The sequence below is a fragment of the Macaca mulatta genome, chromosome 12 (assembly GCF_049350105.2).
Source record: "Macaca mulatta isolate MMU2019108-1 chromosome 12, T2T-MMU8v2.0, whole genome shotgun sequence".
NCBI classification, from domain to species: Eukaryota; Metazoa; Chordata; class Mammalia; order Primates; family Cercopithecidae; genus Macaca; species Macaca mulatta.
The window spans coordinates 100,554,576-101,081,860 of NC_133417.1; the positions used below are offsets into that span (position 1 = coordinate 100,554,576).

Below are 527,285 nucleotides of genomic sequence, written 5' to 3' on the forward strand. Positions count from 1 at the left end.
CATTTTGATTGGTTTTCTTTCTTTCTCTCTTTCTTTCTCTCTCTCTCTCTCTTTCTTTCTTTCTGTCTGTCTGTCTCTCTGTCTGTCTTTCTTTCCTCTGTCTCTCTCTCTCTCTTTCTTTCTTCTTTTTTTATAGCAATTACAGGGTGGAGTATAGATTAGTGTGATTCTAAGTCAAACATCAGCAAACTACTTCCCACATACCAAATCAGGTCCATCGCCTGTTTTTCTACAACTTGCAAGCTAACAATGTTTTGTATACTTTTCAGTGGTTGAAGAAAATCAAAAGATATTTTATGACATATAAAAATTATATGGAATTTGAGTTTTAGCTATAAGTACAGTTTTATTGGAACACAGCCTTATTCATTTGTCTACACATTGTCTAGGACTGCTTGTGTGACAAGGGCAGAGTTGCGTAGGTGCCACAGAGACCATATGGCTGGCAAAGCCTAAATATTTATTACCTGGGGTGGGCGCAGTGGCTCATGCCTGTAATCCCAGCACTTTGGGAGGCCAAGGAGGGCAGATCACCTGAGGTCAGGAGTTCAAGATCACCCTGGCCAACATGGTGAAACCCCATCTCTACTAAACATACAAAAAATTAGCTGGGCATGGTGGCAGGTGCCTGTAATCCCAGCTACTCAGGAGGCTGAGGCAGGAGAATTGCTTGAACCTGAGAAGCAGAGTTTGCAGTGAGCTGAGATCATGCCATCGTACTCTAGCCTGGACAACAAAGAGTTAAACTCCATCTTTTAAAAAAAAAAAAAAAAAATATATATATATATATATATATATATAGCTTTTTCTCTAAAGGATCAGGCTGACCCTTTAGAGAAAAAGCTAGCCAACCTCTTATCTAAATCATTATTTCCACTATTGATTGTCAAGTTACAGCCTGAGTTGTCTAAAGATAAAACATTAATCAAATTACATTAATACTCCACTAAGGAAAGCTATTCTTATGCAAGTTCATTGTCCTGATATAGAAACTGAAAGGGTAGAGACCAGAGTTGGTAGGTTTGACAAGAAGGAAGATAAGATACTGAAAGAGAAAACAAGAGTAATCTCTTCCAAAAACAATGGAAAACTTTCCAGTGATATTTGCTGATAGGTGTCCTTTTTCATATCAGAAACCAAAATGCCTTATTTTCCACAATATGTAAACTCTAAAGACACTGTCACTTAATTAGCGATTTTCTTTCAGAAGAATTAATGATCAGTATGTGCAAGTTCAAGTTCTGACCTTATTTGTCAAACTGTCTGAGGTTGAATGTTCTGGGAAAATGACAAAAGGAAGGAAGCATTTAGATATGTGTCTCCTGAGACTTAATTCATCTTTGATTAACTGAAGAAGCCATAAGAATATCTTTCTGGGTAAATAATAACCAGCTTCCTTTAAACAGAGGAAAGGTACTCTTTTGAATTAAAAATCTAGTTGTAATTCTAATTTAGCCAAGTTTATTATCTCACTATTAAGAGCCTAAAGAGTGCAGTACTTTTTCTTGGGTCCTAGGAAATCTTTAAAACAAACAAACAAACAAAACAGAACAATTGAATTTACAATTGTACCACAGCTTTATCGGAGTGCTTTTCAATTATCTCGCTGATGCACATAGTGGGTGATGTTGATAGGGGGTAAATGCTTGCTTGGGTGTGCCCAAGATTATACACAATTCCAGGAATCCCTAGTTGTATTGAAATCCCTCATTTCACACTCATAATTGTAGAATGCAAATGAATATAAGGAAAGCTATGAATCCACCCTTGTGTATGTATTAAATAAACTTCAAACATTTATGCCAATTTTACAACTTGTGAACAACAAATTACTTGACATGTCTCGTATTTTCTTCAAATTTGGTTTTGAGGTGTCTGTCTGGAGAATGACTATAAATTCTAGCCCTGCCCTGATGGGGCTTCACGGAAGGTGGTTGTGGATGCTTACAGTGTGCTTTTCACAGGATACTTCTTTATGATAGTGGACAGCCTAATGTCTAAGTGTCCAACCTCTGACCAGCTGTCCCTCTCACAGGAAACTTGTTTATATTGGCAGACAAACTTGTGGCTCTCATCTGACCTGTGTCCTGTTTAATCCTACAAGAAAGCCAATCTCTAGGAGAGCTCTGACCAGGAAAGAAGTTAGGTTCAGCTGTATCAGTCAGGTGAGACACAGAGAAGAACATTTAACAAAACACATGAAATAAAAGCAGTTTATTACTTACAGGTCCCAGAGATAAGAGGGCTGCATGCCTGGAAGGGGAAATGCAAAGTGGCGGCCCATCCAGGACACACATGCTTGATGGCGAGCAAGAGAGAGGGAGAAAGAAAGCCATGTGGGCTAAAGCCTTTATTGGGGTCCAGGGTGTTACCTGAGCAGGTTTCCAGTGGGGCGTTCTAATTGGCGAGTCTAGAGCAAGCAGGCACGAGTTCAATGGAGGCACTTGTGGACTAAGATGGTCTCTGAGGCATATCTGTGAAGTCCATGCAGGGTGTGGGGTCAGTGGGGTGAGTCAAGTAGATTGTATTTTGCTCTACCATAGGGAGGTGGACAGCAAGAGGCTGATAAGACATCTGGATCAAGCACACTGAGGAACTAGGAAGAGACAGAGAACCGAAAACTGTCAAGGATGAGGAAGCCCTGCTTCTGGTATGAGAAAACCCAACTTAAACTCAAAATGGGTGTCAAGGCAACATGAAATTATAAGAATGTGCTATAACCTCACACAAATTAGTCACAACAACTCAGCTGAACGCAAATGATGACCTTAGAACACATTTAAGTTCAGCAATGTAGCTTAGCCAAAATATTGGATGGCTTGGTTCTTCAGCCCCTTTGAAGCATTCTTTGGGCAATAACTTTGGTAACGGTGGAGTTAGTTGATGGCTTCAGCGTCAGCGTCACAGTTGTTTGGTGAGATGAGGCTCCTGGTAGTGAGTTTAACGGTCTCTTATGGCTCTGCATTTGGCTCCACCTCTTGCACACATAACCCCTTTGAAATCCGTTGCCCACAAGTGCTGTGGGCTGTTCAGTCCCACTGGATGCAGATACAGGTAAAGGATCGATCTTCATCTCTGTGCCATTCCCCACAAGCTGCCAATGCTTTCCAGAAATCTCACTTGCCTCACAAACTGCTGAGGGAAATATTTCATTGCATCAGAATTACTTACTTCTGTGCACACTCTGTAGCGTTTTCAAGAATGTGCTCATTTTCATTAGGCTTGAACGATGTTTTTCCAAGGTTGTACCGTCTCAGAATCTTTTGCCCTTAAATATTTAAGACAGCAGGTACTTCAGGAATGAGCATCTATCAGAATCATTTAGTATGAAAAATCATTCAATACATGGTGCCTTTGTTTAACAAGTTACAGAAATAGAAGGAAAAGTTATAGTACGATGGGCGCAGATTACAAAGATATCTGCTTTTAAAGAGAAAATGAAATGTCCTAAGTCAACACACTGGGCTTCTCAATTTCTTCTGTCTTTTACAATAGCTTCATCAGACATGAGTAGCGGAACTGACCAGCAGATCAATGGGAGCAGTACCAAGCAGCAGTAAAGTAGTACAAGGCAAGTCAGGGTAATTGTTGCAAATCTGCAAAGAGTCTTCATTCCCCAGAGAGTTAAAAGTCTAATTGCCAAAGAGAGGAATGCAGCTGTCATTTTGAAATGGAAGAACTACCCCTCAACTATTAATATGGTGGCTGGAAGTGTGTTCTGCAGAAGCTAGGGAGTCTCTCTGAATATAGGGCTTGTTGCAAAAACTGAGATTTAATTACTGTCACATCTCTAGATACTAAATTCTTACAATATAGAACCCAATTTCTGGAAATGGCCTACACTATTTGGCAGCCACAAATCCAACAGTAAGGCTGCCCACAGAGCCCTGTCTATCTGGTTGGATTTTTTCTCTATTTCTGCCTCCTAATTAGGAGATTAAAGCTTTTTTCCCCTCTTGATTTATATATGTCTTTCTTTTTTACTTTTGAACAATATCATTTCTCTTGGTTTATTTTTCTGATTCTCTTAAGTGTTTTTACCAATCAATAAAGCCTTTCAATTTGTTCCTTTTTTTTTGTTTGCTTCTTCCATTTTATTTTTTTGTGACTATGTTACTTCAATTTTAAACATGAATATGCTGCTGCTTTCAAACATCCTCTTTCGAAAGAAATGATAGGATTTTATAGATTTTCTTAGCAAGTGAGAAATCGATTTAGCAACATGTTGCAAACAAATTTTACCCTTAATTAGACTGAAGGTTTTGGTCATGTATATAGCTTCTATTTTTTTTTCAAATTGTATTATTATGATCCATTTTCTGATTCATTAATTTCTACTCTTCATCCTTTTTCATCCTTCTGTTTACCTTAAGTTTAATTTGTTCTAGTTGCTTAATGTGAAAGCTTAGTGCATTCATTTTAAACCTTTCTTCTCTTCTAAAATATGCATTTAGTGTTATAAATTTCTCACCAAACACTGCTTTGGCAGCATACCATAACTTTTTTTTTTTTTTTTGAGATGTGGTCTTGCTGTATCACCTACTCTGGAGTGCAGTGGTGTGATCACGGCTCACCGCAGCCATGATTTCCCAGGTGTAACTGATCCTCCTACCTCCATCTCCCAAGTAGCTGGGACTACAGGCTTCTGCCACCACGCCCAGCTCATTTTTATATTTTTTGTAGAGATGGAGTTTCACTATGTTGCCCAGGTTTGTCTTGAACTCCTGGGCTCAAGTGAGCCACCCACCTCAGCCTCCAAAAGTGCTAGGATTACAGGTGTAAACGACCACACCAGGCCCAATATGTTGTATTTGAAATTTGTACTCACATCGAAGTATTTTCTTCTTATTACCATGTGCTACTTAGAAGTACATTGCTTAATTCAAATATCTGAGGATTTTCCATGCATCTTGAAAATTATTGATACCTTGTTTCTGTGGAGAAGGAAAGAATTCTTATCCACTGCTAGGTTCATAGCTGAGACCCCTATAACAAAAGACATTAACAGCCAGGTGTGTTGGCAAGGCAGAGGATCCCTTGAGCCCAGGAGTTCGAAACCAGCCTGGGCTATATAGTGAGACCCTGTCCCTACAAAAAATAAAAAAATTAGCCAGGCATGGTGGTGCGTGCTGACAGTCCCAGCTACTCAGGAAGCCGAGGTGGGAGGATTGCTTGAGCCCAAGAGGTCAAGGCTGCAGTGAACCAAGATTGTACCAGTGCACTCCAGCCTGGGTGACAGAGGGAGACCCCGTCACCAAAAAGTAAAATAAAATAAAAGACATTAACGAGAACAGCATACACATTCATTTAATATAAGTGTTGGGTGACATGAGTACATTCATTAGAGAAACAAGGAAACAGGGAAACCTGTATATTTTCATGCTTAGGTTTGATGAAAAGTGAACAGTGGTGGGAAAATATGATTGGAGGACAAAAGGAGTATGAACTAATATTAATAAACTAGGAGAACTTAGCAAGAGAGGGCGCTTGTAAAGAGAATCTTATGACCTGCCTCAGAGGGGAAGAGCGACCGGAAGAGAAGGCTTCATGCTTCTGCTGTTTTCTCAAATGTCAAGGTACCATATTTTGGGCTAACATGTCTTGAACCCTATAATTTCCTTCTGTTATGGCCAGGAACATCTTTTTAAAATTTTCAATTCCTACAAATTTATTGATGTATGTTTAAGTCCAAAATTTGATGTAACTTCTTGAATGTTCCATTTATACTGAAAAAAATGTGAGTTATTATTTTTGGATGGAGTGTTCTATGTATGTCATCTAGTTCAAGTTGTTTGATGGTATTGATACAGTTTGTTCATTGCTGTATCCCAAGTACCTAGAACTGTAGGTTCTTTGCAAATATCTGTTGTGTGAATGAATGAATGAATGATCTATATTATGGCGATGATTTTCATTTTCACCCTCGCCCAGAGTTCTAAAGATTAGGCTGGTTGAAGAATAACTGGAATCTAACTAGTGTATCTACACTAGCACCCAAGCAATTGCATATGAGTATTAAGCTGAAAGGCCATGTAGGTTGCATTTCTAGGTCTATCACCGCAGCATTTACTGTATTTCTGATTATTTAAACTTCAAGAGATTGCTGCCTTTCAATACTGTTCTAAAAGAAAATATACCAGAGAAAAATACCTCAAATCTATATATGGCAAGTCAGTACAAATTTGATTTCATGGTAAACAGCTGAGGATGGGTAGGGACTGAGACCAGAAAAAAACAAAAAAAGCAAAAAGAGAGAGATGGCGGTGATTTTTTTTTTTTTTCACTTTAAGTTCTGGGATACATGTGCAGAACGTGCAAGTTTGTTAGATAGGTATACACGTGCCATGGTGCTTTGCTGCACCTATCAACCCGTCATCTGGGTTTTAAGCCCTGCATGCATCAGGAATTTGTCCTAATGCTCTCCCTCCCTTTACCCTCCACCCACTGACAGGCCCTGTTGTATAATGTTCCCCTCCCTGTGTCCATGTGTTCTCATTGTTCAATTCCCACTTATGAGTGAGAACATGTGGTGTTTGGTTTTCTGTTCCTGTGTTAGTTTGCTGAGAATGATCATTTCTAGCTTCATCCATGTCCCTGCAAAGGACAGGATCTCATTCTTTTTTATGGCTGCATGGCCCTGAAATTTTTATATCGTAAGTACATCTTGAATGATTGTACATTTCTTATTGCACTCTCTCTTTACAAAACTTTTGTTTCTTTGCATAACTCTTTGCAAGAGAGCTATCAGCCATGTTTGTAGCCCAGGAATAAAAATGGTAGTACTTGCAAGAGAGATTATCAGTCTTTTTAGAATAGTCTCACCATCCCCCCACACAGTCATATTTCATGTTTATTTCTTTTTAAAATTCAGGCAAATAAAATTAGTTTTATTCTGAGATTTTTACAACACCCTTGAAATTACTATATATTAGCTTGCTAGGAAAACCAGGATTTCTGGATTGAGATTGTGACTAATTTAGAAATTTAAAATGTATTAACTAGAGTTACAATTTTTACAGTCTTCAAATGTGGTGGGAGGGTTATATTTTTTCTTTTTTTTTTTTCTTTCCTTTTCTTTCTTCTTTTTTTTTTTTTTTGAGACAGAATCTCGCTCTTATCGCCCAGGCTGGAGTGCAGTGGCGCGATCTCAGCTCACTGCAACCTCCACCTCCCAGGTTCAAACGATTCTCCTCCTCAACCTCCTGAGTAGCCAGAATTACAGGCATGTGCCACCACACCCAGCTAATTTTTGTATTTTGGGTAGAGGTGGGTTTCACTATGTTGGTCAGGCTGGTCTCAAATTCCTGACCTCAGATGATCCACCCACCTCGGCCTCCCAAAGTGCTGGGATTACAGGTGTGAGCCACTGCACCTGGCCAGGGTTATATTTTTCTTAATTGGTGCATCAAAATTAATCCATGTCAAGTTTGCACACTATCGATGTCCAGCTCTGCTGTCATTTCACTTCTCTAAGAGACTAATACCTTCTTCTTCTTTATCTTTCTTAACTTCCTCCAAGGAAACCTTGCTAGAAATCAAGTCTGGCCAGTTTTGCTAGTTCTTGCCTTAAGTATAAGTGCTATCTTTAAAATCATAGAATCCTGCATGCTAGTCTGAGATGTTTTTAATTAGGCCAAAACATGTCTTAGCCTGAGAATGTATCTGCATAATTCTAGGTTTTAATATATAAGACAGCTAGCCAAGAGAATACTATATGTGGATTTTTGTTGTTAAACCTATTGAAACTAACTTAACTTGATTCTCTGTAAAAATCTTTCCCCTACCTCCTGAAATCTTTTAATTAGATACTGCTCTGAGTATGCCAACAATCGCTTGACATTCTGTTGTTTTTAGCTCATGGTTACCTACATTTCTCTCCTATTTCTTCTCTTGTTACTCCCACCACTTACTACAACCCCAAAGAGCTTCTTTGTGCCTTGTTTTATGTAATCAGGAAGAATGACTCTGCTCTGGTATGAAGGAGAATCATTCCAAATCTAACAAGAACCGTTCAGTTTTCAGAACCTGAGAAGGAGACCATTAGTCACAGTTTTGAGGGCCATCACTGCCAGAGGCCTCTTGCAGTATCCCTTGCTGAAAGAAGGAAGGGCTTGTGTGAGGACTCAGGCAAGGGGGTGCCCAGGTTGCCCTTCCCTTGGCCAGATGTGCCCACACTGTGCCACTGAGCTAGAAAGCCAGCACAGACTCTCTGTCTTCCTTAAGATGCCAAGAGGAGGAAACACACACTTTTCCTGAAAAAAAAAAAAAGGTGGGGGTGGTGGGTTATAGGCCAAGTGCAGTGGCTCATGCCTGTAATCCCAGCACTCTGGGAGGCCGAGGCAGGCAGATCGCCAGAGGTCAGGAATTTGAGACCAGCCTGGCCAACATGGTAAAACCCTGTCTCTACTAAAAATACAAAAATTTGCTGAGTGTGCTGGTGGGAGCCTGTAATCCCAGGTACTTGGGAGGCGGAGGCAGGAGAATTGCTTGAGCCTGAGAGGCGGAGGTTGCAGTGAGCCGAGATCGTGCCATTGCACTCCAGCCTGGGCAACAAGAGCGAGACTCTGTCTCAAAAAAAAAAAAAAAAAAAAATGGGTTGTAAATCATGGTGCAAGTCTATAGTACTATGGGTTCTCTATAACTCCTGTACTTAGGTATTATGTTGGGTTGTCCTGGGAGGACACTTCAGTGCCAGTCTTTTTTTTTTTTTTGCGATGGAGTCTAGCTCTGTCTCCCAGGCTGGAGTGCAATGGCGCGATCTCGGCTCACTGCAACATCCACCTCCCAAGTTCAAGTGATTCTCCTGCCTCTTAGCCTCCCGAGTAGCTGGGATTACCCACCACACCCAGCTAATTTTTGTATTTTGGGTAGAAACGGGGTTTCACCGTGTTGACCAGGCTGGTCTTGAACCCCTGACCTCGAGTGATCCACCAGCCTTAGCCTCCCAAAGTATTGGGATTACAGGTATGAGCCACTGCACCTGGTCTGCCAGCCTTCTTTTGAAAACCTTTAACTTAGCCAGGCATCGTGGCTTATGCCTGTAATCCCTGTGCTCAAGCACTTTGGGAGGTTGACCCCAGGAGTTCAAGACCAGCCTGAGCAACATAGTGAAACCTCATCTGTTAAAGAAATGTAAAACCTGTCACTGGTTTCTGAGTATGCTTTTATTTTGAGGATGTCCAGGGCCACTGGCCAGCTCTACCTGTGTGAAGTAGAAAAAGCCACCCTTCCCCATAGGCAGGGGAATACAGTCTCATGCCAGGGCACTTGGCTTGTCTGGCGTGCTTACGTAGTAACAGCCAGCGCAAGTGTGTGTGTGGCTGCCTGGTGGCTATATCGGTGAGTGTGGCTGCAGGGTCACTATAGTTTAGGAAATAGTTTGTCCTTGATGCCTCTTGATATTACTTCCAGACAATGATAGCCAGGGAGTGCAAGGAAGTTACAGAGAGATAAGGCTGGTGATTATCACAAATTCTTCAGAGAAAGGCAATAATGGGTGGAGAAAAACAAAGGCTGCTCTGATCTTTGGTGTGTCTCAGCTTAAATTTCCCTTCCTCACAGAGATCTTCTTTTGTCAACCCCCCTAGAGTGAAATGCTGGGTTTTTTTGTCTTCTTACAAGTGACACTTACTTGTATTTGTGTGGTTATCTTATTTATTAACTATCTTTTCAAATATTTCTGTGAGGTGGTTACCAATATATCCCCAACCCGTAGCTAACTACTTGACATGGAGTTGGCACTTACTAGACATTTGTCAAATGAAGAAATGTCTTTAGCAGCGTCTGGCCATGGCAAGGCAGGGAATATGAAGGGAATCTAAAATCACAAGAAGACAGAGGACGCATGACAGCCCTTGTTCAGAGGGATGCAGTCTATTTGGTTTCTCGTGCCACAGGCTTTCTTCAATCCTGTCACCTTTTTGCAGATAGGAGTTGGCGGGCAGTTGATGTTTCATTGTTTGTTTTTAGCTACCATCCACTGAGAATGTCAGGCACTGTGCTAAGGACTTCATTTACATACATTAAGTCATCCAACCTGCACAACAAGTACTCTGTGAAGTATGTTTAATTATTATCCTATTTTACAAATAAAGAAACAGACTTGGAAGGTATGGCAGGGGTGGGGGTTTGTGTGTGTGGTTATGTAACTAACACAATAAATGGCAATGCTAAGACTCAAACCCAGATCTATCTAACCCCAAATGATGCACTCTTATCTCTTCAGGTCTTGTTTACTTTGTAAAATATGTGCTTTGGTTTCAGATCCTGAATTAATGCATTCTTAAACATTATATTGCCTTCACTTTGAACAAAGTGATATGAGGCAAGAGATTCATAATGCAAATGCCTATGACCAACTTGCTTACCCTGCATCTAATGGCCCATCTACATTTGGTCTTTCTGGATTGTGACCTAATCTAGTAAGTCTTGGCCTCCATATTCATTTCCTTATTTTGCTCCCTTCATTGGTGCTCACTCCCCATATTTCAGGCAAAGAGCCACTGCACAGTGACTACAGCCCCCAGACAGATGTAGGCTGTTTTTGTAGGCTGTTTCTTACCCTAAGCCAGGAACATGGGGGTCTGGTTATGTAGTTCAACAGGGAACAATGCTTAGTCTTCCAAGTTGAGGAGTTTCGCTTTTTTTCACTTTAGAATTTAACTGGCCAGGCGTGGTGGCTCACACCTGTAATTCCAGCACTTTGAGAGGCTGAGACGAGTGGATTGCTTGAGGTCAGGAGTTCTAGACCAGCCTGGGCAACATGGCAAAACCTTGTCTCTACAAACAATATAAAAATTAGCTGAGCCTGGTGGCACCTGTAGTCCCAGCTACTGGGGAGGCTGAGGTAGGAGGATCACCTGAGCCTGGGGAGGTTAAGTCTGCAGTGGACCATGATTGTGCTACTGCACTGTAGCCTGGGTCACAGAGTGAGACCCTGTCTCAAAATATATATTCTCTCTCTCTCTATATATATACTCTATATATATACTATATATATACTCTATATATACACACACACACATATGTTTATATATTATACATATATATATTCTGCAATGAACATGGGAATGCAGATACTTCTTTTACATATTGATTTCATTTTCTTTGACTATGCACCCACCCATTAGTGGGATTGCTGAATCATATGGTAATTCTAGTTTCAGTTTTTTGAGGAACCTCTATACTGTTTTCCATCGTGGCTGTATTCATTTACATTTCCACTATCAGCACAGCAGCATTCCCTTTTCACCACACCCTTGCCAACACTTATAATCTTTCGTCTCTGATAATAGCAATTCTAAAACATGTGAGGTGATATATTATTGTGGTTTTAATTTTCATTTCCCTGAGGTTTAATGATGCTGAGTATTTTTTTATGTATCTGTTGGCCATCTGCTTGTTTTCTTTTGATAAATATGTATTTTGGTCCTTTTGCTGTTTTTTTGATTGGGTTAATTGTTTTCTTGCTACTGAGTTGTTTGAGTTAGGAGGTGGTATCTGATATCATTTCAATTAAGAATCCTTCCAGACCATACCCTCCTTGAAGGTGCCACATACAATTGTATCAGGCTTCAGTGGTTTCTCTTTTGGGCATTACTTCTCTCTCATCCACCCTTTCATCCTAGTTTCCTTGCCAAAAGAAGAAAGAAATGGGAAGAAAAACACTTTTCTTTGTCTTCAAATGCAAAATGTACTTTTTGTCCTAGGGCCAATAAGGTCAACAAAGTAAGCATGAAATATTATACTCAGGGTAGGAGCATAATGCATGCTATGAGAAAGTGATACAAACCCTGCAAGATTTCAAAGGGATCTTTCACTGGGAGAAAAAGAAAAAAGTTGAGGTTGGGTGGGTGGGAATATGATTTAAAGAAGAGGAAAAGCCAGACTGTGTGTTGGGTGCGTTGCCAGTTTGCTATAGTCATGGTGTTGTAAAACAAATCAGTCCATAAGACCTTGTTTTATTTATTTAATCAAGTAATCACAGTGTCTCTGAAACTGTTAGATGCAAGCACAGAAATAGAAGTATTTATGAAGTCAGACTTGCAATTGCCAGGAAGTAGTAAAGAATGCCAATGTATTCTCTGCTACCTGTGTAAGTCCTAAGGGAAAGATGAGCTCATGAATGCATATATAGAGATTATTACAAGGTTGAATTAAAATACATTAAATATAGAAGTGGGTATAATCCCCTGAGGATATTCAACATAAAAAGAACAGCTGAAGAACAACCTGAAGCTTTAAAAGTAGGGGAATCTAAGATCCTCACTGGCTGGAGAAAACAGTTACTACACACCCTTCCAGGAAAACACTTTATATAAAGTTTGGTGTTTGAAAGCCTTAGCTGATCTAAGTGAATACAAATTTAAGAGAAGGGACTTGCTTTATCCTTCTATTTGTGGTCTCCACAGCCCCTGGACCTGAGAGGCTTCAATAATTGTTACCTGAGTTGGATTGAATTGAAATAAAGAAGCAAAGATCCTACATCATCTATTGAAATCTTTAAAGGGTAAGTTTCTTTTCTTTTTTTTTTTTTTAAACCATTTGTTAAATGGTATAGTATATACTATTGGTTAAATAGTTGGACATTTCTTTTAGTATTTGATTTTTGGGTAACAATGTCTTCACTCATCCTGGAGTCAGTGCAAAGAGTGACAGACATGCCCTCCATCCACACACCAGAAGTGTCATATTTAGGGAGTGTGCCATTCAGTAAATCTTTGGTGTGTTACTAAATTGACATCAACAGGGGACTCAATGGGGACCAAAAGTAAATTTTAAAGACCTTAAAACAGAATGAAGTGGCTACCAGTTAAAAGGAAGAAATATGTAGATTCACACACAGGAATAGAAAAAGAAAATGTGACTTAAAACTGAGAGAATGCTGAGACAATGACTAGCATTAAAAATGAAGAATCGGGAACAAGAAGGAAATTTATGTGCCCAAACAGACTGGTTTAAGAAGCATAATGTGGAGCAAAGGCTGTATGCAAAAGTAAGTCAAAATGATTGAAAAGAGATGGCCCCTCTCCAAATTTAGCCAACATAAGACATTCCTTTTGATAGAAATGACCACTCTAAAAAATGTTGAAAGGAGAATCACAAAAGTAAACAATAAGAAAAAACATTTTAGAATAATGGAGGAAAAAAATTACAGTGCATAGGTATACATTATTAAAATTTCAGGAATGTCTATTTACTGTAATAACATATCATGAACAAAATAATGAAGACAAGGTCTTGAAAGAAAGAAATACTGGATGTTGTTTTTCTTTTTCTTATAATCTCTGGACCTAACCAAACATATATGGATGGAGGTTAACTGCTTATGAGTACATTTAGAATCACAACCAAACTCATCCTTAGATAATTCTGAAGCACAAATACAACCACCACAAACTTGAAAACCTGGATAATTCTACCGGAAAGTCAAATGAGCCTTCATTATTGAAAGCAGGCATTTTCATTCTATGAAATAATTTAAAATTCTGAGTTACTTACCCTCAGGCAAACTGAGAATTTTAATAGTAAGAAGAAAATAACAAAGCACACCACCTTGGAAATCTGCATATCTTTAACTACAAAGAATCATTGACAATACAGAAACAAAAGGCCTAGGCACAGTTCTTTGAGTGACAAATTATGATTTAATTTAAAAGTAAATAGACTAATTTCAGACTATAATTTTCATGAAAAAATAAAGCACCAAGAATTTAAATCTTTTTCAGAACTTTTCTTCCACACAAAGAAAATAAAATCAGGGAGAAGCCCAGTAAAGAAAGTTTTTAGTCAGCTTTTGGATTTTTTGGTGTAAAGAACTGGTTATGAGGGTATAAATTTACTAACAGCTGGATTTTAGTCTGCTCATTTAGGTTTCATTTTGTATAAGCAGAACATCTTGTATTTGCAGGTTTTTGTTTTTTGTTTGTTTTTCAAGTGATTCTGTATTTAGGATCAGTTAGGCCATGAAAGGCTTTATTCTTGCTTTCTTGTTAATTGTGAAATAACAAACATTAACCAATTTGCCCTTAGGCTAAAGACAAGCAAATGTAATTCCGTACCCAGCTTTAAAAATTCTTTTGGTTATGTTATCATTTGGCATTCTAACTATCCTTTTCACTGACTTTACTTTTTACTGCATCGTCTTAAATGTGTAAATTTTATTTTTTTGCATGTTTGAATCCATATTGACAGTGATGTAGATGCTTATACATGCTTTGAGAAAATTTATGTACTCTGTGTGTGTGTGTGTGTGTGTGTAATTTATTTTAAAAATCAACATCTATCTCATGTGCACCTATTTGGAAGTATGCATCTAATACATCGAGGCATACTCTGTGCTACACTAAAAGAAGAGTAATCAATCTTTGCCCTCAAGGAGGTTACCATCTATTTTAGCTGATTTAATATATCATGTATGTTCTGTCATAGGATAAAAGAACAATTTAGCTTTGTGTGTGTTGAGTAAGAATCTTGTCTGAGCAACAGTAAGATAAAATGGTTTTGGAGTTAGGTGAATCTGAGCTTGAAACCCAGCTGTGCACACTTAGTACCTTTGTTCCTTCATTTTTTATTTTATTTTTCGAGATAGGATCTCACTCTGTCACCCAGGTTGGAGTGCAGTCGTGCGATCTTGGCTCACTGCAGCCCCAATCTCCCGGGCTCAAGCGGTCCTCTCACCTCAGCCTCCTCAGTAGCTGCAATTACAGGTGTGTGCCACCACATCTGGCTAAGTTTTTGTGGTTTTTGTAGAGATGGGTTTTTGCCATGTTGCCCAGGCTGGTCTAGAACTCTTGGGCTCAAGTGATCTACTCACCTCAGCCTCCCAAAGTGCTGGGCTTACAGGTGTGAGCAGTCATACATACCTGGCCAACTTTTGTTCTTTCAAGTCTGAGATTTCCACTTATAAAATGAAGATACTAACTTTTAGCTTATAGAGGTGTCATGAGGGCTAAGTGCAGTAATGTATACAAAACACCTAATACATAGGCCCTAAGTTTTAAATTCTCTTACCCCATACATATTATTTAAATGAAATGTTCAGGTTTAGCATTGTCCATTATTGTCTCTATTCATTTTGGTCTAGGATTTCTAAATCGATTTCATAAAAGCAGCCAGGCCATAATTGGCAGCACTTTTGAGGGGTGAATGAGACAGTGAGCTAGTGTTAACATTTCAGACAGGAGGTAGGAACGCCAGAGCATGAAGCTCAAGGCCCAAGCTGAAGCCTTCTAAGCATTCATCACCAGCCACAGCCTCTACTGTCTGAAATAACCTCCCACGGCTGGGGAGTGCCCAGTGGGAGAATAGGAGAAATGCCTTCATCGTGTGCCTGAAAAGCCTGGAAAGAAGAAAAGCAGCTATGAAGGCAGGGATCTGTTTTGCAATAGCTTTTTGAAAAAGAAGAGCACATAAATTATATCAAAAGAGTTCCACTAGAAATAAACACTACGGCTTCTTATCCTTCTACTCCCGATCTACCAGATTAAGCTGTTGGTTTTTCCCAGAAAGAACACAAAAGAAAGTCTAACCAAATGTATGTCGTTCATACCTGAATGGCACTTCTGCCCACAGTCTTCTCTCTTGTTGAGCAATATAGAAAGTGAGCTTGAGGCCAAACTGTAATTCTCTACTTGAAACCCAGATCATCGATTTCCTCTTTGTCTTCTTGGTCACTCTGCAGCCATCTCCCTCAAAAGAAAATCAGAGTACCCCCTACAACTGCTGAGGAGACACCAAGCAATTCTAAAATGTAACTGAAGTCCCCCAAACCTCCTAGTTTTGGGGGTGTTTCGTCATTCTTTAGTTTCCCTCCTATGCCTAATGAGAGAGGGAACTTTAAAAGAAAAACAAGTTGCCCATTCTTTCGTCCCCTGGGGAAGGGGTTGTTTTCTGTATTTTTTAAAGTGGGAATTCTCTTTCTTAAGAATTCCACTTTTGTTGAACCGGTTGACATTTTGGTGGCGGCTTTCTAACTTGGACTTTTTTCCCTCTACTGTGATTTTTCTTTTAATTTCATTATTGAAATTTTAAATTGTGGAACAATCTAGATATAGGAAAGTATGCAAATCATATTATACCTCAGTGAATGTTTATGCATTGATATACCTGTATACTTCACTCAACTCAAGATCTAGCACATTTTTAGCCCACAGAAGGCTCCTGGGGCCCTTTCCCAACCAATAACTCCTCCCTGGTAAGCTCTGCTATTACCTTCATGTGAGTGGAACCATAAACTACGTACTTTCATGTGTCAGTAATTTGTTCCTTTATAGCATAGTATTCCATTGCATGAATGTACCACAACATATCCTTCCCTTTTGATGAATCTTATTGCTGAATATTGCTGTTATAGGTGAAGATGCCTTGAACATCTCCACTGTGGATTCTTAATTTTTTCATGCCACTCTCTGTAGAAATTGTGAGAAATAAAATTCTGCAAAGGGTTTACATGTTCCCAGCTAATCTTGCTCCATGTTGATTTGGTTACTTTGGCACCAGAATTTAAAGGAAGATGAAAATTCTCTGTGCATGCCCCTATAGTCCCAGCTACTCAGGAGGCTGAGGCAGGAGAATCGCTTGAACCTGGGAGACGGAGGTTGCAGTGAGCAGAGATCACGCCACTGCACTCCAGCCTGGGCAGAGCAAGACTCTGTCTCAAAACAGACAAACAAACTCCTCTGTAGTCCCAAATTTTAGAAAAGAGAGAGATTACGAGGTGGCGGGCGCCTGTAGTCCCAGCTACTCGGGAGGCTGAGGCGGGAGAATGGCATAAACCCAAGAGGGGGAGCTTGCAGTGAGCTGAGATCCAGCCACTGCACTCCAGCCTGGGCGACACAGCGAGACTCCGTCTCAAAAAGAAAAAAAGAAAAGAGAGAGAAAGAGAGGGAGGGAGGGAGAAAAAGTGAGAGGGAGGAAGGATGAGAAAATGTATAGGCATGTTAGTACAAAACTTTAAATTCATAAATTCCCATTTTATGGAGATATCTGATCATCTTAATCTGCAATGACTAAATAAGTAATGCTTACATGATTATAGACTTCTTTTCCTCACTTTTGGAAATACTTCATGCCCTCTGGAAATTCTTTAAAAAAGCTTTGTTGTATCCCTTTAAAAAGTGATAAAATCATAGTGTCTAGTGCAAATTTTAGGGCAAAGTTCAGTAGGTAATTTGGTTGACTTTGAGTATTTTTCTCAAAGCCTTTTTTTTTGTTGTTTAACTTGAAGACTTTAAACTGTTGAATGAATCTCAGGGAGGCTGAGAAACACAGTAAAATGTATCTTTAAGTATTCACTGTGGTTTGTGTGCTATGACAAGTCATCTCCATTGCTGACTCTTATCTTTTGATTCCTTATTTCATTTCCTTAAATGTCTCTGCTTTTGTTGTTACTTTATTTTGCTTCCTCAAATGCAAAGTAATTAGACATTCAAGTTTTTTGTTGAGCCCTAGAATCTATTACATTAATAAATTAACCAGTTACCTAGACATTGTCCCTTTTTTTTTTTTCTTTTTTTCTTTTTCTAATTTTTTGTAGAGATGGGGTCTCAGGCCAGGCACCATGGCTCATGCTTGTAATTCTAGCACTTTGTGAGGCCGAGGTGGGAGGATTGCCTGAGCTCAGGAGTTTGAGACCAGCCTGGGCAACATGTGAAACCCCCTCTCTACTAAAATACAAAAATTTAGCTGGAAGTGGTAGTGCTCACTGGTAGTCCCAGCTACCTGGGAGGCTGAGGCATGAGAATTGCTTGAACTCAGGCTGTGGAGGTTGCAGTGAGCCGAGATCATGCCACTGCACTCCAGCCTGGGCGACAGAGCAAGACTCTGTCTCAAAAGAAAAAAAAAAAAGAGATGGGGGTCTCACTGTGTTTCCCTGGCTGGTCTTGAACTCCTGGGCTCAAGCAATCCTCCTGCCTTGGCCTCCCAAAGTGCTAGGATTACAGGCCTGAGGCACTGCACCCAGCCGACACTGACCCTTTTAAATTTTTGTATATAGATCATCTAGGGAACTAGTTAAAATAATCTGTGCATAGCAAGGTATTTGCTCAGTAGTTTATTTTTTTATTACAAGATATTAATTTCTTTCATTAAGATTAAGGATAGTCTTTTAAACTGTGTGCTCATTTTGGAATGTTAGCTTATTTTTAATTGTGTTCTTGTTTGTTTACTTATAATAAAAATTCATATTCTTTATCACATCATTGTTCAATGTTTGATATCATAGTATAGTCATTTCCAATAAAGTTTATGCCAAATGAAGTTTGAGAAGCCTCATGATAAATCAAATTATATCAAGCCACAGAACCTGTTAAAAGTAGCCACTTGGTAATGCAAAATAAATTGAAAATGTATGAAAATAGTGACAAATGGCTGTGCAAACATGGCACGCCAAGTTCTGGACATTAGCCCTTCAACCAAAAAAAAAAAAAGGTTAATCTAAGGAAACAATATAAATGACTTTTCAATTTCTAGTTTTTAACATTCATATTAGAAGATTAAAATATGGTTCGAGTTTGTCTATGACTTTCCCTCTGGCATTTAGAGCTGGAAGAGTGAAGCTTCTATGATGAATATTTTGCCCCATCACCCAAGTACTGGAAGCAGTTTTGTTTCAAGATAGAATGGAAACTCTATAGGCCAAAGTTGAGAGGGAAAAGATAAATATTTACGTTGATGAGTGGTGACCATAGAAATACTTCTATATAATAAGCATATGGCCGGGCGCGATGGCTCATGCCTGTCTGTAATCCCAGCACTTCGGGCAGCTGAGGCAGGTGGATCACGAGGCCAAGAATTCGAGACCATCCTGGCCAACATGGTGAAATCTCGTCTCTAAAAATGCAAAAATTAGCTGGGCGTGGTGCGCACGCTTGTAATCCCAGCTACTAGAGAGACTGAGGCAGGAGAATCGCATGAACCTGGGAGGCAGAGGTTGCCTGAGCCGAGATCCTGCCACTGCACTCCAGCCTGACGACAGAGTGAGAGACGCCATCTCGAAAATAAAAATAAGCATATAAAGGCTTGGAATTTGTTACGTTGCTGGGAAAGACATTTTTGGCTATTTTGAGTTTTCTTGACACACATTAGCAGCTCCATCTGGGAAGTCACATTTCTCTGTCTCAACTAAATTCCAAGGCCAACTTTCAGTCTTTCCTTAAAATGTGCTTCGTATTATACTGCCAGGAAACAGTCCTCCTTTGGCTCTATAGCCCTCCCTCAGAAAGGTTGAAGTGATAAATTGTAAATTGAGATTCTATTGGTGGCGGGAACCCTAGCTAGAGCTGGTTTTGAATTCCTGCAATAGTGTTTAACCTGTTCAAGGTTCTCATTCAACATTTACAATTGGCTCAGTGTGAGGGAGAAGGAAAAACCTGTTGATACAGCTCCTTTAAGTGCTATGGGTTTCAAAACAACTCTCCAGATAGCAAGCATTCCTGTGGTGGGAGGCAGTGGCTGAGAGGAAAACCTTTCCCATTCATTCAAAGAAGGGAAAGAGACTGAACTTACCTCCCAACAGGTGAAGTTAAGCACGTCCTGTAAGTGGATTGATTTGTTGTATAAATCAAAGTTCTGTTCATAGGGACCATCAACAATGTTCTCTGACCTGGTACCCTTCTCTTCACCCACCCCACTCCTCTATCCTCCTAGTTAACTGCTGGGAAAATATTTCTCAGAGATGCCTTTCTTCCTCCTTGATGATAGTAATCGTTTTTCTCTTTTTAGCTCAAAAGGAGAATTTTTTTTCCTTTGTCATGTCTATGTGCCTTGCCTATCTAATATAGTACATTGTTCCTCATTTCCTTTGTTACTATGCTTGTGCATGTCTCAAAAACAAATGTGAACTTTTTGTCAAAACAAAGTGAGTGCATGCTTTATAAAATTACAAAGGGATGGTACAGCTGTTCTCTGATTATATTCTTAGAGTGTTTAAAATTTTGAAAGTGCTTAGGAGTTTCTTTTAAAAAAATCTATCAGACTTCTTACAGAAACCTATTTGGTGAAGTGTTTTATTTTTGCTCTTATGAATTGTGTACAAAAATACCTAGTGTGTTTTAGTAGTAATAATGCATAGTTTAATAAAGTGTAAGTTCAACAGATTAAAGCTTTTAGACTATCTTTTTCATTTGTAGTTAATCAATTATATTTAACCACAAGTGATTTTATATAGTATTTCAGCAGAGGTAGATAAAAACATTACCCAGTGCAACAAATTAACCTAAAAAATAATAATAGATCATATAAGGAATATAGAAGCAAGAGAAAATTGTTGCTAATATTTATTATTCTTTAAAAGCCACATCCTACTATTTTCCTTTTTAAATGTGGTAACTGTTGTCAAACTTATTAGCAATGTGGAGAAAGGAGTCTTCTGTGGTATATTTTCACTGTCCCTACCTTTGTTCTGTCTCCAATCTCAGTGGTCCTTTGGGTCCTTCGTATTCAAAGACGAAGTTACGGAGCTGTTGACAGTCTCCAGTCTCTAGTTGGATGGATGAGCTGCTCTGAGTCATCCACACTTTTATCTTGTGAGATCATTCATTCTATGAGCAATTACATCAATTTTCCAGAAGGCTGGCTGGCTAGGAATAAAGATAAAGGCCATGACTACAGAAGGAATTAAGTTAAAGGGCTTGAAATAGCATCTGATACATAGTACGAGCTTGAGAAGTATTTGCTGCTTAAAAGCCTTCAACTGTTTTCCTTTGCAGCAGTTATGTATCTAACCAGATCATGATGGAGCAAGTTTTCATTTTTGTTTGTATTGTAATTATAATCCTGGCTTTAAAAATATTGAGTGAATTTTTGGTGCCAAAATTAAGCATGTAAGCTCTACTTTTGCATTCCAAGCCCTCCAAACTTTTATAGATTCATTTCCAATATTCAATTTCCTTTACATTTTGCTTAAGGAACTTGTAGAGAAGAATTGCTCATCTGGTAGTGCTCCACAACCCCTACCCATTTTGACCAGTGTCACATACTAAACTTTGACATAAAATATTGCTGGCGGAGATGTTTTGGCTTTTGGTATTAATGTTAATATCAAAAACCCCCTTCAAAAACTTCCACTCTAAAAGAACTTAAGCTTTAGACAAACTCCACTAATTCACCGTTTTCTCACCCCACAAACTGGGAAGCCTCAGTTATCTTTTGATGACTTGAAACTGATTTCAATTATTTGTGTTATTGCCAGCAATATAAATGAAAAAAAACAGTCAGGCATGGTGGTTCAAGACTGTTATCCCGGCACTTTGGGAGGCTGAGGTGGCAGGATCACCTGAGTCCAGGAGTTTGAGACTAACCTAGGCAACATAGCAAGACCCTGCTACAAAAAAATAAAATATTAGCCAGACATGGTGAAGTGTGCCTTATGGTCCTCGCTACTGGCGAGGCTGAGGTGGGAGGATCACCTGTGCCTAGGAGGTCAAAGCTACAGTGAGCCGTGATCCTGTCAGTATACTCAGCCCAGGGAACAGTGAGACCTTGCCTCAATAAACAACAAAAAAAGGGAAAAATAGATGGGGTCTGATTTCCCTCATAGAAGTACTAGAAAGATAATGGATAGTGAATGTTTGTTCCCTCAGAGGAGGATAAAGTTCTCTAGAGCAGAACTTCATAAACTGTAGTGTAGGTGAGAATCACTGCAGATAATGCCACAATGCAGTTTCTGATTGGGTAGGTTCAGAGTCAGGCTTGGGAATCTGCATTTTTAACAAATCTCCAGGTGATGAGGATGTTGCTGGTCCACACTGAAATCACCTGGGGCAGTTTTTGTTTGTTTTATAGAGACAGGGTCTGGCTGTTGCTGCTCGGGCTGGTTTCTAACTCCTGTCTTCAGACAATCCTCCCACCTCAACCTCCCAAAGTGCTGGGAGTACAGGTGTGAGCCACTATAACCGGCCATCTGGCCAGTTTTTTAAAAACATACAGGTGCTTAGGTTCCACTCTCACCCCATCCCACCACCCTGGATTCTGATTTAGTTGGCTTGGGTTATGGCCTGAGTAGAGGGACTTTTTAAATCTCCCAGGTGATGGTAATGTGCCATCAAGTTTAAGGACCTCTAGATTCATTTATCTCAGTTTCCACTTGGCAGTCCATTCACTTACAGACATTACTTCCCTGGCCTCTAGAGACATGTGATTTTCTGAATTAAATACCTTGCCCTTTCTTGAGGAAATCACACTAGTCTTTCAAAACCCTTTTCCAAATACCACTGCATTCTTCAGATATATAATACGTTTAAAAAATTATTCTAACATTACAAAATTCTACTTTGCTCTAAATCCTGTACAACTTTGCTTATAATTCCTACGGCAGTGACCACATTATGCTTTCTAATTATGTGTATTTATCTTAACCTCTTTGATTGATAAACTACCTAAAGGCAGAGATTGTCTCACCTCTCTTTATCTTTCCTAGCAGTTTCCCCCACTCCCGACACAGTGCCCTGAGCCTGCATTTGTTCATTCAACAAACATTTGCATAGCGTCCCCATGCAAAACAGGTTGAGCTCTGGTGAGGTGTGCAAAAACAGACGCCTTCCCTCCCAGTCTTTAGGAGCTTCACATTCAGATGAGGGAGACCGATATTCACAAATGACTCACAAAAGCAAATGTAAGCTCTCAACAGAGGCATGGGGGAATGAATCTGAACTTTTCCACACTGGGGAAAAAATCATTTTGAGGAAATCATTGGGATCTGAAGAATTTGAAACTAGGAGAAGGTGAAGAATGAGGATGAAGATCATTCAGAAAGATTAATCTGTCTATACAAATTCCCCATGTTGGGAAGGAGTGTGCACTAAACTGGAGGAAAGGCATTGTGGCTGAATTTAATCAAGAGGATTCAGGTTAAAAGATGTTTTAGAATGCCAAGGAAAGTTAAGAAATTTAGTAAATATTAATGACAGAATAATGAAACCCACAAAAGTAAAGAGTGGTATAGTAAATTTAATTATTTACTTATATAATAATTGAAGCAGGAGGCTACAGAATTGATATAGACATAGCATTTGGAATTAACAGTAAAACCGGCTGACTCGATTGCATTGATTGCTTACAGTTGGAATGTATCAGTGGCCCTTAAAAATTATACATTATTCTCAGACAATATTATGATGCCTGGAAAAATCACACTGAAGAATTTTCTTTTTATCTCTTGTTTTAAGTTTTTAATTAGTAATGCATTCACAAGATGCTTTAAAGAAATTTTAAAGTTTTCAGTAAAAAATCTCTTTCCCACCCCCACCACCCATTCAGCCAGATCCCCATTGAGGTGCCAACTATTACTAGTTTCTTGTGTATCCTTTCAGTCTCCTTAAACATGTTCAAGCAAATGCATATGAGCACTGTATTCTCACCTCTGAACCATGCTTTACCCCCTTTACAATTTATTCTGTATTTCTTTTCATTTTATTAGAGAACTTCCACATTTTTTCTAATAAAAATTGCTGAATATTATTTTACTATATGGATGTATTAACTGGTATATGTTCCTTATAGTTACTGTGCTTCCAGTATTTTGCTATTGCAAGCAATGCCACAATAATTTTCCAGAAGAGAAATTGCTGAATTATGAGTATATGCATTTGTAATTTTGAGAGATATTCCTAAATTACCTTCCATAAGTATTGTATCATATTAGGATACCACTAGAAATATGCACCTCTTTTTTCCTACAGGTTCCCCAATAGTGTATGATCAATCTTTTGGGAGGGGGTTTCAGATTTTATTTTATTTTATTTTTTGAGACAGAGTCTTGCTCTGTCACCCAGGCTGGAGTGCAGTGGCACAGTCTCAGCTCACTGCAAACTCCACTGCCTGGGTTCAAGTGATTCTCCTGCCTCAGCCTCCCGAGTAACTGGGATTACAGGCACATGCCACCAGCCTGGCTAATTTTTCTATTTTCAGTAGAGACAGGTTTTCACCATGTTGGCCAGGCTGGCCTTGAACTCCTAGCCTCATGTAATCTGCCTGCGTTGGCCTCCCAAAGTGTTAGGATTACAGGCGTGAGCCACCATGCCCAGCTGGATCTAGTAAATTTTAAACTGATATTTTAATATTTTAACTTGGATTTATTTTTTATTTTATTTTATTTTTGAGACAGAGTCTCACTCTGTCACCAGGCTGGAGTACAATGATTCAATCTCGGCTCACTGCAACCTCCGCCTCCCCGATTCAAGTGATTCTTCTGCCTCAGCCTCCCGAGTAGCTGGGACTGCAGGCGTGCCCCACCACGCCTGGCTAATTTTTGTATTTTTAGTAGAGACAGGGTTTCACCATGTTGGCCAGGATGGTCTCGATCTCTTGACCTCATGATCTGCCCACTTTGGCCTTCCAAAGTACTGGGGTTACAGGCGTGAGCCACTGTGCCCGGCCTGGATTTATCTTGTTATGAGTGAAGTTGAACATCTTTTGTTAAAGAGCCATTGATGTTTTCTTTCTGTAAACTACCTGTTTTGTTGTTGTGTTGTTAGTTGTTTGCCTATTAGTTTTGTCTTATATGAAGTTTTGCTTTTGATAGTTAAACTTACCAATATTTTACATTATGATTTCAGGATTTTGAGACATAGTTACAAAGTCCTTTTTTACTCCAAGACTATAAACAAATTCTTCGATAGTACATTATAGGACATTTACAGCTCCACCTTTTTCCTTTTTTTTTTTTTTTTGAGACGGAATCTCGCTCTGTCTCCCAGGCTGGAGTGCAGTGGCGCGATCTCGGCTCACTGCAAGCTCCACCTCCAGGGTTCACACCATTCTCCGGCCTCAGCCTGCCGAGTAGCTGGGACTACAGGCACCCGCCACCACACCCGGCTAATTTTTTGTATTTTTTAGTAGAGACAGGGTTTCACCGTGTTAGCCAGGATGGTCTCGATCTCCTGACCTCGTGATCCTCCCGCCTCGGCCTCCCAAAGTGCTGGGATTACAGGCGTGAGCCACTGTGCCTGGCTCACCTTTTTACTTTCAAGTATCTGATCTTTCATATATATTTGGTATATGATATAAGGCATGGATCAAAAAAAATGTTTTTGCATGCCCATTTGCTGTCCAAATATCTTTTTTAAAATTATTTTTTAAAGTTAACTGAGCCAGGCGTAGTGGCTCATGCCTGTAATCCCAGCACTTTGGGAGGTGGAGGTGGGCAGATCATGAAGTCAGGAGTTCGAGGCCAGCCTGGCCAATATGGTGAAAGCCCATCTCTACTAAAAATACAAAAAAATTAGCCAGGTGTGGTGGCTTGTACTTGTAGTCCCAGCTACTCGGGAAGCTGATGCAGAAGAATCGCTTGAACCTGGGAGGCAGAGGTTGCAGTGAGCCGGGATTGTGCCACTGCACTCCAGCCTGGGTGACAGAGAGATACCGTCTCAAAGAAAAAAAAAAGTTAACTGAGATGGCCGAGCATGATGGCTCATGCCTGTAATTCGAGCACTCTGGGAGGCTGAGTTGGGAAAATCACTTGAGCTCAGGAGTTCAAGACCAGCCTAGGCAACATATGAGACCTTGTCTCTATTTTATTTTATTTTATTTTATTTTATTATTTTAATTTTACTTTATTTATTTTATTTGAGGCAGAGTCTTGCTGTCTCCCAGGCTGGAGTGCAGTGGTGCAATCTCGGCTCACTGCAAGCTCTGCCTCCAGGGTTTACGCCTTTCTCCTGCCTCAGCCTCCCAAGTAGCTGGGACTATAGGCGCCTGCCACCACGCCCGGCTAATTTTTTGTATTTTCAGTAGAGATGGGGTTTCACCATGTTAGCCAGGATGGTCTCGATCTCCAGATCTCATGATCCACCCACCTTGACCTCCCAAAGTGCTGGGATTACAGGCATGAGCCACCTCACCTGGCCTTGTCTCTATTTTAAAAAGAAAAAGAAAAAGAAGGGCTGCGTGCAGTGGCTTACGCCAGTAATCCCAGTACTTTGGGAGGCTGAGGCGGGCGGATCACCTGAGGTCAGGAGTTTGAGAACAGCCTGGCCAACATGGTGAAACCGTATCTCTACTAAAAATACAAAAATTAGCAGGGCATGGTGGCACATGCCTGTAATCCCAGCTACTCAGGAGGCTGAGGCAAGAGAATTGCTTGAGCCTGGGAGGGAGAGGTTGCAGTGATCTGAGATCATGCCATTGCACTTCAGCCTGGGCATCAGAATAAGACTCCGTCTCACTAAAAAAGATTAAAAAAACAAAAAGAAAAAAGAAAAGAGAAAAAGTTAACTGAGAGTATTGAGAAAGAAAAGCAAGATTCAAATCTATGAGATCAGTTCTAGAAAAGTAAGTCATAGAGTACCAAAGCAAATGAAGTGTTGGGGAAATTTAAATATTCAATCTGTATAGCTAGATGGATAGCAAATATTTTACAAAGGTGTTGTCATTACCTCCGCTTCATGGTAGGAATGGCCAATTTGTCATGGCACTTTTCCTTACAATATATTGTTTTATGCAGCAACTTTCAATTAATAAAAATAAGCACATTTGCCATCCTGGTGTAGAATTTGGTTTGGAAAGAATGATAGCAAGAGATATGTCTGAAATGGCAGGTGATGTCAGGGTCCTGAATGCATATTAAGCAATAGAGACAATGTGAATTTTTTTTAAGGTAAAAAATGGCATGATAATATATGTGTTAAGAGAAAGGAAAGAGCTCAGGTGTGGTGGCTCACACCTGTAATCACAGGACTTTGAGAGTCTGAGATGGGAGGATCGCTTGAGGTCAGGAGTTCGAGACCAGCCTGGTCAACATGGTGAAACTCCATCTCTTCTAAAAATACAAAAATTAGCCGGGCATGATGGCGGGTGCCTGTAATCCCAGCTACTCGGGAGGCTGAGGCAGAATCGCTTGAAACCGGGAGGTAGAGGTTGCAGTGAGCTGAGATTGCACCATTGCACTCCATCCTGGGCAAGACAGCAAGACTCTGTCTCAAAAAAAAAAAAAAAAAAAGAAAAAGAGAGAAAGGAAAGAATAATGTATTGAATGAGAGAAAGCAAAGGCTTCTAATATGAGTAGACCAATCCAGGGTTGCTGAAGACCTAAACTCAGGTAGTAGAGTGAAATAAAGGGGAAAGGCCATCTTCAAGAGCGAACTCAACAGGACATGTCAGAATTAAACTCAGCAGGACTTGGAAACCAATTAGCTATAGGTAGTAAAAGATAATATAATAAAATTGATCGACCTCTCTAGCTTGTGCAGGTGGTGCTGCTGAGAATCCAGACTGAGGAGTTAGCAGAAGAAACAAGTTTGGGAATGGAAAGATGCTGATAAAGAGAATGAGTGTGGTTTTCAATTTCAGATATCAATACTATATTTGGAATGCTTTCATTTGCCTAACACAGGGCTGAGGTGCGATGTGCCTAGCTATGATGTGTTTAGAAATAAAGAGAAAATGTAATGCTGATGCACACAAGGAATGTACTCAAGGAAGGAAATTGCAAATGCAGAAGCTATAGAATGACAAACTAGATCTACGAATTCCCAATATAAAAGAGAACTGCCTCAGCAATGGTGAGAAAGGATGAACTTACAAATGGAGCATGTAATGAAAAAAAAAAAAAACAGGAAAAAAAAAAAAACTAAACTAAAGCTGACACAAATCTGAGTAAGATGGAATAGGAAGTATGAGGTGGTCTTAGAATAATAATTTAGCATTTGCCTCCACCTGCCAGTCCCAGCATACTATGTCCAAGTGTGGCCTCCAGGACTTTATTTATTTGTTTATTTAGAGACAGAGTCTCCAGGACTTTACTATTTATTTATTTATCTCGACACAGAGTCTTGCTCCATCACCCAGACTGGAGTGCAGTGGCACAATCTTGACTCATTGAAACCTCTGCCTCCCGGGCTCAAGAGATTATCTTACCTCAGCCTCCCAAGTAGCTGGGATTACAGGCACCCACCACCATGCCCAGCTAATTTTGTATTTTTGGTAGAGACAGGATTTCACCATGTTGGCCAGGCTGGTGTCAAACTCCGGACCTCAAGTGAGCCGCCTGCCTCGGCCTCCCAAAGTGCTGGGATTACAGGCATGAGCCACCGTGCCCAGCCTGCCTCCAGGATTTTAGACATTAAAATACTGGAGAACATTCAAAGAGCAACCAAGATCATTAAAGGGTTAGAAAAATATAGCTGAAGTATAAAAGTATATTTGAGTTAGCCTGGAGAAAAGAAGAACCAATGGTGACTCCATTCACAATAAATACATGAAGGCACTGTAGAAATACTTCCCCAGAGTTCAGAGAAAGAGAAGGGATTACATTATAAACTGACATGCATGAAATATAGGGCAAAACTTCCTGAGGTGAAAGTTAAATATTAGAGTTACATTTGGTAGTTCAAGTTGTCTAGACTTTGTGAAATCTTCTGCTTGTGAATCTTTAAAGTCTGGAGAACTACACAGGAAATCCTCTATTTAGCAAGCACTCTGTAGTTAAGGATTGAAGTTCCTGATCCCCGGGAAAAGCCTACCACAAATACTACCATAAAATCCCCACTCTAAGTCATCTACACTGTCAGCGCCCCTTCAAGAGCCATTCATTCATTGAATAACTATTTATAAACACTATACGGGAGTTGTTATTTTAGATGCCAAAGATATGGAGTGAACAAAACAGAAGAAAGGAATGTATCCAATCAAAGTTCATTGAATGTTGCTCCATTTCAGATACTGAGCAACTAGCAGCTCCGCTCTTGTAAAACCTACATTCTTGAAAACCTGTCTTTTGCCATAGTTCCCACTTCTTGGATCGCTCATCCATTTCCTCTCATATCTCTGCCTGACTCTGATATCTCAGAGATCAATGCAGGGGACAGAAAATCCTTGCTCCAAAAATAAGTAGAGGGTTCAAGAGTCTGGATCTAATATTTTTCAAATAGAACATAAATTTTCTATAGTTTTAATTTATCTCAAATTTATCTAAGATATGATTTATTCATTGGGTTTACTCATTTCCTTTCGACTGTCTGCTGTCTGACTGACAGTAGTGGATGAGACAGCAGGATGATCAATGATGGTGCTTTTTTGGAATCATAGTGAATTATATTAATTGTTGAGACAGGCAAAATTTGAATATACATTATTTAGGTTGTTTATGTAGTACATGTAGATATACTGTGTATTTCTAGATGTTTAATAACAAAATATTTGGAAAGAAGGCTAACACAAAAGTACATGTTGAAAAATCAGCTGAATGTCCTTAAGTGCATATTTAGAATTGGAAATGTAATGCCATACTGATTGTGAGTTCTTTGATTTCTTTGAAGGAAGTGTTTGATGGAGTTTGCTTTCTTGGTACTGAATTCAGCATAGGGATAAGGACTGTTTTTATCTTTGTAGACGTCAACTGTGGTGACTTAGAAGCTGCCCGTAGGATAGGTTGTCATTTTCCTGCAAATACTTTGAAGCATCCCTGTATCATTTGATCTGATTCTCAGAAAGAAGAGCTGGCAGTGGCAGAAGATAGAATTAGGGAGGAAAGGTCCAGAGCCAGCACTGTTGGAACAGATCATTTCACTGGAAGAATTTTTGCCAATTCAGAGATGTGCAAACTAATCAGAATAAATTAGTAGTAATTATGGCATGAAGTAAGCATTCTGAAATTAATTCTTTGTGTTTTTATAGAGAAGTTACCTATGATCATAATAAATACAGTGATCAACATACCACACATAGGAAATATGTTAGGTGCTTCATAAAAATTTTCCCTGTTAACTCTTCATAAACACCTTGTAAAGTAAGGCATATTTTGCAGATTGAAAAAAAACAAAAACAAACTGAGGCCCAGATGGTAAATGGTTGTGCTGGGATTTAGACTGAAATCTGTCTGAGTCTAAGTCTGTATATTTTTCATTATATCACATCATGTCTTGCTATTGTGCCTATCGTTGTACTTTTTTAAGAAAACAAGTGATTTAGGGCTGGGTGCCATGGCTTATGCCTATAATCCCAGCATTTTGGGAAGCCGAGGTGGGTGGATTGCTTGAGCCCAGGAGTTTGAGACCAGCCTGGCCAACATGGGGGAAACCGTGTCTCTACAAAAAATACAAAAAATAGTTGGGCATGGTGGTGAGTGCCTGTAGTCCCAGCTGTTTGGGAGGCTGAGATGGGGGGATGGCTTGAGTCCCGGAGGTCAAGGCTGCGGTGAGCCGTGATCATGCCACTGCACTCTAGCCTGGGCGATAGGAGTGAGACCCTGTCTCTAAAAAATAAAATAAAAGAGAGAGAAGATGAAGAAAGAAAATGAGTGATTTAGAATTTACCCTTTTAAGTTCAAAGATTTCAACATTCCCGGAAGTGTTTTTGGGTTAAGAAGGCCTTCTGAAGTGAATATTTTCTGTTTGAGGCCAAAGATTAACAGCAGTTGGATGACAATACCAACACTGTTGCTAGTCAGCCATACCTTCCAGGCATAAGTAAAGGTAATTTTTTAAGGTCAGGGAGTTTAAAGAGAGCTCAAATGTTTGAAGGAGAAATAGTGGTGAATGTGATAGTGACTTGTGAATTAAAACCAAGTTTGAGGGCCGGGCACTGTAGCTCACGCCTGTAATCCCAGCACTTTGGGAGGCTGAGGTAGGCGGATCACAAGGTCAGGAGTTAAAGACTAGCCTGGCTAAGATGGTGAAACCCTGTCTCTACTAAAATTACAAAAGAATTAGCCAGGCGTGCTGGCGGGCACCTGTAATCCTAGCTACTCAGGAGGGTGAGACGGACAGTTGCTTGAACCTCAGAGGCAGAGGTTGCAGTGAGCCCAGATGGTGCCACTGCACTCCAGCCTGGGCAATACAGTGAGACTCTGTCTCAAAAAAAAAAAAAAAGAACCAAGTTTGAACATCATTCATTTCTGGGCTTGAAGAATAGACAGAAAGAAGGACAACAGCTAGAGATGCCACAGAGATAATGTCACCAAGCAATGATTACCCAGGCTAAGTCAGCCACGCCTAGAGAGTATGATTGAAAGGGGTATGAGGAAAGTGAGTGTGAAAGCTTGTATGTAAATGAATCATGTCCCTTCAAAGTAAAATTTTAGATCCGTTTAATAAAAAGATCCATTGTATTCAAGGTTATCCTGCCAAATTACCCAAGAGCATATATTTTCATGACATTATTGGTCTTATGTATGTTGTTTTCTCGATAATAGGAGTTTCCTTCCTAAGGGTAAGTAGTAATACTTAAATATTAATATTTCTGTTTTAAGATCCATTTAGAATTGCATTAGTGACCCTGTACGTTTTTATAAGAACATAGAATTTCCTTGTCCCCTACTACCTATCCTTACCCAGTGTTATATAATTTATTGTAAATAAATTGTTAATGATACATTCTTGTACTAGAAGAACACACTTTTCAGGTTCAGTATGTTTCTTTTTTTTTTTTTTTTGAGACGGAGTCTTGCTCTGTTGCCCAGACTGGAGTGCAGTGACACTATCTCGGCTCATTGCAACCTCTGCATCCTGGGTTCAAATGATTCTCCGGCCTCAGCCTCCTGGGTAGCTGGGACTACAGGAGCCCACCACCATGCCCAGCTAATTTTTTGTATTTTTAGTAGAGACGGGGTTTCACCATGTTAGCCAGGATGGTCTTGATCTCCTGACCTCGTGATCCACCGGCCTCGGCTTCCCAAAGTGCTGGGATTATAGGCGTAAGCCACTGTGCCCAGCCAGGGTTCAGTATGTTTCGTAAATAAGAGGTCACAGTAAACTAAATACTTACTATGAAACAAATAACTGGTACTGCACATTTACAATCTTAAGGAGATTTTTACCTTGAGTTCATAGCTAAAGTTTGAAGCAATCCATTGATTGGATGCTTCAGCACTAAAACAGAAATTTGTCTCAGAAAAGAAAACACTTTTTGTTTTGTAAACTTCCTTATTTTTGAATTTTAAATAGAGCAAAATGAATTTACCATATTATACACTTTTATGTGTATTATTCTTTTTTCTCAGCAACTTGCTTTTTAACCCTTTGAAAATGAAAGCCTGAAAATACTGTAAATATGCTTGTAACATCACAAAAATATTCCATCTAAGTAAGGAGGTTTTTGGTCATTTGGTAAAGAAATAACAATACAATCAACTAAACAAAAAACTACACACACACACCATCTTAGATATATAGATTGGGAAAAATTAGATTAATGATTCAAAAGTTAAAGACTTGGTCATTTCCTAAAAATTTGTACTCAGGAATAAAATAAGAGAAAGATCATTTACCAGTCAAAATCTTGTGATCCCGTCAGCTGTATTTGTATATAAAGAAGGCCTCTCCGGGTGCGGTGATTCACACCTATAATTCCAACACTTTGGGAGGCCGAGGCAGGCGGATCACCTGAGGTCAGGAGTTTGAGACTAGCCTGACCAACATGGAGAAATCCCAGCTCTACTAAAAATACAAAAACTTAACTGAGTGTCTTGGCGGCCACCTGTAATCGCAGCTACTCAGGAGGCTGAGGCAGGAGAATCACTTGAACCTGGGAGATGGAGGTTGCCGTGAGCTGAGATAGTACCATTGCACTCCAGCCTGGGCAACAAGAGCAAAACTCCATCTCAAATAAGAAAAAAAAAAAAAAGCCTAAAAATAAGACAAAAAAGAATCACTAAAAAATAAAAAATAATGTATAAAAAAAAGAAGAAAAAAATTAATAAAAGAAGGCCTGTTGTTTCCAGGTATTAAAGATACAAGATGGTGATTGTCCACTCAGAAGCAGGGAGCGGGAACATTGTATTCAAAAGTTAGTAAACTTCAAGCAGGGCACGGTGGTTCACTTCTGTAATCCCAGCACTTTGGGAAGCGGAGGCGGGCGGATTACCTGAGGTCAGGAGTTTGAGACCGGCCTGGCCAGCATAGCAAAACCCCATCTCTACCAAAAGTACAAATATTAGCAGGGTGTGGTGGATGGCGGGCACCTGTAATCCCAGCTACTCAGGAGCCTGAGGCACAAGAATCACTTGAACCCAGAAGGCGGAGGTTGCAGTGAGCTGAGATTGCACCACTGCACTCCAATCTGGGCAAAAAGAGCGAGACTCCGTCTCAAAAAAACAAACGAAAAAAATTTAGTAAACTTCAAAAAGGGGCCGGGCGCTGTGACTTACGCCTGTCATCCCAGCACTTTGAAAGACCAAGGCGGGTGGATCGATCATCTGACGTCAGGAATTCAAGACCAGCCTGGAAAACATGGTGAAAGCCCATCTCTACTAAAAATACAAAAATTACCCAGGCGTGGTGATGGGGTGCCTGTAATCCCAGCTACTTGGGAAGCCGAGGCACGAGAATCGCTTGAACTCGGGAGGTGGAGGTTGCAGTGAGCTGAAAATGTACCATTGCACTCCAGTCTGTGCGACAGAGGGATACTCTGTCTCAAAAAAAAAAAAAAAAAAAAAAAAAAAAAAAAAAGATTTAAAACTCTGTTGACAACTTGTTGTTTTTTTGAGATGGAGTTTTGCTCTTGTTGCCCAGACTGGAGTGCAATGGCATGATCTTGGCTCACCACCCGAGTAGCCTCCCGAGTAGCTGGAATTACAGGCATGCACCACCATGCCCGGCTAATTTTTTGTATTTTTAGTAGAGACAGGGTTTCTCCATGTTGGTCAGGCTGATCTCGAACTCCCGACCTCAGGTGATCCGCCCGCCTCGGCCTCCCAAAGTGCTGAAAATTACAGGCGTAAGCCACCGCGCCCCGCCTGACAACTTATTTTAATTAGCCAGTTATATAAGGAGTCCATTTTCACCATTATATGTCCCCACTCTCAGTCCATTTATTAAATACCTAATTGTGTGCAAGGAATTGCTATGGAAGATGAGCCAGGAAAATGCCTGTTTAAGATAAGATCTTTGTTCATTCTGGATTGCTCAGCGACACCAGCAAGGCAGTGATACCAAAAATGGAGGAAAGCTCAGTGATGATAAACCTAACCACATTTTTTTTTTTTTTTTGAGAACAGAGTCTCGCTCTGTTACCCGGGCAGGAGAGCAGTGGCACAATCTCCAGGGATCAAGCATTTCTCCCATGTTAGCCTCCTGAATAGCTGGGACTCCAGTTGCTTGTGCCATACCTGGCTAATTTTTGTATTTCCTGTAGAGACAGAGTTTCATCACATTGCCCATGCTGGTTTCGAGCTCCTGGGCTTAAATGATCTGCCCTCCTCGGCCTCCCAAAGTGCTGGGATTATAGCAGTGAGCCACTGTACCTGGCCGGCCAAATTTTTATCAGCAAAGAGAAGCTATTAATTTAAGTATACATGTACATTTTCCAGTTTAAAACTGGGTACTGATTTTATTTGAAAAATAGATGAGGAATCACAATCTCTTCAAAGCTGCAGGCCTCCTCTAAATGAGGCCTTCCCTTGCACTCTTAGTCTTGAGGAGATTAAAAGTATCTGAGATCTTCTTCTGTTTTATGCACTTTATTATTCCCCTACAGATAGCAGTCTTATGACCAGAAACCCTAAAATGTGTCAGATTCCCCTTGTGATAAGGTCTTGCTCAGATTCAGATAGTCAGACCCTGACAGCAATGAATTCAATTCTGTCTCGATGGTCTGACTGTATACTAGGGCTCCTTTCCAATTCCTCTCTTTTTCTCTTGATGGCTCTGTTCCTGTAGACTTGAGATGACAGTAACAAAATTTTAATTAGACATATAATGGAGAAAATAATACAGGTACTTTTTTTCAGGGTTGTAAGATACGCATTACTAATCTATATATTATCTTAAAAAAAAAAACAAGACTTACGTAATTATGTGGAAATGAAAGTAGAAGAGCTTCCTTTTAAAAACCAAACCACCTATCTAGATTTGAGGGAAGACCTCAGCAGGCATTTCTATTGCAGAAGATAGGCTATAGTTAGAGTCAGCTGGAAAGTATTTGTGCAAGGTACAGATGAGGGTAAAAAGAATGTCAGGTAAAATATCATCAATGGGTAGTAATTTTCCTGAGCAAATTTCCCCAAAAGACATGATTTTTCTATATAGAGTTACTCATCTGTATCCCAGGCTCACAAACTGGCTGGCAAGTTTTATTGCCAGGAAAATTGATAAATAGTTGTAGCCTGGAGATACAGTTTCTCTCCTTGCACATAAATGTCTTCCCATATCCCTTGGCTGTTTTTATCTCAAAGCATTAATCTGTATTTCTGGGGGAAAATATATTCATGATGATGCATTAGTAAATTCTCAACAGCTCAAAGATTTGCCTTAAAATTGTATTTTAAAATATTACTTTTCTGAATTAAATGAAGAGTTCACTATTACCTAGATCTGGAGTTTTGAAGCAGAGATATGCAAGTTCTAATTTGCTATAATGACTCTAGAGAGTTTAGTCCTGAGCCATTTTTCAAAACATTTTGAAACAGTAGTTCTAGAAATCTGCACTGAAACAAAACAAAATGACACCCCCATCCCCAGCCCAATGACTCACATCTACCTCAGTGATTAAAGCAAAATAGCTATAACTTCAATAATTATCCATTCTTCCATTTTAAAATGTAATAAGCTATGAAGATGCCCATTTAAATTGTGCCAAATTTATGCCATTCCATATACAAGAGGGCTGGTGATGTGATTCGAGTCACACCAGCTTCCCACCATTAGCAACACTCCCTAAAGGCAATTATCTTATCCAAATTAACATAACCCAGAAGACCTGAGTAGCTGAAAAATGAGGATAAGCGACTTCTCTTTCACTCTCCATGGAGCAGCTGTGTGAGGATGAGCAACTTCTAAGGATCTGCCAGTTCTAATATGCCATATATGTTTCTTAATTTTTTTTTTATTAACCCACAGTCAGACATTTTCTTGTATAATACAAAGTGAGACTAGGAAGGAATTGGAAACAAGTCAGGTAAATCTGAGGGAAGGAAGATATGCATAGTATACTGAATGGCCAGGAGCTGCACTGAGAATCTCTAAATACTGAGGGGCAGCCAAAAAGCACTGAAATGGAGGAAAAATTCCAAAGACGGGACAGGATGGCTATCTCATGCTTCCAGGAGTGTCTACTGTGTGAACAATTTATTAAGTCCTTTGGGGAAGAGATCTCTCTTTAAAGAGACATTAAAATGCTTTTTAGAAATATGGACCTCTGGTATAAGGAACAATTTACAAAGATAACCGCTTTGCATTAGATCAGCAAAATCAATGTCTTTTCTACCGTCTTTACTAATGCTGCAATCAAAACATGTAAGTAACTACTTTAATGTTATAATTAAAGCATACATTGAAACAGTAAACATTTATGGACTATTCATCATCTATAAGAAAACTGTGAGAAAGATTTAATGTTCCCTCTACCCTGGGAGCTTATGAGATAACACTTGTAGGGTTGATGAATTGTCTGTACTTTGAACATATAAAATTCCCCAAAAACATTCATATATCACAGTTGCTCCATGGAGAGTGAAACAGTAAACTAAAATGCTTGAATCTTTTGCTTCTTAATTTACTTTTCCCTTAGGAAAATTTAAGATAAATGAACTTTTAACATCTGGCTAACATCTTAAATTTTTACATATATTAATGATTGTTAAATTGCTTTATCACCTTAGCAGGCTCATCTTACGTCAACCAACATCCACATCCACTTTAATTCATTACTGAGTACGTATTTAGCATATGTTATATGCCTGGCACTGTGCTAGGCACTGGGATACAGATGGAAACAAAACCCTCTGTCCTCATGAAGCGTACATTCTAGTGGAAAGCCGAATATAAAACAAATAATCACAAGTAATTGCAAATGTGATAAGCACTTTGAAGAAAAAGGATGAGGATGAATGGGAAGGTGCTCAGAAAATTTCTTTCAATAAAAATTAAAATTAAGCAGGGACCTGAAAATATGAGAAGTTAGCCTGGAAGAGATAGGGTGGACCAGTTCCTCTCATTTTCCAGGCAGAGATCTTGAATCTTCTTTACATTCTAACCCATTATTCTTAGGCAATGCTATCCAGTCCTATAGTTTCAAATGTAATCTAAAATGCTGACAATTCCAAAATATGTTGTCTGACTCAGACTTCTCTTCAGAGCTTGACCTGCATAGTCCATTACTTACTTGGCATCTCCACTGATGTCTCTTGTGTATTAATATCTCAAACTTGAAATATCTCAATTATTAAGCCTTCATTCCTGATCGCCACTTCCAAATCTGCCCCTCCTCCAATTTTCTCCTTTTTGGTAAAAGATACGTCCATCCACATAGTTGTTCATGTCAGAAACTCAAGAGTTATCCTTGCCGGGCACGGTGGCTTACTCCTGTAATCCCAGCACTTTGGGAGGCCGAGGTGAGCGGATCACAAGGTCAGGAGATCGAGACCATCCTGGTTAACACGGTGAAACCCCGTCTCTACTAAAAATACAAAAAAAAAAAAAAAAAAAAAGTAGCCAGGCGTGGTGGCGGGTGTCTGTAGTCCCAGCTACTCAGGAGGCTGAGGCAGGAGAATCGCTTGAACCTGAGAGGCAGAGGTTACAGTGAGCTATCACATCACTGCACTGTAGCCTGGATGACACAGTGAGATTCCTCTAAAAAAAAAAGTGTTATCCTTGACCTTCAACCCACCCCCCCCCACACATCTTAAACAGTTTATAGCCAAGTCCCGTCAATTCTACCTCCAAAATATATCTCAAGTCTGTCTCCTCTCCTTGACACTGCTTCTACGCCAGCATATTTTGCTTGGATTACTGCAGTAGCACCAATGAACACAAACTCAATATTGTCTGACTACAACCACAGCTCTGGAGCCACAGCCGCATTCTGGAGGAGATTCTTTTATCTCAGTATATGTCATGGCAATTGCTTTGCTCTTACATTGTACAAATGATTCAGCAAAATTTCTTTTCTGACGCTTAATAAGGCTATCAATAACTTTCTTTTAAGACAATCTCGCTCTTGTCATCCAGGCTAAAGTAAAGTGGTGATTGTAGCTCACTGCAGCCTTGAATTCCTGGGATCAAGCAATCCTGCTTCAATCTCTTTAGTAGCTGGGATCACAGGTGCGTGCCACCATGCCTGGCTAATCTTTTTGATTTTTTTATAGAGATGGGGGAATCTCACCATGTTGCCTAAGTTGGTTTCAAAGTCCTAGGTTCAAATGACCTGCCCACTTTGGCCTCCCAAAGTGCTGGGATTACAGGCATGAGACACTGTGCCCTGCCAAGGCTAACTTAAAATTAATTTTTCCCTGTGGTACTGTATACAGAAACCCATTTTGTGTGTGTGTGTGTGTGTGTGTGTGTGTGTGTGTGTGTGTGTACGGTTTGGGTTTTTTTTTTTTTTTAATAAACTGAGACAAACTCCTGGGTTTCTGACTGACTGCATTTAAGTTGGGGTTCCCACAACCCCCTCGTAGGGTTCGATTAATTTACTGGATTGTCTCACATAACTCAGTGAAGCATGTTTGTTGGTTTATTATAAAGGATACAGATGAAGAGATGTGTAGGTGAAGGATGGGGGAATGGACGCAGGGCTTCCATGCCCTCCCTGGGCACACTACCCTCCAAGAACCTCCAAGTATTCCGCTATTCGGAAGCTCTCTGAATCCTGTCCTCTTGGTTTTTTAGGGAAGTTTCAGGACATCAGCATTCCTTTGCCCATAGGGCGGGAACCTTTCAGAGAAGGGTCTTAAGACCATTGATCAGAAAGTCAGGGAAACATTGGAGTAGAAGGAGGGCAAGAGAAGGTCAGAGGCCTGCCAGAGAGGCCTAACACACCCAACAGTGTAACAAAAGACTGCAACAAGGGCAATGGTAGTTATGAACCGGGAACCATGGACGAAAACCATTACGTATCATAACACCAAAGGCACCTAACCAAAAGGAGGAATTTGAGGGAGAAATTATTTTCACACTACTACTGGAAGAATTGAACTGGTTATTTCGCTTGACACCTGTGTTTAAAATGTCAAGTCAAATATCCTATTAAAAAATTCAATCTCTAATTAAAACACCAAACATATTTTGGCCTCAAGCTGTACAGTTATTTAAAAAATATATCAGCATTTGGCCTGGTGCGGTGGCTCATGCCTGTAATCCCAGCACTTTGGGAGGCCAAGGCAGGCGGATCACTTGAGATCAGGAGTTTGAGACCAGCCTGGCCAACATGGTGAAATCCTGTCTTTACTAAAAATACAGAAATTAGCCAGGCATGGTGGCAGGCACCTGTAATCCCAGCTACTCAGGAGGCTGAGCAGAAGAATCGATCGAACCTGGGAGGTGGAGGTTGCAATGAGCTGAGATCACGCCACTGCACTCCAGCCTGGGCGACAGAGTGAGACTCTGTTTTAAATATATATATATTCAGCTTTATGACATAGAGCTAGAGAGTTACAAACATAAAAATAAAAATAGAATATATACAGTTAGTTTTTATAACACCCTCAAAATACAGTATTACTTCAAAGTTTAAATAATTTGTACTTAAAAAAAAAAAGAGGCTGGGTGCGGTGGCTCAAGCCTGTAATCCCAGCACTTTGGGAGGCCGAGACGGGTGGATCACGAGGTCAGGAGATCAAGACCATCCTGGCTAACCCGGTGAAACCCCATCTCTACTAAAAAATACAAAAAAAAAAACTAGCCGGGCGAGGTGGCGGGCGCCTGAAGTCCCAGCTACTGGAGAGGCTGAGGCAGGAGAATGGCGTAAACCCAGGAGGTGGAGCTTGCAGTGAGTTGAGATCCGGCCACTGCACTCCAGCCTGGGCTACAGAGCGAGACTCCGTCTCAAAAAAAAAAAAAAAAAAAAAAAAAAAAAAAAAGAAAGAAAGATCAAATTATTAAACGAAATTGTAACATAATTCATTTAACCATAACGTAGAGTTATTGATAACCTACCATTTTTTTCTGTTAGTGCTTCAAAATAGTTAAAAAAAAAAAAAAAACATGCTATTGAATGAAAATATATTAATCCTTGCTGGGTCTTTAGCTTCCAAAAAATATCCTTAAAAGCAATCTCAATTTGTGATCAAGAATATTGACCAGTATATAACATCTGTGTTCATTTGCACCAGAGATGTGGGAAAAGTATTGGTATTTACACAAGATCAGTTTTATTCCATTCTAAGGTAGAAAGCAATGCAAACTTTTATGGATATGCTGATCATTATAAAGGACAAAGCAACTAGATTATATTTATGACACAGGGTGAAAAATTTCAGTAAATGCACAACTACTACTATATGTACTGTCACATATTATCTTTATAGCACAATTGCTATAGCTGCTTTGTCTTACCACGACTGTAACTCTGGGTAACATAATATTTATTGCTGAGGCTCTCTGTTCAAGGATTTTATTTTATTTTATTTTATTTATTTATTTATTGAGACAGGATCTTGCTCTGTCATCCAGGCTGGAGTGCAGTGGCATGATGATGGCTCACTGCTGCCTCAACCTCCTGGGCTCAAGCAATCTCCCACCTCAGCCTCCCGAGTAGCTGGGGCTATAGGTGTGTGCCACAATGCCTGGCCAATTTAAAAAAAAAATTTGTAAAGATGGGATCTCACTAAGTTGCCCAGGCTGGTCTCAAACTCTTGGACTCAAGTGATCCTCCCACCTTGGCCTCCCAAAGTTCTGGGATTATAAGCATGAGCCACCACACCCACCATCATGCCCAGCCTGTTTTATTATTCTTATCAAAGCTCTTTCTGTGAAGTTAAATTTGAGTGGTAATGTCAAATACAAAGGTCACCAGCTCTCATGCTACTTCCCTTTTTTTGAGATGGAGTCTCCTTCTATTGCCCAGGCTGGAGTGCAGTGGTGCCATCTTGGTTCACTGCAACCTCCGCCTCCCAGGTTCAAGCGATTCTCCTGCCTCAGCCTCCTGAGTAGCTGGGACTACAGGCGCATGCCACCACGCCTGGCTAATTTTTGTATTTTTAGTAGAGACAGGGTTTCACTATGTTGACCAGGCTGGTCTCAAACTCCTCAAACTCCTGACCTCAGGTGATCCACCAGCCTTGGCCTCCCAAAGTGCTGGGATTACAGGCATAAGCCACCATGCCTTGCTCTACTTCTTTTTAAGCAATTGTAGTACCTGATCTACTGATGTGAATTAAGATTCATGGTTTCATCCATTTCTCTTAGAGTCTAGACCCATTTCTACCCATGAATTTGGTCTTTTCAGCTGGTGATGAAAAGATAGCACTTATTTATTTTGAAACCTCTAAAATAATCAATTCTGATGTGGCAATTTCTACTCATTTCAGAACTCCTTTAAATTAAAATATGCAATTCAATGATATTTAATGTTTGAGTTTAAAACATCCTTGTCATTCAGTTTTAGAATTATTATACATTGGAGGAGCTGAAAGTTGATTAATAGAGATTGTTATTTTCCTAAAACCATCCTTTATACTGTGGACTAGATTCTCCTTGTAGAGATAGGAACTTGGATCTTGCAAGGCACAATTTGCTGTGAACCATTTCTGCTTTTCTGTGTGCTTGTCACACAGAGGGGAAATGGATAAGAGAACTAAAAAAATAATTTTTTCTATCACAAGACCAGTTTTTTCTCTTGTATTTCTCTGATGTAATCATTTTGTCTTCTGAATCTCACAGTGAAATGGGAGATTTTCTCTGACCCCTTCATGGGCAGGAACTAGAGTGTGGGCATTAGAACTAGTCAGCCATTTCAGTGGTAGCAGCAAACTCCACTCACTCAAACCTGTTGCATTGCGCTCAAGCCCCCGCAGCACGGAGCACGCAGGTGAGCGGGTGCAGGAGGTGAGGCTAGTGTTTTCAGCACCAGCTGGAGCAAAACTCCATGTGGTACCGAGGCACCGTCTAAGAGGGAATACCCGTGACCCCTAAGGCCCCAGAAGAGTGGTACAGTGAGGCTCTTTTAGCTTTTGCCATCTGCGGACAGACTCAGTGGGCCCTCTGCCTTTTTGCGTGAGATAGTTGCTCTCTGCCAGTGAGGGCAGAGGGTCAAGTGTGACAGCAGGCATGCTGTATGCCGAGCTCTTGTCTGGCGTCCAGGAAAAATCAGGTCACAGGAACGAATTGAAGGATCGTAAATGTGGGGGATTTTATTGCCAATGGAAGTGCCTCTCAGCGGGAAGAGGAGCTGGAAAGGGGATAGAGCAGGAAAGTGTTCCCCTGAAGTCCGGCCATCTTTGGCTGGACTCTACTCTGAAGTCCCACTGTCAAGCTGTCCCTCTGAAGTCAAACTGCTTCGCTCCAACATTCAGCTGCTTATACTCCTCTTGATGTTTAGCTGCTTCTGCAGTCTTTATAGACACAGGGTGGGGTGGGGTGAGGCTATGGGTAGGAAAACAGAGGTATCAGTTCTCACTTTGGGTCACGGTCTCAGGCTTTTTGACTTGAGGATGGGGTTTCGCCAGGGACCCTGCCCTTTTCTGCCTAGAATTTCTCCGCCTCCTGTCCCTATCAACAGTGTGGTATAAAAAGGTTAAAGAAGAAATTCAGATTCAAAATCTTCAAACTCACATGCAGGTTTCAAAAGATAGAGCAATTTTATTTTGAAAAAAAATCTGCTGTAACCTGAAAATTTACAAACACAAATATGTTTTACTTATAAAGACCACATCCCCAACTTTGGTGTTAGAACACTGGTTGTGTTAACACAGAATAATGAATACTTTTCTATTGATCTACATAATCTGATTTCATTTCCTGACACTGGATATATGCCAAGGGTTTTGCTCCTAAACACCTGGTTACTTTCTGATCCTGATTACTATATAACAGAGGAATAATGCTTTATAGTCCTTGAATTTTTAGTGTTATATTCTCACCCCCTTAAGAGTTCTCATTATGTTTTTATTAAAATTTAATTTTTTCTCTTTTATTTGATTTGCCTTCATATAAGCCACCTGTTTTAGTTGTTCAACTTGATGTGCCTCCTTCCAGCTACCGTGCCTTGTTAAATGACTTGTAATAATTTTATTTTGCTTGCTTATTTCAGGGCGTTTAGAATGTATCAAACTCTGGTGATCAGGATTTTGGGTCTTTTAAATATTGATGTATTAACAGAAATGTAAGAATATGTATGAGTAAAGATGCTTTCAACTGTAAGGAACAAAACATTCTTCTAAAATCACTTGATAAGGAACATTTTTATCTCACATAATAAGAATTCTAGTGATAGGACAGTTTCAGTGTTGAATAATTCAGTGGTTCAACATTGACATCAGGCCAGGTGCGTGGCTCATGTCTGTAATCCCAGCACTTTGGGAGGCTGAGGTGGGTGGATCACTTGAGGTCAGGAGTTCAAGACCAGCCAGACCAACATGGTGCAATGCTGTCTCTACTAAAAATACAAAAATTGGCCAGGCATGATGGTGGGTGCCTGTAATCCTAGCCACTTGGGAGGCTAAGGCAGAAGGATTGCTTGAACCTGGGAGGTAGAAGTTGCAGTGAGCCGAGACTGCACCACTGCTACTCCAGCCTGGGCAACAGAGCAGAAGACTCTGTCTTCAAAAAACAAAAACAAAAAACAAAACAAAAGAACACTGACATCAATTTACCCAGATGTTTTTCATTTTTCCGCTTTCCCAAATTCAGTGTGTTGCAGCGTGTTGTTTGTTCTCTTGGGCAGGTTATTTCTAGGCTTCCCATATAGATGCCAAAGGCAGAAAAGAGAAATTTGTTTTCACTTCCACGTATCTTGTTAAAAGAAGAACTTTTCCTGGAGGCCCCTCTGAGTTATGGCCAGACTTGTGTCATATATCTATTCCAGAACTAACTGGTAAGTAAAATGGAATATCAATTGGCTTAACTCAGTAGTGGTCCATGGAACCTGGGAGCCCTGAGATCATTTCAGGGAGTTTGCAAGGTTAAAATCATTTCCCCTAATAATGCTAAGATATATTATTTGCCTTTTTCACTGCGTTGATGGTGCAGAAGCAGCAATAGTGGATAGCACTGCCAGTAGTTTAGCACAAATAAAAGAAGCGGCACATACTAGAAGTAGTCTTCTTCACAGGCACCATACAAAGTTTCATGTTTTCATTGTTTGCTTGCTTTCCTGGCACATGCTGAAGTGCTTTGGTTATCTCAAGTCACAGTATCCCTTAAGTAATTGAATTGTGAGCTGAAATGATTGCTTTTTTTGTGGAATCTCCCCTACCTTTTTTTTTTTTTTTTTTTTAACTTGAAAGGCTGGCAAAGAAAATATGGTTATTTAGACTTGGAAATTTTGCAGACATTTTCTTGAAAATGAAAAAAGTGAGCTTGTCATTTCAAGGAAAACAAAAGGCAGTATTTGTTGCAAATGATAAAAGGATTTGTCTGAGATTGGTGTTGATATTAACAAAAGTGATTTTTTTACATGGTATGATGAAATGTATTTGAAAGATCTGCATAACTCAGTGAACCAGTATGATAAATGCATGACACAAAATCACGGGTAGGTTAAAAGATCCATTCAAAATGCGTACTAGGCCAAAAGATCTAAGGGGAACAGAGTACAAAATTTCACTCATAGGTTTTCTGATTTCACTTGGTAATTAACCTTCAACAAACTACCACTTTTTTGAGTTTTAATGTAGTATTAAAAAAGAATATTCAAACTTATCTGAGATAGCTATTAAAATATTTCTTTCTCTTTCAACAACATATTTGTATGATACTCAATATACGTTTCAGTGAAGACAACAGACTAATGCAGAAGCAGATATGAGAATCCATGTCTTCTATTAGGCCAGGCTTCTTGACATTTTTGTTTCTTACTTTGAAAACTATAGTTATTTTTCTGTAAAATATTGTTGTATCATATGTAATAGGTTTATTTTTATATGAAATAGTATTTTCAAATTTTTTTATTTTTAGTTTCTAAAACGGTAATTATTGATGTGACTCACATAAACAAACACACTTTGTAGTCCTCAATAGTTTTAAATAATCACAGCACTTTGGGAGGCCAAGGTGGGAGGATCGTTTGAGCCCAGGAGTTCAAGACCAGCCTAGGCAACATGGCAAAACCCCATCTCCATAAAAAATTTAAAAATGTATTTTTGAAGAGTATAAAAGGGCCCCGAAACCAGAAATTTGAGAACCATTTGGTTTAGACTAATCAAAGATTTACCATTTGGGGCTTGGTTTTGTCCTCCCCTATATACATAATTTCCTCTAGTCTCAGTAAGATCAGGATATTATTAACAAAGAAAAAGGGGAGGGAGTTGCTAATGGCTTGATGAGTCAGCAATGGTCTGCCACAGTTAAGGTGAATGAGAATTGTTCCAGTGGCATGTGGCGATCAGCAAGCTGTAACCTCTTGGAAAATGTTGAGAGAAGATTCTCAGGTCTCAGGGACAGAGGCCTCACACTGCAGTGCTCCTGGGCTGCCAAATTTTAGGGGATAGCTTTCTCCATAAGCTGCACATAGAAAGTGGACAGAGGCAGTTAGTTGGGGGATCAACTTGAGTCTCTGGTCTGCCTACCAGAAGCAATGGTGGTCTCTGCCCCAAGAGTGAGGTATTTTGGTTCTTTCCCAGGGAACACAAAACATCTCATATATTTATCTCTTACCAGGACTGTAGGGGTTCACTCAGCTTTACTGGGGCTCACTTCCAGGTTCCACAGTCAGTCAACGCTGTTTTGAATGATGGATTAGTAATTATTATTAGTAATTATGCAAATAATTTTGAAGAAAATTTGGCAGCCCAGGAGCATTGCAGTGTGAGGCCTCTGTCCCTGAGATCTGAGAATGTTCTCTCAACATTTTCCAAGAGGTTACAGCTTGCTGATTGCCACATGCCTCTGGAACAATTCTCATTCACCTTAACTGTGGCAGACCATTGCTGACTCCCTTTACAGTGACAGTAAAGGGAGCACGTAGAAATACAGTCAAACAATATTTGTATGAGATCAGAGAATAATGGTGGTCAAGAAAACAGTAACGGGTATATCTATGGTTCCTGTTGGATGAATAGAGAAGTTATAATGCTCATTCTTAACCATGATTGAGGCACAACAGGAGCCAGAGGATTTGGGTTTTAAATAAGGGTTTCTTCTTTGCACATATTGAGTTTAACATCCCTGAAGGTCTGTGTAGGTAGAAATGTCCACCAGGTAGTTGGAACTACGATTTGACCTTTAAAAAAGATTGGGCTTAGAATCTCGGAATGTGCAACATAAAGGCCATAGTTGAAGCTGTTGGAGTTGATGAGATTTCTTTCCCCATGTGAGATAATATGAAGTGATAAGACAAGTTAGTCAAAGTTAGAAACTTAGGAAATACCACTTAAGAGATGGGAAGAATAATCATCCAGTATTGGAGACTAGAAAAGGTGTTAGGAAGGAAGAGATCCTAGAGAAGATATTATCAAAGATGCTAAAGGAAGAGAGCTCCCATAAGGAGATTGTTCTCAGTACAGTACAGGATGAAAACTGTGAAAAGTCAGTAAAATTTGCCAAGTAAGGGGTCAACAATAATTTTATTTATTTTCTAATTTTTTATAAATAATAGAGACGGGACCTTGTTATGTTGTCCAGGCTGATCTCAAACTCCTGGACTCAAGCAATCCTCCTGCCTCAGCCACCCAAAGTGCTAGGATAACAGGTATGAGCTATTGTGCCCAGTCTCAAAAATAACTTAAAAAAAATAAATAAGCTACTTCTTTAAACTGCTTTTTGTTTTATTTGTTTGTTTTTGTTTTGAGGCAGTCTCACTCTGTTGCCCAGGCCGGAGTGCAATGATGCAATCTGGGCTCACTGCAGCCTCCACCTCCCAGGTTCAAGCAATTCTCCTGCCTTAGCCTCCTGAGTAGCTGGGACTACAGGTGCCCGCCACCATGCCCAGCTAATTTTTGTATTTTTTTTTTTAGTAGAGGTGGGGTTTCACCATGTTGACCAGGCTGATCTCGAACTCCTGACCTCAAGTGATCCACCCACCTTGGCCTCCCAAAGTGCTGGCATTACAGGCATGAGCCACCGTGCCCAGCCTAAAATGGTTTTAAATTTACAGAAACATTGCAAAGATAATACAGAGAGTTTCTATATACCACCCATCCAGTTTCTCTTATTATTACCATTTTCTGTTAGTATATTTGTTACAATTATGAACCAATATTGATATACATTTATTAACTAAAGACTGTAGTTTATTCAGATTTTATTAGTTTTTACCAAAGTTCATTTTTCCGTCCTAGAATCCTATCTTAAGTTACCACTTTACATTTAGTCATTATGAGTCCCTAGGCTCCTCTTGCTTATGACAGTTTCTCAAATTTTTCTTGGTTTTGGATGACCTTGGCAGTTTTTTTTGTTTTTGTTTTTGAGACAGGGTCATGCTGGTGCCCTGGCTGGAGTGCAGTGGCACCATCGTAGCTTACTATCACCTCTAACTCCTGGGCTCAAGTGATCCTCCTGCCTCTGCCTCCTATGTAGCTGGGACAGGTGCACACCACCATGCTTGGCCAATTTTTAGATTTGTAAAGATGAGTCTTGCTATGTTGCCCAGGCTGGTGGTGAACTTCTGGCCTCAAACGATCCTTCCACCTTGGCCTCCCAAAGTGTTGCAATTACAGGCGTGAGCCACTACATCTGACTGACTTTGACAGTTTAAGGAGGTACTGGTCAGGTATTTTGTAGAATGTCGCTGATGTTTTTCTCATGATCAGACTGGGGTTAAGGGTTTTGAGGAGGAAGACCACAGGGGTAAAGTGCCATTTTCATCACATTGTATCAGAGGTATCTCCTAGCAACATGATTTATCACTGTTGGTGTTGACCTTGATCTTTTGGCTGAGTTAGCATTTGTCAGGTTTTTCCACTTTAAAGTTACTCTTTATCCCCATTTCCAGACTGTACTTTTTCAAAGGAAGTCACTATGGATAGCCCACATTTAATGAGTGGGAAGTTATGCTCTGAATTCTTATTTTATTTTATTTTGTTTTATTTTTTTGAGATGGAATTTTGCTTTGTCACCCAGGCTGGAGCCCAGTGGTGCAATGTCTGCTCACTGCAACCTTCACCTCCTGGGTTCCAGCAATTCTCAGCCTCCCGAGTAGGTGGGATTACAGGCGAGTGTCACCACACCTGGCTACTTTTTGCATTTTTAATACAGACGGGTTTTGCCATGCTGCCCAAGCTGGTCTTGAACTCCTGACCACACGCCTCAGCCTCCCAAAGCATTAGGATTACAGGCATAAGCCACAGTGCCCGGCTGCTCTTAATCCTTAAAGATGGAAAATCCACATAAATGATTTGGAATTCTTCTGCAGGAGATATTTGTCTGTTCTCTGCCATTGTTAATTAATTAATTAATATCAGTGTGGAGTCATGGATTTTGTTTTATAGTTTGGATTATAATCCAAAACCATTTATTTTGTTGCTCAAATTATGTCAGATTTGGCTTTTGGGAGCTGTTTCAATTGGCTCCTGTGACTCTTTCACATACCCTCATTCAATGATGACTCTTGGGAGAGCAATTTCACCACAGTGGTAAACACAGCCACAACAGTACGTTGAGAAGTAAATAAGTGTTGAAGAAGTGGAAGCACAAGGGCAGTTAAGTAGCACCTTAAATCAGGGTGAGGCTTGATATTTGTCTTTATAAGTCCTTAAGACATTTTAATCTTATAAAACACACAAAGCCCTGCCTATGTCATGAAAAGCCCTGAAGCATTAAAAGAAAGAAAGAAAAAAAACCCTAAAAATCCCACAGTGATCAAATTGGATGAACACTGAGGACACCACTAAAAGTTTATATCTGATGAGGTTGAGCCAAAAAAAAAAAAAAAAAAAAAAGAAAAGAAAATAGTTACTGTTTGTTCTTATGGCTTTAATACTTGGCATACACTAATTTTTTTTTTTTTAAAACAGGGAGTAATGTAAACGTTAATTATAATGTGAGTATGCCAGAATATTTGATGTACTTAAAGCTTCTCTATGAATGCCAACAGTGCAGGATTATAGGGAAAATGATTTGATTTTAGGTCTCATTTAAATTCCTGCAAAGACTTGATCTTCAGAAATGCTATAAAAATGTTTTCCAATGAATAGGTAATTTTTCTCACAGTGAATGTGTTCTAGCAGTAAAGCAATTTTAAAATATTTAGAAAACAGAAGTTGTGTTCATTTTGTTATCTGATCATTTCCTGAAATTAACTGATGAAGTTTTAAAATGTTACTGGAGGCAAAAGAAGAGAGAGAGAGTTGGGATGTTACTTGACAGGGTGTGGACAGGTTAAGGATAAAGAGAAAATATTAATTTATAACTCCTCCCACACACACTATTATCAGCTACGTTTCATGTGTTGGGTCGAGGGAAGCCATTTCCAGCAGTCATTCTAGTAGTATTCACCTAGTACCTACTTTGCACCAAGCAATGTGCCAGATGCTGAAGATAGTACGTTGAACAAGGAACAGTCCCTGCTCTCAAGGAATCGGTGAGTATAGGAGACATCCTGGTGCAGGAAGGGAGTAGATAAGTGAGCCACAAATGCAGCACAGTGCAAAACTTGTGCTGTGGTGGAAGATACATGTGTAAGTGTATAGGAGGACACCTAACCAAGAGAGGGACAGGGAAGTTCATAGTGATGTATAAACTGAAACCTGAAGGACAAATAGGAGGTAATCAGAGGGTGCAAGGGGAAGGGGTGCTGAGGAGATGAGACACTTTAAGCAAGGAAAAGCATGATAGCTGAGGAAGTAACAAGTCTTTCAGTATGGCTGGATTGTAGAGTTTTAGAGTTGCATTGTTCAATAACAGTGTAATGTGAACCACATGCAATTTAAAATTTTTAGTAGTCACATTAAGAAAGTAAAATGAATCAACAGAAATTTTAATAATATTCTTGTTTAGTCCAATGTACTTAAAATCTTAGCATGTAATCAATATGAAGAATTATTAATGGGACTTTTTATATTCTTTGCACTAAGTTTTAGAAATCCAACATATGTTTTATACTTATATCACATGTCAATTTAGACTAGCCAGATTTCATATGCTCAATAGCTACATGTGACTAGTGGCTACCACATCAGATAGCATAGTTCTTTTTTTTTTTTTTGAGATGGAGTCTCGCTCTGGGAGTCTTGCCCAGGCTGGAGTGCAGTGGTGCAATCTCTGCTCACTGCAGCCTCCGCATCCCAGGTTCAAGCGATTCTCCTGTCTCAGCCTCCCAAGTAGCTGAGATTACAGGCGTGCACCACCACACCTGGCTAATGTTTGTATTTTTAGTAGAGATGGGTTTTCACCATGTTGACCAGGCTGGTTTTGAACTCCTGACCTCAGATGATCCACCTGCCTTGGCCTCCCAAAGTGCTGGGATTACAGCCACTGTGCCTGGCCTGATAGTTAGTTCTAGTGTGAAGTCACGAGCAATTAATCTGCAGAGTTAATATGGGAGCAGATTAGGGCAGATATTGTTTGTCAGCGAAATTGTTTAACCCGAGGGTTATGGGAAGCTGTGAAAGGTCTATGCATGGGAGGATCTGATCAAATTAGTGATGACTCCAACTTTCACGGTAGAGAATGGATTATAGGTGGACTTGATCAAAAGCCAACTAGGCCATAGATGATAGTGACCTTAACCAGCGGAGTAACTGGGTGTGGTGAGAAGTAGAAGTCTGGACACAAGGAATCTGTAAGAATTGTAAGGAATCTATAACAGAATTGTAAGAGAATGGTAATTGTAAGAGGATCTGTAAGGATTGGAAGTGTGTTGAGAAGACAGGAATGCCCCTCACTTCTGCTTTCTCCGTCAAACCCCTGAGGAACACAGCAGAACCATTTTAAGAAGTGGGGGAAACAAGAGGAAGAATGGCAGGATTGAGAAACAATGTGTTCTGCTTGGGACATTTTAAATTATCTGAGTGCAATGTTTGCATGTGAAACAGAGAAATCCATGTCACCAGTATACAGACAATAACCGAAGCTCTGGGATTGGATAAAATTACCCAGGATGGGTAGATTAAACAGTATTTCTCATACCTGAATTAAAAACAAAAAGTACCTGGGAGCTGATTTAAAATGCGGATTTTTGGTCTTTATCCCCAAGTTACTGGTTCAGTAGCTGTTGGGAGAGGACTAGAAATTGCATTTTTAATAAGAGCCCCTAGGAACTGATGCAAGTGGTGCTTAAAACACTCTTTTACACACACTAGTGTAGAATAATACATAAGAGGACCCAGAAGGAGATTGCCTGCATGTATGGAAGCTTAGAGAACAAAAGCCGTTGAAGAAGTTAGGAAATGAGTCACTAGAGAGGTTAATGAAAAACCAAGAGTCCTGTCTGCTATCAAAGTAGAGAGGAGTGGCAGATTCTTATTTAAAGGGAACAAGACCGAAGGTGGGACAACTAGGTAGGTACCTTACTTGGTGGGACAATCAGCATGGGAAAAAAGCACTATTCTTTGCCTACTGTTCAAAGTGTCTGTCCTGGGGATGTCATCTCACCATACCACCAAATTTATCAAATTCCTTGAGGATTTGGAGGAAGTCACTGCCTCAGAGTAACAGAGAAATTAAATAGAAGACCAGTTGAAAGTGACAATTGGATTTAGTAACTAAGGCCATTGGGTGGCAATTTGGATGACCTGGTAGGAATGCAAGCCCAACTGCAATAGGTGAGTTGAACAAGTGGGTCAAGTTAGTGTAGAAAAGTCTTCTTGGCAGAGAAAAGGAGGAGAGAGACGGCAGAGTGCATACAAGGATGTTCACTTAGGAAATGCTAAGGGATGTGTGCCCTTCTTTCACAGTGTTCATCTTATTTCATTTCTATTGTGTAGGTTGAGTCAATACTGTGAAACCATAGAATCTCTGTCTCTGCTTCATAAACATACTTATTAAATAATTTATGTTTATATATTTAAATCAGTCAAATGATCTCCAGTCATACTGTCACTTCTACTAGTAACTGAATGGATAAACCATTTTGCAGAATAACTATAGCTGATTACTGATGGCTTGAAAGAAGTGCTAAGCTGCAGTAGTTTGGGGTTGGATGAGGGAGGTGAGAAAGGAGGAGAAACTGAAACCTTGAACCTGAATTTCTCAGTCTCCTTCTTACCTGTGCTCTACTGCCCAATAATCTGTAAATTAGCCCCAAACTGGTAAAATTCTGCCATCACTAATACCCATCACCATGGGTAACCCACAAATAAGTTGATGTATCTCTGCTAAATAAGAGGTTGTCAGAACTTCATTGTTACAGTAGTTTTGTATTTGTTGTTTCCTCCTTTCTACTCAACATCATCCCCATTACCTGGTTAATCTAAAATTGGCTGATTATCAGCCACCAAACTTGTAACTAACATTGTTAACACCACACATTGTTGAGTACTAGCTTAGATATTGCACATATGCAGTAAATATTTAAAAGATGTGTTTTGCTTTCAGTATGAATGTGGAGTGCTACAAAGTATCAAAACAAATAAAAGGAGATATAAATAGGAGTATTAGAGCTTCAGTTCTAAACAGAGTTGAACATTTAATTAGGTTAAATGTAAATTAGTTTGTTTTATTTTAAATTTCCTCCAAAGAGGATTTGTTTTGGAATGGAGCCAATTAATTTGAAAATCACATTTGTGTCTGGGTTTGGTGGCTCACGCCTGTGATCCCAGCACTTTGGGAGGCTGAAGTGGGAGGATTGCTTGAACTCAGGAGTTCAGTACCAGCCTGAACAACATAGCAAGAGCCTGTCTCAATTAAAACAAATTTTTTTTTTTGAGACAGAGTCTCGCTCTATTGCCCAGGCTGGAGTGCAGTGGCACGATCTCGGCTGACTGCAACCTCTGCCTCCCGGGTTCAAGTGATTCTCCTGCCTCAGCTTCCTGAGTATCTGGGATTACAGGCATGCGCCACCACGCCTGGCTAATTTTTGTATTTTCAGTAGAGATAGGGTTTCACCATGTTGGTCAGGCTGGTCTTGAACTCCTGACCTTGTGATCCACCTGCTTCGGCCTCCCAAAATGTTGGGATTACAGGCGTGAGCCACCAGCCCCTCAAGTAAAAATTTTAAAAAATAGCTGTGTGTGGTGGCACTCACCTGTAGTCCCAGCTATTCAGGAGGCTGAGGTGGAAGGATCACTTGGCCCCAGGAGGTCATGGCTGCACTGAGCTTTATCGCGCCACTGCACTCCAGCCTGGGTAACAGAGAGACATCCTAAAAAAAAAAAAAAAAAAAAAGGAAACGAAGGAAAATCACATTTGCATTACATTCAAGGTTTGCCCAGTTGCTCACCCATGACCCATCTAACTACTTTTATTTATTTATTTATTTATTTATTTATTTTGAGATAGAATTTCACTCTTGTTGCCCAGGTTGGAGTGCAATGGCATGATCTTGGCTCACCACAACCTCCGCCTCCCAGGTTCAAGCTAGTCTCCTGCCTCAGTCTCCCTAGTAGCTGGGTTTTCAGGCAAGTGCCACCACACTCGGCTAATTCTGTATTTTTAATAAAGATGGGGTTTCTCCATGTTGGCCAGGCTAGTCTCGAACTCCCAATCTCAGGTGATCTTCCAGCCTCAGCCTCCCAAAGTGCTGGGATTACAGGCGTGAGCCACTGCACCCGGCCATCTAACTACTTTATTAAAAAAAAAAAATGAGTTCTGGGCAGAGGTATAATAGCATCATACTTGCTAATGTCATTGCCTATACATTTTGGTAATCTCAAAACTGTTCCAGCTACAAAGCTACCGTTTGTATTTGAAATTCGTATTTAAAATATAGGGAGAATATTACAAACTAATTCTGGAAACATATTCTCAAAATTACATTGAAAAATTCTAGGTTTATGAAATCATTTATGTACTATAACATGGTTCAATTCGTTGAACATTATAAACATTAGATAGTATATTTGTTTAATTTGTATTTATTGCAGTGCTTGATTTTTTACTTTCATTATTCCAAACAGAAACACTACCAATTAAACTTCCCACTCCCTCTTTCTTTCCACCCAACCCTTTGGTAACCTCTATTCTACTTTCTTGTCTCTATAAATTTTCCTATTCCAAGTACCTCATAGAAGTGAAATCATATAATATCTGTGTTTTGGGGTCTGGCTTATTTCACTTAGCATAGTGTTTTTAAGGTTAATTCATGTTGTAGCATGTATTTCTATTTGAATTCCAAAGCTAATGTTAATGATTACCTTGATCAAAAAAATAAAAATTAAAATAAACAATACCTCGCAAGGTACTGAACATTCTGCAGGTATTGAAAATGAAGCTTAATGAAGCTTAATGTTCACGTTAAAGCCACAGGTAATAATTTAGAAGAGCTGGTGTTCAGATTTGATTCTATCTTTTTTTCTTTGTTTTTGAGATGGGGTCTCACTTTGTCTCAAAAAAAAAAAAAAGGCTGGAGTGCAGTGGCACAGTCACAGCTCACTGCAGCCTCGACCTCCCAGGCTCAAGCGATCTTCCCACCTCAGCTCCTGAGTAGCTGGGACTACAAGTGTGCACCACCACGCCTGGCTAATTTTTGAGTTTTTGTAGAGATGGGATTTCACCATGTTGCCCAGGCTGGTCTTGAACTCCTGGGCTCAAGTGATCCACCCACCTCAGCCTCCCAAAGTGTTGAGATTACAGATGTGAGCCAGCATACTCAACAATTCTTTTTATTTATTATTTTTTATTTACTTAAGCGTACCGTGATGTGCCCAGCAATTCTATCTTCTTGAAACTTCTCCAATTCAGCAATTTCTCTTTATCCACTGTCACTTCTCACGTGGGTTGTCCCTATCACAGCTTCCTAATTGTTTTAGTTTCCTATTGTTGCTGTAACACATTACCAGATATTTGGTGGCTTCAAACAATACAAATTTGTTATCATGCAGCTCTGTAGGTCTGACATGAATTTCATTGAGCCAAAACCAGGGTGTCAGCCGGGCCACGTTTCTTCTGGAGGCTCTAAGGAGGAATCCATTTCCTGTTTTTCTAGCTTTAGAGGCTACCCACATTCCTTAGTTCGGGGGTCCCCACCCCCTACCCCCCTCTACCCACCCCCCTCCCCCCACCACCAACCCCCTACAGACTCAGTAAGGCCTGTGGGGCCTTTTAGGAACACTGCTGCACAGCAGGAGGTGAGCGGAGGGTGAGGGAGCACTACCGCCTGAGCTTTGCCTCCTATCAGATAAGCAGCAGCATTCAATTCTCAAGGGAGCATGAACCCTATTGTGAACAGTGCCTGTGAGGGATCTAGGTTGCACACTGCTTATAAGAATCTAATGCCTGATCATCTCAGGTGGAGCAGTTTCATCCTGAAACCATCCCCCTGCCATCTGTGGAAAAAGTGTCTTCTACGAGACGAGTCCCTGGCACCAAAAAGGTTGAGGGACCTCTACCTTACCTTGTGGCTCCCTTTACTCAGCAACATTGTATCTCTCTAAGCATCATTTCTCTTCCTTAATCCTGTCTTCCTCTGACTCTCCCCTTCTTCCCTCTTCCATTTTTAGAGTCTCTTATGATTAAATTGGGTCCATTTGGATAATTGAAACTAATGTGTTCATTTCGAGGTCAGTTGGTTAGCAACCTTAATTCCATTTCCAGCCTTTGTACCCTTTGCCATGTAATCTACATGTTCATAGGATCCAGGGATTAGCACGAGGATGTCTTTATGGGGGAGGCATTATTCTGTCTACCACACTAGTCATATGATAATATGATTTCCCTTCTTGCCTATGATCACGTCACTTGCCTACTGAAAATTCTTCAGTGGCCCTTATTGCCCTCAGGGTAGCATTCAGACTCTTTCAGATTCCTTAATGTGATACACAAAGGCTTTCCTTACCAGTCCTGTCTCATCTCTCCCAACTCCCCATGCCCAAAACACACAAGATTATGTGTTTCACTTCCCCAAACCGAAAACCAGGCATTCACTCATCTCATTTTAATTTGTTTGCTCTTTCCCCAGCCTTTTATCTGACTTTACTATTCATTCTTAAGTCAGACTTCAGATGTGACTTCCTTTGGGAAGCCTGAGTGTATCCCCAAATTTTGGCCTTTGCTGCCGTTGCAAGCTATACCTATATGTAACATAGCACTTGCCACACGATACTGTAATTATCTCTTTAATTACCATCCACCACCACCACCACAAGACTGCAAGCAACTTAAGGGTCAGCCTCTCATTTTGTTCACCCCTGTATCGGCTACTTAACAGAGTGGTTTGCACACAATAAAAGCACAAACTTTTCTATTTTTTAAAGCAACCCTATTAACTGAGAAGCACAAACTTTTGCTTAAAGATATATCCCTTAATATTTATGTGTCTCTTTTTCCAAGGTAGACTTGCAGAGGATGTAGAGTCATATAAATCTAAAGACTGAAAAGTAAATGTACCTTTAATCCTCCAAATGGATTTCATTTAATTAATTAATTTACTGAGGCAGGGTCCCACTCGGTCACCCAGGCTGGAATGCAGTCACACAATCATGGCTCCCTGCCGCCTCCACCTCCTGGGCTCCAGTGATCCTCTTGCTTCACCCTCCCGAGTAGTGGGACCACAGGTGTGTAACACCATGGCCATCTAATTTTTAAAACAAATTTTTTGTAGAGAAGAGGTCTCTCTATGTTGTCCAGACTGGTCTTGAACTCCTGGGCTCAAGGGATCCTCCCATCTTGGCTTCCACCTATGCTGGAATTACAGGTGAGCCACTGAACCTGACCCTTATCTGGCTTCTTATATCAAGACTGTGCACAAGTCACTATTTTTGCAAGAACATCTATATCACTTCCTCTGAAAATGTTGGCAATTTAAAAAAGAAATACACAGACATGGTGGCTTATACCTGTAATTCCAACACTTTGGGAGATGGAGGTGAGCCAATTGCTTGAGCCCAGGAGTTCAAGACCAGCCTGGGCAACATGATGAAACTCTGTCTCTACAAAAAATTCAAAAATTATCCAGGCGTGGCGGCGTATGCCTGTGGTCCGAGGGACCAAAAAAACTTGAGTTTTCAAAAAAACTTGAGTTTGGGAGGGCGAGGCTGCAGTGAGCTAAGACAGTGACACTGTACTCCAGCCTGGGCAACAGAGCTAGATCCTATCTCAAAAAAATAAAAATAAAAATAGGTTGGATAATGTAAGCGTTAAGAACAGAGCCTCCAGAGCCAGCCTGGGATCCTGGCTCTGGCATATTTTATGTAACCATCTCAGTTTTCTTCATTTGTGAAATGGGCACAGTAATATCCACCTCAGAGGGTTATTGTAGAATTAAATGAGTTCCATTTAGAGCATTTAAATGGTGCCTGGCACATTTTAAATAATACAGCTTCATGTGGTTAGGGTGGGAAGGAAGATTGTAAAACATAAATGCTTAGAGAAAGCAACTGTCATTGTAATTAAAATGAAATTTGGGTGTGATGAAATTGTTGGAGGCTGTAGGTGAGATCATCTTTGAGAAAGAAAAAGCCAAGCATGATGGGTCGCTAACTACTGGGCACTGCCAGAAGCACTTCTCATGAAACATTAGGAAGTTTCCAAATCTTCTCTAAGACGTGTGCTTGAAAAAACAAACCAAAAAAAGAATGGCAACAACAACAAAAAGATGTTTGCTGGAAAGAAGAGATGGGATTCTATGAAGAATGTGAAAGTGGCTTATTGTATGAAATACAAAATATAACCCAAGCTTTACCTAGAAATAGTACAAGAAAAATTCAGAAATCCCTACAAGCTATTCTTGTTTTGACAATTCATTTCTCACCTTCCCTAATATTTAGAATTTTGCTGCATTGTTGCCGTCAAATAAAGGTAAGCAGTATTTGCTAAGACAGAACACGGGTGTCTTGATTTTAGAAGATGTACTTGATTATCTTCATAAATGTCAGGTGTGAAATTGGTCTCCTTATTAATTAAAGCCTTAGGCAAAATTTGAAATTTGATCCATGTGATGACATTTTAAAATGAATTTTAAAATGGATGTATTAATTTCAACCAGTTTAACAAATGAGCCTTTTAAAAAAAATTTACATGGTAACTTACTGTTAATTCATTTATTTCCACGTTGACAATTTTCCTTAAATTGAAGTGTAATCACCTACAAATACTTTTGAAGTTTGCCATATTCATGCGGATATTTATGTCACTTTTTTCTAATTCCTTTGGAGTAGGAGTTACGTTTTGAAAAGTCAATTTCTGCTGTGCCGGTAGAGTTGCAAACGACCTAAAATGGCTACCTACCACACCTACTGTTTTTCTTCATCTTACTATTCTGTGAGTGAATGAGCTTGCCTGGAAGCAAGATTAAGAAGTTAGCAATCTGTCTACAGTTTTTCTTCTTTCCCTTTGCACCACACTACCCTCGAGAATCTAGACAACTGTATTTTCTCTTTTCTTAGAACTTCCTCTTTAGAAAAGACCTAAAGAAAATATATTCCCACAGAGGTATAAATAGGTAATACAACTGTAGCAATTTCCCTCAGAGTCCTTTTGGTTTCAAGGCCCAGGGATGAAATGCTAACTGTGGAATTGTAGGAATTGGTAAGTACACTAAAAATACAAAAAATTAGCCGGGGGTGGTGGCGGGTGCCTGTAGTCCTAGCTACTTGGGAGGCTGAGGCAGGAGAATGGCAAGAACCCGGGAGGCGGAGCTTGCAGTGAGCCGAGATCGCGCCACTGCACTCCAGCCTGGGCGATAGAGCGAGACTCCATCTCAAAAAAAATATAGGTTTAGAGTGAGAAGTCTTCATGGTACTATGACGTGGGCAAGTGTGTGGTCAGCGTGTTAGTCTGGCTTTCGCTCTGATTTTTTTGCTTTTGTTCATTCTTCTGAGTAGGTATTTCCCTTTCTCTTGAGCCTGGTCTCATTTGTATTTTCGAAAGGACTTGCCATGGTCAATCAGAAACTTTAAGCTTCTCTGTTATTGTGTGTTTTCCAGGAGAGATGCCTAATGCTAAATGCCTTTTGTTTGTATTGCCATGGCAATAGAAACCTTTAAACTAAGGGTTCTGATTATTCTAAGGTTAGGATCATGTAGGCAAATCATAAAAAAGTTAATTTTTCTCCCCTGGGTGAGAAGTTGCTTAAATTTTTGTGTCAATTGTTTCATTTCTCCAATCTATTTTTGTCTCTGCAGATAGCCTGGAACTCAGTTTTATTGCATAAGCCTACCAATTCAGAATGATCTCAGGTGCATCAGACAAGTTTGTCCCTCACCAGAGTTGTATAGGTTTATTTCTCCCTGCCTTAGTGTGCCCATCTCAAAATGGTGGGGTCTGTGGAAGAGGATGGCCTTCTCAGATATGCAATTTTTTGCTCTTTAGAAAGGAGTTAAAAAAAAAAAAAATCCCAGCTACTGTGGGTGGGGAAGGCGAGGGAGGTGGGAGGTAGGAGGATTTTGCTTGAACCTGGGAGGTTGAGCCTGCAGTGAGCTGTGGTTGCACCACTGCACTCTAGCCTGGGAGACAGAATGAGACCCTGTCTCAAAAAATTTTATTTATTTATTTATTTTTCATTTAGAAAGGAGTATAAGGGCAGCTGTGCTCCTCTAGTGAGAACTCCCATGAACTTCTCAAGGCCCATTTATCCTACCTTAGTCTTTAGAGTCTACAAAAAATGAGACGGTAGAGCCATAATTTCTCAGGGATCAGAAAAAGACTACGGCATGGGTCCAACTTCCCCATTCTGACAGTGTGTTTGCGGTGTTAGGTGTTACACAGTGCCACAGGTCTCGAATAATGGAAATAATTTGTATCCTTTAAATTTCTCTGGCATCAGTTTTAGAGCTGGAGCTTTAATCCCCAGGCTGAAATAGTCTCTAAAAATGAATAGTAGCTATTAATTTTGAGGCCTCAGTTTGGAATTTTACCTACATGTTGCTGACATCTTCCTTTCCCAAATCTCTCTCTTTTTTTTTTTTTTGAGACAGAGTCTTGCCATGTCACCCAGGCTGGAAAGCAGGGGCGTGATCTCGGCTCACTGCAAACTTCACCTCCCAGGATCAAGCGATTCTCCTTCTTCAGCCTCCTAAGTAGCTGGGATTACAGGCACGTACCACCATATCCATCTAATTTTTGCATTTTTAGTAGAGATGGGTTTTCATCATGGTGGCCAGGCTGGTCTTGAACTCCTGACCTCAAGTGATCCACCTGCTTCGGCCTCCCAAAGTGCTGGAATTACAGGTGTGAGCCACTGCGCATGGCCCCCTTTTCCAAATCTTAACACCTGTTCTGGTACTTAATATCCCCACACCCCACCACATTGATATAGCAATATAATTTAGTCTTCCTTGTACTCCTGACTAATTTCTTCGTCAATGAAAAGAGTCAAATTCTGTAATTTATTTGAAGATATTTTTTCTGAGCCAAACATGAGTCAACAATAATGGCCTGTCACACAACTCCAGGAAATCCTTAGAATATGTGCCCAAGGTGGTAGTTGAGCAACAGCTTGGTTTTATACATTTTAGGGACACATAAGACATAATATATGTACGATGTACATTGGTTTGGCCCAGAAAAGTGGGACAACTGGAAGCAGGAGCTGGTTCCAGGTCATAGGTGGATTTGAAAATTTTCCGATTGGCAGTTGGTTGAAATAGTTTATCTAAAGACCTGGAATCAATAGGAGGAAGTGTTTGGGTTAAGATAAGGGGCCATGTATAACTTAGGGATAAGCAGTCAGAAAAGAAATAAAATTTAACCCAGGCATGGTGGCTCATACTTGTAATACCAGCACTTTGGGAGGCTGAGGCAGGTGGATCACCTGAGGTCAGGAGTTTGAAAACAGCCTGGCCAACATGGAGAAAACCTGTCTCTCCCCCAAAATACAAAAACTAGCTGGGAGTGGTGGTGGGTGCCTGTAATCCCAGCTACTCGGGAGGCTGAGGCAGGAAAATCGCCTGAGCCTGGGAAGGCAGAGGTTGCAGTGAGCCGAGATCTCGCCACTGCACTCCGGCCTGGGCAACAGAGTGAGACTCGTCTTAAGAAAAGAAAAAAAAAAGGAATATTTTTAAAAACGGATAATGAGTTATGGAGACCAAGGTTCTTACTATGTAGATGAAGCCTCCAGGTAGCAGGCTTCAGAGAGAATAAATGGTAAATGTTTTTTATCAGACTTTAAAAGATGCCAGACTCTTAGTTAATTCTCTCCTGGATCAGGGAAGAGACTTGGAAAGGGAAGGAGATTCTCTACAGCAGGGGTCCCCCAACCCCTAGACTGTTTCGGGTGCATGGCCTGTTAGGAACGGGGCCACAAAGCAGGAGGTGAGTGTCAGGCAGTGAGCATTACTGCCTGAGTTCCACCTCCTGTCAGATCAACGGTGGCATTAGATTCTCATAGGAGTGCAAACCCTATGGTGAACTGTGTATGTGAGGGATCTAGGTTGTGCAGTCCTTATGAGAATCTAACTAATGCCTGATAATCTGAGGTGGAACAGTTTCATCCCAAAACCGTCCCCACCCACCCCCATCTGTGGAAAAACTGTCTTCCAGGAAACCAGTCTCTGGTGCCAAAAAAGTTGGGGACTGCTGCTCTACAGAATGTAGATGTTCCCCACAAGAGACAGTTTGCAAGGCCATTTCAAAACATGTCAAAGAAATATATTTTGGAGAAAAAGTACTTTGAATTCTTTCAGAGCCTGCTATCTGTCAAGTTGGTATCTTATTGCTACAATCTCTTTCCTCAGTCCTAAGGTCTGTTTTCTTGTTAATGCTGGTCATCTGTGCCTGAATTTTTTTTTGAGATGGAGTCTTCCTCTGTTGCCCAGGCTGGAGTAGAGTGGCACAATCTTGGCTTACTGCAACCTCTGCCTCCTGGGTTCAAGCAAGTCTACCTGCCTCAACCTCCCGTGTAGCTGGGATTACAGGTGCCCACCACCACACCTGGCTAATTTTTGTATTTTGAGTAGAGATGGGGTTTTGCCATGTTGGCCAGCTGGTCTTAAACTCCTGACCTCAGGTGATCCACCTGCCTTGGCCACCATAAGTGCTGGGATTACAGGTGTGAGCCACCACACCCAGCCTGAATTTTAAAGTGAGGAGAATATAATGAGGCATGTTCAACCATCCATTCCCATCATGCCCGGTACTAGTGTTTCAGGCTGACTTTGGAATGCCTTTGGCAAAGAAGAGGTGACCATTCAGTTAGTTGGGAGGCTTAAAATTTTATTTTTGGTTCATAGCCTCTCTAGGCATAGCTTTGTCTAAAGTAAACTTTTTGGCCATGTAAAACTAATAGTTTAAACTCGAGATGAATTTAAGAAGGGGTCTTTATCATTGGTTATTACTAATCTTGAATCACAGAAAGAACAAGTGAGTTTGAAAGGCCTGATTTCTTAGAATTAGTCATGTTCTTCATAGATTTCATTAAAGACTCTTAACTTTGTTTGTATGATGACTATTTTCTCCTCTGTAAGAGGGAAACCCAGGTTTATGACATGGACTTTCTTTAGCCACTACTAAAGATTGGGGTATGAAGTATGTTTTCTTATTTCCTCTTTTGTATTAATAGTTGGTTCTTTTCAAATCCTCTGAGGGGCAAAAAGACCCTTGGATTTACTATATCATGTCTCACAAATGTAGACTGTCACATTTGAAATTTTACATATGTGAACTAATACTGTGGCTGAAGCAGTATGAATAAGCTAAAGAATGAAAGGTAAACCATTTACACATAATTCAGTACCGCGCTTTTCCCCCAGTACTGAAAATCATTTATACTATTTTTATAGTTCAGATGAGCCTCTTTATGAATCAAGTGAGGTGACTGGAAAAAGAAAATGTCTTACACTTTGAGAAAGTTTTATGATTCTAACATATTAGAAATTCTTTACCCTAACATATTACTTGTATATAAAACTGGTAAAAATAAAACGAAATTTGTATAGTGATATTGTTGCTGTAGTGTCCATTATTTGACTCAGCAGGTGATTTTGGGTAAGCCTGCAAGTCATTTTCTGAGATTCCTTTTCTCAGTAGGAAAAGTAATATGCTAGTATGCAGATTAATCATTTATTCTATCTGATAGTTTTGCTTGAAAATCTGCCCGAATCAGTGGGTATACACTTGAAGGTATATACATGTTTGGGTGAGTTTAAAAAGTGTTAGGAAACATAGTATCTATTTTCTTTTTTTTTTTTTTTTTTTTTTTTTTTTTTTTGAGACGGAGTCTCGCTGTGTCGCCCAGGCTGGAGTGCAGTGGCCGGATCTCAGCTCACTGCAAGCTCTGCCTCCCGGGTTTTTACGCCATTCTCCTGCCTCAGCCTCCCGAGTAGCCGGGACTACAGGCGCCCGCCACCTCGCCCGGCTAGTTTTTTGTATTTTTTAGTAGAGACGGGGTTTCACCGTGTTAGTCAGGATGGTCTCGAACTCCTGACCTCGTGATCCGCCCGTCTCGGCCTCCCAAAGTGCTGGGATTACAGGCTTGAGCCACCACGCCCGGCATAGTATCTATTTTCAAGTTGCTCACCACATAGTTTTCTATAGGGATGATATTTAAAATGTGTAACAATTAGTAAAGAATAGGCACCAACCAATTAAAACGGGAGTGACTAATAAGAGCTGGGTCCTAAGGGCTCTATCTTAGCCAGGTATTAACCCACTAGTTCCTAAAATGTGGAGGTCTGGGGAATCTTGAGAGGAAGGACTGGCATAGGGGTGAGAAGCATGGGGGTATACCACTCAGAGTTGCAGCTGTGAATCAACTTGCATGGAAGTATTTCAGTATTTGATTAGTTGGTTCAGCCGTACTTGTGTGTACCAGCTGAACATTATCCTTGTATATCCATAACTAAAAAAGCAGTGTAGGTGCCCTAAAATATAAGGAATGCAAGTGATATATCTTATTGATATTTGAAAGAAAGGTTATGTATGTTTTAAGGGTGTCGATAATAATGTGCTCAATAAAATAATTATGAGTCATAAACTATCAAGCTAATTTGGAAGCTGCTTATACTTTTCACACAAAGGATGTACTATCATGATTTTATGAACTTTAAGGACTTTAGTTCTAGGATGAACCTTAGAATATATTTAAAACAATCCCCTTAATCTATCAATGAATCTGAGGACCACAGCCGTTGTCTCACATTTAGTGGCAATGGTGAGACTTGAAACTAGGACTCAGGCTTAATCTCTTTCCTCCACACGTCAGCACTTCTCCCTTTGTAAGCAGAAGTGAGGTTCATGCCCTGGCTTTGAAACAAGGAAAAGGGCATATGAGTAGTTCAGTGTTCTGAACTACGCATGGCAATCAGTAGGCATTTATTAAGCACAATTTTCGTTGTTTTGATATTTTTTGTAGAGATACAAAACAAAAAATAATCTTCTTTCATGAAGGTATAATATGCAGGTTAGCGGGACTACCTAGCCGTCCATACTGAATGGGTTTGGAAATCACAACTCTTTTCTCTACCTGCTCTGTGATACCAGGCAAGTTAAAGATTTGTGTGCCTCAGTTTCCTACCTCACCGTATTATGGGGATTAAATTTATATATATGTAAAACACTTGGGGAGTACTTGACACATAGTGAAGCCTGCGATTACTGCTGTTCATGGTTTTATGTTCTCTACTAGACACCAGTAAGGCACCCCCATAACTCGCTCTATTAAGTAGATTCTGGTTGGATATAGAAACCCAGGCACCCCAGGCGGAATGCAGATAAGCCTCAACATGTGGATTAAGAGCCAGGAAGCAGAGTAATGAAGCAAAAGATGTCCAGAGTCACCTTTTAAGAAAATGTGGGTTGGTGGTTGCTTAAGAGGGGAGGAGACAATTTAGATGAGAGGTATGGTGCGAGCAAAGGGCAAGAATGAGCACGGTGTAGGCACAAGTCCATGGAACTGCTTGGCCAGATCGGGATTTCTTTTCTCATAGAGTGTTAAGAAATAATAAATCAATTGAGGAGTAGAGGGGTGAAGACCTTGGAAAGTTACCAAAAGCCTCGAGAATTTGTCTAAATGCGTGACATGTTCTCAGGACTCAACTCTTTCTTTCTGGCTTGGAAGACCCGCAGTAAGTGTGGTCTAGAATTAAATGGGTGGGAGGGGAGCTAGGCAAAACACCTCGCACTTAGCACTAAATAAAGTTCGCTGTCGCCCTAAGAGATTGAAAAGGTTTCTTTAACAAAGGGGGCGGGATTAACTTAACGTAGATGTTTAACTCGTATACAGATGAACATTCCAGATGCTCACTCTGAAGCTTTTTGGCTACAGCATTTGGGTTTAGAGCTTCCATTACTCATCCGACTCGCCCAAGGCCTCAGCAACCGACGTTCTAAAGCCAGGAGAAAAGGCGAATGATAAAGGGCGCTCCACGCATGCGTTAAGAAGCTGCCCCAACTCCCCCGCGGCGTTCTTTCTTGGAACAAAACTAGCGCGGAGACACGGAACTCCGCAGTTTGCGTATACTTGAATTTCCTATTGCTCGGACGATCCGTGTGGAATCCGTGAGTAGTGCGGCTCCTTTACGCAACTGGCGTTATCCGAAGTGAATAGCTAGGTGGCGCGTGTACGCCCATAGCGTAGCACCCATAGGCGGACGGGGTGCGGCTGCGCAGGGAGCTGAGTGGCCCTTGTACGCCGCTAGCGTAGCAGGGTGTCTGACGCGCGGGTTTCTGCGACGCAGTTAGCGCAGTCGGCTTTGGTGAATACACGATTTGGTGCAGCCGGGGTTTGGTACCGAGCGGAGAGGAGATGCACACGGCACTCGAGTGTGAGGTAACTATAAAACCCCGATTTGTTTACATTCCCTCCCCCAGAACCGGCCCCGTGCGCGGCGGAGACTGCGAGTCCCGGGACGGCGCGGGGGTAGAAAGGGAGAACAGAACCGGGGAGTCGGGGCTGGGTCCCTCGGGGATGCGGGCGCTGGGGTTCCGCGGCTGCTGCAGTCGGCGGCAGCGAGCCGAAGCAGAGCGCGTGGTGGGCAGCGTGTTGGGCGTCTCGGCTCCTCGTGTGCGGTCTGGGCTGCTGCGGGCCGCGGGATCGGGAGCCGGCGGCGTCCGCTCCGCGTGCGGAGCCTCGCGCCCCCCTCACCCTCCTGTGGAGGTTGGCTGAGCCTCGCGGGCCGCGCCCGGGGTGGGGGAGTGACCGCTGGGCGGGCGGCGGCGGTTAGGGGGCTGCGCGCCGGCCGCGGATGGCGTCGCCGGCGCGGGCGGGCAGGTCTTCGGGGGCTTGGCGACCAAGCGACCCGGTTTCTTCCTGTCTAGTCGTCCTCTCTGGTGTATAATGGGGCCAGGGGACCCCGGGATGGAGCCTCGGCGCCGCTGTTCCGGACCGAGGCTAACGGACGGCGGCGCCTCTGCTCCTACTAGTTTTCTCCCGGACCAACCGAAAAGCCGAGGCGGAGCGCGGGGTAGTGAAGATCTCGGCCTGTTGGGGGTCCCTGGAGCTGAGGGCAAGGGTGGGGCCGGGTCGGTGGGACAGGCCGGGTGGGCCGGAGGTGGCGCGGCAGCTCGGCTTTGTTCCGGAAAGCCCTTAGGTGGAGAGCAATGTGGGGCGCGGCAGAGGGAGCGTGTAGAGGAACCTTCGTGCACAGCCTCTCCGGGTCTGGAGATCTGCTGAACTCCTTGCCTCTCTTGGGGTCCCCCGAACGCCCTAGCTAAGAAGGGCGGGGGGCCTTGCCAGGGCAGGAGCGACATGACGTTCAAGGTTTTCCTGTGGCTTCTGTAAAGAAATGTTCACGTGGGAGCTTGTCCACATGGGCTGTACTAAGGATCTGGCACGAGGAAGAAATATCACTGCAGAATCTGAAGCCCTCCGTTGGAAGGGTCGTTCTCTCGAGTACCTATTCTAAGTGACAGTGACACAAAACACATGTTAGAAAAAAGCAAAAAGGATGGTAGGTTATACTGGTTTTCTTAAAAAAACTTTAATTTATGCTTTTTGCTGTTAAGTCCTCTAATTTCACATTGGAACTGAGTCATTCTTGGAGCAAAACTAGAGTGTAATAGATTTACATTTCCTTTGTGTTTTCTTTTTCGATATGTATCTAAATTGTACATAATTAAGAACAAGCAAGTAATGGAAAAGCTGGAGATGTAGAATTTAGTTCCTTCTAACTTAGTATGCAATTGAAAGCCTCAACTCGAGACTCCTGTGTATTGTTTTATATTAGGACTCTTGTACAAATATTTGAGAACCTTAATATGAGTTAGTTACTTTTTCTAGATCTTGGGGATCCATGCCAGACAACGCACATTCTACAGACACTGGTTACTCCAGTGGCTCCTTACTGGAAACAGATACATAATATCAGTGATAAGTGCTGTGAAGAAAATAAAACAACGATGTGCTGGTAGGGATTTTTAACTTTTTTGTGTGATGAACCACAGAATGATGGTTTTAAATGTATGAAATACATAGAATTGCAACAAAAACCAGTTGGAATGAAATACTTAATGAAGATATTAAATATGACATCTATGTGTCAGTAAAGCATTAGCGAGGACTGTAAATGATCTTTAAAGAGTTTAGCTTAAATTTAATCTAAAATTCCTATCAGGTATTTCACATCGCTGTAATTTTTGCCTGCATTCGTAACTGAAGAGATTAAATTTTTTTTAATCTTTTATAAAAAAAAAATAAATCTTTTTTTTTTTTTCCTGACCACATTCACAAACATTCTGCGTTCTGTACATATACCCCTGGATAAGAACCCCTGTGCAAGAATGACTTTGGTGCTACTTCAAAAGGAGTGGTTAGGGAAGACCTCATAGGAAATGACATCAATAATATATTGCATGATAACCTATACTAGTTCTTACTGTTACCAATTTAAATTCTAACCGCTTGAAAGCTAACACGGTCCTTCCCTTTTTTTTGAGCACCTGATTTGAAGTACTTTGAGTAGGCCTCAAGTGTAGTATGCAAGTACTAATTAGGGGGTGTGCCTTTTTTCAAAAGTGATTTTTGGAGAAGATAGGATGTAGTATTATAGCAAGGATAATTCAGCATCTGGGATCATTTGTTTCTGATTAGAGAAATTTACCTTGTTAATACTCTGTTCACCCAACCCTTCTACCCTCAGTGTTGACCGATACTGGAAAAAATTGAAGGCTTTGGAGTTAAATTTTAAAGGTTCAAAACCATGATCTATTAATTAGTTGGCTTACCTTGAGGAAGTTGCTAATCTTAATTTTCTGTTTGAACTTCAAGTACAAAAACCCTACTCACACACTTAATTGTGACCATTAAATGAGATAACCAAAAGGCTGAAGATGATAGTGAATTGATTTTACCTTTTTTCTACATACAGACGTTTCAGTTCTTTCATTAGTGGTTGAAGCACTGTGTTCCTTTTCTTCCTCCACCCCCTCCTTGACTACCTCCAGAATGAGCTTTGATGGTCTCTACTGGGCCTTTGGGGGGGGGGGGGCGGGGGCGGGGATACAGTTATCCTGTTGTTTTTGCTCTGTTGCTTATATATAATACTCATGGATTTATTTCTGCTTCTCTTCCATTTTCTAATTTATAATAACCTGTGCATCTTGTTTTCCCTGCCAAACTAAATTTCTTGAGGGAGTACATACTGCACAGTTTTTTTGTCATATTCTGCTTATGACACATGAATATGCAGAATTTGTCATGCTCTTTAAGTTTAAAATGCTAATTGAGTGAATCAAAACTTAAATTCACCATTATGGTTAGGCTAAAAATGTCAGCTTGTATTTATATAGTGCTTACCGCAGTATTGGAAATACCATGAGTTTTGTATCAGAAGGACGTTATTACTAGTGCATTTTAAAGTGATACTCACCAGTCATAGTTGCAAAAGTAAGTACACAATGGAAAATGGAAGAGAAATGTAGGCAATCAAAACAAAACTAGTTTTTTCCTTTATAACAGAAGTTTTATTAATTCATCTTTCATGTAAGTGTAGTTCTCATTAAAAATGCCCTAAAGCTTAAAGTTTGCAAGGCTGCCCAGCCTAACCCACAACAGTTTGATGCTGCCCCCTAGCGTTTGATTCCCTTCGCTTTTTCCTAAAATAAGATAAGGTTTAAATTACAATTAGATTTACTTAGTGCTATAAATTTGGTCTATTTTAAAGTTTCCTCCGTCTACTTAGTGTTGCTAATAAGATGGACATAAGTGTTTTTTAACTGGTTAATTATGATTGCTTTTAGCCTCCAGTTTTCCAAATGGGGGTGAATTTTGGGTAAAGATAGAACAATCACAAAGTTACCTTGCTCCAAAAAAGAAATTTATGTATGGGATTGTTTTCAAAGCAGGAAGTTAGCCGTGTAAATAACAGCAATTTTATTTATTTAATCTGGGCTTCTCCTTATCTTGCATGATATAAAAATCTACTTTCTAGATTAATTTAGTTCCGTATAACTTTGTATTGCTTTGACTGAACTAATAAAGTTTGAAAGTGTTAAATTTACATTGTGAGCTTTTTTTAAAATTTGAATTTATTTCGTACTATGACTTCTATAGAATAATTCTTAAAAACTAGTTTCAAGTTTCAAGGACCTCTTAGTAGCCACAAGATTTCCTTTTTTATATCATTAATATTTTATATGAATGCTGTAATGAAATCCAAGTATTCATTTTACACGCAGATATATACCACAATATACCACTACACAAAGGCAATGAACACATGACATTCTACAAAATCTACAGAAAGGATTTTCTATAGTCAGTGCAAACCCTAAGGTTTTAGGTTTTTTTCAGATTATTGCAATATCAGTATATCAAACTCTCTTTTTCTTTTTATTATCCTCTATAAGTTCTGTGGGTAGATCACAGGATAACTTTTAGCTTTTTCTAAAATACCCAAACATATTCTCAATAAAAAATTATTGGAATACTTAAAAGTATATTTAGTAGGTATGAAGAAATATAGAACCAAAATTACATTTTTAAATAATAGTATGTATTTATTTAAATAGAGACAAGGGTCTTGCCATGTTGTCCAGGCTGGTCACAAATTCTTGGGCTCAGGCAGTCCTCCCATCTTGGCCTCCCAAAGTGCTGGGATTACAGGCATGAGCCACCGTGCCCAGCCAGTAATACTACATTATTTCCAAATTGACTGCTTAGGAGACCACATGCAATGTTCAGACGTGTTAAAACAGGACACAATTCATTGTATCACATCAGTAATTCTATGTCGAATACTATTTTTCTATCAGAATGTAAGGGTATTTATGTATTGCCAGATACAAGGAATGGATATTTAATAGATTTTTACTGGTAGATTTTTTTACGTTAAAAGGTGTTAGAATAGGATGCTACTGGTGATACAGGTTTGCAGGCTTATACAAGTATAAGGACAAAATCTAAAATCTTGTTCAGGTAGTGTTTTCACAATCTAAAAGTAAATATTTTGTCATTACCTACTTTTATAATCATATTTTATAATTACTCAATTTTAGATACTGCTGAAAGAGATATCAGATAATATCCTTGTATTAATATTTCTAATCAATTTTACCCTTTTATATACTCTACTTTGGGGGACTACCCCATCCCATTAAGATTTTTAGGGATTAGAAAAGTAAAAATGTTGTAGGATGTATCCTTATTAATATCATTATGTACTTTCGTAGGATGAGAAGTATTGTTATGAGAACTGTGAACTATGAAGGAGGTTAATTTTAATCCTCTATGATTAAGATTTAATCAGTGATCACTTTAGGTTTTAGATTTTCATTGAATAAAGGAAGAAAAACCTCAATCACTTTTAGTATAGTAAGAAGATCACAAAGATATGTATCCTACTGTGGTGTTCCCTTTTTTTTTTGAGACTGTGTGTCTGTTCCCCAGGCTGGAGTGCAGTGGTGAGATCACAGCTCACTGCAGCCCTGACCTCCTGGGCTCGGGTCATCCTCCTACTTCAGCCTTCCTAGTAGCTGGGAATACAGGAGTGTGTGCCACCATGCCTAGCTAATTTTTTTTTTTTTTTTTTTTGTAGAGATAGAGTTTCACCATGTTGTCCAGGCTGGTCTCAAACTCTTGGACTCAAGTGAACTACCTGCCTTGGCCTCTTGAAGTGCTGGGATTACAGGCATGAGCCACCGTGCCCAGCCTATGCTACTGCTTTAATATCTATAAATAAAAAGAAACAATTTCAGATATGTCTTGCCTTCCCACCTCTAGACTTTTTTCTAAATTCACTTTTATATATTTGAATTTTTGAGTTTTAAAATAGTGGTTTCCCCTATAATTGTCTGCTGGATTCATACTTTTTTTTTTTTTTCAAAAATGTGTAAATTAAATTCGGGTCAGCAAACTATGGGCCAAATAGCCCTGTTTCTGTAAATTGTTGGAACAAAACTTGCTTATTCATGTGTGTATTGTCTATAGATGCGTTTGTGGTAAAATAGTAGAAAAATGTTCAGTCAAATGATCAATTCATAGGTAATGTGAATTCTCAGGTGTTCTTTACCTACATAGTATGGAAGCTTTTTGTATCTTTCCCCTTTCCATTTTTCCTCTACAGAGGGAATTATGCTTTATTACGCTTGAAGTCAGAAAAGGAATGTGAAGCCCTTGGCCTTCAACTGTGGGTTACCACATAACTGTCACACTGTTTGTACTGCTTATGTAGCTCTCTCACAGTTTACCTTTTCTAGTTGAAAAAGCTGTGTCTTCCTTGTAACTCTCTGAGCAGGAAATGGATCATATTTTTATGCTGCCTATGTCTCATGTCATCTTTCCCTTCCCCTTTCCCTCCTCTCTTCTCACTCCCCTCATAAAGCAATTCAAAACTGCATGCATGCTTACAGGCCTGTGAACAAATATTTTGGTATATTAACTCAGTGCACTTCTACTGAAGATGACTCCTTACATTATTTTGCTTCACAAAATATATGTGAAGAAATATATTTTGCACTGTGTTACAGAGGAACATAGCTTCTTGATGAAAGGGGCTAGGGAAAGATTGATTTATATACTTTATTAATATAAATGAAGTAATACGTGATGTGTTATTATAAAATGAGATTAGTAAAACAATATAAGAAAATTAACGTAATAATGCGATTGTATAACATACAGCATGTATTCTATGTGTATATACGTTATAAGCCTGTGAGATCATGTTTTCTAGTCCCATGGACCTTTTTTAGAAAAGCGTATCACCTGACTTCATAATTTTTTAATGTTTGGAATATACTGTTTTTAAGATTTTGGTTTTATGGTGTTTCAAGAATGTAGAAGTTATGAAACAAAAGAGAAATAAGTAAATTGTATATTAAAACAAAAAAGATTTGGGTTTTAAATTAGGATAGTCTAGTTTTTTTCTTTTTTTTTCCCCAACTTTTATTTTAGATTCAGAGGGTACATGTACAGGTTTGTTACCTGGGTATATTGTGAGCTGCTGAAGTTTGGGGCATGAATGATCCTGTCACCCAGGTACTGAGCATAGTGCCCAACAATTAGTTTTTCAGCCCTTTCCTTCCTCTTTCCATTCCGTTTTTTCCTAATAAAGTGAATAACTGAATGTATATAACATCCTATGAAAGTAGTACCGTGTATATATAAAATTTATTTTTGAGCAACTAATCATGCCAGTTAAAAATTGAAAATCAGAAAGGTATGCTAAAGTTAAATCATTGAAATATATTTTTTAAAATGTTCTTTAAATTCACTGTAAATATAATTTCATGGAATATATAATTTCTAAAACAAATTCTTAAATCTTTTTCTATGAAGATTTTTGCCTAAACACAAGTACTTAAAGTTTTTTAGTTAACTGATGTGTGTGTGAAAGTGTTGGATGTCAGTACAACTGACATTTTTGTTTTTCCTAAAAAAGAAATGGACGTTAGGGGTTTTAGTTCTTTAGGAGTTGTGTTATTTTTAATTATAGCTTTTCTTTTTTTCAAAAATACACTAAAATGTGGGGAGAAAAAACTTTTAAAATTTAGCAGCAATCATAGAAGAAATTGCAAAAATGTTATTAAGTTTCATTGCATGTACATGAAAACATCTATACATGAAAAGGAAAACATGATCAAAATAAAAAGGAACATGATAGAACTGAAGGATTTTTGCAGAAAATGTGACTGAATCATGTTATGTAAAACTCATATATGTTGGAAAAAATATTGAGACATCAGGAATAGCTTTAAAAATATAAATTTAAGGCCGGGCGCGGTGGCTCAAGCCTGTAATCCCAGCACTTTGGGAGGCCGAGACGGGCGGATCACGAGGTCAGGAGATCGAGACCATCCTGGCTAACACGGTGAAACCCCGTCTCTACTAAAAAATACAAAAAACTAGCCGGGCGAGGTGGCGGGCGCCTATAGTCCCAGCTACTCGGGAGGCTGAGGCAGGAGAATGGCGTAAACCCGGGAGGCGGAGCTTGCAGTGAGCCCAGATCGCGCCACTGCACTCCAGCCTGGGTGACAGAGCCAGACTCCGTCTCAAAAAAAAAAAAAAATATATATATATATATATATATATATAAATTTAAAATAAGGTAAGACCTTTTATTTATTTAAAAATTTATAATAATACGGATGAGAGTGCTATAATCATACTGCTGGTGGCAGTATAACCAAGCTTAATTTCTTTAGAAATCAATTTGGAAAGTAAGTATATGACAAAACCTGAAAAGTGTTAAAATTTTTATAGTTTTTCCCCGTATCTTGGAATTCATTTGAAGCAAGTAATCAAAGATAATAGTACAAATAGGAATTAAAATGTTTGCATATTGTGTTTAAAACTGCAAACAGGCTGGGCGCAGTGGCTCACACCTGTAATCCCAGCACTTTGGGAAGCCGGAGTGAGAGGATTACTTAAGGCCAAGAGTTCGAGACCATCCTGGGCAACGTAGGGAAACTACCATCTCTACAAAAAATATTAGCCGGGTGTGAGGTCGGGCACGGTGACTCACACCTATAATCCCAGCACTTTGGGAGGCTGAAGGGGGTGGATCACCTGAGGTCAGGACTAGCCTGGCCAACATGGCAAAACCCCATCTCTATTAAAAAATACAAAAAATTAGCTGGGTGTGGTAGCAGGCGCCTGTAATCCCAGCTGCTTGGGAGACAGGCAGAAGAATTGCTGGAACCTGGGAGATGGAGGTTGCATCCAGCCGAGATCGCGCCATTGCACTCCAGCCTGGGCGACAGAGTGAGACTCAGTCAAAAAAATAAAATTAGCCAAGTGTGGTGGTGTGTGCCTATAGTTCCAGCTGTGTGGGAGGCTGAAGTGGGAGGATGGCTTCAGCCCAGGAATTTGAGACTTTACTGAGCTATCATTGCACCGCTGCACTACAGCCTGGGCAACAAAGTGGAAACCTGCCTCAAAAAATAAATATTTAAAAAGAAAAGCCCACAGACAAATGCTTGTGAAAATCTTAAAGCTAGAATTCATTTTCTTCCACATGTGACGTTATTTTATTGGTTTGTCAACTATAATTTGTAATTGCCAACTTTTAGATTTTTTTCAAAGTTATACATGAATATAGTTTAAAGAATCAAATAGTTGTGTGAAGTTTCTTGGGGGGAAAAATCAGTCCCTTGTCTGCTCCTTTCATGTTATGCCTAGAGAGATAAGGAACACCTTAGTTCCTTTAGTTGATTATTTTGCTATTCATTACCATGTCTCCAGATAACATGTTCATTACTTGCAGCTGATTTTCAGTTCTAACCATTATCTATTTAATGAAGAATGATTTTAGTGCTCTTTTCACTTCTCTGCATACCTTCCTATTCCCTGTACTACAGTTTCTCAGTACAATTTTCATTGTAATTTTGGTTTAGAACAGTATTTGGTGTTACATTTTTATGCTATAAATGTTATTTTATACAATGTGCCGTTGTAATAAACAGCTACTTTCCTGCACAACTTTGTTTTTTCTGGCAATGATTAGCTTGATTTTTTTTGTCCTTTTATTTAATATGCATGTATCAAAAGACCCCAACTCTGTGTTTCCGAATGTAGCTGTGTAAGAAGGGAGAATGTGGTCAAGACTATGTTCAATAATTTTATGTAGTTTAAAAAAATTGATTGGACAGAAGGCTCCCATGTTGGGGAATAAGTAGCTCTGTGTTGTCAGAAACATAAAAAATGTCAATGTTATAAAAAGATTGACTTGGAGATTCTCTGATTATTTTTTCCCCCTGACCTCATGGAAAAGAAGGATCATTTTAGCTGGCAGTTTTTACAATGGCAAGCTGGTATAAAATCAAGGATTTATCACAGTGACACGACACTGAAAAAGGGAAGGGTAAGAATGCATGGAGTAATAAAGATTTGAGGTAGTGCAGCAGTAGCTATTTTTAGAATAAAGACAACTGTCAGTGATGAGTGGAAAGAGAACAACAAGCTGTTGCCAGGCTGGAGTACTGTGGTACGATCCCAGCTCACTGCAGCTTTGACCTCCCGGGCTCAAGTAATCCTCCTACCTGAGCCTCCCAGGTAGCTGGGACTACAGGCATGGGCTACCACACCTGGCTAATTTTTAAAACATTTTCTATAGAGATGGGGTTTGGCCATGTTGCTCAGGCTGGTCTGAAATTCCTGGACTCAAGCCATATGCCTGCTTTGGTCTCCCAAAGTGCTGGAATTACAGGTGTGAGCCATTCACCTGGCTGGTTAGCACAGTAAGTCTGCTTCATAATGCATGTAACTAAAATCATAAACATTTTAGTAGCTTCAGAAGACATCCCAAAGACTGCATTTACTAAAATTTACCATTTACAGAGGTAGCATTATTTACCATTTACAGAGATAGCAATATTACAGGTAGCTTTCTCCAATATGGTACCGGGTTCCCTGTAATGAAAGGTTGAAAAGCAGAAATGTAGGTAGTTGTTTTGACATTTGATGAGAAAATGTAGATTTGTACATGAATGTATAGAATACAGTAAACATAGATATGTGTTGTTGATTGATTTGATATCTTAAGGTATAAATATATTCTCTCTTAAGTTAGTGAAACAGGAGAACTGAGTTAATACCCAAGCTCAATTAGCATGCACTTAACTTTTTATATGAATGAATCTCAGTGGAAAGACTGGGTTGCCTGAATTGTGCTTTTATTTATTTATTGGAAGAGTTGCAGTGGCATTCCAAACTGTGAATATGATTTCCAGTAGATTAGATAGCAGGTGAAGTAGGGGGATGAAAAAGCAAACCATGAAGCTATAAGAGGATTTTGTGGTCCCTGCTGAGAACTCATTACTACAATACTTTTTATCCCTTGAAGAATTTTCTAATGTCAGTGAAACTAGTAAGGTGTAGTGAGTCTTTCCAACTTCTGCTCAGATCCTAGTGAATTGGGTGCATCCTGTAATCTAGAGCAGGTCTTGGATGTGCTAATGATGCACGTGCTCTTATGATATTTTGTTAGCATTCTTTCAAAAGAGTCACAACAGAGAGAATCCTCCCCCACCACCATACTTTTTGTAATTTAAGTGAAAGATACATAATACTGCATCTAATAATGGTAATACCTTAGGTTAATATATTTAGTTGCTTTACAAAGCAGTTTCATATACGTTCATTTATTTGGTGGATAAGTGTAGGTATTATTTCCCCTGTTTTGCAGAGAGAAAACAGTGGCACTACTGGGATGAACTAGAGACAGGTTTCTGATTCCTGGTTCTGTACTGTATACAAAATACTACATTTAATGGATATATGAGAAGTAGGGACAGAACTCAATTTATATTATTATTAATAGCTTGCACTTAAATAACATTTAAATATTGCAAATAATGTAGGAAAATTAACAAATATTTTACTAAAAATATGTACATAATTTTATTCGGTTCTTATAGTTACTACAAAATAGAACAGAAATTAACAGTCCCACTTTATAAGTAGTAATAAGACTTAAAGTGGTTAAGGGACTTGCTCAAGGACTCATAGCTAATAGATGGCAGTCAGATCTCTAACATCTTTGACTTCTAGGCTGATCTGTCTTCACTATGCACAGTCTCATTGCTTCTCTGTTACTCTGTGTGTGCCATTACTGAATCACAGAAGGAAACTAAATTGATACTTGACTACCTACATTGTGGTCAATATAAAGTTTGATAAAGCCGTTCAGTCATTTTATAAATATCAGCTGTGTTTATATGATTGAGGCTATAAGTAAAACTGATTTCAACCATTTAAAGTAGTCCTGTAATGAAACGTTTAAAAAATGAAGTCCTTTATGAAATTAGGAAACTGTGTATACATTTATTGAATAGATTTTCACATTAAATTTACTTAAAGCATGTTATATTATCCAGGATGAGGGTTTTAGTGATTAATCTTTTGGTTTCTACCTTATTTACCTTCAGACTAGCAATCTGGAACATTGAAAAAGCTTGCTTTAAAACCTTGCTAAGCAACTTATAGTATCTTTTTCCTGTCATTATTAGCATATTGTGTGTGTTTGTGTGCATGTGCACATGTGTACACACACACGGATATGAAAGAAAGAATTGTGATACAGATACTAACTTCTCATTCTTTCATTTGGTCTTCATTTTCCTTTAAAAAAAATACTCCCTAGAGTAAAAATAGGTGGTTTTTTTTGTTTTTTTTGGTTGTTGTTTGTTTGTTTGTTTTCTGGTTGTTGGTTTTGGTTTTAGTGAAATGAATTAAGTAGATTACACACAGGTAATAAGTACTAAATTGATCAGGCTGGGTACTGTCCATCGCACCCAGCACTTTAGGTCACATCCAGCACTTTGGGAGGCTGAGGCTGGCGGATTACCTGAGGTCAGGAGTTCAGGTTGCCCTGTCTCTACTAAAAATACAAAAATTAGCCAGACAGGCACCTGTAATCCCAGCTACTCAGGAGGCTGAGGCAGGATAATCGCCTGAACCCAGGAGGCAAAGGTTGCAGTGAGCGGAGATCATGCAATTGTACTCCAGCCTGGGCAACAGCGACTCTCTCTCAAAAACAAAAAAAACAAACAAAAATTACTAAGTTGATTGGCCTCTCCAGCAGTTGGAACTAGGATTATTTTAGTATTTATCTGCTATTTTTCTTACTATGTCAGACAGTCATTTTGTTAAGTAATCTAAATTTATTCACAATGTTTTGTTTTTTTTCTGTTGAGTAAGTAGTATTAAGAGACAATTTCTTTTCCCTTAAAGTCTTTGTAGTGTATTTTAGATGATGACTTTAATAAAGATCTCAAAGTATTCTGGTTTTAAGATATACAAATATGCTCCTGTAGTAGACTAAAGAGCCCCTGTCTTTCAAGTCAGAGAAATGCCACAGCTTAATCACGTTAGATACCTTTTCTGGGTCTCAGATTCCTTACACATAACATTGTTTAGCTAAATATACCTGAGGATTTTTAAAATCTCAAACATTCTACATTTTTATTATGTTTATCTGTATGAAATAAAAGACAGTCTAAGACAAAATATCTGTAGGAGGATTTGTAATGTTAGCCATTTGTATATATTCCTACTGAACTTGTTATTTAGGTGTTTAATTTTATTTAAAAATTTTAAATTTGTAGCTTGGCATTTTACACATTTCAAAACTACAGTGCAAAGCCTATAACTAAGGTTTTTGTAGGCTGGGCATGATGGCTTACACCTGTAATCCCAGCAGTCTGGGAAGCTGAGGTGGGAGGATCCCTTGAGCCCAGGAGTTTGAGACCAGCATGAGCATCATAGTAAGATCTCATCTCTATATGAAAAATGAAAATATGGCCGGGTGCGGTGGCTCAAGCCTGTAATCCCAGCACTTTAGGAGGCTGAGACGGGCGGATCACGAGGTCAGGAGATCGAGACCATCCTGGCTAACACGGTGAGACCCCATCTCTACTAAAAAAATACAAAAAACTAGCCGGGCGAGGTGGCGGGCGCCTGTAGTCCCAGCTACTCGGGAGGCTGAGGCAGGAGAATGGTGTAAACCTGAGAGGCGGCGCTTGCAGTGAGCTGAGATCCGGCCACTGCACTCCAGCCTGGGTGACAGAGCGAGACTCCGTCTCAAAAAAAAAAAAAAAAAAAAAAAAAGAAAAAAATAAATAAATACCTTTAAAAGAGATTTTTGAGCTGGGCGCTGTGGCTCACACCTGTAATCCCAGCATTGTGGGAGACCGAGGTGGGTGGATAACAAGGTCAGTAGATCGAGACCATCCTGGCCAACATGGTGAAATCCCATCTCTACTAAAAATAAAAAATTAGCTGGGCGTGGTGTCATGTGCCCGTAGTCCCAACTACTCGGGAGGCTGAGGCAGGAGAATCACTTGAACCCTGGAGGTAGAGGTTGCAGTGAGTGGAGATCACACCACTGCCCTCAAGCCTGGTGACAGAGCAAGATTCTGTCTCTAAAATAAAGTGAAAAAGGTTTTTGTAAGCCTTTACAGGAGAAATTGCTATGGAGAATATCAACCCTAATTCTTTTTTTTTTTTTTTTGACAAAAATAGTATATATTATGTACAACGTGTATTTTGAGATATGTATACATTGTGGAATGTCTAAATTGAGCTAACAAATGCATTATCTCACATACTTATCTTTTTTGTGTGTGTGGTGAGAACATTTAATAGTATAGACCATTTCACAGATTTGCATGTTATCTTTGTGCAGGGCCTGTGCTAATCTTCTCTGTATTGTTTCAATCTTGGTGTATGTGCTGCTGAAGCAAACACCCTAATTCCTTTCATTTAAGGATCTAGTTAACCTTTCTCTTAAGTATAACCATATATTTTGTTAAGCAATATCTTTTTGTTAACAAAAATGCCATTTTTTTCTGGTTAAAAAATTGATTTTCTATTACAATATTTTTAAAAGTGCATGTAAAAAACTGGTGAAATTTGAATAAGGTTTGTAGTTAATAGTATTGATGTCAGTTTCTTAGTTTTGAACATGTACTAGTTATGTTAGATGTTATTGGGAAAAATTGGGGAAAGAGTACATGGAAACTCTGAACTACTTTTACAACTTCTTGTGAATCTTAAATTATTTCAAAATAAGAAGTTGAAAAAGCACTTTTTCCTTTGAGTAGTATTAAGTATGGATGTGTTTCTAGAAATTACGTGTTACTGGTGTTACTGATTTTACTAATTGAAGGTTGGAATAAACTTCATGTGGGGAATAAAAATTAAGTTTTGGATGAAATATAACACAGCAACAGAAAAGTACCCAAATGTTAAGTGTAAAATTCAAGTAGTTTTCATGAAGTGAAGCGCAACCATATACCCAGCACTCAGGTAAGGAAATAATACATTAATAGGAACCCAGAATTCCTCTCATGATTCTGCCCAGTCACTCCCCACACTGAAGTATAGTCACTTCACTACACATTTAGTTCTGGCTTTAGTCTTAGATACAAGAGAATATTAGTGAACTTCATTTTTTCTTTGCATCCAAAGCAAAATATTTGCATTCAAAATAGTATAATAATTAACACAATGATTAAGTTCCTAACTGTAAATTAGCCCCACTCTTAATGCAGAAATTACACAGTGATAGAATACTTACGCTTTTAACTGTGGTTATGTATTGGAAATCAACAGCAAAAGATGAAAATGAATTTTTTGTGGCACGGCTAGTTACTGGAATCCCTTTTCCCATTTCTCGTCAGTAGGCTCATCCATTGATGTCTACAACACCTAGTAGAACTCTTCAGTAGAGATAACTCAGCTGAACTGAAAAAATATTATCAATTATAAAACTAACATATTCTTAATGCATAAAACTTGGAGAACTACAAAACGCAAGAGACGTAATAGAATATTTTGGCTTGGGCAAAGCTGCGTCCTATAAATGTCAGTTTTTAGGATTGAGTGGTATGTGGGCTTGTACCATTTCCCTCATTCCTGTCTCCACCTCAGAGATCCTCTTTATGCTGTCGATGGAAAAGATTGTTAACATCTACTGGAATGCTTGGGTAACGTAAGTTGATGAGACCCTGGCCTCCTAGCCGATTGAGATCATGTGACTAACCCCTTGCCAGTGGAATGTGATGAGAAGTGATGCCTGCAACTTCTACTTCCCTTGCTGCTGAAGAAGAAACTTCTGAACCTGGACTTCCATTCTTTATCTTTCCCCGTTGGCTGGAATATCAACTGTGTAAGAATGTTATGTCTCTGAATGACTGGAGCAGAGCTGCACTCAGACCTGGAGTAGTCATCTTTTTTTTTTTTTTTTTTTTAAAGGTCCAGGTGATTTAATATGGAGTAGTCATCTTGAACTGTTTTTGTGAGTGACAAAAACTTGCCCATTTCTTAAACCACTACCTTTTGAGAGAGGTCTCTTTGGAATCAGTAGCTGCTTAGCCTGTAATAACAAAATGCATATTTCATCTAAATGATTTTTTTTTCTTTTGAGACAGGGTCTTGCTCTGTCATCCAGGCTAGAGGGCACAGTGTGATTTTGGCTCACTACAGCCTGGCCTTCCTGAGTTCAATCAATCCTCCCACCTTAGCCTCTTAAGTAGCTGGGAGTACAGGCATGCATCACCACACCCAGCTAATTTTTAATTTTTTTTGTAGAGATAAGATCTCAGTATGTTGCCTAGGCTGACCTCAAACTCCTGGGCTCCACAGTCTTCCTGCCTAGGCCTCCTAAAGTGCTGGGATTACAGGCATGATCCACCATGCCTGGGCTAAATGATTCTTAAGCATGCATCTGCTATAGTAGTTCTAAACTAAAGTTGCAAAGTTAGTGAATGATTTACTTTAATAATAAAAAAAAAGTAGAGGTTTAATACTACCTCATGATGTTGCTTGTATCATTGTATTCCTATAATATTCTCTTAAATGTAAGTGATTTGAGTACTCAAGATTCTTAAAATCTTTTCCATAATAGAGTATGATGTATTTAAAAAATAGAGACAAATGACGTTTTAAAGCTTGTATAAATGATCTACAGCTTTTGTGTTTCATGGAGTCATTCATTTGATGTTGTCTGATCAATATATATGAATGTCCTGTTTCCACCTCTGGTACCTATTCATTTAACAGTGAGATAACATGCATTAAAGAAATCTCATGGTATTTGCATATCAGCCAAATGAAGTAACACTCACACCTTTAATTAGCATCTTCTAGTGGAAAATCAAAGTAACTGCAGGGAGTGTAACAGGAGCTAAAGGAATATGTATCCTCCTTTGCTTAACAGTGATTGGTCTTAATCACCCATGCCTTTTCATCTTCATTAGTGTACAAGTAAAATTGATACACAGTTTAAATGGTGACTTTATCCATGAGACTAAGATTAAAAAACATCTCAAACTTAATGCTGCTTTGGAATTGTTTTATAGACTATTTTAAAAAATGCTTAACCTATATATGCCATATATGATAATTCAACTTAATTTGTTCAGATAGATCATAACATTAGGTCGACTAAAGTATTATTTTATTTATTTATTTATTTTGAGACAGCGTCTCTATTGCCCAGGTTAGAGTACAGTGGCAAGATCAGGGCTCACTGCAGCCTTGACTGCCTAAGCTCAGATGATCCTCCCACCTTGACTTCTCAAATAGCTGAGACTACAGGCACACACCACCATGCCCAACTAATTTTTTTGTATTTTTTGTAAAGAGTGGTTCTGCCATGTTGCTCAGGCTGGTCTTGAACTCTTGGGCTCAAGATCCGCCAATCTCTGCCTCCCAAAGTGATGGAATTGCAGGCGTGAGCTACAGTGCCCAGCCCAAAGTATCATTTTAGAGAAATGGAAGTGTTTGGTAATTTATTTGTATAAATAGGCACTCTCAAATTTTGTCTAGCTTGCACCAGACTCACTAGAAAGGCTGGATAAGTCATTGCTAATTTATTTGTGAAAATAGGCACTCTTAAATTTTGTCTAGTTTGCATCAGACTCACTAGAAAGGCTGGATATGTCATTGGTGGGTCCTATCCCTAATGTTTCTGTTACAGTAGGTCTGGGTGGGATGCAGGAATTTGCCTTTCAGATTTCTAGCAAGCTTATGCTGCTCTCACAACGACAGTTTGATTAACCACTGATACAAGTTATGTAGTATCTTCAAATTTACAGAAAAGTACATAGAATAATCAAGAACCCGAATCCCATTATCTTGCTTTAACAAATATTAATGTTTTTTCATATTGCTTTAGATCCCTTTCCCGTTTTTAAAGAAATAGCACACTGCAAACGCAGTTAAATCTGTGTACTTCCTCTATGAGCTGATTTCCCTCCTTCCCTTTCTGAAAAGATAATGACTCTCCAGAATGCAGTCATCCCATGTTCTCTTGCTACATGAATATATGCCCCCAAATAAGCAATTCTGCATGTTTTAAAATTGTCTGTAAATTACACAGCGTGTATCTTTTTGCAATTTTATATTTCTGAGATTTTTGCATGTTAATACACAGTCTTCATAGTCACATTTGTGACTGCAGTGTAATCTTTAATTACATAAATATATTTATTTATTCTAATGATGAGCATTTAGGTTGTAGCAGGCAAAGTAGTGGTTACACAGTTGACCACTTTTCCTTATTTTATTTTATTTTTGAGACAGAGTTTTGTTCTTGTTGCCCAGGCTGGAGTGCAATGGCATGATCTCGGCTCACTACATCCTCTGCCTCCTGAGTTCAAGCGATTCTCCTGCCTCACCCTCCTGAGTAGCTGAGATTACAGGCACCCGCCACCATGCCTGGTTAATTTTTGTGTTTTAGTAGAGATGGGGTTTCACCATGTTGGTCAGGCTGGTCTTGAACTCCTGACCTCATGTGATCCACCTGCCTCAGCCTGCCAAAGTACTGGGATTACAGGTGTGAACCACTGCACCTGGCCTGCTTTTCTTTATTTACCTCCTTTTTTCTTAAGGCCTCTTATTACCGCATGTTCTGTGAGTATTGCCTCTCCCACATACAGTCATATGCATTGCTTAATGCTGGGTATGTTCTGAGATGCAACCTTAGGTGATTTTGTCGTTGTGTGAACATCATAGCGTATACTTAGACAAACCTAGATGGTGTAGCCTCCTTTACACCAACCTATAGAGTATAGCCTGTTGCTTCTAGGCTACAAACCTGTTTAAGATATACTGAATACTGTAGGCAGTTGTGATACAATAGTAAGTATTTGTATGTTTAAACATAGAAAAGGTAGAGTCAAAATTCAGTATACAAGATTTTAAAAATGGTACACCAGTGTTGGGCACTAATATGAATGGAGCTTGCAGGACTGGAAGCAACTGTGAGTGAGTCAGTGAGTGGGCAGTGAGTGAATGTGAAGGCCTGGGACATTACTGTACACTACTGTAAACCAATGATTGGCTTTGGCATGGGCATGTGGTAGACACCTAAGAGATCAAAGATAGGTAAAGAGAAATCTGAGAGAGGCTTGAGGGAAATATTTTTCTCCCTGGATAAAAAGAGATGTGAAGTTAAACCTTCCATCCAAACAGGATTTCTGTGGAAAAAAAATAAAAAAGAAATTATGTTTTAAAAAAGATAAATCTTCCAGTTTTGAATATGATTATGCAGGGTTATCTTGAGACTCTGAGAAGGCAAATTTGAGATTGCTTGGATTTTTGGTATTGTCCTAGAATCACCCATTTCTTTTGATTTCTTTTTATGTGAAAGTTTTCCTCTGTTTTAATCATTTGGTTGAGTATTCTGTCATTGCAATAGTTCACATTAGAAAAACATTTACAATCTTGTAATAAGGATTTTTTTTTTTGAGATGGAGTCTCGCTCTGTCACCCAGTCTGGAGTGCAGTGGTGCCATCTTAGCTCACTGCAACCTCTGCCTCCCAGGTTCATGCCATTCTCTTGCCTCAGCCTCCTGAGTAACTTGTACTACAGGTGCCCGCCACCACACCCGGCTAAGTTTTTTTGTATCTTTAGTAGAGATGGGGTTTCACCGTGTTAGCCAGGATGGACTCGATCTCCTGACCTCATGATCCGCCTGCCTCGGCCTCCCAAAGTGCTGGGATTACAGGCGTGAGCCACCGCGCCTGGCCCCAATAAGGATTCTTGAATGTGTCTTTGCATGCCTAAGCGCAAGGGTAATTAAAAGTGGAACTTGGGAGCTGTAGAGTGTGTTCATAGTTGGCTGTAATAAATGTCAAGTAGCTTTCCAAAAATGGCTGTACCAATATATACTTCCACCAGAGGTAAGGTAGTTTGTTTCTTTGTATTAGACCTTTACTTAACTTCTAGTATTGTGAGATACTAATTTTTGCCTATTACCGTCTTAGAGCCTTATCTAGATTTGAATTGCCTAGATTATTAGTCATCATGTTGCTGTTTTACCAACCTGTTTTATGTTCTTTTCATAGTTGTCTATGCAGTAGTGGAGTTTTTTTTATTACTATATGGGCTTTATATACTCTGGATACTGATGTTTTATATACATTGTTTATATATACGCATTGCAAATATCTCCTCGTATATGGCTTGCTATAAGCTTTTTTGTGTTTTTTTTTCCTCCCCCGAGACGAAGTCTTGCTGTGTCACCCAGTCTGGCAGGCCAGAGTGCAGTGGCACAATCTCGGCTCACTACAACCTCCACCTCCCGGGTTCAAGTAATTCTCCCGCCTCAAGCTTTTTTTGGTAGTGTCCTTTATTATAGAGTAATTTAAAAATAATTTAATCAGAAATTTTCATCATGATATGTGCTTTGTGTCTTGCCTAAAAAAATCTTTCCTTATCCCAAAACCATAAAGACATTCTCTTACATTTTCTTCTAGAACTTGTTGATAATTTTGCTTTTCACATATAGGTTTTTAATGTTCTTGGAATTGACTTGTGTGTGTAGTGTGAGGAAGAAGCATTTTCACAATCAATATTATTGATTCTCTTTGAGAACTCTGTTCCACTCCACTGGCCTATCTACCCCCTGTGCTAGTTCTATGTTTTTTTCATTAGTATAATTTTATAAAAAGATGTCTTTAATACCTTGCTAATCTTCTGAATTGTTTTGATTGTCCTTGGGTTTTTGCTTTTATGAGTTTTTGGATGTGCTTTTGAAGTCTCACCAAAACCAAACAGCTATGAGGATTTTAATTGGCATTGAATTAAATTTGTATGTACACTTGGGAAGATTTTATATACCTTATGCAATGTATCCCACCTATCATATAGATGATGTCTCTCTCCAGGTTTTGCAGTTCTTTACTGTCCTTCAGTAACATCTTAATAGATTTTTCCTTTTGATGGTTTTATGTCTTGTTCTACTGAATTCTAGAAACCATACAATTTTGTTTATAATTACATTTTTTGATTGGTTTTCAGTGAAGAAAATTTGATTTTTATAAAACTTTGTATTGAAATAGAATGTGTTCAGAAAGTACACAGAGCATAAGTGCCATGAACTGTCACAAAGTAAACATATTTACATAACTACTACTGATGTCAGGAAAGAGCAGTACACTTTGCAGTCCTCTCCACTCTGGTTTTCTCCCAATTATTACCCCCATCTTTCTTTCAAAAAGTAATCATGGCCAGGTGCGGAGGCTCACACCTCAATCTTAGCATTTTGGGAATTTGAGTTGGGAGGAGTGCTTAAGGCTAGGAGTTTGAGATCAGCCTGGACAACAGAGCAAGATCCCTGAAAGAAGAAAATTAAAACCGAGCGTGGTGGTACACACAGCTACTTGGAAGGCTAAGTGGGAAGATCGCTTGTGCCTGGGAGTTTAAGGCTCCAGTGAGCTTTGATTGCGCCACTGCACTCCAGCCTGGGTGTCAGAGTGACATCCTGTCTCAAAAAAAAAGAAAAAAAAAAAACCCACATAGTTTAGTTCTATTCCTTTTTACCTTTATATAAGAATTATACTGCTTTCTTTGTTTGTCACTTTTTTCCCAATATTTGTGAAATTCATCTATGCATGAAGCTGTAATTTCATTTTTATTCCTGTGTGATAGATTTTTCTGTTTCATTTATCATTTTATTGTTGATGAACATTTAGGCTTTTATCAGGTGTTTTTTGTTGTTGTTGTTGTTTGTTTTTTCTTTGTTTTTTTTGACCAGAGTCTGTCTGTATTGCCCATGCTGGAGTGCAGTGGCACGATCACGGCTCACTGCAACCTCCGCCTCCTGGGTTCAAGCTATTTTCCTGTGTCAGCCTCCTGAGTAGCTGCGCTTACAGGCACGTGCCACCATGCCTGGCTAATTTTTATACTTTTAGTAACAATAGGGTTTTACCATGTTTGCTAGGCCTGTCTTAAAGTCCTGACCTCAAGTGATCCGCCTGCCTTGGCCTCCCAGTGTGTTGGGATTACAGGTGTGAGCCACCATGCCCAGCCTTTTTTAAGTTTTGACTGTGGTAAATAATGGTTATGTGAATATTCATGATGGTATTCATGTACATGGATTTCTGTTGGGCATATACCCCAGACTAAAATTGCTGTGCGAGTGCATAGGCTTATTTTCAGCTTCTGGCAGATCTTGCCAAACAGTTTTTCAGAAGATACAATCTATAATCTTACTGTCATTGTACACAAGTTCCATTTAACTCTATATACTCTTGCCTACTTTTGATATTGGCAGTATTTTATATTTTAGTTCTTTTTATGGAGTATATAGTGGTGTCTAATTGTGATTTTAATTTGGTTTCCTGAAGACTTCTGAGCTGAACATCTTTTCATTTGGTTCTTAGCAGTTTGGCTGTTATGAAGTGCTTGTTCAAGTTACCTACTCATTTTTTCATTGGGTCGTCTTACTGTAATTTTCATTTGATGTGTAGAAGTTCCTTATATATCTTTTAATGTACATTGTGGTAGTCTTCTTCCAGTCTGCAGCCTGCCTTTTTAGTTAGGTTTTTGTTTTGGATGTCTCTTGATGAAACATAAATTCTTAATTTCAGTGTAATATATTATCAATTTTGTGTTCTTTCTCGAAGGTCTTAAAATTAGTCTTCCAAATCTTCAAGATCTGCACTTTCCAGTACAGTAGCCAGTAGCCACATGTGTCGATTGAGCACTTGAAATATAAATAGACTGAATTAGGATGTGCTGTAAGTGTAAAATACATGACAGATTTCAAAGACGTAGTATTAAAAAGAATGTAAAATATTTTAATGATTTTTATATTGATTAGATGTTGAAGTTATAATATTTTGGATATAATGGGTTAAATAGAATAGTATGAAATTAGTTTCATCTATTCTGGAAAACTTCAAAACTACGTAATTGGCTCTTATATTTCTAGATTCTTGAAGTATGCTTGTCCAATAGAACTATCTATAATGATGGACATGTTCTGTGTCTACATAGTAGACATTAGCTACATGTGGCTATTGAACAATTAAAATGTGGCCAGGGTGACTGAGAGGCTGCATTTTAAATTTAATTTTAGTTAATTTAAGTACCCATATGTGACTAGTGGCTACCATTGAACTGGACAGTTCTGGACACTTTATCATTTTAGCATTTCTTGTTTCAGATTTATGTTCACGAGCTATTAGCAATTGATTTTTGTAATAATGTGAGGTAAGGGTCAGATTTTATTTATTATTTCCTTTTGTGTGGAAACCTAATTGACCAAGCACCAAGGAAAAGACCATCCTTTCTGGTTTTTAGCTTTTGTCTTCTGTTCCTTTAGTCTATTTGTTAGTTACTGCACCAAATACCACAGCGTCTTTAATAATTCACAGAGTGAATGCTTCAATTTTGTTCCTCAAGGAACACATCTTAGCCATTCTTGGCCCTTTCCGTTTCCACATAAATATTAAAAACAGTTAATCAGTTTTCACAAAATAATTTCTGAGATTTTGACTGGGATTGTATTGGATACATAGTTTATCCAATCGTAACATGAAATAGCCATCCATTTATTTAGGTCTTTTATTTCTCCTAATAATTTTCTCTCAATAATATTTCTCTCAATAATTTCTCTCTTTTGTATGTAAAATTCTTGTATGTCTTTGGTTAGATACATTCCTAGCTATTTGCTACTGTAAATGTTACTATTTTTGAGTTTTGTTTTCTAATTATTGCTGGTATATCAGAATATAATTTATTACTGTCCTTATATGCAGTAACTGTACTAAACTAACTTATTAATTCTTAAAGATTCTTTAAGGCATGCTGCATAATTAATTCTACCATTTGTGAATAATGACAGTTTCACTTTTCTCTGATTCTTAACATATTTTATCATGAAGGAAATGGAGTAAAACTTTTTTTAGTGGATTGGCAACTTCTAGAGAATTTGTGATTGTTTTGAATGTGTCTAGGTAGAAACTAATACTTGTCTGTCTCTTTAAATCTCTTTAGGAAAAATAGAAATGAAGGTACATATGCACACAAAATTTTGCCTCATTTGTTTGCTGACATTTATTTTTCATCATTGCAACCATTGCCATGAAGAACATGACCATGGCCCTGAGGCGCTTCACAGACAGCATCGTGGAATGACAGAATTGGAGCCAAGCAAATTTTCAAAGCAAGCTGCTGAAAATGAAAAAAAATACTATATTGAAAAACTTTTTGAGCGTTATGGTGAAAATGGAAGATTATCCTTTTTTGGTTTGGAGAAACTTTTAACAAACTTGGGCCTTGGAGAGAGAAAAGTAGTTGAGATTAATCATGAGGATCTTGGCCACGATCATGTTTCTCACTTAGATATTTTGGCAGTTCAAGAGGGAAAGCATTTTCACTCACATAACCACCAGCATTCCCATAATCATTTAAATTCAGAAAATCAAACTGTGACCAGTGTATCAACAAAAAGAAACCATAAATGTGATCCAGAGAAAGAGACAATTGAAGTGTCTGTAAAATCTGATGATAAACATATGCATGACCATAATCACCGCCTACGTCATCACCATCGTTTGCATCATCATCTTGATCATAACAATACTCACCATTTTCATAACGATTCCATTACTCCCAGTGAGCGTGGGGAGCCTAGCAATGAACCTTCAACAGAGACCAATAAAACCCAGGAACAATCTGATGTTAAACTACCGAAAGGAAAGAGGAAGAAAAAAGGGAGGAAAAGTAATGAAAATTCTGAGGTTATTACACCAGGTTTTCCCCCTAACCATGATCAGGGTGAACAGTATGAGCATAATCGGGTCCACAAACCTGATCGTGTACATAACCCAGGTCATTCTCATGTACATCTTCCAGAACGTAATGGTCATGATCCTGGTCATGGACACCAAGATCTTGATCCTGATAATGAAGGTGAACTTCGACATACTAGAAAGAGAGAAGCACCACATGTTAAAAATAATGCAATAATCTCTTTGAGAAAAGATCTTAATGAAGATGACCATCATCATGAAGTAAGTATAAAAAGATGTCTGATAGCTGCTTCATAATTCTCAGATAATTGTGGTGCATTTTAAAAACAGGATAAATAACAGTGGAGTATTAATCATATTTAAATGTATTTCCATATCTTTACCTATGAAACATCAGGTAATGTTCACGAACAGGATACATTAAGGAATTAAAATCAGTATAAAGATTTTTAAGCGGCTGGGTGCGGTGGCTCACACCTGTAATCCCAGCACTTTGGGAGGCTGAGGTGGGTGGATCACGAGGTCGGGAGATTGAGACCATCTTGGCTAACACGGTGAAACCCCGTCTCTACTAAAAATACAAAAAATTAGCGGGGCATGGTGGGCGCCTGTAATCTCAACTACTCAGGAGGCTGAGGGGGAGAATCACTTGAACCCGGGAGGCAGAGGTTGCAGTGAGCTGAGATCATGCCACTGCACTCTAGCCTGGGCGACAGAGTGAGTCTCCATCTCAAAAAAAGAAAAAAAAAAAATTTTTAAAATCTGAATTTCACTTGTATTTGTTTGTTTCTTATATTCTCAAATTTGGTTTCCTCAAATCTAAATGTATTTTTAAGAAATTTTTTTTATAGTACGTATCTGAAGACTAAGCATTTTAATGTTGTTAAAAAATGTATTCCTTATGAATTGACTCTCCAAGCTAGTCTCTTACTGTTATTATTGTTAGCCACGTTCTAGGTATTTGAAAATTAAATTTTTAAAATTGTTGTTCAGTTTGTCCTCTTGGGAAGTAACTAGAACAGTTTCCAGTTCATAAGTTGTTAATTTATTGAATTAACTATTCAGTGTTTCCAAGTCATTGATGTAGCTCCAAAGTCAGGTATTTTGCACATATGGTTAGCTTGTTTTCTCTGTGTCACTTTATGGTAAGGCCTACTTACTCATGATAATTGTTTTTTTCTCAGGCCTTTCACAGACTTAGGATGAATATAAAAAGGTATAATAATAAGAAACTAATAGTAATGGGATGTCCTGTTTTCCTTTAAAATTTTCATACTCTTGGGTACTTACACATTTGGTTGGCTCCCTGACTTTCTTTTTAACTATTCACCTTAAGTACATTCATTTTAGTTTCATTAAAGGGATGTTGATTCCTTGTTTATTCTATTTTTAGCATTCTTACTAAGTTTAGAAAAATTTGTTAAATTTGTTGTTCATATGTATAGAAAGTAGCACCATCAACTGTGGAAAATGACCACATCCTTTTCTGTCACTATCATTGACATATGTTTTATGTCTAGGTAAATATCTTTGTGTTTCTTCCCTAGATAAATCATCAGCTATTTGGTTTTCAGCAGTTATAAACACTGATTTTAAAATAACATATATCAAGATCTTAGTATGGTTTTGAAGTATGCATTCATTTTATTATTATTTTCAAAAATTTATTCTTTGTAGAGATGGAGTCTCACTATATTGCCCAGACTGGTCTCAAACTCCTGACCTCAAGCAGTTCTCCAGCCTTAAATTCCCAAAGTGCTGGGATTACAGTGCATTAATTATTATGACTTAGGATAATTATTATGACTTAAGATAATATCCTAGAATATTTTGTTGATAATTACTAGATCTTATTGTTCATTTCTTCTTTGTATCACATCCATGAGGTTTGCATCATTAGACTTGTTAATGGCATTCTGATAGGTCTGATGCATACTGGGAATCTCATGATTCTGAAATGTTCAATAATTTTAATAGAGTAGTACCTTATGGTAATTAAGACCTAAGAAGATCAAAAGCAATTAAGTGGTGCTAAATAGAAAAAAATCAAAATTAAAAAAAAAACTAAGAAGAATCATTTTTGTGTGTTTATAGGTTTTTAGTTTTTCATGTTTTTTTGTGTGCCATAGATAAAACCATATAGTAAGATAGCAAGTTAATAAACAAGCATGCAACCAGAGCAGATATATGTGACAAAGGGACAGTGCCAGTCTCTTTTGCCATAATTTAGATGCTTGTTTTTAACCATATGATGGATCCACACCTGTTGGCTATTTGTTTTCTGCTTTGTTTTGTTTTTTATTATTATTTTTTCTCCTCTTTCATCAGTGTTAAGCTTACTTTTTGTTTGTTTTTAAAGTACCAGTGGATGAAGCTGCCTTTATTTTTATCTTCCGGTTTTGTTCCTGTCAACGGACATTGGGCTAGAATTTTCCAAAACAATGTGCTTTTGGAGTGCATTTGGCAATGAAAATGTCTATATTATGGTATATTTTAATATAAGCCATTAAAGTACTCTAAATCTATTTAATCTGTTCCACAGATAAGGATCTTGAGTCACCGATGATTGCAATTTGATAGGGAAATGATTTTTCTCATCATCCTACGAGAGTCTTGGGGATATAGTTGTGAGTCATCCTTATCCATGACAAAAAGTCATTATCTTTCATGTGTTGGCGTAGAAAAATTATTAAAGTCCATGAAGAGTTTTGGGTAATATAGTTGAGTGTATCCCTGTTAGAAATTCTTATTAAAAAGTTTTATTTGTAATAGATATCTATGTATTACAGATTATTTGCAAGTAATATTTAGAATATTTATTAGGCAGTAATTTATTTTTTTGCATAATCTCCTTAAAGACACTCTTACTTAATTTGTTTTATCACTTTCTTTGCAGTGTTTGAATGTCACTCAGTTATTAAAATACTATGGTCATGGTGCCAACTCTCCCATCTCAACTGATTTATTTACATACCTTTGCCCTGCGTTGTTATATCAAATCGACAGCAGACTTTGTATTGAGCATTTTGACAAACTTTTAGTTGAAGATATAAATAAGGATAAAAACCTGGTTCCTGAAGATGAGGCAAATATAGGGGCATCAGGTAAGAGAAATTTTTAGTTTTTTCTCCTTAAAATAGTACCTGTAGTTACTTTTTAAACTGTAGTTGAATTAGAAAATAATCCTAAATTATTGGCTTTCTTTTGGTATCAGACTTTAAATATATTTTAATCAGGTTTAGATATGCATGTTTAAAAGAAACTGGGGGAAGACAGGAGGCACAATATGTTTTATTTATCTCTTTTGGCATATTACAAAGGGATATTTTGCTGTGGATGGAGTACTAGATTAAAAATGATATACAGATTTGTGATAAGTTGATTATTTTTGATAAGCAAATATAAGTAATGGGACCCCTAAAGTTATTTGTTCTTGTAATTACTTCACATTTATCAGGGTGCCTCTGTTGAAAAGCAAAGATGATTTAAATTTTAAAGACGTAAAAAGGGAAGCTACTGTGTGTAAACTCCAGGAATGTCTGAGAAATGCCTAATCAACTTGGCACGTGAACTTTATTATGGGCATTTCTAGAGAGCTTTCAACTAGGGTAAAACCAAAACTATTTTTAAATTTCTTTTAGGCTCTTTTTTCATGGTACCCACTTGGCTCCACCTTGGTGTTCACAGGTACCTCCCACTTAATATTTCAAAACTTATACTCCACACAACATTTGTACCCCTTAATGGATCCCAAATATCATTACATTTCATTCTTTTGATAAAATCTGGAACTCTTTGACTTTCTTTTTGTCCTTTTTCTTCTTTTCATTTTTTTCCCATTCTGTAATCAGGTATGAAGTCCAGTTAAAGCTATCTCTTCAGTGTCTTCTAACTCCATCCTCTCTGTCATAACAATTCTGGATTTTCTTGGTTATTGGATTGTTGAAATAACTTCATAACCTTCCCTGCCTGTGTTTGTGTCCCCTTGCAAGACATTCTTAGCACTTAAACTAGATTTATCTTTCTAAAATGCAAAGAGATTCTGACACAGAATTTTTTCTTTATAGTGATAGCTAACATTTTGTTAATACATGCTTTTAAAATCTTATTTACTTAAACACATATTGCAGACACTGTTCTAAGCTGAATTCATTTACTCCTCACAACACTTTTATGAGACAGGTAATGTTAGTCTTCCCAGTAGCTTTTCTAATATCTCAGAGCTCATAAGTGGTAGTACTGGGATTCAGTCCTGTAACTATTTTGCTATCTTATGTGCTGTTTTAAATGCATTTTTTTTTCCCACTAAGTTTTAGCAGTAATCCTGTGAGGGAGAGATTATATGATTCTTGTTTCTAAAAACAAGATGAGGAAACTGACAGAGCCCACAAACCCTAAGGTTTGTCTGATGAAACCTCTGAGTATCTAATCCCTATGACATTGTCTTCCAAATTAAGTTAGTTCTGATACCACCTTTGTGATTTTTCCCATGTATCTTCACACTACTTAATACTTTGTATTTTCTCACTAATATATATTTTTTATATCTCTGGAACATGGATTTGATGTGATGTGCTAGTTATATTTTTTCTCATGCATTTTAGGAAACTGCATCATGCTGTATAATGTTCAGAGCCCACAAGGCTTTCCGTAATATGATCCTCCCTGTGTGTCTTGACATTCTTACCCCTCATCATTCATTTCTCTCCTCTTTTCTCAGTTCTAACGATAATAAACTACTGTTAATAGATTGTGCCATTTTTCTCCCGTCCCTCTCTCCCTCTTCACTTTCTAAACCCCCCGTGCCTGACTGACGGCTATAATTCCTCAAAGATTCAGTTCAAGTATTGGCCCCTCTGGGTAAACTTAGTGACCATACTAGGCTAAACTATGTTCCCTTCCTTGACACCTCTAGATGTCTCCCTCATAGTATAGATCTTGGGGGATCTTAATAATTAAATTAATCTGTTTTTGTTGGACTTCAGTTGCTTTAATACAGTGACTAAACCTTTTAAACTCTTATGTTGATTGAATGAATACAGTTGCTTAATATAAGTCTGTAAGCGTTCAGTTATAATCCAGGAAAGACACTTGTTGAAATGTGTCTTTGAAGATCATTATGTGACTGTATCAATCAGCCTGATATACTTTGATAATGAATGTCTTCAAAATTAGTTTTGAGAACTTTTTTTTTAACCATAAAGTAATGAAAAACTGATGGAATTACTGTGAACACAGTTCTGGATGAAATGCCAGATAGGGTGGCTTTAGAGGATACTAGTAAAATGAGCAAAATGATATGTATGAATATGGACTTAAAACTGAATTCTGTCATAATAAAGGATTGAAAGGACAGAATTTTTAAACATTTCGTAGTGTAGGAATAAGGTAGACATCCCATTCCAATACGTAAGAATTTTATTTGCGATAAAGATACAAGTAAAAGGAAATATTATTACATAAAAAGTAAAGTCTTTTAGGCACCTACATTTCTATTTCTGATTAATATCTTTGCAGTAGGAAAATAAATTTAGACTAGACAAATGAATCATAATAATCTATGTTCTCTACTAAAAATACAAAAAATTAGCTGGGTGTGGTGGTGTGCACCTATAGTCCCAGCTACTTGGGAGGCTGAGGCAGGAGAATTGCTTGAACCGGAGAGGCAAAGGTTGCAGTGAGCTGAGATCGCACCACTGCACTCCAGCCTGGCAACAGAGTAAGACTCCATCTCAAAACAAAACAAAAACCTATGTTTATTGGGACTTTACCATGTGCTGTACTAAACATTTTTACAAGGATGTTTCTTTTAATTTATTAAACCCACTCAACAGGCACTTTACTTTTGTTTGGTGAGGAAAAGGAGGCTTAGAGAGTAAGTCAGGTAACTTGCCCAAGGTCACACAGACTGCTGCCAGGTAGCAGAGCCATGCTATGAACTATAGTATTCTCCTTCTACAACATATAATCATAACCATTGTGCTGTAATTCTTATACTTCCTGCTCTACTGTTTCCTCCTGAAAAGGTTTTGGAGAGTGCTTTGCTAGAATATAAGTGGCAGAGAAATGAGGCAAGTTTTATAGAATTATTTTTACTAGTATTTTGACAGATTTGCAAGTATTGTTTTAAGTATACATAAGTTGGTGGTTTAAAAAAATCTAAGAATGGTCTTCTTGATAAACAAGTGGGGCCCTCTGGTAAGATCAGCAAAGGCAGAGAAAGTGGGTCTTTGCACTAGATTTGAATTCTGATCTTTGAATAGATAAATTTGGCCTCTTTCTTGACTTCATGCTTATTGATCTTGGTGGATGAATAAGCGCCCCGAGAGGCCTAGTCCCTCTCAGGTGCCTGTAAATTCTCACTGTGGCAGGAGAAAGGGGAAGCTAGGTCTGAGATTAAACTTAATTAAAAATACAATAGATTTATTTGTTCCTTACAGAGAAAAATGGAGACTGAGACTGATCTAAAGTTAAAACTAATAGCTTTTTTCTTGTTTTGAAGTCTTCTGAAAAGCTTCTTGTTCTTTGTTGTTATGTTACCCGTGGATTATTATATTGCCATAGTCAATATATTCTAATGAAGCTGTTGACAGATGCTTGACTATAGTAATATTGAAAGTTACAGCTTATTCAATCTGAAAAGCCTTAGAGGAAATTGTACTTGCTTTGAAAACAAATATGTTACTAATAGTGAATATTGATTAGTTGTTTGCAGGTGGTTATTAGCATTGTCAGAAATGCAGCTTGAATTAATTATGTGCTGATAGATGTTAATAATTGTTAGAGATAATGCCCTGCTAGTAATTAGTTTTAATGACTACTGCACCATTAAGAAAGGTTAACTTGTTCTATATAAATCTCCCATAGTGGCACAGCTACTACCTCATTAACTTTGTTCAAAGACTGCTGTAAACCTAATATGCTATATACTGTGTATGGTAGAAATCGTTTGTTTCACAAGATTGGCTCATTTAGTCATAGAGTTGACCCTAGCTTAATTACCAAGGGGGGTTGTGAATAGGCTGCTAAGCATTTTCTGTCAATTAAAATGCTGAAGCAGTGTAGAAAACTGCCATCTTGCACATGCTTTGAACCAAGTTAATTAGAAAGTTTCCACAGATGAGCGCTTCTTTTTAAAAGAATGCATTTTCTCTCTAGATAATGAGAAAGGGAGTCAGTGAATAACTAAGCTTGAAGACCTTTAGCATTTTAAGCAACCCAATTTGCAGAATAAGTGAAGCTTGTTTCAGACATTTGGTGCTTTTTTATTGCATATGGTATCTTGGGTACATATAAAGAAAACATTTATTAGTGGTCTTTAATAGTTTGTATATTGTTTTATATAAAGTTTTAAAAATATACCTTTTGTTTTGTTTTTGCTTTATACCAAATGAATTGTGATTAAAAAGCCCAACAATTTGGTTAGAAATCAAAACAATTTTACTACCATCATTGCTTTTTTTCCTACATGTGGGAAATTAGGATAGAGTTTATGTAAGCTTAAATTTAAATGTTATAAATTCTACAAATAAAGCATTTAAATAATATGGGAAAGTATTTTAGTACAGTAAGTTCAAAACAACTTCACATTTCTGCTCATAGGTCAAAAGGATTATTCCTTGGAAGATTCCAAGTTGTTAGAAGAATGAACTATCATTTGAATTTGTAGTGCTTTTAGAAAGCTGAAATTGTTTTTAAATTAATAATTCAGGATAAGAAACCATGATTATAATGTTGTATACTTAGGAGCTCGTAATAGTAGGACTGTTTTCCTAATGAAATAGTTGTCCAGGAATAGTTGCAATCTACAGAAAATACCTGGAAATTTTCTGATTTATCTGAAAAGGGAAATCTAGCTCTTCACTTATTTGGGACTGGCAGGAGTAAGTGACAATGTGTGTTACATGCAAAATAAATAATTAACCTTACTGCTTATGTATATTTTTAGTTGGCATTGAAATAAATATATTCTGATAATTTTATGTAGTTATAAGTTTGTTTTGTCAAGGTAGAGATACACTTTTGCCTGTTTGCCTCTATCCTAATTAGCTCAAATTTAGAAGAACTGCCATTTGGATTAATAAAGTTAGTATTCCTTCCTACTTTCATGTTTAATTGTACTTTATATTTTCTTATATATTTTCTTTTTTGTGAATCCACCTCTGTGAGGTAAACACAGGAGTCATAAATAAATCACTTGGCCAAGGATTCTCTGAAAAGACTGTGAATTAGTGGAGAAAACAGTGGATTAAAAATTAGACGACCGACTGGGAGCAGTGGCTCACACCTGTAATCTCAGCACTTGGAGAGTCTGAGGCAAGAGGATCTCTTGAGCCAGGAGTTCTAGACTAGCCTGGGCAACATAGGGAGACCCTGTCTCTACAAATCATTTTTAAATTTTTGAAAAAATTAGCTGAGCATGTGGTGCATGCCTGTGGTCCCAACTACTTGGGAGGCAGAGGCAGAAGGATGACCTTAGCCTGGGAGATTGAGGGTGTAGTGAGCTGTGATCACACTACCGCACTCCAACCTGGATAACAGAGTGAGACCTTCTCTCAGAAAAAAAGAGGACTTTGGATTTAGTTTTAGCTTTGCCATTTTTAGCTATATAAATGTTTTTAAATTGTGGTAAAATTATATAACGTAAAATTTGCCATTTTGACAAATTTTTTTCCAGTTTTTTGAACTGTGATGAAATACAGTAACAAAATTTGTCATTTTAACAATATTTAAGTATACAGTTTGGTGATATTAAATATATTCATAATATTAAATACATTCATAATGTTACACAACCATCCATACTATTTACCTCCATAATTCTTTTCATCTTGTAAAACCAAAACTCTATACCCATTAAACAGTAACTCCTATTTCCCCCTCTCCCCAGACCCTGGGACCTATCAATCTACTGTCTTTATGTTTATGATTTTGATTAAGCATCTTATATAAATAGAACCATATATTATTTGCCTTTTTGTGACTGGCTTATTTCACTTAGCATAATGTCCTCAAGGTTCATCCATGTTGTAGCATCAGAAATTCCTTCCTGGCCAGGCACAGTGGCTCATGCCTATAATCCTAGCACTTTGGGAGGCTAAGGCGGGCAGATCACCTGAGGTCAGGAGTTCGAGACCATCCTGACCAACATGGTGAAACCTCATCTCTACTAAAAATACAAAAACTAGCTGGATGTGGTGGCGGGTGCCTGTGATCCCAGCTACTTGGGAAGTTGAGGCAGGAGAATCGTTTGAACCGGGAGGCAGAGGTTGCAATGAGCCAGTATCACACCGCTGCACTCCAGACTGGGCAACAGAGCGAGACTCTCTAAAAAAAGGAAGGAAGAAAGAAAGAAATTCCTTCATGTTTAAGGCTGAATAATATGACATTGCATGTATATACCACATTTTGCTTATGCATTTATCTGTCCATGGACAGTTGAGTTGCTTCCACATTTTAGCTAATGTGAAACATGTTGCTGTGAACATGGGCATCTCGACCCTGCTTTAAATTCTTTTGGTTATATACCCAGAAGTGGAATTGCCCTATCATATGGTAATTCCATTTTTAATTTTTTGAGGAACTGCCATACTATTTTCCATAATGGCTGTACCATTTTACATTACCCCCAAGAGTGCACAAGTCTCCCGGTTTCTCCACATCTTTGCCACACTTTTTTCTTGATAGTAGCCAACCTAATGGTGTGAGGTGGCATCTCATTGTAGTTCTGATTTGAATTTTCCTGAAGATTAGTGCTGTTAGGCATCTTTTCATGTGCTTATTGGCAATTTGTATATCTCCTTTCAAAAAATGCCTATTACAGTTCTTTGCCCATTTTTTTAAATCTGGTTATTCTTTTCATTGTTGAATTTTAGGAGTTCTCTATATTCTGAATATTAATCCCTCATCAGATATATGATTTGCAAATATTTTCTCCCATTTTATGCATTGCCTTGTTATTCTGTTGATAATTGTCTTTTTGTTTTTAAATTTATTTTTTATTTCAATAGGTTTTTTGGGGAACAGGTGGAGTTTGATTACATGAATAAGTTTTTTTTTTTTTTTTTGAAACGGAGTCTCCCTCTGTCTCCCAGGCTGGAGTGCAGTGAGGCGATCACGTCTCTCAGCAAGCTCCGCCTCTCAGGTTCATGCCATTCTCCTGCCACGGCCTCTTCCAGTAGCTGGGACTACAGGCGCCCACCACCACGCTCGGCTAATTTTTTGTATTTTTAGTAGAGGCGGGGTTTCATTGTGGTCTCGATCTCCTGACCTCGTGATCCACCCGCCTCGGCCTCCCAAAGTCCTGGGATTACAAGCGTGAGCCACCGCACCCGGCCATGAATAAGTTCTTTAGTGGTGATTTCTGAGATTTTGGTGCACCTATCACCTAACCAGTGTATACTGTACGCAATGTGTAGTTTTATCCCTTCCCCCCCGCCACCCCACCCTTTCCGCTGAGTCCCGGAAGTTCATTGTATCATTTTTATGCCTTGGTATCCTCATAGCTTAGCTCCCAGTTATGAGTGAGAGCGTACGATGTTTGGTGTTCAATTCCTGAGTTTCTTCACTTAGAATAATAGTCTCCAATTCCATCCAGGTTTCTGCAAATGCCATTGTTTTATTCCTTTTTATGGCTGAGTAGTATTCCATGGTACATATATGCCACATTTTCTCTATCCACTCGTTGGTTGATGGGCATTTGGGCTGGTTCCATATTTTTGGAATTGCAGGTTGTGCTGCTATAAACATGTGTCCAAGTATTTTAGTTCTATAATGACTTTTTTCCCTCTGGGTAGATACCTAGTCATGAGATTGCTGGATCAAATGGTAGATCTACTTTTAGTTTTTTAAGTAATCTCCACACTGTTTTCCATAGTGGTTGTACTAGTTTACATTCCCACCAGCAGTGTAAAAGTGTTCCCTTTTCACCACATCCATGCCAACATCTGTTATTTTTTGGTTTTTTGATTATGGCCAATCTTGCAGGAGTGAGGTGGCATCACATTGTGGTTTTGATTTGCATTTCCCTGGTAGTTAGCATTGTTGATCATTTTTCCATGTTTCTTGGCCATTTGTGTATCTTCTTTTGAGAATTGTCTATTCATGCCCTGAGCCACTTTTAGATGGGATTGTTTGTTTTTCTCTTGCTGGTTTGTTTCAGTTCTTTGTAGATTCTGGATATTAGTTCCTTGTTAGATGTATAGATTGTGAAGATTTTCTCCCACTCTGTGGGTTTTCTGTTAACTCTGCTGATTATATTGTTGCTGTGCAGAAGCTTTTTAGTTTAATTAAATACCATCTGTTGATCTTGGTTTTTATTGCATTTGCTTTTAGGTTCTTGCCCTGAAGTCTTTGCCTAAGCCAATGTCTAGAATGGTGTTTCCAGTGTTCCACTGTTGTGGTATCAAGTCTTAGATTTAAGTCTTTGCTCCATCTTGAGTTGATTTTTTTTTTTTATAAGGTGATGGCTGAGGATCCAGTTTCATTCTTCTACGTATGACTTACCAATTTTCCCCACACCATTTGTTGAATAGGGTGTCCTTTCCCCAGTTTATGTTTTTGTTGGCTTTGTTGAAGATCTGTTGGCTGTAAGTATTTGACTTTATTTCTGGGTTCTCTATTCTGTTCCATTGGTCTATGTGCCTATTTTTATACCAGTACCATGCTGCTTTGGTGACTATGGCCTTAAGCATAGTTTGAAGTCAGGTAATGCAATGCCTCCAGATTTGTTCTTTTTGCTTAGTCTTGCATTAGCCATGTAGGCTCTTTTTTGGTTCCATATGAATTTTAAGATTTTTTTTTTCTAGTTCTGTGAAGAATTATGATGGTATTTTGATAGAAATTGCATTGAATCTGTAGATTGCTTTTGGCAGTGTGGTCAGTTTCACAATATTGATTCTACCCATCCATGAGCATGGGATGTGTTTCCATTTGTTTGTGTTATCTATGATTTCTTTCAGCACTGTTTTATAGTTTTCCTTATAGAGGTCTTTAACCTAGTTGGTTCGGTGTATTCCTAAGTTTATTTTATTTGTAGCTATTGTAAAAGTGGTTGAGTTCTTGATTTGATTCTCAGCTTGGTTGCTGTCGGTGTATAGCAGAGCTACTGATTAATTTTGTATTCTGAAACTTTGCTGAATTCATTTACTAGTTCTGGGAGCTTTTTGGATGAGTCTTTAGGATTTTCTAGGATACGATCATATCAGGAAACAGTGACAGTTTGACTTCCTCTTTACCAATTTGAGCACCCGTGATTTCTTTCTCTTCTCTGATTGCTCTGGCTAGGACTTCCAGTACTATGTTGAATAGAAGTGGTGAAAGTGGCATCCTTGTCTTGTTCCAGTTCTTAGGGAATGCTTTCAACTTCTTCCCATTTCGTATAATATTAGCTGTGGGTTTGTCATAGATGGCTTTTATTACCTTAAGGTATGTCCCTTCTCAGCAAAATTGCTGAGGGTTTTAATCATAAAGGAATGCTGGCTTTTGTCAAATGCTTTTTCTGCATCTATTGAGACGATCGTGTGATTTTGTTTTTAATTTTATGTGGTGTATCACATTTATTGACTTGCAGATGTTAAACCATTCCTGCATCCCTAGTATGAAACCCACTTGATCATGGTGGATTACCATTTTGGTATGCTGTTGGAGTCGGTTCACTAGTATTTTGTTGAGGATTTTTGCATCTGTGTTCATCAAGGATATTGGTGTGTAGTTTTCTTTTTTTGTTATGTCCTTCCCTGGTTTTGGTATTAGGGTGATACTTGCTTCATAGAATGATTTAGGGAAGATTCCCTCCTTTTGTATCCTGAGGAATAGTGTCCGTAGGATTGGTACCAATTCTTTGAATGTCTGATAGAATTCAGCTGTGAATCTGTCTGGTCCTGGACTTTTTTTTGTTGGCAGTTTCAATCTTGCTGCTTGTTATTGATGTGTTTCTATATTTTCCTGGTTTGATCTAGGAGGGTTGTATATTTCCAGGAATTTATCCATCTCATCTAGGTTTTCTGGTTTATGTGTGTGAAGGTGTTCGTAGTAGCCTTGAATCATCTTTTGTTTTTCTGTGGCATCAGGAGTAATACCTCCTGTTTCATTTCTAATTGAGCTTATTTGGATCTTCTCTCTTCTTAGTTAATCTCACTAATGGTCTATCAATTTTATTTATCTTTTCAAAAAACCAGCTTTTTGTTTCATTTATCTTTTGTATTGTTGTTTGTTTGTTTCAGTTTCATTTATTTCTACACTGATCTTTGTTATTTCTTTTCTTCTGCTGGGTTTGGGTTTGGATTGCTCTTGCTTCTCCAGTTCTGTGAGGTGTGACCTTAGATTGTCTATTTGTGCTCTTTCAGACTTTTTGATGTAACAGGCATTTAATGCTATAAACTTTTAGCACTGCTTTTGCTGTGTCCCAGAAGTTTTGATAGGTTGTGTCACTATTATCGTTCAGTTCAGATAATTTTTTAATTCCATCTTGATTTCATTGTTGACACAATGACCATTCAGGAGCAGGTTATTTAATTTACTTATATTTGTATGGCTTTAAGTGTTCCTTTTGCAGTTGATTTCCAATTTTATTCCATTGTGGTCTGAGACAGTACTTGATATAATTTCCATTTTCTTAAATTTACTGAGACTTGTTTTGTGCCTTGTCATATGGTCTGTCTTGGAGAGTGTTCCATGTGCTGATGAATAGAATGTATATTCTGCAGTTGTTGAGTAGAATGTTCTGTAAATATCTGTTTTGTTCATTTGTTTTAGGGTATAGTTTGTTTCTTTGCTGACTTTCTGTCTTGATTTGTCTAGTGCTGTCAGTGGAGTATTAAAGTCAGAACTCAAGGTCTGCTGTTTAGAGTATTTTGTCCCACTGGGTGCTCCCTTGATGTGGTGTTCTCCCCCTTTCCTTAGAGGGATTGTTTTTGCTCTTCTGGGTTCAGCCATCCAGCAGAGAGCTACTGGGCTCCAGGCTGGTACTGGGGAGTGTCTGCAAAGAGACCTGTGGTGTGATCCATCTTCAGGTCTGTCAGCTGCAGATACCAGCACCTGTTCTTGAGGGGGTAGCAGGGGAGTGAAATGGACACTGAAGGTCCTTGGTTGTATTTTTGTTTGGCGTTCTGGTTTCATGTTGGTTGGCATCCAGCCGGATGTAGCACTTTCAAGAGTGCATCAGCTGTGGTTGTATAGGGAGGATCAGGCGGTGGGTGGGGCTATAGAGCTCCCAAGAGATTCTGTGTTTTTTTTTTTTTTTTGCAGGACTTTTCCTTAATTCAGCCAAAGACGTGGTTCTTGTCCTTCGTTGGCCATGAAGATTTAGGCTTGCAGATGGGGTTTGAAGGGTGAGCAAAGCAGGGTTTTATTGAGTGAAAGAAAGATATGGGGAAAACAGATTCTCCGCGGGGCGGGAGTCCCTGCTAAAGTGCTTCTTGCCTTGCAGGTAGGCATCCCAGGTTCCACACAGGAAGAACAGGGGCCAGGCTTCTCCCAGCTGCAAATGGAGGCAACTTCCTGAGGCTCCACTCTGGTGCGCATTCCTCCCAGTGCGCAAGCCAGTTGGAGTTTTTCCGGGGACCCACTCCCACCTGACTATCTCACTTTGTCTTTGGCAACCTGGGAAGGTAGAGAAAGACCACCAGGTAGGGGTAGGGATAGGCATGACTGAGCTCAGACTCTTTTTGGGTGGGGCTTCCTGTGGCCGCTATGGGGAATGGGGATGTGGTTCCCAGGCCAGTGGAGTTTTGTTCCCAGGGGGATTATGGCTGCCTCTGCTGAGTCACACAGGTCACCAGGAAAGTGGGGGAAAACTGAGGCCTCACCACACTCCCACACAACCTGCAGTCCTAAAGGTGGGCCTCACTCCTACCATGCCCCCGGAGAAGCACCGAGTCTATTTCCAGGCAGCCAGTGAGCAGGACTGAGAACTGCCCCAGATCACCAGCCTACCCCACTGAGAAAGCAAGTGGACTCACAGTTTTTTGGTGTCTCAGGGAGCCTGCAGAGGCAATCCAGTTCCTCCAAAGGGTCCGTGAATTCTCTCAGCTTTTTTGGTATGTTGCTGTGGTAGTTCTTGGAGCAAAAGTTCACGATGTGAGTCTCCACATGCTGCTCTGCAAGCTATTCCAGCCTCCTATCCGCCATCTTAATCCGTATTTGTCTTTTGATGCACAAATTTTTTAAAATTTTTTAAAATTTTTTTGAAATCCAATTTGTCTGTTTCTTTTGTTTTTGCCTGTACCTTTGGTTTTTATTTTTCAGAAATTATTGTCAAATCTAATGTTGTGAAGCTTTTGCTCGGTTTTCTTCTAAGAGTTTTATAGTTTTAGATCATATATTTAATTTAGGTATTTGATTCATTTTGAGTTAATTTTTATGTATGGTGCTATATAAGATTCCAACTGCATTCTTTTACTTGTGGATATCTGGTTTTTCTAGCACCATTTGTTGAAAAGACTGTTCTTTCTCTCATTAAATGATCTTGCACCCTCATCAAAAATTGTTTCACCATATATTTGAAGGCTTATTTCCAGGCTCGCTCTTCTATTCCATTGGTCTGTATGTCTGTTTTTATGCCGTTACTGTGCTGTTTTGATTACTGTAGCTTTGTGTAGTAAGTTTTGAAATCAGGAAGTGTGATTCTTCCAGTTTTGTTTTTCTTATTCAAGTTTATCTTGGCTATTTTGGGTTCTTTGTGGTTTCATATGAATTTTAGGAAGTTTTTTATTTCTTAAAAAAAAACAAAACAAAACCTATCATTGAGATTTTAATAGGGATTGCATTGAATCTGTAGATCAACTTCGGCAGAATTGACATCTTAGCAATATAGTCCACCCTTAATATCTGTGGGTTCTGCATCTGCAGATTCAACCAACCCAAGGACCAAAAATATTTGGGAAAAAATTAAAAATAATACAAGAATAAAAAGTAACACAAATAAAAACAATACAGCTATTTACATAGCATTTATATTGTATTAGATATTATAAATTAGAGTTGGCCCTCAAACAACGTGGGGGATTAGCAGTGCCATTCCCCGTGTAGTTGAAAATTTATGTATAACTTTTGGCTCTCCCAAAACATAATTACTAGTAGCCTACTGTTGACCAGAAGCCTTACCAATAATACAGTCAATTTATGTCAATAGTATATCTATTATGTACTGTATATTCTTAGAATAAAATAAGCTGGAGAAAAGAAAATATATTAAGAAAATCATAAGGAATTTATGTAGGATTTATTAATTATAATGTAAGGATACACAGCAGAGAATTTATTTTAAGCAAAGTGAGAGTTTATTGGAAAAAGTATAGTAACACTTGGAAAAGGGCCAAGCAGGTGACTTGAAAAATCAAGTGCCTGTGTGGAATCTTTAGGATTTTCAGTTCATTATTCATATTAACTATTCATTAAATGAAAGTGAATCATGATGAAGGTCTTCATTCTCATCATCTTCATGTTGAGTAGGCTGAGGAAGAGGTGGAAGAGGGAGGGGATCTGTTGGTCTTAACTGTCCCAGGGGTGGCCAAAGCAGAAAAACACATGTATTAAGTGGATGCACGCTATTCAAACCCATGTTGCTCAATGGTCAGCTATAATTTAGTAATGATTTAAAATATAAGAGAGGATGTGCATAGATTAAATGCAATTATTATGCTATATTACTTAAGGCACTTGAGCATCCACAGATTTTCGTGTCTTTATGGGGGTACTAGAACTAATTTCTGCAGATACCAAGTGATGACTGTATTAAGTCTTCCAATCTGTGAACATGGGGTATGTTTTTATTATTTGTCTTCTTTAATTTCTTTCCGCAATATTTTGTAGTTTTCTTTTTTACTCTTTTTTTAAATTTAACTTTTAAGTTCACGTTACACATGCAGGTTTGTTATATAGGTAAACTTATGTCATAGGATTTTGTTGTGCAGATTAGTCACCCAGGTATTAAGCTTAGTGCCCATTAGTTATTTTTCCTGATGCTGTCCCTCCCCACGTTCACTATGGAATAGGCCCCAGTGTCTGTTGTTCCCCTCTATGTGTCCATGAGTACACAGACAACCTACAGAATGGGAGAAAATTTTTGCAAACTTACGCATCTGACAAAGATCTAATATCCAGCATGTATAAGAAATTTAAACAAATTTACAAGAAAAAATGACCCCATTAAAAAGTGGGCAAAGGACATGAATAAACACTTTTCAATGGAAGACATACGTTCAGCCAACAAGCATATGAGGAAAAGCTCCATATCACTGATTGTTAGAGAAATGCAAATCAAAACCACAATGAGATACCATCTCACACCAGTCAGAATGTTTTGTAGTTTTCATTGTACAAGTCTTCTACCTCCTTGGTTAAGTTAATTGCTAAGTATTTTACTCTTTTTGATGCTATTGTAAGTGGATTTGTTTTCATAATTTCCTTTTCAGATTGTTCATTGTTGGTATATATAAAAATGCAACTGATTTTTGTGTTAACTTTGTATCTCGCTATTTTGCTGAATTCATTCTAATGCTTTTTTTGTGTGAAATCTTTTTTTTTTTTTTAAACAGCAGAGAATTTATTTTAAGAAAAGTGAGAGTTTATTAGAGTAGAGTACTTGGAAGAGGGCCAAGCAGGCAACTTTAAAAATCAAGTGCTTCTGTGGAATCTTCACGATTTCCTACGTGTAAGATCAAATCAAGTGCAAACAGATGTTAATTTTACTTACTCCTTTCCAAATTGGATGTTTTGAATTTTTTTCTTGCCTAATTGTTTGGCTAGAACTTCCAGTACTATGTTGAATAGAAGTGATGAAAGCAAGCATCCTTGCTTTATTCTTCATCTTAGAGAAAAGGCTTTGTCTTTCACCATCGAGTATGATGTTTGCTGTGAGTTTTTCATATATAGCTTTATTATGTAAGGTTTGTTGCTGTCTGTTCCTAGTTTGTTGAGTCTTGTGATCATGAGAAGATACTGAATTTTGTCATGTGCTTTTTCTGCTCATTGAGATGATCATGTGGGTGTTTTTTTCTTTATTCTGTTAATATATGTTGATTTTTATATATTGAACTTTTATTGCATTCCAGCAATAAATCCCACTTAGTCATGTTGTATAATCCTTTTAATTTGTTGCTGGATTTTGTTTGCTAGTTGTTTTTTTTTCTTTGAGAATTTTTACATCTGTGTTCATAAGGGATATTGGTCTGTAGTTGTCATTTCCTGTAGTGTCTTTGTCTGATACCTTTAGTATCAGGGTAATGCTGGCCTCATAGAATGAGTTAGAAAGTGTTACCTCCTCTTTAATTTTTTTGGGAAAAGTTTGAGAAGGTTTGGTATTAGTTCTTCTTTAAATGTTAGGTAGAATTTATCAGGTCTATTCTATTATAATCCTTTTTATTTCCTTGTAATCAGTAGTAACATCCTGGCTTTAATTTCTGAATTTAGTAATTGTATCTTCTCTCTTTTTCTTAGTCAGTCTAGCTTAAGGTTAGTCAATTTTGTGATCTTTTCCAAGAATCAACTATAGGTTTCATTGATTTTGTTTTTCTGCTCTCTATTCATTTACGTCTGCTCTAATTTTTATTATATTCTTCCTTCTGCTAGTCTTGGCTTATTTTGTTCTTCTTTTTCTAGTCCCTTAAGTGTAATGTTAAGTTTTTGGTTTGAGATGTTACTTGTTTTTTCATGTGAGTTTTAATAATTATCTGTTTTTCCCTTAGCACTAGTTTAGATGTATCCCATAAGTTTTGGTTGCGGTTTTGTTTTCATTTGTCTCAACTATTTTCTAATGTCCCTTGTAATTGCTTCCTTGATCCAGTTGTTAAAAATATGTTGTTTAAGTTCTATAAATTTGTAAATTTTCCCATTTTACCTCAATAGTTGATTTCTAACTATTCCATTATGGTAGGAGAAGACACTTTGTATTATATTTATATTTTTAAATCTGTTAGACTCAATTTGCGACCTAATACATGGTCTATCCTGGAAAATGTTCCATGTGCACTGACGAATGTTTCTGGTGCTGTTTTGAGTAGTGTTCCTTATATGTATATTAGATCTAGTTGGTTTATTGTGTTAAGTCCTCTATTTCCTTGCCTATCTGCTGGATAGCTGTTTTATTCATTATTGAAAGTAGAGTACTGAGATCTCCAACTGTTATTGTAGAACTGTTTATTTCTCCCTTCAATTGTGACAGTTTTTGTTTTGTATATTTTTATATTCTATTTTTAGTTACATAAATGTTTATAATTGTTTTATCACCGTCCTTTGTTGTTTCTTGTAACCTTTTTTGATTTAAAAGTCTACTTTGATATTAGTATAACCACTCCTGCTCTCTTTTGGTTACTATTTTCATAGAATATCATTTTCCATCTTTTCACTTTCAACCTGTTTGTGTCTTTGGTGTAAAGTGAGTCTCTTGTATATAACATATAGTTGACTCATGTTTTTATTCATTCTGCCAGTTTCTGTCAGTTCATTGGAGAGTTTAATCCATTTACATTTAAGGTAATTACTGAAAAGGAAGGACTTCTGTCAGTTTGCTATTTGTTTTTCTATATGCCCAACGCTTTTTTTGTCCTTCATTCCTGCTGCTAATGTCTTCCATTTTATTTAGTTGACATTTTTTGATAGTGAAAAGGTTAAATTCCTTTTTCATTTCCTTTTGTGTATATTCTATAGCTGTTTTCTTGTGGTTATTATGGGGATTACATTTAGCAGCCTAAAGTTAAAACAGTCTAATTTGAATTTATATCATTTTAATTTCAGTAGCATACAAAAATTCTGCTCCTTTACAACTTCATCTCCACAACTTCCAGGTTACTGTTTAGTGTCCTTTCCCCTTGAAGTACTGTCTTATTTCTTACAGGGCAAGTCTAGTGGTAACAAACTCCCTAAGCTTTTGTTTACTTGGGAATGTCTTAGTTTCTCCCTCACTTTTGAATGTCAATTTTGCAGTATATAGGATTCTTGGTTGACAATTTTGCTTTATCGTTTGGGACTTTGAATATATCGGCCTGTTGCCTTCTGACCCACAACGTTTCTGTTGAGAAATCTGCTTGTAATCTTATTGAGAGCTTCTTATATGTGATGAGTTGCTTTTCTTGCAGCTTTCAAGAGTCTCTCTTTGTCTTTCAAGAGTTTGATTACAATGTGTCTTGGTGTGGGTCTCTTGAGTTCCTCTTATTGGAGTTCATTTAGCTTCTTGGATGTTTACATTCATGTCCTTCATCAAATTTGGGAAGTTTTTAGCCATTATTTCTTAAAATATTCTTGCTGCCTCTCCCCGCCACCCCACCACTCCCCTTCGTCTTACTTGACTTCTACAGTGTATATGGATGTTGGTCTGCTTGGTGGTACCCTCCAGGTTCCATAGGCTCTGTTCATTTTTAGTCAATATTTTTTCTTTCTATTCTTCAGCATCAGTAATATCCATTGTCCTGTTTTCAAGTCCACTAATACTTCAGCCTATTCAAATCTGCCTTTGAATCTCTCTAGTGAATTTTTCATTTCAGTTATTGCACTTTGCAGTTCCAGAGTTTCTTTTTGATTTATCTTTAGTTTTTCTACCCCTTTATTGATACATCCATTTTGTTTATACATTATCTTCTTGACTTTTTTTTTAGCATCCTTAAGACAGTTGTTTTAAAGTCATTGTCTAGTAGATCTGCCATTAGGTCTTTTTCAGGGACAGTTTCTGTGATTCATTTTTTTTTTTTTAATGTGCCTTGCTTTTTTGTTTCTTTGTATGCCTTCTGGTTATTTGAAACAGGACATTTGATTCTAATAATATGCTAACTCTGGAAGTCAATTCTTCCCCTTCCCCAGGGTTTGCTATTTTCTTGTTAAATTGTATTTGTCTGTTATTAATTTGGGTTGGGGAGGGTTATTGTTTTATGCTATCCCGGTGGTATAAACATAAGATTTTCACAGGTTTTTTTTTTTTTTTTTTTTGAGATAGGATCTCACTTTGTCACCCAGGCTGGAGTGCAGTGGCATGATCATGGCTCACTGCAGCCTCAACCTTCTGGGCTCAGGTGATCCTTCCACCTCAACCTCCAGAGTAGCTGGAGCTACAGGCATGTGCCACCATGCCTAGCTAGTTTTTGTATTTTTAGTAGAGATGGGTTTTTGTCATGTTGCCCAGACTGGTCTTAAACTCCTGGGCTCAGGTGATCTCCCATCACAGCCTCCCAGAGTACCAGGATTATAGGCATGAGACACTACACCTAGTTTATCTTCACAGGTCCTTTCTGAGCCTGTGCCCTTCCCTAGGCATGCATGATTACTTTCTGATTTTCTCCAAATATGCAGTTATTTTTGAATTTTCCAGTATTTATTGTCTGACTCCCAAAAGGGAAAAAGGAGAAAAAAAGAAAGGAGGAAAAAGAGGTGCTGGCCTTTTAAATCACCTGGAAGACACTTTAGCCAGGAGATTTGCAAAAATGAGGAGAGGTACAGCAACATGGCCACGTGTCTCTTTGCCTGTACTTCTGTGATCAGAATCAGTGATCAGAGTACAGATCCTCAACATTTGGGGATCAAAATCCATTTTGTCTACTCTAGCTCCTGTAATTGTAGGGTCCTGTAGATTGATTCAGGACACCAGGCACAGCTTCCTTTCAAAGGACTAAGGATGGCAGATGGGTAGCTGCCACTAAACTAAGAGCTGAAATTGATCAAAATTAACCACATTTTACCATTGAGCTTTCCCCTAGAAGTTGCATGCTTTCAGTAGACTACAGAGTTCCAAAGTAGTTAACATCAGACAGATTTTGTCAGTTCATTCACAGTTTAGGGGGCATACAGATTTCTGGTGCTTCCTACTCCACAGTCTTTCCAGAATCCTCCTCCTTTAACCATTTTTAAGTATACAGTTCATTAGCATTAATTACAGGATCTTACTATTAAGGCCATGTTTCATTTCCTTCTTTAATTTTTCAAAGAAATACTTCAGGATCCTGTACCCACTTGTTTAAAATTTCCGTGGAAAGTTCTTCTCTTGTCTGAAGCTGATCTGGGCACAGGAGTTTTGGCACCAGTTGAGTGGAAAGTTTGTTCAGCTTTAATTTTTCTGTCAGAATTGTATTAGCTCAACCAGCTGAGATGTCTGTGGAGTTGAGTATTGTTTGTGCTGTTAATTGTTGGTCCTTTTCAATTAGGGAACAAGTAAATTGATTTTTTTCATAATACGCATTTTCCATGAACTTTTTGAAGACGCTCTCCTATACTAATAAATTCCATGATGAGATAAGTTGGGAAAATGCTGCATATTGTATTCTTCTTTTAGAGATTCATATTGCTTATTAAACTGTTAGAGGCTCTGAAGGAACCTGTGTTATTCAGCATTACCAAAACTTGATTATTAAATTTCTCCTCCCTCCCCTTTGAAATACCCCCATCTCATAGAACTAATGAGCTCAGTTTGAGAAATGCTAGATTATGCAAGTTTTTTTTAGCAGTATAACATGACAATAGCTAGTATCTGGCCAGTTCAAATAGCTACTCATAAGCAAATAATTTAGAACGATTTTCTTTTTAAAGGGGCAGAATAATTGGCATCTTTGAAAATATTTTTATAATTTTCAACTCTGTCATTCAAGGCAATGTATATACAAAGGAGTAATTAACTATGTTATAATATTTCCATTTGTGCCCACTATGTTTTATATGCAAAAACAAAGTTATCAAAAGATATAGGATCAATTTTAGTCCTAGAATTTAGGGTTTTCTTTAGTCAGTTAAAAATCTTTTGAAGGTAGTCTTTAAAATATTTTATATAGCAAACATGCTATACATATTTCCTCTAAAAGAAATAGAAAAATATTTTTAAAGAGTTAAAATGTTCAGAGTAATACAGAGACTATTTATTGATTTATTTTAAGTTTTCTTTTCATCAAAACACTATTCCACAAAAGAACTCTTTTTGTGAGACAGGGTCTGACTCTGTCGCCCAGGCTGGAGTGCGGTGGCATGATCTTGGCTCACTGCAATCTCAGCCTCCCAGGCTCAAACCATCTCACCTCAGCCTCTCAAGGAGCTTGGACTACAGGCACATGCCACCATGCCCGACTAATTTTTATATTTTTTGCAGAGATGGTGTTTTGCCATGTTGCCCAGGCTGGTCTCAAACTCCTGACCGTAATCAGCTTGTTCACCTTAACTTCCCAAAATGCTTGGATTACAGGCATAAACCAGGACCCTGAGCCATTAAAATAAATATTTTTATTGGGTAATTTTGGTGACTAATTCTAGTGCATTCTTGGCTAAAATTATTCTTATTAATAAAAATTTCTAATAACTATGAAGGGTTATCAGTTGTGTTTACTCTGTATATTTTGTGTATTTGGGGTCTTGTCGGTAGTTTTGGCAGTCCCCATTCACATATATTTACATTAGTAAGTAAATACATTTTATTTTTTCTCCTAGAGTGTCTTAGAGTATGAATTACTAGCTTTTCCAAGTAGTTTAGTGCACATTTTCAAGTTATTAATTGAAGTTGCTTTTAGGCTGTTGCTTTTAGAAAAGTTGCTTCTGTATTAGATTATTGCCAAACTAATAAGGAAAAATATATTTGTAAAGGGAAAGTTATATAGTACTGTGTAAGATACAGTTTATCTTCAGGTTAGTGCTTTTGTTGCCAACTCACTTTGTCCCATGTGGTTACTGTAAGTTCCCTGTCCTTTTTATCTCTCCTTTTTTTCTTCAATATGATTGGATCTAGAGAGCTGCAGTAGTTTTGACAAACCATTTTTGATTTAGCTGACCAGTAACTTTATTGCCTGTAAGACCTCATGTCTAAAATTTATACCTATGACCACTTCTCTGACTTATTTCATTAAGTTCTTCCACTGATTTTATTTTTCCTGTCTATAAACAGGGAACTAACAAACTAGCCTGGTGATCATCATTAAGTTAGTCTGTAAACCTTATTTGAGCATATATTTTTTCTTTCTAGAATAAGGTTTTTGACTTCAGTTTCCCGTGGTTTGTCATCACAACAATAGTTAGTTACAGCAATCACTACCGAACCCCCGCCCCTGTGTTTTTTGTTTTTGTTTTTGTTTTTGAGATAGGGTCTTACATTGCCACCCATGCTGGAATGCAGTGGCGCAGTCTCAGCTCACTGCAACCTCCGCTGCCCAAGCTCAAGCGATCCTTCCGCTTCAGCCTCCCAAGTAGCTGGGGCTACAGGTGTGTGCCACCTCGCTTGGTTAATTTTTGTATTTTTAGTCGATATGGGGTTTCACCGTGTTGCTCAGGCTGGCTCAAACTCCTGGACTCAAACTATCTGCCTGCCTTGGCCTCCCAAAGTGCTGTTTACAAGCATGAGCCACGACGCCGGGCCGCAATCCTCCTCATCCTTTCTTTCCACTAATCAGGATATATTATTTTTGTAGCAAATATGTGATCCTGGTTCCTCAAGAATTGAGTTCCTGCTCCTTCCTTAATCCAACATCCTTACAAGGATTGAAGCCATTGAATCCAAGTCTAGTGGATAGATCTTCAGCCCTCTAATACTGGTTGTTTTGAATCTTACTTTGCCTCTGAGGTTACCTATATTTATGTGATAGTAATTATCGTTTAAGATACAGGGTAAGCCACAGAGCTTCCATTAGTGATAGATGATCTATTGTTTTAATTCAGTGAGATAATTGAGCTAATGAGTATTGACTATAGTGTTAACATTATTGGATATTGTGAATACAATGCCCATTGGATAAAACAGTTTTATTGATAAAGTTCAGCATTTAGTGGGACATTTAGTATCATCTCCCTGTCTTTTCCTCATTGTTGAAAATTTTGAGTTATTTTGATGAAGAGATGCATTTTTTCAATGTTATATCACAGACTTAATATAAAGTCTTTCTGCAGATTTATAGTCCTCTTAGATTTGATTTGAAAAATAGTATTTTAGATTAAAATCTTTATAAAATTATTGCTCTTCAGTGAGATTTTCTGTAGATAGATCTTAAAATAAGCAGAATTTTAAAAACTAATAACATTTCTATTTCATTTTAGGCCAGTAATAGAAATTGTAATGAAAATGTCCAGCCCCCAAACCACTGGCATATATTTCTGATGTCTTACCTGTTTGTGAATGACCTAAAGACATGTATACGGAATTCCCCTTCCCCACCATACCTATTTTTAAGTCATACTGTGAAAACATTTCTCTTGTGTTCTGAGCCAGTTAAAATTATATAGTGACTTTTTTTTAAGTGGTAGATTGTTACAGAAACCCAAATTGGAGGAATGGGAGTTTGGAACCAGGTGTAGAGAAAAAAAAAATCAAGAAAAATAGGACTGAATTTACCTTTGTAACAATAAAGTTACCAGTAATGAGACTTTTTTGTTATCATATGAACATATTTCCATTTGGGGCTATGTTACATTTCTTAAACTCTGTATTAGAAAGATTTACAAAGATTATAACACATTAAATAGATACTTGGCTTTTTTAATGTCTCAGGTGAGTTTTATAATTAGATTCTTTAAATAAACAGCTTTATTATTGTGGCTCTGCCTTTAGACTTTTTTTATTTTATTTTTATTTTTAAATTTATAAATTTTTATTTTTATTTATTATTTTAAATTTTTATTTTTATTTATAAATTTTATTTAGAAATTTTTATTTATACTTTAGCTATTAAGTGAATCACAGCCTTCAGTCATTTTAAGTCACCTGGTTCTAATCTCGTGGGCCATTGAAGGTACTATGTATAATTTGATCTGAGTTTCTTAATTCTTTTTAAAAATGTTTAAGTTAGTTATGTGTCATATTTTTGTTTTGTTTTTAAACAATGCCATAAAGCTTTCATAGTCTGGGTAAAATAGTCTACCTTCTATGATTCATGTATCTTATGTTTTTATTCTTTTTGGTAGTCTGTTGTTTTAAATTGTCATGCTAATGTTGACTCTTAATTTCTTTTCTACAGCCTGGATTTGTGGTATCATTTCTATCACTGTCATTAGCCTGCTTTCCTTGCTAGGCGTTATCTTGGTTCCTATCATTAACCAAGGATGCTTCAAATTTCTTCTTACATTCCTTGTTGCGTTAGCTGTAGGAACAATGAGTGGAGACGCCCTTCTTCATCTACTGCCCCATGTAAGAAATGTTTTTAATCTTTTTAAAAATTTAAAATAAAAATATTTAAACTGAAAGGTTCTTCATTAGCAAGCTATAGCACAGTAATCTGGTATTTGTATTGTTTCATTTGATTATAGGATGAAGTATTTTTTCTCTGTTTTCAGAGTTTTAATAGCAATTTTTTTAAATAAATTGAATCATTAGGTCAACTTTGCTTTCAGTAGTCTTTATAAAAATCTCTTTGAATTAAAATTTGCAATATCAGTAGCAGTGAGTGGTCTTTTTAAATCTGTGTAGCGTATCAGGTAAGCGTTTAAGAGAAATACAAAAGATGTTGTAATGATTATGTCTATAGCTGGTATGCCATCAGCATCTTTGAGCAGAAGTAGGCAGATACACTCAGTGTGCTGTTTTACAGTTAGCTCTTTACACGTGGGGGCATTTATCTTTTCACCTGGCATACCACTCCTTTTCTTCTCTTTGGGGACACTTCTGATTAATTATATGATCACAAACCCATATTCCTAGTACCATGCTTATCAACCTTTTTACAAGTTGCTCTCTATAACCTATCAATAGTTAGGTAGATAACTGTCTACCACCAGCTAAGAGTATTTAATTCACTCTTACTATTTTTACTTCAAATTATGAAAACAATGGGAATTTTTCTTTTCCAAATATAATATTGAAGTATGGAGTATTTTCCTTCTAGAGAATTTGGGAGACAGGATTGTATTTGTGTTGTTGTGTATATCGCCTCTTTTGTGCACTCTTGGCTGAGAATTCCAGATTTAGTATCTACAGCAATGTGTGACATTGCTTTTTTTTTTTAACTAATAAATGAGTTAATGAATCTTAAGGCTGCAAGTATGAATTTTTTTGTTTCACCATTTCTACTAGCCATCAAGAATAACAATAGTTTCCTTTAGAACTGGGCCTAGTAAGAGTTACTGAAGTGAGAACAGTATTTAAGTGCTGTTTAACTTGTTTTTGTGTTAAGAAGGGTTAACTAAACCTAGCTGTTACCTTTTTGAGTGGTCTGATATCCTCTGAGAGGTTTAGGTATCTCTTTGGTTGACCACTAGTTAACAGGAAAAGAATACAAATAAATTTTAGAAGGAAGAAAGATACTTAAGTGCAGTTATCTAACTTATGTTCTATAAGATTACTATTGTGATACTTGTACATTTCATAATGTTGAAACGTAACTTTTTCTATACATATATTTATGATTGCTAAAGCTTTAAAATATAGAAAATTGCGTATTTAAGGATACCCTCTTGCTGACTTTCCACAGTATATGCAGAGATAGTGACCTTATTACCTCTGAAATAATTTATGAGAAGAAATTTATGAAATAATCTGTACAACTCCCCCGACATAAGTTGACCTATATAACAAACCTGTACTTAAAATAAAAGTTAAAAGAAAAAAATATGTAACAATCAGTTTAAGATAGAATTAGATTACACGGAATCACAAGTGACTGCTGGTGAATTAGTTTGTGTGTTTTGTTTCATTTTTACTAAATACTTGGCATGTAAGTAAATCGTGTTCAATTTACAAAGAACCTGTCACTCCCTATTATTATTTCTGGCTTGATTCTCTAACTATAGTATGTATCTTATTATTATATTCATTTGAGTTGGTGGTCTTTGAGTTACTATAAAATGTAGTAGTATTCTGGACAACTGAGAAAAGCAAATTAAATGGAAGACTAAGTGAGATATTACCTAGGGGAGCACTTTAAAACTTGAGAGGTATTTTTTCTGTGTTGTTTAGGAGATTATAATTTCAAAATTTTAAAAAGCATTTCAATTACTTGTTTAGAAGTTTTATTTGTTTTTATTAATAGTCTCAGGGTGGACATGATCACAGTCACCAACACGCACATGGGCATGGACATTCTCATGGACATGAATCGAAGAAGTTTTTGGAAGAATATGATGCTGTATTGAAAGGACTTGTTGCTCTAGGAGGCATTTACTTGCTATTTATCATTGAACACTGCATTAGAATGTTTAAGCACTACAAACAACAAAGAGTAAGTATTTTTTATTTATTTCATTTTATACCATAAAACTCAAAACAAAAATTATCCTTTCTGGGTATATGCTTTCCTTAATTATGATGTTGGTGTCAGTTTTGTAATAGCTAATCTTTAGAGTAAAAAGCTGACTTTGATTTTTTAAAATTAAACATATGGTGGTGGTTATTTGTTTTTTTTGAGACAGAGTCTCCCTCTGTCATCCAGGCTGGAATGCAGTGTTATGATCATGGCTCACTGTAACCTAGACCTCCTGGGCTCAGGTGATCCTTTTGCCCCCGCCTCCCGAGTAGCTGGGACCATAGGCACATGCCACCATGCCCAGCTAACTTTTATGTGTGTGTGTATGTATGTATGTGTGTATTTATTTATTTTGAGACAGATTCTCGCTCTGTTGCCCATGCTAGAATGCAGTGACATGATCTCCACTCACAGCAACCTCCACCTCTTAGGTTCAAGCAATTCTTGTGCCTTGGCCTCCTGAGTGGGTAGGACCACAGCTGCACACAACCATGCCTGGCTAGTTTTTGTATTTTTGGTGGAGATGGGGTTTTGCCATGTTGGCCAGGGTGGTCTCAAATTCCTGGCTTCAAGTGATCCACCTGCCTTAGCCTCCCAAACTGCTGGGATTACAGATGTGAGCCACCACGCCTGGTGCCCTCTAACTATTAAAAATTATTTGTAGAGACAGAGTTCTCAGTAAGTTGCCAGGCTGGTCTTGAACTCCTGGGTTCAAGTTCAAAGAGTTGGGATTACAGACATGAGGCACCACACCTGACATGACTTTGATCTTTGCCATTTTTTGTTATTATACATTTATTTTGGCATTTATAATCAAGATACGGCAGTCTCATTTTCAGTTATTTTGTGTTACATCATACCTAATTGACTTAAATAGGATGGCAAAAGGTATTTTCCAATTATGTTTATTATAAAAATGCAAAATTATGTAAAGAGAAGCAAGTTTCGTCAGTCTTCTTAGGCAATATTTTTAATCATAAGTGACTTTTATTGTAGTATTTTTTAATGAAAATGTTTTCACACAATACATTTCTTTATCAGAAGTGCCTCACCAATGATGGTACTGGAGGTAAGAGGTCAGATTAAGGGGGCTTTGTAGGAAGAAAATAAAATGAAATGATGGAAATGGTGACTCTTTTCAAGAATGATGCACCGCTTTGGAGATGATGCTTGATGCTTGGTTGAACTGTTGCTTAAATACTCTTGATTGTGATGCAGCTGTCTGTTTCACCTCACATTTATGAGAATAAGACAAATATCTAAGAAGAATTATCCTCCAAGAAAGTAAATTCAAGGCTGCTACCATTCACTATGATTTATAATCCTCCCTATTCTCTTCAGTTCACATCTGCCTTTTAAAGCTGTGTCCTGAATACATCTCACTAACATGTTTATGATACTAACACTGATCATCTTCAGTGTATTCTGTTTAAGTAAAGCTTTCCACAAAAAAAAAGAATTGGAAACTTCGTTTTGTTAGTTAATTCCAGGTATCTTTTTTGGGATGGTCAAGATCTTAAAGATGTGCAGTCTACTCTTAAGATACAATTTTATGCTATTTTTGTTTGTTTTGTTTGCATATGTATGTGTTTTGTATATATTCCTTTCATGATTTGGAACAGATCTCTGAACTGCGATTCATGGGAGTGATTCTGGTTTACATAAAACTTACTTGTGTGACTATGACTCATTCCTCATGATTTCCAGTAGTTATCTAAATCATGAGAAAGAAATCTTACTTCTCATCTGTGTTTTCATATCTTATTTCAAATTGTATATTTTAGTTATATTTAGTCAGGACATCATCACATTGGTTTGCCTCCAAGGGAGAGGTGATTAAGATAGTGAGCCTAGAAAAGAAGAATGATAAAAGGAAATGGGAAAGTTCAACTTAGAGAAAAGTAAAAGAGAGCTAACAGTATTTAGATTTGAAGGGGCTTGTGGAAGGTGAAGTAATTAATTCTGATGGACAAGTAGAGAATAAAATATGGTGGGAGGGATGCCAACGCAGAAGGTGCTGGAGGGAAACAAGAGTTGGCTAGGTAGATAACTGCAAAATAATTTGAAAGAGGTAGTGGGACTTGAATGAGGGTCATGGCAGAAGAAATGGGAGGGGGGTGGAAAAGATGATTAAGGGAATTATTTAGATGAGAGAATCAAGAAGACTTCCTAGTTGATTAGATGTAAGACATATAAGTATTTAAAAGTTCATCACTACAATAAATTAGGTATTGCAAAGTTTGTAAAGAAGTTTTAGAATTGCCAATTGAGCATCTCTAATGTGACAATCTAAGATCTGAAATGCTCCAGTGAGCATTCCCTTTGACCGTCACGTCGGTACTCAAGTTTCAGATTTTGGAACATTTCAGATATCAGATAAATAAGTTTTTTGTTTTTTATAATTTGATCTTTTTTATCTCATTTTGAACCTAAAGTTACCAGTACTTATACATTTGTTTTTGCAAAGAAAACTGATATAAGAATAAAGTCACCAAACCATGACAGCTTTTTTGTAAATTTGAATTTGTAGGAAGTAAAACACTGGAAGGAACACCTTGGATATAGGGAGTGTACTCTAAATATTCAATAGTATGTAATTCTCAACTATATCAGAGAAGGGAATCTGGCCCGATAAATCAGGGCATCTGCTTTATGGTACATAGGACAATAAGTAACCTAAGATGAAAAGGTTATGGCATTCTTTTGAAGAAAGGGAATTAGTGATATTTGAGTAGAATAGATATTTGACAGTCTGTACAGAATAATCAACTGTTTCAGCTTTCAAACCACAAGTTAAATAATACACTAGATGTTGACTTGTTTCAGCAAATTGGGGGCCTTGAGGGTAATGATTTGCAAGCTTCTAAGAAAGTGGACAATCAGAACTAAAGCAATTAAACAAAATCTCAGCTTGTGTTTTCATTTTATTTAATTTCTATATCCTTCTCATTGATTTTTGTACTATTGTTGGCTCCTCCTTCCTTTTTTTTCCCTTAACTCATGGTTGCCATTTTTTTTCTTCGCTTTAGGACTTGTCCATATCATTATTTTCCTGTGAATGTCTTAACTTTTCCCAGTTTCTATTGGCTTAGTGGCTTCCATTAACCATTACTTCTCTTATTCTCTGTACCAGGATTCAAATGGGGAATTCTGCTCTACTTGCCATTTGCTAGAGTCATTAACACTATCACATTAAAATTCGGCAGCCCACTGGATTAGGATGAGTAGGGCTGGAAAGTCCAAGAATACTTCATTCCCTGTCTGCACCTTAGTGCTTCTCCACATGGCTTCTCTTCCTAGGAGAGACCAGTCTTCTGCATAGGATAGTGGCTGGCTTCCCTGAGCAAAAGCAAAAGCTTCCAGATCTCTATAAAGCTAGTTCTGGATGTGACACAGCGTCATTTCTCCTGCATTCTGTTGATCAAAACAAGTCAAAAGGCTAGCCAGAATTCCAGGGCAGGGGGGTAGATTCCAGGTCCTCATGGGTGGAGCAGAATGCTCCTACAGGGAGGGAGGAAATTGATAGTGGCCATCTTTGAGATTACCTCATGCTCTACTAGCCATGCAAGCTTACTTATGCAGCAGTTAGAAGACTTAAACATCTGAAACATAGTTAATAGCCTATAAACAAAACCAACAAGAAGAAAATGCCATGCCAGTCAATAAGCATCTCCCAGAGAAAACTTTTATTTCAACACTGCTCTAGAGTAATTATTTGCTTTCTTAAATTAACATACATTAGAAGCAGAAATTTAAGTTGAAAGAGTTGTTAGTGGTAGTTACATTGATAAACGAAGAAAGCAGTAAAAGCCAGACTGTGAAGACATACGATAAGAAAAATGTAAACCTAAACAATGAAGTACAATAATTAGTATTTGTAACTAATTAAGGACAGATTAAATTGTGTTCTCCATCTAATTCCAAGGTGGTAAGAAAGGATGCTTGTCTTTACTATAAGACTAGTAAGAGTCGCTTACTGTGATAGATCCTTTCATACATCACCTCATTTAATCCTCATAAGAATGTTATTTTTATTTTTACAGATGAATATTCTTATATTCAGTAAATTTAACAAACTTGCCCAAGTGTCAGATGGAAACTATAAACTTTAAGATGCTCACTCAAATTTGACTCTCTTCTTTATGTCACATTCAGGGAAATATAGATTGCATTAAATATGAACGAAATTCAAACGAATAAGCTTTAGTTTTTTGGAACTTTCTGTTACCTTACACTTTTGGATAAGAGAGATTTTGCACATATTATACACATTTCATTTGTTGCATCTAATAATTCAGTACTGTGTGTGCTCTCTTAACTTCAAAGGAGATGAATGGAACCTCTTAGTTGAATGTTTAAAAAAATACAAATTTAGTTGGATTTTTCGTCTGTGGATTGCTTTACTCCCAGAAAATTTTTTTCACTCCCCTTTAAAATAATTTACATACAAAGTTAACACCATTTTTACCTTTAGGTGTTAATGAGTCAATACTGTTGCTAATTGTGTCCTCGCATTTTATACTAATATCAGATACTTTTTTTTTTTTTAGGGAAAACAGAAATGGTTTATGAAACAGAACACAGAAGAATCAGCTATTGGAAGAAAACTTTCAGATCACAAGTTAAACAATACACCAGATTCTGACTGGCTTCAACTCAAGCCTCTTGCCGGTAGACAGCAATTCTGACTCAAGACAAACTTTTTTCTTTTTCTTTTTTCATTCAAATTTACATTTAATTTCTATTTACATTCATTCAATCTAAAATTAAATAATACAGTAAACTAAATACAAGATGAAAAGCAGAAAAGGTGTTACCCTCATAGCACTCCTAAAAAGGCGGATGAATAATTTATTTACCGATAGATGCAAAGCCAACTTGGGATAGGAGAAACAATAGTTTTAAGAGCAAACACATAGATGAACCCATCTTTCAGATGTTATTCTAGATAATCCACTGAGATAATACTTGTGCTATAATGATAAGAATTACACAAGAAAAAGTACTGTATTAATCAGCAACAGACCACAGGTTATGTGTAACAAAGATTTTTGAGATGGAGTCTCGCTCTGTCGCCCAGGATGGAGTGCAGTGGCGCCATCTCGGCTCACTGCAAGCTCTGCCTCCCAGGTTCACCCATTCTCCTGCCTCAGCCTCCTGAGTAGCTGGGAGTACAGGCGCCCACCACCACACCTGGCTATTGTTTTTTTTGTTTTTTTTTTTTTGTATTTTTAGTAGCGACGGGGTTTCACCGTGTTAGCCAGGGTGGTCTTGATCTCCTGACCTCGCAATCCACTCGCCTCAGCCTCCCAGAGTGCTGGGATTACAGGAGTGAGCCACCGCGCCCAGCCGACAAATACTTTTATGATAGTTTGTCTAGCTTGCTAGTGTCTCCTCCTGTGAAAAAAGGTAGATGTTTGGACATTGATGTTTTTGAGAAATTAACCATTTTCGAAACCTCAAAATCTGTTCTTCATCAATTCAACATTTCTTAGGGAATAATCTTAGATCTAGCCCTTTTAAGCTAGGAGCCATATGATTAAATATTCCAAATAGGTCCTATATTAAATATGTGATCCAAGGCTCAGAATATTAATACTATCTAAGATACATCTTGTTTATAATCATTACCTGTGGTAAAGAATGTTGAATTTATGGAGTATCATAGATGCATTCTCTACCCCTCCCCCTCAAATTATCTTCTGTCTCAAAAAATAGTATGGAAAAATCCCTCTTGAAGGATTCAAATTAGTTAAAACCATAGAAGGGGAAAAACAACAAAATTTTCCTAAAAATCTGTTTCAAGTTCAGTATTTAATACTTTACATTAATAATCACTGCTGGTTTATAAATCCCAATTTAGTTATTCTGTAATGCTACAAACCTTATAATCAAATTAGTAAACTTCAATGATTATATTTTAATTAAAAAACAGCATGTGTAAAATAAAAATGTATCCTATAATAACTGATTTTAAAGAAAATAATCAAGTGATGAAAAAAGCACTTAATCTCTTTCATATACTTACCTGGTTTAATCATAAAGAACTCTCTTAGAAACTCAAGACTAGTGGCTGGGTGCAGTGGCTCACGCGTGTAATCCCAGCACTTTGGGAGGCCGAGGTGGGTGGATGAAGAGGTTGGGAGTTCAAGACCAGTCTGACCAATATGGTGAAACTCTGTCTCTACTAAAAATACAAAAATTAGCTGGGTGTGGTGGTATGCACCTGTAGTCCCAGTTACTCAGATGGCTGAGGCAGGAGAATCGCTTGAACCTGGGAGGCAGAGGTTGCAGTGAGCCAAGATCGTGCCATTGCACTCCAGCCTGGGTGACGAAAGAAACTCAAGACTAGTAATATCGACATCATCTTTTAAACTAGGATTGAATTTTTACAAATAAATATAAATAAGCAATATTGCATAAGTGTGTGCTTTCTATGACACTAATGTGACACTTGACATGTTTTCACAGTCATAGTAAGGATATCCATTTATGAAATACAAGTTCTCAATAAACTTTCCACAGCATGGGAAATAAATTTCACTTAATAAATGGGAAGTCAGAAAAATTGATGTATTTGTGTGGCTGGCAGGCATGCAATTAATGCTTTTTATGCAGAAAAGTTAGAGTGTTTGCCACTATTGCTGGCAGTACTAATTATGAAAACAGTTTAACTGGGGTGGTTATACCAGCCGGTCACAGTGTGCATGTTACTAGTAAATAGGACTGAGGAGGAATATTTTGGTAAATTTCACTGGAATTTGGTCAGGCAGTCAACACTACAGTTAGTAAATACATTTGAAAACAAGTGCCAGAGTATTACAAGCCATTTACTGTCTGAAAGAATGCCTGTACATACCAGCATAGCTTTTTGGGTTTTGGCTTTTCAGACATCACAAATTGTCAGAGAACAAGGATCTGCACTTTAAGTACAATTCTGCTCTTTATCATTATTGTAGCTTCTAATTTACCAGCTACAGTTAATAAAGTTCTCAGTAGGCTGCTGCAATAAGGGAGGAGGGGTCTAGAGGGAGTGATTTTTTTTTAAAAGACGCTTTCAATCCAAAGATGAACTTTTATCGAACTTATATCTTCATGCTTTCCAATTTTTCTCCTCACTTTGCCTGCTTTTGATTTCAGTTCGCTCCCACTGACCTCATCTGGAGCATCTTTTGAATCTCCCGCCAAACCAGTTTCTTCTTTGTGTGTGTTTGTTTTGTTTTGTTTTGCTTATTTTTTTACTGGACTCCAGAAATCATTTTTCTATTAGAATGGCTTCTAAATAATTTTAGGGAAATATATTTATTTAAGATTTCTAAAAGACATTCATTTAAGAAATGTTCATTGCACTGCTATTTTGTCTAGGTTTAAATTAGCAAATATCCATGCATTTAAATGTTGATAAAGCATATCCTTTGCTGTAAATACAGGAACTGATGACTCAGTTGTTTCTGAAGATCGACTGAATGAAACTGAACTGACAGATTTAGAAGGCCAACAAGAATCCCCTCCTAAAAATTACCTTTGTATAGAAGAGGAGAAAATCATAGACCATTCTCACAGTGATGGATTACATACCATTCATGAGCATGATCTCCATGCTGCTGCACATAACCACCACGGCGAGAACAAAACTGTACTGAGGAAGCATAATCACCAGTGGCACCACAAGCATTCTCATCATTCCCATGGTCCCTGTCATTCTGGATCCGATCTGAAAGAAACAGGAATAGCTAATATAGCCTGGATGGTGATCATGGGGGACGGCATCCACAACTTCAGTGATGGGCTCGCAATTGGTAAGTGGACTGGAAACCACTGTCTGTTCTAATCTTATGGATTATAATATGTATGATTAAATTTGGCTGGAGCTTAACAAATATACTGTTATGTATCACTCTGGTAAGTTGATTTTCCCAAAGGCTACAGTTTTGTGTTCAGTTGTTACATTTGGAGGTGTGAGGGTATAATTTAGTGGGGTTTTTTTGAACATGTAAACAAATGTCTGTAGTATATTTGTTTAATAACTTGATTTCTCAAAGTACAGTTACCATATTGAAAAAGCTGCTTAACATTATATTTTCAAATGCATTTACATGTCCCTGAAAGAGAACAGTTTAATTTCAATCTTAGGTTTAATAAATTTTCCGTATCTTTGAAAAGGCAAAAAAAAAAAAAAAAATTTTACAACATTGAAAATCCATTGTACTAAATTCAAATATATTAGTATCTTGCTAAAGTAAACTGATATTACCAGTTAAAGAGAACATTAAGTGTGATCAATACATTATTTTCTTTGAGATCCAGACTCTGTTAGCACCCAGAAGTAAGCTTTGGTTTCTTTCAGAAAGCAGAGACAATGTTTTTGAATTTACAGTAACTGTTTTTTTTTGTTTTGTTTTTGTTTTTTTAATAGAGACAGAGTCTAGCTATGCTTCCCAGGCTGGTCTTGAACTCCTGACCTCAAGCAGTCCTTCTGCCTCAGCCTCCCAAAGTGCTAGGATTACAGGCATGAGCCACCATGTTCAGCCTATAGTAGCTGTTAATACTAAAGAATAAATAATTCTGCTTGTAGACCTAAATGCATTTATACGTCTGACCTCAGTCCTCAACACTACCAGACAAGTAATACTTTGTGCCATTTATTTTCTAGGTCTAGAAAAGTTTTGATAAGGATATTAGCCATTTAAATCCTTATAAAGATCAATGTGAGAGAGCAAGTACAATCTTAGACTTATAAGACTTAAAGTTGACCATCAAACTACTACTTTGAAGCTCGGAAAATTGTTACTATCCCTGAGATATTAGTGAGTTGGAAGGCTACAAAAATAGAGAATTAAATTCAATATGGAATATTGCTTTTATTGAATAGCTATTTCTCTAGTTGTCACATACCTATTATACCCCACTATATGTTCAAAAACTATAGTGTGTAAGATAAGTGAGTCGCTCATATATTAAGAAATTAATTTAGATAGGCAAAGGAAACTGCATCTGTCATTAATGAAAATGTGAAGAGTTAAGATCAGCAAAGCTCACTTGTTTTTTTTCTTATCTTCCTCAGGTGCAGCTTTCAGTGCTGGATTGACGGGAGGAATCAGTACTTCTATAGCTGTCTTCTGTCATGAACTGCCACATGAATTAGGTAATATAACCTTAAAAATTTTACCAGATTTCATCAAATGTAAGACTTCCTTAATTGAAATTGCATTCAAATTTCAGAGATGTTCAAGCATAAAAAATGGCTGATGGCAACTATAGTGTCACTAATTGTAAGATATTTCATGATGTTAAAATATGAAAAATATGCTTCTTAAGATTGATGAAATGTTCATTTCTGTGTGGTTTCCTTTGCATTCAGTAACATAGTTATGCTATTATAATGAACGTTATAGATTATGACTGGTTCACTAAGTATAACTTTTAAAAAGAAATATTTCTTAATTTAAATGCCACATTTTGCCGTTAATCTACTTTTATTTCATATACCATGTAGACTATATTTTTAAAAGAATCAGGGTAAAGTTTGCAATTACATAATTGAAAGTTTTCCTAGATGTACCTAAGGCAGTCTTTCTTCATAAATAATGGAAAGTTATTATTGATGTTCAAAAAAGTTACCTGGATGGTTATTAAAGATAGGGTTGCGTTCTTAACTCTGTTACTAACCAGCACTGAGGTTTTAGAGTAATCATTTATTTCCAAAGCTCTTATCTATGAAGTAAGAAGGTTGGATGATTTCTGTTTTCATTTTATATATTTTAATATTATAATCTTAATACCCAAAAATCTAGTATGTGTTTCTTACGTGATTTTGGTAGGATGGAGCTGAATACTCAAAAAGTAATCTTTGAAAACCTGTATTTTTATTTTTTCATTTTAAAAAATGTTTTCTTCTTTATCGATACACTTTCAACTATAGTAATCATATATATTATGTTGGACTTGATTCTTTTTTTTTCCGAATGCATTTCCCATTTGCCCTTAGAAATGAACGCTAGAAATGAGCTGCACTTTTTTTTTTTTCTACAAGAGAAATGGGTTACATTCTGCTCACTTTGATTCCCTCTCCTTATACATCCCCTATGTTTCTTACCTTATGTTACTTCTTACTATGTTTTAAAACTCTCCATCCCAATTACGATGAGTTAATTTAATATATGGCTTCTGCCCAGTACTCAGAAATGTGCTTTCACCACATTTTATGTATTTAGCACCTACTATTGGACACAGCACGTGGCCTTTAATTTCCTCCTGTCACAGATAGTAAGTAGTGCATTGAACATCTCTAGACTTGGTACCTGTCGACTCCTCTGAGATATATACTCAGAAACAGAATTGACAGGTCTAGGGTATGCATGCTAAAGCAGTATGATTTCCAAACAGCGATACCTGAAAGTTCTTGTTGCCACAACCCTCCCAACACTTGGCATTAACTCACTTTCTTTTTTTTTTTTTTCTTTGAGACAGAATCTTGCTCTGCTGCCCAAGCTGGAGTGCGGTGGCATGATCTCAACTCACTTCAGCCACTGTCCCCCGGGTTCGAGTGATTCTCATGCCTCAGCCTCCCAAGTAGCTGGGACTACAGGCGTGTGCCACCACACCTGGCTCATTTTTTTTTTTTTTTGAGACAGAGTTTTGCTCTTGTTGCCCAGGATGGAGTACAATGGTGTGATCTTGGCTCACCCCAACCTCCACCTCCCGGGTTCAAGCAATTTTCCTGTCTCAGCCTCCCGAGTAGCTGGGATTATAGGCTTGTGCCACCATGCCTGGCTAATTTTGTATTTTTAGTAGAGACAGGGTTTCTCCATGTTGGTCAGGCTGGTCTCGAACTCCCAACCTCGGGTGATCTGCCTGCCTCGGCCTCCCAGAGTCCTGGAATTACAGGCATGAGCCACTGTGCCCAGCTATAATTTTTGTATTTTTAGTAGAGACAGGGTTTCACCATGTTGGCCAGGCTGGTTTTGAACTCCTGACCTCAAGTGATCTGCCTGCCTCAGCCTCCCAAGGTGCTGAGTTTACAGGTGTGAGCCACTGCACCTGGCCTTAACTTTCTCTGTTTTACCAAGGTAATGGATGTAAACCATTTCTTTTTTATTTTAGTTGGTATTTATTGGTTTACCAATTTAGTTTCTCTCCACATGCAGTAGTGCTTTGGGTTTTCCTCTTTTATAAATTAGAAAACAGTAGCTTAAGATGTAAATAGTCATTCACATGCAAAATATCTGAGGGAAATGGAGATGGCATTAATTTGAAAGAAAAAAATACTAATGTCACCTTTTGAATATGCAAGGGATTTGTTCATGTGTTTTCTAATTTAATTTTTCTGAAAACTCACCTGGCTATAAAATGTCTGTCATTTGTGCGTAATTGTCTTGATTTGTAGTATTTGCTTATTTTTAATATAATTTACCATATGATTTTCTTGAAAAATCAGTAACTTCTTACATAAAGCAGTAAAAATATATTAGTGCATACTTGGTGCTGATTCCTTGGGGCTTGATTCTGCATGGTTTCATTTACCTTGCCAACTTCAGACACATAATCTTATCTCTTGTTCATGCCCATTATCCTTTATCCAGACCAAGTCATCACTGTCTTTGTGGTGTTTTGCTTAGACAGTTTCCATAGTCTTTGTATCTCGGGTTTTATTCTGTTGTAGTATATCATTGCCAGATATATCTGTTTAAATGTGATGTTTTCATATAATTAAAGTCTTTCAGTAACTTTCCTGACATATAAAATAGAGCTGGACTTTATTAGTCACATTTTTTTTCCTCCTGTAACAGGGTCTCCCTCTGTTGCCTAGGCTGCAGTGCAGTGGCGTGATCACGGCTCAATGCAGCCTTGACCTCCTGGGCTCAAATGATCCTCCTACCTCAGCGTCCTGAGTAGTTGGGACTACAGGCAAGCACCACCATGCCCAGCTAATTTTTGTATTTTTGATAGATAGGGTGTTGTCATGTTGCCCAAGCTGGTCTTGAACTCCTGGGCTCAAGTGATCCACCTCCCTCAACCTCCTAAAGTGCTGGAATTACAGGTGTGAGCCACCATGCCCAGCTATGAGTCACGCTTTCAATGACCTTCACTTCTCTCTACCTACCTTTTTGGTGTTACCTGCAGTACATCCTGTTACATGTTTTTCATTTCAACTAAACGCAATTCACCAAATGTGTAGTGTGGGTGCCTGAATCTGTTTCTTTGTTTATACCATTCTCCTACATGGCTGGCTCAAATACTTCTGTTCCTAGTTTATCATGTTAAGAACTTTCAACTTCATTACTGTCTTTTACCTCATGCCTTGGATTACTGTTTCCTCTAAATTTTTTTGTTTGCTTTCTCGGGGTCCTTCGCCCATTTTCTTGTTAGATGCCCAATTTCTTAAACTGTAGTTTTTTAATGCATAGATACTATGTCTTATACTCTTCTCTATCACATACTGCTGTTAGTCTATCACATACTGCTTTTAGTCTAACTCCACAAATCAAGGCTATCAGTTTTTATATATGAGTAACATGTTGCCTCATATTTAATCTTTCACTTAAAAAAACCACTATTTTTAGTAATAGACTTGGATAATCATGCATATACCTCCATAATGTACTAGAAAAGCCTCTAACTTTCCTTCCTGTTCATCTACCCACTACCCGATGAATGGCGTGTCAGGCTACCTCAAGTTTAAATGTGGTTTTGTCAAATTGCCCTAACCTTGAAGTATTCACTCAGACACAGAATTGAGAACAAGTTGGAGATTAAGGATGGTGACCTTCTTACCACTTCTTTTTCTGTCTGCAATTTCTCATTGAAGGCGTGACACACAAGGGCTGATAACCACGTGTAGGACAAATGCATTATATACATTAATGGCTAGGTAAACCCTTGATACTCAATGCAGAGCTCTGGTAAAAAACTGGAGCGGAGAACTCTGCTTGGGCCAGGACCCCCTAGTGAGTCATTCAGACCTCAGATGTCTACCTGTTTTATCCCAGAAATCAGAGGTTGAGATGTTGCTACTGCTGTGAGAGGAAATGTCAAGCCAGAGTATACTGAATTTTGCCAGAGGGAAACGAGTAGGCTTTCAGAAAAATGTGCATTTTTCCTAATGTTAAATTGACATAAACTGTACCATACTCTAGCTGGATAGGCTACTAGGGAAGAAACAGTGTAAAGAAATGGCCCAGCTTCTTCTTCTGGAGGTGACAGAAAGGCCTCTGGTCCTTGTATCTATCAACAAGTTAAGAAGTGGTCTAGGGACCATAAATAAAGGAAGTAAGAATATGATTGTGGAGCCTAGTTTTTGTCTTAAGGCACAGCAAAGGGCACTTTTGTACAATAGGACCAGGTCAGTGTTCCTACTCTGACCAGATCATCTGCTCTTAGTCGGAGAGAAACAAGATGTGGAGAAGGGCATACACGGTTCTTCCTCAGAACTCCCAAGCACAGGGAAAGTCATTCCTCTGTGGGTTGAGTTAGAAGCACGGCAGATAGAGCCAGGGAGAAGTCCACTCCCCACTTTCTAGGTTAAGATGTTGAAAAGGCAGTATAGTATGTCACATTTCAGGATAATCTATTTGATCTAAAACCTAATTTTACCCTGTTACATTTTTTATTATGAATTCTTAAAACGATTCTGAGATTTCCATACTGATCTCAGACCCTTGGAGGAAAAACATGTTTTCAAATTACATTGCAATACACTGGAGACTGACCCTCAGTTGGTCAGTAATTCCAAGTTCTAGTGTTCTATTTCTGAGCAGATTGCTGTTTCTCCAGTGGTATATTCACTGAGACACATAATTGAAAATGAGTTGTTTTGGAGATTAATGATGGTTACCTTCTTACCACTTACCCCTTTTTCTCTCTGCAGTTTCTGCACGTGTGTTTTGTAGTTGTGTTTAGAAATGTGATATGTAAAAACATATCCCTAGAACCATAGAATAACATATAGTTCAGGGAGTTTGACGCTAAGAGACATGAAGAAATTGAAAGCATTTGAGGAAATAGCAAACTCACATCTCATTTTGTGTTTGCTCTCTGGTGTGGTAATGGGTTAAATTGCCTGAATTATTAAGTCATTACTCTGTTTTCTGTGTTTGCCAAACTTATGTAGCTGAATTTAAGTTACAATACTACTTTGTCTTATCTCTTCACTTTTTTCCACCTTCCTTCAATAAGGAACTGTATAAGCATTTGAAGAATAATTTACATAAAAGCCTGTAGTAGGAGGAGGCCATCTATAGGGGATATAATATTGGGGACCATCGGGGGCAGGAGGAAGACAGCCGCTTCCAGGTTTGAGCTTAGGACGGATCAACCACTTGGGTGTCGTCTGTACTCTCAGAACAGCCCCCCGGGTCTTGGAGTCCACGAGGGTTTCACAAACTCCTGCCTGAATTCTGAGACTCCACAGAGAGGCTTTTGACTGTGGATAGATACAGAATTCTTCTTGTGGATGTTGGGATATGAGTGGGTCACCTTCCATTTTGACATCTTGGTCTGTCACAATTTCCCAAACATTCTTCTTGATGTTGAGTAATGTGTTTCAACTTCAAGGAAATAACATTTTAATAAATAAATATAGCCATGGGGCAAGGGTTAGAAAACTTAGCTGTTGGGTACTGGGTACTATTGTGTAGTATACCAGGGTGATCATTCAATCATACCCCCACACCTCAGCATCACATAATATACCTCTAACAATCCTGTACATGTACCTCATGCTTCTAAAATGAAAGTTGAACAAGAAAAAATATGTAGCCATATTACTAAGACTCAATTAAGAGAGGTTATAGTGTTGTACATTTTTCCTTTCCTCTCAAATTAAGGATTACATAGAAATTTAAAATGAGATTTTCATAATGTGTTAAACTGTCCGTGGGAAATTGAACATTCATTGTATACATTTATGTAGAATTTTAACATGTATACAACTATTATTTAAGACAAGAATAAAGAACCTTAAAATATACACATGTTTTTAAAAATCCTCAATAGTGGATGTTAACAGATGTTAACATCTATAGCATTGGATCTCATTAGTTTAACAGCTTTGGCAGGCACACCTCATTCATTGTGCTAATGATATCCTTTGTCAGCAGGAAGGAAAGAATATTGATTTATCAAAAGATGAATAGATTTGCATGTTTAGTATAAATCTCTGCTGTGAGGATTCCTTTGACTTAGTTTTAAAATGTTTATACAGGTTCTTAATGAGAAGGGAAATGAGGAAAAAGGGAAAAACATGCTGATACCTTTGAGAATTTATAACTTGAGATAAGACTACAACCAAGATAGATTTGAAAATAAAATAATTCACTTGATACAAAGATAATTATACAAAAATCATTTGTATTGCTATATACTAGCAATCAACAGTTGAAAATTAAAATATTATAATAGTATCAAAAATGTGTAATATTTAGCTTAACTCTAACAATATGTGTAGACCTACAAATCATCAATAAAAGAAACCAAAGGAGACTTCAATGAAGAGCTATACCAGGTTCAGGGACCAGAAGACTATTGTTAAGATGTTAATTTTTTCCTATAGACACAGTGAATGCTCAGTAAAAAAATCCAGCAGGCTTTTTTGCAGAGATGAACAAGCTTTTTAAAAATTTTATATGGAAAGGGGAAGGAACTTAAATAGCCGTAGAATTTTGGAAAAGGGCAACCAAGTTGATTTAAGATTTACTATAAAGCCACGGTAATCAAAACAGTTGGAATTGGTGAAAGAGTAGACACATCAATCAGTGGAACAAAGCAAAGAGTCCTCATATATATGGCAATTTATTTTCAACAGAAATACAAAGAAAATTCCATGTTGAAAGGATGGGATAGTATTTTCAACAAATGGCACTGTAACAATTGGACATCTACGTGCAATTAAAAAAAAAAGGAAGAAAGAAAAATACCTTTGACCCATATCTCACTATAGAAAAAAAAAATGAACTCAAAATAGATAATCTAAATGGAGACTCTTAAAAATAGAAGAAAATATAGAATATCTCTGTGTCTTTGGGTTAGGCAAAGTATTCTTAGATACAGCACTAAGAGCTTGCACCATTAAGGAAAATAGTCATAAAATACACTTCTTACAAATTAAAAACTCTTCACAAAAGACAGTTAACAAAAAGGCAAGCCACAAACTGGGACAAAATATTTGGACAATACATACCTGACAGAAGACTTCAATCACAGGAAGACAAACAGCCCAACAAAATAAAATAGACAAAAAGACTTGAACAACATTTCACTGAAGAAAGTATACAGATGAGATTTTAGATGCTGGATTTCAAATTATGGGCTGACTAGGATGTGGAACAGCTAGAGCTCCTATACATTGCTGGCGGGGATGCAATTTCTTATAAAATTAGAAATATGCTTAACTGTATGGCCCAGTGACCCCACTTAATAGGTGTCTGGCCAAGAGAAACGAAAACTTATGTTGACACAAAAAGCCTGTTTATGAATGTGTGCAGTGTCTTTTGCCATAATTACCAAAAACTGTAAACAACCTAAATGTTCTTTGCTGGTGAATGTAGATAAATAAACTGTGGTTCATCTGTGGAATACTACTGAGCAATAAAATAATTTTCTGATATACACAGTAACACGAATTGAGTCTTACATGCATTATTCTAAGTGAACAAAATCTAAACTTGAAAGACTACATACTGTGTGCTTCTATTTAGATGATGTTCTGGTAAAGGCAAAATCATAGGAACAGAAAGCAGATTGTTGTTTGCCTAAGGGCGAGTGGCCTAACAAAATTTTAGAAGGGTAATTAAACAGTTCTAGAGTTTAATGGTGTTTATAGCTATAGGGTGTATGTGTTTGTCCAAATTCATAGAAGTCTACATTTTTTAAAAATGAAATAATTGTGTAATTATACCATAATTTTTAAAAGTATTAAATGAAAATAGTTCGCCTTGAATCTTGATTAGTTAATTCATGCTGTTTGGTTGTTACTTAGGAAGGAACTAAACCATCTTGCTATCCAGTAATATTAGAGAAGGCAACAAAGTTGATCTATTTTGTACCCATGACACCGTTGTTCATTGAGTATTAAATAATGCTCATTTTTAAATGCATTACTAAATTATAAAAGAAAGCAATGCATTTTGTAACCTAAAAGACACTTCTGTAGTCTGTTTTATATAACCTGCTAAATGAAATTGCCTCTCTAGCACAGTTGGTGTGTGATTTATTGAAAACAAGGAGAAGAAATTTGTTAGGGAAGTTAGGGAGCTCTTTCCACAGAGAAAAAGCTGAGAAAGACTGGAGAAAATTAAACAGAACTCCAGGAGAGAGAAGAGATAAAAGATGATATTAAATCCAGGTCTCAGCAGGAGAATTAACGTATTTAGGATCAGAGGAGAAAAGATGTAAGGAGAATAGCATTAGGTGAAAACTGGACAATTACAACTTAGAAACCATTGGTAAATAATCTCCTTAGGTACATTATCTTAACTTTCCAAAATGACGCCGCAGTGTTTACTTTGTAGCAATTTGTTGGAAGGTAGAAATATACCTTGCAGTAATTTCTTTATTGTTAACTTCTCCTTGTTGTAGACTATGACCTTGTAACCATGAGAGGTATAGAAGAACAGATCATGTATCTTTAGATACGTAGCTGTTAAGATCCTTTCTTAAGGGAAAGAAACAAACCCAGTCAGTATTCTGTATAGCACCTTGCATATGCTGAGTGTTCAATAATTGATTAGATGTTTGTTCATGTAGTAAGTGAAACGAAATTATTATAGTAAGTAAAGCTAATAATGGGTTTTTTCCTTTCATACCTCTTCAAGGTGTAACAACAAGCTATTGCTTTTGACCCATTAGCTTCAATACTGTTATCTCTAGCATCATTTTGCCCTTCTACTGACACTTCTCTGAGCAATATTTTTTTTCCCCTAATGTTTCAACTTCATTTTTTTTCGTAGGCAGGAGTCAAGCTTGCAGATAATGTTCCAGCTTTAGACAGATGAATAAGAAAAGTGCCTTTCTTCTTATTTAGAGGGAGGGGGTGGCGGGAGGAGAGTCCATTGAGGATCCTTAGAAAAAGCATTTCAGTATTTTCCCTTCTGTGAGCTTTTGTCTTACATCAGCTCTGTGGTTATGGATGATTTCAGAGTTACCAGTGTCACCATTCTTCATCATCACAGTTAGAAACAGACTTTGGAGCATGGCTTAATAAGAACCTGGTATTTGCTCTGTTTTCAGCATTGTTGATGCTCTTCAGAGCCTCAGCCAGACATTTATGTGCATCATTGTAGAAGCATGGAAAAGTGGTAGGAAGTGGTAGGAAGTGGCTCTTTATTCTTACTACATTTTTAGAATTTTCAGGATGAAAGTTTAATTTTTCTTTCTGGGGAAAAAATAAATAAATGTAACCATAGCATAAAATATACTTAAAGCACCTGTTATCTCTGTTCTTCCTTAGGCCATTTCCCTTTGAAGAAAGGGTAGAAGTTCAAGCAGGGAGGTCTTGATTGTTGGTTACAAGAAAAGCGGTGACTGTGTTTTTTTCTTTTGTAAAAATTTTACATTTAAGTTATACAGTAGAATTGACTTTTTGTGAGTACAGTTCTTTGAATTTTAACATATATATAGATTTCTGTAATCACTGCCACCATCAGCATCAGAGTAGCTTTGTCACCCCCAACAACCCCTGTCCTGTGCTCTTCCTTTAGAGTCAGCTTTCCACCATCCCCTGGTAACCACTAATTGTTCTTTATTATTACCGTTTTGTCTGTTTCAGAATAGATATATAACCTTTCGGGTGGTCCTCTTTCAGTATTATGCCTTTGAGATTCATCCAAGTTTTTGCATGCATTATGGTTTCATAAGTAAAATATTTTATATATCACATAAAGTATTTTTATTAAAAGTGTGTATCTTTTTAGTGCTGATTTTAGTCGTTTTTCTCCATTCAGATTTGTGTTGTAAATCCTGTGGTTTTAAAACATTCCCATTGTTTCTTAATTGCAGGTGATTTTGCAGTTCTTCTTAAAGCAGGCATGACTGTAAAGCAAGCAATTGTATACAACCTCCTGTCTGCCATGATGGCTTACATAGGCATGCTCATAGGCACAGCTGTTGGTCAGTATGCCAATAACATCACACTTTGGATCTTTGCAGTCACTGCAGGCATGTTCCTCTATGTAGCCTTGGTGGATATGGTAAGATTTTTTTTGTGTGTGTGTAGTACTAAATCTGCAAATGAAAGAAATCCTTGGAAGTGGTTTGAAGCCAAACTATTTTTAAAAATATAACTCATTTTAAAGGCATAATATCCTAAATAATCTCTTAAGGAAAGACATTTATTTAAGTAGGAGGTTTCCTTTTATGGAAACCAGTTGAGTTGCTGAAAATGTCTGTCCAAATGATGTTACTATTTAAATAATCATTAGTAGTAGAGTTATAATTACAGAATTATTATACTATTTTGAAGACTTTTTGTAATACTGGGGTAAAAGTGTTTTATTTTTGTTAGCAAAATTAATTTTTTGAGCTTGTTTTGTGGCAAACAGGAGAGAAGTACTATTCCTGTTAGGTAAGCCAATCTTCTGGAAGGAAGTGGTATGTATTCCATAGGGTTTATATAATTTCTCTTATTTCTAAATTTAGCTTAAAGTTAAATGTAAATGCTAACAATTTGTTTTATTTTGATTCCACTTTAATACCCCAAATATGTTTGTATATTTATAGAACTAGCAATTAGGTTTTTTTGTTTGTTTGACCAGATATGATGTTTACTTTTTTTTTTTCTGGTAAGATCATCACAGTCTTATTTCAAAATTATGCAGCCATTTTTTTTTTCTTTTTACAAGATAGGGTCTTGCTCTGTTGCCCAGTCTGGAGTACAATGGCATGGTAACTCCTGGGCTCAAGCAGTTCTCCTGCCTCAGCCCCTGAGTAGCTAGGACTATATGTGACTGCCACCACAGCCAGCCAAAAAAAAAAAAGGTGTGTGTGTGTGTGTGTGTGTGTGTGTGTGAGTGTGTGTGTGAGTGTGTGTGTGTGTGTGAGTGTGTGTGAGTGTGTGTGTGAGAGAGAGTGTGTGTGTGTGTGTGTGTGTGTGTGTGTGTGTGTGTGTGTCTCTCAAACTCCTGGACTCAAGCATTCCTCCTGCTTCAGCCTCTCAAAGTGCTGGGATTACAAGTGTGAGCCACCACACCCAGCCCAGCCTAAAAAACAATTGTTTCTTTTTGTTTACAAAATTACCTAGGAATAGTCATCTTCCCTGCTGACTTTTAATATCTCATTTCCTATTCTCACCCTCGGCTGATAACCTTGCTTCTGATTTCATGGGGAACACTGAAACCATCAATCCACAAGTTCTCATCATCACTTCTGCTTATCTTGCTGTATCTATGCCCATTTACATTCTTTCCTGTTACCAAAAGGAAACTTCTTAGCTGGTGCTCCTGCAAACTGTTCCCTAGAACTGATCCCCTTTTGCTAACTCCCTTAAATTCTCCTTTCTCTTTCCCACATCATTTCCCTGCTTCTGCTGGATTATTTCTATTAGCCTATAAGCCTCATATTACTTCTCCCTTCTTAAAAAGTTTGGGGACCTCTCTTAGTTCCAACTTCCCCTTCAGCTGTCACCCTATTGCTGCTCTCTTTTAGAACATTTTCATTGGTTTGGTTTCTTTGGTTGGTTTTGTTTTGGGTTATTTTTTGAGACAGGGTCTCACTCTGTTACCCAGACTGGAATGCAACGGTGCAATTATAGCTCATTGCAGCCTCGACTCCCCAGGTTCAAGTGATCCTCCTGCCTCTACCTCCTGAGTAACTGGGACCGCAGGTGCACACCACCATGCCTAATTTTTTTCTTATTTTTTAGACATGGAGTCTCACTATCTAGCCCAGGCTGGTCTTGAATGCCTGGCCTCAAACAATGCTCCAGCCTCAGCCTTCCAAAGTGCTGAGATTATAGGTATAAGCCACCATGCCATGCCCATTGTTTATTTTTAAATTTTTCTCTGTTTTTGAGCCAAACCTAATGAGGTTTTCCCCCTGACTTTTCTGCCAGAACTGCTTTTGTCAAATTAACCATTGACCATGGCATCGCTAAGTCTACTAGTCATTTTCCAGTCTTCATTTTTCTTGTCATAACAGCAGAACTTGACAGTTGGTCATTCTCTTTTCTTTGAAATGCTTTTATGTCAGTAGGCTTATGTTTGTTTGTTTGTTTGTTTATTTGTTGTGAGACAGTCTTGCTGTGCTGCCCAGGCTGGAGTGTAGTGGCATGATCTCAGCTCAGCGATTTTCCTGCCCCAGCCACCCAAGTAGGGGCGATGACAGGCATGTGCCATCACGCCCAGTCTTTTGTCAGTAGGTTTCTATAACACCACAATTTCCTGGCCTTTTCTCCACCTTGCTGGCTTTTCTCAGACTCTATACTGGATCCTTCTCTTCTCCCCCTGCATCTAAATGTTGGCAAAAGACATAAGTAATTTTATCTAATTTTCTGGCTTTAAATATTTATTGGCTGATGATTCCTAAATTCGTATCTTTAGTATAGGCCTTTCCTTTAACTCCAGACTAATCCAAGTGTACTTGAATGTCTACAAGGCATTGTGCACTTGGCATGTTCAGAACAGCTCTTGACATTGCCAGCACTACTCCTTGACCAGCCTGTTTTGTAGAATTCTCTGTCTCAGAAATGATGATACTTCTGTTCTTCTAGTTGCTCAAAAACCTGAGTGTTATCCTTTGACTCAACTTTTTGCCCTCCCACATCTTGTTTGCCAGAAAGCCCTGAGACCTCTTTCGCCTAACCACCTGTACCCTCATCATTTTCATCCAAGCCACCACCATCTTTCTCTTTTTAACTGCTCTCCCTGCTCTGCCCTTGCCCTGCCTTCCAACTCTGTATCAGCTCAACTAGAGTGATCCTTTTAAGTCATAGATCACATTATCCCATTTGTATGCTTCACATTGTGGTTTTTCATCCCATTCAGGGTAAAAGTCCTAAAGTTCTTTCTTTGACTTGCAAAGTTTTTCATCATCCTTGAACATTTCCACTCCCTTGTCCTCCTCAGTTTTCCTATCCTTACTTCAAATCCTCCCACTCTCACCAAGGGACACTTTGCGTCAGGGCTGTGGCACCTGCTGATTACCCCTCCGGAATAGTTTTCCTGCAGACATCCTCATGGCTAGCTCCTGCTTAGGAGGCATCTTATCTAAAATTTAAATCTCCCCTTCAACATTTCATATCCTCTATCCCTGCTTTACTTTTTCTCCACTGTACGTGTATCTCAACCTATTAACGCCATTTTACTTATTTATTGTGTTCCTTGTCTTCCCCACTAAGATGTCAGCTCTGGGAGGACAGGCATTTTTGTCTTACTTTATATACTACTGGAAATTTAGTTTATAGTTAGTATTCCCTTTCATCTGTAACACTAGAAATTTACAGATACAAGAAGAATGAGTCTTTACAGAAAGGATTTATAGTTTAATGCAGAAGAAAAGTAGTCATTAATTACGGTTATTTTCATACATGTTATGATAGAGTTTTGCACCATGTTTGTGGAACTACAGAGAGGCCGGCAAAAAAGATGGGGAATAGAAAGTTTTTCTGTCAAAAAATCCGAGCTGAGTTCTAAAGAATGGAGTTTATTAGAAGCAAGGGGAAGGGTCGTATGAGGAAGCTGAATGATTTATAACATCATTCCTTTGAACAGTAAGTCTGTAGCTAGGACTATATTCTGAGGAAATAACATGACTACTCCTGATAAACAAATATAAAACCTCACTACTTGGTTCTTTGCAGTAGTATTTATAATGTCATAATTATATTGGAAACACTCTAAATGTTCAAGAGAAAGGGAAGAAACCATCCACATATATTTTGTGAGATTTTAATGACACAGAAATTGGGTATTTTCTAATGTTAAAGTAGGAAAAAATGGATCCACATTGTCATCAGGTAGGTGTTGGCCATATCCTGACAGTCACACAACATGCCATACCAAAAAGATGGGAGTTTATCTTGTAAACTTTGGAGAGCCATTAAAAAGTGTAAGCAGTAGAGTGACATGATCACATTTTTGTTTCAGAAAGACCACTTTGGCACTGTGGAGGAAGACTTTTATTGATTTAAAGCCATTCAATAAGATATCAACAGTACCAGAAGTTTTAGTTTGAGATACCTATAGGATATCCAGGTAGAAGTATCCAGTTGTAGAGGACTTTGAGTGGTGCTGTTTATCAATCAGTATTGAAGCATTTTGTATAATATTTTAAACAAGTATGGCCATACCCATAGGTGTTGATTGACTCTTAGCTGTGGTTGTGACAAACAGTGTGGGTGTTGACATTCAGGTAAATGTGGCAAAGCTATAGTTCCTATTCTAGTTGGTATGTATATATATCTAGTGGGCATATTTCTGTAAAACATCCTGCATATTGTTTATGCTTAAGTATTTAAGGAAAGTCATAATGAAAAATCTTTGTAACAATAAAAACTTGGGGGAAGGAGGAGAAAGGATAGAATAAAATAGTCTTCTTACTAGAACCATATGTAGGAAGCTGTCAGTTTGAAGGGCCAGATAGTAAATGGTTTAGGCTTTGGGGACCATATGGTTTCTGTCACAGTTATTCAGCTCTGCCATTGTAGTGAGTGGTTCCTGTGACAGCGCCTCTGCTGTTGTAGCACAAAGGCTGCCACAGACAATGTGTAAATGAATAGGCATGGCCAGATTCAGTATGGTTTGCCAACTCTTAGACCATTAGTTGATTTGATAAAGTGATTTTGTGAATGGTTTGGACAAGAAAATAATCTTTACTAGCTATTATATACCATTTCTGTAGACTATTAAACAGAATTTATGATAGCATGCTGTAGGTCTTAAATATGACCTTTAGAAGATGGCTAAAATATACCGTAGCACCGTCAGAGCATGGTGGTTGGATTAATTGTACCCATTATTTAATAACAAATAATGATGTTTCTTCCTAGACAGGAAGAAGTATGAATTAAGAATTACGTGACTTAACACTAGATTTCTCCTCCCTAAACCCCAAAGCACCAAGATACTGTTTTGGAGTAAAACGTAGTGTCCCAGAGAGTAGCATATCAGTGTCATCTTTCTGTAGATATTGATTGCACATTTGAACTATGTTTGCAGAAAAGTGAAAGTAAAAATTGGAAGTAGCAATTCTTTCACAATTTTAGATTAGGTTTGGGTGGAAAGAATGTATGCCTATAATGATGCAAATGTATTTCTTCCACAAATCTTATTTACTTAGACAAATTAGAGGAATTTAATTTTTATATTTTGAATCTACAGATTACTCTTAGATGTAGTAGTATGTGGTATGCTTTAGAAATTGAAGTATATAAACTTTTCTTTTTTTTTTTTGAGACGGAGTTTTGCTCTTGTTGCCCAGGATGGAGTACAGTGGTGCGATCTCACCTCCACTTCCTGGGTTCAAGCAATTCTCCTGCCTCAGCCTCCCAGGATTACAGGCATGCACCACCACACCCAGCTAATTTTGTATTTTTGATAGAGATGGGGTTACTCCATGTTGGTCAGGCTGGTCTCAAACTCCCAACCTCAGTTGATCTGCCTGCCTTGGCCTCCCAAAGTGCTGGGATTACAGGCATGAGCCACCACGCCCAGCCGTGTATAAACTTTTCAAAGCACTATGCCTTCAAAGATGTGACAATTTTCAGAATTTTGACATTTTATCCATATTAAGAGAATAGAGTACACTGTGAGGGCAGTGTGTATGACTTGGTACTAGTTATGCTGGATAGCTCTGCTAGGTTATTTTCTGTGTCTGTTACTGCAATGAAAGCAGTGGCTTAAGGGCATAGAATGGCGATTTGGATTTGTCCCCAAGCATCTCTTTGCTGTCATGTGCAGTGGGAAGTGAGAATTTCAAGTGGAAAAGAGTGAAGAAGTGAAACCATTTTGAATTAGTTATTTCCCAAAAGAATCTTCCTTTTTTTAAATTTTTATTTTTATTTTTATTTTTTTTGAGATGGAGTTTTGCTCTGTTGCCCAGGCTGGAGTGCAGTGGTGTGATCTCGGCTTACTGCAACCTCTGCCTTCTGGGTTCAAATCATTCTCCTGCCTCAGCCTCCCGAGTAGCTGGGACTACATGTGCGCCCCACCACGCCTGGCTAATTTTTCTATTTTTATGGGTTTCACCATATTGGCCAGGCTAGTCTCGAACTCCTGACCGCATGATCCGCCCACCTCGGCCTTCCAAAGTGCTGGGATTTCCAGGCATGAGCCACCATGCCCAGCTCAAGAATCTTTCTTAGTGAGTTTAAGATACATTAGTAAATGTGGGAATTGTGGTGATCTTTTTTTCTGAGTGTCTTATTGGTAATAAGTTGCTTTTATACTTTAGCATAAAGTAAAATGTCAGAATTTGTAAGGTCAGTGGATAGTAACTGGTTGAAAAATGACTAATGTGTATATTTTAAGTGTTTGTTGTGGGGGATGATGATGAGGAGGGAACAGAGTTAGTATTTCCTTAATGACTAGCGAAAGCATAAAATTTCTTCAGTATTTGACTAAAATACATCTGGTGGGTAGCATTGTGTTCAATAAAATAATTATTTTGTCTGTAGTTACACTTTAGTGATTTAAGTAGGAAAATGGTTTTAAAAACTGTTTTGAGCAGAAGTATTATACAAAGTTTAATGTGAAGATTTGTTTTTCTAGCTTCCAGAAATGTTGCATGGTGATGGTGACAATGAAGAACATGGCTTTTGTCCTGTGGGGCAATTCATCCTTCAGAATTTAGGATTGCTGTTTGGATTTGCCATTATGCTGGTGATTGCCCTCTATGAAGACAAAATTGTGTTTGACATCCAGTTTTGACCTTTCCCAGTAATCACTGTTGATTACGAGAACGTTACCATGCAGCTTTGCATCTGTTCCTTGTACTGTATGCACGTTGCTCAAAGGAAAGTCAGTGGCTTGCACTACTTACAAGTTTCGTAGATTTGAGCCTAACCACAAAAGGCCGGTGCTTAGTACTGTTTTCCCTGCACGTAGGGGTCTTTTAAAAATATAAAGCTTGTGATAAAGAGAGGAGAATATGGGACTCCATGAACCAGTGTTGATGTTTGATTAAGACTTTTCACAAAATAATCATATAAAACACTAGTCTCTTTATTAGTAGAAACTTCTGTGGCTATGCAGAAATAGAGATCGAACCAAAAAAAATCATTTAACTTTAAAAATATTTTAAATGGACTTTGGGGAGACATTTTTTGTGTGTTTTTAAGAATGAATTGTAGTGTTCTTTAATTCAGCTACATATATACATGTGGTGATAGGGATCAACTTGACACAGCTTTGAAGCTGCATAAAGTAGACATAGGAACTAGAGGAAAGCTCAGGCTGCATTAGAGTATGAATTTAGCATTGGGAAAAGCCCTTATTCTTGAATCTAGAGTTACTATTTTTGTATATATTTGCATAGTGTTTAAACCTGCAGCCTAAACTACTGAAATTTGTGATTGTATGTTTGTGTGAGCTTCGGTTTAATGAAAGATTCATAATGGTTCTTTGTATTATTATAATACTTGGTGTTGGGGTGTTCTTTCTGTTTTGTTTTGGTTTTTACTTTAATTTTGTTTTGGTTTTGTTTTGTTTTGTTTTGGTAGGGGGAGGTGAGGGTTTGGAGCATGTGGTCAATGTTCTCTTTTTAAACAATTGTAACTCTCTAGAAAATATCAAAGAAATGAACCAAACATGGTTTAAATAGTTGATTTTCCTATTTTAACAGTACCAACTAGTTAATTGGGAAATGTAAGTTCTGAATGTTCACGTTGCTTTACCAGTTTGGCATTGGAACCAAGAGCATATGCCGTGGCTGGCTACAAGGTCATAAAGCAGAAAATCAAAGTTTACCATGTCTGTAATCTGTACCTGAAGTGTCAATTTAGAACAGTGACTAGGATAAACTCCGTTATTGCCATGGCTGTCATGGTACCCAAGTGACTTGGAAGACACATTTAAATTACTCAGCTGAAATCACCTGATCATCTTGTGCCAAGATATGCTGTTGGTGCCTGATAGAGGTTAGTCTCTTTTTTAGGTGCCCTGTTCTCCTAACGTAATTGTGAATGATTTGTGAGAAGTGCAAGCCATGTTTATCCTGAAATTTTACTTAATAATTTGTATTACTAGTCATATGCATGTAGCTTTCTGTTTACATCCTATGCCACATGGTCTTCATTTATGCCAGGTAAACTGTATTTGAACTATGTGCAGCTAGCTTTGTTTTAATCTGCTTGGCAACCAGTGTAGCTGCTGTAACAATCTTATTGTTCAAATATATAAGAGCCAAACTCTTTTCCATTCCATCTAAAATGTTTTCATTTAGTACTCTTCTTTCCTCCTACTCTATGAACTTTAAAACAAAAACAAAACTGAGAGCAGCACATGCATCCAGGTATTTATAGATTATTGCCAGTGTTTCTTCTGTATGCTGTAAGCAAGGGAGCTTAGGTGTTCTTTAATTTATGCTTGAATCTGAAAAATTATTTCTGACTTACTCCATGGCCTCCTTATAATAAGTAGAAGTTTTATACATAGATTATTTTCAGCACTGGGCACTGAATTAGGACAGTCCTCATCTCATTGCTTGGCCCTTCAAGCAACCTAGCTAAAAGGTGCTGATATTTTATTTAGTACTGCCAACTTCAAGTGATTCATGTATCTTGATTTCTGAACCAAGATATATTTATAGTTCATTTTTGGGTTTTTATACCCAAATAGGATTCTGCATTCCAGCATTAAATCTGCTTCATTTTAGAACTTTTATAAAAGCAACAGCTGGAATATACTCCCAGTTTTAAAATACCTGATTTAAAGCAAGTGGGTTATGCTGAAGTATATAAAGTTTTATATTCTCTCAAATATTGTATTATCTTTATTTGCCAGATTTTACAAATCTTTTAAGAGGGCTGTAACAGTTGCTGCTAGTATTAGGGTTCCACCAGTATTTAGTTTTCACATCATTCTAATGTATAGTTTCAAGTCTTACTAGACAATCTGAATTCCACTACATTTCTGTTGGCTCCAACATTCCTTTTAGCTTGACCAGTCTAATTTAAAGTGTGTTTGTTGGAGGTCATTAATGTTACTTGTACAATGCTGTCACTGTGTGACATCCATATGAATTTTGGTGTATATCACATTGCATTCAATCAGCTGTGATTATGCTTAGAAATACTATAGTAACTAGATGCAGTGTGAATTTTTTCCATTAACAAACAATAAAAGTCAGTGGCTTAAATGTGATTATGGTCCTGCAAGGTGATTCTTGCTAAAATATCTAAACTTTTGTTTTAACTGAATCATTTTTTTTGTAACTTAAAAAGCTGGAAAATATCAAATGCTGTTTTTTTTTTCATTGTCAACAGTGGTGTGTCATTTTATGTATGTTCCTAATGCTTATGGAACTCCTCCAAAATAAAGTTACTCAGAGAGAGCAAATATGCCAATGTGTTTTCTTTAGTCTTTATTTCAGAACATTTCCTTACATTTAAGTGTGAATCATATTAAGTTTATCTGCATTTGCTCATAAGTAAATTCATAATTATAACTTTAGTCTAATGTATTTAAACCAAAAAAAAATGTTTAAGTAGTAAAATATGCTTCCTACTCAGCCATCCAACAAGAAATAGGAACAAGGAAATGACGTCTTCTGGTTATGAATTAAGTTGACATAACAGTGCCACACCTCGTCCAATCCAGTGTTCCTTGGGTTGGTCAGAGGGAAGAGTCATGGCAATCACAAAATTTGTGGAATGGCCAGTGGTGGATAATGTTCCTCTCCGCTCACTTGTCTTATACAATGGAGCAACATAACTTGGCCGTTTCGGAATATCTGCCCTCTTACAGGGCTTTAGCCACATCTGGAAGAAAATACATAACATCTCTTTAAGTCAAGGCTGTTAAATATACATGTATTTGAGCCTACTATCGTAGTCTCAGAGTAAGGTTATGTATGCAAATTTCTGTGGCCCAAACAGATTTATTTTCACCAGCGGTGCTGTGATTGCTCAGAACATTTTATAGAACTCTCATAACTGAGACAAAATAGTTTTCGCCTACTCTGTCTAAAACCATATTTTCTAACTATTCCTCTCTCAACCACAATTACCTGGGAAATGACTTTTAGTACTTACAATGATAAAAAAAAAAAAAAAAACCCAGACATACTTTCAAAGGAGAGAATTGCCACACTGATACTCAGAATCATGTGCCTTTATGTTAATTGAAAGCCAGTCCCAAAAAAATGCTGAAGGGATTTTTATCAACAACTGTATGACTAGAAAACCTTCCCATTTTAGGAGACTACTATAAAGGAGATACTATATATATTATGCTGTTTAAAATATAATTGCATTCCTTTATAACCACAATCTATACCCCATCTTTTTAGTCATTAACCAAGTTCCTACAATTTATTATTGGACCTCACCAGTCTTAAAAATAAGATTTTGAGGCAATTTGATCTTTGAATGTAAGAGTAAGAACAAACCATGTTCATAAAGATATTTTAGAATTTAATTCAATTTATTTTTCTGGAGTAGAAGTAATAGCAATCCTCGAGATGATAGGACTTGACAGCCCCAATGTTCAGACCCCTCTTTTAGGTTTCTCTGGTCAAAACACAGATTGTTCAAGGAGCTTATAAGGATGCGAGTTTCTCTATTTCTCCCACTTAATTGTGGAATCCAGATTTTCATAAGGGGGGATCCACAAGGCAGTTTCTGAAATATTAACTACAACATAAGACTCAAAGCACTCTTCCGAACTCAGATTTCATTTCAACCCCAGGGGATTTTTCTAATGAGAATTTTTATTTCTAAGTAGCTCCTTATTCAGGAGAACCATTATCAGTTTATATATTAATTTATTTTTGCACACACTGCAAGCTACTTAAGAGTTTCCATGTGAAAGACTCAATTTCGATCAGCTCCTGAAATTGCATTTACTTGTCCTTGCAACTTTCAATTTGGGTCTTGTATTTTAAACTTTTGTGCCCATGGCATTTTAAAATATATGACAGCTTTCTCACAATTGGCTGTCAGTTGACCCCTCACTGATCCTGTTACAGCTGCTCTGAAGGGCTTTTTACCTGTCTTTGAGCTGCTGCCAGAATCCTGCAAACAGAATTCACATAAATCCCACTGCCTATATTTTATCACAGCATCCCAGACCTACCCTTCAAATTGCTGTTTTCTTAAGCCATTTTCTCATGATGCAGTTATAGAGGGAAGCTTAATTATATTTTGTAAAGCTTAATCTGCCAATGCTGGAGATAGGTGCCTAGGAAATGTAGCTTTTTAAATTGATGGTTTTCAAAATCTTTTAATATGCAAGTTTCACATTTTCAAGTCAAAGTGTACGAAAAAATATATAATGAACACGTGTGTGAATGTATATACAGTTGACCTCACTATTTGTGGATTCCACATTTCCAAATTTGCCTGCTCACCAAAGTTTATTTCTAATCCTAAAATCAGTTGGCAGCATTGTCGTGCTCCTTGGTGGACATTTGCAGAGCATTAAAGATTTGTGTCATCCAACACACTTTCCCAGCTCAGGCTGAACCAGGTGAGAGGCTCTGCTTTCTTGTTTCACCTCATAACCGTAAACTAGTATCCTTTTTCATGGCCTATTTAGTACCAGAGTTTTCACATTTCTGTGTTTTTGTTGGCGATTTCACTGTTTAAAATGACCCCCATGTGTAACGCAGTGCTGTTTTTTTTGTTTTTTTTGAGACGGAGTTTCGCTCTTGTTGCCCAGGGTGGAGTGCAGTGGTGTGATCTCAGCTCACCGCAGCCTCCACCTCCTGGGTTCAAGCGATTCTCCTCCCTCAGCCTCCCGAGTAGCTGGGATTACAGGCACCTGCTACCACGCCCGGCTAATTTTTGTATTTTTAGTATAGACAGGGTTTCACCATGTTCGTCAGGCTGGTCTCGAATGCCCAACCTCAGGTGATCCACCCGCCTCAGCCTCCCAAAGTGCTGAGCGACCGCGCCCGGCCAATGCTAAGTGCAAGAAGGCTGATACGCCTCGTAGAGAAAATATTAGCTCATGTCTCAACGAAGCTCATAGAATTTTGACCGTGAGTTAATGTTAATGACTCAACATTGTATATTAAATAAGGTGTCTTTAAATAGACACAAATAAGGTTATTTATTGATCAGCTAACAAAAATGTTGTGACCAAAGAAATAACCCTGTATTTATTTCCCCAGGAGCAATGGTTCAGTATTTGCTAATTCAATGTTGGAAGCAACTTTATACAACGTAATTCCCATGAATAACAAGAATTGACTGTATATGTGTTTGTTTATATATATACATATGCACACGCATATATACATACAAGATGGGGTCTATTTTATATATAAAATATGTATAAAATAATTCCACATGTATATATAATTAGAATTTACTAACCACAGGCACTGTATCATAAAGAATTTTGGGATGCGATTCTGCAAGTTTCTTGATCTTTCTATTCCAGGAAGCTCCATCCAGAAATAATCCATGAATGAAAACACCTAAATATAAAAGAAACACGTTAATATAACACTTTATATATGCATTTTGATTGAGTTCTGAATCTGAAATTTCTAATGTAAGTACTATGCAGGTGATACTAGATTTGCAGCCTAAGACTTGTTCTCCAGTGAAAGCAATCTCCTGAGTGTTTTAACATCCATATTTCAAGAACATTGAAACTTTGCCTAGTGAAATAATGCAATAGTAAAATTAGGTGTGGAAGACGAAAGAGGAAAGAAATTTTAAATGAGTCTATGGGAAGTTCTCAGTGTGTGTGAACGTTATCAAATTTACATTGTTAATTAGTCAATAATTATACTGTGTTTTCAGAAGCTGTGAAATCTAGGGGGAAAAATAGTTCTTAATAAAGGTAATAGGGATCGAGTGGTGGCCAGTGGGCAGCATATGAACAAAGTACCCTTCTGTAGATCTCTAATGTCGTAAGAATTAAATTGCTCCTCCCCTTTTAGAATTTATTCTTACTGCCAAGAGCTCTCCTTAGTCTGTTGATGATGAAAGACACGTGATGAACTCTCTCTAGAAAGTGATGTTGTACACTAACAGCTAAAGAGTACAAATTAGGCAATCAGTGAAACATGAGTTACTTTCTTTGGCTTTACATTTTTTGTAGAGTTGTATATGAAAATCTACTTCAGCAGTGCTGTCCAATAGGACTTTTTGCAATGATGGAAATGTTCTATGTGTTGTCCCATATGGTAGCCACTAGCTACAAGAGGCTGGTATTAGTAAGTTGAACACTTGAAATGTGGCTGGTGTGACCAAATAACTGAATTTTAAATTTTATTTTAATTATAGTTAAATTTAAATGGCCACATGTGGATAGTTTAATGATGGAGTTGGGGAAAGACCCTTTCTCTTCTCTGGGTTTTAACTGATGGGAAGAATACGTTGGAATACAGTATCAGTTCTATTAATTGACAAAGCACTTGTCCAATAACTGCCAATGTATAACTCTGGTAAAGCTGGATTGCAAAATGGACCTTGAGCCCGGGGCATTGGAGGGGTGGACCTGCGTGAGGGAAGAGATGGGTCTGTAGAGCACATTCTGCGTCTTTACCTCTGTGGCCAGCTCTAAGGCCAGTCCACCAGTCACCAAAACAGGTGGGGATAGGGCAAAGAAGGAGAACTTTATAGTATGAAATACAATGGAAAAGAAAGAGAACCTATACACAGGTCCAAGTGAGCTATTTAATACCCTCCCTGGTATTAAATACCCTCCCTGACTGACTCGAAAGCATAGCCCAATAAATTTCTGCCTCTAACCAATCAGACTAGTTATTCCTCATTTGGGAAGAGTGATAATATCATAGAAAGTAAACCAAAGAGTTCATGTCAACACCTAGAAAAGTGGTGATAGGGATAAAAGTTCTTTCCAACCCATCAATTGTATAGGAAATAAGGTGAGAATCTTTAAATACATTTTTATTTCTCATGGCTAGTAAGGACCATGAAGATACAGATATATAGAATATATAGAAAATGACAGATGTTAACAGGTCCTTGTTCATAGCTGTCCTGCTCTATGAGTGATGCCCTTTGCCATCTGTGAGATGTCATCAGCACATAGTGTCAGCTACAGTTTTTCCAGTTCCCCTCTCGTTCACTATTTTCTGCCTCCCTTCATGCTATGCAATGCTGTCAACTGGTGACTGAGTCACCTAGTAGTACCTAGCAATTCAGATCAGAGGAAGCTTAGGTAGTTGCATCTATAATATAGGATCCTGTGACGATTAATATTGTCAACTTGATTGGATTGAAGGATGCAAAGTATTGTTCCTGGGTGTGTCTGTGAGGATGTTGCCAAAGGAGATTAACATTTGAGTCAATTGAACTGGGAGAGGCAGACCCACCCTCAATGTGGGTGGACACCATCTAATCAGCTTCCAGTGCAGCTAGAATAAAACAGGCAGAAGTTGGAAAGAGCAGACTGGCTAAGCCTTCCAGCCTTCATTTTTCTCCCATGCTGGATGCTTCCCACCCTCAAACATCAGCCTCCAAGTTCTCTGGGTTTTGGACTCTTGGACTTACTCTAGTGGTTTGCCAGGGGCTCTTGGGCCTGTGGCCACAGACTGAAGGCTGCACTGTCTGCTTCCCTACTTTTGAGGTTTTGGGACTCAGACTGACTGATCCACTACTGGCTTCCTTGCCCCTTAACTTGCATACAGCCTATCCCGTGGGACTTTACCTTGTGATCGTGTGAGTCAATTCTCCTTAATAAACTCCCTCCCATATATACATATATCCTATTAGTTCTGTCCCTCTAGAGAACCCTCACTAATACAGATTTCAAATACTAAAAAACTTTCAGCAGCATTGTAGCCTTTAGGTGCCCCTTTTCATTGTATTTTAATTTAATCTTAGGTATTTATTTATTTTTTTTTTTTTGAGACAGAGTCTCGCTTAGTCGCCCAGGCTGGAGTGCAATGGCGCGATCTCGGCTCACTACAAGCTCCGCCTCCCGGGTTCACGCCATTCTCCTGCCTCAGCCTCCCGAGTAGCTGGGACTACAGGCGCCCGCCACCTCGCCCGGCTAATTTTTTGCATTTTTAGTAGAGACGGGGTTTCACCGTGTTAGCCAGGATGGTCTCGATCTCCTGACCTTGTGATCCGCCCGCCTCGGCCTCCCAAAGTGCTGGGATTACAGGCGTGAGCCACCGCGCCCGGCCTAATCTTAGGTATATAAGGATGACATCTTTATGAGGCCCAGAACCTAGAAACAGGAACATACAAAAATATCTATAAAGTATGGTGAAGGGGTAGAGATTGGAAAAAAAAGAAACTTGGCTTCTATCCCAAGCTGTTCTCAGGTGTGATTTATGTCCCTCCCACTAGGGTCCTATGAGAAATTGATTCCTTGGGGAAAAACCCATTTATCTAAATCATTCCATGGATTCTCTTTTTCTTTCTGATAATTAGCTAAGTAAGAAGGAAAAAACTAGGATGACAAAAAGGCTAATTTGTGGATATGTATGCTTATTGGTGAAATGCATATGTGTGTGTTGGTAAGTGTATAAAATAATAAAGTTTGAGATTTTGCAGAAATCTATCAGCTATTATAAATTAAGCCTGGGCCAACACTGTGGTAGTCAGTAAAACAGTTTAATTAGCTGATGACTGCTCTTCAGTGTATGATCTTGGAACACTAAATGGGCTTTATGGATCCTTTAATAAGTTGTGCTTTATTTTTACTCCACTGTTTTCAAGATAGTTTTGGATTTTTAATACTTGATCTTCTTTAATAAGAGCTTCTGTGGATTAAATTAGTAAATCAATGTAAAAAGAAATATCAGCTACCCTGTAGAATAATTATGTTCAGTATATAATAACGGGCAACACAATAGTTTAATCTTGGGTATTAGCTAGTTCAGAAGCTTCTGGCAATGCTTATAAATTCAGTCTTTTAGCTGAGTTCAAAAACATAAAACCCTTAAAAGATATCATCAGTGCTGCTCAAACTTCAACCCAAATGCCACCTTCTGCCTATTATAATAATATGAAAAGAACTAGAAAAAAATTCATGCATCTAAATTAAATACTTAAGAAGTAACCATCACTCCTTTAAGAAAACATTCCTTGAGAAATGTGATGTTTTCAAACTTCTACCAAAATACTCAGTAGCTAAGCATGAGAGCCAGATGACCTGAGTCTGAATCTCAACTCTGTCCATTATTAGCTGTGAGACCTACAGCAAGTTACTTAACCCCCCTGAGCCTTAGTTTCCACCTTGTCTAATGGCGGTAATAGTAGTATCTGAGCCATAGGGGTACTGTGAGGATTCAGTGTAATGGACTGGGCATTCTCTGGATCCCAGCAGTGGTACAGAGCAGCCCCACGGTAAGTATCCGTGCCCTTTCCTTGATTTGCTTTTACCCAACTTAAACATTCCTTTCCTCCATTGCCAAATACTTAATTTGAGCCAAATTATTTATCCTTCTGGTATGTTGCTAAATTTATCTAACTATACTTTCAATTTTATGAGGGCAGGGGCTCAAACTCATATTTATTAGTGTATTTTATGACATGTAATATAGTGAGCTGTATGGGAAAAAATTTTGTTAAAGCTTATATTCAATAAATAACTTAGCAGAAGGTTGTTAAATTTCCTTCTGTATTTGTTTTATTTATTTATTTTAAAAGCCTCTAGTGGGATAAAGTTTCTTTTGAGTATGTTAAGAATAAAGAGATTTTGAACAAATGGTCAGATTAATGGTAGGTTAGGCATCTGTGACTGAAAAATATTATTTCTAAGATATCATATGTCCCAATGATTCTTTATTCCTTGCATTCATTGTTCTTAAATGTGTTTCTGCAATAAAACTGTTTAAGTATTAGAGAGTGGAATAAAAGGTATCTTTAAAAGGTTGGGTTCGAGTCCATACATTTTTAGTGGATTCCAGTAGCATAATTTTTGGAATTTCCCCAGCAGCATTTGAGGGCCCTTTATGTGCTAGACACTGAGAGGCACTCAAGAAAGAATGGTGCAGACAAACAAGGTCACCGCTCTTCTGGTATCTGTACTGTAGTGAGGGACAGAGATACAAAGAAACAAACACATAAAATCATTACAGTCTGATGCTTTGAAGTTAATAAGCAGAGTTGCAAGAGGGGATAATAAGGTGAAATGGGCGGCTCCAACAGATGAAAGTGGTGTTCCCAAGATCCCAAAAGAAAAGAATGTGAGCTGTTCTAGAAACTGTCAGGAGGTTAGTGTGACCTGAGCATAATGGCACATGATGAGCTTGTATGGGTGGGTGGTGGCTAGAACACGCCAGGCCTCATTGTCACCATAAGGGGTCTGGATTTTTTTCAAACCACAAAGGGAAAAAACGTATTTAGTTGTCTGGGTTTTCAATGGAGACCAAAAGCTGATATAATCTATTTTCATTTTTTAAAAAATTCTGTGGCTTCTATACAAATTAAAGGCAATAAGTGGGTAATGACAGTAGGGAGACAGGATAAAGGCTAGAGGAGAAGGCAAGATAAAAAAGGTGGTGGGGCCAGGTGCAGTGGCTCACGCCTGTAATCCCGGCACTTTGGGAGCCCAAGATGAGTGGATTCCTTGAGCTCAGGAGACCAAGAACAGCCTGGACAACACAGGGAGACCCTGTCTATACAAAAATGAAAAAATTAGCTGGGCATGGTGGCGCACGCCTCTGGTCCCAGGTACTCAGGAGGCTGAGTGGGAGGATCACTTGGGCCCAGGAGGTCAAGGCTGCAGTAAGTCAAGATCACACCACTGCACTGTAGCCGGGGTGACAAAGTGAGACCCTGTCTCAAAAAAAATAAAAAAGTTGTGCTGACAGTAGGATGATAGGTGAGCAACTGCCCTTGATATGAACAGATGAGGGAGCAGAATGAAGAATTCCTGGGTTTCTGTCTGGATGGTGGTGCCATTTATGGAAATGTCTCATTTTACATATTCAGGAGATACCAAAGTGGAGATTTCAGGTTGGCAATTGGGTATGGAGGTCTGATCTTAGAGGAAAGATCTAGATTGAAGATTCAGAGATTTACATTTGGAGGACTTAAGCAGAGTTAATGTTTAAAGATACAAAAAAGAATAAGGTCACTTGGGGCTAGGATGCTATCAGAAAAAAGAAATAGTCCCAGGACTGAGTCCTTGGAAACTGTAATATTAGGGGAGCCTAAACCAGCCAACCTGCATGAATGTGGCCAATGAGATAAGGAAAATCAGGAGAGGGTGATGTCCTGGAAACAGAGAAGCATGTCTCTAGAAAGATGAAGATGGCAAGTGGTAAAAATCACTAAGAAATTAAGATGAAGACAGAAGAGAATTCATGGGATTTGTCAACATGGAAGCCATCGCTAACTCTGAAAAGAACAGCATCAGTTGATTAGAAAGGATGAAAGGTAGACAACAAATAGGAAGTGAGAACCTGCAGACAGCATGTAAAGACAATTCTTTTGAGAAAGTTTGCTATAATGGTAGCGGAGATCCGGGACAGCAGCTGAGGGGGATGTAGAAAGACAACTGAAATGGTTGATTTAAGATGAGAGATTCTAGAGCATGTTGTAGGTTGACAGGAATTATTTATTAATGAGAGAAATCATTTATTCCTGAAAGAGAGGGCACAATTAAAGGAGCAAAGCCCTTGAGAAGGAAAAAGAAAATGGGATCTAGATTCCTCAAGGGTACAGACGTTGACAAATGCAGTGAGTCAGTGGTGCTAAAAGCTCTCTTCAGATGGCTTTTAATTTTTTTCCATGAAGGATAAGGTGAGATGTGGGAGCAGAAGGAAGGGCAAAGAGGGCATAAGTGGTTGTTTTGACAGGAGGAAAGCAAACATCCCCGGGAATAGTAGTGGGATTGCTTCATAGTGTTACAAACCATCTTGAGATTTGTGACATCAATTTAAAATAAAACTTCTTGGCACACTAATGTGATTATCATACACTGTTGTGATTACATATCTACTTGTTAGTGTCTTCCACCACAGTATAAATTAGTTGAGGGACAAGATCCTAAACTGTACCCTGTTGATATCTCCAGTGCCTGACAGAAGAGTGAGCCAGTGAATCCATCATTCAGTGATGAATAAGGAAGTTGTCTTCAACACATTAAAGCAGTACACATTAACAGTCACTTAGAGATTAATGTCATTTATATAAAGACAATTTTGGTAAAATTCTGTAATCTGTAGCATTTAAAAAATAACTTATTTAAAATAGTGGTCTTGTCCACTAAATTTGAAATAAAACATCAGGGTAGCCATAAAGTGTAGACAATCATTGAGAAAATAAAGATTTCCTCACAATCCTTCAACCACAAAGCAAATGTTTCTATTAGGTGTAAGTTTTGGAATGGTAAGCTCCAAGTTTTGGAATGACATATATATAACAGGAAAGAATACATATTTTAGGATTCTACAAAGGTATACACTTCAAGGGACTAGGAAAAACCTTCTTTTCTTTTTTTTTTTTTTTTTTTTTTGAGACGGAGTCTCGCTCTGCCGCCCAGGTTGGAGTACAGTGGCCGGATCTCAGCTCACTGCAAGCTCCGCCTCCCAGGTTTACGCCATTCTCCTGCCTCAGTCTCCCGAGTAGCTGGGACTACAGGCGCCCGCCACCTCGCCCGGCTAGTTTTTTTTGTATTTTTAGTAGAGACGGGGTTTCACCGTGTTAGCCAGGATGGTCTCGATCTCCTGACCTCGTGATCCGCCCGTCTCGGCCTCCCAAAGTGCTGGGATTACAGGCTTGAGCCACCGCGCCCGGCCTAAAACCTTCTTTTCAATGCTGTACATGTCAAGTCCCCACAGTCAACATAAGATTATGGCTGATTATCCCATGTGCTGTTAATTTGATGATTACCTTCTTAATACTTTAGGAATAACTTCTAACTTATAAAATTTTGCAAAAAAGTATAAACGACATATATTCTTTACCCAGATTCATCTGCTGTTATCATTTTCCTCCCTTATTTGCTTGATCATTCCCCCTCACTCCTTCTCTCTCTCTTTCCCCCTGGCTCACTCATTTGCTCTTTGTATCTCAATAATTTTTTTCTCCAGCATTTAGGGTAAATTACATTCATGTTTATTACTTTTTTAACAGCTGAGGAAAGTAAGCTAGAATGTCATGTTTTTGTTCAGTGCCCAGATATGAGCCGACTTATTCTGTCACTCACTTACCATCCTCAGGAGGATGCTTGTATTCTTTGTCTTCCATCACTTCATAGTCAAACCCAAGAAGATCAATAGGAATTGTGTATTTCCTGGCGTAGTTCTGCTGGGCACCAGTCAGGAAGGCTTGTGTGAAGAAGAAGCCAGAAAGCCAGAAGACTGGAGGAGGACCAACCTCGTACCATTGCTAGGGCGTAAAACACAAGTGGGCTAACAGTAGCGCCTTTCAACCTTTTTTTTTTTTTTTTTTTTTTTGAGACAGTCTCACTCTGGTTGCCCAGGCAGGGCTCAGGCGAGCCTCTCACCTCAGCCTCCCAAGTAGCTGGGAATACAGGCACACACCACCACACCTGGCTAATTTTTCTGTGTTTTTAGTTGAGAAAGGGTTTTGCTATTTTGCCCAGGCTGGTCTTGAACTCCTAGACTCAAGCAATATGCCTTCCTCAGCCTCCCAGAGTGCTGGGATTACAGGCGTGAGCCACCACACCTAGAGAGCCTTTCAACTTCTGAATACAACACTACTTAATAAAATTTATCCAAAGACACTTATTATCTTTTAGATGAACTAATAAATGACCTCTGGGTAATAACAAGCCATACTCGCAAGGTTTAAAAACAGGTGGCATATTCGGTGTTTGTCCTGACTTCAATTTCATACCTATCATATCAGCTTGGAAATTACAATGTGCATTAATGCAAACAAATGTCTGTTTTATACATCATTCTTTCAGAAAGGCTTCCTACAATACTGAATATCTGATATGCATTGTTACACAATATATCATGTTATATAGTTGAACGGAAGAAGAGATCCCCATAAAGTCTGGTCTGATGGTTCTGGTTTTTTTTTCACTTTTTTTCTCTCTCTAATTAGTCATTAGTACCCAACAGAAGGTTGTTTTGGAAGTTTTTCTTCCTACTTCACTAAAACACAGTAAAATTCAACATATAGGAACACAATATTGTATAAGAAATTCCTGGAAGAAGCAGGGTAGTGAGACCTTAAGGCCTTTAGAAATATCAAGATACTTTAATTCTCTGTTCATAACATATATTCTAATGGTAAGTCAGTTGAATACCAACTTTAACTAGATAGTAAATTAGAGAAGCAAATCTGAAGACATGAGTTTGAAAAGCTTTTCCCTATAAGAGCCCAAGGTATAACTTCAAAAACAATCTTAGTTCCTTAGTATTGACTGTAGCAAACAAAAGGCCTGTATTATCAAAAGGGAGTTTAACCATTTTATCCCTGCAGAAATTTCTTCATAGGCAGTTTTTGACACATTATATACAGAATCTAGGAAATGAATCCATATTTCTAAAAGGTACAATTGTTAATAAGAACATAGTTAAGCACCAATATTACCAGACAATTAGTAGATAGGCTTCTGCCCACTCAACATTTCTAAGACAATTAGCCTTTGAGGTCATTACTGACTTGGGCTGAACCAGCAATCTAGTGATTTCATGACCTAGAAAAGTGCTGGGCAATGAAGCTCTAATACCCCTCACTGGTCGCTTGACTGGCTTTCTAAGATGTTCTGCTGTAGGTATCTATTTTAATGTTAAATACTTAGTGGAAAAACCAACATAGCTAGATGTTTTCTCCCTTCATTTAGTACTAGCTTTTTGACAGTTCGGTGTAGCAGTTACATACATTACATGAAATATTAAGTAGTGCTGAGTTGTGCTTGGGAGGCACAGAAAAACTAGAGAGAAATACCCATTACAGTAAGCATTCTGAAGAAGAAAATGAAACCAGGAGAAACTTAACAATATACGGTCATTCGGATGAACTTACCTGCAAGAATTTTAGTCTTGCAAGGAAGTCATTCACATAGCTGCCAAGTGGTTTAAGGCTTGGGTAGGATTTACGCATCCACATTTCTGGAATTTTGACATTCAAAATGCTGCTAACCACTTCTTCAAGATCTGTAGACATGACTACAAGCCCCTGAAACACATTTAACCTTGGTTAATATAATAGTATAGATTATGATAGACTATAAGCAACCACCTTTTAAATACCTCCTTCACAATTATCCTCTGTTTACATTGTGATTAGTTAAGGTTGAGTCATACAGGAAAAAAAAAAAGTGAAGATATTTGTTTTTGCTTACAAGTAGGCCACGCAGTCTGAATTATTCCTTAGAAAAATATCAACAATTTTAATCTAACCAATTTTTTTTTTTTTCTTTTTTGAGATGGGATCTTCCTCTATTGGCCAGGCTGGAGTGCAGTGGTGGGATCATGGCTCACTGCAACCTCGACCTTCTGGGCTCAACTAATCCTTCCACCTCAGGCTCCCAAGAAACTGGGACTACAGACATGCATCACCACACCCAACTGATTTTTTACTTTTAAAATTGTTTTGTATAGGAAGCCAGGCAAGGTGGCTCATGCCTGTAATCCTAGCACTTTGGGGCCGAGGCAGGTGAATCACTTGAGCTCAGGAGTTCAAGACTAGACTGGGCCACATGGCGAAACCTCATCTCTACAAAAAATACAAAAATTTTCTGGGCATGGTGGTGCACGCCTGTAGTCCCAGTGACTTCGGGGGCTGAGGTAAGAGGATCACTTGAACCTGGGAGGTCGAGGCTGCAGTGAGCCAAGATTGTGCCACTGCACTCCAGCCTGGGTGACAAAGTGAGACCCTGTCTCAAAAAAAAAGTTGTAGAGATGGGGGTCTCACTATATTGCCCATGCCAGTCTCAACCTCCTGGCCTCAAGCAATCCTCCTGTCTTGACCTCCCAAAGTGCTAGGATTATAAGCATGAGCCACTGCACCTGCACCTGAACTAACTAAATTTTAATAGAAAAATCTTAATCAATACTTGGCTACTCACCAGCTATTAAATCACAGACTAACCTTGACTTAGTTTACTGTCTATTAAGTGGATAAGTAATACAGCTCTATACTGCATTCTGAAAATGCATGGTGCTAAATATAACATTAGAAAAATTACATAAAATACTTTGAAAAGTTAAAATGTCCTGGAATTGAATTATGACGTCTGGTTGACCATTTCCCATTTTGAATGACTGATGCACAGATGTTAAAACTTTGAAGGCCCTGAAAATTCCTATTTGACTTTTAACTGGGCCAGTTGCTATTATTCATTTCTGTCTTTCCTATAGTTGAAAATATTCCAACTAACATAGGGAGAAGATTTGGAAGTAAATTTGATGTACTAAATATACAGATTTCATTTGCCTTCTTCTCAAAACCTCACTAAAACAGCAGTAAAGGAATTTACTTTTTAAAGACATAAGCCCCCAAGTGTGGAAACAAAGAGGGGAAGGGAAAATGACAACACAATTGTGGGAGTTAGAAAACATATGGACCACTGGTAGTAGACTTAGCGTACAGAAGAAACCTGATCCTAAATTGGCAGGGGGAAAAGCTAAGAATCAACCAGACATACACTGCACAATACCCCTAAATCTTGGGAATGAAGGTCCTAGATACTTCTGAAAGTGGGGCAAGTAGGGCAGTGTTAAAGATCATTAAAACTTGGCTTAAAAAACAGAATTCTAGATCTTCTCCCCCACCCCACAAACTACGCATTGCCTACCTTGAATACAGCCTGGAGAGGAAAATGCAGAAATCCCTAGAGTGGGAAATGCCAGGCCCTGTTAGGGCCAAAGTTACCGCGCTGAAATCAGGGGGATTAAGTGAATGCATGAATACTGGATGCTCAGATTCCCTGGGGCTTCTTTTCCCTTTTAATTCCTAGAATACTAGAGCCAGCCCTTTATCTTCCAGGAAGGACACAGGAAGAAGCAGGTCAAGAAGAAATACATAATCAAGCTGAATGTTTCTTAAACGAACAGCCTAGCCAGGTAACCTACATTGAAGACCACAGTCAACCATCACCAGTATTCTTATTGTGTTCATTCAACATGATAATGTCCCATTCTTTTTTTTTTTTTTTTTTTTTTTTTGAGACGGAGTCTCGCTCTGTAGCCCAGGCTGGAGTGCAGTGGCCGGATCTCAGCTCACTGCAAGCTCCACCTCCTGGGTTCATGCCATTCTCCGGCCTCAGCCTCCCGAGTAGCTGGGACTACAGGCGCCCGCCACCTCGCCCGGCTAGTTTTTTGTATTTCTTAGTAGAGACGGGGTTTCACCGTGTTAGCCAGGATGGTCTCGATCTCCTGACCTCATGATCCACCCGTCTCGGCCTCCCAAAGTGCTGGGATTACAGGCTTGAAGCAGACAACCTCAAATTATCAGATACCAGAAGAGGCTTCTAACATGTAAAGTTTTTCAATTATGCATTCAACTTCTAAACATAAAAAAGATTATTCCGATTTTTATTTCTTCTTGTATCAATTTGGTAACATATGTTTTCGCAAGAATTTGTCTATTTCATTTACATTTTAAAATGTATTTACATTTTAAATGTATTGGCATTGGAATGTTTGAGAAGGGAGGCAGAGCAAGATGGCCAATAGAAGCCTCCACAAATCCTCCTCCCTGCAGGAACACCAAATCTAACAGCTATCTACACAAAAAAGCAACTTCATAAGAACCAAAAATCAGGTGAATGACCACAGTACCCAGTTTTAACTTTTAGTCACTGAAAGAGGCACTGAAGAGGGTAGGAAAGAGAGTCTGGAATTGCTGATGCCACCCCTCCTCCATCAGCCGGCAATGGCGGTATGGCACTGAGAATCTGTCGCTTGTGGGAGGGATGGCACAGTGATTGAGACTGTGCTGGAACTCAGTGCCTTCTTGTCACAGAAGATAGCAACACCAGGAAGAGCTCAGCTGATGCCTGTGAAAGAAGCATTTAGGGCTGGGCGCAGTGGCTCACGCCTGTAATCCCTGTAATCCCAGCACTTTGGGAGGCCGAGGCGGGCGGATCACCTGAGGTTGGGAGTTCGACACCAGCCTGACCAACATGGAGAAACTCCGTCTCTATTAAAAATACAAAATTAGCCGGCTGTGGTGGCACATGCCTGTAATCCCAGCTGTTCGGGAGACTGAGGCAGGAGAATTGCTTGAACCCAGGAGGCGGAGGTTGCAGTGAGCCGGAGATCGCACCATTGCACTCCAGCCTGGGCAACAAGAGTGAAACTCCGTCTCAAAAAAAAAAAAAAAAAAAAAAAAAAAAAAAAAAAGCAGCATTTAGACCAACCGTAACTACAGGGGAAACACACACCCCAGCGGTTGGAACTTGAGTTTCAGCAAGGCTTGCCGCCACCAGCTAAAGTGCTCTGGGGTTCTAAATAAACTTGAAAGGCAGCCTAGGCCACAGGGACTACAATTCCTAGGTAAGGCCTAGTCCTGTGCTAGACTCGGAGCTAGGGGCTTGTGGGGCATGCCATCCAGTGAGACACCTGCCAGGGTGGCTAACAGAGTGCTTGCGCCGCCCCTCTCCCAATCCCAGGCAGCACAGCTTGCAGCTGCAGGAGAGACTACTTCCTACTGCTTGAGGAGAGGACAGGGAAGAGTAAAGAGGACTTTGTCTTACAACTTGGGGGCCAGTTCAGCCACAGTAGGATGGGGCACCGGAAACAGTCCTGGGGCCCACATTCTAAGCCCTGACTCCTGGACAATATTTCTAGACACATATTGGGTCACAAAGGAACCTTGCACTCTTGAAGAGAAGTGCCCACTCCTGGCGGGATTCATCACCTGCTGGCTAAGGAGCTCTTGGGCCGTGAATAATAAGCAGCCGTAGCCAGGTAGTACACACCATGGGCCTTGAGACTCAGCGCCATGCTGGCTTCAGGTGTGACCCTGCACATTCCCACCTTGGTGGCTACCAAGAGATTCTTTTTTGAGGAAAGCACAGGGAAGAGTAAAGGGGGTTTTGACTTGCAGCTTAGGTACCAGCTTGACTCCTACAGTGGGGTATACACCAAGAGGGCTCCTAGGGTCCCTGATTCCAGGCCTTGGCTCCTGGATGGCCTTTCTGGAAAGGAGTTTAAGACTAGCCTGGGCAACATGGTGAAACACTGTCTCTACAAAAAATACAAAAATTAGCTGGGTGTTGGTGGTGCAGGTCTTTAGTCCCAGCTACTTGGGGAACTGAGGCAAGGGGATCACTTGAACCTGGGAGGGTGAGGCTGCAGTGAGCCAAGATTGTGCCACTGCACTCCAGCCTGGGTGACAAAGTGAGACCCTGTCTAAAAAAAAAAAAAAAAAATTATAGAGATGATGTCTCACTATGTTGACCATGCTGCTCTCCAACTCCTGGCCTCAAGCAATCCTCCTGTCTCGGCCTCCCAAAGTGCTGGGATTATAGGCGTGAGCCACTGCACCTGCACCTGATCTAACCAAATTTTAATAGAAAAATCTTCTTAATCAATACTTGGCTACTTGGTAGCTATTAAATCACAGACTAACTTTGACCGGCAACATTCACCACAAGGTGGCTGAAGACCCCTTGGGCCTTGAGTGAAGATCAGCAGCAGCGTGGCAGTACTCCCTGTGAACCTGTGGTGATGGTAGCTACAGGGGGAGGCTCCTCTGCCTGTGGAAAGGGGAAAGAAGACAACACAACTGGGTTTGAGAATAGCTTTGTCTTATGGTTTGGGTGCCAGCTCAGCAGCAGTAGAACAGAGCACCAGGTGAAGTATTAAGGTTTCAGGCTGTAGGCTCTGACTCCGAGGCAGCATCTCTGGACTGGTCCAGGGCCCAGGGGAACTGACTGCTGTGAAAGGAAGGACATAAGCCTGGCTGGCTTTGCCACCTGCTGATTGTAGAGCCCCAGGACCTTGAGCAAACATAGACAGTAGCCAGGGAGTGGTTACAACAGGCTTTGGATGAGACCCCTGCTGTGCTGGTTTCAGGTCTGACCCAGCACAGTCTCAATGTTGGTGGCCATATGGGTGCTTTCGGCATCCCTCCCCAAGCTTCAAGCAGCTCAGCACAGAGAGAGAGAAAGTCTATGTGTTTATGAGAAACAAAGAGAAGAGAACAAGACTCTTTCCTTTATAATTTAGAGAAATCTTCTGAACCTTATCCAAGACCACCAAGGCAGTATCTCCATGAGTCTGAAACAGCTACAGTGTTACTGGGCTTCTAGTGCCCCCTAAAGCAGATACAGCTGCAGTGACCAAAAACTTAGATCACAACATCCAAGTCCCTTCAAATATCTGGAGAGCCTTCCCAAGAAGCATGGGTACAAACAAGCCCAGACTGCAAAGACTACAGTAAATACTTATCAGTGCCCACATACTGACAAACATCCACAAGCATCAAGACCATCTAGGATAATGAATAGTGTCTGGGTAGCAAAAAATAAAATAAAATAAAAAATAAGACCATATAGAAAACATGACCTTACCAAATAAACTAAATAAGGCACCAGTGACTAATCCTGGAGATACAGAGATATGTGACCTTTCAGACGGAGAATTCAAATAACTGTTTTGAGGAAATGCAAAAAAAGATTCCAAATAACACCGAGAAGGAATCCAGAATCCTATGAGATAAATTTAACAAAGAGATTGAGATTTTTAAAAAGAAGCAGAAATTCTGGAGCTAAAAAATGCAATTATTATGCTGAATAATGCATCAGAGTCTCTTAACAGCAGAACTAATCAAGCAGAAGAAACAACTAGTTAGCTAGAAGACAGGCTATTTGAAAATACACAGTAAGATGAGATAAAAGAAAAAAGAAGAAAGCACACCTACAAGATCTAGAAAATAGCCTTAAAAGGGCAAATCTAACACTTACTGGCCTTAAAGAAGAGGTAAAGAGAGATATATATGGGAAAAAAGTTTATTCAAGCAGTAGTAACAAAGGACTTCCTAAACCTAGAGAATGATATCAATATTCAAGTACAAAAAGGTTATAGAACACCAAGCAGATTTAAGCCAAAAAGGACTACTTCAAGGCATTTAACAATCAAACTCCCAAAGGTAAAAAAAATAAAGGATCCTAAAAACAGTAAGATAAAAGAAACAACATACAATGGAACTCCAATATGTCTGGCAGCAGACTTTTCAGTGGAAACCTTACAGGCCAGGAGAGAGTGGCATGGCATATTTAAAGTGCTGAAGGAACAAAACTTTTACCCTAGAATAGTATAACTGGTGAAAATATCCTTCAAATATAAAGGAGAAATAAAGAGACTTTCCCAAACAAACAAAAGCTGAGGGATTTCATCCACACTAGACTTGTTCTATAAGAAATACTAAAGGGTGTTCTACAACCTGAAAGAAAAGGATGTAAACGAGCAATAAGAAATTATCTGAAGGTATAAAACTCAGGGTAATACTAAGTTCACAGAAAAACAGAATATTGTAACACTGTAAGTGTGGTGTGTATACTACTCATATCTTGAGGAGAAAGACTAAAAGATGAACAAATCAAAAATAATAACTACAACAACTTTTCAAGACACAGACAGTATAATAGGATATAAATAGGAAAAACAAAAAGTTAAAAAGCAGGAGGCATGAAGGTAAAGTGTAGAGTTTTTATTAGGTTTCTCTTTGCTTGTTTCTTTGTTTATGCAATCAGTTTTAAATTGTCATCAGTTTAAAATAATGGGTTACAAGATATTATCTGCAAGCCTCATGGTAACTTCTAATCAAAAAACATATAATAAATCCACAAAAAATAAAAAGCAAGAAGTTGAAACATACTACCAGAGAAAAATCACCTTCACTAAGAGAAGGAGAGGAAGGAAAGGAAGAGAAAACCAGAAAACAACAAAACGGTGGGAGTAAGTACTTACTTATCAATAATGTTGAATGTAAATGGACTAAACTTTTCAATCAAAACACATAGAGTGGCTGAATGAATTTTTTTAAAAAACAAGACCCACTGATCTGTTGCCCATAAGAAATACACTTCACCTACAAAGATACATATAGACTGAAAATAAAAGAATAAAGATATTCCTTGCCAATACAAACCATAAAAGAGCAGGAGTAGCTATACTTATATCAGACAAAGTAGATTTCAAGGCAAAAACTACAAAAACAGACCAAGAAAGCCATTATATAATGATAAGGTGGTCAATTCAACAAGAGGATATAACAATTTTAAATACATATGCATCCAACACTGAAAAACCAAGATAAAGCAACTATTACAGTCAAAGAGAGACATAGACACCAATAAAAATAGTAGCTGGAGACTTCAACACTCTACTTTTAGCATTGGACAGACCATCCAGACAGAAAATCAACAAAGAAACATCAGACTTAAACTGCACCGCAGATCAAATGGTCCTAATAGATATTTACAGAACATCTCATCCAGTAGCTGCAGAATACACATGCTTCTTACTCAGCACATGGATCATTCACATGTTAAGCCACAAAAAAAGTTTCAAAATATCCAAAAAATGAAATAATATCAAGTATCCTCTCTGACTACATGGAATAAAGCAAGAAATCAATTACAAGAGGAATTTTGGAAACTATACAAATACATGGAAATTAAACAATATTCTCCTGAAGACCAGTGAATCAATGAAGAAATTAAAAAGGAAATTGAAAATTTTCTTGAAACACGTGATAATGGAAACACAACATGCAAAAACCTACAGGATACAGTGAAAACAGTAGTGAGGTGGATGTTTATAGTTATAAGTGCCTACATCAAAAAAGTAGAAAAACTTCAAATAAACTCCCTAATGATATATCTTAAAGAACTAGCGAAGAAAGAGCAAATAAACCCAAAATTAATATAAGAAAAGAAATAATAAAAATCAGAGCAGAAAAAATGAAATGGAGAAAGTAGATAATCAACAAAATGAAAAGTTGGTTTTATGAAAAGATAAACAAAATCAACAAACCTTCAGACACATTAAGAAAATAAAAGAGAGAAGACCAAAATAAATAAAATCAGAGATGAAAAAGGAGACATTACAATAAATGCCAAGTAAATTCAAAGGATCATTAGTGCTTACTATTAGCAATTTATTATACCAATAAACTGGAAAACCTAGAAGAAATGGAGAAATTCCTAGAAACATACAACCTACCAGGATTGGATCATGAGGATATCTAAAACCTGAACAGACCAATAACAAGTAATAAGATTAAAACCATAATAAAGGGTCTCCCAGCAAAGAAAACCCAGGACCTGATAGCTTCAGTACTGAATTCTACCAAACATTTAAAGAAGAATTAGTACCAATCCTACTCAAGCTATTCTGAAAAACAGAGGTGGAGGGAATACTTACAAACTTATTCCATGAGACCTGTATTACTTTTACCAAAACCAGACAAAGACATATCAAACAAAGAAAACTACAGGAAAAAAAAAATCTACAGGCCAATATCCCTGATGAACACTGATGCAAAAATCTTGAACAAAATACTAGCAAACTAAATTCAATAATACATTCATCATGACCAAGTGGGATTTATCCCAAGAATGCAAGAATGATTCAACATACACAAATTAGTCAATGTGATACATCATATCAACAGAATGAAGGACAAAAACTATATAATAATTTCAATTTATGCTGAAAAAGCATTTGATAAAATTCAACAGCACTTAATGATTAAAAAATACTTAAAAACTGGGTATAGAAGGAACATACATCAACTTATTAAAAGTCATATATGACAGACCCACAGCTAGTATCATACTCCATGGAGAAAAGCTGATAGCCTTTCCTCTTAGATGTGGAACATAACAAGGATGTCCACTTTCACAACTGTTATCAACATAGTACTGGAAGTCCTAGTTAGAGAAATCAGACAAGGGAAAGAAATAAAGCACATCCAAATCAGAAAGGAAGAAATCAAATTATCCTTGTGTGCAGTTGATATGATCTTATATTTGGAAAAACCTAAAGACTCCACCAAAAATACTATTAGAATTGATAAACAAATTCAGTAAAGTTACAGGATATAAAATCAACATACAAAAATTAGTAGCATCTCTATATGCCAAGAGTGAACAATCTGAAAAAGAAATCAAGAAGCAATCCCATTTATAATAGCTACAAAAAGATAAAATACGTAGGACTTAACCAAAGAAGTAAGAAGACCTCTATGATAAAAACTATAAAACGCTGGTGAAAGAAATTGAAGAGGACACAATAAAATGGAAAGATATTCCATGTCAATAGATTGGAAGAATCAATATTGTTAAAATGTTCATCCTGCCAAAAGCAGTCTACAGATTCAGTGCAACCCCCATCAAAATACCTATGACATTCTTTATAGAAATAGAAAAAAAGTCCTAATATTTATATGGAACCATATAAGACCCAGAATAGCCAAAGCTATCCTGAGTAAAATGATCAAAACTGGAGGAATCACATTATCTGATTTCAAATTATACTACAGAGCTATAATAAACAAAACAGCATGGTACTGGCATAAAAACAGACACACAGCCCAACAGAACAGAAAGGAGAACTATAGATAAATCCATACATCTACAGCTTACTCATTTTTGACAAAGTTGCCAAGAACATACTTTAGGGAAAACACAGTCTCTTCAATAAATGGTGCTGGGAAATCTGGATATTCATATGCAGAAAAGTAAAACCAGACCCCCATCTTGCCATATTAAAAAAATTAAAATAGATTAAAGGCTTAAATCTACGACCTCAAACTATGAATCTACTGTGAAGAAACACTGAAGAAACTCTCCAGGATTTTGGATTGGGTAAAGATTCCTTGAGTAATACTCCACAAGCACAGGCAAACAAAGCAAAAGTAGACAAATGGGATCACACCAGTTAAAAAGCTTGTACGCAGCAAAAGAAGCAATCAATAAAATGAATAGAAAACCCACAGAATGGGAGAAAATATTTGCAAACTACCTGTATGATAAGGGATTGAGAACCAGAATATATAAGGTGGTCAAACAACTCTGTGGGAAAAACTCTAATAATCCAATTTTAAAATGGGCAAAATATCTGAATAGACATTTCTCAAAAGAAGACATACAAATGGCAAACAGGCATATGGAAAGGTGCTCAATGTCACTGATCATCAGAGAAAACCAAATCAAAACTGTAATAAGATATCATCTCACCTGAGTTAAAATGGCTTATATCCAAAAGACAGGCAATAACAAATGCAGGTGAGAATGTGGAGAAAAGGGAACGCTTGTACACTGTTGGTGAGGATGTGAATTAGTACAACCACTGTGGAGAACAGTTTGGAGGTTCCTCAAAAAACTAAAACGAGAGCTACCGTACGATCCAGCAATCCTACTGCCAGGTATGTATCCAAAAGAAAGGAAATCAGTATATTGAAGATATATCTGCACTCCCATGTTTATAGAAGCACTACTCACAATAGCCAAGATATGAAAGCAACCTGTGTCCATCAACAAAGGAACAGATAAAGAAAACATGGTACTTACACACAACAGTGTACTATTCAGTCATAAAAAATAATGAGATCCTGTCATTTGCAACAAAATGGATGGAACTGGAGATCATTATATTAAGCGAAAAAAGACAGGCCCTAAATGACAAACTTTGCATGCTCTCATTTAATTTGTGGGAGTTATTGTTTTTTTTTTTTGAGACAGAGTCTTGCTCTGTCACCCAGGCTGGAGTGCAGTCGCACAATCTTGGCTCACTGCGACCTCCGCCTTCCTGGTTCAAGCAATCCGCCTGCCTCAGCCTCCCAAATAGCTGGGATTACAGGCATCTCCCACCATGCTTGGCCAATTTTTGTATTTTTAGTACAGACGGGGTTTCGCCCTGTTGGCCATGCTGGTCTCAAACTCCTGACCTCAGGTGATCCACTGGCCTCCACTTCCCAAAGTGCTGGGATTACAGGCATGAGCTACCGTGCACGGGCCACGGAAGCTAAATATTAAAACAATTGAACTCATGGAGTTAGAGAGTAGAATGATGGCTACCAGATGCTGGATAGTAGTGGTAGTAGGGTTAATAGTAGGGATGGTTAACAAATATTTTAAAGAATGAAGGAGATCTAGTATTGGATGGCACAACAGAGTAACTACAGTCAGTAACTTAAGTGCACATTTAAAAATAACTAAAAGAGAGTAATTCATTGTTTATAACACAAAGGATCTATGTTTGAGGTGATCGATACCCCATTTACCCTGATGTGATTATTATTCATTGTATGCCTATATGAAAATATCTCATGTATCCCATAAATATATACATCTACTATATAGCCACAAAAATAAGAAATAAATAAGCAAAATGTATTGGCATAATGTTTCCATGATGTCATCTTCAGATCTCTTATAGTGTCTATTTTGATGACTTCATTTCCATTGTTGATATTAGTTTTTGGTTACTTCTCTTTTTGCTTTGTCGCTTCTATTAGTCTTAAAATAATGACCATTTGGCTTTGTTGAGTCTATTATGTTTGTTTTCTATTTCATTAATTTGTTTTTATTTTATTATGCTTTTTGTTTTTCTAACATATATTTGAAGCTGCATTCTCCAATTTTTGGCATGTTTATATTTGTTCACTCTAATTTAATAGAAATTATTATTAAATTTTCATTTAAATTTTTTAAGCTGTGAGTTATTAAGAAGTATTTTACTGAATTTCCAAATATATGGATATTTCTCATTGTGCTTTTGTTATTCATTTCTAGCTTAATTCTTCTCTGATCAGAGAATATAGACTGATGATCTCAGACCTTTTAATTTATTGAGACTTGTTTTATGGTTTTTATATAGTCAATATTTGTAAATGTTCCATGTTGATTCGAAAAGAAAAGTATATTATACTCTTGTGGGAGTCAGTGTTCCATATACACCAATTAGCTCAACTTGTAAATGGAGTTGTTCAACACTTCTATACCTTTACTTCTCCTCAAAATTTCCTCCTTTTTTTTTGTTCAGTTTTAGCATTTAAAATTTATTTATTCTAGTACTGGACTTACAGGATATCCTTTTTCTTATCTCTTAAGCCAAATAATTCACTTCTTTTTAATCTTTCTTGTTTAATAATTAAATTAAAAATAAAGTTAATACTATACATTTTCTTGGGTATAACTTCAGCTTTATCCCATAATTATAATGTGTAATTTCTTTTGTTCATTGTTTTACTTTTTAAAAACTTCCAATTAGTTTTTTATTTCATTTAAAAAGTAACACAGGACATTTTATAAAATGATTGCTCTGTATTCTTAAAAAATGTCAATACTATCAAACATAAAGAAAGGCTGAGAAACTGTCTTGGAATAAAGAAGGTAAAGAAACATGGCAACCGAATGAAATGTTTGATCCTGGTCTGAAATCTGTGTCAGAATAGATTTCGCTAGAAAAGACAGAATTTGCATGATTGAAAAATAGAAATGTTTGATTGCTGATTAGATAAAAATATTATATTTAGGTTTTTATTCTTAAATTTGATAATTGTATTATGATATTATAAAAAGTATTCTTGTTTTTAGAAAGTATACCTTAAAGTATTGAGATAAAGGGGTATAAGCAACCACTATTCTCAAATAATTCAGAAAACATTTATATATGGGGATATATATATCTTTATATATATTATATATCTTTAATGTATATTATAAATATATATGTCTTTTATATATAGAGAAGCAGAGGGTAAATGATAAGGCAAATATGGCAAATTCAGGAGAATATAATTTTACAGAGAATATGCATATTTTTAAGAACTCACAAATTGAGTCAAACAATACATAAAGTTATACACCTTTTTTCATTTATCAATATGTCTTGGCATCTTTCCACATCGGCAACTATAAAACTATCTCACTCTTAATTGATGGGCATTTCATATAACCACTGGATAATATTTAAGGTTAATCACTTATTGAAACAATGCAGTGCTGACCATTCCTGTGCTTATAGCTTTGCATATATGTGCACATATAAACATATATATATTTAGGATAAAGAAGATTTAACATTTCTACTGGTATTACCAAGTTGTACTTCAAAGAGGTTCAACAATTTACATTTCCAATAACACAGATGAGAATTCCTGATGACTGACCTGCCAGCAGCGAATACTGTTAAGTATTTAAATATTTGCTGTAATCCTGGGTCAACTAAAATTGAATCCTTCTATAATTGCAATTCTTTGACATTTTTATAATATTGAACTTTTAAGTTTTAGTAGAACTTTGATCTTTTACAAATATATAGGTTCAACATGTTTGCTGAATTTATTGTCATAATTTACTTTTGTGTAACTGTAAGAAATAGATTTTGTCTTATGTATTAGATATTGTCATTAAAAATACACCTGGTTTTAGCATTATACTAGAGAATGTGATATAAAATTGTCCCAGTTAGATTGTGTCATTTCACTGAGATATTGGAAAAAGAAATGAGTTTAATATAAGGACTTACATTGCTACATTGGCCACAGATACCATGTCAAGTTAGGTTTTTCAAATTTGAAACATTTTCTTCCTCAAATTAGTGAAATATGAAGAGAAAGATGAAAGAACAGCATGAGAAAGGGCATTATAAGTAGTTCATATGAGTTGCGGGAAAGAAATTGATGCTTCAAAGTAATCTATGCTTGTGGAGAATAAAGCAACTCCATCTTGGATGCCAATCTGCCATGTTGGCATCTCATTAACCCCTGTGTTGAGAATGCCTTTAAGATTTCTACTTTATCCACTGTTACCATAAATCCTACCCTTAGGTCAAAACAACCTTGACATTAAACTGTGCCACTGGGCAGATTCACATAGCATTATTGCTTTCCCTGAGGGATCATCTTCAATTGTCCTACACATTCCTTCCCCATGATGCATCGGCCCTGGGTCTAGGGGGTAAAGCTGTAAGGACCCACCATCCCCTCTCACGGCTGCCTGAACATTATGACTTCTGTTCGTAAGTCACTATTAAATGTTCCTTTCTGAGAAACTGGATTTGTTCAGCTTCTTTCTTTGCCCTCTCAGTTTCTCGGCCTTTGTGGATAGGTTTGCATAGACTTGCTTGCCACCGAAAAATGCTCATCAGTACTACCAAAATATTTGAGATAATTTATACATTTTATTTTCAAATATAATCAACGTGATGCAGACTCTGAAATTTATCTCCAGACTTGACTTCCGTCTTGAACTCTAAATCAGGTATCTAACAACTCGACCTTCCCATTGAGTCTACCAGGCATTTCAAAATTAATATGACCAAAATATACTTCTTGATTTTTTACATCAAATCTGTTCCTTGCCCAGACTTTGCACTTGCTTAGGCCAAACATTTAGGAGTTATCATTGACTACTCTCTTGCTCACACCCACATTAATTTTCAGCCAGCCTAGTAGACTCTTCTTTCAGTAATAACTCATAAGCAGCCACCTCCCTCTGCCTCCAATGCTACTACAAGAGACCAGATCAGCTGGATTTCTCAGTCGTATCATTGGTCTCTGTCTGTACTGCTATAATCCTTTCAGCAGTGATTAGAGCAAATTTTTAAAAATGCAAAATGGGTCATTTCACTTCAATGCTTAAAACCCTCTGAAGGCTTCTCTTTATATTTATACTTTAAAATAAAACAAAATTTCAGATCCTAACTATGGCTAACACCATCACAATCCAGCCTCTGGTGTCTTCTCTCTAGTAGTAGTGTCTGTCTCATGCTCACTCTACTCTAGCCAATCAGACCTCCTACTTGTGTTCCTGGACCAAGCCCAGCTTGTTTTCTCTTGACTTTACACTTGTGTTATACCCTTTGCCTGAAATGCTCTTCCCTGAAACGTTCCATGGATTGCCCCTTAACATAATTTAGGTCTCTCTCCAAGAGTCATTCCTCAGAGGGACTTGACCCAACCTAAGAGAACTTCTCACCTATCATTCTCTACTTCCTAATCTTGTTTAATTTTTCTCCATAAAACTTATCACTTACCAAAATTTATATGTATTTGTTTACTTTTATTTTGACACAGGGTCTCACTCTGTTGCCTCGGCTGGGTAGGATCGTAGCCTACTGCAGCCTTAACCTCCCAGGCTCCAGTGATCCTCCTGTCTCAGCCTCCTGAGTAGCATGTACCACCATGCCCAGCATTTTTTTGTTTGTTTGTTTTTCAGAAGAGACAAGGTCTTGCTGTGTTGCCAAGGAAGTTCTCAAACTCCTGAGCTCAAGCAATCCTCCCACTGTGCCCTCCCAAAGTACTAGGATTACAGGCATGAGCCACCACACTTGGCCAGTTTATTTTTCAGTTTGCCTCCCTCACTAAAATTTGAGCTTGGGCCAGGAGTTGGTGGCTCACACCTATAATCCCTGCACTTTGGGAGGCCAAGGCAGGAGTATCACTTGAGCCCAGGAGTTCAAAACCAGCCTGAGCAGGATGGCAAGACCCTATCTCTCTAAAAAAAATAAAATAAAATAAAATAAATAAAATAAAATAAAATAAAATAAAATAAATAAAATAAATTAGCCAGGTTTGGTGGCTCACACCTCTAGTCCCAGCTACTCAGGAAGGTTAGGCAAATGAATTCTTGAGCCCAGGGGTTCAAGGCTGCAGTGAGCAGTAATCACATCACTATACTCCAGCCTGGGTGAGACCCCATCTCTAAAAAAATAATAATAATAAATGAAAAAATGTGCTTTATGAGGGCAAGGGCTCATTCCTTACCACATTGTGTCTCCTTAGCATATATCCAATCCAGGGTCCTATCCCTATCTAACATCCTCTATACCTGTTTCCCTGTTTATTAACTCTCACTCTCAGAAGTCTATAAGCTCCTCAAGGGCAAGAATTATTTTCTAACCTTATCTATCCCCAGAACCCAAAATAGTGCTTACACAGTATTTGTGCTAAACAAATATTTGCTAAATAAATGAATGCTATATATAATTTAATGGGTTTTTTGGGTGTTTTTCACCTTACCTTGATTGCTTTTTGAATATTTATGCATGAATCTCTTATGGTCTTCAGTAACCTATTGAACCGTCCCATCTCTTGGACAAGTACAGTATTCATGCTCTGAGTATAAGTTGTTGGGTATCTCCTCATGGCAGCCTCGACATCGAAGTTGTTTGGAAGTTTGCCCAAGATGTCACTAGCAACCTCATTCACTACTTCATCTGATGATTTTGCACCAGCACCTGCTGAACGAGACTATGAAGAATCCAAACTATAACTCAAAAATCCTCATAAAGGTCTAAGAATAGCAGAATATGAAAAATCCTAAGGTAAATCTTTATAAGAAAGAACATTGCTCTCTATTTTATCCATGATCCCTCTCCACACAAAATTTATTAAAGTGATGATAACAGGCAGGGGGATGGATTTTCAAGGGAAAACTCTTATTAGAGAGGAGGAAGAAGGGCATGTAATGTGTTCAGAGGCAAACGAGGATCTGCAGAAAGCAAATAAGCTGTACGCTTGGCTGCCTGGGTACAGGGGGAGTTGCAGATGCTGCAGATAGTGGAAGAAAAAGCATTGCATTGGTGGAGTGGCCAAGCGATGGTGGGCATTAAAACCCAGATGGGGGAAATCTCATCTTGCTTTGAGAAAGCAGGCCACAAAATATATTTGCTAATAACTCTGGTGTCTACTGGTTGCCAAAAGCAGAGATACAGTTTTCCCCTTGAACCAGGAGAACAAAGAAAATAAGCTCATCTCCTCCAAGCAGCTGGAAGAGTTATGGAGGAAAGACAGACTTTAGTGATTCACGTTGGAAGCAAGGAAGGAGAATTTCAGTTCCATTTTTGTTTTTTATATTTATGGTGGCATTGTGTAAATAAATCCATATTTTCTGAAAAAAAAATTAAATCCTCAGGACAAATGAATATGGGGTGTGTGTTGAGAGAAAACAAGTACTATTAGAATATAAATAAATATATCTCATGTTTTACCAGTCCAAGGAAATTGTGTTTAGTCTTTTTTTTTTAGATTTTGTTTCCTGGTTTCTATACTATAAATATTAGTATACTCAAAATTGATTCTGAAAATATTAACTATTTTCTTTTTTTAATATTAATTATTTTTACCTAAGTTTCTACTCTGACTTTTTTTTTTTTTTTTTTTTTGAGATGGAGTCTCACTCTGTTGCCCAGGCTGGAGTGCAGTGGCACGATTCCCGTTCACTGCAACCTCTGCCTCCCGGGTTAAAGCACTTCTCCTGCTTCGGTCTCCCAAATAGCTGGGATTATAGGCGCCAGCTACCACACCTGGCTAATTTTTGTATTTTTAGTAGAGATAGGGTTTCACCATGTTGGCCAGGCTGGTCTCAAACTCCTGGCCTCAGGTGATCTGCCTGCCTCGGCCTCCCAAAGTGCTGGGATTATAGGTGTGAGCCACCGCACCCGGCCTCTACTGTGACTTTTAACACTACTTACCACACAGCACCATAATATCCTATACAGTTACACAACAAAATAATTACATGTTGGTACGTTTTAATTATGTGCTATTAAAAAAAAAGAGATTCTCATATAATAATCCTTTATTATGATTCCATAGTACCAGGTTTACAACAAAATATAAAAAAAAATCATAGAAAACAAAAAGTGAGTATTTGGCTAAAACTAATGAAATATCTAATTCCATTATATTTAAAGAATCATATGCTGATTTCCAGTAGTATTTTGGTGTGCATAAAAGGCAGTAAAAACTCATTAAAATATTCCCATATTCTAACAAGAGCTGTGCCTCTGCAAAAAAGCCAAATCCAGGTCTATAGTTCTTAAAAAAATGATTTAGTAACACAAACATTCCCTTTCCCTATTTCTCACACACAAAGATCACATGATTGGGTAATAGGTTTTTGAAAGTAATATCCAACTGATACTGAGAATTAAGAGCAATTGGGTCCTATTTATTTATAATTATTTATCTTAGCTTTTTCCTCTTTACCATCTTTCTTTAGAGTTATCACAAATAACATTTGGAATCTTCTAAGGGTTATTTTCCTCTGAAAGATAAGTGGAATTCATTTTCAGAGACATCAGAAAGTTTAACCTTTTCAGAGATCCTAGACTGTTATCTAGTTTTATAATATTCTCAGTTGAAACAATTTTCCTATTCTAAATAGTGTGTGGCCATTAACCACAAACAAAGGAGCTCTGCACAAGCAAACTTCTTCACTCTGATAGCTTCCTCTTTTATTTCTTCCAAGATAAATTAGTTAAATACAAAAAGTCTTGTCATCATTAACTCGCTCTCCAGGCTCTGCAGTTCTGGTCTCTTTACCTCTGAACTGTGATAAACCCAATCTAGAATCACTGAACCACTGCTTACCCACTACTGTAACTGTATTTGCCAACCTGAGTTTGAGGATTAAACATATAATGTTTAATTATATGCTGAAAAGATACCCCTTGTGTATTTAAACGTATTTGTTTGGTTCGGAGTCATTTTCTGTTGGAATGACCCCACTGTTTTACGTATGCTGTAATGTGGCACTCCTCATCAAGTTTAAGTAAAGCCAAAGGACACTGTAAATGTCCTGCTGTCAGACTGTTGTGTATTACATGCAATCTAATGCTCCTAAAGAGCTACTCATTCATGTTTGCACATATACTTTTATGCCCAGGCAATAACTGATTTTAGTGCTATCAATATCTAAAATGGATGTAAAAACAGTCTTTGTTCCTTTTCCCTTATTAGAAAATGTCATAGTAGGGTAGACCAGAGATAGGAGTTGCATGGACTCTTCCGTTTGTAATAGCACACCACATTATCCTTCTAATTTTTAGCTTTTTAAGAATCTCTGGCTATCTGCCTTCTAGTTCTCATCCCACTTTCAGAATCTGGAAAGAGAATATGGCATAGTGGTTTAGAACACAAGATTCCGAAGCCAAACTGGTAGGAGCCAGACTGCTTGGTTTTGAGTCCTGATTTGAAATCATCCTAGCTGACTTTGGGCAAACTACTTAATCTTTCTGTGCCTCACTTTTCTCACTGTAAAATGGGAATAGTCATAGTTAGACCCTACTTCATAAGATTGTCATTAGCATTGCATTGTTATACATAATAGCACTTAGAACAGCACTAGCACAGAGTAAGCACTATACAAAAGTATTAACTGTTGTCATTTTTACTCTGAGATGCCATAAAAAAAGATTAGTTACAATTCAGCTAATAGGATAACTTGCATGACTGATTATTCTTCCTTAATTCATCAAAATTTTATTGAATCATTATGGGTACTCTTGCCATTTGGACTAATTTCCTTTCAAAAACAAATTAAATTAACAACGGAGCATATTTTTTAAAGGAATAACAATACAAGATAGCTTCCTCTTTTATTTCTTCCAAGATAAATTAGTTAAATACAAAAAGTCTTGTCCTCATTAACTCGCCCTCCAAGCTCTGCAGTTCTGGTATCTCTACCTCTGAATTGTGATAAACCCAATCTCTCTCTTAATAGACAAGCAAGATTAGCAAATGTTTTTCCTTAAAATGTACTGACCTGTGTTCATGGCAGCTAAATTTTGGTGTCTTTGCAGATTGCTTTCCCACACCCCAATACGCTTGCACTCTCCAGGAGAGCTGCACCTACAAATTCTTCTCCTACCCTTTTAAATTCATTTTGTACTTACTATTGCAACCATATTTTAAATGTTATACTAATTTAAATCTGATAAAATATTAGTGTGAATGAAACTGTGTCCATGTAAATCAGGTTAAATGTTCTAGAACAACTGTTGAAATACTAGGGGACTGGAAAATAAAATAGGTAAAATTTTAGATGAATTCTCTCATCAAACTGCTTCCCAAGTATCTTTGAAATTCTTCTTCCTCTTTAAATACATTTAAAAAGGACATAATGTATGATGTATTTAGGTAGGGCAAGAAAGGCAAAATGAAACTCCTAGAAGCAGAATGATACTTAAAGAACATGTTTTGGTTCCCAAAAAAAGATTGATGAAAAAAAAAAAAACTCACAATTTCATGTACTTAGTGTTCAAATCCTTATTTAAGTTATGTATTTTTGTCTTTTCCTTTAAATGTTTCTCCACTTGAACAGAATTGTGTAAGGAAGGCTGTTCAGTGTTGGCACATGTGCCTGGGAAGCATCCTTCCCAGGCCTCAGAAGCTAGCTCCTATACAGATCACACACCTGTGTAAGAAGAATGTTATCAAATAGCAGTTGAGTTTCTGACTGATCCTTAGTGATATCTGCATTGGCATTCATCCCAAAGATTTCTGGTGCTGGGGTCAGTGGCAGAGTCTTTGTGTATTCGATGTAGCTTTTGTGCTGCAGAGATGAATAACAAGAAGTCAGGAGGTTAGAAATCAATTACATTCTAGAACTTTTCGCAGAAAAGAGGCAGTTTTCAATACTCAAGTTATTGACTGGATAGGCCTGTGACACTGGACATTGAGTGCTTTCACTTTCTTTCAGCCTGGGCCAAAGTTTAAAAAAAAAATATGAGCAGCCAGGTGCGATGGCTCACGCCTATAATCTCAGCACTTTGGGAGGCCAAGGTGGGTGGATTATCTGAGGTCTAGAGTTTGAGACCAGCCTAACCAACATGCAGAAACCCCGTCTCTACTAAAAATACAAAATTAGCCAGGCATGGTGGCACACGCCTGTGATCCCAACTACTCAGGAGGCTGAGACAGGAGAATCACTTGAACCCGGGAGACAGAGGTTGTGGTGAGCCAAGATTGCGCCATTACACTCCAGCCTGGGCAAGAAGAGCGAAACTCCATCTCAAGAAAAAAATAATAATAATAAAGGAAAAAAAAAAAAGAACATATTTACAGAGAAAAAGTACCATTCAATTGGAATGGGTTTTTAATGGGGGAGGGGAATCCTGGTAACTTCATTTAGAAATTACCTACAGAGAAGTCTTTGTGTCACATTTTGCTGATGACTATTCTTAACTTATCACAATAAAAATATTTCTTTCTGATTTACTCTGATTATTCTGCTTACTCTTACTATAAAAAATCCACTCAATTCAAAAAAGTAAAAATTATTTAAAATTCTATTATTCTGAGATCATCACCGTTATCATTATACTTCTTTTTATGCATACACACATATTTTACATTTAAACGGACTTCTATTAAAATTTCATACCTTCCTTGATGCTCATATAATCATATACAAACATCCACACACACACATGGCAAAGGGGGTTTGGTCATGGATGGCTTTACGATTTGTGTCACTTTACAAACACCTTACTTCATCTTGCTGTTTTCTCATTTGGCAATTCATCATGGGAGATCCTGTTACCCCAGCTCCCATGCTGACTTGCTGTACCCAATCAGTGACCTAGGCTTTGGGAGTGATTTTTCCCTTTATCTATACCTACATCTGCCCTTGGCGAGCATTAATCCTAGTGGAACATGAGGTTAGGGTTGGGGGGTTACAGTATGTGTTCCTGTTGCTTGTGTTTAACTTTCAATACATGCCCTTTGACTTCTGGGAATAAAATGAGAACCAACTTGATTGTCCTAGCAATCTCTAGAAATCCACTGTGATCATCAAACGCAGTGGACAGGACTGGAGAAGAGCAGAAGGGAATCTTGGTCTTGTGCTGCAGGTGGTTCTGTGACTCGCTGCCACCTTCTTACCTGTGTGGCCTTGGGCAAATTATTCTACTGTAATGAACCTGCTTTCTCATTTGTAAAAGGGATAAAATAATAATACCAATGTTAATTTGATGCTTTAGTGAGATAATTACTTGCAACTAACTTCCAAATAATTATAAAAATTAACTATTACTGCTAATAATATTTTGCTAATACTATCTCTTATGTATTTTCATTTTAATTTGGGACAATGTCTTTTTAGCCCAAGAACTGCTTATGATGGCAGAACTTCAGGTCACTGAAAAAGCGTGAGACACATTTCTGATACTTCTTACATTACAGTGAACAGGTACAGTTAGTACTGTACCTATACAGTACTAACTCCACCTATAGCATGAGCTTTGTTTTATCCCATATGACTGAAGAAAGCACAGACAAGGGTAACAAAAAGCAAGGCCTGCAGCAAAATCACCATTTGAAAAATATCATCACTACCAAAATAATTTCATGTCTTACTGCTTTTAGTTTTTTTGAAGGGCATACTTACATCACCAGAAGGAGGAACAAAATAGATGCCACTTGAGTCGAATTTATAGTCTGAATTTTCAACTAATTCGGGATTGAAGAATTTGTTTAGAATGCTGCGCAGCGTGCGCCGGTCCCAGTCATCAGTCACTCTGCCTCCATAATTGCATTCGCCGGTCATGTACCGGAGAGCCTCATACGGCAGTTCCTAAAATAGAGAGCGCGTGTTGGTCAACCAGTTATCAGTAGCATGTTATACAGAATCGTGTTTCTTGTTTTTTCCTATTATTAAATCAAACATCTTACAAAAAGTTCGCATTAACACAACTTCCCTTAGTATGCTTCCCTGCTAATTGTTTCCATGTTTCCCAGGGCCGTTCACTTCTTTTCTGGCTTTTTATTTCCATCCAGTCAATGCTGACAATGGAACTCCTCTATTAACTTGTGAATTTATTGTCTATTCAACCAAAATTATTTCAACACTGTGTGCCAGATACAAATGAATTAGATCATAATGTCATCTGTGAAAACTTTGTACAGCTCAGTAACATGCAAAGCAGATACAGTATAATTCAGAGGGCTGGGCATGGTGGCTCACACTTGTAATCCCAGCACTTCGAGAGGCCAAGGCGGGAGAATCACTTGAGCCCAGTAGTTTGAGAACAGTCTGGGCAACATGGGGAGACCCTGTCCCTACCAAAAAAAAAAAAAAAAAAATTAACCGGGTATGGTAGCACATGCCTATAGTCCCAACTAGGGATAGGGCTGAGGTAGGAGGATCGAAGCTGCAGTGAACGATAATCGTGCCACTACTCTCCAGCCTGGATGACAGAGCAAGACCCTGTCTGAAAACAAAACAAAACAAAACAAATATATATATATATACACACATATAATATATATAAAACTCAGAGATCAGCAATGTTACTTCACCACCTTTCAATATCCATATATATTTGACAATTTGAATCATATAATATATATATAATTGTACACTTTTTTTCTTTTTGAGATGGAGTTTCACTCTTTTTGCCCAGGTTGGAGTGCAATGGCATGATCTCGGCTCACTGCAACCTCCACCTCCTGGGTTCAAGCGATTCTCCTGCTACAGCCTCCTGAGTAGCTGGGACTACAGGAGCCCGCCACCATGCCCGGCTAATTTTTTACATTTTTAGTAGAGACAGAATTTCACTGTGTTAGCCAAGATGGTCTCGATTTCCTGACCTCCTGATCTGCCCACCTTGGCCTCCTAAAGTGCTGAGATCACAGGCATGAGCCACAGAGCCCGGCCAAACTGTATACTTTTTTTCACAAATTCTTACATGATTTCTTTTACAATTTCATAAAACATTCTTTGAAAATACTATTTCAATAGCTGTTTTCTAATATTAAACACTTTTGTTGCTTCTAATTTTTTAATGTGCTGAATTTTGTTCATTAAATACACATTTCTTAAAATTTCTAATGATTCTTCAGTCTAGATTCCTGAAAAGGAAATTACTATTTTCTTTCCAAAGAAAGAAGCTTATAAAAAGCAATTTATAAACGTTACCAGTCTGCTTTTCCAAAAAGCTGAAGCATTTGTAGCAGCCAGTCTTTAAATCTTTGCTAATATGGTAGGTCAATAATATTATTTTAATTTGCATTTCTAGAGTAACAGTGAGGTCCACAATTATTTCATATGTTTAATACATTTGTTGTTCTTTTTAAACTAGCCTCCTATCTATTTTTCCTATTAAAGTATTGTAGGTTTTTGTTGTTGTTGTTAGTTTTTTGTTTTTTGAGTCAGAGTCTTGCTCTATCACCCAGGTTGGAGTGCAGCGGTATGATCAGGGCTCACTGTCTCCACTTCCAGGGTTAAAGAGATCCTCCTACCTCAGCCTCTCAAATAGCTGAGACTTCAGGCATATGCCACCATGCCCGGCTAATTTTTGTACTTTATGTAATGGTGGGGTTTCACCATGTTGCCCAGGCTGGCCTCGAACTCCTGGGCTCAGGCAATCCACTGTCTCAGCCTCCCAAAGTGCTGGGATTACAGGCATGAACCACTGCATCCTGCCCTATTAAAGTTTTAATAGTACTTCTTTGTATATACTCTTTTATAAACTGACTTACTTTTCAAATTTGTGGAAATAATTTTTCTACTTAGTTTTAAAAAGTATTTTATTATGTTCTTTAGTATATAGAATTTTTAACATTAATGCAATGGTGTTGATTTTTCACATTGCAATTTATTTTATCCTGAGCATAAATATTTACACACCCACCAGCAGTAGAGAAAATTCTATTTTTCACTACTCTCAAGAAAACAGAGTATTATCATTTAGGAAAAAAACTGACAATAAAACAATATAATTATTTTTAATTCTGATTTTGACATTGGCACTTTCAAAATTCTTATTCACCGTTTGTATTCTTTATTTTATAAATTATTCACTCTGATCTTTTATGTTTTTCTAATTTGAATGATTATCTTCTTTTTCTTATTCAAAAGCTCTTTGTAAAGATTGAATCAGTCTTTCAGACAAAATTTTAAATACTTTATCCATTTTTATTTATCTTTTACTTCTACAAAGTTTATAATATTTTAATATAGCAATATTTTAAAATATTTTATGCTAGGCCAGGCGCGGTGGCTCATACTTGTAATCCCAGCACTTTGGGAGGCCGAGGCAGGTGGATCACTTGAGGTCAGGAGTTTGATAACAGCCTGGCCAACATGGTGAAACCCCATCTCTACTAAAAATACAAAAATTAGCTGGATGTGGTGGCACGCACCTGTAACCCCAGCTACTCAGGAGGCTGAGAAATAAGAATCGCTTGAACCTTGGAGGCGGAGGTTGCAGTGAGCCGAGATCATGCCATTGCACTCCAGCCTGGGCAATAGGGCAAGACTCTGTCTCAAAATATATATATATTTCAAAAAATATATTTTTTATACTAAAATATAGTAATCTCTTGAGAATGTTTTCATCATTTTTGTGCTTTCTATGTCCTCCTTACAGTTACCTACTAAAATCTAAAGTGCATAGATCCAACATTCTAGTGATTCCACTTTGAGCAATCCTTTCAAGTAGAAACAGTAGCACTAGGGTAAGTAGTAGTGATTAGAGAGGGGAAATTTATTGAATTAGATGCTGGAAATTATAAGGCTTGTTATTTGGTAGAACTGGAACTTAAGGCAGTGAATTTAGGAGAACACGTGTCAGTGACAAAGCCCTTGTGAAAAAACCAAATCGAATCAGGAAGCATTGCAGAACATTTATGAGCTTCCAACTGCAAATGTGACCGGAGTTTGATGAGATACACACACTGCCTGGGCTTGCGCTGTTGACAGACCCTCACCCCATAAAAATGAAATATAATAAGAAAATGAAATTTAGTAAGAAAACTCATATGCAAATCAAATAAGTAGTAAATGCGGTAGAGGTGGATCAGCTAGCCCCTGAGAAGGCTTTGTGATGTAGACAGATGAGATGTGGAGGAGGAGAATTTCATAAGGGTTAATCTTGGCCAACATGCCCCTGAGAGTCCATAAGGTAAATGCTATCTGTTGTTTCTCTCAGAAGTTCGGTCAAATCCAGGGCCAATTAAATTGAGGAGTGTTTTCCGCAGGGGTGGGTGGTTGGTGGGCATGTAGATTACTAAAGTTTCTAGAAATAGTGGCAGTTTGCTGCTTGGATTGCTTCCCTGTTCCTTGTTACAAGAGGGTTGAGACAATGAGCAGCGGGAGAGAGTAGGTGAAAACAGGGCTTGAAGTCAACAACTAGTGTTCATGGTTATATAAGAAGTTCATTTTAACCTTAATTAGCAAAAAACAAAAAGAAAATAAAATCTTAATTATCAAAAAAGGGGAAATGCTGTGTAAGCGGTCATTAAAATGAAGATCTCTATCTACTTTGAAAGTTATCCACAACATATGTAGGTAAAAAAAAAAAAAAGTAAGCTGAAGATAAATATGTACACTATAATAATGTTTTTGAGAAAAAATTATGTGTGTATTGTGTTTATATATGTGTATCTATATATGAACAGGAAAATATCCAGGCACATATGCCCCAGGATGTGAAAATGGTTGCCTCGGGGATCTGTTAGGGTCACAATGAGGGGTGAGAGGTGGGTCTTACACACACACACACACACACACACACACACACATACCCCCACACCCCTACCAAAACAAGAATGACAAAGCAACTGCCCATCTGCCAAGTAGATAATATATATCCACCTAAATTTTCTTCATTTACACTTTTAATTTTTTCTATTTAGTCTTTTTTGATCCAACAGAAATTATATATGAAGAATCTACTTTAGCAAATAACCAATTATTCTAACTTCACTTGTCAAATACCTCTTCCGTTTTCTAATGTCGATTGTTCAAGAAGGAGTGTATTAGACTTAATAATATCAAAGTGAGCTATGAATCCACATTCCGCAAAGAATCCCTCTTTAACTCTTGATGATTATATGTGACTCAAGAATAGCAGTTTTGTCAAGTGGGCCATATAATTACTATGCTGGAGGAATGTAAGCACTTGCTGACTTGTCATTTAATAGAAGGAACCACTTTGGTCAGTGAAACATGTCATTTAAAGATTCCCGAAGAAAGTGAAATAGATCATACTTGTACCACATAACTATTTATCATTTTTTATTTAATACATTTAAATATCATATTCTTTCACTATAAATGAATTAAAGAAACACAGAAAAACATGTGCAAATTAGCCATTTTTTTAAAAAAAATTGTATTGTTTCTGCAAAGTCCTGAAAGTTAGATGGAGTTCAGCATTTAAAGAGATGTAACACTTTTGAAATTACTGTTACAAATCCAACAGGCACTTAATTTATTCTCTCCAGCATTTAACAGGATGAACTATTCTTGAAACTCTTTATTTACTCAGATTGCTCACTCCTGTTTTTTTCCTGGCTGCACCATCTGCCCTCCATGTCTTCTGTTCTCTCTCCTACCAATGTTTTTTGGTGCTCACCAACATATAATCTGTGTTCTCTTCTTTTTCTACAGCACAAGGCCTCCCCTTTAAATCTATTTTCAGGCTTCTCCTAACACTTGAATAATCTATAAATCTCTATTTTGTGCTCTCTCTTCCCTTGAGTTTTATATCTATATGCCAAGAGCCTAAAAGACATTTTTACCTGGATATCCCCTCACCCATCTGCTCTATACCTATTAATGCCTGGTTCTATTCCCTGTCTGGATTAATGAATGAAAACAACACCAATCCACACCAAAAAACTCACATCAACCAAGGCTTCTCCCTCTCCCTTTACCATTGAATATCTAAGTCATTTCAATCATTTCCCCTACATATCCATTGTATCTCTACCATGTTCCCTAATCTTGCTCAAATGATTTCGTTTAGGCTCTTATCGTTACCCACCTGGGTTATCATGATAGTCTCCTGTATTACTTTCCTATGACACCAATAGGTGGCTTAAAATAATAGAAATTTATTTTCTAACAGTGCTGGAGTCTACAACTCTGAAATCAAGGGACTGGCAGGGCCACACTCTCTCTCAAGCCTCTATAAGGATCTTTCCCAGCCTCCTCTAGCTGTAGCTCCAGATGTTCCTTGGCTTGTGGCAGCACAACTCCAATCTCTGCCTCTGTCTTCACATGGCTGTCTTCCTCTCTGTGTGTGTTCAGATTTCTCTCTTTTTATAATGACACTAGTCATATTAGCTTAACAGCCCACCCTACTCCCACATGACCACATTATAACTTAACTAATTATACCCTCAATGACCCCATCTCAAAATAATGTCACATTCTGAATTACCATGGATTAAGACTTCAACATGTCTTTTACAGGGACACAGTTCAACTCCTAGCATCTCCTAAAACCAGTCTGCCAGCTAAGTCTCTCTAATCCACTCTCCATTCTGTTGCAAGAGTGATATTTCTAAAAGGCAAAAATAGTCTCCAAAAAGCACACCAATAACAATAGAATAACCACCAAATTAGTTTGCATGGCATAATGTTCCAAATCACTCATAGGTAACCAAAGTTTTTCACTGATTTGTACTTTTTTTTAAAGACTATTTTTAAAGAATAGTTTTAGGCTCAAAGCAAAATGGAGCAAAAGGTATAGGGATTTCCCACATATTCCCTTGTCCCCATACATGCATAGCCTCCTCCAGTATCAACATTCATGACCAGAGTGGCACATGTGTTACAAATGATGAGCCTACACTGTCACATCATTCATTAGGACTCAAAGTCCACAGCTGACATTAGGGTTCACTCCTGGTGTTGTACATTCTATGGATTTGGACAGTTTCATAATGTTGTGTATATATCATTATAGTATCATATAGATATTTGTGCTGCCCTAAATAAAAATTATCTGTGTTCTACCTATTCATCTTTCTTTCCTACCTAAGCCTTGGGAACCAATAATCATTTTACTGTCTCCACAATTTTGCCTTTTCCAGAATGTCATATAGCTGAAATGACAGACTACATAGCCGTTTCAGACTGTATTCTCCCACTTAGCAATATGCATTTAAGTTTCCTCCATGTCATTTTATGGCTTAATAGCTCATTTCTTTTTAGCACGGAATAATATCCCATTGTCTGAATGTATCACAGTTTATCCATTCACCTACTAAAGGACAACCTGGTTGCTTCCAAGTTTTGCCAATTATGAATAAAGCTCTACACATGCCTATATGCAGGTTTTTGTGTGGACCTAAGTTTTCAACTGCACTGGGAAAATAGAAAGGAGCATGATTGCTGGATCATATGGTAAAAGGAAGTTTAGTTTTATAAGAAACTGCTAAAGTATCTTCCATAGTGGCTGTACCCACACCAGCAGTTAATGAGAGTTCCTGCTGCTCCACACCCTTGTTAGCATTTAGTGGTGTCAATGTTCCAGATTTTGGTCATTCCAATAGATGTGTAATGGTCTCTCATTGTTTTAGTTTGTATTTCTCTGATGACATATAATGTGGGGAGCATCTTTCATATGCTTATTTGTCATATTGTATATATGTATTAGTGAGATGTCTGTTAAGATCTTTGACCCCTTTTTAAATCTGGTATTTTGTTTCCTTATTGTTGACTTTTAAGAGTTTGTTGGATATTTTGGATAATAGTCCTTTATCGGATATGTCTTTTGCAAACATTTTCTCTCAGTCTGTGTTTTTTCATTTTTGTTTTTGTTTTTTGTTCGTTTGTTTCTTTTGTTTTTTTTTAAGACGGGGTCTTGTTTAGCTAGGACTTGTATTAACTAGGACTTCTAGAACAATGTCAAAAAGCAACAGTGAGAAAGGATATCATTGCCTTGTTCCTGATCTTGGTGGGAAAACTTCTAGTTTTTCACCATTTAAGTACAATTAGCTGTAGGTTTTTTGTATATTTGTTTAATCAAGTTGAGGATGCTCCCCTCCATTCCTAGTTTACTGAGAGGTTTTTTTTTGTTGTTGTTCTTGTTGTTGTTGTTTTGCTCTGTTTTGTTTTAAATCATGAATGAGTTGGATTTTTTCAGATGTTTTTTCTGCATCTATTGATATGATCATGTGATTTTTCTTCGTCAGCCTTTGAATTCATTAACTTAATTTGTAATATAAACCAGCCTTGCATACCTGCATACTTTTAACTGACTCTTCACTATAGAATATAATATTTTAAACTAGAACATACCCTACAAGTGTTCAGAACAAACTGTTAAATGGAAGAGCTTCTCATCCTTTTTTTTTTTTTTTTTTTTTTTGTATTGAAAAGTGTAATTATAGCTTAAATACTTCCTCAGGCTCTGTATCACTGCATTTTTGCTGCCTTATTAGTGTATTTTTTGCACAAATGTTACTACAAGAAAATAGCTCATTAAATTTATGATTCTTTTGAATGTTTTGTCAAATTTAGATTCTGCAAAATTGAAGGCTTTCTGAATTCATTCTATAGAACAGGAATTTGTCCGATGAAACACAGAAGCTCAAATAAAAGATTCTTCACATAAGGTTAGATACAGTATCTGAACTCTCAGTATTTATTTTGTTCAGTTTCTTCTTTACTTTTGTAGAGATAGAATCCAATGCCTTTCTGTTTGTAAGCCTTTTTAAAAAGTCATAATTTACTAAACGTTTCAAAAACTAAAACTTTTTAATACTCAATTGATGAAATGATTTAGTTATAGATTTCAAACTAAATTTGAACAAAATTACCAAAATTTAGAGGATTAGCTTTCAGAAAAAGGCTTCATATTTTTATAGGACATTTAGGTTTATTTATCAAGTGCTTCTTAAAAGGTACAGGCATGTCGAAAATCCCATTAATAAGTAGCAAAGAGAGAAAGGGTACTGCCATGCTGCGTGCGTATGAGTACATCAGAATTGGAGAGGCTGAAATATGGTTGATGTGACAAGATTAGGCTCTTTGGCTTCTTTCCAGAATCTATACTCCAGGTTAACACCAATGGCTTAAATAGATTTTTTTTCCCTTACAAATGGTCCAAACTTTGGAATAATGGTATAATGACATTTTCCTAAAAATAAAGTCATACTCCACAAAAGAAGAAAACTGGTCTGTTTGTTTTTTACATTTTGGAACCCGGTTGACTAATAGTCTTCTCAAGTCCTTTTCAAAATAAGTATATTATCATCATTTTTGGATCTCCCAAAGTGTTTATGTAATCAAAATAAATGATATAACATGGGTTTCTAATAGACAAACTGATGTCCTAACTACCTAGTATAGCAGTTATAATATCCTAGGATAATAAAGTACTACTTAATAAGCTGTTGGGAACTACTCTCCTATTCATTTTGTAAGAATAGAAATTAATCAGAAGTGCCCACTTACTGTAGCACACTTATAGCATGATAAAGAACAACATAGGTAATGTCCTTGCTGTGATTTTTACGATACCTCATACTGGTTCAGGAACATGTGGAGTTGCTGTACACTGATTCTCAGATCAGTCTCATTGAATTCATAAGGAATATTCCAACCTAGGGGTCCAAATTTCCGTCTTTCTTGTACCAAAGCATGAAAGAAACACAGGCCATAAAGCAATTTCTTGAATTCCTCCTGTAATGAGAAGAAATGATGCCACATCATTATTTTCTTCATATATTGCATTATATTTACCATATTTTAAAATGAAAGCAAATTATTTTCACTTGTAAATAGCACAGGGATATATTCATCCCAAATTATAATTATAACAGAATTAAGTATGTTTCTACAGCTCTTCATGCAAAGCATATCTATCTGTGTACATGGTCACATAGCTACGCACACATAGCTATGCACCCCAGGTTTTTAGGAAGCATGGGAGGCTCATCTAACTTAATCCTGTGTTACAGATTTTGGAGGTCTTTACTAAAGCACCATAAGGCAACACTTAACAATTCCAATGTGTGCTCCCAGATCGCCATGGAGAAATGTCAAAGGATGTAATTCGTACTGATTAGAGATCTCTAAAACCCACAAGGAGAATAGGAAACAGGGAAGATAGAACTAGAAAGAGGATTTGTGAAGAGATTTCCTGGGAGGGAACAGCTGTCATGCTGGGAGTCCCCTTCCCCTAACCCCCAGTGGGGAGGGTTGTGTGGGGTCTACCCTCTAAGTTCAAGTTAGTGAGAAGGAATTGATGGGGCCACATGGAGAGCTGACACATGTCCCCTGCAGTTGGGGCAGGGTGGAAAGCAGGGAGAGGATGGGCCCACTCCTCCTACAGTGGGCCCATCCAGTGGGAATCTCAAGGAGTAGACAGGGAGTGTGGGCTGAGAATGGGAGCTGGGGGTCATTTTAAAGGTTCCCTGGTCAAGAACACTTCTGCCACAGGATGAGGACACCCCAAGGGTAAGAGCCTGTATGAAGGGAGTGCTGGAGAACCAGAAGCTGAGGAGAATTTGGAGCAGCCATCTCAAGTAGAGGCACTGCCAAAGGTGACAGAGTCACAGTCACAGGAGTCCAGCAGGGGAGCCGAAGGAGAACCCATGAAAACACTCACAAGAGATTTCACAAAGAGCTCAAGAGTCAGCTTTAAAAGATTTGTCAAGTCCAGAGAGCTGTAGGCAATAGCAGCCCCCATCAGGAATTTCTGCCTCTCCCAGCCTTACCCTCACACACACTTGCTGCTGAGCAGTCTGCATCAGCAGCTATCAAGTGCAGGAGGAGTCACACAAAGAAAGATGCCAACTCCATCTTCCCCCAAGGGCAGGAATTCCACCAACTACAGGCCCAAGGTGAGACACTGAGAAGTGGAAACCTAGATTTTGAATAAAAGTTGAAGTAATGATCAATATATTACATCACACTTCTTGGTTTTTGAATCAAGGCTGGCTTTGCAATTTAAAATGACTATAGAACACTTTACTACCTAACAGTAATCAGAAAAGTCACAGAAATGACCTCTTATACAAGAGCAGGGGAAGGGTTTCCCTCATAGAATAAAATTGAAAGGGAGAGTGGGAGACAAAAGAAAAAGTAGCATAAATTTAACCACAGAGGTTAAACATGCTGGGCTAATTCTGGACTATTTTCAATATATTAGAGAATTGAGCAAATCAGTAAACGTGCTGATATGTTGAAAGCCAGGCGTCTCATTGCAGAAGAAAGGACATACAAATATGGAATGAGAAAAAGCAAAAAAGATATCTGAGAAGAGTGACTGAAATTGGAGGCATTAGTATGAATTCATCACTTATAAAATATGTATGTAGTATTTATGTGCACATGAACTTGTCTACATGCATGTGTATGTATATTTGTATATTTGCATGTAGGTGTGCATGTATATTTGTACATTTGTGTATGTGTGTACATGTGTATACTTCTAAGTTCTCTCCACTGAAAGCGTCAAGAAAATACAGACAATGCAGTAGCAATGAGCTCCTCTAACACCCAAACCATGCTCTCTAATGCCATTATCCATTAAAAGGAAACGGGATTCTTCAGAAAACTGGCTGATTCCAGAGCTGGGGAAAGATAGGTATACCATGAGCCTGGAACATCTTATGTCAGAAAGTAAGAGGTACTACTGCTACTAATCATCAGATAATAGAACATTTTTTTTAAAAATATGGAACCTATACCAAGTACAGAGGAAGCAGTTTGAACGAGCCCTAATTGACCAACTCTGGAACAATCTGAGCACCAAAAGACTCAAGTATAGCAATGAAAATACTTAATGTACCATTGAGGGGAAAAAAAAAGCCTAGGAATTCATAGTCTGTGCCAATTAATGGATACACAAATGGCAGAGAAGGGAGAACTGTCGCTTATAGTAGAGTGCCAAGTGTTGAATGTGGAAGGGAGCACGCGGGTGGGAAATAATATTTTTACAATCGTCACAGGAATAACTGGATCGGGTAAGAATCATTAATGATTACTAAGTCTGGGTTAGGACTGGATTTTGAGGAGGAATGGGATATTTTCATGGTGCTAAAGTATCTCCCCCACAGACTGATTATTCGTGGCAAAGGGGAAAGCAGTTATTATACAGTGAGGAAATAAGGCAATACTTTGTGTTGGTGATCAGAATTAGTATCATCAATGAAGGACAAATGGCATCATGTGCCTTCAGATGTGATCTCTGAGCATACAGCATCACCTATGGAATATCTTGGCTAAAAATGAATCACCTGAATCTAATTATGAGAAAACATTAAAAAAAACCAAAATGAGAAATTTATTAAAAACCAGAGAGGAAGTCCTAGCCATAGTAAACAGGCAATAGAAAAAAATAAGACATCCAAATAGAAAAAGAAGAAGACAAACTCTTCTCTCTCTTTGCTGACAATATGATTCTATACCTAGAAAACACCAAAGACTCTGTCAAAAGACTCTTAGAACTGATAAATGACTTCAGTAAAGTTTCAGAATACGAAATCAATGTACAAAAATGAGCAGAATTTCCATACACCAATAATGTTCAAGCTGAAAACCAAATCAAGGACACAATCCCATTTATAATAGCTGCCTTCCATCCCACACAATACCTAGGAATACATTTAACTAAGGAGGTGAAAAATCTCTACAAGGAGAACCACAAAACACTGCTGAAAGAAATCACAGGTGACTCAAACAAATGGAAAAACTCCACGCTCATGGACTGGAAGAATCAATACTCTTAAAATGGCCATACACCCCAAAGCAATATACACACTCAACACCATTCTTATCAAACTATCAATGTCATTTTTCACAGAATTAGAAAAAACTAATTCTACAACTCATAAAGAACCAAAAACAGCTTGAATAGCCAAAGCAATCCTAAGCAAAAAGAACAATACCAGAGTCATCATATTACCCAACTTTAAATTATACTACAAGGTTACAGTAACCAAAACAGCATGGTACTGGTTAAAAAAAAAAAAGAAAAGAAAAGAAAAAGAAAAACAGACACATAGACCAATGGAAAAGAATAGCAAACCCAGAAATAAAGCTGCACACCTACAGCCACCTACTCTTTGACAAAATAAGTTGACAAAAATAAGCAATGGAGAAAAGACTCCCTATTCAATAAATGGTACTAGGATAGCTGGCTAGCCATATGCAGAAGAATGAAACTGGATCCCTACATTTCACCATATTCAAAAATTAACTCAAAATGAATTAAAGACTTAAATGTAAAAATTCAAACTATAAAAATCCTAGAAGAAAACGGAGGAAATACCCTTCTCATAACTGGCCTTAGAAAATAATTTTTGGCTAAGTCCTCAAAAGCAATTGCAACAAAAACAAAAATTGACAAGTGGGACCTAATTAAACTAAAGAGCTTCTGCACAGCAAAAGAAACTATCAACAGAGTAAAAAGATAACCTTCAGAATGGGAGAAAATATTTTGCAAACTATGCATCTGACAAAGGTCTAAAATGTCCAGAATCTATAAGGAACTTAAACAATTTAGCAAGCAATAAACAAATAACCCCATTAAAATGGGCAGAAGACATGAACAGATACTTCTTGAAAGAAGACATACAAGTGGCCAAGAAACATATAAAAAAGTGCTCCACATCACTAATCATCAGAGAAATGTAAATCAAAACCACCATGAGATACCATCTTATACCAGTCAGAATGGCTGTTACTAAAAAGTCAAAACACAATGGATGCTGGTGAGGCTGCAGAGAAAAGGGAATGCTTATACACTGTTGGTAGGAATGTAAATTAATTTAGCCACTGTGGAAAGCAGTTTGGAGATTTCTTAAATAACTTAAAACAGAACTACCACTCCACCAAACAATCCCATTACTGCGTGTATATCCAGAGAAGATAAATCATTCTGCTCAAAAGACACATGAACTCATATGTTCTCAGCACTAATTGCAATAGCAAAGACATGGAATCAACCTTAGAGTATATCAGTGGTGGACTGGATTAAGAAAATGTAGTACTTATACACTGTGGCATACTATGCAGGCATAAAAAAGAATGAAGTCATGCTCCTTGCAGCAACATGGATGCAGCTGGAGGCCATTATCCTAAGCTAGTTAATGCAGGAGCAGAAAACCAAATACTGCATCTTCTCACTTATAAGTAGGAGCTAAACATCGGGGAAGACAGACACAAAGAAGGAAACAATAGGCCAGGTGCAGTGGCTCATTCCTGTAATCCCAGAACTTTGGGAGGCCAAGGAGGGCAGACCACTTAGGTCAGGTGCTTGAGACCAGCCCGGCCAACATGGTGAAACCCCGTCTCTGCCAAAAAATACAAAAATTAGCCAGGTGTGGTGGTGTGTGCGTGTAGTCCCATCTACTCATGAGGCTGAGGTGGGATAATCATTTGAGCCTGAGAGGTGGAGGTTGCAGTGAGCTGTGATTGAGCCACTGCACTCCAATCTGGGCAATAGAGTCAGACCCTGTCTCAAAAGAAAGAAAAGAAAGAAAAGAAAGAAAGGAAGAAAGGAAGAAAGAAAGGAAGAAAGGAAGAAAGGAAGAAAGGAAGAAAGGAAGAAAGCAAGCAAGCAAGCAAGCAAGCAAGCAAGACTGGAGACTACTAAGGGGAAAGGGAGTGAGGGGGCAAGGGCTGAAAAATGGTTGGGTACTATGCTCACTACCTGGGTGACAGGATCATTCATATCCCAAACCTCAGCATCACTCAATATACCCATGTAACAAACCTGTAAATGTTTCCCCTGAATCTAAAATAAAAGTTGAAAGTACAAAAAAAAAAAAAAATACACACACACATACATTAAAAAAAAAAGGAGGAGATGACTTCTTCAGAGATATCAATGTCATAAAAGACAAAGAAAGGCTGGGGAAATGTGCCAGATTAAAAAAGATGAGGCAACGAATACTAAACCAATGCTGTCATGGACAGGAAAATGCTCTAATGGACATTACTGCATCAACTGACAAAACTGAAACACAAATGATAGATTAAATAACAGCGTATCCTTCTTAAACTTACTAAAAGTAATAACTATACCAGAATAAGATAATATCCCTATTCTTACAAAATTTACACCAAAAAATGTAATGATAAAGGGCCATGATATATCTAACTTATCTAATGTACCTGATGTACCTGATGTGGGGGCGGTGGAGAAATGGTGAGGGGAAGTGGGAGAGAGAGGAAACACAAATGATGAAGCAAAAGGAATAAAATGTTAACAGGAAATGAATATGGGTAAAAAGTGTAGGATGCTCCTTGTACTATTGTTATTTGTTTATTTAGAAATAGGGTCTTCTTGCTCTGTCACCCAGGCTGGAGTGCAGTGGGGTGATCATGGCTCACTGCAGCCTTAAACTCCTGGGCTCCCTCCCTCCTCAGCCTCTTGAGTAGCTGGACTATAGGTGTGTGCCACCAGGCCTGGTTAATTTTTTATTTCTATTTTTTATAGAGCTATGGGTCTCACTATATTGTCCAGGCTGACCACAAACTCCTGGCCTCAAACCATCCTCTTGCCTCAGCCTCCCAAGGCACTGGGATTACAGGTGTGAGCCATCATGCCTGGCCCTTGTACTATTTTTTTGCTTGTAATTTTTCTGTAAGATTAAAATTATTTTCAAATAAAAAGTTAAAACAAAAATTATGATGTGCTGCTTTGGCATTTAATGAGACTTTGGTTTTGGTTTGGGCTGTGTTTCATAAATTCCTGGACCTCCACTATATGCGACTACTGCTGGAGAGACCTTTTGATCTAGAAGAAAGGGAGGGTTTGAGTTAAATTTTGCAAAGAGGCTCTGTCTAGTCCATCACATGCAGAAATGCCCTCACCATTTCTGGGAGTAATGGTGTAACCATTACTATCTGGGAGTAACCTGCTCTCTCTGGGCCTAATCAATGCAAAAGCTAGTCCTATGGCAGGTCTTAGAAGCTTAAGAGGTGGTTTGACTTACTTTTAAATATAGGCCCCCCCCTTTTTTTTAGTACCCAAGACTTTTGTTTAATGAAAGTACTTCTTTATTTTTAATGTTTTCTTTTGATGTGCATTTAAAACAAATTCAGACATCAAGTGTGTGAGCTTTTTAATAGCAACAACTTACGAAGGTTCATAACCCCTCTTAAAAAGAAACTCTTCCATTTTTAATTATGGCAAAACGCTGTGAAACAATTTTAGGTCACAGACATTCACATACACAATTCTAATCATGAAAGCAGTGGGTGGTTTCCCTGCTTGCCTGGTGACGCTAAAAAAGACCCTTATGAGTCCCATCAATCAAGGAGTAAAATCATTTTGGCTCTCATTATAGTTATATGAAGGAAATATTTTCATGTTTTAATTTAGAGACATGGCTCCAAATAGCACAAGGCTCAGTTAATATCCTGAAACAAGATTCTCCAACCTTGCAGATTTGTACTGGGAATGTCTTACAGCTGACTTTCTAAATAGAAAGCTACATTATTAATGACACCCCATAAGATCTCAGCTGAGCAGGAATGAGGCTGGTGCTAAAATTAAAATAAAATATTAATAAAATTGACTTCAGCACAGTCAATAATCAGTTATCAAAACCTACTGCACTGCGGTGCGGGAGGCCTATTTAATTTTTAGTTTTACTCAGTGCACACATCCATGATCACCAGGGGCCACTTGAACTGCTTTACAGGACCGAGGTAACAAGACTTAACCATTACTAACAGGCTTTTTGCAGCTGCCAAAGAACTCTGGATCAGAGATTGGGTCCATGAGGTATGATCGAATGATATTAGCCCGTAAACCTTTTGGTGCTTCATTGGTCATTTTCACTCCATTCTGCAGTACTGACACAGGGAAATTTGGAGATGGGTAACTTGTCAGCCACATTCGGAAATCTGGATGTGTTGACTCTGGGCTTAACTCCTGTAAGAAAATAAATCAGATACAAAAGGGTAAATAAAACCCAAAGAAAATCTCAAGAGCATACGTATGAAGGATGAGTTGGAAGGGGGAGGAAGTGTTTTTACAAAGTAGAAATGTAACTGCTACAATTTTCGGCAAAAGCTTTAAAATCTGATTCTGCTCCTAAAACAATAATGCATAGTTGAGAAGGCCCAGCGTGCTATCATTCTCCTTGGTAACATTAATTCATATGACTATAAAGTTTACAAAAGTGCTATATAATTCAGAGTTGGTCCAAATAACTAAGACATTCCCAAAACTCTTGTATGTGCACTGATGTTGCTGAAATATTTACAGAAATAATTCTCTGTCCCAGGGCTAGATTAAGACTAATCCATTTTTCTTGCTGTAGCCAGGTTGTTAGAGTACACAACGCACTCAGATAAGTCAATATTAAACCAAGCAGAGATTAGATGAGAGAGAGTATTTCAAAGGTGAGAAAAACTGGGATAGTCTGAAACATCAAAACTTAGTACTAATCGCTCTATTTATTCAAGGGGATGGTCACACCTGGACTGCCAAGGGTAACAAAACACTCAATTAGCACCATTGCAAGGCCGTATAGGGCCTAGGAAGAATTATCATGGACCTTTCCCTCCCTTCCTGTCCAGTCCCACTTCCTACTGCTACCTCCCCGACTTGTCCATGTCAGTGTTATCTATGTTTCTTGAAATGGCAAATCTTTATCGGTAAAAAAAAAAAAAAAAAAAAAAAAACCCTGAGCATTCCTATGGTGAAGGGGTGGATAAGGAAGGAGGCATAGATGTCTATGTTTTTAATAATAATATGGTGGGTGAAAGCACCATTCTTTTTCTCCTACCAGCTGCCCTATGGTCTAGTGACTTCAGTAACATGATTAATGGGAATCTGAGCCAATCCATCAGGGACAGATATCTCTCTTACAGGACTCTGTGATGGGTATATATAATACAATTCAACAGGTCATGAGAACAGTCTGGAGACAGATGAATCATAAGCAGACAGGCACAAATATAAAACCTCTGATAGGCCAGGCATGATGGCTCACACCTGTAATCCCAACTCTTTGAGGGGCAAGACGGGCAGATCACCTGAGCTCAAGAGTTCGAGACCAGCCTGGACAAGATGGTGAAACCCTGTCTCTACTAAAAATACAAAAATTTAGCTGTCCATGATGGGGAGGGCGCCTGTAATCGTAGCTACTCAGGAGGAGGAGGCACCAGAATCGCTTGAACCTGGGAGGCGGAGGTTGCAGAGAGCCGATATCGTGCCACAGAACTCCAGCCTGGGTGAGAGATTGAGACTTCATCTCAAAACAACAACAACAACAACACACCTCTGATACAAGGCGTGAAGCATGAGGAGATGTTGTAAGGCGGCCGGGCGCGGTGGCTCAAGCCTGTAATCCCAGCACTTTGGGAGGCCGAGACGGGTGGATCACGAGGTCAGGAGATCGAGACCATCCTGGCTAACACGGTGAAACCCCGTCTCTACTAAAAAAATACAAAAAACTAGCCGGGCGAGGTGGCGGGCGCCTGTAGTCCCAGCTACTCGGGAGGCTGAGGCAGGAGAATGGCGTGAACCCGGGAGGCGGAGCTTGCAGTGAGCTGAGATCTGGCCACTACACTCTAGCCTGGGCGACACAGCGAGACTCTGTCTCAAAAAAAAAAAAAAAAAAAAAAAAAAAAAAAGAAAAAGATGTTGTAAGGCAAATGGTAAAAAGAATAGTTTTTCAGGCAGAAATTATATCAACTATGATGGCCTATATTCTTGAGAAAGTGCGCTGCACCAATAAAAGTGAAAGCAGTTCAAAAGTCTGGAGCATAGAAGTCACGATGAAAGTGGCCTGAGAAGAAACTGGAGAAGTAGGCAAAGGTCAGGTTCTGAAGGGTGCTGTAGGTCATGTTGGGGGTTTGAACTTTGTTGTGCGTGCCTTGGGAGGCCATCAAAAAGAGTCAGGCAGTGAAGCAATATCCATTCACTAATTCAATAAATATCTACCGATTGTATCCTATGCACCTCACTGTTCAAGGTGCTGGAGGGAAAGCAGAGGATACAACAGATAAAGACAAAGTCACTGTCTTCATGATGCTTACATTCTAGTGGGAGACATGGCCAGAACAAACTGGCGCTAAGTGACATAAAGAAAAAACAAAGCCAGATGGGTGGATGGTGCAACTTCTATCACCACCATGGTTATTTCGGAGGGAATTAGGAGTGGGCTAGAGTCACGGGTAATTCCAGAGGATTCATTTTCACTGTGTTTGTTGAGATCAAGTGCCAGGCTTTCTGTTTACTCAGTTGAGCTACAGGGAGTTTTTTTCCTGGAATTTCTGCCAACCAGAACAGGGAAGTCCCATGACCCACTGCAAGGTGGGTGGGAACAGTGCCCTTTTGGTTTCAGATTGTTCTACTGTGGCAGGGTAACTGGCCAACTGGGAGAGAAATAAAGAAAAGTGACATTCTGAAGCCTTTGAGTTTAGAGTGCCACATGAATTTCACCTTGAACAGTCCTCCTTGGTTACTTTAGGCCATTGTTATAAAAAGGAAGTTGATACGTGTCTACCCTGTGATTTACTCTCCTCCTCGAGCCTGCTGCTCGGGATTGAGGATATTTCCATCTCACTGGATGAGCCCTTGTCCCCATTAAGAGGGATTTGCCAAGGCCTGGCTATGTTCTCACCTCTGTTCCTCCAGATCTGGTTTTCAATGTGAGCCTCTCTCTCCTGGAATCCAGTCAAAGCACTAACCTGCAACTCTCCAAATCAGAGAGGAATGGAGCTACCTGAATGTTATGTATATTACTAATTAGATTCAGGGAATACAATCTAATAAGTATAAACTTGCATTTTTACCTCACAGACTTTCTCAAGGGTTGGCATCCAAGACGTGGCAAGGTGACAATTCTGAAGAACAACCCAGGTTCCTTCCTTGACAGCTTTTTCTAACATCTTCATAGCAATGGGCCCTTGGCCTTGACCAAGAGATAAAGAGCTAAGTTTTGATCCCCCATACCCCTGTGTACAAGAATAGTAAAGATGTTATTTAAAATCACATTTTAAGAAACATCAATATTGTTATTTTTAAAAATGTTAACATTAACTATATTACAATTTAATTGGGTCACATGTCTCAAAAAGTCAAACACATGCATCCCTGAAAACCTCTCTTTGACAAAGAATCTTATAAACACTTAGGTAAAAAGCAAGTCAATTCATGTAGGAAACAGTCATGGCAATAAATGGAAAATTCTGTAGTCTTTGGTTGTTGATAGAAGGGATAGAAAGAATAAATTAAATAGACTGTTAACATAAGGAGGAGGTGAAAGGCACTGGCAGTCTTGCAGTGACTCCTAAAATTCAAAGCTGAAAAGAAAACTAAAAAGAGACAGATGAACTTGTCCTGTTTCCTCCGGATCTTTGAATAACTATATTTTAGTTATTTTGGCTACTGTATAAAAGAGAATTTTAAAAATTGTCACTGATTTCCATGTCAGTTTCTTTAGAGAATTCTGTGGGAATGTTTTCCTGTATTCAGTTCTACTGTATTCCAATTCGTCCATGGCTTCTGGGTCTCATTTCTGGGGTAGTTATCACCAGACTGCCCCTTTAGAAGAGGCCTGAATATGGAAGAGTGGGGTCTCAGTCCCTCCCGAATGCCCATGGCTTATTGTCACTAGCTAGCTGGTAGAGGCAGCAGAAAACAAAGTAGAGCTGGATCCTGCTGTTTCTGGAAGAAGTGGAGACAGCAAGTGAAGAGAATGCGCGGAGCAGGACCCACATAGGAGCCAGAGAACAATCTTATATACAATGTGAGGAGAGATACAAAGAGCAGCTCGGAGGGGCTCAAAGGGTCGTCAAGCTTGTGTTGATTAGGAGAGGTGAGTCCTACATAAAAGTGAACACCTCCGCCACTCCCACTCTACTCCTACCCACCATTGCTCTTCCTGGACTTTCAATAGCCAACCCCCCTTACTAGTGGCCTCCTTCCATTCTGCACCACCCAAATAAATTCTTCAGGCTCCAACTAGGATGAACTTTATAAATTATAGGTCAGATCATGTCACTTTGCTGCTTAAAACCCTACTCCTCCATCTTCCCATCTTACTCAATGTCCTTAATGTGGCCTACAGAGACCCTACATGATCTGGTTCTTCACATATCTCAGAGCTCATCTCCTCCAATCACCACAGCCACATTCCAAGCCTTCTTCAACAAATAGAAAGTACTGTGCTAAGCTATCTATTCTTCTGTATATAAGAATTACGCTCATGCAAAAATATGTAATTCAAAAATCTGGAGGAAATAGGACAAGTTCACCTATTTATAGTTTTCTTTTCAGCTTTAGATTTTAGGAGTTGCTACAACGCAGCCAGTCCTTTTTATTTCCTCCTTATGTTAAAAGTCTTCTTCAGTTTTTTTCTATGCCTTATATCAATTTTTTTGGCCTAGTACATTTTTTTTAACCTCTCAGCAACGTGGCCTTTGAGGAGATACTTAACCTCTCCATGCTTTAGTGTTCCTATCTGTATAATAAAGATACCACCATCTACCTTATAGGGTTGTAGAACATGTATGTAACAAGGTCTAGCAAAGTCAACAGTATACATTAAGCACTCAATACAAGTGGTGGTGGTGGTGGTTTTAGAAATATCAGTAGCATTACCACACTGTGTTATTTTAATTGTACCAAATTGGAAAAAATTCAACTCAGGAAATGCCCAATCATCTGTTTATCATTTTCTTGTTCTAGACCATATGATGTAAGAACATTTGTACTGAATTCATTTGAATTAATTTTAAGGACAGACAAGGCATGTAAATAGTAGAACATATTTTAATCTAATACAGTGACCACAATGTACAATTGTTTTGGAAAGTCAAAGAAGGTCCCCCTTTAGAGAGTGGCAGAGGGGTGGGATCAGAAAAAGTGCACCCCTGTGGTCACTGTCCAGGCTTGAATTTATGAAATCAACTCAAGTTCATATACTGGTGCAAATAATGCCAAAGAGTTTCCTGTCCCCCCACCCCAAATAAAAGTAAATGCCCCTTAAATCCCAATTCTGGTTTTAATTAGATTTTAATTTGGATAAGGAGTTCTTTTTTAGTGTCAGTGCTGCCATTTTAGTATCATTTTCTTGGGATTCTGTCAACCTTTGATAACTTTCAAAGGTTAAGTGACAAATTTCTACCTTTCCCACATCCTTAAAAATTTCAATTATAAGAAAGTATTGCTTTTTAAAAATAATATTCGATAACTTCATCTATTGTAAGTTACCTGGTCATCGGCAAATTTTAGAAGGGCAGCCATGGGATCTGCTCCAGGAGAGAGCACGAAAATCAGTGGTGCACAGCAGTTACTGTCTCCAAATGCCTTGGCTAAATCAAAGGGGGGTGGTTCAATGAATGGACGCCCCAATCTGTTGATTATAAATTCTTGCAACATTGGAATAACCTAGAAAGAGACAAGGATATAGTTGGAAGAATATTTGAAATCTGCCTAAAACCATTAAAAATTTAGATTCAAAAGTGTTTTAAAACAAAGTACCCTAGCTCTATTAGTTTAGGTATTCATTAATGGTGGGGAGTCCAAGGCATCAATGTTTATATAAATGCCTTTTAGATAGGAAATATCATAAAATATTTAGATAATAAAAGGTTAGTGGTAATTGACATAAACATTCAAAGACTTTTTTGGTCCCCTTGAAATGAATGTTCAAGACATAGTGGTTGAAGAAGAAACCTGACCTCTTAAGTTATAAACACTAATTATGTTTCAAAAATTCACAACTCAAAAGTAGAAATTGTAGTGTAAGTTGTGCAAAATTTCCCCACATCATCAAGAAAGAATTGATGTCAGTGTGGAAAAGAAGGAGAAGGAAAGGAAGAGCTCTGTTCAAGAGAAGCAAACCATACACCCAAGAAATCAAACAAAACTATGTTGTGTAGAATTTCTGACAGCATGTCTGAGAATTTTCTGGGAGCCTGTTTGAGAAACAGCAGAACTCTGCAGCTTGGTGTCTCTGCTAATTGGTCCTTTCAGGCCTTGATGCGGGGGCGGAACTGCATTAATCAGTATGACTGATGTACAGCCTCGGGTACATCATTCCTGCTTTCTGACGAAGGGTCTACACCAAGCCGTTTATGATGGATCTATTCTCATGATCCTCACACCTCCCATTAGGCCTCGCCTCCCAACACCGCCACATTTGGGATTAGATTTCAAGGTGAGTTTTGATGCGGACAAACTCAAAGCACACCAATAATTAAACAAATTGCGTTCATCATGTTGTCCATATGTATATTTGTAGCTGCTATTTATTTTCAAACTGAATATAAATTCCTATCATGGCAAGTGGATGTGTGATAAAAAAGATGTATATTTATTACTCTAAAGTAGCTACTTTAAAGAAGTTATTTGGTATTTCAACACTCTAACATGATATTGTTAATTCAGCTTGGTTGTCTTCTACGCAAAAAAGAAAATTCAATATATAGCAAAGCAAAGAAGGCCTAAAAATGCTTCTCCCTGAACAGGGGATTAAATGCTATATTAGTAAAATGTAAGGGATCTTTTTCTACTTCACTCTTCAAGGGTGCGTCTGCAATGCTTCTGATAAAGTCAAGCAGGAGACATTGTCACCTGGCTCCCATGTTCATGCCTCACTCACATCAAACAAAGATTTTGACACCTTCATTAAGTTTGGCAGAAATTGAAACAATGTTGTTAACTACTCAGCATAAAACTACTCTATTTTCCTGGAAAAAAATCAACTGATACCTACTTTTACTCATTAAAAAAGTCTCGAAATGAAAGGGAAAAGTAAACCTAGGAACAAAACACAAGAGAAAGTAATGTGGGAGAGAAGAATCCACTCATGTTTCAATTTTCTCCTTTGTTTTTTTCAAATCTGTACTCCCTTTACTACTATGCTTATCTTTTCCCATATCCAGTACTTCCGTGCTGACAAAACAAATGGAATGAAGCGAAGAATTAGTCAATACGAAGTTAAGACACGCTTTGGGTGTCTGCTTCCCCTTTGACCTTCTGCCATGCTGTGACATTGCACAAAAGCCCTCATCAGAAGCCGAGCAGATGCCGATGCCAAGCTTCTTGCACCTCTCAGCCTGGAGAACCATGAGTTCTAATCTCTCTTCTTTATAAGTCACTAAGCCTTAGGTTGTCTGTTATAGCAACACAAAACAGACTAAAACAATTATCTAATTTCAATTTCTCATCTATTAACTACCAAAAGTACCTTTTTTCCTGCTCTGAAGTATATATATATGCACAAAATTGTCATAAATATTTGTTGTTTGTTTAATAACAAATTCTTGCAAATGAATGGATTGCCCCTTCACAGAATATTGTGAACGCTACCGTATAGTTTAAAATTAAACTCCTAGTAGATAAGGGGCTACAAAAGCATACCAATTTCAGAAGGCAACAGCGGTATCTCAAGAGAAGGAGTAATGGAAAGATTTTTTGAAGGCCCCAGCATCACCTCAACTGAATAGCTGCTTAGATACAAGAATGGAATTGTGTATATATACAACACACTGCACTATGTTGACAGTTCCATCAGCCTGCAACTTTTCTCAACTTGAAGCAAACTGCAGGAGCAATGTGCAGGTGCCAAGTATCTCAAAACGATGGTCTACTCTGGAAAACATTGCAAATATTTCCAAACGTCGATTTTATAGTCTATGGAACATTTATTTACACAAGATCTGTAAATAAAAATAACTGACATGTCACAATGCCTTCTAAAAAGTGTCAGTCCTAGTGCATGTGTGACTGAGATACTGAGGGTGTTAGGGTGGGGAGCTGAGAGCCAATGAAGGAATATCTGTGTTAGAGATTAGATTATTTTTAATCCCTCCAATATTTCTCTAGATTCATTCAAACATGGAAAATGTATAGATGCAACAACACATCTATAAATGCCTGATAGCATGGACTTACCTAAGAGGATGGCTTATATACTGTTTGTGCAAAATAAACATCTGTTGAATGAATAAATTGATAAAAAGCTCAGGATGCCTACTTTTGTGAAAGTGGAGTTCTAATTACAAAAATATTAAACAAAAATCACAGAATAATTAATTCATCTATACATAAAGTTTCATTTATAGATGTTATTTTATGTTTCAGGTTTTTTCTTTCTTCTTTAAAATCTGTATAAATTTCAGCCAGGCATGGTGGCTCACACCTGTGATCCCAGTACTTTGGGAGGCTGAGGCAGATGGATCACCTGAGGGCAGGAGTTCGAGACCAGCCTGGCCAACGTGGTAAAACCCCGTCTCTACTAAAAATACGGGTATGGTGGCGCGTGCCTGTAATCCCAGCTACACAGGAAGCTGAGACACAAGAATCACTTGAACCCAGGTGATGGAGGTTGCAGTGAGTCGAGACTGTACCACTGCACTCCAGCCTGGGCAACAAGAATGAAACTCCATCTCAAAAAAAATTTTTTTTTTTAAATTAGCTGGGCATGGTGGTGCATGTCTGTAATCTCAGCTACTCAGGAGGCCAAGACATGAGAATCACTTGAACCCAGGAGGTGGAGGTTGCAGGGAGAGGAGATGGCGCCACTGTATTCCAGCCTGAGTGACAGAGAGACTCTGTCTCAAAACAAAAAAAAAAAGAAAAGAAAAACAAGAAAACAAAAACTTTGTATAAATGTATAGGGTGCAAGTGTAATTTTTTACATGCACAGGTTGTTTTGTGGTAAGGTCAGGGCTTTTAGGGTATCCATTACCCAGATAATGTACCTTGTACCCCTTAAGCAATCTCTGGTCATCCACCCCGCCACACCCTTCACTCTTCTGAGTCTCCTCTTTTTATCATTCTACACTCTATATCCAGATATACACATCATTTAGCTCTCACTTATAAGCGAGAACATTCAGTATTTGTCTTTCTGTGTCTGACTTATTTCACATATGGTAAATGTTTCAGATAATTTGAATGGTCACAGATGTCAAACTTACTGCAGGAAAATGAAAAATATCCTAATTGTCTGTCCCAGGCCTTGGCCTTGCCCTTTTCTTTATTATTATTTTCCTATAGCTGGTCTTTTCTCGATAGATTTTTAAAAAATTAACAAAAAAACCCCCAGTTTCTCCGTAATCTCTTTCCTCTCAAGGCTAACTTCATGAAATTATAGTTTTGCAAACAAAATGAAAAGAACACGAGTTTTAAGTGCATGGTTTTACTTGAAGCAAGTCTGAATTATAAATGGCCTCACTGCTGTGAGTGGTTCAAACTGGTGTCAGTCACTTTGCACAGGCAAATGTGTCTGGCAGAATGTCATTCTTCTTTCTGTCTGCTGGCACTGGAGGATCAAGTTAGGGGTGCTCACCTGAGAGTGATCAGAGACACACTGCAGTGTTTCACTCTTAATGTTGAAGCTGAACAAAACTTACTTGCTCCCAAGACTGAAGTGTAACTCCCGAGGTAAATGAACCTGTGTTAACTATTCAGTTTGCAAGGCAACAGAATTGGGTTTGCCTCTTCAATCTCATTATGCCAGCGTTAGGTTTGTAAAATGAAATCTGTCAGTAACAAAACTTACAGACTAATTTAGGCAACCATTCTCCCAAAGGCAGGAAAGAAGTTTGTGGTCTTCTATGTATGTTTTGCTATTTATTGCAAGTTCCTACTGGATTTATCTGAGGCCAGAGAAACATATTAACTTATATTTGACAAGTTTCTTATTGAAAGCTGATTAATTTGCTGTTCGTTTACTGTTTAGAAGGATAAAACTGTGGCCAGAAGCTTTTCATTTTGTAAATGGACTCAAAACATTCCACACCTCAGGATTTATCCATTTGATGTTTCTTTTGTCAATAAAACACTATAAACTATTAAATTCTAAAGGAAGTGCAAGCCCATCTCATTTTTTTCTACTGGTGATTTAGTGAGAAGCTTTTACATTTTTTCAAACCGGAGCATTAGAGGGCCTGCCATTTGTGGCTTCTTACCACTGAGTGAGGCTGGTTTTGAGGGGAGAGGGGGGAAAGGAGATCCCCCCAAATTGTGCTCATGGAGCGTACTGTAAACTAGAGATCAACTAATTGCTGATTTTCCTGGATGTCTGTGGCTATACAGATTATCTCTTAGAGATGACAAACAGATAAGCTCTTATAGAGTACTAGCTCAGATACCAGCCCCATACAGCACTCTTCCTCTCCCTGATATTCTACTACTATTCTTCTTTGGAAAACCATTCTTTTAAAAGCATAATAGCTTTTAAAGAACCAGAAATATTGGTGAGTAGTATTGTCTACATACTTATCTATCTAGCCAAGTAAAATTGGGAAACTAGACGAGATTTTTAAATATATATGAAGATGTTACAAGACAGAGGGCTAAAGTATTAGGCAAAGTAGCTGAGAGAAGTATAAAACCATAAATTTAACCCCCACTGATTTAAAAACAAACAAAAAACATACAAACCAACCTGTGCCCCCTCCACCAAAAAAAACCCTCAGCTTGACTATGTAACTTCCCACCTCCCTCGATTCTACTTTAAAAAGAGAGTGACTGTAGAAAGAGATACTTGATCTTATTAATAGCTCCATGTATTTTCAGATTAAAGTGTCAAATTTTTAAAAACATAGAATTGGGGGAAAATATTTGCAGACGAAACTGCTGCAATTAGAAAATGGCTTATTAATCACTTTTAATTATACTTAACATAAAACATGAACCTTTTTTTAATATTGAGGGGGGAAGGTCAGTGGTACATCCAGAGCCATTATAGTATAACAGTCTTTATCTAGCTTAGGAAACAAAGTGGAAAACCGAAAATGTTAATAAAATATTTTAGAGCAGGAAGCCACATTAAACAAGAGTGTGAAGCATCTCATATTCTCCCATATTTAATATGTGAAGTGAAAACTTGTGAGGCTTAACACTAGCATTTTCATGGAGATTGAATTTTTTAAAAGGGCTACCAAGGGGTAGGATGTTTCACCAGGGTCATAAAGAACGCTAAACCACTGTAGTTACTTCCAGCATCTGAGAGCAGGGTAGCAGAGTGACTTTCGTGGACCCAAGGTACTTCATAGGCCCCTTTCTCCATTAAAAAAAACAAAATGAAAAATTATATTTTACCATTGTTGGTATAAAGACAAATATAATACACACTGGATTATATTCTTCTGATTTTAAAAGAAACTACAACATTTTCATAGACCCCCTAGAAGTATTCTGGTTCCCAAGCACTGTGCCTCCTCTGCCTGATGGATACTTGGGCCTTGGCTAAGAACAGACTGCCACATCATGAAAGAATTACATGTGTTCAGTGAACAGAGTGGGGCTCACAGAGGAAAAAATGTCCCTACCCCATGTTATCACTGATGTGTATTTTTAAAAAATTAATACATTGCTTTGACAATCTAAGTTCTGCTTTATATTTTTCTTTTGGTTAGGATGGAGACATTGTCTCCTATTCCTTAACAGCTGAAACTGAATATAATAAGTTTTGAAATATTTATGTCAAACTTTTATTTCAGTGGTAATAATGGACAACTAGGATATTTTCTCAGTTTTTTCCAACATAGCTAATGTCTATTTTTTTTTAGAGTATATTGATATCTTTGTGGATATTGGTCAATATTCACAGGTGAATTTTTTAATCTAATACAAATGAGGATGTCAATGAATACTGACATTTGCTAATATAACAGGTCTGCTGATTCACTGGTTATATAATTTATTATTTAAAGAAGTTAAAAGTAACAATATTGATATTTTCCTTTGTTGTCAATAATGACAAATGTCTTAAATTCAAATTCCAACAAAAAACTATACGTAAGGATAGCACTTGAGAAGTCCAGAGATTCTAGTCTATCAGCTTGATGTTAACCTCATTGACTAATTTCACTCAAGTATTAACAGTAAAAATGAGACTACAAACATGCAAAGGGAGTAGATTGTGAGTACTGAGAACCATAAATTAAAAACAAATAATCACAAAATGAATAAAATTATACAATATAATCCAATTAGTTACTAATTTAGGATGGTTTTAGAAAAATATACAAACTTTTTGAAAAAATGTCTACATTAGAAATAAGTGGGATTATTTCCTGCAGGCTCCTCTACCTCCCCCATGATGAATATATAAGGAAATGCACATTTGGATGGACTGAGCAGGCATAAGGCTTTGGAATCGTTGAGCTGTTTTCAAAGCCCACATTTACCTTGTCTGGCCTCAAGCAACGAATAATAAGCATCCTTTGAAACTCATTTGCTTTATCTTCCCATTCTTCAGGGAAAACCTCATGGTGTGGTTCCTAAAATTACAGTGTAAATAATTCAGTGTTATTTTGGGGATTATAAAGAGAACAATATTTTCACTTATAAACCAACTTTTAGAAAAAATATATAAATGAAATCAAGAATGCTTGTCTAAATTTTACTATTTAGTGTAAAGTTGGGACAAGGTTATAAAATAAATAATGAGAAGAAAAGTTAATATACTTTAAAAGGAATCAAAGCAAGGACATGAACTAAACAGGTTAATGTTGACATGAACACTAATAAACAGACAAAAAGATCCCTATTATGAAAAAAGTAAAAGTGCATATGCTAGTATTTTCCCTTTATTTCTCCAAACACTGGAATTTTCTTTTCTTTTCTTTTCTTTTTTAAGACAGAGTCTTGCTCTATCACCCAGGCTGGAGTACAGTGACATGATCTTGGCTCACTGCAACCTCAGCCTCCTGGGTTCAAGCAATTCTGCCTCAGCCTCCCGAGTAACTGGGATTACAGTGGTGCACCACCACACCCAGCTAATTTTTTTAGTAGAAATGGGGTTTCACCATGTTGGCCAGGCTGGTCTTGAACTCCTGACCTCAAGTGATCCACCTGTCTTGGCCTCCCAAAGTGCTGGGATTACAGGCATGAGCCACTGCTGCCAGCTGAAACAAAGGCATTTTTAAAAACCTACCCACTTCTCTCATCATCTATTTATAAAAATAAATAAATATTTCAAAACAAGTAAAAAGGGTATTGTACTGAAATTTATTGTATTATTTGTTTAGTTTTTTAAAAATGTTTTGTTTTACAAAGAGAGACTTGAGAATGTGTGTAATGAAGAAGCCAATTGAGAGCTATTAAAAAATCACAAGAAGAAAGCCATCAGGATACCAGGAGGCGTAAACCTTGGTGGGGAAAAAAGGAGACATGTGTACCTGTGAAACTTTAGGAAAAGCTATGTGGTATCTCCAATTAGAAATCTTCATGCTTCAATACAGTAATAAAATTTTAATTTTAAATTAGTTGAGGTACTCACAACACATACTTGTCTCTAGAAAACATTTTTATTATGAACAAGGAGACATCCAAAAGAGATCACTTCCAGATATTTGAATTCATGTGAAGACATAATCTCACTATCACATATAATACAACAAGTAGCTGACAAAATAAAATATAGGTTAACCAAACAAAACATACTCTCCACATATCTAGCTTCCTCTCCTCCAACCTCTCCCAAGCAGAGCTCTTGCATATTAAACTCATGGAAAGCAGGAAGTCAAGAGGGTAGAAACAAAGGAATAGAAACAATTAACTGGAAATTGGAAAAATACTAGCCCTTGTGCTAAAGAAAAATTGAGAGAAAGCAACAATTGCTATATATCCCAGATGGGAAATTGTGAATATTATGTCTGTGTCAATTATAATACTCCCCAGTTAGTAAAACAAGGTCTCATGAAAATTGTTTTAGAACTACTGTACAAGCTTTTCCTTTTCTCAAATGACACACACAAAAAATTTTATTAGCTTGTATCCTGCATTCAGAAAATCTAAACAATAGCTGTTCCATACATTTTAACTCATCTGCTATTAGGATTGCCAAAATCTACATTGATAATGAATAAAAACCCGGCATGGAAATTCAACAAGAATATTTTCAAGAACCATGCAGCATTCTTGCATCTTAATACCTTTCAAGGAGTTTGAATGAAGTTCAAACAGAACCACTGACTTAGAAGGGCGGGTAGCATAAATCAAAGTTTGCATTCTAACATGTGACCAGTTGTTTAAAGCTTATTTAAATCTTGCCTTTATGAAAAGATATTTAATATTCTTTTCTCCATTTAAAAACACTGGAATAAGCAAGAGGGTTAAAACATACCAAACTATCATATACTTTCTTCCATCCATCCTTTAAGTGCATAAACTCTCTACGAATGGTTTTGAAGGCAGGCAAATCATCTAATCGACATATTTCATCCCAGGATTTCTGAGGAAGCCATGTACAAGGGTTGGCATAAGGATTATCCAGTCCAATGCCACCAGTTAGCAGAAATCTCCACTCAGCTTTATTAATCTTTGGAAAACAAAGCAGCATGAAGAGTCAGAAATGAGTTCATCATAAACTAGTAAGCTTACCACCGTTATAAAAGAGTTGAGTGCTGACTTGCAAGTTTCAGATGTGGTCTCTATGAAATTCTATAGCTAGTGATATAGCTCAATATTTATTCATAAGAATTTCTCATGACAGTATACTCATGATAACCAGTTTTCAAAATAGTTCCATTTTAAATAGTTACTTTTTGACAATTTTACTCCAGAATTACTTGTCTAAATGTGAAAATCTGAATACGTTCTATTCGAATACATGCTTTCCAAAATGACTGTCTAGAGTCCTATTGGCTCTAGAAATTGTAGAAAGGCAGAAACCCACCAATGTGTCATGTTTTCAACTATTTTCCATAAAGTATAATGAGTTACTGGTATACATCTTTTGCAAGAAATACAATAAAGCCTTTATTTCTTCAAAATTCAACCATCACCATATGAAATCCATAAATCTTAAACACGTAAGTGTATAAAATAGTGACTTTACACAGATTTCAGTAACTTGCACAAGTCTTTAAAAACATTTACACTACTACCTGGTGTAAATGTATCAATATTAAGTAAATTTATATGCATAGTTCTGTGAAAATCTAATATAATCAATTTATTTTAAAACACACAAAAATTTAATAGTAACATAATGAATTCTGTGCTTAATTTATATCTCACTTCTGCAAAATTTATTCTCCTGATCACATCTTGCCTTAACTATAATAATAAACAGTATTATTGTTTAACTACTTACAATCTTTTTATATATGCTCCCACACAAATAAATTAATGAATCAGTGTTATTAAGGGTTTTTTCTTACAAATGAAAACAGTACTGACCAAACGCTCATGCAGCAGGAGATTTACAGTTAGACAAAAGGAAAAGAGCAGCTTATCCTTTTCAAAGAGTGACCGGCAGACATTAACATACAGTGAATAAGTAAAGTGATCCTTGAGAATCTGAAGCCTAAGGGTCAACAGAAAATAAAGGAAATAAATAAAAATATACTTTAAAGGTAATGGGCTTAAGAAAAGCCATTGTACACCATTTACATGTATGTTCTTCTGATAAACTTTCTGGTCAATTACCCCCAAAACAATCAAGAATCCTCATTAACTGGGTGCCCCAAGTTGAGAGCTACACAATGGACTTCAGTCCAAATGCATTTTACTGTGGACTGAATTTTTTTTTAAACTTAATCTTCCTCTTGGAAAAAAGTTAGTGGATGGTATATTAATTTGTGAGATTAAAAAGTTTACAGACTTTTTATCTACAAAGCATTTCCGGGTGTAAAATTTGACCTCTTTATAACAAATAATTTCAAATGTTTTATATTATATATTAAATGAACAATCTAAAATTAGTAGCTTCTTTATTAAATTAACATTAAGTTTAGTATTGTGCTACTCATTATAAATTCATAAAAGCTGAAGAAATTACAAAACTTGGCAAACTCCCTTTTTATTTGCTAGAGGCGAAACATGAAAATATGAATAATCACAAGATTTCCTTTTTATTATTTATCTATTTATTTATTTTTGAGACAGGGTCTCTCTCTGTCACCCAGGTTGGAGTGAGTACAGTGATGCAATCTTGGCTCACTGTGACCTCTGCCTCCCGGGCTCAAGCCATCCTCCTGCCTCAGCCTCCCGAGTAGCTGGGACTACAGGCGTGCACAACCATGCCTGGCTAATTTTGGCAATGTCCTGACTGATATTCTAGGCTGTCAATCATCCTACCTTTTTTTTTTTTTTTCCACTTTTCCTTACCTGCCTATTTTCTTAACTATTTTATCCCCTGCAGCATTCCCATAAAGAGAATTACAACAAATTAATATATCTTATTTTTAGTTGGGAACTTCAAAAAAGATTTTTGTAGAGAAAGGCTTGGCAATAGTTGCTAAAATACAGTCAAATTCTTAGAACATTTAAAATAAACATACTATTCTGTCCCCATTATTATGCTAATAGGTTATCTTTTCATGCATGGCACTGAATTTGTCTCACTTGTAGCAGTACCATACAATTAATACAGGGTGACTCACATTTGGTCTTTTTAGAGTAAAATAAAATTTTCTGCACTTTAAAACAAGTCTCTTCTTGTAGACAGATTGAAGGGAAAATTATAAAGGTTAATCATATTATAAGTTCAGGTTCAATCACTAGTAAAAATGGACATATAATATATTTTAATAACCTTTTAAGGTGAAAAAGAAGATTAAAATTATCATTCTAATGCTGGTGAGTGATACAGTGATATAGGATCATTCATGTTCCTCTGATGGGGCTGTGTGTTTGAATCATCTTCCAGGAAAGGAATTTATATCAGGAATCTGCAAGAAGTGAACACCTTTGTCCTAAATTTGGGATTTTAGCCTAAGAAAATAAGCAATGATGCAGACACTTATATTTACTGCAGCATTACTTACAATACAAAAGCTGGAGACTACTTAGAAGTGTTTTTTGTTTGTTTGACAGGGTCTCACTGTATCATCCAGGCTGGATTGCAGTGGTACGATCATAACTCACTGTAACCTTGAACTCCCAGGCTCACGTGGTCCTCATGCTTCAGCCTCCCAGGTAGCTGGGACTACAAGTGCATGTCACCACTCCAGGCTAATTTTTGCATTTTTTGTAGAGACAGGGTTTTGCCATGTCACTCAGGCTGGTATTGAACACTTGGGCTCAAGCAATCTGCCCCCCTCAGCTTCCCAGAGTGCTGGGATTACAGGTGTAAGACACCCCACCCAGCCAAAAGTCTTATAAGATGAAAATTATGGTACATTCATACAATGGCATGTATATTGTGCAACTCCTAAAACTTATGTTTCCGAAGAATACTTAATAACATGAGAGAATGGTCTTGATAGAAGTGGGGAAAAAAAAAAAACTGTGTACGTAATTATCAAATTGCCTTTGCAAAATTATGACAGTAAGAGAAATTTGAAATAGTTGACTCCATCTTGCTTCTAGCCTCACAGGCTGGCTGTCTTGGCTCATTCCTGGGCATGGGCCAAGCTAACTTTGGAAGAAATTTAGTTTACTAGCCATGATTCCAGAGGTGGTAAGATTTGCAACTTCCCCAATCACTCCTGTAAATAACATCACTATTGTAGAACCTAAGATTGACCTTTTGGGATGTCTTTTCAGGCTTTTGCATTTTTGACTATTGGATGGCCTCACCTAGACCAGCAAGTCCTCTGGCGGCCCCCACCCAGAAGCAGACTCAGGGAGGACTGTTTTCCTTGCTGACTTCCTATGATTGCATTTCCAACCAAACAGCATGCCCTCCTCCCTAACACCCTGCCCACCAAACTATCCTTGAAAAGCCCTAGCCTCCGAATTTTCAAGAGATTAATTTGAGTAATAATTCCATCTTTCGCGTGGTGTGGCCAGCTTCACATCAGTTAAACTCTTTACCACAATGTCATGGTCTCAGTGGGTTGATTTTCTATGTGCGGCAGGCAGGAAGAACCCACTGGGCTGTTACAATTACATGTATATGCATATTTGTACAGCAATAGATAGATTCCAGGACATTTAACAAAACTACATCCTAGTTAGATTTTGTTTCTCTATTTATGTTATTTTTGTTTTATTTTGTTTTGTTTGCTATATAAAGTTATTTATTCTGTTACATAAATTGTAACGCATTAAAATCTTATAAATAACAGATGATCCAAATTATTATGGCAATTGCATAGTATATACCATACTAGTTATAACATAATATATTCTTGGTACCATATAATAATCACTACCAGAGGACAAACAAGAATGAAATACGTTTATATCCCTAAATAAAAAGAAACGAGAAATAATTTTAGACCAATATTAAGATTCTAAAACAATCAAGTTGGCTAGTGTTAATAGTCACATGCTTTCTATGCTTTTGGTAGAACTATAGTCCAATAACTGCCTGAAGTCTACCAGTTATTTGGTGTCTATCAATGATTGGCAGAAAAACAAATCATTCCTGTGAGAACTCCTCTTTTTCATTTCTGATTTGGGAGCTAGCTTCTTAATTGGAAACTCTTAGTTTACTTTAACAACAACAAAAAAAGATTAAACAGGACTGACCAAAGTTTCTCTCCTGGTACAATGCTTTGGAAAACTATCGGCAGTATTTACTAAAAGGGAATATATGCATGCCCTGTGATCATCAGTTTCATTCCTGTATATATATACCCACCAAAGAAAGGTACATATCAGCACCAAAAGCCATGAACAGGAATGTTCAAGGAAGCAAAATTTCATAGTAGCCCCAAGTTAGAAGCCACCCAAATATCCTCAACAGTAGAATGGATACATGATTTGTGTTACAGTTTTAGGACAAGCAAAAATTAAAAATAAGAGACTCAATTCTTTCTGTCGAAAATAAGGAGAGAGATTTTCCTTCCCTCCTTTTTTTCTTAGATAATTTAGAAAACCTAAAATTATAGGTACTTTCTCCTCACACTGAAATTTATATACACCCTTTGGAACAGACCTTTGTCAGTTTTACGACCCAGTGATGTCTTTCTCAAAGACCCAGAAGCCATTTCTTTGAAATGTAAACATCAAGGGAGATAGCCCACTTGTCTCCAATTCACTGCAAAAGGGTAGGAGCCTAACTGCAGTTAAGCTTATCTCAAATTGCAAAACTACCACCTGTCACACAGATATGAAAAGTTTGGTTTTCCTCTGGATAAAGCCAATTTGCTAACACAGATGGTCACTTCAATTGCCAAGTAAAGTTAGGATGAACTAAGTGTGATGTAATGGGTTTTATCTGCTTCGATAATTAAGGGGGTGAGATTCCTCTCTGTCTTTGCAATCTCTTTGTGATTGCCTGTGATTATGTGTTATGTTCCATTTAATGTTTATTCAACAAGAAAACTATTTTTTTTTCTCTACTGTCTTTGAGGAGAGAGTTTCTGGGTTGGGAGAAGATGTAGTTTTTAATTATACTTCCCCGACAATAGAAAACTAACTAAGTAAAACATTGTACTAGACAAAACAATGTGCATTAATTTCACAAGCATGGTGCTGAGTGCAAGATATCAGACACAAAAAAAGCACACACTGTGTGATTCTATTTATATGAAGTTCTAAAACTGGCAAAAACTAACCTGTGGTGTTGGAAGTCAGGACAGTGGTCACCTTGGGGGAGAGGGTTAGTGATCAGGAGCGGACACTTCTGGGCTGTTGATAATGTTCTGTGTCTTGAGTTAGGTGCTAGTTACACAGGTTTGCTCACTTATGAGAATTCATTGGGCAAATACTTCTGATTTCTGCATGTTTCTTCATGTGTATTGATAACTTCAATAAAAGTTTTAACATCTATTTTCTCTATTTACCTTTTGGTTCCAAAATTATACTTTTAGTATTACTGCAGACATACATATGATTTTCATTGTTTTGAAATTAAAGAAGTTTAACTAAAAAGAAAAGGCCACATTTTGTTTTCTAAATCTCATCCAAATCACACATCTGGGTAAAAAGGGTTTGCTTTTCCTTACATCTTAAGGAACAAAAGCACAGTAATGAAGAAACAAATTCCATACTCTGGATGAGTTCTAACTTGATATAATAAGAGACAATAAAGGACCCGTCATTATTTTTAAAGCATAGAATTGTTTTAATTTTTAAAGCTTATATGAAAAATGTCTTTAAATGGCAGACCAAAGAAATTTTCTTCTCTAGACTCCAGAAAATACCTTGATTTTAAGCTAATTAAGAGAGTAACATTCTAGTGGTTATTCTTTTACGCAAGGTAGAAATTAAGACCAGTAGTGAAAAGCAGAACATTATTTATTGTGTGGCTATAATGTGATTAGCACTGTAGTAACTGTTGGAGATGGGGTCTCACTCCCACTGCCCAGGCTGAAGTGTGGTGGCACAATCACGACTCACTGCAGCCTCAACCTCCTGGGCTCACGTAATCCTCCCACCTCAGCCTCCCCAGTAGCTGGGACTACAGGCCCACACCACCATGCCCAGTTAAATTTTTGTATTTTTTGTAGAGACGGGGTTTTGCCATGTTGTCCAGGCTGGTCTCAAACTCCTGGGCTCATGCAAGCTGCTCACCTTGGCCTCCCAAAGTGCTGGGATTACAGGTGTGAGCCACCATGCCCAGGCTGGGGATAATTTTATTTTTTTTATTCTTGTCTTATGGAACTCAGAATCTAGTATGAAAACCAGACATGCATGTTTAATTAACTAACTTATAATGCAAACACCTGGGAACTTTTCTAAGAAAGATCACTTAAAATTTTTTTATTTCTGTAATCCTTGCTAAACTTGAAAATTTCAGAACTGGAAGAAATAAACTAAACATTTTCAAATATCATAAAGATGAATAAACTCTATCATTATGCAATGCATTTCTTCCAAATAAATAACCTACTCCCTCCCTTTCTCAATGGCAGATATCTATATATCGATATATATTTTTGGCCAAGCCCAAAGTGTCAGACTCATACCTTTATTAGTCTCGTATTCAAACCTGTAAAATAATAAATCTTACTAACAAAAAACTGCTAAGTCTAAGAACACTCAAAATTTTAGACCTCTACTATGATAAAGGAATTAAATTCAGATTAAAGTAAGATTAACATTTTGGATTTCTAAACATAATTCTTAGCTGTGAGTGATAAATTGAGTTTCCCTTGTGGGTCTAAACAGTCAAGAAACTGAAGTATCTAGGTTCATATTTATCAAGAAGGTTATAAAAGGTAAAAGTTGTAATTAATTACTTTTTTTAATTACACATTAAACTCTATTAAAAACATGTTTTAATACCAAACTGAAAATTATCTAACTGATTTTTAAAAATCAAATGAAATTTAATTCTCTTGTAGATTTAAGTCAGGTCTTAATTCCATTACTTATTGTAATAGCCAACAGTAATATAAAGTATTTTATGTGAATAAGAAAAATAGAAAAGAAGCTCTATTACCACAAATAATCACAACAAGCTTTGGGATTTTTTTACCCTAGCATTTGACAAATTTTACAGATGTGTATATTAAAATGTGAATTTGCAACTTTTAGAATGCTAGTTCGTACAGAATAGGAGTCATACTTTTAAAAAGTATTAACTACTCTTTCCATACTTCCATTCATAAATATATTTTGCAAATGAAAAATGAAGGTAAATGTTTTCTCTTTCTAGAATTACATTATAATCCTAGATCTCTGTAAACAGTTTCTTGGCAGACTGAATTTGGACACATCTGTTCAATTTCTAACCCTCAAATTTATTTCTGGTACAATGATTAATCAAGTTCATTTTAGGTAAGTGGCTGTAATGCTTGTACCATTCTGAGACAACAATGGAGGCCACAAATTACTCTCTAATTTCATGCATTAATTAGTTAATATTAATTAGTATTTCCTTTACATACCTTTTTGCCAAAATTTCTGATTTCTCTGAATTTTCAATAGACAGGATGAAAAGGTTAATAAACCAGGTCAGTGAATACTGGTACATGGGCTCAATGTTGGCTAAGTCAGCAAGAGAAAAAAACAGGATGGAAGAGTGGATGGCAATAGGACGATAGCCCATGCGGGTGGCATCAATCTTTTTCTCTGTCTCTTCGGCTACTTCCTGCTTCTGAGAAATCTCATTAGCCAAAGCCTTGGAGGAAGATAATATCTTAATAGCAGTTTCATCTTCTAATATATTGCCTTCCGAAGATGAAAGAACTTCTAAAATCTTGTCTTCTATTTCTTTTAACTGCCTGGAATAAAACACAATTTTCTTAGAAGAAAAAGAAATCATTTAAAATCATTTCACGTATATGTTCTTTTATAAGAAACAAAGAACTTGTAACCTAAAGAAATGCATCACTTTGTGACAAATATCTGTAATGGTGATGCCTTATAATTAATTTCCTATCTCGCAAAATGTCACAAAGATGGGCCTTTCTGCTCCAGTTCCCTTTTTAATGATCATTTATGGGCTAACTAGAGAGAAATACGGCAAGCCAATTTACTCTGCCATCAAGGAGCTCAGTTCGGAGTGAACAGAAAGCAGCACTCTGTTTATTTTCTGAAATTTTACATGACTTATACAGCTTTACTCTTTCTACCTATGATATAGATGTTATAAGCAGAAAGTGGGATGCAACATATTCTATTCATTTATACCATGCTCCAGTAAAAACAGGTTACCTCAGTTACACAGTGACTACTAAAACTCTTGTGCTAAAACTTTGTGGAATATTTGAAAATACCCTGCCCTGACTTCTGGCAGGCCTTCTAGCTCTTCCAGTGCCTAAGAACTTGCATGTCAAAATATCCTCAGTAATGCAGTTTTCTAAATTAACATAGAGGTATAATTCCTCATATTTTCCTGTTACACTTTCGCTTGCAGTATTCCTAATAAATCTAACAAAAGAGATCTGTAAAATGTATTTTAATTCATTCTAGTGATCTCGAAACAAATAAGAATAGTTCTGTTTATGATATTTAAAACCTTTTGTTTTCAGCTCCTTGTAATATCAAGGCTTGCTTTTCTTCTTCAAGGTCTGGCCTTTCTCGTGCCACCACAATTCCCAGAAGCTGATCTTGCATTCCCTCTGGGGTTATCATGAAGTTTAATAATGTTACCTATAAATGAAAAATATACAAAAATTATATCATTATTTCTGTTAAAAACGCCTCTGCTTTTATGTGTCAAGTTCTGACCTTAAAATAGACTTCATTTACTATATATGGTAGTACTTGTAAAGGTGTAATTTGTAGAGACTATGATTAACGACATAGGCAAACATGATTGTTGGATTTAAAACCCACTCAGTTTCTCATAGTCAGAAATCTAATAACTCAGAGTTTGTTTGGTGATCAACTTATTCTCATTTCAAACTAGTCCAATTTCTGAGAACTCTTTAACAGCAAAATTCATTAGAATCAATTTGGAAGCTATCTTTCATTTCAGTTGATCAGAGCAGCCGTGGCATAATATATGGTTCAAAGCCTGGCTCTAGAATCATAATAGTTGGAGCAGCTGATTTACATTTTAAGGATTCTAGTGGTGTCAAAAGTAAAGGAAATCTTACAAAGTGAGATAAGAGAAAAGGGAACACTGTAATTATTTGTCATGGGTGAAGCATTTTTACAATCTGATAATCAGCCACTATTGTGAACTAAGGAATTTACATTTTCATGGTGTCCATCAAGACTGTCTGCTAACAACTGCTTCATCTGGGGACGTAATTGCTCTTACAGGCAGGTCTCTCTTCATTGCCCACATCTCCTGGTTCTTTCCCATAAACATGCAAACATGCTCAGGTTTCTTCTTTTAAAAAGCAAACAACAAACAAATCATTCTATTGCTCCCACAATCCTTTCCAGGTATGGAATAACCTCTCTTTGGGCTTTCACAATGACACTTATTGAAAATGTTATCTATATGTATTTTCTGCCTCCACTTCATTTCATAATACAGCCCTCCACAATCTGCTCCCTGCCCTGCCTCTGTACACCCATCCACACACACTGCAATAAACCATAGTAACTTCCTGGCTCTGGTCACCAATGAACCCATAAGTCAATAAACACTGTCTTGACGTTGGCTTCGTTTGAAATCCTCACCTTTTATTTTTTATTTTTTCATGTATACTGTAGTCTACCTGACCTAATGTCTTGAATCACATCTATGTTTTTTTTTTTAAGTCAGATGGCTCTTTATTTATCACTATGTATCACCAATTTTTTTAATTTTTAATTTTTGTGGATACATAATAGTTGTATATATTGCACCTATGCCTTAAGCATCACCTCCTACTACTCCCATTCACATGCCTTTCATTTTAGCTGCATAGAACTGATTGTGGAATCCCATACACATTGTCTATGAAGTGCCTCCATGTGCTTCAGTGTTTGCTCTACTTGGATGCCCTTCCCCTTGTTATCCACCAGATTAGCTCCTATTCATCTGTCAGTGTGCAGATCAAGTGTTAGCTCCTCTTGGACACTTTCCCAGACAATGTGTTCTACCCCAATCACCACCCCAGGCTACTTTCTGTACTTCCTCATAGGGGTCTTAACTCCTTATAGCACACATTACACTGTATGCAATCAAGGGCATACACAACTCTCTCCTAGACCAGAATGAAAGTAACTTTAGCACAGGGGTCATCTCTTATTTGACTTCATGGTTTTATTGTTTGGCACAAAGTCATGCTCCCTACAAACTTATTGAATGAACAATCAGAATGCCCACATTCCCCGTTCATGGAGTTGCTCTCTGCTACTTCTATTTCCTAAAATTTTAGTCACTTGATGATTCTCCCCTAAGGCATTTTATATAAAATAATAGCTACCATGAGTCAGGCTCTATGATATAAAGAAGAGTGAGATACAGTCTGGTCCCTGCCCTCAAAAAGTTTTCATTGAGTTGAGCAAACAGAAGAACAAAGAACATACAATGGGATAAGGACTCTGAGAGTGGTAAGCTTGCAACGCACGCTACAGGAGCACAGAGAGCACCCAACCCAGATGAGGGAGGCAAAGAGGGCTTCCCCCAAGCAAAGGACACCTGAGCTAAAACTTAAGAGTGATTGGCAGTTAGTCAAGAGATAGAAGAGGGCAACATTCTACACGGCAGAAGATTTCAACTTTGGATGCTGATTGGAATGTACTGCAAAATTTAAAAACCAGCAGCGTCTGGGTCTTGTGTCCAGAGAGTTTGGTTTAATTGGTCTAGAGTATGGCTTGAGTATTTGAAGTTTTAAAAGCTCTCCAGGTGATTTCAATGTTCAGCCAGGATTGAGAACAATTGCTCTTGGCAAACAAAACAGTATAGACAAAGCAGCAGAGAAAGGCAAAGCACGTTTAGAGGAATCCATTCTACCACTGGAGAGTGTGCAGGTAGGACCCAAGGAGCACTCTTCGTCTACTACCTGTAACTGAAGGCAAACATTTTCTACCACATGTGTCAGAATTCAATGTGTGCAGTCGGCAATATTAGAAATACTTGTTTTTTAACACAGGAACAGAAAACCAAACACCGCATGTTCTCACTCATAAGTGTGAGTTGAATAATGAGAACACATGGACACAGGGAGGGGGACATCACACACTGGGGCCTGTTGGGGGCTGTGAGGCAAGGGGAGGGAGAACGTTAGGACAAATACCTGATGTATGGGGGGTTTAAAACCTAGATGAGGAGTTGATAGGTACAGCAAACCACCATAGCACATGTTTACCTATGTAACAAACCTGCATGTTCTGCACATGTATCCCAGAACTTAAAGTAACATTTAAAAAAATAAAAAAGAAATACTTGTTTTTTACCCTTGAAAATTCTACAAAAATTTCACCAACTACCACAGATCATCAGAGGTGACTCTGTTTGCTCCTGATTTCCTCGTTTCCCTAATGAAAGGAGGTTCCTTAATAGGAAGTACTTTCCCAAACCCAGGTACCACCACCACATTCTATATGGTAGTGACAATTTTGTCCAAAACTTTTAAATACATTTCCGATCACGACCTAACCTAAATTGTAGCAGCTAAAAAAAGGCATTTTGGCATACCGAAATCTGAGGGTTTTTTAAAATTAGAATGTTAAGGCCGGGTGCGGTAGCTCAAGCCTGTAATCCCAGCACTTTGGGAAGCCGAGACGGGCGGATCACGAGGTCAGGAGATCGAGACCACCCTGGCTAACACGGTGAAACCCCGTCTCTACTAAAAAATACAAAAAACTAGCCGGGCGAGGTGGCGGGCGCCTGTAGTCCCAGCTACTCGGCAGGCTGAGGCAGGAGAATGGTGTAAACCTGAGAGGCGGAGCTTGCAGTGAGCTGCGACCTACTGCCTGGGTGACAGAGCGAGACTCCGTCTCAAAAAAAAAAAAAATTAGAATTTTAATTTGAATTTTAAAACACGTGAACTAGTAGAGAAGAAACAACTCCATGGACAAACTACCTACATGTAGCAGGTTATAATCAACCAAACCCAATATAGGCAGCTTATTCAAAAGACGTATTTGTGAAGCAAAAGTGTTGTTCTTGTTTTTATGTTTTATTCTTCTCAAGGCTCTGCTGGTCTATGAAGTACCTTATGTGGATTAGAAAAAGATGTCATCTGCATGCAGAATCAGCCCACACCAGGCCAATGCCTAGGCACCCTGGGGCTAGATCTCAGCCCTCTTCAACTCCACCTTGCTTTCATGTACAGACTGCACAACCCTAGAAGCAGCCATCACTCTCCCTCCTAAAGACAAGCAGTGTTTCCCAACTGGTGGGAAGCTTATTAAAAAAAAAAAAAAGAGTCAAAAATGTTATTTTTCTAATCTTAATGACTTTTTAAAGCACCTTTGGAGGTGTTGCCTGATTTATAAATTGTTTGCATTGCCAAGGCGCAAAGGTTTTCCTTTCTTACAAACTAAAAATACGTAATGGTGTTACTGAGGTTGCTGTTTTCTCTACTTTTCGTTTTTGTCTTTTCATCTGTTGTTTCCTGGTGGGCGGGTCTATGCATACCTACCCCTGACATCAGCAGAAGCTGAGGCTGAAGAAAGAGGCTGACGCATCCAGCTTCTTAGAAAGAAACATCTAATAGGGACTTAACAAACAGAAGCCTTGTCTGTGTCCTGGGTGGCAGCGAGACAAGTCGGTGGATCCCTGTGCCATTACCCACGAGACCCAGGGCTCGTATACCACAGGAGAAGTGATTTAGAAGGGATGTGTAGAATAATTGAAGGTTGTTTGACGGAAGGGCAGGACGCACGGTAAGTACCTGCTCTTACATGAGGCACAGTAGATAAACTGGAAATCTTAGACCTTTCCCAGAACAGGGGTAAATCAGAAGTCAACTTGGTGGATTAGCTTCCAAGATGGAGTTGCTTGAGCCTCCACATGTCCATATTCCCAGCTCCTGCTACTGGGTGGGAGATATCATGTTTCCCTGCTTTTATTTATAAGAAAACACTTCCTCTGCAGGGACAGAGTAATTTTATTTTTGTAAGAAAATGTCCTACCTGTGGCCAATAAGTATAAAACAGCTTCTTGCAAAACCCCTAGGAAGGCGACTCCCTCCTTCCGCCCACACCTAGGCACCTCCTCAATGGGATATTATCTGGGTTAAACACTTTTCCCCAACGTGTCCCATGGCAGACCATGGAGGCCACTAACTACACACTACATGGATATAATCATAAATTTATATGAGATAAGCAATTTTTAAAACTCATTAAATGTTATGGAATTCTCCACTGCTTTGCCATTTATTCATGGAAAAAGGATAAAGCTTTCAAGATATTTTCCCTATTGGCATGAGAAACCAAGTCCACAAGTTACATTTGCTTTAATCCAAAAACCATAGGCACAGTGGTAGCAAAATGCATGTTTTACAACTTTCACTTCGCTGTGTTCAGACACAAGGAGGTTTCCATTCATATTCCATTAATGTTGGGTCTTTTCACATCAAGACTTTTCAAATGAAGTCATTTGTTCTCAAATAAACATTTAAGACCATAAACTATGCTTTCATAATTTTATTTTCATTTAGACTCAAAAGGATTATACCAGCACGACACCATCACTTGGGTGCTTTTGAAAGCAAAAGGTACATAAAAGATCCTAAAAGTGGGATCCGGAGGAAGTATTATAATTTGTAAATGAAAGCAAGTAACTGCCTCACTACGTTTTCTAGTCCCTGTTTAATCAATCCCAGCAATTAAAAATAATAAAGCAATAAGACACTCTAGGGATCTTAAGGGTTTTGATACTGAATCATAGGTCAGTTCCTCCCCACAGCGCTTTATGACTCCTACCATAACCAGTTATTAGTGAACTAAGAATTGTTTATGTTATGTTCAATAGTTCCACATATTTTACTGAACAGTTAAAAACGTTTTCCATGTCACTTACTTAAACATTTTTCTCTAACACAGCTCTGGGATTTTATCATTTCCTCTTTGCTTTCTTCTTTTTCACTTATATTTAAATGTTAAATAATATTGCTAATAAGTAACACTCTAACTATCTATTGGCTTTATTCTAAGCATTTTACACAGATTAATTTATTTAATTCACATCACTCTATGAGATAGATACTTTTATTATTCCCATTTGACAGATGAGAGAATTGAGGCACAGAGAGGTTAAATGAAATGTCCCCAATCACACACCTGGCAAGTAGCACCTGAATCTATGGCCTTAACTACTACTGCATATTCCCTTCCCTAGCGGGTAAATACATAGTAGGTATTTTAAAGTGTTTAAAGAATATTGGATTTTAATTAATTAAAAATAGCCAAGAATTTCCATATTTTAACATTCTGTTTTTAAAATTAAGCTCAAGGGTCACTCCATTTTCCCCTAGTCTTCCTGACATCCCTGAATGTCCACCCTAAGTATATCCTCAACTCTGAGCTCCCAGGACACACTGCAGCTCTGCCGTGTCTTCCTAGTCACACAATTTAGTCACTTTGCATATACATTATTTATAAGATAGACCTCTGGAGAGCAGGGATCATGTTTGTTCATCTTGGAGGGAATAAATTACACCATCTCGATCCTTTCTCTGCAGAGAGATGCCTATGTTAATTTAAATATTTCCAATAAAGGCAAGTATTTGAATTCACTACATAACTCTTGCCTCTCTATATAACTTTCAAAATCTAAATAAGCATTTCTTAATGTCTTCTCCTGCTTGCTTCTGTAAATGAAAGCAATCCTTCACTCACTCACTCACTCCACAAACATTTAATGAATGCCAACCAAGGCTAAGAAGTAGGACTAAAAACAGAATAAGTTGTAGCCCATAAACCTAGGAGCTCAGTTGCAGATCAACATCTCAGGACATTTTAGTCACTGACTAAAACTTAAAGCTAAATTTACTCTTTAAAGGAAATTTTAGTATTCTAAAAGAACAGTGATTGAAAACAGTTCTTCTAAGTAATTACATAAAATCAGATAGCAGCAACCTTAGTCTGAGAAAGAAAAATGGAGTTCTGTTTCTGAATTTCAATAATTAGCATATTATCATTTATTACAAAGAAAGAATGTGGGTATATGTCTTCTATTTTTAACAACGAAAATCTAAGAATCATATCCATTGTAGAAATTTGATTCTGATGACCTTTTTTTTTTTTTTTTTTTTCTCACAGCATACTGAAGGTTCCTTTATTACTTACGTGTACTCACCAAAGCAACATTTGGAAATTATTATAGCAATAATTTCAGGAAACGCCAAAATAAGGCAAAATCCATTTTTCTTAGGAAGACTTGTTCTTCTTATGATTCAGGAGGAATATATAGTCACTAATTACAAAATCTGATAAAGAAATATTCATTTCATATACTGGCCTTTACTGATGTTTCAGGAAGATAATGAGGATTTCTTAACTTGGTAGTAATATAGAAGCGGAAGTCAGGTGCATATTCAATTGTGGAGTCCCCAAGCCGGATACATGTACTCCCACCCTGCTTAAAGGTTTGTTTTAGTAGAAGAGGTTCCAAAATAGGATCTAGTTCTTCGCCAACATTTTCTAGCAACACTGGAGTAAAATCAGAAAAGATTTCATGTTATTTTAAATATTGACTATAAACATTCAACCCTCCAAGTGCTTTCAGCCTTATAGATAAATTCTGTTCCTAGATACCTACAAAATTATTTGTGTCTTCTGAAAAGTATAAAGACATAATGCCATAAAAATAGCTACATTCTGTGGGAAGGACTTAAGTGGTGGGTCTACCTAGTCATCCTGCCTTCTTCCCTTCTCCTGAGTCATAGTCCTGCCAGGTGCACGCTGCCTGCCCTGGGGTTCACTAGGTGTCCAGGTATTATGGCAGTAAAGTTTATCCATCTGAGACACCAGAGAAAAGGCATTTCCAGTTGTAGTTAAACTGTTACTGTATTTTTAATTATTAAAAATGCTTATTGTAGAACATCTGCAAAGTACAGGAAGGAAGGTATAAATAAGAAATGGAAAACTGCTCCTAATTAGATTTGCTTAATTACTGTCTCTACTTCTCCCTAATATTTTAATAATTGACTCATACAGCATATAGACTGATAGAAAAATGACACGAAGGCCAGGCACGGTAGCTCATGCCTGTAATTCCAGCACTTTGAGAGGATTGCTTGAGTCCAGGAGTTCAAGACCAGCCTAGGCAACATGGCAAGATCCTGTCTACAAAGTCTCTACAAAGAAAATACAAGAATTAACCAGGTGGCAGCTACTTGGGAGGCTGAGCTGGGAGGATTGTATGAGCCTGGGAGGTCAAGGCTGCAGTTAGCCATAATCAAGCTATTGCCCTCCAGCTTGGGCCACAGAGCAATATCCTGTCTCAAACATAAAAAAGGAAAAAAAGAAAAATGACACAAATTACACATAGTATAACTCTTGAATATAAAACTATTATCTCTAGTGTTATTTATCTTTCTCCATACACAGTTGAGACTAAACATATTGAATTTTGCATCCTAATTATTTTTTTTGACTTACAGCATAAATGTTTTGCCATGTTATTGAAAACTCTAATAAGCATGCTTGTAATTACTGCATAATAGTGTATCATATTAGTGTTCTCTTTTTTAAACCAGTGTTCTATTATTAGATATTTGGATTGTTTCTTGTTCTGAATATTATAACAAGCACTGTGTTAAAAGAACTACATTTCAGAATATTTTCCTCTGATACCATTCTAGAACGGGAATCCCTGGATTAAAGATCAGTGACATTGTTAAGGCTATTGATATCTTTGCTGAGTTAAAGTCTTACATTTTGGTGTATGGGGTGCTATCATAGCCAAATTTGGATGATGGCATTTTGTAGACGTCCCTCAAGGGATGGGTGTGCAATCTGGAGGGGAAGAAATGGGCTCAGGGTGCTGGGGTGACAGGTATTTGGATCTCAATTGCCATGAAAATGCAGACATATTTTCTCCTTCCCACAGGCTACTCCTGGCTAAATGAATTCCTAAAATTGTCTTCTTGGTGATTTGCTCCGTTGCTGAGATCTCAGCCAAGGCAGGCATGTCAGGTTATTCTTAAACTCATTTTTATTTTCTACTTGCATAAAAGGATTATTTTTCATTGTTAAATAATATGAATGCATCATAATGTATTAAATGTTAATTTTCTATTGTTTAGATTGCTTCTACTTTTACACTATTATTAATAATGCCACAGTGAACATCTTTAGGAATAAACCTTTGTGTTCATCTCTAATTATTTTATCAGGCTGGAGCCCTAGAAGTAGAATTAATGGTCAACAGTTATGAACATTTTAAAAGCTATTTGTATTCCAAGTTACTTTCCTGAAAAGCTGTAGAGATTTCAGAGTTGCAATGAGCACTCATTGTGTCATTTGTTTTTAAACCTATTTTTACAAAATATCACTGTATTTACAAATGCTGGACACCATGCTGGCATTGTATTTTCTTGTCATCCTCATAACTTCAAAAAGCATGTTTTGCAGATGAAATAGGACAGGCAATCAAAAATAAATTTTTCAGTTAAATCAGCTAGTAAATGACAAAGCAAAGCAGGGACTTGAAACTGGCTGTCTGACTCCTTTGTCACTCTCTTAACCACTATACCATACTGTCAGCATTCAATAATATATTTGTGACTTTTTTTATTGATAGGTAAAAAATACTGTTAAATTTGTATTTTTGGCAGGGTGTTTTTAGCTGTTCTTTGGCTAACTATATTTTTTTTCTGGAAACTGTATACTAACATACTTGACCTTTTTTTCATTGTAGGATATATTATTTACAATTGGGTTCAGTGACAAGCATCAGAAAACCCAAAATGATAGCAATGACAACAAGGAGAAATTTATGTCTCATATACAGGAGAGCACAAGATAGTCAGCTCAAAGCTGAAAGGAGGTTGTATCTAAATAGTGAGGGATTCAAGATCCTGCCATCTTGCACCTTTACTATTCTTGGCACATGGCTTTGATCTCTTTGGCTGATACGGCCTTTTAAACCACATCCACATTCCAACCATCAGAAAAAAAAAGAAGAAATATCCTTTCAGGGTGTTTCCTGGGAGTCACAAATGGCACTTCCACACTCATCTTTTTGGCCAGAATACGGTAATTTGACCAAACCCAACCACAGTCATATGGCCATATATAACCACAACAGAGGTTAGGAATTAAGTTCTTTAGTCTGGATGCAATGTTCTCATGTAACACAGGGGTGCTGATACTAAAGACAAAGGTGAGTGGACGGCAGGAACAATCAGCACTCATTGCCACATGTGCTACTTTAAAAACTTTATCTGTATTTTAAAACACTGTTTTAGCAAATATTTCCCCCAGTTTTCAACTTGTTCTTATTTATTTATTTATTTGAGATGGGGTCTCACTGTGTTGCCCAGGCTGGAGTGCAGTGTGGCACAATCTCAGCTCACTGCAACCTCTACCTCCTGGGCTCAGGCCATCTTCCCACCTCAGCCTCCTGGGTAGCTGGGACTACAGGTGGGTACCATCACACCCAGATAATGTTTTGTATTTTTGGTAAAGATAGGGCTTCACCATGTGGCCCAGGCTGGTCTTAAACTCGTGAACTCAATCAATCTGCCTACCTCAGCATCCCAAAGTGCTGGGATTACAGGTGTGAACTATTGCCCCCAGCCTATTTTATTTTATTTTTTTGAGACAGGGTCTAGCTGTGTCTCCCAGGCTGGAGTGTAGTGGTGTGATCACAGTTCACTGTAGCCTCAACCTCCAGGCTCAGGCAGTCCTCCCACCTCAACCTCGCATAGCTGGAACTGCAGGCATGCACCACCAGGCCCAGCTAATTTTTTTTTTTTAAGATGGGGTCTTGCTATGTTGCCCAGACTGGTCTCAAACTCCTGGGCTCAACCAGTCCTCCCACCTCAGACTCTCAAAGTGCTAGGATTACAGGCATGAGCCACTGTACCTGACCTTCCACTTGCTTTTAAATTTGCTTATATTTCTTCTTATAATTTAAGTTTTTGTTGTAGAAATTTTCAAGCCTTTCTCAAAATAAAGAGAATGGTATATAATTGGTACCTGATATACCTACCAATCACCCTGCTTTAAGCCTTGTAAATTTGGCCAGTCTAGTTTCATCCATTCCTTATCTAACCTGGATTATTTATAAACAAATCCTAGACATCATAAAACTTCAGCTGCAAGAATCTCTTGAAGCTAAGAACTGTTTAAAAATTGATACACCTTAAAAATTTAATAATTCACAGTTTTGTCAAATATCAAGGCAGAAAACATAATTCTCCATTGTCTTAAGGTATTTGGCTTATACTGTTATGGCTTAAATTAAGATACAAATAAATTTCATAGGTTGAAACTTTTTCTTTTCAAATATTTTTTCCAGGACGGGCGTGGTGGCTCACACCTGTAATTCCAGCATTTTGGGAGGCCGAGGTGGGTGGATCACAAGGTCAGGAGATCGAGACCATCCTGGCTAACATGGTGAAACCCCATCTCTACTAAAAATACAAAAAAATTAGTTGGGTGTGGTGGTGGGTTGCTCTAGTCCCAGCTACTCCGAAGGCTAAGGCAGGAGAACGGCATGAACCCAGGAGGTGGAGCTTGCAGTGAGCTGAGATCGTGCCACTGCACTCCAGCCTGGGTGACAGATACATACAAAAAATATATATATAATATATTTATATATATTTATACATATAATATAAAAAATACATATAAATATATACTATATATATAAACATATATATAAACATATATAATATATATAACATATATACAAATATATATATAACATATATTTTTTTCCATTGTATATTTGCTTAGGACGTCCTTTCCCATCAAAGGACTATGTTTCCTTTTAGCATTTGTCTTCTTTTTTCTTTCATATTTAATTTTTAAACTCATCTGGAACATATTTTGATGTGAAGTGAAACTCTGACCTAAAATGTTTTTCCACAAAGCCAATTTTCCTAATACTACTTGCTGGTGTGTTGTATCATTTTTCTGTTGGTTTATAATGCTTAATTTATAGTGCATCAAAGGCTTACATATATTAGGGTTCATTCCAGAGCTTATTCCAGTTAATTCGAAACTTACTCTTCTGAATGTTTTGTGGCTCATTACTCTTTTTTCTTCTAGGTTAAGTATTATTTTCTAAACATTTATTTCTGAAAGTTTACATCTTGCCGGGCGCGGTGGCTCACGCCTGTAATCCCAGCACTTTGGGAGGCCGAGGCGGGCGGATCACAAGGTCAGGAGATCGAGACCACGGTGAAACCCCGTCTCTACTAAAAATACAAAAAAAATTAGCCGGATGCGGTTGTGGGCGCCTGTAGTCCCAGCTACTCGGGAGGCTGAGGCAGGAGAATGGCGTGAACCCGGGAGGCGGAGCTTGCAGTGAGCCGAGATCGCGCCACTGCACTCCAGCCTGGGCAACAGAGCGAGACTCCGTCTCAAAAAAAAAAAAAAAAAAAGAAAGTTTACATCTTTACACTTTCAGTTTTCCCGTCAGAGAAAAAGAGCTGTCGTACTCAAGCCTTCTCTTGTTTTTCTGAAAAGTTTTGTCTTTTTCTCACTTTTTATTGTTAAAATTACTCTAGGTTTTTATTTTGTTGTTTTGTTTTGCTTTGTTTCTATTCACTGGTTGACTATAATAACTACCCACCTATTTTGGTTCTCAGTTGTTACTGATTTAATATTCTTTTTGGAATATATCTATTCCACTGAATTTTTAAATCCTGATACCTTTCAGTTAATTATCTTTAGTTGTCTAGATGAGGTATATTGTTTATGAATATGATAATGATAATTTTGTTTCTTTTTTTTGTTTTTGTTCAATATATCTGGCCCTACTGAATCAATTGTTTCTTCCTTTAAATGTTATAGCAGCTTCATTGTTTCTTGTTTTATTGAATTGAAAACAACTTTCCTAACAATGTTAAACAATAAAAGTGATAACAGATATCAATTTTTCATTTTCACTCTTACATGATCATATTTTTAAAATCTAATTTGCTCAACCATTTTAAATCAAAATTCTGTTTAAGAAAGATAATGTTTCAGTTTTGCTTACTGCCTCAACATTTATCAATATTAATTTTTTGCATAAAATCTGATATTTAATGTTGGCTAAAAATAACTATATATTTTCATCCCCTACTCACCCTAACATTTTTCCTAGTTTGAAATGTAATTAAGAGTGTCTATATTAATATATGCAAGTATAATTTTTGAAGCTAAAATATACATTATGAAACTTAAATATTACAGACTTGAACATTTATTGTCTTATTGCTAGAATCAAGTCTTAATCCTGTTAGGAAGGATATTTGTAGTGTCTTGATTTCAAAGAAATATATCCTTAGTACTGAATGTTTATTATATTATACATCTCACTGGAAAATTAAAAGCATTTTAAATTTAAAAAGAGAAAAAAATGTATAGGTACGTGAATTACCCAGAATGCTCTCTTTAATTTCTCCATTTTATTTTGACTTCTTTAATTTTTAATTAGATCAAAATATATACCATGTTGAAATTATACGAGCAAATTCAAGAGACAGACTTCTCTTCATGTTTCTATCATCAAGATAAACAATTTGCTGGTTTATGTTAAAACCTCATTTCTCATTCTCAAGTGCCAGACATTACAGTATCTGCAAAGCTTATGGGAAACCAAGACTACCAAGACTAGGAATCCAAGCACACAGCCACTAATATTTTTGAGTAAGGCAGATCATCATCTCACTCAAAACAAACAGTTATCTTTAGCAACAGAAACATAATAAGAATTAAATGTTCTTTTCAAATTTCTCTTGCATGTAGGACATTAAATAATGTCGATTTTTTAGTTATGAATTATCTACATTATCCCATGTGAGACCTCAAATTAACAGAAAAAATTCTTCTTCTACAACTTATGTTCAACTCTGTAGAATATTTTATCAAAAGAAGACTCAACAATTACTGAGCACCTATCAGGTCCCCTTAAACAGCTTGTAGTAGAGAAACAAACGGTTATGCACACAAAATAAAGGCAATCATGGAAATTCATGAAAGTTTCAGTGTTGGTACTTCATTGGAGGGGTCGAGATGTCACAGAAAAAGAAGTATTTGAGCTGTATCTTAAAGGACGGAAATTAAAGGAATCCACCAGATAGATGGAAGAGCAAAAACAAGCTAAGAGACTGAAACGATGCCATGTTGTTTTAATACTGGCTGCTCCCAAGTACCCTGCACTCCCATCTTCTAATCCTCATTTTGTCTGTAATCTCTTTCTGCCCCTTTAACCTATAAGCTTCATGAAAGTAAAGACTGAGTCTGTCTTATTCATGATGTTTTTAGTACCTACCACACTACCTGGTACATGGTAGTTGTAAAATAAATGTTAATTAAATGAATGAATGGACAAATAAATGAGCAAATGAAAGAAACATTAAACCAGAGGTAGTTTTGTATCCCTGGTTTATTATACACAAGGGGGAAAGACAGTAAAGTGCTGGGAGATAAGAAAAGTAAGGAAGGCTCAGATATGATAAATTCTGCTGTCGATATAAAGGTTTTTTGTTTTGTTTTGTTTTGTTTTGTTTACAGATTCAATGGAAAGTCATTAAAATATCTTCTCTACAAATTGATTTCTTTATCAGCAATCTTTGTATGATTAGTATTTTATGCACACCTTATCCATGGGTATAGCTAATACAGATGTACCTTTATCTTCTAGAACGCTGGCTTTCAAACTTTTTTTTTTTTTTTAAGAAGCAGAATACTTCTTTTCAAAGAGGATCTTATCATAAACTGCAACATAAAAAAGAAATGTGAGACCTGCTCTGGTTGAAGTAGAGGCAGGTAGTTGAAGCAGACAGCTGAAGCAGGCAAAAACTTCTGCCTGCTCAACCCAGGCCGCCTGAGAGGGACAATAGATCAAAAGCCACTGTCCCTGAAGAGGCCAATATTTAAAGATAACTCCTTAAATGGAAGAGTCTTTATGTCGTCAATGTATAACAGTAACCAATTCTTTTACTTGATGGTTAAATATAGAAATAGCTTTAGAATCTGACATCTATCTCTCCTTCCATTAAGAGATTAAAACTTTTCACTCTTTTCTGATGACTAACCTTAGAAAGCATTGTAAATAATCATTTAAAAAGTATTTTATTCCAAAAAGTAGGTTAAATCAACTGAAAGAAAATCTTGCTTGTGTAACACAGTAAGCACCAGACACAGGCAGAAGACTTAGGGACTAGTTTCAGCACTCCTCTTAACTGGCTTAATTAGTATATAGTATGGTGATATGATACACACATAAATAGAAAGGGGACATCCATCACTAACCCTTACTGGGACCAGTCTAGTTAAGGGGTAGTTAATTACCTTGATTAAGCCATTTAATTAACATTCTCTAATACCTCACTTAACTTGTCAATAAAATGAAGTGGCTGGAATTACCCCTGGATTTCCTTTTTTAAAATTATTGTTGTTATTATTTTATTATAAGTTCTAGGGTACATGTGCACAACGTGCAGGTTTGTTACATATGTATACATGTGCCATGTTGGTGTGCTGCACCCATTAACTCGTCATTTACATTAGGTATATCTGCTAATGCTATCCCTCCCCCCTCCCCCCATCCAACAACAGGCCCCAGTGTGTGATGTTCCCCTTCCTGGGTCCAAGTGTTCTCATTGTTCAATTCCCACCTATGAGTGAGAACATGTGGTGTTTGGTTTTTTGTCCTTGCTATAGTTTGCTGAGAATGATGGTTTCCAGCTTCATCCATGTCCCTACAAAGGACATGAACTCATCCCTTTTTATGGCTGCATAATATTCCATGGTGTATATGTGCCACATTTTCTTAATCCAGTCTATCATTGATGGACATTTGGGTTGGTTCCAAGTCTTTGCTATTGTGAATAGTGCTGCAATAAACATACGTGTGCATGTGTCTTTATAGTAGCATGATTTATAATCCTTTGGGTATATACCCAGTAAGGGGATGGCTGGGTCAAATGGTATTTCTAGTTCAAGATCCTTGAGGAATCGCCACACTGTCTTCCACAATGGTTGAACTAGTTTACAGTCCCACCAATGGTGTAAAAGTGTTCTATTTCTCCACATCCTCTCCAGCACCTGTTGTTTCCTGACTTTTTAATGATCACCATTCTAACTGCTGTGAGATGATGGTATCTCATTTACCACTGGATTTCAAACTTTTCTGGCCACAACTCAAAGTAGGAAATACATTTTAAATATTGACTAAGTACATATATATGCATATAAAATTTAAACAAAAAATTTCATGACATAATGCTTACCTTTATACTATGCCTTGCAGCCTACTATATTCTATTCCTTCCTATTGCATCTTATTAACAAAATATTGGTGATGACCCACTAAATTGGTTATCTCTCCCATGGTTGTGACCCATACGTTGGAAAACACTAAACTGATAATCTCTATGGCCCTTTTGGGTCTAAAATTATGGAATTCTAACATCAAGATTTGTGACTGACATCACAGAAATCTCCAGAATGTCAAGCATATGGTAGATGCTCAATTATCATAATTGTCTTTTACAGTGACAAGGAAATTATTTGAATATTTAAATTAACCTAAGTAATTTTAATTACTTAATGTTTTGGGTTTTTTTTTTCTTTCTTTCTTTCTTTCTTTTTTTTTTTTGAGACAGGATCTCACTCTGTTGCCCAGGTTGGAGTGCAGTGGTGCTATCATAGCTCACTGCAGCCTTGACCTCTTGGGCTTAAGCGATTATCCCACCTCAGCCTCCTGAGTAGCTGGGACCACAGGCACATAGCACCACGCCCAGCTAATATTTGTATTTTTTGTAAAGATGGGTCTCACTATGTTGCCCAAGTTAGCCTCAAACTCCTGGGTTCAAGTAATCCTCCCATCTCAGCCTCCTAAAGTGCTGAGACTACAGGCATGAGCTACTGTGTCCAGCCTACTTAAAATATTTAAGGTGCCAGTTCCTTCAAGACATCTTCCCCGATTCCTCTGAATTTCTACAGTACATCATCTGTGCCTTTCTTATTATATCATACTAAAATATGATACACGTAAATCATACAGTAAATGTTCAACAAAAAACATAAATTGATCAACAGACACTGCCGTTAAGTATCCAACATACATAATTTATTTCTTCTTCATTCTATATGGTTAAAATATAGATGGGGAAACTGAGTCTCAGGAAGGTCACTGAAGCAACACTGAGTGACAGAGGCAAGTACTCTGAATCCAAGGCCAGTTCCCTACCCATTAACTACATTGATCCCAATAAGAATTAGTGATAACCACTTTCTAATTTTATTACAGTGATGCGCGCACACACACACACACACATATATATCTGATCTCACTGTTAAACAGGCAAAATATTTAGTAGTAGAGATCATGTTCCCCTCTTCTATGTAACTCCTATATTACATTCTATATGCTAAGAACACCAAATGAATGAAATACCATGTGTGCATGTGTCTATGTGTCTATTACATAAACACAAAATTTCATAGGTAGACTTAGACTGTCTTCATTTCATACTTATTCTAATAGAGCCTTAAACTATAATTAATATTTTAAAACGAACTCCCTCTTAATATGCACAAATAAGGCGTCCATAAGACTACCTGGAATATTTATTATGATTCTTTTATATTATATTATGTCTAATAACAAGTGAGACTTGCTGCACCATCCCAGAGCTAAATAGATTGTAGTTTCCTAAGCGTTTACCTTTATTTGGTCATATAGTCAAAATTTGATGGGCTACATGAATTTAAAGCATGACTAATAACCCCAATTTACTAAAATCAGTTTTCTGTTTTTTTTGCTTTGATAAATGTGACATCTGCATGAGGGTTGTATTGAAAAATCTTTGTCATGTTTATAATCTCTCTATTTTAGATGGCAGATAATAACCAAGCACATAAAATCTGTACTCTCCTCTCTGCCACTTCTTTTTTTGTTTTGTTTTGAGATGGAGTCTCACTCTGTTGCCCAGGCTGGAGTGCAGTGGCACTCTCTTGGCTCACTGCAATCACCACCTCCCAGGTTCAAGCGATTCTCCTGCCTTAGCTTCCTGAGTAGCTGGGATTACAGGCATCCGCCAGCATGCCTGGCTAATGTTTGTGTTTTTAGTAAAAACAGGGTTTCACCATGTTGGCCAGGCTGGTCTTGAACTCCTGACCTCAGGTGATCCACCCGCCTCAGCCTCCCAAAGTGCTGGGATTACAGGTGTGAGCCGTGACCCGTCTCGCCTCTCTGCCACTTCTATAGGGTAAGTTGAGAGAGGAATGCATAAATAACTGAACTAGTGTTGTGTTAAAATACTATTGGCACATATCAAGTGGCCCTTTTAAATGCAGAATTGGAGACATAATGAGAACTAAAGGGAAACAACAGACAAAAATTAAAACAGTTAAATTAGGGGAAGCATCACAAATGAATCTTGAGACAAAGAAAATCTCCTAACCTTCTGGGAGGTTTATAATCTTTAAAATTCTCATTTGATTAATTATCATTAAATAATGAAAAATGTTAACCAAGTCGCTGTTTAAGATGAGTCTGGGCCAGGCGTGGTGGCTAATGCCTTTAATCCCAATGCTTTAGGAGGCCAAGGAAGGCAGTTCACTTGAGCCCAGGAGTTTGAGACCAGCCTAGGCAACATGGCAAAACCCCATCTCTACAAAAAATAAAAAAAATTAGCCAGGTGTAGGGGCGTGTGCCTGTACTCTCAGCTACTTGGTAGGCTTAGGTGGGAGGATCGCTTGAAACAATCTATATAGTTTTGGGTTAATTGTTCCCTCCCCAGGCAGTTCTGTAATGTGTCTTAGTTATTCAACTACATACCAGGAGTACCAAACTGGATGCAATTTTCCAGAGTCCTGACATAGTCTGGTTCACTAAGTTTAATCACATAAAGACTATTGGCTTTTTCCATGTTCTTGATCCATTTATTAGCCTGACCTTGAGGATCTATCATCAGAGGCCACCTTCTTGCATTCCTGAAAAGGAGGAGAAAGATGATGCTGGTCAAGCCATGATTTGTTTTTACACTATTTAATCATGTTCACATCACAGGTCACTTTTTAAAAGTTTGCCCTTTATTGTAATATTTTACTTTTTAACTTATGAGAAACTATGTTCTTAAAACAGAGACATGTAGATTGAGTGGGTTACCTGAATGGCAACTACAGAAACCATCCTGCAAAGTTAATACAAGTTATTATACTCTTTTTGGAAAATTACAATTTCTAAATGTTAAATTACACTTTTGAAAATATTTGCTGTTCTTGCTAATTATGTCACAGTGACAACCATCAAGAGGACTGTGTTGGAAATAAGGAAACTCCAGCTCTTCACTAAGCCCTCCCATTAATGAATCATGTGACCTTGGGTAAGTCACTTTGCTTCCTTAGTTTCCACCTGCTATCATTTGTACAATAGGGAAAGAGGTTTGGAATATTATATCTCAAAATCTAGACCATTAAAGAAATAACGGCCTAACAAAAAGGTAAAAAGCATAATTTTATATCATCTAAACTTCATAATATCCAGGGACACTTAAGTGTTAACATAATTGTTGACCCAATCTTGGTTTCAAACACTTGTGTATTTAGTGTCATATGTGTAGTTCATTACGTATTTGCTTTACGATAAGAACAAGGGCAATACCCCAGGAGGAACCCAGTTTATTTTCCAGAGTGTAGTGAACAGATGAGTTCATCAGTATCTACCATTACCATATGATATCCAACCACATAGCTTTCTACCTTGTGTGAAATGTAATTGGCAATAAAATCACTATTCTTTTTCTTTCTCTTAGAAGTTTCAATCAACACAAGCTATAATCCTGACCAGTTTTCTAAAGATACTGCCACGCCCTTCAAAAGTGAGCACAGCATGGGAAGTATGACATTTCAATGAAATCAAGTGAAAAAACAAAAAACGAAAGTGAGCAGAGCAAATTCATTTAGGGCATTAGAACAGCAATAGGAGAAAATAAAAGATGACTGAGGCAAAAAAATTGAAAAAAAAAAAAAGTAGGGGGGTAAAACAGGGTAACATATTAAATTCACTCTCATTATAACATGAAATTGTAACATCAATGGATAACTTGTCCCCCAAAATAAAAGAACATATTTTTATCAGTTATTAGTTAGAGCTTGGTATAAATTAACATGTAGCTTAGGCCGGGCTTGGTAGCTCACACCTGTAATACCAGCACTTTGGGAGGCCGAGGCGGGAGGATCACAAGATCAGGAGATCGAGACGATCCTGACCAACATGGTGAAACTCCGTCTCTACTAAAAATACAAAGATTAGCTGGGTGTGGTGGTGCGTGCCTGTAATCCCAGCTACTCAGGAGGCTCAGGCAGGAGAATCGCTTGAACCAGGGAGTCGGAAGTTGCAGTGAGCCGAGATCTCACCACGGCACTCCAGCCTAGTGACAGAGAGAGACTCTGTCTCAAAAAAAAAAAAGGAGCTTAGATAAAAAAGAAAACAGTCTTCTTATCCTCCAATGTGAGCATTATCCTTGTGTCACTCTGGCTGCCATAACAGTATACCACTGACTGACTGGCTTAAACAACAGAATTGATTTTCTCACAGTTCTGGACCCTGAAAGTCCAAGACTAAGGTTTCAGCAGGTTTGGTTTCTGCAGAGCCTCTCTGCTTGACTTGCAGAGAAGTACCTTCTTGCTGTGTCCTATATGGCCTTTGCTGCATGCAAGATGTTCTGGTACTGCTCCCTCTTCTTACAAGGACACCAGTACTATTTGATGAGGGCTCCCTCTTATGATCTCATTTAACCTTAGTTACCTCGTTAAGGGACCTATGTTCTGAGCCAGCATAGTGGCTCACGCTTGTAATCCCAGTGCTTTGGGAGGCTGAGTGGACAGATCACTTAAGCCCAGGAGTTCAAGTCCAGCATGGGCAGCATAGCAAAACCCCATCTCTACAAAAAAGCAATTAGCCCGGCATGGTGGTGTGCACTTCTAGTCCCAGCTACCTGGGAGGCTGAAGTGCGAGGATCACTTGAGTTTGCAGTGAGCCAGGATTGCATCACTGCACTCCAGCCTGGGTGACAGAGTGAGACTGTGTCTTTAAAAAAAAAAAAAAAAAGAAAGGACTTATATCCAAATACAGTCACGTTGGGAGTTATGGCTTCAACGTAAAAATTTGGTGGGGCAGCATAATTCAGTCTATGACATTAATTATGTAAGAAAAGACATCAAAAGAGTAATGTAACATCTTGGATGCAATTAACTAATGAAAAATCACTCTAAAGAGAGTGAGAGAAGGGAAATTAGATGTGTGAATGTTTTTTTTTGTTTGTTTGTTTGTTTTTTTGTTTTTTTTTTTGAGACAGAGTCTGGCTCTGCCGCCCAGGCTGGAGTGCAGTGGCAGGATCTCAGCTCACTGCAAGCTCCGCCTCCCGGGTTCACGCCATTCTCCTGCCTCAGCCTCCCGAGTAGTTGGGACTACAGGCGCCCGCCACCGTGCCCGGCTAGTTTTTTGTATTTTTTAGCAGAGACGAGGTTTCACCGTGTTAGCCAGGATGGTCTCGATCTCCTGACCTCGTGATCCGCCCGTCTCGGCCTCCCAAAGTGCTGGGATTACAGGCTTGAGCCACCGCGCCCGGCCAGATGTGTGAATGTTAAACAGCATTTATGTTTTCCTAAATAAATTGAATTACTCACTCTTGTATCACTTGCACATTTTTTAGCCACAATACCTATGTTCATCCTGTTTATTTGTCCAAAATGCACTTCTCCCCCATCTTTTCCCGTTTAAGTCCTACTCATGTTTGAACATCAGCTCAAAAGCTATGTAGTCCACAAAGCCTCTCTCCATCTCTTTTCTCTCTGAACTTCTTTAGCAATTCATCCATGTTATATTTATGGTACTTGCATATAATGGTAATATTATATTATGGTAATTCTATAATTCCTTAGCTGCATCATCCAACTAAATTGTTTATTCCTTCAAAGGAAGGGTCCGTGCTCATTCTTTATTCTTTTTTTTCCTAGATCAAATAAAGGTTGCATGTGATAATCCACTGATATAGAAATAGTAAAGTCATGGGGCAAACACCATACAAATTAAATAATTCTAAGACTTGAAATTCTCTAAGACATTATCCCTGCACAGAAAATACTTGTCCAATGAGCAGCATTTCAAAACCAGAGGAAAGGACATCTGATGCTAACCGAGACAGACTAGGCTTTTTACAGCCTATTTCCTTCACTGATTACATCTAAAAATGTTGAACAAAATACAAAAAACAACTACTTACAGATTCTAAAAGGTAAATAACAACAAATGAAGGGGAGGAAAATCCTAACTTGAAGAATTATCGGTAATGGGGTAGTGAGTTTTCTAAGTTTTTTCCTTCTTTCTATTTTCTGGCTTAGTGGGGGAACTGTGGAGCAGGCACAGGTAGCAACAACTCAAAATAGATAACTGAAAAAATGATCATATGTGAACCACACAGCATGGGCATAAATCCATGTTTTATTTCATGTTTCGTTTTTTCTTTATTCTCTTTTGTCTCTACCCCAAGGTTAACCCTACTCACAGAGCTGTATTATCACAACAGAAGAAGCAGTGGTGCAGTTACCCAAAACACTGAGCAAAAAAACCTGTCTTTCTGGACAGAAGTAAAAAAAGAGATCCCTGTTGTGCACAGAATGTAAGGGAAATCCAAATATTTTTCTGTCTTTTTTCTTACCACTTTGCCCCCAATGTTGGCATGAAATTGTGCAATAGCAAGGGAAGAGAAAACTCTGAAGGAACTTCATCATTTGGCCATTAAAAAAGTATACAAAAAGGTGCCCCTGGGATATGGAAAGTGGGGTAGGGGTGGGAGAAATTCTGAGGAGAAAAGACCTGAAGCTGTGCACGCATGGAACACCTCTAAAGAAGCACATCAGAGGCTTTAAACAATATCATAAATCCTAGTCCATTTAACTCCTCAGTAATGAATGCCGAGGAGTAGATTCAAACAGTATAGTGAAGGCTTACAAATCTGAACTGACATCGCAACATCACCCACAGAAAGACAGCTAAGAGACTGCTAACCCAAAAAAATCAATCTTATCCAGAAGATTTTGACAGGACCCAGAGTCTCATATTCAAAATTTCTGGAATGCAATCCAAAATTACTCAACACACAAAGAATAAGGATGTGGTTAATTCTCAAAGAAACAGACAGATTTGAAATTACCAGAAAAAAAACTTTAAAGCAGATATAACCATACTCCATGAGATAAAGGTGAATATTTTTGAAATAAACGGAGACATTCTCAGAAGCAAAAGAAAACCCAAAAAACGATTATGAGAACCAAATGGAAATTTTAGAACTGAAAAACATAGTATCTGAAATGAAAAGTCCCATACTATGGGCTCAATAGCAGAACAGAGATAACAGAAGAGTCAGTGAAGTTGAAGATAGATGAATATATATGGTCCAATTTGATCAACAAAGGGAGACACTATCAGATTGGATAAAACTATATGATCCAACTGTTAGCTATCTATAAGATATCCACTTTAAATATAATAATATAGTTATATTAAAAGTAAAATGATGGTAAAAGATATACCATGAAAACACTAATCAAAAGAAAGCTGTACTGGCAATAGTAATGTCAGAAAAAATAGACTTCAGAACAAGAAAACTATCAAGGATAAAGGGGGACATATGCAACGACAAAAGGGTCAATTCATCAAGAAGACATAATAGTCTTTAATGTGTATGCCTCTAACAACAGAGCTCCAAAATAAATAAAGCTAAAACTGGTAAGACTGAAGAGAGAACAAGTAGACAGAAAACTAGCAAGGATATTGAAGCCATGAACAACAGTATCAAACAAATCAACCTAACCAACTTGCAAAATGCCCTTCACTCAATAATAGTCAGGACATTTTTTTCCGAGTGCACATGGAACATTACAAATATAGACAAGATTTATGCCATAAAACAAACCTTAAAAAATTTTAAACAACTGGAATCATACAATGATAGTCTGAAAATAACAAATAAATTTGAAATTAAAAACAGTACCAAAAATACCCTAAAAGTCTCCAAGTATTTGGAAATTAAAAAATATATTTCTGAAAAATCCATGAATCAAAGAGGAAATTTCAAAAAAAATTAGAAAATACTTTAAAGGAAATGAAAATTAAAATAAAACAACAAAATCTGTGCTATATAGCTAAAGCAATACTCAATGTGAAACGTATAGCATTAAATCCATGGATTAGAAAGGAAAAATCTAGAATCAATAACCTTCCACCTTAGGAAACCAGAGACATAAAAGCAATTTATGCCTAAAGCAAACAGAAGCAAAGAAATAATAAATATTAGAGAAGAAATCAGTAATACCAAAAACAAAAAAAGAATGGAGAAAAACAATGCAACCAAAGGCTTGCTCCTACGTAGGATCAACAAAATTTATCAAACTCTAGCCAGATTGACCAAGAAAATAGAAAGAATACACAAATTATCAATATCAGAAGTGATAGGTGAGATTATCATTACAGACTCTATAGACATTAAATAAATATTAAAGAAATACTATAAACAACTCTCTGTTCATACATTTAACAGCTTAGATGAAACTGAGCAATTTCTGAAAAGACAGAAACTGCCAAAACTCAGGAAGAAACAGATCTCCTGGATAGACCTGTTACTATTTTAAAAATTGAATTTATAGATAAAATCTTTCAACAATACAAAAATTCCAGGCACAGATAATTTCTTTGGTCATTTCCGTAAAACATTTAAGAAAGAAATAATTCTAATTCTACATGATCTTTTCCACAAAATAGGAAAGAAGACGTCCCAATTCCTTTTATGAGGCCAGCATTACACTGAAACCAAAACCATACAGACATCACAACAAAATAAAACACAGATCAATATACCTCATGAATGTTAATGCAAAACTCTTCAAATCACATTAGCAAATTGAATCCAAAAATATATAAATAGGAGAATACATTATGACCAAGTAGAGTTTAATCTGGAAAAGCAAGGCTAGTGCAACATTCAAAAATCAATCAGTATAATTTACCATTTTAACAGACTAAACATAAAAAAACTGTAGGATCAACTCAATAGATGCAGAAAAAACATTTCACCAAATTTAACATCCATTAATGCTAAAAACTATCAGCAAACTAGGAACAGAAGGGAGTCTCTTTCACATGATACAAAGGAGGTACAAAAACCTACAGCTAATATCACATGTGATAGTAAAAAACTGATTCTCTATAAGATTAGGTAAAAGGCAACAGCGTCCGATTTCATCAACCCTGTTCATCATTATGCTGGAAGCCCTTGTCAGTGCAATAAGCTAAGAAAAAGAAATAAAAGGCATACAGATTAGAAAGTAGTAAGTTAAACTGTCACTAATTGCAGACAGCATGATTGTCTATATATAAAATATTCCAATAAATCTATATAAAATATCCTAGAACTAATAAATGAGTTTATTAAAGCTATAGGGTAAAAAGTCAATATTCAAAAATAAACTGCTTTCCTAATGAACAGTTGAACACAATCTTTTAAGTACCACACAGAAATAAAAGAAATACTGTATATAAATCTAACAACAAAACACTGACGAAAGAAATCAAAGAAGACCTAAGTACATAAAGAAATACACTGTGTTCATATATTAGAAAACATACTAAGTTGTTAATTATTCTCAAATTGATCTTAGATTCAATTAGTAGCAATACAAATCCCAGGAAGATTTTGTGTAGCCATTTAAAAATTGATTCAAACATTTATATTTAGAGGTAACAACTAGATAAGACAATTTTGAAAAAGAAGAACAAATGTGAAAGATATACTACCTGATTTTGAGGCTTAATATGCTTCAATAATCAAAGAAATATGGTATTTACATCAAAATGAACAGGTCAATGGATCAGAGAACTCAGTAACAAACCCACAATGATTTTCAACAAAGATGTAAAGCCAACCTGATTTAAAAAAGGATAATATTTTCAACAAATTGTGCTGGAACAATTGTATTTTCTCTCTCTCTCTTTTTCTCTTTCCTCTCTCCCCTCACCCCCAACCCTCTCTCCTCATATTGTGTGTGTGCAGTTATACACAAACAAATCTTTTGTTGTTCCATATCCAGCTAATAACTATATCAAACTTATTTTCCCCAGACAACAGTCTTAATGTAACAACTTTTTTATTCAAAGACAGGAGGTTTGTGACTTCAGCTTATATTCAATTTTAAAGATCTGGGCTTCCATAGAATAACATATTAGACGAATAAAATTTTAAAGGAGACATTCTTCAATGTAGATAAAAAAGAAAATACTAGTTTATAAAATGCACCAATAATTGTGGAAAGCTGTATGCAACAAACTCATTTAAATAGCTTCACCCCTGGATGAATACAAATTCTGAATTCAAAATGAACAAGCACTATATTTACTTGCTTACTTCTTCTCCATTATTATTTTGTTTTTTTTTTTTTAACAAGAAAATGTTTTTCTCCACATAATCTCTCTCTCTCTCTTACTTCCACCATCAAACATTCTTGAATCTACAAAGGCTTTAAAATCAGTGGTTCCCAAATGGAAATTGAATTTTTATAGCACTCAATGTTCCAAGTTTTGACAGTGTGTATTCTTTTGTTACTGTCTAGAGAGGATTGTTATTTGGTGCTTTTGTGGGCTTTTTGAAAACACAAACTTCTAACAGTAAAAATACATGTTCACAGCAGTTGCACAGACCACAGATTTTGAATATAAAGCAGCGGTACATTTCAGAGTTTTGATATTTTCTTTTTTACACACACATAAATTCATAAAAACAGACAAGGAAAGGTGTTATTCTTCTCAGTTATTATTGCTACTGAATTAAACCTAATATATCTCTCTCCTATAGAAATGAAAACTTACTTTTTTAAAAAGCAGAGTTATATCAGATACAGGTCTGATCTACTTACCAAGCTGTTAAACAATCTTAATCCTTCACCCGTGAAATGTTCAGATACAATCTAATTGTATTTAATGTTATCACTAACCTCTGAAATTCTAATTAGCCAGGGACCTTTAGGTGTCAACAGCCCCAAAAGTTAATTATATTCTAACTTGCCCAAATTTATAGATTCTTCCAGGTTTCCTAAATAATCATCTCCTCACTCAGCTGAGATAATATGTGAAAAGCACTTAGCACAGGATTAGGTCCTCTGTGAGTTCCCAATATTAGATATTACCATTGTCAAGCAAGACTTTCGGGGAATGGAAGAGGGCACTGCACAGGTAAAGAAGATACTTAGCTAATACTTCAAAGTGATCACTTTAAACCTGTTTACTGAAAGCTTTCCGTATAAGATTACCAAAAAATATTTTGAAAAGAAGCCAAGAATGAAAATTGTTAATATTTTCTTTAGTATAGTTGCTACCATAACTTTTTGCTAATATTTCAACATTTTTACAAATGAATAGCAAAGATGTAGGCATTATGACTCATTAACATCATTTTTTATCTCTGTCCCTCCCAAAATGTGAGTGTGTCGTCTTGAAAAATAATCACTGAACAGTTTAGAATCTTATGTGCAGATATATCCATCAACAGTTCTATTTTTTTGAAATATGACTAGACCCAAAAATAAGGGTATGTTTACTTGCTAGAAAACAAGATGCAATTTGTCCTCTGATGATGGATATAGTGGTTAGAGATGTCCTGCTAGGCAGAACCATGATATATAAATTGCAAATCAAAACAATGACTACCACTTCAGTAACTACTAACATGTAGGACATGACCAGCTACGTTCATAAGAGCTTGAGAAGAGCCAAAGCTCTTTTCTGAGATAAAAACAATAACAAAAGCAGCAAAAATTTGACTATTTTCATGCTGTAGCTAATTGGTCCAGCTAGGTAAAAGTGAAAGTAAAAGTTAGACTTCCAAAATTTCAGAAATCTCCCACCTGTGTCAATCTGTAAGGTATATTCTAACGCTAAACATCAGCACAAACTGCCTGTATGCCACATGTTAAGTAATTCAACAATGAGCTGCTTTTCTGTACTTGGTAAAAGGCACTTAAAAATCTGCTAAAATCTTGGCCGGGCGCGGTGGCTCAAGCCTGTAATCCCAGCACTTTGGGAGGCCGAGACGGGCGGATCACGAGGTCAGGAGATCGAGACCATCCTGGCTAACACGGTGAAACCCCGTCTCTACTAAAAAATACAAAAAACTAGCCGGGCGAGGTGGCGGGTGCCTGTAGTCCCAGCTACTTGGGAGGCTGAGGCAGGAGAATGGCGTAAACCCGGGAGGCGGAGCTTGCAGTGAGCTGAGATCCGGCCACTGCACTCCAGCCTGGACCACAAAGCGAGACTCCGTCTCAAAAAAAAAAAAAAAAAAAAAAAAAATCTGCTAAAATCTTTATTTTAGCAGCCAGCTAATGCACATATTTATCATTGATCTAGATTATCTATTTTCTCCTTTGATTAATTTAGATTATTGGATCAGAGTACCCAGTATTTTAGTTCCCCAAAGTAAAGCTTTGTAATCTTTTCTTTAAATAAACAAAATAAATTTAACTTTAGCTCCTGAAAAAGTTGGTCTCTCTAACTACAGTTTACTTGGTTAAAAAACAAGAACTATGAGATACAACTTTTTCTTTTTGCTTTAGTTATCAGAAAGCTTTGTACTTAATTCAGGGCCCAGCTATAGGAATTAGCTTGTCTCCAATTCTAACAGTAACTACTCCTTAACTTCCCCTAGTGGTCTCATCAGATTTTATCTTGTTTTGTATTATAATCATATTGCACATACCTCAAATTCTTGTAGAACATTTAGTAAATGAATGCTAAAGAAATCCATATGTCAGGATAATTTATTGAAAAATAAATGTGTTCACCAGAGTTTTAATTTGTAAACTGATTTTCATAAATACTATATACATAAAATTTAGGAATAACTAGCCTCCACATTTAGTGTTTACTTCTATTTTAAAAGTTCACATGCCTCAACCATTTTTACTTTAAAAAGTACCATCATATTACTACTTTTTCATAGTAACCTAACAACTAGTCAAAACAGTCATGTAACACACAGAATTTCCTACTGATAGTAGGAAATATCTGTGCTATTGTTAACATGCTAAAACTCCGAGAAAACTGGCCAAGTGAAAAAAGGCTCATGGTAATGTGAACTTGGAAATAACACAAGATTGTCCTCACACTGTGACAGGCTGAAGTCCTTGGTTTCTGGGAGGTGAGACCTGGATGAGAGGGTGAGGTAGACAAGCCTTTAATAGTCTCCCAGCCCAGTCTACACAGGTTTTCTCTACTAACCAGGAAATTACAGGTATAGTGGCTACTATTCCCTATCAGTGTAGGACCCAGAAATACATCTATCTAATTTAAAACAGTCCCACACTAGGGATTAAGAGAATTTGGAACACCCTGCCCAATCAACCGCCAATGGCATGCTAATGCACATTTCATTAATCTCCAATAACAAAACCCTGTATTTTATGGAAATGAAAATTTTGGACTTCCCTTACTTAAGGCAGGGTTTTGCTCTATTTGCTAAAAATTAATGTTTAAAAATTAAGTAAAAGTCATCTGGTTGGTTTGTTTACTACAGTGTCTAATATTCAACTATTATAATATTAATAAGAGAAGGAAGTGATTACTCATATTTAATTTTACTAGTTAAGTAATTTTTTTAATACTGTAAAAGTTTGCTACCTAAAATTGTTAGAAGGAACACAGATAAATCTACTGATTATTTAATAAAGACCATTTATGAGAAAAAATTTTTCTTACATTATGATTATCCCATTATCAATGGAAAATGAGTCAGAAGGTAATCCAGCAATATTCCAAGTTCGAATTGTCACAGCTTCTCCCAGGGTACCCATAAGAGAGCAATCATCTGAGCAGGGGATATCTCTTCCTTTGCACAAAGTTGTCCACTCTTTAGTTTGGTTCTTTAGAATATACACAGAAAGATAAAGAAATGAGACTAGAGGTTATCAAAAGCATGCTTTATAATTCCTCAATTTACACTGTATTCATTGAGTCAACAAACCATTGTGGAAACTCTACCTCAAAAATGGTTTGTGTCTCTCAGATTCTTATTTCAAATAAAATTCTAATTGAGAAGGTCAGCTATGTACTCAACATATTCAATATTAAGATAAAGTCTAGATTAAGCACTTAAGTCACAATTTTGTATCTGGAAAAAATGATTACCAATTGTTATTATAAAGATTCATTTTCAAAGCTACTCCTATCAAATTACCAATCACATTTTTCACAGAAGTTGGAAACAGTATTCTAAAATTCATATGTAACCAATAAAGAGCCCGAATAGCCAAAGCTATCCTTAGCAGAAAGAACAAAGCCAGAGGCATCACATTATCTGACGTTGAACTATACTACAAGGCTCCAATAACCAAAACAGCATGATACTGGTACAAAAACATAGACCAATGGAACAGTATAGAGAGCACAGAAATAAAGCTGTACACCTACAAGCATCTGATCTTTGACACAGTAGACAAAAATAAGTAATGGGGAAAGGACCCCCTATTCAATAAATGGTGCTAGGATAACTGGCTAGCCATATGCAGAGGACTGAAATTGGACCCCTTCATTACACCATACACAAAAATCAACTCAAGATGAAATAAAGACTTAAATGTAAAACCTAAAACTATAAAACCTTAGAAGAAAACCTAGGAAATACCATTCTAGACATAGGCCCTGGCAAAGATTTAATGGCAAGGATGCCAAAAACAGTTGCAACAAAAACAAAAATTGACAAATAGGACCTAATTAAACTAAAGAGCTTCTTCAGCAAAATAAACTATCAGCAGAGTAAACAGACAAACTACAGAATGGGGAGAAATATTTGCAAACTATGCATCTGACAAAGGTCTATATATCTAGAATCTATAAAGAACTTAAACAAATTAACAAGCAAATAAAACAACCCCATTAAAAAGTAGGCAAAGGACACGAACAGACACTTCTCAACAGAAGACATACATGCAGTCACAAGGATATGAAAAAATGCTGAACATCACTAGTCAGAGAAATATAAATCCAAACCACAATGAGATACCATCTCACAGCAATCAGAATGGCTTTTGTTAAAAGTGAAAAAACAACAGATGCTGGCAAGGTCGCAGAGAAACGGGACTGCTTATACACAGCTGGTGGGAATGTAAATTAGTTCAGCCATTGTGCAGAGCAGTGTGGTGATTTCTCAAAGAACCCAGAACTATTATTCAACCCAGCAACCCCATTACTGGGTATACGCCCAAAGAAATATAAATTGTTCTACCATGAAAACACATGCATGCTGTGATGGTTAATACTGAGTGTCAACTTGATTGGATTGAAGGATGCAAAGTATTGATCCTGGGTGTGTCTCTGAGGATGTTGTCAAAGGAGATTAACATTTGAGTCAGTCGGCTGGGAAAGGCAGACCCACCCTTAATCTGGGTAGGCACCATCTAATCCACTGCCAACAGAGCCAGGATATAAAGCAGGCAGAAAAAAGTGAAAAGGCTAGACTGGCTTAGCCTTTCAGCCTACATCTTTCTCCCATGCTGGATGTTTCCTGCCCTCAAACGTCAGACTCCAAGTTCTTCAGTTTTGGAACTCAGACTGGCTTTCTCCCTCCTCAGCTTGCAGACGGCCTATCGTGGGACCTTGTGATCCTGTGAATTAATACTACTTAATAAACTCCCATATATATACACACACACATATGTGTGTATTTATCCTATTAGTTCTGTCCTTTTAGAGAATCCTATTAGTTCTGTTCCTCTAGTAGTTAATACCACTTAACAAACTCATATATATATGTATATATATCCTATTAGTTCTGTCCCTCTAGAGAATCCTGATAGATATGTGTATGTTCATCGCAGCACTATTCACAATAGCGAAAACATAGAATCAACTCAAATGGTACATATACACCGTGGAATACTATGCAGCCATAAAAAGAGTAAGATCATGTCCTCTGCAGCAACATGGATGGAACTAGAGGCCATTAACCTAAGCAAACTAATGCAGGAAAAGAAAACCAAATACTGCATGTTCTCACTTATAAGTGGGAGCTAAATGATGAGAAGGCATGGACACAAAGAAGGGAGCAATAGACACTGGGGCCTACTTGAGGGTGGAGGGTGGGAGAAGGGTGAAGATTGAAAAACTACCTACTAGATACTATACTTATCACCTGGGTGATGACATAATTTGTACACCAAACCCTGGGGACACACAATTTACTTATGTAAAAAACCTGCACATGTACCCCTGAACCTAAAAGTTTTTTTTTTTTTTTTTTAAAAAAAAAAAAAAGCTTCACTTTACAAAGTAGTTGGGACCACCACATTTTTTCTAAGTATTTTCTTTATGTTACAAATATCTAGCACATACAATATTATAGTAGAAAAGTAAATCCATTTTGAACCAGTAGGAGAGATGGAAAACATTTACTTCTGACTCACATGCCTTGTCAGTGGCTACGGCAAGGCATTTCAGTGCCAGTAAGGATCAGGGTACATACTGCAGTTTGTGAGACTCTACCTGGAGGACAGTCTGTAGGATGCACAGGAACCCAGGAGGGGTACTACAAGCCAAGGTTTGTGTTCAGAAAGTCAGAAGTCAACATCCAAGTTGAGTTTATAAATCAAAGATTTCAGAAATGGTGAAAGACAGAACTGGAGAGAAAGGAGTTAGGAGAAGGCAAGGGGAAGGTGGGTATGTATGGTACTGGTGCCAGCCTCTGGGTTGATGAGGGTGCTGGGTTCTCAAAGGTGGCGCTGGCTGAGAGGCCATGCTGGGCATTGCCATCTCCCTCAGGCTCCTGCTGAGTAGGTTGGACCAACATTCCTTGAGGTTTGCACAAGAAAGGGCATCACAGTTTTGGGGGACTTGATGACATTCATGACCTTGATAAGCCTGTTAATATTATGTAGAATTCCCCACAACTGGATCTGTATGATGTTCCATCATAATTCAGGTTATGCATCTTTGGCAGAAATATCACAGAAATCATGTGCTCTTCTCATTGCATCCATCAGATGGCACACAATTTCAAATTGTTCATTTACTGATGACACTAATTTTTATCACTTGATTAAAGTGTTGTCTGCCAGGCTTCTGTGTCATAATTATATGAGCTTATGTGTGATTATAGATTCTTCAGATGGTGGGATGCAACGCAAAGACACTCAGATAAATGAAAGGCAGAACTCTGTTAGTTATAGCTCCAAATGAGAGAAGGCTGCACACAGGGCCACACAGGGTGTTGTCAGGAGACAGAGTAGCATCAAGCCAGAGCTGTGGGAGTTAGTTTATATGTGGTAAATGGGATGGAATTAGCTGGGTTTCACAGGTTTCCTGGGGACTGGGTATTTTGAATCATTCTGTGGTTGCAAGGAAGAAGGGGCTGTCCTTGGTATCTGGGGGCCTTTGGAAGCTATCTATTGTAACCCAGGAGTGTTCGAGCCTAATAAAGAAAATGGCTGGGGTGAGGGCTTAGCAAACTACTTACGAGAAAGAATTCTGAGTTTTTAACTATTATTTAAAATGGTTAAGACAGCATTTGTGAAATATTATATTATAACCTCCCCACTGTTAAATTGCTCTTTTCCATATTCCATATTCCTTTTGCAGGTAATAAGCATTCTGTAGGGAGATATTTTGCAACCATGAAAATGCCCTGTTTTTGTCAAACATTCAATTTTTTCATTATTAATTTATGTCAGCATAGATTCATCTTTTTCATATTTTATCCAATGAGTTATAATACATTCCTGCCACTATTTATTGTGATGCTGAAATTGTTCAAGTTTGGACAGTGGGAACACTCTTAAGCTAAATTCTGTGTCCTTTTGACATAGCCCCATCCTTCTCTGGGTACCTCCTTACTCAAAAAAGACATTTCAGTTTTATCTTATAGTGAAGTCCAAGATAGCCACAGATAATCTTCCTCCTTTAAGCTCAGCTGACTAGCAACCATAATTCCATCTGCAAAGTCCCTTTGCCATGTAACGTGGCATAGTTACAGGTATAACACTTGGAGGTGAAGATCATAGGGGCCCAAATTCTCCCTATCATAAGTACTTAATAAATATCGCCTGGCTATTTGATTTGGTTGTTGATACAAGGAACAGATGGTAAAGCTATGTAGGGAGGAGGGACAGATAGCATTTCCAGTTTGAGTTGTATACACAGTTGCTTCTGGCATGTTTTATTTTTTATTTATTTATTTATTTTAATTTTATTTTGAGATGGAATCTCACTCTGTCACCCAGGCTGGAGTGCAGTGGCAAGATTTTGGCTCACTGCAACCTCTGCCTCCTGGGCTCAAGCAATCCTCCCACCTCAGCCTCCAAGTAGGACTGGGACTACAGGCACACACCACCATGCCCGGATAATTTCTTATATTTTTTGTAGAGACAAGGTTGTACTATGTTCCCTAGGCTGGTCTCAAACTCCTGAACTCAAGCAATCTGCCCACCTCAGCCTCCCAAACTGCTGGGATTACAGGTGTAAGCCAGCTCACCCAGCACTACTGGCATGTTTTGTTCTATTTGTTTCCAGGCTGCAGGTTGGCCTACGGACATTTTGGAGAGGTCTGCAAGCTTTCTGGGATCTAGCCTGATGCTGGAGTAGGCATGCTAGCCTGTGACATAGGGAAGAAGTAGAGAAAATAGAAGCAGTATTTTCTGCAGAACGCTCTGTTTAGAGTTGACAGGTATAGTATGTTACCACAGACGAATTCTGGATTAGCAATTTAAGAGGCCTAATTACATGTTTATAAGGGTGTAATATCAGAGAACAACCAAAATGAGCATGGAGGACTCTGAACAAGCATCTCAAAATTCAAGCCAATGGCCTTGGCTGGTAAGCAGGTGATGGTGGATTTGCTGGCATAAGGTCATGATAAAAAAAAAAAAAGGGAGATAGAGAGATGTTAGAAATGGAAAACTGGCCATTAAGAGTGTCATCTTGGTGAAAATACCCAACACCATTAAAATAGTTTCAACTTTGGTTATTGGCAGATAAAGTTCAATTAGAAGGTTCAATAAGGTCATGAAAAAAAAAAGGGGGGAGATAGAGAGATGGTAGAAGTGGAAAACCGGCCATTAAGAGTGTCATCTTGGTGAAAATACCCAACACCATTAAAATAGTTTCAACTTTGGTTATTGGCAGATAAAGTTCAATTAGAAGGTTCAAATTAATTCAAATCCAGGGCTTGTATGTTCTTAACAGCACTGTAGGATTCTGTTTTGGGAATTGGCACAGGCATTGTAATTGAGTGCTGTGGGCCCAGTTACCCTGGAAGAATTGGAGTTTCCTATGTTTTATTTATAAAAAGTGCCAGGAACTCTATAAAAGAGTTGATAAATAATTGATGACTACTCATATTCAAGTTTGGAGGGGAAATGCAGATATTTATTGAGGGCCCTTGATATCTAGAGACTTGAAACCCTTTGATGTCAGAAAAGGACCAAATTTTGTAGGCCTTTTAGTTTGGGTTCCCTGAAGCAGACTGTGGGATGAAGATTCCTATGAGGTGACATGCTGAGGAAAGGATGCAGGAGGAAGCATGACAAGAAGGAGTAGAAGCCAATAAAGGACCAGCCTAAGTTCTGCAGCGGGTGGCCTCATTAGATGCCACAGGGAACCTCCACAGTGTAAGCTATTCCTTGGAGCTGTCCCAACCAGAGGGAAGGGAGAGAGACTCCCATGCTCCCTTCAATTATTCATTAAGGGCTGCTCAAGAGGCAATTATAATCCCAGGCACTTCTTGCTCTCCAAACATTGGGTAAAGTGGGTTCTAGGAACCCAAGGGAAGGCTGACAGAAAGAGCCACAGGTGCTAGTTGTTGAGTGCGAAAGCACACAGAAGCCAGGAAGGGCTCTGGCCAGAGTCCTGATGTTTGCCATCCAACCCTTACACTGAGAACTGAATGAGACAGTTTTGATGGGAAATAAACTGCTCGCTGTTTTGACCTGAGAGAAACAGATAAAAGAGTGAAGATGACAAAATGGGACTCAGAGACTTAATCCACAGGAATTCCTTCCTGTGATGTGAGAGTGACATGAGAGAATTGTTAAGGAAAGTAAAAACTTAGGTTGATCTAGTGAAGCAAGGAAGGAATAAAATTGCCTTCAATCCTTCACAGAGATGAGGTGGCATGGGATGAAGTGACTACTTGAATCAAGGGTTCGGACAGTGAATGAGTTCACAGAAGGCACTCTGAGCTTTGGCATGTCTTGTATCTAAGTTGAATGTGGCTTTGTGTCTGTCAGTAAATTTCCAAAGTCTCAGTTCAGGTGCTTAAGATACCCTTGAAGCATTTGTGTGGTGGTCTGACTAGCAGCCCCCCATTCTGATAGTAGCCAGGTGATGATGGCAAAGTCTGAAGATGCAGTCCCTTGGAGTGAGTCTGTCAGAGGAGGCCTGGTTAGCTCTCCAAGCACTGGGTAAAGTGGATTCTGCTACTGCACGAGGTAGTGCTAATACACTTTCTGCTGAGCTCTGGAATACTAGACAGGAGCCAGTGCAGTCACCGAGGGGTGAGCTCTGAACCAGCAGGGAAAGGTAGGGGTGGCTGAAGCCACTCCTTTTATTGTTCAAAATGTCAATGTAGGAGAGTAGGAAGAGTGCTAAATTAGGATGCAGGTAACCACCAAGTGCTAAAGACAGAAGCACCCACTAGGTGAGGGTTTTAAACATTTAGTTAAAAACACCACCACCAATTAAAGTATAACAGTGGCACCAAGAGTCAACCCTCCTCAGGAGACAGTGTTGAAATTAAATGAGGCTCAACTGAGACCATGTGCAAGCCAATGCTCAGTGAAATTATAAAGCCCTACACAAAGGAGGCTTAATATGTACTATTTCTCGTTTGACACCAAAAACTATTGCCAAACGTTCTGAATTCCTCCCTTCTTTTATTCTCATTATCATCCCTCCCATTTTTTCTTTCAGTTATCTTAATTTTTCTAAATCTCTCTGCCCGCTTTGATAGGGCCATGACCCCGGTTGGATTCCAGTTCCATTTTTCTAAAAAGAGCTGAAGAGTATGCTGGGTCTCTCATTCAGTAAAAACTAAAAAGTGGAAGAGAAAAGCAGGAAGAATAATTAGGATTAACTCCTAGGGTTAGGTGTTGGGCCAGGGAGAAGAAAGAGGCAGAATCAGTCAGAGAGGTGGGAAGCAAGGCAGGGAACGTGGTGTTTGTTTTCTAAGGAACAAAGCCACTTATCAACAGGGTTTTAGGCAGGCTCACCTTTTCCTCCCCTCAAGTTTCATTCTCTGAAAAGATTTTGAAATGGCTTGTTATTGAGACTGATAGGAAACAGCTGATGAAGTACACACACACACACACACTCACACACACACACACACTCACACACATACACACACACACACGCAGAGAGAGAGAGAGAGAGAGAGAGAGAGAGAGAGAGAGAGTCCTGATACCTTTTTACAGTACTTGCTTAGGAACTGAGATTTTATCAGTATAGGGTACCATTTTCCCATTACTTTTAAAAAAAAATTTTTTTATTTTTAATCAGGCGGCCCCAAACTAGAATAGGTTCAGAGACTCCCCATTTTCACATTACATTTTAAAGTAGATATTTTTGTTTTTAAAACAATTAGATTTTTGAAGAGTGTATTACATGGCGCCTTTTGGCTAACCAGCTAATTTATATAATAACTAAAATACACAAGTAGAAATCATGTAAAAATATCTTCCTCACTATACTTATCAAAAAACTGAAACCAAAGTAAAACAAAACCTCGAAGGGTAATACTGGCTGTGATGGGCAGAGGGTCAGGAAGAGATGGAGTAGCGTCCCTTACCTGTCTATAGGTGGATGTGAAGGCTCCGAGGTAAGCAACCACTCCTGAGGAAATGAGGATATCCCCGGTCAAGTTGATGTACAGCTGCCCTAGCTCCAGAGCTGTGTGGCTCCATCGAGTTTTCTCACCTCCAAGGCCTCCAATCAACTGTTCAGCTCGTTCTAATTTTTTGCTGCACAGGTCAACCTCAAAAATAAAAGTGAGCTTTTATCAGTATTTACAAGTACAATAAGTTTAAAATTCTGCAAGATTTTACCCTCAGAAGTAAATTATTATTAATATTATGATATATTTATTATTATTATTATTTTTGAGACAGAGTCTTGCTCTGTGGCCCAGGCTGGAGTGCAGTGGCACAATCTCAGCTCACTGCAAGCTCTGCCTCCCAGGTTCACATCATTCTCCTGTCTCAGCCTCCCAAGTAGCTGGGACTACAGGTGCTTGCCACCACACCCGGGTAATTTTTTTGTATTTTTAGTAGAGACAGGTTTTCACTGTGTTAGCCAGGATGCTCTCGATCTCCTGACCTTGTGATCCACCCGCCTCGGCCTCCCAAAGTGCTGGGACTACAGGAGTGAGCCACCGCGCCTGGCGTAAATTATTAGTTTTAATTAGACTTCTGCCTGGGATTTCCTATATCACTATGATATAGTAAAGTCCATGCTATTTTAGAATTTGTAAATATAAAGTGTCTAATTCATGAAATTAATAATGAATGAATATTTATCACATAATGCAAAGAACAGCTCTATTTAAGGAAATGACATACAGTACAGGATACTGAAAGTTAATTAATAAAGACATTCTTCTGCAAATATAGATGTTTTCCCTCCATTTTAAATATCTAGATGCATTTTATTTTAAATATTCCACAAACGTTTTCCCCTCATTTAACTTATGGTTGATTTTATCATGGTCTTAAAGGTTAAATATTTAAAAGATTTAATAATTTATGATTATTTACAAAGGACAATTTTCAGGTTGTTAAACGGTGTCACTCAGGCACTTGTAATTCAGCTTAAATTACGACATCAATCAATAACTGAGAGCCTATTTGGTACATAAGACTGTCAACCAAATATGATTATATGTAATTAAGCAATGTGATAAAAAAGAGATAATTACGAAGGTGCAAACTTGGTGAAAAGTTATTTCAGTTCACACAATAGCAGTATTCCAGCAGAATATGTGAATTATTTTTATTAAATTTTTAAGTGCCTTAACATCATTATTCTTGGAAGAAGATGAGATTAAATGAAGCTTATCATGATGTTAAAAAATAATTTACATGAAAAGAGAAATTCAACAATCAACAAAAGCAAAGACATTTAGGTTATTCTGGAATAAGAATTTGGCTTATGCTTTTTACTAATGTTACTAACATTTATATTAAGTCAATGATTTTAGATTAAAAGATGCATGATTCTGTATCAGTTTATCTACAGATAGGTTTGAAAAAAGCAAAGCAAATGGTATGTAATTGTAGTATGTGTGATACTTCCTAAATTTAATTTTTTTCCTTTTAATTTTCCCTCTTTAAATGTCTTTTGTCTTTCTAGTTTCTTTCCTCACCTATTCTTCTTTCAACAATGTTTATGATAAACTGAATCAGGTCTTAGACTATGACAAAGTTGCCATCAGAAACTACTAAGTAAAAATATTTTAGCTAAAATTTTGCCTCCAAAAGCACGTTTAATACACATAAATGCATATGTTCATTTCATATTACCGTAAGTTTCTAACATTTTATTATAAAAAATAAATAAAATTTTCAAACATATAGGAGAGTTGAAAAATGTTTAAAGAGGGCAACTGCATAACCATTTATTGATTATATTATTTAAACTAAAACTGATCATTCAAAAATCATGCCATAATAGGTTACACTTCTAAAGATTAGCATAATGTCTTACATTTGTGCAAATATAGAATACAGGATAGATACTATAGAAAGACAAAGTCTGGTGTTCTGGAAAGAGTACAGCTATTACAGTCAGGCTGCCTGAGTTCAGGTCTTAGACTTAATGCTCAGAAGCTGGGTCGACAATGGACAAGTTGCTTGATCTTTCTGTTCTGTACTTTCTTCAAAATGCTACACAATGATTACTTCCCTCAAGAGGTTATTGTGAGAATAAATGGTATAATATGTAATGTTCTTGGAACAACAGGCCCTTGTACATAATAAGCATTCAATAAATGTTGACCGTTATAAAATATTATGACCTTTTTCTGGACCGTAATCAGACTTTAGCAGTTAATTTTTCCAAATGGTATCACTAATTGAGAGTAATATTTTTAGTCTTGAAAACATTTTTAGTAGATACTGTATGGCTCTGAGTATTGAGTTCTAATTTCTGCTCTGCCATACAACCTAAATCACTTAACATTTTGGTTCTCAATTTCCTTACTTGCAAAGTGAAAAATGATTAAATAATCTAGCTCAATATTCTAGTAATCTAAGCTAGACAGACTGGCATATATATATTTTTTTTTTGGAAAAGCCCAGAGAATAAATATTTTCGTTTTCGTGAGCCAAGCAGCAGAATTGAGGATATTTATGTATTACACGGGTACTTATACGGCCACTAATATGTAATTATTTTAAAATGTCAAAACTATTATTAGCTCGTGGGCCATACAAAAACAGGCGAGGGGCAGATGTGGCCTGCGGGCCATAGTTTGCCAATCCCTGACCAGGAAAGAAACAGGACTGGTGTGTTACATGCTAGTATGAACATCATTCTTAGTTACGATAATTGAGAATTTGTCCATCTTTTTCTGTATCAGCACATACCTGGTTTTCCAGGTCAGCCTTCTTTTGTTTATTTAATTCAAGTGTGTCTTGAAGCCTGGCCAGCTTGTCCTGAACTTCCTTAAGGGCTGCCTGCTTCTTTCTAAGACCATCCATGGCAATTTTAAGCTCCCCTTCAGCTGCAGCCAGTTTTATCTTTTTGGGAGCTACTATTTTTGCCACTCTGCAAAAAGTAAAATTGAAAAATTAAATATTCATTTAATATTCCAGTACACTTTCTACCACTGAATTTACTTTTCTAATATCCTTACTGTGACTCAAAACACTTCTTTATGCAAAAATCTAAACTGATTTCTATATTCCATGTTTTATCTAAGAATCATCCAAGCTTGATCCTGGACATAAGAAATGGCCATTAAAATAGACATCAAATATACATAGTGTTTTAAAATAATACTTTTACTCAAAAAAAAAAAACATTTTGCCAGTATGAATTTTGATAACTTTCTGAAAGAAAAGTAGGATATTCAAGTAGAGTATTACAATGTTAGTAGAAGCCTAATTGCAATGACAAAAGTTAGTTTTGATGAGGAAAAAGTGAGGTATCTTTTATCTTTGTCATTTTACTTAAAAAAATCCTCAAATCCTAGAATACATCCTCAACCAAAAACCATTATCCTATAAATATGTATGTGGTAATAAAAGGAATTATATAGGAAAAAGGATGGATCTAAATTCTCTCCCTAGTATCTGGAAAATGGAGTCAGTCATGTTATTTAACAAACATTAAATGAATCATTAACTAATATATCATGGTCTGAAACATATATAGCACTACTATATATGTAGAATGATTAAAATTGGATATAAGTTTGAAAAACATCCTGTGACAGTTGTTTTTTTGAAAAAACAATAATTACTCTGCTTTGTGTATGATATAACCGGTTCTCATATAATCACCAAAAAAGACTCCTTATTTCACAATAATACATATTATGCCAGCAGTTTTTAAAGTGTGGTCCAAGGACCCCTGGGGATCTTGACAACACTTGCCCCTTTAGGGAGCTCATAAGGTCTTCCCTTGTCCAACTAAACCTCTGTGTGATGGTGGATTTTCTTTAATTGCAATCAAAACAACATATTGCAACAGAATGAGCGAAGAAGCAGATTTTGGTGTCTGGCTATCTTACATTAGACCACACATTAAAGAGACTTGTAAAGGTATAATAAAATATCACTCTTATCATTGTTTTTTCTTCTATTTTTTAAAGAAAAACATATGAATTTATAAAAAATAAAAATAAGTCACTTATATTAACACGTAACATTTTTATTGCTTTTCAAAATGAATTAACAAACACTTTAAAAATTTTCCATTTTAATTTCTAATATGGTAAATAAACAAAAATCTTTTTGGGGTCTTCAATACTTTTAAGAGTATAAACGGTTCCTGAGTCCAAAAAGTTTAAGAACCACTGTATTATACTATTAGTTGGCATAATCTTGCCTCCAGTAAATATGCAAACACAAAGTAGATTCAGACAGGATTTTCCAAGGAGCCTCTCTCACTTACATAACTTTTAAATTTCATATTGTCTAACTGACCAAAAGTGAAGATAAAACATACTAGCCGGGTTTCTTTGTATCAGCACTTACTTATCGTATGAATCCATTGCTATGACCCACTTGCACAGACCTTCGGCCGCTGTAGAAGCATTTCTGATTTTTTCTGGTACAAAATCTGGATTTGGAATATAATTTTTTCTTATGATATTCATATAAGCTGGAGGAATATTGTCCTTGTCATATTCATGAAGTGACTGTAGAAACCTCATGTCACCAAGAAGTCTCTTAGCTGGGCCCCAGAAATCCTCAATTTTTTTCCCTGAACCTGTTGGGTCAGGGATTTTGTCAGCTTTGATTCCTTTCAAGATGCATATAGCTTCCATAACAAGCTTGACACCAGCAGGAGGACTCTTCATGGATTTTACCACTGTAATATCCTTGAAATAACAACATGTTAATTATTTTAAAAGACACGTTTGTTTACACAGTAATTGTAATTGGTTCCTATTTTCAAACTAAGCATACAGAAACTCATTGTGTTCACTGGGTAGAAACGGTGACAGTAATAGAACTGCACTGACACTCTTCTCCCGAGTCCCACCCAAAAGTTTAGCCAAAATTCTCTGCACTATTTTAAAAATCAACCTTCATCTTTCTAAATTTATAAAACACATTATTTTACGTATCCCTCCCAAAAAATTACTGACAAAATTAACACAATACTTTATCACATGCTCTATAAGATGCATCCCAATGACAAGAGTGTCTAAATATGAAAAAGGTACCCCTTAGAACCAAAATATAATCTCAAGTCTTATGCCTTTGTTAATTACTGTAGTGCAAAGATGTATGAAGTTCTTGAAATAACTGTTGCTTTACGGTAAGTTATAACATCTAGCAGCTTTCTTCCATTTCAAAGGTGTTTTTGCATGCACATGCATTTCTTTTTCAGGTCAATTAGGGAATTCTTTTGCCAATTTCAAAATGATTTCAGCTTCATTAAATTTGCAGGCTAATTCAGAGAGACAAACTAGACTAGAACACAATGCTAATTTCTTTCTTGGGCTGTGATGACATCTATCCTAGAAAGTGTATGGCGAAGCTCTTACCTGTGCAGTAAGAGTATCAAGGGCAGCCAACGCTGACTCTAATATTGGCAAGGCACCTGCCAGGTCAGCATCACACTCATCTTTGATGGCTTTGGAAGCCATAGCTTGTTCGTTTGCTATTGTTTCATCAGCTTTCACTATTTTTTCAGTTTTGGCAACTTCTACAGACTCTTTCTCAATCATTATCATCATTTCATCAACCTCTTTGCTAGCAACTTTTAATTGAGGTTGTAGTGCCTCCAACTCCATCTGCATTGTGGCTACTTGAGATGAAGCAGAATCCAGTTTCTCCAAACCCACTTCATATCTCTTTTTCATTTTCATTACTTCACTGAAAGGAAATAGATAAAACAAAGTTAATCATGAGGCTCTGCATCCTACATTAAGGAAAAACCTAAGTGTTTTTGAGCTTGCTAGGCTTTTTCAAGACATAACTACAGGAGTGGTCTAAAAGATTTTCATATATATGACAATCTGTCAAAACATGAAACCTAGAACATTGGATTTGTGCACGATTAAGAGCAGACAGCATGTTTTATTCATTTTTGTGTTTTCAGTACCTATACGTTATCAAGGCATACAACAGAAATTCAAAAGAATAAATGCACTGGAGATGAGGCAAGGAGTATCCTATATCAAAATGAATGATGTACCTCTAAAGTTGGTAAGTTGATTCCAGCAACACTACTGCTGCTTTAAACCTTTTTATGATCACTTATTTTAAACACATTTCAGTGCTCAAAATATATTACTCTAAATGTTTCCAAACGTGAAAAAATGATTTTAACATGTATTATACATCTTGAAAGAGAGATTTGTTTTATTAAAAGTAACAAATAGAGCAGATCATAAAGCTCAATACCCTGTTTGGTGCAAAACGATTACAAAGTAATAACACATGATTAGAAATAATGTAATACTTTAGCATGTTTTAAAAGTTAAATATTGTAATGTGTTTAAAAATTTAATCTGCATTTATTTGCAAATATATATGAATTTCTCTCTAAAGAAAACTCTTCTTTATAATTTCATTTTAAAATACTTGATATACCATAATGTCTCCAAGTAAAAAAAGGACATGCTTTTAAAATCCCCTTCAAAAAATAGACTGGAGTAGTAAGGAACTGGCTTGAGCTGGAAAAGGTAACCTGGAGAACACCGAAAGGATTGCAATTTTTGTTTTAAAAAAATTCATAAGTTAGAGCATGCCATGTTTTTGTCACATGTCAAATTCCGTCTGAGCAAAGTATTCGGGAGTAATGGGCACAGAGGGCACCTGGGCACAGAGGGCGCCAAGCGTATGGCACTGTATTATTGTGAGTCTCGTTTCAGCTGAAACCTTGTGCAACGAGCATGGGGAAGGTCTCATTCCTGCCAGCCTGAGACAGTTTCAATTTTGTGGCTAATCCCAAGTGACGCTTTGCTAGCTTAACCACAGATTTCCTGCCAGGTAACCTGAAAACTTTCTTCTAGGTTACAGCACTACCTTGCTATTGGGACCTGAAGGCTTTAGCTATTATGGGAATAATCATCATAGGGTAGGAATTCTAGTTGAGGTAAAGGAGAAATTAGTATCTTTTTTTTTTTTTCATTTGCAAGGAATTTTGAAAAGAAAAAATTTGAAAATGGAAAATTTGAAAGGCAAATAAGAATATTTGAAAATACCTTAAAAACTATGACTCTTTCAACCTGTAAGTTTGAACTTATAACCTCGTAACTTTAAAACTTATAACCAATAAGTTTAAACTCTTCCTATAAGTTTGTATCTCGTTTTTATAATCCTTCTTTTTGTTAGGGTGGCCTTACTATTGTGAGTGCACAGTCAAACAAAAGCCACGAGTGATATCCAAAATTTAATCAATCTCCAAGAGCTTTTGATCCTCCTGGATAAGAAAATATGAAAAACAGCAAGATTCCATTATGTTAAAGATCATAAGCTCGACACAGGAAGACAATTATCTTGAGAGCCAAAGAAATAATGAATTCCAGCCAAGCTATGCAGCAGTCACGGTGGGCGCTACAGATTTCACTAGGTAGTTGACAAACTCCTAAAGGTATGATTCAAACACAGGGTAGTAGACCACAGTGACTACGACAGTCCTGGTTGGGAGGGCACAGCCACAGTCACTATGAATACAGACGAGGAGTGTCATATCCACATCCAGGTAGCATGCTGCCCAGTATGAGAAAAGGTCCTTCAAAATGCTTGAGATAGTAGGTTAACCACAGGAAGATTTAGAATTAACCATAGAAATATATACAAAAATCAAACTCATAGTATTCATATTTTTATATTATCTATGCACATTTGTTGTTTTATGTATTCTTTTTAATCTTTAAAAGAATTTGGTCTGTTCGATTCATAGAGCAGGCTTGAGCTTCCAATACAAATCATGTATCTGAGCAGTAAATTTACATCTGTTTTTAAGTAAAAATCATATTAATTTGTAGATAATATTCAAACATTTAAAAGTAATTAAGGCTTACCATATGTATATGTTTAAAATACTAGACTTATAAATTATTTAAGTATCTAGTAATGTTTGATTTGTCAAATCAGAACTTGAAAGGGAAATATAAATACCATATTAAAAATTGTATTTAAAAAAGCTTTTGAATGGAGCCACACATTAATCCAAGGTCCCCTTTAAAGGTAACCACTAAAATGTTCCAAACTTCCTACTTTCTACCTTAATGTTATAATGTTTTTAAATTTTATAATATACATACTGAATTTTAATTTTTGGAACAAAAGAAATATTTGAATAAACTTTTATGCACACACAAGTCACCCTCCAGAACATTTAAAAAACTCACATTGACACTTTCTATAGCAGGTAAGTTCACTGATGTTTATATTGATGTTTTCAAATGAGAGCTTATTAGAGAGTGACTGTCCCTCCCTAGAGTCTCAGCTCTTCAGTATCCAAAGAGAGGGTTTAACTATTACCTAATTATTTATCAGAGAAAAATCACTCTCTAGTAGTGTTTACTCAATATTGGTTGGAATATTGAGTTGGAATGTCTTCATTCTTCCAAGAGTGATTATGCATCTACGATGTGCTAGGCAATGTACCCATATGAGAAGGACAAGACCCCTCCCTAAACTCAAAATGTTTGTGGATTAAATCATTTAAAGATGTAACAAAACTCACAGTATATTTCTATGAAATAAATCTCTATTACATCATATTTATGTCATTTTTGCACACATAAGTATTTTTAATTTGCCCTAGCTTACTTAGAAACATGAAATTCGATTTTTACCTTCTTTTCTTTTCTAACAACAGTTTGAAGGTGGAGATTAATTCAAGGTAAGAGGTAGGAGTCACATAATTGTATCTTTGAAGTTCAACAAAGAAAGATGTGGATAAATCTATAGTAGAAGTGTGGAAGCTTTTACACATGTCGATACAGCCATCTCTTATTTCCTCTGACATTTCAATTTCTTCCAAGAATCGTGAGGCAACTGCCTGGAGTGCATCTTCAGGCCATGACTAAATGTAAGATAAATGCTTTAGCACTTTATTAAGATTACGAATCTGGATCTGTTACTACTGCAGCCCTTTACAACTTAGGGATGTTGGGGGTGAAGGGGAATAGTGTGAGGGACGGTGTGGGGGAGACAATTTCATAAGGAACTTTCCCGAGGAGTTGCATACTTAGGGCAGGGAGCCAGGAGCTAGTTAGTGCATATAACATTCACTGTCTGTGGTTTGTTCTGAGATTAGAGAAATTGTTCATGAGTGTTGCAGGAGAAAGAAAAGGCAAATGAACTAAATTTATGGAAAGTCTATTTCTGTATGCATTTTACTGGTACCGTCTCATTTAATTATCCTAACATTTCCCTGAGAATGATGTAGGCATCATTCCTGAAACAGCTTCCAAACCCTTTCTCTTCTTCCTTTATCCACCTCAATCATCCCAATTCAAGCCTCCACTATCATCTGCCTGGAAGATTCCAATAGCATCCTAACTGCTTGTATTCTCTACATAGCTGCAAGAGTGTTCTTTTCAAAATATAAATCAGCTCATGTCACACTCCCCAATTTATAACCATTCAAAGACTTCCTAGAATTCTTAAAATCCAAACCAGCTTGCCAGTCTCTATTTGATTTGGCCCTTCCCAAATTTCTGACCTGTTATACCACTTCTGCCCACAGTTCCTGTGCTCCTGTCACACTGATTTTCTGCCATCCTCTCCTTCCTTCTGTCTAGACACTTGACTTCACTGGTTTATCCTCTCTGCCCAGATCTCAGTACTGACACTTTTTTGTCTTTCCAGTTTCCTCTTCAAACCCATAATTGGTCCCTTATTTTAAAAGCATTTACCTATAATCCCAGCACTTTGGGAGGGCAAGGCAGGCAGATCACCTGAGGTCAGGAGTTCAAGACCAACCTGGCCAACATGGTGAAACCCCATCTCTACTAAAAATACAAAAATTAGCCAGGCGTGGTGGCGGGCGTCTGTAATCCCAGCTACTCGGGAGGCTGAGGCAGGAGAATTGCTTGAACCTGGCAGGCAGAGGTTGCAGTGAGCCAAGATTGTGCCACTGCACTCCAGCCTGGGTGACAAGAGTGAGACTGCGTCTCAAAACAACAAACACAACAACAAAGCATTTACTCCCGATTTGCTAGCCTGTCTAATGAAATTCTGTTTTGCTTATTTGTCCGTAGACAAGAAGCCCAAGGAGAGCAGAGGTCTTGTCTATTTCATGTGCTTCATCTCCAGCTTTTAGATTAAGACTTGCTACAAAGCAAAACAGAATTCAATAAATGTTTTGCATGAAATAATTAATTTTACTAGGAAGTGGAGGTACAGAGAGGTTCTGTAAACTTTCCAAGGTCATAAATGCTTATCTGTTAAATCCCCCTCACGGGATCTCAGCCACAGCCCACAGATTTCTTACTACACAGGTAGAGAATGCATTGTGATATGCTGTTAAAGCCAGAATTACTGTTCCCATCTAGCTAGGTACTCTCCCTTTGCTACTCCCCTTCCCACCCCTCCTCCGTACCCCCATCCATTCACTGCCTTTTTCTGCTCTGCTCGTACTTCCCAGTACGAAGTCCACCACAAAAAAAGGTCACTGGCTTTCTTCCTCTTAACTTCTTTGGGTTTAGCTAATGGGAAGAGAGTGGGGGCAGGGTCGAAGAAGGGAAACATATGGGTATTTTGATCCTCCCTTCCTTTCCAGCTGTAGCTGAGTTCTAGGTTTCTGGTTCCTATTCCTGTTGGGCAGTCTTATATCCACAGCTCTAAGCTCTGACTTCCAGTAACACTCTTCCCTTCCTCTGCCCTTTTACACGAGGGCATAGTAACGCTTCCTACTATTGCTCCACCCACCACTTCCTGAGTGTTCCAACATCCCCTCTTGGTTCCCTTAACCCTGCCTACACCTCTGTGAATGGCTCCTTCATTATGCTTTCTCCAGTGAAGGGTTCAAGTGTGCTCTGTGTTTCCTGTCAGGACTCTGATACACAATTTTATCATAATACTTCCTATAATATACTGAAGTTAGTGATCACATATACTCTTAATAAATACTTTTCTATTACAATTTCTTGAATTTTAATTTCATAAAATATAACTGATCAGAAGATTTTGCTGAACTACATTTTGGGGTAAACTATGGGTTAGGAGTCTATAAAATAAGTCATGATGAGGGTGGAAATCAACATTTCTAGAAGTCTGTCTAAAATATACATGACAATACCTGAAACCAGTCAATGGTACAGCAGTTAACAAGAGCAGGGAACTTTCTAAGACGATTTCGAAATGCATCTCCAATGGGACTCATGGCAAGGACCACATGCAGTTGGTTGCGGCAACGATCAATAAACATGTTGAAAAGGGCTATGGGGCTGCCATCTGTTTGCTTGGTTTTATCCCGCTGGCGATCTAACTGACGCATCTTATCACATATCTCTTGTTTCTCATCTAATGCAAAGAGATTTGGAATCTCCCCAGCGTTTAGCAGATTATTGACATCTTCCAGAAAAGACTCTTTTTTAATTTGAGTATCTGTAAACAGGAAGACACCCTGCATCTCACCTTCTGCACATTTCCTTAAGATCACTTTTAAATCTTCATGCCATTCAGTAGTATCATACCCCTTAGAGATTTCAACTTGGAAAACAGAATAGTCAGCCATGTGGGCAGCTAATCTGGTGACAGATTGCCTTCCACTCCCTCCAACCCCTACTAGGAGAGCATGGCTGCGAGGTTGCTTCAGGATCCTGGAAATTCTGCTGATGTGCTCTATGGCAAATCGAAACAAGACGAGGTTCATGGGTTTTTTGCTTATATTGTTGTATTCTTCTAGGTGAATTTCTACTATCATTCGAAGATTATCCACATCTGCGATTTCTCTGTAGTTGGTATCCTCCCTCTTGGGATCATGGAAATCACAAAACATTAAGCTGCGTAAGTCATCTTCTTCTACTATGCCATCATTATCAAAATCCAAACGTTGAAAAAGCTCATGAAAATCTTCATACATGTAGTTGCTCAAAATTTCTTGAATGTAGTTGACGAGCCAGCTTCTGTCTGCATTGTCCAGAAGGCGGTCATAATACACTCGAAGGACCTGTATAACAATTAAAAAGCAGCTTTAGGAACTTCCTTCTGATTTTTAAAAAAGTGTTATTATTTCTATGCTCTCAAGTAATAAAAAAATATTAGAAAATTTTTGCGGGTTTTATTAAAAGTATATCCAAATATTCAGGACTAATTCATAATAATGTTATTTTAAATGTTAATTTTAGCTCTATATTTAGAATAATAAGGTTATATTCAGTTATCAATCAATGAAAGGTAATTTTGGGGGTGGTAGAAGTAGATGTAGAGATGCTGAGAGACTTAAGGCCTTTAGAAGTTAGTGACTGCCTTTGCTGGCTGCTCAGATGTGGATAGCAGAGCTGGGCACCAGTACCCAGGGGGTACCCAACTCCTTTCCAGTGATGTTTCCTTTTTCTAGGATAGATAACATTTTGAAAATTATTGACAAATCAATAGTTTTTGCTTTTGTTTCTGTTTTTCATAAAGCACATTTTCTAGAATAGGAAATGTCTTGGGTAGAGGGAGAGTTGTTTGGGGTATCTGTTAATTATTTTTGTTTTAAGTCGTTACAGAGAGCAATCTACTAAAATAAATCTCTGGTTATATGCACATGTTATGGGACTGCAAGAACTATCAGGCTTGCTACATGTAACTACTGTTTTCTTAAAGCAGTGTAAGTGTCCCAGGGGTACAGTCTATTTAGGACTGAATTGTGTCCCCACAAAATTCTTATGTTGAAGCCATAACTCTCAATGTGACTGGATTTGGGGATAGGGCCTTAAAGGAGGCAATTAAGGTTAAATGAGGTCATAGGCGTAGGACCCTAATCTTATAGGATAGTGTCCTCATAAGAAAAGGAAGAGGCATTAAAGCGCACGCTCTCTCTGGTTCTTGTTTCTGTTGGGCAGCCCTTATATGCACAAAGGAAGGGCCATGTGAGGACACAGAGACAAGGTGGCTTTAGCAAGTCAGCGTGAGAAAATAAATTTCTGTTGTTTAAGCCACTTAGTCTGTATTATTTTGTTAATGGCTGACTAATACATATATGCTATACATAATGCATATTTCGTCAGTGGAACGTTGGATCCTTACTCTGCTTTACCATTTTGAGTAAATCACTGAAAATGTCTGCATCAGCTTCTTCACCTATAAAATAGAAGTAGTATTACCTACCTCGCAAATCTCGTAGATTTGGAGAAAAAGTAATATGACAACATATGTGAAAACACTATAGAATTCAAATAGATAATCACTGCAAATTGCCCTAGCATTAGGCTAATCACAGTGTTCAGGAATCTTGGTTTTAGTGTATTGATTGTTATCAAATTGATGAATTCATAGTGTTATACTTTTTTTTTTCACTAATAGTGTCTGCATAAGCAAATGGTATTATTTAAACTTCCTTCATATTCCAACCAGTTCAAAAGTTATTTCTCTGTGAGACAATCTAATTTCCCAATACATGCCAATAGCCAATCTTTGAACTGAGGTACTTAAGACCTCAGACAATATTCCTAAATTAAGTCAACTTCATGTATCAGGATCAATGCCTAAGCATGAAACAAGTATATTATTATCTAGCTGGCAGTTTAGCAAGAACCTACAGCAGCATTTCTCAAAGACAGTCAACACATCTGTATTAAAATAATCAGGGGTACTTATTCAAAATGCAAATTCCTGGGCCCCACAGTGGATCTGTTGACTTAAAAACACGGATGGTGATTCCTGGGAATATCTTTCCATTTCTTTTTGTTTTTTGTTTTTCCTTATATAAGGTACAGATATGGTTTGGCTGTGTTCCCACCTAAATCTCATCTTGAATTCCCACGTGTTGTGGGAGGGACCTGGTGGGAGGCAATTGAATCATGGGGTGGGTCTTTCCCGTGCTGTTCTTGTGACAGTGAATAAGTCTCACGAGACCTGATGGTTTTAAAAAGGGGAGTTTCCCTGCACAATCTCTCTTCTCTTGTTTGCCACCATATGAGAGGTGCCTTTCACCTCCCACCATGATTGTGAGGCATCTCTAGACACATGGAACTGTAAGTTCAATAAACCTCCTTCTCTTGTAAATTGCCCAGTCTTGGTTATGTCTTTATCAGCAGTATGAAAATGGACTAATACAGGTACAACAATCTTAAGTGTACAGCTCAAAGAATTTTTGCACACAGATACACATCCATGAAACCACCACCAAGATCAAGATATAAAATTTCCAGCACCTTAGTAAGCTCCCTCGTGCTCACTCCTGTTGATCTCTGCTTTCCTCCCTCCCCAGCAGGGAACCATTATTCTATCACCACCTCTCACATTTTAAAAAGTTGACACTTAAAACTTTCTATTATAAATCTAAATTGCTGCAAAGGATATAATTTCTGGCATATTTATATTGTAATTTGTGCTTTGAATTTATTTACCTCAAAGTCTTGATTACAGACTTTTAAAATTGAGAAATAATTCATGGGTCATAAAATTCATTCTTTAAAAGAATACAAAATCAGAATATTCACAAAGTTATGCAATCATCACAACTATCTCCCTCCAGAACTTTATCATCACCCCAAAAAGAAACCTGATACCCAATAGAGGCTACTTCTCATTACCACCAGCCCTGGCCAACACTAATCTACTTACTGTCTCTATGGAACTTGCTTATTCTGGATATATGATGTAAATGAATTATATCATATGTGACCTTTTGTGTATGGACTTTGTAACTTAGCACAATGTTTCTAGGTTCATCTATGTTGTAGGATATATGAGTATTTGTTTTTAGGACTGAATAAAATTCCACAGTGTATATTTACAACACTTTGTCCACTTATCAGCTGACGGATATTTGGGTTGTTTCTACTTTTTGGCTATTATAAATAATTCTGCTAATAATATTCATGTACAAGTCTTCACGTGGACATGTATCAGTTCTTTGGGTCCATAGTTAGGAGTGGAATTGCTAGGTCATATGGTAACTCTATGTTTTAACCTTTTGATGACCTACCAAACTGTTTTCTATATTACATTACTGCCAGCTATGTATGAGGGTTCCAGTTCTTCCACATGCTCACCAATACTGTTTTATTATTTATCTTTTTTATTACAGCCATCCTATTGAGTATGAAAGGTACTTAATGGCAGTTTTGATTTGTATTTCCCAATGACTAATCATGTCCTTATTGGCCATTCATATATCATCTTTGCAGCGATGTCTTTGAATCATTTGCCCACTTTTAAATTGGGTTATTAGCCTTTTATTGTTGAGTTATAATAGTTCTTAAGGTATTCTGGATACTAGACACTTAACAGTTTATATGATTTGCAGGTATTTTATTCCATTCTCTATATTTTCATTTTTTTGATGGTACTTTTTGAAGCATAAAATTTTTTAATTTTGATGAAACACATTCATCTATTTTGGGGGGTCTTGTTTTTGCAGAATATCTGTATTTAACAAGCAAACCAGGTGATATGTGCATTAACTAACATCTGAGAGCCGTGGAGAAGCCAAAGGGAATGAGTTGTAAGTCAGTTTTATACCTTAGAAACCATTTAGTGAAATTATATAAGGTTATCTAGTATGATAATGATGTCTGGAAAGGAAAAAGACATGTAAAGTAGTCTCTAACATATAGTAAATCCTGAAGAAATCTTTTCTGAGTGAACAGAAATAAAGCACAAATTAGTGTTGAGTTCAACCGTTGCAGGGCTTTTTCTTAGTTCAGCTAAAGGTACGGTCCTTGTCACACAGCCACAAAAATTTCGCCTCGCAGACTATTTGAATGTTCAGTAAAACAGGGTTTTGCTGAGTGAAAATGAAGAAAAGGGGGAAACAGGGACTCTCCACAAGGCCAGAGTCCCTGCTACAGTGCTTCCCGCCCTGCAGATTGAATCCCAGGTTCCATCCAGGAAGAAGAGGGGCCAGGCTCCTCCCCACTGCAAACAGCATGAACTTCTGTGGCTCCACCCCAGTGCCCCGGCTGGCTGGAGGTTCTCTGGGGATCCCTTCCCACCTGTTGTCTCACAATTACCTCATATTTTTAAAGATATTGAGAATAATGTACCAAACATCCTACTTGGCACTGCAGTAAGAAAAAAAAAAAAGAGAGAAATCTCTGCTCTCATGGGGCTTGCCTGCTATCTGAGGGAGATGAACAATACATATAATGAATGAATTCTACAACATGTTGGACATTGAAAAATATTATAGAAAGAAGTAAAATAGGACAGGATACAAAAGACTGGAACTACTAGGATAGGGGAGGGGACACAGGCTGTGGTATTAAAAAGCTTCAACTAGAAGGAGGAAGTTGATCAAAGGCAGGGAGGGAGCTATTCCAGAGCATCGATATCTGGAGGAAATATTGCAGGCAGAGAGAATAGCCAGGAGGCCTGTAATGCTGGTGAAAGGGGGATGAGGATGAGAGCAGGAGGCAGCCTGAGGGGAACAGGCTAAGAGGAACACATCCCAGGTCCTATGGGCCACTGGACTTCTATTCTAAATTCCTCTGAATGAAGTGGGTGCTAATACAAGGTTTTGAGCTGAGGACTAAATTCATTATGTTTTATGTAGGCGTGTATAAATATGAAGTAGTCAACCTCATTAAATGCCCAAAGAGCTCAATAACCATTATCAAAACTCAATAATCTGACATCTAAAGCAGCATAGAATCTAAGAAACTCTTAAAAGTAATTATGTCTAACACATATACAATAGCACAGACAACCTATTCCCATGATTGGAAGAAAGCACTGGCCTGTATAATCCCAGGTGACAAAACGTGTCACGTGTAGCAAGCTTGCCTGCCTTCCTCTCTTGAGACACTCGTTCATTCGCCAATATCTATTGAGGGTTTTCTGTGTGCCAGGCACTGGGAAAAGCAGTGCAAAAATAAAATCGCCATTCTCCTAAAGTTTCTATTATTGTAAAGACAATAAGTAAGCCCAAAATTTAGAAGGTGTCAGGTGATGTTCAATGTTATGAAGAACAAAACAAGGTAAGCAGTAAGAAGCCAAGGGGGTAGGGATGGCCCAAAGCAAGCCTGCATGACAAGGGGGGTATTTCAGCAAAAATCTGAAGGAAGTAAGTGGGCAAGCCTGCAGATAACAGAGAAAGAGTGTTCTAGGCAGAAGGAATATCAAGGGAAAAGTTCCTGAGGTGGTGGATGCCAAATGCTTCCTCGTGAGTTAGATTCACCCATGACAAAATGCTGCCTTCAGCAATGCATTCTGCTATGGTTTCAATGTTTATGTTCCCCCTACATTTATATGTTGAAATCCTCACCCCCAGGGTGATAGTACTGAGGTGTGGGGACTCTGGGAGGTAATTAGGTCATGGGGCAGAACCCTCATGAATGGAATTAGTGCCTTTATAAAGGAGGCCAGAGAGCCCCTCGCCCCTTCCACCACTTGAGGACGTGGTGAGAAGGCACCATCTATAACTAGAAAACAGTCCCTCACCAGACATGAAATCTGCCAGCGCCTTGATCTTGAACTTCCCAGCCTCCAGAACTGTGAGAAATTAATTTCAGTTTGTTGACAAGCCACCCAGTTTAAGGTACTTTTTATAACAGCCTGAATGGACTAAGGCATGCTCCTTGAATGAATTCGGCATCATCTTCCCTGTTCACTTCCCCTACACTCTCCAGCTCTTAGTACATTTCTAATATCCATGTGGCCCCCAAACACAAGCCTGCATCCATATCCCGGGATGTGGGTCCCACTCAGGCAATTAGGTAACCTGCTGTGGAGTGCTATAAGAATCTCAATATCATCCTTTCCAAATAATCACTTTTGGAGACCTTGTTGTGGCCAAAATTTCCAAGTGGAATGGATCTTCACCTGGATGTATATTTGAATGTGTGATGATTTAGGAATTCAAAATGTATATCTAAAAAGTCCAGAGAAACCGGATTTTTAAAAGACCTTTTGAAATTTACGTCTCTGTAGTACATGGTTTTAACACAGTAGCATATTCTCGTGCTCTATGTTTCTTAACTGCATTATCAAAATTAAAATAAGGGTCTTGCTCTGTCACCCAGGCTGAAGTGCAGTGGTGCCATCATAGCTCACTGCACCCTCAAACTCCTGAATTCAAGCAATCCTCCCGCCTCAGCCTCCTAAAGTGTTGGGATTACAGGCATGAGCCACTGTGCCCGGTCTCCTCCACCAGTTTTTATAAGAACATGCTCATCCACATACCTATTCCCAAGAGAGCTTAAATACATTTTTATATAGTTTCTATGCTCTCAAGAATTTGCTTTGCAATTCTTTTGGCATCTAGTAATACTATACAAATAAGTAATGTAAAAAAAAAAACCCCACATTCATTTCTTATAAAAACAACTCCTTAAAAAGTGTTCCATTTCAAATTTATTTGAAGCCAAACTAACCAGGATTAAACTACTTAAGGGAAACTGGCTCAAAGTGACACCTACTTGGAAATATTCTATAAATCAACAGAAATTCCTAAATCTGCATATGGGAGATAAAGCATTTTAAACATCATAAAATATCTCAGTGTTAAATATTTTAAAAATTTTTCTTGAGCATTGTCCTTCAAAATGCCAAATAACTGAATACATTTCAGCAATATAAATTGCAGAATATTTCTTTTCACCCAGTTGTTGGCATGGTAAATCTTTGTTTCTCACATAATCCCATTTCAATAACAGGAAAATTTACCTCATGAACCCAAAGACGTTTAATCACTCCTGTGGTTTCTGTTGTTTCTGGTCTTGACAAACAAACACCTTGAATGACACGGGAGAAATCACGGAGGTTGAACAAGTAGTGAGATTTAGCTGGAGTAGGCAAGAGATTCTTCATTGCTTCTTTATACAGAGTCATTGTGCCATTTACAATTTGTGTGGTCAAATCTAGAAATTCATCTGGAAATTTATAACTTAAAATGTTTTAAAATAAAAAGAAAGGAAAATGTTAGCAATTATATAATTATGAGACATGAAGGCTACTTAGCAGGACCAACATAAAATTTTAATTTTGATTAAATCAATGTCATTTATAAAATTACCATATCTTGTTATAATAATAATACTAATAGATTTTTACTCCTTTTAAAGCTATTTTCTATGTACTATTTTATGTTATGTCCAAAAGAACCCTGTGAAATGAGCAGGGCCAGTTTAATGGACTTAAAAGCACTTAAGTAAGTGAACAGAAGAGACAGCCAAGGAACCCAGATTATGTAATTCCCAAATCCACTAGACAAGCATTTCCCGACCTCTTTCATTCCCTGGCATTCTCAACTGCATATAAGTATAATCCATAAGGAACACTGGTGAAACAGGTATTTTCGGAGGAAAAAAAGGAAGAAAATTAAAATATGTAAAAAAAAAAAAAAAAAAGGAAAAGAGAAAAAAAGGAAAGTAAAACAGTGAGCCAAGACAAAGGGCATGATTAGGGTATAAAGAACATAGAGAACTAATTTTCATTTAGAAAGATTGCCTATATTTAACTTCTGGTTTGTCAAGGAGCCAGCTGTTTACTCCATCACTGGATAAGGCAAGGAATGACAATTTCTTGAGAATGGACATGGGGACACAGACAGACTTCTCCTGCCCAGGTCAGCTTGGCTCCCTGATATCTGTGCATCTTGTGGAGTAGCAGAATCTCTGCAGCTAGGCAGCTCCAAGGCAATACTTCTCAGAGTTGGACACGAATGCCCCTGCAGAACTCGAGTTCTACTAGAGGGCATCAAAGTCACAGCATAAACCTGGTACATCTTTCCAGCAGTAATTGAACTCAGTGGTGAAAATTCAAAATAATAACTCAAACATGAACATATTATATAGCAGAATGGTCAGACCTCTTTGTTTTATGCTCCCACACTGGGAGGTGGAGGGGACAGAGGCAAACAATGTTGTCTGTTACCTTTTCCTTATCTAGGAATGCTCTTGCTCTTTGAAATACGCTACTTAATATTGGTATGTTTCTAAAATATTTTATACCTCCTAATTAAAACAAAACAAATTTTTGATTACTTACCAGATTTTTAAATGCCAAGTTAAGATTCTAGAGAAGATTGTATACATGGATTTATCACTAAACTCATTGATTGTTATAATATTGAAATGTCGCATGTATCGAGGAGTTACTGGATTTCGACCACCACCTAAATATTAAAAAGTATAACTCTTAATAATGTTACTAGTATACACAAGAGTATTTTCTCAAATATTTTATAGTTTAAAGTAACTTGAAAGATGGAAAAATTCACAGCACATGAAGTTAAGAGCAATCAATTGTTTGGATAACCCTGACATCAAAACTATTTTTCCCTCAAACTCAAGATGTTACTTTTCTAGGTGAATTATCTGAATGAGTTCAACTAATTAGACATAATCTTGGGTCAAAACTATACTACCAAGGGAAATCAGACCAGGCAGAAAAAGCCACAGGCCGTGTTCTCCATGGTTTACAGCTTAAAGCAGTAAATGGTAAACATCCTCAATACAATATTAAGATGTGATATTATATAATATTAATATAACCCTGGGGAATCTGACTGACCAAAGTTTAGGGCACTTCCCCTAAGGCTGGAATTCAGCACAACCATGACATATAGCCAAATTCTTTCCCCACATCTTGAAGTGAATTTACCCAAGACTAGTCTATACAGTTCATACAGTGACTTCACTGGCTGCTTGCATCTTTAAAAATTGGGGGATTTTTTCCATAAAATAATGAAAGATTCCTTTGAGCTTATATATTTATTTTGGAAAAAGTAAAAGAGTTTAAGGAGATGGTGAAAGGGCTGCAGAAGAAAAGATGGTAAGGTCATCTACCCCAGCTCTGTCTCCAACCCTTCCAGAGAATGTTCAGAATTGTGGTATTTTTAGAAAATAGAAATGGGGTCCAAAAGGAAAAGATACCACAAGGTTTCAGCATACTCTTCTTACCAGTGCCTGAAGAGGCAGGGAAAAGTGGACATGTGAGTATAAATGCCTGGCTTGGGGTGGTGGGGGAGAGACAAAGTAGAACTGAAGTCTGAGACCCAGGAGCAATACGGTCTTTTATTAAAAAGAAAAAGAAAAGAAAAACAGCCTGAGCATAATAATAACAAGCCCCCAAGCCCTGTCTCCACAAAATAAAAAACAAAATTAGCCAGGCATGGTGGTGCATGCCTGTAGTCCTGGCTGCTCAGGAGGCTGAGGTGAGAGGATCACTTGAGCCCAGGAGTTTGAGGCTGCCGTGGGCTATGATCACACCACTGCACCCCACCTAAGCAACAGAGTGAGACCCTGTCTCAAAAACAAACAAACAGAAAGTGTTCAAAATGGCCCAGGGAATGTGTTGAGAGCAATTACTGACTCAGAGCAAACTGCATTACAGGTTAGATAAAGGTCAGGGTTAGGGAGCAAATACCAGAGAGATTCCCTGAAGTGGTATATCAACACAAGCAACATTTTGAAAAATAGAATACTGGCTTGAGGTCAGGAAGAAAACAGTTAAAGATGTCTGGTTAGTAAATCAAGCCATTTTAGACATCTCAGCATTAAAAAGCAAATTTCCTCTACATAGAGATTCCTTTGCATATAAATTTATCTTGTAAAATTTAAAGGATCTTTTGGCCATTCCCTACTTAAATTCTTCTCAGCAGCCTGTTTAAATACAGAGACTGACTTGAATGGGACTTGATTGGGGTAGAAGGAAGATGATTTCTGAAGCAGGGACCATTCCATACAGTTGAAGCATTAAGGAATGACACAGAGGAAGATGAGCTGCCCCAGGAGGATGTGAGTTCTCAGAAAGCAGAAACAGGAAATTGGAAGCAAAATTCCAGAAGGTGGGAGAAAAAAGGATTTGGAAGAGTTCCAGAAGGTGGGAGAAAGAAGTTCCAGAAGGTGGGAGAAAAAAAGATTTGGAAGAGTTGGTAGGTGCATAGCCTATCCAAGGTCACCCACTTTGAGTTGGTCATGTGATACACTCTGTTAGGTCACAGTAGATACACATAGAAAACATATACACAAAACATTGGGACTCAAAAGAGGTTTTTTCCAGTTTTTTCTTTAGCTATCGCTAGAGTGATTTTTTCATCTTAATAATCCAAACTCAAAAAATGTACCTGGAGGTCCCATAGCACACATGATCTGAATGTCCACTAGTTTAATCATGGAACAATCTTTTAGGTCATACCAGTTCCAGTGATCTAACCACTGTCTAAGTAACTCAATGGGAGGCTGAGCCCCATATACCTCCCGAGCAGGCATATTGACATCATCTACAAAGACAACCTGAGAATAAGAAGAGAAGAGGTATAGAAAATATTAACATCTCAACATAGCGTCCTATTGTGTAAACAATATTGAGGCAAATACTTAGCTATCTACTTGCAGAGTACATATGGGGAAGTGATGGTTTCTTTTCTAAACAAGGATAATATCCTTAGCTTCCATGCTTTTAGCATTCATATTCCTCAAGAAATAAGGAGACATTCTCATTACTAATCTTCATAGGTTAATAGCTTAGGACTTATTAGTCCTCTGATACAATTTGTTTCTCAATACACTGCATATTTTTTCCTTGTACTACACTTCAATTCATGAAAATAGATGAGAAAAGTGTGATTAGGGTGAGAAGGATGTTCTTTGCAGAGGAACACAGGTAAATCTATTGTGAGGTGGGTTGCTGAAGGTCTACAAAAGCAAGCAGCAAAGACTGCTGAATAAAAATGTCAGTGAAAAAATTAGGAAGGTAGATAATTTCTCAGATAAATATTCTACCTTCAACTCAAAGGGCAACTCCTTGTTTTAAACATCAAGCTGTCTACTGCACATACAAATATAACTACATTTTTAGGAGAACCTTTTAATCCAAATTTGTGACATAAAAAAACTATACAAAAAGATGTCTATCCCCAGGTTATTTGGTTTCCTTGTTCCAACTGCAGCAATGTATATGAATAGGCCCGGGTGCTGTACAAAGAGTCATTACCATTCTCTTGCCCAAAGGAGGACCAAAAACTCCCTTTCTTCTCTTGTCCAATTTTGACATGATAATATTCTGAGTTTGAGCTGCTGTAGTTTGTGCCGAGAAGTTAATTAGCAGAGGTTTGTAGACTTCCTTATTTAGTTGATTTAAAAGAAAATTCTATATAACAAAATAATAAAATGAGCCATAGTTGGAATTATGTTTTGACATTTCAGAATAAACACTAAGCATCATTACTGATAGACTCAAATTTAACCTTAAGTGCCATATCACTGTACAAATAGATGGAATCAGTAGGAATAACAGTTACCATGCCAATGGAGTGTCTCCATCTGTCCACCCCTTGCATGTGCCTTCTCTGGTTTTCACAGCTACCAGAGAGTACACATTCCTCCTTAACGTGGAGTCACAGAGACTCAGAGGTTAGGAAACCTGCCTAAGTTCTCCATGATGGGCAAGAATTCAGACTGCCATTTGTCTCTCTCCAGATGAATATTCTTTTTCATATATCCTATTATCTTTCCACTTACATACAAACCTCTTTCTGTAAGTTAGAAAGCTTAAAAATATAACTATTTTCAAAATGGAATTCACTGGGAAGCAGGTGGAATTACAATGGTTCTTAAGCAAGATGTATGCCAGGGATGGGACATACCAGAATTCCCTGAGGAGCTCTTCAAAATAAAATTGCCTCTCCTCACTCTTTCTTTCCCTTCTCTCCCTTAAGAGTTCTGTATAGGGCACAATCCCTTGCCAATTAAAGGCCAATTTATTAGAAAAAAATACTAAGTAAATCACATATTTTCTTAATGAACAGTAATAGCTATCACATGCACGTATGAGTATAGGAAGGGAAACAGTGAAGTTTTTTGCCGTTCTAAACTTTACTTGCATTAAATGCTTGCAGCATTCAGCTTTATAATTAAGATACTAAATTATTAACCCAAAATATCAAATGGTAAAATATCTCAAGCAAGTCCTCTTTTCATGATGTGATTATATACTAAACATTACCATAATTAAGCTAATGGAAATTTTGAAAGCATACTTTGGAATATTAATCTATTCATCAAGGCAACACATATTTTAAAAAGGACTTATGATGTTCTCATTAATGACTACATTTAGCACACATGCCAGGAGTACCAGGAGGCAGAACAAATAGAGAAAATAAGGAAGACGCAGGGTAACAAGCTGGTCAGAGATTCTGGAGGAAGGCTAACTTTTAATCCTCCCATCCCAGCCCAGCAGGAGCTACCTTTTTAAATTTAAAATTGTTTTCCTTTTCACAGAATGAGCACATTCTAAAATGGAAGCTCTTTAAAATCTTTGAAGACTTTGTGTTCTTACCTGTGATTGCCAGTTAGAATAGCAAAAACTGGGAATGGGGAAGTTTAGAATAAAAGTAGGAATATATTTTTGTGACTCTTATGATTAAAATTTCTTTTATGATTGTATAATTATAATGTAAGTGATAGATTATTTCAAGAGGAATAATAGTTTGAAAACAAGTTATTCTATTTATGTAAACAACTCCCTATTCTGAGCAACAACTACAATGAAGGAATGACATGTCTGAGTAAAGCAAATTTATACAAGTTTTTAAAAATTATTGCTTAAGACTCTAAAAAATTATTTCACTTTGCTTGCCTACATGATGTACAATGTAAATACTATATTATAATATATTTTTATTAGCTAACAATGGTAGTCATATGGTAGGTAATCAATACATTTTTGTTGGATTGATGGATGAACTAAATGAAACAAGCGTGAAAATAAAGGGTGGGTGTGGTGGCTCCAGCCTGTAATCCCAGCACTTTGGGAGGCCAGGTCAGGAGGACTGCTTGAGCCCAGGAGTTGGAGATCAGCCTCAGCCACATAGCAAGATCCCACTTCTACAAAAAAAATTATATGGGTGTGGTGGTGCATGCCTGTAGTCCCAGCTACTTGGGAGGCTGAAATGGGGGTATCACTTGAGCCCAGGAGGTCAAGGCTGCAGTGAGCTGTGATTGTGCCACTGCATTACAGCCTAGGGGATAGAGCAAGACCCTGTCTCTCAAAAATAAATAAAATAATGAAAATAAGAATGCAACACATACATAAGCCATGGCACGAACAGTTTGGCAGTGAGCATGGAGGCCATCTAAAAACAGAACTAAATCTAACCATCATAAGCATAAATAGTTTTAAAACCAAAATCCAAACGTAATTAATATTAAAAAAAACTTCCAAAAGAGTTGCTGCATAATATTAATTTGGCAAAAACAAACTGAGGTTTTAAAACATCTCTGTCTTACCAGAAGATGGTGAAAGGTATTGGTGACAAATAGCAATATTTCACTATTCCTCATTAACTGGGTAGGGGAAGGAGGTCAATGGATACTGTCATTCATAGTATTGATAATTTAAAACTGAATTTAGAAAAAAATTACAGGCTTTAGAAAAAATCCTTAGTTTTTTTTTGTTGTAAAGTGTTGTTTTAACTTACGTTTTTAGGTAATCTTTAATTAGATACTACTTTTTTTCATCATTTATTTAAAATATAAGTAGACATGCAATAATTTGAAGAGAAAATCACTTCAAATTGTAAATTTTATGTTTAATTCTTTCAACCAGATGAAATATATGTATAAAATTTTATGAAGCAGTTTATATAAATAAATTCTTAATGAAATTACTATAGGGAAATTAAAATTATGTAGCATTGTTTTAAAATATTTTCTTTCACAGAAGAATAAATTTCAGAGACTTTAGCTGTATATTTGTATTATTTACAATACAACTAACAATTAATTGGGGCAATGAAATCCCCCTGAAGGGCATGGCAGACAATAACCTTTATGAGGAACAACTTAATATTCATCAAAAAATCAACAATTCCATGTCCAGGAATCTTAGGACATTTTCCTAAACAAATAAGCAAAAATAAGAACAAAGACTTAGCTATAAAAACATTAATTACAATCTTCTTTCTTTCTTTTTTTAAATTTTTTTTGAGACAGACTCTCACGCTGTCGCCCAGGCTGGAGTGCGGTGGCACGATCTTGGCTGACTGCAAGCTCCACCTGGCAGGTTCAAGCGATTCTCCTGCCTCAGCCTCCCAAGTAGCTGGGACTACAGGCGCCCGCCACCACGCCCAGCTACTTTTTTTGTTTGTTTTTGTATTTTTAGGAGAGATAGGGTTTCACCATGTTAGCCAGGATGGTCTCGCTCTCCTAACGTGATCCCCCTGCCTCGGCCTCCCAAAGTGCTGGGATTACAGGCGTGAGCCACCGTGCCCGGCCTGCAATCTTATTTCTAAAGCAAAATGTTAGGAAAATTGGGGATTTGAATCAATTATTATAAAATTATAGAATCAAATACTACAATACCCTTAAAATCATCTTGTAGAAGAATAATGAAATTGAAAAAGATTTACAATATTAGTTTTAAAAGCAGATTACAAAATTAAGTTCCTAAGTTTGTGAAAAGTAATGTTTTTATGCCTAGGCACTTTATTGCCTGGGCTGAAATTGATGAAGGTATAAATGACAAAAGGCTTGTATTTTCCTCTAACCACTGCCTTCAATCATGTTAAGTCTCCATTCCCTGACCCGTGGTGATATCTTAGATAAATCTCTCAGCTTTCTGTACACTTCTAGTTTTTTTAGTTTTTTTTTTTTAATCCAGGCCAAAAACACTCCTTGATTTAAATTCTCAGTGAAAATGTATCTCTCCCTCCTCTTGGATACTCCCATACATGCAAGCATTTAGTTTATGAGAGATGTCATTCCAATCTTTTATGAAAGAGATTATTCAATAAACACTAGGATGGCTATGTAACTATGTTGCCAAATACATTTCAGAAAGATTGTAAGATGTAATGTTAAAGTCAATAAAGAACTAGAAACAGGTACTGTGGGAGAATGTGAATTAACTGGAACCTACTATCAAAGAGCGGCCCTCAAAAGTATCTTCATTCTCCTTCACAGGCTGCATAAAGCTCCTGAGACTGTGGTATTTTCTATTACAGCATCTAGCATTATCTTAACTAACAGACAACAATTCCAGACATCATTAAGGAAAATCAGTCTTGTTACTACATAATAATCCTTCAGATATAAAATAACTTAGAAGATATCAAGCGTAACTAAAACACACTTTTCAAGAGGTATGAAATTCTCATGTGGAGCAAACAACTCTTATTAAAATACCAAAATAAATGGGACAACAATTTAATGGTATAAAATGGCATCATATCATTAATCAACTTTCAAAAATAAATAGGCAATTATCACTTCTTGGTCTTTTGGCTAAAATAAAGTATAAAATAACTAGGCAATTTTTCAAAAATTCTCTGCAGTTCAAACATCAAAGTACTTGAGTATTTAAAAAAAATTATTTGTCTACTATTTCTAAAATTAACATTTTTAGGAAGATTATGCACAGTTTAATATGTAGATTTCTGCGGTACTTACAATAATGTAAACACTTTTCCCAGTTCCTGTTGGTCCTACAAATATTGAAGGTTTTTGATGGGTGGTCAGCAATTCCATTAATGCAGAGTATCGAATTGTGTCCAGAGTTGGCACAATGATTTCATTAAACATTACATCTTTAGGAATTGGAGGAGCGTCTTTCAACTTCTTTATCCATGGTTCCCATTTTCCTATTCCCTGTTTATAATAAACAACCAAGTAATGAATATTATAAAATACTTTAAAAAGCTCTATACTCCTGTGCCATTGTAGAAAAGACTAAGACCAACAAACTCCAATACGTATACATTTGTTTTATCTTTTAAGACACAATACTCAGTTTGAAGGTTAAATTGTATGTATAAATTAAGGAGAAACTAGCTTTTACATGAATACAAATGAAATAGCAATGCTGTGGTTTTTTGATGTTCTGAAACCACTGCTTATGCCAACCCAATGATCAATTATTGCGGCCAAATGTCAGATTATTTAATGGCATTGAGAAAATTAAACTAACCAATGAGCTAAAGAGTAAAGAGTAAAGAACTTCATTCAATAAATGTTAACCAGTATAGAATTTTTTCTCCCTAGAAGATATGCTGCATATTGCTTGCCTTTCATAACAGTATTTATAACATTAGTTTATCATTGTAGGCAAAATTTCTTTTTAAAAAATGTACAGTAAAAAAATACATAAAATTTACCCTTAACTATTTTTAAGTGAACAGTTCAGTAGTGTTAACTATGTTCACATTGCTGTGTAACAGATCTCTAGAACAGCAAGATTTCTTTATATGAGATTATTATTATGAGTTATCATTATGCCATATCTTTGCATCCAATTAGCTTGAAAACTAAAATTTTAATTTGCTATGACCGTGTTTATAACCAAAACATTCAAGAATATCATGTTAACTCTGTCTTCTTAGAAAAACGCCGCCACCCTTCCTGCAGAATAAAATCTAAATTCTTCGTCATTCAAAGTACATCAGAATTCGGACCCATCCTTCCTTCACAACCAGGCCTCACTGAGGCACCTGCTGGTCCCCCGCCCCCGCCACTTCCTTGGGCCTGAGCTTTGATGCATGGCACTCCTTGGGCCAGAATGACACATGACTGTCATCTGAAGAGGTTATGAACTCACTGAGGGCAGCACTGTGCTTTATTCATTCTTGTATCTTCAGGTAGAAGGCTGTGTGTACAGCACAGAATTTTTTTGGGGGGAGTGTTAAATTCACATCAGTCTGAAAACTGTATTATAAAGAAATATTTCTAGAACAAATGAAGAAAATAATGCCTTTCCCAAATTCTTGTTAATCTTTTCAAACATGTGTCTTTTGATACCATATAGGAAAGGAACCATTAAGAATCAGAAAACCTGACCGGGCGCAGTGGCTCAGGCCTGTAATCCCAGCACTTTGGGAGGCCGAGGTAGGTGGATCACGAGGTCAGGAGATCAAGACCATCCTGGCTAACACGGTGAAACCCTGTCTCTACTGAAAATACAAAAAATTAGCTGGGCGTGGTGGCGGGCGCCTGTAGTCCCAGTTACTCAGGAGGCTGAGGCAGGAGAATGGCGTGAAACCGGGAGGTGGCGCTTGCAGTGAGCCGAGATCACGACACTGCACTCCAGCCTGGGCGACACAGTGAGACTCAGTCTCAAAAATAAAAAAAAAAAAAAAAAAAAAGAATCAGGTTGTGTGATCCTGGGACAATCACATTAAATCTTAAATCTCTGAGCCCCATTTCCTCAATGGCAAAACTTGCAAAATAATCTCATCCTTCCCACCTCACCAAGGTGTTGGAAAATGAAATGGAAATAATTGCAGAAAGCTTAATAAACTGTAAACTACCCTGAAAATGCAGGGTATTATCAGTAATTTGAAATTAAATAAAGTAAAAAATATGTGTTGGGCATAGTCTCGCCTTCTGGGGTGACGTAGCAATACATTGCAAGAACCATAAAAATTCAAAAAGCAATACAGTAATGCCTTTTCTAGAAATTTATCTTAAGGATATAATCAGATATGTACCCAATGACTTGTATCTAAGAATATTTACCAAAGTAGTACTTATAAAAGTGAGAATCTGAAAACAACAAAACCAGTCCAATGTCCAAGGGCAGGAAATTGACTTTAGAAAGCAAGTTTACTGAAGAAACATTAGTGAAATGGAAAGCTTTTCTCATTATTAAGAAAACAAGAAGGATATAAAGCTGCCCATTGGGAATGTGATACGATCCCAATTTTACTTAAATCTGTATATATTTAAATAATATATATTCCTAAACTTGGTCTTCAGTACAATACTTGTGGGAGTTGTTATACAAAAACAACCACCACCCAAGTTTTATTTTCAATCCGTTTGGGAAGCACTGAATTAAGATTACACCAGCTGGATTCCTACAGGACTTCTTAGTGCCTAATATACTAACATGCACCATGAACCTCTAACAGCCGTCCTTAAACAGTATGTGCCTGCTGTGATTCTATTTAATGAGTGCAACTGGTCCATTAGATATTATTATCTCATAGTATCATTGGAAAGAACTATGTTCAGAGAAATCAACCAGTCCATGGCTATCCAGAAAGAAAGTGACTTTACTAGGACTCAAACCTAGAGCTGTCTGAATTCAAGCCAGTGCATCTTCCTCTATTCTATGCTGTCTCTTAAGGTAAACTGTGATGACGAAGGTGGCCACAGAGCCATTATATGCTGTGTGTCAGAGAGGGGACTCTGCCAGGCTAGCAGCTACAAATCTTGCTTCAGAACTCTTACCTCAGTGACAAATTGATAATCATAAATTGTCCCTTTTTCAGGAAATGTGACCGTTAGTGCCTTTGAGGATGTTTGCTCAGTACCACTCTGTAATTTAAACGTATTTCGAGTTCGTTCTGAAATTGGACCTTCCATAAGTTCTCGAAGAATCTTATTAAATTTCAACCGATCATCATCTGTACAAGAAGCACCAATGGACCAGATCAATGAAAACAGAAAAATGCCCTGCATTGGAGAGATGAGAAGATTAAGAACAATTAAAAAATAATTTTAATCTGTCCTTGAAGCTTACATATCAGATCAGTCAGATTAGTATCTCTGAAAGGAAACACGTAAGCTCAGATATATTAGTAGGTCATCTTAGGATTTTGTAATCATAAGGGTTTTAAAAAATCAAATCGCACATCTTATAAAATCGTAGAGAAGATAATACAAAATAAAGAATACATTCTGGCCATAGTGAAACTTCAGAATGATTAGTAAATCTCATATTTTCAACACATGACAGTAGCTTGATATTAAAAGGAACATAGAAATAACTTACTATTAAGGTATTAAGGCACACTTTAATAAAGCAAATAACATACATATCCATTTTCTATTTAAATTTTGATATGGTGGGTTTACTTTAAGTAGAACAAATTTAAATTATTTTATTTGTAATATCTGAGCATTAAGTGTCTAAACTAGAATTGCAATTCTGCAAGCAAAAGATACTAGCTTTCTTCTTTCCAGACTCAAAAAGAGGAAACAGGGTACAAGACAAGACCCACCAATAAGGTAGGAAGCCTGTTTGCTTGTTTTAAAACAAGGTCTTTTATTAAATACAAAGCCAAGAGATTCTGGACTATGCTCATGAAAATTCTGGACTCTACTTCAACCCTATTCACCTACTCCTAGTTTACTCACAGACTTTCTCTCCAGAAACCATTCAACACTAAGTTAAAACTTAATTCATTTCAAAACATATAAGTTAAGCAAGTACCATAGTGACCATGGTAGAAGTGCTACCATGAGTAGTGTAGTAATATTTTCATTAAAAAATCCAAAGTCTACTGATATTTTTATTCCCATTTTAAAAATCGGTTTATTGATTACCTATATATTTTCTTGCTTGCCTTAATCCAAATATATATTTGTATACTCACACATATGTATACAAATAATTTATATCTCATGAGAAAAGGAAGAAAAATCAAGGAAAAAAAAGCAATAAATTATTATAATTTGGAAAGGAAGTAAATCTCATTGCCAGAATGGTCACTGACATTTTGGGAATGGATCATTTCTAAGGCTGGTCAAACGACCTGAGATTTCAGTAGCAGATCTGAGGTGATCAGTGGGCTCCGCCCAAACCTCATGACGTACCATGACTGCCAGGCAAGAAGCTTCCCCACCAGCACTCAGAATCTGGGGCCTGGCTCTTTGCTCACTCTTCAGCTACCGCCCGTCGACTAGTCTCCAACTTCAGGGGCAAAATGAGTTTCATAAATTAGGAAGCTTTGGGGAAAGCAGTAGATACCTGTCTTTCTGTAGCAGAATACAGAAGGCAATGGACCTTACCTCAAGCAAAGAGTAAGTTTCTCGATCACTTCTCTCCTTTAGTTTGACTTCATCAGCAAAATCATCCATAAAACAGTCTATTAGATTCATTAAGGATCGGACCAAGTTTGCGTCGGAAGTAGGAGATAATTCCTGAAAAGTCAGTAAGAAAAAGTCTAAACAATTTAAATTAGGTACTAGCTAAACTATCCCCAGCTAATATTTATTAAGCTCATTTAATGTTAACCATAGCAATAATTTTAAATTCATACTATCTATGAGTAGGTACTCCTATTACAATTCACTTGGGAGAACTGGATGTTACATTTAGGTAGTGTGCACTCTTTAACTTTTCGTATCGATTCTCAAATTTTAAAAAATTGCTGTTACATATGTAGTTAATTTAAGATATGGATTCCAAGGTATATTAATTTTATAAACAAAAACACTAAAAAAATTTCATAGAAGGCAGTTAATTTGTATAGCTAAAATGCTTAATAAGTAAAATCAATTTTAGAGCATATTTATAAGCCACAGCAATCCTCATAGTAAACTCATTACTATGAAGTACAATTCCAAGGCTTGGAACCCTCAAAAACCTTGCTGGAGTGCTGAAATTGTCATGCACTTTACTTTTCTGCTTGTCACCATGATAGTTTATAAAATAAATGAAATAACGTGTAATGCTCCTAGAACCATGCAGCATATAGCAAGTTCTCATAGGCGTTTGTCTTCTCCCCATGCAGCTCTCTTCCAATTGCCAAAGTCACAGTGTTTGGTGATTAACAAGTAAAAATTAACTCTCTGAAACAGACTCCCTGAAGATTAGAAGCAGGTGACTTCATGTTCAGCTGCCACCCCATTAGAAACATCAGAAATGACAGCTGAGTTTCTAAGTGTGGGACTAAGTATTACTGATGCAACACTAAAATACAAATAGTTATCATTACAAATAAAACAGATAATTATTGCTACATAGTAAATAACAGGCATTCAAAATTTCTTCAAGAGATAACAGAAGTGCACAGTACATTTTAAAAAGCTTGCATTATAAGTTTCATGCTTTCCTATAGAAAGGATGTTTCGGTTATATAGAAAATGTGTTTATTATTTGTATTATCTAAATTCTCTGACAATGCCAGAATAAAAGTCATAAAGGCCCTGAAGCTTATTTTATTATGACCCCAGTTCATACATGTTTAATTGTTTTTGAAACACGATTACTTCATATCTACAACATATTTCAGTTACAGCCAAACTTCTTGAAAGCCGTATGGAAGACACATCACTTCCTTCAGATGTTCTTCCCTCTTTCCTCTCTCTTGTCTAAATCACTGATGTACCTGTGATTCTATCCCTTGCTCTCTTCTTTTTTTCTCTGCAATTTTTCTTTAGGTAATCTATATTAACGTGGTTTTAAACTCCATTTTCCAAATCTGTTCCTTGAGCTAAACTTCTGCTTCAAGACTTTTTGTTATATCTTCAACAGTAAGAGTACTATCAACCCTATTTCCCTACATTTGCTCCTGGGCCAAAGTCATTCTAAAAGACCTTTGGTCAGCATCTCCCAAAGCAGAAATTAAACATTCTTGCTCTGTAATTTCCAGCTGGAGAGAGTTCAACTCTCAGAGGCAGGAGACTCCCATTTCCTTGTCATTTTCCTCCCTTCTACCACCCCCCTCCCCAATTCCCTTCCCCTCCCCAGTGTGTACTGAAAGAAAGAAAAATGAATTTGCCTACTTTAGGACTTCTTTCCAGTCCTTCTACCATGGACTGACTGGCTTATTTTAGGAACTTTGGATAATAAAGACTATTGTAACAATGGAAATTATTTAAAATGCAATAGCCCATCAGAAAAAAGAAAAAACATTTTGACATGGTTATGTGGGCCTTTGAGTTCTCTTTTTTCAGAGAGAGAGAAAAGAGTAGCATCAATATACCTCATTTAAAATATTTTTAGTGAATTGTATGAATTCTAATTTAAATTTTTAACTTAATCAGAAAAATGTTTTGATTTAATATCTCTTAACTGATAATAAAAACAGACATTAAAATTGATATGTAAGTCTAATTTGAGTTTTCCATTTATTTTTTAATCTTAAAATTCTCATTTCTCTTACCTTTGTATGCTTTCTAATAAATTCAATCGAAACAGGGACCATTCTGTCAAATAAGCTCATTATAAATTCCTTTTGAATAACACTGACTGACGCAGGTAACATATTCACCCAAGATAACATCAGTGGTCTCCAGCCTAACATGTGAGGCTCCATGTAAATCATGCCACACCTGGAAACCTGGAAAGCCATAAGTGGTTACCATCAAGGGAATGCTTATAAAATAAATATGATTTGGCACCTCTGTTTCTTACAATCTTCAGCAAAGTCTTGGAGGAAGGGAAAGCTTATAATTATATTATTTCATGATCTCGATTTTTGTGTCTAACTTTACCAAATAGTCCTAAACCAAGAGGAAAACATCCTGACCACTAAATTTGTCAAGGTAAGTCAACAGATGTATCTGTACTTTGAGAATCAAAGATTGCTCTTAAAAGAAATTCTGCTCATATTTTTTGTTTAAAGTCAAAGTTACTAAGCAAATACATGCATTCATAATACCTTATAATTTATAAAAAGATGTCAAAACGGAGAACTTACAGTTGCAGGGGAAGCAACTTCTAAATCCATTGGCTCAAAAATTAGATTCATTTGTGGTGACATTTGAATAATCTCCCCACTCATGAGACATAGCTTCTTGTTGTCATCCAACACAGTGTTCATATTCTCAATCCACACTGCATCTACTGGGCCATCAAAAATTAACCATTTCCTATCTGGAGTCTGTTTCATGCACATGTGAACAGAGGGCAAAAATATAATGATGATAGTATAAGGAAACAGTCCAATATTATTTCAAAATTTTAAAATATAAGTACTAGGATTAATTTCATCATGAAAATGTAAAGGCACTTTTTGAATAAAGATTACTACGTGTGTGTGTGTATGTATGTGCACGCACGCATGTATATAATACGTATCACTAAAGAAGCCTATACTATATATGCCATGGACAAGACAAAAATAAGTCATCTTTCCTTAAGATTCAATCTTTTTCAGTCTCTTCCTTCCTCCCTTGCTTTCTCTTTCTTCTCTTTTCTTTTTCTTTCTTTTTTCCTTTCCTTTCCCTGTCTTTATTTTTTTTTAATTTCTAATTTTAAAAAAAATTTTTCAGGGTCTCACTCTGTTGCCTAGGCTGGAGAGCAGAGTGGCATGATCATGGCTCATTGCAGTTTCTGCCTCCCAGGCTCAAGCAATCCTCCCACCTCAGCTCCCAAATACCAAGGACCACAAGTGCGCACCACCACACCCAGCTAAATTTTGTATTTCTTGTGGGGTTTCACTATGTTGCCCAGGCTGGTCTTGAACTCCTGAGCTCCAACTGCCTTGGTTCCCCAAAGTACTGGGATTACAGGCATGAGCCACTGTACCTGGCCCTTGATCAATGTTTCTGAACTCAAATATATTAACATGTTTTAGAAAGTAATATAAGTAAAAAATATATAAGTGTCAGGAAAAACAAAATTATTCAGATGATCTGACTCTATATAGTATAATGTTTATGCAAGTTAATTGCCCTTGTGTGCTAAACCAAATTTCTTATCCCCTTCACTGAATGAATTCACACACATACATACATGTGTACACACTCCCCTTGGGCTGAACTCTCCCCTGATGGTATAGAAAATTACAACCAATATAACATTCACAGTCCTACAATGATGTAATAAATAGGAAAATATTTACACATTGTCCAGAATATAGTAAATGCTCAACAGATATGAAAGAGTAGCCAGGTATTAGCTAGAGTGTACAAAGATGGATTCTCCTTTTCAGATCCTTATAATTCAAGCTTTTTTGTATACACCAATGATTCCTCTCTTTTCCTTCAGCAAATATGAGTTCAAGTTGAAGTAGTGAAGGATTTGAATCCTTAGCACATTCTCAGTCCCTGCAGCCAACTGTGTTAATCTATAAGACAATGGGTCTCTCTCAGGCTCAAGCCACCCCACACCCACATTCAGAGGCTAGTTCTAGCTGTGTTCAGGAAGGAAGCAAGGAAGAGCCACAGCTTGGTGATCATCTTGAGATCAACTTCCTCTTCTGCTGTGGGCTTCCCATGCCTGTTATGCATCACTTTGAGTAACACTACCGTGCAATGGCGAGACCTTGGGCTTCACAGTCCCAAGGACCTCACTTCTCATTTGACTCTACTGCTTATGAGCTGTGGACTTCAGGTGAAGTACTTAAACTCCCTGAGACTCAGTATTTGTGGGACATAGCTTCCTGAAAAATGTAATGTAAGCTGTAAGTATAAAATAGAGGTATGTCATGATTATTTCTGTGTAAATAATGTAACTGCGTATATTATCTAGTGACTTCATCTCTTACTCTTAGCCAGAGTGCCTCCACTGTGGCAAGAGAGGACCTAAGAAGCCACATCAAGGGTTCCATGCCTCTGTCTCCTTCACCTGTGCCCACAATTTCTTTTATCCTTGAAATTACTATTAACACTTGACTTTGGGCAAGATCTCTGCCGCATGAGAGTCAGTTCTTAACGTCACTCATTGCCTAAGGTCTTTCCAGCAATAAGGGCAGAGCTGAGATTTCACATTTTATCCATTATTACCTGACTCATGAGTCATGCTGTGCTAGGTCCTTAAGTGGGTAGACAGCATCAAGTTTAAAATGTATGGTAGTCAGAAGAAAGAAAACACTTATAAAAAAAATGATTTGATAAACAAATTAAAGGTCCTGAGCCTAGGCCCCTTTTCCTACACTACCAGCTTTAGCAAGCGGTCTCCCATATAATCACACTCTCTGCAGAACCTGCTAAAATATGGCAACCCTGGAGGGTCCCATGCCCACGGAGCCTCCCTCATTGCTAGCACAGCAGTCTGAGATCTAACTACAAGGTGGCAGTGAGGCTGGGGGAGGGGCACCCACCATTGCTGAGGCTTAAGTAGGTAAACAAAGCCTCCAGGAAGCTCGAACTGGGTGGAGCCCACCGCAGCTCAAGGAGGCCTGTCTGTCTCTGTAGACTCCACCTCTGGGTGGAGTCTGACAGCTGTCTGACAGCTTTGAAGAGAGCAGCAGATCTTCCAGCACGGAGGTTGAGATCTGAGAACGGACAGACTGCCTGCTCAAGGGGGTCCCTGACCCCTGAGTAGCCTAACCGGGAGACATCCCCCGTTAGGTGCAGACCAACACCTAATACCTCACACAGCGGGGTACACCCCTGAGACGAAGCTTCCAGAGCAAGAATCAGACAGCAACACTTGCTGTTCAGCAATATTCTATCTTCTGCAGCCTCTATTGCTAATACCCAGGCAAACAGGGTCTGGAGTGGACCTCAAGCAATCTCCAACAGACCTACTGTTAGAAGGAAAACTAACAAACAGAAAGGATACCCACACCAAAACGCCATCAGTACGTCACCAGCATCAAAGACCAAAGGCAGATAAAACCACAAAGATGGGGAAAAAGCAGGGCAGAAAAGCTGGAAATTCAAAAAATCAGAGCACATCTCCCCCTCCAAAGGAACACAGCTCATTGCCAGCAACAGAACAAAGCTGGACGGAGAATGACTTTGACGAGTTGAGAGGAGAAGGCTTCAGTCGATCAAACTTCTCGAGCTAAAGGAACTACGTACCCAGAGCAAAGAAACTAAAAATCTTGAAAAAAGAATGGAAGAATGGATAACTAGAATAATCAATGCAGAGAAGGCCATAAACGAACTGACAGAGATAACCATGACATGAGAAATACGTGACAAATGCACAAGCTTCAGTAACTGACTCGATCAACTGGAAGAAAGAGTATCAATGATTGAAGATCAAATGAATGAAATGAAGCAAGAAGAGAAGTCTAGAGAAAGAAAATGAAAAAGAAATGAACAAAGCCTCCAAGAAATATGGCATTATGTGAAAAGACCAAATCTATATCTGATTGCTGTGCCTGAAAGTGAGGGGGAAAATGGAACCAAGTTGGAAAACACTCTTCAGGATATCATCCAGGAGACCTTCCACAACCTAGTAAGGCAGGCCAACATTCAAATTCAGGAAATACAAAGAATGCCACAAAGATACTCCTCGAGAAGAGCAACTCCAAGACACATAATTGTCAGATTCACCAAAGTTGAAAGGAAGGAAAAATGTTAAGGGCAGCCAGAGAGAAAGGTCGGGTTACCCACAAAGGGAAGCCCATCAGACTAACAGCAGATCTCTCGGCAGAAACTCTACAAGCCAGAAGAGACTGGGGGCCAATATTCAACATTCTTAAAGAAAAGAATTTTCAACCCAGAATTTCATATCCAGCCAAACTAAGCTTCATAAGCGAAGGAGAAATAAAATCCCTTACAGACAAGTAAATGCTTAGAGATTTTGTCACCACCAGGCCGGCCCTACAAGAGCTCCTGAAGGAAGCACTAAACATGGAAAGGAACAACCAGTACCAGCCATTGCAAAAACATGCCAAAATGTAAAGACCATCGATGCTAGGAAGAAACTGCATCAACTAATGAGCAAAATAACCACCTAATATCACAATGACAGGATCAAATTCACACATAACAATATTAACCTTAAGTGTAAATGGACTAAATAGTCCAATTAAAAGACACAGACTGGCAAATTGGATAAAGAGTCAAGACCCATCACTTTGCTGTATTCAGGAGACCCATCTCACTTGCAGAGACATACATAGGCTCAAAATAAAGGGATGGAGGAAGATCTACCAAGCAAATGGAGAACAAAAAAAAAGCAGGGGTTGCAATCCTAGTCTCTGATAAAACGGACTTTAAACCAACAAAGATCAAAAGAGACAAAGGCCATTACATAATGGTAAAGGGATCAATTCAATAGGAAGAGCTTACTGTCCTAAATAAATATGCGCCCAATACAGGAGCACCCAGATTCATAAAGCAAGCCCTTACAGATTTACAAAGAGACTTAGACTCCCATACAATAATAATGGGAGACTTTAACACCCCACTGTTAACATTAGACAGATCAACGAGACAGAAAGTTAACAAGGATATCCAGGAATTGAACTCAACTCTGCACCAAGGGGCCCTAAGACATCTACAGAACTCTCCACCCCAAATCAACAGAATATACATTCTTCTCAGCACCACATCGCACTTATTCCAAAATTGAGCACATAGTTGGAACTAAAGCACTCCTCAGCAAATGTACAAGAACAGAAATTATAACAAACTGTCTCTCAGACCACAGTGCAATCAAACTAGAACTCAGGACTAAGAAAATCAATCAAAACCACTCAACTACATGGAAACTGAACAACCTGCTCCTGAATGACTACTGGGTACATAACAAAATGAAGGCAGAAATAAAGATGTTCTTTGAAACCAATGAGAACAAAGATACAACATACCAGAATCTCTGGGACACATTTAAAGCAGTGTGGAGAGGGAAATTTATAGCACTCAATGCCCACAAGAGAAAGCAGGAAAGATCTAAAATTGACACCCTAACATCACAATTAAAAGAACTAGAGAAGCAAGAGCAAACACATTCAAAAGCTAGCAGAAGGCAAGAAATAACTAAGATCAGAGCAGAACTGAAGGAGATAGAGACACAAAAAATCATCCAAAAAATCAATGAATCCAGGAGTTGGTTTTTTGAAAAGAACAACAAAATTGACAGACCACTAGCAAGACTAATAAAGAAGAAAAGAGAGAAGAATCAAATAGATGCAATAAAAAATGATAAAGGGGATATCACCACCAATCCCACAGAAATACAAACTACCATCAGAGAATACTATAAACACCTCTACACAAATAAACTAGAAAACCTAGAAGAAATGGATAATTTCCTGGACACTTACACTCTCACAAGACTAAACCAGGAAGAAGTTGAATCCCTGAATAGACCAATAGCAGGCTCTGAAATTGAGGAAATAATTCATAGCCTACCAACCAAAAAAAGTCCAGGATCAGACGGATTCACAGCCAAATTCTACCAGAGGTACAAGGAGGAGCTGGTACCATTCCTTCTGAAACTCTTCCCATCAATAGAAAAAGAGGGAATCCTCCCTAACTCATTTTATGAGGCCAGCATCATCCTGATACCAAAGCCTGGCAGAGACACAACAAAAAAAGAGAATTTTAGACCAATATCCCTGATGAACATAGATGCAAAAATCCTCAATAAAATACTGGCAAACTGAATCCGGCAGCACATCTAAAAGCTTATCCACCATGATCAAGTGGGCTTCACCCCTGCGATGCAAGGCTGCTTCAATATATGCAAATCAGTAAACATAATCCATCATATAAACAGAACCAAAGACAAAAACCACATGATTATCTCAATAGATGCAGAAAAGGCCTTTGACAAAATTCAACAGCCCTTCATGCTAAAATTTCTCAATAAATTCGGTATTGATGGAACATATCTCAAAATAATAAGAGCTATTTATGACAAACCCACAGCCAATAGCATACTGAACGGGCAAAACCTGGAAGCATTCCCCTTGAAAACTGGCACAAGACAGGGATGCCCTCTCTCACCACTCCTATTCAACATAGTGTTGGAAGTTCTGGCCAGGGCAATCAGGCAAGAGAAAGAAATAAAGGGTATTCAGTTAGGAAAAGAGGAAGTCAAATTGTCCCTGTTTGCAGATGACATGACCATATATTTAGAAAACCCCATCATCTCAGCCCAAAATCTCCTTAAGCTGGTAAGCAACTTCAGCAAAGTCTCAGGATACAAAATCAATGTGCAAAAATCACAAGCATTCTTATACACCAGTAACAGACAAACAGAGAGCCAAATCATGAATAAACTTCCTCTCACAATTGCTTCAAAGAGAATAAAATACCTAGGAATCCAACTTACAAGGGATGTGAAGGACCTCTTCAAGGAGAACTACAAACTACTGATCAACAAAATAAAAGAGGACACAAACAAATTGAAGAACATACCACGCTCATGGATAGGAAGAATCAATATCGTGAAAATGGCCATACTGCCCAAGGTAATTTATAGATTCAACGCCATTCCCATCAAGCTACCAATGACTTTCTTCACAGAATTGGAAAAAACTGCTTCAAAGTTCATATGGAACCAAAAAAGAGCCCGCATTGCCAAGACGATCCTAAGTCAAAAGAACAAAGCTGGAGGCATCACACTACCTGACTTCAAACTATACTACAAGGCTACAGTAACCAAAACAGCATGGTACTGGTACCAAAACAGAGATATAGACCAATGGAACAGAACAGAGCCCTCAGAAGTAATACCACACATCTACAGCCACCTGATCTTTGAAAAACCTGACAAAAACAAGAAATGGGGAAAGGATTTCCTATTTAATAAATGGTGCTGTGAAAATTGGCTAGCCATAAGTAGAAAGCTGAAACTGGATCCTTTCCTTACTCCTTATACGAAAATTAATTCAAGATGGATAAGAGACTTAAATGTTAGACCTAAAACCATAAAAACCCTAGAAGAAAACCTAGGTAATAGCATTCAGGACACAGGCATGGGCAAGGACATCATGTCTAAAACACCAAAAGCAATGGCAACAAAAGCCAAAATTGACAAATGGGATCTAATTAAACTAAAGAGCTTCTGCACAGCAAAATAAACTACCATCGGAGTGAACAGGCAACCTACAGAATGGGAGAAAATTTTGCAATCTACTCATCTGACAAAGGGGCTAATATCCAGAACCTACAAAGAACTCAAACAAATGTACAAGAAAAAAACAAACAACCCTATCAAAAAGTGGGCAAAGGGTATGAACAGACATTTCTCAAAAGAAGACATTCATACAGCCAACAGACACATGAAAAAATGCTCGTCATCACTGGCCATCAGAGAAATGCAAATCAAAACCACAATGAGATACCATCTCACACCAGTTAGAATGGCAATCACTAAGAAGTCAGGAAACAACAGGTGCTGGAGAGGATGTGGAGAAATAGGAACACTTTTACACTGTTGGTGGGACTATAAACTGGTTCAACCATTGTGGGAAACAGTGTGGTGATTCCTCAAGGAGCTAGAACTAGAAATACCATATGACCCAGCCATCCCATTACTGGGTATATACCCAAAGGATTATAAATCATGCTGCTATAAAGACACATGCACACATATGTTTATTGCAGCACTATTCACAATAGCAAAGACTTGGAATCAACCCAAATGTCCATCAGTGACAGACCGGATTAAGAAAATGTGGCACATATACACCATGGAATACTATGCAGCCATAAAAAAGGATGAGTTTGTGTCCTTTGTAGGGACATGGATGCAGCTGGAAACCATCATTCTCAGCAAACTATCGCAAGAACCGAAAATCAAACACCCAAACACCGCATGTTCTCACTCATAGGTGGGAATTGAACAATGAGATCACTTGGACTCTGGAAGGGGAACATCACACATCAGGGCCTATTATGGGGAGGGGGGAGGGGGGAGGGATTGCATTGGGAGTTATACCTGATGTAAATGACGAGTTGATGGGTGCTGATGAGTTGATGGGTGCAGCACACCAACATGGCACAAGTATACATATGTAACAAACCTGCATGTTGTGCACATGTACCCTAGAACTTAAAGTACAATAAAAAAATAAATAAATAAAATAAAATATGGCAACCAAGTTAACATGCATTGGTCTGTGGATTCTTTTCATGAGAGTGGGCAGCAGAATAAGCCAGGGGTAGGTAAGTGCCCACTCTCCATTCACAGCCAGTGGCAACCGGCATTCCACTTACCTCCTCTGCTTTCCACAAGGCAGTCATTGTCTTCCTAATATGCTAAAGGAAAAGTGTGGGAACTTTAAGACATCATTTTGCAAAGGTGTGCAGTTTCTTCTCTAAGCATTGGTGTGTATCTAACAATTAGCGGGCATGACAATAGCAGCAGCCCAAAGAGTGGGTGAAGGAAGAACATTACTGAAGAGGCAAAAGGATCAAGTCATTCAGATGTTCTCATTTCTAGTTCATCTCACTTCAGAGAAAATAACCAGAAATACTTTGCCCCGTCCTTTTGTTTTTCCTACCTCTCTTCTGTATGCCTCCAGGGCAAAGGAGCTTGGTCTCTGGCATTTTTGTAGGTGCTGACATTTTATTTTTTCACAGAAATACTGCTAGAATATCCAGTACTGTGTTTTAAATAAATATCTTAATTTATATATACAATTAGTTTGCTTGGAAAAAAGAAATTTGTCAGAAATAAATATCTTAACCTTTTAAGATATGCATGTGAAAATGTTAGAACTTACCACTGAAGAAGCAAATGCTCTAAAACTGACAGCAAGGACCCCATCGGACCATTCATGGGACACTAAATCAAACTGTCCGTACAGTTGGCCCATGGTGACAGACTTAGGATTTAAAACAGTTATTTGAACTCTGTTTTCTTCCATTAGCCCCTTAATGAAAAAAAAATCAAACATTTTTTATGCAAAGAATACTGTCTTTATTCATAGAAAACATTATTGTGTATATAGAAAATCCTAAGGAATCTACAAAGAAAGTGTCAGAAGTAAGTAGTGAATTTGACAAGGTTCCAGCATACAAGGTCAATATATAAAATCAATTGTATTATCTACACACAATGCTAATGAACAACTGAAAAATAAAATTTAAAAAACATTCACAATAGTATTTAAAAGCTCACGACATACTTAGGGAGAAATTAGCAAATGTTATGCAAATCTATATTTCCTAAACTACAAAATAGGTTGGCAAATTCTCCTGTAAAGGATAAGATGGTAAATATTATAGGCTTTGCAAGTTTCATATGGTCCGCCACATATTCTTCTATGTTTTTCTTTTTTTTTAATTAACAAATGTTTAAAATGTTAACACTATTCTAAGTTTATTGGCATTCCAAAAAAAGGCTTGGGGCTGAATTTGGCCCATGTACTGTAATTTGCTGACTGCTACAAAACAACCTCTGAGAGAAAATTAAAAGATCTAAATACAGAGAAATAGCTATTTCTTGTGGAGTGAAAAAGTTAAGTTTGATAAATTGTCAATTTTACCCAAAACCCTGAAAGCTGGTCTATGGCATTATAAGAGACATTAATGCCCTTTGGACATAAGCTTTTTTTTTTTTTTTTTTTTTTTTAATTAATTGGCTTTTTAAAAAAAGGCTTACAGAAAAATTCAGCAGAAAGTACAAAGATTCCAGATACTCTCTCCACCACCCAGACACAACAGTTTTCCTTATTATTAACATCCTGAATTGGTGTGGTAAATTGTTACGGCTGATGAATTCATATTAATGTATTACTATTAACTAAAGTCCACAGTTTACACTAAACGTTCACTCTTTGTGTTGCATAATTATACGGGTTTTGCCAAGTGTGTGGTATCATTATCCCCCATTATAGTACCAAACAGAACACTTTAACTCCCCTAAAAATCCTCTGTGCTCCACCTATTGGCAATCATTTATTTTTTATACATAAAAACATAACAAGTTCAACTCTTTCTAACATTGCCTTCTGCCTGGCACTCCCGAGCTTGGGACACAAACTACCAAACGGGGGAAAAAAAAATGGTGAGAATATTAAGCTTTTTTTTTTTCTTTTTCTTTTGAGACAGGCTCTCACTCTGTCACCCAGGCTGGAGTGCAGTGGCGCAATCTCAGCTCACTGCAGCCTCCGCCTCCTGGGCTCAAGTGGTCCTCTCTGAACCTCAGCCTCCTGAGTAGCTGGGACTATACGTGGCACACGTCACCACACCCAGCTAAGTTTTTGGGCTTTTTAAAAGTAGGAACAGGGTTTCACCATTTTATCCAGGCTGGTCTAGAACTCCTGGGCTCAAGTGATCTGCCTGTCTTGGCCTCCCAAAGGGCCAAGATTACAGGAAAGAGCCACCACTCCCAGAAGAATAGTAATCTTCTGGCTCTGTTGCCCAGGCTGGAGTGCAGTGGCACGATCTTAGCCCACTGCAAGCTCCGCCTCCTGGGTTCACGACGTTCTCCTGCCTCAGCCTCCTGAGTAGCTGGGACTACAGGCGCCCGCCACCATGTCCAGCTAATTTTTGTATTTTTAGTAGAGACGGGGTTTCACCGTGTTAGCCAGGATGGTCTCAATCTCCTGACCTTGTGATCCGCCCACCTCAGCCTCCCAAACTGCTGGGATTACAGGCGTGAGCCACTGTGCCTGGCCCAGAATAGTTATCTTAAAACAATAAAACACGTTCAATATCTTTGCTTTCTTTTGTGTACTCAGGAAGGCGATAACAATGTATCTTCCTAAATTAAGAAGTATAGGAAATCTCTATTATCTTCTTAATCAGAACAAAGTTGCTGTCACCAAAGAAAAGTTTTTATCCTAAACGGAGCAAGGCTAGTGTGAAGCTATAGCTTGCTTATGGTGGCTAAGGAAGACTGCCCTATGACATAATCACAATGTCACCCTTAGAATTCCCTGAAAATGAGCCATTTAGACTTTACAAGTGGACCGGAATACATGCTCACATCTTCATCTCCTACTCTGAGCAGTGACCTGTTGGGTTCTTTTGGAGACTTTATTTTATATATGTACACATATAAAAGATCAGTTCCTATGACAATAAAATAACAAAACAGGAAAAATACAAATGAGCAATAAACAAGATAAAGAATGCAGAAGACAAGTAAGAAGTGAAAAACTGGAAGAAAAAACAGAAGGGAAGTAAAGAAACAAAATAGCATGGAAGTGTAAAAGCAGAAGAAACAGATGGCAGGAATAAGTAGCATATCAGTCTGGACAATCAATACAAATGATTTTAAACTTATCTTTGAAAAGATAAAGACCACGGACCTGCAGAAAACAAAAATCAAGCTATTTATTCTCTATAGAAAGTAAATCACAGTGACACCCAAGGATATAATTAATGACATGGGCAAATATACATACAGGGAGAAAGTAGGGGTAGCAATATTGAAATTAGACAAAGTAGATCACAACAAATAACAGAAAAGTAAGTAATTTTATATTGATTGAAGGGGAGACTCCTCAAGTAAAGATACAATCATCACAAATCTCATACAGGATATGAACACTGAAATTTATAAAGTGAAAACTATTTGAAATATCTATAAGGAGAGGTAAACAAAAATACAATATTAGTTGAAGAATTTAAAACAGCCCCATTCCTTCAGTATTTCAAAGTCAATCAAAATGTGATGTGTATAAGAATTCTGAATGAGTCATTATATATGTGTGCATATATGCACACACACACATATTTCAGTTCAATACCACTAGCAGCCAATAACAGAAGCTTGCATTACAAATCTATCTAGAAAATAAAAAAGACTCCTCTGAAAGTAGTACAGGAAAACCTTCAAATTTTTCTGTTTTCAGACTTTTTTTCTACAAGAGACATGTATTACTTTAATAATTTTTTAAAAAAAGAAATAAAAGGTTGAAAGCAAGTTTGCAGCATACCCTTCATATGAACTTCCTATTTGCTTCATTTTACTTTTCTAAAACTTTATTTTCTCTTTGACACATTTTTCTCATGATTTTAAGTTGCCACATTGAAAGCATCTTTTAAAATAATGGTACATTCTGCCTTGCACAAAGTCAATTATAAATAAATGCATTAATAATATACTTACCTTTTCACATATATCATTTAGTGCTCCAGCTAAGACGCGGTATGCACTAGTTTTTCCTCCAAATGGTTCTCCAACAATCATGAAACCATGACGCACAATCATCATTTCATATACTTGAAGAATCTTCTCGGAAAAGAATGTGGTCATTTGCAAATTCATGGAGGCACAGTTGTCTTTGATAGCTGCCAGCAAATCATTATAATCTGGTTTTGGTAATTTTACCCCAGGAAACAAATCCGAAGTAATTCCCTGATGATAGATGATTTCAAGGATTTACATTTTATATTTATATTAAGTACACATATTTTGTATTGATGGAAATAGGGCCATTAGATAATAATAGTGCAACAATTTTTTTAACAGCTTTATAGAGGAATAGTTCACATACATAAACCTGTATTTTTTTCTTTTTTTTTTTTTTAATTTTTAAATTGTGATCCTTACATGTTCGTTTTGCGAACAGTTTTTGTTTTGGTTTCGTTTGTTTGAGACAGGGTCTGGCTCTGTCGCCCAGGCTGGAGTGCAGTGGCACGATCATGGCTCACTGCAGCCTCCACCTCCCACGCTCAAACCACATCCTACGTCAGCCTCCTGGGTAGCTGGGACTATAGGTCGCAGTATTTTAAAGTATAAAATTTCATAAGTAAAACTGTCAAAATAAATAACCAAGATAATTAACATATCCGTCACTCCCCAAAAGTTTCCTGTAATCTTTTGTAATCCTCCTTCCCTCCTCTCCTTGTTGCCTCCTACCCCCATCCCCAGATTGCCACTTATCTGTTTTTGGTTACTATTTTTATTTGCGTTGTCTAGACTTTAACATAAATGAAATTAGACCACATGCATACTACTTTTTCCTTCTGGCTTCTTTCACATGGCACAAATATTTTGAGATTCATACATGTCACAGCAGGTATCAATAGTTTATTCTTTTTTTTTTTTTTTTTTTTTTTTTGCTGAGTGATATTTCATTGCAACAAAGCGCTACAGTTTTTAAATCCATTCACTTATTGACACACATTTTCATTGTTCCAGCTTTAGGCTATTACAAATAAAGTGACTACAAACATTTGTGTATGACTTTGTATGAACAAATGCTTTCATTTCCCTTGGGTGAATACTGAGACATGGAATACCTGAATATGGTGGATAGGTGTTGAACATTTTAAGAAACTGCTTAACTGTTTTCTAAAGTGGTTGTACTATGTCATGTTCCTCCAGTCATGTATGAGTTCCAATATTAGGTATGATCCGTCTTAAATTTTAACATGCTGTGTAGTGATATTTTGTTACGGTTTCAATTTGTGTTTTCCAGTGAGTAACTTCTTTACCTGTGCTTAGGCCAAATGTTTATATTTTTCCTAATCTGCAGCTTGTCTTTCATTTTCTTATGTGTCTTTCAAAGAGCAGTTTTTTTTTTTTTTCCATTTTGTCAATGTATTCTTTTATGGATTGTGTTGTTGGTATTGTACTTAAGTAATCTTTGTCTAACACAAAGTCACAAAGGTTTTCTGCTAGAAATTTTAGAGCTTGAGGTTTTACATTTAGTTTCATGTTATTTTTAAGTTAAAAAGTTGGACTCCTGACTTCTAGTTCAAAAATGGCAGCGTAGAAGCAAGTTGACTTCACTCCTCACCGCCACTTGAGAAACACTGCTTAATAAATATTTGCTGAATGAATATACAACTGCATGACAATACATCTAGTGAGGTATATTTCCATATTCTGAAAATAAACATAGCTTTTACTCCTGGAAAATCTGTACAGTGCACTAGTACTAAACAAATTGAGGGAAAACTTTAGTGAGAAAATCTGAACTCTTTCCTTGTTAATTTGCTCCACAATGTATTTGCATGTCAACTCTAAATACTAAGTAAAGCTCTTTTCAGAATGATGAGACATGCATGGTTGCCATCAGTAGCTAATGACACTGGCCAATACTAGCAACAGCATCTCTTCTCCCCTTCCCCATGACATAACAGTGTCTTCAGTGCTAGGAAAACTGGATAAGTATATGCAGAAGAATGAAACTAGATTCCTGTATCTGGAAATATGTAACATACTGCTAGCTAACTGCCTGAATTCCAAGACAGTGCAAGTTAGTCCAACATCTAACATTTAGGAGGAGCTCACTACCCCTCTGAGTTCTTCTACTTGGTATGGAGAAGAGGAAAAGAATGACACCAAAGGATATTATGAAAACTTTAATCATTATTCTAATACTTCTTCTCAATACTCACAATCTTAAATTATAACAAGATTATTAAGCTTAGTTCTTATCATGAAAAACAATTTCATAAAAGTCATCTCATTCTTTTAAGGAAATTAAGCATATTTATCTATTTTATTTCTTCAGTCATTAGTTGAAAAAACATTTACTATTATTGATACTGTGCTAGGGATTCAGTGGTGTGTTAGACCAATTATTTTTCTTTACGGAGCCTACATTCTAGTGGAATATAAAGCAAATATTTTGTAACTTTCGTGTGCTCATTATTTTCTGCAGTAACAAACTTAAAAATACTATATTAAAATCCCAAGTTGTTGAAAGTTCTCGAAGTGACAAAGCTAGCTAAACACACTTCAAATAAAATATGGAATTATCTATGTTTCTCTGCACTGTGTCATTTTTTTCCATAGTGGGAGCTTCACAACCTTAGACATGTGATAAATACATTATTATAAGAGTTTTGATACATTGGGATAATGAATGTTCTTACCTCAAAGAGTGGTAAATCATGGGATAAAAATTTTGGCAGATTTACATCAATGATAGATCTAAGCAGCAAAATTTCTTCATTTTCATTTGGATATTTCAGCTAAAAAAAAACACACTCATGAGGATATCTGCATCTGCTAACAGCACCCAACCCCTTCGTGTTCACATACACACAAACATACAGACCCTGTACTCAATTTAAACAAATGCAGCTCTTCTTTCATTATATTGAATTGTTATCCATTTTAGAAACTGACATTTAAACTTGTTGTATTTTTTTTACTAGTTTATAATAAAAACCCAGGTTAAACTACCTACCTTTTCACAGATATGCTAAGAGGTACTAACATGAATTAAATATAGTTTGGCAGCTGCCATCCCTTGTATTGGGTAGAGCTTGCTTGTTCTCTACATGTATTCACGACTAGCAGTATACTGGTCGAATGAAAATTATTAAAAGTGGGCAATCATTTTGAAAAGATGCATTTAAATTTAAAACATATAAACATTCACTCATTTGCCCATATTTTGATGCCAAGGCCTTTTCTCTGAGTATAGAGTTAGGCACCATTTTTTTTTCCAAAAGCCACATCAATAACACATCATCTACTCTATCTTGCTGTGTTCTGTTTTTGTTTTTTAAAGAGGTTACTGCTCTTCAAAGATACTTATAATACAATTTAAGTATATCAGCCTGATACATTTTTAATTTTTCTTCAGTTTTATACACATTTCTTATCAACATCTTATTCAAAGTCAAAATTTCAGCATTTTATCTTTATTGAATCTTTCTTAAATATGAACTTAGTTTTCACAGAAAAAAAATTCCTTCTTTTTATGCTTATATATAATCAGTTTTCCCACCACGCAGTTAGATGACATAGTAACAGTAATGTATCCAAGTGGCTTCAAAAAGGTTCAAGAAAAAGCAAACCGGCTCTGAGTAAGGAATGCAGCTCATCTGACAGAAGCGGAAGTGGAAGGGCAGGGGATGCTGCTGGCTGCACGCCCAGAATGCCACGTGTTAGCAAGTTCCACACAGAGAGTGGAGAGGGCTGGTGTCACATGCTAAGTTAGTTTAATAAAGTGTGTTTAAGAAAACTCACATTAGATTCCAAAACATTTGTGGTATACCCAAAGTGTACTACAAATCTGGCTGAACTCTGAACGTGTTACTCATACCTATAGCAATGTTCACATGAATTAACAAAAATCCAAACTCAGAATTATTTCTTCCACCTTTAATACATTATTCAACATCTCACTCCAAAGCTTCTCCTACCACCATGCATATAATTTTCCAGAACCCTCTCCCTTTTCTCTAGAATCTCTCTGCCTAATAAATGGCATGTTGCTACTTAATTAGCTTCAGCCTTACAAAGTGTGTGATGCCTGGCAGTCAGAGTCAGTCTCTGAGTCTCGAGTTCTCCAATGACGGAGCATGTCCTGTTGATCTGGATTTTGTTTTTGGATCAATCTAACTGTACATAAATTATGAAGTGTCAGAGTCTCTTTTGTTCTTTGAGAGGCTATTATTTTAAAGCAAATGCTTAAATTGTTTCTTGCTATAACAGAAACAAGCTTCAAAATATTCAGGCCAAAACATTCAACAAGTCTATATTAGCTTTGAAAAAGAATGATAGGACGTATTTGCAGGATTCCTTTGCTGCATAACTTTAACAGCTCAATTCCATAGTCAAGATTTCAGTGATGACATACACTAGGACAATGCATTATCCTTCCCACTATCTGACCACAATCTAATCCTGACATGCCAACTTAATACAAATTGTTGCCTCTAGTCCCTTTTATTTACTGCGAAAAACAATGACTTGAAGTTATGTCAGGCTAATGTGAAATAGAATATCACTACTATATATCAGAATTCTTGATAACGTTATTATGGAAGATAAAAATGCATCCTATTGTTCTTAATCACATAGGATATAATTTAAAATCTGTATCTTCTACAAATCATGAATGTGAAAAATTTGAAGCTCCAAGGTCACATTTTGCATTTTGCTATTAACTAAGCCTATCTTGATTTCATAAAGAACTAATGTACAGTTATATTTCATGGTTCTACAATATACTCTCAATGAAAAGTCAACCAAAGCTTAAAGTATTTGGGCTTTCATATATTACAGTTACAATTTAGACTATTTTGAAGGTAAACATCATACTGCAAATCTATTACTGCTAGTCCACAGTTGGCTGCAATTGTGTAATTATAGTAAGTGACAATATTTAGAGTCTTTTGTGGATATTTATTAATTATATTTATTTCATTTAATGCTATATTTGTTTATACATTTATATAGACTGAGAGCATTCAAAACATTTCTCAGGAGTAAGCAATTTTATTCCTTGGTAGTATCTCATTAATGAAACAGAACTCAAATCACTAAGAATTACATGTGTAAGGTTTTACAAATCATTATAAGATTTCTTTTTTCATGTGTACAAGATAATATATTTTTGGTGTAATAATTGATTTTTTTCAATCAATTAATGAAACCAACAAGTTATTGGAACTCTGTGAAGATCCATTAGGCTGGAAATTTACAAATAGGAAATTTACAAGTAAGAAATATTTGTGTTCTCTACCTTCAGATTCCCAGCAGCAGTAAGAACTGACTTCACGGCTCTCATTCCATAGTCGTAGTGATGTTGAGATGACAACTGTTCTGAACACAAGCGATACGTAGCCACAATTTTTACTGACAGTGGCCGAGCAGTGACAAACCCACAGGAGTACAGGACTATTTCAGCAATCATGGCATAATCAGGCACCATCATTGCTACTGTGCGAAAGAGAGCCTATGGGTATGTAGAAAAGTTACTTTTAAAAGGATCATCATAAAATAAGCTAGGCCCAGAAAGATAAATACCACATGTTCTCACTAATATGTGGAAGCTAACAAAGTTTGTCTCCTAAAAGTAGAGAGTAAAATAGTAAGTAGAGAGTAAAACTAGAGGCTGGGAAAGGTGAGGTGGGGCAATAGGGAGAGGCTGGTTAACAAATGAAAAATTTCAGGTACATAAAAGAAATAAATTCTAGCGTACTATAGCACTGTGGGGTGATTATAGTTAAAAATAATTTATTCTATATTTTTAAATAGCTAAAAGAGAAGAATTTGAATGTTTCCAACACAAAGAAATAAATATTTGAGGTGACAGATACACTATACCCTGATTTGATCATTACACATCATTTACATGCATCAAAATATCACTCTCTACTCAATAAATATACACAATTATATGTCAATTAAGAATAATTTTAAAAAGCAAAAATGTGTAAAGAGTTCACAAAATTAAAAAGAACACTGTAAAGATAATCATGCTCTTTATTTCATAATGTTATGACTTTATACCTTTTCTACAATAGCTTTACATTTTAATGTTCATAGTCCATTAATAATAATGTATTGTATTCTTGAAATTTGCTAAGAGAGTAGACCTTAAATGTTAAGATCTACTTAACAGAAAGAAAATAGAAAAAGTATATACATGAGGTGGTGGGTAAGTTGATTGGCTTGATTAGGGGTATTGTTACACAATGTATATGTATAGCAAAACATTGCATTGTATACCTTAAATATGTATGATGTTTATTTGTCAATCATACCTCAATAAAAACATCATTGACCTGGAAGTTTAAAAAGTAAACAAATAAACAGACAAATTCCTGGCTTCTAAAAATATAAAATAAAATAAATTTTAATGTTCAAATCATATAGATAAAAAGCAACTTTAAAAATCAAATTTCTGTTGTGGTTATATAATAAATATATCATTAGCTTTTTGTATCCATTCTCTTTCACCTAAGTGTTCAATTTCAATTTCAAATACATTATATTCTTCATGGGAAGCAACATGTTACGGAACCTCAGACTCTCCCAGGATGTTCAAATTTGGGTTTCTCATCTGGGCTGCTGAGTGTCCCCCTGTTGGGAAAGTGGGCTTCAAGCAAGGCTCTACGGGGATCTACTTAATTGTATAATCTAGGGTTTACCAGATTATGTTAGTGTTAGATAAATGATCCATTTTGAGATATTTTAAACTTTTTTGGATCTGAAGTCACAGTGTCAGTCTTTCAGCAAGCATAATAAAGGAAAGAAAACTGGAAATAAGTAATAGATAATTATTAATAGAGATAAATCAATTTTACAAATTGTAAAGATAACTTTTTCTCATGATATTTAAAATACTGAGATTATATGATGTTATATGATGGTAAGTAAACAGAACCTCAGTATTTAAAATACTGAGCTTATATGATGTTATATGATGGTAAGTAAAAGAATAAATAAGAATTTAGGTGTAGAATATTAGTGTGTATGAGGACTCATTTCAACAGCTTATGTATTAAAACATGACTTGCTTGTACAAAATATGGAAAACAATAATATTCTAAGGGAAAAAGAAGTTATTCTAGTGAATGACAATCGTAGTCAGTTCATAAATACATTCTGGGAATTAGTTGAATTACCAAAAACTCGGTAGAAAGAAAATAAGAACATCTTGCTTAAATGATCTGTTATAACTCTTCTAAGTTGAGAACAATTCGAAAATTTGTATCAAGTAAGATCCTTCTAATGTGTTGTGTTAATTACTAGCTAGAGGCTATAGTGCTGCTATTTTATCAACAAGGTTACCATTAAAGAATGGAAAGAATAAAATGTTTAAAAAATTTGAGCAAATAACTTGAAATAAAAATGCTTAAGCAAGTGTTCGAACCACTACACACATGAGGAAAAAAAGAGCACGAGAATTGCTATACACTTGGTATCTCTTTTAAGGGGTAGGTTCTCAACAACGACTTTTTTAAAGAATAAAAGAGAGAATGACTGAATTAACAAATCAGTCAGCCAGTCAACGGGGTTAGGGTGATAAAGTTTTTCTACAATATCCCAAATTACTACTAGTTTGAGGTCAACATTCAGGACTGTGTGTTATAGGTTTCCCTTTGACCACCCTAGTTACTTCACAAATATCCTATTCACCTCTTAGCACTGTTAGTCATATGGTTGTGGAAAATGGTGAAGCAGACATATTTCTGATTAGCAGAACAAAAAATAAAGTGAAGTAAAGAAGTGTCAAGGGGTATCATGATATTCCATTTATTAGGAGTCCTCTACCAACGATTAAACAATGATACTTAACACAATGAAAAGCATCCTGAATGAAATATTTTTTAAGCCTAAACCAGTGATTCCCAAACAGGTTGTGCAGCACACAGATATACTGTGGTTTGATTTTGGATATACCAGAAATAATCTGTTGGTAATAGCAGTAAGTTTGAAGATAATTTAGTGCTTTGTTAAAAAAATTAAATTGGATTCTAGCTTAACCAGTGACATAGTTTGTTGAGTGTGAAAACAAAGAGGGTACAGATCCAGGTAACATGCCAAGACTTGAGTAAATTCCAGTGCATGTAATCGATGTGAACATAATCTTCATGTTTATCTCAACAAAAACAAATGATCAAGAATAGCTGTTCTACTGCTTCTGCTCTACTGGTGGAAGAAGGAGGGTGGTACATAAGGAAATGTGTATACTTTCTGGAGCATGCTTTCAAAAGACTACATATTGGTACAATAGAAAAAATTCAAGCAATAACTTTTTACCATTTATTTTTAAGAAATTGCAAATCGATTTTAAAAATATTTTGATCTGTTCAGGAACAAGCTTGATTTTAGTTGAATGAAATGGAGGACTTAGGATCTACTTTGTTTTTTTCTCCTCAATACTATTAGTGTTTCATCCTACATATACTCTGAAAAGCTATGTATCACTTCATTGGCTTTGTGACACTAGGAGATCTAGAATGTGTCTATTTTACAGTGGCTTCTAGAAAACTATTCTACACTTGATCTTAGCCAAAAGGCTGAGAAGCGATCTAGCCAACTATTCTAAAATGATCATTGACTACTGATTCTTCAGAATAGTTTAAATCTAAAATATAGCTTCCCTAAAGTGAAGATGTATTTAAGAAACTGCTTTATTATGCAGATTGTCTAAATGTAACAGGATGTCAAAATGGGACTCTTTCCGCATGATATGACACATCAGTTACTACAGTGAGTATGATCTTCTCAACATACAAAATTTACAAAGGAAATGTCTACAACCTCGAACCCTCTCATCTACTGGTAGATGACAAAATATTTGAGAGAGGAAGGAGTTGTGAAAATATTTCTTTTGAAGGGAGCTGTCGTTATGCTCTGAGTTCCCACAACCCTCCTCACTACACCCAAGTTCTGTGAGAGCTTGGTAGATATTCCTGCATTTTGGGAGATATGGACTAGTGCCTGACTCATGTCTGAAAAAGGATAGTGACCTGTGGTAGCAGGATTAATACCCAGGGGTTGTTGGGAAAAGGATTTATGAGTGGTACACAACAAAGAAGGCCCACACTGAAGCTCTGTAAGTCCTGCCCTACATACCTCCCAGCAGAGTGAGAGCTCTCCAACAGTGAAGTTTACATGGAGTCGACCACAGAGATCCAGGCAGAGAGAAGGCAATGACAACTGGAGAAACAGAATCCATCACTCAAGCCTCAGGAATTACAAGTAGACTCCTCCTAATGGAAGAGTCCCTGAAGAACCCACGGACATGCACATTATAGGATTCAGCTATAAACCTCAGCCAAGTCCAGGGACTTCACCCAGAAGGTCAGATCTGAATTGTATATATATTTAGTGTTCACTGCTAGTTTAAAGGATGAGCATTAATTTGTCAGACAGTAAAGTGGCGGCCTAGCGGAGCACTTGAGAGAGAAAACAGCATGTAGAAAGGCAAGGGACCTTCAGAGGCTAGTGAGGCCCAGTGCAACAGACAGAGGCAGGGAAATGGCAGGATAGATGTAACTGAGTCCTCATGCCAAGGCTCTTATAGATTGTACTAAGAAATCTGAACTTTAGTCCACAGACAAAAAGGAGCCCAGAAGTTTTTTAAAGTTGAAGATTATATGATTCGATTTCTTTTGACAGACAACACTGGTAGCACTGTGATGGGGAATTCATTAGAGTGAATTTCAATAGAGAAGAAATTGATGCCAAGTCAACTATTGCAATGAGACACATGGGAGAAGAAAGAAGGCAGGGAGCAGCAAGATGTGGCAAGGGGACCAGGTCGGTGCAGCAGGGATTGTAGGAGTTGTGTGAAATGGAAACCCTGGGCTTGGTGACTGACTGAATCACACCAGGTGAAGAAGATGGAGTTGTTGAGAATGATTCTGAAGACTGGTAATGATACTTTCTGGGCCCCATCAGGCTTTTATTATTTTTTAAGGAATATGCAACTCTTTCATTTCAGACTTGTTAGGTATTTGGTATTTCCATATATACTTGAAAACAGATGCACTGTAGAAGCTTGAACCAACAAGGCTGCACAACAGGAGAAGCTATCAGAATTGAGAACAGCTTTTGGCCTCATGTAGAAGGAAAATACATTATCCCCGAGAACTACCAGGTAAGTATGTTAGCACTATTTCAACCTGCACAGTAAATAAAACTGTGGAAAGGTCTGCAGAGGGCATTAACAAATTCAACCAATAATGGCTCCCAGCTTTCTATAACAAGTTACTCAGAGATTTTTGCTTTTCCTATCTTTGCAAATTTATGCATTCAGATTGATCCTACCAAATAAAAGAGCAACATAGTGAACAAATAAAAGAACTGCAACAACAACAACAAAAAGCTTTCCAAAAGAAAATGCCAAATAAAACTTGTAAAATGCTTCTTAGATAGAAGAGGATTTACCGTTTTTCATTTGTTAATCATGCCTTCCTTCACTGAGGCAAAATACTAAAACATAAGACTTAACATATAAAGGGGCATGAAATGGAAATACAAAAACACTTGGCAGCAATTAGTCATATCAAGTCTTTTTGGTGGAAAAGAAAAACTGCTCATTTAGTCTGGGAAGCTGTCAGTCTAAGCAGGTGAAGTGTGGAAGTAATATAGGATATAGTCAGGAGATTTGGTTTTGGATCCACAATTACTATTGCATTATTCTTCAACACTGCTGTCTGTATATGTGCCATACATATGCAATTCATCAGAAAAGGATATAAAATTGTTAACCAAAATATGGGGAAAATATTTTACTAATAATCAAATAAAATGGTGTTTGTTTTTTTTTTTAAAGTCTGGTCAATTCAAGAAAGTGTTTTGTTCTTTTTCATTAAAAAATTAATGCTGGGTGTCAATGAAAATTGAGAATTGATACGGGATGAAAATCACTTCAACCTGTCTTGAAGCACAATTTAGCAACAAATACCTTGGTCCTATGACTCCATCTAAAGAAATATTTCAAAATAGAGAAAAGCCTTTAGTAAAAACTACTCATCGTGATATTATTTATAACACAGGAAAACTGAAAGCAAACTGAATGTCCAAAAGTAAGCTACAGTTTGGTAAATGTATTAATAGTTTGAATTATGCTTATAAAGATGGGAACATGTTCATGTTATAATATTAACATGAAAAAAACCCACCCAGCATACACAATAGTGTGCTTCCAGCATTGTAAAAAGGCATTTAAATTAGGGGGACACAATATATAGTAAGCAGTAGAATGGGTACCCCATTAGTAGTTTTCTATATTTTGTAATTTCTCACAGTTAGCACTATTTTAAAAATAAATATTTTGGGAATTGTTCCTGGTGTGGATATTTACTCTGTAAAGATGCTCAAAGCTTTAAAAATTGCTTTCTAAAACAATTTTCTAAAATATTATAACTAAAACAAAATATTTTACATAAACTCGAGGATAGCATATTCTTTCTTTTCACACACACACACACACTTTTTAAATATTTTATTTATTTTATTATTTTTTTTAAGAGACAAAGTCTCACTATGCCCAGGCTGGTCTGAAACACCTGAGCTCAAGTGAGCCTCCCACCACCTCATCCTCCCAAAGTGCTAGGATGATAGGCGTGAGCCGCCACACCCGGCCCTTTTCATACATTAACTTTGTAAATTATAGAGAAGAAACAGATTATATAGTAACTCCTTCCATACCTTCAGGTTATCTGGCAGTTCTGATCGCCCAGCATACCCAGGGTTCATTGTTATAAAGACAGCACACGTGGGGTCAAGTTTTAGTTCAGTTCCTTCAAACATCAGTATATCAGTACCTGCATTAATACCTGTAGGTAATCAGGAATTAAAGGACTTAGTAACACCGCATATAAACATGAGCTGTGCCATTCATTACCTCTCATATTTCTTTTATTTTCACATAATGCAAAGACAAACTAGTCCATTACCTCTTTGGATAGTAAGAATTTGTTGAGCAACCACAGACAGTACTTCCAAATCAATTCTGTTAAACTCATCAAAGCAAGCCCAGGCTCCACACGATAACAGTCCCTATGAGAAAAGAGTAATGAAAATTTTTGACTTTATCTGATTCAATATTGCATTGAAATGTTGTATTTTCACCTGATCTTTTCTAGGATTTAATATCCTGTCAAGGAAATTGCTTATTCGCCTTTATCTTTAAAGACAGCTGATTTTTTCATTACCAATTCATTATACTGCATGAATAAAAGAGTTTGATCAATTGGAAAATTTTCCAATTAACATTTTTCTCCTTTCTGCATTTTTTTTAGCATTTAGACATACACCTATAATCTCAAAGCCTTTCCTGCTTTTTATTTACAAGTTGATTTTATTTGCTTACTCCACATGGATTTTATAGCATAGGTTATAATAACCATTTAAATAAGATGACTTCTGTTGCGAATGAGACTGCCTTGTGGTTTGAGCACCTTAATAGCCAACTACCATAGTTTAAGGCCCTGGTTTACAGTCCTAACCCACAGCTACCTCACAGATATGTACTATTTTATCATAAGGAAAAACTGGAAAATCAAGCATAAGTAGTTTCATCTGAATTCAGATTTACTTTTAAAAACATCAAACGATTCAACAAATATGTACTGAACATATATTTTATAGATTGTGTGTGTGCGCATGCAAGCACACACGTGCATGTGTTACATCAAGTACATTGTATGTGCCAACCGTGACTCATAGCACTTTGTTTGTATCTTTTATGCAAGGACACTTTTAAGGCTATACCATATGAGATGTTAAATAATTAGCACAAAGCCACACAGATTATAGCAGCTGACCTTGGATTTTTACACATTTCATTCTTCTGAACCACACTGGATTGTACACGACTTCTATGCATGTCAAAGAATAGTACATTCTCATTAGTTGGAGAAGACTCTATAAATGACTTTGACCTCTTATGCATGACAACAAATCACAGAGAATAGAATGCTTTGGAAGTCATATTCAAGCGTTATATAAATTTTGAGAGTCTTGATAATAAAAATCATGCCTTTCTAATATTCTACCCCCATTATCCAGCACAATCCCAACACAAAGAAGCTATTTACAAATACTTACAAATAAGCAAATTTAATATTAATAAGTTTATGACTCTAAATAAAATAATTAAGATAGTCATTACATAGATTCAAAAACTGAGCAATATACACCAACATTTCTTTTAAGACATTTAAGAATGCAATGGCTATTCAAATTGCATGTAGAATTCTTTAGTTTTGTTATTTTTTCTTTTATATATCTATTTTTATTTGTACAAATTTATGGAGTATGTGTGCAATTTTGTTACATGCATAGATTGCATAGCGACTAAGTCACTATGCAATCTGGTATCCATCACTTGAATAACATACACTGGCATCATACCATTTTGCTTTCCATACCATTTTATGGTATCCATCACCTGTATAACATACACTGCATCTATGAAGTAATCTCTCATCACACACCTCTCCCACCTTCTCATCCTTCAATTTCTATCATTCTACTCTCTACACAGCCATGTGTACAGATTTCTTAGCACCCACTTATGAGTGAGAACATGGGATATTTGACTTTCTGTGCCTGGCTTGTTTCATTTAAGATAATGACTTCTGGTTCCATCCAGGTTGCTGCAAAAGACATGATTTCATTCTTTTTTATGGCTGAATAGTATTTCATTGTATAGATGTAATCCATTTTCTTTATCCATTTCTCCACTGAAGGACACTTAGTTTGATTCCGTATCTTTGCTATTGGGAATAGTGCTCATTTCAGCGAAGTTGTAAATCATTACAAAGAATGAATTAAAATGTTAGTTGGTCATTTAAATGTTTTCTTGATATTTTATTAATTACAATTTTGAGCTTTTAAACGTTCTAATTCTAATTGTTTCAGTATCACAAATGTAGAATAATCAAACTCCAGATCAGTCATATTCTAGCCAGGAACAGTTTACAGCATGAGTTAGGGGTGGTATATTCTATTTTGCTAGTTTTTAAATCTTTTTTAAAGTTAACTTTTTCTGGAGAAAATTTAGAAAAGTAAATATTCTAGAATCTTTATTTTATTTATTTATTTATTTTTGGAAAATCACTCCTTTCTCTTTATTAAAGAAACTTAGAAAGAGACCAGACCTGCCAATCAAGGGGTGAGGTACTGGCCAGGAAGGTGGAGTGGGGCTCAGGCCCTGGGGATTTCAAGTGCAGACCAATGGCCTGGGAGGGGCCAAGGAGACCAGATTCTGGCAGCAGCTAAGGAGGTGCCCAAGGGCACTTTCAGGCACTGGGGCCATCAGCTGGTTCTGTGGGCAGGGGTTGGGGGTTGGGATGCAGGGTAGTTTGGGCTGGCCTGGAATCTCTCTGAGTCCACCCTGCCTTGTCTACCTAGATCATCCACTGGTCCTGATCCTGTTGGTTGCCTTCCACGTCCAACTCATTGACCTCTCCGTCATCAGGCGACTCATTGTAGTCATTCATCTCATCCATGTCCTGCATGTCCTCATCATCCTCTGAGTCCTCTTCACTATCCTCATCGTCTTCATCATCCTCTTCTTCCTCGTCATCATAGTGCTCTGAGGCTGGCTTGCCAAGAGGAACCAGGTTGTTGTCTTTCTCTGCCATGCTTTGGAGCCAGGCCTGATGCTGCTGTTCCTGCTGCTGCAGCTCTGTCTCTTCCACACAGGGTCGATCCAGATTAAACCACAGTGTCTCAGTCGCACGAGGGAAGAGTGAGGGGAACAAAGTGGACATGGCTCCTAGATAGCTGTTTGACCTTGGCTGAGTCACTTAACCTCTCTGGGCCTCAATGTCTTCATCGCGCCGGGAGGCTGCAGCCGGCGGTGACCCGGAAGCGCTTCACTCAGCCTGAGCGGAAGAACCCCTCCAGAATCTTTAAAATGTGCTTTGCATATACATGGACACAAAGAAAAGAACAATGGACACTGGGTCCCATTTGAGGGTGGAGGGTGGGAGGAGGGTGAGGATTGAAAAACTACCTATTGGCTATTATGATGATTATCTGGGTGACAAAATTATCTGCACACCAGATAAACTCTCGCAACACACAATCTGCCCATGTAACAAACCTGCACCTGTACCCCTGGAATCTAAAATAAAAATTGGAAATAAAAATAAAATAAAATGTGCTTTGAAAAATTACAGAAAAATATAAATAAATATATAATTTCCAGTGGATCATTTTGTGTTCAGTTGTGTCACCTAACATTTTAAGGAATGACAGGCTATAGCCACAAGCTGCTGAAATGATCAGATGTTTACAGGTTTATAGGCAGGGACTTGGTATCTCTAATTCCACCTTTTGAAGCTCATGGACTGACAAGAGTAAGAATCTAACTTAGAATTAAAAAAAAGTAATACACTGATTTGATCTTTATAAATTATTAAATTATCACATGTAACCTGAAAATATGTACATCTATAATGCATAAATAAAAATAAATTTTTAAAAAGAAAAACAAATAATAAAACTTAAGATTTCAAGTTCACTGAAATGATTGATTAGAATATGTCTATAAAAGTAAATTACTGACTCTAAATAACGTCTCAATAACAAGATCGACAGGTTAAAGATGTCTTTAGAATCCCACAACCTTTACACGATGCAATCGTTCTCAAACTCTTATCTGCTCCAACGTATTTAAGGGACACCACTTACTCCAACCAATAATAATGATTTGTTACAGTAGGGACTGGAGAGGGAAGTAGAGCTTCTCTGCAAATAGGGTTTGGCTATAACCTTACTCCCTTTAAGAATTATTGAGATAGTGCTTCAATTTTTACTTTTACTTAAGTTACAGTAAACCTTTTACTTGTATTCAATTATGTTGCATCATAAATGGCCATCTCTGATCAGTTATCCTGTTGTAAAGAAATGAGGAGTTCCCTTTTGCGGCCATCACCGAAGCGGGAGCGGCCAAAATGAAGTTTAATCCCTTTGTGACTTCCAACTGAAGCAAGAATCGCAAAAGGCATTTCAATGCACCTTCCCACATTCGCAGGAAGATTATGTCTTCCCCTCTTTCCAAAGAGCTGAGACAGAAGTACAATGTGCGATCCATGCCCATCCGAAAGGATGATGAAGTTCAGGTTGTACGAGGACACTATAAAGGTCAGCAAATTGGCAAAGTAGTCCAGGTTTACAGGAAGAAGTATGTTATCAACACTGAACGGGTGCAGCGGGAAAAGGCTAATGGCACAACGGTCCACGTAGGCATTCACCCCAGCAAGGTGGTTATCACTAGGCTAAAACTGCATAAAGACCGCAAAAAGATCCTTGAACGGAAAGCCAAATCTCGCCAAGTAGGAAAGGAAAAGGGCAAATACAAGGAAGAAACAATTGAGAAGATGCAGGAATGAAGTAATCTTATATAAAAGCTTTGATTAAAACTTGAAACAAAGAAAAAAAAAAAAAAAGAACTGAGGAGTTAATTCAAACCTTAAAGAATTTTCCCAAAGCCAAATAATCCAACCCATCAGAGCAGTTGAAAACAACACATTGTTTGGCTACAGCTTTTGCCAAATCCTTGGTAGTTTCAGTCTTCCCAGTGCCAGCTGGACCCTCAGGTGCTCCTCCAAGGTGCAAATGAAGGGCTCCAAATAAGGTTCTGAAACATATGAAATAGACATTCTTTGTAGAATAATGTGATTTTTTTCCATGCACATGCCAAGAAGAGAAAAAGGTTACATTGAGAACCAAACCTCCAACTTCCTCTTTGATTTCTTCCTTCCCAGTAACCTCTGAAAATCCCTGATAGTTCATTACTTTGTCTGTTATTATATTTTATTTCTGAATAGCTATATATATGCCACATTGAGAACAAATTCACTTTTGAAATTTAATGTTGACTTCTGGCCAATATGAGAATTCAGCTGACCTTGAATCCCCCAATTCTCCAACTATAAGCACATGGAAATATTACAGAAAAGAAAACAAATAATAATTTAAAACACATGGCCAGTTTTGAAAGAATGAAAAGAAAATTACCAATGAAGAAGGAATGCAAAGCTGGAGAATTAGACATTAAAAGATTGTTTCGGGATCGGTATATAAATAAATGCGTATATTTATGCTCAGATAGAAACAGAAAATAAACCCTCAGAAGTGAGCAACGTGGGGAGCTGGCATGGATCCACCTGTATAAATCTAGAAGTCTTGAAAGGCTGCCTTGTCTCTAAATGCAAACTAAAATCACTCCAGCAACTTACCAGAGAGAGACAAACAAGAGTCAATTATGGAAGAGACAAGGAAGCCTACCCTTTATGCAGGGCCTGATGAAAAGCTTGCATCGTTCGTGCAGGGAAAAAGAGGTCCAAGTTTCTACTAGTCATGGGTACATTAATCCAAAATGGTAACATTTTGTTCTGAACCAGAAAAAACTCGAGTCCTCCTCAGAGATAAATATGAAACTGCTCCTTATGGACACCTCCACAGGTGACAACATGCAAGCCTGGGGAAACAATCACTATTAAAACGAGCTCACAGTTCAAACAGGAGAGAGAGATCAGAGTTAGGAGACAGACTTGCTGTGGCAAAAGCAGATGGACAAAGAGTGTTATTATATAAATGGCGTCCTACCCTCTATGGTATCCTGGTGGCCTGTTAAATGAGATTTTAAATATAAAGCAACAGACACCAAAAAATTGTGAGAGAAAAACAGAAGCCAATTTTATAAATGAGACAATTTGAAACTCTAGCAATAAAAATATAATTTAAAAACTCAGTGAATAAGTTAAATAGCAGAATAAACATAAAGAAACAGAAAATTATGCACTAAAAATTACTCAAAGAGATACAGAGACTGAATGTAAGCAAAGTTAAGAGAAATAGGAGGAAGAAAATGGGGAAGAAGCAAAATTTAAACAGCAATGGCTGATAATTTTTCAGAATTCAAGAAAAACATGAATGGAAAAAGGCCCAAATAGGATAAATAAAAACTAATCTACATCTAGTAACATTACAGTGAACATCAACAATAAAGAGAAATCTTAAAAACTGTAACAGAGAAAAGAAAATTACCTACAAAAGAATAACGGGGACTTAGCAGCAGTAGCAATGGATGCCAGGAGAAGAACGAGTTTTAAGGGCTGAGGGAACACTGTTCATCTACACTTCTATACCTAGCTAATCTGTCATTTAATAATTGAGCAAAGACACACAAGGAAGCATTTTTAGACAAAGACTGATAGAGCTCATTACTTGCAAAGCCTCCCTGGAACAATTACTAGAAGACATTGCCTAGTAAGGCGAAGAAAATTAAAACAAAAGTAAGGCAAAGCAAGAAGCACTGGTGAGTAAAGAAAATGATAAAACATTTTTGGTAAACCTGTATATTAATAGTAAAAAATATGTAACACTCTATTTAATAGGGTTCTCTCTTGGAATTTTGACTAAAGCCCCAAGCTGAGAATAATAAGTACCAGCTCATCTTATCTTATAGATGGTGAAGTTGGTTTGGAATATTAGCATATAAAAATTAGGTAAGAAGACCGTAAGTGAGTGATCAGGAGTGAGGACTTCTTTAGAAAGAATCATTTGTGTGTTGTGTTTTTTACCTCTCTCTGTATGGTGGAAGAAAGAGCAGCACTTTTCCCTCTCCCAAGCTAACTGAGGGGCCTTTGAGACTACTCAGAAAGCTCGACACACCATCCACCCCCTGAATTTTCTAGAGCACAGAAACTGAGTGCTGACTCACAACCAAAAACATTTCAAGCTGAAAAGATGCCTGCAGCTTCTCCTGATGGCAGAATGGGAGAAAAGAAACAGAGAGATGTGTTCCCACTGCTGGCAAAACAAACGTGTCTCTATCACCTGGCCAGGTCCAGATCCCAAGAGCCAGATTTGAGTCACACTGAATGGGACCCTATGCAGGAGGCCCATCTGAAACAGGAGAAAATCCCCAAAAGAGGGTCTGCGTGTGGTGAGCCTCAGAGGCTGAAGCAAAAGCCACCTGCGGCCAGCCCGAGAAGGCATTTTCCAAAAGTGGGAGAATCCAGTCACTTCAGGGGCTTTAAGGAACCCGCATAAACATCCCTTGGAAGATCCGGCACATCTGGGCTTGTGCCATCACCAAGACATCACTAAACAGCCAAGAGATAGTTGTCACACAAGACACTTGTCACATATAAACCTAGTTCTCTGTTTCTGTTTTCTCCCCTTCAACCTCTAATACTGGGCGAAGCAAAAGATAAGCTATTGAGAGATGAAACCAAGGATAGGGATAAAAGTAGCTAAAAACTGACCACATCTATTTTCCAAATTCAGGCTCTCAGCCTGAGTCAGACGAGCTGAGGGAGAAAGAAGCTTTAAATTGGATGGGAGCTATTATTAATTTTGATATTAGACGTAAGTGGACATTTATTATTTTAAAAAATGATATTTATAATTAATATTTTAGAGTGACCAGAAAAGCTAGGGAATCTACCCTAGATTTCATTCAGGAATGAGAAATATTTATATAATAGAGCAACTTTAAAAGAACAGTAATAAGAAAGAATAAAATTGCTTTCTGCTTGCATCCTAAAACTGGTTTATTCAATAGACTAGTTAAAATGACTAATTTTCAGGAAAGAAATTTAAAAACAAAGTTTAATTTAGTATTTGACAATACTTTGGAATATAAGAGATAGGAACCTGAAGTTAAAGTAAAGACATTTTATTATTCAGAAAGAGAATAGAGTTATTTACTAACTTTAGGCTTTATTAAGCGAAACAGGCATTCGTTAAATGTAAGATAACCTTTAAGAGAATAGAAACAGCACCCTATATCATAGCCCATATCATATCCCATGTTATATCCATATCAAATGAGATAAATTAATAAAGAAAACTCAATCACATTACAGGCGTGCACCACCATGCCCCACTAATTTTTGTATTTTTAGTAGAGACAGGTTTTCACCATGTTGGCCAGGCTAGTCTCAAACCCCTAACCTCAGGTGATCCTAACCTCAGTCTTCCATAGTGCTGGGTTTACAGGTGTAAGCCACCATACCTGGCCAAAACATTGACAATTCTAATCATTCTCTAGGAAACAATATAATTTAAAACTGCTTTTCAGTTTATGGATATTCAATACATTTTATTAAATACCTGCTTTATGCCAGGAAATGAGTTGGTGCTGGGGGGAGAGAGAAAAATAGGACACAATCTTTGTAGTCTATGAAAAGACTACAATAAAGAATATCAGATATATCAAATATATTTTCAATCCGTTATGATGAGTGCTATGACAGAAGAAGATACATGCTGCTTCTGTCTCAGTGATGCTTCTTCTGAAGATACATGCTTCTTCATTCTCAGTGACGAGAATCACTGAGGACAGATTCTTAATGTAGGGAATGTCAGAGAAAAGCTACCCATAAAAGATGATGTTCCAAAGGATTAAGTAGGAGTTAGTTGTATTTCTTGAGGAACAAAAGAAAGGGAGAGAATTTGCCAGGAAAACGAGAGGCTGTGTGCACAGGTAGTGAGTGAAGAAGTAGAATGGTATGCATAAGAAAGAGTTTGGTGTTACTGGAATATTGAGTTCAATAGACAGATTATATTGCACCTCATATGCTATATTAGAACTTAAAAAACTTAAAAAATTGGGAAGATATTAAGCAGCTAATAGGATGGTGCTATTAGAGCCAGGAGAAGAAAACAGTGTTGAGCAGAATCTTTCTATCCTTCCTCTCTTCTTGACTATATCAACCATATGAAGGAAACTTATACCAAAACTTCTAATTTCTCACTCCATCCATATTGTACTTAGGAGGTCAATTCCTGGCATGAGTGGTACCCTGTTTAAGCAGTGGTTGGAGTCACTGTGTGGCTCTCATTCCCCATCTGCAACTGGATGAATTGGACCCACTATACTTGGATTCAGTTCTTCAGCCATATGGAAAGCAAGCTTAGCTTTAAGGAGCAGGAAATAGCCATCTTCAAGCTAGGCTACATTCTTCGATCCAGATTATACATGAGAGCTCTGAATTGAGGATCAGATAATTGCTCAGCCACTTACAAACTAAGACTTTATTTTTCATTACTTTAGCTCTTTAGGTGCTCTGAAAGGAAGAAAAATGTAGATTCCAAATTCCTAACACATATTTAAGAAACATTTCTAAAATAAAATCAGATATTTGACAAAGGAACAAGGGCAATTTTATGGAGAACAGATAGTCTTTTCAACAAATGGTGGTGAAACAACTGGAAAAAGTGAATCTAAACACAAAATTAATTCAAAATGGATCACAGACTTAAATGTAAAACTTAAAACTGTACAAGTTTAACAGGTATATGATCTCCTAGGGACATTCAGCTGGTAAGGGAAGCACACCTCAAGTAAGCATGGGTACAACTCCAGTAAACACACTGCACATGCTCCCCTCCCAAGTACTGGCAGGCCACTGCACAGGTGGACAGCCCACTCCAAGAGAAGAATCATGGGAGAAAGAACACAAGACCACAGAGGCACGTCAAGTCAGAAGGTCAAACCGTGCACCTGTCTTTCAAGTTGCCCACTTGGCCCTCTTCCAAAAGTGTACTTTCCTTCCTCTTGTTTCTGCTCTAGAGCTTTTAAATAAACTTTTACTCCTGTTCTAAAACTTGCCTCAGTTTCTCTTTCTGCCTTATGCCCTTCCATCAAATTCTTTCTTCTGAGGAGGCAGGAATTGAGGTTGCTTCAGACCTGCGTGGATTCACCACCAGTAACATGGTGTCTTTATAATGGCTCACTACAGCCTCAACTCCTGGGCTCAAGTGATCCTCCTGCCTCAGCCTTCAATGTAGCTAGGACTAAATGTGTGCACCACCATACTTGGCCATTTTTGTTTTGTTTTGTTTGTTAGTTAATTTTTTGTAGAGATGGGAGTTTTGCTATGTTGCCCAGACTGGTCTTGAATTCTTGGTGTCAAGTGATCCTCCTCCTTTGGCCTCCCAAAGTGCTGGGATTATAGGTGTGAGCTACTGCACTCAGTCAAAAGATAGTATTTAGACAATAAAAACACAAGCTACATACTGGAAGGAAATATTTGCAGAAATGCATATCAGATAAAGGACTTGTATTCAAAACATACAAAGAACACTTAAAACTTGACAAAAGAAAAATAACCCAATTACAAAATGGACAAAAGATCTGAACAAACACCTCACCAAAAGAGATATCCATATAAAAATAAGCATATGAAAAGATGCTCAACATCATATATCATTAGGAAACTGCAAAAAAGCAAAATGAGATGCAACTACACACCTATTAGAATGACTAAAATCAAAAGCATTGACAACACCAAATGCTGGCAAGATGTGGAATAACAGAGATTCTCATTCATTGCTGGTGGCAATGCAAATGGAGTTCCAAAGTACAGCCACTTTGGGAGGCAATCTAGCAGTTTCTCACAAAGCTAAACATAGGCTTAGTGCATGATCCAGCAATCATGCTTCTAGTTATTTACCCAAATGAGTTTAAAACTTATGTCCACCCAAAAACCTGCACAAGAATATCTGCAGCAGCTTTATTTATAATCACTGAAATTTGGAAGCAACCAAGATGTCCTTCAACAGGTGAACAGATAAACTGTGTTACACCCATATAATAGAGTATTATTCATCAATAAAAATAAATGTGTTATCAAGCTGCAAAAAGACATGGAGGAACCTTAAATGCATATTGCTAAGTGAAAAGAGACAGTATATATAATTTCAGATACTATATGACACTTTGGAATAGATATATGACAAAAATGGTCAGTGATCGCCAGAGATTCTGGGGGAGGGGAGGAGGAAATTATATGTGGAGCATGGGGGCATTTTTAGGGCAGTAAAATTATTCTTTAGTAGTGGATATATGACATTATGCATTTGTCAAAACCCACAGAACTCTACAACACAGTGGACCCTGATATAAATTGTATAAATTGTGAACTTTAGTTAACAGGCATGTATCAATATTGGTTTATCAATTGTAACAAATGTACCATACTAATGAGGGATGTTGGGCCAGGCACAGTGGCTCAAATGTGTAATCCCAGCACTTTGGGAGGCTGAGGCAGGCGGATCACGAGGTCAGGAGATCAAGATGATCCTGGCCAACATGGTGAAACTCCGTCTCTACTAAAAATACAAAAATTAGCTGGGGATGGTGGCATGTGCCTGTAATCCCAGCTACTCAGGAGGCTGAGGCAGGAGAATCGCTTGAACCAGGGAGTCGGAGGTTGCAGTGAGCTGAGATCGTGTCACTGCACTCCAGCTTGGCAACAGAGCGAGACTTTGTCTCAAAAAAAAAAAGAAAGATGTTAATGGGAGAAACTGTGTAGGACAGAGAGAGGTTAAGAATTCTCTGTACTTTCTGCATAATTTTTTTGTAAATCTAAAATTACTCTTTAAAGAGTCTTTTTTAAACAGAGTGTCACTCTGTCACCCAGGCTGGAGTGCAGTGGCACAATCTCGGCTCACTGCAGCCTCCACCTCCTGGGTTCAAGTGATTCTCCTACCTCAGCCTCCTGAATAGCTGGGACTACAGCCACACACCACCCCACCCAGCTAATTTTTATATTTTTAGTAGAGATGGGTTTTCGCCATGTTGGCCAGACTGGTCTCGAATTCCTGGGCTCAAATGATCCACTCACCTTATCCTCCCAAAATGCTGGGATTACAGGCATAAGCCACCACACCAGGCCAAAACGTCTACTTTTTTAAAGGAAGAGAATTAAATAAATACATTTAATTCAATTAAATCAGTAGGACTTACTGTGTGCCTACGTGTGAAGAACTGAGAAAGAGTTGAGGACAAAGCTAGGTATTTGTAGAGATGACTGGGTTGATAAATAGCCACTGCCATTTCCTGAGATGGGATTAGGGGAGGCTGAGTGAATTTAGGAGGTAAAATGGTACATTTGCTTTTAGAAGAAATGTAAATGTAAGTACATCTGAGGTATCAAATGGAAATATCAAGTAGACTTGTGTATAGCAAGCTTATAGGAGAGACTAGGGCCAGAGGTACAGATATGGGGTCTTCAAGATGTAGGCCATTAAAGGATGGGACTGGATGAGAACATTCAGGAAACCACAAAGCATGAAACAAATCACTACATGAAAAAACTCTTGAAAATTCAACGTTTCTAGCCTATTCTCATGAATCAATATTGTGATACTGACCATACTGCCAAAAGCAATCTACAGATTCAATGCAATTCCCACATCAAAATACCATGGTCATACTTCACAGAACTAGAATAAACAATCCTAAAATTCATATGGAAGCAAAAAAAACGCTGCCTAGTCAAAGCAAAACTAAGCAAAAAGAACAAATCTGGAGGTATCACATTACCCAACTTCAAACTACACTATAAGGCTATAGTTACCAAAACAGCATGGTACTAGTATAAAAATAGGCACATAGGCACATAGGCACATAGACCAATGGAACAGAACAGAGAACCCAGAAATAAAACCAAATACTTACAGCCAACTGATCTTCAACAAAGCCAACAAAAACGTAAAGTGGGGGAAAGGACACGCTATTCAACAAATGGTGTTGGGATAACTGGCAAGCAATATTTAGAAGAATGAAATTGGATCCTCAGCTCTCACCTTATACAAAAATCAACTCAAGATGGATCAAAGACTTAAATCTAAGACCTGAAACCATAAAAATTCTATAAGATAACATTGGAAAAATCCTTCTAGACATTGGCTTAGGCAAAGAGTTCATGACTAGGAACCCAAAAGCAAATGCAACAAAAACAAGGATAAATAGATGGGACTTAATTAAACTAAAAAGCTTCTGCACAGCAAAAGAAAAAATCAGCAGAGTAAACAGACCAACCCACAGAGTAGGAGAAAATATTTGCAAACTATGCATCTGACAAAGGACTAATATGCAGAACCTATGAGGAACTCAAATCTGCAAGAAAAAAACAACTAATTCCCCCAAAATTGGGTTAAAGACATGAATAGACAATTCTCAAAAGAAGATATACAAATGGCCAAAAATCATATGAAAAAATGCTCAACATTACTAATGATCAGGGAAAGGTAAATCAAAACCACAATGTGATACCACTTTATTCCTGCAAGAATGGTCATAATTTTAAAATAAAAAAAATAGATGTTGGCGTGGATGTGGTGAAAAGGGAACACTTTTACATCATTGGTAGGGATGTAAACTAGTACAACCACTATGGAAAACAGCGTGGAGATTCCTTAAAGAACTAAAAGTAGATCTAACATTTGATGCAGCAATCCCACTCCTGGGTATCTACCCAGAGGAAAAGAAGTCATTGTATGGCAAAGACACTTGCATGCAAATGTTTATAGCAGCACAATTTGCAATTGCAAACATATGGAATCAGCCCAAATGCCCATCAATCAACAAGTGGATAAAGAAAATGTGATGTATATGTGTATACACACACACGCGCACACACACACGCGCGCGCACACACACACCCCCCATGGAATATTATTCAGCCATAAAAAGGAAGGAAATGATAACATTCACAGCAACCTGGATGGAGCTGGAGACTGTTATTCTAAGTCAAGTAACTCAGGAATGGAAAACCAAACATCATATGTTCTCACTTATAAGTGGGAGTTAAGCTATGAGGACACAAAGGCATAAGAATGGCACAAGCGACTTTAGGGACTTGGGGAAAAGGGTGGGAGTGGGATGCGGGATAAAATATTACACATTGGGTACAGTGTACATTGCTCAGGTGATGGGTGCACCAAATCTCAGAAATCACCACTAAAGAATTTATCCATGTAACCAAACACCACCTGTTCCCCATAAACCTATTGAAATAATAAAAATATAAATTTTAAAAAGAAAATTCAGTGTTTCAAGGGAACAATAAATGACTCAAATGATCCAAGAAAAAGAAAGTTTCAGGAAGAAAGGAGGGATGGACAGTGTCAACAACAAGTGACACCTACTAATACTTAGAGCCCTAGTATTGAGTGGAGGAAGCCAGCAGAGAAAGAGAAATGAAGACAAACCTAAGAGGAAAATTAAGGGTCTAGGAAAAAATAACACAGGCTAAATTAACAGTATGGAAGACAATTTGGTATTTTAAATAAATCAGTGGTATAGGGATGAGTGAAAGTTATTTCCAATAGATCCTTAAATTAAAGGGTTTACCTGTAACATCTATCCGTGAGTGGTGTAATAACCAGCCTAGGGGAATTACCCAGATATTCATATCCATATCGCAAACCAGCATTGATCATTTTTGTTTCTAAATGATTTTCCTAGGATAAATGAGATAAAATAAGTTAGTTTAAACAACAAAATTGTAAATAATACGAAATCTCAAGCTCTTTAATAAGTAATAACCATAATATAGACATCTTCAAAATTCACTTTTCAGGTGTCATTTGATTCCATGGCAGAATTAAATATCTAGTTTCCATGGATGAATAATTGAAGTCACTGGTTTTAATTTTTCCTGTAAAATATTTTAGTATTTGTCCCTTACCTCTTCCATATTTTTAATCATTGTGTGTTAACAATAGAGGGCATATTACTCATCATTTAACAGATGAGGAAACTGATGCTTAAAGAGAATAAGTAACTCCCAACGTTATACATTTGGGAATGGGAGGATCTGGTATCTGAAATGATTCCACCATCTGAGCTTCTAGCTCAGTACTAAATACACTGCCCCTCAATTTGTTTCCCAGGACGCTAGTTCTTACCTCTTCTCTCCTCCCACCCCATACCCCCCAAGACTTCCACAAAAGCCTATATGATGAAAACTATGCATCTGTCTCTGCCTATACCCAATAGGCCCTATCTTGCCCACTTTACTAACTGTTCCTGCCCTGCTTGCATTCTCCATTATGATTACCATCACCATCCACCTGGATGCCCTGGCAAAAACCATGTTTCTGCCTTCTTCAATTGATCAATTAGAGGAATCTTTTTTTTTTTTTTCTGAGACAGGGTCTCACTCTGTCGCCCAGGCTGGAGTGCAATGGCGCAATCTCAGCTCACTGCAACCTCTGCCTCCTGGGTCCAAGCAATTCTCCTACCTCAGTCCTCAAGTAGCTGGGACTACAGGCATGCCCCACCATATGCCCAGTTAATTTTTGTATTTTTAGTAGAGATGGGGTTTTACCATCTTGGCCAGGCTGGTCTTGAACTCCCGACCTTAAGTGATCTGCCTGCCTTGGCCTCCCAAAGTGCTGGGATTACAGGTGTGAGCCACCACGCCCAGCAATGAGAGGAAATATTAATGACTAAATCAGACTGAAAAAGTTTGATTCATACATCCTTTAGATGCATCAAGAACCTAAAAACACAATTTTAAACTGACTAGTCCCAACATTTTGCAGATTCAGCAAGCCTAGCAATTCGTTTAAAATGAGTAAGTTGGCCGGGCGCGGTGGCTCACGCCTGTAATCCCAGCACTTTGGGAGGCCGAGGCGGGCGGATCACAAGGTCAGGAGATCGAGACCACGGTGAAACCCCGTCTCTACTAAAAATACAAAAAATTAGCCGGGCGCGGTTGTGGGCGCCTGTAGTCCCAGCTACTCGGGAGGCTGAGGCAGGAGAATGGCGTGAACCGGGGAGGCGGAGCTTGCAGTGAGCCGAGATCACACCACTGCACTCCAGCCTGGGCGACAGAGCGAGACTCCGTCTCAAAAAAAAAAAAAAAAATGAGTAAGTTTTGATAATTACTCATGATTTGCATGTATCTATATATGTATATATGTTTATATATAACTATACATTTGGATATAGATAAGGACACAGATATCAATACAGATGATATAGTTATCAGCACCTTAATCTTCAAGCTAAAGAAATGCTTATTTGGGTATAGTGTGCCATCAGCAAAAGATTCCAGGTTACCGCTACTATTTCCTATGTGAGCAAGCAAGCACAAATTTAAAATTACGAGCTGAAATTGCTGTGTAATGTAACATTCAGTGATATCACTTACTTGCCAATAGTACCTAAGCTGACTTAACCATTCAAAGTCAGAGTCATCACTAATATTTTTTTTTACAAGTGATGAGAGGACATCTCTAGCATGGACATCCAGTACCACAAGTGCTCCCAGAGTTACACGATTCTGCTTGGACAATTTGCCACGCACCAAAGTGACAATATCATCAATTTGTCTGTTACATGTTGTCAAGTATTGCTCAAGAGCCTGAAAGAAAATAAGATATGATTTCCCAATGTGATGAAAAGTATTTTGAACAAAACATTCTGAACTAGTATATATACAGATTATTCTCTGCATTTTGATCACAACTCTCCATGTAACACAATTTAAAAATAATTTGTTTTTCTTACTACAAAGATACCAGGGGAACAAGCCCAATCAGGTATAATGGATATACGTAATTTGTGTCTACTCATTATCCTTTCCTTTTCTATTTCTTCTCTATTCTCTGTGGTTTTGTTGGAGCTATCAATCATATTGCCCACTCTCCATGGCAATATGAAGGAGGGAATGTGTGACTAAACCAGAACCAATCATAGTTCTTCCTGGGGACTGCTATATAGATTGAGAGAAAAGTGCTCTTTGCTAGGCTTGGGAGGCTGTGGATATGCCAATCTAAAGTAACTACAAGCTGTCTTCTGCTCTACAGAATAAAGCCTACCAGAGCCAACAGAGAGAGAGAGCAACAACAATAGAGACAGAGACCATGGCTGGGAGTGGTGGCTCACACCTACAATCCTAGTACTTTGGGAGGCCGAGGCGGGCAGATCACCTGAGGTCAGGAGTTTGAGACCAGCCTGGCCAACATGGTGAAACCCCGTCTCTACCAAAAATATGAAAAGTTAGCCGGGCGTGGTGGCGTTTGCCTATAATCCCCGCTACTCGGAAGGCTGAAGCAGGAGAATAGCTTGAACCTGGGAGGTGGAGGTTGCAGCGGGCCAAGATCATGCCACTGCACTCCAGCCTAGGTGACAGAGCAAGACTCCATCTCAAAAAAAAAAAAAAAAAAAGAAAAAGAGAGAGAGAGAGAACAAGAGAGAGACCACAGCACAATGCAGCTCTGAGGCCCTGATTCCGACTGCTCCTGTTTAGATCCTACGAGTCCCTCTAGTACTCTCACATAAGCTTTCTGAAAGGGGTTTGTGCTTCTTGAAATATAAAGATGCTAATAAACAAAACATTGAACATTTTAGTTTACAATAAGCTAATGCCAGTTCTGAAGACGAGGCTTGCTTCTCTTTTCTGATGGGTAAATCTAATGAGTAAGTTAAAAAAGAGAAGAGGACTTACGACAAAAATAAAATTACAGTCAACAAAAACCACTGTGCTTAAGAGAAGTATCAATATGCTCCAGTGGCTGCTTTTCCTACTTTAAAAACATTTAATAACACTGTACACCAAGGAGTTTATTTCACTCTGTTACAGCCATTGCTAAGTGGCAGCAAGGAAACTGAAAGTGAGGGTTCCCAAGAATGAGAAGAAGTTTAAAAGACAGAGATGAGGACTGCAAGTTGTTTCTCCAAGGGGCACTTTTCTTGTTTCCTGAAATACTTCATCGTTTTTTATTATTATTTTTAAGAAGGATCATTCTTCAAAGGTTTGGTGCCTAAACACTATTTCATTTCTATATGGTTAATTTGCTATTAATTTTCTTCTTCAGTAGCAAAAAATAAACTTCTGTCCCACCCATGTTCAACCACAAGCAGGGAGATCCCAGGAGGCTGCACGTCCCTTGGTGGCCCACCTTGGAGAAATCCCTCTGAGTGTGGTGGTTGGTGAGTGGTAGCTTAAAAGTAGAAAGACAAAATGAATTCTCTGGACTCACTGAGGAAAAAAGAAAAATACACATGGGGAGAGACATCCAAGGGCCCAAAAGGAAACCCAGGGGCTTACTGCTATTAGGGATACTCTTATGCCCCAGTGCCCTGCTTTTCACAAAGAAAGACCTGTTCCTGAAAACTCTTGACTTCCTGTCCTATACCCTATTCCTTCTTGTAGAGGAGAAGTAGGTGACCTGTTGGTAAGTTGGAGCAAATTAAACATGTGTCACTCAGTCCCTTACTCTTTGGAATCTGTCTGTCTACAGAGAACATGCATCCTTCTCAAAACCCTGTTCAACAATACCTTAAAGTTAAAGACATTTCAAATTCCATGTCAAAAACGTATTTAAAAACCACGATTTTATTTTTATTTATTTATTTATTTATTATTTATTTATTTATTTTATTATACTTTAAGTTCTAGATTACATGTGTACAACGTGCAGGCTTGTTACATATGTATACATGTGCCATGTTGGTGTGCTGCACCCACTAACTTGTCATTTACATTAGCTATATCTCCTAATGCTATCCCTCTGCCCGACCCCCTCCCCACAATAGGCCCCGGTGTGTGATGTTCCCCTTCCTGTGTCCAAGTGGTCTCATTGTTCAATTCCCACCTATGAGTGAGAACATGCAGTGTTTGGTTTTCTGTTCTTGTGATAGTTTGCTGAGAATGATGGTTTCCAGCTTCATCCATGTCCCTACAAAGGACACGAACTCATCCTTTGTAGGCTGCATAGTATTCTATGGTGTATATGTGCCATATTTTCTTAATCCAGTCTGTCACTGATGGACATTTGGGTTGATTCCAAGTCTTTGCTATTGTGAATAGTGCCACAATAAACATACGTATGCATGTGTCTTTATAGCAGCATGATTTATAATCCTTTGGGTATATCCCCAGTAAAGGGATGGCTGGGTCAAACGGTATTTCTAGTTCTAGATCCTTAAGGAATCACCACACTGTTTTCCACAATGGTTGAACTAGTTTACAGTCCCACCAACAGTGTAAAAGTGTTCCTATTTCTCCACATCCTCTCCAGCACTTGTTGTTTCCTAACTTTTTAATGATCACCACTCTAACTGGTGTGAGATGGTATCTCATTGTGGTTTTGATTTGCATTTCTCTGATGACTAGTGATGATGAGCATCTTTTCTTGTGTCTGTTGGCTACAAAAATGTCTTCTTTTGAGAAGTGTCTGTTCATATCCTTTGCCCACTTTCTGATGGGGTTGTTTTTTTCTTTTAAATTTGTTTGAGTTCTTTGTAGGTTCTGGATATTAGCCCCTTTGTCAGATGAGTAGATTGCAAAAATTTTCTCCCATTCTGTAGGTTGTCTGCTCACTCTGATGGTAGTTTCTTTTGCTGTGCAGAAGCTCTTTAGTTTAATTGGATCCCATTTGTCAGTTTTGGCTTTTGTTGCCATTGCTTTTGGTGTTTTAGACATGAAGTCCTTGCCCATGCCTATATCCTGAATGGTATTGTCTAGGTTTTTTCTTGGGTTTTTATAGTTTTAGGTCTAACGTTTAAGTCTCTAATCCATCTTGAATTAATTTTCATATAAGGAGTAAGGAAAGGATCCAGTTTCAGCTTTCTACTTACGGCTAGCCATAAAAATCATGATTTTAAACTACAGATCTATAACTGCTAGGTTCCAGTAGACCCCTCAGTCAACTGAAAGTTGAGTCACTTAAAATCCTGTCTCAATGATAGAACTGTTACAATGAATGTAGTTTTAGTTTTTCATTAACAATTACAATCTAATTAATGTTAAATTAAATATCCAATTATATTATTTACATATTTAATACTAAGCATCACTTAAAATATTCATAATTATTATGTATTCAAAATCAATACATTAGAAATAAAAACAGTCACAGTAAGTCAACCAGAGCCTTATCTATATAGGGTAGTTTTACTCAAGGTATAAAAGAGAATACTGTTACTTTATTTCCTGCTAATCTTTATGAGTTTCTTAGTCCTATTATCACTCTATTTTTAAAGGCATAAAAATGTGTATAATAACAAGATTGAGGTTCAAGTATCATTGACTTTTATATGCTGTGAGTAAACGTGATTTAAAGAATAATTTTGAAATTATTGGTATAAATTTTTCCTACATATTTGTTATGTGCAATTTTTATTTAAAAAATCAGTAATTTGGCTTGCAGCATAAAGTAGATTTTTAAGTGAATTGTATTTATTTCAGTTTTTAAAATAAGTGTATTCTGGCAATAATAAACTATTGAAAAAATGCTTTTAAAAAAAATCTGAGGGTTAATAAAAGCTTACCTTTATCCCCACTGGAATAGCTGTTTGTACTTCTTTTGTCCAAAAGATTTGGGATACACAGAGAACAGTCTGTCCAGGCCAATCCCTTACCCAGTTAATTCGTTCATCTTTTGTATAGGCAAAAATTGCATCTCCAATTACCTAATCAAAAAAGAATATGCTAAATATTAACCATTTCCTGAACAAGTTATACAACTGAGAGTTAAACTCCTAAACTAGATTAACTCATACTGCTCAATTTTTTACAACATTCTTAGACATTTATGCAAGACTCACTTAAACCATACGATTGTAACTATTTATATTCAAGCTTAATCACATTCCTGTGAGCAAGGCAAACATATAACATTTTATTTTCGTGATGTACTATCAATTTGTGTGAACCACATGGTATCAAATATTCATTTGAACAATTTTAGCCAAAGACATCCTAGATACATTTGGATTGAACAAGCATGAGCAATTTTATTGCAAAATACAAATTCAAATAATTCCAAAATGAGATCCATCAAATTTATAGATGATTTTCTTTTAATTTAATCTGATCTCCACTCAGCCATATGCATGTATCCATGCACACCCGGGCATCGCACAATCTTTCTCAAGTTACTCCTGTGTTTCCAGGCCTCACTCCCTCTCAATCCTGTAGTTTGAAGCCCAAGGCAATGACGACAGAGACAGATGTACAATTCATTCATGGAGAGTTGAGGGCTGTAAAGTCAGGAAGTCTAATTTTGTACTTCACTACCTATGTTCGATGGACTGATATATCTACTTTTCCACCAGTCATCGGTGGGAAACACACTAGTCTGTTACATTCATCAACCAGAAATAGTGATGTCTGTGAGGTGATATGTACTTTAATGTTTGAATCAGAAGAGATTTCTTAGATTTTTCTGAGAAATATCTCAGGATGGTTAAACCATTCTGGATTTCTAGTCTTGCTGGGATATTTATAGAATGGAACAATGATAAAGGGCAGAGTGCTGGGTATTGATAATAAAGACATTTTTAAGAGCAGAAGAAGCCACAGAAAGGGCAGGTGAAAATGGACACCTGGGGGATGAGAGAAGCAAAATAAATAAATAAATAAATAAATAAAATAGAAAGGTGCAGCAGAGAAATGCCAAGAAGATGGAGTAAAAATGTGCTCTAAGAGGACACTGTGGGGAGAACAAGAGAAAGACATTGAAATCTGGATCACAAAAAGGGATTTCTATATAGTTAGATGAGGAGAAATATGATTATATAAAGTTCCACAATATTGTAAGTAAAGTCTATCATTATATCTATGTTTACCATATTATATATGATATAGATATATAGAATAATATATATATGTAGTAGCCTTTCAAGCATGCAAATACACATAGCACAACACAGTAACACACATATCTCCTATTTGTAGAGTTGTATACTGCACTTGCTTGCATATTTTGTCAACACAAACTTACACGGGAAGATTTTTAAAAGATACTTATTTTCTACATCATTTTTTTAAACTTTATTTTTTGTATTTTTCAACTTTTATTTTAGATAGAGGGGTATATGTGCAGGTTTGTTACATGGGTGTATTGCAACCAGGTACTGAGCATAGTACCCAATAGTAAGTTTTTAACCCTATGCTCCCCTTTCTTCTCTCCCCATCTAGAGGTCTACAGTATCTATTGTTGCCATGTTTATGTACATGTGTGCTCAAAGTTTAGCTCCCACTTATAAGTGAGAACATGTGGTATTTGGTTTTCCGTTCCAGTGTTAATTTGTTTAGGATTAAGGCCTCCAGCTCCATCTATGTTGCTACAAAGGACATGATTCCATTCTTTTTTACGCCAGCATATCCTATACAACTTCTTGCCACCCTATGTTAATACTCTGAAATGGCAACCAAAATATTTTCTCCAAGTACTTAGACAATCAAAATTAAAAGAGTAATTGAAATATTACCAGATATACATAAAATAATGACTTATTACTCTATACTACATCAATTAGCAAATCATATAAGACAATTCAATGCTGCTAAAGAGTGACCGAAGTGGAATGTATTAATATTGCTAATGGCTTCAAAAACAGTAATGCTATTTCTCAATATTTGTCAAGGCCTATGAAAACACATCTTCTTTGGCCCAGTAAACCTATACATGGGACGTTATCATACAAAAATTAAAATTCAAAAACACCAGATATAAGCATAAGTACATTCATTGTAATATAACTCATAATAGGGAAAAAATCAGACCTGTCCAAAAGATTTTACATTTTCTGGAAAATATTGGGTAGGCAAGCATTAAAGCCATATTTAAGAGAAAGAAACATTAAGAGAAAGAAACATTAAGAGAAAGAAACCGTGGTAACATTGAACATCTAGATTCCAATGAATTTTTCCAACACATTTGTGGGAGAGTCTGACACATTAATTTAAATATTAATTAACTGGAAGTCCTAGACAGAGCCATCAGGCAAGAGAAGGAAATAAAAGGTGTCCAAATAGGAAAAGAAGAACTCAATCAATCTCTCTGTACCGGCAATATGATTCTATACCTAGACAACCTTAAAGGCCCCACCAAAAGACTCCTGAAGCAGATAAATGACTTCAGTAAAGTTTCAGGAAATAAAATCGATGTACAAAATTGGTAACATTTCTATACCCCAATAATGTTCAAGCTGAGAGCCAAATCAAGAATGCAATCCCATTCACAATAGCCACACAAAAAAATAAAATACCTAGGAATTCATCTAACCAAGGAGGTGAAAGATCTCTACAAGGAGAACTACAAAACACTACTGAAAGAAATCACAGATGACACGAACAAATAGAAAGATACTCCATGCTCATGGATTAGAAAAATCAGTATCATTAAAATGGTCATATTGGTGGTTCCAAGATGGCTGAATAGGAACAGCTCCAGTCTACAGCTCCCAGCATGAGCAATGCAGAAGATGGGTGATTTCTGCATTTCCAACTGAGGTACCAGGTTCATCTTACTGGGGTTTGTTAGACAGTGGGTGTAGGACAGTGGGTGCAGCCCACTGAGTGTGAGCCGAAGCAGGGTGAGGCATTGCCTCACCCGGGAAGCACAAGAGATCAGGGAATTCCCTTTTGCAGCCAAGGGAAGCTGTGACAGATGGCACCTGGAAAATTAGGTCACTCCCACCCTAATACTGCGCTTTTCCAATGGTCTTCGCAAACGGCACACCAGGAGATTATATCTCACGCCTGGCTCAGAGAGTCCCACGCCCACGAAGCCTTGCTCATTGCTAGCACAGCAGTCTGGGATCCAACAGCAAGGAAGGCAGCAGCAAGGCTCGGGGAGGGGCGCCCGCCATTGCTGAGGCTTGAGTAGGTAAACAAAGCAGCCACAAAGCTTGAACTGGGTGGAGCCCACCACAGCTCAAGGAGGCATGCCTGCCTTTGTAGACTTCACCTCTGGGGGCAGGGCATAGCTGAACAAAAGGCAGCAGAAACCTCTGCAGACCTAAATGTCCCTATCTGACAGCTTGGAAGAGAGTAGTGGTTCTCCCAGCACGGAGTCTGAGATCTGAGAACCGACAGACTGCCTCCTCAAGTGGGTCCCTGACCCCCAAGTAGCCTAACTGGGAGGCACCCATCAGTAGGGGCAGACTGACACCTCACATGGCCAGGTACCCCTCTGAGATGAAGCTTCTAGAGGAACGATTAGGCAGCAACATTTACTGTTTAGCAATATTCGCTGTTCTGCAGCCTCCGCTGCTGATAGCCAGGCAAAGAGGGTTGGGAGTGGACCTCAAGCAAACTCCAACAGACCTGCAGCTGAGGGTCCTGACTGTTAGAAGGAAAACTAACAAACAGAAAGGACATCCACACCAAAACTCCATCTGTACGTCACCATCATCAAAGACCAAGATAGATAAAACCATAAAGATGGGGAAAAACAGTGCAGAAAAGCTGAAAATTCTCAATATCAGAGCGCCTCTCCCCCTCCTTGCCAGCAATGGAACAAAGCTGGACGGAGAATGACTTTGATGAGTTGAGAGAACAAGGCTTCAGAGGATCAAACTTCTCTGAGCTAAAGGAGGAAGTTCAAACCCATTGCAAAGAAGCCAAAAACCTTGAAAAAAGATGAGATGAATGGCTAACTAGAATAACCAGTGTAGAGAAGTCCTTAAACGACCTGATGGAGCTGAAAACTGTGGCACGAGAACTACATGACGAATGCACAAGCTTCAGTAGCCAATTCGATCAACTGGAAGAAACAGTATCAGTGATTGAAGATCAAATGAATGAAATGAAGCAAGAAGAGAAATTTAGAGAAAAAAGAGTAAAAAGAAAGGAACAAAGCCTCCAAGAAATATGGGACTATGTGAAAAGACCAAATCTATGACTGGTGTATCTGAAAGTGATGGGGAGAATGGAACGAAGTTGGAAAACACTCTGCAGGATATTATTCAGGAGAATCTCCCCCATCTACCAAGGCAAGCCAACATTCAAATTCAGGAAATACAGAGAAGGCCATAAAGATACTCCTTGAGAGAAGCAACTCCAAGACACATAATTGTCATATTCACCAAAGTTGAAATGAAGGAAAAAATATTAGGGCAGCCAGAGAGAAAGGTTGGGTTACCCATAAAGAGAAGCCCATCAGACTAACAGCAGATCTCTCAGCAGAAACTCTACAAGTCAGAAGAGAATGGGGGCCAATATTCAACATTCTTGAACAAAAGAATTTTCAACCCAGAATTTCATATCCAGACAAACTAAGCTTCATAAGTGAAGGAAAAATAAAATTCTTTTCTCAAATGCCGAGAGATTTTGTCACCACCAGGCTTGCCTTACTAGAGCTCCTGAAGGAAGCACTAAACATAGAAAGGAATAACTGGTACCAACCACTGCAAAACCTGCCAAATTGTAAAGACCATCAATGCTAGGAAGAAACTGCATCAACTAACGGGCAAAATCACCAGCTAACATCATAATGACAGGATCAAGTTCACACACAATAATATTAACCTTAAATGTAAATGGGCTAAATGTTCCAATAAAAGACACAGACTGGCAAATTGGATAAAGAGTCAAGACCTATCACTTTGATGTATTCAGGAGACCCATCTCATGTGCAGAGACACACATAGGCTCAAAATAAAGGGATGGAGGAAGATCAACCAAGCAAATGGAAAACAAAAAAAGGCAGAGGTTGCAATCCTAGTCTCTGATAAAACAGACTTTAAACCAACAAAGATCAAAAGAGATGAAGAAGACCATTACATAATGGTAACAGGATCAATTCAACAAGAAGAGCTAACTATCCTAAATATATATCTACCCAACACAGGAGCAACCAGCTGCATAAAGCAAGCCCTTAAAGACTTACAAAGAGACTTAGACTTCCACACAATAATGATGGGAGACTTTAACACCCCACTGTCAACATTAGACAGATCAATGAGACAGAAAGTTAACAAGGATATCCAGGAATTGAACCTCAGCTCTGCACCAAGTGGACCTAATAGACGTCTACAGAACTCTCCACCCCAAATCAACAGAATATACATTCTGTCAGCACCAATCACACTTATTCCAAAATTGAGCACATAGTTGGAAGTAAAGCACTCCTCAGCAAATGTAAAAGAACAGAAATTATAACAAACTGTTTCTCAGACCACAGTGCGATCAAACTAGAACTCAGGATTAAGAAAATCAATCAAAACCACTCAACTACATGGAAACTGAACAACCTATTCCTGAATAATTACTGGGTACATAACAAAATGAAGGCAGAAATAAAGATGTTCTTTGAAACCAATGAGAACAAAGATACAACATACCAGAATCTCTGGGACACATTTAAAGCAGTAGAGGGAAATTTATACCACAAAATGCCCACAAGAGAAAGTAGGAAAGATCTAAAATTGACATCCTAACATCACAATTAAAAGAACTAGAGAAGCAAGAGCGAACACATTCAAAAGCTAGCAGAAGGCAAGAAATAACTAAGATCAGAGCAGAACTGAAGGAGATAGAGACACAAAAAAACCTCCAAAAAATCAATGAATCCAGGAGCTGGTTTTTTGAAAAGATCAACAAAATTGATAGACTGTTAGCAAGACTATTAAGAAGAAAAGAGAGAAGAATCAAATAGATGCAATAAAAAATGATAAGGGGGATATCACCACCGACCCCACAGAAATACAAATTAAAAGAACTAGAGAAGCAACAAAAGCCAAAACTGACAAATGGGATCCAATTAAACTAAAGAGCTTCTGCACAGCAAAAGAAACTACCATCAGAGTGAGCAGACAACCTACAGAATGGGAGAAAATTTTTGCAATCTACTCATCTGACAAAGGGGCTAATATCCAGAACCTACAAAGAACTCAAACAAATTTAAAAGAAAAAAACAACCCCATCAGAAAGTGGGCAAAGGATATGAACAGACACTTCTCAAAAGAAGACATTTTTGTAGCCAACAGACACAAGAAAAAATGCTCATCATCACTAGTCATCAGAGAAATGCAAATCAAAACCACAATGAGATACCATCTCACACCAGTTAGAGTGGTGATCATTAAAAAGTTAGGAAACAACAAGTGCTGGAGAGGATGTGGAGAAATAGGAACACTTTTACACTGTTGGTGGGACTGTAAACTAGTTCAACCATTGTGGAAAACAGTGTGGTGATTCCTTAAGGATCTAGAACTAGAAATACCGTTTGACCCAGCCATCCCTTTACTGGGGATATACCCAAAGGATTATAAATCATGCTGCTATAAAGACACATGCATACGTATGTTTATTGTGGCACTATTCACAATAGCAAAGACTTGGAATCAACCCAAATGTCCATCAGTGACAGACTGGATTAAGAAAATATGGCACATATACACCATGGAATACTATGCAGCCTACAAAGGATGAGTTCGTGTCCTTTGTAGGGACATGGATGAAGCTGGAAACCATCATTCTCAGCAAACTATCACAAGAACAGAAAACCAAACACTGCATGTTCTCACTCATAGGTGGGAATTGAACAATGAGACCACTTGGACACAGGAAGGGGAACATCACACACCGGGGCCTATTGTGGGGAGGGGGTCGGGCAGAGGGATAGCATTAGGAGATATAGCTAATGTAAATGACAAGTTAGTGGGTGCAGCACACCAACATGGCACATGTATACATATGTAACAAGCCTGCACGTTGTACACATGTAATCTAGAACTTAAAGTATAATAAAATAAATAAATAATACATAAATAAATAAAAATAAAATCGTGGTTTTTAAATACGTTTTTGACATGGAATTTGAAATGTCTTTAACTTTAAGGTATTGTTGAACAGGGTTTTGAGAAGGATGCATGTTCTCTGTAGACAGACAGATTCCAAAGAGTAAGGGACTGAGTGACACATGTTTAATTTGCTCCAACTTACCAACAGGTCACCTACTTCTCCTCTACAAGAAGGAATAGGGTATAGGACAGGAAGTCAAGAGTTTTCAGGAACAGGTCTTTCTTTGTGAAAAGCAGGGCACTGGGGCATAAGAGTATCCCTAATAGCAGTAAGCCCCTGGGTTTCCTTTGGGGCCCTTGGATGTCTCTCCCCATGTGTATTTTTCTTTTTTCCTCAGTGAGTCCAGAGAATTCATTTTGTCTTTCTACTTTTAAGCTACCACTCACCAACCACCACACTCAGAGGGATTTCTCCAAGGTGGGCCACCAAGGGACGTGCAGCCTCCTGGGATCTCCCTGCTTGTGGTTGAACATGGGTGGGACAGAAGTTTATTTTTTGCTACTGAAGAAGAAAATTAATAGCAAATTAACCATATAGAAATGAAATAGTGTTTAGGCACCAAACCTTTGAAGAATGATCCTTCTTAAAAATAATAATAAAAAAACGATGAAGTATTTCAGGAAACAAGAAAAGTGCCCCTTGGAGAAACAACTTGCAGTCCTCATCTCTGTCTTTTAAACTTCTTCTCATTCTTGGGAACCCTCACTTTCAGTTTCCTTGCTGCCACTTAGCAATGGCTGTAACAGAGTGAAATAAACTCCTTGGTGTACAGTGTTATTAAATGTTTTTAAAGTAGGAAAAGCAGCCACTGGAGCATATTGATACTTCTCTTAAGCACAGTGGTTTTTGTTGACTGTAATTTTATTTTTGTCGTAAGTCCTCTTCTCTTTTTTAACTTACTCATTAGATTTACCCATCAGAAAAGAGAAGCAAGCCTCGTCTTCAGAACTGGCATTAGCTTATTATAAACTAAAATGTTCAATGTTTTGTTTATTAGCATCTTTATATTTCAAGAAGCACAAACCCCTTTCAGAAAGCTTATGTGAGAGTACTAGAGGGACTCGTAGGATCTAAACAGGAGCAGTCGGAATCAGGGCCTCAGAGCTGCACTGTGCTGTGGTCTCTCTCTTGTTCTCTCTCTCTCTCTTTTTCTTTTCTTTTTTTTTTTTTTGAGATGGAGTCTTGCTCTGTCACCTAGGCTGGAGTGCAGTGGCATGATCTTGGCCCGCTGCAACCTCCACCTCCCAGGTTCAAGCTATTCTCCTGCTTCAGCCTCCCGAGTAGCGGGGATTATAGGCAAACGCCACCACGCCCGGCTAACTTTTCATATTTTTGGTAGAGACGGGGTTTCACCATGTTGGCCAGGCTGGTCTCAAACTCCTGACCTCAGGTGATCTGCCCGCCTCGGCCTCTCAAAGTACTAGGATTGTAGGTGTGAGCCACCACTCCCAGCCATGGTCTCTGTCTCTATTGTTGTTGCTCTCTCTCTCTGTTGGCTCTGGTAGGCTTTATTCTGTAGAGCAGAAGACAGCTTGTAGTTACTTTAGATTGGCGTATCCACAGCCTCCCAAGCCTAGCAAAGAGCACTTTTCTCTCAATCTATATAGCAGTCCCCAGGAAGAACTATGATTGGTTCTGGTTTAGTCACACATTCCCTCCTTCATATTGCCATGGAGAGTGGGCAATATGATTGATAGCTCCAACAAAACCACAGAGAATAGAGAAGAAATAGAAAAGGAAAGGATAATGAGCAGACACAAATTACGTATATCCATTATACCTGATTGGGCTTGTTCACCTGGTATCTTTGTAGTAAGAAAAACAAATTATTTTTAAATTGTGTTACATGGAGAGTTGTGATCAAAATGCAGAGAATAATCTGTATATATACTAGTTCAGAATGTTTTGTTCAAAATACTTTTCATCACATTGGGAAATCATATCTTATTTTCTTTCAGGCTCTTGAGCAATACTTGACAACATGTAACAGACAAATTGATGATATTGTCACTTTGGTGCGTGGCAAATTGTCCAAGCAGAATCGTGTAACTCTGGGAGCACTTGTGGTACTGGATGTCCATGCTAGAGATGTCCTCTCATCACTTGTAAAAAAAAATATTAGTGATGACTCTGACTTTGAATGGTTAAGTCAGCTTAGGTACTATTGGCAAGTAAGTGATATCACTGAATGTTACATTACACAGCAATTTCAGTTCGTAATTTTAAATTTGTGCTTGCTTGCTCACATAGTATATATCCAAAAGAAAATAAATTGTTCTACCAAAAAAGACACATATACTCATATGTTCACTGGAGCAGTACTAAAAATAGCAAAGACATGGAATCAACCTAGGTGCCATCAGTGGTGGACTGGATTAAGAAAATGTGGTAAATATACACCATATAATACTATACAGCCACAAAAATAATGAAATTATGTTCTTTGCAGCAACATGGATGCAGCTGGAGACCATTATCCTAAATGAATTAACACAGGAACAGAAAATCAAATACACATGTTCCCACTTACAGGTAAGTGGAAACTCAACCTTAGGTACTCATGGTCATAGATGGGAATGGCAACAATAGACACTGGGGACTACCACAAGGAGGAGGAAGAGGGGGCACAGGGTTCATATACTAACTATTGGGTACTATGCTCAGTACCTTGGTGATGGGATCAATTTCTCCCCAAACCTCAGAATCACACAATATATCTATGTAACAAACCTGCACATGTACCTCTGAATCTAAAAGTTGATATTTTAAAAAAATTAAATTAATTAATTAATTACACTCCCTTTCTGTTCCTTTGCTCCATCATGATTTTTATTCTTGACTAAAAACTTGAATGCTAAGCTCACATTATAGTAAAAAAAAAAAAAAAACAGAGTGCTCAATCTTTATTTATTGGTGTGCCTTGAAATTCTCTATTAGTAAAAATAATCACAAATGATTGAGCTGACAATTCGTTTTATGAAATGTGAAAAATATGAAGTTGCTATTAATTGTAGGAAGTATACATTATTTTCTAACATTTTGTATGCATTTCATACATATACTGAACAAAAAGATTCATACATGTCAAAGAGATTGATGTGATCATGTACAGAGGTGCTTCCAAGGCAAGACTAAAGATAGATTGCATAGAACAAAGTGTATCTAATTAATGATGAAAGCACTAGCATGTGGCCGCAAGAAATGAGCAGATGCATTACTCAAACCCAAGTGTTCTGTAGTATGGATGGTATTTTGTTCCACTTTTCTAATGAGTCACTACAAAATTACTATCATAGACCATCTCTTTGCCTTCAAGTTATCTATCACATTTGAATGGTAATTCCATGCCTCCATTTCTGTTTCAATAACAGTACAAAATAGTATATTTCTAATAACATTCATATTCTAGCATCCTTTTCTAAAAATCGTAAGTATAATTGGCTACCTTGTGGATGGAGTTAATCATAACTCTCTCTAATTCAACCAACCACTTCTCCACTTGACCTCTGGCTTTGGCTGTTGAAATGATCTCTATGAGTTCCACAACCTCTCCTTCGCTGCTCTTCATGTGAGTAATGTCTAAAGTTTCTGTAAATTCTACCTTTGCAATTCCTTCAAAACATTTCTTCAAGTGGGGTTGCACCCTGTCAGGAAAAATATTTTTAAGAGAATTAACCAAGTTAAAACAATTCCTTACATTCCAGTGTTCCTCATGCAGCAATCTTCGTTTAAAGTTCATAAATGTGTAGTGTTAGACCTGTGCTAGGTGCTGCTGGGAATGAAATGCTGTGCAAAAACCAGAAACCCCCAAAACAAACAAACAAAAAAACACAAGCTCTGCCTACCTGGATTATATAGTCCATGGAGATGTCAGTATTAACTGAATAATCACAAAACATCTGTAAAATCACAATTACAGTAAGAGCTACAGAGACAACCACAAGGCTTTGTCTTCAACAGAATGAATTAAAAGATGCTAAAGGTAATAAAAGGAGAAAACCAATCTTGACTAACAGATAAATACATGAATCTGAAGAATCTTCAAATGCACAAAAGTAGTCATTTCAACTGGGATCTTCAGAGACTGCTTGAAAATTGTGGACTACCTTTAGTAACTTAGGTACTTTACAGTTTACTAAGTCAACTGCATTGACAGTATCCAACTATTAGTCTATTCAATGTAATACAGATGGGACTGACACAACTCCTCATTTTTGGCACACTACCAATAACCCGTCACATTCATCTTTCAAATGGGCAAAAAGAAGCAGAGTATAAAAACTCAGATAGAAATCTGAGCCTAAATTTACCTTTTGTTTAGATTACATATCCCCTACTTTGAAGGCACAAGATACAAAATTAACAAATTTGTTTAACAAATATCTATTCACTGTTTACTTTATATCAGATGGTCTTCTAAGGATTGAGCAGCGGGAAAAAAACATTCAAAATATCTCTACCATGGTGGAGCTTATATTCTGCTAGAGGAAGACATGCCATTAACAAATAGGTAAATTATAGAGTATGCCAGATGATAACAAGTATGCAGACGGAAAATGAGGCAACGAAAGTAAGTCCAGGAAAGAGGGCAAGTTGAGCATGGAGGGAGCTGCCTCTTTAAATATGGTGGTCAGGGAGGACCTCTCTGAATGACAGATGTTTAGGCAGATTTCCACAAAGACTTACAGGAGGTAAAGGAAGAAGTGTGATGGACATTTGGGTAAGGAGCATCCCAGGCAAGGGAACAGTACACTGAAAAAGGAGGCTGTCCCTTTTACTGGGGAATTGCAAAAAAGCTGGTGGACTGCAGGCAGAGTGAGCAAGAAGACTAGTAGGTGATGAATAGGAAGGATAACAGGGGAAAGATAATCTGTGTGGGACATCACAAACCATTGTGAGGGCACTGGCTTTTATTCTGAATGTGCTGTGAAAGAGTCGTGTTCTGAAAAATCTGTAAGATGTGGTAAGTTAAGAAATCTGGCCAGGCGCGGTGGCCCACACCTGTAATCCCAGCACTCTGGGAGGCTGAGGCGGGTGGATCACTGGAGGTCAGGAGTTCAAGACCAGCCTGGCCAACTTGGTGAAACCCCCGTCTCTACTGAAAATACCAAAATTAGCTGGGCATGGTGGCACATGCCTGTAATCCCAGCTCCTCCAGAAGCTGAGGCAGGAGAATTACTTGAACATGGAAGGCGGAGGTTGCAGTGAGCCAAGGTGGCGCCATTGCACTCCAGCCTGGGAAAGAAGAGTGAAACTCCATCTCAAAAACAAACAAACAAAAGAAAACGACTCCATGGTTCATTCAGTGATACTACTTACATTTTTAATAATTATCCAAAGTTGATTATACAATACTTGGAACATTCTTGTAGAAAAATTATTATATAAACATGATTATATATATTTATGTTCTACTTTGTTCTAAAAATTAAGTTTAAGTGGATAAATTTAGTCATGTATTCTACATGTAAATTACTTACCTAGTGGGGTCTTTAGTCTCAGATAGTATCTCAAGAAGTTCATCATTGGACAAAAAAAAGAATCTGGGGAAAAAGAGGCGTTTCTTTTCCAAATATTCATTAAGTCCTTTAAGAATGAGCTCTAAAAGTTCATTAGACTTTTTCAGCCTTTCCAGCATTCTGTCAATGGTTACAACTGTCAGAACATGTTTATCCTAAAAATAAAAATAAAAAACACTCAATTAAAAAATATTAGATACTAACTTCATTTATATTCATATTGTATTTGAGATTATATGTTTGTAATCAAACAAAGGTTTTATAAATTTTAAGGGGAGTATGTGTTTTTTAAAAGTAGTCTTGCATGTTCTAAGTCTACTTGGCCTCTCTCTTTGATTCTATAAAAGTCACATCGATTTAATCCTCAGCCCTGTTCATAATTTCTCCCTCTAAGTTGAGAAGTGTAAGAAACAGAAAACGAGTGAGAGAGAGAACACTGCCTGAACTCACAAGAAGGACAGTGGAAACAAACTGGTATGAGATATTTTCTTTTGTCTTTTATTCTTTGAGGAAAAGAATTCTAAACAGTAAGTCATGATTATAAGTATTATTTTGAATTTTGTTATGAATAATAATAAAATAACAGAATCCCTGTTTTATAACTATAGAGAAAAAAGTAAGGGTTGAGGAAAGAAAGAAGAAAGGTTTCTAAGAAGATCTTACACTGTAAACAATGACCCCTGAAACTACTTTATAACACTTCTTGCTGAAGGACTCAAGTTCAAGGTGTGCTCTTCCTGAACTCTCTAAAGACAGACTGTTCCACCTTTAAGGCAAGGTGAACATTCTCACTAGAAAGTGTCACTGTGAGCTGTTTGCTTTACAGTGATTCAAACACAATCAAATATTTTTAAAAGAGCTTTATCCTGTGTATTCAAAATAAGAATTATAACCAAAAGCTGATCTTAAAGAACTCATATTTTTAAAAAAGTAAATAGAGTTTATGGATTTCTCAAAATATCCACACAGTAACCACTGAGTTTATGAAAATCTTTAGAAGTGCATATAAAAATACAGCCTAGATATAGCTGAAATAGAATTATTTTTACTTTTTTTTCTGTAACACATGGTTGATGTCATCTGGGTCTATTGTTGGTCTTATAATTCCAAAGTCAGTGTTCACTATTGACACCATTGACAATGTAAGGAAAGTTCTTTACTGAATAAGCTTGAAGGTGTTGAATAAAGCAAAAAAGGTGCTAACACAATAAAGATTTCAATCGTCAAGTAGCACATCTCATGAAAACACACCAGACATTTATTAATGTAACAGGGCATTTTAGAAAATTTATATGAAATTAAATCAAGAGAATATTACTAAAAACTAAATATTAAATTTCAAGATTAACTAATTAGATATTTTTGGTATTTAGCCATGACTGAGAGATAACAAAAAATGTAAGCAGTAAATTTTTTCATATAGGAATTTTATTCAATTGCAGGAGTCTCTAAAGTATGTTTTTGTTAACATACTTTGAATGTGTCTGAAAAGGAAAAATACAATTTTCTGCTTTTTTTGGATTATAACAATGCAATTTAGAAACAGCAATTTAATCAAACAAAATAATTATCATTATTACTTGTTTTCTCAATAAAACATGAATATATAAATCATGTAATATAATTAGATCAGCTTATCTTTAAAGGTGCATAATTTTTAAAAGGAATTTTATTATGCTTCCTGTTTTACGTTTCAAATAGACATTCACACACACACACACACACACACACACACACACAAACACACACAGCATAACAGACTCAGGCCATCTTGTCCGCCTAAATCCAAATATCAAAATAGTGTTCTTAGAGTGCCACCTTCTGGAAAAGTATGCCTGTATTTGTTGGGGGAAAAAAGCTGAATTGTGGCTAATAAATAAAACTCCTTTCACATATGAACAGTATTTGTTATTCTCAACCAAAAAATTTATTACAATGTTTCCATTCTTAATCGAAGATTTGAAAGCTAAAAAGTTCAGTTATTTAAACCAGTATATTCCTTTTGCTAAATATTATAATTGCCAAAATAACAAACAAACAACAACAAATCATGGGAAGAGCATTCAGGTAAATTTTTTTTTATTTTTGAGTTTCCAGGGTCAAACTATTTAACCAGATTAGCTTAATAACTCTGAACCAAATATGCTACATTTTGTACTTCATACAAATATGAACTTAGGCAATAATCTATGTATCTTTGTATATGGATTTAAGATTTTAAAATAAAAGTAATCATCTTATGACTGACAACTCAACTACCTTCACTCTCTCCCTGTGAGAAGACAAACATAATAAAGACTGTATCAGATAAAGAAAGGGGCCCAAGTTGAACAGACCTGGTGTCTGTCCCACACTGTATTTCTTACTACCTGTGCAACTTTTGCTTAATCTGAGTCCCTTTTTTATTATCCTGAAAATGGGGATAAGAGCCCTCTCTCAAAATTGGTATGAGGACTAAATTAGATAATGTATTTCAAGTGACTAATATGGTACCTAAAACACACATACTTGAAGCGACCCTTTTATTCCCCCTTTCCTTCTCCTCACCCCAAAATTGTCTCTTGGAGAGAGTGGGGGTGGGGACTGACCCTAGGGAAAGGGGAAAATGAAGCATTTACATCACTCCATGTTTTATGGAGTTAAAATGAACATTGTATAATCTTCCATCCTTCAAGAAAGATATTTTTCATAGTAAAATAACACTGACTTTAAATTCCTCTAAGGATTGCCATAAAATCCTGGTACAGAGTCAGCATTCCATGAATGAATGCTTGAGCATTCCATGTTAAGTGCTTGAGTGAATGCAAGTTGAGCTACACCTAGGCTCATACAGGGAAACTCAAGGAATGTACAAGTCTCCATGTCATAGAAGGCTGGTATACTTCATAGCCACGTCCTCAGAATATAGCAATAAGATGTAACAGGAAGCTACTAGAAATTTGAATCTTAGTGACTTGACACTTTAATTACTTTCTGTCTCCTGCAGGGGAAGAAATGAATTATTAATTGTCATTTTTTTGGTTAAAAGAACACTGACAATTTTTAAGTGTCTTCTTTTACTTCACAACCACCCACCAATCTCATCAGCTCTAGTGACGATCTACTAGGTTTACATTTCTAAACGAAACGAATGTGATATCAGGGGCCCGAAACTTTGAGTATATAGAGAGCTTTCTCATTTCTGCTACTAGGAAGCTTCATAGAAAATACGGTTTTGTCACTGCTCAAGGAAATAAGAGAGAACACAAACAAATGGAAAAAAAATTCCATGCTCATGGATAGGAAGAATCAATATCATGAAACCGGCCATATTGCCCAAAGTAATTTATAGATTCAATGCTATTCTCATCAAGCTATCATTGACCTTCTTTGCAGAATTAGAAGAAACTACTTTAAATTTCACATGGAACCAAAAAAGTGCCTGTATAGCCAAGACAATCCTAAGCAAAAAGAACAAAGCTGGAGGCATTGTGCTACCTGACTTCAAACTATACTACAAGGCTACAGTAACCAAAACAGCATGGTGCTGGTACCAAAACAGACACATAGACCAATGGAACAGAACAGAGACCTCAGAAATAACATCACACATACTACCATCTGATCTTTGACAAACCTGACAAAAACAAGCAATTGGGGGAAAAAAATCCCTATTTAACAAATGGTGCTGGGAAAACTGGCTAGCTATATGCAGAAAACAGAAACTGGACCCCTTCCTTGCACCTTACACAAAAATTAACTCAAGATTCGTTAAAGACTTAATTATAAAACCTAAAACCATAAAAACCCTAGAAAAAGAAAACTTAGGCAATACCATTCAGGACATAGGCATGGGCAAAGACTTCATGGCTACAACACCAAAAGCAATGACAACAAAAGCCACAATTGACAAATGGGATCTAATTAAACTAAAGAGCTTCTGCACAGTAAAATAATCATCAGAGTAAACAGGCAACCTACAGAATGGGAGAAAATTTTTGTAATCTATCCATTTGACAAAGGGCTAATATCCAGAATCTACAAGGAACTTAAGCCAATTTAAAAAAAAAAACCAAGCCCATCAAAAAGTGGGTGAAGGATATGAACATATACTTCTCAAAAGAAGACATTTATGTGGCCAAGAAACATATGAAAGAAAGCTCATTATCACTGGTCATTACAGAAATGCAAATCAAAACCACAATGAGATACCATCTCACACCAGTTAGAATGGCAATCATTAATAAGTCAGGAAACAACAGATGCTGGAGAGGATGAGAAAAAATAGGAACACTTTTACACTGTTTGTGGGAGTGTAAATTAGTTCAACCACTGTGGAAGACAGTGTGGCGATTCCTCAAGGATCTAAGACCAGAAATACCATTTGACCCAGCAATCCCATTACTGGGTATATACTGAAAGGATTATAAATCATTTTGCTATAAAGACACATGCACACCTATGTTTATTGCAGCACTACTTACAATAGCAAAGGCTTGGAACCAACCCAAATGCCCATCAATGATAGACTGGATAAAGAAAATGTGGCACATATACACCATGGAATACTATGCAGCCATTAAAAAAATGAGTTCACGTCCTTTGCAGGGACATGGATAAAGCTGGAAGCCATCCTTCTCAGCAAACACAGGAACAGAAAACTAAACACAGTATGTTCTCGCTCATAAATAGGAGTCAACCAATGAGAACATGTGGACACAGGGAGGGAAATATCACACACTGGGGCCTGTCGGGTGTTGGGGGGCAAGAGGAGGGAGAGCATTGGGACAAATACCTAATGCATGCAGGGCTTAAAACCGAGATGACAGGTTGATAGGTGTAGCAAACCACCATGACACATGTATACCTAGGTAACAAACCTGCACGTTCTGCACATGTATCCCCTAACTTAAAGCAAAATAAAAAATAATAAAAAATAAAAAAGAGAAATGCTGTTTTGTACACTTAATGGAATTAAGCTCAAGCCTGCTTAGCAAATTTCTGGAAGTGTAAATTTCCTAATGCAAAATCCCTGGACAACAGAAAATTGATAAGATCCTCATTAAACCTTTTGCACTTTAAGAAAGGAAATGTAGGTAGACAGAGTATAACTTTAAACCCCTTACAATTTTAAGATTCCTTGACATCATCAGGAGCAGAAATTCTTTCACTTAGATTCAATGTATTTCTAGGATTAATCTAAATCTCAGGGCCCATTTGCCTAAAATTGAATTTTCAGAAGTTTTCCAGAATAAACTCTGAATTCTTAGAATTAACAATAATTCAAGCATCCATCTCAATTATTGATTTACTCATTTAACAAACATTTACCAAGGGCTAATACACATTAGTGACTTTTCTCAGTGCTTGGGTGACAACAGTGGACAAAACAAAGATCCCAGCCTCCATGGGGGAGACAGACAATAAATAATAAACATCATATTGATAAATTATATAGTAAGGTAGATGATAGATGCTACAAAAAAGAAAGAAGTGATAAGGAGTGCCAAAAAAGTCAAAGGTGGGTTAATTTAAAATAGGATGTTCAATGTGAGTCTCATTATAAAGGTAATATTTGAGAAAATACATCAAGGAAGCAAAGCATCAGTACTGCAGATATTTAGAGGTAGCACATTCCAGGAAGAGGGTCCAACCAGTGCAAAGGCCCTCGGGTAGAGTGTGTTTGTTATTTGAGAAGAAGGAAGGGTGGGGAGGAAGAAGAAGAAGGAGAAGAGGAAGAAGGAGGAAGATGAAGAGGAGGAAGAGGAAAAAGGAAGAAGAGGAAGAGGAGGAGGAAGGAGGAAGGAGGAAGAGGAGGTAGCCAGTGTGGCTGGAATAGAGTAAGTAAAGTGAAAAGTTGTAAAAACAGAGAGGTAAAAGGGTGGAATGAGCAGATCAAGAACTTCCCATTTAATGAAACCATTAATATGTCCCTCATATAGAAGTATTTCTCCCCTGGACACTGAGATTACTTAATCTAGTTAGGATAATCTCTACTAGATTTCATCTAGAAAAGCCAAAAGTTGAGAAGTAAAATTGTTGTGAGTAGATTATGCAGTTAATTGGTGAGACATGTCACTTCCATTTTTACTCCTTAATTCCCATATCCATGTACTCTGCCTATGAGAGAAACCACATGCCTGGAGCAGACAGAACGGCATCCCAAACTCCTAGAACTGCATCCCAAACTCTAGAACTGCATCCCAAACTCCTATTATGTATACTCTAGAACTGCATCCCAAACTCCTATTATCTTCCAACAGTGATATGGTTTGGTGTCCCCACCCAAATATCACCTTGAATTGTAATAATCCCTATGTGTCATAAGAGGGACCTGGTGGGAGGCAATTGAATCATTGGGGTGGGTTTTTCCTGTGCTGTTCTCATGATAGTGAGTAAGTCTCATGAGATCTGATGGTTTTATAAAGGGGAGTTTCCCTGCACATGCTCTTTCGCCTGCCGCCATGTAAGATGTGACTTTGCTTCTCATTTACTTTCCACCATGATTGTGAGGCCTCCCCAGCCATGTGGAACTGTAAGTCAATTAAACCTCTTTCCTTTCTAAATTACTTGGTCTCAGGCATGTCTTTATGAGCAGCATGAGAACAGATGAACACACACAAATAGAGTAAATTAATCTTCAATATAAGCCAATTCACTTTGTTTAAGGTCAATATTCATAGTAGGACTTTTACTATTATTGATGTCAGTCAACTGTCTTATTTCCCTTGTAATGTGAATTCCTTAGCATGTTGTGTGGAAACTGTGATAATGAGTAAGTCATTCAGTAAGTCAATGAATGACAATATTGGCAGAAACTTGGTGTGGGAAAACAAAAATTCATTTGGTGCAGACACAACACTGCTGGCTTCCATACTGAAAGAGGGCTAATGTAATATTCAATTCCCTCTAAATGGCTGCTGTATCAGAAGCATTATGTTAATTTCCGCTGTTGGCAGCTTGAGCACTCAGCAGTGTTGGTGAGGGGTAGTCTGCGATAGTAATTCCTTCCGTAATTCCCACCCCTGCCATCATGACTTCTTCATTTATAGCTACAGTAGCCATGTATCCCAGTTCGATGAAGATAGTTCTGGTTCATGCTTGCTTTCCCAGATTATTAATTGCTTTAACTCTCAAATGTTCTCCAATTTGGACAATATATTAAACAATTATTCCATTTCATAGCTCACTGTGCACATAGTGGCATATGCTGGTTGACATGTACAGACTAGGTCAACTGGTCGACCATATAATTAAGTTCCTCCTTTTGCAGCTGCACCTGTTACTAAGCAATCACATGGAACACAAATATGCTCATTTAGGTATATTCTCTGATACCTTACATACCTCTTCGCCAGTATTTCTTGTTCCCAACCCTTCAAACTTGTTTCTAAGTCCTTGATTATGCAGCAAAACTGTTTGCTACTGACCATCATCAATGTAAATTCATACTTCTGACCAAGCACTCTTTCCAAGGAAAGTTAAAAAAAAAAAAAACCTATTGAAGTTATGCCCACGAGAAGAATTTCCTTCCTACTGTTCTCTAAGTCCACCCCTAAGTAGGGTTATAATTTCCACTTCTGGATGGTGCAAGCATATGCAGCACAAACATCTTCAAGCAACTCTATAACTTCTTTAAATCCAATCAAGGATTTTCTACCATTTCAATCTAATTGAGACAGGCCATTACAGAAGCCAGGTTTGGTCAATAAAACAAGTAAACAGAACCACTCACAGCTCCTTGACTAGCATGTTGAAACAGGATCTCTGGTAAGTGCACCCACACCAACACATTTGACCACATCTAACTTAAGTTCTTTCCTCCCTACACAAGCACCATTACAATATATTGCCACTTATATTTATCTACACCTCTGCCAAGGCTTCCGGCAAGAGAGGCTAAACAGAGTTTGAGGGTCAGAGTACCCAGAGTCGATTACATCCAAGTGTCCCCATTTTCAGTTCTCACCACCCCACGCTTTCCAACATAATTAAACTGTCTTTCACATAACAGATCTAGAAAGGCCATGAATTAAATTACATTGAAATTTGGTGACCTATTGAATCAGATTCTATAACTCATTTTTTGCTATATCAAATTTGTAGCTATGAGAAATAAAAGGTTCTTTTAGGAAATCACAAAAGTTTCTTAGTTGTCTGACCACATCTTGAGCAGAGAATTTAAAACTGCAAATTATACCATGTCTTTAATTTCTCTAGTGCCTTTTAAAGAATTCAGCCCATTTCACCTCCCTGGTACTTCAAATTCTTATTCTATTGACCTATTCCAGCAGCCTCACGGTCCACCAAACACGTCCCTATAAAATAGATTGTTCATTCTGGAAGTCTAAGAACATAATTGATTGAGTGATTTTTATACGGCATACCAGACACTACTAGTGTCCTATTTTCAAGCAATAACTAGATCTTCACTACTCTAAGACCCAAGTGGATCATAAACAATCCTAGATCTCATACTTGAGGTTCTGGTATAGTTTATTCAAGTTCAGTGTAGAACCCTTCTATATATTAAACAAAAAGGAATTTAATACAGGGAATAAAGTGATTGCAAAATCACTGGAAAGCCTAGGGGAGCATACTTCCAGGACAGACTACTAAAACACAACAACTGACTTTTCAGGATTTACTACTTCTGTCCCAATCAGGACTAAAGGATAACACCACTGGAAATACTGAGTTCAAGAAACCATCATGGAGGCTCTGATGCTAGAGATCAGTGGGCGGGATCAGGAGGCCACCATTATCACTGCCTCATAATACCTATAAAACTGGTAACCAGATGATAAAGTCCTGTTGGAAAAAAAAGTCATGTGTTCATGATCTGGCTTGACAGCAGAAATAGCTAAAATGACAGAAAGACGGTCACTTTCACTTTTTCCATCCAAATCCCAAATGAGTGTATCTAATTGAAAAGATCTAATTCACTTCCAGAAAGTCAGATGTAGAGAGCCTGGGAGATGATCTTTTCTGCTTTTCAGCCCACTAGATAGAGGTGAAATGCTTGTTGCCAAATGATATTTACTACAGTAAAGAAAACAAGGAAAATAAAGAATGAGTACTAAGTTTTTGGCAATAGAAAGAACAGTGCTTGTATTTATTGAGATGGGGTTAGACTAGAAATGGAAAATGTTTGGGAAGAAATTTAAGAGTGTTTTCGTCTGCTTTGCATGAAATACAAAAGACTTGGATGGGTCAAAAACCAAGTTTGGGGGTGAAATGCAGCATGCAGAGAGGGATTATCCACTTATTTCATCCCCATCTGGTGGGCAATTAACTAGTTCCCATCCCCTGAATCTTAGGAAGGGGGGCCCAAGAGAGTCCCTAAAACATTTTTTAAGTGCCTGAAAGGAGAGAAGGCTGACATCTTTCCTAGCTGGAGGTCTGGTCAGTCACCAGGTGTGCTGACCTGCTCCAATGCCACTAGAGCAGGAAACTGACTCTGGGAGCAGATGGTGTGGTGGAACGGCCAGTGAAGAAGGGGCAAGAACTATGTGCTCAAGGTTACAAAGTGGGTACAGAAGATGAATCGTGCCCTTCTGCAGACCCCAATTTTGGGCTATGGCAGGCAGATGAAAATTTTTTTTCCCATAACCTAATCTTAAAAGTAAGCTGGCATATGAAATTAAAGGCTGAAGATTTGTGAAATACTGCTACAGTATGGGGTAAAGAGACATACACATAAAAAATATGTGGCAAAATACACCATCACAAGGTCAGTCTGAAAATGTAGCCACATCTCCCAGACAATGACCAAACCTAGGGGAGATATTCAAGATGAAGTCCCTCAGCGGCCAAACCTGTGTTGGAATCTTCACCTGTCTACCCTGGGTTAATCTGTGCTCATTACATATCCACAACTCTCCAAAGTGCTAGACCAGTTGTGAAGACCAACAGAAAAGGCACAGGGCCTCCACATCACTGATAGGAGGTTATCTACCTTATGACCACCGACAAAAAAACAACAGCCCATTTTGCAGGATCAGGTAGATCAGAAAATGTTCTTTTACTCTCACTCTCTCTTTCTTCCTCTCTCTCTCTCCCTCTCCCTCTTACTGTCTCTCTCCCCATCCCTCCCTTCCTCCTTCTCTTCACCTGGTCCTTGTCCCAACCCCACATGAGAAGCACAGGAGGAGAGAAGTAGAGTGGGAGAGCAGTCTCCATATCTCCCCGCCCCTGGAACTTCAGGTTTACCTGCATTGTGGGGAAGAGGAGAGCTCAGAGTAGAACAGAAGACTGAGGTTTTGAAACAGGTACAACTAAGTCTTCATAGACAAAACTCTCTTAATAAGCAAAAGTGACTGAAAAATTCTGGAATTAGATTGAAAGATCAATAAGCGAGCCTCTCCGAGTGAGAAAGGGCACTGGTTGAGTATAGCTGGTAGCATGAATTATAAGATTATTTCATGTTTACACCTCAAGGAAACCAAGACATCTCAATACAGCCAATTTTTTATATATATATATATATATATATATATATATATACATATATATATATATATATACACACACACACATATATATATATATGAAGTATTATATACAACATAGATATAGCTGGACAATATATATATATTATATATATAAAGTGTGTATATATATTATATATATATAAAGTGTGTGTGTATATATGTATAAAATAGTATTTTTAGTAGAGACAGGGTTTCACCATGTTGACTAGGCTAGTCTCAAACTCCTGACCTCAGGTAATCCACCGCCTTGGCCTCCCAGAGTGCTGGGATTACAGGCGTGAGCCACATGTCTTCTTTTTTAAAATTATTATTATACTTTAAGTTCTGGGATACATGTGCAGAACGTGCAGGTTCGTTACATAGGTATATATGTGCCATGGTGGTTTGCTGCACCTATCAATCCATCATCTACATTAGGTATTTCTCCTCATGCTATCTCTCCCCTAGCCCCCAATCCCCCAACAGGCCCCGGTGTGTGATGTTCCCCTCCCTGTGTCCATGTGTTCTCATTTTTCAACTCCCATTTATGAGTGAGAACATGTGGTGTTTGGTTTTCTGTTCCTGTGTTAGTTTGCTGAAAATGATAGTTTCCAGTTTCATTCATGTCCCTGTAAAGGACATGAACTCATCATTTTTTATGGCTGCATAGTATTCCATGGTGTATATGTGCCACATTTTCTTTATCCAGTCTATCATTGATGGACATTTGGGTTGGTTCCAAGTCTTTGCTATTGTGAACAGTGCTGCAATAAACATAGGTGTGCATGTGTCTTTATAGCAAAATGATTTATAATCCTTTCGGTACATACCCAGTAATGGGATTGCTGGGTCAAATGGTATTTCTGGTCTTAGATCCTTGAGGAATCGCCACACTGTTTTCCACAATAGTTGAACTAATTTACACTCCCACCAGCAGTGTAAAAGCGTTCCTATTTCTCTACAGCCTCTCCAGCATTGTTGTTTCCTGATTTTTTAATGATCACCATTCTAACTGGTGTGAGATGGTATCTCATTGTGGTTTTGATTCGCATTTCTCTAACAACCAGTGATAATGAGCTTTCTTTTCATATGTTTGTTGGCTGCATAAATGTCTTCTTTTGAGAAGTGTCTGTTCACATTCCTTGCCCACTTTCTGATGGGGTTGTTTTTTTTCTTGTAAATTGGCTTAAGTTCCTTGTAGATTCTGGATATTAGCCCTTTGTCAGATGGACAGATTGCAAAAATTTTCTCACATTCTGTAGGTTGCCTGTTCCCTCTGATGGTAGTTTATTTTGCTGTGCAGAAGCTCTTTAATTAGATCCCATTTGTCAATTTTGGCTTTTGTTGACATTGCTTTTGGTGTTTTAGTCATGAAGTCCTTGCCCATGCCTATGTCCTGAATAGTATTGCCTAGGTTTTCTTCTAGGGCTTTTATGGTTTTAGGTCTTATGTTTAAGTCTTTAATCCATCTTGAGTTAATTTTTGTATAATGTGTAAGGAAGGGGTCCAGTTTCTGTTTTCTGCATGTGGCTAGCCAGTTTTCCCAACACCATTTATTAAATAGGGAATCCTTTCCTCACTGCTCGTTTTTGTCGGGTTTGTCAAAGATCAGATGGTTGTAGATGTGTGGTGTGATTTCTGAGGTCTCTATTCTGTTCCATTGGTCTAGATCTCTGTTTTGGTAGCAGTACCATGCTGTTCTGGTTCCAGTACCATGTTGTTTTGATTACTGTAGCCTTGTAGCATAGTTTGAAGTCAGGTAGTGTGATGCCTCTTGCTTTGTTCTTTTTGATTAGGATTGTCTTGGCTATAAGGATTCTTTTTTGGTTCCATACGAAATTTAAAGTGGTTTTTTCTAATTCTTGAAGAAAGTCAATGGTAGCTTGATGAGAACAGCATTGACTCTATTAATCACTTTGGGCAGTAGGGCCATTTTCACGATACTGATTCTTCCTATCCATGAGCATGGAATGTTTTTCCATTTGTTTGTGTCTTCTCTTACTTCCTTGAGCAGTGGTTTGTAGTTTTCCTTGAAGAGGTCCTTCACATCCCTTGTAAGTTGTATTCTTAGGTATTTTATTCTCTTTGTAGCAATTGTGAATGGGAGTTCACTCATGATTTGGCTGTTTGTCTATTATTGGTATATAGGAATGCTTGTGATTTCTGCACATTGATTTTTTATCCTGAGACTTTTCTGAAGTTGCTTATCAGCTTAAGGAGATTTGGGGCTGAGACGATGGATTTTTCTAAATATACAATCATGTCATCTGCAAACAGAGACAATCTGACTTCCTCTTTCCTATTTGAATACTATGGATTGATTGATTGATTGATTGAGATGGAGTCTCACTCCATCGCCCTGGCTGGAGTGCAGTGGCACAACATCAATTCACTGCAACCTCTGCCTCCTGGGTTCAAGCAATTCTCCTGTCTTAGCCTCCTGAAGAGCTGGGACTACAGTCACGCGCCACCACACCTGGTTAATTTTTGTATTTTTAGTAGAGATGGAGTTTCACTTTGTTGGTCAGGCTGGTCTCAAACTCCTGACCACAGGTGATCCACCCGCCTCAGCCTCCCAAAGTGCTGAGATTACAGGCATGAGCCACTGCACCTGGCTTACTCTTTATTTCTTTCTCTTGCCTGATTACCCTGGCCAGAACTTCCAATCCTATGTTGAATAGGAGTGGTGAGAGAGGGCATATTTGTCTTGTGCTGGTTTTCAAAGGGAATGCTTCCAGGTTTTGCCCATTCAGTATGATATTGGCTGTGGGTTTGTCATAAATATCTTATTATTTTGAAATACGTTCCATCAATACTTAGTTTATTGAGAGTTTTTAGCATAAAGTCGTGTTGAATTTTACCAAAGGCCTTTTCTGCATCTATTGAGATAATCATGTGGTTTTTGTCTTTGGTTCTGTTTATGTGATGGATTACGTTTACTGATTTGTGTATGTTGAATCAGCCTTTCATCCCCGGGATGAAACTGACTTGATCATGGTGGATAAGCTTTTTGATGTGCTGCTGGATTCAGTTTGCTAGTATTTTATTGAGGATTTTCGTATCAATGTTCATCAGGGATATTGGCCTGAAATTTTCTTTTTTTGTTGTGTCTCTGCCAGGTCTTGGTATCAGGATGATGCTGGCCTCATAAAATGGGTTAGGGGGGAGTCCCTCTTTTACTATTCTTTGGAATAGTTTCAAAAGGAGTGGTACCAGCTCCTCTTTGCACTCCTCTGGTAGAATTCGGCTGTGAATCTCTCTGGTCCTGGGCTTTTTTTGGTTAATAGGCTATTAATTACTGCCTCAATTTCAGAACTTGTTATTAGTCTATTCAGGGATTCAACTTCTTCCTGGTTTAGTTTTGGGATGGTGTATGTGTCCAGGAATTTATCCATTTCTTCTAGGTTTTGTAGTTTATTTGTGTAGAGGTATTTATAGTATTCTCTGTGACGGTAGTTTGTATTTCTGTGGGGCCAGTGGTGATATCCCCTTTATCATTTCTTTTATTGTGTCTATTTATTCTTCTCTCTTTTCTTCTTCATCAATCTGGCTAGCAGTCTATCTATTTTGTTAATCTTTTAAAAAAACTAGCTCCTGGCTGGGCGTGGTGGCTCACGCCTGTAATCCCAGCACTTCGGGAGGCCAAGGCAGGCAGATCACAAGGTCAAGAGATGGAGACCATCCTGGCTAACATGGTGAAACCCTGTCTCTACTAAAAATACAAAAACAAAATTAGCCAGGCATGGTGGCAGGTGCCTGTAGTCCCAGCTACTCAGGAGGCTAAGGCAGGAGAATGGTGTGAACCCAGGAGGCGGAGCTTGCAGCGAGCCGAGATCACGCCACTGTACTCCAGCCTAGGTGACAGAGTGAGAGTCTCTCAAAAAAACAAAACAAAACAAAACAAAACAAACAAACACACACACACACAAAACCAGCTCCTGGATTCATTTTGATTTTTTTGAAGGATTTTTTGTGTCTCTATCTCCTTCAGTTCTGCTCTGATCTAAGTTATTTCTTGTCTTCTGCTAGCTTTTGAATTTGTTTGCTCTTGGTTCTCTAGTTCTTTAAATTGTGATGTTAGGGTGTCAATTTTAGATCTTTCCCACGTTCTCCTGTGGGCATTTAGTGGTATAAATTTCCCTCTAAACACTACTTTACCTGTATCCCAGGGATTCTGGTATGTTGTGTCTTTGTTCTCATTGGCTTCAAATAACTCATTTATTTCTGCCTTAATTATTTACCCAGTAGTCATTCAGGAGCAGGTTGTTCAGTTTCCATGTAGTTGTGTGGTTGTGAGTGAGTTTCTTAATCCTGAGTTCTGATTTGATTGCACCATGGTCTGAGAGACTGTTATGATTTCTGTTCTTTTGCATTTGCTGAGGAGTGTTTTACTTCCAATTATGTGGTCAAATGTAGAGTAAGTGTGATGTGGTACTGAGAAGAATGCATATTCTGTTGATTTGGGGCAGAGAGTTCTGTAGATGTCTATTAGGTCTGCTTGGTCCAGAGCTGGGTTGAAGTCCTGAATATCCTTGTTAATTTTTTGTCTTGTTGATCTGTCTAATATGGTGGGGTGTTAAACTCTCCCACTATTATTGTGTGGGAGTCCAAGTCTCTTTTTAGGTCTCTAAGAACTTGCTTTATGAATCTGGGTGCTTCTATATTGGGCACACATATATTTAGGATAGTTAGCTCTTCTTGTTGCATTGATCCCTTTACCATTATGTAATGCCCTTCTTTGTCTCTTTCAATCTTTGTTGGTTTAAAGTCTGTTTTATCAGAGACTAGGATTGCAACCTCTGCTTTTTTTTTTCTGTTTGCTTGGTAAATATTCCTCCATCCCTTTATTTTGAGCCTATGTGTGTGTTTGCACATGAGATGGGTCTCCTGAATATACCACACCAATGGGTGTTGACTCTTTATCCAATGTGCCAGTCTGTTTCTTTTAATTGGGGCATTTAGCCCGCTTACATTTAAGGTTAATATTGTTATGTGTGAATTTGATCCTGTCATTACGATTCTAGCTGGTTATTCGGCTGTTAGTTGATGCAGTTTCTTCGTAGTGTCGATGATCTTTACAATCTGGTATGTTTTTGCAGTGGCTGATATTAGTTGTTTCTTTCCACGTTTAGTGCTTCCTTCAGGAGCTCTAGTAAGGCAGGCCTGGTGGTGACAAAATCTCTCACCATTTGCTTGTCTGTAAAGGATTTTATTTATCCTTCACTTATGAAGCTTAGCTTGGCTGGATATAAAATTCTAGGTTGAAAATTCTTTCCTTTAAGAATGTTGTATATTGGTCCCTACTCTCTTCTGGCTTGGAGGGTTTCTGCAGAGAGATCTGCTGTCAGTTCAAGGGGCTTCCCTTTGTGGTTAACCCGACCTTTCTCTCTGGCTGCCCTTAACATTTTTTCCTTCATTTCAACCGTGATGAATCTGATGATTATGTGTCTTGGGGTTGCTTTTCTCAAGGAGTATCTTTGTGGTGTTCTCTGTATTTCCTGAATTTGAATGTTGGCCTGTCTTGCTAGGTTGGGGAAGTTCTCCTGGATAATATCCTGAAGACTGTTTTCCAACTTGGTTCCATTCTCCCCATCACTTTCAGGTACACCAATCAAACGTGTAGGTTTGGTCTTTTCACGTAGTCCATATTTCTTGAAGGCTTTGTTCTCTCCTTTTCATTCTTTTTCTCTAATCTTGTCTTCACGCTTTATTTCATTAAGTTGCTCTTCAATCTCTGACATCCTTTCTTCCACTTGATCAATTTGGCTATTGATACTTCTGTATGCTTCACGAAGTTCTTGTGCTGTGTTTTTCAGCTCCATCAGGTCATTTATGTTCTTCTCTACACTGGTTATTCTAGTTAGCAATTCGTCTAACCTTTTTTCAAGGTTCTTAGTTTCCTTGCATTGGGTTAGAACATGCTCCTTTAGCTTGGAGGAGTTTATTACCTACCTTCTGAAGCCTACTTCTGTCAATTTGTGAAACTCATTCTCGGTCCAGTGTTGTTCCCTTGCTGGCAAGGAGTTGTAATCCTTTGGAGGAGAAGAGGCATTCTGGTTTTTGGAATTTTCAGCCCTTTTGCACTGGTTTTTCCTCATATTCATGGGTTTATCTGCCTTTGACCTTTGATCGTTGATGCTGGTGACCTTCGGATAGGGTTTTTGTGTGGATGCCCTTTTTGTTGATGTTGATGCTATTCCTTTCTGTTTGTTGGTTTTCCTTCTAATAGTCAGGGCCATCTGCTGCAGGTCTGCTGGAGTTTGCTGAAGTTCAACTCCAGACTCTGTTTGCCTGGGTATCACCAGCAGAGGCTGCAGAACAGCAAAGATTGCTGCCTATTCCTTCCTCTGGAAGCTTCGTCCCAGAGGGGCACCTGCCAGATGCCAGCCAGATGGAGCTCTCCTGTATGGGGTGTCTGTTGACGCCTGTTGGGAGGTATCTCCCAGTCAGGAGGCACAGGGGTTAGGGGCCCACTTGAGAAGGCAGTCTGTCCCTTAGCAGAGCTCAAGCGCTGTGCTGGGTGATCCACTGCTCTCTTCAGAGCCAGCAGGCAGGAAAGTTTAAGTCTGCTGAAGCTGTGCCCACAGCCACCCCTTCCCATGGTTGCTCTGTCCCAGGGAGACAGGAGTTTTATCTATAAGCTCCTGACTGGGGTTGCTGCGTTTCTTTCAGAGATGCCCTGCCCAGAGAGGAGGAATCTACAGAGACAGTCTGGCTACAGCGGCCATGCCGAACCACAGTGGGCTCTACCCAGTTGGAACTTCCCAGCAGCTTTGTTTACACTGTAAGCCAGTTACATTAACAATAGTATTTATGTCCCATTTTTAGCCTCTGAGGTTTTTAAAAGAACGTTTATTAGGAACTCCTAAGAATGAAGGCAATAACCTTATGTACCAAGCAATTAATCCAGTGGCCTCTACTATACACATCATCTCATTAGACTTCCTAAGAGAATATGGGTATATGTTTATTTTCAGCTCTTTGGAGAGCATGAGCCAAAGCTTCCCTGAATACTAATATATGGAGAAAGAGAAAATGCAAAGCAGATGAGAAAGATAATCAAGTCTTAAGCAAAAGTAAATGAAGTGTTACTCTCCCCTCCCCAACAGAAAATACCTATTTATTTAGAAATGAGGGTAAGTGGCCGGGCGCGGTGGCTCACGCCTGTAATCCCAGCACTTTGGGAGGCCAAGGTGGGCGTATCACGACGTCAGGAGATCGAGACCATCCTGGCGAACACAGTGAAACCCCGCCTCTACTGAAAATACAAAAAAATTAGCCGGGCATGGTGGCTGGTGCCTGTAGTCCCAGCTTCTAGGGAGGTTGAGGCAGGAGAATGGCGTTAACCTGGGAGGCGGCGGAGCTTGCAGTGAGTGGAGATCGTGCCACTGCACTCCAGCCTGGGTGACAGAGCGAGACTCCGTCTCAAAAAAAAAAAAAAAGAAATGAGGGTAAGTAATGTTTTTGTTTGTTTCCAGTGGTTTTATAGGATAAAAATATGCCTCCATTATTTACAAGGCCCAAGATAGCTGCCCTTTCAAGCACCTGAGATATCTATAAAATTTCATAGCAATATGGAATTTTGAAGAGTATTTTGATTACATATTAAAAAAGACTTTAATTTCTTAAATATATTAACTAAAAGAATACAAGTATCTACATTTGCTTTTTGCCCTTTTTTATTATTATACTTTAAGTTTTAGTGTACACGTGCACAACACACAGGTTTGTTACATATGTATACATGTGCCATGTTGGTGTGCTGTACCCATTAACTCGTCATTTACATTACCTATATCTCCTAATGCTATCCCTTCCTTCGACCCTCTCCCCACAATAGGCCCTGGTGTGTGATGTTCCCCTTCCTGTGTCCAAGTGATCTCATTGTTCAATTCCCACCTATGAGTGAGAACATGTGGTGTTTGGTTTTCTGTTCTTGAGATAGTTTGCTGAGAATGATAGTTTCCAGCTGCATCCATGTCCCTACAAAGGACATGAACTCATCCTTTTATATGGCTGCATAGTATTCCATAGTGTATATGTGCCACATTTTCTTAATCCAGTCTGTCATTGATGGACATTTGGGATGATTCCAAGTCTTTGCTATTGTGAATAGTGCTGCAATAAACATATGTGTGCATGTGTCTTTATAGCAGCATGATTTATAATCCTTTGGGTGTACACCCAGTAATGGGATGGCTGGGTCAAATGGTATTTCTAGTTCTAGATCCTTGAGGAATCGCCATACTGTTTTCCACAATGGTTGAACTAGTTTACAGTCCCACCAACAGTGTAAAAGTGTTCCTATTTCTCCACATCCTCTCCAGCACCTGTTGTTTCCTGATTTTGTAATGATTGCCATTCTAACTGGTGTGAGATGGTATCTCATTGTGGTTTTCATTTGCATTTCTCTGATGGCCAGTAATGATGAGCATTTTTTCACGTGTCTGTTGGCTGTATGAATGTCTTCTTTTGAGAAGTATCTGTTCATATTCTTTGCCCACTTTTTGAGGGGGTTGTTTTTTTCTTTTAAATTTGTTTGAGTTCTTTGTAGGTTCTGGATATTAGCCCTTTGTCAGATGAGTACATTGCAAAAATTTTTCTCCCATTCTGTAGGTTGCCTGTTCACTCTGATGGTAGTTTCTTTTGCTGTGCAGAAGCTCTTTAGTTTAATTAGATCCCATTTGTCAATTTTGGTTTTTGTTGGCGTTGCTTTTGGTGTTTTAGAAATGAAGTCCTTGCCCATGTCTGTGTCCTGAATGGTATTACCTAGGTTTTTTTCTAGGGTTTTTATGGTTTTAGGTCTAACATTTAAGTCTCAGCCATCTGGAATTAATTTTCATATAAGGAGTAAGGAAAGGATCCAGTTTCAGCTTTCTACTTATGGCTAGCCAATTTTCCCAGTACCATTTATTAAATAGGGAATCCTTTCCCTGTTTCTTGTTTTTGTCAGGTTTGTAAAGACCAGATGGTTGTAGATATGTGGTATTATTTCTGAGGGCTCTGTTCTGTTCCATTGGTCTATATCTCTGTTTTGATACCAGTACCATGCTGTTTTGCTTACTGTAGCCTTGCAGTATAGCTTGAAGTCAGGTAGCGTGATGCCTCCAGCTTTGTTCTTTGGCTAAGGATTGTCTTGGCAATGTGGGGTCTTTTTTGGTTCCATATGAACTTTAAAGTAGTTTTTTCCAATTCTGTGAAGAAAGTCATTGGTAGCTTAATGGGGATGGCATTGAATCTATAAATTACCTTGAGCAGTATGGCCATTTTCACAATAGTGATTCTTCCTATCCATGAGCATGGTATGTTCTTCATTTGTTTGTGTCCTCTTTTATTTCACTGAGCAGTGGTTTGTAGTTCTCCTTGAAGAGGTCCTTTACTTCCCTTGTAAGTTGGATTCCTAGGTATTTTATTCTCTTTGAAGCTATTGTGAATGGGAGTTCATTCATGATTTGGCTCTCTGTTTGTCTGTTACTGGTGTATAAGAATGCTTGTGATTTTTGCACATTAATTTTGTATCCTAAGACTTTGCTGAAGTTGCTTATCAGCTTACGGAGATCTTGGGTTGAGACAATGGGTTTTCTAAATATATAATCATGTCATCAGCAAACAGGGACAATTTGACTTCTTCTTTTCCTAACTGAATACTCTTTATTTCTTTCTCTTGCCTGATTGCCCTGGCCAGAACTTCCAACACTATATTGAATAGGAGTGGTGAGAGAGGGCATCCCTGTCTTTTGCCAGTTTTCAAAGGGAATGCTTCCAGTTTCCGCCCATTCGGTATGCTATTGGCTGTGGGTTTGTCATAAATAGCTCTTATTATTTTGAGATATGTTCCATCAATACCGAATTTATTGAGAGTTTTTAGCATGAAGGGCGTTGAATTTTGTCAAAGGCCTTTTCTGCATCTATTGAGATAATCATGTGGTTTTTGTCTTGGGTCTGATTATATTCTGGATTACGTTTACTGATTTCCATATGTTGAACCAGCCTTGCATCCCAGGGATGAAGCCCACTTGATCATGGTGGATAAGCTTTTTGATGTTCTGCTGGATTCAGTTTGCCAGTATTTTATTGAAGATTTTTGCATCAATGTTCATCAGGGATATTGGTCTAAAATTCTTTTTGTTGTATCTCTGCCAGGCTTTGGTATCAGGATGATGTTGGCCTCATAAAATGAGTTAGGGAGGATTCCTTCTTTTTCTATTGATTGGAATAGCAGAAGGAATGGTACTAGCTCCTTCTTGTACCTCTGGTAGAATTCGGCTGTGAATCTGTCTGTCTGGTCCTGGACTTTATTTGGTTGGTAGGCTATTAATTATTGCCTCAATTTCAGAGCCTGCTATTGGTCTATTCAGGGATTCAACTTCTTCCTGGCTTAGTCTTGGGAGACTGTAAGTGTCCAGGAAATTATCCATTTCTTCTAGGTTTTCTAGTTTATTTGCACAGAGGTGTTTATAGTATTCTCTGATGGTAGTTTGTATTTCTGTGGGATTGGTGGTGATATCCACTTTATCATTTTTTATTGCATCTATTTGATTCTTCTCTCTTTTCTTAATTGTCTTGTTAAAAGTCTACCAATTTTGTTGATCTTTTCAAAAAACCAGCTCCTGGATTCACTGATTTTTTTGAAGGGTTTTTTGTGTCTCTACCTCCTTCAGTTCTGCTCTGATCTCAGTTATTTCTTGCCTTCTGCTAACTTTTGAATGTATTTGCTCTTGCTTCTCTAGTTCTTTTAATTGTGATGTTAGGGTGTCAATTTTAGATCTTTCCTGCTTTCTCTTGTGGGCATTTAGTGCTATAAATTTCCCTCTACACATTGCTTTAAATGTGTCCCAGAGATTCTGGTATGTTGTATCTTTGTTCTCATTGGTTTCAAAGAACATCTTTATTTCTGCCTTCATTTTGTTATGTACCCAGTAGCCATTCAGGAGCAGGCTGGTCAGTTTCCAAGCAGTTGAGCAATTTTGATTGAGTTTCTTAGTCCTTAGTTCTAGTTTGATTGCACTGTGGTCTGAGAGACAGTTTGTTATAATTTCTGTTTTTTTACATTTGCTGAGGAGTGCTTTACCTCCAATTATGTGCTCAATTTTGGAATAAGTGTGATATGGTGCTGGGAAGAATGTATATTCTGTTGATTTGGGGTGGAGAGTTCTGTAGATGTCTTTTAGGGCCCCTTGGTGCAGAGTTGAGTTCAATTCCTGGATATCCTTGTTAACTTTCTGTCTCGTTGATCTGTCTAATGTTAACAGTGGGGTGTTAAAGTCTCCCATTATTATTGCATGGGAGTCTAAGTCTCTTTGTAAGTCTCTAAGGACCTGCTTTATGAATCTGGGTGCTCCTGTATTGGGTGCTTATATATTTAGGATAGTTAGCTCTTCTTGTTGCATTGATCCCTTTACCATGATGTAATGGCCTTCTTTGTCTCTTTTGATCTTTGTTGGTTTAAAGTCTGTTTTATCAGAGACTAGGATTGCAACCCCTGCTTTTTTTTTGTTCTCCATTTGCTGGTCGATCTTCCTCCATCCCTTTATTTTGAGCCTATGTGTGTGTTTGCACATGAGATGGGTCTCCTGAATACAGCACACTGATGGGTCTGACTCTTTATCCAATTTGCCAGTCTGTGCCTTTTAATTGGACCATTTAGCCCATTTACATTTAAGGTTAATATTGTTATGTGTGAACTTGATCCTGTCATTATGATGTTAGCTGGTTATTCTGCTCATTAGTTGATGCAGTTTCTTCCTAGCATCGATGGTCTTTACATTTTGGCATGCTTTTGCAGTGGCTGGTACCAGTTATTCCTTTTGATGTTTACTGCATCCCTTATGCAGCCTTGCTGCTGCCTTGCAGTTAGATCTCAGACTGCGGTGCTCTCAAGGAAGGAGGCTCCGTGGGCATGGTACCCTCCAGGCCAGGTGTGAGATTAAATCTCCTGGTGTGCCATTTGCTAAGACCCTCGGTAAAGTGCAATATTAGGGTGGGAGTACCCAATTTTCCAGGTGTTGTGTGGCTCAGTTTCCCTTGGCTAGGGAAAAGAATTCCCTTGCCCCTTGAGCTTCCCAGGTGAGGTGATGCCTCGCCCTGTTTCAGCTCTCGCTGGTCGGGCTGCACCTGCTGATCAGCACCAACTGTCCGACATGCCCCAGTGAGATGAACCTGCTATCTCAGTTGAAAATGCAGAAATCACCCGTCTTCTGTGTTGCTCACGCTGGGAGCTGGAGGCTTGAGCTGTTCCTATTTGGCCATCTTGGGCACCCCCCGTCTCTACTACTTTTTGCTTTTTTAAACAACAAAAAAATTCTCCTTCATCACCTTCCTAACGAAAATATATCCATATTATGAGGATTTTGCACCGCCATAAGGAAACTATATATAAAAGACTGAATTTCTGACATAAATTAGAGATGATTGTGTTACAAAGCAACTTACTAATGGGTTCTTTAAATATGGAATTAATTCCAGTGTGATTAATTTTACAAAGGTTTGGTTTATAAAAAGATTTATTTCAGGTACTATTATATAAACGAGGTAAAGATTAAATAAATAAAACCATGTCCATCTTTCTGGATATTTTCCTATCAAATCATATAGTTGACGTCAATACAGTATTATCAACATTTTGGATTATAGTAACAGCTCTTAAAGTTTAAATAACAATAAAGATATGCATATTTCTATTTCAGGGTAGGACATTTTTAAGATAATACTTATCCTACCTTATAGTATTATATTTTATCAAAATACCAATGCAGAAGTTTATATTCATTTAATGATATGATTTAATAACTTTTTTCTATTTTAATATTTAATGACACACAACCATGCTTCTGAGGCAGTAAATAAATGTATTCTGCCAGCCACAGTGGCTCATGCCTGTAATCCCAGCACTTTGGAAGGCTGAGATGGGTGGATCACTTGAGGTCAAGAGATCAAGACCAGCCTGACCAACATGGTGAAACCCCGTCTCTACCAAAAATAGAAAAATTAGCTGGGCATGGTGGCACATGACTCTAATCTCAGTTACTCGAGAGGCTGAGGCAGGAGAATCACTTGAGCCTGGGAGGCAAAGGTTGCAGTAAGCCTAGATTGCACCACTGCACTCCAGCCTGGGTGACAGGGCGAGACTCCATCTCAAAAAAAAAAAAAAAAAAAAAAAAAAAAAGTCCTCTGAATTGAACACAAAAGGTACTTTTTTTTAGTGTTACCAGTTTTTATTAAATTCTCTCTTTAGTTTAAATTGTAAGTTCTCCTCCACAGTATTTGTGTATTTTTCTTTCTTTACTGTATCTTATTTGCATTTATTGAACTTTTTAGATATATTTATCTTTGCAACTCATCTGTTTTTAGGTCCCTACCAGAAAAATGTGTTGAGTCGTTGGCATACTGACATTTGTGCACCACAGTGAGTTTCAGTGGGTTGTATTCCATAACAAGACAGCCACAGAATAGACGGAGTCAGCAAGTACCTCGTACAATGTCTTCCTATCAGAGTATCAGATAAGAATCAATAATAGAACCAAAGGTTGTTAAACAATGCAAATTTCAATTTGGACTTCAAGGAGTAATCAGGACAAAATATCTACTTTTGCTTGCAACATTTTCTGCTCCTGGCATTCTAAAATAATAGCTGAAAAGACAATGTACATGTGAAACAGATAATGGCTTATTGGAAACAATAATGGTTTATATGGATTTCTGAAAACACAAATCATGTCACTTCAACCAAATAATGGCATTTTTGGAGATTTTTTCACCTACCTGCATGACAGTTCTCATTATATCTCTCCATGTCTTATCCACAGCTGTAAATCGTCTCCCTTCCTCAGGCATCTGAGACATAATGTCTGGAGAACTGAAAATGGGCTCCAGATACAGCCACGTGGCTTGGACCTTGAGCCATTCATCCAGAATCTCCTGAAGCAGTAGGAGCTTGCCCTCCCATTCTCTGAGAAGCAAAACACAGTGGCTCTTACTGACAGCAAACCAAGCAAATGTTTCAAATGACAAAATTCAAAACCACAACTAGACTGTCAATCTTGTATATAATGTTATACAACTGTATATAACCTTGTATATAATGTATATAATATTCCAATTTCCATTCATCTAGTTGCATTTAAAGATAAATCACTAGATTTGTTCTATAAAATATGTTTAAAGATAATAATATAACACTTATGCTTATACAGATATACATGTTAAGATATACTTATCTACTGTTGGGCTGGTTTCTGTATACAGAAATAAACCTTTCTGCTATCTAGTTATTTCTATCATAGAAATAAACCTTTCTGCTATCTAGTTCCATGACTAGAGAGTACAAATTGAAAAATGAGATTTTATTGACAGTAAAGGTATTCCTAATCAAGGATACTCTGAGCTTCTGAGGAAAGATGGTTACATCCAATACTCCTTTCCTTCAACGCTCTTTTTTCCCCCTTAATTTGGGCCCCTTATTTCTAGAATAAAGCCTTTATTTCTAAAATATAGTTGACCTTTCAACAACACAGGTTTCAACTGTGTAGGTCCACTTTTACACGGATTTTTTTCAATAAAGGTTACATGGACTTTGCCTGATTCTCCTGTCTCCCCTTCCACCCTCTCCACCTCTTCTGCTTCTGCCATCCCTGAGACAACAAGACCAATCCCTCCTCTTCCTCCTCCTCCTCCTCCTCAGTATACTCAACATGAAGATGACGAGGATGAAGATCTTCATGATGACCCACTGCCACTTAATGAATAGTAAATATATTTTTCTCATGATTTTCTTAACAACATTTCCTTTTCTCCAGCTTACTTTAAGAATATAGTATATAATACATGTAACATTCAAAGTATGCATTATGTTATTTGTAAGGTTTCTGGTTAACAGTAGGCTATTTGTAGTTAAGGTTTTGAGGAGTCAAAAGTTATATGCAGATTTTCAACTGCATGGGGATTCAGCACCCCTAAAACCCTAAATTGTTCAAGGGTCAACTGTATTTCAATTTATAAAATGTAACTGGCATTTAAAGAAAAATCTACATACTCCAAAATAGTGTAGCATTCATGAGAAGGTGGAATATTTAAATTTACAATAGGTTATCAGTTCGTTTCTAAATATAGAGAATACACATAATGATTTAATTTCCTCAAGAATAAATATAATTACTCCATAAACTAATAATTTTACAAGCACAGTTCTGAGGTCTCTATGTGTTTACTCCATCATCATGTCAACTCTATGAGGTAGGGTCATGGTAACATCTGTTTATCAATGGAGAGACTAAGGCACATAGAGGCAACTGCCAGGCTCAAGTTTAGCCAGAAAATAAACAATAGAGCCAAGATTTGAACTCAGACATTTGTAATTACTCTGCTATCAGAGATAACATAGTCATAAGGAAGAATGATTTATTAATAGCAACAGAACTTCGCTTGAATCCAGGAGGTGGAGGTTGCAGGGAGCTGAGATCGTGCCACTGCACTCCAGCCTGGGCAACAGAGCAAGACTCCATCTCAAATTAATTAATTAATTTAATTAAATAGCAACAGAACTTAGATGTGGCGTAGTCTTACGTATATTAACATATTACTCATCATTTAAGCAGTGTTCTGTGATTTTAGATCTTTAAAACAAACAAATGTTAATGAGTTTGCCAACTAACCAGGGATTTTCAGATGTCTTTCTAAAATATTTTTATTTCAATGCTTATCAGTGAATTTGTTTAACTTCTTTGCACAAAAAAAACCTGAATGCTTCTGTTTTCTTTTGTTGTTCTTCCTCTTTTTCTATCTAATTTTTGTCTGATTCAGAAAATTTCCAAGTAGGTAATGATATCATGCATAGTCCCTTAAAATGGAATCTAGATGTACCACTTTCAGAGTAGTTCAAAAATTCTTGTCTTAATGTGCATTCTGGAGCAAGCTGGCAGGAGGCAGAATGACCAGAGAATGAGCCAAGGCCAGTCAGAACATGCCCAAGCATATGACAACACCTAAGTCACCATAGGCAGATACTACCAAGCTGTTAGCATTCCCTTGCCATGAAAATCCACTGAAGACAGTAGTCTGATTTTGATGGGCTCTGTTTTTTAAAGGTAATATATAGCCTGCTTAATGTAAATTACAAAAACTGGAAACATTGACAGCTAGGCTTACTTTAATTGTCTGTGTATGATGCTTAAAAGTCCCAAACTAAAATTATAGTTTCATTCTTTTTCACTTATTTGCCATCCTTCATGCATATAAGTAGAAATTACAATAGATATTCAGCAATCCTCTATGACAAGCTAATATATTTTAAAAATAAAATTATCTTTAGTTCACAGATACAAAATTATTTTTTGAGAGTTAAAAAATAAGATCATATTGTAGGCAATAAAAACAAGTATCTGGATGTTGACTGTCCACTGTCTTTGTTATGAGTATAGAAGTTAATAAACCATTAAGATGATAGCAAAGAATGAGCAATCTTCCAATAGCAATGAAGCCATTGATTATATCTTTAAATATTTAAAGATGTTAAATATTTAGTATTAAATGCTAAGTATGAAATGCAGAATCAATTCTCAAAAGAAATAAAATATTAAGCATGAGATATTAAGTGTGAAATAATTCTCAAAGGAGCTTTACATTAAATACAAGTGATTTTGGTAACAGAGCATAAACATTGCCATATAAATGTCACTTTACCTCATTTGTTTTTCATAAGGCTTAATGAAAGGAGATCCTCGCATAGTTTGTGTTTTAACAATATGGTCATCCAACAACATCTGAATGTCATCAACTGATGCCAAAATAAATGTCCCAGTTTCTCTATAAGAATGGATGACAAATTCCATTGCATCCCATTCAGTAATCATCTTCTCCATCGCCTTTTCAAGAGAATATTCTTTGCTAGCTGCTTCGCTAATACCTTCAAATCTGTCTAGATATGGTTCCAGATTCATGTCTAAAAAGGAGAAGACCGTGGAGTCATCTGATGGCTGCAAAGGGTAACCAACAACGGCAGACATGGCCTCCCAGTGCCTGGGGCGCAAACCAGGATTACAGATCACTTGAATGAGAGGAATGTGCTGCTTGAAATCTTCCACCTTTGATCTTACTTTTTTTGTCATTGCCAATGCATATGGAGAATCATGAAAGGTTTTCTCCAGTTTATATAATCCTCTCCAGTAATTTCCAATATCTGCTTCTACTTGGTCTGGATTCACTTTGTGATATGGCCCTTCAGTCCATGTTCTATATTTGCTGCTAAATTCGACAGCAGTTTCGTAAAGACGAAGATAAGGGTTCAAGCCATCTTGGATTTTTTTACGTTGAGGATATACAGATGGTAGCCAACCAAATGCTTCCTCTTCAGCATTAAACTGCTCAATCTGAAAGGACAGGTATTGAATATATTAGTTATTTTGAAAGTGAATGATACTGCAAATTAAGTTTTATTAAGTATCTATTTCAAATGTGAGCCAAAAAAACCTTACTAAACCCTGAAGTTAAACTTCAATAATCTAGAAAAACTGAGCAGCAATCTCATTTTCCTATTTCTTTTTTCAATTGACAAAAATGTATATATTTATGGTACACAACATGTTTCGAGAAAATGTATATATTATGGAATGGGTAAATAAAACCAATTAACATATACTACCTCACACACTTTTTTTGGTAAAGAGAACACTACACAATCTACTCTCTTAGCAATGTTCAAGTATATAATACGTTGCTATTAGCTGTAGTCATCAATTTGTACAATAGATACCTTAAACGTATTCCTCCTAAAATTTTTTATCCTTTGACCAACATCTTCCCCAATCCCCACTGCCCACCAGCCCCACCCCTGTAGGCATCATTCTACTCTCTGCTTCTATGAGTTTGATTTTTTTTAGATCCACTATAACTGAGATACTGTGGTATTTGTCTTTCTCTTCCTAGCATATTTGATGTAAGTGCTCCAGGTTTATCCATGTTGTTACAAATGACAGGATTTCCCGTTTTTTTCCCCTCTGAGGCTGAATAGCATTCCCCTATTTCTATTTTATTACAGTTTTCAGAGAACAATGTCTGGTTATGTTAGTTAAAAGAGTTAATACACATTTACATATATAAAGAAAAAGTTGTCTGTTCAGACACATTGAGGATACAGCATCATTCTTTAGTTAATAAGAACTAAAGTACTTTTTAATATACACAGCATTGTGTTAGGTACTGTGGAAAACAGAAAAAAGTATTATACTGTAAAATACTAACTCCAAGGAGTTAGTAATCCAGCTCAGGGGAAAAGATATACGTAGGTGAAAATTTAACTAATTTTTCAATAATAATAATATAAAGCAATAAATAGAAAAGACATCTCAGAGAAATAACTATTTAAAATCAATAAAATATAATATAAAATGCTAACACCCAGAGTTGAGAGAGAGTGCTGAAATACTGCAGACACAGATGTTTCTGTAAAGAAAATGAAGCTCGAGTTCAGTCTTGAACGCTTACTCTTAGTTTAGTTGTGAAGTATGTGAGGACATGGACAGTTGAGAAGAGCACTGGAAAGTGTTCATTAGCTAGATACTTCGGTTATGAGGTTACTTAAAATTTCAGTGGCCTCAGTTTTTAAAAAATATTTGTGGGTACACAGAAGTAGGTGTATATACTTATGGTATACATAAGATATTTTGATAGAGGTATACAATGCCTAATAATCACATGTTAAATGGGGTATCCATCCCCCAAACATTTATCCTGCATGTTATAAACAATCCAATTATACACTTTTGGTTTTTTGTTTGTTTTTGAGACAGTCTCACTCTGTCACCCAGGCTGGAGTGTAGTGGCAAGATATTGGCTCACCGCAGCCTCAACTTCCTGGGCTCAAATGATCCTCCCACCTCAGCCTCCCAAACAGCTGGGACTACAGGCACGTGCCACCATGCCTGGCCAATTTTTGTAATTTTAGTGGAGATAGGTTTTCGCCATGTTGCTCAGGTTAGTCTCAAATTCCGTGGCTCAAGTGATCTGCCTGCCTTGGCCTACCAAAGTGATGGGATTAGAAGTGTAAGCCACCATGCCTGGCCCTGCTTTGGTTATTTTTAAATGTGCAATTAAATTATTATTGAGAAATACCAGATCTTATTTATTCTTACTATTTTTTGTACTCACTAAACTTTCCCACTTATCTCCTACCCCACCACTACCCTTCCCAGCTTTTGGTAACCATCCTTCTACTCTCTTTCTCCATGAATTCAATGTTTAACTTTTTAGCTCACACAAGTTAAGTGGGAACATGCAAAGTTTGTCTTTCTGTGCCCGGCATATTTCACTTAATATAATGACTTCCAGTTCCATCAATATTGTTGCAAATGACAGAATCTCATTATCTGTTATGGTTGAATAGTACTCCATTGTGTACAGATACCACATTTTCTTTGGTTTTTTAAATTAACTTATTTTTATTTTTTTAAATTATACTTTATGTTCTAGGGTACATGTGCACAATGTGCAGGTTTGTTACATATGTATACATGTGCCATATTGGAGTGCTGCACCCATTAATTTATCATTTACATTAGGTATATCTCCTAATGCTATCCCTCCCCACTACCCCCACCCCACAACAGGCCCCGGTGTGTGATGTTCCCCTTCCTGGGTCCAAGTGTTCTCATTGTTCAACTCCCATCTATGAGTGAGGACATGTGGAGTTTGATTTTCTGTTCTTGTAATAGTTTGCTGAGAATGATGGTTTCCAGCTGCATCCATATCCCTACAAAGGACATGAACTCATCCTTTTTTATGGCTGCATAGTATTCCATGGTGTATATGCACCACATTTTCTTAATCCAGTCTGTCATTGATGGACATTTGGGTTGATTCCAAGTCTTTGCTATTGTGAATAGTGTCACAATAAACATACATGTGCATGTGTCTTTATAGCAGCATGATTTATAATCCTTTGGGTATATATCCAGTAATGGGATGGCTGAGTCAAATGGTATTTCTAGTTCTAGATCCTTGAGGAATCGCCATACTGTTTTCCACAATGGTTGAACTAGTTTACAGTCCCACCAACAGTGTAAAAGTGTTCCTATTTCTCCACATCTTCACCAGCACCTGTTGTTTCCTGACTTTTTAATGACTGCCATTCTAACTGGTGTGAGATGGTATCTCATTGTGGTTTTGATTTGCATTTCTCTGATGACAAGTGATGATGAGCGTTTTTTCATGTGTCTGTTGGCTGTATGAATGTCTTCTTTTTCAGAAGTGTCTGCTCATATTCTTTGCCCACTTTTTGAGGGGGTTTTTTCTTGTAAAATTGTTTGAGTTCTTTGTAGGTTCTGGATACTAGCCTTTTGTCAGATGAGTAGATTGCAAAAATTTTTCTCCCATTCTGTAGGTTACCTGTTCACTCTGATGGTAGTTTCTTTTGCTGTGCAGAAGCTCTTAGTTTAAGTGGATCCCATTTGTCAATTTTGGCTTTTCTTGCCATTGGTTTTGGTGTTTTAGACATGAAGTCCTTGCCCATGCCTATGTCCTGAATGGTATTGCCTAGGTCTTCTTCTAGGGTTTTTATGCTTTTAGGTCTAACATTTAAGTCTCTAAGCCATCTTGAATTAATTTTTGTATAAGGTATAAGGAAGGGGTCCAGTTTCAGCTTTCTACTTATGGCTAGCCAGTTTTCCCAGCACCATTTATTAAATAGGAAATCCTTTTCCCATTTCTTGTTTTTGTCAGGTTTGTCATGATCAGATGGTTGTAGATGTGTGGTATTATTTCTGAGGGCTCTGTTCTGTTCCATTGGTCTACATGTCTGTTTTGGTACCAGTACCATGCTGTTTTGCTTACTGTAACCTCGTAGTATAGCTTGAAGTCAGGTAGCGTGATGCCTCCAGCTTTGTTCTTTGGCTTAGGATTGTCTTGGCAATGTCGGCTCTTTTTTGGTTCCATATGAACTTTAAAGTAGTTTTTTATAATTCTGTGAAGAAAGTCATTGGTAGCTTAATGGGGATGGCATTGAATCTATAAATTACCTTGGGCAGTATGGCCATTTTCACGATATTGATTCTTCTTATCCATGAGCATGGAATGTTCTTCCATTTGTTTGTGTCCTCTTTTATTTTATTGAGCAGTGGTTTGTAGTTCTCCTTGAAGAGGTCCTTCACATCCCTTGTAAATTGGATTCCTAGGTATTTTATTCTCTTTAAAGCAATTGTGAGAGGAAGTTCATTCATGATTTGGCTCTCTGTTTGTCTGTTATTGGTGTATACGAATGCTTGTGATTTTTGCACATTGATTTTGTATCCTGAGACTTTGCTGAAGTTGCTTATCAGCTTAAGGAGATTTTGGGCTGAGATGATGGGGTTTTCTAAATATACAATCATGTCACCTGCAAACAGGGACAATTTGACTTCCTCTTTTCCTAATTGAAAACCCTTTATTTCTTTCTCTTGCCTGATTGCCCTGGCCAGAACTTCCAACACTATGTTGAATAGGAGTGGTGAGAGAGGGCATCCCTGTCTTGTGCCAGTTTTCAAGGGGAATGCTTCCAGGTTTTGCCCATTCGGTATGCTATTGGCTGTGGGTTTGTCATAAATAGCTCTTATTATTTTGAGATATGTTCCATCAATACCAAATTTATTGAGAGTTTTTAGCATGAAGGGCTGTTGAATTTCGTCAAAGGCCTTTTCTGCATCTATTGAGATAATCATGTGGTTTTTGTCTTTGGTTCTGTTTATATGATGGATTATGTTTACTGATTTCCGTATGTTGAACCAGCCTTGCATCCCAGGGGTGAAGCCCACTTGATCAAGGTGGATAAGCTTTTCGATGTGCTGGTGTATTCGGTGTGTATTTTATTGAGGATTTTTGCATCGATGTTCATCAGGGATATTGGTCTAAAATTCTCTTTTTTTGTTGTGTCTCTGCCAGGCTTTGGTATCAGGATGATGTTGGCCTCATAAAATGAGTTAGGGAGGATTCCCTCTTTTTCTATTGATTGGAATAGTTTCAGAAGGAATCGTACCAGCTCCTCCCTGTACCTCTGGTAGAATTCAGCTGTGAATCCGGCTAGTCCTGGACTTTGTTTGGTTAATAGGCTATTAATTATTGCCTCAATTTCAGAGCCTGTTATTGGTCTACTCAGGGATTCAACTTTTTCCTGCTTTAGCCTTGGGAGGGTGTATGTGTCCAGGAATTTATCCATTTCTTCTAGGTTTTCTAGTTTATTTGCATAGAGGTGTTTATAGTATTCTCTGATGGTAGTTTGTACTTCTGTGGGATTGGTGATGATATCCCCTTTATCACTTTTTATTGCATCTATTTGATTCTTCTCTCTTTTCTTCTTTATTAGTCTTGCTAACAGTCTATCGATTTTGTTGATCTTTTCAAAAAACCAGCTCCTCGATTCATTGATTTTTTGAAGGGTTTTTTGTCTCTATTTCCTTCAGTTCTGCTCTGATCTTAGTTATTTCTTGCCTTCTGCTAGCTTTTAAATGTGTTTGCTCTTGCTTCTCTAGTTCTTTTAATTGCGATGTTAGAGTGTCAATTTTAGATCTTTCCTGCTTTCTCTTGTGGGCATTTAGTGCTATAAATTTCCCTCTCCACACTGCTTTAAATGTGTCCCAGAGATTCTGGTATGTTGTATCTTTGTTCTCATTGGTTTCAAAGAACATCTTTATTTCTGCCTTCATTTTGTTATGTACCCAGTAGTCATTCAGGAGCAGGTTGTTCAGTTTGCATGTAGTTGAGCGGTTTTGATTGCGTTTCTTCATCCTGAGTTCTAGTTTGATTGCACTGTGGTTGAAAGACAGTATGTTATAATTTCTGTTCTTTTACATTTGCTGAGGAGTGCTTTACTTTCACTTATGTAGTCAATTTTCGAATAAGTGTGATGTAGTGCTGAGAAAAATGTATGCTCTGTTGATTTGGGGTGGAGAGATCTATAGATGTCTTTTAGGTCCACTTGGTGCAGAGTTGAGTTCAATTCCTGGATATCCTTGTTAACTATCTCATTGATCTGTCTAATGTTGACAGTGGGGTGTTAAAGTCTCCCATTATTATTGTATGGGAGTCTAAGTCTCTTTGTAAGTCTCTAAGGACCTGCTTTATGAATCTGGGTGCTCCTGTATTGGGTGCTTATATATTTAGGATAGTTAGCTCTTCTTGTTGCATTGATCCCTTTACCATGATGTAATGGCCTTCTTTGTCTCTTTTGATCTTTGTTGGTTTAAAGTCTGTTTTATCAGAGACTAGGATTGCAACCCCTGCCTTTTTTTGTTTTCCACTTGCTTGGTCGATCTTCCTCCATCCTTTTATTTTGAGCCTATGTGTGTCTCTGAATGCGAGATGGGTCTCCTGAATACAGCACACTGATGGGTCTTGACTCTTTATCCAATTTGCCAGTCTGTGTCTTTTAATTGGACCATTTAGCCCATTTACATTTAAGGTTAATATTGTTATGTGTGATCTTGACCCTCTCATTATGATGTTAGCTGGTTATTCTGCTCATTAGTTGATGCAGTGTCTTCCTAGCATCGATGGTCTTTACATTTTGGCATGTTTTTGCAGTGGCTGGTACCAGTTATTCCTTTCCATGTTTAGTGCTTCCTTCAGGAGCTCTTGTAGGGCAGGCCTGTTGGTGACAAAATCTCTCAGCATTTGCTTGTCTGTAAAGGATTTTATTTCTCCTTCAATTATGAAAGTTAGTTTGTCTGGATATGAAATTCTGGGTTGAAAATTCTTTTAAGAAAGTTGAATATTGGCCCCCACTCTCTTCTGGCTTGTAGAGTTTCTGCTGAGAGATCCGCTGTTAGTCTGATGGGCTTCCCTTTGTGGGTAACCTGACCTTTCTCTCTGGCCACCCTTGACATTTTTTCCTTCATTTCAACTTTGGTGAATCTGGTATATCTTGGAGTTGCTCTTCTTGAGGAGTATCTTTGTGGCGTTCTTTGTATTTCCTGAATTTGAATGTTGGCCTGCCTTGCTAGGTTGGGGAAGTTCTCCTGGATAATATCCTGCAGAGTGTTTTCCAACTTTGTTCCATTCTCCCCATCACTTTCAGGTACACAAATCAGACGTAAATTTGGTATTTTCACATAGTCCCATATTTCTTGGAGGCTCTGTTCGTTTCTTTTTGCTCTTTTTTCTCTAAACTTCTCTTCTCACTTCATTTCATTCATTTGATCTTCAATCACTGATACCCTTTGTTCCAGTTGATAGAATCGGCTGCTGAAGCTTGTGCATTCGTTACGTAGTTCTCATGCCATGGTTTTCAGCTCCATCAGGTCGTTTAAGGACTTCTCTACACTGGTTATTCTAGTTAGCCATGAGTCTAATCTTTTTTCAAGGTTTTTAGTTTCTTTGTGCTGGGTTTGTACTTCCTCTTTTAGCTCAGAGAAGTTTGATCCTCTGAAGCCTTCTTCTCTCAACTCATCAAAGTCATTCTCCATCCAGCTTTGTTCTGTTGCTGGAGAGGAGCTGCGTTCCTTTGGAGGGGGAGAGGCGCTCTGATATTTAGAATTTTCAGCTTTTCTGCACTGCTTTTTCCCCATCTTTGTGGTTTTATCTACCTTTGGTCTTTGATGATGGTGATGTACAGATGGGGTTTTGGTGTGGATGTCCTTTCCATTTGTTAGTTTTCCTTCTAACAGTTAGGCCCCTCAGCTGCAGGTCTGTTGGAGTTTGCTTGAGGTCCACTCCAGACCCTGTTTGCCTGTGTATCAGCAGCGGAGGTTCAGTTGGAAATGCAGAAATCACCTGTCTTCTGTGTCGCTCATGCTGGGAGCTGCAGGCTGGAGCTGTTCCTATTTGGCCACCTTGGCACCACCCCCAGATACCACATTTTCTTTATCCACTCATCTCTTGCTGGACACTTAGGCTTCCAAATCATGGCTATTGTGAACAGTGCTGCAACAAACATGGGAGTGCAGATATCTCTTTGATATCTTGATTTCCTTTCTTTGGGATATATACCAGCAGCGGAATTGCTGGATGATATGGTAACTCTAGTTTTAGTTTTTTAAGGAAGCTGCAAACTGTTCTCCATAGTGGTTGTACTAACTTACTTTCCCACCAACAGTGTATGACAGTTTCCTCTTCTCTACATCTTTGACAGCAGTTGTTGCCTGTCTTTTGAATAAAAGCCATTTTAACTGAAGTGAGATGATATCTCATTGTAGTTTTGATTTGCATGTCTCTGATGATCAGTAATGGTGAGCACCTTTTCAAATGCCTATTTGCCATTCATGTGTCTTCTTTTGTGAAACATCTCTTCAGATCTTTTGCCTATTTTAAATTCAGGTTATTAGAGATTTTCTAATGGAGTTATATGATCTCTTTATGTATTCCAGTTATTAATCCTTCATCGGATGGGTAGTTTGCAGATATTTTCTCCCATGCTCTGGGTTGTCTTTTCATGTTGTTGATTGTTTCCTTTGTTGTGTGGAAGCTTTTTAACTGGATGTGATCCCATTTGTCCACTTTTGCTTTGTTTGCCTATGCTTGAGGAGTATTACTCAACAAATTTTTGCCCAGTCCAAATTCCTGGAGAGTTTTCTCCAATGTTTCCTTGTAGCAGCTTCATAGTTTGAGGTCTTAGATTTAAGTCTTTAATCCATTTTGATTTGATTTTTGTATATGGTGGGAGATAGGGGTCTAGTTTCATTCTTCTGTATATGAATATCCAGTTGTCCCAGCACCATTTGTTGAAGAGACTGTCTTTTTCCCAATGTATGTTCTTGGCATTTTTCTCTAAAATGAGTTTACTGTAGATTTATGAATTTGTTTCTGGGCTCTCCATTCTGTTCCATTGGTCTATGTGTCTGTTTTTCCGCCAGTACCGTACTGTTTTGGTTACTAAAGGTCTGAATTCTAATTTGAAACCAGGTAATGTGATTCCATCAGTTTTGTTATTTTTGCTCAAGATAGCTTTGGCTATTCTGAGTTTTTTTTGTGGCTCCACAAAAATTGTAGAACTGTGGGGATGGGCAGGAGACAAAAAAAAAATTAGGATTGTTTTTATTAGTTGTGAGGAATCTCATTGGCATTTTGTTAGTGATTGCATTAAATATGTAGATTGCTTTGGGTAGTATGAACATTTTAACAATATTGATTCTTCAAATCCATGAACATGAAATATTCCTTTTTCTGTGTCCCCTTCCATTTCTTTCATCAATATTTTATACTTTTCATTGCAGAGACCTGTGGCTTCTTTGGCTAAATTAATTATTAGGTATTTAATTTTATTTGAGACTATTGTAAATGGGACTACTTTCTTGATTTCTTTTTCAGATTGTCCACCTTTGGCATATATAAATGCCACTGATTTTTGTATGTTAATTTTGTATCCTGTAACTTGTTTATCAGCTCTAATAGTTTTTTTTTTTTTTTTGGAGGAGTCTTTATGTTTTCCCAGCTATGAGATCATATTGGCCAGGCGTGGCGGCTCACGCATGTAATCCCAGCACTTTGGGAGCCTGAGGCGGGCAAATCACGAGGTCAAGAGTTCAAGATCAGCCTGGCTAACATGGTGACACCCCATCTCTACTAAAAATACAAAAAAAAAATAAAAGATTAGCCGGGCATGGTGGTGTGCGTCTGTAGTCCTAGCTACTCGCGAGGCTGAGGCAGATGAATCGCTTGAACCCAGGTGGCGGAAGTTGCAGTGAGCCAAGATCGCGCCACTGCACTCCAGCCTGGTCAACAGAGTGAGACTCTGTCTCAAAAAAAAGAAAAAATCATCAAGGAAAATATGACTTCTTCCTTTCCAATTTGGATGCCCTTTATTTCTTTCTCTCATCAGACTGCTGTAGCTAGAACTTCCAGCACTATGTTGACTAACAGTGGTGAAAGTGAGCATCCTTGATGTGTTCCAGATTTTAGATGAAAGGCTTTCAGTTTTTCCCTATTCAGTAAGATACTAGCTGTGGGTCTGCCTTTTATGGCTTTTATTACATTGAGGTATGTTCCTTCAATAGCCAGTTTTTTGAGGGTTTTCATCAGGAAGTGACGTTGAATTTTATTAAATGCTTTTTCAGTATCAATTGAAAAGATCATATTATTTTTGTCCTTCATTCTCTTTATATGATGCATCAAACTGATTGATATGTTTATGTTGAACCATCCTTACATCCCAGGGATAAATTCCACTTGATCATGATGAATGATGTTTTTAATGCATTGTTGAATTCAGTTTGCTAGTATTTTGTTGAGGATTTTTGCCTCAATATTCATCAGGGATATTGGCCTAAAGTTTTCTTTTTTTGACGTGTCTTTGTCTAGTTTTGGTATCAAGGTAATACTGACCTCATAGAATAGGTTTGGAAGTATTCTCTCTTCCTATATTTTTCAGAATAGTTTGAGTAGGATTGGCATTAGTTCTTTTGTAAATGTTGGCTAGAATTTAGCAGTGAAGCCATTGGGTCCTGGGCTTTCCTTTGCTGGGAGACTTTTTATTATGCATTCTATCTTGTTACTTGTTGGTCTGTTCAGGTTTTTGACTGTTTCATGGTTCAATCTTGGTACTTTGTGTGTATCTAGGAATGTAAGCATTTCCTCCAGATTCTCCTATTTATTGGCATACAGTTGCTTATAGTAGCCACTATTGATCCTTAGAATTTCTACAGAATTATTTGTAATGTCTCCTCTTTCATTTCTGATTTTACTCATTTGGGTCTTCTCTCTTTACGTCTTAGGTAGTCTAGCTAAATGTTTATCAATTTTATTTTTTCAAAAACCAACTTTTCATATCATTAATCTTTATTGTTTTCTTCATTGCAATTTTTTTGTTTCTGCTCTGATGTTTATTATTTCTTTTCTCTACTGATTTTGGGTTTGGTTTACTCTTGCTTTTCTAGTTCCTTAAGGTGCATAATTAGGATTTTTTGGTGTAGGCAGTTATATCTATAAATTTCCCCTTAGCACTGTTTTCATTAGATCCCATATGTTTTGGTATACTATGTTTCCATTATCATTTGTTTCAAGAAATTTTCAATTTCCTCTTAATTTTTTCATTGACCCCCTGGTCATTCAGGAGCACACTGCTTTATTCCTATGTGTTTGTATAGTTTCCAAAATTCTTGTTATTAATTTCTAGTTTTATTCCACTGTGGTCAGAGAAGATGCTTGATATTATTTCCTTTTTAAAAAATGTTTTAAACCTTGTTTTGTGACCTAACATATGGTCTATCCTTGAGGATTATCCATATGCTGAGAAGAATTCGCATTCTGCAGCTGTTGGATGAAATGTTCTGTAAATATTTATTATGTTCATTTGGTCTACAGCATAACTTTGATGTTTCTTTGCTAGTTTTCTGTCTGGGACATCTGTCCAGTGCCAAAAGTGAAGTGGTTAAGTCTCCAGTTATTATTGTATTGACGTCTATTTCTCTCTTTAGCTGTAATATTTTTTGCTTGATATATCTGGGCACTCCAGTGCTTCTTGCATATAAATTATAATTGTCATATCCTCTTGCTGAATTGGCCCTTGTATCATGATATAATGACTTTTTTTGTGTCTTCTCACAGTTTTTGTCTTGAAGTCTATTTTGCCTGATATAAGCATAGCTACTCCTGGTAATTTTTTGTTTCCATTGGCATGGAATATATACTTTTTTTATCCTTTTATTTTCAGTCTATGTGTGACTTTATAGGTAAAGTGTGTTTCTTGAAGGCAACAGACCATTGGGTCTTTTTCCTTAAAAAAAAAAAAAAAAAATACATTCATCCATGCTATGTCTTTTGATTAGTTAGTCCATTTACATTCAATATTATTATTGATAAGTAAGGAGTTACTTCTGCCATTTTGTTTTATGTTTTCTGGTTGTTTTGTGGTCTTCTCTTCCTTTCCTTCCTTCCTGTCTTCCTTTTAGTGAAGGTGATTTTCTCTGGTGGTATGTTTTAATTTCTTGCTTTTCATTTTTTGTGTATCTGTTGTATATAGTTTTTATTTTGGATTACCATGAAGCTTGAAAATAATATCTTATAACCCATGATTTTAAACTGAAGACAACACTGATTGCATAAACAAGCAAAAAGAAAACTAATTAAAAAATCTACACTTTGACTTCATCCTCCTACCTTTTACTTTTTTTGTTTCTCTTTATCTTTTTGTACTGTTTATATCTTGAAAAGTAGTTGTATTTATTATTTTTGATGGGCTCATAGTTTTTCTACTTAAGACATGAGTAGTTTACATACCACAATTACAGTATTATAATAGTCTATTTTTCTGTGTGCTTATCATTACCAGTGAGTTCTGTGCCTTCAGATGATTTCTTATTGCTCATCCTGTTCTTTCAGATTTGAAAACTATGTTTGGCATCTCCTGTAGGATAGGTCTGGTGTTGATGAAATCTCTCAGCTTTTGTTTGTCTGGAAAAATCTCTCTTGCTAGTTCATGTTTGAAGGATATTTTCATGAGATATACTAAGTGTTTTCTTTCAGCACTTTAAATATGTCATGCCACTATCCTGGCCTGTAAGGTTCCCACTGAAAAGCCTGCAGTCAGACATGTTGAAGCTCCATTGTGTGCTATTTGTTTCTTTTCTCTTGCTGCTTTTAGGCTCCTTTATTTTTTACCTTGGAAGTTTGATTATTAAATGCCTTGAGGTAGTCTTCTTTGGGTTAAATTTGCTTGGTGTTCTAAAACCTTGGACTTGAATATTGTTATCTTTCTCCAGGTTTGGTGTTCTATTCTACTGCAGCTAAGCTTGAACCCAAACCACAAGACAAAATCCTTCCCACCCTTCCCTCCTCTTTCCACAAGTGGAAGAGCCTCTCCTGCTGCTGCCACCACTGGCCCATGGGGAGTTCTGCCAGGCCACCACCAATGTTCACTTAAGGCTCAGGCACTCCCCAGTCAGCTTGTGGTGAATACTGCCAGGCCTGGGACTCGCCCTTCAGGGCAGTGGGCGCCCCTCTGGCCCATGGCAGGTCCAGAAATACTGTCGAAGGGCCTAAGCCTGGACTTGGGGGCCCCAAGGTCCCACTTGGTTCTCTACCCCACTATGGCTGAGATGCTACCCAAAGCCAGCATGTATCAGAGTCTCACCTAACACCCATAGCATACTACCTGGATATCACTATTAGTTATTCAGGGTCTAAGGGCTCTTTGGTCAGCAGGTGATGAATCTTGCCAGAATTGTGTCCTTCCCTTCAAGGCAACGGGTTCTCTTCCAGCCCAGGGTATGTCTACATATGTCATCTGGGAGCTAAGGCCTGAAATGGGGGCCTCACAACCCTGCATGTCGCCCTGCCCTGCTGTGGCTGAGCTAGTATCCAAGATGCAAGACAAAGCTGTCTTTTCTCTTCTCCCTACTCTCCTCAAGCAGAAGGAAGGAGTCACCTGCATTGGTGTGAGCTACACTGCTTAGGGTTGGGAGAGGCACGGCATAAGCACTTCCTCAGCCATCCTGTCTGGTGTCTAGCTTAGGTCACATGTTGCCCCAGTTCACCAGCTCTAAGCCCAGGACAGCATCAGGGCTTGCTTAAGAATTGCAGTCCTTGTAACCTAGACTGTCTTTTAAATTCACTTAGGACTCCAGAGCACTTTAGCCCACAGTGGCATGGCCTGCTGAGAAATTCAAGTTCTGATAACTGGGATTGGTGCTTCTCCTCTGACTATGTCTGGTCCAAATGCTCTCTGTGTGGGTAGGTGCCAGCTGAGGTCAGAACAGTTTTGGCTTTCTGCTGCAACAGTGCAGCACTGAGTTCAATTTAAAGTCCCCCAGTCACTATGCTGTCCCTCCCCTACATGTACAGTTTCTCTCTCTGCACCACATGGGTACTACTGGGGAATGGGGAGGGGCAGCATCAGGGTTTCAAAACTGTTTTTCCTGTTTTCAATGCCTCTTTCAGTGATACAAAGTTAAAACCAGGTAATGTGATTGTTCACCTGATTTTTGGTTCTTATGACGGTGCTTTTCTGTGTGCAGATAATTGTTAAAACTTGGTTTCCTGTGGGTGATGGGGGGAGCTATCAGTGGAGGCTTCTATTCAGCCATCTTGTTCCAACTCAGTGGCCTTGGTTTAAAATAACTAGAGTTTTTGTTTTCTCCACGTGTGTTGACATATTTGTGATTATTATAAAACACTTAATTATCTGAACTGATAAGATATTAAGATCTTTCAATGTAAGAAAAATGATAGAGCATCATAGTTAATAGTATGTTTTCATTCTCCTTTTCATATAAAATACAATTAAACTCTGTAAATATCTTATATGGCAGAGGGTATGGTTCTTTCTCCTCCAGCTTCCTCTAATGAAAAAGCTGATTTCTGAAATAGTAGTATTGGGAACAAAATTGCTTGGTGAGAGAAAATAATGGACATAATTTTAAAACACGGCCACTGAATCTAAGCTATCCTCTATGAAGATGGAAGAACTAAACAGTAACCAGGTACTATAATTTGCCTGCTTCTGCTCAAAACTATGGACTCCTAACTATCATAGTAGAACTATGATGCAAATAATTAAATGATGCAAAGCAAAGGTTAAAAAGAAGATTGAGGTATAACTCCATCTTTAACACAGAAAAAAATGTATCGCTACCAACAGAAAACAGCAATACTGCTACGTCTTGAAGCATGTCTATAAAATCTATTTGTGTCATTCTATTATCCTCTAATTAAATGTGGTTAAACGGTTTTATTTGAATCTATTTCTTAAAGGTGAATAACTAAAACAAATTCAATGCTTTTAAAATTGAACTAATTCATCTTTTTAAGAATTTTTGAATTATACCTTATCTGCAGCTAAATCCAACTTTCCATTCAGTATTTGAGCCTTTTTTAGGTACCGCTGAACATCCTGAAGATCTCCAAATGAAAAAAATTCTTCTGATTGTTTAGCATAACTCTCCAGTTCCTCCACAAACCGTTCACACCGTAACTAATGAAAACAATTTGTTGTTAATATTCTTAAAAGTTAAAACCCTTTGGTGTCAAAAAATTTAAACTTTGTAGGAGTTACCAGAATTATTATTATTATATTTTGTCACTGGTAAAACAAAAAGGGATGATCTGGAAAATGACTGAGATCTAAAATATGCAGAATTTTAAAATTTTTAAATTAATGGATTTAGATTCCTGTAACTCACGGATTAGAAAAAGTCAACTCTGTATTATCTATGTAAGAAGTTCTAGCTAATAAAATGAATAAAAATGTTAGACAGTGGTGATCTTTAATATGCTGAAGAATTTATGCAAACAAATAATTTATCAGCATTTGAAAAATCTCTTAATAACCAAGAATGGGACTAAAAGAAAATTTCAATTTTTACCTATGCTATTTTTATAAACAACTGAAAAAACAGAATTCCCTTAATTGTGCTCTGATATCATTTCAGTTAGCAATACTAAAGCAAGATATTCCAAGGTTATTTTTCTTGTCCCATGGGCTCTCTTCACAAGAAACATGTAAGGTAAATAAATCCAGATTTAAACACTTAAAAACTATAGTGTTCTAATATAAGATAGGTGTGTATGTTTTAAGTAAAAAAGCCTTATTACATAATTGGAATTGGTAAGGCATTCGAAATTAAAGGGCTCTAAAAAATAGCTCAATAAAATATTCCAAAAATTTAGGTTATTCAAAAATAGATTTTCTATTTTATAGATGATCTAGGCTGATTTCTGTCCTCTTTTCTCTAGTTTCCTGGCAAACTTATTGCTTTGGCCCAGTAGGGGAGGCAAACTGAGAGGAAAAGTTCATCAACAGTATGTATAGCTTGTGATTTAAAACACAGCATAAATCATTCTAGGCCACTTAGCAATTTTCTAAGAGTCTATTATATTGAAAATTAAACATCTAATATTTACTACTCATGATGTTTTCTGTGGTTTTAAAATTTGATATAGCCTTAATGTAAAACAAAAACATAAACTACAGTTTAAAATGAAGAGTTTTTTTAAGCCTATGAATTATTCTTCGAACAACATATTTTGCCAATTAACTATATTTGCTATACGTATAATAGAAAGACAGCATGGCTTGCTATTAAAGGACATCTGTACTGGCTGGCCTGAACAAGTCTCTTGATCTTTGGGAAACTTACTCTTTCATCTGTAAAATGAGACTGTAAATATTAAGTCATTTACCAGGACAGTAGCTATGGAATGCTCACAGCATTTCTGTGTGTCAGTCACTGTGCTGAGAAGTGGATATAAATGGAGAAAGGTAACAATGAAACAGCCCTGCTCTCAAGGAGCTGATGGTCCCATCAGGAGGCAGACTTACAAATACTAACATAACGATCAGATAATTGTCCAATGGAGATGGGGTCAAAGTGAGAGCACAGGAGAGGAGAAGCAGCACTGAGGTCTGCTGAGAGGGCTTCTCAGAAAAATGAATAGAGTGTGCTAGACAAACAGGCACGTGTGGGGCAGGGGTGTCCTCGGAATGATGGGGAGAATGTGGAGGAGACAAGAAGTATAGGACAGCAGACACCTAGAAGTTGACAGGGTTACTGAAAAGTCATGAGCAAGGAGTAGGGAGAAGTAGGCAAGGAAGCTGGACAGGGAAATGGGCAAATCACAAACCATCTTATATGGAAGACCACCCCCCACCCCCCATCCCCCAAAAAAGCTGGAGTTATTGAATGTTAAAGTGACAATTCTGGGCACAATGCTTAGGAGAGTGAGCAATTATGAGGTATGAAAGCACATTTCATTAAGGGAGCTTTGATATTCAAACAATTTTTAAAAACTGAAAATAGTACTATAAACTATATAAGATAAATACTATTTTTATTAACTATCACGTATGTACAATATATTCCATTTTTTATGTTACCTTGAAAAATCAAGAAATGACTGCATATTGATCAATATACTACTGACTCCTTAATCATCCAATAAGCATTATAAAAGATCCAATGTATTACTGTCTCCCACTAACATTTATAATATGAGATTATAACATTGTAGCATGAGAAAGCTAAAAGTATGCACTCTGAAATAAAATAATTGACAATGTTACGTAAAAAGATAAAAATAAAACATTTCCAGAAAATGAAAATAAAATATCTAAGATGCCAACCTTCAGACCTTCTTGATACTGTTCTATTTTCTCTTTAATGATTTTCCTGTGTTCTTCAAAAATTTCTCCCATCCTTCCATACCACTGGAAAACACTGTTATTTAGCCTAATGTCTGCTGGAGAAAAGTTGACATACTCGATGAGGAAGGCAAGGCAGTTTTTGGAATCCACTAATCTCTGTTCTAGTTCAATCATATCAGTTACCTCCACTTTCTGAATGTAAGCCTGAGGGAAAACAAAAATTATAGGTGGCATTTTAACGAACAGCTCATGTCACAAAACAGCCTGTGGAAATACATTGCGTAACTATGCACAGACTTACTAGAAGTCAACATTTTTGGTTCAAAATCAGGGACTACAGCATAGTTTCATTCTTATCCCTCCAAAATATCTCACTAAAATGACACCAACAAAAAAAGAAAATGCTTAACAACACATGGAAAACCAGGGAGGAGGGCTGTGGGTTCACAGAAGATAGATATGAAACAGATACTGAGTGATGACTTATTCTTTCAGAATAACATTTTATGGGCACCTGCTATGGGCCTCACACTGTGCCAGGTGCTGGCAATACAGTGTGACGAAAGACAGACATGGGCTCTGCCCTCCCTGAGTTTGCAGTCTAGTTGGGGAGTCTGTTTTTACTCAAATAACCACCAGAACAAATGTAAAACTTCAAGCTTGCAACAGAGACAACTGCTGCAAAGGCACGCTGCTCAGAGCATATCATAAGGATGTGAAGTAGTGAGAGGTGGAGGGTAGTTCCCATATCTTGGAGAAGCACAAATAGAAGGAAATGAGAGAATGAAACAAGTGGAGAGGGATGCATGTGGAGGGAACATGGGCCCAGTGGCAAGAATGAGCAGGGGTAAGGGGCTGAGGGGTCAGCAGGGCTGCAGCAGAGTGGTAGGGCAGCAGACAGATGGCTTTGTTACATTTATCCCAGGACTGAATACTCAAGGACAACCAAAATTTTTTTGTTAGTTCCAGTCCCACGGTACCAATACTTCTGGACTACCATTCAAGGTAGTAAGAGCTCCTTTGTGTTATGGAATGAAATTCTTGTTTTATGGGTATCGGGCAGGTGGGAATGTGATAACCTAAACATGGATGCACTTTCACTTCACTCTGAATGCCACTTTTTCCTCTTTCTCTGAATTGTTTTGACCTATAAAGTTTTTTTGTTTTTGTTTTTGTTTTTTTTTCTGAGCTGGAGTCTCACTCTGTCATCCAGGCTGGAGTGCAGTGGCACGATCTCGGCTGACTGCAACCTCAGCCTCCCACGTTCAAGGGGTTCTCCTGCCTCAGCCTCCTAAGTAGCTGGGATTCAAGCATGGGCTAGGTTTTTGTTGTTGTTTTTCTCGTAGAGACGGGGTTTCACCATGTTGCACAGGCTGATCTCAAACTCCTAATCTCAGGTGATCCGTCCACCTTAGCCTCCCAAAATGCTGGAATTACAGGCATGAGCCACCATGGCTGACCCTTCCTTTATATTTTTAAGAAAATATTAAAAATCAGCTGGGCATGGTGGCTCATGCCTGTAACCCATGCCTGTAAACCTAGAGGTCTAGACAGGTGGATCACCTGAGGTCAGGAGTTCAAAACATGGTGAATCCCAGTCTCTACTAAAAATACAAAAAAAATTGGCTGGGTGTGGTGACAGGTGCCAGTAATCCAGCTACTTAGGAGGCTGAGGCAGGCGAATTGCTTGAACCCAGGAGGCAGTGGTTGCACTGAGCCAAGATCACACCACTGCACTCCAGCCTGGGTGACGGAACGAGACATGTCTCAAGAAAGAAGGGAAAGGGGAAGGAGAAGGGGAAGGGAAAGGGGAAGGGGAAGGGGAAGGGAAAGGGGAAGGAGAAGAGGAAGGGAAAGGGGAAGGGGAAGGGGAAGGGAAAGGAGAAGAGGAAGGGAAAGGGGAAGGCGAAGGGAAAGGGGAAGGAGAAGGGGAAGGGAAAGCGGAAGGGAAAGGGGAAGGGAAAGGGGAAGGGGAAGGGGAAGGGAAAGGGGAAGGAGAAGAGGAAGGGAAAGGGGAAGGGGAAGGGAAAGGGCAAGGGCAAGGGCAAGCACAGGGAAGGGAAGGGAAGGGAAAGGGAAGAAGGAAAGGGAAGAAAGGGAGAAGGAAGGAAATGATGAAGACCTAACAATGTTTTTGAAGGAGAAAGTTGCTTAGAAATTGTTAGTGGCTCACACCTGTAATCCCAGCACTTTGGGAGGCCAAGATGGGTGGATCACGAGGTCAGGAGATGGAGACCATCCTGACTAACACGGTGAAACCTCGTCTCTACTAAAAATACAAAAAAACTAGCTGGGAATGGTGGCAGGCGCCTGTAGTCCCAGCTACTCGGGAGGTTGAGGCAAGAGAATGGTGTGAACCCAGGAGGCAGAGCTTGCAGTGAGTGGAGACTGCGCCACTGCACTCCTACCTGGGCAACAGAGTGAGATTCCATCTCAAAAAAAAAAAAATAGAAAGAAATTGTTCATTGATATATTATTCTAATTAGACTAAATGTTTTTATGATGTAAATCCAAACCAACAGGATGCAAACCATGGTGGTTTCCACAAGTAACAAAATGTCTAACTGAAAATACATTTTTGATCATTTAATCAGCTTTCTATGTAGTCAAATGACTGGATTTTTATTTCCCCTTACCAATACCAAAGGACTGATTTCTGTACTGAATAAATTCACCTGCTGCTTTGCCCTTGTGGAAATAATCTTTTTTAAACATAGAAATATTTGAAATATCAGGCAATGTTATGTATAGTAGAAATTCACAATAAATAACCCCCAAATTCCTAAATATTTCCAGTAATGGCTAGGAGGATAAATAAATGACACTCTCCATATTCAATATTCATTTTTCCAAAGGAATTTTCCTTTAATGAACAGGAATTTACAACTTAACTCTCCAACTACATTTATAATCATCCATAATCAAAGAATCACTTGCTGTTCAACAAAAATTAATATAAAATATAAAAATGTTCTAAAAAGAATATATATAGGCATGTGTGTAATTTTACACACATACACACACAGTCACATATGAAGGATCTCAATCCAAGTACAAACACTTTTAAAAGGACAGAACTCCCTTAGAGACTGATATGTAAACATTGGTTTTAATGATTTTAACAAATTTTCATTTAAGTGAATAATTTTTATTTTTATTTATTTATTTTTTTTGAGACGGAGTCTCGCTCTGTCGCCCAGGCTGGAGTGCAGTGGCCGGATCTCAGCTCACTGCAAGCTCCGCCTCGCGGGTTTACGCCATTCTCCTGCCTCAGCCTCCCGGGTAGCTGAGACCACAGGCGCCCGCCACCTCGCCTGGCTAGTTTTTTGTATTTTTTAGTAGAGACGGGGTTTCACCGTGTTAGCCAGGATGGTCTTGATCTCCTGACTTCGTGATCCGCCCGTCTCGGCCTCCCAAAGTGCTGGGATTACAGGCGTGAGCCACCGCGCCCGGCCTTAAGTGAATAATTTAAAAAAATACATATGTAATCACTTTAACTCTTTTTTATAATTTCCTGTGTATGGAAAGTTTTGAATGATTTTTACGTTTTGCTGGGCGCACTTAAATATTTTAAAATTAGGATCGAGGCAGAGAAAGATGGCTGAATAGAAGCTTCCACTGATCGTTCTCCCCATAGAAATACCAACTTTAACAACTATCTAAACCCAAAAGCACCTTCATGAAAACCAAACATCAAGTGAATGATCAGAGTACCTGGTATAACTTCGTGTCACTGAAAGAGGCACTGAAGAGGGTGGGAAAGATAGTCTTGAATTGTGGATGCCATCCCTGTCCCAGCCCCCAGCATCAGCTTCGAGGCACCGAGAATCTGCGTTCTCAGGGAGCGAGAGTGGGACTTTGTGTTGGAACTCGGTGCTGCCAACATGGGCAGACCTCAGCCAATGTCCATGGAGGGACCACTTAGACCAGCCCTAGCCAGAAGGAAATCACCCATTCCAGACATTACAACCAGAGTTTTGGTAAATCTTGCTGCCATGGGCTAGTGCTCTGAGGCCCTAAACAACTTGAAAGGCAGTCTAGACCACAAGAACTGCAACTCCTAGGCAAGTTTTAGTGCTGTGTGGGGTCAGAGCCAGTGGGCTTGGGGAGCACATGACCTAGTGATATAACAGCCACAGCAGCTCAAGAAGTGGTTGCGCCATCCCTCCCCCAACCCCAGGCAGCACAGCTCACGGCTCCAAAGAAGATCCCTTCATTCCACTTGAGGAGAGGAGAGAAAAGAGTAAAGAGGACATTGCAACTTGGATACCAGCTCAGCCACAGTAGGATAAGGCACTGGGTAGAGTCATGAGGCCCCCATCCCAGGCCCTAGCTCCTGGAAGACACTTCTAGACACACATGGGCCAGAAGAAAACCCACTGGCTTGAAGGGAGGGATGCAGTCCTGGCAGAATTCATCACCTGCTGACTAAAGAGCCCTTGGGCACTGAATAATCAGGAGCAGTAGCCAGTTAGGAAACACTCTGGGCCTTGGAAGAGACTCTGAGATGTCCTGGCTTCAGGTGTGATCTGGCATATTCACAACTGTAGTGGCTACCAGGAGAGACTCCTTCTGCTTAAGAAAAGCAGAGGGAAGAGTAAAGAGGACTCTGTCTTGCAGTTTAAATACCTTGGCCTTGCAGTTCGGCCACAGTGTGGTAGAGTATGAAGTGGGATCTTGGGGTCCCCAATTCCAGGCCTTGGCTGTTAGAAGGAATTTCTGGACCTATCTTCGGCCAGAGGGGAGCCCTATTTTGTGAAAGTGGGTCCTAGGTTTAGCAACATGCACCGCAACCTGACTCAAGAGCCCTTGGGCCTTAAGTGAACATTGGCTATGGCCTGGCAATACTCCCCAAGGACCTGTGGTGGTGGACATAAGAGTCTCCTCTACTTACCAAAAGGGGAGGGAAGAGTGGGAAGGACTTCGTCTCGTGGTCTGATGCCAGTTCAGCTGCAATAGAGTACCACATAGATTCCTAAGGTTTCCCACTCCAGGCCCTGGCTCCCAGGCAGCATCTCAGGGACACTCGGGGCTGGGGCCACTCACTGACCTGAAGGGAAGAACACATGCCTGGATGGCTTTACCATCTGCTAATTGTAGAGCCCTAGTGCCTTGAATGAACACAGGCAATAGCAAGGCAGAGGTTACCATGGGCCTTAAATGAGAACCAGTGTTGTGCTGGCTTCAGTTCTGATCAAGCACAGTCCCAGTGGTGATGGTCACAAGGGCGTTTGTGTCACCCCTCCCCCAGTTCCAGGCAGGTTAGCAGACACACACATACCCCCCGCCACAAACACACACACACACAGAGAGAGAGAGAGAGAGAGAGAGAGAGAGAGAGAGACTGACTCTCTAATTATTTGACAGAAATTAAGAGAATAAGCGTCTCTGCCTGGTAATCAATACAAGTCTTCCAGATTTTATCCAAGACCACCAAGGCAGTACCTCTACAAGGCAATGAGATCCACAGTGTCACTGGGCTTGAGGTATCCCTTAATGCAGATACAGAAGAAGTGACCACAAACTTAGATCACAACATTCAAGTCCCTTCAAATACCTGGAAAGTCTTCTCAAGAAGGATGGATACAAACAAGGCCAGAATGCTAAGAGTACAATTCCTAACTCTTCAATGCCCAGACACCAGTGGACATCCACAAGCATCAAGACCGTCCAAGAAAACATAACCTCATCAAACAACCTAAATAAGGCACCAAAGAGATAAACCCAAAGAGATAGAGATATGTGACATTTCAGACAGGCAATTCAAAATACCTGTTTTCAGGCAACTTTGAAATTCAAGATAACTCCGAGAAGGAATTCAGAATCTCATCATATAAATTTAACAAGGAATCTGAAATAATTAAAAATAAGAAGAAATTCTGGGGTTGAAAATGCAATTGACATACCGAAGAATGCATCAGACTCTTAACAGCAGAGTTGATCAAACAGAAGAAAGAATTAGTGAGCCTGAAGATAGGCTATCTAAAAATACACAGAGGAGACAAAAGAAAAAAGGATAAAAAAAGAATGAAGTCACGTATAGGATCTGGAAAATAGCCTCAAAAGGGCAAATCTAAGAGTTATTGACCTTAAAGAAGAGGTAGAGAGAGCAATATAGGTAAAAGCGTATTCAAAAGGATAATAACAGAAAAGTTTCCAAACCTAGAGAAAAATATGAATATTTCTGAACAAGAAGGTTACAGAACACCACGCAGATTTGACCCAATAAAGACTACCTCAAAGCATTTAAAAACCAAACTCCCAAAGGTCAAAAATAAAGGATCCTAAAAACAGCAAGAGAAAATAACCCACAATGGAGCTCCAACATGTCTGACTGCAGACTTTTCAGTGAGAACCTTACCAGCCAGCAAAGAGTGGCATGACATGTTTAAAGTGCTGAAGGAAAAAGAACTTGTACCCTACAATAGTAAATCTGGTGAAAATATCCTTCAAACATAAAGGGGAAAGAAGAACTTTCCCAGACAAACAAAAGCTGAGGGATTTCATCAACACCAGACCTGTCCTACAGGGAATATTAAAAGGAGTTCTTCAATCTGAAAGCAAAGGACAATAATGGACAATAATAAATCATCTGAAGGTACAAAACTCATCAATTATGGTAAACAAACAGAAAAACACAGACTATTATAACACTGTAATTGTGGCATGTAAACTCTGTCTCTCTCTCTCTCTCTCTCTCTCTATATATATATATATGTGTATATATATATGTTAAGTAGAAAGACAGAAAGATGAACTGGTAAAAAATAACTGCAACAACTTTTCCAGACAGATAGTACAATAAGATATAAGCAGAAACAACAAAATGTTAAAAAGCAGGGGGCTACAGTCAAAACATAGATTTTTAATTTTCTTTTTGCTTGCTTATTTGTTTATGCAATCAGTGTTGTCAACAATTTAAAATAATAAATTATAAGATATTATTTGCAAACTTTATGGTAACCTCAAATCAAAAAACATACAACAGACATGTGGAAAACGAAAAGCAGGAAGCTAAAACATACCACCAGAGAAAATCACCCTCACTAAAAGGAAGACAGAAAGGAGAAAAAGAAGGAAGAGAATACTGCAAAACAACCAGAAAACAAATGACAAAATGGCAGGAGTCTATCCTTACTTATCAATCAAAATTATCAGTAACAACAATAACATCAAATGTAAATGGACTAAACTCTCCAATCAAAAGACAGAGCCTTGCTGAAGGGATAATAAAACAAGACCCAGTGATCTTTCACCTACAAGAAACACACTTCACCTACAAAGACACACATAGCCTGGCAATAAAGAGATGGAAAAAAATATTCCATGCGAATGAAAACCAAAAGAGACCCGGAATAGCTACACTTATATCAGAAAAAGTAGATTTCAAGATAAAAGCTATTAAAAGAGACAAAGAAGGTCATTGTATAATGACACAGGGGCCAATTCAGCCAGAGGATATAACAATTGAAGATATATATGCACCCAACACTGGAGCACCAGGTATATTAAGCAAATATGATTAGGGCTAAAGAGAGACATAAACCTCAATACAATAATAACTGGAGACTTAAATACCCCATTTCAACATTCATACAAAGCATGTCATACAAAAAAAAAACCATATGCCATATGTCATACAAAAAAAGATCATTCATACAAAAAAATTAACAAAGAATCATCAGATTTAATCTGCACCATAGACCAAATGGACCTAAGAGATATTTACAGAACATTTTATCCAATGGCTGCAGAATATACATCCTTCTCTGCAGCTTATGGATCATTCTCAAGGATAGGCCATATATTAGATGCCAAAACAAATCTTAAAACATTCAAAAAATTGAAATAATATCAAGCATAGTCTCTGACCACAATGGAATAAAACAAGAAATCAATAACAAGAGGAATTTTGGAAACTACACAAACAGATGGAAATTAAACAATATGCTCCTGAATGATTAGTGAGTCAATGAAGAAATTAGGAAGGAAACTGAAAAAATTTCTTGGAGGAAATGATAATGGAAATACAACATAACAAAACCTATGGGATACAGCAAAAGCATCACAAAGAGGGAATTTTATAGCTACAAGTGGCTAAATTAAAAGTAGAAAAACTTCAAATAACCCACTGATTTAAATAATTCTAAAAGCAAGCACAAATCAAACCCAAAATTAGTATAAGAAAATAATAAACATCAGAGCAGAAATAAATGAAATTGACATAAAGAATACCAAAAAAAGAATTGAAAAGTTGGTTTTATGAAAAGCTAAACAACACTGACATACTTTTAGCCAGACGAAGAAAAAAAGAGAGAAGACTCAAATAAATAAAATCAGAGATGAAAAAGAAGACATGACAATCAAAACCACAGAAATTCAAAGGATCATTAGAGGCTACTACAGACAACTACATGCCAATAAATTGGAAAACCTAGAAGAAATGGACAAATTCCCAGACACATATAAACTACCGAGATTGAACCACAAAGAAATACAAAACCTGAACAGACCAACAGATAACAAAATCAAGTAAAAAGATCAAATCCATAATAAAAAGTGTCCCAACAAGGAAAAGCCCAAGACCTGATGCCTTCACTGCTGAATTCTACCAAACCTTCCTACTCAAACTAGCCAAAAATAAAAAAAAAAAACTAGAGGAGGGGTGCTATGGCTTGGCTGTCTCCTCACCCAAATCTCATCTTGAATTGTAGTTCCCATAATCGCCATGCATCATGGGAGGGACCCAGTGGGAGGTAATTGAATTACGGGGGCAGTTATCCTCAGGCTGTTCTGGTGATGAGTGAGTTCTCTCTCAAGAGATCTGATGGTTTTATAAGGGGCTTTTCCACCGTGCTTCATTCATTCTGTGCCTTCTTGCTGCCATGTTTGCTTTCCCTTCTGCCATGATTGTAAGTTTTCTGAGGCCTCCCCAGCCTTGCAGAACTGTGAGTCAATTAAACCTCTTTCCTTTATAAATCACCCAGTCTCAGTTATTTCTTCATATCAGCATGAGAACTAATGCAAAGAGGAAATACTTTCAAGCTAATTCTATGAGGCCGGTATTACTCTGACACCAAAACTAGACAAAGATACATCAAAAAAAGAGAAAACTTTAAGATAATATCTCTGATGAATATTGATGCAAAAGTCCTTGACAAAATACTAGCAAACTGAATTCAACCACACATTAAAAAGGCCATTCACCACGACCAGGTGGGATTTATCCCAGGGATGCAAGGATGATCCAACATATGCAAATTAATGTGATACATCATGTCAACAGAATGAAAGATAGATTTCATATGACCATTTTGATTGATGCTAAAAAAGCATTTTATAAAATTCAGCATTGCTTTATGATAAAAACCCTCAAAAATTGTGCACAGGAGGACACAATAAAAATCACAGGACAGACTCACAGCCAGTATCATACTGAATGGGGAAAAACTGAAAGCTTTTCCTCTAAAATTTGGAACACAACAAGTATGCCAATTTTCACCACTGTGATTCAACACAGTACTGGAAATCCTAGCTAGAGCAATCAGATAAGAGAAAGAAGTAAAAGTCATCCAAATTAGAAAGAAAGAAGTCAAAGTATCCTTGTTTGCAGATAATATATTATATTTGAAAAATCCTACAGACTCCACCAAGAAACTATTAGAACTGATAAATTCGGTAAAGTTGCAGGATACAAAATTACATACAGAAATCAGTAGCATTTACATTTATGTATGCCAAAGGTGGGACAATCTGAAAGAGAAATCAAGAAAGTAATCCCATTTACAATAGCCACAAATAAAATTAAATACCCAGGATTAACCAAAGAAGTGAAAGATCTCTATAGTGAAAATTAAAACACAATGATGAAGGAAATTAAAGATGACACCAAAAACAGAAAGATATTCCATGTTCATAAATTAGAAGACTACAATATTGTTAAAATGTCCATACTACCCCCAAAGCAATGTCAATGTCAATAACATTCCTCAGAAATAGAAAAAAAAAAAAATCTTAAAATTTATATGAAACCACAAAAAACTCAGAATAGCCAAAGCTTTCCAGAGCAAAAAGAACAAAACTGGAAGAATCACATTACCTGATTAGAAATTATACTACAGAGCTATAGTAACCAAAATAGCATGGTACTGGCAGAAAAACAGACACACGGACTATTGGAAGAGAACGGAGAATACAGAAACAAATTCATAAATCTACAGTGAACTCATTTTCGAGAAAACTGCCAAGAACATACCTTGGGACAAGGACAGTCTCTTCAATAAATGGTACTGAGCAAACTGGATATTAATATGCAGAAGAATGAAACTAGACCTCTGTATCTCAGCATATACAAAAATCAAATCAAAATGGATTAAAGACTTAAATCTAAGACCTCAAACTATGAAACTGCTGCAAGGAAACATTGGAGAAACTTTCCAGGAACTTGGACTGGGCAAATATTTCTTGAGTAATATCCCACAAGCACAGGCAAACAAAGCAAAATTGGACAAATGGGATCACATCCAGTTAAAAAGCTTCTGCATGGCAAAGGAAACAATCAACAACATGAGGAGACAACCCAGAGCATGGAAGAAAATATTTGCAAACTACCCATCTGATGAGGGATTAACAACCGGAACTATACTATTGCAGCACTATTCAAGGAGCTCAAACAACTCTATAGAAAAATCTCTAATAATCTGATGAAAAAGTTGGCAAATTATCTGAATAGATATTTCTCAAAAGAAGACATACAAATGGCAAACAGGCATATTGAAAGCTGCTCAACATCACTGATCATCAGAGAAATGCAAATCAAAACTACGATGACATATCATTTCACTCCAGTTAAAATGGCTTTTATCCAAAAGACAGGCAATAACAAAGGCTGCTGAGAATGCAGAGAAAAGGGAACCCTCTTACATTGGTGGTGGGAATGTAAATTAGTACAACCACTATGGAGAACAGTTTGGAGGTTTCCTGAAGAACTAAAACTAAAGCTACCATATGATCCAGCAATCCCACTGCTGGTATATACCCCAACAAAGGGAAATCAGTATATTGAAGAGATATCTGAACTCCCATGTTTCTTGCAGCGCTATTCACAATACCCAAGATTTGGAAGCAGTGTAAGTGTCCATCAACAGATGAATAGAAAAAGAAAATGTGGTACACAATGCAGTACTATTCAGTTACAAAAAAGAATGAGATTCTGTCATTAGCAATAACATGGATGGAACTGAAGGTCATTATGTGAAATAAGCCAGGCACAGAAAGACAAACGTTGCATGTTCTCACTTATTTGTGATAGCTAAAAATTAGAACAATTGAACTAATGGAGGTAGAGAATAGAAGGATGGCTACCAGAGTCTATAAGGGTAGTGGGTGGATGTGGGGGATGTGGTGATGGTTAGTGGGTACAAAAATATATTAATATTTTGAAAGAATGAAAAAGATCTAGTATTTGACAGCAGAACAGGATGACTATAGTCAATAATTTAATTGTACATTTTGAAATAGCTAAAAGTATATAATTGGATTGCTTGAAACACAAAGGATAGACGCTTGAGGTGCCGGATACTCCATTTACCCTGATGTGACTATTATGCATTGTAAGCCTACATCAAAATATCTCATATTCCCCATAAATATATACACCTACTATGTACCCATGAAAATTAAAAATAAAACAAAATTTAAAAGGATTTTTTGAATAGAAAATGAAAAAATACCACAAAAACTTAATGTTATAAGCATGAAAAGTAAACAAGATGAAATGGCCATTAGCTAGTTGTTTAACATTATTTTATTTGCCATTAGGTGGTCTTCTGTATTAATCCATTTTGTGTTGCTATGAAGGAATGCCTGAGGCTGGGTACATTTATAAAGAAAATAAGATTTTTGGCTGACAGTTCTGCTGCCTGTACAAGAAGCATGGTGCCAGCATCTGCTTCTGGTCAGGGCCTCAGGAAGCTTTTACTCATGGTAGAAGGCAAAGGGTAATGTGACACATGGCAAAAGGGGGAGCAGAAGAGAAAGGAGGGGGTGCCAGCCTCTTTTTAATAATCAGATCTCAAGAAAACTAATCTAGCAAGAAGTCACTCATTACCATCAGGAAGGCACCAAGCTGTTCATGAGGGATCTGCCAAAAACCTCCTATTAGGCCCCACCTCCAATACTGGGGATCATGTTTCAACATAAGATGTGGAGGGGACAAGCATTCAAACCATATCAACTTCAAACATAGAAGTAACATGAGAAATGATGAAAGTGAGACTTACCTAATATTTTCAGTGTCACAAATTCTATGCACAAAATATACTTTAACAAACTACCACAGAAAAGCTTAATATAAACAAAATACAGCTTTTATAAAAAATAAAATGTCACTTAAGGCTTAAATATTTGTTAAAATAAATGAAAAGTGATTACACAGCTCAGGCTGCCCAGGACAGTCCTGGTTTGTGCCTGTTAGCATGGCAATAATTGTTGTGTGTTCTCAAAAATAACCTGATAGATAATTGCATTAATTGTTCCAATACTTCACTTCTCCAGTGTCAATGCCCTGTAGGGTCCTCTCAATCAGACTTGTTTTGGTCAATGAGATGTTAGCTAATGTGACACAAGCAGAGTCTTGAAAAGCACTTGTACAATTGAATTTGCTTGTATGTCTGTACCATGACATGAGAACACACCCAGATGAGCCTGCTCTGTCTTGAGGGACAAGTAGAGCCAAGTCAACCTGCTGAAGGATAGTAGACTGGTCAACCCAACTGAGTGAGTGACCCTACAGGGTGACCCCATGGAGACCAGAAGAACCAAGCAGGAGCATCTAGCCTAAATTACCAAACTGCAAACTCATGAGCTAAGTATTTTGAAAGTCATTATTACTTTTTATTTATTATTATTATTATTTTTTGAGACAGAGTCTTGCTGTGTTGCCAGGCTGGAGTGCAGTGGCACAATCTCGACTCACTGCAACCTCTGCCTCCCAGGTTCAAGCAATTCTCCTGCCTCAGCCTCCCGAGTAGCTGGGACTATAGGCACACCCCAGCATGCCCAGCTAATTGAAAGTCATTATTATTTTTAATCTGTCTTAACTTTTGGAGTGATTTATTACTCTACATTATTGTGTCAATAATTAATTGATACACACACAATTATGGAGAAGCTATAAAAAATACCTTCATTTCCATTAGTTCTGCTGTATTTGGAGGAGTGCTAAGAGCTTTTTCAGCTATCCTCTCAAATTCATCGCATAATCTGAAACACCAAGCAAAACCAACCTTACATATTTATGGTTAAATGTAATTCCAAAATGTATTCCTGTATACTGTTTAAATATTCCATTGCATGAAAAATAAAAACTATAACTTAGCTATATGACATCTAATTAAAAGCAAATTTGCATACATTTACTTATCCAGTGCACATTTAATGATCTATTACATTTTCAACTATAATATTGTGACAGTGATACATAAATGAATCAGATAGCATAATGGCCCTCAAGCAACTCACAATACAGTAAGGGAGATAGGACTGTGAACAATCATTTCCAACCTGAGCTTTAAGGGCTCTAATGGAGTTGAGACGGCACAAAGAAAGTAGTACAAAGGAAAGGAATGATTAACTATACTTAGAGGGATTGTTTAAAATAGGCCTGTGTGCTCAGAAACTTCCAGTAATATGCAAATACTTCCTACTGATTTGGGTTGCTGCCAATATAAATCATGAACTTATTCTGGCATAGAGAAAAAAAAGTAGCAAGAGCTAAGGGAGTTCAAATGAAATAAGCAGAACAATTCTTCAGTAAGATTGGCTGAAAGGTGAAGGAGACAGGAACAGCATGGGATAATGGGTTAAAGTCTGGGGCTGGGACATGAAAGAGGGCCTCCAACATGTTTGTAACCTTCAGAGAGAAAATCAACAGGTAAGAAGAGGTTCAAAATAAGGAATATAGAAGAGATGACTGAAGGAGCCAGGTTCAGAGGCTTTGAAAGCAATGGCGCTGAGCTCCTAGGCAGAGAGAAAAACTGAACGGTGCGACAGACTCCTGCCCTCTGAGTATGTGGAGACAGGCTTTCTGGAGAGGTGAGTCAAACCATGCAGGGGCAAGAATTAGAAGGCATTCATATCTAATGGCTCCTTTCATAGTCCTGATATGTCCTCTGTCCATCCTAGGGAGTCTGGTGAGAGGCAAGAGGCATAATTAGGAGACAATGGGAAAAAGTAGAACTGGCACAAGCTCCAAGAGCATTAAGAGGCAGGGGAAGTAACTATGAAATTAAAATAAATATTTCACCCAGCATGAACAGCAATAATGAGAAGACACTTTCACTATTCTTCCAGTTCTTTTAGAGGAAATGGTGCTTTAAGCTGAAAATATGATCTGGTTCCTAGATAAGGTACTCAAGTCCTAGTCCTCTTTCACACGGTGCCTTTATCCCCAGCCTTGCCTTTCACCTCTCTTCCCTCACGCTATGAAATCAATGCAAACCACTCCTAGTTCTTGGAATATACCCTGCCATTTTCACACCTCACTACCCTCTACATATTGTCTTCTTTTCCTGGAATTCTTTCACCCACACTGTACACCTGATGGACTCCCACTCATCCTTCAAAATAAAATTCACACGTCAGTTCCTCTTTGCAGCCTTCCCTGATTCTCCCCCTCCCCCAAACTCCATCTTGGGAGGAAATTAATTCTGTCCTCTCTGTTCTACCTTGTGGCTCATGACAGTATTTACTGCATGGTACTGTAATTTACTGGTTTGTATGTCTATTTCTCCATCTACATTGTAACTTCCTTCAGCAGTTTTATTCACGTTTAGAGCCTTAGAGCCTAAGTGGCTAATCTTGTGCCTAACACAAGATAGGTAAATAAAACTTCCTTCAGGCTTCTTATACAGCTTGAAAGAAATATTTTTAATGATCTATTTTTTTCTCTGATACCATAATCATAAAATATATCCTGATTATTTGGAGTTTTTCACCCATGTAACTGATGCCAGTCGAGAGATTCCCAGAGCAACATTATACTTTTCTGCTTCTTGTCTTAAAGAAACAGCTATTCTGCTTTATACACTAGTATTCTGTGAGTTTTCTTCACATGGGTCAGTTTTCCCAAAAATCCCTAGGTTAGTCAGCAAATGAATTTCCAGATAAAAGAAAAAGTTACCATGGCCCTCAAGAGTAATTATAGGAAGATGAAGTTTCAAATGTGATGGTCCCTTAGGACCCGTAACAACTACTATGTAAATCTACTTTGAAACCCACTTTGCATATTGATTACACAAATATAAAACTCTGAAGTTAGATAATGTCCACTTCACTTGTGCAAAAGAAATACCAATACATTTTAATACCACCTTAACTCAGAAAATTGGGAAGGCATATTTGTGGTGAAAAAAATACTACTACTAATAATTACATCACAAAGTGACACTTAAAACCAAGTAGAAATAAGTTTAGCATAATCATTTCTTTTGGATCATTTATGACATTGCTCTAATCCATTATTTTAGTTGAGTGACAGCTGATTCTATTAAACATCCCCTCCCAAAAAATAAAAAAATCAGTATCACATAAATACCTTGTATTTACTTCCTGATGATCTCTGAACATTTTAGCTAGAAGTTTCCCACAAATAATATCTGCTCGCTTCACCAAAGCTCTGATTAATTCCTCACAGTGCATTTCAAACATTCCTAAACGAATAGTCTGCAAAAGATTAAAAGTTTAATCAACATAAGAAATAAAACAAATAGATTTTCATATTTTGCCATTCTCATAATTTTTATTTTTGTGTGATATAACAGGATTAAGATTTTTAAAAAACATATAATTCAGGGAGGGTTTTCTGAATAATACATTTGTATTATACAACTATCTTCTGGGTAAATATCCTTGAAAAGTTTATTATCTTGGAAACCAATTCAATCTCAGGACAATAATAGTAATAATTTTGGTGAATTGAATTACTATATTGCTAAATAAATAATGTAGGTTTCAAACGTTATAGTTGCTCTGTACAAAAAAAATGCATGTTCATGGTAGAAAATTTAGAAAATGTAAACAGGGACAAAAAAGAAAATTTTAAGTTACTGGTATTCTAAACAGAACCACATTTCGGTGTAATTACCATATTTTCCACAGGATTTATAAACATTAAGGCAAACATCAAATAGGTTCTTGGAATTGTAGGGACAGGGCAAATTATATAAAATACCTGTCAGAGTTGTGGTAGCAGAGTCTCAGCTACATGAACACAAGAACTGCATTTTGCCTAGCTTCTTATACCCAGGGCTTACCACAATGCTGGAGACACATCAGAAGCTCCATAAGTATTTTTCCTGTTGATGGTAATGTTCTAATTCTTTCACTGTGTTCTAAAAATACACCCTAATGAAACTGGGGAAAAGATACCAGAGAGAGATAACAGTTGTACAAAACTGGAGTTATTTACCTTTATGGATGTGTATTGTATTTCCTCTATTAGTTTCTGGTATTTGCGAATTTCATCTATTATTTTTTCATAACTATGATTTTCTGCGAGGAAGTTATCAACATCTTGCTCAGCTTTTCTGGTAATTAAAAAGTCATACTTGTCATAGAGTCTGAGGTGCTCGGTGGGTGCCACACTCTCTTTCATAATAACTTCCTTGATCTTTTCTTTGTGAGCATCTACAATTTCATTCAGAATTATGGGCTTCAAGGTTGTTGGTTTAGACTTACTTTCCTAAACAAGGGGGTAAAAATAATAGTATCTAAAATATCTTAAAGTACCTATATCATTTATCTTTGTACAAATGCCAATCTTACAATATTTCCTGTCTTTTTATTCACAAGGTTGTTTTAATTGTTCAATCTCTAATCTATAGAAAGAGATTAGACTAATTGCAGCAGTGTTTTAAAATTTAGGGTTCATACAATTTTTTGTTTTCTTTAAGGCTACCTAGTTGTGTTTTGTTTTTCTGTATGGATGAAAGAACAGTCACTTGAAAATATATACAAAATAATATTTAGAATAAAAAAACAGAAAATATGCATTTTTAAGTTTTCTTTTTAATTGACATCATTATACATATTTATGGAATACAATGTGATGCTTTGACACATGTATACATTGTGTATTGATCAAATCAACGTAATTCGTAAATCCATCACCTCAAACATTTCTCATTTCTTTGTAGTAAAAACATTCAAAATCCTCCCTTCTAGCTATTTTGAGATATATAATGCACTATTGTTAACTACAGTTACCCTAATGTGCAATAGAACACCAGAACTTATTCCTCCCATCTAACTGTAACTTTGTACCCAATTACCAACCTGTCCCCATCTCCCCCATTCCTTGCTACCCTTCCTAGCCTCTGGTAACCACTATTCTACCTTTTTATTTCTAAGAGATTAATTTTCTCAGATTCAACATATAAGTGAGATCATTCAGTTTTTGTCTTTCTGTGTGGCTTATTTCACTTAACATAATGCCCTCCAGGGTCGTTCATATAATTGCAAATGACAGGATTTCCTTCTTTTTAATAGCTGAATAGTATTCTACTCTGTGTGTGTGTGTGTGTGTGTGTGTGTGTGTGTGTGTGTGTATCACATTTTATCCATTCATCCACAGATGGACACTTAAGTCAATTCCATATCTCGGTTATTATGAATACAGATGTAATAAACATGGGAATGCAGATACCTCTTCAACATACTGATTTCCTTTCCTTTAGCATATACACCCAACAGCGGGATTGCTGTATCATACGGTACAAAAATTTGTACTACCTGCAATTTTTTGAGGAATCTCCTTACTGTTTTCTATACTGGCTGCACTAGTTTACATTCCCACCAACAGTGTGCATGGGTTCCCTTTTCTCTACATCCTTGTCAACACATCATCCTTTGTCTTTTCAAAAATAGCTATTCTAACTAGAGTGAGGTGACATCTCATTGTGGTTTCTATTTGTATTTATCTGATAATTCGAGATGTAGAATAGTTTTTAATATACCTGTTGGCCATCTATTTGTATATCTTCTTGTGATAAATGTCTTAGGTTTTCCATCAATAAATACAATTATTTGTGGTTTTGCTATTGAGTTCCTTTTATATTCTGAATATTAACCTGTCAGACATTGATATAGTTTGAATATATGTCCCCGCCAAATCTCCTGTTGAATTGTAATCCCCAGTGTTGCAGGTCGGGCCTGGTGGGAGGTGTCTGGGTCATGGGAGTGGATTCCTCATGGTTTGGTTCTGCCCTTGCCATAGCAAACAAGTTCTCATGAGATCTGATCATTTAAAAGCGTGTGGTAACTCTCCACCCCAGTCTCTCTTGCTCCTGCTCCTGCTCCTGCCATGTGAGACAACTGTTCCCACTTCACCTTTCATCATGTCCATAAGCTTCCTGAGGCCTCCCCAGAAACAGATGCAAGCACTATGCTTACCATACAGCTTGCAGCATCATAAGCCAATTAAACCTCTTTTCTTATAAATTATCCAGTCTCAGGTATCTCTTTATAGCAATGCAAGAATTACCTGTCACAGATGTACAGTTTGCAAATTTTTTATCCCATTATGTGTGCTCTTTATTCATTGCTTCCTTTGTGCAGAAACTTTTTGGTTTGATGTTATCCCATTTGTCAATTTTTATTTTTGTTGCCTGTGTTTTTGAGGTCTTATCCAAAAAATCCCTGTCCAGATCAATGTTATAAAGCATTTCCCCTATATTTCCTTCTAGTAGTTTCATAGTTTTGAGTGTTACGTTTAGGTCTTTAATCCACTTTGAGGTGATTTTTATATATGGTGAGGGACAGGGGTCTAGTTTGATTTTTCTGTATGTGGATATCCAATTTTTCCAGCACCATTTATTGAAGAGGCTATCCCTTTCCCAACGTATGCTCTTGGTGCCTTTGACAAAAATCAGTTACTGGCTGGACATGGTGGCTCACACTTGTAATCTCAGCACTTTGGGAGGCCAAGGCAGGCAGATCACTTGAGCCCAGGTGTTTAAGACCAGTCTGAGCAACATGGTGAAACCCCATCTCCACAAATAACACAAAAAATTTGTGGTAGTGTAAATCTGTAGTCCCAGCTACTCCAAAGGTACTGAGGTGAGAGAATCACCTGAGCCCAGGAGATCAAGGCTGCAGCGAGCCATGACCATACTACTCCACTCCAACCTGGGCAACAGAGTAAGACCCTGTCTTGAAAAAAAAAAGTTATTGTAGAAGTGTGGATTTATTTCTAGGTTATGCTGTTCCATTGGTCTATGTGTTTGTTTTTATGCCAGTACTATGATGTTTTGGTTACTATAGCTTTGTAGTGTACGTGTGTGTGCGTATATATATATTTAAATATGTAAAATTATTTTATTGATACTTTACCATACATTTTTTCAAATTACACCCATTTGAAGTGATCACAGCTAGGGAACAGGTCACCCCGTAACAAATCTATTGACGAAATTCATCATAAAAGCTTTTTCTTGGTTGTTTTGTACATTACATTACATATTTTCTTTTTCAAACTAGCATACAACACAAAGCTAAACTGACTCATAGTTTGCCTACTCCCAATTTTGGGAGAAATATTTCCTTTCTACCAAATCATGTACCCTGTAGGAAAATAAATTCCTGCATGCTGACAATTGCCACCCAACTTTCTCTGCAAGGAACCTTCCTTCAAATCCCTCCTTCTCATACACATGAGTTGTCATGCACATAGTGAATTCTTATTTTCTTTTTCCTGAAAGCTTAAGCTGTAAATACTGCAATTTTATTTACAGATCTACACATAAACAAAAGTGAAAACAAGAACCACAACAAAAACAAAACAAAATAACAAAAAAAATTACAAACCAGCTAGAAAATATTCTGGCAGTGTTTACAAATTAGTTGCTACTTTTGTACAAAATTGCTAAGCAATAAAAATGTGAGAAAACTACATATCAACTTCAATAAAACAAGTGCTATGCACAACCCTGTACATACAAACACACACCTAACACTGCCATGCTAATGTGTTGCCCTTTATACATTTTATTTTCTGAGGCTCATGCAGTCATAATTTGCACACTTGTAACTTTCAGCCATATAATATGTGAGCTTTAATAGCAGCAACCGATGGTACCAGGAAACCTGCATACTTAGAACTTAAAGTAATGCAAAAACTGTGGTACTTACTAACTCACTCTGTGTGCTCAGATACTAAGTCAAAAAGAAAATGACTAACGCAAGAATACAGTATGAACATCTAATTAATGTACACCAGTTAAGCCCAGCAACTGGAAAAATCTTTTTTCCTTTTTTTTTCTTTTTTTTTGAGACGGAATCTCGCTCTGTCGCCCAGGCTGGAGTGCTGTGGCCGGATCTCAGCTTACTGCAAGCTCCGCCTCCCGGGTTCCCGCCATTCTCCTGCCTCAGCCTCCCGAGTAGCTGGGACTACAGGCACCCGCCACCTCGCCCGGCTAGTTTTTTGTATTTTTTTTAGTAGAGACAGGGTTTCACCGTGTTAGCCAGGATGGTCTCGATCTCCTGACCTCGTGATCCGCCCGTCTCGGCCTCCCAAAGTGCTGGGATTACAGGCTTGAGCCACCGCGCCCGGCCCTGGAAAAATCTTATACATGAAGAAACTTTTAAGATTTACTAGGATTCCTTTAGTTTTTAAAACAATAAATATGGCATTACCTTCCAAAAATTTCAACAAAACACACAATAACCTAGCCAGGTGAGTTCGGTCTTTAGACGTTGGAAAAAATCAGCTTTCTGCAGCTGGTAAAGATAATTACACAAAGCTGAAAGTAGAGGCAGCTAACCAGATGACATAGATATGGGAAATGGGGAAAAGCTTGACATAAATGGTTTCCCAAAAAGGAAAAATAACCACAGTGCATTTCCAATAGACAACACAAAGCTCCCTCTCCCTCCCCCACCCCCATGCTTCCTCTCAGACCACACCGATGTTTTGTACCAAGTCCAGTGTGTGTGAAGGGAGGAGACCACAGATGGAAGCTGAAGAAGAAATAGGCAGATAGTCTTCACCTTTGTTTTTTTCCCAAACATACACCCATGCATACCCACACAAAGAGTTTAAAGCACTAGTGTCATATGTCTCGACCCCAAAACCACTTTGCATATTGTAGAAATCTACCTGGAATAAACTGGCTGGGACTTTTGTGTTTGGTTTGTTTGTTTTTATTTCCTAAGGGATATTTTCAATTCAATTAAGCATGTATGAGTCGAGTGCCTACTGTGTGCCTGCCACTGAGTCAGGCACATAGCATTTCAATTTAACTGTTCATTTTGAGGTTTGTTCTTTATCTGACTCCCTCATTCCCACAGTCCTTAGTATCCAAAAAATGGATTGAAGATACTGTGCTGTATTCTCAGTGGGAGATGGCCATTGCCTCCTGCCAATGGGAAAGCTATTCTTCAACATAACTGGTAGGATTTGCAGCTGACACAAACCCTCCAACTTGGGACACCATTCCTAAAGAGTAAAGCGGGAAATGCCCTGGCATTCTTTTGCTCCGTTTTCTACATCCTGGCTTTCCATGGTCCAACTCATTCCTTCATAGAGGAAGGGGAACATGGTCTAGCCAGAATGATTACAGTCCCTGACACAGTGGGAGCCCCCTGTTCCTGCCAGCTTAAGAAAATCCTACTCACACAATAGGGATGTCTTTCTCCCTAGAGACCTCTCCAGCTGACCCCATCCTGAGAAGTTGTCTCCGAGTGCAGCATTAAGAGAGTCCTTTCCCAGTAATAGGGGTGTGGGAAGCCCAAGGATTAAGGGATCCATGCTTGCTGCTCCTTGGGACTGTTACATCATTTGACGTGGTTCTCCTTTCCAATGGGTCACTCATGTCAGCAAGCCCCAGGACTAACTTGCTCCAAGCTGGGAGTGGAAGTAAGATGGGACAATGCTTCTTGCAGAGCCTGATAAACCTTAGATCACACAGGTTTAGATGTTCTAATCAGTAGAGGTTCTGTCCCTCTGCTTATGTAATGTGAATTTGTAAAATTTCCTTCAAAGTAAGCAATTAAATTGAAATGGTGATGAATACCACAGGAATACATAAATGGCAGCTAAAAAATAAAAAGTCTAAAACAATCCACAAAGAACTAAGTAGGCATTTGCTACAAATCAACTGGAAAGTCACAAATATGCTAGGGATAGGGGAGTGGGCATAGTTTATGGAGATAGAAAAATCCACAACAGCTTAGAGTGGCAGAACTCTATGAGTCTTCTGTAACTGCAACAAGTATATTTCAAAACAGATTCTTCATCCTAAAGGCTATGGAGGTTTTAAGGGTTTTGAGGAAGTTTTATGTCCCATACTACTGGGACACAGAGTCCAGAGCTTAAATTGAATTTAAATATTCCTAAGAAGAGCAGAAGTCCATTTCATACTTTTGCAGGACTTCACGTTTGCATTTGGTGCAGTTCTATTCCATATTAGCATACCCCAAAGGCATATATTCTGTGGAGAAGGGACAGCTTGAAATGCTATTAAGGAAGATCTTTGTTCATCAGTGGGCCAGGTGGCCAGACCCCATTCTACAGCCCATCTGTCAGGCACAGCAAGCAAATCCGCAAAGAAGGAAGGGAGGAAGAAAAAGTTAGAGCGAGAAACACCTGACTGCACATTTTTTCACTTGCTTACTTATCCAGGAGACCATGGAGCCTGGAGCAAAGCAGGGTTTTCCCAAGGGAGCCTGCAACTGTGCATTTAGACAAGTTGTTTATTTTTTAAAATTCATTAAAATGTCAGCTTTCTTCAGAAGTCTGTAGTTTACTTCATGATAATTTCTTGGAGGAAGAGGGTAGGAAGGGACCACACTGCATGACAGATGTTCTGGTCCCATGATAAAAATTTATTGATTTGTAAGAAGGCACATGAAGCATAATCAACCATACTTGAAGTCTTCCACCAGTGGAAGCTTTTCCAAATCATCAGCATCAAAGAGATCACTGATGCCTTCCCTCCTCCCCAAGGCTCAGGAGACAGTCCTCTTGCAGCAGGGGAAGCAGTGAGTTCACAAACGGTCCTTCTAGGTTAGAAGGAATTTGGTTCACAGTCTGCTGTAAAAAGTTGGCTGAGGAGGCCAAGGGGGAAAGGTTTACTATAGAAATTGACCAATTGCTATGTCCTGAGTTGGCTGAATCCAAGTCTTTGGAATTGAGTTTAGAGATATTCCCATTGTGGTCTTGGTTGTTTGTTTTCACTGGATTGTGTGTTTCCATCTCTTCTGGACAGGAGTAAACCTCAACGGGTCCTTGGGTACTTGCCAAATATGTTTGTAGGCTCTCTATTGAGTCAAGGCTTTCAAGTCTTGTTTCTGGAGAGGCTTTAACAACTTATAACGGTTTGGTCTTTAAGGCCACTAAGTTTTCAAATGTCTTGATATGTAACATAAACTAACCTTTGGTTATCTGAATCTGTGGTCAATAGTTTGAGGTCCAGGGTGCAGCTCTGGATCAGTTCATCTAATTTTTTCTCTTCCTGACTCAGCTTGGTTGCTTCTTTTGACAGGCCTTGACACTGGACCAGCATGCCCTCATCCTCAGACAGACTGCAGCTCACTGCATGTTTTTCTTCTTCTTTTTTCTTTTTTTTTTTTTTTAAGACAGAGTCTTGCTCTGTTGCCAAGCTGGAGTGCAGTGGCATGATCTCGGCTCACTGCAACCTCCACTTCCCGAGATCAAGCGATTCTCCTGCCTCAACCTCCAGAGCGGCTGGGACTACAGGTACCACCACGCCCAGCTAATTTTTGTCTTTTCAGCAGAGACAGGGTTTCCCCATGTTGGCCAGATGGTCTCGATCTCTTGACTTTGTGATCTGCCCACCTCAGCCTCCCAAAGTGCTGGGATTACAGGCATGAGCCACCACACCTGGCTGTTTTTAGACTTCTTAATGAAGGAGATGCTTTGAATGTTAGTGATACCATAAGTCCTTCTCTTTTGAACTTTTAGCACTTCTTCTGCCTTGTTCAAATCCAAGACCCCATGGAGAGACTGACTCAGGAGCTGAATGAACTTCTTGTTGAGCAGACCAAGGGATGTATCATATGGCGTTTTTCTGAGGGAGATTTTTGGAGTTTTAGGACTATCTGGACTTCATAGAGCAGCTCTTCTTTTGCCTTCAGGGGTTTTGAAACCATCTAATAGGTACTGTGAGCACCTTCCCTAGCTCTAGGCTTCACTTTGCCTGCTGCTGTAAAGGCATTTCCGAAACCAGCCTGGCTCAGCAGGGGGAGATGGGAGGTCAGGTAGAGAGGGGACCTGGAGGGTCAAACAGACCAGTGGTGTGGGGGTGAAGGCGGTCACCAGTGGGGGAAGTAGGGAGAGAAGAGGAAGGGTGGTGGTGGTGGTGCTGGGCAGATGTGACGGCGCTGGGACTGTCCCAGGCCAGGGAGCCGGTGTGCAGGAGGAAGTGGTTCCCTAACTCTCCAGGATCCCTTCCGCCTCCTGCTTGTAGTCTATTTTGAAGTAAGGTAGTGTGATGCCTCCAACTTTGTTCTTTTTGCTCAAGATTGCTTTGGCATTCAGGGTCTTTTGTGATTTCATATGAATTTTAATATTATTTTTTTCTACTTCTGGGAAGAATGTCATTGGTATTTTGATAGAGATTGCATTAAATCTGGAGAACACTTTGGGTAGTATGGACATTTTTACATAGTTAATTATTTCCATTTATGAACACAGAAAAAGCCACACTTTGTGCAATCGTATATGCTAGCTTTATAAGGCAGTGCTTGCATTGTTCATTGTTGACAGAAAATACACTAGAGTTCAATGTCATATCATCATAATCTTTAAACACAATACTTTTTCACATTGAGGGGAAATCTATCTAGATCAAAGAAAGTTTACTTATTCACTGACCTTTGACCTTTGATTCTGTGAACAGCAACTAGAGCAGACGAAAATCCTTAGCTGCAAAATGTGCATTCTGCTTTTAGGATTACAATAATTGTAGACAAGGATGGACCAGACAATAATTTTAAATAAGCAAACAAACCTTAACAGTTTATCTCCTTTTCTTTCCATTTTAGAGGACAAGTAAATATGCCCACATGGTTTATTATCTGAACTAACCTAATCTTTTTTTTTTTTTTTTTGAGACAGGGTCTCACTCTTTCACCTAGGCTGGAGTGCAGTGGCACTATCTCGGCTCACTGCAACCTCTGCCTCCTGGGTTCAAGTGATTCTCCTGCCTCAGCCTCCCGAGTAGCTGGAATTATAGGTGCCCACCACCACGCCCGGCTGATTTTTGTAGTTTTAGTACAGACGGGGTTTCACCATGTTGGCCAGGCTGATCTCAAACTCCTGACCTTAGGTGATCCACCCACCTTGCCCTCCCAAAGTACTGGGATTACAGGCGTGAGCCACCATGCTCGTCCCCAACTTACTTTTAAATATACATATGCTCTACCTGTTGTCCAGATTTTATTTATATTGTAACAAAACAAAATCACGTCTGCAGTGGACATTCTACAACATTCAAATTGATGGTATCAAAGGCTTCTTTAGGCAACTGGGTAATTTTCTCAGTTATCCAGGGGGCATTTGCCTACTATTCCCCCAGTGGGCACTTCAGGAAATCATCTTGCTTAGAACTAGATACTTCATGAGAACATCAGTGAATCCCACCACCGTTTCACCCCTGGGCTCGTTAGATACTTGGTATCATCTTTTTGGAAAACAGAAATTTTTAAGATAAAGCAATCTATATAATGTACTGTGTGCAATGTAAAATTACTTGATCTCATGTGAAGATAACTAATATTCACTATAGGCTGTTTCTTAAATTTATTAACAGCCTACCTAATTTGTAAAGCCTATAGGCCTACCTTTCTAAACAGAATTGAATACTAGGACTTCAAAACTATTTTAAAAAGTATAATTTTGGGGCCAGGCATGGTGGCTCATGCCTGTAATCCCAGCACTTTTGGAGGCCGAGGCGGGCCGACCACGAGGTCAAGAGATCCAGACCCATCCTGGCCAACATGGTGAAACTCCGTTTCTACTAAAAATACAAAAATTAGATGGGCATGGTGGTGGGTGCCTGTCATCCCACTTACTCGCAGGGAGGCTGAGGCAGGAGAACCGCTTGAACCTGGGAGGCGGAGCTTTGCAGTGAGCTGAGATCATGCCACTGCACTCCAGCCTGGGCGACAGAGCAAGACGGAGTCATTCATTTTGATATGAATCTAATCATCTCGTATTAACATTCATGAGAAATGATACTTTGTATGAGACACCTCCAGATGTTCTAAAGCACATCAAATTAGATCAGGAGATAGTGATATGCTTGGACTCATGGTGCATTAACCCATTGCAGGTTTACCTTCCATGAAAAAAAAAAGTGTATTTTAGTTCACTTTCAATATCTACCAAAGGTTATGATAAGAAACAGCTACATGAATTCCATTTCTGCAATTGTTGTCAAAGATCACTGAGACTATGTTCAATTATCCTACTCACGATACCCTACATCTCACTTGTAGGGCATCATCTAGGCATATTTTACTAGTACTGATTTCTGAGTACTGACTCCATCATTACGAATCTGTATCTCTGGGGCAAGGGACAATGGTGAGTGGTGATGGTGATTCCTGGAATTTGGATCACTCGTATACCAAACCTCAATGACATGCAATTTACCCATGTAACAAACGTACACAAGTACCTCTGAACCTAAAATAAAAGTTGAAAAATAAAATGTGTTACCAGATGATGGTGATCCATAGGGTTTCAGGACCATTACCCATGAATGATGACAACTGTAGGCTTTATCTCTCAAAATTTGATACCATGAAAAACATCTCTCTTCCTGAAAAGTTTCAATTAACTGTTCTAATCATAATTAAAATTTGTCATACTTTCCTTTAGAAACCAGGAAGCTTGGGGCCATATTTTATAACCATAAAATCATAGCAACTGCATTCATTTTGATAATTATAAAAGTTACTTTTCTTCACTTGACCTTTGTCTACTAATTCTTTTCTTGTTAACTTGTTAAATTTGTCTTGTTTCATAAGTTACTTCAAATCATTCTTGAAAAAGTCAGGGTACAAACAGCATAGAAAAGAATGCAATAGATGAACTAGAATTACACAAAAGACAAAGTAAGCAGTATGTTTCTCGAGAGACTTCTATTTATGGTAATATGAGGAATAGATATCCAGAAAACAACTACTCAATTCAAAACACATAAATATGCCAGGAGAATAAAGCTGAGTTTATCTTTTATAATGTATAGCTAAGGAAATAACAAAAAATAATAATAATAAAGTCTAAGTGACCAAAATAAGAGAAAGCATGAGTTGAGAGGTCATTATGTGCAGAAGTGAGCAGCTGCCCTGGGGACTCTACTGATCCTTGGTGTTCTAAGCTTTGCTTTAATGAGTTTCTGGCAAGGTGGATGCATGGGAGGGGCTGCCAGGAAACAAAGCCTCAAGCTTGAGCAAAGTTGGAAGTCATCATTGGCATCCCCACTTAAAGCCAAGAACACTGAAGGGTGACACAATCTTAAAATGAGAGTTCTGAGGAGACGAAACTTCAGAATGCTGAAAGGTGACAGATCTTTGAATACAAGAAAAATAAAAATGTCCTGGTTTTGCTTTGATTCTCTGTAGAGGAAAAAAACAAAAGATGGTTGCCTTAAGAATCTGTAACCACAAGTCTATTTTCACACAGATTTGAGTGAATATTTGCACAACCAGTATTGTCCTTGAAATCATTAAGCAAGAATTCATCTAAAAACGGTCCTTGGTCTGCAAGGGCCTGGGGAGCACCTGTCACAAGAATATGGAAACTCCAAACGAATCAACTTGAACCAAGGCCTCAAAGACTTTTTTCATAAACTTCTTACAAGCATAAGTATAATAATACAGGAAAAATACCCAGAGAAATATACCACCAGGAGCAGGAGTCAGCAAACAGCACAATCAGATCAGCAAAAACTGTGGATACTGGTAGTATCGCACACAGAGTATTAAAAATATTTAATCTGTGTAAACGGAAGTAAAAGCTTAATGAATACATCACTACATATAAAACACTATCAAAAATGACTAGGCCTATTTGAAAAGAACCTAATGGATTCCTGAAAAATAAAAATAGAATAATAAAAAAATTGGAAACTCAAAGAAAAGGATAATATCCTCAAAATGGATAATTTCATATAATGTTAAGTGAAATAAGCAAAACACCGATTACTTATAAGATGCTTCCACTTATACAAAGACATGCAAAAACTAAACATAAATTGTTTAGTAATAAACAGACAAGTAGTAAGTCTATTTTTCAAAATTAAGAACAAAAACTCCAAACTTCAAGATAGTGATTCTTTTGCTAGAAGATAGAAAGATAAGGATGTAAACAAGGAGCAAAGGGGAAGAGCTTAAAGGTACCAGCAATATTCTATCCCTCAAGATGGGCTGTGCCTATTTAGGTGTTAACTTTACTGCTACTGAAGCCTTTACACACTAGTTTCCTGCACTCTTCTATATACAGCAAATATGTATAAGTTATTTTAAAAATAGAAAAATAAGGAGAACACTTCTGATTGGACTTACAAAACAAGAAAACATTACAAGTTGAAGAATTTTCAGACATGCTCATTTCATATACTAGATTCCAATAACTATTGTGGAAATGTCGTAGATTAGATCATGAGTTGAAAATACAAAGGAGCTCACTACTACAGAAAAAGGTGTATGAGGGGAGTAATAAATTCAAGGGCAGTTTTACAGAGCTGGAAAAGCGTAAGGAGGCCTACAGCAAGGCAGGAGTTTATAGGAAATGGCAGGAGAGCTACAGTAAACACTCAATGGCTGCTTCAAACCTGATCACAACTTTAATTCCTTCTCCTCAGAAAGCTTTCAGCTAAGTCCAAAGGAAGACTAGACTAGGAAAGTAGGTATATTTTAAGAGAAACCATTTGGAAAATGGTAGTTTTTTAGCAACACTTTCTTATAAGCCAATATTATTATATTCTGTGAAGCAGAGGATACCTGTCTACAACTTTCAGAACTTACTTGAAATGAATATCATTATGCAAATTCAAGCAATCTTAATATCCTTGTTACTTACCCACTTGGAATATAATTTTGTCTCAACTCTTGGCACAAAACCGACAGCTTTAATCATGACATCATAAACATTTAGAAAGATATCTATATAGTCACTAAACTCAGGTTCAAACTTAATGGTGTCATTATCAAGAATCAGCCTCATGATGAAACCTGGATGTTCAAAAGCTCTAACAGAATCCTGCAAAAAAATTAAAAAATTTACATACATAAATATGTATGAATTGTGATAGACTAAGTAGTACACCAGTCCCAATTAGAATACATGGGAACCCACACTTCCTCTTATGACCCAGACAGTTAAGCCAAGGAAGACCTCTAATAAAAAAAGCAAGAGTGATTCTGAGCTACAGTTGATGGTATCCAGTATCCATTGGGCCTACAGGTCAACTACAGGGTCAAAGTCCCAGAAAAACAAGTGTACATAGCTGTGGAGTTCTAGAATCATACAAGATAGAGCCCAAGAGGAGAACACTTCAATTCCAAGGCCCTGCTCATACCGTAACAGGACCTCCTTCCAGAGACAGAAAAGCTTCTTTTTTGCTAAAGTTACCTCATGGTAACTTTCTCCAGCCTTCATGACCCAAATTTCCCAATTATGTGAATTTTCACTTATTTTCACTAATCTTCACCTCTAGTCATGATAATCATATATCCTAAACATGCAAATTGACATTAACTTTTTTTTTTTGAGACAGGGTCTTGCTCTGTTGTCCAGGCTGGAGTGCAATGGCACAATCTTGGCTCGCTGCAGCCTCAAATTCCTGGACCCAAGTGCTCCTCTCACCTCAGCCTCTTGAGTAGTGGGGACTACAGACATGTGCCACCATGCCTGGCTGATTTTTTTTTTTAAGATAAATGTAATAGGTCTAAAGATGTACTTTCTGCTCTCTCACTGATAAGGGTATTATTTTCCTCTCTGAAATAATTAAAACTAAATACATTCGTAAATACATATTGGTGAACTGAACCATACTTACTGGTGGTTGTGCAATTAAGTCCGTGAAATCTTGCATGGAGACTAAAGTGAGGTCCTGCAGCTGTAAAGTCATAAGTGCAGCAGCACAGTTGAAAAAAGATTCCAATTTGGCACTGCTGTCACCAGTTGGCAATTGCTTTTTTTTATTACCTTGGTAATAAATATTCTGCACTTCTGGAAACCACCTTGAAAGAACAAAAGACTTTTAAAAGTCAATGCTTTCAGTGAATTACTCCTTTTATATTAAGCATTAACAGTAATTTCTGGACATCTAAAGGTCTTCATAGAGGAGTATATTGCTAAATGATATTACCCACTCTCCGAAATGTAAGTGCTAAAATATTTCACTTCTAGGAAAAGAAATTTTAAATCTTAGCCAACAGAAAATTACTCAGTGATGTGATGCTGTAAGAAAGACATAATTCTAACTCCTGGAACTATGGCCCCTGACTTTTTGAAGAAATATACAACTAACTTTACTGGATATTACAAAATGCTCCTCTCCAGTCTCCTAAATGTTATCTAGAAAATATATTTGTTAGTTTAAAGTTAAAATGTGAATAACTGATTAACCAAGGGAGGGCTTTTACCATGTTCAATACTCTTGGTTGTTTCATGCTATTCTATCTGTTTACGGTTACTTGAAAACAATTTACAAATCAACAAAATCAGGTATTTATTTTCTCATTCCCCTTAATGTGATACACTGAAAGAGCGTCTGATGTAAAACAAAGTTTCAAATGTGTATGTGTCCTTCTAATAAAAGGATAACAGTGTAATTTCATATATAGGTACATAATGATGATAACAAGCAAAGTTTTCAACTTATAAAACCACTCTCCAACACTACAGAATTTTAAAATGTTATCTTTTTTCATAAGAGATAATGAATTTTTTAAATAGTCAATATAATTTCAGGAGTTTCCTGAATGTTCCAAGAGAGAAAATCTAAATTTGAAATATATTTATTCATCCTTTTAACAAGTATGTGTTGAGTGTTTACTACACACTAGGAATAGCGTTGTAGAAGATATAAAAAATATGGTATCAGCCGGGCATGGTGGCTCACATCTGTAGTCTCACCACTTTGGGAGGCCAAGGTGGGTGGATCACCTGAGGTCAGGAGTTCAAGACCAGCCTGGCCAACATGGTGAAACCCCGTCTCTACTAAAAACACAAAAATTGGCTGGGTGTGGTGGTGGGTGCCTGTAATCCCAGCTACTTGGGAGGCTGAGGAAGGAGAATTGCTTGAACCTGGGAGGCAGAGGTTGCAGTGAGCCGAGATGGTGCCGCTGCACTCCAGCCTGGTGACAAGAGTGAAACTCCATCTCAAAAAGGAAAGAAAAAAAAAAAAAAACATGGTATCATGGCAATGTGTCATAACAGAAAAAAAGATCTAAAATAAAAGGATAGAGATATAATTTTCCATTTAAATAATGAAGAGGGGTTTCATAGTGAAGATGGCAATTTCAGCAAAAAAATAAAAAGACAGAAAAGAGAATGAGGAAGGCCCTGAAAGATTCAAAGTGGAAGAATTATAAAGAAAAATAAATGGAGATGGTAGGGTTATCAGATCATTTCAGTGTCTCAAATAGACAATAGAATACAAAACAGGAAGAAATATATGAGGGAAGATCCAGTTCAGGCAAGAGATGAAATAAGTTTAGGTCTGCAGAACTGGAAAGAGGACAAATATGACGTATTTTAAAAAGTATTCAATTGTTCATTCTCTCAAAAATTTTTATATGACTCCCTATTATGTATGAAACATTTGGGGTACAAAAGATTTCTTAATTCTCAAAGTGCTTATATCAGTGAAGGAAAAGAGGCACATACATAAATAAATATTATTTTTAAAAAGGACTTAGAAGAGAACAAAGTGCTGGAGGCATTCATAAGGAAGAGATTGCTTTTGATGTGATAACAGTAAAAATTTCATGAAAGAAGGGTCATTTAGGCTGGTTATTAAAGGATAGAAGAGAGTCTTCTCCAGTAATGACCTGCATCAAACATTGTAAATAGTGTAAACCACAACAGTCTGCTGATAGTGTGCAAGAAGTCCTCATTCCATTTTAATCTCTTAACCTCTAATTCAATCTTTATAATTAGGCAAACAAAGATGACAATGCTGAGACCCAGAGTTTCAAGTTTTCATAGCACTCCCATCTCACAAATGAAAACAAATAAGGAGTAACTAATTACTTTAAAAATCAGTAATTGGTAAAAAGGGAGAACAAAGAGCCTTCAGACTTAGTCCACAGATTTTTAACAGTGGTAAGGTGTGGTTACAGACTAGTCATAGAAGTTATATTCTGTTTTATTTAACATGATTATTTCTACAGGCATGATCCAAGGTGAAAGTCTTTTCAGAACTGAGGATGGAAAAGACAAGTTAGATCGATATTGCAGAAAACCTTTAAAGGCATATTAAGAAATACGGAGTTCCTTTCTCAACAAAAGGGAGGCACTGAACTGGGGAATATTTTAAGACTCATCCGGCAATGGTTTACAGGCCAGGCTTGAAAAAGAAAGATACCAGAGACAAAGTAATATGGCAGTTATTCAGATTTTGCAATAGGCTATATGGAAGGTTAAGAGGGCCAGCCAAGGGTAGTAGTCCTGGGGATTAAGAGGAAGGGATGCACATGCAAGTTGCTTCTGAGAGTAGATAAAAAATAGTTGATGGTCATAAAATAAGTCTCCACAAATGTAAAAGGTACAAAATCATTAATCAATAACAGAAGGACACTTAGAAATTCACAAATATGTCTAAAGTAAACAGCACATTTCTAAATAGTCAATGACTCAAAGAAGAAATCATAAGGGAAATTAGAAAACAAGATGAATGGAATTCCATACCATAACTCAGGGAATGCAGCAAAATCAGTGATTAGAGGGAAATTTTTAGCTGTAAACACCTACATCAAAAACAAGGGAAGGCTGGGCATGGTGGCTCATGCCTGTAATCCCAGCACTTTGGGAGGCTAAGGTGGGAGGATCTCTTGAGTCCAGGAGTTCAAGAACAGCCTGGACAACATGATAAGGGTCTGTCCTGTCTCTACACACACACACACACACACACACACACACACACACACACACACACAAATATTTAGCTAGGCATGGTGACATGCGCCTGTGTTCCCAGCTACACAGGAGGCTGAGGTGGAAGGATGGTTTGGGCCCAGAAGGTCAAGGATGCAGTGAGCCATGTTCATGCCACAGCACTCCTGCCCGGGAAACAGCATGAGGCCTTGTGCCAAAATAAAAAATAAATAAATAAATAAATAAATAAATAAATAAAGGGCTGGGCGCGGTGGCTCACACCTGTAATCCCAGCACTTTGGGAGGCCAAGGCAGGCGGATCACAAGGTCAGGAGATCAAGACCATCCTGGCTAACACACTGAAACCCCATCTCTACTAAAAATACAAAAACAAAATTAGTTGGGCATGGTGGCAGGCATCTGTAGTCCCAGCTACTCAGGAGGCTGAGATGGGAAAATGGCGTGAACCCTGGAGGCAGAGCTTGCAGTGAGCAGAGATCCCGCCACTGCACTCCAGCCTGGGTGACAGGGCAAGACTCCATCTCAGAAAAAAAAAAAAAAAAAGAAAATATAAAAAGAAGAGAAAACTAAACTCAAAACAAGAAGAAGGAAAAGGGAGGAAATAAAGAGGTGAGTCCAAACAAAAAAATACTGAATAGAAAAATAGAGAAAAATCAACAAACCTAAAGTTGGTTGTTTAAAAAGATCAACAAAACTCATGAACTTATAGCTAAGCTAATCAAGAAAAAAGAGCAAAGACTCAAATTGTTAAAATCAGGAATAAAAGAGGAGACATTAATACTTACATTACAGAAATACAAAGAATTAAAAGGGAATATAATACACAATTGTTTCCCAACAAATTTGATAACCTAGAAAAAAATGGACAAATTCTACAAAGACAAACACTACTAAATCTGGCTTAAAAAGAAATAGAAAATATCAATAAACCTGTAGCAAGTAAAAGAGATCAAATTAATATTAATAATTTACAAACTTTGCAGGAAAAAAAGGCCAGGACTAGATGGCTTCACTGGTAGTTCTAACAAGCATTTAAAAAATTAACACCAAACCAAATGTTTGGTTTGTAAAGAATTCACAAACCAAAAAGGAAAAGAGAAAAGAACACCTTCTTACTCATTCTATAAGGTGAGTATTACTATAATACCAACTACAAAGACATAACACACATGTACACAAAAACTACAGACCAATATCTCTTATGAATAAAAACATAAAAATCCTCAACAAAATACTAGAAATCCAAGTCCAGAAGCACATAAAAAGGATTATATGATCACATGTGATGGCTCATGCCTATAATCCCAACACTTTGGGAGGCTGAGTCAGGAGGATTGCTTGAGTCCAGGAGTTTGAGACCAGCCTGGGCAACACAGTGAGACCTTGTCTCTACAAAAATGAATAAAATTAGCTGGGCACATGCCTGTAGTCCCAGCTACTCAGGAGGCTAAAGCATGAAAAACACTTGAACCCGGGAAGCAGAGGCTGCAGTGAGCCAGGATCGCACCACTGCACTCCTGCCTGGGTGACAGAGCAAGGCCCTGTCTCCAGAAAAAAAAAACAACAACAACAGGATTATCTCCATTCCATGAGCAGGTAGAATCTACCTCAGGAATTCGAGGTTGGTTCAATACATGAAAACCAATGTAATATACCATATTAATAGAATGAAAGGGAAAATCCCATGATTATCTCAATAGATTCAAAAAGCATTTATAAAATCTAATACTGCATGATAAAAAAAAAACATGTCTGCTCTTGCTGCTTCTATTCAGCATTGCACTGGAGGGTCTAACCAGGGGAATTAGCTAAGAAAAGGAAAAAAAAAATAACCAGATAGGAAAGGAAGAAGTAAACTGTCTCTAATTGCAGATGATATGATCTTATATATAGAAAGCCATAAAGAATCCACACACAAAAACCATTAAAGCTAATAAATAAGTTTAGTAAGGTTGTAGAATACAAGATCTATATGTAAAATTCAGTTGTATTTCTACACACCAGCAATAAATAATCTGAAGATGAAATTGAGACGACCATTCCATTTACATAGCATCAAGAAGAATAAAATACTTAGAAAAAAATTAAACCAAAAAATGTAAATACATTTTTGTATTTACATTTGGTATTTCGAGAGAACTAAATAAATGGAAAGACATCCTGTGTTCATGAATTGAAAGACTTAACATTATTCAGATGTCAATACTCCCAAAATTAATGCACAGATTTAATGCATTCCCTATTAAAATGCCAATGGCATTTTTTAAAAAATGGACAAGTTGATACTAAAATGCATATAAAATACAAAGGACTCAGAACAACAACAATTTTTCAACTCAGAAAAATAAGAACGAAATTGGAGGACCCACACTTCCTTATCTCAAAACTTACTACAAAACGGTTTGGTACTGGCATAAAGACAAATAGGCCAATGAAACAGAATAGAGAGCCCAGAAATAAATCCTCACATATATGCTCAAATGATTTTCAGCAAAGGTGCTAAGACAACTCAATGAGAAGAGTCTTGCAAAATGGTGCTCAGACTACCAGGTATCCATATGCAAAATAATGAATTTGGGCTCCTATCTCAGACCACGTGTAAGTTAAAATGAATTTGGTTTGTAAAGGTCAAAAAGGCCTAACTGTAGGAGCTAAAACTATAGAACGATTAGTTCTGTTTACCACACAGGTAAACAGGTAAATCTTGGTGGCTTTGGATATGATACTGATATGGTTTAGCTGTGTCTCCACCCAAATCTCACCTTGAATTGTAATAATCTCCATGTGTCAAAGCTGAGGCCAGTGGAGATAACTGAATCATGGGGGCAGTTTCTCCCATACTCTTCTTGTGGTTGTGAATAAGTCTCGTGAGATTTGATGGTTTTAAAAATGGGAGTTCCCCTACACATGCCCTCTTGCCTGTCGCCATGTAGGACAGGGCTTTGCTCCTTGTTCACCTTCCACCATGATTGTGAGGCCTCCCCAGCCATGTGGAACTGTGAGCCAATTTAACCTCTTTCCTTTATAAATTACCCAGTCTCAGGTATGTCTTTATTAACAGTGTGAGAACAGATTAATACAGATACCAAAAGGCACAAGCAACCAAAGAAAAAACATAAATCAGAATTCATCAAAATCAAAAATATTTGTGCTTCAAAGGACACTATCAATAGAAATATTTGCAAATCATATAATTGATAAGAATCTAGTATCCAGAATATACAAAGAACTCTTAAACCTCAACAACAAAATATCAGATATTTTACATGTCAATAATAAAAATCAGACAACCCAGTACAAAATGAGCAAAGGGTTTGAATAGACATTTTCCAAAAACGACAAATAGACAATAAGCCCATAAACAGATACTCAACATTATTGGTCATTAGGGAAATGCAAGTCAAAATCACAGTGAGATACAACTTCATAACCATGAGGGTGGCTACAAGCAGAGAGATAGACAATAACAAGTGTTGGAGAGTATGTGTAGCAATTGGAACCCTCATAAATTATTAGGAATGTGAAATCTTATAGTCACTTTGGAAAACAGTGCAAGTGTTCCTCAAAAAGTTAGAATTACCATATAACCTAGCAATTTCACTCCTAGGTATACAGTCAAGAGAACTTAAAAATGTATTTATACAAAATAAGTTGTTCATAGCAAAAACAGCCAAAAAGTGGAAACAACCCAAATGTCCATCACCTGATGACTAGATAAATAAAATGTCTTTTATCTATACAATGAAATATCATTTGGCCATGAGAAGACATGACATACTGATACATGCTATAATATGAATGAACTTTGAAAACGTTATGCTTCCTGTAAGAAGCCAGGCATAAATGACCATATATGAATACATATATGAACTTTGAAAACATTATGCTTCCTGTAAGAAGCCAGGCAAAATGACCATTTCATACTGAGATGAAATGTCCAGAGTAGGGAAATTCACAGGGACAAAAAATATATTAGTATAGTTACCAGGCACCTTTGGGTGGAAGAATGGGAAATGACTGCTAACAGGTACAGAGTTTCTTTCTAGGGAGCATTAAGTCATTCTTGTGTTGCTATAAAGAAATATCTGAGACTGGGTAATTTATAAAGAAAAGAGGTTTAACTGGCTCATGATTCTACAGGCTGCACCAGCATGGTTCTAGCATCTGATTCCAGTGAAGTCCTCAGGAACATTATAATTACGGCGGAAGGTGAAGGGGGAGCAGTCATGTCACATGGCCAGAGCCAGTGCAAGAGAGCAAGGAGGAAGGTGCCACACATTTTAAACAACCAGATCTTGTGTGAACTCAGAGCAAGAACTCACTTACTATCACGAGGACAGAACCAAGATATTCATGAGTGAGCTGCCCCTATGACCAAAACACCTCCCACCAGGCCACACCTCCAACACTGGGGATTACGTTTCAATATGGGATTTGGAGGGGACAAGCATCCAAACTATATTGCATGGTGAAAATGAAAATGTTCTGGAATTAGGGGTGATGGTTGCACAACCTCGCAAGTATATTATCAGCTACTGAACTGTACACATTAAAGTAGTGAATTTTATGGTAAATGAATTATTTCTCAATAAAAAGGAATAGCAATACATTGGGTATCCCTGGAAGCAGAGCTAAAATTTCATGCTTTCCTACATGAAATTTCAAAAGAGAACAAAAAAGTCCCAAGGTTTTCAACTTGGCCTCATAATGGTTCACAACAGGAAGAGTAGCAGATTTGGAAGGAGAATAAGCATTGCTAGGGACATGCTGAGATCCATGACATTCAACTAAAGATATTCACTGTTACATTGGGTCTGAGCAAAGACGTGTTGAGGAATACCTAAAAGCACAGGCAAGAAAGGCAAAAATTAACAAACAGGATAACATCAAGATAAAAAGCTTTGCATAGCAAAGGAAACTATCTAGACAGAGTGAAGAGACAACCTACAGAATGGGAAAAAAATGTCTGCAAATTATTCATTGTACAAAGGATTAATAACCAGAATACATAGAGAACTCAAACAACTCAACAGCAAAAATCCAAATAATCTCACTAAAAATGGGCAAATTGATCTAAATAAACATTTCCCAAAATAAAACGTACAAATAGCCAACAGGTATATGAAGAATGCCCAACATTCCTATTCATCAAGGAAATGCAAATCAAAAGCACACCGAGATATCATCTCACTCCAGTTAAAATGGCTACTATTAAAGTACAAAAAATAATAGATGCTGGCAAGGATGCAGAGAAAGAACTCTTTCCTTCCTTCCTCCCTCCGTCCATCCCTCCCTCTCTGCTTTCTCTCTCTCTTTCTCTCTTTCTTTTTTTCTTGAGCCAGAGTCTCGCTTAGTCACCCAGGCTTGAGTGCAGTGGTGTGATCTTGGCTCACTGCAACCTCTGCCTCCCAGGTTCAAGCGATTCTTCCACCTCAGCCTCCCAAGTAGCTGGGATTACAGGTGTGCGCCACCACACCCTGCTAATTTTTGTATTTTTAGTAGAGATAGGGTTTCACCATGTTGATTGGTGGTTTCAAACTCCCAACCTCAAGTGATCCACCCACCTCAGTCTCCCGAAGTGCTGCAATTGTAGGTGTGAGCCACCATCCCTGGCAAAAAGGGGAACTTTCATACACTGTTGGGAACACAAATTTGTGCATCCACTATAGACAACACTATGGAGGTTCTCAAAAAACTAAAATTACAACTACCATGTAATTCAGCAATTCCACTGCTGGGTATATACCCCAAAGAAAGGAAATCAATATATCAAAGAGATAGCTGCACTCCCATGTTTATTGCAGCACTATTCGCAATAGCCAAAATACAGAATCAACCTGGGCCCATCAGTGGGTGAATAGATAAAGAAAATATAGCGTGTGTATGTGTGTTTGTGTATAGTATATAAAATGTAAATAAAATACAAAATGTATATAAAATATAGTATATAAAATGTAGTTTATATATACAATGGAATATTATTCAGTCATAAAAATTAATATAATCCTGTCATTTGCAGCAACATGGATGAGCCTGTAGGACATCGTGTTAATTGAAATAAGTCAGGTACATAAAGATAAATATCACATGCTCTTATTCATATGTGGGAGCTAAAAAAAATTGATGTCATGGAGGTTGTAAGTAGAATGGTGGTTAAGAGAAGCTAGGAAGGGCAGGGATGGGATGGAGGATAAAGAGAGATTGGTTAATAGGCACAAAAATACAGTTGATAGAAGGAATAAGTTCTGGTGTTTGATAGCAATGTAATGTGACTATAGTTAAAAAGAATTTATAGTATATTCTAAAATAGCTAGAAGAGAAGATTTGGAATGCTCCCAACACAAAGAAATGATAAATGTTTGAGGTGATGGATATGCTAATTACCCTAATTGAATCATTATGCATTGTATGAATGCATCAAAATATTCCATTAATATATGTACCCTATACATATGTGCAATTATTATGTATCAATTTTAAAAATTGGTAAGACAGGCCTAAAGCTCAGAATACAAAATCTTGAGGCAGATGAAATCATGAAATTGTTAAGAGAATATAAAGAAGAGAGATAACAACAAAGATCTGGGGAACCCTACTTGTAGGGAATAATAATAAGTAAAGGCAGAAAAAGATAAATGGAAGAAGAACTAGAAAAACACAGCAGCACAGAAAAGCGGGTTTCCAGAAGTCTGGGTGATAAACCACACACTGTGAGTAAAAGTGGAAGATGAGGATGACGAAAAGGCATTTGGGTTTGGGGTAGAAGTTATAATTAATCATTTGCTAATTGTTTCTCCTCTGTGAGCTGATGCTCTGCCTTTTGGTCATGATAAACACTTTCTGGCTCACTACTTAAAGTATAGTCAGAGAGTTCTTCCCTGAGAATCAATCAGGAAGCATCAAGAGATACAGCTAATCAATCTGCATTTCTCAGCAAAAAATAATTCAACAAAGGTTTGTACTCTACTCTGTAATTTGACACCCACTGAACTAAAATTTACAGTGGTAATGTATTCCTAGGGTAGAACCCAGAAGTTACAGATCCAGATAATTTATTTGTATCCTGTACTTAAGAGGTCACTTTCTTCTCTGTAATTAATTATGGGTTTTCATTTTATCACCTCTTAACTCTGTTTTTACAGTAACTAAATACTAATATAAAATAGAGGGCTAGAGTTTTTTTCAGGTAATATCAGACAAAGAATTTTATTCTAACACATTGGAGAAGAAAGCAAGATAATGGAAATATTTTATCTCAAATTATGAAGATATCTTTCTAAGTAACTTCTAAAAATCATGAAGCTATGCTAGCAGTTTTATGTTCTCTGCTATCTTAAATTTGACCTAATTCTAATGTCCTGTTTACAATAACTTAATGACCCATGAGAGAAAGAATTTTCCTAAGTTGTTTCAAAGCATACCATCTGGTTGCCAGATTATGAATTATCATATGTGGCTATTCCATTCTGAAAATCCAATCCATGGAGATATTCAATTATCATTTGATAGGTCTGCCTTCCAGTGACATTTTTAAATTCATTTAAATGATATACATTCCCCACCTAATCATTATTTAAACTCTTCTGCTTTCCTCATCCAAAAACAAAATGAAAGGAGGTACCGAGCCTAGCATGTATTAACAGTAGATGACAAATAAATATCTGGTGAATAATGAGTAGGTAACCATTCTCTCATGGTATTCAGCACCCCTCTCAAAGGATAGGTACAAACCAGACATTTAGAAAAAAGTAACCATTTGTCATGAACATTTTAGTTTCTGCACAATCTATGCCGTGTAGAACATCTGGACAAATATTACAGACTAAGATAATTAAACATATTATATTTAAATCATGTAGAAATGATTTAAAACATATTAAAATTGGATCTTCTAAAAGCAGTTAAAATGCAGTAGTCCACCATCATATTTTTAAACTTATGCTTTCCTACATGAAATTTCAAACCTTTACATTTTAAGTAGAGTCTCTTTGGCAGATTCCATGTGTCTCATGATAATGTTCTGAAAACTTGACAGCTCTAATGCATCCTGGCGATTATGAAATTCTTTGATATCAACTAAACGTAATTTTCTGCAAGAGATAAAATAAACAGTAATTTAACAATGACTTTTTTGGTATTTAATATTTTATTAATTGGTCCCTTCTTAAAAATATCATATTCCTAGGTTTAATCATTAAAAAATTGTGTTCCATATAATTAAATGTTAAAGAACATGAGATATTCTAATTTTAAAAATAATTCATATAATTAAATTCAATAGGAACACAACAAAATATGTAACTTCACTGTGAAGTAGAAGAAAGTTGCAATAACTGGGATATGAAGAATAGTTCAAACTGCTTTTGCTTTTAAACTGTAATAATTTAAACAGGAAAAGAGGGAGGGCTCAATGCTTCTAGGATCCACTGCTCTGAAAAAAAATTGCAGCCTCTCTGAAAAGAAAGTGGCCCTCATTTCAGGCAGCCATGGGGTGAAGGAGTCTCACATCTAATCAAGAACCTTTCGAGCCTGTCTGATTTTTTAAAGAATACAGGGATTACGGGAGTCAACAACTTTCAATACAAACCCTCTTTTGACTACAATGTTATAGATCTTTGTTATACACATGGTTTACTCATCTAAGTATTTTCTCTGTCAGGTTAACAAAAATGAAAGATAATATTAGCATTAGTGTCATTGTGTTCTTAAAAAAAATCACATTTAATGTTTCCTTAACGACCAATGTAAAATACTGGTTAGTAAACAAAACACATTTCAAATCTATTTCCTTACATTTCTTCCACAAGCAAAAATTCATCTGAGTTATAATATACTCCATACATGACATTGATAACAATTAGGCACAAAGTAGGTATAACCATTGCTAGAGAACCAATGTGTTATTCTGCATAATTGAGCAATGTAATGTTTTAAATAAAATATGTCTAAAATATAGCATAATAGTACATAGTAAACATAATCTGATCTCTTTAGCTTCCTAGTTAATGCTTTCAACATTATTTTACATTTTAAAATTGCAGCTGTAATCAGGATGCAGATGCCTGTGGTGTGAGATAGCACTGAATAAGTAGTAGTTGCAAGGGCACAAGCTCTGGAATTCACCTTGCCTTTGAGCCACCACACCAATTTTCCTTAGTTTCTTCGTATTCGATTTGAAACAGAATTCGAGGCACAGAGTACCATCTTTGATGTTTTGAGATTTTTACACAGTACAATAATTTCCCCATGAAATCTCTCCAAATAACATTGCCCATTTGGTCAACAGGATGAACTGTTAAGAAAACAGGAAAAATACTACCAGACACTGTTCTTGCTTTCTCAGGATGGTCCCTACAATAACCCAGCAGTGGAACAATAGTTTAAATCATTGGTTTAAGACAATAGAAAGGATCAGGAAAAAAGATACTACTCACTATGTGTTAGCTTCAATTTGGTTAGCAGAAGGAAATGCAAGTCTCTTTAAAAGTTTCATGATGATGAGTCTTCTAATCACCAAAATAACTTCTTGATTTCAATTTTATATTAGTAGAACCAAATAGCTTCAAATCACCCAGACCATGAAACTCAGGATTGTCTCTGAACTCTTCCTATAAATCTTCCCATATCCAATCAGAAGTGAATTTCTGTAGACCCATCTGTCGGTCACATATCCCTCCTACCCTCACAACTGTCACTTAATGCTCACCCCAAGCTGAAACCCACCCTGACCCGTGGCTCTGTCACTGATTTTCAGGCAGGAGGAATTTCAACAGTCCTGGCCCAATACTCTGGACTCAGCATCAAGTCAGTCTCTACCTTTGTTCTCTGGTTCTCAAAACTAATCTTCTCTCTTCTTACCAAGACCAAGTTTCCCACAGAAATCTCACTTGAACTATCTACATTTCTTGGTTGTCCCATAAAATTTTCCCTTTCTTAGGAACATGTTTTGCTTTTGCCAGTCCTCCTTTTTTGTAACTTTCAAAGTAGCACACTATAGGCAGTGTCCTGCACTTGCTTTTTTCACTTAATTATCTTCTCCTGGAGACTTTTTCATATTAACACATCGAGATTTTTCTCACTCATATTTTATAACTACATAATACTCCATTGTGTATAGTATAACTTATTTAACTAGACTATCAATGGATGCTGGCTTGTTTCCAGTCTCTTATAAACAAATACCATAAATAGCATTATAACTATATAACTTCTTGCATTCTCGGGTACATCTGTACAATACTTATCCAAAAGTGAAATTGCTGGATTCAAGTGTTACCTGCAATTTGTAATTTTGATAGGTATGGCTGGGATTCCCTCAAAAGGGAGCCCATTTCTTCAAGCCATACTAACAAAATGGGCTATCAAATTTTGTAATTTGTGGGGAAAATGGTTTCTCAGTATAGTTTCAATTTCAATCTCTTTACATTTCTTGTATTATGAGTTAGGTTAAGCATCTTTTTAACATGTTTAAAAATTATTTCATTTGTATCCTGTGTGCTGTATGGTAAATCGATCATACTGTTCTGATCTAGTAATTTTTTTCCTACCTAGATTCGTCTGTCAAATAATAAATTTTTAAAAGCCATTTCATCTTTTAAAATGAGCTTAACTTTCTTAGACACTTTAACTTTCTTAGACACATTCAACTATGATGATTTATATTACACTGTAATTTCTACATTCTCTTGTGATCTTCATATATGCACTATTTTACAACCAAAAATACTTGTTGTGTAGGGTATGACTGCATTTCAAAGCCTATCTATGACATTAAGGGGGTTCTGTAAGTGTAAATACCAGTAACATGAATTTCAACATCTTTTCTAGAGAGCATCTTATCAAGTTTCCAAACTCATGCGTTTTAGAGTCACTCAGACAAGTTTTTGCATTAACATTCCCCGACCCACTGCCACACATAGAGATGTCATATATTTTCAAGGTCTGCTGAGATTCAGGGTAAATGACTGCCACGGGAAGCATGCGCTTCATATTCAATGCTGCCTACTACTCTGAGAGGCAGCCCTTGTTGACTGTTCCCCCACTCTTAATACTCACACACAGAATAAAAACAACCTAGGCTTTCGAGGGCAACATAGGAGCTTGTGGAGCTTTCTTTTCACCCACAGACTGCAAGGCTTCTTTCCCATTTGTCTTTATCATGGATGCCTTGAAGTTTGCTTCAGTTGCTGCTAACATCTCTGTCACCACAACCTGGAGCCTAATTTTGGACACATACACTTTTTATTGTTTTTTAAATTTCAGCTTTGTTACTTTTTCTTCCCCCTTTTCATTTTCTTATCTCTTGCCTCCTGAAATCATCTAACAGACTAAGTCTAGCATTTTATGGACAATAGTAGGTCATGGAGTCGCATCCTTCAGTGTCCAGCTCAGTGTGTTGTGAAAATGAATATAAAAGAAAACAACAACTTGTGGTGGTGTTTTGAAAATGAAATGTACTAATGTATGGAAACATAATTTGTGAAAGTGATACACATGACCTCATGACTGCAAGCAAAATTAGATCATGGGCGTTGTCAGCTGGAAGAGGTATTTGAGCTCCAGTATTCAAAAGAAAAGAAATGAAAAAAACATGGGGCAATGAAGTAGACTCTACCTACTTAGTATAAGTCAAATTAAGCAGACAAAGAAATCCATACTGTACAATGGAAAGATGGAAGAATGTATTTCCTAGAAGTATGTATTCTGAAAGCTAAAGCCAGTTTTAAGGATCCTAGCCCATTCTCTGAAGTCACCAGAGGCCCCTGAAGTATGTAGAAGGTCAGAATACGTGTTAGAAACCCTGTATAATCCCATTACATTCTGCAGACCTGGGTTCATTCAGCAAAGTAAGCCAAGTCTGTAAGTTCAGAGAGTTCCACAGTGTGCAACTGAAAATGAAGAGGGGAGGGAAAAATAAACTCAAATAATTGACCCACATGGAGGACGCAGAGCTTCCTAGAAAGGCACTGGAGTGAAACTTCATGCCCAAGTTTTCCTCCCAAAAGGGAATCACTCAAAATTTATAAAGAAATTCTGCTATAAAGAAGAAATGAGAGGGAATTCTGTAAACCGAAAATCTACATAAAAAGTACAAACTCTTACTGACATATATACACAAGATTGAATATTGAAAGATACGTAGGATATGAGCAAAAGTGCTTTTTTTTTTTTTTTTTTTTTTTGAGTTGGAGTCTCACTGTGTCACCCAAGCTGGAGTGCAGTGGCGTGATCTCAGCGATCTCGGCTCACTGCGACCTCTGCCTTCTGGTTCAAGCAATTCTCCTGCCTCAGCCTCCCGAGTAGCTGGGATTACAGGCACCTGCCACCACACCTAGCTAATTTTTGTATATCTAGTAGAGACGAGGTTTCACCATCTTGGGCAGGCTGGTCTTGAACTCCTGACCTTGTGATCCACCCGCCTCGTCTTCCCAATGTGCTAGGAGTACAGGCGTGGGCCACAACACCCAGCCTCAAAGTGCTTCTTAATTTAATGACACATGTATATTTTCTAAAATTAATATAAAAACTTAATATATTCCAATCAGAACATCGACAATTTTTCTGTCTTTCCATCTTTCTTTTGAATTAAATAAAATAGGCTAAAACCTAATAAGGAAAAGTAAATGTTTAAAAAATAGACAAGAAGAGTATAAAAAATAGAGTTGGGATTCCTCTCACCAAATATAAGCACATACCACAGAGTCACCCACTGTACTTGTACAGAAAGAGATTCAAAGATGACAGGAAAAAAATTAAGTGTCAAAGGAAACTATAAACTCAGTCAACGGACAAATTATAAACCTGAGTTTTAGCAGTTGTTTGATTTGTTTCAGGTACTAGACACAGAAGTAAAACCTCTATTATTCTAAGAGGTTATCAAATTGATAAGAAAAGAGGAAGAACCAACAAAACATTGACAAATATATAAGTAGAGAATTCAAAAATTCAAATAACTAACAAATACATAAAAAGATGTTCAAATTCCCTAGTAGTCTAGCAAAGGAAAATGGAAGTAATGATGATATAGCATTTTATATTGATTGACAAATAGTGTAATACACAGTTAGAATTTTAGGGAAAGAAGTTCTCATTTACTGTTGGTAAAAATGTAAAGTATCAAACATTTCTGGGAAAAAATCCGGCAAAATATACTAAAATAAAAACATAAATATGCTATGATCTAGATACCCACTTTTGTGACTCTATCCCATGTAAACAGAGGGACCAGTGAATAGTAACACATGTACAACGTTATTTCCTGATGCATTATTCATAGTATCAGAAACTGAAGCAAAATGAATGTCCTTGGAATTCAAAGTAATTCAAGATAACACAGAAAAGGAATTCAGAATTCTATAAGATAAATTTAACAAAGAGATCGAAATAATTAAAACAAATAAAGGAGAAATTCTGGAGTTGAAAAACACAATTGACATGGCAAAGAATGCATCGGAGTCCATTAACAGCAGAATTGGGTTAATGGGTACAAGAAAATATATAGTTAGAATGAATGAGACCTAGTATTTGATAGCACAACAGGAGGACTATAGTCAATAATATTTTAATTGTACATTTAAAAATAACTAAATGAGTATAACTGGATTGTTTGTAACACAAAGGAAAAATGCTTGAGGGGACGGACACCAAACTTTCCATAGTGTGATTATTCCTCATTGCATGCCTCTCCCAAAATATCTCGTGTACCCTATAAATATATACATCTACTATGTATTCAAAACATTAAAAATTTTAACATTTTAGAAAAGCAATGTTCACTTTTTGCTCTATATACTATGTTGTTTATTTAAAACCATGTTTGAATACTTACGTTAAAATGGTAATGTTTTACTTTGCAGTTAAAATAGTAAAAGAAATAATTAAGACATAGTAAAACAACTTCCCTCTATATTTTAAAAACCTCTGTAAGGCTACATATACTCACTTAAAATTGCTGTGCCACAAATCTAGTACAGCCAGCATTGTGGGGTTCATTGCATTTAAGTGATCCTTAATATAACTGCTTGCAGCTAAAAAAGATTTCCTCCAAGGTTTTGGCAGAATTTCCATTCTGAAAATGAAGAAAATATTCAGTTACATTATTTCAAAGTCAAAAGAAAGTATTTTTATAGTAACTGTACATTTTGGGTAATAATGGTTTAATTTTAATAAAATATGTGCTGTATCCCTCATAATAACAAAACAAGCAATTATGTTTTAAAATATATAAAGATCATATGTTTTATGGTTTAGTGCAATTTGATTATAAAAATTAATGATTCTGAAATTAGATTTAAATCTTTAATACAAAAGGTAACTAATTTTTATCCCCAAATACTTGATCTTATTGAATCCACAAATAATTTACAATGAACAAATGAAAACAGCAGCCAGCTATCTCTCATAAACATCTTCAAATATTCTTTACTAATTTCAGGACATACATTAAAATTTTCCCTTTATTTATTTTTAAAATTCCTCCTTTATTTTTATTTTTAAAACATTTTAAGGATATAGTCCAACCTTCCTATAGAAATCCCCTTGAACTTTACCCCCTGTTAATATGTAAACATCATTTACAAATCACAAACACTAATGTTCTTATTTGAAGACACATTTACAGTTAACCCTTGAATAACACAGGTTTGAACTGTGCACATTCACTTACATGTGGATTTTCTTCCACTTCTACCACCCGCTCCCCCTACAGCAAGACCAATCTCCCTCTCCCTTTCCCTCCTGCTGCTCCCCCTCCCCTTCTTTCCCTCCTTCTTCCCCTCCTCCTCCTCCTCCTCTATCACTACCACCATGGAAAGATTACAAGGACGAAGACCTTTAAGATGATCCACTTCTACTTTATGAATAGTAAATACATTTTCTCTTTCTTATGATTTTCTTAATAAAATTTTCTTTTCTCTAGCTTATTTTATTGTAAGAATTAAGTATATAATACATATAACACATAAAATATGTGTCAATTGGCTGTTTATGTTATCAGTAAGGCTTCCAGTGAACAGTAGGGTATTAATAGTTAAGCTTTGGGGAAGTCAAAACTTACATGTGGTATAGGGGCTCAGTGGCCCTTACCCCCGTGTTAAAGATCAACTGTATTCTGTAACTCTTAAGACTTTAATAATCATCTTTTATATATTGAATTGTGCCATCTTCATCTTTCAGAACATATTTAAACATTTATATTTTATGTGTATGTAGTAAGTTTAATTCAATTTTTCATGTGTGAGTGACTATATTGCCTTTGCAATTATAAAGGATGATTTTTGTCTTTCCCAGGAGAAAAGTTTTCTCCATAGAGGATATGGAAAAATGGGTACATAACTTTTTGTGTGTGTATGTGTGGAATGGGAAATAATTTGGGGCTTTTAAAATTTTTTTAATTTTATTTATTATTTTTTGAGATGGAATCTCACTCTGTCACCCAGGCTGGAGTGCAGTGGCACAATCTCAGCTCACCGCAACCTCCACTTCCTGGGTTCAAGCAATTCTCTTGCCTCAGCCTCCTGAGTAGCTGGGATTACAAGCACGCGCCACCATGCCCGGCTAACTTCTGTATTTTCAGTAGAGACGGGGTTTCACCACGTTGGCCAGAACTGGTCTCAAACTCCTGACCTCAAGTGATCTGCTCTTCTCAGCCTCCTAAAGTGCTGGAATTACAGGTGTGAGCCACTGCACTTACAGGCATTTTTAAATGATATAAAAGAAAATAAAACTGAAGTAGTTATTTAATCATATAAGTTCAATCCTTCAAACTATTTAAGAGATTTATTCCTAAATGTTAATTATTATTAGAGAAAATATACAGCAAGGAGATATTCCCATTATGTGTTCTATATTTCCATCCATATAACAAATTGAAATATGTTCTATAAATATATATATTCTGCAATGTTCCCAATGTTCCCAAAAATCAAACTTTTATGCCCCTACCATATCTGAAGTCTATGCTAGTTGCTATGTGGATTAAAAAAACCTATATCATATTCTTTCCACCAAGTACTCACGTTTTAACCATCTTAGTTTCCATCTGTCTATGTCTAGTCATCTACCTATTGATCCATCAACTCACAAATGTAACATTAGGCTTAAATACATAAATAAACAAAGAGCATAAGAACAAGTAGTTGTATAGAGGCTTACAATGGAGATATTGCAGGTTTGGTTCAAGACCACCCCCATAAGGCAAATATTGCAATTAAGTACATCACACAAATTTTTGGTTTTCCAGTACATATAAAACTTATGTTTATGCTATATTGTAGTCTATTAAGCAGGCAATGGCATTGTATCTTTAAAACAAAATGTAGGGCCAGGCACAGTGGCTCACACCTGTAATCCCAGCACTTTGGGAGGCCAAGGTGGGAGGATTTCTTGAGCCCAGGAGTTCAAGACCAGCCTGAGCAACATAGGGAGATTGCGTCTCTTAAAAAAAAAAAAAAAAAAATTAAATTAGCTGGGCATAGTGATATGCGCTTATGATCCCAACTACTTGGGAAACTGATGTGGGAGGATCACTTGGGCCTGGGAGGTTAAGGCTGCACTGAACTGTGATCATGCCACTGCACTCCAACCTGGGAAACAGAGAAACTTTATCTCAAGAAAATTACAAATGAAAAAATAAGCCAGGAGTGGTGGCTCACACCTGTAATCCCAGCACTGTGGGAGGCTGAGGCAGGTGAATCACTTGAGGTCAGGAGTTCGAGATAAGCCTGGCCAACATGGTTAAACCCAGTCTCTTCTAAAAATACAAAAGTTAGCTGGGCGTGGTGGTGCACACCTGTAATACCAGCTACTCAGAAGACTGAGGCAGTAGAATCGCTTGAACCCCAGAGGCAGAGGTTGCAGTGAGCCAAGATCACACCACTGCACTCCAGCCTGGGCAACAGAGTGAGACCATGTCTCAAAAAAAAAAAAAAAAAAAAAGTATACACTTTAATTTTAAAATACTTTATTGCCACAAAATACTAACAATCATCTGTCTTTTGCGAGTCATAATCTTTTTGCTGGTGGAGGGTCTTAATGGCTTCTAACTAACCAAGCTGTGACAATTTTTAAAAAATAAGACAGCAATGACATCTGCCACATAATCAATTGACTCTTCTCTTCATGAAAGATTTCTCTGTAGCATTCAATGATATTCGAAAGCATTGCACCCAACTAGAACTTCTTTCAAAACTGGAATCAATCCTCTCAAACTCTGATGCTGCCTTATCAAGTAAGCTTACATAACATTCTAAATCCTTTGTTGTCATTTCAGTGTTCACAGCATCTTCACCAGGAGTAGAATCCATCTTAAGAAACCACTTTTTTTATTCATCCATAAGAAGCAACTCCTCATCTGTTCAAGTTTTATCGTGAGATGGTAGCAATTCAGTCACATCTTCAGGCTCCACTTCTCATTCTTGTTCTCTGTCTTCCAACACATCTGCAGACTTCCTCCACTGAAGTCTTGAGCCACTCAAAGTCATCCATAAGGGTTGAACTTCCTCCAAACTTCTGCTCATGTTGATATTTTTACCACCTTGTATGAATCACAAATGTTCTTTACGGCATCTACAACAGTGAATCTCTTCCAGAAAGTTTTCAATTCTCTTTGCCAAGATCCCTCAGAGAAATCACTATAGTAGATATAGCCTTTCAAAATTTTTTCTATAATTTCAACTTTTATTTTAGATTCAGGGGGTATAAGTGCAGGTTTGTTACACGGGCATACTGTGTGATGCTGAGGTTTGGGGAACAATTGATCCCAACACCCAGGTACCAGCACAGTCCCTGCTGTAGTTTGTATATACCCTCCAAATCTCATGTTGAAATGTAATCACCAATGTTGGAGGTGGGGCCTGTTGGGAGGTAACTGGGTCATGGGGACAGGTTTCACATGAATGGTTTAGCATCATCCTCTTGGCACTGTCCTCGCAATAGTTAGTTCTCACGAGATCTGGGTGTTTAAAAGTGTGTGGCATCTTCCCTCTCACTCTTTGTTGATCTTGCTCTCACCATGTGATCCCACTTTGCCTTCTGCCATGATTGTAAGCTTCCCAAGGCCTCCCCAGATGTCAAGCAGGTGCCAGCACCATACTTCCTGTAAAACCCGAACAACTGTGAGCCAATTAAACCTCTTTTCTTTATAAATCACCCAGTCTCAGATACCTCTTTATAGCAACACAAGAACAGCCTAACGCAGAACCCAACAGTTAATTTTTCAACCCTTGCTCCATTATGGAGATAGCTTCTTTTCTTAAACCTCATGAAGCAACCTCTGTTACCTTCAAACATTTCTTCTGCAGCTTCCTTACCTTTCTCAGCCTTCACAGAACTGAAGAGAGTTAGGGCGTTGCTCTGGATTAGGTTCTGGCTTAAGGAAATGTCATGGCTGGTTTGATCTTCTTCCAGACCATTTCCTCCATATCAGCAATAAGGCTGTTTCACTTTCTTGTCGGTCATGTGTTCACTGGAGTAGCACTTTTAATTTCCTTTGCATTCACAACCTGGCTACCTGGTACAAGAGGCATAGCTTTGGCCTATTTTGGCTTTCAACATGTCTTCCTCACTAAGCTTAATCATTTCTAGCTTTTGATTTAAAGTGACAGATGTGCGACTCAGAGGCCATCGTGGGTTACTTGGCCTAATTTCAATATTGTTCTGTCTCAGGGAATTAGGGAGGCCTTAGGAGAGGAAGAGAAATGGGGGAGTGACTGGTTGGTGGAGGAGTCAGAACACACACGACATTTACTGACATCATTTGCCATCTTACATGGGTGCAGTTTGTGGCTTTCCAAGACAATTATAACAGTAACATCAAAGATTATCGATCACAGATCACCATAACAGATATAATAATAATGGAAAAAGCTTAAAATATTGTAAGAATTACCAAAACTGACAGAGAGACACAAAGTGAGCACAGGCTGTTAGAAAAATGATGCCAATAGACTTGCCTGACAAAGACCTTCAGCTCCAAAAAAACCTCACAAACCTCCTATTTGCAAAAAACACAGTAGCTGTGAAGTGCAATAAAGCAAAGTGCAATAAGATGAGGCATGCCTGTATATGAAATATATACATACACACACATTTATTTATATATAAATTATAAACATACATTCAAGAAAATACAATCGGTGTATAAATATATAAACATATACAGAAATGGTCACATAATCAACATCTTAGAGGAATCTGATCACTTACTCAGCACGATGGGCTGGAAGTTCATCTGTCTTCTTATCATCTTCTTTCTCTCGAGGATCTTTTAAAACGAAATCAACTAAAAGAAAATTTTAAAATTCTGATAGATAACCTTATATTAACTGTAGTATATTTCCAAGCATTTGCAATGCTAGTTCTATTAAAATTAACTGTTTAAATTATATTAAAGTTGCTTAATAATGAGCATCTATGAACAGAAGAAAAATTTTAAAATCTTACAAGAAAATGTATCATGTCTGTGTCTTTGAGGATATATGTTCCCTTTCTTAACAGAATGTGTCCCTCCTCTTTCATTTGAAAGGAATACTTGCTCCTAATGTTACATTTTCCCTTATAGCTATTCCATCAGAAATATTCTTGTTGAATTGAAGGACAACAATACAGGGTAGTAGTAGTAGTAGTTCTATTCACTGAGAAAAGGTACGTACAGTTGGCCCTCTGTATCTGCAGGTTCTGCACCCATGGATTCAACCAACCATGAATCAAAAATATTCAGAAAAAATAACAGACAACAATAAAAAATGACACAAAAATATACCGTGCAACAATGACTTACATAGCATGTACATTGTATGAGGTGGTATAAGAACTCTGGAGATGATTTAAAGCATATGGGAGGATGTACATAGGTTATATGCAAATACTATGCCATTTTATAACAGGGACTTGAGCATCTGCAGATTTTGGTATCTGCTGGGGAGGGGAGGGTCCTGGAACCAATCTCCTATGGATACCAAGGAACAACAGTATTGCTTTGTTTCTCTTTTAAGCTGCAGAAGAGCATAAAACAGTCTTGTTATAAAATCAGTAAAGTCAGCTACCTCGCTTCTGTCTTCTACGGTTTTTAATTCACATTTAATTCGAATTCTTCTGCCTGTCTTTCAAGATGCTCTAATATGCAAATCATATGTATTACCCCCTTCCCCACACTCCTTCAGAGACTCTCCTTTACCTTTAGGTGCTCTAAAAAGGCACATAAGGCCCTTCAGATTCTGTGCCCTTCCCCAAATGCAGCCTATGCTTTAGCTTCAGAACTGACAAGCCCCGAAGAGGCTCTCATGCACATCTGCTATCATTCACACCATTTCCTAGGCCAAGCATGTTCCCTGCTAGACTGTTGCTCATCCTTCAAGACTTAGTTTAGGTTCCTGCAGAGTCCTTCCTCACAAGTCAGAGATGACCTCTTCTCCCTTACCTTCTGTTTCTTCCCTTACCTTCTGTTACCTCCTTATCTTCTGTTTCTCTCCTCTTTGGACTTACTACTTTGCTGTATTATTTAGTTATTTGTCTATCTCCCTCATTACACTATGAACTCTGAGGGCAGGGATTAGGCTCTTTCTTTTTATATTACCAGGATACTCCATAGAAGTCACAAATACAATGAATGTCCTCCACCAAGAAGGGTCCCCCACATTACTCCAAAGCATTATTATTTCTCCAACTTTGAACACAGTATCTGTCATACTATGTTTACTATCACAACCAACTGGAGACGCTTTTTAAGAAGTACAGATTCCAAGGCTCTGCCTCCAGGGATTTTAATTCAGTTGGGGCCAGAAGTCAGTATTTTTAAAATGGTTCCGATAATCAGTCAGCCTTAGGATCTATTTGTCTGTACCATGGGTCAACAAATTATTTATGTAAAGGGTTAGACTGTAACTATTTTCAACTTTGTGGGCTACAAGGCCTCTGTCACAACTGCTCAATTTTGCTCCTGTAGCTCAAAAGCAGCCAGATTCATAGACAACATGCAAATGAATTAGTGTGGCTATGTTCCAATAAAACTTTATTTATGAAAACAGGCAGTGGCCAGATTTGCCTGTGAGCTATAGTTTGTCAGCCTTTGGTCTACTGCAACAACTTAGTATTAATCACATTCTAATTTATGACATCAGTAATATTAATGTTCATTGTTAATGCTTACACTTTTAAGTAATTATTTAAATATGTATGTCTTGTCTCATGTCTACACCAAAAGATCCTGGAATGAAGAGACCATCTTAAAGGGAGAGGCTACCTCCTAAATGCCTAATGCCTTGCATAAATTAGATGCTCCCAAAATATCTTGAGGGCTTGAAATTAATACTTTATAATTTTCTTCAGTGCTATCCTTTGTGGTGGGGATATATCCCTACAAATAGAAATAGAATTTTTTTTGTAATACCTCATTAATGAATTTGCCTAGGATCTTAAGTAATATAATAGCAATGTAAGAAATGGCATAATTATAATACTGTGAATAGTTTCAAGTATACGTATTAATTTTTAATACAAAACATACAAAAATTATCTTTAACGAGACACATTCAAATTAAAAATCAAAGCATAATACCAATTTACCTATGGATTTCTTTACACTAAGAAGATAATCCTCTCTCATTTCATCAGATAATGTAGCTATGCTGTCAGTGAAGACTTTCAGATGTTGTGGAACTAAACCCAGTACATGTTCTAGCCAAGAATCTTCCATCGGGGCTACATGGTCTGTATCAATTCCATGGTGAATATAATAGTAATATCTCTACAAAAAAAAGATAAGAAAAATGTAAATGTATAACAAAAGAAGTATGTTTATCAAAAATAAAACTACTGAGCAAAATTCAAGTTTTAGGAGAACAAAGTATTTATAAAGGATAAAAAAGTATTTGGTACAATTCACACAGGCATTATTTGATATCTCCTAAATGTTACAAATATGTATTTTCATGACAACTAAAACTCTTATCTCAGTTTATAACTATACTGTAAAACACCAAGTTATATTACCAAATATATGATGTACTTAACAGAGTCCATGCTGAATTAGTGTTTTGTAAATTTTTTAAATGTGTTGTTAGTTTTTGTCCTTTTATTATTATCAGAAGAGATCTTAAAAGCTCTAAGCAAATCAATATCTCTATATATTCACTCCAGAAATATTATACAATAGGATTTAGGACGTTTCCAACTGGCCTACTAATATTCCATACTATAATTTTATAGCTGCTATTGGATATGTTCATAAAATATTCATTTTAAAACAAGTCATTATTTCTATAATAACGAACATTTAACTTCAATATATGTTCACAAATTTTTACATATCACTTATTAGAAAAAATTTAAATGTCAAAATATCTTTTAATTAGCAGTGTTAAGTCTTTGATATTTACATTTTTTAAAATTATTATGTATTTAAAATACTTGAATAATTACTATTTCTAAAGTAAGTTAATATGCCTTGTAAAATATACATTATATAATTATTATAGGATAATTTCTCAGAAAAAAATTAAGGCACATGAAGCTATACATGACTGAGGCTGGCTTTAATATGGAGAGCAGATAGATTTGAAATTTTTTTAAACTGTGGTCTTAGGTAGCAAGGAAGAGAATGATTTATTCTATAAATCCCACAGAGCCTTTTTATAGGACTCTGTATTTATTCCTATGTCCACAGAGTTTCACAAAGGAGGAGCACAGAGTGTTCTCAAAAGTATAAAATTATCTTCAAGTGTTTCTTTCATTTTCAATTATACTGACAAAAGAAATGGCCTGTTACCAAGATGTCTTTCTCTATAGCAGAAGTGGTCGGTTTTGGAATTGTACTTCCATCAGGGACAGCTGAGTCTAAGTCAGCACCTTGTTGCCTAAGAAAACGATAAACATACTATTCAAAAGTAGATAAGGGATAGTTAGAACATAAAACAATGGATATAAGAACACCAGGACTATTTTCTATTAAATCATAAGGAAAAATGAATTGTTGAACATTTTACAAATAGTATACATATTTGTTTGGTGCTATATTCCTCTCCAAATACTTTATTCATAGAGAGATAATTATATTGGAAGTTATTTGCAAGACCTATTCAGAAATCACACCCTTCTCGCTGGCCTTTACTTATTCTTCCTCATTACTCAAGAATCGAGCTCTCTCTTCTTTGAACTTATAAAGGAACACTCTTGCATTATTCCTAAAATATGTATGGTTATTTATAAATATGAGTTTTAAAAAGAGCATTGATGAAAAGTACTTCAAACACAGTTTTGCAGAAGACACAGACACATTCTTCAAAAGGCCATTTCTCAGATTTCTATAGACATACAAGTTAGCAATCAGTGACATGGAAGCTCTTATGTGCCTATGTATTTATTATTGGGTATGTGTTCATATAACACAATACTGTTTCTAACTATAATTCAATTCAAAATATATGCCAAAGATGAGCCACATTTTGTGACATGCTCTGGGGCTACACTGGGCAGAAAGGCATAGTTCACATTTTCAGAAAAATAAGTTGTTCTGGGATAGCTCTACCTCTTTATAATTGACCGTATCATTCTCTGGATCTCAACTTCATCTAAGATAGATACAGGTCACTGATGCTGTATAACTAAACACACCTTCCCACTAACTGCCCAGTGAGGGAAGACTAGAGGTTTATTGAGTATATCTGAGATACCCTACCAAAGTGGGTACCCAGAAGAGATCTTCTAACTTATTTATCTTTTGCAAATCCAGGAATCCAGTGTTTTGTGAATTGTACATATTCTTTTCAATTATATGGACAAGATAAAAGAATCAAGGCTTTGGGTAATGTCTCAGTTTAATTCAATACATAGCTAGTGCTCAATAAATGTTTGTTAAGTGAGAGAATGCAAGTATGAAAGTAGTAGAAATCCTCAAAGTATTTAGTATATGGAGAGAAAACGGTTGATATTCTAACTACAAACATCTGCAGATTCATTCATCTGCAGATGGACAGTCAGGTTGATTACATAACTCAGCTATTATAAACAGTGTTGAAGTGAACATGGGCATGCAGATATCTCTTGAACATACTAATTTCAAATCTTCTGGGTAACTACCCAAAAATGAGATTGCTAAATCATATGGTAATTCTATTATTAGTTTTTTGACAAATATTTGTACAGTTTTCCATAATGGCTGTACTAATTTACATTCCCATCAACAGTGTACAAGTGTTCCTTTTCTCCACAAAGTGTCTTAAAAACCTACAACTAACATTTCACATTAATGTGAAAATCTGAATGCTTTCTCCCTTAGACTAAGAATTCCACTCTCACCAATTATTTTCAATAATATATCAGAGGACCTAATAAGTGCAAAAAGAATATAAAAAGAAAAGCATCCAAGTTGGAAATGAAGATGTAAAATTGTTTTACTTGCATACGGCATGATCGTATGTATAGGAAATTCTAAGGAACTTTTAAAAGCTCTAAAATAAGTTTAGTAAGGTCTCAAAATGTAAGGTCAACAAGCAAACATCAATTGATTTTTCTATATACTGGCAAAGACTAACCAGAAAATAAAATTCAATAATTTCATTCACAATAAAATTTTTTAGTGGGATTACAGTTTTAAAAAGAAGGGTAAGATTTCTACACATAAATATGTAAAAAGCGCTGAGAGCAACTGAAGATCTAAATAAGTGGAGAGAAATAACATGTTCATGGACTAGGCAACTCAGTATTATTGAAATGGCAATTCTCCAAAAATTGATTCATAGACTCAATGCAATGCTTTCTAAATACCCGTAAGCATTTTTCCTTTACAAACTCTGACAAGCTGATGCCTAATTGTACATAGAAATGCAAAAGACCTAAAACACTCAAAACAATTTTGAAAAAGAAGAATAAATTTTGAGGGCTTAAACTATCTAATTTCAAAACTTACTATGAAGCTAAAGTAATCAAGACAAGTATGGTACTGGTGTAAAAATAAACATATAGATCAATGGAACAAAAATAGCCCCTCATATATGGTCAAATTATTTTCCACAAGTATGCCAAGGTAATTCAAGGGATTAGGGGTTGAAACATTTGAACATTTATATGCCAAAAACATTGAACCTCAAACCATACCTCACACCATAGACAAAAATGAAGTTGAAATGTATCATGCATGTAAATGCAAGAGTTAAAATTATTTTTAAAAACTTAAGCCAGGCACAGTGGCTCATGCCTGTAATCCCAGCACTTTGGGAGGCCAAGGCAAGTGGATCACCCAAGGTCAGGAGTTTGAGACCAGCCTGACCAACATGGGAAAATCCCATCTCTACTAAAAATACAAAAATTAGCTGGTTGTGGGAGTGCACACCCTTAATCCCAGGTACTTAAGAGGCTGAGGTAGGAAAATGCTTGAACCTGGGAGGCGGAGGTTGCAGTGAGCCAAGATCACGCCACTGCACTCCAGCCTGGGTGACAAAGCAAGACTCCGTCTCAAAAAAACCTATAAGGCTTCCAGAAGAAAATATAGGAGGAAATCTTTGAGAATTTGTATTAGGAAAAGACTCTTATATAACTCCAAAAGTATGAACAACAAAAGGAAAATTGATAAATTATATCTTAACAAAATGAAAAACTTTTTCTTTTCAAAACCTGCAACCACTGTTGCATCACTTTCTACTGTATTAAGTCTGATGGGTCTTTCCACCACCTTTAAGGCACTTTGGATTTGTTGGAGGAAGAAAACTGAATGAACAAAGGAGAAGAGAGGATGACAGAAGACTGTCATGTTTACTGCCAAACTGCTCTTAAGGATGATTGTGTGAAGTAGCTGAAGAGAGGCACCCAGTGCCTGTCTTCTCTATAAAGAAGAACCAAAACAGCAAGTACATAAGCACACATCAAGTAGAGCATCTAGGGGAGAACACTGGAATCCAGCAGAGAAAAAATAGGGACCCTCTGAGACATGGAAAGCTCAAGATGGCAATGTAGAGAGGAAAGTAAGGCAGTAGGCCAGTTCAGCCCACAGCCAGGAGGAATGCTCCATTGCAGGAAAAATGTAAGTGAGATATTTCCCAGCTGTCCACATTTCCACCAAAGAAACCTGCAGTCCTAGACACAGAAAAGCCTGTTGGCTCTCAGGATCCCTGAGCCTAGTATAGGGTGCTGCATGGAGCACCCACAACTGCATTGTTCCAGAGAGGGAACTCGGGCTAAATCCCATTTCTGAAACCCAATCTGCTATAGCACTGCACCATTTTGAGAGCACAGCCAACACCACAGGATTACACCCTGCCCAGGGCACAATAGTACCTACATCTCTACATTCTTTTTTTTTTTTTTTCCAGACAGAGTTTCACTCTTGTTGCCCAGGCTGGAGTGCAATGGCGTGATCTCAGCTCACTGAAACCTCCACCTCCCAAGTTCAAGCAATTCTCCTGCCTCAGCCTCCCAAGCAGCTGGGACTACAGGCACCCACCACCATGCCCAGCTAATTTTTTTGTATTTTTAGTAGGGACAGGGTTTTACCATGTTAGCCAGGCTGGTCTCGAACTCCTGACCTCAGGTGATCTGCCTGCCTTGGCCTCTCAAAGTTCTGGGATTACAGGCATGAGCCATCGTGCCTGGCCTCCACATTCTTAAGGCCCCACTGACATCCCCCTACATCCACCCAGAGGGCTATAATAGCATGGCATCGGCTGAACCCAGTGGGCAGCCATAGCACCAGCACCCAAGTTCATGCAGTGTCCTACTACCCAAGGAAGAGGCAGTCCAGCACATCAAGGAGGCTTCCCCCAGGGTACTGGGAACCAAAGTGTGTACTCCCCAGAGCCTAAAAGCAGTCTACCTGGGGCCACTGCCACCAACAATGACCCTGCCCCCTCATCAGCAGGGCCACTGTGTGTCCCACCTCAGGGTCCAGGGACCAGCCTGCCCACCCCACTGCTGACACTGCCAGTGCCCACCTGCCCCACCCTGGACCTTTCAAGCTGGCCAATACTCTGGGTGTGATCCACTCTAGCACTCAAGGACCAACCTGCCTTCACTATTGCAGGCATCTGAACAACCTGTCTGGGTCCCAAAGAGCAGATCTCCTTGCCTACTAGTGCCCACATGCTCTGCCTAGAGACCTAAGGACTGCCTTCCCAGGGCTCAACACTGCCAGTGTCCATGCATGCCACCCAGGAAACCAAGGACCAGTCCACCTGGCCCACTGCCACCATTGCCAGCACCCACACACCCCTCCTGGGACCCAGATACTACCCTCCATGAGTCATACCACATCCCCTGCCAGTGCTGCCATGCACCACCTAGGGACCTAAGGACTAGCCCACCTGGTGTCCCTGTCCTTAGCAAAGCCTCATCACAGCCTCCACAAACACCCACAGCCTAGCCACTAACTAATTTGCAGACACCATTGATATCAAATACAATCAAAGTAATCACATGAACATTACACTATGGTGTCCACCCAGAACCAAAGCCAAAGCACCCTACCCAGTTAACATATTGATACATTCACAAGAAAAGGTATTTTCCTATGGAAGCTACTTCATAAAATTGGAAGAAGTGACAGTTATAGCAGATGCACAGACATCAACATAAGGACAACAGAAACATGGAAAAAATCAAGGAAACACAACACCTTCAAAAGAACACAATAATTCTCTACCAACAGGCCCCAAACAAAATGAAATCTAAAAAGCGCCTGAAAAGAAATTCAAAATAATGATCTCAAGAAAACTCAGCAAGATACAAGAGAACACATATAAACAATACAAACAAATCAGAAAAATTCATAATCTGAATTAGAAATTTAATGAAGAGATAGATGTCATAAAAAAAGAATCAAACAGAAATCCTGAAACTGAAGAATTCAACAGACAAAATAAAAATAAAATCAGGAGTTTCGAAAATGGACTAGATCAAGTAGAAGAAAGAATTTTTTAACTTGAAGACAGGTATTCTGAAATAACCCATTGAGACAAAAAAAAAAACGAATCAAAAAGAATGAAGGAAGCCTGAGGGGCATATGGGACACCATCAAGCAAACAAATATTGAAATTTGGCGAGTTTCAGAAGAAGAAAAGATGGGGCAACGCATAGAAAATTAATTTAATGAAATAATAACTGAAAACTTCCAAAGTCTTAGAAGAGATGTAAACATCTAGAAATACAAAACTCAGAAAGATCCTCAAATAGATTCAATCCAAAAAGTTCCTCTCTGAGGCACAACGTATATAGTTAATCTGTCAAAAGTCAAAGACAAAGAATTCCAAAAACAGCACAAGAAAACTTGTTGTAAAATTTTCTTGTCAAGTGACACATAAGGGAATTGTCAACAGAAAAACAGCATATTTATCAGCAGAAACCTTAAAGACCAAGATAGAATGAGACTATATTTTCAAAGTGCTAAAAGAAAAAAAAAATGTCAACCAAGAATACTATACTTAGCAAAGCTATCCTTCAGAAGTAAGGAGAAATAAGGACTTTCCCTAACAAATAAAAACTGAGCAAATTCATCACCACTAAACAGGTCCTATAGGATATGGTTAAGAGAGACCTGTATCTGGAAGCAAAAGCATGACATCTATCATCACAAAAACACACTAAAGCATAAAATTCACTAGAAGAGCAGATACACAAATGAGAAAAAGGAATGGAGCATTATTATTAAAGAAGAACACCAAATCACAAAGGTAAGCAGTAAGACGAGAACAAAGGCCATATAAAACAACCAGAAAACAATCATTAAAATGACAGGAGTAAGCCCTCACCTATTAATAACAACCTTTAATATATATAAACAGTTTAAATTTCCCTAATTAAAAGACACAGACCAGCTGAGTTGATTAAAAAAACAAAACCCAACTATATGCTGCTGACAAGAAATTCATTTCACCTCTAAAGGCACACATATAGACTAAAAGTGAAGATATTCCATGCAAATGGGAACCAAAAACAGGTTTGGAATTTGCATGGTATATCTTCACTTTTAGTCTATGTGTGTCTTTACAGATGAAGTAGTAACTATACTTCTATCAGACAAAATAGACTTTAAGTCAAAAAAACACAAAAAGAGATAAAGGAGGTCATTATATAATGAAAAGGGATCAATTCACCAAGTAGATCTAATTATAAATATATACTCACTCAATACTGGAGCATTCAGATATATAAAGAAAATATTATTAAAGTTAAGGAGAGACATAGACCCCAACACAATAATAGAAAGGAACTTTAATTCCCCACTTTCAGCATTGGACAGATCATCTAAATAGTAAATCAACAAAGAAACACTGAACCTAAACTGCACTATAGACCAAATGGACCTAATAGACATTTACCAAATGTTCCTTTCAATAGCTACAAAATATGCATTCTTCTGATCAGTGCATGGAACATACTCCAGGTTAGACCACATGTTAGGCACAAAACAAGTCTCAGTAAATGTAACAAAATCAAATCAGACACAATGAAGTAAAACTAGAAACCAATAGCAAGAAGAACTTTAGAAACAGTACAAATACAGGGACATTAAATACTAAGCTCATGAAGAACCACTGGATCAATGAAAAAATTAAGATGGAAATAAAAAATTTCTTGAAACAAATAAAAATGAAAACATAGTATACCAAAACCTATGGAATACAGCAAAAGCAATGCTAAAAGGGAAGTTTACAGTAAGAAACCTGTAAAAAACAGATTTCAAATAAACAACATAAAAACATATCTTAAGGAAATAGAAAAGCAAGAGCAAATCAAATCCAAAATTAGTAGAAGAAATAATAAAGACCAGAGTTGAACTAAATCAAAGAGACCAAAATCTAGGTGCAGTGGTTCATGCCTGTAATCCCAGCACTTTGGGAAGCCAAGGTAGCTGGATCACTTGAGGCCAGGAGTTAGAGACCAGCCTGGCCAACATGGCAAAACCCTGTTTCTACTAAAAATAGAAAAAATTAGTTGGGGGTGGTGGTGTGTGCCTGTAATCTCAGCTACTTAGGAGGTTGAGGCATGAGAAGCACTTGAACCTGGGAGGTGGAGGTTGAAGTGAGCCTAGGTTACATCACTGTACCCAACAGAGTGAGATTCTGCATCAAAAAAAAAAGAGACAAAAAAAGTTTTTAAAATTTAGTTTTTTAAGAAGCTGAATAAAATTGACAAACCACTAACCAGACTAAGAAAAAATCATTAGAGACTATTATGATTGACAACTACACAATAAATTCAAAAACCTAGAAAAAATAGACACATTCCTAGACACATATAACCTACCAATATTGAACCAGGGAAGAAATAGAAAATCTGCACAGACAAATAATGAGTAATGAGATTGAATCAAGTAATAAAAAGTCTCCCCAAAAAGAAAAGCCCAACACTGGTTAACTTTACTGCTGAATTCTATGAAAATTTTAAAGTACTAACACCAATTCTTCTCAAACTATTCCAAAAACTTGAAGCAAAAGGAATTTTTCCTAACTCATTCTACAAGGCAAGCATTACCTTGATACCAAAACCAGATAAGGATACAACAAAAGGAGAAAACTACAGGTCAATATTCCTAATGAACAGAGACACAAAAATCCTCACCAAAATACTAAAACCAAATCCAATAATACATCAAAAAGATAATATACCAAAATCAAGGGGGATTTATTCTAGAAATGCAAGGATGGTTCAACATTCATAAATCAATATATGTGATACACCACATCAACCAAAGAAAGAGAAACCATACAATCATCTTAATAGATGTGGAAAAGGCATTTGATAAAATTCAACATGCCCTCATGAAAAAACTCTCAACAACCTTGGTACAGAAGGAACATACCACAAAACAATAAAGACCATATATGACAAATCCGCAGCTTTCATCACACTAAATGGGGATAAATTAAAACAGTTTTCTCTAAGATCTGGAACAAGACAAGGTTGCCACTTTCACTACTTTTATTCAACATTGTACCAGAAGTCTTAGCCACAGCAATTACACAAGATCAAGAAAGGACATCCTAACTGGAAAGGTAGAAGTCAAATTGTTCTTGTTTGCAAATGACATGATCTTGTATTTAGAAAGAAAAAAAAGGACTCCACCCAAAAATTATTAGAATAAATGAATTCAGCAAAGTTGCAAGATACATAATCAACATACAAAACTCAGGAGCATTTCAATATACCAACAGCAAACATTCAGAAAAAGAAAGCAATCCAATTTATAACAGCTAAGAAACTAATTACCTAAGAAGAAATTTAATCAAAAAGTGAAAGATACCCACAATGAAAAATATGAGACACTGAAAAAAACAAATTGAAGAAAATCCATTAAAAAATGCAAAGCAGGCTGGGCGCGGTGGCTCAAGTCTGTAATCCCAGCACTTTGGGAGGCCGAGACGGGCGGATCACAAGGCCAGGAGATCAAGACCATCCTGGCTAACACGGTGAAACCCCGTCTCTACTAAAAAATACCAAAAAACACTAGCCGGGCGAGGTGGCAGGCACCTGTAGTCCCAGCTACTCGGGAGGCTGAAGCAGGAGAATGGCATAAACCCGGGAGGCGGAGCTTGCAGTGAGCTGAGATCCAGCCACTGCACTCCAGCCTGGGCAACAGAGTGAGACTCCATCTCAAAAAAAAAAAAAAAAAAAAAAAAATGCAAAGCAATCAGGGATTGAAAACATTATTATTGTTAAAATGGCCATACTGCCCAAAGCAATCTATACATTCAATACACTCCCTATCAAAATACCAATAACACTCTTCACAGACACAGAAAAAAAATTCTAAAATTTATATGGAACCACAAAAGACCCCAAATAGCTGTAATCCTTAACAACAACAACAAGACCAAAAATGGAAGAGTCACACTACCAAACTTCAAAATACAGTACAAAGCTATAGTAACCAACACAGCATAATGCTGACATAAAAACAGACACTTAGACCTATGGAAAAGAATAGAGAAAGCATAAATAAATCCATGCATTTATATTTAACTCATTTTTGACAAAGGTGCCAAGAACATACATTGAGGAAAGGACAGCCTCTTCAATAAATGGTGCTGGGGAAACTGAGTATCCATATGCAGAAAAATAAAACTAGACCCCTATCTCTCACCATCTACAAAAATAAAATGAAAATGGATTAAAGACTTAAATCTAAGACCTGAAACTATGAAAGTACTAGAAGAAAACATTGTTAAAATGCTTCAGGAGATTGGTCTGGGCAAAGGTTTTTTGGGGTAAGACCTCAAAAGCATAAGCAACAAAAGAAAAAAACAAGATTATACCAAGCTAAAAATGTTTGCATAGCAAAAGAAACAATCAACAGAATGAAAAGACAACCCACAGAATGGGAGAAAATATTTGCCAACTATGCATAGACAAGGGATAAGGGATTAATAACCAGAATATACAAGGAACTCAACTCAACAAATAATAATAATAATAATGATTTGATTAAAAATGGGCAAATGATCTGAATAGATATTTCTCCAAAGAAGACGTACAAATGGCCAACAGATATGTGAAAACCTGCTCAACATCTCTAATCATCAGGGAAATGCAAAGCAAAAACACAATGAGATATTTTCTTACCCCAGTTAAAATGGCTATTATCGAAAAGACAAAAAATAACAGACGCGGGCAAGGATGTAGAGAAAGAGAATTCACACACATTGTTGGTGGTAATGTAAATTAATACAGCCAATAGAGAAAACAGTATGGAAGTTCCTTTAAAAACTAAACATAGAATTATTAGGTTGTTGCAAAAGTAATTACAGAACGCTATATGATCCAGAAATCCTATTGCTGGATATATATTCAAAATAAAGAAAATAAGTATATCAAACAGTTATCTGCACAAAGAAATAATAAATATTTGAGGGGAAAGATATGCCAATTACCCTCATTTTCAATATATGTATACATATATTGAAATATTACATGTATCCCATAAATATATAAAATTTTTATGTACCAATAGTGTGAAAAGCTAAGGCACAAACTGGGAGAAAATATTTGCAAAAGATACCTGAAATGGGCTTGTAAAGGAAATGTATAAAGAACTCTTCCAATGAAATGACCAGCAGCAAACTACCCAATAAAAAATGGGCCAAATATTTAAATAGGCACTTCATCAAAGAAGATACATGAATGCCAAACAAGCACAAAAAATGATACCCAATATTAGCCATTAGGGAAATCAACTTAAAGCCATAATAAGATACAACACATCTACTAGAATGGCTACAGTGTCAAAACAAAATAAAATAAAAACAAAGTGTGGGCAAGGTAGAGAAACTAGAAACTTCTTTGTATGTTGTTTGTAGGAATATAAAATGTACAGCACCTTGGAAAACAATTTAGCACATCTTAAAAAGTTGAATATATACCTACTATACAACTCTTCATTCTATACCCAGCTATCTGCCCAGGAGAAATGAAAATGTATGTTCACAAGAAGACATGCATGCAAATGTTCACAGCAGCATCATTCATACTAGTCAAAACCCAAACACAATAAACGCCATGAATAAACCTCAGAAATAAATATATTATTGCAGTTATATGAAGTTTTAGAAAAGGTAAAGGTATATAGAGAGAAAGAAGACTAGTGATTGCCTGGGGCAACCAGTGGGCAAGAGGATTAATTGAAATGGGCAAGTGGAAACTTTTGTAAATGACAAAAGTATTCTAAAACTAGATTTTGGTGAAAGTTGTGCAACTACAGAAATTCACTAAAACTCACTAAATTTTACATTTTACATAGATTAATTTAGTGGTATGTGAATTAACTCTCAATAAAGCCTTTTTTTTAAAAAAGGGAAAAAAATCCTGTGAGGCTTTGAAAATAAAATGTTCCCCCCCAAAAAACTTAGAGAGAACAAAGACAGATTACTAACAAAATAATGACAAATAAAGTCACATAGAGTTCTCGTCAACAATACATGCCAAAACATAATGGTTATCTCTCACCTTATACAAAAATCAACTCAAGATGGATCAAAGACTTAAATCTAAGATCTGAAACCATAAAAATTCTAGAAGATTACATCAGAAAAACTTCTGGATATTAGCTGAGGCAAAGAGTTCATGACCAAGAATCCAAAAGTACATGCAACAAAAACAAAGATAAATATATGGGACATAATTAAACTAAAAAGCTTCTGCACAATAAAAGAAATAATCAGCAGAGTAAACAGACAACCCACAGAGTGGGAGAATAAATTCACAAACTATGCATCTGACAGAGGACTAACATCCAGAATCTATAAGGAACTCAAAATATCAGGAAGAAAAAAACAAATTCCATCAAAAGTGGGCAAAAGACATGAATAGACAATTTTCAAAACAAGATATACAAATGGCCAACAAACATGAAAAAATGCTCAACATCCCTAATTATCGGGGAAATGCAAATCAAAACCACAATGCAATACCACCTTACTCCTGCAAGAATGGCCATCATTTAAAAATCAAAAAATAATAGATGTTGGCATGGATGTGTTGAAAAGGGAACACTTTTACACTGCTAGTAGGAATGTAAACTACTGCAACCACTATAGAAAACAGTATGGAGATTCCTTAAAGAACTAAAGATAGAACTATCATTTGATGAAGCAATCCCACCACTGGGTATCTACCCAGAGGAAAAGAAGTCATTATACGAAAAAGACACTCACACACACACGTTTATAGCAGCAAAATTCACAATTGTAAAAATATGGAAAAAGCCTAAATGCTCATCAATGAGTGGATAAAGAAAATGTTATACATACATACATACACACATACACACACACGCGCACACACGCACCATGGACTACTACTCAGTCATAAAAAGGAATAAAATAACAGCATTCACAGCAACGTGGATGGAGTTGGTGACCATTATTCTTAGTGAAGTAACTCAGGAATAGAAACTCAAACACTGAATGTTCTCATTCATATATGGGAGCTAAGCTATGAGGATGCAAAGGCATAGGAATGATATAATGGACTCTGGAGACTCAAGGGGGAAGGGGTGCAGGGGAGTGAGGGATAAAAGACTACACATGGGGTACAGGGTACACTGTTTAGATGATGGGTGCACCAAAATCTCAGAAAACACCACTAACGAATTTATCCATGTAACCAACCACCACCTGTTTCCCCAAAACCTATTGAAATGATAATTTTTAAAAAGATAATCATTAATATTTTTCAATCTATCATTTCCCAGATGTGCAGGGGGAAAACCGCTACTATTCTTTAATTCTACAGTCAACTTAACCATTAATTCAAGAAAAAGGGATGAAATTGAGACCTTCATAGACATGAAAATCTAGAGTTTACTACTCATTATTCTCATTAAAAGAACTACTGGCCAGACACAGTGGCTCACACCTACAATCCCAGCACTCTGAGAGGTTGAGGTAGGGGATCACTTGAGCCCAGGAGTTTGAGACCAGCCTGGGCAGCATGGTGCAACCCCATCTCTACAAAAAATAATAATAATACAAAAAATTAGCCAGGCATGGTGGCATGTGCCTGTAGTCAGCAGGCTGAGGTGGGAGAAACATCTGAGCCCAGGGTCTGGAGTGAGCCATGATCATGCCACTGCACTCCAGCCTGGGCAAGAGGGTGAGATTCTGTCTCAAAAAAGAAAGAGAAAGAGAGAGAGAGAAGAAAGAGAGGTGGGGAAGAAAAAGAAGAAGGGAAGGGAAGGAAAAGGAAAGAGGGAGGAGAAAGAAAAGAAAAGAGGGAAGGAAGGAAGGGAGGGAGGGAGGGAGGAAGGAAGGGAGGGAGGGAGGAAGGAAGGGAGGAAGGGAGGGAGGAAGGGAGGGAGGGAGGAAGGTGGAAAGAAAGAGTAAACTACTAAGAGACAACTTCAGCAAGAAAGAAAATGAACCCAGAAATGAGAAGTGGAATGCAAAAGCAACTTTCTAAAAAATTAGAAATCATGTTAGTAAATCTAAGTAAGTGTTAACTTAAAAAAAAAAAAGAGAATATGGATACTTAAGGACTTGGTGGAATTAAAATATTAAACAATAATCACATAGAAAATATAAAGGAAAGCTCAGAGCTAAATTAAATCATTTTAAGGTTTTTGTGTGTTATTCAGAAGAAAGACAGAAAAAAATGAATTTTCAACTTTAAGAAATATAAATTAAATATGTAGTTTTAAATGTTAAGGTAACCATTAAAAGAAGAGAAATATATTTCATAGCTTTTAAACCAATAAAAATGAAGGAAGAATAGAGAAAATTCAATAGAAAGCAGAAAAAGAGAAAAAAATAAGCAAAAGCAACATATGATAAATATAATACATAAAATATATTGGTAGAAGTCCACATATATAAGAAATATCAATAAATACAAATGGGATTAAACAAGCAATTAAAGTGCAGAAATCTAAGATTGAATTTCAGTAAGTTCATCTATATCCTGTTTATAAAAGGCACAACTAAAAAATGACAAAAAATGGTTAAAATAGACTTCTGTTTCTTACAACACAGCAACAAATAAAACCTCCCAATACAACTGTATAAATACTGGATAATATATCACAAAGCTTCTTTTTAATGTATAGCTGAGCTTACAAGAAAGGAACAGAATACTCAGGAGGGAAAAAAAATTAAGTAGCCAGGCAGGGCCATCCTAAGGCTATGGGTGCCCTTATGGGGGCAGGGCCTTGGATTTTCATGCCCATCTGGGGAAGAAGATGATGCCATAGGCCTGAGTGAAATGGGGAATTCCAACTGAAATCCCATATACAGCTGAAACAAGATCTGCCCTATCCTCAAATAAGGGAGGACTAAAAATAACAGGCACAGGAAGTTGTGTCAAGAAAGCTTATCTTTCTTGGCCAGGGCTCTAAATAGGAAAAAAAAAAAAAAAAAAAAAAAAATTATTCTAAAACTTCGTAACCAGAGTTCTACCCTCCATTGATTTGGGTGTTGATGATACTGCTTGTGTGATCTGAGAGTGCTTCAGTCAGGAAAGCAATATAAGTGGAGAAAGCTGGTAACATCCTAGTGGCACCTGGCAAAAGCAAACTTAAAGTCACTCTAGAAGAGGCACATATGCTCAACCCAGCTGCATGGGACTCCGGCACACTCTTCTTTAGCCTTGTAAGCACTCAGTACCCACGTCCTCCCTTCAAGATGACCATCTAGCCAGTAAAGTCCCACATGGAACAGTAGAACAGGGTCCTGCGGGTGAGTTACTTATCACAATGGGTCATGAAACCCCATTTGTCCCACAAATTGTGTACACCCTGAGAATCACAATGAAACTAAAGAGAATTCTAAGCAACTAGCACAAAGCTGTGTGGAAATAAGGCAAAAAGGAACTGGTGACTTGAGTCTTCCTTGTTCTTTGTGAACTGTCCTCAAACAGTGAGACCCAGATAAGACCAGGCCTTGCACACACTGCTGACCATTTCACCCCAATTCCTTCTTTATACAAGGAGAATCACAATGCCAGAAAAGTCACCCCCATCACCTGAGCAGACAAGACTGGGGAAAAAAAAACCTGCTAGAATCCTCCACTGGCTACCATGGCTAAAATGAGAACTCCCAGAAATTCAGCCAACATCAAGTATTAACATTGCTACCTTTACAACTCATGATATTTAAAAGTGGAACACACTTAATAGGGCTAAACTCAATCTCTTTCATTCATTATTTATACTCTGACCTCATTCCAGCAAGCCTTTGAGGCACCCTTAGAGACGCATAGAATTCTAATATTCTTAGGTTAAACAGTTGCCAGCGGCTCCAATGTGGATAACACATACTGGTTAGCTTATGGAACTTACATAATGACGTTAACAAGAGTACTTCTAAAGTTTTCTCGTTCTTTATGTGGAGATTTGCCCTTTGATTTGGAAGTAGATGGTCCAGCATAACTGTCATCAACTTGGTGGGGTAATTTGCCCTTTTTTCCAAAACGTTCCATGTATTCAGCTTAAATTAAAAAAAAAAAAGCATGATTATTCATCTAAAAGGTAAGCTAAAGCATTTTACATGCTTAAAATAAGATGCTAAATAATCTTTAAAGAAAAAATTACATTCTCAAGTAATCCTAAGTATAATTTTTTTTTTTACTATCAGGAAGTTAAACTACTCCTCTTTGTATCATCATAACTAGAAACGTCTATTTCAAGAATATTCCACTGATTTATATCCTGATTAATATAGTAAAAAATTTTCTATTATATTTACATATAATTCTCTAAAAGTGAAGACTAAAATTACGATAAAAACATGATACAAAACTATTTGAGAAACTTTAAAGAACCATGACAAAAAAAGTTAACATTAACTGTAATCAATCTGATAAACACTATATTTAATGAGTCAAATTAATAAAAACATTAAAATGACTAATTTGGAAGTAATGGTCATAATTTATTAAAATCCACAAAAAAATTTAAAATATATATAATTTATTAAAATCTCTCTTAGAAAAATCTCAGTCTTTTATGTGGAGGCAAATTCTGACCAAATAAACAAAAGTTTTAGTATCAACATCCCAATTCCTAAAATATCAGCTCTTAGAGCATTTACAACAGCCTAAAATAACTAAGAACTAAAATCAATTATTTTCTGAGGGAAGATGTTTGGGAAAATTTTTTTCTACTTGACATTAATGTCATTTAGGTTTTGTAATCCTATTACACTATTAACTAAATATTGTCTGGTCTCTCTCTCTAGAAATTATCCTTAAATCTAATTTAGAATATTGAAGTTCTTACCATAGGACTGCTCATTTTTAACACTAAATGGTTCTGAACTCTCATCATCCTGCTTTATACTCAAATGGAACGATGGAGCTGCCTGCTGCCAGTGGGGCTTTGTACTCACCTAAAATATAAAAGTTAAATAGCATTAACAAACAATATCAGAAAAAACCTTTTTCCATGAAATGCGCGAGTGTTTATAAACACAGACATTTTCTCAAACAGATCAGAACATCTGGATAGAAAACACTCAATAGCAGATCTTATTCAAGCCTGTGAATGGTCATGGTGTGCACCATGTGGGGGACATTAGCAAAAGTCCTGCTGCTGGTTGGATGTGAATGTCTGTTACCTAAAACCAGGGTCTTCATTCTAGAGCATCTGCTCCTCATCCCCAGATATTGTCAAGTGTCTTTAAACCTTCTATTTTAATGAGAGGTGCTCTCTGCTGGTCTCCTCTGCATTCCAGCTCCAAAAGGTCTTCCTGTTCTCATGGCTGTAAACCACCCTAGATTGCTCTGGCAACTCACAAATGTATTCCATTGTTTAAAGCAGGGGTGACAAATTACTATACATACACAATTTTAGCAGATGTCATAAAAAGGGAGAAGGCTAATGATGATAGGTTCTTGGCACTCAGGCTCCATGCTGGGAAACGACAGTGTGTGGTGGGGACTGTGGCAGAGGAGAGAGCACCTTCATCTTCTAAAAACGCAATGACTAATTCGCTCAAGCCAATTATTGCAATACCAGAACACAAACCTACTGTTGTTGAAGCCTATGGTTCTTCAATAAACCCAGAGAGTCGGATTTTAAAGTACAATCTATCTATTTTTAACACAATTTAATCTGTCTCTCCCTTTCAAATCCAAACCAACTTGAAAGTCCATGTCTGTACTGGCTTCTCCTTCTGCCTAGTTTTACTCTCCCTAATCTCTTATTTCCACTTCCCAAATAAACTACCTGCACACAAGTACCTCTTTAGGTACCTCTTACACAGAAAAATAGGATAAGAAAACATGTAAGACAGTGCTCTTCCATTTTTCCACCCGCCCTTCCCATTTCTCAACTCTCGTATTGCTCCATAAAAGTTTTAAAACTCATAAAAGTGCTACGAGGAGTTGTACAGAAAGGGTGAGAATCAGGTCACCAGCTCCCAGAGGCTGGGAACCACTAGTGCCAGGTCATCCTTGATTTCAACTACAGGGGTCACCTCTAGAAGCCTGAAGTCTGTAATGAAAATCACTCTAGGTCATAATTACTGCTGGAGAAATTCTATCCAGGTGCAAACCTTAATACTGTATTCAAATAAAGTAGTTTTTTAAAAAATTCATAGCTTATTTTCTAAATATCTGTTGAAAATATGATCTCCCTTAAAACACATAAGACCCAAAGAATGCTGAGGAAAAATTGCAAGACACGGCCAAATATGAATGCAAAACCAGGTTAAATCAGTCAATAAAAGATTTTACATGATTATATACTTCACCGACAAGCAAGAACTGTCATTCCTCTCAGCCACAGATATTCAATAAGTAAATTTAAATTAAGTTTATATTTCTCCATCTGTAAACTAACAATCCACAACAAACTAAAAAATGTCTATTGTTTCAGTTTTTTAATCTTTTACACTAGAAAATTTAAGAGGGATTTTGCAGAGCTAGAAAAACATGCTATGGCTCAATTCTGCAGACATTTTACAATAATTTAGCATTATCAACAAAAGTATATTTTCAATTACAATTTGTATTTTTAAATGTTCAATATAATTAATCTAACAATGTTAGTCCAAGTTTCCTAAGTGAAACTGTCCTTCATTTCAAATTATCAGGAATCTTCTCTGCACGAAGCAACACAAATTCAGTATTACAGTTTGTTCTCAGCTTTTAAAATATCTTTCAAAGCAAATAATGCTTTGGATGAACCTTGAAGACATTATGTTAAGTGAAATAAGCCAGAATAAAAGGACCAATATTGCATGATTGCACTTATATGAAATACCTAGAGTAGTCAAATACATAGAGACAAGAAGTAGAATGGTGGTTTGCCAGGAGCTGGGGGAGGGGAAAATGGGAAGTTATTGTTTAATGGACAGGGTTTGTTTAGTTAGATGAAAAGAGTTCTGGAGATGAGGGGTAGTAATGATTATGCAACAATGTGAATGTACTAAATGCCACTGAATACTTAAAAATGGTTAAAATGGTCAATTTTATGTTATGTATATTTTATCAATTTTTAAAAAATAGTAATATTTGCATTGACCCTCCCCTTAACTTTCAGGAGTCACAAGAGTGTAACTTGGTGGCATTAAACTCCACATAATTACTAGACAATAAATTTTATTACATTAAAATCTAACTTGTACAGGGCTTTATCAACTGAAAACACCTATTAACTGCCTCTTCCACAAGACAATGACACTTTATAGTCAAAATAATGAAAAAAGATTCCAAGATCTAAGAAATACTTTGTAGCATGGCATTTTTCTGCTGAAGGAGCCATCTCCTTGAAGATAATCAGATCAACTCAGCTCATTTTCAAACTCAAACTGAGGCTCAAGAGATAAGTGACTCCCCAAAGGGCACAGAGCCATTAGAGGCAAAGCTTTACCCCAAGCTGTTTTTTATTTACTCCAATGCTGATACTCCTTCTGCTAACCCATCTTGGCAAGTCGTTCATTCAGAATACTGAAATATTCTACACATAAAGGTAATTATAGCTTATGGTTACTTTACTAAGATAGTTATTTGTCCTAATAGGCACACCTCATAGAATTTCTCCATCAGAAGAGAATCAAGTGGAGCAGGAATTCACTTACTTATTTTCAAGTTAGAAATCTAATAGACATTTTTTGAAGCACAAAAATTCAATGAGAATATATTTGGATAAGTTACCCTAGACAGCTGTGGTAAAGCTCTTGCTGGTGCCTTGAACTTTTCTTTGCTGGCTGATTTCTCCTGTGTGAAAAATATGAGGGGAAAAAAGTGTTTACTCTGTTAGTGCTAAAATTGATTCACTAAACCAAATTTTATTATTTAAAAAGTACATATTATCCAACATATTCAAAGATATACTTTACTGCTTTTAAAATTCTCAGGTTTGTCTCAGAATTATTTTCTTTAGAGCAAGAAAATAAAGGAAAATTATATTCAGCAATATTTATCAGAAAGCTTTAAAAAGTATGCAAAACCTTTTATGTATCACATCTTCTGAGAAGTTATCTGATCCTGGTTAGTGTCAAGGACTTATACAACTTTACCTCTCCTCTCTATCACTAAAATATTTCTGTCCTTATTGACAGAACAAAATGGTCCACTTCCTAAGGTGAATATGTGTTCAGGTTAATGCACCCTCCAATAGCCATAAATCACACTTGTGCTTTTCAGCATTAACTTTCAGAGAAAAGTGTTGCTATCTCTTTTGCAGCAGAGAAAAATTCTATGGTAGGAGTTTCATCTAGGTGAGAGGAAACATTTGTTGAGTTGAAAATGTCAATTTTGGGCAAGGTGTGGTGGCTCACGCCTATAATCCCAGCACTTTGGGAGGCCGAGGTGAGTGGATCACTTGAGGTCAGGAGTTCGAGACCAGCCTGGCCAATATGGTGAAACCCTGTCTCTACTAAAAATACAAAAATGAGCCAGGCGTGATGGTGCACACCTGTAGTCCTAGCTACTTGAGAGGTTGAGGCAAGAGAATCACTTGAACCTGGGAGGCAGAGGTTGGAATGAGCCAAGATCACACCACCACACCCTAGCCTGGGCAACAGAGTGAGATCCTATCTCAAAAAAAAAAAAAGAAAAGAAAAGAAAAAGAAAACAAAACGACAATTTTGATCCACAAAGCAGATAATATGAGTTGTGCTTTTGGCCAGTTGTCAATTTATTGCCTCTCAGCTCCAGCTCCAAATCTACCCTTTTCGCCCTCTTTTGGGAAATCTGACAGAACCCTAAAATGTTTCTCCTTTGATAACCAGCATAATATCATGAAGGGTACTAAAGGGTTACAGTAAGAGGAAGAAGCTTTCTTCCTGGTTCCAGTGCTTTTTCTCATGGCTCCCATGGTGTGGCTGCCAGCAGTCAGCATCCTCATCCATAGGCACCTTCCCTGCCTGTGGTGCGAGGCTGACCCAGAGGCAGACACCCGCCAGCAAGTTTCACTGGCATCCTGGTGGGTGATGTGAAAGTTGTCAGGTTCAAAATGGAGTCACTGTGTCAAACCTGACAAAATGGAGCCAAAAAGATCACAAAGAGAGGGTTCTCTTATACAATTTGCCTAAACAGAAGCTATCACAAGGACAGCTAGTAGCAGAAGGACAGCTAGCTGCATATACAAGAACAATCGCCCGATACACTATCTCATAAGCCCAATCCAAAACTGCAAGGGCCTAACTATCACTCCAAGATCACAAGTTCTACCTAGGAACTACTGACACTCACCAATCAAAACTCGCCAGCTCTTGTAAGTGTGCTTCCATCTAGGAGAGGATGTGGAGCAGGGTATTCTAAGAACGTTTCAAAAAGAAAAAGGGTGGAAGCTAAGCCTTAAAGCACACCTGGATCTCCACAGAGAAGAACAGCAAAAAGCTTACTGAAGTCAGAGGGTGCATCAAGAATTGGAGTCTAAATGTCAATGGCAGGCTTTGAGGCTGCGTTGGAGTGGATGGGGAAGGTAATCCATTCCCTAATTCAACAACGGTTTACCAGCTCCTACCATGTGCTGGGCTCTACTTAAGATACTTAGTCTATAGTCGTGGAAAGGACTAAGTCCCTCCGCTTATGGAGTACACATTCTAGAGGAGGTACAGACAGTTATTTCCGAACAGATCCATAATGTAACCTCAGAAAGTAGTATGTACAATGAAGAATAATAAAACAGTGTGAAAGGATAGAGAGGGAAGGAGTGGAAAAGTGCTAGGTTAGACGGAGTTGTGAGAGCTTCTCTGCAAAGGTTAGGTTTGAGTAGGAACCTGAATAAAAGGTAAGGGAAGAACAAACTAGAGCTAGACAAGTGGGTGCTGTTATATTATGGAGGACATGGGTTTCAGGGCTTGACTGGCCAGGCTGGCAATAGAGAGCCATTGCAGTCTCCTTTTAGGGTGACCTTTAGTCTCAGTTTGCTGAAGACAGGCCCAGTTTACACCTTTAGTCTCAGTTTGCCCAAGCATAAATAGTAGAACTTTCACTCTCAATGGCATCTCAGTTTAAATGATAAATTATATTGCTATCCTGTTTATGATGCAGAGACATACAAAAGGCTATTTCATAAATGGTTCTGATGATAGGAACAGGATACATGAGAAGCAGGGGACTAGAGTCAGCAGTGAGGCTAGTTTAGTAGCTTTTTAAGAATGACACAGGCAACAGGAGACATGGGCCTGGATTTACAGAAAATGTTGGTAACAAAAGGTCGCCTCTACCTCTCTAAGGCATTGCTCTGATCATACTGCTCTCCTGTTCAGAAACATTTTCAAGCCCCCTATTGAAGTAGGCACAACTCTTCTTGGTTTCCAAAGCCCTCCTCAATATACTCCAAACTATTTTCCAGCCTCTCTTAGCTACTTTGTAGCCATGTGATTTGTGTGGCCAGTGAAATGTGAGCACAACAGGAAACACAGTTAAGAGCTAGAGGGACAGGCAGTTAAGAGCTGGTGTGCCTCCTCCATCACTATCTCACACCCATGGAGCCCATGTGTTCCCACTGGCATAGCTATAAGATGGAGCACTACCTGACCCCCGTCAGACTTCATGTGAGCAAAGCCTAATCTTTGCTGGGTTAAGTCTCTGAGATTTCCACTTCCATTTGTTTTGTCAGCTAGTATTAATTACCCTATCAGAGCCACCAATAGGTTCCAAAATATCTCCCCATTAAAATCTAGCCCTTTAAGATCAAAATCGAAAAAGTTTACATTTCATTTCTTAACTCCAACTGTTAAGTATACTCTCCTTTGAAGATGCATAGCATTCTTTATTGTTTAAATTATTTTTGGTCAGACATGATGGCTCATGCCTGTAATCCTAGCTCTTTGGGAGGCAGAAGGGAGCGGATTGCTTGAGCTCAGGAGTTGAAGACAAGCCTGGGCAACATGGTGAAACCCCATCTCTACCAAAAAAGAGACACAAAAATAACCGGGATATGGTGGTGCACGCCTGTGGTCCCGGTTACTCAGGAGGCTGAGGAGGGAGGATCGCTTGAGTACAGGAAGTGGAGGTTGCAGTGAGCCAAGAATGCACTATTGCACTCCAGCCTTGGCAACAGAGAGAGACCCTATCTTTAAATAAACTATATATATTCTGAATTATGAATTATGTGTACACCTACCTCTACTGTTCTCCTAACCCCTCACCCCACCCCACCTCCACCTACTAAATCAGTCTTATAGAGATGAGTGACTGTGGTTTGGCTGTGTCCCAACCCAAATCTCATCTTGAGTTATAGTTCCCATAATCCCTATGTGTCATGGGATGGACCTGGTGGGAGATAATTGAATCATGGGGGCAGTTTCCCCCATGCTAGTCTTGTGATAGTAAGTTCTCACAAGATCTGATGGTTTTATAACGGGCTTCCCCTTCTTGGCTCTCATTCTTCTCCCTCTTGTCTCCTGCCACCATGTGAAGAAAGTTGCTTCCCCTTCCACCATGTTTGTAAGTTTCCTGAGATCTCCCCAGCCATATGGAACTGTGAATCAACTAAAGCTCTTTTCTTCATAAATTACCCAGTCTCGGGTATTTCTTCATAGCAGCATGAGAAGGAACTAATACAATGGAAAAACTGACTTTAAAGTCATTTTAGCTTTATCTTAGAAAATTATAAAATGGTGAGGCTGTGCACAATGGCTTACAGCTGTAATCCCAGTACTTTTGGAAAACCAAGGCAGGAGGATCACTTGAGCCCAGGAGCTCAAAACCAGCCTGGGCAACATGGTGAAACCCTGTCTCTACTAAAAATACAAAAATTAGCTGGGCGTGGTGACCCATGCCTGTGGTCCCAGCTACTGGTAAGGCTCATGTAAGCCCAGGAGGTGGAGGCTACAGTGAGCCATGATCACACCACTGCACTCTAGCCTGGACAACACGGCAAGACCCTGTCTCAAAAAAAATTACAAAATGGTTAACCATGCCCTAAGAAAAGAATAACTAAAGATAAAAGAAAGGAAAGGAAAAGAAAGCAAAGAGTGCAATGAGCTTCAGATAGTACTTTCTGAAATACAAGCACCTGATTAGGGGAATGTTTCACACATATACAATGCTGTAATCCAAATGGTTCTGGTTTCTACAATTGCCATTGGGCTACACAAAGGGAAGGGAAATATGAGCACAACATTTTCAAGCTAACAGGTGCAATAGGTGTTCTCAGAGTTGAAGCCCTCCCTTTGGGGAGAATGAGGGTGTGGCAAAGGCCTGAGAAGAATGCAGTTATAGATGACAGAGAGGAACCACTCTGGGATGTCTAGTCCAAGTGCCCTGGAATTTTCACATCAGGGACAGAGGTAATCTGAATGACATCTATTGTACTGGAGTCACTACAAATATCCAAAACACCCTATGTAACCCAAGCCTCCTATACAACCACCCCATCACTGCCACCACCCTGACTTTTTAAGATCTCTGCATCGTCCATTCTGTTGCTGAGCTATTTCTCCAAGTCTCATCACCACTCTAGGTGAAGAAAGGTAGTGAGGACTTTAATGTTTCCTTCTTACATTGCAGTGCAGAATATGTATCTCATAGAACATCTTACAAATAGTGCTTCTCTAGCTAACCAAGACAAGGAGCCACACATGTGTCAGAAAATCATCTGGCAAATGATGCCTCACATCCTGCTGGCCTCACTTTGGATTCCAGATATGGCTGCAGTAAAGTTCTGTACTAACTTCTCATACAAGAAAATATCTTTTGCAGCCGGGCACAGTGGCTCATGCCTGTAATCCCAGCACTTTGGGAGGCCGAGGAGGGCGGATTACCTGAGGTCTGGAGTTCGAGACCAGCCTGGCCAACATGGTGAAACCCCGTCTCTACTAAAAATACAAAAATTAGCCAGGCATGGTGGCATACGCCTATAACCCCAGCTACTCGGGAGGCTGAGGTAGGAGAATTGCTTGAGCCCGGGAGGTGGAGGTTGCAGTGAGCCGAGATCATGCCACTGCACTCCAGCCTGGCCAAGAGAGTGAGACTCTGTCTAAAAAAAAAAAGAAAAAAGAAAAGAAAGAAAAAAGTCTTTTCCGTTCTGCAGTGGGAATCCTCTAATGCTATAGTATGGGACTCTAGAAAGAGCCCACTCTGCTCACACACATGAGCAACCAGAGAGGATGGGACTCAACATCCCCAGGAACAATCTTTCACCAATACAGGATGAAAGATGACAGATAAATGCTATTCCTTGACCCTCCTCAGGTGATCAATTCCAGGAAGCATTCTATAAGCTCAAAGGACATGGCAGGACATACCAGTTGCCTACTGATAGCCCATGGTTGTATGGCTTTTCCTTCTTCCTAGTTTTACTCTCCTCAATCTCTTATTATTGCTTCTCAAATACACTACGTGCCCACAAGCCCTTGTTTCAGATACCTCGTGCACAGGAAAATAGGCTAGGAAAACATGTAAGTCAGTGCCTCTTTCATTTCCATCTGCCCTTTCATTGTCCAACTCTAATCTTGTTCCATAAAAGATTGAAGACTCATGGGAGGGATATGAATGAGGTGTGCAGAAAGGGTGAGAATCAGGTCACCAGATCACAGGGGCTGAGAGCCACCAGTGCCGGTTTCAACTACAGCGTTCACCTCTAGAAGCCTGACGGTCTATAATGAAAATCACTCTACGTCTTAATTACTGCTGGAGAACTTATACCCAGGAACAAACTTTAATATTCAAATAAAAATTTTTTAATGAACGAATGTTTTTAAATATCTCTTAAAAAATCTTGGCCAGGCGCGGTGGCTCAAGCCTGTAATCCCAGCACTTTGGGAGGCCGAGACGGGCGGATCACGAGGTCAGGAGATCAACACCATCCTGGTTAACATGGTGAAACCCTATCTCTACTAAAAAAAAAAAAATACAAAAAAACTAGCTGGGCGAGGTGGCGGGCGCCTGTAGTCCCAGCTACTCGGGAGGCTGAGGCAGGAGAATGGCGTAAACCCGGGAGGCGGAGCTTGCAGTGAGCCGAGATCCGGCCACTGCACTCCAGCCTGAGCGACAGAACAAGACTCCGTCTCAAAAAAAAAAAATCTAATTTCTTTAAAAGACATAAAACAAGGATACGGAAGGAAAATTACAAGAGCCAGTCAAATATGAGCACAATATAAGGTTTTAAATCAGCCAACAAAAGCATTTTAGACAATTACATGCCTTGCTGGCTAGAAGAGATTATTCAACTCAGCCACTGAATATTTACTCAGCAAGTACATTTAAATTTAACACACCAAAAAAACTAATACCATTTTTTTTCAATTTTAAAATTTGTCAAATTTTTTAAAAGAGAAAATATCTATTATTTCAGATTTACTTATAAACTAGAAACAAGATAAATACTTATTTGCAGAACTAAGAAAAAGCTTTGATTCTATTTTGTAGAAACTTTTGGTAATCTTGGTATTATCAGTACAAATAGGTACACAATTAAAACATGTACTTTGAAATGTCCAAGATCATACACTTATAATTTTCATCCACGTTTTTTAATTTCAAAATATTAGGAATCATCTCTGCATAAAGCAGTCCAGATTCCATTACACAGTTTATGCTGCGCTCTTAAAATATGTTTCAAAACAAATAATATTTGAATTGAAACTCCACTTAAACTCAACTGTAGAAGTTATAATAGTTATAATAGTTTAACTCAACAGCATTAAGATCAACATACCTAGACAGCAAATTTTATTCTGTAAAATCTAACCTGTACCCAACCATTCTGTACATACTTGAAAATTACAACCTATAGTTATTTTATTAATATTATTCTTTCTAAGCTATGTACCTCATAGAATTTCTCCATCAGAAAAGAATCAAATGGAATTTAACATTGTATAAAATTTAAAATCAGAAATTCAGTAACTTACTTTCAAGTTTGAAAAGTAGTAAACAAACATTATTATAAAAGAATAGAGTATGATGGTATATTGGTAAATTACCATAGACAGCTGTGGTAGAAATCTTACTGGTATCTTGGATTTTTCTTTGCTGGACGATTTATCCTGTATGAAAAACATGAAAAAACAAAACTGTTTACTCCGTTAATGCTAAAATTGATTCACTCAACCAAATTTTACAGTGTTTATTATGAGCACACATCATCCAAAATATTCTAAAACATATTGTACAAATGGCATGATCTTGTATACAGAAAATGTTAAATGATTCATCAAAAAATATTAAAACTAGTCAATGAGTTCTTGTATCTAGCTAGGTTGCAGGACACAAGATCAATGCACAAAAGTCAAATGAATGTAGGATGTGCCAGGAGGGCAATGCATCCCAATTCCACAGGGAGAGGGCATGGAAGTTCTGCACCCAGGACCCTCCCAGGCCTCTCCATATGTGTCTCTTCATGTGGTTTTTCCTGATGTATATCCCTTATAATAAAACAGTAATCATAAGTATTTTAAAAATCAATTGTATTTAATACAAAATTGAAATTAAGAGACGATTCCATTTACAATTGCAGGAAATGGAATAAAAGACTTAAGAATACATTTAACAAAAGAAGTGTAAGACCTGTACAATGAAACCATAAAACGTTATTGAAAATAATTAAAGTTCTTAATAAATAAAAGGACAACCCATGTTCATGGATTGGGAGACTAATATTGTTAAGATGCAATACACCCTGAAAATATTCTACAGATTGAACAAAATCCCTATCAAAATCCCAGCTTCCTTTTTTGTAGAAATTAACACATTGATCATAAAATTAACATGGAAATGTATCAAGAATAATCAATCAATCTTGAAAAAGAGGAACAAATTTGGCAGACTCACACTTTCAGATTTTACAACTTACTACAAAACTACAGTAATAAAGACTGCATTGTTCTAGAATAAGGATAAACAGAAATCAAGGAAATAGGAGTTCAGAAATAAACCCAAACATTTATGGGCAATTGATTTTTCATGAGGGTTCCAAGACAATTTAATGGGGAATTGGGCATATCTTCTGGGAGTCTGTCTGAATCTAATTTATTCAAAACTTACTTGGCCCCACCTCCCTTCTCTATAACTAAAACTTCATTTTTTTTCCTAGAATGGTCTACTTCCTAAGGTGAATATGTATTCTGGTTTTTCTCCCCCGGCAAGTTGCTGTAAGTAACATTTGAACCTCTTAACAGTAACCTTAAGAGAAAAGTGCTAACCTCCTTTGCAGTAGAGAATAATTCCATGGTAGAAGTTTCTTCTAGGTGAGAGGAAGCATTTGTAGAAAATGACAATCTGATCTATCAAGCAGATAACATGAGTTGTGCTTCTGGCTAGTTGTCAATTTATTGCCTCTCAGCTCCAAATCTGCCTTTTTTGCCCTCCTTTGGGATATGTAACAGGACATTATAACATTTCTCCTTTGATAACCAGCATATTGTTATGGGTGCCAAGAAGCACTGTAAGAGGAAGAGGTTTCTTTCTGATTCCACTGTTTTTTCTCATAGCTCCCATGGTGTGGCTGCCAGCAGTCAGCATCCTTGTCAATCTATGGTGTGAGGCTGACTCAGAGGCAGACACCCTCCAGCAAGTTTCACCAGCATCCCGGTGGGCAGCTTTCTACAAGTTTCACTTACATCACAGAGGGAAGACTTCCTTTCAAACTTTCAGGATCCCAGCAGGTGGTTTTCACCTCCTAGCCCAGACCTGCATCTCCTCAGCAAATATTTTTTGCATCCACTGGGCCACAGTCACACTTTCTCCCTTGAGGTCTTAAATCTAAAGGCTTTGGGAAAGGGATGGCTCTTCTCTTTGAGCAGAGAGTCTCTGCTCCCTTAACATTCTGGTTAATATTAAAACTATGTTTCTGGCAGGGTACAGTGGCTCATGCCTGTAATCCCAGCTCTTTGGGAGGCCAAGGTGGGCAGATCATGAGGTCAGGAGATCGAGATCATCCTGGCTAACACGGTGAAACCCCGTCTGTACTAAAAATACCCAAAAAAAAAAAAAAAAAAAATTAGCCGGGCCTGGTGGCGGGCACCTGTAGTCCCAGCTACTCAGGAGGCTGAGGCAGGAGAATGGTGTGAACCTGGGAGGGGGAGCTTGCAGTGAGCCGAGATTGTGCCACTGCACTCCAGCCTGGGCGAAAGAGAGAGACTGCATCTCAAAACAAACAAACAAACAACAACGAAAACTATGTTTCCATTAAATAAAGAGAGATGGCTTGGAGCAGAGTATTCAAAAAAATACTTCACTCACGGTCTGTCCGTTATCCCCTAAACTCTCTTTTCCAAAATAATGAGGTTTATTTTCAATGTACATGTCCTCCATTCATAGATAATCTCTCTTTTCTCAGTCTAAAGATTTTCTGCTTATCTCTGGTGTTGTTTCCCCTATAAAAGCCGGGGTGGTATTTACTGTTATTTCTATTACTTGGCTTTTACTACATTTTTCACTACAACATCTTCCAAGTTTGTTCCTTGAGCACTCCCCTTAGACCTAGATGGAGTGGCTGCTCCTTAGATCTGCTATTCCTCTCTTCTTTAGAGCTGTGCTGTCCTATGCACTAGATCCCTATAGCTACTGATCACTTGAAATGTGGCCCTTCTGAAGTGAGCTGTGTTGAAATGTAGATTATGAAGACTTACCACAAAAAAACAAAACATGCAAATTATTCCATTATATTAGTTTGCTAGGGCTCCCATAACAAAGTACACAGACTGGGTGACTTAACAGAAATATGTTTTCTCAAAGTTTGAGATCCAGGTGTCAACAGGGTTGGTGCTTTCTGAGGTCTCACTCTTTGTCAAGATGGCCATCTTTTCCCTATGTCTTCATATCATCTTCCCTCTGTCATGTCAAATTTCTTTTTTTATAAGGATACCAGTCATTTTGGATTAGAGCCTACCATCACCAGCTCAGTTTAACTTAATCATCTCTCTAAGGGCTCTATGTACAAATACAGTCATATTCTGACATACAGCAGGTAAAAATTTCAACGTATGAATTGGGGGGACACCATTTAACCCATAATACTCATTATTAATTATTTACATTGGTTATAGTACACTTTATATTTATTTCATTGAGTGCCAAGTGTTGTTCTAGGACATCTATATCTCATTTAATTTTCTTAAAAACTCTATAAAATAAGTAGTGTTGTACCACTTTTGTGCCTATTGTATAGATGAGGACTTCATTTATAATGTAGTACCACTTTTGTGCCTATTGTATAGATGAGGACTTCATTTATAATGTTGTACCACTTTTGTGCCTATTGTATAGATGAGGACTTCATTTATAATGTAGTCTCTGCTCTCACAAAATAAACATTCTGGTTAATATTAAAACTATGTTTCCATTCAATAAAGAGAGATAGCTTGGAGCAGAGTATTCAAAAAATACTCCACTCACAGTCTGTCCATTATCTCCCAAACTCTCTTTTCCAAAGTAATGAGGTTTATTTTCAATGTACATGTCCTCCATTCATAGATAATCTCTCTTTTTTCTCTCTCAGTCTAAAGATTTTCTGCTTATCTCTGCTGTTGTTTCCCCTATAAAGGCGGAGGTGGTATTTACTTTTATTTCTATTACTTGGCCTTTAATACATCTTTTCACTCAACTACTAAAGGACATTGTTTTTGCAGCAGCAATTTGAAATTCTCTCTCTCTCTAATGTGCCTTTTGTTCTCTATTATTTTCACTTGTATGCAAACATGTTAAAATCCCATCTGAAAAAGTATCAGCCTTAATCCTATATTCCCTCTAGCAATTGCCCGATTTTTCTGCTCCCAAATTCTCCAGAATGTTCTCCAGTGAAGTATTTAATCCTTGCACACCACTCTCATCAAGAGGTCTGATTACCTCCACAATGCCAAGTCCTGTGGTAAATTCTCAGGCCTCACTTTACTCAATCTTTTAACAGTATTTTGACACAGTTGATCACTGTCTCCTTCTTGTATACTGTCTTCACTCAATTTCCAGAATGATTATATTTTTTATGCTCTTCCTAACTTCCTGATGAACACTTTTAAATTTTTCGTTACCAATTCCTTCTCATTTTTTTAAGTTCATTTTTTAATTTACAAATAAAAATTGTATACATTTATGGTGTACAATGTGGTGTTTTGATATACATATAAATCATAGAATGGCTAAATCAAGCTAATTAACATGTGCATTACCTCACATACTTACTTTTTGTGGTATGAGCACTTAAAATCTACTCTAATAGCAATTTTCAAGGATATATTTTTATGAAGTCTAGTCATCATGATGTATAATAGACCTCTTGATCTTATTTCTCCTGTTCCTTCTCATGTTCTGATCTTCGTGTGACAGACGTCCCTCAGTCCTCAGGTATGTTTCCTTTCTAATTGATCCGATCCAGTCCAAATATTTTAAATATTATCCATATACTGGAATCTCCCAAATTTATCTCCCCAGGATTAACCTTTATCCTGAGGTCCCCATTCCTATATTTGATTTTTGCTATCTCCACTCAGAGGTCAAATAGACACCTCTAACTTAACGTGTCCAAAATATCACTTGATCAATAAATTCCCACAAACCCTACCAGAACTTCCCCATATTTTATTAAACTCAGTAAATGGCATCACTATTAACACCATTATTTAAGCTAAAATCCCTGGTACCATCCTTCATTCCTCCCTTTTTCTCATATCATACATTTAATTCATTAGCAAACCCTCTGAGCTTTACCTACAATATATATCCTGGATCTAACATCTCACAATATCCATTATTATTATAAGCATGGTCTAAGGAACTGGAAAGAAAGCAGAGAGTGGAAAGAGAGATCAGGTGGAGAAAAAGAAAGAATGGGGGATGAAGAAGGAAAGGACAAAGAATCTTGATTATATCGTGTGTCTGTTACATACCTGAATCTATTCTGATGTCCATTCTCTTAGACCTCCCAGTTCAGCAAACCAAAAAAAAAAAATCTGTTTTATTTTTTGGAGTTTGAGTTCCACTGTACTTACTTGCAATAAAAAAAAAAGCTTCTACTCTTAGTCATCAGTCTCAATGACTTAAAAATATACATGTGACTAAATCTACCTAACAGCCTAGTCTCTCAGTTGCTTAACCTCCTCATCTGTAACCTTGTCTTCTGCTTCATCTCTGCCAACCACTTTCATGGCAACCCCTCTAGGATCTTATCATTAAATATGGCAGCTCTTGTGAAATCTTGATTTTAAAACATTCTTTTCTCTGATCACCACATCCTTTGCTCCCAGCAAGTATGATCTGACGCCCTCCTGTATTTCTTTGTTTTGATTGAGACCTCTAATATCAAAGCTCCTTCTCAGTATCTATCTCCCTCTTATCTTCTCTTCCTCCTTGCCCAGTTTAGATTCTACAGTCCATAGTCACAACTACACCCTATCAAATACCCTCAACTCCCTCTGGTACATACTTAACTAAACCATAATCCCATTGGAATTCAACTACTTACCTTCTCTATGCTTGTAGCCAAGTAGGTATATACTGCTCGAGGAAAATCACATCTCCAGTCCCACCGGATTCACTTTGAGTGCATCATTACTAATCTCTGACATTCAAAACTTTTGAGATTTTCTAATAAATTTGGTGTCCTAAGTTTTGTAATGACCTATCTCCAGAGTTTCTCACACATCATCATTTTAATACTTGAGAATGCCTCCATCTCCCTGTAACTAAGTCTACAGACCTACTTACAATCACACCTTTATTGTTCTTCTATCCTTCATCTACAAGCAGTTGGGGACACCATCGCACCTACGATCACAGACCAATCCCTCCATCTCCTTTCACTTTATTGAAGACAGTGCTTTTCTGATAATCCCTTCTTCCTTGAATTAGCAATGCCTCCCTTTATACTACAGAACTCCCATCAACATTGAAATAAAGAATGTTCATTTTTATTTTTGTTTTTATGTTATATTTAATCAGCATCTGCTGTTAATGGCAGCATGGTTTAGTTTTTGTTTTTTGTTTGACACAGAGTCTCATTCTGTCTCCCAGGCTGGAATGCAGTGGCGCAATCTTGGCTCACTGCCATCTCCACCACCTGGGTTCAAGCCATTCTCCTGCCTCAGCCTCCTGAGCAGCTAGGATTACAGGTGTGTGCCACCACACCAGCTAACTTTTGTATTTTGAGTAGAGATGGGGTTTCGCTATGTTGGCCAGGCTAGTCTCGAACTGCTGACCTCAGGTGATCCGCCTGCTTCAGCCTCCCAAAGTGCTGGGATTACAGGCATGAGTCAACGCGCCTGACCAGTTTGGTTCTTTTAAGACACTTTCCTCCTAGGATCTACAGTTTGCTTCTATTATCCACTACAGAAGGCCTGTGCTGATACTGCGATTGGATCGTTAATTCTTGCCATCATGTGACCTGCTGCCACTAGAACTGCAGAATGTTTCTAACTAGTTCAACATATTGGGTATCAGGGAGCGGCTTCCTCTGACTCCCAGGTTGTAGGAATTTCTTAATTCTGGAGATGTTGCTGATTCCTGTTTAAATTGCCTTCAGCAGAGGGAAGTCAGAAAGAACAGAAGCACTGAGTTCTTCTACCATTAAAACAGCTTCTAACAGTTGTATGTCTGCCCAATTGAATTTGTTGCCAACGAGAAGATCCTCTCCATGTTCTTTCAAAATATTTTCAAAGATGGCCGAGTACCGGGTTTTAGCTTTCTTCATGACTGAGCAAGGTTCTCCTCTTTTTCCTCAGTGGGCCAGTGCCATCATCATCATCAGGTCCAGGGTGCCCTCAGCACACATGTTCATCCCGACTCTCTCCTTCAGGTCCTTCCCACAGACATTGTACTTAGCAGCAAGGTAGCTGAGGATGGCTGTAGTCAGTGTCAGCATCATTCCATCAATTTCAACCAAAGGCACTTGGCAGAAAGCAGGTGTCTATCCTTCTGCAACTTTTCATATTATTATCTTGTTTCAATAAATTCTTCTTCAAACTCTCTTCCAGCTGCAGCCAGCAGCCAGAGGACTGACTCCATCCTGCCCCTGACACCAAAGTAGTAGAGCTTGGGTTTGGCTGCCATGACTCCTGGCTCAGGGTTTTCTGTTCAGCTATCTGGAAGCTCCAAGAATGTTTATTTTTAAAAAGAAAAGAGGCTGGGTGCAGTGGCTCATGCCTGTAATCGCAGCACTTTGGGACGCTGAGGCAGGCAGATCATAAGGTCAGTAGTTTGAGACCAGCCTGGTCAATATGATGAAACCCCATCTCTACTAAAAATACAAAACTTAGCTGAGCATAGTGGCAGGCACCTGTAGTCCCAGCTACTCAAGAGGCTGAGGTAGGAGGATGGCGTGAACCCAGGAGGTGGAGGATGCAGTGAGCCAAGATCACACCACTGCACTCCAGCCTGGGTGACAGAGCGAGATTCCATCTCAAAATAAATAAATAAATAAATAAATAAATAAACAAACAAATAAATAAATAAATAGAAAAGGAAAACCTTCTTTGATTGTGCTTTCCACTCCAATTATCACCCAATTAATTTATCTGTTTCCTGTACCAAGATTGTGCACACTATCTATATTTACTCACGTCTCATTCTCTTTAAAATTAGGAAATATTTCAAACATACAGAAAATATCATGAACACTTGTGTATCTTCAACCCAATTCTTTGCCATCCTGGAATTTTGTGTTTATCATTCCTAAGCAAATTTTTACTACACTTATTACTACATATGATTGTCAAACAACCTAAGATTGTTACTGCATGTTTTTAATTTTATATAAATGCCATCACACACAATTTGTATCCTTCTGCAACATGCTATTTTTTAATATTGTTTTTGAAATTTATCCCCATTAATACACATTTCTCAATGATTTTCACAGCTGTATAGTATTCTGTGAGCATAGTACAATGTATCCATTCCATTCCCTAGCAAATGAACATTTAACTTATTTCCAATGTTTCTCTATTACAAAAGATGTCTCAGCGAACTCCTTGGGCATGTATTTTAGTATAAACACACACAATTAGGCATGTATCTCATATATACACACATATATGTGTGTGTATATATAACATAAATATATATGTGGATCTCTGTTTTTGTCCCATTAATTCCATTGGTTTATTATCTGTAAAAAAAAAAACCCAATTATTATATTGCCTAACTTACTATGATTCCTGATAGGTCTTGAAATCTGTAGGGCAATTCCCTCCACTTTACTGTTCTTAAAAATTATCATAAACAATCTTGATCTTTTCCTACCATGTGAAATTTAGGATCTACATTGCATAAACTTTTTAGGACAATGACAGGAACACAATGAATACTGAGTCTTCTCTCTTTTGAGCACAATATATTTTTTTACTTATTCAGATTCTGGGAGCATATCCTTCAGAAACATTTTGTAGTAGTCTTCATAAGGGTGTCATATGTCTTTTCTAGATTTATTCTTAGGTATAAATATTTTAAATGAAAAATTCATCTTAGGACCTCAACAACTGTTAATCCAACTGATTTATGGACAGGGAACTGTCTATGAAGATTGCATCCATTTATAATAATATCTGTGATGGTTGTACTCTGCCTCAGATCAAGTCTTTACCCTCTTCTTCCTGCTCTGTGCGTGGGAGGTTGAATTCTACAGATGGACATCATCTGTGCCCTCAGTTCTCTGACTTCTGATAGGGATTAACCAGAAAAGTCACCAGGAGGAGACTGAAGAGCAGGAGGACAGAAAGTTTAGGATATTTGTTTCCCAGTCTTTCCTATTCTCTGTAGTTCTGATAGTGGCTGAATTCTTCCAGACCTCAGCTCCTGTCAGGAAGCTACCATTCAAAGTATCTAGCACTCATCAGGGTCTGAGAATAATGTTCAGTTTCAATGACCAATCAGGCCTAACCATGGTAATGGCATCCTACTGTCCTACTGCTGTTAATCCTTGAGTGTCTCTTTATCCCTCGTGGTCCCCTTAACCTTACCGACACCTCTACAAATGGTCTTTTTATAACCGTTCTTCAGTTAAGTCCTTTTGAGTATGCCATCTGTCTTCTGTTAGGATTCTGACTAATATAATTTTACATTCTAAACTTAAAATTGCTAAAGAGTCTAGGTCTTCCTTAAATAGTTCGGCTTTGCATTTTGTTTTTACTTCGCTGATTTTCACCTACTTGACTACTGGAAGAGATGTCATAAACTTGGTATAGCTCAAATATTAACTATCCTGATCAAATGACTAGAATCTATAAATGTGTCTGGTTAAATCAACAAAAACCTCTCAAAATTTAGTAGTACTGATTTAAATATAGTTGTCAATTGTCACATGTTTGAGTTGTGGTTGTTAAAGTTATCACCCTGCTGTTGGTCTCATATCCAACTTTTTTCATTCTTTCCCCTTTTTAAGCAATGACACTTTAAAAACATGATGAAGGAAAACGGAATGAGCATAACATCGTATAAACACAAATTACTTGATTCCATAACTAGAAAAAGTGCTGGGGTAGAAAAAGACCGACAGCTTTTTCCTCTTTTCTGCCCACAATCTGTAGTATATCTGTGGGGAGCTTCCTGGTCTTTGAATATTTGTGCTTTTAAACCTCTGAAAGTTTTTCAACTGATACTAAAAATGCCTTTTAAAGTTTTAACTCATTTTAAAAATGAAATGAGCAATTGCAAAAGATTTATATTTCTTCTAAATACCTAATTTAAGAGAAAAGCCCAGACTGCTATTCCTGAAAAATTCCATGTCACTCTCAACCTTCCACTAATGAGATGAATATGTTAAAATCTCCTTCAGCAAATACGATTTTACCACCTGCTCACTTTCTCAAACTGAATGAATATACAAGTAAATGTCACATAAAAAATGGCATTTCCAAAAGTTTAATCCATTCTGTTTGTTTTAGGTTAAAATATAAAAACTTTCATCCTTCCAAAGGAAAACTACACTCTAAATTAGCATAAATGAAAGTCTCAAGATTAGTTTTTAAATTACAAATCAACCAAAACAGTGATAGAGGGCCCTCTGCTGTTCAAAAACAGTAAGTGGAAAATGGAAATCATGTCCATTCTTTTAAGATCCCGCTGCCTCTTCAGTAAATCACAACCTTTCAGGCGGGGGAGTGAGAGACTAGGGTGTCATTTCCCAACACTACTTTTATAAAGATGAAGTAAAATTTACAACTTAACGGCTGATTGGTTTTTAGTGGATATTTTTTAGTTGTAGATGGGTAAGTTAGGGGAATTGTGAAAAATAGCCATTGAGAAATACCATTGGAAATGTGATAGAAGTGTATTTTAAACTCTAACAACGTAGGATATGGTTCAAGATCTGACCAAAGACTAAATTTGGGCAAGAAGCAAAGAAGCTGCTCAATATATAATAATGGTGACGATAACAAATGTTATTAAATCTGATCACATTAATATCACGTAGAAAAAAAATACTAGTAAGATGTATTAAACAATTGCTCAGTGTTTTTGGTTACTTGTATCTGAATTCTTTGTTTTTTGCTTGCTCATTTACTCTTTTATTATTAATACCAATACTAATCATACTTTAGCATATGAACCAAAGTGTCCATTTCTCAGTTCTTAAGTTACACTTATTTTTTTAAAAAAAAGGCTCAAACCAAATTTTCTTGGGCATTTCAGGTATTAATTACTTATTTGATTAATTAACCAATTAGGATCTTCACATAATTCTGTGAGTAATGTACAACTCAATGGATAGGAGACTAAATCCGTCTTAATACCGTTTCCACAGTAAATTCTAACACTACCGAAAAAAGCATTATAAAGCAATTAAAAAGAAATAATTATAGTTTAATATTGTTTAAAAGCTAAATGAAATTTGCAGGCTTAAAAACAACTGTTTTTCTTCCACGAAGTTTATAGGGTCTTTTTCCTTATTCATCACTACGTAGAAAGCTAAGGTTGTTTTCTAGTTAGCCAGAATAATGCCCACGCTTAACATCTTCTCATGCTGTGCTGATATTAAGACGATTGACCATCGTTCTGCCTTTCTTTCTGTTAGTTGCTCTTAAGTCAATAAAGAAAGAATTCTTAGAAGAAAAAGGAGAGAAAGAGAAAGAAAAAAGAGAAAGAAAAGCAGCTACTGCAAAATATATATTTTATCACATACTAGGGAATATCATCTTAAGAAGTGCCATTTGTCACTTACCAAGGCCTTTCATGTATAGTATAATACTGTTATGGTATGGGATGGTCTCTTATTTGAAATTGACAACAACCTCAGAAAGAAGAAAAGTTGTTCTGGTGTCTGGTGTTTCCCCCGCTCTGCGTAAGAGGTGGGAGAATCAAGGTTTAGAAAGACTAGGAGATTTGCCCAAAGTCACACGGCTAGGAATTGGCTTCGATTCCCACCCTAGAACCCAAACCCGTGGCAACTCCTCGCATAGCCGCCTCTCACCCAAGCACACTTCTATTAGCATTCTGGGGGTGCTCTGGGCTGTGGCTCCCCCTGCTGGCGCACCACTGGGCTGCTAGGTTTGGTTGTTATGACGACCAAGGGCGAATAGCTGGGAAGGGAACGTATAAGGGCATTCGCGGAAAGCGCTCAGAAACCCAGGCCATAAGTGGAGGGAAGGAAGCTGTACACCGTGGAGTCACAGCTGGGGAGTTTGGTGGGCAGGACGGGCTTCCACCACTTCTGAAACGCCTGGGAAGCGTCGCGGCGGCGGCGAGCCTGGCAAAGAGCAGCCCTCTCACCTGCTCACTGCTCATGGCTGTGAGGACGCGCTGGCCTCACCGGCGCTTCTGGGTCGCTCCTGCCGCAGCACCCCCTAGAACGATAGAGGCTGCACGCCGGGACCTGCCGACGGTCTCAGCTCCCTCTGCGCCAGGGCAGTCTAGCGTCCCGGCAGCCTTTGTTGCTAAGCAACAGGCCCGCGCAGGTTCCATTTCCGGTTATCTGTTGCTTCTGGGGCTGGACCCGGAAGCTGGCGCGCGCTCCGCAAGAGGAGCTTTCCGGGGCGCCCCTGCTAGGGTGGTGAGGTCTAAGGTGTGCGTTGAACAACCAAGGACACTGGGTGGGTCCCTCCAATATCCTCTGATTACTGAAGTAGATCCTCACAGTTCCGCACCCTCCTTCTAACTGAGCTGGGTGCCTGGGACCGCTGCCTTAACCCCTCAGAGGTCTCGGAGAAACACCGGAATGAAATGATTACAAATTTCATTGCTAATGTGGGCGAGTGGAATAATGCGAACAAAGCATGCAAAGGCAGGAGCCAGTAAACACCTTTCATCATTCATGTGCTTCCAACCCCTGTGCTGTTGACTCTTCTCACACTCTAGAAAACTATCCTTTGGAAGAATACCAGTAAAGGAAACTTCCAACAATTCTTGAAACCAACATTCACAGATGGTTTACTACATGAAAAGTGGTGTGCTAAGCCCAAATGTGACCAAGACATAATTCTTTAGCCACAGGCTAGGGGGGTGTCCAAGCAAGCACTTAGCATGTAGTGGAGACGGTGCTAGGAATGGCAGTCCTCAAGGAGAACATAAAGCACCAGCTATTTTTCTCACGGAGGGTATGGAAGGGATATGGAAGCTGAAATGTGAAGGAAGAAGAAATGCCAGGCGAAGAATGCCAGGCAAAAAGCAGGTCACATACAAAGACCTGAGACAAGAGAGCATAGCTATTGGAAGTAGTGAAAATGGTTCTGAAAGGTTGACGGAGTAGCTTTGGGTAAAGGGGATTGGAGCCAGTCTAGAGATGAAGCTGAGGTGATAAGCAGGTGGTATATCTTAAAGGACCCTATAAAAGGGCAGGAGTTTGGATGTCAAAAGCAACTGACCTCCACTGAAAAGTTTTATGCTAAGAAATGGCACAATTCCATCCTGAAATTAACGAGGAACCTCAAGTGGACATAAATAGACAAAACAATCTTGAAATTGAAGAATACAGTTGGAGTACTCACACTTCTTTTTTTTTTTTTTTTTTTTTTTTTTTTTTTTTTTTTTTGAGACGGAGTCTTGCTCTGTCGCTCGGGCTGGAGTGCAGTGGCCGGATCTCAGTTCACTGCAAGCTCCGCCTCCCGGGTTTACGCCATTCTCCTGCCTCAGCCTCCCGGGTAGCTGGGACTACAGGCGCCCGCCACCTCGCCCAGCTAGTTTTTTGTATTTTTTAGTAGAGACGGGGTTTCACCGTGTTAGCCAGGATGGTCTCAATCTCCTGACCTCCTGATCTCCTGATCTGCCCCTCTCGGCCTCCCAAAATGCTGGGATTACAGGCTTGAGCCACCGCGCCCGGCCTCACATTTCTTGATTTCAGAACTTACTACAAAACTATAGTGACCTTAACAATTTATTTTCAACAAATGATGTTGGGAAAACTAAATGTCCATATGCGGAAAAAATGCATTTGGACCTTTACCTAAAATCATTATATACAAAATTATCTCAAAATTGATCAAAGATGTAACTGTAAGGTCTTAAACTATAAAACTCTTAGAAGAAAACTTAGAAGAACCGCTTCACGACACTGGATTTGGCAGTGATTTCTTGGACATGACACCAAAACGACAAAGAAAAAATAGACAATTCGGTTGCATCAGAATAAAAAACCTTTGTGCATCAAAGAATACTCTCATCAGTAAAAAGACAGTCCACACAGGCCGGGTGCGGTGGCTCACGCCTGTAATCCCAGCACTTTGGAAGGCCAAGGCGGGTGGATCACGAAGTCAGGAGATCGAGACCATTCTTCCTAACACGGTGAAACCCCATCTCTACTAAAAATACAACAACAACAACAAAAAATAGCCAGGCGCGGTGGCGGGCACCTGTAGTGCCAGCTACTCAGGAGGCTGAGGCAGGAGAATGGCATGAACCTGGGAGGGGGAGGTTGCAGTGAGCTGAGATCGTGCACTGCATTCCAGCCTGGGCAATAGAGTGAGACTCCATCTCAAAAAAAAAAAAAAAAAAAAAAAAATCCACAGAATGGAAGCAAATATTTGCAAATCTGATGAAGGATTAATGTACAGAATATTAACAAGTGTTAATGAGGATGTAGAGAAATTGGAACTCTTGTGCACCACTGCTGAGAATGTAAAATGGTGCAGCTGGTATGGAAAATAGTATGGCAGTTCCTCCAAAAATTAAAATAGAAATACCTTATGATCCAACAATTCCACTTCTGGTACAAATCCAAAGAAGTGAAAGCTGGGACACAAACATATATATATGCTCATATTTATAGCAGCATTATTCACAATAGTCAAAAGGTGAAGCAACCCAAATGTCCCTTGATAGACAAATGCATAAACAAAATGTAGCATATACATTCAGCCTTTTAAAAAGGAAGGAAATTCTGACACATTGCCACATCTCTACATCTGCTACAACATAGATAAAACTTGAAGACATTATGACAACTGAAATTGGCCAGTCACAAAATAAAAAAAAATACGGTATGATTCCACTCATCTGAGATAGGTAGAGTAACCAAATGTATATAGAAAGAAATTAGAATGGTGGTTGCCAGGGACTGGAAGAGGGAGGGCCAAGAAAGGGAATGAGGGAATTAATGTTTAATGGGTACAGAGTTTCAATTATGCAAGATGAAAAAAAAAATTGAAGATGAATGGTGGTGATGGTTGTACCACAATGTGAATGGACTTCATGCTGCTGAATCGTACACTTGACAATGATTAGAATGGTAAATTTTATGCTATATATGTTTTACCATAATTTTAGAAATTTATTATAAATATCCTTAAAATAAGAGGAGGAAAACTGAAGCCAAAAATAAAGAAGGAAAAATGACAGGAACATATTCCCATTTTACAGAAACCACCCTAATTTCAGCATGGTAGAAGAAAAGGAGGTAGGTGGGACTGGCAGAGAGACCTGTTAGAAGACTATTACAAGAGTACAGTGAGGGATGAGTATGGCTGGAATTGAGCCAATGACAGTAGGAATGGAGCAGATACATTCAAGAGACATGCGGGAGATGACTTCATTAAGTAGTAGATGTTTAAAGTAAAAGTAGGTTGAGGATCATTTTACTGCTTTGGATACCTGAATGGATGGTGGTATTATTCACTGAGTAAAAAAAAAGGAGAAGAATAAACAGGCTTTACAGAGACAGTGATGAGTCCAGCATTGGGCACGTTGAGTGTGAGATAGCTATAGGACATGGAAGTGTGTATATGGCTGGTAGACATTGCACATATTGGTCAGAGCTCAGAAGATAATTCCTGGGCTAAGGACATGGATCTGAAGCTAACATATAAATGACATCTGAATCCATGAGCATACATGAAATGGTTTGAGGAGTGTGTAGGGACAGAACAGCAAGGAACCTAGTAAAGAAAAAACTAATACCTAAACACTAACAATCTTTATGAACTGGATAGAGGGGGATCCTGCAAAGAAAACTGAGAAAAAGTTAGCTAGAGATAACAGGGAACTCAGAGTATAGAATCATAGAAACCAAGAAAAACAATATTTCAGGAAAAAGAATATAGAGAACAGTATCAAAAGCTTCTGACAATATGTAATCTAAGGATTTAAAGGTATCCATTGGATAGAGTGCCAAATAAGTCATTGGTGAATGTGGCAAAGGAGTTTCAGTACAATGCAGTGGGAGGATTTGGGGCCAGATTCCAGAGGCTGAAGAGTGAAAGGAGGGAGACCACCAGAATAGACAATCTTCAGAAAGTTTAGGTTATGAACAAGAGAGAGAGACTGGGGACTAAAAGGATTCAGGGAGAGAGGCACTATATTTTTTCAAATAGGAAAGTTTTGTTTGTGTTTAAATGCAAATAGGAAGGGAGAAGATGAAGATAGAGAAAAAAGTAAAAAGACATAGGATTAATTTCAGACGGAGAGATCTTGTAAGAACACCTTGTAAAAGGAAGGAGGAGGAAGGATGAGTGGAAATATGGGTGTTTAAAGCTTGCTTGTGTGTAGTTGGGGACACTTCTCCCCCCCCCCCCAAAAAAATGAATTTTATTTTCTCTGTGGTATAGAAAGCAAAATCACCTTCCAAGAATGAAAGGAAAGGTAGGAGGCAGGGGATGGTCAAAAATTTGAGGAGGAAGAAGTTTCAATAACTATGTGGCAGAAATGGAGAGAGAACAAAAGTGATTAAATAGAGGAAAAGCTCAGCTGAAATTGAAGCCTCTGAATCAGCGCCAGCGACAATCCACTTGGCTCTGCACCCCTTTCCAAAGGTCTTCAACAGACCAGACTTAGGTTCAGAGAAGACAAACACACAGTGTCTTTCCCAGGCTGGTATAACAGGAGGACAGAGCAAGAGAATGAAGAATCTGATAAGAGTGAAGTTGAAATAAAAAATCACAGAAACTAAAATAATGAGTAGAGGAAGAAAGGACTGTTAAATACGGAGAAAGGGAATGGGATGAAGAGGGTCTCAGAGAGGGTGACATAGTGGGAGAAACTAACTCTCAAAACACAAAGTGAAGGAGTGAGGGTATTGTCTCTGTGATTTCAGGAGTGGAGCAATTCCAGGTGTTGAGAATGTCCCCAGTGTGCCCACAGAAGTGGGGACTGAAGTGAAGGACTTTGCCATGGAAGATCAAGGAACTAAGTTCCTCAAGCTATGGCTGTTCCCATGGATGCTGAAGTAGCAGAGTGGAGGGGAGAACTGTGAGCCAATGTCTTCAACAAATGAAGCTGAGTCAAGGAGAGGAGATGCTATGAGCCTAAGATTCGTAGGAATTCATAGTGGAAAACAGAAGATAAATGTTGCAGACCCCATCTCCCAAATTTGAAAGAATGGAAAAGCCTACACAGAAACAGGCTCGAGGGAGAGACAAATTTCATTAAAGACCTGGAGATAAGAATAGAGTTCTGAGAATGGGTTGAAGCCCTAGTTTTGTTTCATAGCCTAAGGGTACAGTGATAAGATTTGAAAGCCAGTAAAGTACTAGGGGGTTCAGAAGCAGAAAGCACTTAGAAAGAGTACAAGAAAAAAACAAGATTGCCTCAAGGGTTTATTCTATAGGCAATAACCAACAGATATAAAGGTGTACTAGGTTTAGTGGCTGCCAACCTGATGCCAAAAGAACTAGTCCCAGCAGTTCCCAGATGTTTAGAAGGAGTTTCAGATTCTTGGCAAAAGTTCAAGGTTAACTGGATTGCTTCACGGAGGGTCATAGTCCACATGAGCAGGCCAGGAGACATTGAGGGATTCACAGCAGCAGCACAAGACAGAGATGAGCCTAAACATTAGTCATTCACCTTCCACTCTTTACCATCTGCCAGCTTTCCTTTTTCAATCCTCTATCTCACTGTCCATTCACTTCAATCTCAAAAGCCATCGTTGAAATATACAAACATCAGGCTCTTCCGACTTGCTACATTGCCTCCGCTAGGCCGCCGTATATAGCTCCCCTGGAGTCAACCTCTGATTTGCAGAATCCTGTTTCTAAATTTGTCTTTGGGTGGGTATCTTGCCAGAATTATGGAAGGAAAGTACTTTTTAAAAAATTGGCAAGGACAATTCCTTTGTATTTGTCAGTTATCGTGATCCCTGTCAAGCAAGAAGAATGTGGCTCTCAGGACTGAGTTCTTAGAGTAATTCTCACAATAATCAGTAATGTCACCAATTCTACTGAGTGCTGAGATGGGAGAACTAAGCAAACTAATCTCTGTCACCACTGTTCAGGTTAAGACCAGCTCAAAATCCTGACAAGAATCAATCTAGTTCTCAAAATGTTCTGAATGAAGTTTTTGTTTAGACATGTTGGACCACTGTAGCTCACAAATTATAAAAAGGAAATTTATCAGACTTGTTATTTGTCTCTTGAAAGATCCTCTTTTGCACTTAGTGCTTGATTTGGGTAAAGCTGTCTGTATGCTTTTGGTTTACTAATCTATAAATATGGAAGCCCTTTTTAAAAGAAGGTATCTGGGGACTAAAACTGGTTCCTCCATTTAACCAAATGTGAAAGATCAAATAAAAGAAACTGACTTGCTGATATTTCGGTTCCCTGAGCTTGAACTTCAGTTACATTTACGATCTTGTGTTTTCTCTCATGGTTTGGATGTTTTTTGCTAAAATGATTTTATTAGACATGAACCAAATGTTTGCTTAGGAATTTTATACCCAAACTTGTGCTGATTCTAAGGGAATTTTTTACAAGACTATGTTTTATTTTCCTTTAAAATATATTATGTAAGCTTATGCAGCTGCTGAGTTCTGACTTTTTATGTTGTTATTTGTTACTACTTATTTTTTTTACCTCCTAGTTTTGAAACTGTAGCATGTGTGGAAGGAAGCAAGGAGTACTGGAGCTTATTTTACATCCTCCTTTGAGGCAGTGTGGCAGCTTTTTTGTTACCTTAGGATGGAGTATAAGGTTGGAAAAATCAAATGTACAACTTAAAAGAGTCCAGAATCTGTTTTTGTTTGTTTTGTCATGCTTCTTTGTGAACTGATACTTGTCCTCATTATCCTCATCTTGCTCGGTCAACTAATATTTCCTACCTGCAGTAGGCCAGACACCATTCTAGGCACGGGAGATACAGAGAGCAGCCAAGATCCCAGTTTCTGTTCTAGGAAAGAGAAATGGAAAATTAGTGAGAAAAAATAAGTAAATTAATAAATGAATAATTTGAGTTAGTAAAAAGTCCAAAAAGAAAATGAAACAAGGTAATAGGAGAGACTGTTATCAATGAACACATCTTCCAGGAGACATTTGAGCTGGGATCTGAATGACAAAAATGAGCCAGCCATTCAAATATTTTGGAAATGAGTTTCCCAGGAAGTAAGCAGCAGCTAGATCAAAGGTCCAAGTAAGGGAATGAGCTTGAAAAGTCCAAAGACCTGAAGAAGGCCAGGAACATAGTGAGGAAGGATGTTATTTTAATTACATGGAGAAATCATAAACTGAAACAGGGCAAAAGTGGTAGCAGGAAAGCCAATTAAGAGCCTACTGGAATAGGCTCGGGAAATAGCAATGATGGCTTAAACTAGGAGGAGGCAATGGAGATGGAGAGCAGAGGACAAATCAGGGATATATTTTGGAAGAAAATCTAACAGGACTTGCTCGACTAGATGTAAGGGAGGAGAATAAGGTAAAATTACTCCTAGGGTTTTTTTTTGCCTGAGCCTCTTGGTGGATGGTTGTGCCTTAAAATGAGGAAGGCCAGGAAGCAGGAAGACATGTTGGAAGGTGAAAGAAAATTTAAAACTCATCTGGGCACGTTGGCTCATGCCTGTAATCCCAGCACTTTGGGAGGCTATTATGGGTAGATCACCTGAGGTCAGGAGTTCTAGACCAGCCTGGCCAACATGCTACAAAAATTAGCTGGGTGTCGTGGTGTAAGCCTGTAAATTCCAGCTACTTGGGAGGCTGAGGTATGAGAATCACTTGAATCCAGGAGGCAGAGGCTGCAGTGAGCTGAGGTCGCCTCACAGTACTCCAGCCTGTGTAACAGTGCAAGACTGTCAAAAAAAAAAAAGGAAAGGAAAGGAGAGGGGAGGGGAGGAGAGGGAAGAGGGAAGAGGGAAGAGGGAAGGGGAAGGGGGAGAGGGAGAGGGAGGGGGAGGGGAGGGGGAAAGGAGGGCAAAGGAAGGAAGGAAAGAAGGAAATAAAATATAAAATTCAGTTGTTTTGTAGTGGTGATTTCTGAGATTTTAGTACACCCGTCACCTGAGCAGTGTACACTGTACTCAATATGTAGTTTTTTATCCTTCACCCCCTCCCAACTTCCACCCTGAGTCCCCAGAGTCCATCATTCTTATGCCTTTGCGTCCTCATAGCTTAGCTCCCACTTACAAGTGAGAACATACAGTATTTGGTTTTCCATTTCTGAGTTACTTCACTTAGAATAATGGCCTCCAGATCCATCCAAGTTGCTGCAAAAGACATTATTTTATTCCTTTTTTATGGCTGAGAAGCATTCATGGTGTATATATACCACATCTTCTTTATCCACTCATTGGTTGATGGGCACTTATGTTGGCTCCATATTCTTGCAACTGTGAATTGTACTGCTATGAACGTGGGTGTGCTTGTGTCTTTTTTATTTAATGACTTTTTTTCCTTTGGGTAGATACCCAGTAGTGGGACAGCTAGATCGAATGATAGTTCTGTTACCGGGGATTCTGCCTTGGGATGGATCCTTTAACCAAGATCAACAGAGCTGGAACTCTAGCCCAGCAATCTCAGTTCTTGTGATAGTGAGCAAAGAAATGCAAACTGACACCAAAGTGCAAGCTCAAAGCAAAGTTTTTTAAAGCACAGTAATACGCTCTCAAAGGGAGAGTGGGCCAACTTATGCAAAGTGAAATCAGCCCCTCTTTGCAGAGCTCAGGGTGCTTTTATGGGGTTTGTGGGGAGGAGTTGAGGTTTGGGCTGTATTTGAGTGACAGGATGACGTCATTTGATTGGCAGTTTATGGTTACATAGATGAAGTTAAACAGAATGTTTTGCCCGAACTTTCATTAAGAAAAGCCCACTCAGGGGGGCAAAACCACATGTAAATTTTACTATAATGACTGTATAATAAGGATGGGGTTACCTAGGGTTATAGCCTAGATCAAGCTTGTCCAAATGCAGCCCAGGACAGCTCTGATTTGGAAATTTTTTTTTTTTTTTTTTTTTTTTTTTTTTTTTTTTTTTGCTCATCAGCTATTGTTAGTGTTAGTGTTAGTGTATTTTATGCATGGCCTGAGACAATTCTTCCAGTGTGGCCCAGGGAAGCCAAAAGCTTGGAAAACCCCTGGCCTAGATGGACTGGGCATGCGCCATGTTAGGGAATTTTTATCTGTGCCGCAGTTTTTCTTTCCCCAGGATGTGCTGGCCATAGTCTTTACCACAAATTCTGTCCATTAGGGTGGAGTTAAGGTGATTTGAGGGCTGAACTTAGGTGGGCCAGGGCCTGTCTTAGTGACACCCTTCTGCTTTCTTCTCTCACCTCCTCCCAGCTGCTAATGTCTAACTATCTACCTAACAGCTCTACTTTTAGCTCTTTAAGGCATCTCCATACTGTTTTCCGTAATGGTGGTACTAATTTACATTCCCACAAGCAGTGTAAAAGTGTTCCCTTTTCACCACATCCACACCAACATATATTGTTTTTTGACTTTTTAATTATGGCTGTTCTTGTAGGAGTGAGGTGGTATCACATTGTGGTTTTAATTTGCATTTCCCTCATGGTTAGTGATGTGTAGCATTTTTTCATGTTTTTATTGACTGTATATCTTTTTTTGAGAACTGTCTAATTCATATTCTTTGCCCACTTTTTGGTGGGATTATTTCTTAAAAACTCAGTATTAAGCATGTTAAGTTTCAGTTGCCTAGTAGGCATCCAGGTGAGATGTTGAGGAGGCAGGAAACCATCCTGGTCTGGGTGCGGCTCCTGTCAGGGTATAGACTCAAAGTTCATCTAAATATAGATGGCCATTGAAGCCATGAGATGAGATGAGATCATCAAATGAGAGAGAATAAATAAAAAAAGAAAGAAAGGTGGTTTAAGAACCAAGCCCTGGGGGCTCTTGTTTTCTTTTTCTTGAAACTTGAAATTTAAAAATTACATATTTTGTCAACCCTTTATCAAAGAGTTATGCAAGTACAAAGTTAGAGTTATAATAGATAACTAAGATATAAAAGAACCCTACAAAATGTGGTTGACAGTTCATGCATGTGGTATTTGTTTGTGAAAACCCTGAGCTATGTATGGACCAATTCCCATTAAAACAAATAATGATGTTGCTTTATTACCACACATTGACCTTCGGCTAATCACAACCAGCTCTGAAAAAATACAAATGACTGCATTAGTTTCTTTGAACACTAGAGGGAGATAAAGTCACTTGTAAATCAGGAAAAGAGAAAAATCCTTACTTTTTTCCTATAGAACTACTCTTACCACAGAATCATAGAGTATTTTAAAGTTTGATATTTTTTATAATCATCAAGAAATATCATCACGTATTATAAGACTGGAACAAGCCGGGCACGGTGGGTCACTCCTGTAATCCCAGCACTTTGGGAGGCCGAGGTGGGCAGATCACGTGAGCTCAGGAGTTGGAGACCAGCCTGGGCAACATGGTGAGATACTGTCTCTACAAAAAATACAAAAATTAGCCAGGCATGGTGGCATGCACCTGTAGTCTCAGCTACTGGGAGGCTGGGGTGGGAGGATTGCTTAGGCCCAGGAAGTTGAGGCTGCAGTGAGCTGTGATCATACCACTGCACTCCAGCCTGGGCAACCGAAGGAGACCCTGTCTCCAAAACAAAAAACACTGGAACAAATTATGTACGTTTAGAAAGTAGCCTGATTTATTTTTTAAACCAGGTTTTGCTAAAAGGCTTTTATATATGCTAATAACGTGCTATGTTTTCAGGTGAGACCTTAGTCATTTTTATCTTGGGCAATGCGAAGCAACAGCATATAAACCAGCTAATTTTTATTTGAAGAAACAACTCTTCCTCCCTTGGAATTCCGGTAATAGGCTTACCGTAAGCCAAGTGTCAAAAGAATTGCCTCTCGACCTTATGTCTGTGGACTTTGAGAATGTGCTGTACTTCATCACGTTCCATGGTTTTCAGGTGGTTTAAAGGTCATGGGCACAGAGTTCATTCTGGACTTTTTATTTGCCCAATAAAATGCTTTTCAACTTTGCTAAGTAATCACATAGATATGTAGTGTTTTCATGATTGCCTGGGGCAACTAGAAAACTTTCTCTTTATTTACTTTGGTAATCTTTCTTAAAACATGCTTAAAAAAAAAAAAAAAAAGTCCTTTTTTCCAATCAAAGATTGAGTGTGAGCCCTGTCCAACAGTTCCTAGCCTACCAAATACTTTATTTGACCTTGTAACTAATAAGTTCTCTTTTCCATAACCTCAACACTAAAGTGCTTCTGATAACTAAAGAGAAAAAATATATTTTCTATCTCTAGGGGAGGATTATGGTGTAGAAAAAAAGGCTGTTTTCTGGAATCAGAGTTGGTATAAATCCTGACTTTGTCTCTACTGGTTGGTGAAAGTGAAGAAGTTACTTTGCATCTGTAAATGACCATTTTTCTTTTCTCTAAATTGGAATTGCAACCTTTTAAAATTGTTGTGAGCATTAATTCAGATAATTATGAGAAGCATCTAGCTTAGTTCCTAGCACAAAGCAGATATTCCAACTTCCCTGTGCCTTCCTCTTTCCTTCTATCTGAAATACCTTATATTATAAAATGGTTTTATAAATCATATGCTCATAGATTATGTGTTCTGAAGTTATTTGCCAAGTGCTGGTGATAAGTGCGAACCTGACCTGGGTCACATTTGTAAGGCAGACTTGCAAGAGTACATGTGGTCAGAGCTGTATTGCCCTATGCTCTACACAACTCTATACCACTAGGCTAGGTATAGAATCTCACGCAGTTCCTACATGGTCCATGATCAGCTACTCTTGAATATGGGCTTGGAAGCAGGGAGAGGGGCACTGTAAGTCAGGTAAGGGCTCTTGTCCCAGAAGAGAATAACTTCCGTTTTCCCTCCATAAATGTAAATTCTACCTCCCCACCCCCATAAAGGTCCAGTTCAAATTCTCCTTTCCCCAAAAGGCATTCCCAGCCTAACTGAAATCACCTTTACAAACACCTATAACATTTATCCAATTCAATCATCTGACAACACGTTCTTTTCATTTCTACTTAATCATTTCATTTACCTGTGTCTCTCCAACTAGGTAGGTTTTTAAAGCAGAAGTCATGCCCTATTTGATAGTTTTTCACTTTAGCACATTTCACAATGCTCCACTTGAAGTAGACATTCAATACATACTTCAGTGTAACTCCATGGCAGTTTTCCTTCAATTTATTTCGCTGCATGAAGTTTGACAACAGAACTCATCAAGGGTATAAGTGTGTAGATATAGATTGAATTATTTTGCTGATAGCATCTGAAAATTACCTTTTTCCTTAAAATTGTAGATTATTTAAAAGAAAGAACTAAAATATATAACATATTAGGCTTCTATTTGTGTGGCTTACTCTGGTACTCATGCCATAGTTTTGTGTGTTTCACCATCCAGATCAAGGCCATGGTTTTTGCTGAGTTTCACTTTCAGTTGGAACCAATTACAGTTGCCATGAAGTAATGGCCATCAACTACGATATAATGTAGCAAAGAGTATATGATAAATATTCATCACCAGTAGATCATTTTTTCTTTGAAAATCCCTTAGTCAAATCTTATTATTGGTCATGAAATGTGTGCATGATAATTTGACATCTGTAAATATAACTCCATTTTTATGATACAGAGAACTGAAGCGGAAATTGAAGTTTTATTATTTATCATTCAAACTGCAGAATAAAAGTGTGCTGAAGCTGGAATTTGAATGTATCCTTCCTCATGAAGGATAAAAAATCAAACAGGAAATGGATGACCTGTTTCCTGAGTGTCAAACTACAACACAGAAAAGTAATAACCCTGGCCAGCCGTGGTAGCCCACGCCTGTAATCCCAGCACTTTGGGAGGCCAAGGTGGGTGAGTCACTTGAGGTCAGGAGTTCAAGACCAGCCTGGCCAACATGGTGAAACCCCGTTTCTACTAAAAATACAAAAATTAGCCAGGCGTGGTGGTGTGTGCCTGTAGTCCCAGCTACTTGGGAGGCTGAGGCAGGAGAATGACTTGAATCTGGGAAGTGGAGGTTTCAGTGAGCGGAGATCGTGCCACGGCACTCCAGACTGAGCAAATGAATGAGACTGTCTCAAGAAAAAAATAAAAGTAATAATCCTAAATTCTTACTGCTTGTTAGCAGCTCTGTGACCCACTTGCAGTATGACTCCACTCTGCAGTGGACCCAGGATTCCCTAAGGAGCACCTAGGCAAGGTTGCATGTTCTTCAAGAAGACAATACAGGACTATACTTTCAAATAGTAAAAATTATAATGAAACAACATTCTTTTCAAAATAATTGCCTGGTAATATATTTTCAAAAGAATACTCAGGTAAGAGGATCTTAGATCACTGTAGTCTCAAACACCTAAATTCAAGCCATCCTCCCACATCAGCCTCCTGGGTAATTGGGATTACAGGTGTGCACCACCACACCAGGCTATGGCTATAAGTTTAAAATAAAAAATATATGCAGAAAAGAATATGGAAATAGATTCCTTCCCTTCTGCTTTTAATCATTCACAAGTTTCTTAGCTGCTAACATATATGCTGAATCAACATTTTTTTTTTTTCTAATTCTACATCATTTTCTCCTTCCTTTCAAATCCCAAATCCTCAAGTGAGTGGTCATTACCCACTTAGAATCTATTTCCCCACCATTTGATCTCTTTGGAAACCCTCTATAACCTGGCTTCTATTTCCAGAGTCCACTGAAATAACTTATTATTAATGTCGTTGACCCCCTTCTAATTTTTCTTAACTACTATTCAGAAGCTGATGTTGTCACCTCCTTAAAATTACTCCTTTCTGGTCATGATTGTCTAGCCTCATTCCCTTAGTTCTCTCACACTTTTCTGGCTCTTCTTCCATCCCTGTTCCTCCCTTTCCAGATATCCCTTAAAGGCCTGGGGGAACCCTCTCCCTTCAGTTCTCAGCCAAGTGCTTATCTACTCTCAAAGTTTCATTTCTCACCTTGATGCTTGTGGTTCCTGAGTTTGTGTTCCCTGCTATGTTCTCTCTCACTTGGATGCCTTTCTCTTATGTCCAATTACCCCCATGATGTTTTCCTCTAATTACCTTACTGTCCAAAACTACAGGTCCAAGACTGCTCTTTCCTCCCCATATTTTAAATTTCACCTTCAGTCTCACCAGTATTCTAAGCTCAATATCTTGGATTCATCTTGTTTTTCTCTGTTTTTCAAATTCAACTCCAGTCATGATATGGTTTGGCTCTGTGTCCCCACCCAAATCTCATCTTGAATCGTATTTCCATAATTTTCACATATTCTGTGAGGGAGCTGGTGGGAGATGATTTGAGTCGTGGGGACAGTTTCCCCATACTGTTCTCATGGAGTGAATAAGTCTCACAAGATCTGATGGGTTTATCAGGGGTTTCTTCTTTTGCACCTTCCTCATTTTCCTCTTGCCACCACCATGTAAGAAGTGCCTTTAGCCTCCCACCATGGTTGTGAGGCCTCCCCAGCCATGTGGAACTGTAAGTTCAATTAAACCTCTTTTTCTTCCCAGTCCCGGGTATATCTTTAATCAGCAGTGTGAAAACAGACGAATACAGTAAATTGGTACCTAGAGTGGGGTCTTGCCAAAAATATACCAGAAATGTGGAAGTGATTTTGGAACTGAGTAATAGGCAGAGGTTGGAACAGTTTGGAGGGCTCAGAAGAAGACAGGAAAATTGGGAAAGTTTAGAACCTCCTAGAGATTTGTTGAATGACTATCACAAAAATGCTGATAGTAATATGAACAATAAGGTCCAGGCTGAGTTGGTCTAATGGAGATGAAGAACTTTTGGGAACTGGAGCAAAGGTGATTCTTGTTATGTTTTAGCAAAGAGACTGGTGACATTTTGCCCTGCCCTAGAGATTTGCAGAATTTTGAACTTGAGATGATTTAGGGTATTTGGCGAAGAAATTTCTAAACAGCAAAGCATTAAAAAGGTGACTTGGGTGCTGTTAAAAGCATTCCATTTTAAAAGGGAAACAGCATAAACGTTCAGAAAATTTGCAGCCTGACAATACAGTAGAAAAGAAAAATCCATTTTTTGAAGAGAAATTCAAGCAGGCTGTAGAAATTTGCACAAGTAACAAGGAGTCAAATGTTTATCCCCAAGACAATGGAGAAATTGTCTCCGGGGCATGTCATAAGTCTCCATGGCAGCCCCTCCCATCACAGACCCGGAAGTCTAGGAGGAAAAAATGGTTTCATGGACTGGGCCCAGGGTCCCATGCTGTGTGCAGCCTAGAAACTTGGTACCCTGTGTTCCAGTCGCTCCAGCTGTTGCTAAAAGGGGCCAAGGTACAGCTCAGCCTCTGGTTTCAGAGAGTGCAAGCCTCCAACCTTGGCAGCTTCCACATGGTGTTGAGCCTGCAGGTGTACAGAAGTCAAGAATTGAGTCTTGGGAACCTCCACCCAGAATTCAGGTGTATGGAAATGTCTGGATGCCCAGACAGAGTTTGCTGCAGAGGTGGAGCCCTCATGGGGAATCTTTGCTAGGGCAGTGTGGAAGGGAAATGTGGGGTTGGGGCCCCCCAACATAGAATTCCTACTGGGGCACCACCTAGTGGTGCTATGAAAAGAGGGCCACCATCCTTGAGACCCCAGAATGCTAGATCCACCGACAACGTGCACTGTATGCCTGGAAAAGCTGCAGACACTCAACACCAGCCCATGAAAGCAGCCAGGAGGGGGGCTTTACCCTGCAAAGCCACAGGGGCAGACTGCTCAAGACTATGAGGACCCACCTCTTGCATCAGCGTGACCTGGATGTGAGACCTGGAGTCAAAGGAGATCATTTTGGAGCTTTAAAATTTTACTGCCCTGCTGGATTTTGGACTTGCATGGGCCCTGTAACCCCTTTGTTTTGTTCAATTTCTCCCATTTAGAGTGGCTGTATTTACCCAATACCTGTACCCGCATTGTATCTAGGAAGTAACTAGCTTGCTTTTGATTTTACAGGCTCATAGGCAGAAGGGACTTGCCTTGTCTCAGATGATGAGACTTTGGACTGTGGACTTTTGGGTTAATGCCAAAATGAGTTAAGACTTTGGGGGACTGTTGGGAAGGCATGATTGGTTTTCAGATGCGAGGACATGAGATTTGGTGGGGGAGTGCCAGTGGCAGAATAATATGGTTTGGCTCTGTGTCCCCACCCAAATCTCATCTTGAATTGTACTCCCATAATTTCCATGTATTGTGGGAGGGACCTGGTGGGAGATAATTTGAATCATGGGGGCAGTTTCTCCCATACTGTTCTTGTGGTAGTAAATAAGTCTCACGAGATCTGATGGTTTTATCAGGGGTTTCCGCTTTTGCATCTTCCTTATTTTTCTCTTTCTGCTGCCATTTAAGAAGTCCCTTTCATCTCCTGCCATGATTTTGAAGCATCCCTAACCAGGTGGAACTGTAAGTCCTATTAACCTCTTTTTCTTCACAGTCCTGAGTATGTCTTTATCAGCAACATGAAAAAACAGACTAATACAAGTCATTAGTTCCTGATACTACTTTTTCATAGAAATGTCTTACAGATCATCCTTTCTTTCTAGTCCTATGCCACTTTTTAAATGTAGGCTCTGGACACCTAAATAATTGTATGGGCCTTTCTATCTTTTTGTTGTTGTTGTTGTTGTCCCCAGTCTATCTAATATACAGATTTAAATGCAGAAAATGATAATACAGAATGACTCCATCTAAGGTTTGGTGTGATCAAACCCTGTCTCAGAAGACTATCCATCAAGTCCTTCCTTGTCACCAACCAAGCTTTATCTCCCACAAACCTCTTCTATATGCAGTCTCTGTATTACTTATCATAGAACCACTCCTCAGATTTTGATCCTCCACATTTTGACTGAATTTACTTTTTTTTTTTTTTTTTTTTTTTTTTTTGAGACAGAGTCTCCCTGTGTTACACAGGCTGGAGTGCAGTGGCATGATCTTGGCTCACTGCTACCTCCACCTCCTGGGTTCAAGCGATTGTCCTGCCTCAGCATCCCTAGTAGCTGGGACTAGAGGCACCTGCCACCACACCCAGCTAATTTTTGTATTTTTAGTAGAGATGGGTTTCACCATGTTGGCCAGGCTGTTCTTGAACTCCTGACCTCAAAAGATCTGCCCACCTCAGTGATCTGCCCACCTTGGCTTCCCAAAGTGCTGGGATTATAGGCATGAACCAGCGCACCCAGGTGACCGAGTTTACTTTTACTTTTCCTCTGTATTTTTCTTTGTCTAATTTTATCACAACCCAACTTAAAGGCACTCTATCAATTAAGCTTTTACTCAACCATCCAACAGAGGTCTATTCTTTTTTTAACAAGAATTCACATAGTATAGCCCTCCAATGTAATGTATTAACCATCACAGTTTGCATGGATACTACTCTCCTTTTCCTTTTCTTATTTTCTTTTTCCATTTTTACTTATTCTTTAAGTTCTAGTTCAAAGATCATCTTCTGTACAAGGTCTTCTCTCATCATCTCAGGCACTGGAGTCCCCCAAAAGTGCCTGGCATAGTTTTAGACATGTAATTGAAAAGATGTAAAAATATTCCAATTTTGTTCTATTTAAAAAAAAAAGAATGACCTCAATGAAATTAATTGCCTTCTCAGACCCAAAGGGTACATACATAAATTAACAGGGAAAGATGATATTTTTCTAGGTTAAGCCATTGGTATTATTAGAAGAAGAAATAAGTAGAAATGAACTCCCAGAGCTATTCTGTTTTCAGTGGAATTAAGCAATAGCTTATCTCTAGAGCCTGAGATACTATCACTATCATCTATATAATAATCATTACTTTTGTTTTTATAACCTTTTCTCTAATTATAAAAATAATGAATTGATACTGTAACAATGGATATAGATCAATATACATTTTTCAAAACCATGGAATGTACAACCCAAAGTGTAAACGTTAATGTAAACCATAGACTTTAGTTAATAATGTACCCATGTTTGCTCATTAGGGTAACAGCTATATGACACTAACACTAGTATTATTGATAATGGAATCTGGGGTGAGGGAAAGTGAAGGGGAATATGGGAACTCTCTGTACTTTCCGCTTAATTTTTCTGGAAACCTAAAACTGTTCAAAAAATAAAATGTATTAATTAAAAATAACACGTTTATAAAATGTGGGTGATAATGATGTGCCAATATAGGTTGATCAATTGTAACAAACATGCCACTCTGTGGGCAGTGTTGATAATGGGGAGCTGTGCTTGTGGGTGGTAGGAGGTGGTGGTGCATATGGAAGTCTGTGCACCATCTGTTCAATTTTGCTGTAAAGCTAAAACTACTCTAAAAATATAAAGTCTAATAAAAATTTTTAAGCAATGTACAAACCTAAAAAAAGTTTAATGTAGAAAATGTATAGTGGTATACAAAAAAGCAAAAGGAAGAAAGTAAAAATTATCTTTAAGCCTACTTCCTCTATTACTGGATGATACCACATCCATTACTAATATGTGACTTGTTATTTCTGTATAATATCATAAGTATTTTCTCTGTCATTAAATGCTCCCCTCCAATGAAATATTTAATAATCGTATGCTTTAAAGTTCTTTATCTTGATGTAAATAAAATTTCTAAGCTTTCCTTCGACTTGAACTTCTGCAGCCTGAATAAACTCATTTTGTTTTTGTTTTCTTTTTCCCCCGAGACAGGCTCTCACTCTGCCGCTCAGGCTGCAGTGCAGTGGTGTGATCATAGCTCACTGCAACCTTGACCTCCTGGGCTCAAGTGATTCTCCAGCCTCCACCTCCTGAGTAGCTGGGATCAAGGTGTGTGCCACCATGCCCAGCCAATATTTTTATTTTCTGTAGAGATGAGGTCCCCCAGTGTTGCCCAGGCTGGTCTCGAACTCCTGGCCTCAAGCAATTCTCCTGCCTTGGCCTCCCAAAATGCTGAGATTACAGGTGTAAGCCACTGTGGCAGGCCTAAACTCATTTCTTTTACTACTTTTGAAACTTATATCATTATTTTTTTCTTGGTATTTACCTCTGAGATCTTAATATCGTTTTCTCAGGATGCTTTAGAACAAGTAATGTATAATATCTTCTGACTTTCCATATCATAATTTCTTCACACAGTTCTTCACACAGAATTCTTTTTCTTGTACTAGGGTTCCTTTTCTGAACACATTAGATTATTAGCCACGAATAGTTTTTTTGTTTTGTTTTGTTTCGTTTTTGAGACGGAGTCTTGCTTTGTTGCCCAGGCTGGAGTGCAGTGGCACAATCTCGACTCACTGCAACCTCCACCTCCTGGGTTCAAACAATTCTCCTGCCTCAGCCTCCCGAGTGACTGGGACTACAGTTGCACGCCACCACACCGGGCTAATTTTTGTATTTTTAGTAGAGACAAGGTTTCACCATACTGGTCAGGTGGTCTTGAACTCCTGACCTCAGGTGATCCACCTGCCTCGACCTCCCAAAGTGTTGGGATTGCAGGCGTGAGCCACTGCACCCAGCCAGGTGGTAAGTTTTTTTTTTTCCCCCCATGAATAGGTTTAAAATTTAAAGCAGCATGCATTCTGTTATATAGCACATTGATGATTAATAAGAACATATATCAAATTATTCCCACAAATCTAAGATATTTTTCCACTTGATGCATAATTTCCATAACATATGATATGTTCCTGGCTTTACTCCTTGGATTTATTTAAGCCAGATTCCTGGGGTTGGAGGCTGGCTAGAAATAGCACTATACAGATTCTGTCTGTAAGAACATCAGACAGCATATCTGAAGTGATACACATGGACTGAAGTGGTCCAAGTGATGGGCCAAAAGTGTCCATTAGTTCTGGCTTGTATTGTTACTGAGAAGTGTCAACCTAAAGTAAAAAAACTGAGGACAGATTAATAAAGAGTTTATTTAAGCCAAGTTTGAGCACTGCAACCCAGGAGCATAGGGATTCAAGTTGTTCTGAATATATGCTCTGGTTAGCAGCAGTTACAGCAATTACAAGTGGAGATATATATATATATTTCTAGAGACAGGGTCTGGCTCTGTTGCCCAGACTGAAGTTCAGTGGTGCAGTCACAGCTCACTGCAGCCTTGACCTCATGGGCTCAAGGGATCCCTGTGCCTCAGCCTCCTGAGTCGCTAAGACAACAGACACAAACGTGCCACCATGCCTAGTCAGGAACAAAATACCTTTAAACAGTCATGCCTGAACATGGGTGCAGGAAGGGTTTGGGATGTGTGGCTGAAGTCCCATACTCCTGTCTCTCTGGGCCTGATGAATTGTGCACACCTCACAGAGCTCAGACTGCTCTGGGCTGTATTTTTCTCAGAAGTCAGCAATTATTCTTGATATTGTTTACCTATATGTAATGTGCCTTTTTTCTGATTGCTTTTAATATTTTCTCTTTATCATTGACTTTTAGCAGTTTGATTATGAGATGATGCAGTTTTGTGTTCATCTTGCTTCATATTCATCAATGTTATTGGGTTATATTTTTCATTCAATTTGGAAAATATTATACCAGTATTTCTTTAAATGTATCTCTGCTCCAATCTGTTCCTTCTCCTTCCTCTTGATTATCTATCTATCTATGTATCTATCTATCTTTCCATCCATCCATCCATCCAAAGAGAGAGAGAAAGAAAGACTACATGTTTCACAGGTCACTGAGGCTTCATTCACTTTTTTTCAATCTTTGCCCTCTCTGCTTCAGTTCTCGTGGCCTGTCTTCAAGTTTTTGCCTCAGTAATGGTAAACCTATCTTGTGATGTTTTCATTTTATATGCCGTATTTTTCAGTTTTATCATTTCTATTTGCTTCTTTTTTAAATGTTTCATTTTTCTGTTGAATACTCTGTTTTCTCAGTATGTTCATGTTTTTCTTTAAATATTTGAATATCTTTATAATAATGGTTCTAAAATCCTATCTACTAATTTCACCATCACGTTTATTTCTTGTTCTGTTTCTATAGGCAGATTTATTTTATCCTACTGAATATTTGGGATTGGCATACTTGGCAGTTAACACAACCTCACATTGGGCTATCATAGTGTAGAAGGCCAGGTGGAAGCATCTAGAACTTTCCCCACCCCCAGCCAAGAAGGAATATCAAAACCAGTATTACATCCTGGGTTAGGGAGACAGTATGGGAGCAGATGGCAGAAATTAGTGTCATTCATAAGTATCTAAGGGGAGGCCAGACGGGGTGGCTCATACCCAGCACTTTAGAAGGTCGAGGTGGGCAAATCACTTGAGGTCAGGTGTTCGAGACCAGCCTCGCCAACATGTGAAAACCTGTCTCTACTAAAAAATACAACAGTTAGCTGGGCGTGATGGTGCGTGTCTTTAGTCCCAGCGACTCGGGAGGCTGAGGCACGAGAATCGCTTGAACCCAGGAGGCGGCAGTAAGGCAGGATCGCACCACTGCTCTCCAGCCTGGGTGACAGAGCAAGACTCTGTCTCTCTCTCTCTCTCTCACTCACACACACACACACACACACACACACACACACACACAAAGTATCTAAAGGGAAAATACTTTTGTCAGGGCTCACATTAAGAATTCCATTGAATTATAAGCTACACCTTCTGCCTTAGTACTTAAGCAAAAATGAAATGTGTGAAGATTCAAATGAGGAGCATAAATACAGTTGCAGAAAGTATTGAGACATAAGAAAATATAAGTAACTGCATCCACATGTTTAAAAACATAATGATATGAACAAATTCCTAGAAAATATAACTTAGCAAAACAGACTCAAGAATAAATAGAACATCTGAATGCTCTTATAATCATTTTTGCAATTGAATTGGTTGTTAAAAGTTTAACCGAATCTGCCTCCATATGTATTTTAAGTTCAGCCTAAAGGTTTCTCCGTATGTAGTAAACTGTAACCTAACTGGATGTGTAAATAAATTGTAACCTACTCTTGTGTTCAACTGCCAAGCTGTAGTCAATCTGACTGTTCCTGTACCTCTCTTCCATTTTCTGTATATAACTTTCCTTTTACTGTCCATAAATATTTTTCAACCAAACAGCAGCACTGGAGTCTCTCTGAACCTATTCTGGTTCAGGGCTGCCTGATTTGTGAATTATTCTTTGCTGTACTAAATCCCATTAAATTTAATTTGTTTAAAGTTTTTCTTTTAACATGGTAATTAAGACACTTCTCAAAAGTAAACTCCAGCTCAGAAAGTTCTATATGTGAATTCAATGAAACATTCAAGGAACATACAGTTCTATTCTTAAACAAGCTCTTTCTAAGACTAGAAAAAGAGAAAATATCCCAAACTAATTTAACAAGCCCAGTTGAACCTTGCTAACAAAATTAGACAATGACAATATGAACAAGGAAAACTATAGGCCATTTTTACGGTAAGAAAACCCAAAACAAGTATACCAAATCAAATGGTATATAAAATATAAGCAGTTAAAGAATGAAAGAACTGTTTATGATTTTTAAAAATATACTAATTTACCTTTTGATTATTGCATAATAAAAAACGTATTTGTCTTTGTCCCAGATTACTAGCACAGAGCTCCTAAAACCCTTGGATTTTCCTAAGGGACAGAGTGTCTTTTGTTATTCATAACGAGCTTGTTTCCGTCATACCTGAGTTCATGCTGAGGTGACTCAAGGCAGGGCCCCTTGATAGCTTCAGGATGGGAGTTTATCATCGGAAAGACAAAGCTTGGGATCAGAGTGTTAGAACTTTCAGCCTTACACACTCACCCACTCAGCCACTTTTGGGGAGGAGAGGGAGGCTGGAGATTGTTGAATCACCACTGGCCAATGATTTAGTCAATCATGTATATGTAATGAAACCTTGATTAAACACTCTGAACAAGAGGCTCTGGAAGCCTCCAGGTGGGGGAACACATCAATGTGCTGGGATGGTGGTACACGTAGAGCACATGGAAGCTCCGTGTCTTCCCCGCCCCCACCTACACACACTCAATACTCAATTTCTGAATTGTATTCTCTATAATAAAACCGTAATCATAATTATAAAGCTTCCCTAAGTTCTGTGAGTCATTCTAGTGAATTATTAAACCAAAGTGGAGGTCGTAGGGAGCCCCACATGGATAGCTGGTCAGTCAGAAGTATGCATAGCCTCCAGGTCTTACCAATGGTGTCTGAAATGAGGGTGGTCTTGTGGGACTGAGCCCTTAACCTGTGGAATCTGCACTCATTCTGGGTTGTGTCAGAACTGAACTACATTGTAAGACACCCAGTTGCTGTCAGAGAATCAGGGAATGATTGGAAAGACACATCACTGGTTAACAAATTAAGAAAAATTACGTGATCATCACAAAAAGGACAATAAGAAAATACGTGGCAGATCCTTTAGGGCTGACCTTGCCAAGCAGCTTGCCCAGATCCCGTATTGTGTACATAGTGGACCACAACCTTGGGTTACAGGTGAACCAAGTCCGTGAAGGGCTTCTGAAAGCCAGAGCCCCTAAGCTAACTTCTCTAACTTCAAGCCGACTCATCCATTTTTTTCTACTACTGTGTATGATTATGATTTTCTACATGTGCTACCATGTGAAAGTCACAGATTTTTAAAAGTAAATGATCTTCACTCAAAGAGGTAACTCTTTTGTCCTGTTGTTCTACCCCCTAATAATTGTTATGTAAAATCTATTGGTTTCATTTGACTAGAGCTTATCTATTTAAAACTTTTTAAACCTGTAATTACTACGAGTTTCTCTTTTCTTCTCTCCATGTCCCCAGTTAATGTGACACAAGAATCATGGGTAAAAGTACCCCAAACTTCCCTTGATTGGGCTGAATACAGGCCAAGATTGAGGAAGTTGAGTATTAGCATGTCTATTTGACTATTTATATAGTCAAACCCTGCAAAATAATTGTTTTCAGTAATCAGACTGATATTTTTATCTCCATTGGTTTGAGTGCTACAGAACCTAAGAGGGAAAGAACTATTTTCCTTATTGATCTTTTAATATGCCAATGCATATGATTTTTAAAATAAAGAATTATTCTGACTTAAAATAAATAGATGAGACAAAAAGAAATGCAGGTTCTCCAATAATTTGCAAACTATTCACCTATTGCAAACGTTTCCATAAATAGCCCCCTCTTCTGCTCTTATTCTCTCTAAATTCTGTTGGAAAATCTCCTTGAAAACTCTTTCATTTACCAACTCCAAGCTAAGCCTCCTGCCCTCCTCTCCTCGGCCTTATACTGACCTGTGGCCAGTGTCAGATGGGCCCCTTAGAGCAAAGCTTTTTGCTCTTCCTTCACCCTGTTCACTGTCTTCATGCACTGTCCATGTGGAATCTTTCTTTCTTAAACGACTTAAATAATGACTTGCCCCATTAACTGAAGTCATGGTTGGTGAGTTTTCAGCCTCCATTTTTTTTTTTCAGTTTTTCAATTCCTGTTGGCCAGGAGCGCCTTCCAGAAATCAACACATCATGCCTCTGTTCTGAAATAGGCATCTTCCAGGTAACCCTCAAATAGAACATATTTTGAAGAATTGCAGGCTCATTTCAGTTAGCATGGCATTGAGCAAGCAATTCTCTTTCTACCCTCTTTAGAGGTGTTTATTCAGTGGCTCCTGTCTATGAAGGGTGTCTTCAATCTGCATTCTGAAGGAAAGAATCTCCACCAGCCATATTTTTGCCAATGCTTGTCCCATTCTTTCTTCCTTGCCACTCTTCCAAAACACACACATACATTCTATACCTCTACTAGCACCCACTATAATCACTGTTTCTACATTCACAGATGCAAAATGCCTTTAGGTTCAGAGATGGTTAGCGTTTTCTTTTTGTCACAAAATCTCCATAGGTTGCCGTTTTGGATTTTTAGTAATAATCTTACATAGAATATACTTACATAGGACATGGTTCCTAGCCAAAGACATCCAAAAGGTTTGCTTAAAAACATGTCTTGTTGGGTCAGCCTTTATTAAATCCTCCCCAGGAGCTGATATTTTGGAAACAAAATATTACTGGTAAAGAGAAGCATGTGAAGTTTCCAAAAGCAAAAGCGTCTGTAACCAATGAACAGATACAATTTCAAGGCCTGTACAGTAAAGCAGCTGTTAGATGATTTACTGGAAAATTCCTCCAAAACATAATAGAGGCTGCCCACTACAAAGGAAATATTTTTCCTTCAAGTGCATAATATTAAAGTTCAATATGTTATGTACTCAAATTACCTCTCTATTAAAATCTGGGGTTTTCATGATAACCTCCACCATGGGGACTTGATTCTCATTCCATCCCAATGAAAAGCCAGGACAGCACTGGTTGGTGTGAGATTCATGAGGTGAGTTCTAAACTCCAGAGACTCATTCCTTTTGTGCAGTTTCCAATATCAATAACACAGGATAGGACTTCATTTCCCAGGCATATAAGTGACTCACACTAAACTAGGCAAATCCGATAACCTCTCACTTTCGTTTACAGAAATGATCATATAGCTGCCAGTGGGGCACCATGTGATTTTTCGAGGTGGTGAGCACAATTGCAAAGCAATACTTGCAGGAATCATAGAGGGAGAGAACGATTGTTTCCAGCACCTCCCTTATCTCACTACATGGATGAACACTGCATAGAGGGACATTCTCAGATGCCACAGCACCTGAGTGTTTTGGTAAAGTCCTGATGGAGACCAGGGAAGGTGGCAAGAGAGTGAGGTGTGCAGCACACAGCACAGGCACTGCTCCACAGCACCAGAGATCTGGGGGCACACGTGGAACCAAATGGGTCAAAAAAAAAAAAGTCTTCATAGTCCTCAAGCCAATAATTCTCCATTTAACCTCATTTTTGACTCTGCCAACTCCCATATTAGGAGTTATCAGAAACCTTTAGGGAAAGATTTGTTAAGCGTTACAGAATTAGAGCAAGGAAGGAGGAATATGTTTCTAGTGTTCTATACCACTGTAGGACTACTACAGTTAACAACAATATGTAGTTTCAAATAGAAGGAAGGATATTGAATGTTCCCAACACAAAGAAATGATAACTGTTTGAGATGATGGATATGCTAATTACCCTGATCTAATCATCATACATTATATGTATCAAAACATTATATACCCCATGAATATATACAATTATTATGCATAAATTAAGAAGGAAAGAAATCTCTTGGACTCCCTGTAATGCTGTATTTATGCACAGAACACATTCTGACTCAAACTAGAAGATGGAGCTCTCCACCTGTACAAAGGGCACTATTGCACTTCCTAGGGGTATGGACTAGAGCCTCTGATCTACACAGGAAAAGTAGAAATGGCAGTCAAGAGCCACACTGATGCAAGCTGAAGTCAAAACAAGAGGTGTTCCCTGCCACTTGTCTCTTATTATTTTGAATATGCCAACTAATTGCAGCCCACCCATCCACCCTTCCTTGTGCCAGAGGTGTGGGCTAAGCCATTGCTGCAGAAGCCCTCCTCAGCAGACAGCTGTTTATCTGGTCATTGATCAACGGTAAGGAGGCTGCTCCTACCTTTGTTTGGATGTTCAGAGAGCAAGAGGAGACCCTTGGTTCCAATATGTATATCTATTTGATGAAACCTTCAGGCTAAACAATCCTGTTTTTCCTAATGAACATGGAAATGGTCAAATGTCCACAGGAACATTGGTACAGGAAGAGTATGTTCAATAATCATGAGATATGAGTCAAATGTTCAGAGTGTGATTTTGACATGAACCTTTATTGTGGGAGAGGGAGGGAGGATTGAGCTATCTGAGAATCAGTTCTGGCCAAGTCCCTTGAGCCTGCTTGGGTGTGAAGGTTTCAGTTCTTTTGTCAACAACTCAGCTCTACTCTGTTCAGGGAAGATAACATGCTTTACTCTTAGTGAAATAGGTTATTTTGGGGGAAATACGTGGAAAGTTACTTTTTAAGAAATTCCAGTAAATATGAAAGGCTCCTATCTGAAGATGCACATTTGGCTTGTTGTGAGAATTTTTTCCTTACTTATGAAAAAATTCTTGTCTTCAAATTTGTCTGGAACTGTTTACTACATTGCCCTTTTGAGTTGCACCAATAAGAAGGGCGTCAAACACTGTTTCCAATAATACTCTGCTCAGTCATGGTGATAGTATGCCCCTGCCTCCCATGCTGCCACACCAGTCCCAGCAGAGGAGCACCTGTGAAGTCTGTTCTGCATCACAGCAGTAAGCAGTCACAGGGCCTATTAGTTACACACAGCAGGAGAGACCTTGGGGTCAGCGTTAGAGTTATGTTTTTCATATGCATGCTAGACAGCTTACATTCTGCACTCTGGTGGCATGCACATGTCCTGGAGAGTAAGGCTCCTTTGGTTCCCTCACTTTTCTGTTGCTAGTAGACCCCAGGCTTTGTTCAGGGATCAGGCAACACTATGCTTATGGTAGTTAGGCTCAGGCTCAGAGAGGAGTCATGGATCATCCATTCCCCTTTGCCTGTGAATGGTGTAGGGATCATGCCAAAAAAAGAAACACTGCTTAGGGGCTTTGGAAAAAGTATTTTCTTCCTAGAAAAAGAAATCTTGGTATGACTGAGCTGATAAATCAATCCACCCTGCAACCCTAATTTTGGACTTCTTGTTTGGAGAGATAATAAATTCCTTATTGTTTATACCCCATTGGATATAGTGAAAATTGCACCAAAAAGCATCCTAACTGGTCCTCAGGGGTAGGAACCTGAATCTATTTCAACTTCTGGAAGACTGTTATGAGCCACAGACTGTCAACTCCTACACGAGCTGAGAAAACAAGCATCCATGTTAAACTGGGGGCATTGAAGAAATCGCAGTTGAATTTGCTCACCTGTAAAATGGGAATATCAGCAGTAACAATGTCAAAGTTTCATCCTGATGATTAATTTAACCCAGGCAAAGCTCTTAAAGCAGTGCCTAGCACATAGTAAAGACACAATTTAATCGTCAAGTGTTATTATAGAGATGAGGCAAGAAGGATTGATCATTTGGGGCTAAATTAGAGACACCAACTAGGAACAAAGATACTCACTTGCAAAGAGAAAGATGATGGCAGACACCTGGCATGGCCGGCTAGTAGTAAAGTAATATAGAGGAGATCATAATTACAGTTGATCAGGGCTTTTTCTTCACATTCATTCCTTTTGCATGAACACAATTTCCTCCATACCCACGGTCTACCATTAATGCTTATGTTTTCAACTTATATAGGAGTTGATAGTTTCAAGCTTATAATACTCTTCCAGAAATTGAAAGTAAATTCAGGTTCTTACCCCGGAGGACCAGTTAGGATGGCTTTTTGGTGCAATTTTCACTATATCTAATGGGGTTTAAACAATAAGGAATTTATCATCTCTCTATACAAGAAGTCCAAAATTAGGGTTGCAGGGTGGGTTGATTTAGCTGCTCAGTCATATCAAGCTTTCTTTTACTAGGAAGAAAAACCATTTTCCCAAAGCCCCATGTACTCCCCCTAAGTACATGGGTGAGCTGGGTGTGACTGCAGCTCTCATCCAGAGTTTGTCTCTAGGATTGGTTTAGTTCACCTGGTGTGATAGACTGAATAATGAATGACTATTCTTCCCAAAGATGTCCATGTCCTAATCCTTGGAACCTATGAAAATATTAATTTAGTTCAATGACAAAAGGGACTTAGCACATGTGATTACATTAGGGATCGGATCAAGAGATTATCCTGAATTATCCAGGAGAGCCCAAGATCCTTATAAAAAGGAGGAAAGTCAACAGTAGGAGATGTGATAATGGAAGCCACAGACTGGAGTGATGTGAGGAAGGGGCCACAAGCGAAGGAATATAGGCAGTCTCTAGAATCTGAAAAAGGCATGGAAACAGATTCTCCCTGAAGCATCCAGAAGGAACACAGCCCTGCCTACAGACGAACTTTAAACTTCTGACCCCTGAACTGTCAAAGAATACATCTGCGTTGTTTTAGGCCACTAAGTTTGTGATAATTTGTTACACCTGCAACAGGAAATTAATATACCTGACTAACCAGCTGAGACATACTCCCTAACTCCCTTTGTTAGTTTGTATGTTTCTGCTGCAAATAACAGAAGACTGAACTCAAAATGGTTTCTACAGTGAAGGGATCTATTGTCTCACATATTTAAAAAAAAGAGTAACAGAGTCAGGATGTTACAAGTTGGTTCATTCAACAGCTCAATGACATCATCAAAGATCCAGGATTTTTTTTCCCCAATTCCTTGCTCTGTTTTTTTCAGTACAAACGTTTACCTTTTTGGGTTGGCCCACTGATGGTCAAATGCGGTTGCTGCAGTTACACTCATGGTCAAAAGTGGTTACTGCAGTTCTGAGCACTATATCTTTACACGTTAATGTCTAAAAGTTGGAAGAGAAAACCTCCTCTTTCCTGTGTCGTTTTTAAAGTACCAGGAATATTTCCCAACAAGTCTCCCAGTAGGCTTTGCTTCTCATAGCATTAGCAAGAATGGAGTCATTCAGCCATTTCTAAACCAGTTGCTGAAAGAGGCATAGAATCAAGATTCACCTCCTGGGACAACTGAAGGTCTGACCTCTTTTGAAAGATGTGCTGGCCTAGTTCCTGGGTTGTGTTAGTGAGTAAGAAGAGGGGAGAAGGATAGCACAATTAGCAAATAGCAATGTCTGTTATACACCCTCCTCAAGGTTCCTTGTGAGCAGTCAACCTTACCAGACAGAACAATCTTCCAAGGTAAATGAGGGCTCTTTTAGGCAAGGTGTGCAAATGTCTATAATTCGTATTCTTTTTGCTCAGGATCTTCTGACTACTGAAACATTCATTTAATTTATATTTTTATTTGCATAGGGTAAGCCCTAAATAAATGTTTACTGAACTCAGGGTCAATGTTTGCGCCTCCAGTGATATTATTGTATTATAGTTTGGTTCTCAACCATGTGGGCTGATATTTACAATCTGTTGGAGATTTCATGAGGCATAGATATATAAAAATAAAAGTACTAACTTTCATATAACATTTTCTTTGTGCCTGTCATACTAAGAAGTTTACATAATTCATTTAACCTTAGCTATAGGAAGTGCTACTGTTTTTAATTCCCATTTTATAGGTGAAGAAATTTAGGCACAGAGAGGAAAACCATTGCTAATCCACAAATTCCTAAAGCAAAACAATTTTCATCATAGCAATATGTTGTTTTAATTATGGATATATTTAAATGGATGAAATGTCTAGAAGGAAAATATTGGTAATTTATCTGGATGACTCCAAATAAATATTTGATATGGTAACAGGAAAAGAGCAATTAGAGAGCCACCCCTTACCATTGCTTAACCTTTCCCATAGGGGTGGCTCTCTAATTATATTTCTTAAGACAGTGATAACAATTTAGGAAATACATGCCTGATACATGATAAAAACTGCAGGGGGATTTTATCCAAAAAATTATTTTAGGTATAAAATTAAATAATATAAAGAGCACTCAAACCTAAATAAACGGCCGACAAAAACAAAATGATAAATAATGTGTATGTGGGAAAGAAACCAACAGAAAAATATAAACTACAGATTGTGGCATAAAACTCTGATATCAACTAGAGGGAAAATGTGAGATTTCAAGTAGTTGACTTGGAATCAAAATCCTGTGGCTTTCCCTAGTTGGAGACCAACATTTTTACTGTTTGTATAACTATGTTGACTATTCTCTACATTAACCTCTTCTTTCAAAAGTATATATGGAATATTGTGCTATAACCATTCTACACTTGTAAGCCTAGACTATGTTTTGGCTAGTGGACTTTCCCAATCACTAGTTATCCATTTTACTGCTATTGGTTTTATACAGTCTATTGTATACAACTATTGTTTAATTTTATACAATACTCTACAATACAGACTATTGTATAAAACTATTTATCTATTGGTTTAATACAGCCAAATGTTTTCATCAATCATTTCATAAATGTAGGGATAGTAATAAACTTCATGTTAAATTTATTGACTCCTTCTAGGAGAGACAATTATGCCTGAAAATGCTGGTATCATTATGCTGCTTGGCACTGTAAGGGAAATTGAGATGGTTTTAAATAATCTACTGAACAGTAGGAATTTCTATACTGAGTAAATAAAGATTTTTTTAAAAAAATTCCCCTCATCTGAGTTCTATTAGAACTAAACTATATCATACAAAGTAAACCAAGGAATGCCTTCAGGAACACAAAATCCTGAAACACATAAAGGGAAATAAAAGGCTAATTTATGGTAAAATACAAAGCATAAAACACAAAAGTTCCTAAAGCAAAACAATTTTCATCACAGCAGTACATTGTTTTAATTACGGCTACATTTAAACAGATGAAATGTCTAGAAAGAAAATATTGGTAATTTATCTGGATGGCTCCAAATAAATATTTGATGTGGTAAAGAGTAATGATCCAGATTTTCTTCTTTTCAGAACTTGACTCTAAAACTGTTCTTGTTATAACTATTTCCAAAAGGAGTTGAATAAAATAGTTCACTGATAATTACGAATGTACTTCCTCTTTGCATTTAGTTTTCCCAGGCTGATTTATTCTTGCCAAGCAGTTCTGAACACATGATTTCCTCTGAATCTCTAGATTTTAAATTGACATTTCTATGGAATGTTGAATCATTGCGGGTAGAGTTTTAATTAGTCTCAGGCCTTTGGAAACCAATTTGGCAGAATACACAAGAGTCCTACAATGTTTTGGTATCTGACCCAATGGTTCTGATTGCGGAAGTCACTTTCAGGAAATAAGACAAAATTCAGAAAATATATTTATGTTCAATAATGTTTGTTCATGTGGTAATTATACTAGCCAAGACAAGAAATAATCTAAACAGCCAGTAATGGCAAGATAGTTAAGCAAATTATGATACAACCACTGAATGAGATGTTACTGTTTGCAACAGTTATGATAAAATGAGAAAATTCTTAAATATGACAAGTGCAGGGACATGTAGATGGCAAAAGGCAAAATTGCATTTGGCATTTGATCTTACTTCAGCCATATAAAACAATATGGTTGAATTTTAGTATCTCGATAACATATTAAAACTGCCTGTTGATAGTTCGGAAAAAAGCTAAGCTAAATATATTATTTAGGCGCATATACACATACATGTGTGTTTGCAGGTGTACATGTGTGCATTATGAAACTAAAAAAAGGAATGAGAAACACAAAATTGGGGATAACAGTCACCTCAGGCAGGAAGGCACAGGATCAGGAGGCACCAGGGAAAACAAGTACAGGAGACATAAACATTTTACTTTTGGACAGGGCAGAGGGTCTTTGTTATTATGTCATTTCATGATGAATAAACAATGAAGAATGGCCATGCATGGACCAGTGATTAATATGTGCCATAAACCAATAATTCTGATTCATTCCATTTTCACCATTATTAAAATAGGAGATTATGAGTGACTTTTTTCGCATTATACATACATTTCTACAATTTCTGAATTTCTTTTTTTTTTCTTTTTGAGACAGTCTCGCTCTTTCCCCCAGGCTGGAGTGAAGTGGCGTAATCTCGACTCATTGCAACCTCTGCCCCCCAGGTTTAAGCAATTCTCCTGCCTCAGCCTCCTGAGTAGCTAGGACTACAGGTGCACACAACCACCCCTGGCTAATTTTTTGTATTTTTAGTAGAGACGGGGTTTTACCGTGTTGCCCAGGCTAGTCTCAAACTCCTGAGCTCAGGCAATCCACCCACCTCGGCCTCCCAAAGTGCTGGGATTACAGGCGTGAGCCACCGCGCCCGGCCAATTTCTAAATTTCTATAGTTAGTTTTATACTTTTAAAATGTAAAAACAATAAACTGATCTAGAAAGCTTGCAGATTAAAAATAAATTCAATAGATATGTTATACCTGCGTCTGGATAAGCCAGACTTACCCAATTAAGGTGAGGCAATTGAATGGAAAGCTAGAGGTTAATTAAGACTAAACTGAAAAAAGTTAGTGGTTATATTATCCAGGCCTGATTTTATTTTCTTAGTCCTGATTAGTCTTCTCTGAGTATCTGACCAAACTGAGCCTTAAGGTAACAAACTCAAAGTATTATATTTTCTTATAATAATCATAACAGCTAACATTGATTTAATAATTAATTTTACTATGTGACAGGTACTGTGCTAATATTTTTCACCCATGGTCAGATTTAACACTCACACTAAACATATAATATTATCCAGATTTGACAGATGAGAAAACTGAGGCACAAAGATAGGTGCCTTGCCCAAAGATCACACCAGCAGTAAATAAAGGAGCTCAAAATTGGAGCTTAATATGGATCAACCCTCCTGCTGAGGAAATCAAAAAGCTTTGTCCAATGTTCATCTCAATAAATACTCAGTTACCAAAGTGGAAGTGTAATAAGCCTGAGAGGGGAGCCTAGGATTCGGCTGTTAGAACCCTGTGTGAGGGTAGATTTAGGGCATAGGCTCTCAGGGTATGGGTCAGGAGACCAAAATTGGAGAAGTACAGATCCTATTAGTTCGTTCTCATGCTGCTATAAAGAACTGCCCAAGACTGGGTAACTTATAAGGAAAAGAAGTTTCATGGACTCACAGTTCCACATGGCTGGGGAGGCCTCAGGAAATTTACATTCATGGCAGAAGGCACTGCTTTACAGGGTTGCAGGAGAGAGAATGAGCGCCAGCAGTGGAAATGCCAGATGCTTATAAAACCATCAGATCTCGTGAGAACTCAGTCACTGTCACGAGAACAGCATGGGGGAAACCAGCCCCATGATTCAATTACTTCCCACTCCGTCCCTCCCAGGACACGTGGTGATTATGGGAATTCAAGATGAGATTTGGCTGGGGACACAGCTGAACCGTATCACTAGGATATAATATAGCCCAAGGATATATTGGCAGAATAATATATAGTGCTTTGAGCATAGGATCAAGGGCTATAACTGCTTAGGTTTATATACTGGCTTCACCATCTTTTAGTTCTGTGACCTAGGAAAGATACTGGAGTTCTCTGTGTTTCAGTTCCTGTAACTGTAAAGTTGGGATAATAGTAGTATCTACCTCAGAGTCATTGTGTGTATTCAATGAGTTAATCTATGGCAAGCACTTAGAATGATGCTTGGCACATAGCACTTACTAAATGTTAACTATTATAATTTTAGCGTACATTTTCACAGTTCTTGATCTTTATTCTCTTTCTCTCTCACCATCGCCACCTCTGTTCCCCACCTCATTGCACAGTCATAGGTTGCTCTGAATTACTTGGGAAATGAAACAAAGTATATAGAATGGAAAATAACCTTTATAATATTATTAAATTACTTTCATGATATGGAGTAGACTCAAAAATGCAGAAACAGGTATTTTTTGTATTTAAAACACCATAATTTTCTTTCTATGAATAGCATCTTTGCATTCAATTGTTAGCTCTATCATTAACTATATAATCTTGAGAAAGTCTCCACTCAGCCTCAGTCTTCTCACTTCACAGATAGAGGTGACAATGCCAGGACTGCCTCCTGAATGCTTTATTCTGGAGTGCTTTGGCAGGTTTCTTCTTTCATTCCATGATCCACATTTACATTTAGTGAGTACCTGCTTTGTGCCAGACTCGTGTTGGAGGCCTGACATGCAAAGTATGTGTTACTTTGAGTAATTCATGCTGGAGGAACATGCAGTCCTAGACAGGTGTGGGGGTGTATGTGTGTGTGTGTGTGACAGAGAGAGAGAGTGTGTGTGTGTGTGTGTGTGTGTGTGACATGAATGCATGTGCAGGGGTGATGAGGCAAGGTACGGGGTATGGATATTCCAACTGCAAATAACAATTTTCAAATTCTGAAAAATACACGAACCACAAAGAGGAGACTAATTGCTGGATTTATCTTGGCCATTCAGGAACAGGCTCCTTTCATTCTGCATGAAACATATGCATGTTTCCATGGCGTTTTCTCTTTACCTGTAATTGCCCACATATGAAATATTTGTTTTGCATTTGTGTTGGATCTTTTACGATTCAACAAATCTTTAATCCAGCTTCTCAGGACGGAACATTTGTTATTGTTTGGCAGAAATTTTCTCACTTTTCATGTTCAATTATTCAGTTAGTTAGATAGAAAATAATGATATTACTACCCTTTCATGCTTATCCCTTGACATTTTCCATAAATAGAAACTTTGTTCATTGGCTAGAATCCTGTTTAATACTATCAAATGTCAAAGGCAGGATTTAGTATACTAGTCTCTTTGGAGAAAAGAATGTAGGTCTCTAATTCAATTACAAATGAAACTGAATTTGATAGCCCCAGACTACCTGCCAATAATATTTCTGTAGCCACAAATAACCTCTCAACTCAGCATTTTAGTTTTTGGTCAGGTCAGAAAAAGTTCTACTTTGGGTCATGTTAGTCATTAGTTTGCACATTTCTTCAAATGTTCATTTAGTACCCACCATGTGTATATCCATTCAGCAGAAAAGCCCACCAAGCTACCCAAGGCCATACCTAGATGGCATCAACATTAAGCTACCCTACCAACGCAAAAGGCTACGGTTTTGGCCTCTAAATAAAGGAAAAAGACTCCAGAAAAAAGCCTAAACTTTTTTTTTTGACCTATCATCAGGATATTTGGTATTGCTTAAACTGAGCCAAAAATATTTTAAAATCTTGCTTCTCAAAATGTAATTCGAGAAGAAATATAAATGACTAATAAACCACAAAAAGATGCCTGGTCTCACAGTGATAAAAGAAATGAAAAATAAAGCAAGACAAAATACTATTTTATCCTATTAAATTGGTAATGACTTGAAAATTGGTAATATCCAATGTTAACAAGGGTGGAGAAACAGGCACTCTTACTTAGCCAGTGGGCCTTAATATGGTATGATTTTTCCACTATAGATAGATCAAAAAGCTGAAAAAAAAAAAGTATTTTTTTCCCAGAAGGAAAAAATCCTAATATGTATCCTTTGACCTTGAAATTCTACTTGTAAGGAATTATCTTAAGAAAATAATCATAAATGTACACAAATGTTTGCCTTCAAGGATAATTGCTGCTCTGTTTTCAACAATTAGTTTAGTTTAAAAAATGAAACATGCAACAATGAGGAATTGGTTAAACAAAGGATACTATACCCATACAATGTAATGTATGTAATCATTAAAAATAATGTTATGTTAGAATGTTTTGTGACAAGAATATATTTGTTTTTTTCTTTTTCTCTTTTATTTATTTATTTATTTTGAGACAGAGTTTCACTCTGTCACCCAGGCTGGAAAGCAGTGGCGTGAACTTGGCACACTGCAACCTTCGCTCCCAGGCTTCAAGCCATTCTCCTGCCTCGGCCTCCTGAGTAACTGCGGCTACAGGCCCGTGCCACCACACTGGGCTAATTTTTGTATTTTTAGTAGGGACAGGGTTTCACCATGTTGGCCAGCCTGTTGTTGGACTCCTGACCTCCAGTGATCCACCCGCCTTGGCCTCCAAAACTGCTGGGATTACAGTCATGAGCCACTGTGCCTGGCCATATTTATGATATGTTAAGTAAAAGAAAGAGATGAACCAACATGTTAGCAGTGATTATCACTAAATATATGAATCTAAGTTGATTTTTAAATTTTTTTCATTTTTTGTTTTTCTGTATTTTATGTGGTAAATGCATTTACCACTTTAATAAAAATACTTACAAAATATAATGTAATACTTTTAAGAAAAACATTTATGAAATATAATATAATGCTTTTTAAACTCCTATAAACTTCTAAATGCTATTAAAGCAAACAGATACTGGCATTCACCTTACAATCCCTGTTAGAATAACTTTGTTAAAATTTATATTCTGCTAGTTTTGTCAATTGAGCTCCAAATAATATAGAATGTAATATTTGTTGAAAACACTGTAAACACATAGAATTCTAGTGCCCCTTGTTAAACATTTTGTATAATACATGAAGTGGTTATGCACTATTTCAATGGACAGCTGAGATTTGCAAACTTGCACTCCTGTCCATAGGAAGCACATGGAAGTAACAGGAACTAATGACAGATGTAGGTACTTTTGTAGTTGAATCCAAAATAACAGAGGTAGAAAGCAAACCCTCTTGCTATCCAGGGTGGCCTGCATTAAATTCCTGCCTCTGTCCTTCACTGACTGTTGTATAGACTGAATTTTGTCTCTCCCCCAATATTCATGTGTTGAAGCTCCCAGGGTGATGATATTTGGAGGTGGGGTCTTGGTAATTAGATCATGAAGGTAGAACCCTCATGAATGGGATCAGTGCCCTTGTAAGAAGAGACAGGAAAGAGATGAGCTCTCTGTTCACCATAGGAGGATACAAGAAGGCGTCTGTTTGCCAGTCAGGAACAGAATCGGCCAGCACTTGGATCTTGAACATTCAGCCTACAGAACTGTGAGAAATAAATTTCTATTGTTTAAGCCACTCAGATTACGGTATTTTGTTAGAGCAATACAAACTGACTAAGACAGCTATGTTACCTTCGCTGACTCATTTAACTCCAGTAAAACAGAGATAATGATATTTACCTCTGCCTGTTGTTTTAGATTTAAATGAAAACTGGAGTGACAAGGGTAGAACTTACCTTGTACCTGGCAAATAAATACTCAATAAGCTTTAGCTATTATTAGCATCAATAAGTTCATCACATGACTGGTGCATTTGAAACCTGCTCAGTCCTATGCGGCTGATGTCAAATAGCAAGATTAGTCAACAACCTCCCACGTTCCTCAATGTTCCCCAAGGAATAAAAAGTGCAAGAAATTGAATTTGCAAATGCCCTTGCATTCCTACTTTATTTTCCTGTGTGTGTATGTGTGTGTGTGTGTGTGTTTGCCTTAAGGAATTTTTTGTTTAAAAAAATGGAGTAGAAGAAAACAGGAGCTGTACACCATAGTTAATATTGCAAAGCCTTGGAGAGTAATATATTCACTGCTTTGTGACCCAGAGCCCAGCAGGGGTTACGGCTTCAGAGTATTCACTTTGATTTGCATAATTCTTTTTCCTCCTTTAAAGTTATTTATTTATTTATTTATTTATTTATTATTGTAAAATCTTTTAAGTCCCTGGATGGGTGAAAATCTGAACAAATTGGTAAACATTCCTGAAGTCCAGCAAAGAGTCTTCTCAATACAAGGAAATGTTGTAAATTATTCAGTGCACTGGGGATAGGAAACAATGACCATTTAATGTGGTGAAATAATTAACCTGCTAAAACAATGAGCGCTCACAGGAAAAATGCAGAAAAAGTTTACTTAAAAGAGGAAAACATTAGTGAGTTCTCTGTCACCTTCCAGTAGAATCAGTAATTGAAAACTCTAGCTCCAGGTCCAAAAGTAAAACCTCACAGTCCTGTACAAGGCAGAGGAAAAAAAGTTGTTTACTTCCTGAAACACACAAAAGCTCATTTTTCAGATCTTAAAAAGAGATATAATTTAGAAAAGGGATAACCACAAACAACACTTTCTGCTGAGAACAAAAACCAAAGAAAAAAAATATTTATGGACATTCCCAAGAAACCGCTATGGCAAATCTCATTGGAACTTTAATTCATGTGGAGGCTTTGAAACATCAGCACACAGCAGGAAATGAAAGGGCACTTTTCCCTCTATCCATACCTCTAGAAATTGCAAAGAACGCCCTTATTTTTAGTAAAATTACTATCACATTTACAAGCAGTAGTTCTGGATGTGTGTCCTCAGCTCTGTGCCAGTATCAGTGTGTCACTGTGGCTCCAAATCCACCAGAACATTTTGTTTTTCAAAAGCAGTTTTGCCTGAAAATACATTCACGTGGAGAGTAAGGAATGAGAGCTGTAGTGAATAATGAGAACTCGGGGTCTGAGAACAAGAGAAATCTGCAAGAGGTCTCAATGAGTATGTTATGAAGAAAAGATCTTTTTTAGCTCCCGGTGAATTCCTCAGCAATTAGTGGTTTCTCTTGAAATGATAGCAGTTGCGAGAACTGAGGCCAGAGAGCCATTGCTTGTCTACATCATGGGAATATCCTTGGCCTCTGAGAAAAACAAGCTGCATGGAGTTATTGTGGCATGAAATATGTTTTTCAAAGCCTTATGGGCCTCTTTTTAATAATATATGAAGCAAGCAGACAAATAATCAAAGTAAACAAAGAAAATTCGTCGTTAATTAGGATTTCATAGATATTGCAAAATCGAGAGGGGCGTTCATACTGTAAGATATTGTTTCCAAGCAGGGAAACGTGTCTCAGTGTGCCTAACTACCCTCCAAGAAGTCACTGAAACATTTGGACAAATAAAATCCAAGATAAATGGTTGTGGGATGTTGCAGGTAAAAATCACCCTATTTTGGGGGGATTACTCAAAAAAGATATAACAGAAAGCCCTGAAATACTTCTAAAATCGTCATATTTCCTTAAAGACAATCTATTATTTTCATTTTGCACTTTTTGTGCTATTCCTAAGACAGCTTTGCCACCCTCTCCCATCAAACGCCTGATTATAAAAGATAGGCATGTTCATCAGAGACAACGGGAAAGAATTAAAAAAAAAAAAAAAGTCACCTATCATTCCACTGCCCAGGTGCTGACATAAGTAACATACTGACATATTGTCTTCTTTTTAATTTTTATTTTGCATTAAGTTCTGGGATACACATGCAGAACGTGCAGGTTTGTTACATAGGTATACATGTGCCATGGTGGTTTGCTGCACCCATCAACCCATCATCTAGGTTTCAAGCCCCACATGCATTAGATATTTGTCCTAATGCTCTCCCTTCCCTTGCTCCCCATCCCCCAACAGACCCCAGTGTGTGATGCTCCCCTCCCTGTATCCATGTGTGTTCCCATTGTTCAGCTCCCACTTATGAGTGAGAACATGCAGTGTTTGATTTCCTGTTCCTGTGTTAGTTTGCTCAGAATGATGGTTTTCAGCTTCATCCATGTCCCTGCAAAGGACATAAACTCATTCTTTTTTTATGGCAGTGGATACTGGCATGTTTTTATTTCTTGATATTTTTCTACATGATTTTAAAAACTTAGCTGAGATTGTACTGCATAAGTGAAGTTTTTTCACTTAATGTATCACAGAAATTCTCGGAAGTCATGGAGAACATAGTTGCCATTTTGAAGGCATAATCATGCTTCATTACCCAAATACACCATATCGGGCTTAACTGTTTTCTCTCTTTTGTATATCTGTACACTGTTGGAATGTTTTATTATTGCAATTAATGAGAAACCATCCCGGTTAAAGTATGAAAGAATTTTACCTTTATTTATTTCTGTGACTATGTGTACATCTCAATTTTGAGTGCCGACATCAGACATTCTGATTTATCTAATATTTGTTTTCTTTGATGTAGTTCCTCGAAAATTAAGGAGACTTATCTGTATCTAGAGCATACAAAGAACTCCTACAATTCAATCATAAAAATACAGGCCTGGTACAGTGGCTTACACCTATAATCTCAGTAGTTTGGGAGTTGAGGCACGAGGATCACTTGAGCCCAGGAGTTCAAGACTGGCCTAGGCAACATAGTGAGACCCTATCTCTACAAAAAACAAAAAAGTATCCGGCTATGGTGGTATACACCTGTAGTCCCAGCTACTCAGGAG

The 527,285-nt window shown here is 37.7% G+C and overlaps 2 protein-coding genes, 1 non-coding gene and 4 pseudogenes across 8 annotated transcripts; 2 read left to right on the plus strand and 5 right to left on the minus strand.

The window, feature by feature from the left end:
* The first annotated feature begins 41,596 nt into the window (after positions 1-41,596).
* On the plus strand, positions 41,597-146,305 carry SLC39A10 (solute carrier family 39 member 10). 5 transcript variants are annotated; one of them, XM_077956153.1, is made up of 10 exons: positions 41,597-41,676; positions 88,940-89,958; positions 92,594-92,801; positions 115,602-115,771; positions 117,609-117,797; positions 122,372-122,492; positions 125,252-125,620; positions 126,886-126,966; positions 136,815-137,005; positions 143,519-146,305. In XM_077956153.1, the coding sequence occupies exons 2-10, from the start codon at positions 88,951-88,953 to the stop codon at positions 143,675-143,677; spliced, it is 2,496 nt and encodes an 831-aa protein (XP_077812279.1). In that variant the 5' UTR covers positions 41,597-41,676; positions 88,940-88,950; the 3' UTR covers positions 143,678-146,305.
* Positions 79,289-79,395, minus strand: LOC114671555 (U6 spliceosomal RNA). Its single transcript, XR_003721596.2, has one exon. It is a non-coding gene; the product is annotated as a U6 spliceosomal RNA (small nuclear RNA).
* Positions 146,306-146,322: 17 nt separating the features above from the next.
* On the minus strand, positions 146,323-487,087 carry DNAH7 (dynein axonemal heavy chain 7). The gene is made up of 65 exons (XM_015131765.3): positions 486,875-487,087; positions 475,162-475,224; positions 467,933-467,995; positions 465,054-465,162; positions 464,115-464,262; positions 449,127-449,214; positions 447,926-448,106; positions 445,568-445,643; positions 440,307-440,432; positions 434,335-434,454; positions 423,300-423,483; positions 422,321-422,500; positions 409,682-409,954; positions 408,809-408,936; positions 406,398-406,476; positions 393,193-393,417; positions 390,898-391,044; positions 375,861-376,546; positions 372,945-373,131; positions 348,694-348,887; positions 346,659-346,857; positions 335,950-336,090; positions 331,823-332,035; positions 330,016-330,125; positions 320,331-320,499; positions 315,803-315,905; positions 315,555-315,682; positions 309,127-309,339; positions 306,521-306,619; positions 303,801-304,049; positions 300,463-300,612; positions 291,802-291,984; positions 291,265-291,441; positions 289,166-289,297; positions 287,603-287,827; positions 284,825-285,022; positions 280,368-280,523; positions 279,499-279,667; positions 277,419-277,545; positions 276,096-276,315; positions 268,576-269,448; positions 266,126-266,355; positions 262,859-263,189; positions 261,840-262,186; positions 260,226-260,406; positions 257,432-257,617; positions 249,355-249,518; positions 238,390-238,544; positions 226,897-227,087; positions 220,060-220,193; positions 218,987-219,322; positions 212,439-212,565; positions 211,381-211,575; positions 209,441-209,533; positions 202,506-202,682; positions 200,084-200,245; positions 197,010-197,210; positions 189,839-190,000; positions 180,968-181,153; positions 178,994-179,131; positions 174,814-175,044; positions 158,854-159,006; positions 157,062-157,239; positions 149,287-149,390; positions 146,323-146,727 (listed from the first exon to the last, which is right to left on the minus strand). Exons 1-65 carry the CDS (start codon positions 486,887-486,889, stop codon positions 146,521-146,523), a joined length of 12,075 nt encoding a protein of 4,024 aa, XP_014987251.2. The 5' UTR covers positions 486,890-487,087; the 3' UTR covers positions 146,323-146,520.
* Positions 317,944-318,713, minus strand: LOC695622 (chromosome 11 open reading frame 51-like; annotated as a pseudogene).
* Positions 319,778-320,311, plus strand: LOC695740 (large ribosomal subunit protein uL24 pseudogene; annotated as a pseudogene). The gene has a single exon (XR_091512.4). The product of XR_091512.4 is annotated as a large ribosomal subunit protein uL24 pseudogene (transcript).
* LOC106997025 (transcription factor E2F3-like) lies at positions 416,020-417,561 on the minus strand (annotated as a pseudogene).
* LOC144333576 (glutathione S-transferase A4 pseudogene) lies at positions 481,563-482,218 on the minus strand (annotated as a pseudogene).
* Positions 487,088-527,285: the final 40,198 nt, after the last annotated feature.

Excerpts from the sequence above, each read along its gene's own strand:
- DNAH7 (XM_015131765.3), bottom strand. Across the intron at positions 219,323-220,059 it reads CAAGGAGCTGAAAACAAAAG|GCAGTTAAAAGAAATAGAAG; the intron begins GTTTTAAATATC and ends GTTTTATTCCAG. Across the intron at positions 146,728-149,286 it reads TTTATGATACAGTGCCTGTG|ATGTGGCTAAAGCCCTGTAA; the intron begins GTTAGTAAATTC and ends ATTTTCTTCCAG.
- SLC39A10 (XM_028830411.2), top strand. The coding sequence starts at position 66,637 with ATGTTAGAAAAAAGCAAAAAGGATG. Across the intron at positions 89,959-92,593 it reads AAGATGACCATCATCATGAA|TGTTTGAATGTCACTCAGTT; the intron begins GTAAGTATAAAA and ends CTTTCTTTGCAG. Across the intron at positions 137,006-143,518 it reads ATGTAGCCTTGGTGGATATG|CTTCCAGAAATGTTGCATGG; the intron begins GTAAGATTTTTT and ends TTGTTTTTCTAG.